Below are 497,549 nucleotides of genomic sequence, written 5' to 3'. Positions count from 1 at the left end.
GGTGCATGGTACTGAGCATCAAGTGAAACATCAGTGTGTTATCTGCATTGTTCTCAGAGTGAAGCCAAAACACAGCACTGCACCAGCTACTGGGGAAAAAATGAACTCTATTCCAGCTGAAACCATGACAGTTTTCCCCCCTTATTCCATACCATTCGTGACATGCCAGGTCTCACACTTTCCACCATCAGCTTTCCTGTCCTTTGAGATATATATATGTATGTATATGATATATATGCATACATGTATGCACACACACAGATATCATTCCCCTTGTCAGTGCACCATCACTACAAATGTTTGTTGAGTTCATTCAGTCCATGAGTTGGGGCTCCATCTGTCATGTGTCTCTCTGGGCAGGAAAGCTGGGTGGTGTGTGGTGCTGGCTTGTTGCATGTTGAAGCTTATTCTGAATCTGTCTTCATTGCACTTGTCCAATTTTATTGATGAGTGCGTGCTTCGTTAATGTGATGATCAAAAGGGTTCAGATCCTCCAAGCTGGAGCAGTGGAGATGGGTGCCACGAGGTGTCCGGTGCTGTACTGGGTGCATGGCCACCGTGGCAGCGATAGTATCCAGTGTATCCAGCATCACACAGTTCAATTCAGTGGCCGTTCTCACCTAAGAGTAAATCCCCTTGAGGCACACACCAGACTTGCCCATCCTCCCACATCACCCACCAAGTGCACCCATGTCCTTGAGCGAAAGCAGTCCCACGAGTGGGTTTGCCTTTGCCTGAGGCAGGACTAACCCAGACCGGCTTCCCAGCAGATTCTTTGGTAGTCTGTGGTACAGTGGGGCCTCCCAGCACGTGTCACCTCCTCTTCTGGTGACATTCCACAGTCTTTGCCCTCTGCCCAGTCCATGAGGACTCCTAGGGTTCCTGGGTGACTGGAGCGTATTGGTGATTATGAGTGACTTATTTGAGCTCGTTGTCTCCATGTCCCTCCTGCCAGTTTATTCCCAAATACCGGCTTTCCTGTGCAGGTCCCTTGACCTTAGCCTGCTTTATGGCAAAACCGGCTTTCAGCAGGGTTTGGATTATTTTCCTTCCGCTCTCAAAAACTTCTGCCTCTGGTTTCCTCCTTTTCTTAGCTGGGATGCTGTCCTGCTGGGAGGACTCTTGCTCGCTGGTGGTGCTGCCTGTCATGGGGCGCTTGGCCGGTCTGCTGCCTGCCCCTGCCAGTGTGGGCACCCCATGGCATGAGATGAGTCCCAGGGGGAGTGGCAAATGGCTTAGAACCACCCTGGGCTGGCTGAGCAATGCCTCCTGCTCCAGTCTGTCAGTGATGGGTGGCTGGTGCTGGGGGTTACCTGATGAAATGGCTTGAGGAAAGGGCACTGGCAATCGCTTTAGAACCACCCAGGGCTGGCTGTTCAGTGTGTCCTGCACCAGTCTGTGTGTGATGGGTGCATGGTGTGGGAGAGCAGCCGGGTCCAGGACACTCCGCAGTGGCACGTGGTTCAGAAGCACCCTGGGCTGCCAGCGGGGGCTCCACGCTGAATTTTCCATAGGAGCTGTCATGGGATCCTTCTGGGGACTCTCCGCAGATCCATGGAAGCTGTTGTCAGCATCCTCCGTCTCCATAGTGCTGCTGTCCTCTGCCCTGTACACCAAGAGGAGGGGGAGCGTGTTGAGGGAGGTGGTTGGGATGGGGACTTTGGGGACATCAGGAACTGTGTCCTGGGCAGCCCCCAGCCCCACCACCACCACCACTGGCTCTTTGGAGCAGCCGCCCTGTGCCACGTGCCTGCAGTTTTCAGGGAGCTCGTGGGGCACCTCAGCAGAACATCTGCGGTCATCAGTGGGCACGATGCTGTCCTCACTGTTGGGGAGCTGCGCCAGCGCTGCCTGGTCCAGAACGCAGTCTCCGTTCACCACACGCTCCAGGAATTCAAAGAACTCATTGAAGAATTCGGTGATGGTGAGGCTGTTGGGGAAATGGAGACATTAGGCAGAGTACTCAGTGCCCCTTCCCCCGCTCCCCCCCAATGGCTCTTTGTGCAGCCGTCCTGCACTGTGTTCCTGGAGTTTTGGGGGGCTCAAGGAACATCTCAGCAGAACAGCTGGGTCCATCAGGGGTCGCGGTGCTGTCCTCAATGTTGGGGAGCTGCGCCAGCGCTGCCTGGTCCAGAGCACAGTCTCCATTCGCCACACGCTCCAAATAGGCAAAGAACTCGATGAAGAAATTGGTGAGGCTGTTGGGGAAATAGAGACATCAGGCAGAGTCCTCATTGTCCCCTGCTCCCACCGCCACCACCCCCCACAACGTACTCAGAGCGTTCAGGGAACTGCTGGAGGAAGCCATCCGAGTCGGGCACATCAGGGATGGTGTCATCTTCATCTCCTGTGTCAAATGAGGCGAGCTGATGGCTGGAGTTGGCGTCTTCTGCCTGGTCAGGAAAGTCCTCAGCAAGGGCGGCTGGTCCTTGCTGGGACAACTGCATGGGCTAGGCGAGATCTGCTGGGGTGGTCATCGCTGCTGTAAAAGCACCCAAAGGCAAGGCAAGCGTGGGGCGATGCAGGGTTTGTTCAGCTTGGCTCAGGATCCTCAACCCCCTTCTTGAGTGCAGTGGGACAAAGAAGTGAAAGATGTTGGTTGTGCAGTGTAGAAAGGTGAACAGTGCTGCAGTTCTAAATGCACTGTTGCTTGCAGAAGCATAAATGCCGGTGGATTGGGTGCCACAGGTGCAGTTTTGCCCAGAGCAGCCCTCATCTTGGAGCTTGCCGAGAGTCTGTGGTGCAGCAGCTGAGCAGCACCAGTCCTGGATGGCAAAGGCACTTTGCAGTCACCATTGAGATGGTTTCAGTTCCTTGCTGTGGGACTTGGGATTGTGCCTGCTCAGTCAGGGGGATGGAATCATCTTTGCTTGGGAACAGAGCCGGTGGTGAGATGGCAGCCTTAAAAAGAGCTTAGGATGATGATCTTAAAGGGCTTTTGCAACCTGGCTGGTTTTATGATTCTGTGAGCAGAGTCTGTTTGAACATCTTGAGCTGTAACCGGCTGCCTTCTAACACATCAGCATTGGGAAATCCTTCCTTCTCATCACCTTCTCTTCCTATGCTTTTCCAAATTGATTTCATCTGCCATCTCCCATGGATTTTGCCACCGGCTTGTTTGATTTTGCAGGCACTTGGCTGCCATGGAGCTCTCTTCCAGGTTTGTCAGGGCAATTTCTGGCTCTGTTACGGTTTTGTCAGGATGGTCACAGTGGCCCCAGCACCTTCACTCCTTGCCCCAGCGGGTGCAAACTCGGGATGGAGTTCAGGAAGCTGCCATGCGGTCGGTGCAGGGCGTCCTCATCTCCCCCCTTGCTGCTTCCTGCCCGCTGTGCACTGCTCCCCACCGCTGTGCTGTGCCCGTGTGTCTGCCCCCAGCACAGCGTTTCCTAGCGCTTCCTCAGCCGGCGCAGCTCCATCTTCCTCCTTTTCTTAGCTGGGATGCTGTCCTGCTGGGAGGACTCTTGCTTGCTGGTGGTGCTGCCTGTCATGGGGTGCTTGGCTGGCCTGCTGCCCACCCCTGCCAGTGTGGGCAACCCCTGGCATGAGATGAATCCCAGAGGGAGTGGCAAAGGGCTTAGAACCACCCTGGGCTGGCTGTGCAATGCCTCCTGCTCCAGTTTGTCCATGCAGGGTGGTTGGTGCTGGGGGTTAGCCAAGGAAATGGCTTGAGGAAAGGGCACTGGCAATCACTTTAAAGGCACCTGTGGCTGGCTGTTTAGGGCCACCTGCATCAGTCTGTCCGTGATGAGTGGCTGGTGCTGGGGGGCTGCCGGGGAACAGGCCAGAGGACTTGGTGCTGGCAATCCCTTTAGAAGCACCCTGGGCTGGCTGTTCAGTGTGTCCTGCACCAGTCTGTGTGTGGTGGGTGCACGGTGTGGGAGGGCAGCCGGGGCAAGGACTCTCCGCAGTGGCACGTGGTTCAGAAGCACCCTGGGCTGCCAGCGGGGGCTCAGCAGTGGATTTTCCATAGGAGCTGCCAGGGGATCCTTCTGGGGACTCTCCGCAGCTCTGTCCCCTGCAGCCTCTGCAGTGTCCTCAGAGCTCTGCACAGAGCTCTCCAGGGAGCTCTCCTCTGCAGTGTGCGAGGGGCTCAGTGGAGGCCAGGGGGGGAGGTCTGCTAACCCCCTGACCTGTTCCTCCTCTATTTCCTGCAAGGGGTGGCTGGAACCCCGCAGGAGGAGTTGGCATCCCCCAGCATTGCTGACACTGAGCAGCCCTTGCTTCTCCTGATGTGCACCCAGTGCTGCAGCCAGTCAGGGACTTGGTTGGAGGAGTCGGTGCTGTCAAGGATGCCGGGGCTATCACTGAAGGTGTTGTCAGCATCCTCCATCTCCAGAGTGCTGCTGTCCTCTGCCCTGTACACCAAGAGGAGGGGGAGCTTGTTGAGGGAGGTGGTTGGGATGGGGACTTTGGGGATATCAGTAGCACGTGTCCTGGCCAGACCCCAGCCCCAACACCACCAATGGCTCTTTGGTGCAGCCGCCCTGTGCCACGTACCTGGAGTGTTTGGGGGCTCATGGAGCATCTCAGCAGAACAGCTGCGTTCATCAGTGGTCACGGTGCTGTCCTCATTGGTGGGGAGCTGCGCCAGCGCTGCCTGGTCCAGAACACAGTCTCCGTTCACCACATGCTCCAAAAAGGCAAAGAACTCGATGAAGAAATTGGTGAGGCTGTTGGGAAATAGAGACATCAGGCAGAGTCCTCAGTGTCCCCTGTTCCCACCGCCACCACCCTCCACAACGTACTCAGAGCGTTCAGGGAACTGCTGGATGAAGCCATCGGAGTCGGGCACATCAGGGATGGTGTCATCTTCATCTCCTGTGTCAAATGAGGCGAGCTGACGCCTGGAGTTGGTGTCTTCTGCCTGGTGAGGAAAGGCCTCCTGCTGCGAGGACTCTTGCTCGTTGGTGGTGCTGTCATGGGGTGCTTGGCTGGCCTGCTGCCCATCCCTGCAGTGTGGGCAACCCCTGGCATGAGATGAGTCCCAGGGGGAGTGGCAAATGGCTTAGAACCACCCTGGGCTGGCTGTGCAATGCTGGTTGGTGCTGGGTTACAGCCGAGTTGCTGGCCTGTGAACTTGGTGCTGGTATTTGCTTTAAAAGCACCCTGGGCTGGCTGTTCAGTGTGTCCTGCACCAGTCTGTGTGTAGTGGGTGCACGGTGTGGGTGGGCAGCTGAAGCCAGGACTCTCCTCAGTGGCACGTGGTTCAGAAGCACCCTGGGCTGCCAGCGGGGGCTCAGCAGTGGATTTTCCATAGGAGCTGCCAGGGGATCCTTCTGGGGACTCTCCGCAGCTCTGTCCCCTGCAGCCTCTGCAGTGTCCTCAGAGCTCTGCACAGAGCTCTCCAGGGAGCTCTCCTCTGCAGCGTGCGAGGGGCTCAGTGGTGGCCAGGGGGGAGGTCTGCTGACCCCCTGACCTGTTCCTCCTCTGTTTCCTGCAAGGGGTGGCTGGAACCCCACAGGAGGAGTTGGCATCCCCCAGCATTGCTGACACTGAGCAGCCCTTGCTTCTCCTGATGTGCACCCAGTGCTGCAGCCAGTCAGGGACTTGGTTGGAGGACTCGGTGCTGTGAAGGCTGCCGGGGCTATCACTGAAGGTGTTGTCAGCATCCTCCATCTCCAGAGTGCTGCTGTCCTCTGCCCTGTACACCAAGAGGAGGGGGAGCTTGTTAAGGGAGTTGGTTGGGATGGGGACTTTGGGGACATCAGTAGCATGTGTCCTGGCCAGCCCCCTGCCCCTCCACCACCAATGGCTCTTTGGAGCAGCCGCCCTGTGCCACGTACCTGGGGTGTTTTGGGAGCTCATGGAGCATCTCAGCAGAACAGCTGCGTTCATCAGTGGTCACGGTGCTGTCCTCACTGCTGGGGAGCTGCGCCAGCGCTGCCTGGTCCAGAACTCAGTCTCCATTTGCCACATGGTCCAGGAATCCGAAGGGCTCAGTGAAGAATTTGGTGATGGTGATGGTGTTGAGGAAATGGAGAGATCAGGCACGGTGTTCTCAGTGTCCCCTGGCCCTACCACCACTACGCCACCACCCTCCACAGAGTATTCTGTAAGAGTTCAGGGAGCTGTTGGAGTAAGCCATCCCAGTCAGGGACATCAGGGATGGTGCCATTTCTGTGCATGGTGTCCAGTGAGGTGAGCTGATGGCTGGAGTTGGTGTCTTCTGCCTGGTCAGGAAAGGCCTCAGTGTGGGCGGCTGGTCCCTGCTCCAACACCTGCATGGGATCTTCCAGGTCTGCTGGGGTGGTCAACGCTGCTGTAAGAGCACCCAAAGGCAAGGCAAGCGTGGGGTGATGCATGCTTTGCTCAACTTGGCTTAGCCTACTCAACCCCCATTATTGGGTGCAGTGGGAAAAGGAAGTGAATGATTTTGGTTGTGCAGTTTAGGAGGGGGAGCGGTGCTGCAGTCCTAATTGCACTGTTGCTTTTGAGGAAGCATAAATGTTGGTGACTTGGGTGGCACAGGTGCAGTTTTGCCCAGAGCAGCCCTCATCTTGGTGCTTGCCGAGAGTCTGTGCTGCAGCAGCTGAGCAGCACCAGTCCTGGATGGCAAAGGCACTTTGCAGTCACCATTGAAATGGTTTCAGTTCCTTGCTGTGGGACTTGGGATTGTGCCTGCTCAGTCAGGGGGATGGAATCATCTTTGCTTTGGAGCAGAGTAGGTGGTGAGATGGCAGCCTTAGAAAGACCTTAGGATGATGATCTTAAAGGTCTTTTCCAACACAGCTGATTGCAGAATTCTATGAGCAGGGAGCCTGTTTGAACAACCTGTGCTTGAACCGGTTGTCTTGGCTTTCTCGCACCTTCTAACACATCAGCATTGGGCAATCCTTCATCCTCATCCCCTTTTCTTCTCTTCCTATGCCTTTCCAATTGATTTCATCTGCCACCTCCAAGGGGATTTGCCACCTGCTTGTTTGAATTTTTCGTTTCAGTTGTTGGGTCTTGGCTGCCATGACGCTGTCTTCCAGGTTTGTTGTGGTCCTTCCCAGCTCTGTTACGGTTTTGTCACGATGGTCACAGTGGCCCCAGCACCTTCACTCCTTGCCCCAGCGGGCGCAAACTCGGGATGGAGTTCAGGAAGCTGCCATGAGGTCGGTGCAGGGCGTCCTCATCTCCCCCCTTGCTGCTTCCTGCCCGCTGTGCACTGCTCCCCACCGCTGTGCTGTGCCCGTGTGTCTGCCCCCAGCACAGCGTTTCCTAGCGCTTCCTCAGCCGGCGCAGCTCCATCTTCCTCCTTTTCTTAGCTGGGATGCTGTCCTGCTGGGAGGACTCTTGCTTGCTGGTGGTGCTGCCTGTCATGGGGTGCTTGGCTGGCCTGCTGCCCACCCCTGCCCGTGTGGGCAACCCCTGGCATGAGATGAACCCCAGGGGGAGTGGCAAAGGGCTTAGAACCACCCTGGGCTGGCTGTGCAATGCCTCCTGCACCAGTCTGTCAATGAGGTGTTGTTGGTGCTGGGGCTTAGCCGAAGAAATGGCTTGAGGAAAGGGCACTGGCAGTCTCTTTAGAACCACCCTGGGCTGGCTGTTCAGTGCCTGCTGCACCAGCCTGTGTGTGATGGGTGCATGGTGTGGGAGGGCAGCTGAGGCCAGGACTCTCCACAGTGGCATGCGGTTCAGGAGCACCCTTGGCTGCCAGCGGAAGGTGTTGTCAGCATCCTTCATCTCTGTGGTGCTGCTGTGCTCTGCCCTGTACACCAAGAGGAGGGGGAACTTGTTGAGAGAGGTGGTTGGGATGGGGACTTTGGGGACATCAGGAACTGTGCCCTGGCCAGCCCCCAGCCCCACCACCACCACCACTGGCTCTTTGGAGCAGCCGCCCTGTGCCACCTGCCTGCAGTTGTCAGGGAGCTCATGGAGCATCTCAGCAGAACAGCTGCGGTCATCAGTGGTCACCCTGCTGTCCTCACTGTTGGGGAGCTGCGCCAGCGCTGCCTGGTCCAGAACGCAGTCTCCATTCACCACACGCTCCAGGAATTCAAGGAACTCTTTGAAGAATTCGGTGATGGTGAGGCTGTTGGGGAAATGGAGGGATCAGGCACAGTGTCCTCAGTGTCCCCTGGCCCCTCCAGCACCGTGCCACCACCCTCCACAATGTACTCGGAGAGCTCAGGGAACTGCTGGAGGAAGCCTTCCCAGTCGGGCACATCAGGGCTGGTGCCGTGTCTGCCCATGGTGTCAAGCGATGGCTGGAGCCGATGGGTGAAGCTGGTGTCCGCTGCCTGCTCGGGAAAGGCGTCAGCGAGGGCGGCTGGTCCTTGCTGGGACACCTGCACGGGCTGTGCCATTGCTGCTGCGGCGGTCACTGGTGCTGCAAAGGCAAGCAAAGGGGAGGCAGGCGCGGGGCGATGCAAGCTTTGCTCAGCTTGGCTGCCTGCGCTCAGGCTCCTCAGCCCCCCGGGCCTCACCTCTGGGCTTCGTGGTTGCCAGCAGAGCAGGGGCAGTCTGGTGGGGCCTGGCGGAGCCGATGGTGCCCCCCGTGGCTGCCCGGTCCTCGGTGGCGGCCGCCTCCTGCCCACGGGCGCAGGGGAGCTGCGCCGCGGGTGGCAGCGGCAGCGCAGAGGGGAGCTGCAGCCGCTGCCCCGGGGCCCCCGGGGGCCCTGGCACCCCCTGGGGGTAACGCTCGAGTCGCGATCGGTCGCTGCGTGGCCAGAGCATCCGAGCTCAGACCAGACACTTCCATTGCCGTTGGCAGGCGGAGGGGAAACCTCTCTGTCGGGAGAAGCGGAGAGAGGCGCTGGGGTGAGAAAGTGGCAGGCAGAGCGGGCTGGGGGTTACCTGTGGGGCAGGAGCACCGGGAGCTGCGGCCGTACCTGCCCCGAGCGAGGGTCAGTGTCAGTTGGGCGTGGGCCAACGGCCCCTCTCCACCAGGCCCCACCCAGCGCTCCGCCAGTCCCGGCTGCTCCAGCGGCCTCGCGGACCCCGGCCGCTTCCCCTCGCCGTGGTTTCCTCCCCTGCTGCCGATTCCCTGCCCTAGATCTCGGTTTCCCGGCCCGCAGTGGTTTCCCGTCCCAGTGATGTTCCTTAGGGCCGTGTGTCCTTCCCAGCCCTGCTGTGGTGGCGGTGGGAAAGGCGCTTGTGGCGCTTTTGGGTTGTTGTTGTCCTTGCCCCTCTCTGCTGTGGGCCCCCTGCACGGCGTCTGTGCTGGCTCTTGTCCCCCTGTCACTGGCTGGTGGGACCCATAGGGCACGTTATGGAGCTTCCCTGCCCGCTAAGTATCAGGTCAACCAGTCTTGAAAGTGTTAACGTGTATATGTGTATGTGTGTGTATATCTCTGTCTATGTATCTGCACATACATATTTACATGTGCAACTACATATATATAGCTACCCATGCCTATCTACGAATATGTCTCTCCCTCTTTCTCCTTATGTAGTTATCCATAGAGCTGTCAGAACTATTTTCCAGGCAAGTTTTGAATTTTTTTTCTTCAGAGCAGGGCTGTAAGTAATTGTAGTGGTGGCAGGAGCTGTGTCAGCTGTCAGTGAAATCCTTTGATTTCATGACTTGGTATCCTGTGTCCCTCTGCGGTTCCTATCACTCTTTTCTGCTTCCTGTGGCAATGTCTCTGCAGCAAGCAGAGGATGGGAGATGGTTTCTGAAGTGTTCCAGTGACCTGCTTCAGCTCTTCTGCTTGCAGGTGCCTCTTCTTTGAGCAGAGACTGCTTTTGTCGTTTCCTGCTCCTTCCTGAATCCAGAGGAGCTGTTTCACAGTGGTTTGCTTGGACACTCATGGTCCTTCTATCTTCAATGAATTGATTTGCTTGGGACAGTATTTACAGACAAAAGAGAAGAGTGAACTTGCCTCACTAAGGCTGAGGCTTGGGTTTTAGAGCCACATCCCTGGTTTCTCTCCCAGTGGTTTTCGGCTTTCTAGAGGAACTTAGCTTAGCAGCAATCCTGTTTGCCACCAGCTGTTTATAATGGATAGTCCCCATAGCAGTGCTTTTCTTGTCTTGGAGCAGGATTTTTAGTGACATTTTGAGCACTTTCTGAGGCTGGGTATCTCCTTCTGAGATGTCACTTCATGGGGTTTCTGCCTACCTCTCTGAGCAGTTTTTGCTGAGATGTGACCTTTGAGAGCTCTGTGTTTATATTGTGCTGCTGGACACAGTACCTGTATGAATACCCTCTGCTGTTCCTTGCCTGCTTTTGGCTTGCCTGCTCCCTTCAGTGTTTCTGGGTAGCCCTGGTTCCTGACCTGCCAGCTCCTGACTGCTCAGAGGTTTTTGGGTGTCAGGGCCATCCTGTCTCCTCCCTGGCTCCCCATGCTGGCTGTCGTGGGCTAGGCTTGAGCAAAGACTGTTGTCAGTGAGCTCTCTGGTATGAGGAAAGCACAAGAGGAAAGAGGCTTCAATGGCAAAGCTGATTTGTGTAGGAGCTGTATGGCCAGAGGTGGGGCTTGACTGTGGGTTTGTCATCTACTGCCAGGGATGGGGCAGCCACAGCTTCTCTGGGCACCCTGGGCCAGCGCCTCAGCACCCTCACAGGGAAGAGCTTCTGCCTAAGAGCTCATCTCAGTCTCCCCTCTGGCAGGTTCAAGCCATTCCCCTTGGCCTGTCCCTACAGGCCCTTGTCCCAAGCCCCTCTCCAGCTTTCCTGCAGCCCCTTTAGGCTCTGGAGCTGCTCTAAGGTCTCCCCTTGAGGAGCCTTCTCTTGTCCAGGCTGACCCAGCCCAGCTCTCTCAGCCTGGCTCCAGAGCAGAGCTGCTCCAGCCTCGCAGCATCTTCATGGCCTCCTCTGCTTCACTCCAACAGTTCCACGTCCTTCTTGTGTTGCTGCCCCAGAATAGTAGTTCTTACAACTGTTCTTGCATAATTTGTAAGGGAAGATCAGGCAGACTGTGTGTGCTGACAGAGATTGCTAAAGGAAGTGTCACAATTACTCTTAGAATCCAGGCTGTCACATTTTCAGCCTTAACTGTCTGCTTGTGCTTCCTCTTCAAACCTCATCAGTTATATTTTCTGATAATCAGTTAGCTTGGGTCAGAGAAACGGAATCCAAATTCCAGTGTCTCTGCATTTCAGTTTACCTGGGTAGGTTTTAAGATTAGCATGTACTTGCTGAAGAAGGAGATTTTGTGGTTGATGGGGAGCAGAATTATATTAGCAGTGAAATGTGTCAAGATCCCATGTTATGGACTTCGATTATTAGAGAGATACTAAGAAATTTGGATTCAGCTCTTCCATTTCTTTAAGTCCTTGCTGTGAATCTGGATTTTTTTTTTATTTGGGGCCATTGTGATTTCAGCATATCAAAATGATGTTGTCTTGCCTCTCAGTTTTCCTGTTTCTTAGCCCACCCTCTTCCTTGCATTTGGCGTGATTTTCCCAGGCTCTCTTGAGTTTGTGTTTTCTTTTTCTTTGAAAGATTGCTTTCCTTCTGCATCCATGCTTTTCAGTGCTTTACAGAACGCCCATCTATCACAGAAACACAAGGGAAAAAACATTTTTGTAGGAGCAAGTTTCTGGTTTCTATTCATATAGTTTAGAGTATCTGGCTGTTCACTGCTCAGAATTGATCAAAATGCTTATCCGGCTCCTCACAGTGTTACCCTACTGGAATAGGGAAGTCAATAGGTTAGGAGTGAGGCAGGGCTTTTCAGACTCAATCTTCTGGGAGCTGCAAGAGGCCAGCAAAGAAATACATCTGCAGCAGCATCAGAACCAGCGTGTCGAGAGGGCTGTGTTTGATTAAAAATTATCATGCCTGGCTGCTGACACACAAATTCCTCCCAGTCTTGGTATTTTCTTTAGCTTTCTCCAAGGGTGAGTGTCTGTGCACACGTAAAGGAGAGCCTTTCAATAGAATTGAATCAAATAACTTTCATAATGTTTTGCCTTATTGCTAACATTTGTCACCTTGATGCATCTGCAAAGACATGAGTCGAGACACAATGTGCTATGAAATAACGGCTTGATGACTCAAAATGTCAGTTCAACATCAAGTGTCGTGGTTAATACAATGCAAGCTTCCAGGTTAACAAACTCATAAATTGCCTTAGTATATATTTCCTTCCTTAAATTCAGCTTATTCTTCTTTCCTAGAAGAGTAATAGTCTTTGTTCCATTAGTTCTAGTCAAGGTATTGCGGATGCTTGCAAGCCTCATGCGTTTGGCCTCCTAAAATGGTTTGGTTTTCTTTTTAACACATTACAACCTTTCTAAGTTTCTAGTGCCAAGGTGCAGGTACAGATTGGCTTGAAAGAGGAAAGGGCCATGTAGGCAGACAACAGCTGTGAATTGGGTCCCTTTGTGGTAGTAGTTCTTTATTGAATGTGCCATTGGGTATAGCAGTAGAGCCTTGCTGCTGCTGCATTGTCCCTGTGCTGCTGGTTACAGGGCCTGTTTTGTCACAGGTTATAGAATCATACATGAAAGCCCAGTATTTTTATCTATATTTTTGAAGTTATCTAATTAAAGTGCTGCTAGTTGGTCCTCAATCTATTTGTGTGTATATACATCTTAAATTTTACTACCCTTTCTTTCTGTTACCTGACAACGAGCATAGGATACTTGGTTTGAGCTCTTCAGGTGGGTGTTTTGTTTTCTGATTTCTAAGGGAATCACTGACTTTTCTAATGAAACTGATTTTCGCAGAATCCCAGCCTGGTTTGGGTTGAAGGGACCTTAAAGCTTATCGGGTTCCAACCCCTTGACACAGGCAGGGCCACCTTCCACTAGAGCTGCTTGCTCCAAGCCCCATCCAAGCTGGCCTTGAGCACTGCCTGGCTGGGGCAGCCACAACTTCTCTTCTACGGCAAAAGCCAGGTAAACCCACTCCTCCTTCTCTTTCTGCTTTCTTTTATAGGCTCCTTCATGATGGTGAACAGCTCTGGGCGAGCATCTGGGCAGAAAGCTCACCTGCTCTTGCCTACACTGAAGGAAAATGACACCCACTGCATTGACTTCCACTATTACCTGTCCAGCCGAGACCGTTCGAGTCCTGGCTCTCTGAACGTCTACGTGAAGGTGAATGGAGGACCACAGGGCAATCCCATATGGAATGTCTCGGGGGTTGTTACAGAAGGATGGGTGAAAGCCGAACTTGCCATCAGTACATTCTGGCCACATTTTTATCAGGTATGAGTTTGGAATGTTTTTCCTTAGAACATTTGGCTGGGTATGAGCTAAGCTATTGTTAGCAACGGATATTCTGAAAATCATTTACCCCTTGCCCTCCTTCCCGACTCTCAAGTCTGACAGCAACTTTGCTATCATTGTTTTAGTTTTAATTAGGTAAATTGTTCACAATGGCCTCACATACTAGGTGATACATACATGTGTTGCAGGGGGGTTGGAACTGAATGAGATTTAAGGTCCCTACTCAACCCAAATCAGTCTGTGATTTTATCAATAAGATACAGGAGTGAGAGTGGGATTAGGGTAGAATAAACTATTAAAAGTCCACAAATAGTCTGTAGATAGGAAACAGCAGGTAGAAATGCTTGCTTTCGTTTTCTTTATTTACTTCTACTAACTGTGTTGCAGGTCTGTAAAATCAGAGCTGAAGTAGAATGTTTTCTTGTTCTACCTCTGGGAAAAAGTTGGGGATAGCAGCAGCATACATAGAACCACACTGTGCAGGGTGAGACGGAAGGATAAAGGGATTTAAACGGGTGGAAAAAAAGGGCTGTTCTGAAATCATAGTGAAATGCTTGTACTCCATTCAGATTAACATGAACCTCATCATGAGCCAGAATTTGCTTCATAGTAGGTGCTCCACAGAGGTAACAGGAATGAGCTTTCACCCAGGTAATCAGTGCTTTAAAAACCTGGAAGAGACAGTCTGATCTCACTCCATGAGAGCTCCTGTCCTTAGCAATACCAATAGCAGATTGCCTGAGCCTGCCTTACTTGTTTTGCAAGTCCTTTTGCAGGTCAAGTTTGCTTTTCCTGAGCAAAAAAATCCTTTAAATCAGACAAGATTTTTTTCACTGGAGTGTAAAATGAACAGATTGGAGGCAGCAGCAAGTGCTCAGGAGGAGTTCCTCCCTAGAAATGCAAGGGTTTTCCGTTTTACTTTTTGTTGAATGGGGTAATGTTTCCTTCTGCATATATTTATATTCTCTCTCAAGTGTGGCTTTGAGATTGATCCCACTGTTATAGAATCATAGAATGGTTTGGGTTGGGAAGGACCTTAAGATCATCCAGTTCCAACCTCCCTGCCACAGGCAGGGACACCTTCCACTAGAGCAGCTTGCTCCAAGCCCCTGTGTCCAACCTGGCCTTGAACACTGCCAGGGACGGGGCACCCACAGCTTCTCTGGGCACCCTGTGCCAGTGCCTCAGCACCCTCCCAGGGAAGAGCTTCTGCCTAAGATCTATCCTGAACTTCCCCTGTTTCAGTTCAAACCCATCACCCCTTGTCCTGTCGCTACAGTCCCTCATGAAGTGTCCCTCCCCAGCATCCTTGTAGCCCCCTTCAGACACTGGAAGCTTCTATGAGGTCTCCATGCAGCCTTCTCTTCTCCAGGCTGAACAGCCTATCTTCATACAGGAAGTGCTCCGGCCCCTGATCATGCTTGTGGCCTCCTCTGGACTTGCTTCAACAGCTCTATGTCCTTCTTATGGTGGGAACACCAGAACTGTATGGTGGTCTAAGTGGAGTTATGGGAAATCTAATGGACTGACCTATCCTTGGTCCCTGATTTCATAAACCACTCCTGTTGATGGTCTGCTATCCTGTGAGTTTTTACATTTAACCAAGGTTTAAAAAAGAAAACTTTAAGTTTGCAAAGGTGAGGAGGAAAACACAGTGAAGGATTAAGTCAGGATTCCTGTTATTTGGCAGTTTGCAGTGACACTTAGGACTGAGGGAGTCTGGAGGTATGGGCTGACCCAAGCCTGGGTGTGCTGTTTGCTAGGCAGTGTCCTGTTTCACACTCCCAATCTAGGACGTGCCATCAGTGTTGTCAGCTTTAAATGAAAATTGCACGCCTGGAAAAATCTTTTGCATGCAAAGAGGCCTGAAAGCATGGTCTGTGTTATCAAAAGCGCCAGGGAACACAGGAAAAAAAAGAGCATTTTTCCTAAATCATGACATCTGTGTCAAGCAAAATGTGGGTTATTCTGTTAATGCACAGAAACCACCATCTTGAACTGCAGTATGCATCGAAAACCTAGTCAGGCAAAAACTGCCTGCCCTGGGTCTGAGGCTTACACAGCTGCTTTGGTCTTTGGAGATGGGACTAGTGGAATACTAGTAACTAGCTGCCAGAGTTCATGTTTTGGGGCTGGTAGTTCTGTGCAAGGGTTGTAGGAGTCATCTAGATCCAAAAGCACTCTGCTGAGCTATAAATGGTGGTGGTGGTGGTGGAGATTTATGATGTCTGCCCTGGAGTTACTCGTACGTGGATTCCCAGCCTACAGATGTTCTGAGTATAGTGAGAAAAAGCTGTAATAGTTCTTGGAGAAAGGTAATACATGTAATCTTGAGTTACTGCTTGCCGTAAGGATGAGCTTAGTCCCAGAATGCACCAAGGGCAGTGCAGGAGTCTGCCTGGAAGAGGTTTTTTGATGTATAGCAAGGAATGTTATTGATCCATGCCTGAAGAAAACTGTTGTACCACAACAGATGAGCCAGGCTAACACAGGCGCTGTTGGTATAGAGCAGCAGTGAAGTGTAGGATTATTTATTGGGAAGGAAACATGAAATGACTTTGTATTTCCAGGTCTCCCAAGCATTTAAGAGTGTTTTTTCAGAGTAAAGTTTTGAATTTTTTCATCTATATTAATTTTTGGGAAGTATCTTAAATGTAAAGCATTGTTAAAGGCCTGTCTCTCAACCATTACACTGCATTTCCAGCAGAAGGTAAAAAGATATGAGAGATACTCAGTGTGGAATTTGCAGAGCTGAGCCTCATCAGCCTTTATTCCTGCCCATTCCTCTTCAGGAAATTCCTCCTCAGTTCTCAATAAAACCGTGCTCTTCTTGCTTTGGTAGGGCTGAGATGCTGCAAGATACAGATGAAGACAACATGGAAATTTGAACTGGGAAATAACAGGAATATCCATGTGTAAAGCAGAATAGATAATAGTTTAGTCTGTAAGAACAATGATGTGTGACTTGAGAGGATCCTCCACCCTTCCCAGTGGATTCTGCACCAGTGTGCATGGGTTTTGTAGGAGCCGACTGTTACCAGTGCAAATTGTATTGTGCTGCGTTAAAGACTGAACATGTAATTAACGAAGGCAGTTCTCTGTATATTGGTGCTTCCAGTTGCCATGCACTAAATGCCAATGCTTTGGAACTTTTCTTTCCAAGCTCTTGGCTTGCAGCAAATTGGGATTTAGTTCATTGTGGCTTTACAGCTTCTTGGAAATACAAAACGAAAAGAGGATTTTGTAGCTGTAATGTTGCACTGGAATTGAAGGCTGAAGGGAGCTGCAGTTCCTTCCATGCCCTCCTCAGGAAGTGTGATTTTTGTCATGAATGACATTTCTAAAATTACTATAATTTCCATAATAAGGGTTTGCATTATACTTTTATACTGTCCCTCAGAAGCATATTAAGAGCCTTGATAACAAAACACTTGGGGGTTTTTGTTGTTATTATTTTGTCTTTCAGAGACTGGCTTCCTCCTGTTGTTCCTTGGACAATTGTTCATTCCTGGTTTTTGTCCACCCTCCTTTGGAGTAGAACTTTGTTTCTATGTATTTAAGCATTTCACCTTTTCTTAGTTTATAACTTTGCCTGTTAGTTTTTTGTGTTCTACCTGTTTTTATGGTGTCTTTTTTCCTAATGGATGCATTTCTGAACATCTCACATTTGGATGTGTTCTGAATTAGAGAAGCAGACCTTATGGAGTCATGGAAACATGAGTAGAAACTGCACTCTGGAAGCCCAAATGCAAAGCTAAATGATTGAGGGCAGTTCTGTACTTGCAAAGGACATGCTGCTCACTTTCATAACCAGGGTGTGCGGTGACCAGCTTTTGGGCAGCTGAATCTTTTCCTGGTTTATATCTGATGAAGGAGTTTAAGAAGAGGCTACACAGTGACAGACTGGGGATACCAGCTTTTAGGTAGAGTGAAAGTAAGTGTTGAAAACTGGCTTTAAGTAGTTAACTTCTTGTTCGAGTGATAAATTTTAGAGGTTACAAATTACTGAAGGATTTTCTTATGGGACACAAGTATCTGCACTGGAATCCTGCTCTGATAGAGGTAACAGTGCCAGCTAAACATGTTAATTCACTCTGTCCTTGCGAACATTTTTGTATACTCATGCATACATGAGCAGTTTAGAACAGTGTGAACATTACTCTGGGAAGAGGGAATAAAGCTGAGGACATGTTTCAAATGCAGAGGATGGCATTCGTTATGTCTCCATCCATTCATTCTTTTTCAGAGTAGTAAAGGATTCCTTTGGGAGGAGAATCACTAATTGAGAGGTAGCACCACCGGCACATTAAATAACCAGGCTGCAGTTTCTGTTTTCTCTTGCAGTTTAATATTTCTAAACTTCCCTTTTCCTCACAGGATAGCTCAAGTTGGAAGGGATCCATAGGGACCATTGAGTCCACTTCCCTGTTCCTGTGCAGGAGTACCTATGAGTAGTCCAGATCATGTGTGAACTCTCGCCAGCTCAGTGCCCTGACCACTGTGTTGGAGGTTACAAATTAGGGAAAGATTTTCTTCTATGAAACAGGTAGCCCAGGGAGCATGTCCAGAGGCAGACCAGCGTCTCGGTGAAGAACCTTTTTCTACTGAAAAGTTGCTCTTGAACTTCCCCTGATGCAGCTTCATTCCATTTCATAGAATCACAGAATCCCAGCCTGGTTTGTGTTGGAAGAGACCGTAAAGCTCATCCAGTTCCAACCCTGCCACAGGCAGGGACACCTTCCACTAGGGCAGCTTGCTCCAAGGCCCTGTGTCCAACCTGGCCTTGAACACTGCCAGGGATGGGGCAGCCACAGCTTCTCTGGGCTATCCTCTTTCAGTTTAAAACCATTGCCTCTTGTCCTGTCACTGGTCACCAGAGGGGGAGCTCAGCGCTTCCCTTCACTGCCCCCTCTGAATAAGGTGTAGGCTGTGATTATATGTCCTAATGTCCTTTAATTGTTGGTCAAACTGTGCATATTTAGTGCTGTTTTCTCCTGAACTTTTGGTTAGCTTATTTGGCAGTAGTTAATGATCATTTGTTTAGGTTTTACTAACTGCTGACTCTGGGATAGCTTGTGTATTTTTGGTGACAGGGTAATTCAGGGCAGTTTTCCAGGTAAAATCACAAAGCCATAGGGAAGAATGAGATTTTGGTTCATGTGTAATTTACTATCTGTCTATTCAGACACAAATTAGTGGAACATTTTCATTGCCCAGCTACATACACAATATAGAAATTGCTACTTAGTGTACCATTAATGTAGAGAAATACTACATGTGGGTTTTATGAATATTCATTCTCAGACTGTGTTAGTTCAAGCCATGAAAGGTAGAAACATCTTTGTTGTATCTGTGAGAATCCTATTTCATCCCAGTAACTGAAACTCAGGATCAGCAGTTGCTCATGATTTGCTTTCCAGTACTGAAGTGGTATGTGTGCCAAATGAAGATGTTCTCCGGGAGGATCCATTCAGCGGTTTTGACTCAATTGGAGTACATGTACAGCATTCTCCAGCATTCCTAGGCATACTAAGAACAAGGTGATTATCCACCTAATGTTCTTGGACTGGTGCTTAAAGTAAATGTAGGTGTGGATATACACAGTCTATTTTTTCTCTTCCAAATGCAAGAAGCACATAGTTGCATAGTTGTCTCTAATCCTAATGAATGTTGCTCTAACATTTTACTTTTCATATCGAACAGATTTCCAGTCTTTGGTATGCCTGTACAGACTGTATTGCCTGGTATCCCTTCGTTATTCCTGATGAAATGCCTTGAATGACTCAAACACTGGAATAAGAGCAGAACTTGGTGATTGGCCATGTGTAATTGTTCTTCTTAAGAAAATTTTTCTTGTTTTGTGTTTCAGGTGATATTTGAGTCTGTCTCTTTGAAAGGACACCCAGGGTACATAGCTGTGGATGAAGTCAGAGTTCTCGCCCATCCATGCAGTGAGCACTCTTTGTTTTTCTAACCATATTGGTGTGTTATTACCAAGCTTTACAGTCTAAAGGAGTGATTTACCCAGTTTGGTCAGCACTAAAATGTCATCTTGCATCCCTCTGAGGCACCTAAAGACAATCAGCTTTGTATAATTATCTAACTTAGCAAGTTGTGCAAGAGACAAATGTGCTCTCAGGCTATAGCTAGCGCCAGGCCATCTGTGGAAGTCTTTTTTTTCCTCTCTTGTTATGAGAACATAAAACTGATTGTTTTATTATTTCTGAATCATATTGCTCTAGAAAACAATTTGAAAAGCTTCTGATGATACCCTGTGTGGGTAACTTCAGGAACAAATAGTTTCAGTATCTCCTTGGTAAAGGGCATATCCTAAGGGTCTCTCAATAAAGGTTAAACCCAGTCAGCCCATAAAGATATTATAACTAAATCTCAGTCAGACAATACACTTGCACAGGAGTAGAAACTAAAGCAGGTTCATTATTATGTTCAAAAATATTAATGCCATGTTTCCCCTACTGCAGCCATAATAATACACTTAGATTTATGTTTTTTTTTTCTATTTAAAGAACCTTGAGCCTCAGTCTTGAGTCTGAACTTGTCTGGTTTCTTTGTGCATCTACAGTGTGGCTTGAGGACTTTGTGTGTTTGTTTTGTGGATGTTATATCCAGTTTCTTCTAAAGATTTGTTTTAACAGCCACTCTCACAGTGTGGTCACAGTTTTAGTCAGTCCATGACATCAGGCTGGGTCACAGTTTTAGTCAGTCCATGACATCTGCTCACACAAAAATTCATGGATCATGTCGATGGAGTTGAAATCAACCGATTTTCTTGCAGTGAGGATTTCAGAGAACAGCTGCCACTCAATGTGACAGATACGGTTCTGCTCAAGTTTAACAGGACATTCTGATAACTGCAGTATGGTTAATTGCTGCTTAACTGAATTATATTTGTATTTACCATGTGCTCATTGCTCAGGCCTTTGGGTGCACTTACTTCATTAAGAAATACTTAGAATCTGTATGAGCCAGATGTTGCTGATAATGGCAGCATCCAGACAGATCCCCTGAATGGTCTGTGTGTGTTCCACAGCCTGTTGGGTGATGACCTCTAGCAGCCTTCCAGTGTCTGAAGAGGGGCTATAGGGATGCTCGGGAGGGACTCTTCATTAGGGACTGTAGTAACAGGAAAAGGGGTAACAGGTTAAAACTTAAACAGGGGAAGTTTAGGTTGGATATACGGAAGAAGTTCTTTACTGTAAGGGTGTTGAGGCACTGGAATGGGTTGCCCAGGGAGGTTGTGAATGCTCCATCCATGGCAGTGTTCAAGGGCAGGTTGGACAGAGCCTTGGGTGGCATGGTTTAATGGGAGGTGTCCCTGCCCATGGCAGGGGGGTTGGAACTGGATGATCTTAAGGTCCTTTCCAACCCTAAATATTCTATGATTCTATAACCAATCCCTTCACTGAGAGGCAGGCCAGTGTGGGGCAGAGCCTGGACAAAGTTTGGGATTTAAAACCAGAGACAGGATGATCTGTTACACCCCTGCTTGATTTAACTGAAGCATTCAAACTGGTTTTAAATCCATTTCTCCAAGTATATGCACTCTTAAAAATTAAGTGCATTCTTAGTGACTCAAACCGGAAGTGATTCAAACAGTTAGCTACTCCATTTTGAATTGGTTTGCAACCTGCAGCGTACAGTACCCAGTACAAGCTGCAAGGTCTTTGTAAATGCTTTTCCTGTCTGATTGCCATCATTGCTTTTGTGCTGAGCAATGACAGCCACCAGTGTAAATATCACCAGAGTGTGTTCTGTTGACTTGTACAAGCTTTTCCCCTCATACTTGTTTTGCAATTGTTTGAACTCAAGCCATGGGGACCATGGTACTCCTGATGACCCTGGTGGTTACTGAAATTACTGGTGTTATTCATTTCTGCTTTACCTTGAGAGATGACAGCACAGCAGGCAGACCTAAGTAGCAGCAAAACCACAAGGAAGTGCCCCTAATGACACAGTAATGGAGACAAATAAGTATTTCACTGGTCTTGCCTTTTTTTTCTGTCCTGGGAAGAAATGCAGTGCAGTATTGATTCTCATGAGGCTAAATCACAGTGACTGTATGTGCAGTCACAGACCAGCCCTATGCTCTGGTCGAGGAGTCTGAGGTTCATGTGGCTGCATTCACCCACTCCAAACAGCTCCATATGTGGAGCTGGCTTGTATCTGCCCACACAAGACTGCAGGCAGAAAGTGCTAGTATTAGCCTGCAAATACCATGTAGTACTTTCTGTCACCCAGAGGTAGTGTTCCAGTAAGCTTTGGTGCCAATTGCTGATCCCCAGAGAGCACGATGGTACAGTCACTATCTTTCAGGAGGTGTCAGCAAGCTGAGCATGTGGTGAATGGGATAGAGAAACTAGATATAGACATCTGGCGTAGCGTATTGGTGTGTGTTCTCTGTTCATGTTTCTGTAGTACACAAATACTTCTGTGTCAAGCTTACACACAGACACAGATGCCCAAATCCTTCTGAAGCTGTTTGGAAATAGACAAATATGGGTTAGCATCCTCTGAAGTGATTGAATTGGTGTCTGGTCCTACTAGAAATGCAAAGATGAAGTTAAAAATCTCTGTCCTTTGGAGTCTCTTGAGGCTTCAGTGTGTCCTGCTCAATGGTTCCAGATGGTGCCCAGACTTTCTTCTGAAGCCCTGGAGGAACTAAGTTCATTTAAAAGTGTCAGATTCATTATTGAAAGCTTTTTTGTTTTCTTCTATGTTAATATACAGAGGTGAATGAGCCTGGTATTTAGTCAAAAAGACTCTCCTCTGCTCTGGTAGCTTTGTGAACAGATGTGCTTTTAATTTTAATATCAGTGGTTTAATATTGAATTAATACTGAATTTAGTATCAGAAAAACTCTGATATCCACGATGTTAAACTAATGCAGGGATTCAATACTGTCAGATGAAAATTTCATTTAATACCTGATTTGGTATTAATGACACATTATTATTCTAAAGGTCTAGGATGTATTTGATAGTCAATAAAATTAAAAGGAAAAAAGACCCTTGGGAAAACTGGCTTTGGGTCAGTTGTGCTTGACAAGCTCAGGAGCGTTTGAGGGCTTTTTTGACCTTTTTAGAAACATAACTTTCTGAAGAAAAGAAATTACTCAATTACTCTTTATAGCAAGCACTGAGAGATTGTGCTGATGCCCATGAACTTGTGATTTGATCTCAGTCTGCATTTTTAGCTGTGCTAGAGCTCTCTATGGTCCCTCAGGCCATCCTCTGTCGGGTCCATCATCCCCAGCACTCTGCAGTGAGCAGTTAAACATTGAAGGACAGCTTTATTTTACAAAATCTTTTTGTCCAGGGTAGGCCTTAGTGCTTTGCTGAGTGTTTGTATCTGTTGGTGTGACACAGCCCACCACTGCCTTGCTCTACCCTTGCAATACTTCTCTTTTGTTAGGAAAAGCACCTCATTTCCTCCGGCTGCAGAACGTGGAGGTGAACGTGGGACAGAATGCAACGTTCCAGTGCATTGCTGGGGGGAAGTGGTCGCAGCATGACAAGCTCTGGCTTCAGGTAATGTGCCTTTTTGGGGGTTTTTGGTTTGTTGGTTTGATTTTGGTTTGTTTCTTTTTCCAAGTAGAATAAGTCAATGGAGAAAGACTGCGTGGTGGGGCAAAATCTTCTCATCGGGGTCTTTTGAGAACTGCCTTGAACTGCTTCTAGGTGAGAGTTTAAGGTGACAAAGTACAGAATTGTGATAGAGAGGATGGGGAAAATGCCCAGTGACAGCAAAAGTTAGGATTCAAATGAATGCTGATGTACCTGTAAGGAGGTCATAAAGCAGAAGAGACAGAACAAGTGGAATAGTTCTTCACTTCTGCTTTATTATGCAATCTTCTTTCCTCTCACTCTCCAAAAACATCCTCAGCCCAGAGTCAGTGACAAAATGTCAAGAAGGAAACCTACTCTTAAGTTCTGAGATTGCTCCCTGGCTGGTGAAACCAGGCAAAAACATTTTGCAGCCACTGTTTTTCTTCCTCCCAGTTTGCCTCAGCTGCATTGTGCGCCGATTGTTCCTTTTAGTCCCTCACTAACAGGCCAAACCATTCCCTTTCTTGATATCTGTACTTTCACCCTGCTGGTTGGACTTCAAAGCCTGGGTCCTGCTATTCAGGTGGGTGTAGAAACAATTTTAAGAACTCATTTTCAGTTCTAGAGTTAGAAACGGGGCATACATCAGACTGAAATTGTGGAGTGCATGTTTCCTAGTGAAGGAAAAAATTACTTCTTCTGCCCTTTGCTGTCATCTGTGAATCCCAACATTGCACTATACACAGTGCTCTTGTAGAAGCTTTTAAAGTAACTGAGCTCTTTACTGCTTCTAAACTTAGAGAGTCATGGAACGGTTTGTGTTGGGACCTTAAATTTCATCCAGTCCCAACCCCTGCCAAGGGCAGGGACACCTTCCACTAGAGCAGCTGTGTCCAACCTGGCCTTGAACACTGCCAGGGATGGGGCAGCCACAGCTTCTCTGGGCACCCTGTGCCAGTGTCTCAGCACCCTCACAGGGAAGAGCTTCTGCCTAGAGCTCATCTCAGTCTCCCCTCTGGCAGGTTAAAGCCATTCCACCATGTCCTGTCACTTCTGTGCTGTTAAACACCTAACATCCCAAACAAGTCAAGAGGAGTCTCTTGCTGGATGTACTGTACATGTACATAAATGTGTGCCAACTTAAGTCATCACCAGATTTTATTCTCAGCTTGGCCTGATGTGACTGATGTCTGACAACCCGATCTTTGTGACGTCAGAGGCAGCCTGGAATGGCCTTCATCATGGTCTCTGTGGCATGTGTAGTCAAAGAAGTGAGAGCTTTTTCTCAAGCGTTTTTATTGTCTTCAGATGTTTTAATAAACGTGAAAAATAACAATTTCAGATGTAGCTGAAAGGCTGGGGGAGGAATCAGTTTACCTAATCACAGGAACGGAAATTCCTGTTGGGAAAAGGCTTGAGCTGGAGAGGAAAGCAGTTGGCATTATGTAAAAAGGTCTTGACAGGCACTTTAAGTGTACTCTTGTCGCAGCTGTTCTCCTAAAAGTTCCATTTTAATCTGAAGTTTATTAACCTGTGGTGTACTTTTAGCAGCCACTGACATATATTTTTGGCTTATTCTTGATCCTTTTTTGCATTCTTTCAGTGAAATCTTTCTGCATTATGTCTAGATATGTGTAAAAACATTTCTGACCTGAAGCAGTGCCTTTTACTGTGAGAAACAGGGTCTTGGGAGGAATTTGTTATTGTTGTTGCTGGAAACTTGTTTTCCATTCTCCAAAATTGAAACATTTAATGAAAATGGCATTGGAAACATCCCCAAAAACTCATTACTGGGAATTGGCAAAGCAGCATTGTGTGCTTCTTTGAAACTCCTAATAAACTAGGCCAGCTGAGCAAGTTTAGGTATTTTTCATGTGAAGAGTTTCTCTTTCTTTCTAGTTGTTCATCTGTCCTTTTTTCCAGTTGGGAAAATGTAGGCTGGCATTGGCAGAGAGGAGTATTGGGGAAGGTTGGACATAAAAGGATGTCTGCTCATCCAGCCAGTTTCTTTGAATTGGTCCAGAGTCAAAGTTTTACATCTGAAAATGCCAAGTTTATGAAATCTGGTCATTTGTAGCATTTTGCCAGGTGTACACAAGCCATTCAGTAGTTGTCTTTTCATATCCTAGCCAGGCTTCTAAATACACTGAGTACAATTGCACAGTCTGAGCTCGCTCTCTCTAGCCTTTCAGTAAATATAATGCATTAAATGCCCAAATATTACACAATCCCAGCCTGGTTTATGTTGGAGGGGACCTTAAATCTCATCCAGTTCCAACCCCTGCCATGGGCAGGGACACCTTCCCGTAGAGCAGCTTGCTCCAGTTCATGTCCAACCTGGCCTTGAACACTGCCAGGGATGGGGCAGCCACAGCTTCTCTGGGCACCCTGTGCCAGCGCCTCAGCACCCTCACAGGGAAGAAGGGTAATAAAGAATGAATAGCACATGGGTGCGTGATCTGGGTGTCTTCATGACTTGCATTATCTTTGTCTGCCTTTGCAGCAGTGGAATGGAAGGGACACAGCACTGATGGTCACTCGAGTGGTCAACCACAGGCGCTTTTCTGCCACGGTGAGCGTGGCTGACACCTCCCAGCGCAGCATCAGCAAGTACCGCTGCGTCATTCGCTCCGACGGCGGATCTGGAGTTTCCAATTATGCAGAATTAATAGTCAAAGGTAGGTTGCATTAAACCAGCCAGTTTATGCAAGATGAGTATTTTCTCCTAGATGGCAACTCTGTAGAAACCTGACAGCCTATTGGACCGTCTTCTTTCATTCATATTTAATTTAGGTGAGAAAAAAGGGTAAAAGTGACATGAATTTCAATCATTTTATCAAAAGGAATGTTTGAATTGGAGCTATGTCTGGATACAGCCCTCTTTGTAAGCTTTTGGAGTAGTGCATGGTAATTATGGATACTTTTACTGTAGTCAGCTAACAGTTTGGCTGTCAGTCAGCTTCATCTGCCTGCCTTCACAATACTTTATCAGGCATAAATCATCTTGTGATGGAGTATTGCACGTCAGAAGAGCCTGCTCAGGGCTGCTGAGAGTAAATGCTGGGATTGACTCTGCTGATGTCCTGAAGTACACAGTAGAACATCAGTAATTCTTCAAGGATACTAGGGGCTTACCTTTGTTATGTACTGTGATTCAAGAACTGATACTGTGCCTGACACATGCCAGATGTGTCTTAATCCTGCCTTTATGTGGCATGTGGTGAAGTCTGTTCACTGAGCTACTTTTCTCTTTTCTAACGAACCCTGAGCTGCATCATGGGGACATTCAATGACTCCTAGGTGGAGAGATCAGAAGGTGGCTCCAGAGACATAATGTGTTTAGGGTGGGGATGATATGAAGTTAGAGGAAGTGTGGGATTGCTCATAGTATAATTTCATTGATCTGTATGTTTGACTTCTGTGTGCAAATAGAGGGCTGCTGCAAAAATGAGATCATTTTTGTTCACTGTCCTGCTTCCTGCCAACTTACTCTCTCATGTGTTGGTCAGTATGTTGATGCTTTTACAATGCCTTGAATTTTGTTGAAGAGTGTTGTGTGGTGCAGTTATTCAGACCACACAGATCACACTTCTATTATATGCCAAGTGCTTTTAATTCCCACTTGGTAATCTTGCATCTTGTTCAAATCTGAATGAATTAATTCATGCTTAGAATGGGACTGAGTTGCCAGGAATAGCATATCTAGTGTTGTATCATAGCTAAAGAGAGGGAAGGCAGTCTTCCAGAGCAGCCAAATATCAGCATATGCAAAGTTGAGTAGGTGCCCAGCCCTTTCATGTTCATTGATATAAGAAGGGAAAAATCCCAGAAAGATAAGTTAGAACCATGAATGGTTGGATGCCCACCAGGAGAGACATTGCTGGATTACTTGGGCAGGCACCCAGTTACAAGAAACGTTAGGAGGGTGATTCAGTTATGGGAAGGTGCATCCTCCTTTCCTGGCTCTGTGTAGGAAGCAGGTAAGGTTGGGTGGCTCAGTGAAGGTTAGTTTGCTGCAGCACTGTGACATGCTGGGGTTGCACAGATGAGTGCTTCCAGAGCCTGACACTGATTTTAGTGGGGATAATAGCAAATCTGTAATGCAGGCACATAGGCTGAGCTGAAAACAAACTGGAATTGTTTAATTCTGAAGAGATGTTTATTGAATTACAATCATGTACTTGGGTATACATCAAATTAGGCTGTAATTGAAGTTTCGCTCAACTGAGAGTCCTGCCCCTAACCCGCTAAATCCAAGCTAATACTCAGCCTCTCATGTGCTTTTTCTCGTGATCAGCTGAACATCAAACCAAAGGGAGTTTCTTCAGCAGAGGTTAAGGTTTAAAAGTGTATCTGTGGATCTTTTTAATTTAAAGATCTGTTTGCTTCCCTGTGTGTACAATGTTTTATGGTAGTATTGAGAAAGGAAAGATTAATTTATGTTGCTCTGTATTGAATAAGATTTGGTAGACACAGAAAGAGAAGTTTTGCTTTGAAATGCACATACTGCTTCACCCTAAGTTGGAACAACAGAAACATATTTCAGCAAATGATCAGTTGAATTGAAAAATGATCAACGAAATGAAACATCCACTTGCCGCCCCCCCTTTCCCACCCCCAAGTCCTCCCCTTACATGTGTGTGTGAACGTCTTCACTAAGGACAGTATCTTACTGTCAAGTAATTATTGAAGGCCTTATACTAAAGATCATCACTATATTATTTTCAAATCATTACAGTCTATGTGGTGGCAGGAGATACATTGGTAGTGCTGTGAGAACGCTGTTCTATAGACAGCTATTTGCTGTGTATACTAATACCTTCCTGCTTCCTGGCTCTGTTGCAAGGTTTGTATGAATGACAATACATTCATTCTGCTCTTTGCACTAGAATCGTAATAGTCAAGCCAGAGAAACCTATCATTTCCATCTGTACACTTTGCCATCCTTTGGTGCTCCAGTGGAAGTAGGTCTTCTCTATTTGTTATCTCTCACCATTGCACATATAGCAATTTAAGCCAATTTTGTGCACCAACCCTGCGGGTCTGATTCTCACTGCACTGATCACATGTGAATGGGAAGCTGCTTCTCTGTAATTTTCTTTTAAGTAAAAGCTGCGTGGCACTTGCTCACATTGTGAACTAAATGTAGGGCTTGCTTGTGTAAAATTGTTTAAAATACTGTGGAAATTGGCTGGAGTCTTACTATTTAAGGTCTCTATTAGTGATGGTGTCTTTCTAGATGCCTGTCACATTAGGTAAGGCTGTGAATGACATTTTGAACTCTGTGTGTGTGTAGCAGGTTTGTTTGCAATTCTTTGTTTGTTGTTTTTTTTTTTGTCCTGATCCCTTTCAGATATTCTGGATGCCTAAATCAATGATAGAATCCCACAATGGTTTAGGCTGGGAGGAGCTTAAAGTTCATCCAATGCCCTGAGACTGGGGTGTTGATGTGAAGAGCAGACACTGCACTGCAGTTCTCCTCTTTTGCTGTCAAGGTGGCTGGAAGTCTGAGTCCATTCCCTGCCTTGGAAGCACTTAGGAGATAAGTTTAGCTGTGGTCTATGTGTCTTTTAGATTTTACTGTTTCAAACTACTTTTTCTAGCCTGCATTAATAAATTCAGATGGGAATTTTCCTACCTTCCAGCTACTTACCAGACTCATCTGGATCATGGAAGATGCAGTGTAGATTTGAGTTCATCTGCCTGAGTAATGCCCATTAATCAAAGTCCTCAAGGTTATCACCTTGTGAACAGGAGAAAGGCTCTTGCTCGTGCTGCCCTGTCTCAGAAGCTGTGACAACGAGGGTTCCCCTGGGGCTGCCTGCTGCCTCCTTCCCTGTTCTTCCAGCTTACACAGGTAGATTCAGTCTGCAGAGTTTACATGTCCATGAGAAGCTATGTGCAGGTTTGATAAAGCATGCAATGGTGCTGCTCTTCTGAACACCACCCCAACACAGAAGGTGGGGGGGGGAGTGTTTGTGTGCCTGTGAGCCATTTAGGAAGGTTGTGCTGCCTTTGGAATTACTGAACAAGGGAGAACGGCTTTGTGATTGTGGGGTGTCTGGAAAAGCCACTTACAGTCTGTTACTTCTGTGCAGTCTCAGTGGTGGAGGCAATGCAATGCTCCCTTCCTTGGTGCTCGCATCTGGCTGGGATTTACTCAGTCTTGTCATTGCTGTGTTTAATTGCTTGGTTCAGTGAGTTGCTTTACCTTAGTTTTAATCATTAGGTGAGGGTGTGAGAAAAGTGATAGCAAAGAGATTACAAGCACTCCTCCACTCTTACAAGAGCTTGAACTCCTCTTTCTCTTCTTTCAGTCCAACTTAGCATCTTTCTGTGAAGTGGACTAGGGGTATAGGAAGACAAAGCCCATGTTTCATAGACGTCAGTAGTTAGTATGAGCCATATATGTTCCTTCCAAAGGAAACATTTCCTTCTCCTTCCGTTTAACCTCTATAATAGAACTGGCAAATGAAACCATTTCCCTGAGAACCGATTAATGTCTACTGTAGAGATTGGATCCTGCTTTCAGAATAACACAAAGTATCATGCAGGGGTGCTCCAGCACAGGGCAGAAATTAGAATAAGCACATCTAGGAAGAATCCCAGCTACAGCTGGGATAAGGGGAAGTTCACAAATGTGTATTGACAATTCACTCTATATATTTGTTCCAACTTTTTAGATCTCTTCCTTCAGTAGCATTTCTGTTTCTGTGTAACACAAGCAGGGAGGATTGGCTTAAACTTCATCTTGGAAGTTCCAAGTAGCCACTTGGGAAATTATGATGACTCTCCTATCACACCACTGAGTTGTTTCAGGAATTTCTTGACAGATTGATGCTGTCCATCATTTGTGGGGCTTTGTTTTGGATTTCTTTGTCTGGTTTTTCTTCCTGAGACAAATGTTAGTCCAAGAGTTCTGGTTTTATCCTGACTGAAATTTCATTTGAGACTGGTAGAGAAATAGGCATGGGATGGATTTGCTTGGACTTGGTTTTAATGTGTAGATTTCTAAGAATGATGTTGCTGATGTTATATTGACTAAATACAAGATATAAATACAATAATAAACAGAGAAAGATTAAGGAACAATCTTTCTGAAGCAGAAGGGACTTGAGTAAACACCCTTCAGTTTTCCAAGGATGAAGAGTGTTATGGGAAGCTGTTTCTTCCTTCCTTGTTTGTGGAATTGTCCCCAGCCTCTATGATGCACAGTGGATACCAGTTGTTGCTGTGGCTTGGTGAGCAGGCAGCTCATGTCGGGAGTGGTTCTGAGTGGAAGTCATGGGGAAAGAGTCCTCACTGCTCCTAGAGAAAGCTCTAGTAGCTAATAGTAGTGAGAAAGTACCTGATGGTTCTTTCTTTTTCTCTCTCTCAACACTCTAAGAAATAGCTTCTCCTTATTACATGAAGCTGTAAGTAACTTGGTGAAAGATTTGTTTTTTAAATTTATCTTTGATTGCAGTTACTTGAACTGTGCAACTGCAGGATTCCCTGTGGGGAGAAAGGAGCTTCTTGTTGCTTTGGTTAGTAACTGTCTTTTGTACTTCATCTGTCATGGTTCTTCTTCTCCCCATTCAAAGGGAACAGAGGGAATCTCCAAAGAACAAACAGTGACAGAAGAAGCAGCACTGCAGGAGTAGGTCTTCTCTTTCCCTTAGACTCTCTCTGCTTCCCTTGACTTCTCAGTGACTTGATCTTGCAGGGCAGACCTCTATAGAAGAGCCTGGTTGTGTTATCTGCAGTTCTGAGGTGCCTTATCAGAGAATATAAAGGAGAAAAAAGGCATCCAAGTCTAAACAAGCTGACTTGTGAAAGCGTTCCCAGTCCTGTGAAGGTAAAAATGCTTCAATAATTTATGTTAGATTTTGGTCTTCAGGTAAAATATGAACCCCAATTTAGGAGAAATAGTATTATTTACTGGTGTGTATTCCAGTACAGCACCATCCCTATTGACTTCCTATTCTACAGAAAGCTCCCAACAAATACTGCGGCTGGTGGGAGCTGGGATGCTGCAAACCCGAATGGATCTGTTTCAGCCTACTTGGCAATACACTCATATTTAGAAGGTATGGACAAGATAATTTCACATATTTCATGCTGCTTTCCATCCTGCAGCAGTAACATGACTCTCTAGTGTATTGCTACTGGGTGTGGAGTGTTAACAGTCAGCTCCAGTTCTGGGTTTCAATGCTGGAGGCTTCCATTGAGCTGTAGTACCCATGTGTCAGGATGGAGTGTTGCAGCTATCACTTCTCATGTGTTTATTTTGAAAGGAAGGGGGGAGTAGCAGTTACTTGGCTACTATTACTCCTCTTCCCTGTTGCTTGGTAGCATGCTTGCCAAGTGTAAACAAAATATAGAGCTAATTCTTGATGCCATTTTTTCTCCAACATATGCTGCTGTGGCCAGTGGGGTGTGTTCCTGCTAGATGATCCCTATGGTTTATGTCCTGTAGTCGCAAGTCTTAGCCTTTCCAGTGTCTAGTTAAAATGAGCAAGAAGGTTTAAGGCAACTACACAGAAACTGATTCAGGACCGTTGATACTCAGAAAAGAGCATCAAATGGGAAGGTAAAGCCCCAATGCCTTTGTAAACTGGAAACTTTCTTGCAGTGGGTAGGTTGGTAACTCAGATGTGCCGTTGTAAAAGGTGTCTGGCAGCTTTCCCTTGTTTGTTGTTTCTTTTTAATGTACAAATTTTCATGCAAGTTGATTTCTGATGATGCTTATGTGACATTACACTGCACAATGACAATTCTTTGCTTATGCCTTAGCTAAAGATTTAGCAGAAAAAATGAGTCACATTCAGTGCTAACTCTTCTGTTCATCCTTCTTCTGCCTAATTATAGGTAAGTTATTAATGGGCTTCTTCTGGAAAACAGAAACTAAAGCTGTCCTTATCCACTCTGTGGTTAAAATCCTGTTACATGCTTTTAATTCAAGAGAAGTCCCTTAAAGTATCATCTGTCACCATACCTGGATGTTGGTGAGGAATGTGCTTTGATTTAGGTTTACTTGGGCACCTGTGAGATATATTTGTTGGATATGAGCTGTTACCTCCGCAGGAAGGGTACCCTTTTCATATCAAATTATTGCTTCTGTTGCAGTGGAAAAAAGCAACCTAAAAAAAGTGGGGCTTTACTTAAGTGAAATGCAGAGATGCGTCATAAAATCAGAGTGGTTTGGTTTGGAAGGGACCTTAAAGCTCATCCAGCTCCAATCCCTGCCACGGGCAGGGACACCTTCCACTAGAGCAGCTTGCTCCAAGCTCCTGTGTCCAACCTGGCCTTGAACACTGCCAGGGATGGGGCAGCCACAGCTTCTCTGGGCACCCTGTGCCAGTGCCTCAGCACCCTCACAGGGAAGAGCTTCTGCCTAAGAGCTCATCTCAGTCTCCCCTCTGGCAGGTTAAAGCCATTCCCCTTGGCCTGTCCCTACAGGCCCTTATCAGAAGTCCCTTCCAACCCAAATAATTCTGTGATTTTCTGGCACAGGCTGTTAAAAGCAATATATTGGTTCCTTACCTTACCTTGGTTTATTTTACTTAGTTTTTCTCCCTTTGTACCTCTTAAATCATCCTGGATTGTGTTGAGGTCTAACACTTTCTTCAAAGATCTCTCTTTATGTCTACACTCAGCTTCCTCACGGACTTCCAGGTCTGTGTGTTACATACACCCTTCTACTACCTCTTCTTTTATTATGCCACTTGCATACGCCGCAGCTGATCTACTATATGGGCCCTTGTTAAACTCTTCTGCTGGGTTTGGAGATTGGCATTTACAAGCTGAAGCTCTAATACTAAGGTAAAGAAGGTTGCAGATTTTGGAGGAAAGACTGAGGGAGCTTTGTAAGCACTGAATGGTTGAGTTCTGAGCTAAGGATGTTCATATTATGGCAGCTTCAGAATGTTTTGAGCTTCAAAGCTTGGAAATGACAAAAATCCTTTGTTAGGGTGGTGAATGGAGGCCGTTCTGCGCACTTGTGTTGGGTGTTCAGATGAATGGGGTTTTTAAAGTTTGCATAGCATTTACCTCTGAATGATGGATCTGAACTGCTTTGCTTTCAAAGCCAGTATAACTGAACTCCAGGGAGAAGCTGGGTTTTGGTTATGTTTGCGTTTGTCCTGTCTGAATGAAGAGATTAAAGAGTGTGTTTCTGTGTTAAGGAAAGAATGATCACTTTGAAGTTAGTTCCCCGCTCAACTGTGAGAGTATTTGACACAAGAAAACAGGCAAAATTGAGGTTTGAAGTGAGATTCTGTAGTCCTTCTCCATCTCTACCCATTCAAATAATGCTTCATTTTTTGAGCACATAATTTCCCAGCATCCATTCTAACTGTAAGATGATGAAATACAGTTCTTACAGAATCACCACCCTGTAATCTGTTGTGCTGTTTTTCAGCTTTGATCTGATGTGTTAATCGTCTGCCATGTGCTGGGACACTAGATCAGATCCCATTCTCACTGTTAGCCCTGTGCAGCTGTGACTTTTAAAGTGTGCTTCAGATGTAAGGAGCAGAAACCTGCTGAGCAGCAGTCAAACAGGGTGATGATTACAGCAAACTCTGCAACTATTTTAATAATTAGACTATCAATTTCAGAAGAAAGAAGACATAGTGTGACATTTACTGGCTCTGTACAGTCCACGCTGCCTGCTGAATGCGATGCTAGAACATCTTCCAGGTGAACCTCGTAAAACTCTGGCTTGGCTTTGTTTGTAGAATCCCAGCCTGGTTTGTGTTGGAAGGGACCTTAAAGCTCATCCAGCTCCAACCCCTGCCACGGGCACGGGCACCTTCCACTAGAGCAGCTTGCTCCAAGCCCCTGTGTCCAACCTGCCCTTGAACACTGCCAGGGATGGGGCAGCCACAGCTTCTCTGGGCACCCTGTGCCAGCGCCTCAGCACCCTCACAGGGAAGAGCTTCTGCCTAAGAGCTCATCTCAGTCTCCCCTCTGGCAGGTTCAAGCCATTCCCCTTGGCCTGTCCCTACAGGCCCTTGTCCCAAGCACCTCTCCAGCTTTCCTGCAGCCCCTTTAGGCACTGGAGCTGCTCTCAGGTCTCCCCTTCAGGAGCCTTCTCTTCTCCAGGCTGACCCAGCCCAGCTCTCTCAGCCTTATTCATAGATCTCTCCTAGTGTTGCTAATTTTTCTTGCTTTCCTTTTATTACTATGAGTGATTCCAGCTGCAGCACTGCACTCTGCTTTGCTGCACAAATACGTAAACACCCCTCTCTGAAGAAGTTATTCCAGTCCTCTTTCTTTTTTACCATCTTTTTCTCCAATGTATCTCTTGCCTTTCTCTCAGCAGGAAACTTTTCGTCAGTGCTTGTTTGTATGTGAGGCAGATGCAAATAGCTGCAAGACTTGGCGTCTCTCTCTTTGGATCCTATAAATCAGTCTTTGCATATGCTTTACAGTCCTATTTATTAGCCTGCAGCTAATACAGAATTACATGACAGACTACAACTTACAGTGTTTGTTCCCTCAGCAGGATACAGACACAAATTAAAATGGAGGAGGTTTGGATTGCTTCCTTCCTTATTTTCCTCCTTTCTTTCCTTCATGTTATGGCAAATCCGTCTTTTGTTGCTACTGCTGAGGTTTTGACTGACCCTCCGAACACTACTGATCATATGCTATTGGCTTTTGAGTAGCAGCATGGTGTTATTAAGTCTTCTGGCCCATGTTGCTCACTAAATAATGATTTGTCAGTATTTTCCATGATTTTGAGGCTGAAACTCAGACTGTCATCAGTTCTGTTCTTGCTCTTATATGGTTTTCTACCACCTCCCTCTACTTAACCTTACCTCTGTTACAGACCTTTGCTCTGCATGGTGAGTCCCACAACTCCTTTACTTCTGTTTGCCTTGTGCCAAGCATACAGCACCTTAAGGATGACCAGGAATTTTGGTACTTTTGTTTTCTAATAGAATCATAGTTTGGGTTGGAAGGGACCTCCAAAGCTCATCTAGTCCAAGCCCCCTGCAGTGAGCAGGGACATCTTCAAAGAGACCAGGTTACCCATTGGTTTGGCCACCCAGAGCTGTGTCTTAGCTTGTCGGAAGTTTTATGGTTATTGTTGTAGTCACAAACCCATACATTCTTGAGAACTGAAATCTTGTAGCAGAGGTATTTTGCATCAATTTCTATACATGTAACTCTGAGACATCCCAAGTGCAGTACTGTGTGAGTGATTCCTTTCAAGATTTAAAATGGGGATGTTCACTTGATGCCAATAGTAAATACTGTGATCTCTGAGAATACACCTCAAACTCTGCAAGCTTGAGTCTTGATGAAGTAAATGGCCTTGGACAAATGAGCATTCTGCTTATTTTCTGCTGCCTGCTAAGGGAGGACAGGGCTACGTTGGAGCTGTAGGGATGGGGTGGCACATGTTGAGGCAGACAGGGCTTAGCTCCACTATGTAGAATTGAATTGCACACTGACAGTAATTGGGAAAAATACATTTTTTGTCTTCAAGATAAAACCTTTTCACCATATTCATGGTCCTCTCCAAAGCTGTGCCAATTGGATATGATTTAGCGTTAGTTAACACAGCATTTAGTCAAGGCATCTGAGGAAACTCATTCTGTTACAGAATTATCCTCAAATTCACTGTAATTCCTTTTAATGTTGTTGTCTTGGAATCACAGCCCTGTTCTAGTCTTTGCAGTAAGATTATTGGTATTTCCTGAGCAAAAAGGGAATGTTAATACTCTTCATGAAAGCTGGGATAGTTTCAGTAGGAACTAGGATGTTCTGTCTTCCAAGATTTACTTTTAGAAGGGAGGATGTGAATTTTCTGCATGACTCAGCCCCAGGTACAGGAGTTCTATACTCATAAGGAACTTTTATTCTTTTACATATATCTCATCTCACTTAGAGCTGTAGTGACAGAAAGAAAAAATGTTTCATCTAATTTGACCTTTTGCAATATACAAGCCATAGACTTTCCAAGTCATTCCTGCATCAGGAGCAATAAAGGAGCAGAATTTTCAAGAGAGGTTGATCACGATTTAAAGTTTTTAAACTATAGAAGATCTCAACAATTTTAGGTGAGTTCTGATGATCTTCAGTGCTTAATGTCTAGCTTATTCCAGGCAAATGTTTACAGCTTTTACATCTAACAGATATTAAGTCTTTCTGCTAAGTATAATAAATCTTAAAGTATTGAATATTTTGTTGCTGTGTAGAAACTTGTGTTGACCATGGTCTTGGCTTTGATATTTGGTTAACTTAGATCGGTGTTGTCAGTATCTTTGCAGTGTCCCCTGTCCTGTTGAAGCTCTGCTGCCACCTCTGGGGAAGTATCTCATATCTCTCAGCCTGGCTCCAGAGCAGAGCTGCTCCAGCCATCGAAGCATCTCCGTGGCCTCCTCTGGCCTTGCTGCAGCAGCTCCACGTCCTTCTTGTGCTGTTGCCCCAGAGCTGGATCAGGACTGCAGGGGGGGTCTCCCCAGAGCACAGCAACAGGGGAGAATCCCCTCCCTGAGCTGCTGCTTATGCTCTGGGGATGTGGCAGGAGGTGACTTTTCCAGATTTTATTGGGATTTTAGCAATAGCTTTCCAGAATTCCTCGTGTTTCTCTCTGTCTTTGTGTGCTTTAACCCTGCTAGGAATAAAGCATGGATATATTTTGGGAGCACTGGCAAGCAGTCTGTCATCAGCAGGTAAGTGAACAGCAGTTTGGCCATAATGGAAAATGAAGTGCATATGCTTCTGGAATAAATGAGACTCAGGCCTTGTTTGGTGCTGGCTCTCCCCACTTTGCCTGTTTTGCAGGAGGATTGTGTGATAGTTTCAATCTTTCCCAATTTCCTGCAGGCTCTGGAATGCTTTTTGTGGAAATACCAAGGCCTATCAGGCATCATTACTGCTATCACAGTAAGCAGCACACCACACAGCGTACACCAACCTGTAACATTTATTACTGCCTCAAAATGCATTTTCTGAGAAAAGCAAAAGAATTGGTCTTTCAGTGTAATACTTTAGAGACTCTCATAAGGAACAGCCTAAATCAAGAAGTGTGTTTCAAGGCTGAGCTTTAAACTGAAAATAAGCAGAAATACTGCCCAGGAGAGGTGAAAGATGGAGGGGGAGTGTTGTGATCTGCAGGGGATTCTGAAACTATGGGTCATAAAAACCTGATGTAAAAAGGTCAGTATTGAATGGAGGAGAAAGATTCACCTGGTTTCCTTATGACTTCACAGTTTAGCAGACCCTTGCAGTGTGTCTGCCAATGGCATCTGGGACATTAGATTACAAGGGGGATGATAATACTATTGCACTTCATATGGGAGGTGGCACATTTATGGCACAAATCCTGAAGATGCTTCAGCCAACATGGGGGGGAATTTTTGGAAGGAAGTCACAGGGAAGAGCAATACCTTCCTGCTGAGCACAGACATAAAGGGGGTCTGTGTTCACTGAATGATCAGACTAATGGTGTGAAGGTTGTATGAGAACATTCCCCTCTCCAAACCCATACCAGGGGGTGACTGGAGCACAAACATGTAGGTAAACCTTAATGAAGGCCCACAGTAAAGTAAAAGGCTTCCATTGTTAACTATTTAGTGTAACACTGTGGGGTGTAAGATAGACAGAACCCAGCCTTGGAAAACTTTGGGTTTATATGAGCATTTCAGATGCTCCTTGCTCACTATAGCAGTTAATGGCTGGGTTTTTACATCTAAAATTTACTGGTGCTTAGCAAAGGTCTGTTTCTATCAATTAAGTTTTATTCTTGCTGCTCAAACCTCAGTAAATTGGCAGCTTAGCTTTCTCTGGTTTGAATTTTCACCTGAACATTTCAGATACATGGACCTACAGCCTCACTTTAAATGTGAGGCTTTTCTCTGTGGCTTACAGTGCTCCTTCCAGTTAGGGAAGAGAGAACCTCCCTGGGTGTAGGTAGAAGATGGCCAAATGGAGTGAAATAGTGGAGGAAAGAACCGAACAGATGTATTTACTTGAAAAAGCCAACGTGGTGCTCAGTAGCCAGGCTGGCATATGAATTGGCATATGCACAGTGTGGAGGGGCTGTGACCTCTGAAGGCGTGCTAAACACACCAGAATATTTTTCTATGGTGTACTCGTATGATTTGCTTAACTCTATAAAGTCTAAGCAGCCTCAGTAGCATATTTACTCAGGGACAGCTGAACTAGGAGCCTGAACTGTTTGGAGTGAGGCTTGTTTGGCAGAGGATTGTGTCTCTGCTTCAGAAGCTCTGCAGCAGTAATAAATGACAGGGATGGGTGTGTTTTCTCTGAGATGTCAGCAGGAAAAGATGAATGATGTAGAGGCAAGTGCATCAGCAATGGACTTGCTTTTCTTACCTCAGTGAGGCTGCCAGGAACTACAGGGAAATGTATTCTCTGACGCAAGGGATGGTCTGAAGATCATGTGAGGGTATGAAGCAATGATCTTCTGAAGCTTAATACTGTGCAGCTTTTCAGGCATTTTAGTTGAAAATTGTTTCAAGTGGGTTGTGTGCGCTAAATCAGCAACCTTCAGCATTTGCTTCATTTGCTTGGAGCAAGCTGCTCTAGTGGAAGGTGTCTGTGGCCATAGCAGGGATTTGGAACTGAATGAGCTTTAAGGTCCTTTCCAACACTAATCATTCTGTGGTTCTACGCTGTACCACCTGTTTGTATAAACAGAAAAGGGAGTTTGTCTATCGCAGATCAAACCATTGTACATGTTTGTGTCAGCTCTTCCGTTTTTGTACCCACCCATTCCTTCTTTCTCATCGGCTGCTCTCCAGGGCAGCATTTCCAGTGCCAGGCCGTGATGTTTTGCTGCAGGTGAGGTGATGATTTTCCTTACATCAATCACAATTTTGGCAGTAAGATCAACCAAATGACCCTCTGGTTTCTGCAGCATGTGTTTATCCTGTTTCCAGTTTGAACAAAGGAAAATACAGTAGGTAATATTGGAAGAAGTGAATGGAGAAAATAACTGGTAATTGGCCAGTAGACACTCAAGTTGCTAGGGTTATACCCAAACGGTAGAGCTTTAGTACAATTACAGTGTTGCAGTTCCTTGTATGTGATTTATGAAAGGAGAAGAGGAAAGCCAGTTAATTGCAAAACAAGGAATGCTGTATACACAACAGTTCCTCCATTAAGCCAGCATTGCTTGTGCATTGCTAAGCAGAATGTGGTGTTACATACCTACAAGTTACAGGCTCTAATGTGCTCTTTTTCTCACCGTTGAGCAAACTAATATTCCAGGCACTCATATCACAAGTGGAGAGTAAAAAGAAGTTCAGCTTGTTACAGGATGTGTGAGATACTGTTTGTAACCATGGGGAGCAATAAGTGAACTTTTATGATCAAACTATAATTCAGAAGTGCTTTGTGACAAAATGTATTTGAGTAACAAAAAAAAAATGGAACAAACTTCAAAACTATATATCTTGTCCCATTGACCACTGCAGACCCCATCGTGATTTGCTCATCTCAGAAGTTCCTTTTAGGTTAAAAGCCATCTGTACCTGCCAGATGTGGCCTGTATTATCCAGGCTGGCCAGAGGAGCTGTGTCCTTGGACAGGAACAGAACTCTTAGCTCTTCTCTTCTGCTCTTGTCTCCCCAGGCATTACTTGGTGGTTATTAAAAAAGACACAGCTAGATTTTTATGTAGTTTTGGGTTTAACTGTGTTTTTTGGATTCTTGGTATTCCATGCTTGGCCTGGGCAGTGGCTTTGATTACAGGTATTCCTCAAAAATTGCTTCACTCTCACAGCAGTACATGCACTGCATCTCAAGAACCTCCTGTCCAGTACTTTAAGGCTTCTTAAAGGGGAAAGTCATTCTACATGCACAATAAAGTCTATATTGACTAGACTTTTGTAAATAGATGGAGAGAGGAGACAAACTAAAGGCAGTAATTCTGGTGGCTGTTGGAATTATTGGAAGCTTTCGAGCAGAAGTTTGGTTGTTTAGAACATATGACATCAGCCTGCCAAAGCTGAGCCTAAACTTGAGCAGTCCAGGTTTTGCAGAGCTTTTCTCAGTTAGTGCTCTAAGCGACTGAGGCACTTGCTGTCTGAGGCCCTTTCATTAGACCACTAAGGTGAACACTCAAAATAGCTGTACTAGACATCACTTACTGTGCATATTGTTTCTTGGTATTCCTAAAGTGGCTGTAGCTTTATGCCCTGGTGAACTTAAAATATTCTTATGTAGTTAATAGAGTCATCCTGGAGTACAAGCACCAGTTCAGCTGTTGCCATGCACTGTCACACACATTAAAGCATTTACTGTACTGCAAATCCAAGCCTATATTTGTTAACATTAGTGAAAAACTGGACCCAGGGGACTTCACATGCTGTGTAACTCAATGACTGTGATTAGGGCCCTGAGCCAATGGCATAAAATGTGGCAAAGATAACTTACATGGTTTGAGCTATTATTTCAGGTATCTGTTAAATGAGTCGTCACATACCTTAGTAGGGTCTGCAGCCTGCTTTTCCTTATAGATTGTGTTCTGTTCCTGTTTGGAACCATCACTTTGAGAGAGTATAAAAATAATCTTCAGTAAAATCCTACTGGGTTCCATCATCAGGAAAATTAACAACTGCAAAGTTAATTAGAGTAATAAAATGGTAAAGGATGAGGCCTTGTTAATATTGCATGAAATGCATATCCAAGATGAAAACCAAACCAGAATTTGGTAGGTATGTGCATTTGTGTCCTAAAGGGTTGCCATTAAATCCATGCACGTTGCTCCAATCTGAGCTGGTAAGCCAGTGTAGGAGGTAGAGACATGGACTCTGAATACACTGCTTGGCTCCCCTCCACCCCATGATAGTAGGAAAATTCATTGTTTTCATTTGTGGTTCATTTGCACTGAGGGTTGTTTCAGGATGAGACCTTGATGGATGTCAGAAGACTTGATGGGAGCTTCCAGAATTCAGTTGGCAGTGGTCATCTTCCACCTCCCATGGGAGCGTTGTGCATCCCTAGCTCAGTGCAGGACTATCCGTGCACTTAAATCAACCCCTTCCTGCATTCTTTTGCACATCCATCAGAACCAGAGCTTCTCACGTTACTCCTTCTTCTTCTCCTGCATCACTCCTCTTGTGCCCAGGTCTTCCTGCTTCACTTTTGCGTTGGTCCTATTGCTATATCCAGGCCAGGAAACAGGTATCTAATGTGCACTCTGGGTGTAGGCTTGGAGCTGGGAGTCCTTGATGCCCTTAGGAAGGAATAACTCTGGATCTTCATGTAGTCACACAAGCAACTGTATGAAGGAAAACCAAGTTCCTCTCCTATCCCCAGCTACAACTCTTGCAAAAGCTGTTATATTTTTACCAAATTCAGTTCCACCACTGTTTCTGTGGAGTGAGATTGCTAATAGGAGACATTTTCTAGGTGAATATTGCTGCTTGTTGAAGTCACAATATTGCCAAGCCACAGGCTAATGCTACTGGCATGAAAGGAAGTTTGAGTTCTCCAGCCTTTCCAAATGAAAGGCAAGCAGGCCATTACACAGTGCCTTAAATCTGAAATTCCCATCAGTTCCAACCAATTAGTATTTTACTTATTCATTGGAAAGAGGGAGTTCAAATTTAATTAGTCTACAACAGCCTTTCCTGTTCTTTAAAGACACCCTTAGGGGGATGCTGCTTTCACCCAGGTTAAAGCTAGTTAATTTTGAATGCAGTCAGGTTGAATGTTGTAGCATGGTTTATTTTAGTGCAAGACACTTCAGTGGATGGAACCAACTTCTTGAAAACAGCTTTTTCTTTGTGGATTTTTGAAGGAAAAGAAAGTGCAGTAAATACCACTGCCATCTGCTTCATTTAGGAAGTTTGGGGCTGTGAATGGCCTTGCAGAAGCTGAAAAGCCTGCACAGATTTATCTTTTCTTTAGTAGTTAAAAATGAGTAATTTTAGAATTTGCGTTGAATTTTTCGTGGATTTGATTGCATTGAACCAGATGTTGTTTTTTTCTCGGAGAGCCTGCACCAAATCAATGTGTGCATGTGATGTATGCTCTGAGAAAATACATGGCTAGCAAATTCTGAGGGCCTGATGTAGAGATCTGAAGATGCAGTGTCTCACACTTTTCACAGCATTGAAGTAAGTACAGAAATAGCTGCAATCCTGGCACACTACCTGTGATGAATGAGCTTGTTTGTCCAAGCAGATTTCCTTTGTATAATGCACAGTTTTGCTTCTGTCCATTCCCTTACCTGGTGTAATCACTCTGAAAGCAAACCAGCTTTGATTCCAGAAAGTCTTTTCCTCCCTGAGGTAGTGTTCATCACTGTTGTGTGCCATGTGAATGGAGCAGAAGCCATGTATTGACGACAGCAAGTGAAACTTCTGCATGGGTTAGAAGCTGCTGATACAGTAATGATTGCTTTTATGTATCTAGAAACAGTGTGTTCCTCTAAAGGATTGCTGATTTCATTTTAAACAGGGAACAGAAATATCTGACTCACTCTCTGATATGTCTGCTGGCCTTCTACAGAGAATGCCTCTGCTTCAGTATTCAAGGCATCTAAAAGTGCTTATTCACTTGCCACTTTGCTTTTTAATAACTAAAGGGTTTCTGAATAAGTACCATCAAACAAATTAGTACAGAGCATAAACATCTATTGTATTATGCCTGATAAAGAAGTACCCTGTTATCCCACTCTGATTCAACCTCCCTTTCTTTTGTTGATAAATGTCTTCTGAGGAGTCTGTGCTAGCAGGCCTGCTTGACCTCTCTGATCTTCTGTACCAAACTGACATGTAGCACTGCTTTGGGAGACCATTTTAGTTCTTATTCCATGTGGTGGATTACATAAGCATCACTGAGCTTCTGAGACATTTCGGGAATTTCCTGTGAATGAACCTTAAGTATTCTGTGTATCTCTCAAGAGCTGCAGTTCCTGTTGGGTGCCGTTAGTTGCTACATTTGGATTTGCATTCTCCCTTTGGAGCCTACCAGTATCACTGTTTGGCACTGTGGACTGACCTTCTCTTTGTATTCATGGTGCATCTCCAGGCATCGTTCCTCTGAGCAGCATCCATTGGCTCTCTGGAAATCTTGGACAAATATTCTGCACTGTTCCCTCTACATTTCGTCTGCTTTGGCTTCTTATCTCAGGACTTATTTCTTATCAACTCTTGTCTCCTAAAGTCTCTTGCTGTATTTCCTGAGCTTCCTTCCACTTGTTAATGTGAAGAACTTGCTTGTGGGTGGTCTGGAGTAGTTTTACAGTAGATGCTGTTAAGCAGTTGGTGAACAACTAAAGCCAGCAGGTTGGGTTATAGTGGTGATGATTTGCTTTTCCTCTTGATCTGTTGCTGGGTGAGGCTGGCAGCATGTGTAAACCCTGCTGAAGCCAGTGGCGATAGCCTGAGCCCTGCTGGCTCCCTGATCCAGGTTGTGCCTTGATTCTGATTTCTCGTCTTCTGCCTGCTAAGATATAAGCCCCTAGAGCTTCCTATCCACTGGGCAGCATCACCCATGCTTTTGTCCCTGTGGTTGTACTTAATGTCATCAACCTGGGTGGCTGTGCATTGGCTGGTCATGCCATCTTTTTAATCCATACTTGTGATCTGATGAGTTTGGAAATAGATAGAGAAAGCCATCCCTTTTGATTAAAGCTATACACGTCTGTTAAATGTGTATGAAATAATGCTGTTTTGGGAACCATCTTGCTGTTACTGATTGTACCTCAGCACTATCGTGTGTTAATAAGCAAAGCACCTGGGTATGGAGTAGTTTTCCTTTTGTATCCTAGTGCCAGGGCTGCTGATGGAATTGTATGTGGTTATAGTGCTTTTATTCACAGGCTGTCACTATTACTCTCTAATCTATCTAGTTCAGAGGCAGATAAGGTATGGCATCTTTCAGGACTGTGTTATAGGGTGGAAATAGAAAAGTTTAGTAAAAAAGTAATGCCTAAACAGTGGCCTTATTCTTCAGGGAGAAAATAAAAACCTGCTGACAGTTCTTACCTTGGTGACATTCTTGCTTCTGTCAAAACATCAGACGCCCCATCATCTCCATTGGCATTTGCAAGACTTTGAAAGAGATGCATAGGAAAGCAGAGTGTTTTGATGAGTGCTTTTTTTCAGTTGGCATCCCTTTGCATAGCCACTGCCATGCTTGAAAAGGAACTTTTTTTCTATCTATCCCCTCTCTGGTTGATCAGAGAAGGGTTTGGGAGTGAGAGGAACTGAAGGGAAGGTAACATATAAGTTTCTCTCCTGTACCATAATTAACCTGTGGGAACTGCTGCTGCACAATATCATTGTGGTGATCACAAAGAGAGCTATGTGTAACCTGGACAAGCTGGCAGTGGGGAAAAGGGATGCTCTGCTGATCCCAGCCACTCCTGTGGCTTTGTGTGTATTTAGAAGATACTGGAATCCTCTTTGTAGAGGTGTGGAGTGGAGGAGGCAGCAATGTCCACTTGCAGATAAATGCAGTTTTTCAGCATTCAGGATCAGTCCCAGCCTCCTCTCTGCAAGTTCATGGAAAGACCAAGCTCTTAAGGTAGAGCTGACCTGCTTCTCTGGTCATGGGCGAGGTCTCTGTGTCACGGGGCTATGCAGGGATATGGGGAACAAACACTTAGTGATACCCTCACTGGTGAAGTAGGATCCAGTGCAAGACACACGACTGATTCACTGACAAATTTCACTGAAATACTGCTTTGTGAAAAGTGGGTTTCTCCTTTAACTGTTCCTTCCTTTCTTCCTGTATCTTAACTTGACCAGATGGAGTCGAATTCAAATATAGGCAGCTCTACCTTCATTCTAAAGGGGCTTTTAAGGGAAATTACAGATCATAGGAAATTATATTCATCCTCATCTCCGCTCTTCAGAACAGATTTAGATTGTCTCATTACAAGTACTATTTTCTTTACTTTGAGAAATTTCTTAGAAATTTTGTTTTCCATTTTATACTTCTTCTTACTGTCTGGCTTTGCTTTTTTTTTTTTTGTGTGTGTTTTTAAACAGGGAAATGTAATAGGACTGATGTTTTTAGAATGCACAAACTTGGGAAATGCATTTGGGAGGCTACTCTGAATGTAGGAAGTGGTCTCAAACATCAGCCTTTTGAACAGATTTTCATAGAATCACAATAATAGAATCATAGCATGGTTTGATTTGGAAGGGACCTTAAAGATCATAGTGAAGAGCTTCTGCCAAAGAGCTCATCTCAGTCTCCCCTCTGGCAGGTTAAAGCCATTCCCCTTGGCCTGTCCCTACAGGCCCTTGTCCAAAGGCCCTCTCCAGGTTTCCTGCAGCCCCTTTAGGCTCTGGAGCTGCTCTCAGGTCTCCCCTTCAGGAGCCTTCTCTTGTCCAGGCTGACCCAGCCCAGCTCTCTCAGCCTGGCTCCAGAGCAGAGCTGCTCCAGCCTCACAGCATCTCTGTGGCCTCCTCTGGCCTCGCTCCAACAGCTCCACGTCCCTCTTGTGCTGCTGCCCCAGAGCTGGATCAGTACTGCAGGGGGTTCTCCCCAGAGCACAGCAGAGGGGCAGGATCCCCTCCCTGAGCTGCTGCTCACGCTCTGGGGGTGCAGCCCAGCACACAGGGGGTTCTGGGCTCAAGCACTCACTGAAGCTGAGTCATGGGGAGCTTCTCCTCACCCAACACCCCAAGTCCTTCTCCTCAGGCTGCTCCATCCAATCTCCCCAAGTCTCTGTGTTTGGGATTGCTCCATGCCATGTGCAGGACCTCACACTTTTCCTTCTCACTATTGTCCAGGAGTAGTTTTCAGCAGCTGCCCCTTTCCTGCAAATTCTGCCAGTTTTGCAGCACATCTGAAGGCTGAAGGTCTTGGTCCTTCAGGTCTGTGAAAATACATAAAGTGTTACCATACAGGCGAGGTTGGACACAGGGGCTTGGAGCAACCTACTCTAGTGGAAGGTGTCCCTGCCCGTGGCAGGGGATTGGAACTGGATGAGTTTTAAGGTCCCTTGCAATCCAAACCACTCTGGGATTCTGTAACCACAGCTCCAACAGCAGAACTTGTCATACTGTTGGACACAGGAAAGGGGCTGTTGCTGCCATATCAATCAAATGCTGCTCCTGCTCCACACTGTTTGTCTGTTGGATTTCTATTTATCTCATGAAAGGAAATAAAACAAGCAGTGCTTTAGGTCATCACACTGTGTGGAAGGGATACTGAACTCTGGCAAACAACCAGAGAAGATAACTTGCTAAACAAACTGGCCTCAAAACTGCATATTACAGCCATACATCCTGCAGTGTTTCTGCTGGTCCCTAAGGCCACATTTAGAAAGAAAGGAAGCAGCAGTGGTCTTTGTCCTGAGCCTGGGTTGCTGTTCCTGGATGCACTCCAGGTTTGTACCAGGTCTTCCTTGTTTGGTGTTTGAAGTGTCTCGTAAGGTGAACACATTTGATGATACGCGATGGGTTTATAGCTGGGAATGTGATGAGAAATGCCTGAGCTTTGATCATGATATACTTGCCCCCAGCTATGAAGTGAAATAGGCAGAATCTTGAAGTCCCTCGGGAAAGAGGGGACAGAAGAGTTCCTACGTCCCCAAGAATGAATCCCTGTCCATTTTTGAGAACCTTGCAGGAACAAGAATGGGATCATATGTTTTATAGAGGTGGGATGAATCATTTACTAAGTCTGGAGCCACTTGACTATAAATTGGAAACACTGGCATTGATTAACTAGAAACTGTAAAGACCAGTCAAATAGGACTGGCAGAATACAGATCTTACCTGTGGTATCTTTTTAGGCTAAAGCACACCACAAGGTTTACCACTGACTGAGCTTTTGTGCACTACACTGTGACATCCAATCCTGGTGGTGGAAATAGAAGGAAATGTGTGTTGCATATTCAGTTTGCAATTCTTAACTGTTCCAGGAGTAGCTTGCCATTTGAACAATCATAAATGATCCATGATGAAATTTTCCACTGTGCTGCTTCCAACAAATGAAGCAGTGGTAGTGTATTACAGCAGGTAATCTTGGGGTAATAAGATGTAACAAGATGATTTTTTCCCCACTATGAACCACACTGCAATTCTTTAGCTTCTTTCTTTTGTGTCAGATTATATATGTGCCTTGCCTAGATGTGACTGTATTCAATTGTTGTGTTTCTACGTCCTTCATTTAGATTCTCAAGTGTTCTGTAGACAGGACTTGTTAAGTTTGCCTTAAAACTGGCTCTGTATAGGAGAGGTATTTAAGTGCTTGTCTGAGTCATTGCATTTATTTCCTGTATTGCACTAGTCTGTAGTTAATTCTATTAAATTAGTTATGGCAACATTCTGAGAGAGTTTTTTTTTAACAAGGAACACCAGAATCCCAGGTTACCAGTTGATTCCTCATTGTAGGTAGCTGCTAAGCATTTTTTGTTGTTTACAGGAGAAAATGGTACCTTTGGATGTATTCCACAGTACTTGTGAGATGACTATGCTATTATTATCCATGTGAGTTACTTTCTGTAGGAACACATTGTATGTAAACCCACCTGAGTTTAATGTCCAGGCATTTCTAACTGAACAATGAGGAATGAATAATTCTGATGAAGCTGACATCACATTGGGATATTTTTCTTTCTCAATTCCAATGAAAACAAGACAAGCTGTTGGTGCAGCTGATGCCCTACCTTAGCTCAGTTATAAGAGCTTCTTGTCCTGAGAAGGTGGTAGGTGTATAGATTTCATCACTAGGTCTTTGATGTCTGGTTATTTTGCCTCATTTAGACACCGTTGATTCACAGGCTTAGAATCTTCAGTCTGTGCTGTAATTTCTGAGAGCAAGAATTGGGTGCAATTCAGTGGTAAATTAACCTGGCCAAGTAATTAAGCAGATCAGATGAAATGCTTAAAATCTCAATCTCCATGTGCCTGAGCTCCTTTCATGTGGTTACCTCAGGTCTCTTGGGTTCCACTGATTGAAGAGTCAGATACTGCTGTTACTGTGTGAAGGAGGCATTGAACTTAATGAATCAAAGAAATGAAGGGGTTTGTAACATACAATTCAAGCAAAAGGCACTTAAAAGATACTTGAAAAGGCCTTGTGGGTCAAGTTAGCTAATTGTGGATATTAACTTGTGGGTTGTATTCTAGCCAAATAATGTAGCACGGCTTCCTATGTACCATGGGAAGACTGTGTGTGCTGCTTCCTTCATCATCTGCTTCGTTGCCTCCTGCCTTTGCACAACTAAAGCTTAGTGAAGGCCTTTGAGTACCTTGTGTGGGTAAGACAAACTGCACTACAGTCCAGTTTTATTTCTTCAGGGCTTTTTGTTTTCTTGTGTTGAATAATGCAAAGAGATAGTTTTGGTTTGGTGGTTTTTTTTGATCTTAATGTTTTCAGGAGACCTGCTCTTAGTTTTTCACAAGTTCCTTTTGGGAGGTGTTACACTGCTCTTTAGAAGTCTGGGCCTCTAAAAACCAAAAACCTTGTTTATGACTGAAGTGAAAGCAGCCTTAAACATACACGTGTAAAATGTAGCAGTACACAAAACCGTTATGGAAATTTTGGCTTTCTGATGAAGAAAATCTTCACTACACTGCAAGCACAAAGTCGATAGTCTGGTCTATGGAACCACCAGCAATGAGCTACAACTGACTGGAAGCCTCTGGCTTCTTAGGGTTCACTGTTCCCTCCTAGTCCTGAGCTGTTGCAGATGCTGATGTGGATGTTCCCTGACTTGAAGTCCCTCTGAGCTGAGGGTGCTCTGCATAACCCTGAAACCAGTTCCAGTAGTTGCATGTTCTCAATGATAGTAACTAATGAGCAGCTTATTTGCCAGTTAACACCGAGCTTCCACCAGGTGATCCTTGAAAATCAGCCAGTTCTCCTGGACCCCTCTTCAGGACCTGTGGGATTCTTCCTAGCAGAACCTTGAACAGGCCAAAGTCTGCTTTCCTCATGTCGAGGGCATGATCCTGCTTCTCAGGACCATGGAATACTGGAGGGTGTCCAGTTACTCCTACAAGCATCAGTGGATGCGCTGCGCTGGGTTTCCCAGCAGAAGATAGGCTGCTCCCTGTAGCAGTGGTGGGAGAACCCATTGTGTGCTGACTTCTCAGTTGGTTTAGTTCCCACTCTGTAACATGGGGCTTTGCCAGTCATTTCAGCTAGGGAGACGGAAGAGGCAGCAGAGTCTTCTTTCTCCTCTAGCCCATGCTTGCTCTAGTAATGTCACATAAAGAAGGACCTTAAACATTTGTGGTTAAATGGTTAAATTTAATAACTGTCTGTAAAAGCCACTTAGGTATTGAAATCCTTTCCCGTGGAACAGAGCTTATTTGTAGCCTCCTGTGTGTTCTTGTTTCCATGATGAAACATTGGGCACTGTTCCACCGTAAGCACACCTTATCTGGGAGGTGCTGTGAAAATGTTAATCCTGTGATTTCCAGGGGATAGCAAGATCATCTAAATAGAAAGCAATGGGCTGTAAGGACTAGAATCCAATACAGGCAGTTAGGAGCTGTAAGTTAAAATTGCAAGGGGTTGTGTAATGGATTGGCAGCTAACACAGTACTTGAAATTCATGTGGCATTTACATGCATGGTAAATTCCAAATGAGCTCCTAAGAACCCTATAAAAGAAGAAAATGTGTGTGTGTGAAGTGCTTGTTTCTTCCTGTAATGTATATCCTCTTGTTCTAGAGCATAATTTGCCTTTGTTTCAATGGGAGGTTTTTTTAATTTATATAACAAGGGGATTTCCATTCTTAGATGAAGTTCAGGCATTCCCAGTAATAACAGGAGCAGTGTTACCATTGCAGCTGAAGTTTGTACGTAGAATCATATAATAGTTAGGGTTGGAAGGGACCTCAAAGCTCCTCCAGCTCCAACCCCTGCCACGGGCAGGGACCCCTTCCACTAGAGCAGCTTGTTCCAAGCCCCTGTGTCCAACCTGGCCTTGAACACTGCCAGGGATGGGGCAGCCACAGCTTCTCTGGGCACCCTGTGCCAGCGCCTCAGCACCCTCACAGGGAGAAGCTTCTGCCTAAGATCTAACATGAATTTACACAGTTTAAGTTTGAGCCCATCACCCCTTGTCTTATTGCTGCAATGCCTGATGAAGAGTCCATCTCCAGCATCCTTGTAGGCCCCCTTCAGATATTGGAGGGCTGCTCTGAGGTCAGCATTCTGTGCAAGTTCACCTCATTCTTGCTGTCCGTGTTTCAGGATAGCTTGCTTTTAGCAGTGAGGACTGGTAGATCCCAGGAAAACACAGCAGCAGGTTTTATGAGGGAGGAGGTGAAGGGCTGCCATTCGCAGGGCAGGTCATGTTCGCGCTGACAGCTTGTGACAGATGGGTATGGGATGCCTCTAAATCACTGCATGGATTCCCTGTATTCCATATTTTACTCAACTTTCAATAGGAGTTACACAAATAAATCGAAAGGCAGCTGTCAAGCTCAGCAGCAGAGTAGAAGGCAGATTTGTAGTATAACTGATTAGCGAGCCAATGACTTCTGGAAAACTTTGGAATGCATTTTGCTAGATGAAAGCAGCAGATTTGCTTCCACTGTTTGTTTTTCTTGTCTTACATTTAATAATTGAGAACACTCGTAATCAAGCTGGTTTCAGAAGGTTTTGTTACAGCTCTGGGACTGGTTCCATGCCTGTTCCATTAGTCCCAGTGTACCCTTCTCTGGTTGTTTCGTTGCTTTAACTCTTCTGGAAATGAAACCCTCTAATGCTCTGCCTAGGGTGTGTAATATGTGTGCATGAATCAACCACTGCTGCTCAGAAGGTCCAGATGGGCTTAGCTCAGTTCTTTTGTTCTTAAAATCAGGGGGTTGTGTAATCTTAGACAAACCATCTACAGACAACTCTATTTAAATCCCTATTCTTTTGTTGCTGTGCCCCAGAGCAGGCAGCTTTGGATACCGTCAGTGTGTGCCTGTCAGTTGGAGTAGCTCCCCAGCAATTTCAGCTGTCTCTAGTCAATTCTTATCCGGGTGGCATTGCTTGTTTTGACTGTAAGCTGCTGGCTCTGCTTGTCCCTGGTTTTATTATGGAGCAGAGGCAGATCCTCGGAGGCCGGCTTCACTCCACTGTCCTGCAACACCTGTGTTTGTTGAGCAGCATCCTGTCTTGATTGCCCCTAGTTCCTGATATCCTAGGATCTACTCAAATACGCTGGGGTGAGGAGCACAGGTAGCCAGGCAGTGGTTTCTTTTCCCTTGCTCCTGCTTTTTGCTCCGGGTCACTGCCAAGCTCTTGACAGACATCACTTAATGGCATTCGGATGCTTGAAGTTTTCTGTGCCCAGCTTCACAGACCTGTCCTTGTTCAAACCATTCTAGAAAGCATAAAGTATTTCCACCTAGCACACAGTGCTTTTCCTCTCCCTCCGGACTGCTTATAGCCACCTGTTTAATAGACTAAATTCATCAAGTCACTTTTAATCATGTTCATTGGACTGTGGAGCTGTGCCAGGGTCCTGCTAAGCACCAAATTGGTTCAGAGCAGGCACAGAGCAGATTCTGTTAGAAAATAGTTCCCTCTGGTGCTGGTTCTTATCAGCTTGCCTGTGAAGGATAAGAAGCCATCAACATTTCAGATTACTGGCAACAAAAGAGCAGAAACTTGGCTTATTTGCATCACAGCAGTAACTCCATTTATTTTGGATCTGTACCAGCATAAACTAGAGAAGAATTAGGCCGAAAGCCAAATATCTTTGTGTTTCTTAAATAATTAAGCAAACCTACAAGGAGCTAAGCTGATGAATGGTTAACAAATGATAGGGAAATGATCAGATGCTATTCATTAGAGCCAGGCATTACACAATAATCTGTATTTGCCTGTCCTCAACTCAGGAGATTCTCTACTGCTTTTAAGAATACCTGGAAAAAGGAACTCTGGGTGAAGCCAGATAGACACAGTTTTAATAGCCATACCTAGCAGTAGACCTCCTGGTGCAAGTGTTTTGAGTAAGATTTGATCTATAGTATTTTTCTCTAGTTCTTCTGAAGGTTGTGGTTATGTCTAACCATATCTGGTGACTTTTATTTGGGCTCCAAGGAGGGAATGTAAATTTACAAGTTTGAGGAATAAATATTATTCTGCGGCACTGAAGGATATTCTGATGAGGTACTAACTGGACTCTATTTGGACAGTGTAGGTTTCTGCTTGTGAAGACAGAAAATAAATAGAAGAAAACTGGAAGAACTGAATACTTTACTATGCATGATCAGGTCAGGTCCTTTCAGACACTTGTGCAAGACTGTTCTGGATGTTTTGTGTTGCTGCTCTTGCTTCCAAGTCTCTGTGTTTCAGTGGAATACTGCAGCCCTGTTTCATGCTGAGATGTGCTAGCAATGGAATGTCTCACCAGGTCCTGGCAGGGATTACTGACACCATGAAAGGTGAATTTTGACCCCAGGCTTAATAAAGATGGAGCGATAAAATCACTAACACAGACGTTCTTGATGATGTATGTGACAGCTTACGCAGTGACTCGTCTGCTTAAAATTTGTTATCCACAGCAGCTGGAATTCCACATACACAAAGTAATGCAAAAGAAACCCTTATGTGTCCTAACTCCATGTTATGTGCTTAGCAAATGCTTAGAAAATTGCCTTTGATACTTTGCTTCAGTGTGAAAGATGCAGCTCTGGAGTTCAAAATGGAGGTTTCCAAACTGGTGGCATTTCCGTGATGAACTTGTTTATCCATCAGCACTTCAAATCACAGAATAATGGACTTGAGCGTAATGACTTCTCCATTGAGTTGAGTATGGTCCTGGTCCAAAGTGATAAACATCCCTTACAAAGGAGAAAAAGAACTTTGCAAGTCATGATTTGAAACTCTAATGTAGGAAGAAAACTTTTGAACCTCATAGTTGGTCATTTTGCGTTTCAGCTGCTGATTCTTCAGTTTTACAGGATGCCATGTTGTTCAGATGCTGCTAATTGTGGGCTTGCTGTTATGGTAATTGGCATCTCTCAGTTTTGTTGTTATGACTACAGAGTATTCTGTAGCAGGCTGATAATGCAGAGAGACTGCAGCCTGCCTTGCTGGCTGAGCCTCATCACTGTTCCTTTCTGTTCCGTCTGTCTGCGTGTGCTGAGTTACAAGCTGTTTGGTGTAGAGACTGTTTGTACACTGTTTGTACAGTGCTTATCACCACCATGCTAGAACATCACAGCATATAAATACTGCAGGTGTGTGCATATATGAACACATCTAATCCACTTCCCTCCATCAGTGGTGAGCTCAAATCCCACTCTGCAGTAGTGTGGTGCTTAATCAGATGTTTCCTTATGTTTAGGTAGTCCCATCATCTTGTTTCAAGCCAGAAATTGTGGATGAATTCCTGTTTCTTGATGATTCTTGGCCTGTTTGATAGCCATACTTAGGGAATACTGGTTTTAAAAATGGTTCGGTTGTATATCAAAGCTGGTATATGGGTGTGCATCACCCTGAACATATGACCAGTTGTTATGATCTAAATCCTATGTACTGTTCTTCATACTGTTAAAAAAAAAGAGTTTCTTCTGCATCTTAATAGATTTCCCACCCTCTTTTCCCTGTTTTTAGCCTTTGCTGAACTCAGGAACCTACTAAATGTATGCCTGGAGGGGACCAGACTATGTAAGAAACTCTCAGCTGATTAAATCAGTAAATCCAAATTGAATCTGAACCTCCTCAGGAAAACACAGGTTCAATTTGCATTGGTTGGGGAGTAATAATTTACTGTGAGCAGAAAACTCTAGATGGGAAAGTGTGCTTCAATGAAGAAACTACTAGTAATCTACTTAGTCATCGATGCAGATAATGATTGGATAGCTGCAGATTCTGGTTTAGGAAGGTGTGTAGCACAGTAAAGACTCTGATAGCTCCTCAATAAAACCTTTTAATCTACTATTCTGCCATTGGAACAGATATTTTTATAATAGAGTTTTTCTTTGAAGGAAGCTGATTTGAGGACATGGATATGCATAAATAGTATAATGGGAATCAAGCATAACTTATTCTCTAGGTGAACGGGTTTCTGTTGCATAACTTCAAATGCAGAAGGCTCCTGGCTGTGCAGGACCCTGGTTGACTTAACTGGGTTTCACATACAAGACCCATTAAAACCAGTTCAGTTCTACAGCCTAAACTCCACAGGCCCTTGTGTAGCTCTTCCAAAATCTAAATAGGCTCCCAGATTTGTCTAGTGGTAGGAGATCTTATTTTTGTTAACTGTCTCTGGGACAACACAACAGTAAGCAAGGATATGTATGGAACAAAAGAATTCCTTTACCAACTGCCAAAATTCCTGGGAATATTCGAAGACTTATGAAAAACCAGAAAAACTCTAACATCCAGGATCCTGGGTCTCTGGTGCCCTTCAAGTTTGGGGGAAATACCCTGTTTGCTTTTCCTTAGTTGGGCTATTGGATTTGTGAGAAATTGGCCTCATGGTTAGGCAGTTGTTCCTGGTGTTGGATGGTTTTTTCCCCTCTGCTGCCTCTGGGGAAATAACCGGCTCTCACTTCCCATCGCCATCATTTCTCTGCTACTGGCTGCTCACCTGGTTGTGGCTCTAAGAATACATGAGTGCAAGTGTCACTCATTGTTCACTGCTGTAGATTGCTGTCTTAGGCCTTCAATCTCTTGTCTTTAATGGCTACAAAATAGGTTCCTTTATGACTAGAGAGGTTTTGAAATGTCTCCTCTCTGCTGTTTCACAGGTGGCATTGTGATATTGGGTTAAGACTCTTGAAATAGAGTGGGCTGTATCAGACATGAAGATCATGATGTTAGTGTGACTTCCCAGCTGTCTGCAAGTACTGTGTGCTGTGGGAGTATACAGATAGTGTATGGATTCAATCTACATGCTCCCCATGTTCCAAACCAAGCTGTGCTTCAAGGCCATTTTATTTGTATGAATGTGATTGATGTAAGAAGGAAAAGGAGAGAAGACAGAAACGAAATTGACTGTAGTTTGCCTTGTCTCTAAATGAGCAGGTACATCTGGGTAGATAAGATGGAATAAGCAGAGAAAGTACGTTTTGAGAAAGGTTCCTCATATTGTTGGAGCATATTTAGGGTTAATGGGATTGACTGTCACATATTCTTTCAGCTACATTCAGAAGTAGGAAGTTTGTTCATTCTTTGAGGAAAAAACCAGTTGGAATACACCAGAATGAGTGGGAACATTCAGTTCTGATTGCGTGTCTCTGTAGCAGACCCGCTTCTTTTGTGCGTGTTTACACTGGCCAGAGACTGATGTATGACTTAGCGGTGGAATAGATTCCTTTATGTTCTGGAAATTGCCATGGAACTTCAAGTTGTTCTCCTGATGTTTGTCTTGCAGGCTATGATTCTTTTTGCCACCAGAAGCAAAGATTCTTGCCTCATCGACATGTCAATAAATGCTGAGGTTGCTCACATAGCTGTATAAGCAGAATGGCCTTCATGGCAGCACAACAGTTATTGGCAGCAACTTGGCTCATTTTCACACTTTGTTGTGTATTTGTTGTGGAAGGGTGATTCATCTGTGTTGAGTTTCTAGGATGAAAAGTGCTACTCCAGATGTAAACTACATCTGAAGGGCAATTTTTGGAGGTGTTATTATTGTGAATGTTCTGGAATCTGCCTAAGGAGTATTTAAACAGCATTTATATCCTGGTGTTCAAGTAGTTTCCTTCGGTTTCCTGGGGAGTACATCTGTAGTAACCCCGGAGAAAGAAGAGAGGAATCTCTTATATTTTCGTGAAGCATAGCTGTGATGACGGCAAAGCCTGCTCTTTCCCTGTGCTAACTGCGTGCCTCAGCCTGCCCAGGTCTGTCGTTTCAGTCAGTTGAGACAGGAGTGACTTCCAAAATGAGCACTCAGCAGAGGTCCTTTTAAAATCCGTCACCTTTGATTCATCCAGGGTTTGAGATCTGACCCATGTTCTTGTGCAGATGAGTATCAAGCAAGCGTGCACTCAGGTGGTCATCCACTCTTGGACTTCATTGCCTGGATACTTGTTCATGCTGCTTCCCATGATCCAGGTGCATGGCTTGAAATGTTCCTCGGGTGCTGCTTTACTGGTGTGTGTGTGTGTGTGTGTGTCTGTACCATGGTGGATTCCCAAGAGCTCTGTCACTGACTTTGCTATGTCCATGACAGCTCTTTAGAGGCTGTGTCAGACCTGACTTGCCTCCTCATGATCAAATGTGATCAGTGTTTCTCACAGACCTGCCATGAGGAAATAAATGCTTAAATGAAAACATTGTGCTGTATGGGCCAAAAAAGCCTAAATTTATGTGTCAAGCCTGGCATATGCTTCTGTGGAGGGGGTCATAAAGCCTGTAGCCTGGAACACCAGAATGCATTTAGTCTGTGGCCCTACAGCTCTCCATTAATCATGATTTCCTATTATAAACCAACATACTCATACTCTCTTTACCAGTATATTGTGAGGATTCACTGTGAAGATGCCTTGAAATGTGCTGTCTTCCCTCTTCAAGCTGACCCAGCTCTGGGGTACATATGTATTTGCAAGAAGAGAGATCAGTATCTGTGGTGCAACATCAGAATGGATGTTGTTGAGTCTACAGGTCTCTGCCATGGTGGTCTCGCATATTTAAACTCCAGCCTGGCTATTGCCTTGGCTCTCCTTACTGTTCGCACATCTCTAGGCAGTGCACAGGGTGGTAAAGGGCAGTGGGATGTTTAATTCCCCTCTTTGCCTTAAATGAAATGAAGACTCCTGCCTCAGCTTTTCCTGCAAACCTAGCAGGCTGCTATGGATTAAGCAGCGTAATCAATCCAGAGAAACCATTCTATGCTGCTTCATAGTGGTTAATACCTCCAGTCACTTGCCATTGCAGCAGCTTAAAGACTAACGATCCTTCAATCTGCAGAGATGTGCCGGAAAGCAAAAGGTGCTAAATAGCCACTGTAGATGAAGCTGTAAAATCCTTTTGCCTTCCTCCTTTCCCACCATCATAAGCTGGTAGCATAGCAACTGATGAAGCTGCTTGAACTTGAGTTGACCTGAAATTACATGTTTCACAGTTTATGTGTTTATTCCTGCTTTCTCCTTTTTTGGTGCATGTTGAGTTTACATTTCCAGTCCCAACAGGAGATCACCAGCTTGTTCATGCAGAAAGCTGAAACAGATTTAATAACACATGATGTATGAGCTTAAATAGTCCATGGAGCTAGATACACGAGGGAGAGATAAAGCTGCCCCTGGCTATGGGCTGCTGGAGAGGACATTCTTTTTGATAGGATGTGAATGCAGCTTTCTGTATCTTTGTGCAGTCTTCCTGGAGTCATAAGAAAGAAAGAAGAGCCTCACATAGACTGATGTTTCAAATTGTGGAATTGGCTGTTAAAGGAAGCAACGTAGGTTTTGAGTATGCATAGGCTGTAGAAACCTGGGATTATAGAAAGTCAGACATAGGTCCAGAAGTGACATGCAACTTGAATGACCACTAGTGCATGCGCAGTTGAAGCAGTTTCTGCTGAAGAAATCGGAATGTTTTCACCAGAGTTTCTGGAAAGTTCCAGTATTTCAATCTCCATTGTCAGAGAAGAGATGATGCTTGTTTGTTTGTTTGTTTGTTTTGGGCTTTATTTTTCTGATCCCTTTCAGATATTCCTAATGCCTAAATTAATTGCAGGGTCATAGAATGGTTTGTTTTGGAAGGGACCTTAAAGCTCCTCCAGTTCCACCCCCTGCCACGGGACACCTTCCACTAGAGGAGCTTGCTCCAAGCCCCTGTGTCCAACCTGGCCTTGAACACTGCCAGGGATGGGGCAGCCACAGCTTCTCTGGGCACCCTGTGCCAGCGCCTCAGCACCCTCCCAGGGAAGAGCTTCTGCCTAAGAGCTCATCTTGGTCTCCCCTCTGGCAGGTTCAAGCCATTCCCGTTGGCCTGTCCCTACAGGCCCTTGTCCCAAGCCCCTCTCCAGGTTTTCTGCAGCCCCTTTAGGCACTGGAGCTGCTCTCAGGTCTCCTCTTCAGGAGCCTTCTCTTGTCCAGGCTGACCCAGCCCAGCTCTCTCAGCCTGGCTCCAGAGTAAAGCTGCTCCAGCCCTCGCAGCATCTTTTAGTGCTTCTGTTCATAATGGAGCATTGTGTGCAGTTCTGTTGTCCTCAACACAAAAGGACATGGAACTGTTGGAACAAGTCCAGAGGAGGCCACGAGGATATCAGGGGACTGGAGCACCTCCTGTATGAAGACAGGCTGAGGAAGTTGGGGCTGTTCAGTCTGGAGAAGAGAAGGCTGCGTGGAGATCTCAGAGCAGCTTCCAGTGTCTTAAGGGGGCCTACAGGGATGCTGGGGATGGACTCTTCATTAGGGACTGTAGTGATAGCACAAGGGGTAATGGATTAAAACTTAAACAGGGGAAGTTTAGATTGGATATAAGGAAGAAATTCTTTCCTGTTAGGGTGGTGAGGCACTGGAATGGGTTGCCCAGCAGGTTGTGAATGCTCCATCCCTGGCAGAGTTCAAGACCAGGCTGGAAAAAGCCTTGGGTGATATGGTTTAGTGTGAGGTGTCCCTGCCCATGGCAGGGGGGGTGGAACTGGATGATCTTAAGGTCCTTTCCAACCCTATTCTATGATTCTATGTCAGTTTGAAGCTTTTTTGCAGTTGAAAAACTCAGAAAATTGCATGCACATTAAAAATGAGAGTTAATTGTCTGTGATTCCCAACCCTGGGGAGCTTGTCATTCTTAGGGATTACCTACGAGACAGCCTGTGTCCTGTGCAGGGGAGCCCTGTGAATAAAGGTTTCTTTCTAGCACTCAGTGCACAAGCCTCATGTACATGTTCTGCTGCAATCCTGGGGATTCTTACATATCAATACTGAGCCATCACTGAGCCATGGGAGTCTGTAGTCACCTTTATTTCCTCTTTTCCAGTACAAATAATGACTCAAAGAGAAGCATCCAGTTCTAATCCATGTGAGTTCTTGTAATAAGCTTTACAATTAGAGCACAGAGCCTTCCATCTAATTCAGTTAATTTACACTGGGAAATGAGATAGTGTTCACCTAATCCGATGCTATTTTCTTCTTTATTAGAGAATGAAAGCATCCTCTGAGGCTCTCGTGGATCCAGGCTAAGCTGAGACACAAATAGTGTGAAATGCTAATGAGACAGTGTGCTACTGGAATTTCCCCTTGGTAGCACTGCCCCTCTCCCTGAAACCTGTACCACCATTGGAAGAGTTGGCAGGAGGCTCTGCTCCAGTTCTTCCTGCTCTCAGGAGCTTGTGTTTGATAAGTGACACCAATGCAGATGAACTTTGATCAGCTCAGGTTTGTTCTGCTGTCTTGCATGGTGACTGCAGTGCTTTTAGGAAATAGTAAAGATGTTTTCTACTGCTTTATAGTAACTCTTGTCAGCATTACAGGGTTCTTTTCTTTAAACCTAGTTGCTTAATTTAAAACACATGTGTTCAAATCACTGAGGACCTTTTCCACTGCTTCTTAAGGGGAAAATACATAGAGAGCATGTGTTCTGCATTTTCATCACACTGCTGCAAGTTCTCCCTTAGTATGTAAGTGCTGCACCTACGCTATTTTAAAGGGAATAGTCTTTGAATTGTGGGTTTGGGGGATGTCAGAAGACGAGCATCCTGCCAAATATTTGGTCTCTTGCTCCACTGGCTTTCTTTGGTGACACTCTATGTTGTTGCCCCAGAGCTGGGTCAGACTGCAGGTCTCCCCAGGGTACAGCAGAGGGGCAGGATTCCCTCCCTCAAAGTCTTCTCTCATTTTCCTGGATTTTGGCTTTAAGTATTCCAAATTGCTAATGTCAGAGTTGGATGTGGGCATTTCTGGTTTGGAGCACACAAACTGTGCTGTTTGCTGGTGCAGTCTATCTGTGCGGGTGAATTAAGGAATCACTTTATTAATGCCGTTGTCATATTCTTCTGACACTGTTGACATGTGCCACTGTTGTCAGCCTGATCTGTCACTGTGAGACGCATCTGAATGTCTCTCTTTCAAACAAAAACCTGTTAGCATGGTGTCAGCACAGTGAAATAGCCTCATGCTAAATACTGTAAAAGTCCTTGTGCCATTTCTTTGTGCAGTAGATGGAACTGGGAGTTGGACAATCCCTGGAAAACAAAATTCAATGGCTCCATTTACTACAGTAGTAGGAAGTGTGTTAATGAGCACTGCCAGGATAAATACTGTCGTTAAGAGCTCAGATTGCTTATTGCTGTGGCGTAGAACTGAGAAGGGTACTCAGGTTTGCTGCTCAGTCAAGTGAATCTCCAGTAGCCAGCAGTAAGGTTTGCAAAGGTGACAGATTCTGCCTAAAGAATGGAGGGACAAAAAAATCAGAACAGAGGCATTCAACGTGATTCCATTTTTATTTAGAACAGCTCAGTTTGCCTTCTTAAATGCAAATTTAAGTACCTGTGATCTAGGTAGCTTTTAAATTGCAATAGTCTGTGGTTGGTCTGTAGAAAACCACACAAATATGTTTTGCTCTGTATTGGTTTTGCTTAAAAAAGTTCTCAGAACTTGAAATTTGGTTCCCTTGCTTTCCAGTTCCATCTTCTCCACTTGGCAAGCACAGTCCACAGCTGCTCCTGTAGCTTGCAGTTCCCATTAGTAGAGGAATAAGCAGTGTCATGTTTGAAAACACAGATCCTGCTTGTTGGGCAAATGTCTTCTGGTAGCAGCTCCCATCCCCACCTCTTCAACCCCCAGAGAATGTCGAAGACTGTTATGATCTGATTTTGGAGCCTATGCTGTACGTTGTGTGTATGAGAACACTGCAGGGCTGTCTGTACATGGTGCAGCCACCTTCTGTTGCTCTGCAAGCCTGGCCTGTGTGTGGGGAATCCACAGCGGATGGTTTGGAAGGGTTTCCAGGTCAGCTGGAAGTGCGGAAGGTGCAGACCGCATGGCCCAGCCAGATACAGGCCTGTTTTTCTCCTCTATTAAGCAGGCTTGGGTCAGGCTCCTCTGGCTCCTCTCTGGTTTTCTGATTCTCTTAGTCCAAAATTGAGAGGTTATTTCAGTGTTTGAGAGAGTTGTGTGAGGAATTCATGTGTTGGCGTGGTTGTTCAGTAACAAAACAACATAGAGGTTAGTACTTTAGAAGCAGAATTGCTGAACCTTGTGATATACTGGTGTTCTGTAGCATAAGGGGTTCCTGTTGCCTAAGGCCATTGAGAGGCCATCACTGCAAGTTAAAGTTCCTGGCCATCTTGGCTGTACATTTTGTCAGATGGTCTTGGTATGACCAAGAAAGGAATTTTCAGGAAGTTAAGTTTTATTCCTAGAAGATCCATAGTTTAAGGGGTTTCTCCAGCTGGTTTTATGTTTTCTATAATGCCTTTTTTTTATGGATTATTTCACAGGAGACAGCAATAACACTTGTTGGGGGACTTTTCTCCTATTTTTCAGTCTTCCAGTTGCATCTGAAGGATTCATGGAGCGCAATTTTCTTCCATCCTCTAACAATTGCTTAGAATTGTCTTGCTTAAAAGATCACATAAAGAAGTACTCCAGTAGTAGAGTAGAAACACTCGGGAGGAGTTTCCAAAGAGTAAAGTATGTGTGTTTTTCACAGTAGTTGCAAAGTATAGTATTTGTGGCATTGATTCTGTCAGAACTCAGACACATTAAGAGCATCTGCATGATGCTCTTCATCATAGGGTTGAGTTTTAGGTATTCGTGCAAGGAGCAGGGAGTTGGACTCAGTGATCCTTATTGGGTCCCTTCCAATTCAAGATTGTCCATGATTCTCTTTGGTCTTTTTTGGTCCTTGAGGTCAGTTTAGTCTTGTTTTCTCACAGTCTTTGCATTACCAAACTTTCTGTCATGTTAAAGCCCTAGCAGGGTTCTGCAGCTTCAAAGCTGTAATCCACAGCTGTATTTCTTCTTCTAATGGGAGGAGAAAGGCATATCCCAAATTCCCCTTATGTCTGCACAACTGGAACTGATTTGCACATCCCATAAAAGCTACTCATGTTCAGTAACTTCCTTTTTTGAGCTTGTTCAACATAGGTCTTTTTATTTCCTTGAAAGGGGGCAGCAGGGAACCACGTTTTTCTATGTCTTTCCATCTGGGATTCAGGCTAGATACTGTTCCAGTTCCAGAAATGCATTTCCAGATGTCCTCACTGCTGGGAAGCCTGTGGCTTTCTCCTCTGCACTTGGAGGAAAAGGAGGAAGGAGAAGAGCTGAAGGGAAACAAGAAGCCAAGACAATGCTTCCAATACAAAACACTGTCTCGATCAAATGGGGCTGGTTGGTCCCAGTTACATTTGCATGAGGCTTATCTGTCAACATGTCTTTTTAATCAAGTTCATGTAGGGATTTTAATTAAACAGCGAGATCACTATGTCAGGCTGGTCACCTGTAACTCGCAAGTGAGTTTAGTTAGCAATGGCAAGAAATGGTTCTTAGTTATGTGCCACTTTTGGTAAATAATGGGAGACCTGTGCCCTTCACTTGCAGGAACCTGGCACAGAGCGATATTAAACAAATTGCTTCTTGTCCAGTTGGTGCCAGTAGGGAAGAGCACACTGTTTTTAGTGAGATGGGATTGAGCCTTCAGTAGCTACTATAGGAGCTGTAAAATTTGGGAAGAATATGGTTTAAACTCCTCATTTTCCAATATTCTGTAGCACCTGGTTTTCAAATGGTACTTAAATAGGGGGAAATGAATGGGGTGGAACCACCATCAATTTTTTGGGGGACTGTCACTTTTTTGTGGGGAAGGTTTAGGTGTGATCTGCAATAGTGAAGACAGTAATGCTGTGTGAGTCTTAATTTAAATCATTTTGGCAATGGTAGTTTCTAGACATGCTAGATGAGATGTCCATGGCTGGTTTTAGCAGGACAAACTGCTCTATTAATTAAGTTCTGTCCCATAAATCTCTTCTAACTTGCATTCAAATCCCAAAGTAACCAGGATCATGCTGCTATTGAAGTCTGCAGTCCAGGAGAATGGAGTTTAATATTTCATTTGCCTTGCGTTCCGCTCGGATGTCACTTGTAAGATGTCTTTTTTGCACTGGGAATAAAAAGCACTAAGTCTATCTTTTAATTGCCTTGCACCAAGAAGCAAGTAATAAACTGTGATTTATAATAATTTGATTTTTTAATGAAAATGTATCCACATGCATTTCCTGAAAGCAAATTTCTTGGACAAATCACCTTCCTAAGTCAAAACATAATCAGCCTGACATATCAGAAAAGGGTTCTGGCAGGAGTTAGGGGAGCAGTGCCAAATCCAAGCAGAAACAGACATTCCACGCAAAGCTTACCTCGCAACAGTGGTTTTGGGTCACGTTGGATACCTGCTGCAGTGACAATTCAGATTGCTTTTTGTTCCAGGGGTAAAATGCACAACTGCTGCAGTCAGTCTCAAGGAGACAGCTTGGTTCATTGCCATTAGCCAACAGAAAGGAAATTAATGATGTTTCAGTCGATCATTTTGTGTAATAATGGTTTCCACACATGAATTTCTCTTCATTGAGCAGATATTTAACTTGCAATACTTCTCCAGAGGGGAGGACCCATCTTCCTCCCTTCATGTGGTGCTGATGCTCCTTTCTTCTCCCTTTCTGATTCTTCCAGTTCTGTGGGTTCTTTGAGGAATCACCTTTAAGCGGGGTTTAGAGTAATTGCCCCAGAACTCTAACATGAATGTTGTGTTGTAATGTTCATAGGTTCCCTTTTCTGAGACAAAGACGTCCTTTTGTCACCTTATTTTCATGACAGAAGAGAGTTTGTGTCCTTGGGGCTGAGGGCAAAACGCATTAGTGTGTGACACAGGGATGGCCAGGGGAGGTTAAGAGAATTGCTCATAATCTTGCAAAGTTCAGCTCAGGTTTGAAGGTTTTCAAAACCACAAGGCATAGGCTGTTCATGCAGCTTCCAATATGCAGGTGTTATTTACACACTGATGAGAGGGGGAAGAATAAAAACCAGGCAGGTAGCCAGAGCCCTGTAGACATTTTATTTTGCTTCATTTTGGAGCTTTAATCAAAGGGTGCTGCTGAGATGTCTTCTATTGGTTTGCTTTTCTTTTTGTCACAGAGGTGATATTCAGCAGCCAGGTTCCTGCCTCTTCATGATGCTTTTCAGACGTCTGGGCACTCTTCAAGCCTCGTAGACACTTTGCTTGAGTGCCTTTACTCCTGAAGTTAAGCAAACTCTCTAATCAAAAGTGACAGGAGGTGTTGATTCACTGCTGCCTCAGAGTTTGCCTTAGTTCTGAGCTACACAAGCTCAGTTCTAGCAGTATCCTGACAACTGATACTGTCAGCCGTGGGAATATCCCATGGTGAGGCCATGTCACAGGTTGCCCAGAGAAGCTGTGGCTGCCCCATCCCTGGCAGTGTTCAAGGCCAGGTTGGACACAGGGGCTTGGAGCAAGCTGCCCTAGTGGAAGGTGTCCCTGCCCGTGGCAGGGGTTGGAACTGGATGAGCTTTAAGGTCCCTTCCGACCCAAACCTGGGATTCTGTGTTCCCTAGTGTTTAACTTCAGTAGTATTTTCTCACACACGCAGCCAGTGCTTTGATTTAAAACCACATCCTATCTTTAAACTTTCTTTTCCTTGGTAAAATCACAGAATAAGCAAGTCATTTGAGTTTTCCACTCACAGCTAATTGTGTCACAGTAAGAATTGCACTCATTTATTTGGCTGAACCCTAACACCATGAGTAATGATTGTGATATTCTGCCATGTTAGGTCACAGGGTAGAGGAAGGGCTGTTGTACTTTTTAGATGCCAAGTGCACTCAGTTGTCTGTACTTAAAGTTTCTTTACCCCTCACCCTACAGTATTATATTGAGTGCTATTGCTCAGATGTTTAGAGGGGGAATAAGTGTAAACCTTCTGATCTCTTAAAAGTGTCTTATTTTAAACCATAGTTGCTTTGAGGTTACTGTATCCCTGCAAGTGGAAATTTGCTCCTTTAGCCACAATAGTCTCATGCTTCCATGATTTTTTGCTGTCCACAGAGCCCCCAACTCCCATTGCCCCCCCTGAGCTGCTGGCTGTCGGTGCCACGTACCTGTGGATTAAACCCAACGCCAACTCCATCATTGGAGATGGGCCCATCATACTGAAGGAGGTGGAGTACCGGACGACCACTGGGAATTGGGCTGAAACACACATTGTAGACTCTCCTAATTACAAGCTCTGGCATTTGGACCCTGATGTGGAGTATGAGATCCGGGTGCTGCTCACTCGCCCTGGAGAAGGAGGCACTGGCCCCCCTGGACCACCGCTCACAACAAGGACTAAGTGTGCAGGTAGGTTGCTACAGCTTCATAATACAGTAGAGATGATTTTGTTCACTTACTATCATAGTAACAAATGGTCTTCCACACATCCTTATAGATGTGCTTTGTCTGTGATCTGAATTAACATGATGAATTTTCCTATATCCTGGAATATTTTACTTCAAATGCCATAGGCCAGTGTTTAGGGAACTGTAGTTTTTATGCATGTCGGATATTTGCCAAATTCCCTGTTCTGGTGTATGGCTGCTTTCTGTTGGAATGGGCCAGAGAATGAGACTTTTCCAGCCAATTTTCCAGTAGGCAAATTGTTCTTCTGTCAGACTGGTCTGCTGGAAAATCTTTACCCTGTAAATGCATAAAAAAATATATGTTGTTCTTGGGTAATAGTTCAGCTTTGGTTCTTAACAAATAGTGCTGTCCATTCATGAGTGCAGTGTGGTGAAGTGGGAAGCATTTAGTTTCTTGTATTCCATTTGATGGAAGTAATTCCTCTCCTCACTCCTGACAAAGAAACCTGTTCAAATGCTGTGCAGCGTCTCCCCTTTCTCTTTTGTATTGTTAACAAATCGATTTTGCTCCAGGGACAGGAAGCCTCTCTCCTCTTTCTAAGCCATATTGGCCTTCCCAGGAAAAATCAAGGGATCATGTTCCTCATGTTTCGCATATAATGGCTAAATATATGGTTTCATGCATACATTATCAGCCATTAAAGAAATCAAGCTCTTTGATTTGCAAGGGGGTGAACAAGGCAGTTTTCTGTCCAGCACTTTTTCCTACCACACACAGCTGTCTTCTGAAGGTTTGCATTTCTGTAATGTTTGCAGAGTCCTCACTGTGCTGTGAACAAAGGACAGATTAACAGGCTGCTCTCTTCCTTCTAAAGCCTTCCTCCCCACAAGTTAGTGGTTTGCAGCGAGTGGATTGAACTAATGCAAAGCTTACACAAAAGCATTCTGGTCCCAGTTACTCTTTCTGACCAGTTAGCAAGGCTGAAGTGGGAGGAATGCCTCAAGAACAGCCAAATCCTTCCTGGTATGGGATTGAGCAGTGCAGTGTTAGCTTTCCTCACCCACTGTCCCAGCCTGTGCATGCCCAGCAGCATCCTCTTCCTCTACCAAGAGAGGAAGGCAGGCAGGTTGTGTGCATTGTGGGGCAGGGATGTACATCCTTACTGCCTTTCCTTTACTATACAGGTTATATACAGTGAACAGTTAATGCATCTTTAGAAGAATTGGTCAAAAACATAAATTTGAGCTTGAGGATGTGGTATGGAGTTGTTTGCTGTGTTCGGCATCTGCCCATTAGCAGAACACAGATGTTTGGAGGCTTTTCTGCAGCTGGGTGGACAGCATGTAGTGATGTGGGTGATGTCCTGGCCCGTTTGGGAAACAGGCACATGCTCTGGTGCTCATCTTTGACTGTTTCCTCCTGTGTGGTCACATTCTCTAACCCTCAGCAGAAATAACTGCAGGCCAGGCCTGGGACAGGGCATTTGCAGATGGAAGTGGGATGTGCTGAGCTGATATGGTTCATGTGCTGGGACTCTGCAGACACACTCTGCAGCAGCCAAACTGGTCTGCATTACCTTTGAAGAAAGCATGCTTTAGCTTACTGCAGGGGTAAAAATAAAACAACAGAAAGGCTGTTGGCATTGTGCTGAATGATGTCTTTTACTGGGTCCCCAATTGCTCAGCACAGGTATCAATGGACATCATGAAGGATGCTGTGGATAATCTGTTCCACTTGGCTGAGCTGAGCCACTCACTGTTTTCTGTCCTAATTTACTAACGAAAATCTACCTGGAGTAAAGGTCATTCTGTTAATGGTAGTTGTCATACAGAGCTTGTGGAGATTGATGGTGATGGCATTTAGGTTCTTTGGAGTGGAGAAATTGTAACGATCTTGATACTAAGAATGGATTTGAAGAAAGGGAGAGACTTACCCAATATCTGAAGATGTACGGCTTCCGCAAAATGCTAGCTGGTACAGTGGAGGGGGAAATGCAACTCATTATTCCAATTTCCTTATGTTGTGGAGCTCCCTCAAAATACCCTATTTTGAGGATAATTACACAGAACTTCCATGGTAAAGATACTAAATAATGCACTGAACCAAGAAGAGAGCGCTGCTTCCTTCATTTTTCTTAGAGCGCCTAATGACATCAGTGAAAAGGGCAGGGTTTTAAATAGGCGGGAGATGAGTGATGCTGCTTTTTGCAAGTGAATTTTTGCTTTTTTTCTTTGTCATTGTTTTTTCTTTGCAACAGGCAAGTACCAAACTGCTACACATCTGTCTGCAGTCAGTTAATGACTGAAGTTGTCCTGTTTTACTGGACTATTTAGTGTTAGCACTGTGTTTATTAGAGCCTCTGATAAGAGATAACAAAATCAGCTGCAGAAGTAATGGTAGAGAATATCACCTAAACTGGTGAAGAAGTAGTTACTTATTTAAATAGATATTTACATAAATACTTTCTTCCCTGTGAGGGTGCTGAGGCGCTGGCACAGGGTGCCCAGAGAAGCTGTGGCTGCCCCATCCCTGGCAGTGTTCAAGGGCAGGTTGGACACAGGGGCTTGGAGCAAGCTGCTCTAGTGGAAGGGGTCCCTGCCCGTGGCAGGGGTTGGAGCTGGATGAGCTTTAAGGTCCCTTCCAACACAAACCAGTCTGTGAGTCTATGGTTAAGTTGCAAGAAATCAGTGCAACTATAAACAGAAGGTGTCTGCAACCTTCCAACAGCGAGAAGTCAATGTCCCTTTTACTAAACAGTCTTATTGGTGTCTTTTCACATAGGCATTAGATGTTCATGTGCTAAGGAGTAGCTGCTGGCATAACCTCACCTTGCAGTGAGATCTTTTTTCATTGTTATTTTCATCTCTAAATCAGAAGAGGATTTGGGAAAGACCATGTTTTACTTCCACTTCAAATCAAGCACCAGAAGCTCACTTACAGAGTTGTAGTTGTCTGCTCTGAGTTTCTTGGCTCTCAACCTTGCCTCAGAGCAAAAGCATGACCAGAATGCAGAGCATGAGCTTACAAAGTCATTGTACTGTGATGTAACTCGTATCATGATCATTCATTATTTTCTGGTTGTTGATCAGAATGAATGGTAGTTGATTTCATGGACTTCAAAAAGTTTTCATTATATAAACCCCATAAAAACTAATTATGAAAAGTCTCGCTCTGATCACAAAGTTTTATTAAACTGGATAATATCTAAATTTCTGAAACCAGTATGTGCCTGGGCATGTGTTACCCACTGACGATGCTTTTGGTTTCTACAGGACAGCATTACAAGACTTCATTTCTCTATTTGATCTTTAGAGATGATACTGAAAATTAAGTCCCAGTTTGGCTCCATCCAGGAAAAGCCAATGGCCAGAAAACATGGCAAACCCTGCCTTTGGAAATGAGTGATCTTTTTTGGTTGTGGGTTGGTTGTTTGTGAGGGTGCTGAGGCACTGGCACAGGGTGCCCAGAGAAGCTGTGGCTGCCCCATCCCTGGCAGTGTTCAAGGGCAGGTTGGACGCAGGGGCTTGGAGCAAGCTGCTCTAGTGGAAGGTGTCCCTGCCCGTGGCAGGGGTTGGAGCTGGAGGAGCTTTAAGGTCCCTTCCAACACAAACCAGTCTGTGATGCTGTGAAGATGTGTTGGGTTTTGTGACCTTGAGGCTTGGAAGGAGGAAACTTTCCAGTCTGACAGGAGAATCGCTTGGTAAGGAATGGGAGGGGAGAAAAAGTCCTGAGAAATGCCATAATTTGCCCCCCAGTCAGTAATTCTTCATTGGACATGCTTATCACAATGGGAGGTTTGTTCTCATATGAAAAACTTCACGTGGTTCTCATGCAACTCATCTCTTCAGATAAGCTGCTAGAGACTGGGTAATTCAGCAGGAGGGTGTGATTTAGCTCCTGGAGAAAAGAGCAGTTGTCAAGATCAATACTCAATTTTTGTTGTTGGCCTGGGGAAATAGAAGTTACTCTTGAGCAGTGTGGCTGAATTCAATACTCCTCTTACAGTCAGTCGGGATAAAGCAGCTGATATAAATGCAAATAGTCTGTACATTCAGAGTTTGATACAGTATTGCAAGGGAGTGGGAAAACCTCTTCCTTATTATTAAAGGGTACTTTGTTGCCATGAAATTTTGAGAAGTTTAGAACTGGGAAGCAGCTTTTGCTGTTTTGTTTCTTCAGTTTAAGGCCACATGTCTTATAGAAATGTTTTGGTCTATTGATCTGTTACAGATGTTAGAAAAAGGAAGGAGCTGTGTACTGCTGTGAAATACTCAAACTGAACAACCAACAGCTTCATTGTGTGCTAACATAAGTTGTTACAACAGGTTCATAAATGCTTCTTTCTGATTTCATTTTAAGGTGATAACTCCCATTAAATAGCAAACATTTACATGGTAATATTGGAAACTAAGATTGAGGGGTGCTGCACTGCCTTCATTTTGTACTGGTTTTCAAGCTTACAAATTAAAACCAGACACCCTGAAAAAGGCTGATCTCTGAGTCAAAGCACTGCACAAATGGCGTGTGGAGGGTTTGAAAGAGTTCTGTACAACTGATGTGGAGGTATTATTGCAATCACTCATTTACAGCCTCATTTAACTTGGGAGTTAGTCTAAGCCTTGTCCTGAAACATGCATCGCTTCCCTGTTAATATTAGTTAAGCTTTTGGCTCCACTGTCTTTATAACTTTAAATGTAGACAGTGGTGGGAACGGATGCTGTTTTAGCAAGTTTGCTGCTGTTGGCTAATGCTTCTATAGAATATTAGCAGTGAAGGAAAACCTAACCTGGCTTTCTTGTTTCCTGTGTCGCTAAGTGCTGTGAGGGGCTTTCTTCTCTCAGCGATGGTAAAACAAGCATCTGCCGTGCAGCTTGTGCTTGTGTTGGGTTTTGCTCTCTTCTGAATTTCCTGAAACAAAGGCTCATATAGCACAATGAAATGCTGCTGCTGTTCTCTTGATAGCAGCTGTTCCCAAGAGCCGTACCCTGCAGGTGCGCTGTTGAGGATATGGCATCATTTTGCATCTGCCCTTTGGAATGTGGATCCTGTGAAGCCTGTAGGACCAGTACCCATTTCAGTGACTTTGTCTGCGTAGCCTGATGATTGAAACTCTGTTCTTATTCCACCTCAGTAGCCTTTGGCATGACAGCTACAGAGATAAGAGTAGAGTTAAAAATATTCTTTCCTTTTGATTCTTGATCCCCAGTTTGTGCTTGGGAACAGCCCAGTTGTGTTGCTGAAAGATAGGGGCTTCATCTGCCTCACATCCTCATAGCTAAATGCAAGATGATGGTTTTCCCTGCCAGGTTGATTAAATAGATAATAAACGTATCTTGACTTCTGTTTATTCTTTCCCCCTCCTCACTTTGTTTTTAGGGAGCAGAAGAACAGCATCCACCCTTTAAACACAGAGAGAAAAGACAGGTGGAAGAGAAGGTGAAGTGCTCCTGAATGGCTGACATCCTGTGGCTGTGAGCTCTGCCAGGTCTCAGCTTCTGTTCAGCCCACAGCATGTCCCTTCAGACCTGTTGAAACAGTACAGACAAGTGAACTACAGAGCTCTGTAGGAAGCCAAGTGTACTTCAGGTTTCTCTTCAAGTTGGGGTGCAGGTGGTTGCATGATAGGGGTGCTCCAGGCAAAAGATGTCTTTCTGAGCTATGTTTGTGATAGGAGGGATGATCTATATGGAACAGGAGGAATTTGGGAGGAGAAGGGAAGGTAATTGAATGGTGAAAGGGGAAGTGCTTGTGTACTTTGGGTGACTGGGTAAATACAGAACTCCAGAAAAGCCAGACAGATCCTTGGAGCTGACAAGATACTTGATGCATCCAAAGTTCACACGCTAAATTCCATGTGTTAGGAAGCAGCAGGGTGAAGAGAAGAGGCAGGGATATACTGCTGGAGCATATCAGTGTGCCAGAAATTTGATACTTGTTTCTAGCAGTGACCAATGCCTGAAAATTCCTGAGTCCAGCAAAGCTTGTCCCCCGATGCCTTTAACCATGGAGCATGTGGTGAGGAGTCTTCTTTATCCTGATCCGTGCAGAAGATGGGCTTTTTGTCCTGAGGTGTGTGGATTGATTGCTCTTATCTTAGTCTGCATAAATACAGTTATGAATACAAAGGCAGTCACAATAATGCTTTGGTCAGGATTTTTTTCTCCCAGAGGGATTTTGCTCATGATGGATTTAAATTCTAGGGATTTACTTTTTATCTGCAAAGGCAGTTTGTTATCCAGCAATGGTTTTTATTTTTATTTATTTATTAGGATGAAGTGTAGTTATTCATTTCCACATCACACTGGTTCTGCTTGGTGCTGTTACTGTTTAAATTAATATATTTCTATAATGTGGTTTGACTATAGCCTGGTTTTCTGATTGGACAGGCTGGGCAGTAAGGTGATAACTTTCATAATGGCATGAGGCTTCCATGCTAAGAGCAGTTCTTACTAATGATCATGGATTGATTTGGGGTTAAAGAGAGCTTAAAGTTCATCCAGCTCCAACCCCCTGCCACGGGCAGGGACACCTTCCACTAGAGCAGCTTGCTCCAAGCCCCTGTGTCCAACCTGGCCTTGAGCACTGCCAGGGATGGGGCAGCCACAGCTTCTCTGGGCACCCTGTGCCAGCGCCTCAGCACCCTCACAGGGAAGAGCTTCCTAATGTCTAATATAAATCCTAGATTAGATACCTAATCTATCCCAGCCAGGTTGGACGGGGCGTGGAGCAAGCTGCTCTAGTGGAAGGTGTCCCTGCCTATGGCAGGGGTTTGGAACTGGGTGAGCTTTAAGGTCCCTTCCAACCAAAGCCACTCAGTGAGTCCATGATCTAATCTTTGGGATGGGAGCCTGGACACAAATGATACTCAGAGAACCTAAATCAAGTTTACATCAGCTTCTGCCTTACCAAGGCAGCCCGGGGTAATCAGGGAACTGAGTTCTTATCTTTATGCACAACACAATTTTTCTTGTCTGTGATAATTAGATAATAAAATCAGATAATTGTGTGATTTCTCTTTTTCAGCTCACTTAAAGAACCCATAGGGGGAGGGAAGCACAGTAAGCAAATATTCGTTGTGTTAATAGCTTCTTTCCTCTTTGCTTATGCAGCTTCATTTCAGCACCCTCAGTTTAAGGGTGTCTCTAGTCTGGTCCTACAAATGGGACTTCTTGGGATGATGTCCTTAGCTTGTGCAGCGCTGACACTGCTTTACCCAAGTCAGCATTTTCCATCCATTCAGCCTCTCCTCCACAATTTGCCCAAATGGGCCAGACGTTTCTTCTTGATTGTCACTCAGTCCCCTGCTAAAAGCAATTCGTTTAAATTGCATGGTGTGTTAGTCTTCAGTTAAGTGGCATCTTTCATAAAATGTCATCCCTTATTACCATATTATTACTGCTTCTGTTAGTTTTGAGATGTGATGAGGCGACTGTCTCCAGATGTTGCTTTATAGGAGTGTGAAAAGCTCTGTTAGTGGGAGGGCATTGGATGGGATAGTGCTCTGTGTGTGTTCCTGCATTGAGCTTCCACTGAGGAGCCACCAGAGGCAGGTGTCTGCTTCCTTTCTCTGGGTAAGATGCACCAGAACTCATCCTGGGAGTGAAATGGCAGGCCCAGTCCTGCAAAACATTTATTAAGCTCTATGAATTTCCATGGTCATGATCCCTTCTTTGTCCTGGGACAGACGTTGCTCACTGCTTCCTGCTTATGTTCCTCTTTTTGCCTTTCCAAAGACCACAGAAACATAAATGCCTTTCATCCTTAAATGGGTTTTTAATGTACACAAGTCTGCATTAAAAAAGCACTCAAATAATAAGAGATGTTTAGTTTATACACTCAAAGTTTCCAATTTTAAACCTTTCAAAGACTGAACCATGTTATTTGGCTTTCTTGGAAGCTCTAACATATAAAAGCAAGGCAGGGGCAAAACGGAAGAGCACACTACACTTTTCACCTTATGTTAATGGCTTTTAACTTGAAATATTTGTGGGACATTTAGGAATATCTTTGTTCCTTATGTGTTGTTTTACATTTTGTTGTCAGTATTTTACCCTGTTATTTTCCACAAGTGGACTCTGAACTATTGAGATAAACATTACTTGTTGTTTAATGTGTGCCAACTTACCCAGAGGAGCAGAGGTGTTGCACAGCTTGGGATAGGGGGGTGGGATGTTGGTATCTTAAGTCATACTGTTGCAGAATGAACAGATGGAGTATGAGTGTGAGAGCACAACCCCTTTGGTAACGGTGTGTATGTGTCTGCAGGAGTTGCATTTTCATACTGCTTGAGCTTGGTAATGGAATTTTATTTGTTTAACCACCTGTTCTGTCCATGGGCATTTCTCATTTTAGACTCACAGAATGGTTTGGGTTGGAAGGGATCTTAAAATCATCCAGTTCCAGCCCCCTGCCACAGGCAGGGGCACCTTCCACTAGAGCAGGTTGCTCCAAGCCCCATCCATCCTGGCTTTATTTCAGTTACATTACAGTATCTGAACATGTCAAACCAGAGAGGGAATGGGATATATGTCATTCTATTTGGTTGATGCTGGGCTTCTCAGCTCACATGACAGAGGTGGAGAATTAAAGACCCCCTGATCTCCACAGGCCCGGGATTGGGGTCCTGGTATTGCCATGGCCATGGGGCTGGAGAGGGATTCATGGGCTCAGTCATCTTAATTATTTGCTATTCCAGTGCGTGCAGTGAGGGATAAAAAAGGGAAATGCTTTCAATTCCTTTTAGCTTGTGTTTGCTCTTTAGTTTCTAAGCTAAAAAGCTTTTTCTTTCTCCTTTTCTTCACTTGTTTTTTGAGCTATGTTTCCTGAGAATTTGAAGCAGTGAAATATTTTATGACTTTAGAAGCAGCATTTGAGTAGAGCATAACTGTGACCATATCAAAGTACTCAACCATTGCTGGAGAGGCACACAGGCCTGAGCATCAAAATCAGACTGACAGCTGCTGTGACAATGGATTTCACTCAAAATCCACAAATCCTTATTTTAGCTGCCAATAATCCTTCAAATTATTAAAGTAAAATCTTGTTGCAGAGATTGGGAGGGGTTTTAGAGCCACTGGGAGGGGGCTTAGAGCAAGACCACGACTCACAAGATAACAAAAGCCGAAAGCCTGAGCATCACAGTTTCCTCCCTGTGGCACTGTGAAAGGTTTTGTAGCATTTACCAGAGACCCAGAAAGGAGCAGGAGGGAAGTGGGTCTTGCAGATAGATCCAAACCTCCAGAAGCTGGAGTTGTCAGTTAAGGAAGTTTGACGAAAATCTCTGGTGAGCTTGAAAGATTAGATTGGGTATCAGGAAGTCTGGCGCTTTGAAGATAAAGCCTTCAAGTGATAAATTAATTTAATAATGGTTTTAATAAGAAGATAAACTTCGCATTAAGTTGTCTTTTTTTAAGAGAGATGGGGGGAGGCAGAGGAATGGGATGCCAGATTTAAGAGAAGGGATACTACACCAAAGGCAATTTTTGGTATGAACTACTGTATGTACATGTAAAACCCAGTCCTTCCCAGCTGGTTTTATTCTGCACAGATGGGTTATTTTTTAACCTACTGTTCTATCAGTCACTTTGCTGTAATGTTTATTACATTCATAACACATTCATCTGTGAAAAATCCACAGGGTTCTTTTTTCTGGTTAGAAAGAATCCCATTACTAAAGAAACTGTGCCTGAAAGCAAGTCTGCAACTGGGATGCTTTATTGTTTCCTACGTAATTAAAACTGTGGTGTGCCACTTGGGACAAAGCAGCTCCCTTTGCTGCTGGGAGAGACCCCAAAAGTCTTTGAGTTGTTGTCCAACACATACAGTGGATTAATTCCTGTTGTGAAGCATTGCTTGTTGCAACTTTAAATGTATAGAAATAACCTCGCAATGTGTTGCATCCGGTAATTTGCTTTGTGGTGGTGGGTTTTGGATGAGTAGTGTTAAGTTTCTTGTAGAACTGATGCCCGTCACATCAACACATGGTATTTTCTTCTTGGAAGTCACTCAACCATGCACTTGTACTAGTTTCAGTTACAAGGCTTCCCTTTGTGAAATCTCAGTGCTTTTGATTCTCACTTTGTCCTACTCTTCTAAAGACACCAGGAACCACCAAGTTGAAAGATGAGCGTTGCAATACCCAACATAAGACCTGCAGAGTGAAAATGAGTTTTGTATCTACTTCTGGTGCTCCCATTTATGTTCTGAAGCTCTTTTCAATAGTTGTTGCTTTCAGTTAGCATTGTGCGTGTGAGCTCCAGATAGGCACCTTCTGCCAGCCTTCTACTCTCTAGGAAAGGCAGTTTTTGGCTTTCCTCGATCCAGCTGGCACAGCACAGCAAATATTTACTTATTTTCACACAGAAGCAAATATCTCAGTGTAAAAGAGTTGGAATCGTGCTCTGTGCAAGCAGCGCTTCATACAATAGTGGTACATGATGCTGCAGCCGATCAGGAATTGCTCTGGAATCCTCCAGGGCTCCCACACTACTGGCATTGTAGGGGGATGGGGACTCACAGGTCAGTGTCAGTGCTCCCAGGGGGTCAGACTTGGTTCCTTCCTATGAGTGACAGTTTGTCTACCCTTACTTGTGTCGGTGTATGTCTCAGTTTAGAAGATGCTCTTGCTTGTACCAAGAAATCATCTCCAAACCTGATCATGATAGCCTATGCTAAAAGTAATCTATATTATCCGGTTAAAGTCCTCTGTAGGCTGTAGTATACCTGCACCTGTGTGCCGAAGGAATGAGGATCAGCAGCTAGGTACTCTTAACTTTTCTCTGTCATAGGAGTGCCCCTTGGCAGTAAAACGCTGAGATATTTTAAATCAAAGTGCTCTTTATCACAGAATCCCAGCCTGGTTTGTGTTGTGACCTTAAAGCTCCTCCAGTTCCAACCCCTGCCACGGGCAGGGACACCTTCCACTAGAGCAGCTTGCTCCAAGCCCCTGTGTCCAACCTGGCCTTGAACACTGCCAGGGATGGGGCAGCCACAGCTTCTCTGGGCACCCTGTGCCAGCGCCTCAGCACCCTCACAGGGAAATGCTTCTGCCTAAGAGCTCATCTCAGTCTCCCCTTCTGGGAGTTTAAAGAATGGGGAGTGAGGTTTGCTTTTTTCCCTCATTCATGGTACGAAAAAGGACCTTGCAAATAATCCAGTGTTTCTTTGTGATTGCTGCTGTATGTCCATGATTACCTCATTGCAGATCTTGCAGTGTTCATCTCTACAGAAGTGCTTATGGAATCACAGTTTAAATTAGGGAAATAGAAGGGATTATGAGGCACTATGCTATTCATCTTACAGAAATACTATAATCTTTTCTTGTATGAGTATTAGGAAGAATAATGTCAGAGTGATATGATGCTGTACAGCCCATCATGAAGGAGGCACCAGAGGTTTCCACACTTGCATCTGAGATCTCAAATTGTGGATCAGTTTTTTAAGCCAAAATAACGGCCTGCCTCTTCCCCTGATCCTGGTACGTCCCTGGTCCAGGGAAGGAAGCAGGTCCTGCAGCTGTGGGGCAGGTGCTCAGTGCACTCACACAGAACAGAACCCGCCTCGTGGTCCAACTGCCCTGGTACCTGGTGTTGATTCCCCCTGCCCTCTACACTGCCATCTGCAGTGTGTGATTTCTCAGTGCTCAGCTGGGGGAACTCAGGGGCTGTAGCTTTTGTGTTGGGAAGAGCCCATCATTCAGAATGCACATGAGGGGGTTTTATAAATGCAGTCATATCTGATTGCTGCTGTAAAGAGCATGAAGATTTAGACATCCATATATATTTTTGGCTCCCTGGTCTCTGCCTCCTTTTTAACCAGGTTTTGCAATGTGAGGCTGTTTCAGCTAACTCAGCTCTTTTCAAATGATGTTTTCTTCTGCTGCTTCTCAGTTCAGAAACCAGGGTCCAGGTTTCCTCCTACGTGACTAAAATCTATAGCCCTTGGTGCCTGTAAGAGCTGTTCCTCTCGGTGATGTATTTCTCTTGCTGCAGCACCTGTCCTCAGCTGACCATCCACTTGGCACAGCCAGGTTTATCCATTTGACTGCTTTGAATTGGATTGCTTAGACCTTTCCAGTTGTCAGCACATGGTAACAGTTCCTCTCTTAACCCAGACATACACATTTGTCTGCTGACCATGTATTTCCCATTGCAGGTAAATAACTCGAAACCCAGGTTGTCCTCTAGAGGTTAGGTGAAAAAAGCAGGATGTGCTTAAATTGCTGCCTGAGTTAGAGGCATAAACACCATGCAGGAATCTCCTGTAAGAAACTTGCTGCACTGTGCAGGGATTTGCACAGGAATCGCAGAATGCCATTGCCTCTGATCATGTACTTGAATGTGTTGACTGATAGGAATGTTTTTAAACTCAAACACCTTAAAGACTTTATGAAATAAATCCTACTTTAGCTCATCCCCAGGGTTAAGGACTGGGGTACCAGTGGCATATCACCTTCAGCATTTTCTTTAGATTTGTATTCCTTAAAGGAGTCAGGAAATAGCAAACTGTGGCCTCCAGCACTCCATCTGTTCCCTCCTGGGTGCATGGAGACAACATGAAATGCTCTGGGCACCCTTCACACCACTGCAGGTTGCCTTCTTTTATATTCAGAGCACAGCGATAATGATAACGTGGTCATATTCTGGGCAGCAAAGCTGAGGGTTTCCCAGATTGTGTTGGCAGGTCTATCCTTAAAAATCCTTTCTGCTTTGCTTTTGTGATATTTACGAGTGTTACAGCACCGTTGGTCTGTTTTTTCTTTATTTTTAAACCTTTCTTTTGCTTACCCTTTTGTGAGTACGTGACAGTCACAAATCACTCATTAATTCTCCATGTGAAACTGCAGGCACTGGCCCCCTGCTTCCAGGCTGCTCTCTGCACCCCTCATCTCTGCTGCATCACCTCACCTCGAGGTGAAAAACCCTCCTGCAGTGGCATACAGCTTTTCCTGGGGTGACCTGGCAGAGGAAAATGGGTGTTCACTCTAGTTGTGTGGTGGGTACATGTCTAGTTCTGTGAATAAGGAGATTAAGGTAGGGGCAGGTTGCTAAAACAACCTTTATTGGATCTGCGTCCTCGTGTCCAGCCCCAGGAGAGTCAACAGGTGGTGGGATGCAGAGCCAGAGAGTTGTGCTTGGCTGAGAACCTGCCTTGGAGTGCTGTTCTCCAGCCTCAAAAAGTTGCTGAAAAAGCAGATTCCCTCCATGCCCACACTGATTCTTTTTGCTGTGCTGGAGGCGAGATGGCAGAAGATCTGGTGCCTGTTCTGGAGACGCCCATGGAGCACCAGGGACATCTTTGCTGCTGCTGCAAATCCGTGGCACTGTGGCCTCTACTGGTGACAATCAGCTCAAACAAGTCCTTTGAGTGTTCTGCATTTCTTACAAAGGCACCCACCAAATTACATAGCTTGCTATAATTTTAGCTGTGCTGACACTAAAATACTATCCTGGAGTATCCAGGGAACCTCCTCACTCTGTGTAGTATGTTGTCTGCTTGGAGAACGTGGGAGCCCCAGGAACCCTGCCAGTCCGTGTGAGCTGCAGAGCTCCACATGTCCTCCCATTGCTCAGTCAACATATGGGTGTCAAGATGTACTGTACTAGAGACACTGGTAAGGGCAGCTTTGAAGGAAGCTTCAGAACAGCACAGCTTCTTGGCAGCCATTTCATTGTTTTGCACCATTTTGGGGGTGTATGGTGATGTTTTGGGGTTGGTTTGTTTAATACAAAGCTATTTGGGTATTAATCCACACCATTCAATGTAGAGGGGTTGTCTGGAATGCTGTTGAGCTCACTGTGGCTATAGCAGTGCTGGGTTGAGTACTGTTCACCTTTTACAATATCATATCTTCTGTTTCCTTTATTTCCTTTGTATTTTATTATCTCTCTTTCTTGCAGTGGAAAGGCTGTATTTGAATTGCAGAGCTGTGGTGATACTTTGTGCTTGTGGGAATAAGAGCTTGGCTTCTCCTGCCTCAAAGCACAGTCTCAGATCTCGGTTTCCTTTAAGTGCTGTGCCAGCTCTCAGCTCTCAAGTGCCTGTTTGCTTTGACTGGTGCCTTATGTGGGTAGTGAGTCCTGCTGCCTTCAGATTCCAGTGTTGTCCTGGGAGGATGAGGCATTATGGAATAGGTTCATTTCATCCTGCAGGTTGTGTTGTGTGTGTCAGACCTTTGGGTTATAATTAATCTTCTTAGGAACTTTCATGGTGAGGTATACAAGGCATTTTCAAAGAATAATTCAAGCCTTATAATGTTCCTTAGATACAACTTCATTACTGGGGGGCAAATTGCCTGAAGAACTAAACTTACAAAGCTGTGTGTTTGCAGGGAGCAGGAAATAACCTCTGAGTAAAACGCATGGTAACTAACTGCCTAAGCAATGTCGCTTGCTTAGAAGCAGCTTTGGGGAAGATCTCATTATTTGATACAATATAATGTGTTCTTTATAATAACATAAGTTGGGGACGTTTTGTTTCTGCTGTTTATTGTATAGAGAAGCTGATGCCTATTCAGTGTGTGTGTGTGTACAGACCTAGGTAAGTGCTCAGCAGAATCTGTCACCTTGTGTGTCTATGCTGGAGGAACCTGATCTTCATGCGGGGCTCCTGTGTCCTGATACTGATCAACACAGAAAGAGGCATAAAATGTGAAAACAATCACTGTTATGTCATTGCATTCAAATTTGACAACTCAAGGAATGTACTTTGTCTCTTTTCCATCCCCATGTGCATACATAAACAAGCAGGGATACAACTCCCTTTGTGAAAGGAGCAGAAGGTCCAAGCCCCAGATGCTGCAGTTCACTTCAGGGGCCTTTCTCCTCCCTGCTTCTTCCTTAGATAATCACTGCTAAATTTTTTTAGACATAGTATAAATATTTATTTAGACACTGTCTCTAAACCTGCAAAAGAAATCTGAAGATTGATGTTGTTTTCAGGGTGCCTCAAGTAGCAGATGAAAGAAGATGCTCCTAATTATTGCCCAGCTCTAAGCGCTGGTTTCAAGTGTGAAATGTCAGTAAAGTAATTACAATGGGGGAGAAGCAGTGAAACTTTCCCAGCACCAAAATGTTGAGGTTAACATAAAAGAGGGAAAATACAGAAGACTTGTTAAGATTTCTATGTTAATCAGTGCTGAGTAGCTATTTTCTTTATAATAACATCTGCAAGTATCTATCGATAGTGTGCAAGTGTTGATTGTATGTTACAGTGCTTCATTTTAATTAGACTCCATAGGAGATAGTTAAAGGGTTGATGGGGAAAGATACTGTAGTAGTAAATATTATGGCACATTTGGAAGCGAAGAGGGTAAGAACGTGTTGGCTTCAGTGTTTGCTGTAACTAGCACTGCACTCTGGGACACACTTTTCACTTCTTTTGACTGTAGATGCTCAGTGATACATTGCATTTCCAGTTGGTAAATCTTCCTTAGGGGACTAGTTTGTCATTGAAACACCCTGTTGAGGCAGCTGCAGCAAGCCTTGCCTGTGGTAATCAGTGATGGCTGAGTTGGACTGGTTTGTGTTGGAAGGGACCCTAAAGCTCATCCAGTTCCAACCCCTCTCACGGGCAGGGACCCCTTCCACTAGAGCAGCTTGCTCCAAGCCCCTGTGTCCAACCTGGCCTTGAACACTGCCAGGGATGGGGCAGCCACAGCTTCTCTGGGCACCCTGTGCCAGTGTTACACTGGCAGAGGAGAGATGGTGACTGGGGGCCCGTGCCTGAAGAGCGGATGGTACCAAGCTGAGTGCTGAGCCCACGACCAGTAGATGTGAATGGGGCTGGTGCTGCTCAGGGCTCAGCAGCCCACCTTGACTTGCTGTGACTCCAGAGGTTCCTTCCCAAGGACTCAGTGACATGAAGAACAGTTTGACAGGCAGGAGGGTACAGATGAGCATCCCTGTAATAGGAAAGATAAGAGCAGGCATCCAATAACTGTCCCAGTCCTTCAGTCCCAGGATCTGATCAGGTGTTTTATTGCCTTTTTGCTTTTATTTATTGATTGATTTTTTTCTGGTCTGTAGCCTGTTCAGCAAGTATTTAGCCCTTTGCATAGTGCTTTATTGAAATCAAAGTCCTTTTCCTTGCTCTTTAGATGTAACTCATGAGGGTCAGCAGGCTGTGGCCTTCATTCACACTAAATACTGAACAGACTAAAGCCTAATTAGAAAACCAAGCAGCTTCCTTCCTATCCCTGCATGCAGTAGGAAAAGCAGTTTCAGGGACATGAACTTGGTTTAGGTTCTAAAAAGAAAATAAATAAATCTATGGCACATGTGGGTTTCAGTCTGACTCCTGTCCCAACGGTAACTACCCCATTTAAAATGCAGCACAGCTTCTCATCTGGCTTCTTAGTTTCTGGTTCTGCCATCCCAAGATGAGACAAAATGAGGTTTCGTCTTGTGTAGTAGGTGGCAGTTTGAAGCATTAACTGCTGTGGAAGAAGATTTGAAAGGCAATTTGCCTTCTCAATTTTCTCTCAAGTCATTAAAATTCATCTTCAGTTCTTGAAACATCCCAATTCTTGTTCTGCCTAGGTATCAGGATTGGAGATCTTACGCTTGTTCAATGCACTGAATACCCCTTAAATTTATGGCAAACTGTTTGACACCATTTTACAAATTGTCTGTGATTCTACAGTTTTATCTTTAGAAGTTTAATTCTTCCCCCTGCCAAATTGATGATAATCTCACTATGAACTGAGTTTACAACTACTTAAACCTGATGCTACTTCTTTGCTTTCTACCTACTAGAGGTTTGCACTGCTAAGACAATTTCTTGGTACTTGTCTGTCTTCAGGTTGGACGTATTTTGGCTCCTCAGTCCTTTGGTTTAATACACTGTTCTCTGGCACCAATTCCTCTGTCATCAGTAGGTGGATGGTGTGAGGAGCAAGAGTGTGCTCTTTGCTGATCCATGCCCTAAAAGCTGCTATCTGGGAAGTGAGGAGGCTCAAAGTTTGTCTTAGAAGTGCAAACAAGTATAAAAATGACTTAAGAGGTGTGCCACCTGATTTGAATTTAAAATAGCTCCTTTTTAATTCACAAAAGCTGGTGGCAGGAGTTGTCAGGCTTTGGGTGTCAGCAGGGTGATGGAATTGTGTGGGAGTGTGGAGGCAATAATAATACATAGGACTCTCTGTGCCTCTTTTCTTTGGGAAGCTTGTGGAAGGGAATAGCCTCTTGTCATACTCGTGTCACATTTTATTTTGTTTTAAGACTGATGAGAGAGGAGCAATCTGCCTGTCCAGAGCAGCCTGTCTCCTCTTGCTGTCTTTTCTGTTCCTCTGATCCTCAGCTTCCACTGTTCCTTGGAGCACAGAAGAGGCCAAGCTCTAGTTAATCCAAGCAGAAGCATCTGGGGGGCTTTTCTTCTAGATTCAGGTGCTATCTGCTCGTTCTGCTGGCTTTTAACCAGTGATGTAGTCTCATCTCTTCTTAAGATTGGGTCTGTGCCACACTTGGTTTTACTTGTTATGTGTAACTCTGCAACCAGTTTAAGTGTGAGCCCTCTATGATGTGCTAATTCACCTGGGATAGGGGAGCTGTGGATGGGATTTGTGCCTAGACAAAGACCCTAGTAACTGATAATTTGGAAATGTAAGGTTAATCACAGCATTCTTTTCAAGATGCTGTGGTAATAAAGCACTAGGATGTGGAACACAGAGGTAGACAGTATTTATTTATATCCTAGCATGACACTTCCCTGTCCTGGAAGAGGCTGTTGGCAACTCTTACTGCCTGTCATGTACAGTAGAACAGTGAGGGTAGGAGGGGGTTCATCTTGTTCTCTGACGTTACTTTGTGCTTAAAGGAGAACACTAAAAAAGAAGGTTAAATGAAGGGTGAGATGCTCCTTTTCTCCTGTATTTTGTTCTTCAGTTGTGCCTGTAATTGTGTGCTGCTTGTTAAGTAGCCAAAGGCCTTTTGAAAACTCCTTTCATTGGAGAAAGATGTTAGACAGAGCTGCTTGTGAAATAATTACAGAAAATGAGTGTTGATGGATGTTTTGACTCTGCTGCAGGAGTAATTCTGTCTTCTCCAGTTGAAGTAATTACATTTGTTTCTAAATAGAGGGAAAGAAATGGTAATTGTCAAAAGAATGCATAGATCTGACTTCTGTGGTTATGCAGAGGCAGAGAGATGGGAAGCAAAGAACTAATTATTATATTGGTGTAGTCATTATTGTGTGTTATTCATTGAAGTATGGTGCTGCTGTTGAAAACAGTGAGTCATGAAAGATCTGTGGTATCCTTTCCTGATGGTTACGTACACACTCCATACAGTGGAGTATGAACACAGGATACTAGGTTAATAATGGATTCAGTACATATCTGCAGGAACTCAGTAGCCATTAACAACTATTTCCTTTTTTCCCTCAGATAAGGAACCTTTTCAGGCATTGTAAACTAGATTCCTCAAGTAGGAAAGGGACTACAGCTGATATATTTCTATGCCTGTGAAGCTGCTTCAGTTCAGACTGCTGCGGGGGTAATATCGTGCCAGCAGCTGGGATGATGCATTTGCTAGTTTTGGAGTGGGATGGAGCTGCTGTGTTTTATGGGGGTCACGAACAGTTGTGAGACAGCACTGCTACTGCTGCCTCTGGCAGCATGGCACCACCGGCAGGCCTGGGAGCCCTGTCAGACCATTCACATTGCACCTTCTAGCTTTTCAAAAGGATGAGAAACGTGTTTTGTCACCCTGAGATGAAGATCCCTGTGGTTTTCCTGCAGTATCAAATGAGAGCGCACAGCTTTCAGTGAGGACAAGGGTTAAGTGTATGTTAAGGATGAGAATTCAGAAGCAGGGTGAGGAAAGCCGAGGTTACAGCTATCTGTTGAGGCTTGCTGGCGATGGATGTGGTTTGTTTTTCTGTTGTGGATGTGGGCCTTGCAAAAGCACCTGTATTCCTGGTCTGCAAGTGAAAGAATCCCAGACTGGTTTGTGTTGGAAGGGACCTTAAAGCTCATCCAGCTCCAACCCCTGCCACGGGCAGGGACACCTTCCACTAGAGCAGCTTGCTCCAAGCCCCTGTGTCCAACCTGGCCTTGAACACTGCCAGGGATAGGGCAGCCACAGCTTCTCTGGGCACCCTGTGCCAGCGCCTCAGCACCCTCACAGGGAAGAACTTCTTTCTGGTATTCTTTTGAATTCTATTGCAAGGCAATTCTCTCAGTTTTTAAGGGAGAGCTGTCAACAGGGATGCCAGAATCATCCCTGCTTTTTGGAGAGCAGAAGGTCAGAGTCACATGAGCTTTGTTTCAGTGTAAAATTCTGATGAGTTAACCAAAGCACTGTGCGGACCTGCATATAAATTGCCCCTTAGTGAGTCAGGAAATAATACTTCATTTTCTTTCTTTATTTTTCCTTGCTTGTGCTGGAAAGCTTTGGAAGACACATGATGCTGTCAAGGCTGTCAAAACTTCACGCAGTCAATATCAGCTCTAAAAATATATATATGAAAAAAATACAGCTCTGGTGTGAATGGGAACAGGGAGAACCTGGCAAGCTCTCTTGACATCAAGGAATGAGGAGGGTGTTGAGAGATTTCCCCTTTCCAAGATCATGAGCAGCATATGTTCAACTTGGGTATTCTTGTTTCTTCAGGAATTAAAATAAAGGCCTGCTTTTTGCAGGAAACTTTCCAGGCTTGTGAAAGAAAACAGAATGTACTGAATCTTTGCACTAGCATTGTTTAATGTGGAGGAATGTCCCTCCTAACTGATTGCACATCCTAGTGATGACATTGAGCTGTGGACTGGCAGATGTGGGACTATTTGTGGGCTCTTCAGGAAGCCTTTGGATTACTGGAGCTTCTTGGAAATGCTGTTTTCATGCAGGAAATGAATCAGTCCAGCATCTGCTGGAAGGGCAGCATGGCAGCATGCAAGGAATCCAAAAGGGGTTGGGAGTGCAGCAAGAGTAATTTTAGGTTGCAGGTGCTGGGTGAGCCAAAAGTTGATTCTCAGTTGAATCTGTTAGCCTGGAGAGGGACTCTTCATCATGAACTGTAATGACAGGACAAGGGGTAATGGGTTCAAACTGAAACAGGGAAGATTTAGGTTGGATATAAAGAAGTTCTTCCCTGTGAGGGTGCTGAGGCACTGGCACAGGGTGCCCAGAAAAGCTGTGGCTGCCCCATCCCTGGCAGTGTTCAAGGGCAGGTTGGACACAGGGGCTTGGAGCAAGCTGCCCTAGTGGAAGGTGTCCCTGCCTGTGGCAGGGGTTGGAACTGGATGAGCTTTAAGGTCCCTTCCAACCCAAAACAGTCTGGGATTCTATGAAGTTTGGGACTCTGGAGGTTAGTGGCAGCTTTGGTTACAGTGACCATACGGTACGTAAGGTCCTAAGGGAAGTGAGGCAGGTGAATGGCTAAATAATGATTGTAATAAAGAGGGCAGATCCAGGTAATCTTGGAGCTGTGTAGTGAGAGGACCAGAAGAAATGGATCTGTTAAAATTTCCAAGTTTAATGTAACCTTGAAGCTACCTGTGCTTTGGTAGGGAGTTGGACCTGATCACTTGCAAATGTCTCCTCTTACCTGAATTATTTATGATCGATGTCATAGCCTTTAGAGACGTATATGACATGTTATTTTCTCCTCCGTTAACAGGACTCTTTTATTTACTGTTCCTCTCACTCAGAAAGCTCACTCCTCTGACCAGGAGTCCAGACTCCCACATCCTTGACTTTTAATGTTGCAGTCCCAGCTATTACTGTGTGTTGGAGGGGGGATGAAGGGTGAGGAGGCTGCAGACTACACCAGGAGCCTGAGGATTTGTAGTCAGGTTAAGGAGAACTGGGGAAGAAAACAGGACTTTATGGTCGTCCTGATAGGGCATCATGGTTCCTACTTCAGCCAGACCAAAGGCAGTTGTTCTCCCAAGGTGTTAGGAATGAGGAGGGCCACGCTGCATCAACTGCTGCAGAGCTGCTTGCAAATATTTCTCTCTGCCCTGTTCATGAGCTGCGTGTTCTTAACTGTGAGGGAATGGCATTTTGTGTGAACTCTGTTATGCAGCCTTTATAAATCACCAGAGCTACCAGATGGATCACAGGTTAGGGAAGAGGAGCTCTATGAGGAGTACAGTCATTTTACTCAATGGGAAGTTGCAGACACTGGACTTTGAAAGACTCCATTTAAGGTAAAAAAGGATCTTCAAAGCTGGCATTTTTCAAGTAAATAACTCTTTAGCTTTGATATGCCTGCTTCATGCTGCCTTGTCAGTATAGCGGAAAGATGTACCTTAAATCAAAGTGGACAACTGAGAATGAAAGCTAATAAAAGATTACAATAAGAAAAAAATCCCTGTCATAAAAGAAAAGAAAGAGACATTGGTTTCTATCCCTTGCAGCAAGCATTCACAGGAGGGAATAGCTAATGCAGAGTCTGGGCTAAGTGTAAACTTTTATCATGTACTTAAAGCTCTGCAGAGTGATGTGAAAAATAATCACAGGGGGAACAATATCCCAAACCACAGTTTTCCATCACCTTGCAGAATTTCATGTTACCACTCTGAAAGCAAAATCTCTAATGGGCTAATGTTAGTTTTGCTGAGCTGGCAGGGCCACGGTGCATTAGCACATGGAGCAGGATTCATTAGCCTCTTATTTTCTCGTGAATTCAACATGATTGCCATTTAGTAGAGCAGCAGGCCATGACCCTGAGCAGTCCTGTGGAGGCCAACACTACAGAGCAGGAGGCAGCAGGACCTTATTTGAATTGAGAGCATTTATCACTTGTAAGGAAGTTTGTTAGTGCTCCTGGACTTGACTGAGCGTTTCAAACCAGGAATCACTGCGGAAAATAGGGTAGGGCAGTCTGGAGTTCAGTTCTCTTTCTCCAAGAACTCCAAGTAGCTGCTGGTTTGGGTAGGTTGCTGTTCCTAGCTTCAGCACATTTCCACATGCGACTCAGCAGTACAGCACAAGGGTGCAAGTCCACTGATGTAACCCTGAGGCAGAATAAATATGATGTATGCAAAATGTATTATTTCAGATACAATGTTACTGTTTGATAGATTTGAATGGCACTCCAGTGTCAGTAGTGAGGTAGCACTGATGAGGGCAAGCCCTAAATAGCTGGCCTTGTCCCATCTGATCTACTCGTTTCATTTACTGTTAGTGCAAATCTCTATGTTGGATGCAGAACCTGCTCTAGTGGAAGGTGTCCCTGGCCATGGCAGGGGTTGGAACTGGATGAGCTTTAAGGTCCCTTCCAACACAAACCAGTCTGGGATTCTGTAATTTATGTGAACATAACCTTGGTCTGATCCAAGTTCTGTCCAAGTAAAGGGAGTTCTCTTTGAGTCAGGTTTACGTGGTTACATTGGGGTTTGACTTGCAAATCTTCAAGAACAGCACTTAACAAATCCTAGAGACATCACACTATAATTTCAAGGTACAAACTCTGTTGTAGGTGATGCTCATTATCATGGTCCAAAGCAGTAGATTGAAACTACCCAGTATGAGATGTTTTGGGAAATAAACTGTCCATGCTGTGCCTCCCCAATCCTGCATGGCTTGTTCCAGCTGGCAGGGGGAAAAAAAGCCCACTGGACACTAACAGGCTCTGCTTAAGAGGCACAGCCTGGCTGAGCTGTGGTGGTAGCACAAGGTAAAGCTGCTTTCATCGAGAGATATTTGCAGTCTCCTCTGATATCCTCTGAGAGCAAGTATTCACCTGGAGTGTACTCTGCTGTGAACTCCCATTGGGAATCACATGGGATAACTTGTCCCTGAATTGCTGTAAGTGCTTCCTAAGACTTGAACCTGGATTTGCCATGCCTAAAGGCTTATTTTGAGAGGGATAAAGTCAGTGGCAATTTAGATGTATAACGTGACCTCGTATCTTTAAAATCTGTTGTTCTTAGCCTGTAACGATCTTAAACCAAAGTGTGTGAAGTGCTGCAGGACGCTGTGTACAGTGGTGGAGGAGGAGACACACAGGTTGTGAACTTGAATTCTATTAAAAACAGGTAGTAGAGAAAAACAAAGAGAGTTGGAAGCAGCTATAACAGTCTTTTTTAATAGAGAACTGATACGTTTAAATGTCAAGGCCATAATAGCAATTCAGAATGCTTAGTTATTGTGCTGTGTCCAAATTTGCTCTCCATGCCACAAAGCCAAATAGAAATTTAATTGCCTACCCCTGAAATATGACCACTAAGAGACTAAGACACAGTAAGCAGTTTACTTCAGGAGCATCATAAAATGACCAATAGTTTTGGTTAAAATGAGGTGGAAACATCACTTAAGTCTCTATTTTAGTATGAAAATGGTAACATCTCAGTGTATCTCACATGACTATGATTTTGCCAGCCAGGATGGTTGGAGGCATACCTCCAAGTGGAGCATGTTGCGCTGGGGATGAGTTTTTGGGGTTAGCTGTGTTTACAGACACATGCAAATGCTCCACTGCCCTGGGCTTTCTGGTGTGTGCTTTGAGGAAGAATTTGTCAGCAGACAAAGCAGGACGTTCCAGGAGGCAGGGAGCACTTTTCTTCCCCGGCATGCTCAGTTCAGCCCCAGCAGTACTGTGGGGCAGGAGCAAATGGCTCCATCTGCTGCATTGGGTCTCAGAGGGAGAAGAGCTGCTGTGCCGCATCCACAGTGCTTCATGCACCCAGCACAAGGGGCAGTGGTAGGCCTGAGCACACTCTCCTTGGAAGCTTAAAGTGCAGTTTTGCTGTTACTGCATTGGCTTTGCTATAACCTGAATGATTTTCAGCACATCATGGCGGCAGCCAGAGTTCTTGTGTGTGTGTGTGTGTGTTATCTGTCAGACCAGAATCAATGAGGTTTGTTGTTTGCAGTCAGAACTTGTGTTGAATACATTTTTCTGCCTGTTGGTTCAGTACAATCTTGACCAAAATAAAGCTTTGTGTGTGTGCAGACTGCTGTGCAAAAATGCATGTTAGCATCTGCACAAATTGCCATGGCCTGATACTACATGTACGTTTGCAAAAGAAGCCCTAAGTGTTCAGTAGTTCGTGTAGATGGTGTGTTTTCCTTTGTGTAAAAAAAGATGGTCTGTTTTTCTTTGTGTAACAAAAAATGGTCTGTTTTTCTTTGTGCATTGGCTTTTCCATCTTGAAACGTGTCCTGCAGTGTCTATATCCTTATCCATATGTATGAGGTTCTGATAGATCTTAGTATTGCTTTGTAATCTTATGTTTATCAACTGCTTGGGGATTCTGGAATGGCATTTGCAAGATATTTGGGAATTAAAAACGCAGACTGAGCTGTTCACCGGTATGTGCTTTTTGTTACTGTTTACAACTTGAAGTATAAAGGCCTTAGTGCACCTTCCTCTGGATCATGTGCAGATGGAGCCCGGAGCTTCACCTTCATCCTTAAACTAATAGGAAGAGAATTCATGCCCTGACCAAGAGTATTTCTGATTATTCAGAGTTTGTGGCAGTGGCAGTGAATAGCTTTTACTGGTCAGCACCTTCTGTTGTTTAAAATGCGTGTGAACATCCAGTGTGTAGACTCTGTGGTGTGTTGGGCAGTGACTGATAAGTCTTGAAGGAACTGGATGTGTATTGTCTGAGCTGTTGCTTGTAACAGCACTGCGCTGCGTCCTTATTTCTTTCTGGGGGCCTCTTCATCATCATCATCGAATCAGAGAATGGTTTGGGTTGGAACTTCCAACCCCTGCCAACACCTCCAACACCTTCCACTAGAGCAGCTTGCTCCAAGCCCCTGTGTCCAACCTGCCCTTGAACACTGCCAGGGATGGGGCAGCCACAGCTTCTCTGGGCACCCTGTGCCAGCGCCTCAGCACCCTCACAGGGAAGAGCTTCTGCCTAAGAGCTCATCTCAGTCTCCCCTCTGGCAGGTTAAAGCCATTCCCCTTGGCCTGTCCCTACAGGCCCTTGTCCCAAGCCCCTCTCCAGCTTTCCTGCAGCCCCTTTAGGCACTGGAGCTGCTCTCAGGTCTCCCCTTCAGGAGCCTTCTCTTCTCCAGGCTGACCCAGCCCAGCTCTCTCAGCCTGGCTCCAGAGCAGAGCTGCTCCAGCCCTCGCAGCATCTCCATGGCCTCCTCTGGCCTCGCTCCAGCAGCTCCAGGTCCCTCTTGTGCTGCTGCCCCATAACTGGATCGGGGCTGCAGGGGGCTTCTCCCCAGAGCGCAGCAGAGGGGCAGGATCCCCTCCCTGAGCTGCTGCTCACCCTCCTCTTGGCTTAATATAAATGGTAAAGCTGAGTTTTCTCCAGTTGATCCATGGCTGCTGGCGGGGTTTGTCAGTCACTTGCAGAGAAGACAGGAAAGGAAAGGGAGGGAAGTTGTCAATACTCAAAATTTATCTTTTGCTGTCTGGTTAGCTTTAAGGGGATGTGGATTTGAGCTTTAGTTACATGTTTCTGGGTGTGAAACCTGGTCAAGTTCAGGTGAAGATGTATATGTATAGCTCTGTGGTGAGGTGACAGGTGGGTTTCTCAGAACAAGAATGTCCTTTTGTAGCTCTGGGTGTAAATACTGGCATTGAGCTTGTGAGCCTAGTTTTGTTAGGGGATGTGGCTGAAAGTGAGCTCTCGGAAGTGTCATGAACATGACCAGGGGATCGGCAAAACAATTCATTGTTCTGGCTCTCATGAGGAAGGAGAGCTCATGAAGGCTGAAGTAGCAGTTCTTAAAGGTTTTTTAAGCAGAGATGTAATAGTCCTGGAAGGGCTGTGCTGCTTCTGACAGCACTGTCTTGTTTTGTGTAGAACATTGTACTCGTCTGTGTTGTGTCCAGCCCAGGTTTAGATCACTGAAATGATGGGGCTGTCTCAGGGTGCGTATACAGCTCTGGGTCTTAGTTGCTGACATTATGCATAACCTCAGATCAGCTCTGCTGATTAGCTCATGAAACCTCAGCACCAAACTTTCATCTTTGCTGTGTTAGAGATTTAAATGGTACAGCAAGCCTGTGATTTTCTGTTCAGAAGTCAGAAATAAAGAGCACAAATTTAAAGAGCCCAGGTGGTTTCTTAGCAGTCTAGCATTCTCTTTATGATACTTTATTTTGCAACATGCTCCACTTCTCTCTCTTCTTCTCTAAATACCATTGAGCCTTCCCACCAAAGACACAGTGATGTGCTTGGTTTGCTCTGACTTGGGCTGCTGGGGTACGTGCAGAGGAAGCAGAACTGAAGCACCAAATTGAAGCTTTCTTCCCATCAGGTTGGCACAGGAGATCCAAGGGTGCAGCTCCCTGTATCCTGGTTAGTGAAGGGGTAGATGACGGGACTGGCTGCACTGGGAGCTGCTACCATTGCTGCTCTTGGCTGTTCTGCTTCTTCTCAGCCCCTTTGGTGGCAGCAGCAATTCAAAGAGTTGAATGTTGCATAGCTCTGTCTTAAAAGTGCTACTGTCGGAGGTAACAAGTACCTGGACCCGTTATCGCCAGGTTCCATTTGTTACATCCTTGTCTGTAGCACATCCTGGTATTCCTGAAGAGGGGGAGATGCCTGTTTGCGAGGCTGAATCATTTCCCTGAGCCACATTCAGTGCACAGGTTGGAATCGGGCCAACCTGAATGGTGAAAAGATTAATTTTACTTTATTGTCTTCCCTAGTTTTTAAGTTTAGCAGTTGAGAAAAGGATTAATTATCTTTCTCATTTGTAAGATTCAGTTTTAGACTTTACAATTGATGTGAGCGTGCTTTGAGATGGATAACGCTATTTTGAACTGAAACTTAATACTGCAAAGATCAACACTTGAGAGCTGGGGCGTGGTTCTCAGTTTGAATTTATGGATAACTGAATGGCTGAAGGAGAAAGCGAAACCTAGGTCTGCGTTAAAGGCTGATTTTTGAGGAATTGTTAGCTGTAGTAAGTAATATTGATTTAGTTTTGGAGAGTCGAGAGTTCAGAGAAAGCACTTTTCATCTTGTGCCTGGGTTTGCAGTTAATAGAATCAGAATATTGCAGAATTGTGTTAGAAGAGACCTTAAGGCTCATCCAGCTTCAACCCCTGCCACAGGCAGGGACACCTTCCACTGGAGCAGCTTGCTCCAAGCCCTGTCCAACCTGGCCTTGGACAAAGGAAACGTATGAGAGATGTTGTGTTTTTCCCCTCCTACTCTCAATACCCACATAAGTTAACTGAACTGTCCAACTCGGTGACATGGCAGCAGCATCTGCTAGGCGCAGGCGGTAGTGGTTGCAGCTTATTCTTTCTTTAATAGCCGTTGTTCAGTGATTATTATTCAAACAGCCATGGAATCATTGAATAGTTTGGGTTGGAAGGGACCTTCAAAGCTCACCGAGTCAAACCCTCCTGCATTGAGCAGGGACATCTTCATCTAGATCAGGTTGCCCAGAACCACATCCAGCCTGGGCTTAACCATGTTCCCAAGGGGTGGGGGGACTTCTTCCAGCTGAGGAATTTGACTTTGTTTAAAGTATGACAGATATGTACTGCTTGGAATACAAAATAGCCTGTGAGAAAATACGCTTAAAACTAAAAGCAAGCAAAGCCAGAAGTCCCAAAAAGTTAAGCTATAAAACACCCCAACCAAGCAAACCAAGGTTGCAGACACTGAAAAATTACCTTCCCACGTTTTACCCCACGTGAGATGAGTTCATGATCTCGGTGCTATCTTTGTTTAAAGACCCCTGAGCATGTGCATACTTGCTGGTGCAGCGGGAAGGTCAGTGGGGAGCAAGTTCTTGGGGCTGAAATCTCAGGTGCCTTCCAGTAGAGCTGCATCCAGAGAAAGCTGAAGCCCCCCAGCAGGGTGCATAGGGTGGAGGAGGGTTTTGCTTACCCTTGCTCAAGTGCTTGTGTTGCTGACTCCAGTTTCCACGAGAATCAGAACTGAATCCTCTCCTGTCACCTCTACAGAGGAGAGGAAAGAAAAATCGGAGACAGCAACAGTCCTTGGTTTGGTTTCTGTAGCTTTAGCATAGAACAAACATGACAGGAACAAGCTTGCTCTCCTTTTTAAAACCAAACAACAAACTTAGGTGCTTGGGTGTTCTGCGATGACTATTTCCTGTGCAATAAAACATACAACCTAAAGAGATAAGGCTTCTTGTAGAGCATAGAAGAAATAAAATAGGCAGACATGCACACAGGCATATATGTGAAGGCATGCATCCACGTGGGCTTTAACAGTTCATTTTATACACATGAAAGCCTATGACATGTAGTAAATGCGACCTGACGCTTCAAATAACTTTGTGATCTGGTGATGTTCTGTGATCCAAAACTTGCAAGCATTTCTATAAAGAGGTTTTGGAATAGACATGATCTTGGCAGAGGGAACCCTGAGTGTTTGGTTGGCTCAGAGGATATTGTGAACTAAGTGATAAGAGGAATTGCATGAAGGTGAAGTTTCAGTTCCTGGAAGAGCCTAGAATAATATAAAAGTGCAGATAATTTGAGATTTATCTCTTGTGAATTTGGATTCGTTTCTGTAGTTGTTGTGTTGATGATGTGCAATCTGCATCTCAGCTGTATGGAGGAGCTCATTCATGTACAAATCATTCAGGGGAACTTGAGCATCAGGAAAGAGGAGCATTGCACAGCCTGCAGCTCTGGTGGGGGGCAGATGGAGCTCTTGGCTCTCCTTCCCTCCCACTGCCATGCTTTGCCAGGCTGCATGTGATGAGGACCCTTTTCCCCCTGTTTTTTAGCCCCTGTGCACATTATTCCATGAATAACACTTTCCTGCAGTGTTAAAGATGCAAATCAAGAAATTTAATGTCAAAATTGGTATTTGAAATCTGCTTGGCCCAGGCATTGGAAGGGGACTTTCAGATCAAGGCGCTGGGTAGAAACCTCCAATGGTCCTGCATTGACTGGTTCATGCCCTGTTCTGAGCTGAGGCCCGTGACCAACCAACAATCATGAAATATGAGCTGAACCTTGATCAGAAGATATCCTGTTATTTCAGGCCAGGAGTTACAATGTGCACAGCAGTTGGTAAGAGCTGTGGAGGTGGCAGGAACCAGTCAGGGGAGGAGGAACAACAGCATCTTCAGAAACACACTTTGGTTTGAATTAGATTATTGTCCTGTAACCTCATGGCCAGGTGGTATCCTGCATGCAGCCAGTGACTTTAAGTTTCCATATGCATATAGGTTAAAGAATTAGGCCATATTTGCATATCAGATCATGGAGGAAGCAGGGAAGAATATAGAAATCCTTGTAACAGCAATATTACTTCTGTTTTGTCGTAACCAGACACAGAAGAGTAGTGAATCCCCTCTCTTAAAAAGAATCCCTTGAATGATCCTGGCTTATCCCATGGTTGTTCCTTGAAGTGGAGGATGGGAATTTAAATAGGAAATACATCTGATGCTAGATGATATGTAGATAGGTGAAAGAGGAAGAAAAGGGTGGCAGAAGGGATAAATTGAATGTGTCACTACAGGGAAATGTATAGCACTGCACCATTAATACAGTGCAGTGGTAATGGGAATCCATGGAAAAACAAGGCTAGGAGACAGCAGAGGTCTTTTTCACTAGTAAGCCTATGGACCTTCAGGCTACTCCCTATTAAAGGCATGCAATAAAACATTCTCAGGTGTTTCTAGAACACATTTTATGGCAGTGACCATGGTAATATAGTGAAAGTGTTGGCTGCATTTTATAGGGGCTTGTGGAAGAGCGAGAAATTACATTGGAGAAATGCTTGAAAACACTCTGAGTGTACCCTGAGGCCACTGCTGTAATGTTGGGCTGCTTGCTGCTCTCCTGTATTGTTAATCTTTCCCTTTTCTGTGTGCTTGGTGCTGTGCCAGGCCTGCGGTATAGAAAATCACAATGGCATTGACAACAGAGTGGTTTGAGGAGCAAGCCTGAGCTGGCCGGGAGGTGGGGGGTGGCTGCCCTGTGAGCACCATCCCACCCCTGGGACTGAAGGTCACTATTCAAATAACATTTAGCAATTCATTATCTAGGTTTCGAGGGGGCTGAAGTTGAGTATATTCTGATGAAGAAGTCTGAATTGCATGCCCTTATCCTTTTAAAACACTTAATTGATGTAACCATTTATTTAATGGCCCTTCTTTTTCTTGCCCATTCATCCCTGGAAGTCATTGCTGAGTTTTAAGGAAGGTTTCCCTTTTCCTCTTGGGTTGTATATTAAATTACATGACCAATTGTGGTTTATTTCCATATCTTGTTTTATATTTCTCCTAGCAGTTGCGTTTCAAGCTGTGCTTAAATGAAAGGGGCACATCAATCATTTTCAAAGGAATTGGTGTTGGATGGAAAAAGGATTTGATGCAAGCTTGTTGTTTGACAGTTCAGCCCTTCCTTGCTGGCCTTGTGGTCCCTCATCAAGTGCTGTAAATAGTCATTTAAGTAGTCATTTTAGTTTATTTATTTATTTTGCTAAAGGGTTTTCTGCTTCCTCAACAGAGGCTGAGTGCTCAGTGTGTTTCCTAAATGTTTAGAAATCCAGTGACATAAAAAGGTAAACTTTCTGAGTGTTGCAGCGTGTTCTGTTGCACTAACCACTTGTTTTGCTTTGCCCACAATAATACTGGTTTGAAACCGTTCTTCATCATAAAAGATGGTATCTAGCCCCCTGTAATCCTGCTATTCATGAAGTACAGCGTGTAGAATGAGTAGACTTATTTAGGTGTATCTGCCCCAGCCCTGGCAGTGCTCAAGGCCATATTGGACAGGGCTTGGAGCCAGCTGTTCTAGTGGAAGGGGTCCCTGCCTGTGCAGGGGTTGGAGCTGGATGAGCTTTAAGGTCTCTTCCAACCCAAACCATTCCATGATTCTATAGCTGGTGCAGTTTCTTAGAGGACCCAAAAAGGATACAATTCAACACATCACACATGAGAGTAACTGAACTGCTCCTGAGAGTGCGGTCAAATAGAGGACTTAAAAAGATGGGTGGGTTTTGTTGGCTCAGCAGTGTGTAATCTACATGTATTGATGGGAAATAGTGTCTCAAGTCATGTGGTGGAGAGATAATGTTCATTCTGAAATGAACAGCTAATTCCGCATCTCTTTGTAGAGGGTCAAGAAGCTGAAGCTTAACACTATCATAGTTTCCTATTTGTAAATAGGGACAGAATTGAGTGACCCTGGGTGCTTCAACACGAGGTGTCCTACCTCAGCTTTTAAGCTTGCTAAAGACACTGTGGTCCACATTCAGTAACATTTATGAACTCTATCTGAAGAATTTACTGTGGGTGAAAGCAACGAGGTCCTGCAGGCATTGCTTTAAAAACTAGTAGAAATTAATAAAGAATTATGTCTAGTCCTAAAGATTTTTAAGACCACCCTATAAAGTCTATAGCAGGAATAAAATTAAGTGTTAGGTTCCATACAAAGATATGAAAACACTACATATAGAATGTAATGGAGAATTAAATGTGTTGTAAGGTACTTTCTCATAAGGGATAACTAAATATCAGGCAAATGCCTGGACCTTTAATCAATACAAAATTCAATTTGGAAGCGAATAAAAGGGGTAACAACTTCTGTGCAAAGAAAACCATGATCTGTCACAGTCCTGGGGACGCTGCAGACCTGAAGTGCAGCAGAAATGTTTCAGCAGCAACAAATGACAGAGAAAAATGTCCTTTGAGTGGTATTTGCACCCCAGAAAAGAAGTGTTGGCTGAGTGAGTGCTCTGGTGTTCATGAAGGGAGGGAAGACATCAAGGGTACAGAATGTGAAATGAGGAAATGGGCTCCAGGCTTTGTGCTATCAAATAGAGGTGACTTTTTAAATAGCCCCAGTCATTTTCCCAGTGCTCCTCACTCAGCTGCAGAGCATTGACTGGTATCCATGTGCCTGCACCAGGGAGTAATTCAAATCACCAGAATGACACAGACTGCAGAGGTGTAAAATGCATCATCATTCTCTGTGGAGGACAGCGCTGGTTGACTGTTATCTGAGGGCTGCTAGTCACAAACTGTACTTTTAGGGGTTCCCAGTTACTTCTGTGAGGTTTTATTTTGTCTATTACTACATAAAATCCATAAACTGCATTATAAACAGCATCCACATTCATGGTCTCTACTATGCGGAAGGAATTGCATTTCCAGTGATGTTCGCTGAGGAGATGCAGTTCCCTCAAATGTTTGCCAACAGATGCTTTGGGGTTCTTCAGCTGCTTGGTGAAATGACCAAACTCCTCCTCCTGTTACTGTTTTTTGAAAGACTTAATCATTGCTGGGCATTTAGTACAAAAAGCATTTTTCAGATAGCTGACCTTTTCCAGTTCTGCTTACTGTAAGTGCAATTAATGTCCAAGTTCCTTGAGAGCTACAACAGAAGGAAATGTCAATGGCATGTAATAGCTGATGTGGTGCTTTAAGAGATAGGAAGAAATAAAGGGAAGAAAATGGACGATTTCATAGGAAAGTGGGTTACTTGAGGAGATGGCTCTTATCTGAACATGTCATCGGAGCAGGTCACACTGGTATTTTTGATGTTCTGTTTTGTTTGGATTTCATCATGACTGTGACAGATGAGATGTATTTTAGTCCCAGATCTCTCACATCACTTGATCCCATTTTAAAAACCAATTTTTAAAGGTGATGTATTGGGATATGACAAAGGGGTGCTAGCATAAGGGCTCTCACATGCCCTTGTGCCATTGACCATATCTTAATCACATCTCATATTTGCTTCACATCACATTAAAGTCACATAAATTATTTCTTCCTTCCCCCTGTTCTTCTCCCATATCAGAAATGAGATTGCTGTGGTACCTGCAGAATGCTTTTTCCCTTGTAAAATGAAAGCAGCAGCATTCAGTAGCCTGAATTTCAAATTAAGCTATAGTAGCATGGTTTCAGGTAGTTCTTATAAAATAACTTCTGACCAAAATACATGGTTTTAACATTTAGGACTATGCTGTGAAGTAGAAAATGGCAAAAGAAAATGAAATTATCTTACTGTTTGGGTTGTGGGTATAGCTGTAGTTATTTTAAAGGCTATGGCTAGGCAGCAGGGAAATAGCCAGTCTGCCCTTTGTGACTTACTGGGGAATACCTGAGCTTTTGGACTGACACAGAGCCTTCAAACACAAATGGCTTGCAGCAGAGCAAGGAGATATTCCTTATTGACTTGCACTGGTTTCTGGTTTTACCCTTATGCTGTACTGCTGCAGACAACATTATATATGGGCTCCAACAGAAATCTGACTGAGCTTCCTGATCCAGTAGCTAGTTCTAATAACGTTAGAATAGATGAGCTAAAACTTCTGTTATCACTCTCTATATATTTAAAATTAAACAAACAATAAAAAGCGGGCAGAGTATTTGTATTTTATTGCTGTAGCCTTTGGCAAGAGTGGTGTATGCTTCTGTAATTTTACTTTGATATTGCTGGGTCTCTTATGTGACAGCAGCATTGAAGTGAAAGAGTATGACTGCAGAGAATAACATGTCAACCCAGTGGTGTTCAGATATGGGAAGGTGGCTCCAGCTTTGAAACCAGGGGTTTGCTTTGTTTTCCTTGCTCCTTCCTGGAAGACTGGGAGAAATACGTTTAAAGGGTGCTGTTATTTACAGCAGGTAACTTGGTTATTCACCCAACCTTTATTGTCTTCCCCCTCTGCTCCTTCTCTACAAGTAAATTCCTAGAGGCTGGAGATGTTTCTAGATGCCTTTGAAGATGTGAAAAAAACAGCAAATGGCATAAACATCAAAGATCAACTCAAGGAAAATCAAAGGATTTCTTTGAGTATAACCCATTGCCCATAAATTGAAATGCTTCAACTGCTGTTGAAGAGAGGGGCCCTCTATAGTGGGCCCCTTACAATTGATTTTGATACCACCCAAATAGAGAAGGATGGGCAGTACGCACCACTGGGCCTGGTGCGTTATTCACGCCTGGATTCTCTGCAGTCATGCTCTTTGATTTCAGTGGTGTTGTCATGTAAGAGATCCTGGTTTTCTGTAGAATTCTGTATCTCAATTCCAAAGCAGTAGTTTCACCAACCCACACCAAACTTGCTTCCTTAAATCCCCTGTTTCTAAAAGTATGGGGGTAGAGCCAGCAGCCCTTCTCACTCAAACCTATGAGGAAACCTGTCATCCCAGAGCTGGTTATGGGTGTTGCCTGTGCCCATTGCCTCTGGTAGTAGATTGCCTTATTGAATTAATATTATTGGTCTTAGTACTACCTTGTTTTGTTATCAAATGTTATATGTCAATATACTTGTGTAAATAGTGTATGATAAATAAGTAGTTCAGTATTAAATACATAGTAGTAGTACTTACTAATTGGCTAATTCTTCTGGGCTCCTAGTTGCTGTTACGTTGTGGGAGATGTGTTCATGGCTTTGCTGCAGGGCAGGAGCAAAGAGGAGTATCTGACCATGAGCTGGATGTGCATGTTGGGCAGTACAAATTGCCAATAGCAATGTAGAGAATGAATTCCCTGGAATTAAACCTGAGTAGTGCAGGTGTTCGTTTCCCCAAGGAGGAGTTAAAGGCTGTTCTGACATAATTTTGTGTACTCAGAGGATCATAGAATCACACAGTAGTTCGGGTTGGAAAGGACCTTAAAGCGCATCCAGTTCCAACCCCGTGCCATGGAGAGAGACCTCCCACTGGACCAGATTCTGCATCCAATGCAGAGGTTTGCACTAACAGTAAAAGAAATTGGTAGGTCAGAGGGGGCAAGGCCAGATATTTAGGGCTTGCCTTCGTCCTTGCTACCTCACTGCTGACACTGAGGTCCTGTGCAAATCTCTCAAAGACAAACAGTAATATTTTATATGAAATACCATGGTTTCCATGCATCATATTGACTGTACCTTGAGGTTACTTCAGTGGGCTGCTGTGCCTATAAGATTTTCATTATTGGAAGACAACCATCTTGAAAACACTTTAAGAAGTTTTAAATATGTCTGGGTTTGACAGAAGGTCTCTTCTCCTTGTGTAGATCAGCAATTCCTCTCCTTGCAAGCACTGCTTATGTGCCACAGGGGCCTCTTACAGACCTAAGTGCCACTATGGAATGAGGTTCGGATGCTGTCAGCAGTTGCTGCAGCTGTGGCTGCTGCATAGTGTTGTATTTGTCAGTGGAGGTGCAGAAGGGGAGTCCATCAGGACTTCTTCCTGGAAAATAGAGATATTCAGCACTGGTACTGGCAGTGTAAGGGAACTTTTTCTTTTTGGGGTATAATGCTGGTTTGTAGTGACTGAGCAACAGAAACTGTTTCATATTGGAGAACAGCTGAATAGCCTTTAGTGTTTGCATGTTGAGGTCAGGAGAGAACAAAATGAGGCATTTCTGGTGAAGCCCTTGTTTTGGAACCATGATTTGGACATCAGTTTATATCTAGAGCTGTGGCTCTGCTGCTCACCAGCCAGGGATCCTTGATATGATGCACTGCAGAGTGCTGTGGGCATTGCACCTCCCAAGCAGGGTGCTCTGGGGCCTTGGGAAGTCCTGCTGAACCCCTGCCTTGTGCTTACGTGATTCTCATCCCAAAGCCAGATGCTTGAAAGGAAACCTCAGTTGCTTGAGCTTCAGATAGATTCTGTTGAAATTCTTGTTTCTCCGAAGAACTGTCAGATTGCTTTAGTCTGCCTGTTGCTCACATTTCTGTGCCTCCAGCACCGCGTAGGCAGTGTCAGGGAAGTCATGGATGTTAAGCTGATAAGAGAGTGAAAAGAAGAAAGGGAACGGCTTTGACCACTTGACAGTGAAATACCAGTTTAATAGCTGTACCCTGTGAAGTTGTACTGCTGGCTCTAGCATGGTGTCCCTGCCAGCTTGGCCTACAGAAGCAAAGCACAGCATGATCCACTGGTTCTATTTCTTCTATAAATGAGAAAATTCCTCTTATGTTTCTCCATGCAACCTTGCCCAGAAGCAGTTCAATCCATTTAACACTTCTTTGGCATCAGGAATTAGGCAGGTGTGGTAAATTGGAGTGATCTTTGTTTCCTTTCTGCTCTTTCATCACCTAGGATTGGCCCGTCACTGCATGTCCCTTTGTCACGCATTCATGTGAATGCTAAAACCTTGTTAGATGCTTGATCAAGTTACCCTTCTCCCTGCCTGAACTGAAAACCTTATTTCCTTTTCCCTGACTCACCTCAAAAGCTTTTCTCCTCTTCCCTGTGGATTTTACTGCTTTTAAAGGCTGCAAAGTAATGTTGTTGACTAGGAGGTCAGAAGTATGCAAGAGTGTTTCCAAGTGATGGGTTTGGGAGAAAGAGGAAAGATTGCGTGAGATTGGCTCCTTGTGCCAAGCCAGAGCCATTGGAAATGGTTTTCCAAATGAGCTGGTACATGGGGGAGAGTTGCTATATGTCCTTCTGCTGCCCAGGGCTGCACTCTCTCTGTTTAACATGTTTCCTGGTACCTTTCTGAGAAGGAGTGGAAAATGTTCTCCCATCAGCTGATGCTCATTTTAGCAGATTCATCTTCACATCAGAGCACAAAGAAGCTACCTGCTGGTTTGAAGGCGAACTATTGCACGGAGGTCAAAGCAGGACATCAAACTAAGGACTGCTGCCTACAAAGGGACAGCTCCAAATGACTGCAGTGACAGACAGTGCTGCCATCTAAGGAATTCTATAATCCTGCTACAGGGGAGGGCAGGAATTCCTTGTCATTACACTTCATGCAGGCTTCACAACTTGCTTTTGTTTCTATGAATATAACTCTTTGTGTGCAGCAAATTCCTTTTGTTAGATTTTTCATGGCCTGCTTTTTATCTGTATTTGCTTTGATACAGAGATTGTCTCACAAAATCTAGAGACAAAGGAATATGAGGCTGCTTGGGAAACACCTTTCGTTTCTGAAGGACAAGGGGCTCTATGCTGGTCTTCTTGTGTTGTGTTCTTCCCTAGAAGAGCTGCAAGTAGGTGACAAATCTGAGGAACATCTGTATTTGACATAGTGAAATACTTGGTGTTTATTAAAGACAAAAGGGCAATTTTGAAACTACTGGGACTGTTCAGACTGTATATGGAGAAGTGTCGTAATTCAAAGTAGGTTGTTATGTTGCTCAGGGTATGTTGTATGTCATTTTTCTTCAGTCCCGGTGGGATAAGAAGCTAATACAATTATCCAGGTGTACTGAACTTGGGGAAAATCACCTCTTCATTATACCCTGCTTTGCAGGGGGAAAGAATGTGTGTGGTGTTTTGTTCTGGTGTGAGAAAAAAGACATAGAATTGAGTGGTCTTAAGGGAGTCTTGAGCCATGGAGGGGAAAGAGCACTGAAATGAAATGTGTCTCTTTACCTTTCAGTGTCTGCAGTGAGGGATCCAGGGTGTTTAGTAAATTAACACCGTGTGTCAGGTGTTTAGTAAGTTAACACCGTATGTCAGGTGTTATGGGGGTTTCTCTGGAGCTTAGTCACAGTGAAGGGGAAGGAGCTTCTGACTCAGCTCTTCAGACAGGGATGTGATGAGTATCCACCAGAGAGAACAATAGTGGGAGGTGACAATGAGACCACAAGTGCCTGCACTGTGGTTGGAGCTGAAGCTGTGACAATACTTGCATTAGGAAATGATGATTTAATTATAAATGGTATGATAGATTGATGTGATTTTAAAAGGCGCTTGGTAGCGATTAGCTGAAGTTGTTGGTACAATATGAACATCATGAATAAAATCCTGGCTAGCTTCAGTGCTGAAGAAGTACTGGCTTTCTTTTAACAACATACATCCATAAATTCCTTATAACTGCTGTTCTCATCTGCTCTATAGGCATTGAGAGTCTCCAAGTCTGTGCAGGTCTCTGTCCAGCATTCCTGTGCCTGTATAGATGGGAAAAGTTGATGTCGGATTACAGAAATGTTCAAGTACAATTAAAACCTTCCAGACACCAAGTGTGTGCCTCATGGTGCGATAAGTTTGGAGACTACGTGTTCATTTCAGGAAAGAATAAAAATACATCTTTATTTCCTGTTGTTTGTGATACAGTCAGCAGTTCCTGCAGGGAGGAGGGCTTTATATAGCAGGACCCACTAGAAACTTTGGAGTTTTTGAATGTTCATGGGTTTTGTCTCTGACTCCAAGGAGGCTGTTCATTGCCAGGTTCCTCTCTTTATTCTCTCCTTTCTCACATGGCCTGCAACATGCTTTTACAAATGAAACATTATCTTCTACAAGAAAAGTGTCCATCTCTCTTAATGCTCACAACAGCACTAAATCTAATTCAGGTAAAACACACAGTTCATTCAAGTGCTGTTTCAAAGAATGCCCACTGGGTTGAAACCAACGGATCACACATCCTAGAGCAATACAAGGATTACATGGATGGTTGCTGAAAGATCAAACTCACTGTCCTATATGGCAAAATAAATCAGCTGAGCTGTTCAAAGAGTTCCTTTTTTATCGCCCATGCTGACTGCAGGGCTTTGAACAAAAATCTCTTTTAAGAAGTGTTTTCCAAGCTTATGTTTTCTTCTCTGTAGTGTGTAAACAAAAAGTGTCTATTGTGTGTTTTGGGAAGAGATGGTAGAATTAAGAAGGAAGTTGGTATTTGAAATGCAAAACCCATACGTAATTCAAGGGGTGCCATGGCTAAGGCACAAAGATATTGAGCTTATATCTCTATCTGTGGACAACATTTAGAAACAGCTCTGTAGGAGAGGCCAGGGCTGGTGGAGGGCACTGAGGTCCAGTGGGTTTTCTGCAGTGCCTTCATACAGTCATTGTCATCTTCATTTGCCATTAGTCTGCAGTATCAGATGCTCAGAAATACATGCAGTGCTTCTACTTTAGGCAGAGACAATACATTTGGTTTAGGGACTGTTTCTGACTTCTGGCGTAAGCTCATGTGAAATGCGTGAAGGGGGTTGGACCTGGATGAGCTTTAAGGTCCCCTGCAACCCAAACCAGTCTGGGATTCTATGATAATTTTTTGGGGTTTGAAAAAATGTGAAAGGAAGTACAAGAAGGAATTTAACAGGAACAAGATGAAGGGGAGAAAAAATTACAGGTGTTTTCACTATTGTTCTAATGCTTTCTAATTCTACATTCTTTTTTTAACTTCTACATTCTAATTCTAATATTCAAATTCTACAGCCATCTGAGAGCCTTAGAAACAGCACTGTCTCTTTAGGCTCTCTTCCTAAGTACAATGAAGCCCAAAACGATCCTCTAACAGCACCAATACACCTACTGCTGCAAGAACCCAAAAGCTTTCAGCTACACCTTAGCCACAGCCTGAAAACCAGATGAAATAAAATGGCCCACTTTAATGGCAACAAAACACTCCAGACAGCAAATTTATAGGTATTAATGAATTTCTCAGGTGGTTTAAGGCACTTAATCTTCGACTTCATTCCTTATTGTACCACCCAAGTGAGGTTATATTCACCCAGAAACGCATTGCCTGATGAGTCTTTATTGCTTAATTATCAAGGTGAGATGCTTGTATTTAATTGGGCATTTAATTACAAGCACACACGTCTAAGCATTGCTACCAAAAAAGTTCACTTGGCTACAGAATCTGATTTATCTTTTTTGATGTTGTTTCATTCTTGCATGATATTAAATGATACTTTGGAGCATAGCTTTTAATTTTGTCAAATGGATATTGAAGAAGAATTTACATATCAAGTTTGGCATTTGTATAATAATCCTGTGTCAAACTTCAGGACCCTCCTCAAGCATCTTTTTATGGAATCATAGAATGGTTTGTGTTGGAAGGGACCTTAAAGCTCATCCAGCTCCAACCCCTGCCATGGGCAGGGACACCTTCCACTAGAGCAGCTTGCTCCAAGCCCCTGTGTCCAACCTGGCCTTGAACACTGCCAGGGATGGGGCAGCCACAGCTTCTCTGGGCACCCTGGGCCAGCGCCTCAGCACCCTCACAGGGAAGAGCTTCTGCCTAAGAGCTCCTCTCAGTCTCCCCTCTGGCAGGTTAAAGCCATTCCCCCTTGTTCTGTCATTATATACTCTGGTAGAAAGTCCCTCTCCAATTTTGTATGTATTTCACCTAATAATGTGCTCCTTGTATGTAATAACAAGATGCAGGTGGGTGCTTTCTTGCCATTTTTATCTTTAACTCTGTAAGACTTCTCTCAAGATCTTCCAAGTGACTGGATAGCTGCTGTGACTTCACCAAGCTCTGTGCGCACGGTGGTGTGTTAACCTTAACTGGATTCTCTGGGTACCACTCTGAGAGAAACATGAGGCAATAAAGCATCCAGGAGTTGGTATTACACAGAGCAGAGTGCTGGGTGTTTAATAGCTTTGTGATTCTCTGTGTTCTCTTCATAAAACAACCGACTTCAGAGTCTTTTCTCTTGCATCCAGCTTCCCACCAGAGCTCTAATGGAGTTAGTCTGGATTTACAGGCATGTAGGAAATTGGAAAAAAACCAGCCCACTGTAGTATATTTTGACAAATCAAACCATTATACATGTTGTTTTTTTTCCCCTGTTGATTCCTTCAGGATTTATGTTCTTAATTTCCCTTTGCTCCCATGTGCGGCCCCAGAATGTCTCTCAGATTTGGTTTTCTGATTACCGCAATGTAATGGATTCCTAGTCTAGCACAAATACCCATGTACAGTTTGGTGTCAGTGGGGGCTTATGAGAGCTGTGGAGACGATAGTTCTGCCTGTCATCAAAGATGTGATGCCTGTCTGTATAGTTTGGGTCGGATGAGGTGGAATTGCTCTCCGGTTGACATTAATACATGGTGGTGACTGGAGTGTGCTCTTCTGATTGCTTCGATGAATAATGTGTACCATGTGCTGATTTTTGAGTGTGAAACAAACATCTCATCGGAAGAAAGTAGATTATTAGCCTCTTGCAATGACATAAGAATTAGACACTATAAAATGGGAATGAAGCAGGGTCTTATGCTCCTTGGTGATTAGTGAGGATGAAGTAAAATCAACAGGAAATGAGCTCAATTCATGTCCCAGGGCAGGATGTGTGCTTCGTTTTTGATGCTAAATATCAGTGAAAGAAATGAAGCCAGGATGTTACATACAACAGCACAAGAACTTTTGAGTTGGATCAAATTTATTTAGAATCCTACATTTCACTTCTTTTAATGCAAAACTGGCATATCTCAGCATAGACGTAATTGCTGTTTCTGAATTAGAACTGAGATTTGGGATGTACTAAATGTCTTTGGTTTCATTCTGGCCCAAGTTCTGCTTCATCTGAATAAACAGACTTTGGAAGGGGTTTTGTGTAAGTGATTGAAAGGCAGAGATTTGAATTTCCTTCCCATTTCCAAATAGAAATCTCTTCCAAGCTCTCCCTTTTCCACCTGCAGGGTTTGAAGCATCTTCCCCTTTCTCTGCTGGCTCTGCAAATGCTCTCCCTAGCGCTCAGCTCATCTCCCTCTGTGTTTGATTGCTAAATTTATTTTCTAATGTTTTATTTGTGACACTTTTCCATGCTTACTAATATTCCTAAAATAATGCCTACATTTGTGCACTGAAATTTGTCTCCAGTTATTTTTTTTTTCAGAGACCTTGTGATACTGAATTCAAAATAAGGGCACACAGGCTTGTGAATGCCTCTTTCCCAACTGGAATGGAATACCTGCTGGCTTCCTTTGTCTTTTCCAGATACATTCCTCACATCTCCTGTGTGCAGGAATTTCCTGAAACAGGGCAGAAAAGCTGCTTGATAAGAATTGAGTCTTCCATTGCTCACTTAGCCTCGCTTAAATTGTTCCCTGACTTCTCCTAAGTAAGATGATTTCATTTGTTGCATTCATTGTACTTTGCAGGCAGAGCACTTAGGGAATGCTGCAGATCCTGACAGAACTAAAGTGCTGGTAATCAGCAGGAGTGGAGGTTTTTCCAAGGTGATTTATTTGTCTCTTGTCTTTTGTGTGCCACTTCCATTTAGAATGGTTTTTTTCACGTTTACTCATAATATTCCAGATACAACTTCTGGAGGTACCTATCCTATGAGGTAGGAGGCTTAGCTGATGTTCTGGCTCAAGGCATGAAACTATATAATAATCAGTTGTTATCTTGGAGGTGCTGAAAAACTGGAAGGAATTGAAATACACTCCAAATGCTCAGTGAACTAGGAGGAGGTATTATGGGCTGCAGAGAGGGAATTAGACACACATCTTATGCCTCTATTGGGCAACATCAGGGCAGAAAGTGAAGAAAAAACTCAGTATGTAATTTAGGCCTTTGTAAACACTCGGAGGAAGAATGTAGGGTGATCCCAGGAATAGAGCTGTGAATAGCTGAATGGGAACCAAGAAAGAAAAAAAGCAAACTAATTCTATTAAACATCAGAGTAGGGAAATGTATTAGAATTAGTAGCCTGTTTGCCTGGGGCACTTCAGCTTAGCATGGAAATTGCAGTGCCAGATCATTTCCTGAACTATGCTTGACAAAGGCAGAGGAGATTATCTTAATGACCTCTGGTCCTGAGGCATTTCTGAGTGAAACTTCATGTACACATAATGCTTTGGAAAGACCAATACTCCCATTTTCTGTCATTTTTTCTGCTATTTATTATGTTCAAGACCCAACAGCAACACTCATTTGTGTGGGCAAGAAGGATATCACACCAAGACTTGTTCCTTTAGGAATAGTGGTTGTGCTGCTGAACCTCTTACCCGGACACATAATGGATGTGACATTGAGCAATGTGTGATGGCACATGCTCTCTCATTGTGTAGCTGCACCACACGCTTAAGCTTGTTCAGTTTAGAGCAGGTTTGGAGTTACAAATCTTTGGGTAGCCAGTGGCCGAATAAAATGGTAAGGAAAAGTTACAGTTAAAGGTAGATATGTTGGAGTATGTGGTTTGAGGACTTCTGAATGTGATGTGATTGATTTCATTGGTACCTTTTGCAAGCATTTCAATCTTTAGCCTTTTCCCTTCTGGTACTATCACACTTTGAATGTCAATCACAGGTCAATAGCTACTAATTTACAAGTGTCCTTTCAGTCTCCAGAACTCCTGAAACTTCTAATGAGCAAATTTGAGTGCTGTTAAGTTCAATCGCAACAGAGAAATAGCCCAGGCATGGTCCAGGGACCAGTAGAAGCAGTGGTGCTAGTGCTGGCAAACCCTTCCTCACACAGCTGCTTGCATGGACTCTTTGAGGCCCCTTTGATGAAAGAATTTTGAATGTGTTTCTTCCTAACCCTCAGATTTGTTGTTCTTGGGTCGTGTTTCTGATGTAATGATCTTGGTGCTGTCCAGAGAGTGCACATCTGGGCTGCAGGGTCTTCTATTACCTTGGGAGAAAAGTGACAACTTTAGCCGCATTTCTTCTTTGAGTTGCTCTGTGTATTCCAGCACATGTCTTTTATATTGTTTAGTCTGTACCATAGCGTCCTGGGTTCAGCAGTAGCAGTCATTTTTCTCCTCCTTGGTAGCTGGTGCAGTGCTGTGTTTTGACTTTCAGCTCGGGAACAGAGCTGATAACAATGATGTTTGGGTTTGGCCAAGGACTTTGTGAGCCTCATGCTCTGCCAGGGAGGAGGGGAAGCCGGGAGGAAGCAGAGACAGGACATCTGACCCAAACTGACCAAAGGGGTATTCTATACCACAGCACGTCATGGCCAGGAGGTAACTGGGAGTTACCCGGAAGGGCTGGGGGACTGCGGGGTTGGAGGAGGTATCGGGCAGAGCTTGGTCGGGCTGGGGGGCCGAGTTATCGGTTGGCTGGTGGGGAGGTGATGTATTCTCTTCCCTTGTTATTTCCTTTATCATTGTTATTATTGGTGGTAGCAGCAGTGATTTGTGTTATACCTTAGTTACTAAACTGTTCTTATCTCAACCCGTGGGAGTTGCATTCTTTTTGATTCTCCTCTCCGTCCCTCCAGGAGTAGGGGGAGGGAAAGAAGGGGGTGGGGGAGTGAGTGAACGAGCTGCGTGGCTGGGTTTAAACCACAACACATAGCTAGACTGAGATGAGCTCTTGGGCAGAAGCTCTTCCCTGTGAGGGTGCTGAGGTGCTGGCACAGGGTGCCCAGAGAAGCTGTGGCTGCCCCATCCCTGCCAGTGCTCAAGGGCAGGTTGGACACAGGGGCTTGGAGCAAGCTGCTCTAGTGGAAGGGGTCCCTGCCCGTGGCAGGGGGTGGAACTGGATGAGCTTTAAGGTCCTTTCCAACCCAAACCAGGCTGGGATTCTATGATGATGTGCATACAAGTTCCTATAACTTGAATGCAGAGTGACCTGTGAAAGCAGATGGAAATAAATGCATTGTTTCCATTAAACACAAAAGGGCTGTTCAAGACAAGTGCCATGCTGCAAGTTGCATACAAGTAAACCAGTATGTTCCTGTTCCAAGAGGCAGATCAGCGCTTTTCTGTCTGCCGTAGCAGGGCAATGACACAGCAACCAGCCACCCACCCTGAGTCCTCGTGCTCTGAGCCTGAGTATGTAATTGGAAAAGCCACAAGTACATTGAAGAGCCACCTGTTTCCTCTTAGGATTATAGAAGGATGTAAATACCTCACTTCAGGAAACCTGAGGAAAACACACAAGTATTTGCTGATTCATGAGCAGTTTCTCCTCGTGGTTGCCTACCCTGTGCTGCAAAAACACCGTCTCAAATATTTCTTAAGCAGCGTGGAAGCCTCAGAAACTTGCCAGTGGCTCTCCCTTGGGAGCATATCCTGTGCTCCATCACTCCCGCGGGCATCTCCTTCCTTAGATTTCCCTGCCCTGTTCTTTCTGATTGCATAGAAAATCTATGAAGACTGAAGACACCGTCAGAGCACATTCCATTCTGAAGAGCAGTCAGTGGGGCTGCTGGAGCTGAGGACAATCAACCTTCATTTCTTCTTGAGCAGGCTAAAACAAACTGCTTGCCCTCTGAACCAGGGCAGAGCGTGTTTTCATTGTCAGCTCTTGAACACTTGGAGAGCAGCTATTCTGAAAGGAGTTTGAAGACTTTTATGTACTAGGGCTGTGCTTAAAGGGCAAACTTGCATTTTTGACAAATGGGACCATTATACTTTTGGAATAACGCTTCTCAGAAGTGCCTTTTAGAAAGCTTCAAGTTCTCTTTTAACTGTTTGAGATTTCAAATAGGTCAATATAAACACACCAGCATCTATGATTATCAACTGACAAAAGCTTTGCCTGCTACGGACAAAATAACATCCTCATAGAGGGCTTCTGGTGCTTTTCATCACCATTACGTGCTCATCAAAGAGGACTCCTTTTATTCCCTCTTGATTATATTGCAGGTTTGGACTAGGGACAGAAAGTTCAGAGATAAAAGCAGATTATCACTACTGAATTAGAGTTTTTCCCCTGTGGACAGCTATAGACAAGTCTCCATGGACATTGGTTCTCCAGTGGCAAATACAATACATCAGGCAGGCGTCTTCACAGCTTCTTGTGGTGTAAGTTCTTTCAGTGGTGGCTCCTTGATAGAGGCTGCTTCATTCCTGCTGTGGCTGTGTAATGACTGGTCATGAGCTGACCTGAGAGCTGTTATTGTTAAAACTGGAGTTACTCCAATAGTAGTCAAGGCAGAGCCTTCACGTCTCGCATGGTTCAGCACCATTGAAAGGGGAGAAGATCCCCACAGGTACTCAGTGCATATTCCTGCTGCTTCTGATTCCACAGCAGGATGTTCCCAAACTGCCTGACCTTTACAAGAATTTTAGGTGAAACAGAAATCCCATCAAGTTGCAGTCTTGGTGTCAGGGTAAGTTGGCAGCTTCTGAGCATGAAGCACAAGAGCTGTCTCTAACACTGTGAGTACAGTATTTATGGTATCAGGGGGACAAGCCTTTTGTCCTGCTCAACCTGAGGAATAGTTTTTCCTATGGAATACAGGTACAAATTGAGATCTGAAGCCATTACAGTGGTCCCTTTTTGCATGTCATGCTCATTTAGGGCTACTGATGGATAGCAGACTGAAGATATTTTAGTATTTTTCAGTAGTCTAGTTAAAAGTTCTAGGGGAAAAAACTCAAGATTTTTACCTCGTTACCTATTCCAAGAATGAAATTTCTCTGCACAATCCTGCAGCTAATCTGGTGTGTTCTTTTTTCCTTCCTTTGAAGCATTAGGCACAAAATGAGAGAAAAAAAGGCAGTGGCGGACTTGTTATCAAATGTGTTAGATCTCACATGCCTCTGTTCAAAGCACAGGCACCAAGTTTCTTAGATCCTTTTGCAACAGACTGAGTGTATTGTAGGTGAAAATACACAGGTCTGCCTTTTTCAGAGTACAATTATAACTGGATCCCAATTGCAGCAGTTACTTCCCAGTAAAACTCTTACCGTATTAACGTGCTGAAGCACTTTTGATCTGTTTTCTGTCTGAATCCTGTAGGTCTTTATGCATATATAATGATTACTTGCATAGAAAATCCATGCTGTTCTTGAATCGAGCCTCAAGTGCTGAGCTGTGCATTTGAGCTGCTTCATGATCAAGTTAGTCATTATTGCTGTATTTAGTTTTGGAGCTGGCATCTCAGGAGCCTGGCACTTTCAAACTTAATTCAGGCCATGGAGATGCTGCGAGGGCTGGAGCAGCTCTGCTCTGGAGCCAGGCTGAGAGAGCTGGGCTGGGGCAGCCTGGACAAGAGAAGGCTCCTGAAGGGGAGACCTGAGAGCAGCTCCAGTGCCTAAAGGGGCTGCAGGAAACCTGGAGAGGGGCTTGGGACAAGGGCCTGTAGGGACAGGCCAAGGGGAATGGCTTGAACCTGCCAGAGGGGAGACTGAGATGAGCTCTTAGGCAGAAGCTCTTCCCTGTGAGGGTGCTGAGGCGCTGGCCCAGGGTGCCCAGAGAAGCTGTGGCTGCCCCATCCCTGGCAGTGTTCAAGGGCAGGTTGGACACAGGGGCTTGGAGCAAGCTGCTCTAGTGGAAGGTGTCCCTGCCCGTGGCAGGGGTTGGAGCTGGATGAGCTTTAAGGTACTCTGCAACCCAAATCAGTCTGGGATTCTGTGATATACTTGCTCCTTCTCCTTCCCAGCTCCTATGATGTTTATGGGTGCCCATGCACTGTGAGCAGGACGCCCTCCCTGTGTGCTGTTGTTTCAGACTGTAAAGTCAGATCCAAGCTCTACTTCTCAGCTTACCACCCTTCCTGATTAGCAGACCAGGATTAAGTGACGAGTCTGGCTTTTTATCACAATGAAGTGCGAGATTGCAAGTGCCAAAACTGTATTCTTATGTAAAGGCTGGTATTTCAGCTGATGAGCTAAGTAAGACTGATTTATGGTTATTCCTACCTGGGTATTAATTTCTGCTTATAATAAATGCACCAGACATGTGCTGTCCAGTGCAGCTGAATGCAGCTTTATTTCACTTTTCAAAGCCATCTCCTAGGAAGTTGGATTTGTCACATCTTGGGTAGGAGGATTATCTTCACAAGAATATTAACCCTGTATGTGAAAATTTCTAGTTCTTAATTTCTGGTCTTTCTTCCTACGTGACTTATTTTCTGGCTGATGGACTGTGCATTTACAGTATACTATGCATTTTTTATTTCTCTTTGATATTGTTATTGCCTACTGTTTGTGGGCAAGCACTCAAGTTAGTTTAAACTACATTTTGGAAACATACCCCAGAAGAGAACAGGATTCAGCAGGAGAAAGCAGTCCCCTATGTAATGAATTTCTCCAGTGGCATTTGCAAAGTACATGGAGTTTCAGTGGCTGCAATACAAGTATATGCAATCTATGCACTTTAGGTTGGTATGGGTAAGTAGGTGAGCACACCTTGGAGGTGGCAAGCGTCTTGCTTTGCATCCTCATTACTGGAGATTAAAATCTCCTTCCTCTAGGAAGGAATAAAAAGAAGGAAGCTTTCTTAACAAGCTGTCAGATGTGTGTATGCTTTGACAGTGTGGTACACGATGTGAGGAGCTTCCTCATTGCTTTGTAGTTTCTCCACATTATCACCCAAGACTGCTGCGGTATCAGCACTTCCTTTGCATGCCGCTTTGCTTTAGATAGAAATGGATTAAGCAGTAACAGTAACGGAAATGATTTATGCAAGGGCATGTAAAATAGAATTTCACACATAACAGGAATATTTCTTGTATCTCATCTGGCACAATGACCTCTCTGTTTGCAGGGTTGGAGGTTCATCTTTCAGCACTAGGAAGTTCCTAGGTGTATGAAGCTGAGGCCTGTAGCCCTTCTTGCTGGCAGCTCTCAGGGATTCAGCTGGATGGAAGCCCCTGCACAGGGGAATGGCTGTTGCTTTGTTCTCTGTTCTCCCATGAGCCCCATGGAGTCGTAGCTGGGTATGTTGCCTCTGCTGAGGCAGCCTGCATGGGGATGCATTACTCAAAGTGACTCTGAACTTCTTGTGGCGGTAATGCTTCTGACAGGAATTGAAGTTCCAAATTCAAACTGCTGGGAGTTGGAATAGAAATCTTCTTATCCTACTCCCTGTGTAATAACATTAACTTTTCTTTTGCTGTACTTCTGGAGCAGTTGCTATGGAAGTAAATCAAGAGATTAGCGCTGTATGGGGAATCTGTGACTTGGAAACTGTTCTCAGGTTCGTTTAGTCTCCATTAACCCTTATGTGTCTTCCTATTAAATACATACTGTTGGAATCATCTTTACCACACCCAGTCATTGATAGATTGAGAGATGGAAATACATTCCCACTTCATCTAAATACCCGTTTTCTTTAACTGATAATCACATCATACTTACTGTGTGAGAAAGTAGCGCCTTTATCCAGGTAGTTGATGCCTGCCACAGTTATTTAATAAAATTCAGCCTGAGCCTCTTTTGTGTATATAATCCAAAGGGTATCTTGTGAGCAAAATATATACATTTTGGTTCCCATTTAAAATGAGTGTCTTAGGTCCAACAGTTTCCTTGTTCATCTGTGTGGGGATGGGAGTCTCTGGGTTTTACTTTGGAGTTTTGCAGTAGCTTTAACCCAGCAGTGTCACAAATCACTGCAAACATTAAAAATGCAACATTCTAATGTGGAATGAGAAAGCAGGAAAAAATCATCTTGGTTCACACAAAAGGTCTAAGCTGTGTCTGATGGATCTGCTACGACTTGTAAATTACTTCAAGGTGTTTTCTCAGGGTTTTTAACGTTTTCAGCACGATGCATGTAACTGGAAATCACCTTTGACACTGTCACATCTCATTGCCTCATATTGCTACCCATTATTTTGTCAAGTCTTTTTTTTCATATAAAAGCACTTACTGAGATCTACTTTAAAACCTAAGTAGATTTATTTGGTTTTAACCTATGCTTAAATCAGAAGCTTATTTCTCCTGGCATTTGGAAATACAGGACTGTATGTTTTATACTTTATTGGTTACTACTGGCTCTTAATTTTGCACTAAGAATATGAAATCAAAGGCAGAGGGCCCTTTCCCCATCCGTCAGCCGTCTTCCCCCAGGACCAGACCACTAGATTATTTCATCTTACTTGCTTTTAGACAGGTTGCTGTACCATCAGTGGTTGACCTGAGTTAGTTGCCTGTCGGGCCAGCTAAGGGTGTGAGAATGTTGGGGAAAGAAAGGAAGCTGATGACTCTTGATCCTGATCAGTCTCATAAACTGTCTGTCTTTTACATAGAAGGTACCGCCACTACTCTCTGACTACAGGAAAAATTCATTCCTGTCCGGAGTTGCTGGAAGGTAAACCAAAGAGAAGACATGAACCCCAAAGCCATACTGGAGATGAAGGGCAGTATGATTCATGGTACATTCTGGAGATAGCTTGCTGAGTTCATCCACAATTGTATCTGAAAGCTATCAGGACTTGCAAACTACTCAGATGAATGTGAGTCATCTTGTGAACGTGTTGAATATGCTGTGGTGGGATAAAGGGATGTTGGCCAGGGTAGAAGGGATTGGTACACTCCAACATCCATCAGCGCCTAGGACAGAATCTGCCATGCCATTTCTGTGAGTCAGACTGGCAGACAAGGATGCTCCAGAGCAGAATTTCTAACTGAAGTAACTAGGGACTGCCTGTTTTGCATATAGATTGATGCATATATTTCAAAACTTAGCTGAGAGAGAGCACAACAGCAAAACTCCAAGTGCAGACCATGCCTGTGGACAGCCTGCACTTGGCATATGCTGGCATTGCCCCTTGTATCTGATGTAGAACCAGCTAGTGAGCGGGCGTTGATGGACCTGGTGCTGTGTGAGAATGCTTGGAAATATCCCAGGCCCCACTGGGATCACAAATTCAAATCCCAAACCTTGTTCTATTATAGAAAAATCCCACCCCAGGATGTTGTGCTGTTCATCATCCCGTGCAGCAGATCCCCACAGTGTGCTGCTGCTTATTTCACCAAAAAAGCCCATTTAGTTGCTTAAGTTACAGCATAAAGTTATTTTAAATCTTACTGTTTTCTGCTACTTTCTCTTCACATAATTTCTGAGTGAAATAATTCTGTTTGGCTGATTGATTCAGGAATTTGACTGTCACATTGGAAGCATGACATTTGCAAAGGCATACTAATAGACTGTAAATGCATTGCTGTAAGTTTTAAAGTGATATTTTTAATGTCGAGGTGCAGCACCAGTATCTCTTTGGGTAAAATCTATTACTCCTAGAAACAATATTTTAAAGTTTAGTAATATTCATTACTACATTCCTTATGTAATTGCATCACTAAAAGAAAACCAGTGTGCTTTACAGCCTGGCCTTGTCTGACACAGCTTTGCAGAGACCTGAATTTTACAACAGGATGGTGAAAAAGAGAAAAATAGTGCTGGAGCAGATGAAAAATGCGGTAAAATCTAGCTGCAGTGGTCTGGAACTTCAGTGCTGCCTCTCTGCCTGGTCTCGTAGTGCCTTTCTGGTCCAGTCTATAACTGACCATGATGCGGCTGTGAACTCAAATCACAGTCTTGCTCACATCGGTACAGCCCCCCCTTAAAGAGTGCAGATTGCAGCTTAATGGCCTTATTGGCCAACTGAATATTGGTTTTATAAACTGGATGGTTCCTCTTGGAGCTGAGGAAACAGGTATTCATCAGACATGCGTATTTGGAAGTGCAAGTATTTATTTAAATTCACCATATTAATGCAGATCTGCCTTTAACAATACTCACACTTAGGATCTTGGATGGTACATGGCTGCTGGTAAGGTCATCTCTGTGATGAGTTTCAAAATTGAAGGCTTTGATCACTGAAGGAGGTACTATTTGCCAGTCGAATGGCAGCCTTCCATTACCTGAAGCAGGGGGTCTGCAAGAAACCTGAAGAGGGGCTTTGGACAAGGGCTTGTAGGGACAGGCCAAGGGGAATGGCTGTAACCTGCCAGAGGGGAGACTGAGATGAGCTCTTAGGCAGAAGCTCTTCCCTGTGAGGGTGCTGAGGCGCTGGCACAGGGTGCCCAGAGAAGCTGTGGCTGCCCCATCTCTGGCAGTGCTCAAGGACAGGTTGGACACAGGGGCTTGGAGCAAGCTGCTCTAGTGGAAGGTGTCCGTGCCCGTGGCAGGGATTGGAGCTGGATGAGCTTTAAGGTCCCTTCCAACACAAACCAGTCTGGGATTCTATGGTTATAATGTCCCTGCCATGTAAACCACAGGCATGACGTTTCTAGTACCCTGTTCATGGTAAGATTATCCTACTTGAGTTTTAAGTTTGGAGTGTGTGTATTCTCATATTGGAGGAATTGAAGCGAGTTTTGTCTGATAACTGCACAACTAAGCCCACTTCAAAAAAAGAAAGGTGTGCCAGTCAGCTCCTTGTTACATATCCCTCTTGAGCAAGACAGCAGGACCCTGATTCCAGATGCTGCAGTGGCTGTATGTGTGCAGCAGAATGAAAAGGATGCAAGTGTGCGTCCTACAGTGAAACAGGGGGTGGCAATTAAAACCATCTTACTTTTTCTCTCAAGCAGAGCATGAAAACCTTTTAGTGCAGAATGAATGGAGACCAGCAAAGTGACGTTTTTATGGTCTCTTGACCACCATCATGCTTTAAGCTCTTCAGTGGTGCTAAGAGTTAGTAGTGGAAATGATACACTGTATTTGTATTTATACATACATATAGTGGAAATTATGTGTTTGTATTTATAAGATGTGGGAAATTACTAATCATATCACCAACTAGCAAGCAGCTCACCTGATAAAAGGAGCTGCAGTCGGATACTTCCCACAGGCCATCATTTGCTCAAGGACAAATTGTGTGCTCTATATGAAATACTCTGGCTGCAGCCAGAACAATTTGAGAGCATGTGGCTGAGAGCTGTGTGCCTGATGGAGTTACCCTCCACTGCTGCTCTCAGAGGGCTCTCTTGAAAATCGGATCTGTAATGGATATTATGCAGATGTGAAAGAAAAAATGAAACAAGCGACTTTTTGATCTGCTTTTGATGTTCCATTCAGCTGCTTTCATCTCACAGGATAAAAGTAATTGAACAATAATCCCAAAGAGAGTCAAATACACAAATCAATAAACTGCTCTCACAGGAGAATTTAGTTTGATGAGTGTGCTGGTACCTAACACTTCCCCAGGCTGTTAGCTTTCCATTAGGTGGTCTTGTAGTCTTTAATAGAGATAGCAGGATCTAGATTGGAGAACATAGGCAGTGAATAAGACAGATACAGAAAACAACAACAGCTTTTTACCTCCTTTGGTTGACATCCTAAATCTTCACTGGGTGCTGAGAGCCGGTTACTGACTTCTTATTTTTGTGTTCTTTTTGTGGAGTATAATGAAAGCAGAAAAGGTCTGGTGCTTCCACTAGATATAGTAGTAGAGTACGCAGTTGTTAGGCTGCCTCTGGTGAGCATTCTCTTATCTTCACATCACCCTCTGTGGTGGGCAGAGAAATCTTTGGTCCTTTGTATTCCTTTTCTCTGCTGTGTTTTCCAGTGAGCTTGGATCTTAGCTTGTATTTTTATCTATTATTATTATTTTGAACAATTTCATATGCAGTCTTTAAATAAGTATTTTGCTAATCCTCTTCACCTTTGTGTCAGGTGCTCATAGGCAAAAAGAGAAAGAAAATCCATGTTTCATGTTCTTAAAGTCCAAATATGAAAGCAAGTTGAACATTACTGTCTTATGTGCTGCTGTGGCAAGACTTGACCCACCACAATCTTTCTGTGTGTTTGAATTAGATGAAATGCGAAAGTTGTAGCCCATGTGTCCAGTAGGAAGTTCACAGATGGTAATAGTTAAGCCTTCAAAAGACTGCAGTCGCTCTCAGTTCCTCTTGACCTGTCCAGTGTTAAATTAGATATTAGAAACGAAAGGAACCTTAATCCTCTAGCAAAAATGGTTTCCCTACCATGTTCAGTCAGTCTGAAGGGGAAATGTGCTGGACTTGAACTTAGAGCTGATGCAATGTGTTGGCAGAAAGAAAATGGGGAAGTAAGTTTAGAGAGTTATCGGGAGCAGAAGGTGAGAAAGATAATTGTGTAGGGCAGCGGGGCGCAAAGAGCAGGAGAGGGAGCTGGGCTGTCTTTTTAGGATGAGTGTAGAACATATGAGCAAGGTCTGAGACTAAGACCCAGTGGCTGATAGGGGTCAGGAGCATAGGCTGAGGAGGAGCTGCCGGTCCCTGTTGGAGGGTGGATTGGGATGGGCTGGTGACTTGGATGGAATAAGAAGGCTTGGGAGCAGACGTAGTTGAGGACTTTGAGAATGCAGGAAGTGCTGGAGTGGAGAAAAGACTGGGACGAGGTAGGCAGATCAGTGGCAGTGGAGGGTATGGAGCAAGAAAGAGTAAAGGAATAGAAGAACGTCAGTAGATAATGTTCTCAATCATGACCAAATTTAAGTCTTGTGATTTTTTTGCTGCCCAGTGGCACAGCTGAAGAGATACATGGCTGCAGCCTACTGCTATCTGCTAGTCAGAGCATCAGTGAGTCACTGAATTGACAGGCTGCGTTGGGACTTACACCTGGTTTACTTTATGTGTGTGTACTTGGGGAAGGAAGTGCTTCTGTGGGGAAAACCACTCCTCCAGTAGAGTGGTCCATGGGCAAGAGGCCCGGGGCTGCTTGGGAACTGTGACGGTCTGAAAGTGTGGGTTTATCCTCAAAGGGAGGCTTGGGCTGCCCTAGGGCACCAGGATACTGCAGGGGGTGATGGGCTCTTCCCGAGTCCCTGATACCAGAGACACTGAAAAATCTCTGTAAGTCCTTGGGCACGGTGCCTAAGCACAAATAACACAAAATTGCCATTGTATATGCAACCTTAATTCTGACAGGACCCAGCACTTGGTTGCTTCACACTGTAGCTGTAGTGCTTGTGGATTTTAAGTTTCATAGATTTTCTGAAGATGAAGAGGGAGAAGAAAGTGATTGTCTCTGTAAATCCTGAGAGATTAGAGCTGAATGGATGCCAGTTGGAGATCCCTGATGTTTCTAATCTTCTGCTTCTTGACACAACTTATAACTGTCTAGGGAGCAGATGCTAACGCATCTCCAGTAGGATTAGTGTTATTTTAATAGCAAAGCAGGAACTATTTTTTCTCTGCCCTTCTTTCTTGCCCTCTGCTCTGAACAGAAGGGAATCATTAATAGCTGGAGGACAACCAGCCATCGAACTGGCTTTTTCAGCACTTGTTCTGCGTAGGAATATTAGAGGAAAATGAAATTAGGAACAGTATTTTCTTCATGTGAAGTCAGTGGTATATTAAATGAACAAACAGTGTGGCTCCCCATAATGCTGTCACAGCTCGCGGCCCGGTGGTGCCAGACTGTGGCAGGAGTTATTAGAATGTTTCAGTGACATATTAACAGATCTTTTCTTAGAAACTCTCAGCTTTCCTTAACTCACTTCCAGCAAATGGATTTCCAATAAGCATCTACCTCCTTTCTCCTCTTTCCACTTCCAAATAGACTCTTTCAGGGCACAGTGGTGCATTTGTGTGGAAATGGCTTTGCTGAGAAATTGAAAGGCAGGATCTGGATCAGTTCCCTGCATGAGCTTTGCAATATCCCTGAAAAGTGTTGTGATCTGTATTTGGTGCCCAGAGCATTGCTTAAGCTAGTGAGGGGAAAACTAATCTCTTGCACTTTCATTGGCAGCACTGTCTCATAGACAGATCCTAATGGGGTGGAAATGAGCTCAGCTGCCTAATTCTGTTAAAAACATAGGCTTTTTTTCACACATGAATACTCATCTACTTCCTTCTAGCCTTGTTGTTAAAGCCATGGCAGCAGAGAATCAAACCATAGTCGCAGCAAACAAAACACACTGCCTTTTTCCGTTTCAGTTCTTTTTTTTTTCTTTCTATGTGCAGTAAGCCAGAGCCTCAGCTCACCCAGAAAAAACCCATTCTCAAGTATAAGATCTTGATGTGAATAAATGAGCTGTTTCCCAACTTTTAGGCATGACTTAGGAACAGCTTTAAGGTTGCCCAGAGAAGCTGTGGCTGCCCCATCCGTGGCAGTGTTCAAGGCCAGGCTGGACACAGGGGCTTGGAGCAAGCTGCTCTAGTGGAAGGTGTCCCTGCCCGTGGCAAGGGTTGGAGCTGGATGAGCTTTAAGGTCTCTTCCAACCCAAACCAGGCTGGGATTCTGTGATTCCGCAAAAATCCCTTCCAGTGTCATCAAGTGCATGGAATCAGTGAGTGCCCAGCATACAGAGATTCCCCACATAAAGCTCCTCATCAGTGATGCAAAAGGGAGTTACTGCTGCTCCTGAACCTGAGAAAAATGATTTAGGTCAATGAGGATATTTCATTAGTGCCCTCAAAGCTGATGTGTCATGAACTGGTAGCTGCTTCTGCTAGAGCTGCAAGGGGATCTGGAGATATTTATTTATTACTTTTGCTTTTGAAAGTCAGGATTGTGAGGGAACACAGAGAATTCCTCTTGCAGATTACCCAATGGAAGCCACAGTTGCAAATGTGAGAAAGCCCATCTGCAAGAGCGGTGCTTTGCTTTGCTGCTCAGAACAGTTCAACAGACCCTGACTGGGTGGAGGAGCCTCTATTTTTCCCTCCTATTTTAATTTCCTTACTTATTTCTATGGCAATAATTTCTCTTTTGTCAGGAACTAGCTTCTCTGTTATTCTGATCTCTTTCACTTACTCCAGTTGAAGCTGGCAACTGTACACAGAGGAAGAGGCAATATAAATAACTGCACGTGCATGGTAGGAAAATAAATAGTTAAAATTTATACGTAATAAAATGAGTCTATAAAAACCCCACATTTTACTTGTGCTTCACACAACCCTCAAGTTTACCTGGTTCGAAATCTCACTTTCATTAGCATATTTAATTATGCTTTTGTATTTAATCAGCAAAATGCTCAATAATGTACATTTTGTTCCCAGCCATGGAGTGCCACGGCTCTGGGTATCCGTGATAGATGACTTTAATAAAACCAGTCATTACCCTTTATTGTGGGTTTAAATTATTATTTTTAAGTTGGTTAGGGAACAGCAGTTTTAGGTACACGGGAAGAGAACTTTCATTTCACCACTTCCTAACATCATGACAAAGAAATCCATTTAAGCAGATGCTAATATACCTTTTTAGACAGTTGTGCTTCATTAGTGAGCGGTTGTTGGCAAATAGAGGTTTGGGGCTCTGTTCCAGGTGTAGGGAGCATGAGCAGACCTGGGAAGTGATTTCTGTGTGACTTCAGGTACCTGCCAGCGTGTGGATTTTGAGTCTGTGAGAGCAACAGGCACGTTTGGGAGCTTACTGAAAGGTCACAGGATGTTTGATGAGATTTGTAACTTAGCAAATACTTTCCCTTTTATTATTTTTTTTATATCTTGGGTTTCTTCCAGTGCAGAATTCAAAGTAAAATTTGCAAGTAAACCAAAAACCACATCAATCAAAGAATGAAGCAGATGTGCTGTGAGCTGAAGTAAAATGATCATAACTGTGGCATGCTTTAGAAGAGACATGAGGGAGAAGCTCTTCCCTGTGAGGGTGCTGAGGCGCTGGCACAGGGTGCCCAGAGGAGCTGTGGCTGCCCCATCCCTGGCAGTGTTCAAGGCCAGGTTGGACACAGGGGCTTGGAGCAAGCTGCTCTAGTGGAAGGGGTCCCTGCCCGTGGCAGGGGTTGGAACTGGATGAGCTTTAAGTTCTCTTCCAACCCAGCCCAGCCTGGTACTGCATAATTCGGTTAACTGATCTCAGTCCCTGACTTACCTAAGCATATATTCCATTCTCTGACTTCTTTCATCCTTTATAACAGATTCATCTGTATGGCAGGCCTCCTTCTTCATTGCTCAGAGAATGCCATAAAATAACTTTGGTGACATGGTTCAGTGTGAGGTGTCCCTGCCCATGCAGGAGGGTTGGAATTAGATGATCTTAAGGTCCTTTCCAACCCAAACCATTCTGTGATTCTATGATTTGAGTTCATCAGCTTCAATGACACCTGTTTCTTTGGGTATGACTTGGGATTTAGTTGATTACAGGTATCTCAACAAACAGGCTGTTTGTTCTGCAGTGATTTTATTGTCAGTTTCCTTTTTCCCTTCTCTGTGTTGCAGTGTCTCTCAGAACATGCCTTTCCATCTAATTGCCTGCTTTCAGCCTTGTCTGCACTGACTTTGGAGAAGTGATGAGAACTGAACTCATTAAAAAAAAAAACTAAAAATGAGATCCAAATATTAGGGTGATGTTCTTTGTGCATAAAAGGATAAAGCCAAAACACTTCTACAGCACTGAAAGACCAGTGAATTCTGTTTAATCAGTGGTTTTATCTGTCATGTCTGAAAAGGCATTTCTAGTACGTTCAAGAGCACTGAAATGTGATGGGCAGCGGTGTGTGCATTATGCTGCTCAGCAAAGGAGCTCTGTGACAGACAGCCACGCAGCACTGCAGGGATGGACAGGGTTGTCTGTCATCCCGAAATGTCCATGTATAGGACATAGGATGTGGGACGTTTATGGAACAATTTCTCTGTCAGGATCCCCGACAGTGAACAGCACACACTCTAGAGGGGTGGTTTTATGGCACGCAAGAATTGTGGATTTAATGCAAACTCCTTGAACGCTTTTGCTTTGCTTATTTTGCTGTGGGTTTGGAGTAGGTGTTTCCCTTGGCTTGTTTCATCTGTGGAAATTTGAGGAGGAAGAGGAGGAATAGAGAATAAAAGGAGGATGGGGAAGGCTTCAGCTCTAATCTAAAGCGTGGAGGAGAGGCATTGTCAGGCAGATTGTTTAAAAAGTACAATGAATTGTAAAAATAATTGATACAAGGGCCTGTAGGGACAGGCCAAGGGGAATGGCTTGAACCTGCCAGAGGGGAGACTGAGATGAGCTCTTAGGCAGAAGCTCTTCCCTGTGAGGGTGCTGAGGCGCTGGCACAGGGTGCCCAGAGAAGCTGTGGCTGCCCCATCCCTGGCAGTGTTCAAGGCCAGGTTGGACACAGGAGCTTGGAGCAAGCTGCTCTAGTGGAAGGTGTCCCTGCCTGTGGCAGGGGTTGGAACTGGATAAGCTTTAAGGTCCCTTCCAACCCAAACCAGGCTGGGATTCTGTGAAACGACTGCTTGGTTTTCCAGCTGTAGAACAAGAGCAATGTATTTGGAAAACACAAGGTTTATCCTAATCACCATCATAAGGAGTTTAGCTGCTGTTGTTTGACAAGTGGCCATTGTCTTGATTTGTCACGAGAATGAAATATTCTGTGAAGTTCTCAACCTACTCTGATACCAATTTTATATTTTGTAAATTAAAATGGATTTCAGTATTTTCTGGGGTACAGAGAGAGGACTTACCATGCTGGTAGTTGGAAGAACACAAGTTTTGGTCTCATTATCAGCTACCAACACACCTAGTCTTGTCCTTGTCTTCTCCCAGTCTGCCTAGCAGAAAGGGATGGGGACCTTACCTGGGTGTTGGCCTGTTCTGGTGAGAGTGACTGGCTGATGAGCTTATGTAAGGGTGTGTTGAGGAGAAGGCAGGAATCACACCTGTTTTCCTACTCTTTCTCCATCAGAAGGCATCAGTTGAGGGCTCACACAAAGCTCTTGCCACACTCATTTTTCTTCTGTTTGTGCATTTGCAGTCTTTGTAACCTGCTGGGAAAACCAGGTCAATCAGTGGACAACTGCACAGCTAATAAAGTGCCTCCTGCTCTCCATAGGTCAGGAGACACGGACATGAGGACTCAGACTAGTAAGGACACCTTCTGTGCTGTCTTTAGTGACAGCAATGACTTTTCCCAATTACGCTCCTGCATCAGATAGTTAACCCGGGGGCAACAATTGTCTCTGTTTAACTTCACTGCTCAACTTGAGCTTCATGTTCAAACCCCAGGGTTTCTCCATTGCTGCCTTTCTTCTCTGTTCTTCTCTTGATGGAGGGCTATAAAGCAAACACAATTGTTACTATCTATCTAAGTCCCCCTTTGGTTTTCTGACTGCACAATGAGCAAGAAGGCTGCAGTGAACAAAAGGAGATCTGTTACAATAAGGAAAAAAGGAAAACCGGCCATAAAAGTCAACTTCTCTCTAAAATTGTGATGGCAGAAAATGCAGTCTCTGAAAACTGCACATCACTGTTGGGTCAGAAATCTGCTTCCCTGGGCTAAGAACAGAGAGTGCAGCTGGGAGATCCCTGGGAGAGCTTCATGGAATCCCAGCCTGGTTTGGATTGGAAGGGACCTCAAAGCTCATCCAGCTCCAAGCCCTGCCACGGGCAGGGACCCCTTCCACTAGAGCAGCTTGCTCCAAGCCCCTGTGTCCAACCTGGCCTTGAACACTGCCAGGGATGGGGCAGCCACAGCTTCTCTGGGCGCCCTGTGCCAGCGCCTCCGCATCCTCACAGGGAAGAGCTTCTGCCTAAGAGCTCATCTTGGTCTCCCCTCTGTCATCCTGCTGTCACTATGATCTGTACAGCATCATGGTCTCATTTTTTTTGACTGGACTGAAAAATCTCACAGTTTAGTGCTATTGAACAGAGTACTTGGGAGAATGCGACATGTTCTGTGATTGTGTAGTGGGGTCTGGACTATGTTTGTGATCTGTATTTTAGCTTCTTGCTTTGGAACTAAATTCATCTGCAGTCTGGGTACTCTATTGAAAGGTTGTGTTGCAAAACCCCAGAAAGGCCTCAGGATGCGTCTTTTACAATAAATTTTGAGTAGAATTAGAAACCGTTTGATACAAGACAGCCTCCAAGACTTACAGTTTTGGGTGTGAAAGGAAAGGGCAAATGTGAGATGAGCAAGCTAAAAACTGCAGGTGTTCTTCCATAGTCCAGGTTTTGGACATCTGACTTGGTGAGATGATGCCGAATCAGAGTTGTTCCTTACCCACTAGTAAAGTCAGCGCATCTGACATCAATAAACCAAACACCCTCGAATTACCCTTTCATTTTGTAACATGACTGACTTAAAGAAAATAACTGTAATTTAAAGAACAGTGTAGCATTAACCTGGAGGTTAATTGCCATCTTCAGCTACATCCTTGTCTTGGCATGAAATGTTTTTCCTGTCGCAACCACATTCTGTGTTGGGGTCTTGAGTGGATTACTTTGTGTAGAGTTTGGAAGGATGAGCATCTGCATCTGCTCTTGGTTTTCTTGCCTTTCGATATAGCTTGGAAGGAGGTTTGTGCTTACCTGTATAGGTTCAGAGGCTAAGACTTCACACAGTCATTCTTCTGTTCACCTTATTTATCAATCCAAGTCATCTATAGAAAGGTTCTTTCATTGAGTTTATAATACAAAGAATAATTATCACCTAATGCTAAGTATATGTGTGTATACTGATGCATCCAAACTTTCTAATTTCTAAATTATGATTATTTTGACAGACTACTAAAGAATCTCATTTAAGGTGTGTTTTCTATGTCAAGGAATTGACATGACTGATATGGAATCCTAAGCCAGTTGCTTGCTTCAGCCCACTGGTCCTTTCATATCCATCCTGTTTCAAAAGTGGCTGCATCTATATAAAGATTCTGAATTCTGTTCATTTTCAAGGTAGCTATTTTTCCAGTGCCACTCACTAGGGTTTTCTTGGAAGTAATACAGAATATGCTGGTTATTATAGTGTATTTTCTGCTTATGCATTAGTAGATTGAAGTCAGTGCTGTGGGTGCTTTAGTTTCAAGAATTACTGGAAGGCTTTTTTTCACTTCAGTTATCTTTCCAAGAAGCATAAGTAGCATTCTGGAGGCCTTATGACTTTTTTTGTTCCCATGAAACATTCTGTTCCTTTCATAGGTTGAAATTATGAGAGAATATTAGAAATAGGCGAAACACTGAATTGTGCTGGAAATCAGGAAAATTTCCATCAAATGATGTATTTTCTGATTCCCTTGCTTAGATCTATACTGAGCCAAAAAAACAAATGAGCCGTGCAAGTTGAGGAAATGTCAGATAAGCAAACGATGACATGGGTAATATTGCTACCATCTGACGGATTTCAGACACTGGTTTTACTCATCCTTCATTCTCTATATCCTCCTGTCTAGCAGCGCATGCATTTATGCTTTATATAAAGGACATTTGAGTTATGCTGTTAAAAATAAGTTAAGGAACAGCAGGTGAAAATGATTCCTCCACATGAATATTCAGCTGTACCTCAGTCAAATACTGTGGAAGGGATGATAAAGAGCTGGTGGGGCCAAGGCGTTGATAGGATCTGAAAGGAAAGTTTTATTGGCAGAAGGTGGAGATGACTCAGAACATACCCAAGGAACAGCGTGATCTACTCGGATGTGCCGTCGCCAGAGCATCCAAGGGTTTGGCAAATGGAGGTGGCAGTACACTGGGATGTTGGAAGTCTGACAGTCAGGCTCCTAATCCTGATTCTTACACTCCCGTGCTTTTGTCTCTGAGCAGAATGGGTTTAGGGTAGGCAGGAGAATGTAGGAGCTACATAGCTAAATTGAAAGCTGAGTCTCGAGTTCATCCCTTTTCTGGCAGCCATTTCCATGTGTCTGTATCACTAGGGCTGGACTCACCGAGGTAGTTGGGCACTTCCAAGTGGATCACCTACCTTTCTGGGGCTTAGGGGTTTTTTGTTTGGTTTGGGGGCTTTTTTGGTTGTTTTCTGCTCCCCATTGTTTTAGTTAAGAATGAAGCAAGTGTGACTTTCACACCACTTACCTGATGGACTCATGCTGCCACTGTTGGAATCAGTGCAGTTTCACAGGAATCAGGAGCATGACCACTGATTCAAGGCCCTGTGACAGGGGAGTTTTCAGGGAAAACTCAGGAGCCAGTATGTATTTGCGGCTCTGACGTTCATTTCCCTGTCACTTACACGTTGTAAAGACAGGAACATTCAGAGCTGTGAAATACTCGAATGCTCTGACAGGAAGCATATTATTGGATAGCTGACTTCTTTTAATGTCAAATTAATGAGTTTTTTTTCCTCTTTGCTTGCTCCACAGATCCTGTCCATGGACCACAGAACGTGGAGGTGGTTGATATCCGCTCCCGGCAGCTGACGTTGCAGTGGGAACCCTTTGGCTATGCGGTGACCCGCTGCCACAGCTACAATCTCACCGTCCAGTACCAGTATGTGTTTAACCAGCAAAAGTTCGAGGCAGAGGAGCTCATCCAAACCTCGTCCCACTACACCTTGCGAGGTCTCCGGCCCTTCATGACCATCAGGCTGCGGTTGGCCCTCTCAAACCCTGAGGGTAAAATGGAGAGTGAGGAGCTGGTTGTGCAGACGGAGGAGGATGGTGAGTTGTGTTGGGTTTGCTTGTTCTGGGAGGAAGACTTAATATTTCCAAGCTGTAAATAACAACATAACTCTTTGCCCCATGAAGCTTACAAATGGATTCTCTGGATAGTGTGTGTTACACAGTATTTGTAAGTGTAAATCCCATTCCACAGCTGTGGAATGAAACAGCGAGGATCCCCAGGGTGCTTGGGAATGACAAATGCCAGTTTGAGCAGTTACCAAACAGCAGTAGCTTTAATTCTGTAGAATCATAGAATAGTTTGGGTTGGAAGGGACCTTCAGAGTTCATCTAGTCCAACCCCCTGCAATGAACAGGGGCATCTTCAGGTTGCCCAGAACCACATTCAGCCTGGCCTTGAGGTTGTGTTTTGAACTACTCACAGAGCATCATCCTTTCCACGGCAGTGGGGTTGGAACCAGATGATCTTAAAGTCCTTTCCAACCCGAACCATTCTGTGATTCTATGATATGGGCAAATGTAATTCTGGTGTTTGTTGATTTTTCTTGTGCATGCACATCACTGTCCCATAAAAAGAATTATAGCATCTTCTTTTCCACACTGTAGCTTTTCTTAATACTGATCTGGATGTAGTATTTTATGTATGTCTCAGAAGCTAAATTCATCCAGTGCTAACTCTTCCATTCTGGATAGAAAAGAACTGTTTTCCGGAAGTACTGATGGAAAGCTTTAAAGTGTTATTATCCCATCTGAGCTATTTCGAGGACTCTCACAGATGACAAGCCTCCATTCTGTCTAATGTGTTAAAGAAGAAGTTCTTCCTGTGCCAGAGCTGGAAGGAATTGCTGTCCTAAGTTTCTCCTGTTGAAAGTGGCTCTTGCAGCCCATTATATCATCCGGGGGACATAAGAGGATGGCAGATCCTTCAGAAAAATGAACAGGGTTTTCATCAGCCAGGTTTGGGAGTGCATTTATTAGTTACCTTCCACAGCATTCAAGTTTTGCTTGAGTAGGTGGATTTTTTAGCTGGCCTTGTAGCCATAATGGAATATAAATTTTGCATTGTTACTTTGCTGAGGAAATCAATCTTTCATATTGATAAAGGTGTGCAGCCCAGTAGCATCTTTATGCCAAGGTGCAATATGGCTGTTTAGGGGGATAGAACTTTATTGTGTGGGAGGAGAAGGACACATTAATTCCCTGCTGCTGTTGTGCTGCACTTCAATAAGGACGAGCTGAAATTAGCTTCATATTTTCATGGATTATGATTTTATTTATCACTTAGTGGTTAGATGAGGGTGTTCCTATTTGACCCAGCGGTTAAGAATAGGCCTTTCATATGATTCAAACCTTGGCAATAATGGTGCCTTGAGCTTTGTGGGGTTTTTATTATATCTATTTAGCTATTTTGAGCTCTGAGTTCGGGTCTGGTGGCTTTTTGGTGTCCTCTGATGCGTGTGCAGCTGGAGCTGTGGGAGCTTCTCACACAGATTTTTGGTGGTTTTTTTTTTCCCCCTGTAGTTCCTGGACCTGTTCCCTTGGAATCCATCCAGGGAGGACCTTTTGAAGAGAAGATCTATGTTCAGTGGAAGCCTCCAAATGAGACAAATGGCATCATTACACTCTATGAGGTGAGGAGAACAGATTGTTGTCAAGGAATACATGCCACAGGGCCCTTTTCATTTGTGTTTAAGCCAATCCTGAGCTCTGAGATTTCAGCAGGTGCTAAAAGAAGCCTGATTAAAATAGAGAAGCTTCTTCAAGATAGTGTGCTGCTATCACTGAAAGTTTTCCAGTTCAAAAGAGAGAAGATCTGTTGCAAAATGAGAGCCAAACATTCCCCCTGTCTCGGGTGTTCAGTTCCTGCCCTAATTTCATCTGCAGTATCTCCATGGTCAGTTTTCTTTCCTTCTCCTTTTCTCTTGAGGTAAATGTCAGTTAGGTTTTATACCTAAATACTGCAGTTAATTCCTCTCTGCCTTTCCAAAAGTCACACTACTTCCTGGCGAGCTCAGCGGAATGTAGCCATTAAGTCTTATCTTGCAGTGTTCTCCCTGGATCTCTCAATGATAATCTGTCTAGCCCAACTACTCTCCCTGCCTCCAGACAAAACACACAGCAGACTACAGGATGATCACTGGCCATCCTGTGCTGAATGGGAAAACTAATGAATGTGATTAGAGTATATCAAAGGAGGTGCTTCTTGTTAAGGTAAGGAGCTGTTACTGTTGTCGTCTGCTGCTGGTGAGACCATGGTAATGTTGGGCACACCAAATGTGTGGAGAAGGAATATAAAAGGCTGCTTTAGAGGATCATGTGAAATGGGAGATGGTCCTAGAAGAGAAGGTACGGGCACTTTTATTAAATAGCAGAAAGTGGAGCACCAGTGCTGGCTGAGTGTGTTTCAGTTTATAGGTTCAGCATCTATCACTAAGATTAGAAAAAGATGCTTTTATGGTCATGTAGGAATCCTCAGTGTGGGTTTGTGCAGCGTTTTCTGGTACAGAGGGGAAGAAATGCTTTTTTGATTTCTTTTTTATGATGACTGAATGTAAAGACTTGCTTTGGAAAAGGCGTGGGTGCAAGAAACCACTCTGCCATCACCAGTGAGTTCTGCTCCTTTCCTCTTCCCTCCAGCTTCTCACTTTGGCCAACATGTCGTGTAACATGTCACTGCTAGATCTCCTCGCTGACACTGCCTTTTTCTGTCACATTGATGGTCGAATGGGAAAAATGAAGCAGGTTTCACACCAGTGAGCTCTTACACTACAGCGTGAGCAAGAGATACCGACTTTCTCTTGGGCATAAATGTAACTTGACTCTTAGGTCATCACTCCAGCTGGCTCACAAAGGGTAGATGGGATTTGATATGGCAAGACTTCATAAATAAGTTTCTCTCAGTAATTTCAGCCAGGCGATAACCCATGACTACATAAGGAGTCATTTTTTGTTGATACACTTTTGGCAGTCTGTGCAGGTTACATACTACCTGTCTGTACTAGAACAGAACTAACCCTTGCAATATTTTGAACATGTACTGCAGCCTGTCCCGTGTCTGTGTAAGGAATTATGTACTAAAGCTGTCTGTATTTTTAAGGAATTAAGCTGAAGAGAATCAGTTGCAAATTCATTATGTTTCTGGCAACGCAGGTGACCTATAATGAAACACGTTTAAAATAATCCAAGTCAAATGATGCAAAAATAACTCCTTTTAATTTTTAAAGAGGCAGTTTCCTACTAAAATATTGCCTTGGGCGCAGCTCATTGAAAGGACTTCAGCAATCTGAGTAGCTTTTCTGGGTGAGCAACTACATAGAGATACTTCAGTACCTCCTGGGTAGTGATGCCTCATGACAGTGCCTTTGCCCCTCCAGCCATATAACTGCTCAAGTCTCAGTGGAGACAAAGAGATTTTTCTTTCCTGATAATGATTCTGTGCATATTCAGCAGCTGAAGCCAAAGAGAAGTCAAGGTGAATTAGAACTCTTCCTCCTTTTCCTTCTCTCCCTCTGCTCCAAAGGGATGAAAATCCAAGTGTTAAAAACACCAGGAGAACCAGAGTGCCTGAAGGTTGTCAGGAATGAAATGTTTGCCTTTCCTGTCCCTTCTTACATGTGAAAATACATACAGAACATTCCCTGAAAGAGTGAGATCCTGAATCAAGGACTCATGTTCTGCCAGTGAGGGGGGACACCAGAAACCAGGAAGGAGCAGAGGCAGGACACATGACCCACACTTGCCAAAGGCATATTCCATAGCATAGCACATCATGCCCAGTATAGAAACTGGGGGGAGTTGCATGGAAGGGGTGGATCACTGCTTGGGTCAGGCTGGGTATCAGTCAGTGCGTGGTGAGCAGTTGTGTTGTGTGTCGCTTGTTTATTCTCAGTGCAGTTGTCAGGCTCTAGGTCTGTATCACAAGCAAATCTGTTCCAAGTAATGGAAGATCCTGGTTTTGAAATTGCTCAGTAAAGTTCAGGTCTTTGCACAGAAACATCTCATCCTGCAGTTGAAGTTCAATCTTCCTAAAAATACTGAGATATTTCCACTGTTGTCCAGGTAGCTGCATCTTCTGTGTCTCTTGCTTAATCCCCAGCCTATCACAGCTACTTAGACCAGCACCTTTGTCTCTGCTGGGGTTTTTTAAAGATTTCGTGCTGTGTGTCTAGGACCAAAGTAATTCCTCAGCAGTAATGACCTCCAAGAGCCTTGTGGAACCTCATGCAGGTAACCTCACCCCATTGATCCAGCCTGCCCAGATCGCTCTGCAGAGCTTCCTACCCCCCAGCAGATCAGCACTCCCACCCAACTTGGTGTCATCCACAAATGTGCTGAGAGTGCCCTTGATCCCCTCATCCAGATCATCAATGAAGATATTAAACAGAACCAGCCCCAGTATTGAGTCCTGGGGAACACCACTAGTGACCAGCCACCAACTGGAATCAGCTCCTTTCAGCATCTCTTTGGGCCTGCCTACAGAGCCAGGTTTTTATCCAGCGAAAAGTACTAGTGTCATAGAATCATAGGATGTTTAGGGTTGGAAAGGACCTTAAGATTATCTAGTTCCAATTCCCCTGCCCTGGGCAGGGACAGTAATGACTGAGTACTTCTGAAGAGCCTAAGCAAAATGGAAGGAACTTAACAAACCTTTTGGACTTACATAAATCTCTTCTATCCTTCACAATGATACTGTAAAAATAAAGGTGGCAATAGCCTTGCACTTAAAACTGCTTTAACCCCCTGTGCGTTCAGCTGGATACAGCCAGAGGTGGATTTTTAAACTAAGGAACTATCTAGAGCCCCAGATGAGTAGGTAATTGCTGTCTGTTTCTGGAAAGCAGAAAGCTCTTGTTCACAGGAACTCGGAAAGCTCCCAGAATTACAAGTCAGTTAATCAGTATGCTGAAGGGATTAGGGTACAAGCTGTGTGAAAGCAAGTGATGGTACAGCTCATTCTGGGGTGCTGGAGAAGCACAGCAGAGCAGTTGAGAGCACGAGTGTATGCTGAGTTATCTGCAGTTGATCTGTCCAATCAGGAAAGCCATGAGGGAGATGTGTAGCCTGCTCTTACAAGTAAGCCCTGCAGCGGAGAGGAAGCTTAAGAGCTCTAGTTACAGTAAAGTCCCCAGGTAGCTCCAGGGTGTGTAGGTACTTAGATGAGACAAACAGATCAGTCTGTGTTCAGAATCACGGCTGCACAGTGATAATGGATTTGCTGGTACGTTGGTTTGGGTGGAATGCTCTACAGAGCTGTTTTTGCAGGTGACATTCATGGAAGAGGTGTTACTACAGCTGTCTCTTGTAGCAAGCTGTGAGTGGCAGCATCTAATAATGTTGTAGTAAGTCCTGTTCCCCTTCAGTCCCCTGGCAGACTGAAAGCACCACAACTTGTATTCTTTTTATGCCAGTCCTGAAAAGCTGCTACGCTTTAGAATCCCTAGTAATGAAATGCTGCTTATTATGCTGATACCATGTGGGAGTTCAGCTTCAAAGCCTTTGTGTGCAGAGACATGTAACAAAGATTTCATTTTTGTTCTTTTTTTCCTCCTATGCGTGTAAAGTCAAACCACCGTCAAACAGCAGAAAGACCCACGCTGTCATTGGAGAGTAGGAGCAAGCAACCTAATTTAAGGTCTTGGACCAGGGAGGTTGGAATTGGATGAGCTTTAAGGTCCCTTCCAACCCAAATCAATCTGTGATTCTATGACCAGCTTTGGCACTTAAATTTTCCTGCTTTTAGTTGACATAAGGTGGTCTAAAGCATGTTTGTTCCATAATCCAAACTGAAGTGATTCAGATACATATTTTGTGCAAACTTGCATTGTAGTGATAGAACAAGGAGTGATGGGTTCAAACTGAAACAGGGGAAGTTCAGGTTAGGTATAAGGCAGAGGGTACTGAGGCACTGGCACAGGATGCCCAGATGAGTGGTAAATGCTCCATCCCTGGTAGTGTTCAAGGTCAGGTTGGACAGAGCCTTGGGTGACATGGTCTGGTATGAGGTGTCCCTGCCTGTGGCAGGGGGTTGGAACTGGATGAGCTTAAGGTCCTTTTCAAGCCAAACCAGTCTGTGATTCTGTGATTTTGAAAATGTAAGTTAAAATTGCATATTTATATCTGCATTTAACTGCCCAGGTGGGCAGCTGGAGGCTCGTAAGTGCACTCCATTGGTGATGTTGGCTTTCACCTTTGACAGTACGTTTTTTGTGTGTGACCTAATTCTTAGAATTGCCAGGTTTTAGAATATTTTGCCCTTAAAGGGAAAGAAGGGAAAAACTCACCCAGTATTCCTGTCATTTGTCACATTGTTATAAGCTATTCCAGTCCTAGAGGCATTTAAAAGGTGGCTACAATATCTTCAGCTCCTTGGCTGGAGAAACACTCTCAGGCTGTTGAAGTCCTTTTGGTAAGCCATGCCTGAAGGTGATGTTTAAGCAGCAAAGTGTCTTTTTAAGCAGTGTAAGGTGTAGTCTAGTAATCACGTTCTCTATGAAGTCCCATGTGGGTTGCACATCGGTCCTGGGGACAAATGATGATGCAGCTTCCAGCTAGCTAGTTTTCTCAGCCACTGTTCCTGAAATGTTGTTAAATCTCTATTTAGATGCCAGGAGTAATAATATAGTGGACTTCCATATACAAATTCAGGTCCTTAATGGGATGTTTGGAGCCTAGTTCCTCTAATCCCAGAGGATTTGAGTTTAAATTGCACTTCCTAGGTTACACATCCTCTTAGTTGCCATGTAAAATTGCAGTCTGCCCTTCAGCAGTTGCCAGTGCCATTTCTTCTCCATTGCTTCACTCTTTCCCAGCATGAGAGGTTGTATACATGGGGACTGTCTCTTAGAGGGTCAGGAGTAAGGTCAGTATTTGGGGGATGCACTGCCTGCATTTGCAGTAGGTTGGAAACAAATTTCTTCCCCCTTTAACCCCTGAAAGTACATACTTACTGTAACACAGAGCATGATCTTTTGGTGTGGTAGCTACTCACTGCATGCATACGTGTGCATTCCTATTTATAGCCCTTCCTTAAGCTATTCAGGAAACCTGACATTTTCAGGATAAAATCTTCCTTGCTAAAAGGTGTAGCCAGAAAAATAAAAGAAGGTTTCCTGAAAGGACTGAGAACTCAGCTTGGTGTTGGCAATTTTGGGGGTATTTAAAGGGTGGGTTTTGGTTAAGAAGAGTGAAAAATGGCTCCCCCAGGAAAGAAAGCAACAGCCATGGAATCTTGTAACTGATTCTTATAAAGCTCTACAGCTGAAATAGTGGAAAGATGACAATTCAGGGAAATTGCCTTCAGTGAGAAGTGGCTTTGAATGTTCCCATGAAAATCAGTCATGTTACAGCTTCTAAATTGCATTCTGTGGATGCACGATACTCCTGGGACGAAGCTTGTTCACTTCAGCTCACCAAGCTGCACTGAGGGAAGTCCATGCTACAGGCAGCTGCTGCTGCATTTAGCTGAACATTAAGAGAACATTAAAGAGATGATATTAAGTGCTCAAAACCCAGGAAATGGTCAGTTAAGATGGTATATTCAGTCATAGCTTTATCAGTCATCCGTACAGGCATTTGACAATGGTCTTCACACAATTGGGCATTATTCTCCCTTCATGTGCAGCACTAATGTTGTTTTCCTGTGACACTGGATTTATACAGTGTCTTGTGCTGCAGTATATTGTTTGTCCAGAGCCCATGAAAGTCAATTACATGAGGAATAAATGTTGTACTGCATCTGTACTGCGTTGAATTACTTTTTTTAAATAATCTAAAGATGCAACAAAACTGTGTGGCCGTGTTTAATCTGCTTAACTTTTGAACTGTCAGCTCTATGGTAGGCTGCATCATCCTCAATTACGTGTAAGCTGTGAGTATATAGCCAGCTAAAGGAGTTCTAAAAGAGTGAACTCTTTCAGAGTTAATGGCCTGTAGTGCAGAACTGTACTGGAAGAGGGCTGGGCTTTCCAAGAGAAGCCCATCTGAATGATTGCCGACTGGTATTTGCTGAGCACTGGGTGGACGTGTTGGTTAGTTGCTGGAAGTGTTCTGGGTCCCACTCAGTAAGGATTCAGCCCTGAATTTGCAAAGTGAATGGTGCTGATTGCACTGATTTATTATCTGTCCTTGGCAGTTGAGAAGGGCAGTAAATCTTAGAATCATGGAGCAGTTTGGGTTGGAAGGGGCCTTAAAGCTCATCCAGTTCCAATTCCCTGCCACAGGCAGGGACTCCTTCCACTAAAGTAGATTGCCCCAAGCCCCATCCAACCTGGCCTTGAAAGAACCTGCTGTATCTTTGTTGCTGTTGTTTCTTCCCATCTTGTCCCAGTTAAACACAGCCTTAAAAGCAAAAATCTTGAATTGATTTCCTAATTAGGGATATCTCGCTGCATAAACACCGTACAGAGCTTTGAACAAACTTCTTCAAATTATATAGGATTCTTAATTGTGTGTTACTCGCTTAGTTACTTGCAAGATCCACTTCACTTGGAAGCATTTGTTGATGATGCTCTCTTAAATCTTATTATTTCCAGTAACATCTTGATGAGAAAATGAGAGGGGGTTTTTGAGAAACTCAGATGTCAGGGTTTTTAACGGGATGACAACCTCCAGGTAAACAGCACACTTGTGATATAAATAGTATGAATCAACTGTTTGAGAAAAGTGCTTGATCAAGCTTTCCAGAAATAAAAGCCTAATACGGTCCCTTGAGCACAGCATTTCCTTTGATTACCTTTTTATTGTTCTTTTGAAGCCAACAGACTTGCAGCGATATAAATCCCATGCAAATGAGAAAGTGTTTGGCTACCACAAAACTGTTTCTTCCTTAAAAGGAACTGAATAATTTTAGTGTGAGTGTTGGGCTCTTTCTAAGCCAAACTGAGTGGTAAGAACTGAACAACTCCCCCTTTTCCCCCCACCCGAAAATAGAACCCCAGCAATTTCTTCTTTCTTATAATAAAGTTCAAATGTTAAAAATGATTTTGGACATACATGGACATCTTGTCTTTCTGCCTTCAATTCCTCTATTTTCTTTTCCAGGAAAAATATATTTTGGGCTTCTCTCTCTCTCTTCTTTCAGCCCTGCTGTTTCTCTGTATTGCTCATCCAGGAAAACAGTTGATTCTTAGTCCCATTTCTTCCATCTGATCTTCCAAGATCTAGTGCAGCTGGGCAGTTCTGGTAATACATTTCAAGCTCTTTAACAGTTTCATGTTTAGATGTTACAATACCTAGCTTACCAGAATGTGGTAGTTACCTAAATTGAAAGCAGACTACAGAGACAGGTCTGTGCTTCCTTCCTAGATGGGTTTTTTCTGTTTCATCTAAAGTATCACTTAATTTAGCAAATAGATGGGATTGAAACAGGCAGAAGTGGTGGCTTTATCCTGTTAATTGGTGCAGCTGAGGCCCTGTGTAAAGGAGAACAGGCCAGTCAAGGTGATGTTTTCATCACTTTCTAAAGGACAAGGTGCCGGTATTATGGTTCCTTTTTGGAAATTAATCTTACTGCTGTCCTTTCTGTGCGTGTCTTTAGGATCTTGCTGTGCAGTGGACAGAATGGGTTTGGGTTTATTTTCCTGAGCCCTATTCTTATTACCAACCTCTGTCATTTTGAGTCCCTTGCCTCCGTTTTTGCCTTCTCCTGTTGCTCTACCTGTTTGTTACTGGTTTGCCTGGTTTCTGCTTTCTTACTGCCCCAGTGGTATCAGTATCACTGGCAGCAAGGGCTGAACAGCTTTAGGAGTGTGATGGCTGCTGCAAGGTTGTAGCCCGGGGAGAACAGCTCACTTCATTTTGTTTCTAATTCAGTCACAGAATCCCACATTGGTTCGGTTTGGAAGAGACCTTAAAGCTCATCCAGTTCCAACCCCTTGCCATGGTCAGGGACACCTTCCACTAGAGCAGCTTGCTCCAAGCCCTGTCCAACCTGGCCTTGATTCAATTCAGTCCTCATTCAGTTAATTAATCATAATTGATCATAATTCAATTCAGTCAAATAATTCAATCGCTTTTGTCTGGAATGGTGAAAAGTAACTTGGGGTGAGGCAGAGCTTTGGCTTGGAAAAGAAGCACAGGTGGATAGTTTAAGTGGCTAAAAATATGTGGTCTTACAATTATCATCTAAAGTAATAGCTAAGACTGATGCTTTATCTCTAAATGTGGCAAATCCATTTTGTAGGGTTGTGGTCTTGTTTCTGTTGTAGATGTAGATATAAGCAGATGTAGATGTAGAGTGAGCAGAGAACTGTTGTTAGTCCTGCAGAGTGTTGGATTGGAGGTTTGTTCATTGCCCACAGCTCTTGTACACCCAGTGTAGCGTGGCCACCCAGCCCTGGGGCTTTCATCATCAGGAACTAACTGAGGCCCAAGTACAGAGCTGGAATAACTGCCTCAGTGCTGCAGTCCTATCAGAGCAATTCCTATAGTTGTCATTTTCTGCTATTAAACTGAACAATGAGGCTCACCAATAAAATAATATGAAATAACAGCTCATTAAAAACTCTCCTTAATATATAGCATGCTAATTAATGTCAGTGGGGTGCAAGCTTGAATGGCAGAATAGACTATAATGTTTAGAAAGTAGGTAAAATAAAAGAAGATATTTTATCATTAATGACCTTTTAGTAAACCTAATGAAATCCTTAATGGCCCGAATACATTACTGAGGCGCTCCCAATTGCTTTGTTACCTACTCCATTCCTACTCCCTTTTTCATAGATATGAAATCTGGTTTTATTTATAGAAAACAAGAAGTCATAAAGCCCCAGGGAAATAGGAACAGGAAAAAGGAGATTAGGTGAAACTTCTCAGCACTACTCTCCCTGTTCTTGGTCAAGAGAAAGGTTGGGTATGGGGTATAGAATCATATTATAACCTGTCTTGTATATGTGGCGTCTGTGTTTGTGTTCAAGTTTAATTAGCTCCGTGTTTATGTGACTCTTAGTAATAGGTTACAGAGCAAATGGGGCTCTTTTATTCTTGGGGTCTCCCTGGGTTAAATTCCATATTTGGACCAAGAGCTGTGCCATGGCTTTTTATACCGTTACCAACCATCCTGTGCTTGTGCTGGGACTAAATTAAAAGACTTTGTTCTTCAGGGCTATTAGTCTTTCACATGTTGCCAGCCTTAAATATAACTTGCAGAAATGCTGTTTAACTCTCCCTTAACGTTCTATCAAAAGAAGTAGTACAAGAATGGAAAAATGAAAGCCCTTTGCTTCCTCCCAGTTCCTGGGTGAAATGTAGTGGGCCAGGGAAGGATGTAAGTAGCAATAATTGCCTGGCTTAAACTGAGTTTTAAGAGGGAAAATGCACACATTCATCTGGTCATAAAGTACATTCTTTAGTTCTGAAGTCCAGCCCTGGAGAAGGATTGTTCACTAACCCTTTCCTGTTCATTAGAAGATAACTTGCTTCAAATAATTCCTTTTGTGTAACATTTGGTACAATCAACTTTAGTCTTGCACCCCAAATGTCTGAAACTTTCTGATAAGATTGAAACTAATGCCCATCCCGGCTGCAATCCCAAGTCACCTGCAGAAGTATTTGTTCCTAAGAAGCACAGGCAATTGGTGAGTCCTGGAGAAAAGAGCCTGTGGCTTGCTGTGTAATCAGGTTTCAGTCAACTTTATAGAGCATTGAAATTGATTGTCCCCCTGACGTACTGAACGCTTCAGAGCAGGTACTGTTCTGGAGAAGTTAATTCCTTATTTGGCTCCGAGCACACGCCAAGAGAGCTTTGTGCTTCCCCTCCCATCCTCAGGAACCAAGGAGAACGGGAGCACAAATCACCTTGAAATCCGCATTGGAGAGCGGATTTCAGGGAGCATCAGCCAGCCCTGTTCTGTTTTCCTGTTTTGTTTTGCTGTTGGCTGCATCCAAGGGAGCTTGGATGAATGACAAAACCAGCAGTGGTGATGAGCAGGTGATCAAGCGCTATAGGAATCATAAAAGCCTGACACAAGGGAGAGCTGAGTGAGGGTTCAGTTAATGTGGTGCTCTTCAATATTCTGGCTGGCTTCTCTCTTCTTCTGGAGTTGAAGGAAAGGGAATGCTGTGAAAATACAGTCTCGAGGCAGTGAAGAATAATCCTCTTCAGATACCTGCAAAGGCAGTCTGGCCCTGTCTCCATAGTCAATTCCTGTTTCAAACTCCCTCATCTCAGGAGTGTTTTGGTCTTTCAACGTAAGTGAAACTCCACCAGTGAAAATTCCAGGAGTTCCTTTTTAACCCAAGTCTCATCCTTGGAAGATTTAGTATCTCCAGTGTTTTGTATTTTGTGCTGAAATGTTGTCAGTTCAGGGTGACTCTTCAGCCTGAAAAGCTGCTTCTGCTAGAAGCGGTTCATTACTCTGTGAGCTTTTATGGGCTAACTTTTAAGTTCACAAGAAGGAATCAAAAAGAGCAAGGCTGCTGCTGTCACCCTTAAAAAGCTCCTACAAGGCCCTTGTCTCAGATAGAAACTCTGAGGAAGGACACAGACTAGAAAATACACAGTAGAAGTATTTATTTTTAATTGGCACAGGGTGCCCAGAGAAGCTGTGGCTGCCCCATCCCTGGCAGTGTTCAAGGCCAGGTTGGACACAGGGGCTTGGAGCAAGCTGCTCTAGTGGAAGGGGTCCCTGCCCATGGCAGGGGTTGGAGCTGGATGAGCTTTCAGGTCCCTTCCAACCCAAACCATTCTATTAAAACAAAAGATAAAACCCTGCTGAAACAGCAGCAGGTGCTGTTTCTATCCAGATTGATGTTGGTTTCAGAATGATCTTTCCTTAAGGCTCATTTTGGTCCCTTTTCCAGAGTCAGACATGGTTCCCCAGACTGTAGGGGCCTTTGCTCCTCCATAAGATCCTGCACAGAATGGTTCCAAGTGTGAGTGCTGGTTGACCCAGGCTGCAGCCCTCAGCTCTCCCTCTCCCTGGAATACTGGCAGCAGGGCAATGGAATGCTTTTTGCTCTTAGTGCTTGATAAGGTTCCATCCACTGAGGCAAAAGTTTTTTTTCTGAGCCGTTTAACTTTACCAGTCTCTGTGACAGTGTTGAACTTGTGTTTAATTTAGAGGAAAACGAACCAGCATGTATATGGTGTTTCTGTTTTCTTATTTAGGACACAGACAAATCAGAAATCATTCAGGTTATCCAGACAAAAGTTACATCCTCACCTACATATCATCCTTATTAAGGACAGACTCTGTGAACTCATCCCTGCTGCTGCTGAGCAAACACTGTTTGGTGGATGTAGCTCCATCTTTTTTCTGGGTATTATAATCTTTCTCATTATATTTTGTATAATCTGTCTTGTAATGCTCCACATTCCAGAAACACTCTTTTTTTTTTCCACATTTCTCTCTACATTAGACCAGATTTCCAGCTAAATAGAACCAGAGCTCCTGCTTACAGAGCAGTGCCAGCAAGAGGCACGTCTGTCACTCAGCTGACTGAAGTTCGAGCAGCCTTGGCTTGGGCAGGAGTAATGAGGCACAGCCCTGGGCTAGAAATTACCAACGAGGGGAATTCATTCTGCTTTGCCTGAGGCAAAGGTCTGCTGTGCTGTCAGCTGAGTTTCTCAGGCTCTCACTTTTCTCTGTCATGGTAATAAGTATCCAGAAAGCTGCTTATGAAAGAGTTCTGAGGAAATCTCTTGTTACCTGCTACTAGTTTAACTTGTGTAATCTCAACAGCAGCAGCAGAGGGACATCTATGTCTAGCTGCTTTACTGACAGATTTAAATAAAGACCGTGGGCTTTGTGGACCTTTTGGAGCCTTTCTGGACCACGAGAATTCCCCGCAGCTGTAGTGGTTGCTAATAGCTGTTGTGGGAAGAACAATAGCTTCAAGAGTGACAGTTCTGTCTGTTGCATGGAGAGCTTGGTGTTTTCCTTTGTTACTCTGAGCTCCTCAGTGGCACAGGGAGAAAATGATGTCAAACTGTTGGACATGATAGGGGAAGCGTGGTTTAGCAATGGCTCTTTTTCTCCCAAACAAATCGGAGATAAAGAGCAAGCCCTAGTGAAGCTTTTGTGCCTGGGAAGAATCAAGATGTGCAGCTCACTGCTGCTTCCTCATGGCATTACCTAATTGTTTTAGCAGCTCTCCTCCTGAAGGGCTCCACACACATCTCAGTGACCATATTATTTGCTGGGATTTAACACAGTGCTATCTAAACAGAGTATCTGTGAATGTAATCCTTACTGATGTGCTGAGGGCACACACTGCTGGGGAAGTCTTGCCTCTGATTAATCAATGAAGAATGAGCTAAACCCAACAGTGGTTCCTTTCGTTTGGTCGATGATTCGAAACGCGCTGAAGCTGAATGTGCTACTTGTTTGCAGTCCCACATAAGGTTTTCAGTGTTGTCTTAAATTAGACAAGCATAGAAAGAAAATACTTTGCCAAATGTTTCTGTGTGCAGCAGGGCCTTTCAGAATGGCGGCATCTGGGGTTTGGAGAAAACCAATAGTAATTTTTGTACCAATAGTAACATTTATGGTACAGACCAGGACAGCAACGTTTTTATACTTTTACTGAACAGTCTGTGTGTAGGTCTATGTGTAGGTGGTTAAAAGAATGTGGTTTGTGTTTGCTGGTCTGCGTTGAGGGGCTGTTTGCAGGTTGAGCCCAGGATAAGACTGTCTGAATTGCAGTCTGGTCAGGAGAGCCTCAGAGTTTCCCCAAGTCTATTACAAGTCATAGAATCATAGAATGGTTTGGGTTGGAAAGGACCTTAAGGTCATCCAGCTCCAACCCCCCTGCCATGGGCAGGGACACCTCACACTAAACCATGGCACCCAAGGCTCTGTCCAACCTGGCCTTGAACACTGCCAGGGATGGAGCATTCACAGCCTCGCTGGGCAACCCATTCCAGTGCCTCACCACCCTAACAGGAAAGAATTTCTTCCTTACATCCAATCTTAAGTCTTTTCTGACCTTCCATGCTTTGGCAGTGCAGATGGGAAAACCAACAGAAACCCTTAACCAGTGAAGAGTTACTGTTGGACTCTACTGATGTCACCAGGAGACCTGCTGGCTGCAGGGCTTTACAGCAAAATACTGTTGTCCCTGAATACTCAGGTGTTTGCATCATGGGCAATGCCTGTCTCTGACCTCTCTCCCCAGATAAGCAGAGTGGAAAATGCAACAGCCATTGACAGCTTTGAGTTCTATATTAGCTGTTGGAAGAGAAAGTTGCATTTCAGAAGCTGGAGATGCATTTTATTTTCATCTAGTTACCTTCAGAAGATGTGGGAGCTCCTGCTGCTAATCGCTCTGGGACTTGATGTGTAACCAACTATTAATTTATGGGAAGAACACTTCCCTCTGCATCCTTTTTTCACTACAGGGGATGAAGGATTTGGGCCGTGTACTCTCTGACATGGGTAGAACAGCTTTCAACAATGTGTCAATCTCTAAATTTACTGTTTATAACTATTTCTGCATATAAATTACTGATTTTAAACAGTGCCAGCAGCTAAATGCACTGCAGTTTGGTACAACACATCCAGCCTTGTCTGCCCCTCAGAGAGCTGTTACTGTGTGAAGAAGGTAACTGATGAGGTGATAGAGCTCTTGCCATTGCAAGCAGACATGTACCTGCATTTAAACATAGAGGATGTTGCCTTCTGTTCAACATCTTTGCCTTTTCATGCTAAGGTCCCTAGAGAGAAATATGCTTCAGTGGATTGGAATATTGCTAGGTATCATTGTGATGTTCTGTAAATGAAGCTTAACATCACTGCCAAGAACCTGTTACGTTAAGCAGTCAATGTCATGCATTCAAGGAGGGGACAGAAGACGACACCTAAGAGCTGGTGGGTTCCTGGCTTCATTTAAAAATTTGGAAACTCAGTTGAGGGCTAGATAGAGTTTTGTGGCTCAGGAATCTGAACCCTCTGCAGATGTCTGTGTGAAAATCTGATTGTTCTGACTTCTAGAGAGATTTCTGAAGTCCTGGCTATCACAGAATCGTAGACTTCTTCCTAAAATCTCATCTCAGTCTCCCCTCTGGCAGGTTAAAGCCATTCCCCTTGGCCTGTCCCTACAGGCCCTTGTCCAAAGCCCCTCTTCAGGTTTCTTATAGCCCCTTTAGGCACTGAGAGCTGTCCTAAGGTCTCCCTGCAGCCTGGTTCACGGGTTTTGCTTGGCTCTCAACCAAAACTGGCTTTTCTTCTCTTGTTTCCTGGTCTGTAGCTGTGGTCCCTGGCCAGTGCTGTTCCTTGGGAATGTTACTGTTCCTTTAGCCTCTCCTGGGTGTCACAGACCCTGCAAAGGCAGAGTCTGTTCAGGGTCTTGTATGTGAGTGTCTCAAACAGAAATGTTTCTAGCGTTGTGTTCTCAGTTCATTTATTTTGTCCATACAGTAGTAAAAATCGAAGTATCTGTGCTTGAGAGTGAAAAAAGGAGGAACAAAAAGCTCTGCCAATGTATTATATACATATAATATATACCTGCCAATATCTGAAGCTAAGCGGGTCCTCACTGCTGTAAGAGTGAAAGATGAGTTCAGCAAGCAGCAGGTCATGCAAACATCAGCATATAAAATAATGACTTTGTGTCAGTGTAGCTTGTTTCCTCGTACTTGCATTCCTTCCCTTCCCACTTAGAGCACTCACTGTACCATACCTCTAATGTGATAAACAGATCTGGAATGAAAATGCTTAGCTGCATCCTGATTATAGAAGCTCCTAATTATAGGAGGTATCCTGAGGTTATGACGACATGCTGATTGAATGCAAAGTGGTACCTTCTCAGAAGAGTTTCTAAAGAGTAATTCAGGCTTGTCTTGCTCTGTTAACGTTGTCGGCATTTTGGGGTCAGTCTGCTTCCGTGATGGATGTATTTTCATATTGTATTTTGGATCTGTACAATGCTGTCCCAGGCAGGCTATGATTAGTTCTGTCTCCCCATCCTCATTCTGATAGTCACCTGAATATTTGGACCTGCAAAACGAAAATTATGAGTAGTGGTTCTCTATGGATCTGCTAGTGACAGTGCACAGCCTGTATGTAGCAGATGGACGTCATCTTGGAAGATAGATGCAGGATGCAGTTGTGAGAAATGTCTGTGTAAATCACTGCTTCTGGAGGGACTAGGTCTGTCATGTTCATGGACATACTGACAGAGGGGGGAGAGTGAAATGAGCTCTTAGGCAGAAGTTCTTCCCTGTGAGGGTGCCCAGAGAAGCTGTGGCTGCCCCATTCCTGGCAGTGTTCAAGGCCAGGCTGGACATGGGGGCTTGGAGCAAGGTGTCCCTGCCCGTGGCAGGGGTTGGAGCTGGATGAGGATTAAGGTCCTTTCCAACACAAACCAGTTTGTCATTCATTCTGTGATTCTGTAACAGCTTCATGGAGTGAGAGGTAATAACTGAAGTTGTTTGCCTTATGTGTCCAGTGCTCTGGGGAAGCAGCTGTGCTTCTGAGAGCTCTTCATCGTGCACTGGTCACGCTGTGTTTGTGCAGCTCAGCTCAAAGAAGCAGGGTTTGTAAAAAGACTTGTGTGCCAGATTTGGCCTCCAGAGCCAGCTTTGGTGAGACTGGAGAAGAGTTGGACCCAGCTTGGCACTTAGAGCGAAAAGCAGATTCGTGAGGTTGGCTTGTGTGGCTTCCAGCTTCACTGCACTTTTCATTAAATTCAAGCCATTAAGAATGCACATCCTCAATACATTTCTAATTTTTAAAAATTGCTTAAAAATAGGATCATAATTAGATCAGCAGGAGGCAATTCTGAAAAAATTTATTGCACCGTGAAAGCCAATAGAAACATGATGCAATAATCCCAGAGCCTGGGTCTGAGTTAAGTTATGGTGGTTTTCCCTAGAAATGGCCCATAAAAATTGATACGATTTTTTTTGAGCATTAATTAGCCAAGTCTGTAAACTAAAACAGATTTGAGTTTTGTAGACTTTCAGTGGGGAAGAAAAGACAATATAACCGTTCATTCTAGTCCCTATTTATTTGTAATTATTTCCTTTGGTGCAAAATCACCTTTTCTTCTCCTCAGCCGATCCATGAATTTCCTCCCTACTAACAGAACCTTGGGATTTGCTTCCCCATAGTTTGGCCCTGTCATTCAGCGTTATTGAACTGGCAGTTTTGTTTGAGCACTTCAGTTACTCATTGCACTTTACGTTTGCTCTGGCTGTATTAATCACTGTTTTTTACAAACTGGGAATGTAAATGATGCCTTTGTCATCTGCACCGTGGGATAATTTCCCTTTGTAAGAGGCTCCTCAGCATTTCATGCAGTTTTCCTAGTTGCGTAATAAGTGTTTTATTCCCTTCACTGTAAGATTTACTTAGGATCCTGCTTTTTACTATTGTTTTCCACAGAAGAGCTCCCCCAAAATCCAGATTTTCCATGAAGCCAACATTCCTGTTTCTGTGCTTCTCTGGTGTTAAACTGTATGCATGCAAATGGCAAAATACAAACTTTGGAGTCTGTTCAGGCTGTGTCATGGCTCAGGGAGAGTAATTGCTTCAATCAAATGCTGGAGTGTTCAGAGCATGTACAGAGGAATGGAAACTTGAGTAAGTCCCTCGTGAGAATTTAGCTTACTGAGATCTATAACCTGCATGTGTGACGTGTGCTGCACAAACAGCCTGTTCCTGGAGATGGGATCTTTGGTAAATTTGCTTGTGGTCTGACAGCACTAGAATCCCAGACTGGTTTGTATGGGAAGGGACTTTAAAGCTCATCCAGTTCCAACCCCTGCCACAGGCAGGGACACCTTCCACTAGAGCAAGCATGTTCATTGGTTGAGGTGCACATGAATTCTTCAGCATCATAATTTGTCTAGGCTTATCACTGGAGTTTCAAATCTAGGTGTGAGAAACACCAGACCTGGAAGACTTGAGCTTCCCCATGAAGCAGTAGGCTTCCCTTGGCAAATGTCTTTGATACAGAAAACACCATTATCAGGATTGAGACCTAGACTCAAATGTCCTCTGTGGTAACCTCATGTCCCTGGAGTAGTTCAGATTTGCTCCCTGTTTCCTAGGACTAAGAGCTGTGCAACAAAGACACCTCAGATTTCCTGTAAGGACAAAGATGAGGGGTCCTGGGACTCACTAAAGCTGCAGGACAAGTAGGTTTTATTGCTTGGGAGGGACAGAGTGGATGAGAATGAGCACGCTGCTTGTCACACATTAAAGGAGGGGACGGGCTTCTGTTGAAGTGCCTAAGGATTGAGTTATCTCAGAACAAAGTGTTAGGACTTTTCCTCTTGCTGGATGATCATAACCTGAAGAGCTGAGTGCCGAGCAGTACTGCTGGCTGAGTCCCTCTGCTAGCAGTCTGTGTGTGTGTATGTGTAAAACATCAAAACACACTTAGACTGCTGTGGTTTTAGGCAATGTCTTTCATGCAAATCACGGCTTGTTTTGTTTTTTTTTTCCCAATAAATTGCCTTTAATTTGAATCAATAAAAAAATCTGCCTTTCCATTACTGTGCGATGACTCTCTCCAGCTCGCCGGTGAATTCAGAAACCTGTTTCGCTTCAAGCCTCCAAATTACTTTAATAAGAACCAAGGAGAAGCAGCATAAACTAAGTTTTCTGCATGACTTTTCAGGACCAGGTGCCTGCACTCGAATTTGCCACATTTTGATGCCACCCTCCTCATGCTTTAGACTTCGGAGTCTGAGCTGAGCCTCATTCAAATTTACATTCTCATTATTACTATTCAGAGTGTGAATGCTTGTTGGTAAAAGGCACTAATGTTGCAGTACGTCCAGGAGCAGCTGGTAAATCTATTTGGACTGTACTTTAAGCAAGCGCGAAGCGTCAATGTCGGGTATTTTTCCTTCTTATAAAATGCCCTGTTATTTTTTTCAGGGTAAGTTTAGGCTGCAACTGGAAGTATTTTATTTGCAGTGGTTTAGTTATGTCTAAGCATTATGTTTCTACACTTTCTGTTTGAAAACTATTGCTATCTTTCAACTGGTACAGTAGGTTTTGAGAACTCATATAAGGGGCCTGTAAAGTCTTGAAGCTGGGCTAGAAGAACCTGGCACAAAATACTGTATTCACAGCTTCGATATGTTCTGTAGCAAGCAATTATTTTTATGGTCTTTGGGGCTGAACCAGTATAGGCTTTGAGGTTGAAGCCATGAATCGCTTGAGACAGTCACAGAATATAGGCCTGCACTAACCAAGGGGGGTTTTGTTAAAGTTACAGCTAAAGCTTCACTGCAAAGAGCCATAGCTTTTCTAACAGTGTCGTTTAGGGTTTTGAAATGTCCCCATTTTTGATTTGTGGAGACCCCTGGAATGCTTCCTTCTCCCAAGATGTTTTTGTGCAGGAGCACAGCAAATCTAACTCTCCTGGCTGAGTGTTTTTCTTAGCATCTTTCAAATAGCCTGCAGAGTGTCAGACATCCAGGGGAAGAACAGAATGATGTTAGGATTTGGAAAGGATTTGGATGGATGGAGGGGAGGGTGGCAGTAGGAGCATCTGCAGCATGACTCACTGTGACTAAGTGTCCTTTATGTACCCGCCTGGGGTTGCCGAGAGTGTGGAGGTTCTTCCTGCCTTTTGCTCCCATTGCCCTGCTGCAGTCCTCTTCAGTGTAGGAGGCATGGCTTAGGGTTACTGTGTTTGGAGATCGTGTGGGAGGCAGTACTGAGAGAAATGCCTTAGAGAGAAAATACCTTCATCATCAGAGAAAATATCCAGTGGCTCCTGTTCTGCACTCCTCTGATTTTGCTTTGTAGGTGGCTCCTAATGAAGAACAGTTTGATAAGTGCCTGAGCCTTTCAAGTTGAGTTTTATCCTGTGACTTGCAGCGTGCAGAGCTGAAGTCTGCATCTGCTGCAGTGAGCCCTGTTCACCTCCTCCCCATGGCAGGTTAAACCCTTTGGCTTCCTCTGGTTGCTCACCATGGTGCTGTGGCTCTGCCTGTCCACCGCCCACTCCAGCTCCGTGTCCAGACGTTGGCACAGCAGTGGTGTTAGCAATGGGGCTTTTCTCGGTGTCACTGAGAAGCCAAGCTGCTTTCCTCTATTTCTGGCCCCTCAAAACACTCCAGGAGTTATGGGGAGGGAGAGAATTGCACCAAACAGGACAGGCTTGGTGCAAGCTCCCACTGGTTCTCATGGAGGCCAGGAAAGATCCTTGCCCAGGGGAAACAAAGAGTTGTGGTCCAGGCTTTATAGAGATGTTGCTTCTTATTTCTAAGGCAGAGTTGGAGCTAGACAGCTTGGTCCTTGATTTTACAGCACATTAGAGAAAGGGAAAGAAGCAGCAGAGCTACATTATAATAAAGGGAGAGTTGGAGCTACAGATTGCACTATTTTGAACTTTGTCTTTTGATACTCCTTTAACTGTGATGCCTTTTAATGGAACGTAAGGTCTGTCCAATGCATCTTTGGAGCATCACGAGGAATTTGGTGATAAAAAAGAGGGGTGGAGAGAAGATTGCTCTAAATATCCCTGCTGATGTGGAAAACGAAGAAGAGGGGATGAGCCAATCTAATGGACTATCCTGTGACCACAATTTATGGCTGACTGTATTCCTGCAGATGAGGTAGAAAGAAAATCCAACAGACCATTAAAAAAGGGAACAGAAACTTTTCTTTCACTGACATTCTGAACTCAAGAGCATGTACAGCAAGTGGATTATGCCAAGAGATTTACAGAACAGTTTAAAAGTGAAATGGAAGTGTTTTCATGAGGATGGGAAGTGGATTGCAGGACCATAAAACCAGAATTGAAGCTGAGAGGTATCTGGAAATCTTAACGCTTCACTTCTCATTCATGTGGTCCCCATAATGTGCATTCAGAAAACAAAATAGTACAGCTGTAAAAAAAACCCTTAGGACGTAAAATACACCATCATGCACATGATACAGTCATCATGCACATGATACAGTCATCTCTGTGCTGGTCAGTGTTGGAGTGAATGCCTTTGTTTTCTCAAATTGAACAAAAAACAAAGAAAAAACTTGTAACATGGGAAGATCTGTGTGTGAGCAAAATGAATCGGCCTCTGATCCCAGTGCTGTTTGAGACCTTTGCTGATGTAGTTCTCAGACTTGCCTGTTTGAACATGTCCCCCTCTTTTAAACAGTAGTTCTATTTGAAGGAAGCCGGATTTTGGTGTTTGTGAAAGTACACTGCTTTGGTGTTCACTCTGATCAGGTTCCTTACTGGATCCATGCACCTTGAACATGCTGTGCCAAGCTTCAAAATATATCTGGCTCCTGGGTCAGTAACTTGCAGTGGGCGATAACAGCGCTCAGGAGAGGCAGGGTGGTGACATCTGGCATGGGAAGAGAAGAATTTGGGCATCGTGTGATTGTGAGAGCCCAGCTCTCTCAGCCTGGCTCCAGAGCAGAGCTGCTCCAGTCCCTGTCAGCATCTCCATGGCCTCCTTTGGACTCGCTCCAACAGCTCCATGTCCCTCTTGTGCTGTTGCCCCCCAGAGCAGAGGAGAATCCCCTCCCTCGATGTTTTTGCCCAGAGAAAGCAGCTACAAATAGAACATCCCACAGAGGTGGGTTGGGGCTGGTGGGCACTTGCTTTTTAGACCTTACCCTCCAACATCCCTGTCTGGCCAGTCATTTCCAGTGTCTAGGCAACAGGGTGAGTGAGATGCTCCCAGGGATACTGCAGCACTATGAAGGGCTGGGCAGGACCATTGCTTCAGCTTTGGACTACTGAATGCATTTGCTGCACTTTAGGTTACTGTATGTCTTTTTCCCCTCTACAATAGGTGTTTAGTTGCTGAATGAGCTGTAGCTCTCTCAGCTAATGGGTAGCTCAGAGACACCATAGGTGGGGAAGTCACTTAAAGAAAGGGAAACATACTTTTGGTTGGAATTGTTAACTTGCTTTATACCCTGTGCATTTTACAGCCTCTGGCTTTTGTGGAAATAGACCTCTGGTGAATAAACCAGAACTGCAGCAAACCCGATTGGAGGCAACCTCGTCTGTATTAGTAACAAGACTTTATTCATGTAGTACACAATGTGTCTGCAAAAATTGTAATCGCAGGTATTTGCTCCAAAGCAGTTATGTCCTGAGGAACAAGGAACGATGTTTTTCCAAGGTGATGGAAGATTTCCAGCTCTGTTCTGACTTTGGGCTCTCCCTGGGACATAAAGAATCAGGTCCAGGATTTATTCAAGATGAAATGAGCAACAGTGACTTTATTCAGTGGAAGTGGTAAATAGTCTGTGCAAAGCCCTGGGGCTGGAAACACTGTGATGTCTCTTCAAAGGCACTGATGTATCAGGCACAGAATCCATTTATTCCGATGAACTGTTTTGATTAGGGTGGAAAGTAAAATCACAGTGTAAAGTCATGTGCGCCTAAGAGAGAGCAAGGGTGGGATGGAGGAGGATGTTGCGTGTGGATTAGGAATTCGTGGGTTTGGGGGAACTGAATGGCTTTTCTACATGAAAACATAGGACCAATCCCTGAGGGTAGAGGTGATACAAAATGTATGAAGTTGAGATGTAGAAAGCTTGTCAGAAAAGGTTTCTAGGGGCAGAAAGTTGTTCAACCCCCAGGCTCAACTCATGCATTGCTCTGAAACAGGGTTTGTGCTGTGGGGTGCACCTGGGGATGGGGTGTTCCTGTCTCCTCCACTGAGCCTGGGCATCCCACCTGTGCTGGACCTCTCGTGGGTGCCTCATATCCACATGTTACAAAGGTGCTGGAGGCACATCACACCCAGGCAAGGGTTGGTGCCTCCTCCATGGTGGCATTGCTTTTCATTCATGCAGTGCAGGGCTTCCTCATGCTCTCCTAATGCAGCTATCCCAAGCTGCTTGACCCATAGGTGTTCCCTGTTTGAGATGCTCCCTCTGCATCAGGGAGAAGATGCTGCATAGCAGGTGAGGTGCCTGCCCACTGTAACCTGTTGTAGTACCAGCTCCACCAGGGCCTGTCCTCCCTGTCTCCATCTCCCCGCATCCACTCCAGGAGATGGGCCTGGGTCCTCAGTGTTGTACCACGCTGTGACAAGACGTGGCTGCAGCTCTACTCTCTAAATCACTACTGAGCAGCACAGTCACATTCATAAGAACCTTTGCAAAGCTGCTCAGGAAAACATGGTCCATCTTGCTGTAAATACTAATATGCAGGGCACCATCTTAACCACTAAATCCCAAGCAAATATTTTGCATATACAGATTTATTTGCTCCACTGTTATCTACCTGCAGAGCCGACCATATTTCTGCTAGAATATTGCAGAAGCTGAAGCAGTCCAGGTGGATTTATTTGCTGTTACTTAGAAAATTAAAATAAGGATTTTTACCTGGCTTCAGGAGGAATTTCTTGCCCCATTATTTATGATGGGTGTGCATTAACTGGGGAGCTGGGTTATCTTCCCTTTGGTTCTGTAGGGCTGAATTAGACTTGCAACACTTCTCAGAGTCTTTGCAACTGGTCAGCCTGTATTTTAGGGAATTACGCTGGACAAGGTGGAGGTATTCATTTACATTGGGTTTGGGAAATGCACAGCCTATTTCCATCTTTCCCTTCTTCTGTATGGCTGCTTTTTAATATGTCTAGTGAGAGAAATCCAAAGCTGCGACAACCTGATGGCATAGCTTGGGACGCTGCAGAGTCTTCGCTTTAATGTGTAATGCCAAAAACTGGTTGTGTCCTCAAGTGTGTGTATTCTGCCTTTCTGGCATGCTATGGAAAGCTCCTCAGTGTATGAAGATGATAGCTGCAGGCCATCAACTTATTTGATGGTTAGCAAAGCATGACCTCTCTTACGCATCTTATTCATGGATATTTGGTGTTTGAGATGCCAGTGTTTCCAGTTCTGATCCAAGTCTGAAAATGGGAAGATCCAGGCAAAAAAAGGAAGGACCAAAAATTCAACATACAGAAGTGAAATTTGGTTCAGGAATGCGTGAAAGAGAAAAGACAGGCCAAACACTGCGCTGCTGGATTGTGTCAGAGCTGATTTCCAAGTGAGTTCTCACCCTTAGTGCTCTGTGCCTCCTTGACTGAAGATGAATCTTTAATTCCTTTGTAAATTTTCACAGGTTGATCTTAAGATAAGAACACTTGGGGCTTGATGTGCTTATCCTCTGCTTTGGAGATGAGCATAAAGAAATGCACTTTAAATTCCCTTGGCAGTAAGGGAAGCTAAATGTGTGCTTGAGTGGTTTGCTGGGCTCAGAACATTTGCTTAGGCGTGTCAGGTTGGTGTAATGTGTATTCTTACTGACAGTAATACCTTGCTGGTGTGTTGAAGTGTGGAGCCAGGCTTCTTATTTTGTTATGAGTATCAGAACCTCTGTAAGACTTCCCACGTAGCCATAGTTGTGGGTTTAAGCTTTCATCTGACCAGTCCGTGCTGCTTTTGCTTCTGTGTTAAGTCATCTCCTGTCTGCTGCAGGGTTGAGCATTCTGGAGAAGCTGTGGATATGTACCTGAGTTGAACTAGCTGATCTGGCACCTTTTCCCCCTCCACTTCCCATGTGATGGCCTGTTTCAGCAAGTTAATGAAAAAAGTGCGTGGTTTAGTTTGCTTTATGAAATAAATTGGAGCTTTTACCACTGATTGTTGTTTCTAACTGGTGCAGCAAGTTCCCCAGCATCCCTGGATGGTGCACAGGTTGCTCTCCATGCCAGTGCCTCCATTCCCACTGCAGGATGCAGTCAGAGCAGGTGAGGTGCATCCTGAAAACTGCCCTCCTGCTTTCCTTAGCCTGCATCCAGAAAGATTTGGGGTTTTTTGTAATGCCCATAGGTATTGGGTTGGTTTGGGCATCCCTGGCAGTCTTCAAGGCCAGGTTGGACATGGCTTGGAGCAACCTGCTCTAGTGGAAAGTGTTGCAACAGGGGTTTGGAACTGGATGAGCTTTAAGGTCCCTTCCAACACAAACCAGTCTAGGATGCTGTGATGATTCTATGACCATATTAGCAAAGGTCACCCCAAGCAATCAGGGGGAATACAATCTCTAATACTATACTTCTTAAAAAAAGCACAGCAAGCAACAGCCCGTTACAGGGTGTTATAGAGGGATTGTGCCTCTCTGCAGTTCACTCTAAGAAGGCAAGCAGCTCTGATAATATATGTGGCAAAGAAGGGGTTGCTTATGTTCTTTATGTCTTACCTTTCACATCAAGTGAGACTTGTGCTGGGCTGGGAAGACGGAGGTGAGCTAGGCAAAGTATTTGTGTGCTTTGATGTAAAAACACAGAGCTGAGTCCTTCCCCTCTGACACTCTCGGCTTTCAACTTGAAATCTAAAGGATATCCCGCATTCAGGGCTCTGGTTGTTTATGATTTGCACTCTGCTGGATACCAGCCCTGGAACTGCAAGTGGTAAGTGTTTCCAGACAGTCATGGTGTGAGCAGGAGTGGGGACTGAGCCAGTTTTCATGTAGCTGGCAACCTTAGCAGAGTCTCTATAGCAGGGGAATAAGCTACTTAAAATTATACAGAACAGCAATTATGTTTCACCTTTGGAAAGCAAATGAAAAGATCTTTAATTTTCTGCTGAAACTCCAGTTGTGCCAAGATTAAATATAGAATTAATACCAGGAGATACAGATTTCTGCAGAAAAAGCAGTATAACAAAAGTTCGGGCTCTGTATCCTGAATCTGTAACTGCCCTTTGCTGTCATTTTCAGCTGACAGTGATGCTACTTCATCATTTACTCCCTGTATTGCCTTAGCTTCTTAAAGCATTTGGTAGTTGTGCAGAACCACCATGAAGGGTGGTTATGAGAATGACCCCGAGCAAGAGGCTGTGGGAAGAAAAAAGCTGATTTTCCTTCTTGAGTACAATTTAGGCAGGGAGAAGGCGTTGGATGGCCAGGTTTAAATTCAGCAGTGCTAATTGTTGTTATTCGGCTTAATCCCTCATCTGAAGAGATGTCACTGAAGAGGAAGGGGCAGTTAAATCTTTATCACTTATCCTGGTGTGCAGTGGCCAGGGAGGAGCCCAGTTATGCTGATCTGTGTAAGGAATATGTGTGGAATTTTAAGAACACGTTCCTAATCTTCCTGTTTTCAGGTCCAGTAGAAGGCAGGACGGGAAAGCTGTGGTCAGGAATGGCTATTCCTTGCTATTCCTTGCACTGATATCTGAAGCTGCTGTTGCTATTGAGTATTTTAGGGGTGAGGCACACTTGGGTTCAAAAAGAGAGGTTTCAGAACTCGGTGTTGACTATGTGAGAGTGATGCAGATGTAAGGTGAACAGAGGAGAAGCCTTGCAAAATGCCTGGAAGGTCAGTGGTGCCTGACCTGGCAGCAGCCGAGATGCTCTGTGAAACACCTTCTTCACCTTGTGCACCCTCTGGACATGCTGAATTCAGTGAAACAACCTGCAGGTCATACCAGGAGCTAGAGGTGGTTTCCTTCCACCAGAAGTCATTTGCACAGGTTGGTCACACTGTACTTGGATCTTAACCCTGGCCTGGGGGACACTGCTTCCTGAGGCAGTGAGTTGGGAAGGGAAGGAACCGATCAGATAACTTTGAGTTCAATAATATTTAGGTCAGACTTTAATGCATCAGGGTTTTTTTTTTTGTGTTTATTTTGCTGAAACAGGGAAACGTAAAGTTTTCTGGAGGCTTTGTTAGAGCATGAAGTATGTAAAGCAAGGTTTGAAACTAAATAGCCTATTGTTTCCCAAGGTGTTGCCAAGTGTGAAGTCTTTCAGTTGTCTCCCTCCCTCCACCTGCAGTGGTGGAGCCTGTGAAACACATCCAGCAGTCTCCACGGACACCCAGCTCCCTCACCTGGCACTCCTATGAGCTGTGTGATGAGCTGTAGTGCTGGAAAATCACACTTTGCCTGTGACAAACTTCTTTCTCATCTGTCTGTGAAGTTTTGTGCTGACCCTGTTATGAATCTGAAGCAAGTGCCATAGGAAAGCACAGGAGAAAAGTTCCACAGCATGGCAGTCAAGGAGATGTTCTGCACACTCTGGTGGGGTGCAAATGTACCGGTGCTGGGCTCCAGACACGTGAGCGCTGAGCTTTTCTAAAGCTTCATTAAGTAGGGCATAAACACCACTAAGGCTGGTGCACCACTGAGTCTGCCCGGTTGTCTTCTCGTTAAGTAGAAGTGATTCTCATTCAAGAGAGGATTGTGTAACTGGGAAGTAGCAATGTCTCCAGTTAAGTGGTTTTCAGAATCATGGAATCCCAGCCTGGTTTGGGTTGGAAGGGACCTTAAAGCTCATCCAGCTCCAACCCCTGCCACAGGCAGGGACCCCTTCCACTGGAGCAGCTTGCTCCAAGCCCCTGTGTCCAACCTGCCCTTGAACACTGCCAGGGATGGGGCAGCCACAGCTTCTCTGGGCACCCTGTGCCAGCGCCTCAGCACCCTCACAGGGAAGAGCTTCTGCCTAAGAGCTCATCTCAGTCTCCCCTCTGGCAGGTTAAAGCCATTCCCCTTGGCCTGTCCCTACATCCCTTGTCCCAAGCCCCTCTCCAGCTTTCCTGCAGCCCCTTTAGGCACTGGAGCTGCTCTCAGGTCTCCCCTTCAGGAGCCTTCTCTTGTCCAGGCTGCCCCAGCCCAGCTCTCTCAGCCTGGCTCCAGAGCAGAGCTGCTCTAGCCCTCGCAGCATCTTCGTGGCCTCCTCTGGAGCCCCTTTAAAAGAAAGGCATTAAAGCTGTGGCTGCTCTGTGGTTTCCGTTCTCAGGGATGCCAGCAGCTCTGTTCTCTCAGCTCAGTGGTTTGCTGTCACCTCTCTGTCAGCCCAAGCAGGCGGTGGCTGGGCTGTTGGGCTGAGGTGGCAGTGTTGGGTGACGCGGTGGCAGTGTGTGGCCCCACAGGGCAGCCCTAGTGCGGGCTGTGCCTACAGCTCCGGCTGCTCTGGTCGGGAGCACACTGCCCTCCTCATCCGCTGCTGCTGAGCAGCACGGGAGGAGCTGACGCTTGTGACAGTGACAGGGAGCCTTATTCCCAGTGCCCCTTCTGCAAGCAGTGCACCAGCCATGCCCCAGCATGCAGCACGGTGCGATGAAAGCCGATGGTTAAAAACCCAAGTCGTGATTCCAGGTCTTGATGCACACGACGGGAGTGAGTTCAAAAAACAGCAGTAAGTCAAGAAAAAGCTTCATTTTCCTGTAGCTCAGCAAAGTGAGAGAAGACGTGAGTTGGGGTCTGACATTATGGACTCATAGAATGGCTTGGGTTGGAAGGGACCTGAAAGATCATCTACTTCCAAACTGCCCGCTGTTGCACAGTCACGCACACAGTGGCTGTGTGATGGTCCTGGCTCCTCTGTGGTCCATAGCAAGAGATGGGTTCAGTCTTGAGACATTGCTAACTGAAAGAGACCCAAAAATGTTGTGGCTACTTGTCAGCTCCAGAACATATGCAGGAGCTGGGGGTTGGATGTTGTGTGAGCGGTGTGGGGAGGTATCACAGTATCACAGTATGTTAGAGATTGGAAGGGACCTCGAAAGATCATCTAGTCCAATCCCCCTGCCGGAGCAGGAGCACCTAGATAATGTTACACAGGAATGTGTCCAGGCGGGTTTTGAATGTCTCCAGGGAAGGAGACTCCACAACCTCCCTGGGCAGCCTGTTCCAGTGTTCCGTCACCCTCACTGAGAAGAAGTTTCTTCTCAAGTTTAAGTGGAACCTCTTGTGTTCCGGTTTGTACCCATTACCCCTTGTCCTATCATTGTTTGCCACTGAGTAGAGCCTGGCTCCGTCCTCGTGACACTCCCCCTTTATATATTTATAGACACTGATAAGGTCACCCCTCAGTCTCCTCTTCTCCAAACTATAGAGACCCAGCTCCCTCAGTCTTTCCTCATAAGGGAGATGCTCCACTCCCTTAATCATCTTCGTTGCCCTGCGCTGGACTCTCTCCAGCAGCTCCCTGTCCTTCTTGAACTGAGGGGCCCAGAACTGGACACAATATTCCAGATGCAGTCTCACCAGGGCAGAGTAGAGGGGAAGGAGGACCTCTCTCGACCTACTAACCACCGCCCTTCTAATACACCCCAGGATGCCATTGGCCTTCTTAGCCACAAGGGCACAGTGTTGGCTCATGGTCATTCTGTCGTCCACTAGGACCCCCAGGTCCCTCTCCCCTACACTGCTCTCTAACAGGTCGTTCCCCAACCTATACTGGAACCTGGGGTTGTTCCTGCCCAGATGCAGGACTCTACAGTTTCCCTTGTTATATTTCATCAAGTTACTCCCTGCCCAACTCTCCAGCCTGTCCAGGTCTCGCTGGATGGCAGCACACCCTTCTGGCGTGTCAGCCACTCCTCCCAGCTTAGTGTCATCAGCAAACTTGCTGATAGTACACTCAATTCCCTCATCTAAATCATTGATGAATATATTAAATAATACTGGTCCCAGTACTGACCCTTGAGGCACTCCACTAGATACAGGCCTCCAACTAGACTCAGCCCCATAGACTACAACTCTCTGGCTTCTCTCCTTCAGCCAGTTCACAGTCCACCTCACTACCTGATCATCCAGTCCACACTTCCTCACTTAGCTGTGAGGATGCTGTGGGAGACTGTGTCAAATGCTTTGCTGAAGTCAAGGTAGACCACATCCACCGCTCTGCCATCATCCATCCACCGTGTTATTTCCTCATAAAAGGCTAAGAGATTGGTCAAACATGATTTCCCCCTGGTGAAGCCATGTTGACTGCCCCTCATAACCTTCTTATCCTTGATATGCCTTAAGATGGTACCAAGGATAAGGTGTTCCATCACTTTCCCAGGGATGGAGGTGAGGCTGACCGGTCTATAGTTACCCGGGTCCTCCTTCTTGCCCTTTTTGAAGACTGGAGTGACATTTGCTTTCCTCCAGTCCTCAGGCACCTCTCCCGTTTCCCAAGACTCGGTAAAGATGATGGAGAGTGGTCTAGCAATGACTTCCGCCAGAATGGGCTGTTTGATAAAGACAGGCAGAAAACATCAGTGGCGATGTAGGGGGATAATGTAATGGATTTGCAGGTTTCAGATGTCTTCCCCAAACTGTCACTACAATGGGAAATGTATCTAAGGTTGCATAATGTATGTACAACCTAGTGTTTGATTTAACAGCAGTAATTACCATTTGCATTGTAAGAGGTTGCAATTGCTAAAATCAGAGGGGAAACTTAAAGCCCTGATGTTTGATGGTGAATATGGTTGTACTGAGCAAAATTCTGCTTGCTGCGTTTGATTAATTCCCTATGACAAAAGATAGAAGATGAAGTGGTGTGTATACTGGGATCAGCTGTGGTGGGATGAAACATATGAGCATATTCTTTTGTTTTGACTGGCTAGCTCTCAATCCTGAGACATTAGAGCTTGCTGCCCTCAGTTTTAAGGTTGTGAACACATGAAATCCTGACAACTCGGTTATTCATCAGTGTGAAAGCTTACTCGAATGTATGAAATGCATGGGAAGGCTGAGTGGATACATCAGCCCTGATGTGAGCAGAATATTCTGTCTTGTTAATTTATTTATTTCACAGAATTAAAGGGAATCTGAACAGCCATCCCAGGTTCCCAAAGGGCTTTAGCAAAGGAGGGAAAAGAAGGACCATTACAATGAAGTGATATTTATCACAGTTCATTCTTTTATTAAGCTTAGGTCCCAATGATTGTGCTGTAATGCATTCTTCCAAAGGAATGTCTAAACCCAAAGGGTAATTTATCACATTGCCTGATGGTGCATTTCCCTGTTTAATCACCACATTTTTAACAATATGTACCCTTTTTTCTACAGGGATTCTGAGTTTTTTAACCTCCAGTTTCCAACTATACTCCTGATACTTTTATTAACCGCCATGGCAAGGGGGTATGGAACTGGATTACCTTTTAGGTCCCTTCCAACCTACACCATGCTACGATTCTAGGATTAAAAAAAAGCACAGGACAGAGTCCCTCTCCTGCCTCCACCATGCAGAGGGAGTAAAATTCCCAGGACTTGGCTTACTGTCTGTGTTTGTGGAGATTCAGCAGGCACCTGGGCACAGGATAACTGCTGAAGAGGAGGCTGAACTGCTGAATATTCATTGAACTTCTTGAGCAGCCTGCGAAGTCCTTGCGGAGTTTTGTGTTCTGGTCGATGGCTGATACTGAGGCTGAACAGATATTTTCAAGGTGCAGCTAATGAAGCATAATGTATTATGTACGTAGAATCATAAAATCATCACAAAACCTTAAAGCTCATCCTGTTCCACCCCCTGCCACGGGCAGGCATCCCTTCCACTAGAGCAGCTTGCTCCAAGCCCCTGTGTCCAACCTGGCCTTGAACACTGCCAGGGATGGGGCAGCCACAGCTTCTCTGGGCACCCTGTGCCAGCGCCTCCGCACCCTCACAGGGAAGAGCTTCTGCCTAAGAGCTCATCTCAGTCTCCCCTCTGGCAGGTTCAAGCCATTCCCCTTGGCCTGTCCCTACATCCCTTGTCCCAAGCCCCTCTCCAGCTTTCCTGCAGCCCCTTTAGGCACTGGAGCTGCTCTCAGGTCTCCCCTTCAGGAGCCTTCTCTTGTCCAGGCTGCCCCAGCCCAGCTCTCTCAGCCTGGCTCCAGAGCAGAGCTGCTCCAGCCCTCGCAGCATCCTTGTTGAAGATATAACCTGTTATTTTATATATAATGATATATTCCAGTACCACAGTCTCCCATTCCTTGCGTCCACATACAGTTGCCTAACACCCAAGGGGCATAGGAAAAAAAAAGTGGGTTAAGGATATTGGTTTATTTTTAATTTATTATGTGTTTTCTTCTGAAGTAAGATTTGCAGTGGAAAATAGCCTTGTGCTTCCTAGTTCAGTTAATAGCTCTCCTCCGGTCTTTCCCTTCATAATGAAAGCTTCATAAATCCTCACATTGCAATAGAAGTTTTCCAGTCGCAGATGATGACAGTTAGCAAAGTGTTCACGTTTCCCTAGCAAAGTGTGTTAAATTAGGCTCTGTGAAGGAGAGAAGAGCTATATTAATGTTCTTAATATTATGTCTTCATCTTTGTGGTTGTTAACATCATATTTACTCAGTGATTTCCAGGAGTTAACATTCTGAACTCTTAAAATGGATGAAAACCAGAGGGGAAGATGGAGCAAGAGGGGATGCTTTGGACTTTAGAGTGCACTGGTGAAAATTGGGTGTCTGCTTGACTAACAACAAGAAATAAACTCACTAACCATCCCATTCTTTACACTCATCTGTTCTTGTTTTATTCTCCATAGTCTAGCATAGCAGCTATATATCAGTGAACACTAGGAAATTAAATACAGAAAGGCTTTTTTTTTCTTTTTTTGTAGTTTCTACTAAATGTGTACTTCCACTGTTGACCTGCTTTACATGTTACAAACAATTTGGACTCATGTAGCCAAACTTTGCAGATTGACCAGGGACTTGGATCCTCTGTGCACCTCCTGAGTGCATCATTCCCATCCAGCTGGATGGATGATAGAACCAGGGTTTTGTCCCTCCTGTCCAATTGGGATGTGGCTGTTCTTCATCCTTCCCAGACCCCTTTGCAATCTGACTTTCTGATTACTTCAGATTTACTGCTGTTGTTGCTTCAGTTTGAGAATCATTTCATTAACTCAGTGAAGGAGGATCAAAGGAAGATTTAGGATTTATTAATGTATGTTTCTTAGGTTTGCTGTATTTTAGCCTGCTCTGGGTTTTGCTGTGATTAGAACCACAACAGTGTTGGCTACTCAGAATTTCCCTTGGGACCATCAAGTTTTGCCTGGAGCCAGGGTGTAAGCTCTCCGTTACCCGTGCAAACTCTGGACAGCTGTCGTGGTTTAAACCCAGCCACGCAGCTCGTTCAATCACTCCCCCCCTTCTTTCCCTCCCCCGCTCCCGGAGGGAGGGAAAGGAGAATCAAAAAGAATGCAACTCCCACGGGTTGAGATAAGAACAGTTTAGTAACTAAGGTATAACACAGATCACCGCTGCTACCACCAATAATAACAATGATAAAGGAAATAACAAGGGAAGAGAATACAACACCTCAGCACCAACCAACCAATAACTTGGCCCCCAAGCCCGACCAAGCTCTGACCGATACCTCCTCCAACCCCGCAGTCCCAGCCCTTCCGGGTAACTCCCAGTTACATCCTGGGCATGACGTGCTGTGGTATGGAATAGCTCTTTGGTCAGTTTGGGTCAGGTGTCCTGTCTCTGCTTCCTCTCAGCTTCCCCTCCTCCCTGGCAGAGCATGAGACTCACAAAGTCCTTGGCCAAACCAAAACATCCTTGTTATCAGCTCTGTTCCCGAGCTGAAAGTCAAAACACAGCACTGCACCAGCTACCGAGGAGGAGAAACATGACTGCTACTGCTGAACCCAGGACAACAGCCCTTTCAGTTTGCAGACAAAAAGCAACTTTGTTCTTATGTTGCTATGCAAGAGATAACCAGAAAGCTAGTTAGAAAACACAGAGCTTCAGTCTTGTGAGAAATTTCCTCATCTTTATATTTGCATTTGTTCTGCATCAGAATAAATCCAAATATTTTTGATATTTCAATCAGAGTGACATTCTTAAATATATTTTTTCAGTATTTTATTTGTTTTCTGTCTAGGTTTTTAAGTGTTTAAATTAATATTGTTGTTTCCTTTTCTCACAACACAGAAGTATTGCATGACTTGGCTTGTCTTTAAAATAGCTTATTTCAAAATAATTCAGGACAGCTGCTTTCAAGTGATTGAGTCATCCCATCTTCTGGATTAGAATCTCTTGTTTGTTTTGTAATGAGATGGTTCAACACTTGGAACAAGAAAATCAGATAAGTACTCAGCATGCCAACTAGAAGAGCAGGTGGTTTGTTCAGCGTCCTTCTTATTCCAGGAAAGAGATGTATTTCTTCTCCAGATGTGTTTCTGTGCCTGTACTCCAGAGTTAGAAATTTCCATAGTTTCTTGTTGAATTTTTTCAGTGTCCGATTCCCTGAGATTTCTCTTGCTTCAGAAATTCTAATTTAAATCAAGTAAGAAGGTGGCAACTTCTCAGTATCTTCTTTTCACCCGATTATAATTTGATATATGTTGCATTTATACGTGATAGCCAACATAAAAGTCGTACATAACAACACCTTTTCTTTCTGTAAGAGAAACTCTTCTGCCACAGAGGCAGAAACACAAATACATTTGGTGTGGTCCTTCCCAGGTATTGCAGTAAGGATGTGCTTCTAAGCGACATGATCTGGTTGAAGATGTCCCTGCTCACTGCAGAGGGTTGGACTGTATGAGCTTTGACAGTCCCTTCCAACCCAGACTGTTCTTTGACTCTATGAAATACCAGCAACTTCCGTAACTGGAGATGATCCTGGCTATGAGCAGTGCAGAGCTGGATGGGCAGCCTGTGGGCTCAGCAGTGTGCTGGATGTGTCCCGGGTCAGGAGGGAGCAGGCAGCCAGCACTGCACAGGACTTATTTGACAAGGAGAGATGTAGTTGTAGCTGGAATTGCCTTGAACACTGCCAGGGATGGGGCAGCCACAGCTTCTCTGGGCACCCTGGGCCAGGGCCTCAGCACCCTCACAGGGAAGAGCTTCTGCCTAAGAGCTCATCTCAGTCTCCCCTTTGGCAGGTTAAAGCCATTCCCCTTGGCCTGTCCCTACATCCCTTGTCCCAAGCCCCTCTCCAGCTTTCCTGCAGCCCCTTTAGGCACTGGAGCTGCTCTCAGGTCTCCCCTTCAGGAGCCTTCTCTTCTCCAGGTGGTATTTTGCACTATCATTCTCCTGTTCTCTGTGTCATTCAGGTCCTGTTGCTGTGTTCAAGGTAACATGTTTTGTGGACAAGGATCACTGTTTTCTGAATGTCTGCACATCCCCTGCTTTAGCAAGGTTCATATCATAGAGCCTGCTGCAGGAATAAGGTTCTCACAATATGATAGTGCCATGGATCTCTCTTTACTGCACTTTACATATTCTCAAAACTAGTTAGAGTCAATGCTGGGGTCTGAGTTGAGAGAGCAGTCATCCTGAAAACTGCCACACTGTAATCTCCAGTTGTGGATGTTCTCCCTCTTAAGTACAGTTTTCTCTTTTCCCACTCGTTGTGAGTTGGCCCGAGTTGTTTTAAGCTCCCTTCTACTCCCTTCTGTAGTCAACAGGAACAAGAAAAGCTGTTGAAGTGGTTTAGGTTTTTTAATCAGTGTCTTTCCTCCTCCCCTGAAAGCTTTTCTAGCTCTATTTGCCTTAAGGGAACAGGGTTTTTAATGAAGAAAAACAACTGTTTTTTGTAGTGATTTTAGAGCTGGTGAAGGTTGCTGAGTGCTTTTATTTATATGGAGATCAAGGACAAGTGCATCTTCCATTTATGTTTATAGTCTGCTTGAGAATAAATCCCCCTGATTTCACAAAGGCACTCTCTGGGAATCCTGTGCATGTGGTTCAAGCTGTGAGCAGTAGGAAGTTCCCTTTCATTTTCCCCAAGCCCCTGCTTTGCTGATTCACCTATGGGATGTATGGAATTGCTATTTCTCTACCGCTTGATTTGCAAACAGAGCACACATCAGTTCACTCCTGCCTCACAGCTTAAATACATTTTTCTTTCTGGACTTGGCTATGGCATTGACTGGGTCATGTCTCACGTTAAGGTCTTTGGTGCTCACTCCAACTCTGATGGTGGTTTTGCACAGATTCCCTTGCCTTGCAGTACCTTGATGCAATAAGAACTGTGGGAATATTGTCCCAGGCCATGTGCATTGCATGGTCCTCACCTTAACTAAGGAGAAGGAGCCAGGGTAAAGATTTCTCCTTCCTGCATGACTTCGCTTGGTTCGATGACCACTGTGCTGAGATCTCTTTCTCGGGCTTCTGGTGAATAATAAGAATTTAAAACCAGGCCCTAATTCCTGCTTTTGTAATTTCTTGCTGCTCTGTGGGTCTGGTGTGATTCATGGCCCTTCCCATTTGTGCTGCCTCATCTTGGGTGTAGCACAGTCTAAACCATTTTCTTTCCAAATCATGGGGTTCACCCTGACACCTCCTCTGGTGCCAGGAGCATCAGCCTTTGTCTCTATTTATCCAGTTATTATTAAAGTCTCCCTTTTTAAGCATTGTATATTTATTTTTGCTCAAAATGCACCAATTTCCATCTGCATAAAGCAACTTAAAATTTTTCAAAGGCTGTTTCAGCAAAGCTGGGAATAGCATTCTGTGGAGTCCTTCATAAAAAATTGAAGACTTGGTGTATTAACATACATTGATTTATTCATAGTGTTTCATTACAAATAAGCGAGGAACCCATAATATCAGGAGAGGTTAGGAGAGCACCGGAGCACGTTACATTATATTGACAGCTCAGTGGAAATTGAGCTGCCTTTGGATTGAATTTGAAACGCAGGCAAGGAACTGGCTGGTAAATAAGTCATGAGTTTTACTTGCAGGTGTCTGTATGTCACCAGGGGGGCCGTGGGGAAGCATAATGGAGCTCGAGCATATTCCAGAGGTGAGCTTTCAGCCTGGAGTGCTCTGAAGGTGTGTTAGCTCCAGCCGCGTGTGTTTGCATGAGCAGCTCTCCAGGCCTGTAACCTGCTGACTTGTTCTCTCAGGCAAAAACCGGGCACGATGCCATGGGTAAACCTGCAGGCTGAGGCTCAGCACGGGGAGGGAGATGCTATCCAAAGCTGACTTACAAATCAGAGAAGAGAAGGGCTTTGGTCTAAGGACTTGATGATATTTATTTCATTTAAATTCATTTAATTTCATAAATGAAAGGACTTCCCCAGACTTTGTTGTCATTCCCATTGTTTTCAGCAGCCTCAGGAGAAGCCCATTTATGAGAGGAAAGAAGAAAACTTGATGGATAATGTTTTCATGTGCGGGGGAAGGGTTTTACGGGAAGGTCTCATGGAAGTCCTTCCCCTTGTGCTGTGTGCTCTGGGTTGGCTGCAGAAGTTCTGAGCTTCGGAACCAAAAGCAGTTCTGTGCGTTTTTGTTGTAAATTGGCTCATGCTGAGGTTTTAGTGGAGAGAAGAAATGCGTTTTTCTCTAAGTAAAGCCTTGGAAAAATTGTTGTGTTTGTTTGGCAGCATCCAAATACAGAACCATGCACTGGAGATGCTGAAGTTGCATCTGTCCTTGTGTTTTTGGTGTCCAGTCTCCAGAGATAGCAAAATGGGGGAGCAAAGAAAGACCAGCTGCAGCAGGCTCCTTATCTCCTGACCTTGCTTGTTCTTCATTTGCAGATCACATACAAGGCCGTTGGGTCTCTGGATCCCAGTGCTGACCTGTCCAGCCAAAGAGGGAAAGTCTTCAAGCTAAGGAATGAAACACATCACCTCTTTGTAGGATTATACCCAGGGACTACATATTCATTCACCATCAAAGCCAGCACAGTCAAGGGCTTTGGGCCACCCATCACAACACGGATTGCAACCAAGATTTCAGGTACTGCTTTGGAGAGAAATAAAAAAGAACTTTCTAGGGCTTTGTTCTTTAGACCCCGAGCTGAATAGAAAGATTGTCAGCCTAGTGTCTCTACTAGTTTCATATTGCAAATCTTTAAACCAGGCACAGTCCAGCCTCTCTGTTTGTTTGGGTTACAAATGCAGTGGTTAATTTGAGGATATCTTCAATATCTGTGAGCATCTTTATGGAGCATTTTAAATTAGAACCTTCATTAGTTCTACAAATGAATGTTCCCTGTAATAATTGTTGGTATTATCTGCGTGGCTGAGGAAGCTCCTTCAGTAATGTGGCATTTCTTTTCAGAATGCACTGGAATGGATGTAATGAAGTATTTGAATTAATAGTGCAAGGAGCCTAAAAATAAAAGAGGAAAGCTGGTTTTATGTTTCCTTTCTGAGCAAGGGCAGAGAGGAGCCTTGAGGTAGGCAGGCGAGTATATGAGAGGGATTAAAATCAGGAGGCATTGCAAAGAAAAGGTGCATGTGTGTCTAGGAAAAAGAAAGGAAACTTAGGCTGACTGTTGAAAAAAAAGATAGATAAGGGTTAGAAATAATATTGGGCAGATATATGTAAACTTGAATTTTACCGTTTAATTGTTAGCATTAAGGTAGGCTCTCTAACAGAGTTTAAGACATTAATTTATTTTTAATACCTTGACTGTTATTTCAGTAAAGTCAAAAAAGAATGTTTGGGACATTAGGGACAATTGTAATGCTTGAAATTATGCCTGGGTATGGTAGAAAAGAGTGCACAAGAGTCTGTGTTTCCCATTGCCTTATCTCAAAACTGGTTAATAAAAAAGAGTTGTTAGCAGTAACTGACAGTGTAAACTGTAAGGCAGTAAAATATATCTGTTCCCTGCACTGGCCATCAGCAGGGTGTGAACACTGAACATCCCGTGCAAAAGCCCATGGTCAGTCCTATACAATAAACTTGCTCCCAGAGGTTAGTTGGGAGAAGAATGATTTTTGGATTGACTGGGGTGTCCTTGGAAGACTGCTCTAAAATGAAAAGACATATGTGCTGTAGCAATGTGTGAGTGTATGTGTTTATGTGGGTGGACATGTTTGTTTATGTCCTAATCGCAGTTAAATGGCAGAACTCGTGAGGATTTCTCCTTGGGCAGGACTGGGATCTTGTAAAACAGGCATTAAATTGATGAGCAGTGTTGGTAATGGAGAGAGAGCGCTGCCAACTGGAGTTTTAAAGAGGTACTACACAGCTGCTCCACGTTGAGCACGCAGGAAAACTACTTCATCTTACTTCAGTGTCTTGTGACTAATACAGATCGATAAATGAATTACAGACTCTGACTGGTTTGTGTTGGAAGGGACCTTAAAGCTCATCCAGTTCCACAGGCAGGGACACCTTCCACTAGAGCAGCTTGCTCCAAGCCCCTGTGTCCAACCTGCCCTTGAACACTGCCAGGGATGGGGCAGCCACAGCTTCTCTGGGCACCCTGTGCTAGCGCCTCAGCACCCTCACAGGGAAGAGCTTCTGCCTAAGAGCTCATCTCAGTTTCCCCTCTGGCAGGTTCAAGCCATTCCCCTTGGCCTGTCCCTACATCCCTTGTCCCAAGCCCCTCTCCAGGTTTCCTGCAGCCCCTTTAGGCCCTGGAGCTGCTCTGAGGTCTCCCCTTCAGGAGCCTTCTCTTCTCCAGGCTGAACTAGCCCAGCTCTCTCGTGCTCAGTGTTGCACAGTTACAGTAATACCTTTAGCTAGTCAAGGCTGCCAAGACCTATGCTTTTGCATTTACTTTTAATTATATGTGTCTGAAAGTAAGATTGTAAATGCTCTGCATTTACCGCAGGCAAACGTTTTACAGCAGGCAGGGTGTTTTACATAGAGGATAACTGAAGAGGTCAGAAGGAGCCACCCAAGCTAGCTGGCATAGCAGAGACAGTTGCGTGGCCCAGTGCGGTGCTTCTAGTTAGACTAGAAGAAGCTGCTTCAAAGGAGGGTGATGGAGCCTGCAAAGGCAGAGCCCAGCCTGTTTCTGATGCCCAAACTGGCTTTGCAACCTGTTTGTAGTATTGCGTCGGCCGTAGCGCCATCCCCTCTGGTCAGAGCAGGTGCTAAACAGTTCTTGTGGTGGCATCTCCAGCAGCTGAGGTGATCTCTGGTACAGAAGACCACTGGTAACACGCATCTTCTTTAAATGACGCACACTGCTTCCCCTTGGTGCCGAGCACCTTGTTCAGAAAAGTCCTCATTAAGGAGCTGGCATTCATGCTGAACTCATTGCCAGCTTATTGACCGGGAAGTCCGTGGCTGAGCTGATAATAGCAACCACCATTCTTGACAGTTTTCAGGCATTTAGATAAAAATCCTGATTATAAACAGGATTACAGTGGAAAGCTCTGTGAGAGGATTAAAGAAGGGCTCCCCGCGATGCAGCTTGCCCTTGTGAGTTACAGATGAACTAGCTGTGTGAATTCCTCTGTTTGCTCTGTACTTCAAAGCTGTTTCAACAAAACTTGCATCTTTGGAATAAATTTGGTGCTGCTCTGATCTCGTGATTTCTTCAGTTCTTCCACAGTCAAAATTGCCCCAAACAGATGTCTGCTGTGGAGGAAGCAAGAAGGAATGTAATAATGTTTCCGTTTCCAAAGGGAAGCTACTCTACTTTCATGAAATGATCCTAATAGAAGATAACAAAGCAGAAGTAGAAACTAGACTTTGGCTAAGTGTGAATATTCAGTGGGTTGCTCTGTTGCTTTGGGAAGCACCGAGCACGCTGTTGGAATTCTGCCTGGTGATTCAACATCACTAAAGCGCTGGGGTAAAATGTCATGGGTTGGAGTGCTAAAATAACCTGGCTAATTTGGGCTTCTCTCTTTTCATCTTTCGTGCTTCATAACACACCCTCCAGCTAATGAAGGAGATACAGTTTAAGTCTCTGTGTTAAAAATTCTTGAGTTGTGGGGGGCTAATCCAATGACCTGAACAGTGAATAAGGGCCAGGTTTCCTGGGTGCTGTTCTTAGCTCTGCCATTGACTCCCTCATCCTAAGTGGCCTTTAATAATGTCCAGGCAGTTTCTCTCTTCCCCTTTAAAATCAAAGGAATGATCCCATCTCAAAGGATTATTAAATGTTAAAAATTCCAGACAGGATTTTTGAAGCCATCTGGAAGATTCATGTGTGCGATTCCTGTTTAATTTTAATAGGAAGAATGTACAAATATTTAAGCAATTTTGACAATTTTGGGCATAATATTGGGAAGCATTTTGATGTTTCTTTTGAGAAATGTTAAACTGTCTCCAAGAACTGTTACTATCATGTTGCCATCACTACCCAAGGCAGTAGCTGAAGTATAACTAACGTGTTGCTCTTTGTTCTGCTTTAGCACCATCAATGCCAGAGTACGACACAGACTCACCCCTGAATGAGACTGACACGACCATCACCGTCATGCTGAAGCCCGCTCAGTCCCGGGGTGCTCCTGTCAGGTAGGTCTTTCCCCTTCTCCTTTCACAGTTCTCCCCTCTCCGTTCTCCCTAGGCTTTGCTCACTCCTCTCTCATTCGTGCTTGATAATGTAGCTGCTGGCTCAAAGGCCAACTCTGCTGTTGATTCTGCCTTTCACAGGCTCCTTTTATCAATGCCTCAACCTGCTTGCCTCCTGCTGTTAACCTCCAGGAAGGATGCTGATAGCCTTGCACGGGGTTACTACCCTTTCAGCATCACTTCAGATGCGTTTGCAGCACTGAAGTACATTGGTAGCGCAGCTCTGTGCTGTGCTGCTGGGAATTCAGCATCGCCATGAAAAGGTGGAGGAGGCTTCAGGCCTCCACCTCCTGCCCTCCCTCTTGGGGCCTTTTTGTAATTATCGTAGGAATGTGAGCATTATCTTTAATGCTTGTGGATGCTTTTGTCCAGATTCTGGATCTAACCGCACTCCTCGGGTTATAATCAAGATGTTGTTGCTGGGTTGGTTGTGGAATGAAGTACTCATCTGGTCCACAAAAGGTGAACTCTGGTGTAGCGAGGCTTTGCCAGTTGTAGGCAGCTTCCACTGGCAGAGAGGATTTAGGGCCAGGAAGCTGCACAGGCACCTGTGGAACAAAGTGGGGACCTTGCCAAAAACATTTCTGGCTGTCTCTGGGCTGGGTCCATGTTCTTACTGATGAGCTACAGCAGTGGGGCTCTCAACTGCAGATCACTGACTGTGGGAACATGACTCACAGAAGCGTCTTTCATTGCTCTCTTCCATCCAGGTGAGTTTGTACATGGTGGAAGGCACCAGCACAAATGAACCCTTTGAGCTGGCACTCAGTGGCAGAAGTGCCAGTTGGTCATTCATCCTGCCAGTCTCCTCAGCTGAGAGCAGGAATTTGAATCCCTTATAAAAGTGTCTGCTTTGCAGTGGAATCCAGCAGCCATCAGCTCCCTGGAGGCTCCTCAGGCTTTTACCTCCAGTTTTCACAGGAGGCTTTTGAATTTTTTCCTGTGGGTGGCATTTTAAAAGCCCAGAGACCCTTTCCAAGTGACTTGGGTTCCTAAACCCCACTGAGAGGTTCTTTGTGCTTTTGAAAGATGTCCCACAAAGTACTTGGGAGCAGATTGCTCAGACGTGAACTACCTGTTCTAATGAAACAATGAGTTGGTGGCCTGCTGTCACAGCTCTCCCCCAGACTGCATTGATAATTTCAAGCAAAATCTCTGCTCTCTCACACTTAGCACCATCCCTTTTTGACTGGTTCTGAATAATGTATTTTAAACTTTCCCTTGCAATCTCTGGTACTCCGTATAAGCGAATTTAGGAGCCTATTTTCTGAGTCCTTTAGAGATGATTTTGTGCTGGAAAAGAGCAGTAAAATCGCACAGCTCTGTTTTGTTTTATTTCTTTATATGGGGGAACATTCTTATATCTCGTTTTACCACCTGCTGTGTTAAAAGTGTTGCTATTTTGTCTTTTTATTGAAAAGTCTTGTGATTTTTCTCCAAGTCAATTTACCAGCCTTTAACTGCATTCAGCGAGTAATGTCTTTCGCAGAAAATGCATCTGTTATAAAATATTTGGTAGAGATCTTTAGAAGTGTTCACTGTGGTTTTTTTAATTGTGTCGTAGCCTGTTCTGCACACGTTTGCAGGGAGTGCGGTATTTACATGCCACATCGAAGTGATAACGTTATTTCCTATTATGAGCTCATTTAATTGACTTACAGACATGTGTATGAAAACCGGAATAGACAAGGGGGGGGGGGGGCAAAGAAGAGAGGGTCTTGGGGTGAATTGTAGCTTTTTATTAACTGTGACAGGCTCAGAATGTGTGAATACCTTTCCCTGTAAACACAGAGACTGTTCTAAGTCTGGCTTCAACAAATCCAGTTGGTTCAACCTTAGATTTTCTCGACCTTTTCCCTTTTCTCTCAGCCCGTTCTGCACACGCTCCAATTTGTGTGAATTCTCTCCAAATACCGCAGCCAAAAGCAGGTAGCATTCCCTCGGTGGCCTCGGTAGCACCTGACAGATTAGAATAGCGTACTGTGAAGTGCTTGTGACACTCGTACCACACAAGAATGAGGCGGTCTTTCCTCCTCAGTGTGTTTTTTGTATTCCAGCTGAGATCCACTATATCCTCTTTGTTGTTGTCTGGTTAGTTGTGCTGCCTTTTGCTTGTGTATGATTTATTTCTCCTTCACAAGTGTAGTATTTTGCATTCATTGCTATTAAATATGATAAAATTGATTTTCAGAATGCTTTAAAAATCCTGATACAAACTTCAGTGAGTCGGAGCCCCTCCTACAGGCTGCCCAGAGCAATGCTGGAGTCACCATCCCCAGAAGTGTTCACATGCTGTGTAGACGAGACCCTCAGTGACATGGGTTAGTTTTGGCCTTCACAGTGCTGGGGAACAGTTGGACTTGGTGATCTTAAAGGTCTTTTGCAACCTGTTTGATTCTATGATTCTTAGTCAGATGCCATCCGCTGCTCAGTTACCAAAGGCATTAATGCAGACACAGATTGAAGACAAAAGACTGGGAAGTGTCCGTGTGCAGCAGTGAGGTGGTGCCGAGGTCACTGGAGGGGATCCCATATGATGCAGCATCCTGTAGGATGCCCCTTCTCCTGGCCTCCCTTGTAGACATGACCATGCTTTCCTAGACCCCCTTCCTGAGAGGGGTCTGCAAAGCTACTTGGCATTAGTCTGAAATGGATTTTCCTCACACCTTCTTATAAAACCTTCAATATTGAGATATTTCGCTCTGCAGAAATAGGTCAACCCTTCATCTCATCAACCTGACAATTTCTGTTCTGCAGTGCTCCAGGTTTTTATTATAATCCTTCCAAACTGTGAAGATGAAAATAGTATCGCTGTACAGTAATTATTCTTCATATTTCATCTCATATGCAGGGGGTGGTGGCTTGGAGTACCTGTGGAGTGTGACTGTAGGCCAGTGTCCATGCAGAAGATAGTTCTGTGTCTTTGTCTTGTGGTGTTTCACTGTGCTGGGGTCTGAGCAGCATACAGATAGATTAGGGGCTGCAAGATCATTTTTAGAGTAATAGTGGAGAATATTTGAAACAAGATTCATTGTCTCCCCATTCATCTGAAATGCAGGCATACCAAATGCAAAGTCACTTTCGACATTAAGACGTTTCTGATGTTCCCCAGAGCTCATGATAAATAACTTAAATGAGGTTCTTCAGAAAACTAATGATCATGATCTCAGCATTGTTAATGATCTATAGATAACGGTGAAGATGCTTTCGTATAAACTAATAGGAATAATATACACTTAGATATTCTTTGAAATAGTTTGTCCTATTGCCAAAAGAATGATGCATCAGCAAGCATAAATATTCTCCCTGGTGGCACAGGCATTCCATTCTTGCCTTTATTTTTCCATGGTACAACCTGCAGAGCTTGACTTCACGTTGCCCTTTAAAAATAACTTTCAGGTGTTCTTGTATCAATCTAAAACCTGTGAATGGCGCTGTGATTGATTTGCTGAAGACTGACATTCATCTATAATAAATTCAGAAGAGGAAAGAAGAATGCAAGTGTTCTCAATCTTTACTCCTCAACCCTTTCCTCAAAAATCTCCAATGTGATCTTGAGGATAGTTCTGCCTTTTGCATCTGTTATTGTCAGGAGGGCTGAGTCGGTCCTTCATAGATTATTCACGTATCACATCTTTAGACCTCTATTTGAGAATTTATATCCCATTCACAGCTTGAAAATACCACTGTGAGGGATTTTATCTACATGATATGTCCACTGGGCTGGTTTTTGTGTGTTGGATATTTGAAAGTCCACTTGGTTTGTTAACATGTGGTTGGTTCTGTCAATCCACCTATACTACTATTATGGAGAAAATAAATTCCCAGAGCACGTATTAGTTTTGAGGATTTCAAAGTTTAAATTAATGCTCCACTTAGGGGTGATTTTTTTAAGTTTGTCTGGTTTTGAGCTGGAGGAGACTGTAGGAGGACGTAAGAGAAGAGTCTGCAATTATTTTGTGTGGGGTTCAGACAATGGAGAACTTGTTTGTTGGAAAAGGAAGGATTTCATCTCCCTTATCTTCCTGCAGCACTCTGAGGTGTAACAGTAAATAGTCTGTGCTGTTCTTTGTGTGTCTGCCCGCACACAGGTACAGCCTTTAGGCACCTGAGCCCTGTACTGTGCTAAAGAACAGTGTTATTAGCACAGAGATATTCAATCTTTGCACTTGCCTTTATGCATATTTGTTTGGGGATATATATTTATATATATATATGCTGTGTAGGTTGAATGTTTAAGTGATTCTGGAGAAATGCATTCAGGTAACAGTCATGTGCTGTGTATATGTGTGATGATCAGATACTTGTATTCACTTTGGTGAGGAAGGATGGGAATGTTTATTAATATACATCTTAAAAGGAATTAATAAATCTCAATAGGTGAATGGGACTTTAAATATTTTAGATACATTTAGATGTGCTGAGCAAAGGTGAAACAGGTATTTTCATATTGATAGCCAGCCAGGAGGAGATATTAATTTATATGGGCCAAGCGCCGTGTTACTCTTGAGTATTATCATCTGATTCTTAGGCTCCCGAGTATGAAATAAAGGAAATATTTGTGGTGTACATGATGCTAAAGAGATCAAGAGAAAACAGCTGTAGTATTGTTTAACAGAGACCTAAGAACAGTGGGGTTTTTCTGGTTTTATGTTCAAGCTGTTCTCCAAGCAAGCAATCCTGTATGGTGTATCTGTACACTTCTGCATTCCTACATGTTGTAACAAATGAGAATTTCCTGTGACAAAGGCGAGTGGTGTCACTTCCATTTTATGTTGGAATACTGAGACTTTGACTAGATAAAACTTGTCTTCCATGTCAGTCTGCAGCAAAGTAGAAACTGAAACTCTCTGGAGCCATAGGCTACAACTATGACTTCAGGTAATGCTTATTATCTCCAGAAAGAATTAGCTGCAGATAATTCTTTCTTTTTCTGTGATTTCAGCCATCATCTGTTCATCCTAAGCTTACCATACATCCTTACATTATTACCATACATCCCTCTCATTAGCATCCTAACTTTGGTTTTGTATTTAATGCACAGCAGTTCTCCCCATCCTCCTGAAGGAGTGGTTGGCAGCCTAGTGACCTTGGTTCTGTGGTGGAGGAGGAATGACAGAAGCAGCTATAAACTTGTAAGATCTGCTGGAGGACTTGGTTTTACAGAGGGTGGCTTTGGTGCGCTGCTCTCCATAGCTGTGCAGGGAGCAATGCCGTTCAGCTCGCTGCTGTGCAACTTCTTAATGGCATCACATGAGCTTGCCTCAGGCATTTATGTGGATAATTAATTCATTAATGCCAAGAAAAGGTGGCAATTTCTTGTTCTTAAAACTCCCACACAGTGTACCTTGTGTTTGGAAATAAAGACTGGAGTCAGGGAGCAGGGAAAGGACAAAAAAGGTTCTAATGTTGAAAGCAATGGGAAGCATAACAAATTATGCTGCCCTTGATAATCCTGCAGGTTCGCTTGCCTTGATGGGCATGTTATAAATACCTGGAAAATCAAATCCTGGTCGTTCTCAGTTGTAGGCATCACATGAGTTGGTTGATTGGATATAGGGAGAACAGTCATTGTATTAGATCTTTTAATTTTGTAGTATCTAATAAGGAATGAGATTATCAACCTAAGGTTCTGATATTATAAGCCTAATTATCTGTATTAATTAACATCTCATACAATAGACCTCGGGGATATTGTTCTGATCTTCAAGCTGGATTTCTCCTGCATGGCATTCTGCAGTTCATTTAGGCAAGAGTATGAAGGTAAATGAGTTTCTTTCCTCTTAAACATAGACCAGATCTGCTTTTTTCGAACTATGTGTGAATGTGAGAGAGTGAAAGTAAGAATGTGGGTGGAAGGCCTGGAATAAAGGCAGCTGCATGGATCAGCATGGAGTTTATGGGACCAAAAAGGAACAGAACAGAGTTGCATGGTAAGCATTTGCAGGCTTGACCTCCTCGATGTGTCCAAACCCAGGGCACTGCAAACCTGAGCTTAAAGTTCCACTTCAGTTGAGTCCTTGAGGAGTGGGTTTAGATCACACATGATGGCTTCAGCTGTACTTGAAGTTGTTCTGGATCTTAGAAGTGCTTTCCCTCCTGTATCAGGAGGCATAATGACAGATAACCATCATCAGGAAGGAATATTTAGTCTTTTATGTAGCATGCCATAATTAGTTGAATGGGTATTTTAAGGGTTTTCTTTAGTTCCCCCCCAAAAAGTCAGGTGTTGGCCCCAAGAAGTGAGGATGAGGGCCATTTGGGGTCAATAGTCTCATCTGGTACAGGAACTGCATTTTCTCACTGGACCAGCATATTGTTATCAGAGAATACTGCCCCTTAAAAGGCCATAAAACTGCCTTTGCCCATTTTTCTGGGTCCCCAACACCAGAGGGACATGGAGCTGTTGGAGTGAGTCCAGAGGAGACCATGGAGGTGCTGTAAGGGCTGGAGCAGCTCTGCTCTGGAGCCAGGCTGAGAGAGCTGGGCTGGGGCAGCCTGGACAAGAGAAGGCTCCTGAAGGGGAGACCTGAGAGCAGCTCCAGTGCCTGAAGGGGCTGCAGGAAAGTTTGAGAGGGGCTTGGGACAAGGGATGTAGGGACAGGGCAAGAGGAATGGCTTTAACCTGCCAGAGGGGAGACTGAGATGAGCTCTTAGGCAGAAGCTCTTCCCTGTGAGGGTGCTGAGGCGCTGGCCCAGGGTGCCCAGAGAAGCTGTGGCTGCCCCATCCCTGGCAGTGTTCAAGGGCAGGTTGGACACAGGGGCTTGGAGCAAGCTGCTCTAGTGGAAGGTGTCCGTGCCCGTGGCAGGGGTTAGAGCTGGATGAGCTCTAAGATCCCGTCCAACCCAAACCAGTCTGGGGTTTATCAACCATCAGATACAGCCATTGTCTGAGCCTGGATGACCTGTTGTGTCTTTCCACAGAGAGCTTTGGCAGGAGACAGAAATGGTAGATGAAAGCCATAAAATTTGCATATATTTTAATAATAATATTTTAACAATCAAATTACATATAGCTCCAATTCTTCTGTGTCAAGCAGCATTTTGTTAGCTCTACAGTAAAGCTTTTGCTAATGCTTTTTAGTTTTTGAAGGCCTGAGGTTACTGAGAGGGGGAGTAAATGGTTTTGCATAAATCTTTTATGCTGACCATGTAAACTGTCAGATTAAATTCCAGCAATCAAAAGGTTAATGAAGTCTGAACTTTAAGCTGAGAATTACAAATTGATGGCCATTTTCTCACATCAAGCTGTCAACCAGCACGATGAGGGAACAGCAGAAAATACCCATGGCTGCCAGTTTGAAGGTTCTTTTTCCCAAGACATTTCTTTGCTTTACAGCTCCCAGAGCCAGCATGCCCCTTACCTGTTACTGCAGAACAAAAGGATCAGAGCAAACCGTGTAAAAGATTTCAAAAATGAGAAACTGCATTTCTGGAGGCGTATGCCAAGCCTCCCTTTGCCTGTGAGAGCCCTTGGATCAGACCCTTCAGTGGGATGAGCTGAGCCTGACCACTGCTGCTTGGGTTTGGAGCAGCCCAGGAAGCAGCTTGGCTCTTTCTCGGACCACCAAGGATCATTTGCCTATTTGAAGCAGCTCCTTAAGGTACTTCAAATCAGATGCGATGAGTGTGGGCACAAGTCCCTGGCAAATGTCCACCCCTCAGAAGCAGTGCAGAGCTTTTCATCCAGCCAGCAGCCTCTACTAGGAGTGAGGATGAGGGGTGCAGAGGGGGAGCTCTTTGCTGTTGCACGTGGCAGGCGGTCTTTGCACTAGCACATGCCCCTCAATGCATATAATAACCCAAAAATGCAATAAAAGGGAAGATGAGTAAGCTCTGCGTTGTTGTTGCCGACTAAGGCATTTCAGGATTTAATTATACTACAGGTATATAAAATCTGGAAACATGTTAATGCTCCCGTGATTAAAATTATAGAGGGCTTAATTGAAAAAGCATAAACCGAATTGAAGAATTCCTAATTATAGTTTGCTTTGAGGTGTTAATTTCCTCCATAATGAATGCATAATTTCTTGGAACTAGAAAAGGGGGTTGCTGCAGCAGCGTGTGGGCTGCAGATGGAATGAAGGGATTATCATAAATGCAGCCAGACAATCTGGAAGAATAACCCTGTGCCGCCATGGGGCTCTCCTGTCTCTCTGTAATTTCAGTCCTCCTTGCACAGCACTTTCCCAAAGCAAGAAGCAGAGGTAGGAGATGGGCAGGGATTTGCTGACTGTGCAGGAGGAAGGGGAAATAAGGCTGGTTTAATTAACAGTAGTCATGGGGCAAAGGAGGAAGGTGAGGAGAGGAGAGCAGGCAGTGTTTCTGGTAGAGAGGAAGTGATGCTGACTTCCCTTGTCGCCTTTGATGAGTCCCCAAGTGATGACAGGAGCAGATGTTGATGCAGGGTGAGGGCTTTTTCTGCCAAGGATGCACGCTGTATCTAATGCTTTCTCTTGTATCTAAAATATGGTTAGCTTTGAAGGGAGTTGGTGAAGTACAGGATTATCGGATACAATCTCCAAATGTTGACATCTGCCCCATTCCCACTATGGTGGAGGTGTCCGCACATGGTGTATGGTTGGACTAAATCATAGAATCATAGAGTAGTTTGGGTTGGAAGGGACCTTCAAAGCTCATGAAGTCCAAACCCCTGCAATGAGCAAGGACTTCTTCAACTAGATCAGAGTGCCCAGAACCACATCCAGCCTGGCCTGCAATGGCTGCAGGGATGGGGCATCCGCCACCTCTCTGGGCAACCTGTGCCAGTCTTTTACCACCCTCATTGTACAAAATATCTTCATTCTGTCCAGCCTGAATCTCCCTTTTTTAGTTTAAACTCATCACCCCTCATCCTGTGGCAACAGGGCCTGCTGAAAAGTCTCTCCCCTTCTTTCTTACAGGCCCCTTTTAAGTACTGAAAGGCTGCAGTAAGGTCTCCCAGAGCCTTCTCCAGGTTGAACAACCCCAACTCTTTCAGCCTAAAAGATGTCTTCAGAAATATTTGCCTAGCTGCAAATTGCCATAAAGAATTCCTTGCCTTTGGTACTTCCATTCTCCCCTTCTTCATCCTCAGTTTGCCTTCATCCTCGAGCAGATGTAGTGAAGGTACCATCAAAGCCCTCTCTCTGGTGTCAGAGACATGATTACTTTGCACTTTCTGAAAAGCATTAACTGTCTGGAAAAGGTGGAATGGATCTGACTGATGCCTCTGCAGCTTCAGGTGCTGAAAGATCTCTTACCCAGTGGAGCTAATATTTTGTGTTGTACATCAATGATACAGCTGGGAGTAGACTCACACCTGACCACGTGGGCCTTGTCTAGTGATGAAGTTTCTCCTGAGGTTAGAAACAGAGCCGGTTCCCCCTTTTTATCTTGTGTTTTTCTTAACCTTTTAGTTTGGAAAAAAACACACACAAAGCCAACAGAAATATTTGTTCTGTTTCCTAGCGCTCTCTCTGATGTCTTAAAACATTGGATTATTCTGTAGGGGTTTTCCCTCCACAGACTAGTAGCCATGGTTGTGGAAACGGAAGAGGAAGCTTTGAAATCCAGACGAGATTATTTCTGCATGCAAACAGACCTAGTTTCATGGAAGTGGTTGGAAATGCCCAAATTAATTTTAAAGATGTATGCAGATATACCCATCCCCAAGCCACCATGTTTGTGAAGGCCGTGGCAGAAGGTATTGGATAGCGCTAGCAAGGGAGTGCCAGTCTCTCCTTGGCCTGCAGGTTACTCAAGAACCACTTTGGCTCTTCTTATACTTGAAACTTCCTTCTAGTCTTAAACCAGTGATCACTGAGGATGGGGACAAGACCTCAGCCAGCAGTGCCTGTTGAATGCTGAGGGACATGAACAACAAAGGGGGTGTTTTTTTGTAGATAAACAGATGGTAGGTGGCTCAGGAGGAGAAAACCAGCTCCAAAGCCACAAATATGAGCTCCTGTTGCAGCAAAAGCTGTATCTGTCTGTGCTCGTCATCTTTAATCTGCTAACTTTGAACTGGAGACATTGGGACTGGGCCTGTTCCATTGGGGAATGGCAGCTATTGTGTCTAATCTGTGTTGGAAGCCAGGTCAGGCTTATGGAGATGGTTGAGATAATGGAACACAGAGCTTTGAAATACCCTCTAGTTCTTTATTTTTTTCTCTCATTTTTTAAACTTTTTATTTCCCAAAATATTAAACTGAGAGGTTTACAGCATTTAAAGGAAGGATGCATATAGAATACAAGTAAACAGATGCAGCAACAGTGTTCCAGTGGTTTGGGGATGGAAAGGAGGTGATTTTGTGAGTGTGGATAGCATATTTTATAAGACCTAATGACACAGCTGGGAAAAACAGGCTTTGAAGCACACAGCCCCTTCTTTTTGGTCAGTGCATACTGACAGCCAATACATTTGCGTTTTTGACCGCTACTTACGTTTTGTGCAGGTTACCGTGTTCCTTTGGTAAGGGTTATAGGGGAATATTGGCATTATGAGATTTCTTACTGTATCTGTCCTTCCTTGGAAGGACGGTGTCATTAGTCATTCATAGAGAGCAGTGGTGGGTGGAATACTGTGAGGTTGGAACAAGACCAGAGGAGGCCATGGAGATGCTGCGAGGGTTGGAGCAGCTCTGCTCTGGAGCCAGGCTGAGAGAGCTGGGCTGGGTCAGCCTGGACAAGAGAAGGCTCCTGAAGGGGAGACCTGAGAGCAGCTCCAGTGCCTAAAGGGGCTGCAGGAAAGCTGGAGAGGGGCTTGGGACAAGGGATGTAGGGACAGGCCAAGGGGAATGGCTTTAACCTGCCAGAGGGGAGACTGAGATGAGCTCTTAGGCAGAAGCTCTTCCCTGTGAGGGTGCTGAGGCACTGGCACAGGGTGCCCAGAGAAGCTGTGGCTGCCCCATCCCTGGCAGTGTTCAAGGCCAGGCTGGACACAGGGGCTTGGAGCAAGCTGCTCTAGTGGAAGGTGTCCCTGCCCGTGGCAGGGGTTGGAGCTGGATGAGCTTTAAGGTCCCTTCCAACCCAAACCTGCCTGGGATTCTATGATGCACAACTGATAGTGTGTAATACCAGGCAAGTCACTCATTGCACTTTCTCCACGCCACTTTCTGTACGCGTACAACAGTGGAGTCATTATATATTGTGCCACAGAGGTCTGTCAGGATAAATGTCTACCCACCTGGGGTCCAAGGCCATGTGATTGCCTTTGACATTACATTTTCACTTCTTTTTACCAAAAAAGCCCCAACAAACCCACCCCCCCCAAAAAAAAAACAAAACAAACCAAACAAAACCCAAAGCTCCAAAAATCTTTTGCTACTTTCTAACAGATTTTTCATGTTTTACTCAGTTGTGGGAATTTTCTGGGATGCTGCAATTTGACTGCAAAGGAGTTTCAGACGAAGTATCCTGGCCAAAACTAGCACTTAATACAGAGATACTGGCAGGATGCTATTCTACACATACAGATAGTTTGTTTGGGTTTGCTTTTTTGTCTTTAAGCTTGACAGAGTGCACAAGTCCTGAAATGAATTGAGGCTCCCACCGCCTGTCCCTCAGGAGAACACGGGAACATCTCTCTTTTCTACAGAGGGAGCACACAGCCTTTAATCTTCCTGACTTTTTCTAGAGCCCCTTTCCATCACTATAGAAATTTAACAAAGCTTGAGATTTTAGTGAGAAAGAAATGCCTGTGTGAAAGCTCTGCCTCCAACAAGTATTATCCAAGTGTGAAATCGCTTCCCTTTGTTCCATGGATTTCAGGGTACCACATCCCTCGGTAGTAAAACCAGACAACTATACTGAATAGGAGAGCAGAAGAAAATGTGAAGAGACTCCCTTGCCAGCCTTCTTGATTAAATGGATTGCATTATGATTGGCTCCAGCTCAGCAGGTTTTTGTCACAGCAGTAATTACCATCTCTTCTTTCTATGCCATTTTTACAAATCTGGCTGAATTTTGATGTTTTGTTGGCATTCTTCAACTTCAGTGAAAGCAGAAGAGTTGTTTAATTTAAATGAGTGTTAAAAGAACATGCAAAAATAACTGCAAAATGAAGGATCTGGTGTGAATAACTTCGCAATATGAGAGACTATTTCCTCGAGTAGCATCACTATTATAAGCTTTATTTTTGTGAATGCTTTGCAGATGTGAACAAGCTGATTGATGACATTGCAGCCCAGTATCCATAATGGGCTACTTCTGAATCTTTGAAATAGCCAAGCATATTCTAGGAGGTGACATGGCAGAACAGTCTTTTTCTCCTATTTGCTTCATAAAAACATTTCTTGAAAGCTAACCTTAACTTCAGTATATTGTATTCCCATGCATAGAGCTGTTCCAAAGCCTAATGGGAATAGTCGCAATCTTTGATTGATTTTAATGGGGTTTGAATCAGTTCTTAAATAGATAGAAAATTGCACAACAGAGCACTGTGTCCTGCATGCACAACCTAGGTGGCTCTGCAACTTAGTTCATTAAGTTTTGTAGATGAGTTTCAGGACATCTGATTAAAGGTGCTATTGAAGGTACAAAATGGTGACAGTTTAGAACATGTGAAGCAGGTGACTCAATTCTCAGGAATATATTGCGACGTGTTTGAACCCAGAACACTGGATGAACTTGGAAACAGGCTGTGGAGTTACTTCTGAATGCCAGAATGTTTGATTACAGGATTGCAGGAGCAGCCTGGTGAGGAAATACTCACTATTATAGCCAAAGGAAAGCAGTGCAGTGTATGCTCAGAGCAGCGAGTCTCAGCATCAGGCTTTATGGCAGTTATCCATTTAGTTCTTGTCAATTTTAGGAGAATTTATGATATATAAATCTTTTTTAGAGTTTTGTGGGCTTTGGTTGCATTTCTTACAAAATCCCTTCTGTGCAGGTTCAGGAGAGGCTGGAGGCACTGTAAGAAGGATCTCATTTACTGTTTAATTTCACCATTTCTTAGGGTAAGCTCTATAGAGTGTTGGTAGATTTTTATAGGATATTTCTAGCTTCTATCCCTGTTATATTTCCTCAAATTTCCCATTATTTTATTTCTTACAGTCTCTGTGTCAGAATTCAGGCTTTTGAATAAAATATTATATAAATATTTATATAAATATAATAATTGTATAAATAGAGATATCTGAATAGATACCTTTAAGAAAAAGAAAATAAAGCTGTTGATGCCACTCTTCTCTCTCTGTTTGCATCAGTGAAACCATCTTGGCCATAGAACAAGCATGTGCATATTCAGTAGGTAATGTGGATTCTAAATGTAGGTATTGGACAGCACATTCAGCCGTTTCCCATATCAGTATCTTGGGAGATGGCTCCATCCTGTCAGAATAAACACCATGAACCTTCATGGATATATACTGATAGATTTACATTGGCTCCATCAAATTTAATGGGATCATAGGTTAAATGGAAAACCAGATGGTAAAAAGCCTGGATTCTGCAACTTCACTATTGACTTAAAAAGTGGGCTCTTAAAGCTGGGTGGTACCAGTGGGTGCCAGTGTTAAATAACAGCCAGGGAACTGGTCTCAGGGTGTGTTTCCAGTACCAGCATCTCCAGTGGGCAGGTCTGGTATTTGATCACTGAAGTTATATCTGATTTCTGCAGCTGGAAATCAGCACTGAATGTGTGGGGCTTCTGTGTGATGCTTGCAGAGGGTATGAACCATACTGTTGACAAGGCTCCATGGCCTTAAAAGCATGCTGCTTAAAAATGCTTACATCATAAATAAAAGAAGCTGAATTGGTTGTTGTTATTGTACTTTTGAACCTGCTCAGATGCACCTAATGCCTTTTATTCACCTCTGTGTAGCATTAACTCTTGTGGGTTGGTCAGATAGTATTTGGGTTTGAGTTTCATGGGTTCGAGCAGCCTTTTCAGAAGAACTGAATCTGTTCATCCCATAGAAGAGGTGCAACAGTGGAAATTCAATGTCCAGCTCCGTATTGGTTGCTACATCCCCATGCCTCCAGCCTGAGATGACACAGCTGCTGGAAGCTGCAAGTCTTTTCTGTCCTTACTTCATTTGCCCCTTTTTGTACTTTTTAATTTGAATTAAGATAACCATTCATAAGGGAATGGCTGTCTGCTGGTAGTCTCTTATTTACTGTAACCTGTGGAACATTACTCTGAAAGCAATGTGTTTGAGAAGTTCCTGTTCTCTGTGAGCAAAACCTGCTCACACTGATGTGCTAAAACCCACATCGCAACATCACGCTGTACTAATTGCCACTTACTTTTGTTCCCCAGGAGAAAATACTATTGGAAATAATACATGGCTGTTAATATATTTATGTGTTGCATATAAAAAATAAATGAAAATGCATTAAATATTTCTAAAATACATTTAAGAACGTTTAGTACCAAAATTGGCCCAGAGGGGGTACTGAGCTGCAGAAGCATTGTTTCTTTCAAGCTTTCATAAGTCAGGTGAAGGGATCACTGTAAGGTTACAAAGAAATGTTATTCCTTTTCCTACTCTACAGTTACATGGGGTGCAGTGAAGATTTCACTCTGTTGGCAAGTACCATGTCGAGATACCGACCTGAACCCACCAGATGTTGAATTGTTTATTGAAAGTTCTGACTCAGCTTTTCCTCTCAATGTTCAAACACATCCTCTATCCAAAACTTGAGTCTTGTCTAAATACGTGGCTGGATTTCTGGACAAGAGCTTCCTCAGTCCATCCAGTAACACGAAAAGAAATCAAAGAGCAGGGGAAGGAGAAGTCTAACAATGCTCAGGGATAGCTCAGTGGCAAAGAAATGGGCTGTGATTTGGAATGTTTATTATCCACACTTGTGCTTCGACACTAAATAGAGAGCTCATCATTTAAATATTACCTTGTAGGTGATGGTAAGAGCACATTTTCTTCCTCTGCAGACAACATTTGTGCTGTGGCGATCATTATGGCTGGTACTTTTATCAGTGATTTAGGATGGAGTTGTCAAAAACTTTTAAAAGCTTCTATTAATGAGGATTTATCTAAGACTTGTGAAATCCATCAAGGCACACTGTTTGGGCCTCCCTTTCTCATAGGAGTGTGCAGCTGCACACCATGGAAGTCAGCTCTCCTTCTTCTAGGAAGTCGGGCTGAGTGGTTCAGATTTGAGAATCTCTCAAGAGCTTCCTGGAGGGCAGAGCTTATGGATGCTTGGGAAGCAGTCCTGTCCTGTTGTTTGTGGGGACAGCAGTGGGAAGTGGCTGCGCAAGGTGGGATGGGGTAACTTAGCACTGGGAACACAAGATCCCTGCTTCTATTGCCCTGCAGCATGCATGTGTGTGGGTTTGTTTGCAGTGTTTGCAGATGTGGCTGAATATTAAAAATGTGGGTTTACTGTGTCATCTTTTAGTTTATTGGTACTGAAGCTGTTGTACAGTGTTGGGAGTTTTAATGCTCTGCTTCTATTGTCTCTTTTAATATCATTTCAATGTACGACACTGAAACTTTTGTGTATCCAGCTGGGCATTTGCAACTGATTTATTGATTCCTGCTATGAAAGCAGTGGTAGCTGGGAGTGGCTGGAAGCAGTAGCTTTGAAGCTTGAGACAGGGAGAGCCCCAGGAGATCCATGTTAGTAACTTTCTGGTAGCCAGAATAAGAGCTATTAAAACAGTTTGGATATTTCCTCCTTATTTCTGTTGCCCACATTTCTTTTTCCTTCCCTCTAGCACTTCCTTCTGGAAAGCCACTCCTCTTTCCCTTTGATTGTCGTAACACTGTGTCAGTCCTAACAAGTAGCAAACGATTACCCTGTTCAGAACCAAAGCACAGATGTAATGGCAGCTGGAGTGCTTCTGCAGGACAAAAGGGTAGGTCCTACTCAGTTTAGTTTGAGTTAGTGCCCCAACACAAATAGGGATCGTAATGTATCACGGAAAGTTATAATCTTCTGAGCAAAGTTGACTGTTCCTCTTTTGAGAATAGTTGCAGTGATGCAGATGGTTTGGCTGGAGTTCAGAGTGTGTAATTGGATGCTTGCTATTCGGAATTAGAAACATAGAATCATAGAATCACAGAATAGTTAGGGCTGGAAAGGACCTCAAGATCATCAAGTTCCAACTCCCTTGCCATGGGCAGGGACCCCTCACACTAAACCATGTCACTCAAGGCTCTGTCCAACCTGGCCTTGAACACCACCAGGGATGGAGCATTCACAGTCTCCCTGGGCATCCCAATCCAGTGCCTCATCACCTTTACCCTCACCTTCCTGATATCCAATCTAAACTTCCCCTGTTTAAGTTTTAACCCGTTACCCCTTGTCCTGTCACTACAGTCTCTAATGAAGAGTCCCCCCCCAGCATCCCTATAGCCCCCTTCAGATACTGGAAGGCTGCTATGAGGTCTCCACGCAGCTTCTCTTCTCCAGGCTGAACAGCCCCAACTTTCTCAGCCTGTCTCCATACAGGAGGTGCTCCAGACCCTAATCATCCTTGAGGCCTCCTCTGGACTTGTTCCAACAGTTCCATGTCCTTTTTATATTGAGGACACCAGAACTGCACACAGTGCTCCAGGTGAGGTCTCACCAGAGCAGAGTAGAGGGGCAGGATCACCTCCTGCGCCCTGCTGGTCACGCTCCTTTTGATGCAGCCCAGGATACGGTTGCTTTCTGGGCTGCAAGTGCACACTGAAGCCGGCTTATGTTCATTTTCTCATTGACCAACACCCCCAAGTCCTTCTCCTTGGGCTGCTCTGAATCTCTTCTCTGCCCAACCTGTAGCTGTGCCTGGGATTGCTCTGACCCAGGTGTAGGACCTTGCACATGACATGGTTAAACCTCATGAGGTTGGCATCAGCCCACCTCACAAGTGTGTCAAGGTCCCTCTGGATGGCATTCCTTCCCTCCAGGGTATCAACCGAACCACACAGCTCGGTGTCATCGGCAAACTTGCTGAGGGCACACTCAATCCCACTGTCCATGTCATCAACAAAGATGCTGAACAAGACCGGTCCCAACACCGATCCCTGAGGGACACCACTCGTTCCTGGTCTCCAGCTGGACATTGAGCCATTGACCACAACTCTTTGTGTGCGGCCATCCAGCCAGTTCTTTATCCACCGAGTGGTCCATCCATCAAATTGATGTCTCTCCAATTTAGAGACAAGGATGTCGTGTGGGACAGTGTCGAACGCTTTGCACAAGTCCAGGTAGATGCCATCAACTGCTCTCCCCCTGTCCATCAGTTCTGTAGCCCCATCATAGAAGGCCACCACATTGGTCAGGCAGGATTTCCCCTCAGTGAAGCCATGCTGGCTGTCACCAAGCACCTTGTTTTTCATGTGCCTTAGCATGCCTTCCAGGAGAATCTGCTCCAAGATTTTGCCAGGCCCAGAGGTGAGACTGACTGCTCTGTAATTCCCCCGGTCACCCATTTTCCCCTTCTTGAAAATGGGGGTTATATTTCCCTTTTTCCAGTCGTCGGGAACTTCACCTGACTGCCAGGATTTCTCAAATATGATGGCCAGTGGCTTAACAACTTCATTCTCCAGCTCCTTCAGGACCCGTGGATGGATCTCATCAGGACCCACGGACTTGTGCACATTCAGATTTTTAAGATGGTCTTGAACCAGTTCCTCTCCTACAGTGGGTGCAAGGTCTTCATTCTCCCAGTCCCTGCATCTGCCTTCCAAGACTTGGGTGGTGTGGTCAGAGCCTTTGCCAGTGAAGACCGAGGCAAAGAAGTCGTTCAGAACCTCAGCCTTCTCCAAATTCTGTGTAGCCAGTTCTCCCAAGAGCTTCCTGAGGGGGCCTACATTCTCCCTAGTCTGGTTTTTGTTTGCTATGTACCTATAGAATCCCTTCCTGTTATCCTTCACATCCCTAGCCAAGTTTAATTCTAACTGGGCCTTAGCTTTCCTAACCTGGTCCCTAGCTTCCTGGACAACATCCCTGTACCCTTCGCAGGCTGCCTGTCCTTGCTTCCACTTATTATAAGCCTCTTTTTTCATTTGAATTTTCATCAGGATCTCCTTATCCACCTAAGGAGGTCTCCTGGCCCTCCTGCTGTACTTCCTTCTGGTTGGGATGCAACACTCCTGAGCTTGCAGCAGGTGATCCTTGAACATCAACCAAGAGTCTTGGGCCCCCCTGCCCTCTAGGGCTGTATCCTATGGGAGCTTACTAAGCAGGTTCCTGAAGAGGCCAAAGTCTGCTCTCTTGAAGTCCAGGGCACTGAGCTTGCTGCATGCTCTCCTCACTGTCCTAAGGATCTCGAACTCGACCATCTCATGATCGCTGCATCCAAGGCTGCCCTGGAGCATCACATTTCCAACGAGCCCTTCCCCATTGGTGAGCACGAGGGCAAGCACGGCCCCTCTCCTTGTCAGCTCCTCTATTACTTGCAGAAGGAAGTTGTCTTCTACACAACCGAGGAACCTCCTGGATTGCTTGTGCCGGGCCATACTGTCCTTCCAACAGATGTCAGGGTGATTGAAATCCCCCATGAGGACAAGGGCCTGAGAGCATGAGGCTGTTCCTGTCTGTCTATGGAGGGCTTCATCCGCAGGTTCTCCTTGATCAGGCGGTGTGTAACAGATCCCCACAGTAATGTCTCCCATAGCTATATTCCCTTTAACCCTGACCCACACACTCTCTGTTAACTGCTCACCTGTCCCCAGACACAGTTCCATACTCTCCAGCCTATCCCTAACATAAAGGGCAACCCCCCCTCCCTGCCTGCCAGGCCTGTCCTTTCTACAGAGCCTGTAACCTTCCAACCCAACACTCCAGTCATAGGAGCCATCCCACCATGTTTCTGTGATGCCTGTTATATCATAGCCCCGTAGACGTGCCCGCATCTCTAATTCCTCTTGTTTGTTCCCCATGCTACGGGCGTTTGTACAGAGGCATCTGAGCCGAGTTCCAAATGAAGCCGGCTCATTGCCTGGAGCAGCTGGAATATCTCTGCATCGCTCTGAGCATTTATTATAGGTGCTGGCAACTGAGTGGGTGTGTTGGGGTGGAATGATGCCCTCCTGCCCCAACACATCTAGTTTAAAGCTTTAAAGAATATAATTCTCACAGGACTTTCATTCGGATGTAGGATCATTGCTTTTTGCTCCTGTGAAAAGGCAAAGAGTTATGGGAGCATCTGAATGCTGGTGGTAGCAGGTATGGAAGCACTTGATGTGCCTTGCAGCCCCTCACTGGTTAGTGCAGGGAAGCTGATCTCTGAAAATGCCCGTATTCTGACTCCTAGGTAAAAACTGGATAAGAGGAAGAGAGAGCACAGCCTGAAAAACAGAACTACAGCAGGGAAAGGGAAAACAGATGAGATGGCATCAGTCTGTGCACTAGCTAGGGGTGAATCCAGGCCTCAGGAGGGTCCTGGAAGATTAGAATACTGGGATTAAAGTATCAGAAAGTGAGACCTAAAGTAATTATTTTATGCAGGAACAATTTCTCAGAGCACTAATCATCCGTCCAGAGTAATCTCCGAAATAAGACATGCTCTTGGCCACTCAAACACTTGGAGATCTCCTCATTTCCATTGCCCACTTGCAGAGAGTGGCCTCTTGACCACTACCAAATAACAGAGAGAAGAGTGAGGCTGAAGGATGACGGTCACGAGGTCAGGCAGGTTAGGAACCCAGAGATGAACGTGCTTGTCAGGTGGTGTGGGTGGGGATAAAGGTGCCAAGAATGCAGTCAGTCACTCATCCTGAGTTCCGCTAGAGAGAACAGTGACAGCAGCTCCAGCTCAGATACTTGTTTCATGGGAAAGGAGACAGTGTTTGGGCAGGAGATTAATGGGGTTTTAACTTTGAACACAAATGGGACATCTATTATATTTCAGTTGAATGCACATAAACATATAGTTGTGCTTCCAGAAACACCTCAAGTTATACCAAAAGAATAAAGTGAAATTTCAGGTTGCTGAAGAGTGCGTTATCCCTGTGAAAGGAAGAAATGTGTCAATGGATAAGTAGGAAAGTGAAAATGAGAAAGAATACAGGCAAAAGAGTATCTGTTATCAGGGTCTATACATTTCAGAACTGTTGCTCAGGATAAAAAGAGTGCCCGTGCTGGTGGAGCATATATTAATGTTGTCACAGGAGAAACTGAGAATGTCATCAAATGATTGTCCCTAATGATTAGGGAAAGAGTGCAGTTATTTGGTGATCCACGTTCCTGGGAGCTTCCCCTTCTCCGAAGACAGACGGGTCCATAGGGTCATTGTTTGTAAGTGGGATAACCAAGAGAAGGAGTGGCAGCCTTTGAACACTGCTTGGGAGAGAGGGGGAGGAATCCCTTCACCTCTGTGTAGGCTGAAAGGAGATTAACTGATATTTAGCCATGTATATTTATGTCTATAGATAAAGGAAATATTTTCTGTAATCAGAAAGTAAGAGTGTTTGGGATTGGATAAAATAGAAGGTGTCCTTGCCTGTGACAGGGGATTGGACCTGGATGAGCTTTAATGTTCCTTCCAACACAAGCCAGTCTGGGAGTCTGATTTGAATGCCTTGCAACCTCTCTGAGCCTTAAATAGTGAGCTAGAACTAACAAGATTGCTGTTGCATATCATAGAGGCCAGAAGCTTAGAGGGAATTGAAAAGTCTTAACGTTTCATAGAGTTGGAAAGAATATGAAGAGTTTTTTCCTGAAACAAAAGTGAATTGGGAGAGCTGCTCAGCCCCCTTCTCATTATATAAGCTAACATTTTAGTGATGGAGCATAGGGGAAGACTTGCCATCAGGAATTAACGTTAGAGAGCTCTGCATTGCAGGATATATCCCAAAAAGACATGCGAGGGAGGGCCAAGAAAAGTTACATTCTTAAAAGATATGAGTATCTTTTTGATCTAAACTGGTCCTTGCACCTTGAAGCCATTTCAAAAAGGACCTGGACCCCATTGCCACTTTCTGATGCTCTGCTCTACCACAATCACTGGCCAAAGCAGTTTATGTTTCAACTTGGTGGCTGAAGAAGAAAGCATCTGCTTTCAGCACATGGAATATCCATTATAAGTTTGATGTTTTATTAGTCACTCCTTATTGAAATTATTCTGGTTTTCACCAAAGCATGTCTTGATTAATTCAACTAAGTCAACTGAACAAGTGATCAGCATCTTGCCCACGTAGTGGCCACTGCCACTGTTACTGGTGCGTAAGAGCTGTGTGTGCAGTGTTCTACCTGTGTATTTCTTACTTTCCTTTATTGTTTGTCTTCTATTGTTGGAAACACTCTTGATACTATAGGCTCTTGGGTCTCTAATCTTCCCTTCCTCTCTCCCCCCTAGTGTCTATCAACTGGTTGTCAAGGAGGAGAAGCTGCAGAAAGCACGGAGAGCTGCAGACATCATAGAGTGCTTCTCTGTCCCAGTGAGCTACAAGAATGCTTCCAGTCTGGACTCACCACACTACTTTGCAGCCGAGCTGAAACCCATCAACCTGCCTGTCACTCAGCCCTTCACAGTGGGTGACAACAAAACCTACAATGGCTACTGGAATGCTCCACTTTCTCCTCTGAAAAGCTACAGCATATACTTCCAGGCTCTGAGCAAGGCAAATGGAGTAAGTGAAATTTTGAAACTGGATCTGTACATATGAGCACCTCTGGTTATCCTTGTCTTTCTCCTTCCTTCTTTCTCCACTGGATGCTAGTTTAATTCCTTATTATCCTCTTTAATGTACATTAAACATGCCATTACTTGTCCTTCTCTCAAGTCTCTCTCTGATGTCTAAATCCAACAAGAAGCCTACTAGGGAGCCAGACTCTAAAAGCACATGTTGGCATGTGATTTATGAAACGCATTGCTTAGCATTTGGACTTGTTTTTCTTTGCATATGTATGAATGTCACAGGCAGGGGCTATTGTCTTTTTAAAAGACACAACTGCAATACCTTGATAGTCTCCATATCTCAGTTCTTGTGAATTTGGAGGAGATATGAGATGAGAACTACCCAAAAGCCATGAGGTTGGATTACCTTGTAGCTTGCTTTTGGTTACATCATAACGTAGCACTTACAATTGGGAGCGTCCACTTGAGGAATTCATACTGTATGTCTGTGTGCATGTCTGTCTTACTCCTTTTGAATACCCTGGACATAGACTTTGTGATACTAAGTTCAAAATGGAGACTGCACAGAAAAGAGTTTGCCCTATTCTCAGACTCAGATGACATCCATATAATGCCCCACCAGATCCCTTTATAGGAAGAGGGAAGGCCTCTTTTCATGCTTCTATTCAGCCTAGGACAGTCTGTGACTTTCTCTTTTACCTCTCCTGTTCCAGGCCAGCTCAGCTAACAGTCTGCAGACCAGATCCACACTAAGCATTCACCTTCCTCCCCTTTGACTCCCCTGATTGTTTTTCATTATCACATAACATGATACAATTTGACCCTCTGACCTCATGAAGAGTGTCAGAGCATTAACATGGCATCAGGAAGTTGGGTAGCCAAGTCTATTATTAACACATGTGCCAGTACTTCCATGAATCTTAACCTTAATGTACATAAATTCTCTGAGACATCACCTCTGAAAGAGCAGAATTAGAAAGACTCAATCAAAGGTGAATGGTGGAGGCTTTGGTCTCCACTTGGGATAGTGTCTTTTGCATCCAGAACGGTGCTGCACATCACAGAGGACTGTGCACTGCCTTAACAGGCTGACAATGCCAGTGAATGCTCACAACATATCTCGGTGGTTTACTACCTTCATTTATCACCATTCTCCTGCAGAGTTCCTGCTGTGTGCCCAATAAGCACAAATCTCTCTAATACTCTGCTGCTTTTCACCTTTGTTTCCTGTGTAGTTGATAGTTTCCTTCCAGCACTGCTCAATTAATTCAATTTTAGTTTTGGCTTTATAAAGGAAATTATGAACTATCTATGTGTGTCTGTGTCTACTTAGTTCCCCCTTGTGTGATAGTTAATTGCTAGTGAATAGATCCCCAGGGAAGAAGAAACTTTATTTGCTTAAGTACAACATGCCATAAATGGGTTATATGGATGGAAATGTTGGATCCCATGGCATTCTAGATTAAAGCAGCACTGATGTGTGGTTCCTGCTTTTGCTGGATCTCTGGAGCTGGCAGGTTGCATCACACTCTACATATAAGGTGCTAAGGATTCAGAAAAGGATGACTTGCTTGTGCTGCTCTGATAGGAACATTAGGTTGTAAAGGATGTTTTAAGCATAGGTTAATCAAAAGAGCCTGTAATGCAATGATACACAGTTTATATGATGTACAGTGTTATATATATGTGTTGTGTGCAGTTCTGGTGTCCTCAACATAAATAGGACATGGAACTGTTGGAACAAGTACAGAGGAGGCCACGAGGATGATCAGGGGCTGGAGCACCTCCTGTGTGAAGATAGGCTGAGAAAGTTGGGGCTGTTCAGCCTGGAGAAGAGAAGCTGCGTGGAGACCTCAGAGCAGCTTCCAGTGTCTGAAGGGGGCCTATAGGGATGCTGGGGAGGGACTCGTCATTAGGGACTGCAGTGACAGGACAAGGGGTAACGGATTAAAACTTAAACAGGGGAAGTTTGAAATTCTTTCCTGTTAGGGTGGTGAGGCACTGGAATGGGTTGCCCAGGGAGGCTGTGAATGCTCCATCCCTGGCAGTGTTCAAGGCCAGGCTGGACGAAGCCTTGGGTGAGATGGTTTAGTGTGAGGTGTCCCTGCCTCTGGCAGGGGGGTTGGAACTGGATGATCTTAAGGTCCTTTCCAGCCCTAACTATTCTATGATTCTATAGCAGCAGGAGAAATCTCTTGCCAGGCAAAGCAAATTCCTGTTTGAGCAAGCAAAAATAATTTATGTTGGTGCAATATATGCTTATACATCCTGGAAGTGCTAAGGGAAAAATTATACAGGAATTAGCCAAGAGTGGGATCTAGATCTTCAGAAGAGTAGATGTGACATTTCTAATTTTGTGTTAAAATCCCCACATTTCAAACATTAGCTGTAAATAGTTAAGTTTTGTTTCATTCATATATATTTGTATGTAAGGGTATAATTTGTGTTTAAGAGTTATGGGTTTTGATGTGTGTCTATAACCTGAGCAGCTTTGACTGCTTTTCCTAGAGCCAACTAATAGTTCTGACTGCAACATGGCGTTTCTGATAGTGCAATACCCAAAAACCCTGAGGCAGTAACAATTTAGCACAAATGCAATACAGCCTCGTGTTCCCTTGCACATGAAAAACTCAACACAACATTGCCACCCAGGTTTTAATTAGGATATTTTGTAGTTTCATTAATCACTGACAGGGGTGGAATCACAAAACTCCTGTCCACATCTGAAAGCTGCAGTGTGAACCCTCCATGCAGTGAACCAGAACAGCTTCCTTTGGAAATGTAGGGCTCTGGGGAGAGCTTAATTTGAAGAAACATTCGGTATGTGGTCAAAAAGCTTGATTAGGAGGAGGTTGGAAGTGTTATAGGAGTTCTGCATTGTTTCAGCTCTTCTGTACTTTGTGTTCATTTGGTGTTCTCGTCTGTTCTGCAGCCATTAGCTGTGGTTGTTACAGTGAAAGGAACATAATTAACAGCTGGATGCAAAACAAGTGTGGCAGATTGCTGCAAAATGAGATCACAAGCTTTTCTGCCTTCCCTGGTGCAGGGCTGGGCTTCTTGTTTGGAAGCCTGAATGAGATCGCTGTCGCTGGCTGACTTCTTTTCTGTGCGCAGTTGCCTGAAGTTTGGTGAGTGTGGTGCTGCTTCCAGACAGGGGTCTAAATGGAACATGTGTGAAACAGAAGAGTTTTGAGCTTTGTTATACAAAACGCTTCCAAATTGTGTGAATTTCCCTCCTAGGGGCTGTCGAAAGCCAGATGCTGAGCTGAAATGTGTCAGAGCCTGAAGTAAGAGGGGGAAAAAGAGAGAAAGAAAATACAAGCTCCGGGCTTTGTACCAGTGGGGGTGAGAAGCAGCATTAGTTACTTTATAATTGTTAGAAGGAGTTAGCAGTAGAAATGACACAGGATGAAGACTGGAAAACAGGTTTCATTTCCTCTGGCAGGATGTCCACACATGCTGTTGCAGGTAGTTAACTGATACTTGTGCTGTTGCCACCTGCTACAGATGGCTGCGTGACAGCGCAGGAAGCTTTCCTTCACTGATAAACATTCCCCAGCTCAGCCCCTTCAAAACATGAGCTCCTTCAGCCTTCATCCCCCTGCAAGAGGTGTAAGGCACAGGTACAGGGTGCCCAGAGAAGCTGTGGCTGCCCCATCCCTGGCAGTGTTCAAGGGCAGGTTGGACACAGGGGCTTGGAGCAAGCTGCTCTAGTGGAAGGTGTCCCTGCCCGTGGCAGGGGTTGGAGCTGGATGAGCTTTAAGGTCCCTTTCAACCCCAAGCATTCTGTGGTTCCATTAGGCAAGGCATGTGTGGCAACACCCTGTTGCTCCTTATCCTCTCTTATCTTTATACTGACTTAAAAATCAAAATCCAAATGTTGCAGGTTTTATTGTCCCCAGGTTCTTTATGTGGGTTGCCGCAAGTGACAGTCTATGGTTAGTGATCCAGCAACACGCTCTGAGGGGGAGATCTCTTTGGCTGCTCTGTGAAACCTGCCAGCATTTTTATGCAGCTTCCTGAAAACCCTTCCGGGAGTTTAACTCATCTCAGTGAGTTCACGTGAAATCTGCAATGGCACCATTGCAATCAATAACTCTTGGCCATTTTTCCTCTAAGTGGGAGATGAGGCAGGGCCTTATTAGCTCAGCTGGAGATGATGTGAGCCTGGTGGTCCGATGGGTGGGTGATGTTTTCAGGCCAGGATTGTGAAAAGTAGCACCACTGGAATCAATAAGAATATTATTTGTGAGGCAATAATAGGCTCTACAGAGATTCTTATTGATTTTTTTTTTCCTCTTTAATGACTTGTACTACATGCACAATCAGGCAGTTCATTATTAGCAGGGGACTTCTGGCTGGATGTCTAGATGCTGACAGGTCTGCTCACAGTACACAGCATTGTTCTTCTGGGACATTTTGGAGGTATGGATAGAGCTGTCAGTAGAGAGGTGACATTCATCCACGTAGAGATGGGCCATGGAAGAAACAGTGGGGTACTTCAGCATGAGCCGTGTTCTGACAAATGAAGTGTCACCCAGGCTGCCCCATGGCTGCTGTGAGCTATTAAACAGCTTTGGGGAGCTCAGTTCTGTAGGGTTTCAGGTGTGCAGTTTTGTCCACTTATGTTTACTCCTCCTTAATCTGACATTGGGGCAGAAATAAAGCAGCTGTGGAAGCGCTTCAGTCCATGTAAGCTTCTGTTTCCACATCTGGTTGGCCATACTGGGCAGAGTGTGTGAACCTGTGAAGGTGCCTTCCCAGCTGTTGGGTCCCTAACCCAAACTGTTCTGTGATTTTATGATTCTATGACCTGAATGATTTTTGGAGAGTAAATACAATCCTTCTCTATTCTACCTCATATCTGAGAGGTTGAGAGGTCTGGGTATTCAGTGATTAGCTATGTATCACTGAAATAACTGTTGTAAATAGTAAAAGCCCTACCACTTTGTTAAACCTCCCTTCCCCAAGTAACACAGATACTAAAAGATAACTGGAATGGCAATACTAGGTTTATGTTAGTCTTAGAGAGCTACATTAGAGAACTAACAGTTTCCTTAAGCTTGTGATACAAGTCACAAGGAAGTTCACTGACCCAGAGAAGCTGTGGCTGCCCCATCCCTGGCAGTGTTCAAGGCCAGGTTGGACACAGGGGCTTGGAGCAAGCTGCTCTAGTGGAAGGGGTCCCTGCCCGTGGCAGGGGTTGGAACTGGAGGAGCTTTGAGGTCCCTTCAGTATGAACCAGTCTGGGATTCTGTGATTCCTTGAGATGTTCCCCAGGGTTTCTATGCTGTGTGAAGCAGCCCCCAGCAAGCATGCTCTGTGTATAGCTCTGGGACATGGAGAACTGGAGCTGACCCTGAGGCCAAGAGGAGGTTGCTAATTACTTGTCTGTGCACCCGCAGACGTTCGTTCCAGCTGCCTGATGGAGCCATGCCTGTGGCAGCGCAGCCCCGCGCTGGGGACGGGTGCTCTCACTGGTGTTGAGACAAGGCAGGAGCTGGTTAACAATGCACAGTCGTAATAATAGTAAAGGGAAGCGAAAATGGTGGGTGCGAAAGCAGATGGATGAAAAAGCTGGGCTGCTTTATTGTTGTTCATAGGCTGTAAACAGCAAGCTGTCATTTGAAAAGAAAAGAATAAAAAAATCAGCTGACCTTTTAGGTTGTGAAGACTCAGCTGTCACATAAACATATGTCCTGCTGCCCTCAGAGCCCTTCTCTGCAGCAAATTGTTCCCATCCAAACACTGAAGAGACAGAGGCAGAACTTGTCTTGTTATCATCCAAGTGCTTCCGTGAAATGCACCTTTAGGAACCTAAGTAATTAGTAGACAGCATCAGCTCCCTTGCTTCAAGAAAGACACAAACTGCATGAAACAAACTATTTTAACTACTACAAAATGTTAACAAACTTCCTGAAGATTCAGAGGGATGCTAGAACAGGTTCAAGTCTTTGTGAAGGAGCTGTTGGGAGTGAGGGCTCACCAGGCTCCTCAGGGCAGTCTGGCTGCTCCTCAGAGGGTCTGCAGCTCATTCTAACTATAGGTCCAGTCTGTCTTCCAAGAACAGTCTGCCAGCACTCTGCAACACTGTCCTGCTGTGGTCTCTGTCCATGGTGTATGAACCTACAAATACAGCCAGGGTTTAGCCTTCAGTGAGCGTATACAGGGATCATGCTTTATTCATAGGGAAGTAAGTTCCGCAACACAAATATACATTAATATGTTCTACTTAACATGTAGGTGGGCTTAATATGTAGTAAGCTTTCTGGATATGAAGCATGATAGAAAATGAATACAGCAGTCTTCCAAAATGAATATAGTGGCCTTGCAGTGCCTAAAAGGGCCTCAAGAAACCTGGAGAGGGGCTTTGCACAAAGGCCTGTAGGGACAGGACAGGGGAATGGCTTTAAACTGCCAGAGGGGAGACTGAGATGAGCTCTTAGGCAGAAGCTCTTCCCTGGGAGGGTGCTGAGGCGCTGGCCCAGGGTGCCCAGAGAAGCTGTGGCTGCCCCATCCCTGGCAGTGTTCAAGGCCAGGTTGGACACAGGGGCTTGGAGCAAGCTGCTCTAGTGGAAGGTGTCCCTGCCCGTGGCAGGGGTTGGAGCTGGAGGGGCTTTAAGGTCCCTTCCAACACAAACCAGGCTGGGATTCTGTGATACAGTTGTCTGAAGGTTTGATCAAGAGCTGTAGGACGTGTTCATGCAGTGGTTTCCCATTCCCAATGCCTGCATTGTTCAATGACTGGATATAAATGGCTGCCTTAACCTGGCAGTGATACCGAGATGAATTAATAGTGCTGCTGAGATCTGAAATTATTTGTCTGACTTCAGCCATGAGATGAAGTATATGTAAGATCCTGGGTCATCATTAAGATTGTTGCAGCCATAAAAGGCATTTGAAAGAACATTTAGAAATAACACAGAAACTGAAATTTGGGGATTTTATTTTTAGTTTTCCAAAACTTTTGTTATTATCCCTTTCCTTCATTGCTTCTTGTATAATTGATTTAAGCCACCAGGATAGATAATGAAGAATTACCTGTGGTGTTTATTCCTGCTTTACAATTGGCTAAGGAGAAGCATTCTCACTGTGCAGGAAAGCCCCTGGTCTGAATCAGAAGTTGTATGTATTCTGTTTCTTGGTAGAGAAGTTCAAGCCCACGGTTTGCAGCATCAAAGAAAAATATAGTAAATTTAAAGAGATCGTATTTCTGTAATTTAGCAAAGAGATGAGCAGTGGGTTGATCAATGGGCTGATCAATAGAAATCAATGGAATAATCAGCCCTAATCAGGATTATGGACAAAGTTTAAGTCTTTCAGCTTCAGCATCCCTCATAGGTGGACGCCTGTGTCTGTGAACATTTCTTTTATGTTTTCCTTCTCAGAAGATGCAGTCTGAAGTTCTGAAGTCCAGATGTCTTGTTCCTCTAGTGATGGATTGCCCTTGCTTTTGGCAGTGCCTGATCATGGTCTTGGAATAACTGTTATTGTCTGTGCTAAATGCAGCAATTAGTAGATGCAGACAGAACACACATCCTGTCTTCCCAAATTGCCCTGTGGGAGGGTAATGTGCAGGAATATGTACATGCTCAGATGAGATCAGTTACAGCATCATTAACAACATTTCAGGTTTTGTTCTCTCACCTCTTCCTCTCTCAGCATTGACTGATTACTCCAGCTTTTTTGCTACACTTTGAAGCTAACAGAAAGCAAGGAAATTGACCTCATCAAAATGCTATCAAGCGTCCCCCTCCTTTTAGACTGCACAAATGTCATCTTGCTGGTCTTTATTTTAATTTTCATCACACATTTTCCAGGTCACCTTGTCATAGATTGTAAACTCCATCAGGATCTGTCTGTCTGATAATTCCCAGCATTGTGTGCTGAGGCTCTGCACTGAAAACAGAGCTGTGTTTTTCCTGCTTCATATATCATCGCTAGCAATAAAGATTTTGGTTCTCAGCATCAACTGGCAATTCCGACTGATTACACACATGCAGAGATGAATGGGGAGCTCTGTTGTACAGCTGTGGTGACTTTGCAGTGCTGATGGATGTACAGGTTGTGTAGGGGAGATGATTTTGAAGGGAGAGAAAGGTGTGTGCACCAAAGAGATGCCTCTGGTTTATTGGGATTACCAGTGCTTCAGTCTTACTCTGGGAGCTCAATGCCTGGGAAAAGATGGCCTTAATAGATGTGAATTGTCCTTGGTGATCCGGGGATTCTTTGAGAGAGTTTGAAGGCAAGATGAAAGGGACAGTTTGACCTTCTGCATAGCTCATTGTTTCTAGACTATACACAGGGCTGCTTATAGCCAGGTAGTGTGGCTGGCTGATGTCTTCAGGCATGCATAGAGAGGCATCAGAGGGAATTGCTCTTGTGTGTCCCAGTGTGGATCCTGCAGTTGTCCCCTTCTGACGTGCAGCATATGAAGAGAAAGGCACGCTGGGGCTGTGTGTTTCTGCTCTGGCTGAGGCCTGTCACAGATGGAACAGATTCTCTCTGTGAGCAAATACAGCTTTTCCCAGTGTTCATTTTTCTGCTCACAGACAGACTGAGGTGCTCAGCAGTGCATTTGTTAGGCTGTTGTTTCCAGAGCACAGGCAGCATCCATATTAATGTAGCATTGTTCCACACAGTAATTTATGCAGTACTCATTACACCTGAGACATGTACAAAAGCGTGTAAAGACATAAAAGTGCTACAGAAGCCTGCAGCAGATGACTGCCTGACACAGCTTTTAACCAAAGCAACACATTCAGATTTGGATAGCAATCATGGACTGGACAGAAGTGACCCATGCCAGCAACGGCTATAGAATGAGGAGCTGGGGATAGCAAAAAGCAGGTTTTTCAGTGGAGGTGGCCTCAGAAGGCTGCTGCCTTTGAGCTGTTAGTTAAGCCAAGCACAACCTTGCTGTTCTGATCCAGGCTTCTCTTTATGTGGATCTGTGGGCTCTGAGGTGGATGGAACAAACGTGTTGGGTTTTAGCCCAGCTCTGCACTGAACCACCGCAGTGGTGTGGGTTGTGATGGAGCAGCTTGCTTGGCAGAGCTGCCCTACAGCAGCTCTTCTGCTTCCCATACATAGCAGAGAGCTCCACTCCTCAAATGGCTGCTCCAGTGTCTGCCTGCTGTGTGTTTAAATAAATACCCAATTTGCAGAACTTGCATGGAAATCAGATGTACACTTGCATGTGCTTTCGACCCAAGGCTTCTCTGCCCGTTACAGATCAGGTCATTTAACCGGTGAGTTTTGTTGGTTAATCAGGGATCCATCACTCACGCATCAAGTATGGAAGAATGTGTTGTCATTCTTCTCAAGTTAGAGAAAGCAGCTGTGGACAAGTCCATTAGCATGGAGTGTTTCATGCAAATAGAACTGTTGGTGCTATTTTCAGGAATGAAGTGCAAGAAAAATGCGTGTTTTAGTTCCTTTTTAAGTATGTTTGCTGTAGATGGGCAAATGACACATCTTGATGTTTTCCTCTGTTGTTTTTGTATTTTTCAGGAAACAAAAATCAACTGTGTCCGGCTGGCAACCAAAGGTATGTGGGTCTCCTTTTCCCTGCAAAGCATAATGCCAGTATTGTAAAAGCTGCAGTGGTGACACAACTTGATTACAGTTACTACCCAAAGAACAAGCCTCTTGCCTTCCTTTTTATTTTTCCTTTTTATCTGGTTGTGTTTAAAAGGAGGATTACAAAGGCAGAACACAGTTTCTAGGACCCTTCTATGTGTAGACTGTTAATTTTTAAAGACAGGTTATTTATCACTGTGGTTCCTCTTTTCCCTTAATTCTGTTGTCAGTCCTGGGGACTGTTCTTGCTAGTGGCAGAACGTCACTGAAAAAGCAACATTAACTTCATATAAAAATTCATTCTCTCTGCAACTGTGTAAAGTAGATAAGTAAGAGATCTTGTGTCAGCCTAGCAGTGAACGCAGCGGGGCACGATTCTTATATCACACCATTCTCATGGTGTGATTCAAGTAACTAGTAGAGTTTATTCCTGACTTTTATTGCAATTAGTCCAGGACAGACCAAACTGATAAATCGGATAGACCAGACTGTGCAAGCCTGAGACATATTGTTAAGATGCAATGCTCCCATTCCAGGTTGCTTCACAAGGTAGAGCCCTCAGTGATGACAGTGTCTGGGTTCCTTCTTGGAATCTAGAGCTGATTTTAACAACACTTGTAAGGACTTAAATATCACTCCAGGGCCTGCTTTGACAGCAAAGGTGTCAGAAACCAATTTACCTGTAACACAGAGGAGTGGCTGTAAAAGGGCTCCTCAACACGTGTCGCAGAATCCCAGACTGGTTTGCGTTGGAAGGGACCTTAAAGCTCATCCAGTTCTGATCCCTGCCACGGGCAGGGACACCTTCCAATAAAGCAGCTTGCTCCAAGCCCCCGTGTCCAACCTGGCCTTGAACACTGCCAGGATCACTTTTGTCATAGTCTCAAAATGAGCCATAAGGAGATGATCTGGTAATGGCAATGGACCATGCTATCCATGGAGGTAGCTCTCCATTCCAAACTTACGGTGACCACCTTGTGCTCTTGCTGCTTTGCTGTAATATGAAATAACTGCATCACTGCCTGTGGAGTCTTTCTTTAGAGATTTAAAATGGCAGGGGCTCATGATTTATTTTCTTTTTCGAGGCACTATCCCATTTTCCCCATGCTTTTCACTCCTTTGTCTTTTGGCAGTAGCAGAAGTTAGGTACTTTTAGGTACTTTCTCGTGATCCCTTCTGCATCTGCACTTACAGAGCTTCTGGGAGGCCTCAGAAAAACCCCACCTAACAGTTCTTGGGTAGCATAAGAGGACTTTTTCAGTCTTCACCTGGAGGCATCCCCCAGTCCATTAGAGAAGGCCGTGCATGAAAGATGGTGGATGCATGTGCATCCCACCCCTGCAGTTAGTTCACTGCCGAGAGCTGGTGTGGCGCCAGGTGGGGCTGTAAGCAGTTGTGTCACCACTGAGAGCTTAAGGAGCATGAGCCGTTTCTCCCTTTCTCCTTTTCATCCGTGGCTCTGGTGCTCCCTCGATCCTCTCGTGGCCACCCTTTTTGAAAAGTCCTTGTAAAATCTTTATCTAACTCATTCTCTGGTTACAAACGTTCCGTGTGTCTCCGTCTCTCTTCCTTCCCCCTAAGTTCCAACTGGTAGAGATGTGACCATTTCAGATACCTTATTTTGGCTTTCTGGTGGTGGAAAGAGGAAGAGCAGGACTGGCTGGGACGAGTCTGCATGACAGGAGTCTTCCCAGGGTTTTCCCAGTGCATAAGTAGAGGTCTCTTCATGAGATCAGAGAAACTAGGTGAAATCTAGTAGTTTCTTCTGGTTTAGTCATTCCTTTTGGAGTTGGTGGAAGAAAGTTGTCATGCTAGCAGGAAGGATATTTGCTCTGTGACTAACCAAGAAAAACCTCCGTAGTTTGGAAAATGCCAGCCTTCATGACCTTTTGATTTGCACTGCCTGATCGGAGTCCTTCAGAAGTGTCACAGAAGTGTTTGACCTGCAGTTGACTTCTGCAAACTGATTTAATCTTCATTAACCTGCCAGGTCAGCAGGAGGAGTCACTGAGCCTCTCTCATGCTGTTGTTTCTGAACGTCATCTCTTTTTATAAAAGGATCTCTTACTAATATTAATTTGATAAAAGAGATGGGGAGAGCCTGAGGATGCTGAGAGCCACTGCTCTGGATGGGCTTATTGTTTAGGATTTTTCTTGATTGACGTGCATGGAAAAGGACAGGAAATTATGGTAGGTCTAGTGTTTATTCTCACTGTCTCAATAGATATCACTTTGGACTTACAGGCAGATATCTTATTTCTATATCTCTATGGAAGTTTATTTTTCCCTTCTTTTTTTATTCTTGTCCTCACTCACTGAATGGCAGTGTTGTGTTTCCCAGTGCCTGCCCATTGGGAAGGACACTGGAATGTGCCCAGCAGTGGCAAATTTTACGCAGCCTTAACTCCTTGAAGGGACAGTATTTCCTGCAGCTCACAGCAGGGGTAGCGTCACGAGCAGATCTGTGGTCTGACAGTATCTCCCATTGCTAGCACCCTGGAAGTGCTTCCCTGTGAGGGTGCTGAGGCGCTGGCACAGGGTGCCCAGAGAAGCTGTGGCTGCCCCATCCCTGGCAGTGTTCAAGGGCAGGTTGGACACAGGGGCTTGGAGCAAGCTGCTCTAGTGGAAGGGGTCCCTGCCCGTGGCAGGGGTTGGAACTGGAGGAGCTTTCAGGTCCCTTCCCAAACCAAACCAGTCTGGGATTCTATGACTCTATGAAGGATGTGCAGCCAAGCAATAGCTGAACAGTGTGGTTCTGTGCTTTGGAGCTTTCCTATAGTTTCTGATTTCTGTATGTCATGAGGCTGAATTCCCACCATACATTAACTCCATATGAATAGGATTCAGACACTCCACATCCCAACTCCTGAGGAGGGGTGTCATATCTGCCCTCTCTCTGATGGGTAGCAACAGACAGAGACACTCACAAAATCAACATTACATTGTGATCTGTTCAAAAGCTGTTAGCTGGGATGTTCTTGATGACCTATTGCTGTCTTCTACTCATTACATTGATTATCTTTAATGACATTGCCCTGTATTTGTCTTTATTTGCATCGCTGTCTTTCTGAGGATAGAATGAGCAAACCTCTAGTCTGAAGGAAATCATCAGAGCTGTTCACGAAGATCCCCTTGTGGAGTCAGGGAAAAAACGTAAAACTTTTTTGGAAGCAGGGCTGATCTCAGCACTGACAGCTTAAAAGCTTGGAGTTGGTACCAGGGAAAAAGCATATTTTGTTTTGATGCAAGAAAATAAATACATACTGCTAGTGCCAGACTAAATGTTCATTTGGGGATACAGGCCTAATTTTTCCATTCCTACACATCTGACACTTGCAGAAGCTCCATTAACATTAGCGAGATGAGTTTTGATTTACACCAGTGCCAGGAAGATTGGGATCAAGATGTGTTTAAACGAGGCAAGTGGTTCTCTTGGAGCACTGGATTAACAAGGGCACTAAACATGAATGTGGGAGTAATTAGGCAATGAAATGTGTTAGGCAGCGTGTTTCTGGGGGTTTAACACATCTTGGGTGTTGCTGCACGGCACCTGGGCAGAAGCAGCAGAGCTTTAATTCCTTGAGAGATGCATGAAGCTGCTTCGCTGCCACCGCTTCAGCAGGCTAGGAGGCAGTTCCCTTTGTAAGACCCAGGAAAATGGAAGTAGACGACTGATATTGGGAAGAAGCTCTTCCCTGTGAGGGTGCTGAGGCGCTGGCACAGGGTGCCCAGAGAAGCTGTGGCTGCCCCATCCCTGGCAGTGCTCAAGGCCAGGTTGGACACAGGGGCTTGGAGCAAGCTGCTCTAGTGGAAGGTGTCCCTGCCCATGGCAGGGGTCGGAACTGGATGAGCTTTCAGGTCCCTTCCAACCCAAACGAGTCTGTGATGATTCTAGTTCATTTAAGAGAATTTTGGAGCTGTTCCCTTTTAGCAAGAAATAGACTGTTCAGACCAACCCCTGTTCAGTTCAGGTCAGATTCTCACAGGAGCTGTTCTCACCCGTCACAGAGGTGCATCTTCTGCATGGTTTTGTGCTTGCTGCTCCTGTTGAGATGAACTGGATTCTTGTGGTTGCCAGAAAGGTCTCTCAAATCTTTGTGTATTGGTTTGTTAAATGTTGGAGTATCAGCATTTCAGAGCAGGAGGTCTTGGCACCAGTAGTGCATCCTCCAAAGGAGAGCTAGGAGATATAGCAGATACCCACTGGGTAAGCACAGCTGTTGAACTCATTTCCTTCTATCCAGTGTCTTGGCTGATCCCAGAGGGAAGGGCCAGTTGCAGGGACTCATCATCAGCCTTTGCTGTGGTGACAGTGCATCAGAAAGCTCTGTGTTTGTCCAGTCTCTGTAGTCCTTCCCTGTTTTGCCAGCATGTTTCTAATCCAGAAGCATTATTAACCTCTTGTGTCTGTGTATGTATTTTCTGATTCATTGATCTGAGATTTCTTACCACTTCCAGCCATAAACATCTCTCCTCACATGGACTACTCCTCTTCTCTGAATTACTGGAGAAATGTCATCTTTCACAGCATTAGTCACTTGGGTGCATATCATTAGCATAAACCACTCTTTAAAAACAAGTTTCTCATTAAAGCCTGATTTACCAGCTCTCTGCCATACCATTTTCATTCAGACGCTTTATTTATTAGTTTTGCCATTTGGTTTCCTTGATAGCATTTGTTTTAATCTGTCCCATTCTTTCTGAATTAACTGACTTGTTCTCCCTGTCTTAAAGTAACATATTTATATTGACATTTTATTAGAGCAAATTGCAACCTCTTACCAAGAGAGAGCGATTACCTCTTGTGTTCTTAAAGTGCATTAAATTAATTTTACACTGTAATTGAAACCAAGGCAGAGGGCTCATTAATGGTTCCTTATCTCTTGATGCTCATTTCTTCTTCCTTGAAAATGTGAGTTCTTGCAAATGAAAGAATGGAACTGTAATAATCACTATAAGGTACATTTTTATTTTTCCCTTTTTTTTTTTCCTCGTGCATGCTGCCTGGGAACCGTTTTGCTTGTTCTTAGCAGTAATGGGTAGGCAACAAGTGACCACGCGAAACCCGCCCAGCCTCTTGAGCACAGGTGATTATCAGCTCAGGACAAGGAAAACTGCTCCAACTTCCCAAGTCTGAGCAGCTTCGTGACTTCTTGTTTCATATTTGGTTTGCATGGGACAATATGACAGTTGTTCTAACTACAGCATACAGGGGGCACGCCTGTTGAATAGTCGATGTGAATACTTGCCTGTGCATCTGGAGGACCAGACACAGTTTAAGTCTCCACAGGGGCGCTTGAGCATGGCTGGAGAGCCCCATGGAAGCCCTGCTGGTCCTCTGCAGCCTGAATCTCTCTGAGCATGCGTGGAGATGATCTTGCATTTTTTTAATTCGAGTAGCTATGTCATTAGGTGGGGCTGATTATTACACTTGGACAGTCGAGTGCTGCTGTTAAAGAAATGATGGCAGGGAAATGAACTTGATTCTGTAAGCCCTCTGTATAGAAACTTCTGCTTGAATCTGAGATGTTGTAGGATTGAGCCTCAGTAGCATCATTCACAGATCACTCCTGGGGAGGTTCAGAACTTCCCAAGGGTTTCACAGTTTCAATCAGAATGAACTTGGAGGTCTGTGTGTCATAAACTTCCCTTGTCATGTGTAACACTGGGAATAGGACCATCATTTAATTCCAGAAAATTTGAATAGAGAGCGAATCCTGTCAGCTTGTGGAAGCAGTTTCTTCTACTTTAGCCTGATGGGCACAGAATGACTTCCTGGGATGTGACAGAGTTCCATGTGATTAATATGAAGGGGAGGAGAAGGAGGGTTGGTTTTCTGATGAGAGATGGATTAAGTTTGTGTAGGGACATTCCTTTTCTAGTGCTCTGTGATTATTCCTATCTAGCTGTGACTTCCTCACCCAACTATTATTTCAGCTACACATCAGAGCAGTTGTGATGATACAGGTGCAAAAGGTATCGGGATTACTAGGAAATTCAAATGTTTTTAAGACTGAGAAAAGTGCTCCTGCTTTTCTGTAGCACATAAGCACTGGAAGAAGGAACCTTCATGGGAGATGAGTGCATAACAATATTGAGACCTCAGTAATGAGCCTGTGTCTGAAAGGTGACCAGGGAAATCATGGTGGGGAGACTGAAAAAAACTAATGGAAAATGAGGAAAAAACCTCTTACTGTTCACACAGTTTTGCTGCATATGAAAACTGTTCATTTAATGGCTCTTTCTCCCTCAATTTAAGGGGGCTCTTTCGCTTTCTGAAATCTATTCTGGTTTTGTAGACAGATAATGTATTTTTAAAACAGATCTAATCCCACTTCATATCTGTTTGTATTGCATTTTGTCTTCTGATAGACTGGAATGTTACTCCTTTGACAGGTTTATTCAGTTTTGTGCTATTTATTTCAGAGGGTTTTATCACACTTTTCATGTTGAATGCATGGAACTGTTTTGTTTTGGTTTTTTTTCCCTGAACAAATCTCTGCCTTCTAAAAGTGACTTTCTAGCACAAGTTTGTGCATCACCGGAATTAGATGTTAATAAGGGACACACTGATGTTGCTCTTGCTGAAAAATATTCCCTGCTGGGAAGACAAATCGAACTTCCAGGTGTGTGGATGTCCACTTAACCCAGAGAGCATCTTTATTTGCACCAAACTTGCTGTCAGGACTTAAAGGAATTTAAAATGTCAGCTTTAGGGACAGGCTGCTGCTAATGAACCAGCTTCCCGTTAGTGAAGAACCTGGTGCAGAACTGGATGAGGCCACAAGTGAGTGAGTTTGATAACTTCAGCCCAGGTTCTAGAGTACATTCTCTACTGCAGAGCTCTGCTGCACTGCCAGACCCTCATCTTGGGCTCCCCTGTTTAAGTAAGCAGTGGGAGGGGAGAGGGTGGAAGCCTCAGAAAAGAAGGGTCTTTATTAAAAGCAGAATGAAATCCATTATTACTGTGTGATCCAAGCCCTCCTGGAATCAAAGCAAGATTCACCTGAGGTGCTGTGAAGGTCTTTGTCTCCTTTCAATACCCACCTGGTGTGAAAGGATGCTGTTGGCCATGTGTGGTGGCTGTGGCTGGTAGGTTATACAGTCACCTATGTGTGCAGATAACCTGGCAGCCAGGCAAAAGAGTGGAGGAAAAGGCAGTAGTTGGACATTAAAGCCGCAGTAGAAGGTTGAATTGGAAAGAATTTTTGCAGTGGATGATTAATCACTTGTGAGGTTCAGGGGATCTCTTTTCTTCCTCTCTTTCTGCTTGAAGATTTGCAGGGAGAACTTTCTAAATGTCCCCTGAAGCACAGGGGCTGAGGGATAGGGCAGAGGAGGAGGCAGTACAGGAGGGCTGTTGCATTTCAGAGGCCAGCAGCATTGCACGGCCTGACCTGCATACACTTGCACCAACTTACTTGCATTGTCAGTATTTCTTCTTCATTTCCCAGCATCTGGAGGTGCTTTCCAAGGTCTGTCAGCTCTTGGTCAGGTACTGAGGATCACTTAGAAAGTTATTCATAAGCAGATGATCATTGTCAGTGTCCTTAAATAACACTTCCAAAGGCATGATGAACCCAAGGCTATTACAAACACATTATCCCTCTGCTTCCTTAACTAGATGTTTCAGTGGGGCAGTGTTCAGGCTCAGGGTTAGTATCAGAGCATCTCAGTGTCTTCCAGACAGTGGACATTTAAAAAACTCTATGGTAGCATTAGGGTATGTGACAATGTTCTAAGAGAGGTAAGTGCGAAAGAGACTGTTTTGTAATATCACTGTAGAGGAAAATTAAAATCTGCATTCAAGACGTGCCTGGCACTGCTCCTTCAGCTTGGCAAAGTACAGAAGGTTTCCCAGTGTTTTATGCAGCACACGTAGGGTGTGTATGCACAGACTCCCCAGTGCATTGGCCATATGACTCCCTTTGACTGTAACGTGGTAAGTACCCTCTTTTGCATGCTGCTCAGTCAGCTCCAGGGTGAACTAGCAGACACAGCTTCTGTAGGCCACCCTGGTACTTCAAGTACCTTTGACCAGCCAGGCTCAACAGGTGCCCTGATTCCAGTGGTCATTTTATACACACCACTGGACTTTACTCACTGGGCTTGGAATATCTCCTGCTGGACTAGCTGTGGAGATTTCATAAGAGGAGAGCGATGCTACTGTAACAACAGGACAAGGGGTGATGGGTTTAAACAGAAACAGGGGAAGTTCAGGTTAGATAAAAGGGAGAAGCTCTTCCCTGTGAGGGTGCTGAGGCGCTGGCACAGGGTGCCCAGAGAAGCTGTGGCTGCCCCATCCCTGGCAGTGCTCAAGGCCAGGTTGGACACAGGGGCTTGGAGCAAGCTGCTCTAGTGGAAGGTGTCTCTGCCCGTGGCAGGGGTTGGAACTGGAGGAGCTTTAGGGTCCCTTCCAACCCAAACCATTCTATGATTCTGTAACCATGATGAGCAGAGATGTTTAGAGGGGACTGGCTGGTGCAAAGGTTAATTAGGTTTTGTTTGTTGGGTGCGATGAGTCTATTATACACCTATAGCATTGTCATGTACTGTGAAGTTTTTGCCTGATCACTCAAGATTGATCTCCCTGTGACTAAGAACATGCAAAAATGAAGTCACATCTGTAAATGTGAACTTGTGATAATGGGAATTTTTCCTGTTTTCCATTTTTATAATTGCAAGCTAGTTTCTAAGTCGCTCTGCAAACGTGGAGAGCTAGGATGGAAGCATCACTCTGAACCACTGCATCACTGGTAGGCATCACAACAGCTGCTCTTTATCTGAGCTCTTCTTTCAAGTAAATATAATAACCTTGCTCATTCTTGGAGGCCATGTATCTGCCTCCAGCACAAATCAAGAGCTGCTGTTCTGAAGAGAGTGGAAGAAAAACAGGAGAAAGTAAAAGCCTTTGTGGTGGATTTTCCTGGAATCTTCAGAATCAGTTATTCTCTTACTGCTGGTTTTTAATTCTCACTCAGTTTCGTAATGCTAATCTTGATTCCTTGCTGTGTGTTTACCCTCATCCTCCTACAGATTCAACCCATATGCCTGATAATCCCTCATACAAATGCTGGTCTGTCTTTCTCTCCAGGACTGCTTTGTTTTGCTGCGCTCTCTCCTTCAAATATGGTCGAAAGCTTTTGGCTCTCATCATTCTTTCCATTTCTTTTGAGCTTTTTTAAAGAAATGAGAATGTCTCGTTGAAGTCCTAAGTCTGTGCTGTGCAGTCTTCAGTAATAGGAGGTAGAAAATTGATGTAGTGATGTGATGTGTAGTGGTACTGTTGATGTTCTTCTTTTTTTTTAATGAATTACAACAAAGAAATAGCCCAGGTGGAATCTGTCAGATTTGGTGGGCTCTTTCACTTTGTTGGTTTATGATGGGCCTAAAAGAAACCTGGAGAGGGGCTTTGGACAAGGGCCTGTAGTGACAGAACAGGGGGAATGGCTTGAACCTGCCAGAGGGAAGATGGAGATGAGCTCTTAGGCAGAAGCTCTTCCCTGGGAGGGTGCTGAGGCGCTGGCACAGGGTGCCCAGAGAAGCTGTGGCTGCCCCATCCCTGGCAGTGTTCAAGGCCAGGTTGGACACAGGGGCTTGGAGCAAGCTGCTCTAGGGGAAGGGATCTCTGCCTGTGGCAGGGGTTGGGGCTGAATGAGCTTCAGCATCTGTTCCAACCCAAACCAGTCTGTGATGATTCTACGACACACAGAAGCATCAGCATCATGTTAGCTTTATTTTAGTCCCAGTTCTCTGGCTTATACAGGGGAAGGCTACAAACTAATTTTGTCTTTCACAACCCCTGCATGTGGCCAGTTCACACAGAGCTAACAGGTATTGTGGATCAAGAGCTAGAACGGTGCCCTTCCAACTTTATCTCAACATTGCCATCCTTACAGGTGCCTGACTGCCCTTGTGCTTTTACGTATTGGCGACTGTGTTTCAGATGCACATATAATCAGGTTCTCAGGGAAAACATTTCTACGTGCAGTGAAGCTTTAGTCATTTGTAGGCCACTCACATAGAAAGCACCATAAAAAAGAAAAAAAAAAGAAAAAGAAATCATGTTTACAAGTGATTTGAGAATAACTGTCTTTTGAAAATAAGCCTCTAGGTCTATTAGGAAATTTTACATTCAGCATACTGCCTAGCCATTATGTGCCACAAGGAAATTACTCTGATTGAGCAGCTCATTTTAGCTTGTAATGACTTTGAACCCATTATTTTTCATTAATTTTTCTGGGTTAAATAACACTTTGAAGTAATTTTTCTGATTGGTTTTTGTTTCTTTTCTTTTTTTCATAACTATCTAAAGAAGCTACATTGTTAGGTGTTAGAAATTGGAAACCAAACCTAGGCTTTGCCAAACTGACTTGTCTCCTTTCTGGGTCTTTCGTGTCATCTGGCCATGGCTGAAGCTCCCATTATTGTGTTGCTTCTCTCGTTTGTCCCTCCCTCATCTGCATTTACACTGCCTTTTGCTGCCAATAGAGCCTTTCTCTTTGCTTTCCCTTCTCCTGGCGGATGTTTCTCTCTCCTGTGCAGTGACGCAGCTACTGATGGTTGTGGTACCACTTCCATTGCAGGACTTTGTTCTTCATGCCAGTTGGAAATCTCACACAAAACCCATCTTTTCCACCTGCCCATGCCTCTTTTGAATTCTTCTTCATGCTAATTACATTTTTTTAATGCAATATTATAATTGGTCATTAAATAAAGAGCATTTCAAATTATTGTGAAATAGGTTTTTTAGAAGTATCTGTGTGTATTATCACTCCTGCTTAGCTACATGTACTCAATAATCATTCTTTCCTGGGTGATCTTCAGTGTGCTGCCTCCTCAGAGAAGGTCACATTATATCTGGTGCCTTATTGTTTCCAGACGATACTTCTGTGCATAAACTGCTGGGTGAAGGATTCCTGTGGTACCTTTCACTTAGCTGCCGGTGTCGTTCCCCACGGAACAACATCACGGTCTGACGGAATTGTCACAGGTTGTCAGTCTAGAAACATCAGTCCTCAGCTCTGCTGTCGAGTGCCTGTGATGCCAAAGGCATATCCTTAATCTTTCCAGATCAATAAAGTAAATAACATAATTTATTAGTTACCTTGCATGAGCATTAAGAGGACTTCAAGTACATATTAATATTGCTCTAGGAGTATGTAGCACTCTATGCATGCTCACTGGTAAGTGGATGATTTTTCACTTTCTTAGAATTTTGAGAGGGTTTTCTTCTTTAGTTATGACTGGCAAAAGCTTGGGTTTAGATTTAGGCTGTTGGAATAACTTGCAAACCATCTTCCAGCTCAAAGTAGCTGAACACCTCGTCTCTTCTCCCCTGGGGACAGAAATGCTTTCAGCTGAAGAAATGTTCTGAAAGATTTAACTCTGGAATATGAGCTGCCCCTCTATACTGAAATCGGTTTGAACCTTGGAATTCTTGTCCTTATGTTATCAGCCACTGAAGGGCCAGCTTTAACCATGGTCTGAAGCAAGGGCGAATTTAAAAGATTGAAAGCCATCAGGAGCTGGCTCCATGATTCCGTATGAAACCATGCTTCCAGTAGCTATACTTCACTGAGCCAGTCAGGGTAGCTGGATTAGACCTTAATCAAACCATCACCAGCACCATCAGTGCTTGATGATCCATCAGCCTGGCTTCTTGTGGGCTGATGAGGTGGATGACTCTAGGAAATAACCCACTTGCCCCTTCTCTCTTTGCACCTCTGCAGCATCTCCCATGAACGTGCTGTTTGTAACATGTCCTGTCTTGCTGCAAGATGCTGTGTCCCTGGGAATTTTGAAGGGGATTGAAGAAGCAAAGGAAATAGATTGTTAGGAAATCTTGAAATAGCTATGGATGTAACATGGGGTGCTGGGTAAATGCTGATGCCTGTGAGTCAGATTGATGCCACTGGTCAGGCTTCTGGGACAGCGCATTTCATACAGCTCATAAATGTTTATCTCTGAAAGCAGTTGCCTAGTAGAATCATAGAATCATAGAATAGTTAGGGTTGGAAAGGACCTTAAGATCATCCAGTTCCAACCCCCCTACCATGGTCAGGGACACCTTACGCTAAATCATATCACCCAAGGCCTTGTCCAAGCTGGTCTTGAACACTGCCAGGGATGGAGCATTCACGACCTCCCTGGGCAACCCATTCCAGTGCCTCACCACCCTAACAGGGAAGAATTTCCTCCTTATATCCAATTTAAACTTCCCCTGTTTAAGTTTTAACCCGTTACCCCTTGTCCTGTCACTACAGTCCCTAATGAAGAGTCCCTCCCCAGCATCCCTATAGGCCCCCTTCAGATACTGGAAGGCTGCTATGAGGTCTCCACGCAGCTTCTCTTCTCCAGGCTGAACAGCCCCAACTTCCTCAGCCTGTCTTCATACAGGAGGTGCTCCAGCCCCTGATCATCCTCGTGGCCTCCTCTGGACTTGTTCCAACAGTTCCATGTCCTTTTTATGTTGAGGACACCAGAACTGCACACAGTGCTCCAGGTGAGGTCTCACAAGAGCAGAGCTGAGGGGCAGGATCACCTCCTTCGACCTGCTGGTCACGCTCCTTTTGATGCAGCCCAGGATACGGTTGGTTTCTGGGCTGCAAGCGCACACTGAAGCTGGCTCATGTTCATTTTCTCATCGACCAGCACCCCCAAGTCCTTCTCCACAGGGCTGCTCTGAATCTCTTCTCTGCCCAACCTGTAGCTGTGCCTGGGATTGCTCTGACCCAGGTGTAGGACCTTGCACTTGGCTTGGTTAAACCTCATGAGGTTGGCATCAGCCCACCTCACAAGCGTGTCAAGGTCCCTCTGGATGGCATTCCTTCCCTCCAGGGTATCAATCGAACCACACAGCTTGGTGTCATCGGCAAACTTGCTAAGGGCGCACTCAGTCCCACTGTCCATGTCATCAACAAAGATGCTGAACAAGACAGGTCCCAACACCGATCTCTGAGGGACACCACTCGTTACTGGTCTCCAGCCGGACATTGAGCCATTGACCACAACTCTTTGCGTGCGGCCATCCAGCCAGTTCTTTATCCACCCAGTGGTCCATCCATCAAATTGATGTCTCTCCAATTTAGAGACAAGGATGTTGTGTGGGACAGTGTCGAACGCTTTAGACAAGTCCAGGTAGATGCCATCAGCTGCTCTAACCCTGTCCATCAGTTCTGTAGCCCCATCATAGAAGGCCACCAAATTGTTCAGGCAGGATTTCCCCTTCGTGAAGCCCTGCTGGCTGTCACCAAGCACCTTGTTTTTCATGTGCCTTAGCATGCCTTCCAGGAGAATCTGCTCCAAGATTTTGCCAGGCCCAGAGGTGAGACTGACTGGTCTCTAATTCCCCGGGTCATCCATTTTCCCCTTCTTGAAAATGAGGGTTATATTTCCCTTTTTCCAGTCGTCGGGAACTTCACCTGACTGCCAGGATTTCTCAAATATGATGGCCATTGGCTTAACAACTTCATTCTCCAGCTCCTTCAGGACCCGTGGATGGATCTCATCAGGACCCATGGACTTGTGCACATTCAGATTTTTAAGATGGTCTCGAACCAGTTCCTCTCCTACAGTGGGCCCAAGGTCTTCGTTCAAACAGTCCCTGCATCTGCCTTCCAAGACTTGGGTGGTGTGGTCAGAGCCTTTGCCAGTGAAGACAGAAGCAAAGAAGTCATTAAGAAGCTCAGCTTTCTCCAAATCCTGTGTAGCCAGTTCTCCCAAGAGCTTCCTGAGGGGGCCTACATTCTCCCTAGTCTGGTTTTTATTTGCTATGTACCTATAGAATCCCTTCCTGTTATCTTTAATACCTCTAGCTAAGTTCAATTCTAACTGGGCCTTAGCTTTCCTAACCTGGTCCCTAGCTTCCTGGACAACATCCCTGTACTCTTCCCAGGCCCCCTGTCCTTGCTTCCACTTATTATAAGCCTCTTTTTTCATTTGAATTTTCCTCAGGAGCTCCTTATCCATCCAAGGAGGTCTCCTGGCCCTCCTGCTGTACTTCCTTCTGGTTGGGATGCAACACTCCTGAGCTTGCAGCAGGTGATCCTTGAACATCAACAAAGAGTCTTGGGCCCCCCTGCCTTCTAGGGCTGTATCCCATGGGAGCTTACTAAGCAGGTTCCTGAAGAGGCCAAAGTCTGCTCTCTTGAAGTGCAGGGCAGTGAGCTTGCTGCGTGCTCTTCTCACTGTCCTAAGGATCTCGAACTCGACCATCTCGTGATCGCTGCTTCCAAGGCTGCCCTGGAGCATCACATTTCCAAACGAGCCCTTCCCCATTGGTGAGCACGAGGTCAAGCACGGCACCTCTCCTTGTCAGCTCCTCTATTACTTGCAGAAGGAAGTTGTCTTCTACACAACCGAGAAACCTCCTGGATTGCTTGTGCTGGGCCGTACCGTCCTTCCAACAGATGTCAGGGTGATTGAAATCCCCCATGAGGACAAGGGCCTGAGAGCGTGAGGCTGTTCCTGTCTGTCTATGGAGGGCTTCATCCGCAGGTTCCCTTGATCTGTAACAGATCCCCACAGTAATGTCGCCCATATCTGTTCTCCCTTTAACCCTGACCCACAAACTCTCTGTTAACTGCTCACCTGTCCCCAGACACAGTTCCATACTCTCCAGCCTATCCCTAACATAAAGGGCAACCCCCCCTCCCTGCCTGCCTGGCCTGTCTTTTCTAAAGAGCCTTTAACCTTCTATTCCAACACTCCAGTCATAGGAGCCATCCCACCATGTTTCTGTGATGCCTGTTATATCATAGCACCGTAGATGTGCCCACATCTCTAATTCCTAATGGTACAGTGGGTAATACACAGATAGGAAGTCAGGGGACCTGCAGTCTTCACTTCTCTGGCACTGTCTGCTATCATTTGCCTCCCTTATTAAGAAAGTAAGCTTAGGGCAGGAAATTGTAACTTCATGTTAGCACAGTGTAATGGGGTCCTGACCCTAGTGGGGGCTCTGGGTGCCACTGAAATGGACACGTTAATAACAGTGGTGACCTGCTCTATATCCTGTTATTCCAGTATCCAGCTTCAGTTATGAGGAACAATTTATTCCAGGAAATCTGGTGGAAGTATCCATTAGAAAATACGGTTATAGTTTATTTTTGTTCCCTTTTAATTTCAGCTGTTTAAATATAAACATTTTTCAGAAAGAACAGGGTGCCCCTCAAGTACAGTAGTGCAGAGCTTTCCAAGTGTATGTAAAGATATTTGTATGGAACGGCCATCTGAACAGTTTTATGGGCTTCTGTGCTCAGAGGATTTCAGACCTTCTACGTGTCCATAAGGGAGAGAAGCAAAACTGAATTATAAATAAGCAATAGAGTCAGGAGCAGCAGAAGTCATCTGCTGCAAGTACAGCAATAGCTCACAGACCTCCTCCTGCCAGAATAGAAGTGTCCTTGCTTACAGCTGGTGGTGGTGAAGGTGGGAGTACCATAGTAGATATAGCATCTACAAGGAAAATACACCAGAATTGCAGGAAAACAATGGACTTTTGCAGTAACACTTCACTGCAAAGCTTTAGGAATCCAGGAGTTTACTGACACTGTCATATTATCAATTCCTAAGTGCTATTAGCTGAGACAACTTACAAATGGTTGGATTAGTAGCCTAAAGGACTTGTTGGCCTTTGCCAAGACAGATAGAAGGAGTTACATAGAAGATTCAAGGGAATCAGTCACCCCAGTGTGTAGGTGTCAGGATGGATAATAAGCCATTATTCTCCTTCTAGGACTGCAGTAGTGTACAATAGGATGAGAACTATCAAGTAGAAGTACACTGAGCACACATTGCCTGTAGTAATGCAACAGCCTGGCAAAATCAACCCAGTCAAGCAGATTAGAGGATGGAGTTGACAGGACATTCTTATGGGTGCTTTTCATGTGGCTAACAATTCATGAGTGTATTTGGATGGTACAGAAACTGACTGTGCTGTTAGTGGCAGAAAACCATTCTCCAGCGTCTATTATTTAGGGTCACAGGAGGAACTGTATCTCAAGTGAAGGATAATTTGAGTACTTCAGAATTTCACTTTAACAGACTTTTAGCCTTTTTCAAGGGAAAAAATATACCTATATTGTTTACTTTGTTGCATGATAGCGTTGGCCTGTATGATGCTCACCTCTTGGACAGATTTGCTCCAAGACTGTAAGAGATGTTGTCAAATAAAGATGGTAATATGGAACTGATATTTTATTTTCACACTCCAGAGTCCCATTAATGCATTTCAGATATGTGAGCACAGAAGGTACCTTAACTGAATGGGAAAATCAGACACAGCAGAGCAGGGATAAAAAAAGCTGAAAATTACATGTGTTTCCAACAGCCATCATTTTTGCTTGGTAAATAGTGTGCTTTGCTGTGGCAAACCAGATTAACAGCTTAGCTGTAGGAAAAATGGAGTCACACTTTTATCACTGCATGTGGTAGGTTTTTGTTTTGCATCTATTGTGTCCTTGTTTTCTGTGTACTCTTCAAGATATGATGGCAAGAGAATACAACACTTCATTGCAGTTCAGCTCCTCATCCCTGGAAGTCCATCAGCTAAGGCCCTGTTTAGAACATACCAGAAAGCCCTATATTTGGTTATATGATTTTATCATGGTCACCAGTGGGCTCATTCTTGCAGACAGAGATCTTTTAAAGCTTATACAGTTTAACATGTGGCAAATGGGCAAAAGAATAACCCAGTGAGGCTTTCTATTATCTCACCAACATAAGGACCTGATTGAATATTATCTCCCCAAGCACTGACTTAATGAACAGAAGTGATTCAGCTTTTCCTGAAGGTCAGCAACACTGAGCTGTTAGAAGAGCAAAACATTACAGTCTTCTGATGACAGCACTTTGTTCTCACTTTTGATTCCCTTTTTCTACTGTGTTTAAGCTGTAGAGGAAGACTTGGCTGACTCCAACAGCAAAAGTGAAGCCCAAGATTGTGACCTGGTGTAACGGGAATTCATTTAACTTCAGCAAATGCAATGGTGATGTCTTTAGGAGTAGCTAAATATCTCAGGAATATGATAAAGATGGGCTTATTTAGTCTTTAGAAGAGGCTCAACTTGAATCTTGTGGGGCTTTCTAAATCAAACTCAGTAGTTCAAGCTATATCTGGAAAAACTCTGTTCAGCAAGTAGTGAAATCAGCAGAGCTCAGGTATATAATGAGCACTACAGAAGTAGTCTTAGCAACAGGGAAGAAGGCAGCATCCTGCAAGGTCCTCAGTTGTTGCAGGAGCAAAAGACCCTTTAAGTCAGACAAAGGAGAAAAGGAGGAAGTGCTGCGTAAGCTCTGTACCTAAATACGTTTTATTTTTAGGTGTGTAGGCCTTACTCTGAAACAAGACCCCAAAATTCCAACTAGGAATGATGTTTTCTTGCCTGGGCTGCAGACCTCCTGCCAGAAATACATGAACTGATGTGGAGGGTGCTCTGTGCATTGGCTTAATGCTGGTTGCGTGTAGAATTATAACCATGTATTTACAAAAGCCAGGCCTCTGGTATAGTGAGAAATACAAATGGGTTCTGATTTTAGAAGAAAATGAAAGGTTCTGTGAGTAGTACTATGGGATATGTTACTGCAAACTTCTACATCAGTATTTCGATGGGTAAGGATTGCACCTCCACTTAAGCTGTTTTGAGATGAAAATGATAACTGCTATTAATTCTCCTGCTTCTGGGTGTATGCTGAGTGCTTCAGACAAGTAAATTCCCCATTACAGTATAATGTAGAAAAATATTGGAGCCAGTTGCATTACACTGAGATTTTACACCCTATTACTGCTCTGAATTATTTGTCATCGGCTCTTATAAAGGCAGATTGGGTTAGCTGGACAATTGTCTATTGCAGTTTGATTGCAAATACGCTGTTAGGCTTTCAAATGAATATGTAAAATGGGTCATTGCACGACTTTTCTACAAATTCTCTTTTTATCTCCTCCTTCTTCTTCCTCCATCTTTTAAGGAGCTTCCACCCAGAATTCCAATGCAGTGGAACCAGAAAAACAAGTTGACAGCACGGTGAAAATGGCTGGAGTTATAGCTGGTCTGCTGATGTTTGTTATTATCCTCCTGGGAGCAATGCTTACCATCAAGAGAAGGTAAGTTTCTGCTTTGCTTCCATCTCAGACCTTCTGGCTACCGTGTTGTTACTAGAAAAGAAGAATAGATTTGGTAGAGGTAAAACATTCAGTTTGGGTTGCAGGGGGCAGCAGTTGATCACTGTTTACTACCACTAAGAAACAGTCCCAGGAGAGATGCCTGTTCTGTTGTATGAGCAACAAAAGAATGCCTGTTACTGCAAAGTGTTAATAATAATGAACTGATAATTAATGAGGAGGAATAGCCCGTGAAAAAGTATGGGGAAGTACAAAGTGACAGTGAGGCAATGGAAGTGGGCACATGAGCCTGTGCAGGTAGTGCTGCAGTGGTCCAGGAGAAGGCAAGAATTCTTCATTCACAGCCAAGGAAAATGATGTCTTAGGATAATGTGACCAAGAGTCTTTCTCCCAAGTGAGTCTTGATGAGATATTCTTTCACACAGCAATTGATTTGCTACCAGTTTTCAGCTGGAATATTGTATCTTGCTGAGGGTTAGAATCTTTCCAAGAGTTAGTTTTAGTTTACAGGGGAATGAAACTTAGAAAGATCATAAATGGTAATGAAATTTGTTCAGACAGTGCATTCTGTGTGATTTTCTTTGGACCATTTGAAGTAGACTATTGTAGTTGCTACTATTTGAAGAGCTCCACATTTACAGTGTAATACACTGATTCAGCAAAGCAATTAGGCAAGAGGTTTTCCTGAGAAAAGGGTGCATTTTCTGTATATTTCACCAGTCTCATTTCTGAAGTGAAGCCTACTTCTCAACAGTAATTTGATTCTAAGTGAAACAGGAGCTAGGTGGCCTGGTGGACCCTCCTCTAGGGTACAGGTAACATTATGTGTGAGAGCCTTGATGATTTGACTTGATCTGTTGCAGGGATTGAAGCTTTTCAAAGCACAGCTGTGTTTCTTTGAGATCTCTGACAGTCACCCATTTCCCAGAAATAAGAGTAGCAGTTAAATCTAGATAGGATCTCCTCTATCATAACCCAGAGCACATGCAAATGGATAGCTCCATGCTACAGATGCTGAAGTGCAGGACTGCTATTCAGAAGGACGTTAGGAAGCTGGAGAAACGGGGTGATGGCAACCTTGTAGAGTTTAGCAAAGGCAAAGTACTGCATCTGGGATGGAGTAACTCCATGCATCAGTACAGTCATAGAAGGACCTGGAGATCTTGGCAGACAAGTTGAACAACAGTCAGCAATGTGCTCCTTGCAGCGCATTGCTGACTGTATCCAGGGCAGTGTTCAGCTGTATTCAGGGCAGTGTTAGCAAGAGTGTAGCTAGTAAGTTGGGGTGAGTGATTATTACCTTCTGTTTGCCACCGGTGAGGTTGATGTAGGCATAGGATGTCCATAAGGGATCCTCAGTACATGAAAGGCACTGATGTATTAGAGCAAGTCCAGAGGAGAGTTAACAAAGTGGAGTGGAGTTGGAGAATCTCCATCCTTGGTGAAACTAAACACGTGGCCAAGGCCCTGAGGGACTTGCTGCAAGTGAAACTGGTTTGAGCAGGACATTGGACCGCATGTCCTTTGAGTAACCTTTCCAAATGATGTAATCTACAAAACAGATGGCATATGGACTGACTACAGTGAATTCCTGTTGAATTAACTGAAGGTGAGGGAGAGCTAGATTTTTAATCCAATTGTGTGTGTGTGTGTAAAGGCTCCCCATTTTGTGGGCAAATGCATGTGAGTTTTGTTCTCGTGTCTGGTGCACTTTGTTCAGTGTTAACCCAGGCTGGGTTAACAGATGTCTCTGATTCCAGTCCCCTGGGAGATTTTCAGTTCATAAGCAGAAAAAAATCAGATGCCTCTAATGAAAACCAGAGAAAGGGTTTCAGCAGACGTGGAGCTGGGTTTCTGGTTTGGTTAATGCCCAGCCCTCATCCAGTCCTCTTACCTTCCTAAAAGCTCTTCAAGAAAAGCTTTTGTTTTCAGATTGAAAAATGAAAAATTGAAGGAAAGCCATTAGAGCAATGCCACATCTGGTGTATTTCACAAGCTATTAAAAGCTGATAGCATTTCTGTCCCATCATGTATTATTATTATAAATCATGTATATTGCTGGGCAGAAAACAAACAGTGACTTTTCATGATGACCAGGACAGTTTTTCTGTGGTGTAACCTGCCACATGCTAAGTCAGAGAGGCAAGGATACTCTTATGAGGCAATGTACTTTAAAAAGTATTCATAAAGTCATAGAATCCTGGACTGGTATGAGTTGCAGAGGATCTTAAAGCTCATCTAGTCCTTGATCAGGGTAAGTGCTACTAAGCAACAGCTAAACCATCAGTGTATTACAGGCATCATTCTCAGACTAAAGCCAAAACACAGCACTGCACCAGGTACTGGGAAGAGAATTAATTCTATTCCAGGCAAAGCCAGGACAGCTTGATATAAAAATTCCCAAGCTAGAGTTGACTGAGTGCTATACACACGTTCTTCTTTGAAACCAGCCAGGTCCCAAAAGCTTCAATGTTGAGTCAGTTTGGGTGTGATGTCCCATGGACAGAATGTTATTATATCTAGCTTTGCCATAGGCTCTGTTAACCTGCGCATCTTCCTTCAAAATTAAATTAAGAAAGTGAGTGAGTTGGAAGTATTAGAAAAATAAATTCTCACCTTTTTCCTTCCAGAGCTGAAAACTTACCTTTTCCTCTGGGTCACTCCTTGCCAGAATGCAAAATCCCTGCAGCCTGTATTGCTCTTGGCCTGTTTGCTATCATTTGCAAGGTTACCCACTGAAATACAGACTATTATAAGAAATAATCTGGCTCATCGGCTTTAAAATCTTTTCGCATTTGGAAGCTATGAGTGCAGGAAGGTTGGGGAGCATTGCTGTCCTTGGCTGTGTGAGCATACCTAAACCAGCCCATCTCTCCAGTCCGGGTCTCCCTTGAACGGGCACCACCACTTGCATCCAGTTGAGTCTTAGAGCTGCATATGGACAAGTGGTCCCTGCAGATGAACTCCAGCCTGTCAGGCTCATTTCATTTGTAAACTAATGCAGATTGGGAGCAGCGTTTATAAAAATGAAAGGCCTCTGGACCACAGATTGGTTTGAATTTCAGAGGAGCACAGCTGAAAGCTCACACTTGCCTGAAAGAGCAGTTTCACAGCAAAGTTCTCTTTCTATTTTACAAACAGAAACATCAGGAGCTTAAGCTCTTGCAATCGATTTTTACATTAACCTTACTTTAAAAAGAGTTCCCTGCTCAGTTCACCAAAGCTAAGGCAGGCAACAATACAGAAAAACAATGTAATTAGACAAAGGTGAGGCCTTTTCTTGAAATGGAGCTGGAAAATATCACAGTGACATTTGTTCATGGGCCGGGACATCATAGATCATGGGTAATAGGCACAGTAGTGGATTTCCTGAATGAAACCTTTTGTTAACCAGGCAAAGAACAGAGGAGGGAAAGGGACTAGAAGAGACAGAGCACTAAGAGAAGGCAGGCACTGGTTTGAGATTAGTACTAGATCAGAAACTGCCTTTTGTTTCTGTGAGATGCACCAAGTAATATGAGCCTTTCATATGCAAGACATGAGCAAGTGTTGCCCAGTTGCTCATAGCTTCAATAGACGATATTGCAAAACCTCTAATGACTTGCGAATTTCTGGGGGCTGCCAGTTTTTTATAGGGTTTAGTCAGATCTGGGAAGATAAATTAAGCCAGGCAGAATGTTTATGCAGTGGACAATTTGGTTTGACTTTACTTTTGTTATTACAAGTTTTAGTCTCTTGAAGTGAGCTAAAGTTTCTGTATGTGTGTGTCTGTGTACAAATTGTGTATAGAGAAAGTTCTGTTGTAAGTATGACTGCCTTACAGTCTCTAAAATCAAAACCATTAACATTTGTTTTCTTGGGTTTGGGAGTGCACTAGCTGCGTGTTTGCAATTCTGCTGTCATCATACGTAGACGGACACTAATTGTAACTGCATCGTTTAGCCTGTTAATGTACAAGTGGTACAGTGAGTGCCCACATGGGTGTATTTGCCCACGTAACTCAGCACCACTTTCATTAATAGATACATACCTGGAAATAACTCATTTTATTGTATCAAAACATTGCTGTTTCTCTAAGTAGCTTGTTTGTCCTTACTGTTAAATATTTTTATGTAATAGAATCCCAGCCTGGTTTGGTTTGGAAGGGACCTTAAAGCCCATCCAGTTCCAACCCCTGCCATGGGCAGGGACACCTTCCACTAGAGCAGCTTGCTCCAAGCCCCTGTGTCCAACCTGGCCTTGAGCACTGCCAGGGATGGGGCAGCCACAGCCTCTCAGGGCAATTGGGAAGACAGGACCAGTTAGTAATAGAGAATATAGGGCCAGTTAGTAAAAGCAAGCTGAAATAAGAGAAAAAGACATTTGTAAACTTCTTTTCTGGAGAAAATACCCTTTGACTCTGCCCCCCCCCCCCCCAAAGGATTAGATTTTGGTCAGTTCTGATTTCGGTCAGGCAGTTTGAACACTCGTGTCATCCTGACTTGCATTTCCCTGGAGTGAGGAGTGTGACACTTTTCAGGCTGGTGGGTTGAGCAGACAAAGCCTCTACTGACCCCTTTAAGGATAAGACTGAATAAATAGGATCAGACAGCCTGTCATGGGTGCACTGTATATAAGTTCTTTAAACTGCTGTTGGTAGCAAAAAAGGGAGATGTGGGGCTATGTAGGGTCTAGGATTAGTTCCTTCTATGAAAATCCAGCTCCTTATTCTGCATTAGGATTTAGGTTGTTACCTTAAACTCATGAAATAAAACCCCAAAGCCTCTTGAGCAGAACATACCCAAGCTGTAGGATAGAGTTAACAACAGGGGCATTTGCACAGTCAGTGATCCGTGCCCCTTCTGTGTCCATATTTCAGGTGGATGACAGGCAGGTTTGCAATTTGTGTGACACATCTTAAGTTCAGGGCATGTTTTTAGTGATCCGTAACTCTCACAGTTTTAAGTTAGTTTAGAAATATTCCTTAGGAATTCCTTATTTTAGGTCTCATTTTGGGGGAGAATTTGGGCCAAAATATCCTGTTCAATTCCAAAATATAATCCTCCTTTTGTTTGTCTTCCTTTATTTTCTGTCCTGCAATAAATCTTCCTGAGCTTTCCTCTGCAGCCTTGAGAGATTACACAGCTTTTTAATGAGAACTAAGAGTCTGTGATCACATGTGTCTGCTGGCCAGGACATGAGGCAAGCAGAAAGTACAGCAAGATGTTCAGCAGAGTAATTATAGTTGATAGTTGTGAGTGAAACCTGGTATTGGCTATCGGAGGGGTTGGTTTAATGGGATCAGTTGGGGGATGTAGAGGCTTCAGCTATGTGGCCTCTTCCTTTTCCACATCCTGTTGATTTTCCCCTTCATTTAGAGGTTCAGTGGAATTTCCCAGTGAGTGAAGCTCAAGTGGCAAGCACTGCATCTTACCTGATGGATTGCTATGGCATGGGTGTCAGGAGATAATAGCATTATGTTAAACATGCATTCAGATGGACCTTGTAATTGGTGTCATTTAAATAACTTGGTACATAGCAGGAATCTGGTCAGAATTTCAGGCTTATAGTAGGGGTCATCACCAGGAAAAACATGTTATTTCAGAGTAATCCTCTTGAACGTCTCTTAAGTGACCATCCTTTACCCAGTGTATGCACAGCAAGGAGGGCAATTGTGCACAGAGTAATTGTACTCAATCTGGATTTCGTGTGTGCTTATGCAAGCTGTGTTCAGAGCATCCATAAAGTGAACACTTGAACCTTGCTTTTGTACTTTCTGGTATTTGTAGTGTCTTCGAGGATGGGGTTTTAAAGCTGTGAAATTGGTTGAAGCTTGTATTTCAATATTGTTTCCCATCTTGACCATTACTGCTGTTTTTTCAGCTCTGAATCTGATAACATGTGCTAGGTCTGTTGTGAACCAGCCTTTTCAGAGAAGCCCTTTTCCAGCTATAAGAGGGAAGACATCACCTCTTAGGTTCTGATTGCTAAGGCTCATTTTGTGGCGCTGCTCAAAACCGTATCAGAATGTTCTGAAGTGCATTGTTGAAAACCTGTGATAGAAAAGGCTTAATCACAGTGACGCAAAAGCTAATGCATATCCAGTGCTCATCTATAAATATGTAGAGAAGCTTGAATTGTTAATGAACTATTTGCATTTTAGAGTTGGATGAAGCTTGATTTATCATTACACATTTTGTTCATTGTCTAAGTATTCCAGAAATCTGGTGTTCTTGCATGTCACTTTCCTGTTTCTTGTTATTTATATTAATAGCTTGTACATATTTCTTCCCACTCCAAAAATCTCAAAGCACTTTAGAGGCGAAGGTAAGTCTCATGACCTGTGTTACTGACATGGCAAACTTAAAGAGGTGAGGGGATTTTACTTGTGGTGACACAGGTCAATAGCAGAAGTGGAAATGCACCCTGCCTCCACTTCAGTATCCGTTGCTCACCCACGTAAAAGCTGCTGACAAAAAGAGTAGGGTAATAGTAGCTCAGTGCAGGAGGCAACACAAATTCTTTGTAGATTGAAAGGAATAATCCCAGTGTTCATATAAATCTAATTCTGTGTTTTTTCTTCTTTTTCTCCTTTTGGATACTTTGTTCATCTGACTGGCTGACGATATTTAGAAGAAATGCATATTCCTACTCCTACTACTTGTAAGTACTTGGCTGGGGTAATTCTGTGCTTTGTTGTATTCTTCTTTTTTTTTTTTTTGCCACTCCATTTATCCTTGTCTATCCAGCAGCCTCTGTTTTATTTTCTGTTTCCCTCTCTTTATGTTTTCCTTGGTTTACCATTGCACCTGTAACTGTGCCTGCAAACACAGATATGTCAGTTATGGTTGATAGTTATTCAAATGCTAATGGACAAATACAGTGTCCCAACTGCAGCTTTTTGTCATTCTCCTCTGTATTTAGCCAGGCTGCAGGGAAATGCCCACCAGAAAGTCACTGTTAAGAATTTCTCAGCCATGGATATAAGCTCTTTTAAAATGTAAGGTTTCAGACACACAGGACTTGCCATTAGCTCAGCAAACATCCCTGCTCCTGGAGTTTCCAGATTACAAATTCCAGCTTAGACGTGGATGATGAAGTGGTTCAGCTATTCAGACCCAAATCACCTGTCCAGTCCTAATGACAATGCTGCATAATTAAGGCAGTTGTTAAGGTTTGTGAAAAAGCTTCACACATCAGTTCTTCCAGAGCCATCTGTTCTCTAAAGATTGAGGGGCTGGAAAGTAATCAGGGCCAAGCTGTTTGTGCCAGGATAATAGCTGTCTGAGGATAAGGAGGAGGAGAGGACTGGATCAGTGATCTGAGGAAAGAGCCCTGGAGAACTGTGTTGGATGCCTTTGCTGTCACCAAGAGAGTTGGGAGGCATGGAGAAAGCAACTTCCTGCTGAGAGAAGCAGGTCACCCCTCTCCATCTTGCAGAATCCACAGCTGTATCACTGACCTAAACCTTGCCCCCCCCAAAGCAGCAGCCTGCCAGACCTCCCAGGGCTCTGACATCAACAGAGCTGTCAAAGGGCCACATCTGCTGTGCTAGCCCTCCACCACCCCTGGCAACCTCCTCCTTTGCCTATTCCTACAGTTTGTCTTTGTCTTGATCTTGTGACTTTGTCCTGTGGACACAGCTGGAAGGTGTTTGCGGGTCAGTGAAATGAGTGCATTCAATAATGCACTAAATAATTTTAGTGGAAGTCGACTTCCACTTCCAACTCATCCATATGAGTTGATTTGCATACAAAGAGCAGGGCAATGGAGTTAAGTGTGAGGATCCCTTTGTGCCACCTGTTGGAGTGATTTTGCTTCTCAATGACCCATCAGAAAATAATTGAAAGAGGAACCTTCCCCACCTAAAGACACCGTAATGAGCATTGGCTTTCTCCAGTTGTAAATGCAGAGTAACTCTGTTTCCTCTAGACTTCTCACTGGTTCACCAAGAATGGAATTTGTCCTTGAGTAGTCACATTCCAAGAGAAGTTTAACCAAGTGTTAAAGTAGGAAACAGTCTTAACATAGGTGCTCCTAGCTGGTTGCATTTCTTGCTACAACCTTTTCTCTTCTGCACATTTCTCATGAACGTCAGGAAAGTGCCCTCTGCACTGATCTGCTGGTTTGGTTTCCTCACCAGTCAGCACCATTGCCTGAAAAAATGCAGACCTCAGTTTTCCATGGTAATTTTGTGTTCTTTCAGCAGCAGTGTGTGGTCAGGATGTTTCCTGCTTTATTTTACTTTGAGATGCGTGTATTTAAAAAGATGAATCAACTTCTGAGCCCTGTGTGACCCCTTTTGAACAGCTGCACAACAGCATTGCTTTAAACAGCTGAGAATTACTGTGCTTGAGAAGTAAGGGTATTATTAAGTCTCTTTGCTGTCTTGTAATGGCTTTGGTGGATCAATACACTAGAACTTTATTCTCAGGGAACTGGAGAATGACTCAGGAAAAGTGAAGAGACAGATCTCTGGAGGTCACCCCAGCCTGAGGTTGCAGTGAGCTTCAGCAGTAGCAGAAGCAAGTGGTTTAATAAGATTTAATAAGGCAGGCGTACACCATGCAGTATATCGTAGCAGAGACAAGCCAGAGGTATCATCAGGCAAGCTTGTCTTCATAGCAGCCCACTGAAGCACTCGATGGAGATTTGAGCTCAGGATGCAAAAATCATGTAACTGCATCTCCCTAGTACTGCACCCAACATTGTTTGCAGGGAGCTCATTCTTAGCTCTGTGCTTGTGGTGTCCCAAGTGCCTCATCAAGCATGAGCTCTGCTAGCTGGAGTATATTTGTGGTAGAGGTAACACGTAAGTAGTCATCACACAGTAAATACTTCCATCATCAGGCTATGCCTTGGGTGACATGGTTTAGTGTGAGGTGTCCCTGCCTATGGCAGTGGGGTTGGAACTAGATGATCTGAAGGTCCTCTTCAACCCTAACTATTCTATGATTCTATGATCCTATGTATGTCAGCATTTGGTTTCAGATTGACAATTTGCTTATTCCCTGATCTCGGAAAACCAAGCTCTGCTTGTGGTTTCTTTTTTCCCTTAACAATGGGGGGATGCTCCAGTAGTGAGAGAAGAAAGGAGTAGAATCCATAAAGGAGCACATGATAAAGTTTTATTGCGTATCATCTTTCAAGTTTCACATGAAATTGGACATTTCATTATGATTGCAGATGAAAATCTGAAATTGCAAAGGACTGTGTAATTCTTAGCCAAAGCTGATAGAAATTGCAGCAGCCTCCTATGAGCAAGAGGTTTGATTTAAGTTTATTTGAGAAGCTGTGAAAATAAGAGCAGCAGAATGTATATGTATTTCCAATAGAATTGATTTTGGTGTTATGACCTTGTATGAATGTTTTAGTCCTGAAGCCAAATTCGGTTGAATGAGTTGCCAGTAGGTTCTTGGATGGATCTGCTGGCAGACATTTAAATAAGATCACGTGGACTACATCACTGTAGTTTTAGTTTCAGTTTCTGGACTTCAAAGTTGTGCTTCTTGGAGTAATTTTTATCTGCTTTCAGGTAATTCTCAGCCCTATGTCATCTGGCATTTCATCTTGTTAGGGAGCAAAATCTCCAACCCAAACTCTTCTAAAGAGGTCTTAATGATAAGCCTGCGAAAGTCACAGAGCCTTACATCAGGAGTAACTGTTTTTTACAGAGAGAGGCCATAAGTGTTGTGGTAATCTCTAGACTGGAGTTCTGCCTTCAGCCTGTCCTGTGTTCTGCTACAATCCAGGACCACAAAGCCTGATTCTGTAAGATGGTTGAGGTGAGCTCAGCTTGGGTGAGACCAACCAAAAATACTGATTCATAAGAGCAGCTCTTTTAGCTATTTTGTGTGTACATAGTTATGGGTAAATAGTTATTATGGGGGTTCTGTATAGCAATACTTCATAAAAAACTTCCTACAACATATAGGAAAGGATATTATGGTTGAAAGAGAAGGTCATAAAGATCTTTAACATGCTTCAAGTGGAAATACAAACCCAGAAGGCCTCTATTCCTAACTAAGTCATTGTGCAGGATTGACACAGTTTTGTGTACTTCCATTTACCCATCATTAAAAGCTAGTTGCTTATGATATGAGATCTTTGAACAGAACTCAAGTTTGTGATGGGAAGAACTGGATGTGGAATCCTGAGTTCCTGTCCCGGTGCACTCAGCACATTGCTGTTGCCAGGGCGATGTATGAACCTTTTCAGAGGAGTTACTCTGTATTTACACCCATGCAGATGTCATCAAAGGTTTGTTGTACAAAGTTACTAGCTCTGTCACACTGCACTGCAGTTTAATAGGTGATGAGCTACGATGTGCGGTGTCAGACAGCAGCCCATCCACGGGTGGAAGCTGCAGTTTCTTTTCCTGGCTGGAGCCACAGACAGCAGTTCATCTGCTTTGAAGGAGGCTTTACAAACGCCTCTTCTGAGCAGTGTTTTCGACTGCAGCAGCCCATATCAAGGCTTTATTAAATCCTCACCAGGAAAAGGAATGGAAATGCTGTTGTGAATGGAAATGTTGGTTTAGTTTGTTTTGGTTTTTTTTCTCCTGGGCTGCATAATGTTTGTGGAATGAAATGGAATCAAGGCTGTTATCAGGCCAGAGACGTATTTCTGGAAATACATAGCTTCGCATATGTGCTACAAGCACTCAGGGTAGTGTTATTTGTAAGGAAAGGTCACTCCGTGGCCAGTATGTTGTTTCCCTCTTCCCTGAGTGGCCAGAGTACCAAGGCCATTGCAGTGTAGGAAGCCCCTATAACTCCCATCACAATTCCATACCGTTTTTAGTTGTGGTGGTGGTGTCAGCCAGGAGTTTCTTTCCACCGGAGAGGTTCTGTCAGAGGTATTAAGCTAAATTTACACTTGCCATTTCTGAAATAACAGAGTTTGTGCTGAATTTATTTCCACCCTTTGTGGGCCATTTGAAAAGAAATAAAGCATTGATTATTTATAGGCAAAACTGTATAACCACAGACATACATAAATACCTCCATATATTTCCATGGATGGGGGATTTGCCTGCACAGGTCAGCTTGCTAAATCAGAATGTTAAGAAGAAACTGGTTTCTTGTTAGATGCAGGAAAACCAGAACCATGAATCACCAGTTCTGCCAGTCTAGTGAAAGCAACTAAAAGAAAGTATAATTAAACTCCAGAAAGTGAGATTTATTTAGAACATCTGTGTGGTGATTGCAAGCCTACACTTTGCAGAGGACAGTGTTTGCTGGCTGTACCAGCATCTGCTTAGTCTGTATGGCTCTTATATGTGTCTTTCTTGTCTAAGGTTTATGTAGTTATAGGTAAATGATAAGTAAAGCTTCAGGAGTGCAGCCCTACATTTTTCAAGACCCTGTGTTTGTATACACAGAGTGTAAAATACTGACGGCATCTTATATCTACACTAGGTCCCTTCCTTGTGTCAGGTAATGTTTGCTTTGCAAGTAAAAAGTGATGCCGCTGGGCCTCACTCTTCACCTTTACTCTAGGGAATTCCTTCTTCTCCTGCAATGACTTGCACTGAGCTTGGCTTCACCATGGCAGCTGCTAAAACAGTGCAAGTAAAGTTGTCATTATATGTGCCTGTAAGTGGAGGATTTGCCCTTAGAGTGGCTATAAGAAGCAGTAAGCTGCCAATATGCTTAGGCTAGAGAGTATTTGAAGACAGGCTGATAGAGCTGGGCTGGGTCAGCCTGGAGAAGAGAAGGCTCCTTAAGGGGAGACCTTAGAGCAGCTCCAGTGCCTAAAGGGGCTCCAGGAAAGATGGAGAGGGGCTTGGGACAAGGGATGTAGGGACAGGCCAAGGGGAATGGCTTTAACCTGCCAGAGGGGAGACTGAGATGAGCTCTTAGGCAGAAGCTCTTCCCTGTGAGGGTGCTGAGGCGCTGGCCCAGGGTGCCCAGAGAAGCTGTGGCTGCCCCATCCCTGGCAGTGTTCAAGGGCAGGTTGGACACAGGGGCTTGAAGCAAGCTGCTCTAGTGGAAGGTGTCCCTGCCCTTCCTTACAGTCTGCACAAAGGGAGCCTGGGTTGAGCTGCAGTTTCAAGCAGGACCATCAAAGCATGGGCAGGAGATACCCACATGTCAGGCTCCCAGAAGGCTGCACTGCTTTAACTCTCCTTCCTCTCGCTCTCTGGTTAAAGAGCTCCAGTTGCCAATGTTGCTCAGCCTGCCTGCATGGTCGGCTGGAGATGGGCAGCCTCCAATGCACAGAGTTTAACATGAATTGCACATCCATGGCTTAGCCCTATTGCTTTTTCCTAGCCCCTGTAGGCAGGCAGAACAGCTTCCTCATGTGGAGTCTTTTCATATGTTTGAAGACCTATCAGCTCTGTTTGATTTTCTTTTCTCTGCATTAAAGATCCATATTTCCTTTGGCCTTTGCTTGTAGGTTATGGTTTCTAGATTTACCTTCCTTGTTCATGTCCCCTTGGCAAACGTCTTATTTGATGTGCAGTATTGCAGCAGAGGCCTTAGGGATTCTCAGCACGAGCAGGAGGATTACATGTGGTTTGCAGACCCTATTGCCGTGTATAATCCCTCCCTTATTTTTTACACCAGCATGAAACTGTTCTTTCAAATTAAGTTTGTGATCTACTACAGGTTTAGGGGGCAGAGAACTGCTATTTAACCAGTGCTGGGTGTTTGTGCGGCTGGTCGCTGCCTGCCTGAAATTTGTGCAGATTTCATCCTAACTAATATGTATACTCCTAGCAGGCTGCTGCACACAAATATCTAAAAGGAATTGCGTTCTGTAGCTTTCTTAAATTGCTTATAGAAAATGAGGGCAATATGCAATCCTTCTCTGTAGGAGGAAATTTCATGTTTAACTTAGGTGATCTATACCTAATGTCTCAATTACCTGTGCATGCAAATCCACATTATAGTGTATGTAATCCAGCCCTGTGAGACATCTAAAATTAAATCTGTCAACGTACATGTAGAGGAGCTCTTTAGGAGTGGCTGATACAGTTTTAACATTCATGCATGTAAAACTGATATAAAAAGAGTTTGAAGCTGCTTTAGGAAAGTAATCCCTAACATTTATCCAAAACTCTGCAAAATGGGGACCTCATCATATAGTAGAAGTTTCAAAAAGAGCTGAATCAAATCTCCATCTTTATTTTGTTTTTACCAAATTCACACTTAGTTGAGGTTCAGTGCCAGTAACTTTTATCTGTGCTTCAGCTGGGTCAGCGTCAACTGCCTGATGATACAGCTGGCTTCACAGTTTTATTCTACTTTGAGCATCTTTCTGTCTCATTCCTCCTGTGTGTGTATAGTGCATTCATTTACAAACCCCGTGGAACTGAAAAGGGCAATCCAGTAAACCCCATCCCTGGATTCCCATTTTCTTCTTGTCACATGTTCCTTACACTTAAATGTAAATCAGCCATTAATATCACCTTGTTGAGTTTGCCATTTCACCCTGTGTTGATTGTATCAGAATCTTCTTCCAAATATCTGCCTGGTCCTTCAGTTCTTCCCCTTTTCAGCTGTATAATGCATGAGATGGGAAGTGTCTCTGTGCCTGGTGTCAGAGTGTGCTGGGTGCATGCTGGTGGCAGCCTGCAGCCCACCCGTGGCTGACACCCATGCACTGATTGACACGCATGCACTGATTGCAGTTTCATCCGGGTCTGCAGTTGTGTCTGGGGGAGGCTGGTCAGTCAGGAGAGCAGGAGCTGTGGCACCAATGCAGCTGGTCAGTGAGTCACAAAGATCTCTTGAAGTGCCCTATTTTGGGAAACAGAATTTCTGGATAAATGCTTTTCCAATTTGAAGGCATTTTGACATGCTGTGAAATAAACCTCTACCTAACTGTGGGTTTAAGTCGCATCCCTAACATTCTAGAAAATGCTAGTCATTCGATTTTATAATCCCTTCTATGAATTACAATGATGGTAAGGCCCAAATAGGCTTAGTCCTGTGCTGCCACTCCATCCAGACACGTCACGGAGGCAGAAAAGGCACATTTAGAAACCAAGAGCCCCTTGATGTGTCTGGCAAGCTTAGCGCTGAAATCCTCAAAAGAGATCTGTCTGCCTCTTCCCTCTAAATTTAGATGAAGAGTTTTTAAATTCCTGCACTAGAGAGGGAGAAAGGTGGAACCTGATAACGTGCTGCGGAAAGAGCGCAGCAGCCTTTTCAGGCGCAGCAGGATTTCCTGTGCGGCTTCCCTCTGAGCGCGGGTGAGCGGGAGCTGGTCCCCCCTGCGCAGAGGCGGCCGGTTTGTGTGTGCGAGTTAGCGTGAGAACTTGAAACTCATGTCACCTTTTCTTTTTAGGCATTCAAGCCAATGTTTTAGGGGCCTCTCTGTCTTCTACAGGACCAGGTAGAACTGCTTTGCATAGGGCTTTTGTAAGCAGGCCTGTGGGGACTAATGGGCTTGGGTTTGGGGTTATTTTGTCCTGCCTAGCACATGCAGAAATGTTATTGTTCGTTCATTGAAAGAGAAAAAGAGTTTGCCAATTCCAGCTTTTTGTAGCTTATGGCGTTTCTGAGAAGATACCAGGCAATGGGACTTAGAGATAATTATTGCCACAAACAATTTAATCGGGATTTAATAAGGACTTCATCCTTTTTGACTCACCTTTTTTAACCAGCAGTCATGGCTGGCTGTAATGGCTCACCCCAGCAGTCCAGAGTGCTTGTTATTAAGGACTTGTGCATTTTGGATTAGTGTTTCCCACTGAGAGATTTTAATTCCTGTTGCCAAAGAAGTCACATAGGCATGTATGACTAGCAAATCTAAAGGATTAAAGTAAGCACACAGCAGGGTTAATACACTTCAAGACTATTGTTGTTAACCACAGCCCAAAAAAAAGAGGGGCTCCCATGTCTGTAGCTCGTCGTTAATAAATCTGGCTGTGCTAAAACATTGCCGAACATTGGAAGCAAAGCTTTTAACATCATTAAATGCCAGCTTTTTGCTTCATCACTCAAGGATGGTCCCCCTGTTTGTATCTTCATCTACAGAAGTGGATACACCATGGAGATGTAGTGAGATCTAAATATGCACTCTGTAATTATGTGCCCAGTTTGAGTAGCTACAGGTTTGAGTTGAAACCACTTAGCTGTAAAAGGCTGAACCTCAACTGGTTGAGCAGATGAAGCAGATGTATTTGTTCAAAAGTCTGCAGCAACCATTGAACGTTTCTCCATGGACCTGTGCTCACCTGCTCTGGATGCTCAGCTTTCTTTGAAACAGGGATTTCCCACAGGCACAAAGGTTTTAGTTCTCTTTGACCCTTCTGTGCAAATGAGTGTAACTGGCCTCAAGAAGGGCTGGAGTGCAACTGTGTGCTTGAACTTGCTTGGAAATGCCACTCTGACATGTATTTTGAGTAAAGCAAGCCTGGTTGAATATGTTGCAAGGAAAATCTTTATCAGAATCTCCTGCAGTTTAAACGACGGGTAGTACTTTCCATGAGCATGTAAATTTAGTGAAGAAAAACCTCTTTGCAAAATGATTTTGTTGTCAGGATTTTTTTTTTTCCTTGGAGTTAAAAAAAGGAAACTGAAGCTCCTTCTTACAGAAATCTCTTTTTTCTCACTTTTGTTTTATTTCCTTATCTACGGAAGTCGTGTAAGCAAAGTGCTTTGCTGGTACTGGGGATTTGTGTGGTTTCCTCAAGGTGTGATTGCAGAATGTCACACATTCATTTTTAAAGAGTTCTGCTTTCTTATATGAATGAAGCACGGGGCAGTCAAATGTCAGTGGAAGCTCAGCAGCTCACTCTTCCTGCTTCTCTCCATTTTCCTATTATTAGCTATGTTTGCATAAGAGGAGCCTCTGACACTCTTGGCTTTGGTTGTGTTTTCAGAGCATGCAGTGCTGCTGCTTTTGCCAGTGGTTTTGATGGCTCCTCAAAATAAGAAAAGACCAAATGTTCCCAGAACAGAGACATATTTGGCCATTTCTAAAATATCTTCACCCTTTTCTTTTGCCCCACATTTCACTGACTGTTGATCCTCAGTGCAGTGTGGGTCCGTGTCAGAATTCCATAGAGGCTGCTGTCCTGTAGGCAGAGCTCCTGCTCCAGCTTCCAGTTTACACAGGCTCAGGTCACACTTACCACCGCAGCACACAAAGGCGATCCCAGGTCCAGGCACCTCCATGGGATGGATGCAGATGTCCCATTTACCTCCCAGTGAGCGGTTCTGATCCCATGCCCTCTGCTCCTCCTGGAGCGGCTGACACCCATCCAGGACTTCACCTCTGCCACCCTCTTCAAGGGTGACTTTAGCACTCCTACTGCTGGGGTGATGCAGGTTTGTGCAAGATAAGCCCCTGGGAGGGACAGCTAAGATCAAAGACTGGTATCATTCTATTTACTGTGCACCACAAAACTTATATGAGAAAGTTGTGGGTTTTCCTCTTGTGCAGTTTGTCACAATGCCCTGCATGTCTGACCAAGTAGGATAATCATGATTTTCAAAGTACTTTGTCATTGCTTTGTTTTTAATGAGGGAAAACTGACCTTGATTTCTCCCCTCTTCAAAATACCCTAAAGGAAGCTAGCCAAGAAGCAGAAGGAGACTCAGACCAGCACGCAGAGGGAGATGGGTCCCATGGCTACTTCCGACAAGACCTGTACCAAACTCAGTGCTGTTCACAATGAAGAAGCTTTCTCTTCCAGCTGCCAAGATGTTAATGGATTCAGTAAGTTTAACTTGCTTGCAATGGATATGTCCCCCTTGGAGAGCTCTAGGTTCTTAAAAGAACCTATTCCTATGGGCACAATATTGAGGAGCTAGGAATGACAGTGACAGAGATCGTTGCAAATGCTGGGTAGAAATCAGTTGTCTGAAATGTCTCTGACACTGCCCCTGTTTTAACTGTCAGAGCATTCCTTCTAAGAATAATTTATATGGGCTGTTCTAATAACTCCATCAGGCAGACAAAAAGGCACATGTTTATGTGCTCTTCAGAAATATTTTTTCCTTTGTGAGTAGAAGAGTCGAATCAAATCACTGGGCTGACTTGTAGGATGAGAAAACATCTTTTGTATGAAATTGTTATGACAGAAAGCGTGGTCTCCTGGTTAGAGATCTGGAATGGAAAGAGCATTTCTTTTGTCTGAATGAACCTGTCCTCAGTTCATTCTTCACATGGGTTCAGTATAACTAAACTTAGTTAATATTTGTAAACCAAGTAGCTGGAAGAGTTTTGTGGGTAAAGCAATGTGAAGTCATACTTTAGCCTCACTAGATGCAGATTGAGTGCATGGTGGCTTGCATGGTGGCTGTGTAACTGCTGTCATATGAAATAAATTTCAACTTAGACACTGTGGGAATGTCACTTCTTCTTTTGACACTTGGCCTGCTACAGTCTGAACAGGGAACAGCTCTGAAACACAACTATGTGCTAAACCCCTTTTGTCTTTCTTAAACATCTTTAGTAAAGAGGCTTTTTTCCCCCTAATTACTAACATGGAAGTGGTACAAATGTGGTTTATCATTGAAACCTTTCTTTGTCATCTCAGAGTGAGTGGGACAGGCTGAGTGAATTCTTTTCCCTGTAGGTCATGGCAGATGCCATCTGCATGTGTTGCTGCTGTCCCTCTGTGTAACATCCCTGTGAGATGGATAGATAGGTGTCGGGGGCTGTCAGGGCTAGCAGTGAACACTTCTCTCTGATACTAAATTGACATGAATCAAGATCTAATTTTCTCAGGTGCTGAGTAGCTCTATCTCCTAAAGAGACAGTAAGAGTTGTCAGTGGTTCATCTCTTTGAAGGACAGGATAGCAGAGGACAGCATTGTAGCAACCTAGAAACAGCAAGGTACTTTGTCTAAGGTGTATGGGGGAAAGGAAGTTTTAAACACTTTCTGCAGTATCTGGATTTTTACAAGTTGAGGAGTTGTTTCCACCCAGAAAATAAGAGAGAAGAGATGAGCTGGAAATGTGACCTCTTTTTTTTTCCCCACCCCCTTGGTATTTTGGGAGCCTAATTAAACCAGCTGAATCATTTACTTGAAATGGCAGCGATGGAAAATATGTTGTATCTAATTCTGTAAAAAAGCATCCGTCCAGGTTTTCTTTTTTTAAATCAGTTAGCCCTTTGCTTGTCTGACATCACTGCAGGTTTTAGCACCACCTCTCTCTGTAGCACAGCCTGAGTCAAGTCACAAGCCCATGCTTTTTTTGTTTTCCTTATTATATCCATGAGGAACAATTACCATTAAGCCTTCCCGATTTCGCCAGATATTTCACTGGCAGGTCCAGGGTACCGAGGTGTTGGAGGCAAGTTCTGGTCTCTGCAGTACTGTGCATGTGCTCATGCAGGAATTTAATGGGTAAAAGACTTCGTCTTAAAAAAAAAAATGCCTTAATAGAGTTTAATACTTAAAGGCTTCTGTGGAGGCCTGTTCCGACTTTTGAATAGCAGAATAGGATTACTTCTTAACCTGCCTGCTAACTAAGGCAGTTTTACAGGGGTTATCTATCCTGGCTTTTAAATCAGCTGTTGAAGCAGTAAATTGTCCTTTTGCCTCCCAACAGTAAATAGCATTTGCAGATATCATGATGGGTAGTTACCCTCTCCATAGAATCACAGAATCATAGAATGGTTTGGGCTGGGAAGGACCTTAAGATCATCCAGCTCCAACCCTGCCACAGGCAGGGACCCCTTCCACTCGAGCAGCTTGCTCCAAGCCCCTGTGTCCAACCTGCCCTTGAGCACTGCCAGGGATGGGGCAGCCACAGCTTCTCTGGGCACCCTGTGCCAGCGCCTCAGCACCCTCACAGGGAAGAGCTTCTTCCTTATAGTTAACCTGAACTTTCCTGTTTCAGTTTAAACCCATCACCCCTTGCCCTACTGCTACATTTCTTGATGAAGAGTATCTTGCCCCTCAGTTATGGGAGCCCCAGTTGGTCGGAGCAGTGACAGGGAAATACCCCTCTCCTCTTTGAGGAAGGCCCAAGAAGAGAAGCTGAGTGCTTTAAATCCCAAGGTCACCTTGCCAGCTCACAACAGCAAATGGAACAAGAACAACTTTTTAAGTAGGATGCCTCACAATTCCTGAATGACTTGCAAGCAAGGTTATCTCCAGATGACAGTGTCTTTGCAGGGCATGTGTCCTTCCCTCCAGCTTTTCCTTCCTCTCCCAATAATTTTCAATACTTTTCCAACAGGAAAAAAATCAATGGGTTCCCTATGGAAGCCTTTTTCTTCCCATAGTGTCTCCAGCTTGGCCACTGGTCAGCTCCTGCTGCCACTATTGCTGTTCCTGGGTGACCCCTCTCTGCCCTTCTGCTGCACCCGCCCTGTTTGCTGCCTGTCTCTTACCCCATAGGGAGCTTCCAGCTGATGGTCAGTCTCAGTGCCTTAAGGGAAAACACGTATATTTTCAATATTAAACTGATGCAGATGACATCTGGAAGATGTGTAGGCTCTGTGCTGAACAGGGAGACCTCAGGTCTTGCTGAAAAGTGGGAGAGAACTGGGCATTTATCTTTGCTGGCCCAAAGCAAAGCTCCTCTTCCCTCCTTCCATTCTACACTGTTAGTCATTATTCAGGCCAAATTCTTACTGGTTCATACAGGAGTTTAAACTGAAGAGATTTTTGGACTCAGCCTCTGTCTCTGACACCATATGGCATCAGGAAAAGGTGTTTGCGGAGAGATAGACGGGTTTGTGGCAATTCCAGCTTGTCTGGTTTTACCCCAGGGATTGTGTGAAGGTGAAGCAGGCTCATCACAGTTGTTAATTTTTTTCAAATATCTTGCTTTTTTAAAAATAGAAGTCTGTCCTAAATCCATTGAAGTTAAATGATGGGACTTGCAGTGTTGGAGCATGCTCCTGTTACAGGCATGTTTGGAAAGCAGCATCGTGTTCCTCCAGGTACTGCACACTCATGGAGGCATTGCCTTCATGCAGGGTTATTATGAAACAAGATGACAAATTCAAGACAAGGTGAGCCTAAAATTATCCAGCAGTATCTGTGCACAGACCAGAAGAGCGTGAGGGGATGTTAGTGCACATAAATTGTGTGCAGTTTGGCATTCCATCTGTATGATGGGAGAAGCAGTAGTGTATTGTCTCAGCAGAGATGCACAAAGGAGCTGCTCTTCTGGCTTTACTCTGCTGAAATGCCATGGATCAGGCTTATCCAGGAGAATTCCAGGTCACCAGCATAGCCATCCTGACATGCTGGGAGGGTTCAGGCAGGATCTGTTTGATTCTGAGCATCCGGAGAGAGACTTTGGACAAGGGCCTGTAGGGACAGGCCAAGGGGAATGGCTTGAACCTGCCAGAGGGGAGACTGAGCTGAGCTCTTAGGCAGAAGCTCTTCCCTGGGAGGGTGCTGAGGCGCTGGCACAGGGTGCCCAGAGAAGCTGTAGCTGCCCCATCCCTGGCAGTGTTCAAGGCCAGGTTGGACACAGGGGCTTGGAGCAAGCTGCTCTAGTGGAAGGGGTCCCTGCCCGTGGTGCGGGGTTGGAACTGGATGAGCTTTAAGGTCCCTTCCAACACAAACCAGTCTGGGATTCTGTTATTTAATATCTTAAAATGCAGCCAGTTTTGCCAAAGGCTGATTTATCAGGGTGTGCTTAACTTCTGTGACATGCCCAGTTTGGGAGGCTGGCTTTCCAGACAACCTTCTGGAGTGACACTGATGCAGGTTAGCTAGGTGGGGTTAATGTGACAGGCAGAAGTACAGTTTGAAGGCAACATTTTGGAAGCTTAGGGAGCTGAGTTTTGCATTAGTGGAACTAGTGTACAGCGACCAAGTTAGCGTGCTTTTACTAGGAAGAACAAGGAGATGAGAAAGATGTAGTGAGTGGCACTCGGGGTATTAAGGATCATATTTAATAAGAAACATGTAAACTCACACATTTCCATATCCTGCATGTTTTTATGATGAATGAAATACAAGGGTATTTAGATTTACTCTGTGTCACAATAGTCGGTTACATCATGATCTAGTTCTTGTTCCTACCTCCTAGATAATTTTAGGTTACCTGCTAAATACAGACTTGTGGAATCATGACCATCATGCTTTCTTTAGTGAAAAGTTCTAAAATCAAATTTAAAATAAAGTCAGATTTCATCAAAGGCATAAAAGGAAAAAAACATTAAATCCCTTTTACTGGTTTTCACGCTGGTTTGGGATTTTTGTGGGATTTGCTAGTTCAGAAAAATCTTATCAAAAGCAAGGGAGAATCATTTCCAGAAGAGGAAGGAGCCCCCACCATTCTGCATGGCCAGAGGGGTCTGTGTGGCCTCACCTGCCACCGCAGGGAGCTCGGAGAGAGCTTTTAATGAAGCCTTAATCTCTACCCTTACATGGGGCCCTCTCTGGAAGTGTTTCCTGTCAGTGCACATACTGGTGCTTGTAAGAACCTGTGTTTAGGAAGCAGCACTGTGCACACATCTCTCATTACACAAGCCCCTAGCTGGTGAGATTTGGGGAATAAGCTCTGCAGAGTTGTGGGAAACATGGGTTTTTGGTGGGTTGGTTTTGTTTTTCTTTTCTGAATCTAGGCATCTCCTCCCTGTCTCACAAGTACAGTTCAATTCATAGAACTCTGTTAGTAAGTTTTAATCAGACTCACTGCAGTGAGGTGTGTAACTTCCACTGTCTCAGTAATGTATCATTAGCAGTTCCTGGCAAGGCAGGATGGCCCAGTGAGTTCTTTTATTCTCCCAGATACCTGAATCCTGCTCCAAGCCCTGTTGACTTTCTGTGACACTGGGCAAACAAATTACTTTCTTGACACCTTATTTTATAGGTCTGCAAAAGTGGCCAGGTTCCAAGTACAGTAAGAGAAGGATCTGATGTAGGCTGAAAAACACAAGGGGAAAAGTGGAAGAGGCCCCGGAGGAGAGATGCTTTATGGCTTGAAGGCAGCAGGGGCAGGACCAAGCTGTGAGAAATTTGGTTATTGTAACGTGTATTCAAAGGGTGTAAGTCTGAAAAATGGCAGGAGAATGCACAATGAGAGCGAGTTCATTTACTAGATGATTCTAAACTGCTTAGGAGGCAATTCTGCTGACTCCCAGCCTAGTGACTTCCTCGGTTCACCCTATAGAGTAGCATGAATTTTTTAAGTGGTATTTGCTCTAGAGATACAAAAATTGCTTCTGAAATTACTTTGATGTATACTGAGTTTTATCTACTTCTATTGGATTATGGGATAGTTTTCCCTGTTATCTATTGTCATCTTTCTGATATACTGAGATTTGTATTAGCTTGTTTCCTCACACTGCGAAGAGGAGATAAATAAATGCCTGTAGCTCTCTGAGAGTGAATGCAGAATTATAACAAAGGAATATGTGTTCAGAAATGATGGATTGCCATAAGAATGTATGTGTATGCTGTTGTAGATAGAAACCAGTCTCACAAATTTACTATCAAGAAAAGAATCTACTGGGAAGATGTTGAGCCCTGCCTCCTTTCCATAGAGATTTGATTAATATGGAAATACTTTGTGATTCTTGTCCAGGGAATGCTAATGCTTTAAATGGGAGACAGGAGAGATGCTTGTCCTGAAAGAACCCAGTTCGCATGGGAAAGGATCATAGGATTTGCTATGAACAGTCTTGGGTTGAAGAACAAGTCCCCTGTTACTTTGCATTGATCTAACAAAAGAATTGCTATCCTACCTGTGTATTTCTGTGGCACCAGTGTACATTGTGTTGAGTATTTTCCTGTTAATACTGCACTTGATTGTCTAGAGTTTGTATTTTGGGGGGTGTTTTAAAGGATACTTCTCCTAGAGACAAAAACATAAATTTGTTCCTTTGGTTAAAAAACAGGATTTCTAGAATACAGTTCCGTATGTGTACCCTGTGTAGGAGCACATTGATTTACAATAACTATAATTCTATATTTGGGGTCTGGAGTGCTTATATTAAAGAAAATCCATCATGGTGACAATGTAATAAATGTAATATGCATGTCAAGATGAAAAATATAATTCATTTTGATAAGCCTTATATATCCCATATTACTGTGTTCTTTGCGGAACATTCTCCCTGTTCTCTTTCTCTCTCTTAATATATGTCTAAAGTCTTTTCCTTATGTCTTTCCTACCTAGCATCACCCTCTCCTTGTTCATTTTCTGTCCAAAGCAAAACCCTTCAGAGCAAATCTTTGTTGAATTCCTACTATTCAGGTACTAGTGCCAGACTTTTCTTTCATTTCTAAATGTTCTTGGCTTTTGTACGTTCCAAATATGAGCTGTAGACCGACTCTTCTGCGTGTGAGATCCAGCTAACCTTGTTTTCATCTTTTGTGACTTCTCTTCCTGTCGATCGTCTGTTGATTTCCATTGATCTGTGTCGTGTGGGTGAACGGAATTCCATCTCCAAGTATCATCAGACACTGTTCCATCGACCACGCTGTTAGGTAAGAAGACAGGTATGGTGTCCTGCACTTCACTGGAGAGCAAACACACTAAGTGTCTCTTGGGAAGAACTTGGAGAGAGCTCCAAAATCATTATTAGTCCTGTGGTCATGTGTTAGTTGGAAAGCCTTTTGGCTCATGCTTTATTATTGCTATTAATTGATATTTTATCGTTAAAAACAAAAGGTTTAGGAGTTCTAACAGGTGTCTGTTGTTTCTTTTTATGAACGGGATTTGACATTCTGGCCAAGTCCCAGCAGGCTGCCTTGCCTTCAGCTTAGTTCTGTCTCATGTAAGTGTGCAGCTGGTGTAGAATCATGGAATGGTTTGGGTTGGAAGGGACCATATTAGATGCCCCATCCCTGGGAACATTCAAGATGAGGTTGAACAGGGCTTTGACCAACCTGGTGTGGTTGTAGATGTCCCTGTGCATTGCAGGAGGGGTTGGAACTAGATGAGCTTTAAAGTCCCTTCCAACCCAAACCATTCTGTGATTCTGTGAATCAGAAAGATGTTGTGTAGTTGATCAGAATCTAACCACTGGTGTTTACCAGACCTGTTGTTTTGACTTATCTACAGTAAATGTTCACTTCCAGGCACAGTAGTCTACTATGGCTGCCTTAAACGTTTTATTACTCTGATGCCCACTGGTAGACCAGAAAGGAATTACAACCCATTGCTTAAGTGTCTTGGCTTACACATGAACAGCACAGGCACAGAGGCTTGAAGGGACTGCCACCATACACACATTTATCCTGATGTCTATCACAGTGTTCATGTCAGTGAATGAGCCTTCTTTTAAGAAGGGAGGGAAGGAAAGGAGTCCCTTTTCCAGACGGTTTGTTCCCATTTCCGAGTGACTCAGTGTCATCAGTCGGAAAGTCTAAAGGTAGATTTATCTTTCAGCCATACTTGCGCAGCAGGGCACAGACCTGCAGCTTGCTGGGAGGTGTCAGACTGCTCTCAGTCTGGTACTGGCATCTGTGACAACCGGATCCTCCTCTGCGGGAGCTGTTTTCCCCCCTCTGTCCTGGTAGTGAGAATGACGGTGTGAACTGCACACTAAGTAATCTGAAGCTCAAGGAGCAACAGACAGATTCAGTCTGCACTTCTCATGGGAAAGCAAAAGCCGAAAAAGTCCCCAAAACTTTCAAAATCCCAGATTTCAGAGAGGAAAAAGAGGAAATAGGACATAAACTTGTATAGATGTATTCAAAACTCTTTCAGACTTCGCTTCTACTAACCACTCTGTCTGAGTAAGGATTAATATCCCTGTTTTACACGTGAGAAGTTAAGTACAAGGCACTGTTAAGACATGATTTACACAGACTGGTCACCCTGCCCAGTTCCATCTGAATTTAACAGCCACAGGTGCTATGAAACAGCCCTTGGCATTGGAGAAATTTCTATCTTGTGCCTTGAAGACAGATTTAAACCTTGGCGTTCTGGCTTCTTGGATAGATTCACCAGACATTGCTGTTGAGCAACATAAGTTTAGTTTTTGACGTTTATTAATATTCAATCCTGGGAAAGAAAAAGAGGTCCTAAAAGGGGCATCAGTCATCCAACCACTAGTATCCATCTTTGGGCACTATCTGCAGTTCATTGCTATTTGTTCCCATCTGTTATGCCTTCTGCTAATAAATGTTCTGTATCTGCAGTAATGGATGAGTCCCTAGGCTTGGCTGTTACATGATTTGTTGATAGGAAGATATAGGGGATTTTGGTTTTGCCTCTACCCTATTCCACGCTTGATTAATACTTTTTGATGTAATGCATGTTTTTAGCTCTGTAATTTTCTCCTCCAGCTGTAGACAGCTCTGGATTTAAATGTTTTGCACAAATATCTTCATTAGAGAAGTGAATATTTGATACTAGGAAATAAAGGAGGTAGATTTCCCTGTGTTTCAATTTCATTAAGGCACGTGTGGTAGCAGCGCTGTAAGACCTGAAGCAGAAGTTGCTTTTGGAGAAACTGTACATGGCCAGTAGCTCTTGAAGATGTTCGGCAGATGCCATCAAAGCGTTCAGCTCAGGGGAACCAGCATGTCCTCCCCTTGTACCCATTGACATCTCCCAGCAGGATGTAAGGACATTAACCCTTTGTCCTCATTACAACTGCTCAGGAGGTTCCTAATAACGGGAGTCGCTGCCCAGAGAGCATGAGGACTGTAGTGCCTTGTAGTTCCTTGCAGGTGTGCAGGGCAAGCTGAGAATGCTCACTGTCACAAAGCCTCACACAAAAACTGGCTTCTGCTCAGAAAAACAGTATAGTAGCTGCCTTGCATTTCACTCTTCCGTAGCTTGGATGGGTCCGTGACTAATCTGTCTGCTGCGGGTATACCCACAGCCTAATGTCCAAGGAACTAAAAAGATGTTAAGCTGATACTGCTGTTTTATCAATTGTCATCATTGGCAGCTTTTCTATTTGTGGGATGAGGGAGTTTTATGCAGTAGAATCTTGAAATTCAGTGGCTTGTTCTATTCAGTTGTATCTGTAGCTTTCCAGGCCATGTCAGCCTCTAAGGAGATGTGGGAGAGGCTTTCACAAAAGAATCCCAGAATGGTTTGGGTTGGAAGGAACCTTAAAGCTCATCCAGCTCCAGCCCTGGCTTTTAAATCAGCTGTTGAAGCAGTAAATTGTCCTTTTGCCTCCCAACAGTAAATAGCATTTGCAGATATCATGATGTGTAGTTACCCTCTCTAGAGAATCACAGAATCATAGAATGGTTTGGGCTGGGAAGGACCTTAAGATCATCCCGTTCCAACCCCTGCCATGGGCAGGGACCCCTTCCACTAGAGCAGCTTGCTCCAAGCCCCTGTGTCCAACCTGCCCTTGAACACTGCCAGGGATGGGGCAGCCACAGCTTCTCTGGGCACCCTGTGCCAGCGCCTCAGCACCCTCACAGGGAAGAGCTTCTGCCTAAGAGCTCATCTCAGTCTCCCCTCTGGCAGGTTAAAGCCATTCCCCTTGGCCTGTCCCTGCAGGCCCTTGTCCAAAGCCCCTCTCCAGGTTTCTTCTTCCAGTTTTCATGTTGGCCTGCAGCAGCATGAGCAACAGAGACAGGTGACCTCATAGGCTGGTTTTGATCTGAATTTCTCTGACATTTCTTTCTGCCTGCAGATGATCATGTGGCTTGGAAAACTCTTCCAGTCTTTATGGCTACTAGCTTTGTGTGCTGTATTGAAGTTGCCATCAATAGTCTTTTATCTGTAGCTAATGAATTACTGTCAGGTCTACCTACCTTACACACCCTCTACAGAGGTGGCAGAGATGTGTCTTGGTGAGGTCCACATATTTGAAGAGCTGCACTGTTACACATGTACCCTGTAGTCCCAAGCTTTAGCTCACCTCACCAAAGTATCTTCCTTACATGTTCAAGGAGATTTGCTTCTGTGCTAATGGATGAAACATATGCAATATGAGTAGAATAGACTTGTGTAAGGTGTTTGCCAAGAAGTTCTTAGAATTCTCTTTAGAATCTAAAGAAAAGCACTTTCTGAAGCTTCTTTTAATTATGCATATGTGGCTTCTTGATAGGCTTTGAAAAGAGGTCCATTCTCTGCTGTCTGGCAGACCTGGTGTCAGAAGGCTTTTTGTTAAGGAAAGTGCCTTTTTCTAGGTCAGTTGATATCATTAGATAAATGATGCTTTCACTTTGGTTTGCCATACCACTGTTTGTATTGTATATAGCATATTACAGCTGAATAGTCATCATATAATAAAGCCTTGATGCATGCAAAAAAGCAAATTAATTTTACCAGCTTGCACCATATTCTTAGTGAGAGGGGAACTGATATTAGCCGTGCTGGAGTCATCCTTGGGAGATGTCAAATAACTGACAACCCTTACTCTAGTATGGAGAGACTGGATATGTGTATAATTAAATCCATCACAAACACCACTCAAAGTATAATTTATTGGGTGCAAAGGATGTCTTACTGTGTTACACACTTGCAAGGCTAAGAGCATAAAAATATAAACAGGGATGATAGGCCTGTCATTACAGACACAGAAGGAATTTGTGATATTAAAGCAAAAGTTCTGAAAGAAACTTCTCTGCGTGTACAAGATGACACATCAATGCCATGTTGCTCTCAGTTGTTTGAGGCAGTTTTCTGGTCAGAAGGCATCATCATACTCTGTGTCCAGTATCTACCTCTCACACTAACAAAACTACCTTTACAAAACAAGGTGACATGTATAAAAGGATCTAAAGTTTTCATTCCCAGAGGTGCCCTGGAGGAGCAGGTCCTCTGTCAGCAGCCCTGCTGGGATGGTGCACAGGGGTCTGGTCACACAGAGCCACTGCCAGGCTGGAAATCTACTTTCTCAGCTGCTTTTCATCTTATATGTGACATCCATGGAGAAGTTCATCAATTTTTTGGTGGAGAGAGCTGCTTATTTTACTTGTCTGAGTAGCACCAAAATGCGAGGTGTTGTAGGCAAGCAATAGTCTCACCCTCACAGTTACTCATCATATGGGGAAAGATGCCACCTAGCTGGCCTCTGCTGCAGCTTTTCTCTTCACCCTGCACTCCGTTAGGTTTCTCTTGGTAGAGTAAAACCTCAGAAGTTACTTCAGCAAGCTCGTGATTATTTCTCCATCAGAGTCCCAAAAAGCCCATTTCATAAGCAGGGAGAGTTTATGAATATTAAAAGTGGAGAGTCAACCCTGTTAAATTTGATTATCTGCAGTCACACACTAAACAGATAAGCTGAGATGCCTGAAGAGTTTCCCAATCCTGGTAGTTATGTGAGGCAGTGAATCATTGATTTAACGTCTTGTAAAAAATTTCAGGGTATTTTGGGAACTCTTGGGCTGATAATGAAAGTGGCAGCTTCCAGGAATCGAAATATCTGTGTTAGCAAGGGACATCTTACTACGGGGAGTAAGACTGTTGCCCTAAAAAGGGTTAACAAACAAGCTGACAATATATTTTGCTATTGCAAGCTGCTAATATTAGAAATGATCCTCTTGCAAACAGCATGTTTCCAGCAACATGCAGAATACCTGTTATTAATACAGCTGCACAAAAAGATCTGTGGAAAATTAGAAATGGTTCTAGGAAAGAACGGGAGCCCTCAGCAGCCTGTCCTAATGAGACTTCAGAAGCTCTCAATTGATTTACATTACCAAAGAGAAACTGAAGAAGTGATTTGGTCAGTGCCTGCATGGGTCAGGATTTCAAATGCTCAGAGGGCTCTTAATCTAACAGAAGGTGTATTAAGATTCAATGCCTGCAAGTCAAAGGAAATTCAAATTGCAATTAAGAACTGTTTAGACAGCAAGGGTAATTAAGCATTGCCCCAATTTCTGAGGTCAGAATGGAATCGCTGTCTCTTGAAGTGTTTTAATTTGGATTATTTCTTGGTACTGTATTCCATCATTGGCATGAAGTGGAATATGGTGACATGTGTTCTATCAAAACAGGAGGACATATGACTAGAAATAAGATGTGCATATGAAAGATGATAAAAACCCCAGTGCACAATTCTCTGTGTTCAGTAGTTTCTGAGTATTAGAGTGAATTATTTCAAGCATCTTTCAAAAAAAAAAAAAAGTATCTTTTGCTTTGCTCTTCTCACTGAAAACTCCCAACAGGCACACGTGTTTCAGAGGCCAGTTTGTCCTACAAACTCAACCTCACTGGTCCAGAGAGGTGGTAGATGCACCATCCCTGGAGACATTCCAAGCCAGTCTGGATGTGGTTCTGAGCAACCTGGTCTAGTTGAAGATGTCCCTGCTCACTGCAGGGTGTTGGACTAGATGAGCTTTGGAGGTCCCTTCCAACCCAAACCATTCTGTGATTCTATGATTTGCCTGGGGCATGTTTGTGAGAAGAGGACAGAGAGGGGTGGTCTGTGGAAAATTGCCGTGGCTTGCCTTTAGTGCAACGATTAAAGCAGAAGGTCTGACTTCGATGAGGGATTTTTTGTTGTGTTTTCTGGTAATACGAGCAACAAAGGGAACAAGATGTGGTTTATAGCTGCAGTCTGCAGGAGAAGCACAGCCTCTTTGGAAGCCCTTCAAAGACTTTTGGTTCGTTGTCCTAGAGAGAGAGCAGTTTGCTGCTACCTCCCCTCCTGCCTGCATTTGGAATTGGTCACAGCACATCTTGGGAGAAGGTGTCATGCCTTGCTTAGGTTTGGACTCATGGTCTGATTGGACAGAGCAGGAACAATATGTTGCTTGCATCAGGCTTTATTAGCAGAACATATGACCATGGGGCTCACCTCATACATAGCAGTTGGTCTTCATAAAAGCCCCTCCACTCTTTCCTTGGCCCAGAGAAAAGGCTGGTGGAAATACCTGGCAGCCAACCTGAGCTGGTGCAGTTCTAGGGTTTGGGGTGTTTTTCAGGTAGCACAGAGGCCATTCAAGATGCATTTGTCACAGATGGCCAGAGGAGGTGATCTTCTCCCTAGTTCCAGGTCTGTGTGTCACAGGGTTGAGTAGATTGTGGGATGCTTCTTTTAAAGCAGAAGTGCTTGGCTGGGTGAGAAGCACATGAACAGTGTGATGCCACAGACCATGCTGCAAGAGCTGTTACTACAATCAGTGGAGTTTGTACCGTTTTTTATCTGAGCAAAGAGACCAGAAGCACAATTGTCACTGTAAACTCAAAGAAGAGAATCACTGAGCACCTTCTTCTAGCTCCAGATTGATAACATGGGCACCTACTTGAGGGCAGTTATCCCAGAAAAGAAGGGGCACTGCTTTCCTGCCTTTCACCTCTCCTTATGATACTTCTCCTTGACAAAAGAGCCAAGTATGCCAGAATGAAAGGATCTGATGAAGACAGAAATTAATAATTGCCTGCAAAGGAGCTGACTGATCTGAGCTACATTGTACAAGTCGCCTGTGCTCTGCATGTGCCCTCGCCGTATTAGCACTAGAGCCACACATTAGTTTTAAGACTCCCTCTCAAATAGGGATGTGGTAATGTTTCTTAATTGGGGCTGATAAAAATGTGGCATTACTTGCAGGTTCCTCAGAGAAGCCAATTGTGAAATTGGGTTTGTATTAAACCTAATGATGGAAAATTAAGTGTAGTACGTCTGTCGGAAATGGTCCGAGATAAAAATCCTCTCCTCTCCATTACAGGAGGTTAATAGGGAATAGGGGTGGAAAGATGCATTGGGAAAGCGAATCCAACGAGAGGAATTAATAAGCCTTGAAATTCCCTCTGTTCAGAGTGCTCACACTGTCATTAGTCGGAGCATTAGGGATGATTATACAAATGCTTCGGATGTTACTCTTCCTTAAATCCCAAATTTATTCACATTTTGTATGTGAGGGTTGCTGCGCTAGAGCCATAGCTCTGTAAATCTCCGAGTGTCCTGGGAATGTGACTGTGTTTATGAGAACCTGGGACTCAGAAATCCTTCAATTCGGAAGCCTAATCTTCAGAGCTGATGATCACTTTGTGTAATTTATTTCAGGAGAAGCGGGATGTGTTCAGCATCTCCAATAATTCAACCACCAGACTTATTTATCTCTCACTGGAGGTGACCTCCTTGTGCAGCAGTGTCCACTGCTGGCATTCTGTTCTAGTTCTTGTAGTCCTGCAACTTCACAACTTCAAAACAGAGCGTACAGTCTTGGTATCTTCCCCATAATACCATGTTAAACCAGCTCAAGCATCATTTGTCGTGTCCTGTCACTGCACAGGCCGCCCGATGCCCTCATCCCTCTGCCCTGGCCACCTCTGCAGCAAGGGACACGGCGCAGATCCTTACTGCTGCCGATCACACTCCATGGAGATTTCCCAAGGACAGCAGTGTTTACAGCAGCATTCCAGACATATTTCTGCCTCACCAAAATCACCCTGAAATTGAAATTTGATTTATTTATTCCTTATCCCTTCAGAAACACGACTGTAGGATTGCTGACAAGGGATGGGGGGTAGGCTCTTTGTCAGAAACAAGCCTTGTGTATACAATGTTAAGGATTTTTAAGAACAATCTGAGGGAGATGCATTTTCTGTTTGCTCGTAGGTTGGTTTTGGGTAAGACCAGACAATTGCTGCAGTCTGTTAAGGCCTGTATGTGTGAAAGGACCCAAGCACCTCACATACCTGTAGTCATAGGAAAAAACAATGGATTATTTGGCCAACTGTTTAAATTTGATCATCTCTGGTAAATAAGAAACTGAATTTTTCATTTAGTCTGAGTTTCTGTTGTTAAATATTGTGACAGTCAATTGTTTGGTTATTTAAGTTCTTCCCTGTTACTTCACCAGGAATATCTTTTGTATATATAGAGTTTTGCTGGGGATGTAAGAGATTACAGCTCCAGCTGCATAGTGATAGAGGGGTTTTTAATCCATTTCTTTAAAAAAGAAACTTTCTTCCGTGCTTACGTGCCTGAAATGTCAATTTCTGCATGCAAGATAACTATATTTTTATGCTGGCTTATTATTTCTGATAATATTACAGCTTCATAATTGAGATAATTTTAGGCCTGAACCAGCAGAGCAGTTTAATTCGCCTCTAACACCCTGTGTGACTTATTTGAAATGCTAATGATTTGTTTGCTATTAACGTGGCCCCTTTGAGTTACCTCATGCTGTAAACCCCAAATCCCACTCGAGTATCTTGCTCATCTGTATGTATCTCTCAGTCATGTTCTTTGCAGGTTTGTGAAGACAGGTATGTAATTCGATTGGAGTTGTTACGCACAGCTCACCCTTACAAAATGTGCTATTTCAGTCTCTGTGCAGTGTCCTTTATCAGCCTGACTGGCTATTTACTCTGTTCTATCTCATTGGGTTTACTCAAGTGTGGTTTAGTCTCTCCAGGAAGCTGTAGGCAAGTGTGTGTTTCCTGCTTACTTCTTTGCTTTCTTTTGCCTGCACCAGCCTATGGGCTGGTGGAGAAACAAACTAACAGAGCAAGAACAAGAATGGAAATACCAGATAGGTGAAAGCTTGTTTTGCCTCCCTGTCTTTAAAACAGACAGTAGCCATGGAGAGATGACCCAGCCAACCCTGACTATCCAGACCCACCCGTTCCGGAGCTGCGAGCCGGTGGAAATGTCCTACCCCCGGGGGCAGTTCCAGCCAGCCATCCGAGTGGCCGACCTGCTGCAGCACATCACCCAGATGAAGCGAGGACAGGGCTATGGATTTAAAGAGGAGTATGAGGTGAGAGGAACCTTTGCTCACATGAATGAGTAGAAGGATAGATGCTTGGGAGGGGAGGATAACTGTTTTTCAGAGCTTCTGTTCCTTAATTTCCTTACCCTCTTAATCCTTTCCTTTCTCCATGGTATTTCCATGAGGGTAGGGTTTTGCTGTGCTAGCACTCTTTGATGGCCCTCTAGTCCAAAGAAAAGGTGTTTACTAGCAGTGAGATTACACTGTGCTCATCTGTTAGCACGTGCCCTTTCTCTCATAAAGAGCAGACAGTAAATGCCTAATGGTGCTGAACTCAATGCAGGAAGCGGAGCCCCATAGTTCCTTACTTGTTAATGTGCTTTTGTTGCCAACAGTGCAAGTCAGGCAATAAGAAAAGGAAGAATTTTTGCTTGCGCTTTTGTACTCTGTAACAATTGGTCAGACTAAATCACAGTGTAATGACCTGGCTGCAGGATTGTAAAGGCAAAGGCAGGAACCGCATGAAGCTTAAATTCCAGTATGCTTAAGCCTATGGCTCCTGATGTGTTTGACTGATGTCCTCTTCTCTGTCTGGAGAGAAGCAAAGAGTAAGCTGTAGAAATGAAAGCATCCATGCTCCCCTCTCATCTTTCCACCAGGCTGGAATGACCAGGAGCAAAATCCAAATGACCAGAAGAAACTTGACACTGGGGAGGAGATGGAAAAGGAGTATATATTTAGAGCAGAGAGAACTAGAAGAAGAGGGAAACAACATCAAACATATGTGAAACTTTGCCCTGGCAAGCAGTAATTGTAATGAATGGAGTAAGCTTGTGGGAAAGCAATTAGAAATTAATATGCATAGTGGCATTAGAACTACTTAAAAATAACATAACATCTGTGAAAAATAAGCTACTTAATGAAAACAGCTCACTTTTCCACCCTGCAAGCCAGGGTCCATGGGGTTTGCATCGCTGATGCTGGGGTTTGTTGTAAATGAGAGGCAATCTTCTCCTGGCTGTCACCAGGGAGTATTTTTTTAATCGGATGGCATCAAAGACTGTCATAACAAACGTTTCTGGTAACTGTATGTTAACCAGGTTTAGTCACTCATGCCCTGCAATCAAGCACACTAATCAAACCATCAATATAAAGAGCCCTGTTTAATACTGAGAAAGGGTAATAATTCTCCTAGGAGACTTACTGAGCTCCCCCTTGGCCTCTATTTCCATGATAGTACCCAAAACTACATTCAGCTCAATTACAGATGCCCTAAAATCTAGTTCTTGATGCTCAAGAAGAAAACAGGTGCTGGCATATATGTAATTTTCTGGCACTGGCATTGGTAATTATCAAAATAGCACATTAGCATGAAAAATGTCAATGCAACTTTCAGCTCCACAAGTTCTGCCTTTCCCAGAAAGTGCTATCTCCATACGTATGTAATGACTGTGACATTATAGAGATTTGCATAATTCCTTTCTTTACAAGAAATAGCCTGGAGAATGCCACAAGCTCTCAAATCACATGTGCTGCTCTACCCTTCAATTAGAGGTAACTGCCTGTAGCAGCAGCAGCAGTGGTTTTCAGTGGTGTAATTTGGTTTTCAAAGCACAGGATGCAGGGAACACTTCAGCTCCAAAGAGCTTCCAGCCACCACCAGCAATCCTACAAATGTAAGGATTATCATAGAATCCCAGACTGGTTTGGGTTGGAAGGGATCTTAAAGCTCATCCAGCTCCAACCCCTGCCACGGGCAGGGACACCTTCCACTAGAGCAGCTTGCTCCAAGCCCCTGTGTCCAACCTGCCCTTGAACACTGCCAGGGATGGGGCAGCCACAGCTTCTCTGGGCACCCTGTGCCAGCGCCTCAGCACCTTCCCAGGGAAGAGCTTCTGCTTTATCTCCAACCTCAATCTCCCCTGTTTAAGTTTAAACCCATCACCCCTTGTCCTATCACTGCAGTCCCTGATGAAGAGTCCCTCCCCAGCATCCCTATAGGCCCCCTTTAGACACTGGAAGGCTGCTCTGAGATCTCCATGCAGCCTTCTCCAGGCTGAACAGCCCCAACTTTCTCAGCCTGTCCTCATACAGGAGGTGCTGCAGCCCCTGATCATCCTCATGGCCTCCTCTGGACTTGCTCTGACAGCTTCTTGTCCTTATGTTGGGGAGACCAGAACTGTAACACAGAACTCCAAGTGGGGTCTCATGAGAGCAGAGTAAAGGGATGTCAAGGAGTGTTACAACTCCCAGAGGGCAAGAGGTTGAAGTTGTTCGAAACGATGTCTCAGGCTGAAATCTGGAGGAACACAAAGCTTCTTTGGCTTTATGGAATGACTGAGAAAATCTTAGAAAAGAATCTGGTGTCTCTTTTAAAATGCCTTTTGATACACTAGTATTAGCGTCATCTTCAAATATGTTTTTTTCTTCTAAAGAGCTGATTTTCTACTTACTTTGCAAATTGATAGCATGAATTACAGCCTGTTTAGTGACATGTTAGCAAATAATCTTACTCTCATGAAAAATCACTTTGAATGGAGTGTATCAGTCACTTTGTGACAATCTCTTATCTCTGTATGTTCTTATCTCCACTAGATAATTGGAAATTGCATTTGGTACTTGTTTAGCACACCTTCACCTGCAGACCATTGGAGCATGGGTAGCATGTTCTACCAAGGGCATCTAGAAAAGTATTTCTCGCTGCTTGCACCTTGCATGGAACTGTGTGCTGAGATGAAGAGCAGGCTGTGATTGTGGAAGTGGTGTCACTGCTGGTGTGAAATGGATGATAACTCTGTGTGTGTATGTGAGGGTGGAAATCTGTCAGCACTTGCCATGTATGTGTTAGTTTGGGTCTGCCGGCTGACCTGGGGCTGAAGTGGGATTTGGGCCTTTTTGGCTGCTGCTGTTTAGTAATGGGATGTGTAGACCACAAGAGAATAATGTGTCACCAGCTCTGGATGTAGATAGCACTATTTGGGGTCAGGCATAGTCACAAACATTTACAGAGGACACATTTAAATGTCCCATATTCCTTCTTCGGAACTTATCAGCCCTGATTTGTTGTGAGCTGCGGGACTAGTCCCCTAGACTCACTGCGAGCACCAATTACTGGCTATGAAGATAATAAGCTTAAGTGTCCAAGCTCATTTTCCAGTATGATTTAGGATGTCACTGAAGTACCTTCTCCTGCCGCATTACTGAGGCCATTTAGTTATTTTGGATTTTGTGGCTTCTTCCTTGTGCATCTTCATTTTTGAGAGTCTTGTTGACTTGTTTAAGTCGCCTCTCAATTTTAACCCTTTCATTTCAGGCTTCACAGCTTTTGTCTGGTAAAAAGAATAGGTCCCATGGTTCAGGCGATGACACGACGTTACCGCGTGTTTGGCAGCAGGATGTTACTGTAGGTGCTGTTGTTGGAAAATGCCGATTTAAGGCTTTGCTGTGAACCAGAATAGGCACCTGAACTGGTGAGATACTGCTTTTCAGGTTATGTTTGATTTTAGCCAAAACAGTTTTTAACCCTGGGTCACAGCAGACTTGTGGGATTGGTTTTGCCACCACTGCTGAGAAGACAGTGATGCAGAGAGAGGAGCAGGACTCTGTAGCACGCTTTGAGATGAGCAGCACAGCTTTTAATTGATGTTGCCTTTGGCAGCAATATTGTAGCATTGGACTAGAGCACTGCAGATGAATGATTCAAGTTTTCCTATTTAAATTAAAAACAGCAAACTAACTAAATGCATCCATTGGAAATTTAAATTGGCTCGCAGGAAGCCTCAATTTAATGTGAACACTTTAGTTATATTTGGGCCGTGGTGCTTAGAAAGCTTGATTGAGATGGAGCTGACTTTTAGAGTTCTATTCTTGTCATTTCAGATCAAAATCGGATCAATTTAGCTTAAAAAAACATCTCTGTAACATAAATTTTACAACTGGGAAGATATTTCATTATACGTTTTATAAAACTTATCTAGAAAATGAAGCTAAAAATCAAGTCCAGATTTATGAACAATTTTGCCATTAAAACTCAAAGAAAGAGGGAGTGTTTCCTGTGAAAAACATATCAAATACCAACATCTGAGTGATTTACCCTGTTTACCATTACTGATAATGCAGAGAAACACAACCAATAACTCTTTTTGCTATTATACTGTGTCAACAAAACCTGAAGGAACAAAACATTAGGTGTGCTTCTCTTTTTCTGGATGCAACCAAATTATAAGTGATACTATTGCATTTGTAAATGCAGTTTCCATTCTTGGTGCAGGATTTTCAGTAATCCCATAGAAAGTTCTCTGTGCCGTACCACCCATGTACACACAGTTTACTCCAGTTTGTTCATCTGGTGTATATAAAGTTAGGGGGAAGAGGTACACTTCTGCAAGGGTAGCTTGTGTTCCTCACCAGTCAGAGCTGTGCTGTGGGTAGTTCTGTGCAAAGCAAAGATTTCTTTGGTATTGAATGAGATGAAAAATCCTGGACTCTTAAATCCCTGGAGGCTATCAGGCTAATATAAAAACATCAGTTTCAGTGGAGAATTTCATGTTCAAATCACATAGGGTTTGTTGAAAAGGTATTTATTGGAACTGATGTATTTTCTTTGGCCAAGATAACTTCTCCCAATGGTAGTCATGAGAAAGGATTTTCCCTTTTTTTTCTTTTTCTTTTCAGATGGCTGTGATTAGATGTCTAATGACTGTTGTCATTCTCTGGTCAATCTGCTGTAATAGTGGATATTAGTGGGAAAATAAGGCATCTTTTTGCTCAGTCTTTGAAGATGAAAATGGACCTTCGTTAGCTCTTTTCTTTTGCTTTGGGATTTTTTGTTGTGTCTGGGTTTGTTGCTTGGGTTGGGATTTTTTGCTCGGGAGATGAGTTGCTGTTTGGAAACAGCTGCCTGTAAAGGAAATAGATGTGTGATCAAAGCCCTACCAATTACAGAGTTATTACTCTTTATCCTGGGCTTTTGAACAGGAGCTCACTCTCCCTGTCTGTTGCCAGCAGTGCTGGTGGCAGTGCTGTAGTGCCTGACATTTTCTGTCCTGGAACCCTTCAGGGGGACATTCACAGTGATCTGCTCTGCCAGGGCTTTGCTTGTATTAAACTTAATTGTAATGTCAGTGTTGTAGATCCTAATAATTATGTCATTCTGCTATTGCATTCAGGTGCTGTGATAGACCTGTGTGGCTTGTGAAGATGAGTGTAAATTCATTTACTGGCACAGCTGTGTCACGCTACCCACCGCTAGCTAAGGAAGATACGATTCTACAATGATCGCAATATAAAAACCCCCATAATTTCCTAGGGACCATCAATACTACGATTTATAACATTGCTTTTGTTTTTAGTAATGTGGGACCATGTTAGGGAGTAGATCTTGGTGGATGTACATCTATAGGGGCAAGTCAGTGGGAGGTGTGCTCCTGACCTGTGTTTTTGGCACAGGTCAAGGCTAGGCTCTCTGTAGCCACCAGCAGTAGTTTGTAGATCATAGAATCATAGAATAGTTTGGGTTGGAGAGACCTTCAAAGCTCATCTATTCCAGCCCCCTGCAATGGGCAGGGACATCTTTAACTAGATTGTGGCTTTCCATTCAGTCATGATGAGCAATGCTCAGGGAGTTCTTGCTGTTGCTGTTCCAGCAGTAAGCACTGTTGTGCCTGCTGCTTGTATGTGTACTGACATTCCCGACCATCCTGAGAAAGGGAGAAGGCTCATCCTGCTTACAGGCATCCAGGCCATCTTCCAGGGAAGGCCAGACCATCCTCCAGCCAGATCCCATGAAACTGATATTTTAGAATCACAGAATCCCAGACTGGTTGGGGTTGGAAGGGACCTTAAAGCTCATCCAGTTCCAGCCCCTGCCACGGGCAGGGACCCCTTCCACTAGAGCAGCTTGCTCCAAGCCCCTGTGTCCAACCTGCCCTTGAACACTGCCAGGGATGGGGCAGCCACAGCTTCTCTGGGCACCCTGTGCTTTTTCTGGCTCTGCCTTGATAAATCTTCCTGGATGTGCCCCAAGGGCAAAGTGGCTCTTTTGAGTGTGTTCAGGATAGTTGAAGGGCCAAGCAGTAGGGCACCACCATGTGCTGCCAGTTTCCTTACCCCATCCTTTCTCAAAGAAAATAGCAGATTTTAGGAAAATGCCTGGTTATTTTCATACTTCATGAGCACATTTTACCTCCTTTTGCCTCTCTTCCTTACAAATGATCTAAACCCTGAGCTGCTTTAATTTTCCCCAGAGAAAATCAGCTAGTGGTTTGCATTGCATCACTCCATTATTAATACAGAACTACATGAAATCACTGTATCTGTTTTCAACTTAAATATGAAAGACTGAGTGTTGTGTTTGTATGTATGTGAAATCCCCACAAACCCTGTTCTGCAGGAAGAATGAAGTTAACCTGTGGCTGTGAAGCCAGAAACAAATTCCCCTGGTCCTTTTACATCAGAAGTAGGAAGATGCAAATGATTCTTCGCTGGCAGAAGCCAAGAGCTGCAAATGGTCTGCACCAAGCTCTGCTTCTTGCTTTAGTGGATGTGCCCTTTCCTCAGGAACACTTGTGTGCTTGGTTGATGACTGAATTAATGCGGTGCCTTTATTTTAGCCCTGCTCAGTCATCTTAAGGCATTGGCCAGCTATTTATAAACTCTTCATACTGTTTGTTTTACAGGCACTACCCGAGGGGCAGACAGCATCCTGGGATACAGCCAAGGAAGATGAAAACCGCAATAAGAACAGATACGGAAACATAATCTCCTGTAGGTGTAAATTCACATTAACCTGGCCTTTCTGTGAGGTGTTGTATGCATCCTGGGGAAAAGGGTGTGTTGGAGAACCTCACTAAAAGCTGGTTTGCAGTGCTGGTTGATAATTATGTTTGTTCCAAGCTATGTTTCTATGATTTTAGTTTATTTTAGGGGCTTTTCTCATTGTTTTACATAAAGTCAGGTATGACTTGATGGTTTTTACACATTTTCTATCTGCTTTGCTTTGTGCTTAATGTTTGCAATTTCAGGCCTAAATCCTTTTGCCAGATGTACATGGCGAGTGATGATGCCCATTTTCTGTCCATTTCTACTGCATAAACCAGAGCTTTCAGTGCCACAGATGGGAGCACTGGAGGAGATGCAGATATATCAGATTCTTATTTGGGGATCAGAGATGAGATTTTCTCCCTCCTTGTGGTCAGGAACTGGTGAAGCAATCACTGCTTGTCTCCAGAGATCTGGTTTGATGTGTGGGACAAGCTTAGCTTCTGCCTCAGAATCACAATTAGGCAGCTGAAAATGCACTAAAGCTTCTTAGTTTTACTCCTTTCAATAACCAGTTGCTGTTGATGTTATAGGAATATTGATGCATCACAGAACTGCAGGACAGTGAATGGCTCTATAAAACCATTCAGGTCAGCTTTGTTCTCCAAGTCAGGGCTAGATTCACCTCTGTCATTTTGATCAGATACTTCTCCAGGCAGCTCACCCCAGTGTTTCATTATTCCTTACAGTGACTGGGGAGAGGAGGTGGGAGAGGTAATTCTTTGTAAGGGCTGCTGAGCAGCATCAAGTTGGAGAAGCCAGGCCTGAGACCATCAGAGCAAGAAATAAGAATATGAATGAATGTGCCATAGATTTTCATGACCGGGTAAATCTGTAGAACGCTAGAAGAGCAGAATGAAGTCATGCTGAGTGATACATTTAGTGCTCTATTTTTTCTGAGGTTAAATATGTATTTGCTGTAAAACAAGCAGATTTACTAAAGAATAAAAACCCCTTGGCCATAAGAAGGATCCTCTCACACACAACTATCCCTCTCTTAAGACCTGAAAGAAGTGGTTTCATGTAACGGTTTTGGGGAATGGCATAGGACAGCTCAGTTCAGGGACCCCATGGTAAAGATAAAGAGATCTAGAAATGAGTATCAGAAATTTGTGAGCCCTGCTCTAATCCCACTTCTGCTTCCGGTTTCCTGTCTTGGTTGGGAGCAGGTCACCAGTTCCATCAGTCCTTTTTTTTCTCTATATGGAAAATGGAAGTGGTAGTACTGGAGTATTGCAGTTAGTGTGGAAATATGTCACTGAATCTCACTACAAGTTTCCTGTGTTCCTTATGGCAAAGCGAGATGCCTCCAGACAGAGGTTCAGTTTACCTGTCGATACAATTAGCTTAGATTAAATTAGTTTAAGACAGATGCATCATCCAGCTGTAACAAGTACACAATGGATTGAAGATGAAAGTGCCATAGTAAAAGGAAGGGAATGTGAAAGACTGGTTTTTTGTATGGTCTTGATGAAACAGTTGATCTAATATAAAAGTAGAGGTGGGAAGAGATAAGTCTGTGCAGTAGCCACCATCTCATCTGTATTGAAGGTCGCAAAGAAAATGTTCAACCCCAAGTGAAATGTGAGAAGAAATTAAGGAAGCAAAATCTAGGAAGATAAATGTGGTATTACTTAAAGAGAAGATGAAGATGTTCACAAAGATGAATTGTGCTCTAACAAAGAGTGATGGTAGCCTTTTGGCTATAAATACAGTAGAAATACAGATAGGAGGTTATACACTTGAGTAAGGGAATGGAAAATGTGATAAAAGCTAAGGAAGAAGTATAAAACATAGCCACATAAAACATCAGAAAAGAAGCTCAAGTTTGAGGCCTGTTGGGAAAGTTTTCAGGGTAAGGTAGAAAGGAATAGATCAAGAAATTAACATAGTGAGAGGCAGGATGCACAAGAGTTGAAGGTAAATTACAAAGTTGAGTGGGTTTTCTTCATTTCAAATATTTATCAGGACAAAGAATTTGAGGAGGAGAAAGCAGCTCTTCTGAAACACAGCAAGAAGAATTCAACAACGTGCAATAAAAAGTGATAAATTGGAGTGAAATCCTCGCTTCACTTTGCAGAGGCTGGGGAGAAGGGAGGCAGGATGTCTAAGGAAGGAGCATATTGTTCATCAGATGTTCTGTAGAACCACTGGGAAATGCTCAGTGGTGTCACTGGTTAAGCCTTGAGCCAGAGCCCACTGGTGGCAATGCTGGGCACCTTCCATGAGTAAAGGCAAGGATGGGATCCAGGATAGACAGCTGATAGCAGGTGAGTAGATCCCTGTAGGGAGATGATAAAAATGAACTGTGCTCAGAGGGTGCAAACTGTGCACAAGCCTTCACAGGGAGGTGGAACACAATGACCCCCCTAGCTGCTTTGCTGTACTAGAATTGTAATTGCTGGTAAAACCCAGAGTATGCAGTGATTGCTTCTACCAGCTTACTTGGTAAAAGGCTGCAGATGGCAAGTAATGTGATTTATTTAACCACAGTTACCTTTCCCCCACTCCTGGAACAAGCTACCCCATGTGTTTTGGGCAGTGTATTGAAAAGTCAGATTTGATCTAACTTTTGTAACTGCTTCAGAGACTTCTGTTAAAATGTGGGTTTGTAAGCTCTCGCAGTAAGTAGCGTTGCTCAGTGAATCACAGCAAATGAGATCTTGTCTTTATGGCCTTCTGGGTAATAGTACACTTCCAGCACTGTTTCACTCAGCTCACTGCTTTCCCAGGGCTGTATTAACATCGTGCCTCCCAGTGAAAACCTAGATCTCCCTGCCAGCCCCACCATCTGCTGTTCTTACATTTGCAAACCAAAACTGCACATGAGGCTAATCTCTTCATGGAGAGGAGATGCAAGAGAGTTCTTAGCTCTAAGTTCTCTCTCTCTGTAACTGCCTGAGAGGAGGATGGAGCCAGGAGGGGCTGGGCTCTGCTCCCAAGGAACAAGGGATGGGACAAGAGGAAACGGCCTCAAGCTGCACCAGGGCAGGTTTAGATGGAGCTGAGGAACAATTCCTGCCCCAGAGGGTGCTCAGGCATTGGAACAGGCTGCCCAGGGCAGGGCTGCAGTCACCGTCCCTGCAAGTGTTCACACACCATGGAGATGAGGCCTCAGTGCCATGGGTTAGTGGTGGCCTTGGCAGTGTTGGGGAATGGTTGGACTGGATGATCTCAAAGGTCTTTTCCGACCTCATTGATTCTATGATTCTCCCATGCTTTAAATCCCAGTTTTCAAGGTTCCCTTCAACCTGCAATGTTTTTTTTTGGAAAAAAAGAAGAAAACCTGAGGAGTGATTTGTGGTCTGTGTGACCACAGAAATCCCCTGTTGATGGTGGAAGGATGGACTGTGATTGCACAGATTTGCCATGCTGGAGGAAGCTGCTCTACTCGAACTTTTTATGGTATCGGCAGTATCCATGAGCTTTGCTTTGGGTGTAAAAGTTGTAAATACAAAGTTAATTGTGGAGTTGCAAGATTTTTCTGTAGGGGGCAAGGGTAGGTGGTAGATCCATTTACATGCTGAAGCAAAATGATTTAACTTGCTTCAGGGCCTAGATACTGAGGCCTTCAAAGCACACTGGCAAGTGGTTGTTACGGGAGGGATGTTGAGCTGAACACGTAGAAGAGAAAAAATCCAGAAGCTATGTGGGGCCTTTGGTTCTATTCTTCTATTCTATTTCTCCCTATCTTGTCCAGATTTAGAGCTGTTATAATGGGCAATGAGAGTGAAAACTTCCAGGTGAGAGCTGAGGACATGAAGACATAGGGTTGTGCTTTGGAGCAAAGCATGCTCCTTCTTAGGCACCACAGGTCTGAAGTCTTGTGATGGTCTGTTAAAAACTTGAGTTGATGATAAAAGATGGGAGAAGTTCGCTTCATTTCCTTCATGCTCTGGCTACCAGATGCTTCGGGCTGGAACACGGTGAATTAATAGGGAATTTTATGGTAGAAGAGACAAAGAACAGATTGAGATTAACGGATATTTCAGCTGAAACATAGGTGGAGTGCACTTCTTGGCCATGGAAAGGGATAATGCACAGCCAGTATCGGATTTAGAATAAAGTTCTTATCTTTCAAGCATTTTTATTCCATGGTTTCTTCTGTAGTGCCTAAACGCTTGCTTTTCTGTGCAGTGTCCATGAGAGGATGGGATAAATCACACCTTGCCGTTACCCAGTTCTGAGGGACAGTTCGGGGTCAGAGGGGATGGAGAGAGGAGGAGGATGGTGTGTCCTTAAGAGGGCAGATCGTCCTTCCATACCAGAACTGGGCTGAATCATTTCAGAAGATGTCTGTGTACTTCTCTATTGGCTTTGTGAAGAGCTGTGACAGCCGGTTTAGAGGAGCTGTGTGATGTTTAGATGGCGAAAGTTGTGCGAGATTAATCCAGCGCTGGTTTCAGAATGAGATGTGGAAAAATTGCAGTGATCTTTCAAATGATCACTAATGGGAATTTTGACAGAAGTTTGAAGCCATAGCATTTTTGTGCTAAAATGGGAGCACGATGCTTCTGGGTGAAATTCTTGTCACTTTTGAAATCCTTTTTAAGACCAATTTTCAGTCCAAGTACTCTGTACAGATTTAGAGTTCTGCTCAGTTACATAGGGACTAGAGTAAACAGAGGGAAATCAAAGCATTTATACACTTAATTTCCACTCTTTGCAGTCCTCAATGGTATAGACATGCAATTTTCTTCCTGTTTCTCCCTCCATTTCTCAACTTACTTATAATCCATTTGGAACACAGTGACGTGGTGTCTGACAAGTTTAGAGACGAGTTGAGCAATACTTTGATCCAAAGTATCCAAATAAGTTGTCTCCTTGGCTGGTACAGTCCAGTGAATAGACTGCAGAAGCAGAAATAGATTTTAACCACTGAGAGAAGATATAATGAAGACATTTGCTGTGCTTCAAAAACCCTTTTAAAGTCTTTAGATGAAAAAAAACTTAAGTAGAATATTGTTCTTGCTAATAGCATAAGTTGCATGGGATTTTTGCCCCTCTCTGTTAAAATAAGAAGACACATTCCAAAGTTTGGGAAGAAAAAAGAGATTTACAAGGTAAGTTATTTCATGAACTTTTATCCACACTGTGCTCCTAAACTTATGAAAAAGATTAAAGACACCATTAGGACATCATTAATATTTTGTGTGCTTACCGCATACACTGATCTTTTTTCTTTTCTGCTGCACTGTTCACACTTATAAAGAGAAATAAATGTCCTCCAAGAATTAATCTCATTTTTGTAAAATATGCAATAAAATATTTTGAATACTGTCCTAAAAAAAAAAAAAAAAAGTATTTTTTATTTGCTCCCAAAATATAATAGGACCTAAATCTGGATGTCTCCTCTTTGTAAAGTGTCATTCATTTCCAATCATCATTTTTCATCCTTTGCTGCTTTTCAGAGATAGAATAACCATATTGGCTTAAAGGAAAAAACCCAGGCAACAATATTTCCTACAGCTATAGAGCATCTTTTCTTTATCCATAATTGTCTTAAGTGCACAGACCTTTTCTGCAGTCTGTTCCTTGGGTCTTTCACATTTAGCTGCCTTGGAAGGTATTTATAGAATCCCAGCCTGATTTGGGCTGGAAGGGAACTTAAAGCTCATCCAGTTCCACCCCCTGCAATGGGCAGGGACACCTTCCACTAGAGCAGCTTGCTCCAAGCCCCTGTGTCCAACCTGCCCTTGAACACTGCCAGGGATGGGGCAGCCACAGCTTCTCTGGGCACCCTGGGCCAGCGCCTCAGCACCCTCACAGGGAAGAGCTTCTGCCTAAGAGCTCAGCTCAGTCTCCCCTCTGGCAGGTTAAAGCCATTCCCCTTGGCCTGTCCCTACATCCCTTGTCCCAAGCCCCTCTCCACGTTTCCTGCAGCCCCTTCAGGCACTGGAGCTGCTCTAAGGTCTCCCCTTCAGGAGCCTTCTCTTGTCCAGGCTGACCCAGCCCAGCTCTCTCAATCCATCCCTTCTGTTTTGAGTTTATGATGAGTGTCTCAAAGAACTGAAACTTAATTTCAGGGTTTGGTTCCATTAGAAGAAGAGGGGCAGGGTTTTTTTTGCTGACTATTCAGAGCCCTTAACTCCCCCCCCTGCATAGACAGTGTCTCTCTTAAAACATCATTTTCACTTTTTAGCTGTATTGTTGCAATAAGTGAAGACTTCTATAACATTTTTTTTATCATGGGATCTCAAGCAGAGTTAGTAAAGTTCCCCTCCAAAACATCAGCTCTTGGAGCTTTCCCTTTCCGTTTATTCCCTGTGATCCTTACCTAGCTGGGTTTGCTGCCTGGAATTACAAGTGTGAAATTCTCGACGGGAGGGTTTGTGTATTTCATCCGGATGTCCAGTTTAATCAGCTCTTTTTCTGTCTTTGGGAATTGGTCCAAGTATAAATTCTTTTGTTGTCTGTCTCACCGCATGATTTACTGCAACTCCCGGTGTCGTTGCCTTGAGTGCAGGTAATTGGGAACAACATCAGCACTGTGATTAACACACATACCTCCTTCCACTGCGCCTGCAAAGGTTGTATTTATTAATACCAATATAATAGAGCTTTTGATGGATTCACCTGCATAACCTTTTTAGAATGCAAATACGGGATTTGATAAATGCAGCAAATGTGGTTGTATTTTGGGGGGCTGAAAATCTCATCCAAAAAATGAGCACAGTATGAAAATAATTCCTTTTCATAACCAAATGAATATTTAATAAATATCCAAATCTTGGGTTTCAGGACTGCAGGCGCATCTCTCTTCACAATTATTATCTGATCCTGCATTTAATTAAGTCATGACTAAACCCCTTTTTGACTGAGTTGCTGCAGAATCACACCTCGGATTTTTATGTTTCATTGCTGTGATTCTTCTTAATGGCATATAAATCATGCTTAGGCCCATATTTTGCAAATTGCTTCTAAACATTCATGCTTTATTGACTGAGGGCTACAGTCACATAACTGGTAGAGAGGAATTAAATTTAATGGACTCAATATTATACTCCTTTTTATAAATCCCTTATAACTGAGCCCAGCATGGCCTGCGGTGACCTCTGTCACCCAGTACCTTTGCCAAGCAACTGACCCTCAGATAGAGTTCTGCAGTGTAATCACATGCCAGTGCTGGGATTGCCAGACCAAATCGGATCAGAGCCCAGCTCAAGGAGGATCTCCTGTGGCAGGGCCCAGCACCAGCTCTTCCAGGGACAGATCCGGATAGTCCCATGGCAGAAAATCGTGTCATGATCTGCCCGCTGGTGCAGTTCCTGTCTGTCTCTGAGCTGTAGTGCTGGGAGATGGAAAGATCAGTATCTGGTATTTCACTGCCTTATCTAAAGTAACTTTGAACATCCTCAAAACCATGTATGTTTTTAATTTTGTTGTGTTTTGACACTGCCTTGATGCTGTTTTGCTGCTGTGAGTTCTGGGGGTTGCATAAAAGAGACGTCTCTGATTTCTTTTAGTGTTTCTTTGGTTTCTGGGTTGTCCCATTTCTTATTTGTAGGATTGCATTTGCCATTTTACCCTCCTTAATCTTTTTATACCTCTGATGTGATCTGTTTATTTTTATCCTCATCTTGACAAGTTTCAGCTCTTGCCTCAGTTTCCATAGCTCAGATGAAGGCAGGGAGGCTTCAAGCATCAGTACGGCTTTTGTCATGGAGATAAATCCTGTAAGGATCTGTCCTGAGACCCCCAAGCCAAGCAGAAGCAGCATTTGTGGTCTCTGTAAAAGCTCAGTGAGCATTATGGCAGCAGTGACCTTGATGAACACAGAGTATGAATGGACACTAACCTCAGGATCTAAACATTACATCTTAAACACAAAAGGCTTGTAGGAACAGGAATGTGATATGGTTTCATTTGTTATTGCTGTAAGAGTTCCCTTCCCCACTTGCAGGAGCCAGCAGATCCAATGAAACGCTGAGAAACTCCTTTTTATCGTTACTGTCACTTCTTTTCCTTTCCTTCTTTCAGATGATCATTCAAGAGTGAGATTGCAGCTGCTGGATGGGGACCCTCACTCTGACTACATAAACGCCAATTACATAGACGTAAGGCTCCTGGACATCCCCACTATGACAAACATTGCTGATGACAAGTCTGCTTATGAATTTGGTGCATGTGACATAGGGACAGACTGTTGATCTGATATGAATGACAGCTGAACATTACACAAACATCATGTTGTGACAGGGAGAAGGTTCTCGGTCTTCTGTTTATTCTGTCTGACCAATCTGGACAGATGGAGATTTCCTATGTTTGACAGACCCACCAACATAAGTGGAATGTGGGCTAAACTGACGTATATGGAAAGCAGTATCAGCCCCATGCAATAGCACTGGTAGATATGAGACTTACTAACTTCTTAGAGTTGCAGTGCAGAAGGCATGTAAGTAGATTGACATATTTTTTAGTGTTATAGAATAACATTCAAAGAGCAGCCTCCCTCACACACACAGAATCATCAAATGAACGTGTGCTTCTTGCATGCGTGTTCTAAATCTTAGGAACATAGACTCATAGAACCACAGACTGCTTTGGTTGGAAGGGACCTTAAAGGTCACCCAGTTCCAACCCCCTGCCATGGGCTGGGACACCTCACACTAGAGCAGCTTGCTCCAAGCCCTGTCCAACCTGGCCTTGAACACTTCAGAAGAGTTTCTTTAAAGGATGAAAAATCTACCTGATAAGTTTACGTAGGACAGGCACTCAGCATGTCCACACTGAGGCAATGCATGCTTTTCTTCCTTTTGCAAACAATAAGGTGCAGCATTTTGCCTGTTAGTTTGCAGAGTTGCCCACAGGTGAGTCCCAGGGCTTGTGTTTCTTTGAGAAAGTAGTAAAAGCTGCCTCATTCCTGTTTTCTCTTTGGCATGATGAGATCTTGTTTCTCAGCCTGAGCAAGATACCATCACTTAAAATCTCACAGGGCAATCCAGTTGCCTATCTTCATTCATTCAATAACGGGTGTTAGTACCCTGTTTAGGCTGCAGCAGCTGTTGTTGCCTGGAAGGTATAAAATACACAATGTTGTCTGAACTGTGATCTCACAGACCATCACTTATTTTCTTTTCTTCCAGGGGTACCACCGGCCTCGCCATTACATTGCAACTCAAGGCAAGTTCATTCTTGTATGTCTAAATATTTGTAAAACCACTGCTGTTTTAAATGGTTCTGAGAGCTATTTCATAGACTCCCAGCCTGGTTTGGGTTGGAAGGGACCTTAAAGCTCCTCCAGTTCCAACCCCCTGCCATGGGCTGGGACACCTCACACTAGAGCAGCTTGCTCCAAGCCCTGTCTCACCTGGCCTTGAACACTGCCAGGGATGGGGCACCCCAACTTCTGTTTGGGGGAACTTATGAAAACTCAGTATAGGAGCACAAAAGGGGAGGATATAGAATGTTCCAAGATCTTTAAGGCACTCAAATGCAAAACCTCAGCTACAAGAATAAGAAATGCTTCAGACTTAGAAGTGGCAGTGTAATCTATAATGTGTCTGTTGTGCATGAAGTATGACATTAGAACTACAACAGACTTTATGGATCTTGGGTTTACCTTCTGGTGGTATGAAATTGCTTGAGGAGGGCAGTATGAATAACCCTGTGACTGATGAACATTTGGTTACTTGGGGGACTTTAGAAAAGGGCTAATCTCTGCTTATTTCCTTCCTCTTTCATAACTAATAAATACAGAGTGAAATGAAGGCATTTTAGTGCTGCACCAGGTACAAATTTCAATACAGTCTTAATACAGAGTCACTGTAAGGTGCATCCCATGCCCTGTCACTTATATGTGTTTACCTACTGGAGCCATCTCTGCTGGTTACAATACACCACTATCACCTCTATTTCCAGCATGCTATAACCTTAAATACCCCAAATACCTCTGCAGGGAAGTGTCTGATCACTTAAAGAGCTCCTGGCTGTTGAATTGCAGAGAAATGCTCTGAAAAGGAGAGTAGGAATCCAGGGGAGCAGCTGAGAAGGGTTGCTGACATTCAGTACGCTCTCTTAAGGTTTCCTTGTGTCTTTTCTCCTGCCCTAGGGCCTATGCAAGAGACAGTGAAGGATTTCTGGAGAATGATCTGGCAAGAAAACTCTGCAAGCGTGGTCATGGTCACCAACTTGGTGGAAGTGGGCAGGGTAAGGATTCCACTTTCCCAGCATACAAAGCCAGTTCAGTTCTGGGTACCACACTGCTGTTCAGGCAAGCTTGGCGAGTGAAATGCCTTTTGCTTACTGTGGGAAGGGAATGAATTAAGCCACTCTGGGTCTTTCTCTACAGTGCTAGATTTTGTAATACTTAGCTGCTTCCCTTCTAGACTAATAGGGATTGTGTTCCTGGTGTAAGTCTCGGCTTTAGCGGAGTTATCTACAAATTTATGCTGGCTGAGAAGCTGTCTCCTTCTTCACTACAGAAGGAAAATGTACTTCTGTAATAATTATTCTTTATCTGTATAATTTGAATACTTCTCTACCCAGGAAAATCCAGAGGGCACGGATGTGTGTCTGGTGTTCAAACTGTTTAAAAGAGCTCTTTAAATAACAGTTCAAAGCCTAGAGTTTCCAGTCACTTCAGAAGATTCGAGGTGGTATGAGGCTGTGCACGGCTGGATCCCGGGGCACACAGCAGCTTGGCCTCCTCAACCCCCACCACTTCACTCTTCTGCACTCAGATGAACCAGTGGCCCTGTGTCAGCACAAGGCAATTGCCAAAGCCCACGGTGGGAGCAGACATGAGTAACTCCAAAGGCATAGGCTAGACTGTACGGAGCAGGAAGAAGGCATGTCTGGGGTGGCTTTCCTCACCATGTTCTTCCCACTCCCGATGGATTTTGGTTTAGAGACATTCTCAGCCAGAAACTGGAGCTCTTATTTATTGCTTTTCCTGGTGTTTGTCACTTTCCATTGCTTTGGTACTAAGAAAAGTTTAAATGATCATTTACCCACAGCCATTAGTGATTCAGCTGCTTTGTATTTGATTTCCTTTAGATCTCATGGTTGAATGCCAGCTGGTTCAGTTCATTTATTGTTACTTATTCTAAGTTACCTTCTGCTGACACTTCACTTTGAAATAAATGCCACTGTGTAAAAAAAAACCCAACAAACCTGCATTAATCATATTTAATACTTATAAAACCCCTTCTGATTATGACTGAAACATAAAACCTGCTTTGCAGAAGCTAATTGCTTCAGCTTTTAGGTGCTGTTCCTCTCTTCATGCTAAAGCATTTAAAAACTTGATAGTCTTTGTTAGCTGTAAATATCCCTTCCAGTGTTTCACAGCCTTGGCTTTAATTTCTACTATTAGTTTAGCACACATCTTCTAGAAGTGGCTAAGCTTGGGCTATATTTATGTGATCAGGAGATGCCTTTCCTGAGCCTTAGCTGAGGCCTGCCACAGCTGGTAAAATGTCAAATTTGTGTCCACATCTGATAAGGAAAGATTAGAGTCAACCAAATTTAATGTATCAGCAAGTATCTCGCAATCCCTGTGAACTGAAATGCTTTGACTAAACAGAGGGAGTTGGGCATTACGGTAGCAATAGCAAGAGCACAGATTTTTCTCAAAGGGGGTGGTGGCAGTGGCTGCCAGGGAGTCTGTGAACCTCATACATGCTCAGGGCATGTATGGAAATTCAAGGAAGACTGTCTTAAAGAAGATGAGCTTAAATGCATCCTTTTGATTTGCACTGACAACAGAGGAAACCAGGATAACATCATCCCTGTGCTTTCTATATGTGATAAAGGAATCTTGACATAATTTATACAGTTAATTTTGACAAGGTCTGTACATCACAACTTGTGTTGGCTTCAGCTGAAAAATGTCCAGACTCAACTTGAGCTAGTTCCTCTCAATGTTTTCTTTCCCTCACCCAGGTGAAGTGTGTTCGGTACTGGCCAGATGACACAGAGGTCTATGGAGATATTAAAGTCACATTAATTGAAACAGAACCGTTGGCAGAGTATGTCATACGCACATTTACTGTGCAGAAGGTAAGGAAGCCTTCAGTCAGCTGGAATTCTGATACAACACTTAATTTGTGTTCAGAAATCGTCTGGGAAACAGATCCAGAATGTTCTTGGAGATGGGACCTGTTGCTATTTGGACAGGTTTCACTTCAGAAACCTGAATCTTAAAGAGAGTCCAATTTTGGACAAGTGATTTTAAGTGAACATCTTGATGTAGCCATTAAAGTAGAATCCACAGTGCACAAAGTTTAAATGGATCCAAAAGCCAGCAGTTGATGCTATGCCAGACATAGCGCGTGTTTCACAGTGGCAGATTACACATCAAAAAAGCTACCAGTTAAACTGGATGCCAAGTAGGGTCCCTTTTCAACAGAAATAAAACATAATAAAGGCAAGAGTGTACGAATTATCCCCAAATTGGCAGCATTTGGAAGATTTTTGTTACTTGTAATTAGAAATTGGAAGTGTAAGTGCCAGAGTATTCCAGGTCTGCCCAAGTTATTCTCCAAACACTCAGTAAATGCTTTTAAAGCTTTCAAAAATTCCTGCTAAATGAACTTCAGTTACACTGGGAATATTGATCCAGTTCTCTAATACATCGGCTCCATATGTCATTAAACCACTCTGTGCTGGTTTCAGCGGGGATAGAGCAAGTGGCTGCCTGGTACTTAGGTGGAAGCTGGGTTTAAACCACAACACATTATAAACCTGGTTCGAAATGTTATTGCCAAAAGTCGACAGGTTAGGGGACCGGCTGGTGGATTCTACCTGCATTTCCTGTGACCATAAAATGTCACAGCTGACAGGCACTTCTTTGTTACCCTTGCAGTGTCCATTTTCATGTGCCAATCACTTGGTCTCACCAGAAAAGCCAGCTCATGGGTCTGGGTACCAGTTTTTGCCCTTTTTGACACCAGTTGTAATCTCAAACTGAGACCTTTTGGCAGCAAATGGCAGAAAATCTACCATTGTCATGGGGCCTGCCTACCGTCAGGGTGTTCATTCCCCAGGCTTGTAGCTTCAACACCTCAGGAAGGATTTAAGAGTGACTGCTTGGTGGTTTATGGTAAAAACACCGCAGGAGTTTATGGTAAAAACACCACATGCAGCCATGGTTTACTGGTGCTAAAGTCAGTCTATGAAGTGAGCTGGGTTTGAACTCCAAGACTACAGGTTTGAACTGGGAGCTGGCATTCACCTTCACAGCTCTCAGTTGTGTGACCCACCTCATTTGTTACTGGAGTTCAGCTTGAAATCTCTTGGAGTAAAAAGCAGCACAGGACACGTTCCTGGGCATAAGGAGAGCTCAATGCTTGCTCAGGGAAAGGAGCAGTAATCAGAACATGCTGACTGCAGTCACAGAGGCTGTGTTGTCTCCTCAGAAAGGCTACCATGAGATCCGAGAGATTCGGCAGTTCCACTTCACCAGCTGGCCGGACCACGGCGTTCCTTGCTATGCCACCGGCCTCCTGGGCTTCGTTCGCCAAGTGAAGTTCCTCAATCCCCCAGAAGCAGGACCCGTTGTTGTGCACTGCAGGTATGTGAGCTCTTTGACTGAGCCTTTGCTCCATCAGCTTCTTTCCTTCTCATCTGGCAATAATCAGTGACATTTAGTTTGTGTAAGGGTGTAATCTGTGGGCCTCACCAGGAAACAAAGCGGAATCTGATTTACTTTTCTAAAGCGGCAGCTCTGGAGCCTTGCTGGCACGGATTGGAGATGATATAAGTAGGTTTAAGAGGGTCATTTGAATGTTAAAGACTCTCTGGTGACCTATACTCTCTTAGATACTCATAGCAGAGCTGGAAGAATGGTAAGTATTTGGGTCAGCCATTCCAGTTGTTATCTACAACAAGACCTCGCACGGCTGAAGGGTCAATGTCAACAAAAAGAAAGAGAATTTTAAAGCAACTTTGCTTTGCTGTACCCACATGCACTTTAGTTCAGCTTTGTACCAGCACCAATAGGCTTATCAGGAACATTAGTCTGTCTTCCTGGGTCTGGATGCCAGTGCTGTGCATCTTGGACTCCTCAAAGCCCAGGAGTTGAAATGGAAATATCAGATTGAAAACCTGTTCAGGGTCTTCCAGCTAGTTAATAAAAGAGGGATGCCTGAGGAAACCTCACTGCTTGGTTTTCAGCTGTGAGAATTCAGAGTATTGAATCACATGCTTGCTAACTCCACTGCTGCTGCTGTTACTGGTGAGGGCTCCATAGAATCATCACAGAATCCCAGCCTGGTTTGGGTTGGAAAGGACCTTAAAGCTCATCCAGTTCCACCCCCTTGCCATGGGCAGGGACCCCTTCCACTAGAGCAGCTTGCTCCAAGCCCCTGTGTCCAACCTGGCCTTGAGCACTGCCAGGGATGGGGCAGCCACAGCTTCTCTGGGCACCCTGTGCCTACGGCTCAACACCTTCACAGGGAAGTTTCTTCTTTACATCTAATCTTAATCCAAACTGATCTTAAAGCCCTAATTTGCAAGGCTCTATATATGTAGGAGTGTTCCTATCACGCAGAAGAAACAGTTTGCGGTGTGAGCAAGCATGCAGCTGGTGGTGGGAGAGCAGACACACACAGGCTGCTATCAGAGCTGGATGACTTCAAATGCAAGGCAAGAGACTGATACAAAACCAGAGTCTGGGTTTGTAGCATCAGTGCCAAAACTTCAACCCTAATCAGTCTACGCTTACCTCTGAGTGCCATGCTGTGTGATCATGAAGACAGAGACAGTGCATCCCACAACCACTTTAAAAAGGAAAATCAATTAAATCTCACCCTTTTTAAACAGTTTTGGATGGGGGGGGGGGGGGGTGTTTGTTCTGTTTGTTTGTTCTGTTGTGTTTTTTTTTTTATCAAGCAGTGAATCATTTCTATAATAAAACACAGCTAGGCCTGAGGAGGTAACAGAAGGGAATTCATTTAGAGCTCAGGGCCTGAATTTGCTGCCTCGGTGCCAGGACATGAGTCTGGCCCTGGAAGGAGTTTGAAATCAAGGAGGAATTTTTCATCCTTCCCGTTGTAATGAATAGAGGCCATTTCCTCACCGTTATTTATCTGCTTTTGAATTTAAATGACTTGCTTTAAGTGGTAATTACCAAATTCTCCCTATCGATGCCTGGCTGGATAATATCACTGTTCGATATTTATGAAGTGCCAGGATCCTCTAAATATAGAAATGTTATAACTATTTGTTAAAATTCTGAAGAGCTGAGAGATAAAGGGAGAGGAAATGCCACTTATTCATTAAAATTCTGCAAATGAAAAATATCTTTCCTCTATTCAGCAGTTGATTAATCTGGTCCATTAATTTATGGTCATTCATATCTCCTTGCTTTCGGCACTGCTGGAGTTTTCATGCAGCTGAAGTTGCCCTTTTTTTAGCTGAGTTTTCCCTCTTCCTTTGGAGTAATGTGAAGAGACGTTCCCCTCACTCTCTCCTTCACACCTAAAGAGCTTGGATGATTTCCCAGGAGGGAAGAAGGACACAGTGACAGCACAGCTTTGCAGGAGATGGTTCAATTCCCACAAGCAGTGGGAGGCTCTAAACTGAAGGTTTTGGGTAGCCTCGAGCTCCTCTTCTCCATCCTCTTACAATCCACAACATGAGATCACCCTCCTCAGGACCCAGACTCCTCTGGATTAAGAAGGGAAAAGAAATGTTTGAGGTGGAGGACTGAGCCCCTTTCATCTTGCCCACTGGAGTAAAGATGTGCATGGCTTTTTTAAAGAAGGAAATGTTTGGAACTGTGTTGATTTGCAAGTGCTCTCCCACATCCTGTGTGGTGAGGGATGTGCAGGTTAACCAACCATTATGTAATGGCATAATGATTATTTGTCATTATTTTCTTGGTGTTGAAGAACACAGGGATTTTTTTCCTACTACCCGAGTCCATTCAGGAAATAGTATTTCATCTCATTCTCATAAATCCTAAGCTAATTTAGCTACACATAAAAATCAACTTTAGAGGGAGAGGTAGCAGCTTCCAAGAGGAGATTGCTGTGTCCGTGCTGCAGTGTTCTCCACAGAGCCCAGCCTCTCCACGGTCCCTTGATCATGCAGCTCCTTGTGTTTGTCTCTTGTTTCAGTGCAGGGGCTGGGAGAACAGGGTGCTTCATTGCCATCGACATCATGCTCGACATGGCAGAGAATGAAGGCGTGGTGGATATATTTAACTGTGTGCGAGAGCTGCGATCCCAAAGAGTCAATTTGGTGCAGACAGAGGTAGGTGCCAGCAGGTCTTCTCTTACAGCATGCTGCTTTTCTGTCAGCTTCTCTGCTCAACAGGAGCCCAGCAATTCATTAAGTCAACACTCCCTTGCTCTGTGATGTGATTATACAGAGCTTTCGGTGGCTAAACGTATCCAGATGTGCCCTGAATCACATTCACTGGCAGCTCCTCAGGGCCTCCAAGACAGGAGGGCAAGCCTTGAAGTTTAGGTCTTAGCATTGCTGATTATTCTCCTAGTAGAAAAAAGCTAGCTCCTGCATCCTCATGCCTCATTCGTAGGCATGCCACAGACTCCAGTAGTGCCTGGCTTATATCAACTGCACACTAAACAAATGAAACATCCTTGACTCAAGCTTTGGGTGCTGATTAAGCAAAGTTGCTCCATCATGTAGCATCTAGCAGCTGCACAAACTCCTATGGAGCTGTCACCCTGCTGCACAGGTTTATGTATGTGCTTCAATGCCTTCCCCTCCTGAGGGACACCAGCAGAGAAGTGCTTTTAACTTCGCTGGACTTCCCATCGTTAGTTCCAGGGAAGAGCTTTACCCAGAATACCAGAAGTCCAGGGGTTTTGAGCAATAGAGCAGACCTGTTAGTACAGTTGTTTCTCTGGTATTATCAGAGGTCCAAAGCACAATTCATTCCTGACCACTACCTCATGGTTGTGAACAGAAAAGCTTTGCACCCTGATTTCCTCCTCAGCCCGCTCCCATTTTGTCCCAGTATTCCTGAGAGTGGTGACTTCTGATTTTACTTGCAAATCTGAAATGAGTACATGAGCCCTTGCAGTCAGTGATGGATGAAATACACTCACAAAGCTGTCACAAAGCACACTGTCATTTGTCTCTGCATGAAACAGAGCCAAATGTGCATATTGGGCATGATTTAAGGAAAAAAAACATGATGTTTCATTATCTGTATTGAAAATATGATTTTAATCTCTTATCCCCCCATGTGCAGGAGCAGTATGTGTTTGTCCATGATGCCATTTTGGAGGCATGTCTCTGTGGCAACACGGCCATTCCAGTTTGTGAGTTCAGATCCATATATTACAACATCAGCCGACTAGATCCACAGACCAATTCCAGCCAGATAAAAGATGAGTTTCAGGTAATTTGATATGTCTGTCGTTGCAGCTGGTGTTTAATCAATTTCTGTGTGTTATTTTATGATTTCCAGTAGAGCAGAGAAGGGGGACACTGAGTCCAGGTCTCATTTCAGCTGATTTTTGTTATTTTACTGCTGCATCAAGCAAAGATTTATTTCTGAGCATGGACTTCAAACATGGACTGGTATTGAGCATCCCTCTAGGATTTTCAGCCAACACTGACATAGAGAAAATGTGTAATATTGTGGGAAATTTGGGGCAAGGTGAGTCTGATAGGAAAAAGAGGCCTCAGCTATTTATGAAGAAGCCATGCTGCTTAGTCAGTAGTAAAAAGGTGAGTTTCCTTTAATTGTACAAAATGATTTGAGAAAACATTTGAGCTCACAAAGTGGATTGAGAGCAGCCTGAGGAGAAGGGCTTGGGGGTGCTGGGTGAGGAGAAGCTCCCCATGACCAGGCTTTAGTGTACGCTTCAGCCCAGAACCCTCCCCGTGTGCTGGGCTGCACCCCCAGAGCGTGAGCAGCAGCTCAGGGAGGGGATCCTGCCCCTCTGCTGTGCTCTGGGGAGACACCCCCTGCAGTCGTGATCCGACTGTGGAGCAGCAGCACAAGAGGGACGTGATGCCTCTTTTCCTCTCTCCCTCTGCAAAGGGACAAAGTGTGGTTTTTATCTGAAACCACAGAACCATCAGGGTTGGTATAGTGAGATAAGGAATGTGGATCCCAGCTGGTGACAGTTCAATTAAAGCAAGATCTGGTTTTATCAGGTGATACCACATCTATAAAAGTGTTTCTGGTTCTGGACGCTTGGCCTGATGGAAGCAAAGCCCAACCACATCTCATGTGTCATCCTATTAAGAAGAAAGGCACCGTTTGCTGGGCTTACTTTGTTATGATAGGAGATGAGATTTGTCACCTGTGTGTTTGTTTGTTTGAGATACCATGGGCTGGACGCTCCTGGGGGAAGGAAATACTCCACTGTACTTTGATAAGAGGTTCGGTCCTTGTCTAGTTGTAGAATCTGTTTGTACGGATTTTGGCTCAGGTCATTCTTCAGCCCAAATTGTCTGGATTTAATGCAAGAGATAGTATCTTTTACTACAGTCTTTATGAACCAGTTGATCTAACTATAGATCTGTTGGTGCAATTTGTATTATTTAGGTCCCACTGGCCCTTGGGTAAGGCTCGATGCATTTCTCATGCACTACATGTTGTCTGAACATGGCAAAGCTCATTCTGGAGAGGTTTTGTAAGCTGAATAAATACTAAAACAAGGGAGCGAGGAGAAGGGCATAAAATAGACACAAGTAAATCATTGAGTCATCTATTTATGTGCACTGGCAGAGATCTGAGATTTCGTGTTGCTTCCCCAGCCAGATTATCTGCTTTCAATCTCTAGACTAAACGACTTCAGTGCAGAATCTGCCTAATTTAGAGCAACTAGGTTGTTGCAGCTTTAAACTTTGACACATGCATTTATCTTGGGTTGTTTGACCCATTTGTAACCTCTCCTTGGCAGAACTCAAGCTCTAGGTAAGAATTTTTGAACCCTAAATATTTCGGGTTCCTCTGATGGCTGCAGAGGTGTTCACTCTTATGACTGCTTGGGCTTTGCTCAGGTTGAGGACACATAACAAGTGAAACTGGAATGACATCAGATAGCCACTGACATACGACAACTTAAGCAGCAGTGTTGAGATGCATCCACTTTTATTCCCTGTATTTGATCCCTGCTCACCAACCTGGACTGGTTGGTCACAAAAGAAAATTAGATACAAAGAAATACATTTTATCAAGTTATGGGAAAGACAGATAATGGTAAAAGACTGACAGCAAGACCCCAGAGATAAGTTATAACTATGCAAGTGAAGCATTCTGTGTGCCACTCCAAAAGGAAAGTAGCAATGTAAATAATACCAGAAACAAAGAGACTTTCCTGTTAAAAAAAACCAACATTTTCTCTGGGTTTTTATATGAGTTGTTACGATAAATCAGTAATTAACCTGAGGAATCACGGGAGGATCTGAACCCAGTCTGACCTGCTGGGTGAGCCTGGTCAGTACTCAGGGTACTTCTGCCCAGGATCCACATGAAGAGGGAGAAGGATGTGTGCTTCCACCCTAGGTATAGTAGAAGCACGAGGATGTTTCACACCATGACGGGGTCAAAGCTGAAGCTTGTACCGGTGACAGCTGTTCCCAACCTCTAGGAAAGAACAGAAATGTTACCTAACTGCTGTGGGGTTTTAGAGCTGGAAGTTGTTGGAAGGTGTATATAGTGCCCTCAGTTGTTGCTGGAGCTTATGGACTTTGGAAGAGCACCTCAGGACAATGTGCAGAATGCAGTGTATTATAACAGCAAGCTCCTCAGTGCTCATTCTTTTCATTCTCTGGGATCCCACAGATCTGCTAGTCCATAGTGCCTTTACAATACATGTGCTGTGCAGATGGCATTCCTCTTGGAAGTTAAGCCCAAGACACTCAGCCCGCTTCTGTCTTTCCTTCCCTTCTCCCCTCTCCTGCACAGACTCTCAATATCGTGACACCGCGTGTGCGGCCAGAGGACTGCAGCATCGGCCTCCTGCCCAGGAACCACGACAAGAACCGCTGCATGGATGTGCTGCCCTTGGACCGGTGCCTGCCTTTCCTCATCTCCGTGGATGGAGAATCCAGTAACTACATCAATGCTGCACTCATGGATGTAAGCAGCACTGCACTGTACCCACTGATCCTACTCTGCATTGAGTTTATTCATTCTCAGGATACTTTTCTGGGAGAAAGGGATCCAAAGCAAAACACTTTCTTACATGTGGTTTCTGGGTCCGACCTCTCCAAACTGGAGAGCCTGGAGGAGATTCTGGGGGATATCTTATTATGGCCTTTCAGTTCTTAAAAGGGGACTATGAGAAAGATGGGGAGAGACTTTTCGGTAGGGCCTGTTGAAACAGGGTGAGGGGTGATGGGTTTAAACTGAAAGAGGGAGATTCAGGCTGGATGTGAGGACGAGATTTTGTGCTATGAGAGTGGTAAAACACTGGCACAGGTTGCCCAGAGAGGTGGTGGATGCCCCATCCCTGCAGCCATTCCAGGCCAGGCTGGATGTGGTTCTGGGCACTCTGATCTAGTTGAAGATGTCCCTGCTTATTGCAGGGGGCTAGACTTGATGAGCTTGGAAAGTTCCCTCCAACACAAACAGGTCTGTGGTGCTGTGAGACTGGACAAAGGGGCATGGCTTTTCTCTCCTTCACAGAAAGGTGTTCCCTAGACTAGTTCTGCCTCACACTGGTGGATAATTACTGACAAGAAGTTTACGAGAAGTCTGAGGTGGTGTCTTCCCATACGTTGGTTGTTGTACAAGTTGGAAGAGAAATGTTTGCCAGATCAGCAATTTGAGAAGCATCATTTGTAGTATGGAGCACAAGATTTGTATATGCAGTTAGAATATGGGATTGCATGGATCAGATGTGCAGGATACTTTTAAGGCCTAAGGACATGAGTTAAGCTGATTTGGATCTGTCTGAAGGCATTTTCCCTTGCTTAGTTTACAGGCTGGAGTCCAATAGCACAGGCCATTTGTGTAGGGTGAATTATGTTAATAGTTTCTTCTGCTGCGGTACCTGACTGCCTTTGGACAAAGATGTCTTTAAAGCCAGTAATTGTTGGAGTATGTGTAAATAGAATGAAGGGTGAAACATCTGCAGTGAAGCATTTTGTCCCTAACAGTGTTGAGGTCAGTCTTGTTTAATTCTGTCTTTGGCAAACAGTAGTACTGCTGCATTGAAGAGGTCAAGTCAAATGGTGATGGAATTAATTTCTGATTGTTTCAGAAAGATTGTGATGTTTTCATGGCCAGTATGCCTAAGGAACCTTTTTGGTTTTCCTTCAGAGTGGGTTTCGTGCTTTGGCAAATCTGCAGAAGCACAATCTCTTCTTCTGTGATTTCTTAGGGACTGGGAATGTGTTTGCACATTTCAGCCCTGTTACCTCAAATCACTTTGCTAATACTTGTGTCATTCCCCACGAACTTCCTGTGAATTTCTATGAAGGAATTTTTCACTTGTCATTGAAATTCACCTTCTGAGCTGGTCTCTGGCTCTGGTTTTTCTTTGCCATAGATGGATCAGCAGCTTTAAAAAATATAATAATCAGAGGGGAACAACCAAAATCCCACATTTTCGTAGGCTGTTGAGGACAGACCTTGGAAATCCTTTGTCTTTCCCAGTAGCTTCATGACTGCATTCTTGTGCTGAGCCTGGACTCTTGTAAGAGATCATCGAGCCCATATTGCCTTGAGCTATCATTAGTTCTTTCACTGTGTGCAGACAGGCACATGCTGGGGAACACTTGACAACACAGTCCCAGTGATGATTTTATTTACAGATTTGTGGTAGACTCATAGAATCAGTGAGGTTGGAAAAGCCCTTTAAGATCATCAAGCCAACCATTCCCAGCACTGCCAAGGGCACCACTAACCCACAGCACTGAGGGCATCATCTACACAGTGTGTGAACACTTCCAGGGATGGTGACTCCAGCACTGCCCAGGGCAGCATCTTTATTTCTTCTTTGTAAACTTCTCTCCCACCCTTATCTGCCTTGCAGCTCACTCTGTATATATCATGAAAGCTGTGATGGAAGGAAGTGCTAGAGCAGGAAGGGGTGATGGTACACGTAGGATGGGTTAGAGCCTGGGTTTGGAAGCACGAATTGTCCCAGGAAGACAGTCTTGCAGGCTCCTCTGGACTGTGTTTACCAAAATTCGCCCTTAGACACAGAACACCATTTGTACCCTCTCTCAGGGGTGAAGCACTCAGCATGGGTCCTAGCCTCAAACTGGGCTGTTGACTGCACAGCATTAAAAACCAGCCTCTTCTGCCTCAGAAATATTGTGCCTTATGATTCAAGTCAGCTTCACAGGCGGACAGCACCAAGTACTGAGCAGTTTGTAGGCTCACTTAGGCTGCCATTGTTGGAAAGCAGTAACCTTCCATCTCCAAGCGCCTCACAAGCATCCTTTGACAGAGCCCCACAGAGGTTGGTAGCACAGTTCTTGCCCTCCGTAGTTAGGGAGGCTGAGGTCAGAGAGCTTTTCTCAGGTGAAAGAATAACACCAGACATTAAATGCCATTGCTGCAGACTCTGAATATTGCCCCACCAGCTCTTAAAGGATGGCTGGGATCCAGATGTGCCACCTCTGTAGCACTACATCGCCAGGGAGCCATAGCAGACAGGGGGGCTAATCCCTTCTGTAGCTACTAGTGTTCATCGCAGCAAAAAAGGATAACATTTGCTTCCAGCTGTTTTCTTCCCATTTATTAATATTTCTGATAGTAGTAGTAATAGTAGAATTAGTATTATTTGCTGAGTCTCAAAATATAAATAATTGATTTGGGTAATCTCTGCTCTTGTGACACTTCCTTAATGAAATGCCTTCATTGGGAGCAAAAGAATCCCATTATGAAAGGTTCATTCACTGCAGAGCGATAACAAGGAGAAGGATATGTGATTTGTATAATCTGGTTAAATGGCTCCGTTGCCTTGCCACAGCCTCCCGGGTGCAATAGTCATTGGGAAAAAAGGTTGATTGAATTTCTTTTTAACTAATCTCACTCTTTTGTTAGAGCCACAAGCAACCTGCTGCCTTTATTGTCACCCAACACCCTTTGCCCAACACCGTAGCAGACTTCTGGAGGCTGGTGTTTGATTATAACTGCTCCTCTGTGGTGATGCTGAACGAGATGGATGCAGCACAGGTAAGTGGCTTTTCATCATTCCTGTCATGTAACTTTCTTCTCAAATCCAGATGGTCTTAAGAGTGTTTCTGCTGCCATATTCTTGTGCCCCTTCCCCCCTTCCCAGCCCAATAAATAAATGAAGGGTAACTGGAAAGTAATAGGTAATATATTGGGCTATAATGAACAGTAAGTATGGACTTACATATGGATACTTGGCTCCTTCCAAGGCAGCTAATTCTTGCTGCAGTAGACAGGGATACCTGAATACATTGTGCTTGTGGGCCCGTATTTTCCTCCCAACACTGCTTTCATCCCTTTCATATTTGTATCTGTCTTTGGTTCAGGAAAGTTTTCCCTAGCCCTGCCCAGTGTGCTTCATGCTTGATGTTCACATGGAATTTCCAGAAGAATGAAACCAAAAGGGATGCTGACCTCATTTGAAAGATCTTCTCCCTGAGTTTTCCAATGCAGTTCAGTAACAGTGAGAGTGTGGTTTGCACAGGTTCCGGAGCAGCACGTTCTGCTCTGTATTTTTCTCTCTAGTGTCATGTGTAAGTTGTTTCTTGGCTACTGAACACACCATTATTGAGCTTGCCAGGGCAGGAGCTGTTGCAGCTCCTCCTGTAGCAGCATTTCCAGCCACCTTGCTCATGAGTGGCAGAACAGCTTTCAAAAAGGCATAATCATACAATTTGTGTGAAGAGTACATTTGGCATGGCTGATTCACTCATTACAGCACTTGTGCAACGAGAGGAACCCTCAAGTAACTGGTGCTTCATGGATTCATTTTGCATTTGTTTCTGTATTCAAAATCTTACCACGCTTGAAGGCAGCAAGTTTATTGGTCTCTTTTTTTTTTGATGGTAATGGAGAAACCAGTCACCCCATTCATTGAGGGCATCTCTTTCAGGGTGAAGGAGATGGGATTTCATTTCCAGGTACAGTGAGAGCTCTGCTCAGAAGTGTGCTCCCTTGCTGACCCATGGAGTCCCACCACTGAGCTGTAATGAAGGTCCTGTGCACTTGCTGCCTCCTGTCCTGTTCAGCCTGCCTGATCCTGTATCTTGGCATTGAATCCACAGGCAAATTTAATCTTTTCCTTTTCTTTCCTGACACTTAAAAGAAAAATACAGAGTATTTTTTTCTGGAAATGACACACTTTCTCACACTTTGTATACTTGGAAAGCAAACCTGTCAGCTCCAGCCAGTGCTATTCTTGAGACTCTCTTTCTGCACAAGATTTCACCTGCTTTGATTTTTCCCTAGCAAAGTTTTGCTACTATGAGGTAATCTGTAGGCACAGAAAAGAGGATTTGGCAATGCACAAAGTCACTTTGGTGGTTACTCAAGCATAGTGTCACCTAGCTTGAGTGTGCAACCCTTAAGATCAAGTCCAACCATAAACTTAATGCTGCCAAGTCCACCACTAGACCATATCCCTAAGGGCCATATCGACAGGTCATTTAAATACCTCCAGGGATGGTGACTCCAGCACTGCCCTGGGCAGCCTGTTCCAATGCCTGAGCACCCTCTGGAGAAGGAATTGTTCCTCAGCTCCACCTAAACCTGCCCTGGTGCAGCTTGAGGCCGTTTCCTCTTGTCCCATCCCTTGTTTCTTGGGAGCAGAGCCCAGCCCCTCCTGGCTCCATCTTCCTGTCAGGCAGGTGTAGGGAGCGATAAGGACCCCCCAAGCCTTCTCTTCTCCACACTGAACCCCCCAGTTCCCTCAGCTGTTCCCCATCACACTTGTGCTCCAGCTCCATTCCCTTCTCTGGCCCCGCTCCAGCACCTCAATATCTCTCTGGCAGTGAGGGGCTCATAGCTGAACACAGGATTCGAGGTGTGGCCTCACCAGTGAGTGCCCAGTGCAGGGGCACAACCACTGCCCTGGCCCTGCTGCTGCACTGGTGCTGGTACAGGCCAGGATGCTGGTGGTTCCTGGCTGCCTGGGCACAAGCTGCTCATGTTCAGCTCTGTCAGTGAGCACCCCCAGGTCCTTTCCCATGAGCAGTTTCCAGTCACTCTGCCGCAAGCCTGGAGCATTGCAGGGGGTTGTTGTGGCCCAGGTGCAGGACACAGCACTTTACTTTGTTGAACCGCACACCGTTGGCCACAGCCATGAATCCAGTCTGTCCAGATCCCTCTGCAGAGCCTCCTGCCCTTCTGCAGATCAGCAGCTCAGCTGTGAAAGTGATGTGCTTGCACTGTCATTGCGTGACCATGTTGTAATTATCTAGTTGTTCATCACTGTGCTGTACCCTAAGCACTACCAAACTGTTGGTGTACAGTTATTTGCAGGTACTGTATTTGTGTGCAGGGTGTGTTAGTCCTTTCTGTTAGTGGAACACAAATACAGAAATTGCTTATATAAAAGCTGTGCCTGAACTATAGAGAGGACAATAGTTAAAATAAACAGGTAAGAGAACCTTTAATACATTATGGAGAGAAAAGGTGCAACTAAAACCATGTGGAGGTCAGAAAAGATGACAGACAATTTTAAGCAGTGTATATCCATATGCATTTGGGTGATGGCCATTCACAGACCTGGTCTATGAAAAGCAGATTCTCAAGATGAAGGAAAGGTTTAATCTTATTCTTCTTTCCAATGCACCTTGAGGTTGTTCCTAAAGCATCAGCTCAGCTCAGATCTCCTTGGCTATTGGGCAGGTGCTTTGACAGGAGATGTGTGGGCTGCTTGGAAGTCTGAATGAAGAGTAAAACCTTCAAAGGAGGACTTGCTTAGGTGGTCTTGGCTGGCTTGCTTAATCTTGAAACACTCACAAAGGCAAAGATGCATAGGACTGCATGAATATCCCACCCAATTTCAATCCCATATGATCAAAGGAATAAAAGGGATACAGAATTACTGCAGCACCATGCACACTTGACACACCTGACACACTTGATGTTAATACTGGCAATGACTGAGCTTGAAATGCATGAGATCAAGTTCAAATGAGCATCTGGGGGTTTCAAAACTTCTAAAAAATTACACTTGAAAATAGGAAGAAAACCCAGAAAGAAATAAAATTCAGCAGAAACTGCTAATGAGACCTCCACAAAATATTTTCTCACCATGATCTACTTCAGATGGAGTTGAAATACCTGGATTGTAGTTTGTATGGGCAGGATTTTTTCTGTACTTTCAGTAATATCTGCATAAGAAAAGACTCCTGAGCTGCTTCACAGACTGCAGAGATTGCAGGGCTCACCTGCAATCAGAGTTGCTCTCATTGCTTTCAGAGGAAACTCACCCTCCCTCCCCTGCTCACTGATAGAGCCCAAAAGCTAAAAGGTTCATCTTACATTAAAAGAGCAGTTCCACTTTGCTTGAATTAAGATGAACTTTCTTGGTGCAGGCACTGCTTCCTCATTCACACCAAACCTCTGCTTCCCACCAAATTTAGCTACATACACTAATCTTTTATGTTCATTTTGAATCTATACCCCTACGGAAGCTTCATTTGTCAGCCACTTTTTCTGCACCTTCAGAGCCCAGAATTCAGTCAGCTACAAATTGTGTCCATACAGAGAAAGAGAAGGGGGGAAAAGTCAAGCTTTTAAAAGAGATTTCTTATTTTCTTCACATCCATGATATAAAAAAGCTTGTACTGAGGTAAAAGGAGGACTTCTCTGAGCAAATACATGTAATACAAGATGGGTTATGGAATTTGAGCTGGTTATAAATTCAGTGGGAAAGAAGACTGAACACGCATCTCCCTGTTAGTAGTTAAGGTGCTTTCTGTTTCTTCTGGCTTTTTTTCCAGCTCTGCATGCAGTACTGGCCAGAGAAGACTTCCTGTTGTTATGGCCCCATTCAAGTAGAGTTTGTTTCAGCAGACATTGATGAAGATATCATCAATCGGATATTCCGGATCTGCAACATGGCCAGGGTAAGAGCAGTGAGATACCAGCTTCCCTTCTCTCAAAAGTCTATTTTGGCACAAGGAATAGGCAGAACCAAGACTTGTGGTTTAGAGATGCTGAATCCCTCACCTAGGAACAAAATTCCACTGCAGAATTTAGTAGCTACTTCTTTTAATTAACATTTAATTGCATCAGTCTGTGTTGGTAAAAGATTCTTGGCTGAAAGTAGAGAGTGGATGATATGAGCTGAAAATCTGTATTTAAATGTAAAGCATTTTTGTGTCTGTATTTGAGATAAATTAATCACTCTGTAGCCAATATAAAACCATTGGTATCATAGGAAATAAAACTGGGATGGTGTCAGCAGCTCTCCCATCTGTCAGCTGCTGTGCAATGTCTCTGAAGACAGGTCCATTGTTTACTGGCTAGACTGGGATTCCCCATGGCCCAGTTTTCCTATAAACAAGCAACTGCCATTTCTGTAACTAATTCTGTCTCTGTATTCCTCAGCCCCAGGACAACTGAAACGATAGAAACAAAGTTTATCTGCGCACTGGACCCTGACAGCACAACTTCAGAGCTGCAGGGAAGACTTCCAGGAGAGGATTTTTCTCTCCTTAGTTGTTTCCCAGATTGATTATGTCTCCTTTCTAGTTTTTTCTAATCAGAAATGGAAACAGGCTCCCCAGATCACTTTTCCATGCTGTTTTACACATCAGTCTCTGACTGCATGATCAGAGCCTGAGCAGCAATTCAGTCATGGCATTGCAGAGTGAACCTTGTGGTCCAACTACACAATTGATGTATCAGATATTTACCTTCTGTATCCCACGCCAGCTGCCTCAGAACCAGTCTTGAAATCATACAGCTGATAAGACCAAGGCTCTGGGTCTCTCAGGACGGAGCTGGCTCCTGACTGCGTGGCTGGCAGGGTGGATGTTGGGAACTCACAATTCTCTGCACCCATCTTAGTTAGACACCAGTGGCCACTGCTAAAATCTTTGTGAGGATCCTTTCCTGCCATGGCCCCCAGAGATTTTTCTGAGGGCCGCCTTTGCCGTGTTCTTACGGCACAATGAATCTGCAGCACAGGCAACCAGGAAAGAGAGATTTGATCTATTTGATCTACTCGTACGGTTTTATGAGACTTTATTCTCTCCTGGGAGCAACAAAGGATCCTGTGCACCTGCTTTCTGCCTGGCTGTGTAATATCTGAGATCATCTTTGTTATTCAGATTACTGAAAAGTCCTTGTTTCCCCACTGTATCAGGTATCCAGAGTGCAGGATGTTAATCATAGAATCACAGACTGGTTTGGGGTGGAAGGGACCTTAAAACTCAACAGTTCTACCCCCTGCCATGGGCAGGGACACCTTCCACTAGAGCAGCTTGCTCCAAGCCCCATCCAACCTGGCCTTGAACACTGCCAGGGATGGGGATTAACACTGATGATAAGAGATCCAGAAGGGAAGATGTAACCAGTGCCCCCTGCTTTACCCTATCTCTGTGTTCTGCAACATCCCATCTCACATCTTGAAAACACTCTTTGTTTCAGCCGCAGGATGGGTACCGCATAGTTCAGCATCTGCAGTACATTGGCTGGCCAGCATACAGGGACACCCCTCCTTCCAAACGCTCCCTCCTCAAGGTGGTCAGAAGGTTGGAGAAGTGGCAAGAACAGTACGATGGGAGAGATGGACGGACTGTTGTCCACTGCCTGTAAGTAGGACTGGAGAATGTCTGTAAGCTCATGAAATGCTGTCTGAAGAGCACTGATGATGGATCTGGAAATCTGGTGGCTTGCCAGGCTTCAGCTGAGGAAAATAAAGTTAATTATGTTTGTAATGAACTTCAAGTTGAATATTGTGCTACTTCATAGCATCCTGGCCTCGAGATTTTATGACTCAGGAGTAGCTGAAAAAGCTCTGCTAACTTTCTGCTGTATAGGTAGGTCTCATAGGTGGAGCCCAGATGCAATCAATGCAGTGCTGCCACGTGTTCCAGTGTGACCACAGAGCAGTGAGGAGCAGCACTGCAGTCCCTGGGACTTCCCTGTCCACCACTGCCAGGAATGAGCTTAGCTCTTCCACCCATCTACTGCGCTGCAGGTCTCCACTTTCACAAACCCTTGAATGTTCTTCACCTATCCTTATATTACAGACCTTCCTTAGCATATATGGTGTGAGAGCTGCAGTGCAAGTAGTGCTCTCCTCCATTCCCTCAGTCTTCATAGAATCCCAGACTGGTTGCGCTTGGAAGGGATCTTAAAGCTCATCCAGTTCCCACCCCTGCCACGGGCAGGGACCCCTTCCACTAGAGCAGCTTGCTCCAAGCCCCTGTGTCCAACCTGCCCTTGAACACTGCCAGGGATGGGACAGTCACAGCTTCTCTGAGTAACCTGTACCTGTGTCTCACCACCCTCACAGGGACTCGCTCAAGCAGGTCCATGTCCTGTCTTCACCTCTTGCCTCTTTTCTTGTGCTCCCAGGAATGGTGGGGGACGCAGCGGCACTTTCTGTGCCATCTGCAGCGTGTGTGAAATGATTCAACAGCAGAATATCATTGATGTGTTCCACATAGTGAAAACGCTACGGAATAACAAATCCAACATGGTGGAGTCATTGGTAAGCTTTTTTAACCTGTGCCTTACCCATCCAGCATATGCAGGGAGGCTTCAGGATAGGTTAAAGAACCACAGAATCCCAGAGTGGTTTAGGCTGGAAGGGACCTTAAAGCTCATCCAGTTCCAACCCCCTGCCACCTTCCACTAGACTAGGTTGCTCCAAGCCCTGTCCAACATGGCTTAGATCAGTATGAATCAAAATGAATCTGAACATGGATCCATCAGAGTTAAAATCAGTCCTATTTTAGTATGTGCAATGAATCCTCTGGTCCTGCTGCTTCCCTGAACAATGTCTGCCATGCCCAACTGCTTCCAGGAGGTTAAACTCCAAGTCGCCATCACCGTGGCTTTGGGGAGTGTGGGGATTTCTCTTCCTGTGCCTGCATACAGCCTGACACTTAATGCTGTGACATGCCTTGAAGCCAGGAAGGGAGAACAGACCGAGCCCCAGGCCTTGATCCCTGCAACCAAAGAGATAAAACTGTCCTGATTTGAACCATCCCAACTGATCACACTGAATTCTTTCCTCAGAATCAATGTGTGCAATGAGTGCTTGAAGCAAACAATGAATAGTCCATACTTTGGCTGTTGCTATGAGTGTTTTGTCTCTATGACTGTTTTTCTCTTCCACTGGTGATACCATCCCTTAGTAGTGCTTGCTCAGGATCGCGTGGAAAGGCAATTACTGTTTGCCTGGTGCTGCCAAATGGTGTAGAAAAGAAGGCATTTTTGGCAGCTTGCAAAATGAGGCTCTGAAGAATTTGCCCGTATCCTAATGCTGGTGATTTCTATTCTCTCTTTCAGGAACAGTATAGATTTGTATACGAGGTTGCACTGGAATACTTGAGTTCCTTTTAGCGCAGTGGAGGCATGGGAGCCTCTGGAATGCCAGACCCCAATCTCTGGCCAATGCTTCTCCCTTCTCCCACACTGGAAGGCAGTGACAAGCGTGGGAAGGAAAACCTCTCCTTCCCGGAGCAAGAGACTGAGACTGCACAGACCTGTCTGGATGGAGGAGCCGATGCCTGTGTCTGCAGCTGCCTGCTTTCCCTCAAACATCTCCTGCTTCATGAATAACCTCCTGTAAAAATCAGCAACACGGGAAACAGGCTCAAGACTGGACTTCCAATCCCCTCTGACTTCTTCTCTCCTCTTTGGGATTGTATTTTTGCTCTCCTTGCTGCAGAGTGGGGAAGGAATGAAACCCTGAGGAAATTCTCTTTTCAATGTCTCCTTTTTAATTTATAATTTTGTTCTCAAATCCTAGCCTCTAAGTTTTTAATTCCATGCAGCAGTCATTTGGGACAAATGAGATAGCCATAGGGGACATCGGAAATGGTTCATTACCATTTGTCTGCCTTCCCTGTTTATTTGTTTTTCCAAATGAAAAGGCCAACACAAGAGAAAAAAAAACCCAACCAGCCAACATTGGAATTCTCTTCTCATGTGTAGCTCCTTTTAGCATGAAAACAGATGGTGGACATGAGAAGCTGTTCATGGATTCACTGCCTTGGCTTCTACCCAGATGTTTCCTCCCAGTTTCTGCTAGGCTCCCAAGGCTGTGCATGAACCAGTTCCAGCTCTGGTCTGCGTTCCTTTCAGTGCTGGTGAAGCAATACCAGGAATGAGTTTCCCACGCACTTGAACCTTAAGGTTAAATATTTGCATCAAACAAATTGCATTTGTCTTGCAATTGGTAACTTTGTTACCACGTTTTTCAAGTATTTGCTGGGGTGCAGTGTGTTTGACGAACAGGGTATACAGTAGGTATTATTGATCATATACTATGTATTGCTATTTCTTATTTATAACTTGTATTGCTGTACAATACAAACTCGGGACCCCTAGTCACGACAGGACCCTGCTGAACTAGGCACTGTGCAAACAGAGGACAAAGAAGGTTCCTGCTCAGGAGCTTCTGAAGATAAGTCTTAAAATTGGGCTTGCTCAAGATTTCCTCACTATTTCCAAACTGTTGTACAATCAGATGCAGTTGAGTGATTTATTCAGACCTCCTTAAAAACAGTAACCCATCCAAGGTGCAGGAAAGGTGATGTACATACAGAGAAACCTATTCTGGCATGTGCTAAGGAGGGGTTAAACCAGCAACTCCCCTTCTCAAACGAATCAGCTTTTGTTTTATTCTGCAGAAATGCCTGTGCAAATCTCCTCCTTTGAAACAAACACCAGATGTGTTCTGCCATGTTCTGGATCTCACTCTGACTTCTCAGCAGCTAAGAAATTGCTTTTCTGAGGGGGGATGTTGCAGTAGTTAATCACTGAGATCTGCAGGGTAATCTTGGAGAAAAAATAATTGAATGAACAAGGCCTTACAATATTCAGTATTTCAATTTAGCCATTTATATATCTTGAGGGTGCAGGGATATGAGGCTGCTCTGTGTGTAAATTAGATTCTGGGAGATGAAGGTTTCTTCAGATACAGACTTGCTCAAAGATAGACTGAAGAGTTGAAGGAAACTCCACTTTCTTACCTCTCTCAGGTAAATACCTGGAGACTGTGCTGGGAGCTCTGTCATGTCAGTGCCTGGTACAGAGCATGCCAGGAGTTCCAAACAGGTTACTAATTCTGTATGTAAATTCAAAAGGCACCTCTGCTTCGTGGTCATTATTGTATCAATAGTCATGCCTTTACCTTGACAACGAAGGATGAAAATCTGATAAAAACAACTCTCAACTCATACAACATACCAGTATCTAACCAAATAGTTATCATCAATACCAGGACCTGCAACAGGCGAAGGAAGGATGCTTGGAACAGCAATAATCCTCCTCCAGAGTGAAGAGGAGGGGCTTCTTAGGATGCTGAAGCACCTAGCTCATATTCTTTTCGAGGAGCTTTGGATTCTTAAGAATAATGAAGGTTTTAAATGAGGTAGAACCAGATTCTTCCTGATGTAGCCACTATGCCCTAAAGTATCAGTGAGAAACCCTTCACAGGTGCCTCTGCTCTGCTTCTGTTTGGTCCTTTCTGTTGTCTGCATGAAATCATTAATCATAGAATCACAGACTGGTTTGTGTTGGAAGGGACCTTCCAGCTCCAACCCCTTCCACGGGCAGGGACACCTTCCACTAGAGCAGCTTGCTCCAAGCCCCTGTGTCCAACCTGGCCTTGAACACTGCCAGGGATGGGGAAATCCCCTTTAGTTCCTATTGGGGCTGTAGATGGATGTCTGGCATCTCATGAAACAAACTACTGGTTGTAATTGTTTTTTTGGTTGTTTTTTCCTTTTGCCTCTAAGAAACACAAACAATTCTGTAGAAGAAAAGAAAATGGAAAGCAAAGCAAAACTATGAGTTAAAAATGAGAAGGAAGATGTGTTTGTGTTCTGCTTACACGTGACTGGCTGCAACAGTGTAGGTCAGGAGCTGGGAGCCATTAGCAAAGAGAGAATCTGGATCCCAGAAAGGGCTTTTCCAACAACTGCCCAGGTAGGAAGAAGCTACAAGTCAGTGAAGTTTTTGTGCCTTCACTAACTCCAGAAGGCCAGAGGGAGTCATTCCCTGTGGATACTATGGAAATGGTCATTAGTAGTTAGCATAGAAACTAGCATAGTGATAGGGCCTCCTCATGAGTTACTGAAAGCACTGAGGGGAACAGCCAGGATAAAAGGACTAGACAGGTAGAAGAAATGGCAATAGGATTGAGATGTGAAGTGTGGGAGGTAAATCAAGGCTTAACAGTAGCATGAAGGAAAGTGAATTAAAAAGCCAGAAGGAAGCTCATAGGAGAGATGTGTGTGTGGAGAGCAGGAGTTGCTGGATGAGCAGAGCAGCACAGAACTTGCAGTGGAGTTATTTAAGGTTTTGAGGTAGGTTTGAATGTGCTTGACTGAAGGGCCAAGTCCTGTCTCATCTGACCCACAGCAGCACACCATGTGCTTTTAGCCCTCTGCAAATGCCAAGTGATGGTAGCATACACTGCAGGGAGAGAGATTAAGCTAAATTTTACCTTTAATTTGCAAGGAACAAGTTTAATGCTGGTTACCACAGCCTGTTAGTCACAGCTTATGATGTGGTGGTAACTGTGCTGTGTGTCTCAACCTTCTTCTAATGCCCACCATACAATCCCTGGGAAAGATGCTCAGCACACTACGGATGGTGTTGCTGTTATATCATCATGCTTTTGGGGACTGACCAGCTCCACTCTGTGTTAGCTCAGGGACCTTTATGCTGTTTCTTACTGGAAGATGCATGTATGCTGAACGGAAATTAATGATGAAGGGAATTGTGTGGCAAGAGAAGAGAAGCTCATTTAAATAACCTTATTACCTTGAGCTTGTTTAAACCCTAGAGAAAAGTCTGTAGCAAAATAGGTGACATGTTGGAGCAAGATTATGGGTGATGGGTTTGTTTATGCTAGGAAAGGGAGAAAATATGAGATGAGCTGAAGGAGCTTTCTCACTGCTGAAAGGTTTAATAGTCAAGTTGAGCTTTCCCACCTGAGCATCCCCTGCTGTGGTAGAAAGCAATAATGTACAGTAGAAAAGGTGAATTCCTCCATGTCTGAAGTTTAGGCTGATAAGATGTAACATTGACAGTGTTTGAATGGACATAATGACAAGAAACTTAGTCCCATTCAGACATCCTGCAGGAGTGAGGGAGCACTATTTATTGATAGCATAGCATTGGTCTAGTGTTTAATCTGAATTACAAGGGACTAGAAATAGGTAAAGAAGGATGGTTCAGGGGTCACTGACTCAGGGTGTAACTAACATCTCAAATTGTTAAGGGATATAACCAAAGCAGTGAATTCCAGAGCTATCTAGGCTGGCTGCTGGAGAAGGAAGAGAGTTGTCTGCAGGGGAAAGATAGAGCAAACCCCCTAAAAGGTGCAGTAGGTCTTAACAGTCTGTTCTTTTTGTAGTTCTCTGTGTGTGTTTGGTGGTGGTTTGTAGGTGGGGTTTTTAATCACGATCTCTGCAGGAGCTGTGTCCTTGCTCTTCTTTTTGTTTTGCCTTCTTCAAATTACCTGTAAGGAAAAAAGACTTTCGACCTCCTGTAAATAAACTGGAGGGACTTGTTTATTAACTGAAAGAAAAGAGAAGATGCAGGGGAGCACAGTGTACGTCTGAAGGAACTGAATCAGGACCTCTGGTAGCAAGCAAGCAAATGGGAATTTGGTGGTTTTATTTATGGCTGCAGTTTGAAATAATTGGTATTCTGTGATCAGGGCAGTCAGCAGGAGGCCTTTCAGTCTGTGGTTTAAATTCTTCAGCAGGGTTGCACAGAATTATCATAGAAATCATGAAGTGAGATCTGCCTTTGCCAGTCTCTGGTGGTTACTGTAATTTAGTCACATTTTAGCCATTGATGTGATTTAAAGTTGTCCATTTTGGTCAGTAGTTTCCAACCTTTTATTCTGGATCTGAAAAAAACTCCCTGTAAAAAGAAAGCCCAGTGGCAATATAGACCCCACAGTAGTAGGTGTAAGCATGCAGATGGTAGACCTGCTTTTCCATTTACTTTTCACAGGCCCTTTAGAAGTAGTTTGTGGGATTTCCCTTGGGAATCTCAAGCCAGGGATTGCTGGTCACTGCTCTTGATGAGCTGTAGAGTCAGAGAAAGGAGGTGATTCAGAAAGCAGTTAAACCAGTTGCCATCAGGAAGAGAAGGAGAAGAAACCTCCTTTGGGAGAAATAAACATTGGAGAAGGCAGATTAACTGGAGTCCTGAAACAGGTGGAAACTTGCACTTTGTTCTGTCTCTCCTGCTTGCACAGCTACTCTTGTTTCTTACTATTCTGAGTTCATGCCGAGATCATAAACACCAGGTAATGCTGCATTCCATGCTGTGGAGCTTTACGGAGATGGAGCAGAGTGTTACAGAGGGAATAAATCCTGAGAGACAAAGATAAAATGAGGTTTGCTGGAGAGAGGAACCTGCAAATACGAGGTGTTTCTGCCACACTTGCAGAATTCTTATCAAGCCACCCGAGCACACACAGTCCTGGTTCAGCCCTGGATGTGCCAATGGAAATGTGCCACTTAGAAAACTTCGTTGTCCTGGAGTCAGTTTAAACAAACAACTCTGTTACACGGGTAGCACAGTTAACGTTGGTATCTCCAGCTGGTGCAAGGGGCATCTGCAGACCTTGGTGTAAGCCGCTGTATTTTCATTTGGGGTTCTTTCGTTTCTCTTCACTGTACACAGTTCAGTCAACCCTGGTTTGTTAGACAAGTAGAGCCCCATGTGGCAAAAGTTATTGAGCATAACCACTGCCTTTGGGTCAAAACCTCAGCATACCTGCTAGGACACTCTCAAAAGGTAGGCAAACTACTGCATCTTCCCTGCACAGACGTTTCCAAGATAGAAAGGGGGAGCCAGCTAATGAAAGTCAGGGGGACATAACTGAGTACTAAAGATTCTGTTAACCCCACTGTTCCCAGCTATTTAGATTTCAGGCTTCTATAGACATACATACATAATACACAATTTAAATGCAAGTGCTCTTTCTTTCCCTGCTCCCCAAAATACCTAGAGCTCTTCCTTCATCAAGGGCAAGCGAACAGCATAGCAAGCAAAGCCCACTTTCTGCAGTTCTGCCACGGACCACTAGGAAAATCTGTCATGTATTATCTGTTCATTGACTTGGAAAAGTTATCATAGAATCACAGCCTGGACCTTAAAGCTCATCCAGTTCCAACCCCTGCCACGGGCAGGGACACCTTCCACTAGAGCAGCTTGCTCCAAGCCCCTGTGTCCAACCTGGCCTTGAACACTGCCAGGGATGCGGCAGCCACAGCTTCTCTGGGCAACCTTCATCTTCCTCATATACATACTTGAAGAATGTACAATTTGCTGTAACTGTCTGGCAAAATCATCTATTTTCATACACAGGGACCAAATCCTGGTGATACTGAGTGTGATGGGAAGAAAAAACCCCAAACTTGCTGACTTCCAGTGATTATGTAGTCTATAATCTTTATTTGCTCTGTTAAAATATTTTAAAAGCCTCCCCTCAGCTGTCCTGCAGTTGGACTGACATAATGGTGAAATCCTGGCAGCTTTTCCAGTCTGTAGAAACATGAGAGACAAATCAGCCCTTCCACCCTCAGCCCAGTGCATGCAGCAGGTTTTTCACCACTATTCTGTTTTCAACCTGAGCCTTAAAAACCAAAATAATGCAGGAGACTGAACGCCGGATGCTGGTGTTCCCGTAGTGTTGGCTGGTGGGGGGAAAGAAAAGAAAAATGGCATGAGAAAAGAGCACACTAACATGTTTTCCTTGCAACTCAATTCAGCATGAGCTGTTTCTAAGCAGTACAAACATAGCCATTCCATGCTACGTCATCTGCAGAAAGGATTTGCTTGTTGCAAGGGGAAGGTATGCAGTAAAGGCACCCCTCGGGACCTGGTATTTCATATGTAGGTATCCAACAGCACTGTGGTTCCTTTAGTGGAGATGCTTTCAGAGAGTGATGGTGTTTCAGTGGAGGTGTTTGTCACTGGGAGATCTGATACCCTGAAGCACCACTATTTGGGAACGTGAGATACCTCAAACATGTTGGGATCTGTTTCCTTGTGTGTGTCATTTTAATGGGGACCTCCAGGAAATGTTATTTCTGTGAAATTATGGAAAGGAGTGCATTTGGGGGATGGAAGTGGGAGTGTGGCCAGCACTTCACAAGCTTTCATGAACTTAGATGCTCTAACCAGACTCCCCAGGATGGTCAGTTTTTTGCATTGCTAACAGTCTAACCAGACACCATGTGCTAGACTTTCATGTACCTGGAGCAGAACTGGCATTACCCCCTCATTGTCCCTGTAGCCCTTTCTTACATCTCCAGCCCTTAAACACTGTACTTCTATGCCAAAAGTTGGAGCTGTATCCTTAACACATCCTCTAACCCATGTGGACTAACTGCATTGACAAAATTCACTCCCATATTGATTTAACCTCCTCCACCTCCTCCCTCCCCACACCACTCCTGTTGACATTAAACTGTATGAGCATCGCTTATTGCCACACCTGGCACTACTTCACACAGCAATGCTGTGGCTGCATCTGGATCAGCAGTATCCTCTTCCAGCTCCCTCGATGCATTTTGGCAGCAGGGAGGAATGCTGCATGAGAGAGAGTCTCTGCTGTTGCAATGCCACCCCCATCTGCCCCCCTCCTTTGGCCTTTATGGATTACTGGTGAAACTCACTTGTACAGTTTGGATGTTTGATAGATAAAGCACGTATGGAAAAAAAAAGGAAAAAAATATAAATACAGAAATCTCAACACTGTGCATTCAGTGTCTTTCTAGCTTAAAAGAAGGAAGGTAAATAATGTCAAGTCAATGAATATCAGATATATTTTTTGACTGTACATTACAGTGAAGTGTAATCTTTTTTTTACAACTGCGAGTCCATCTTATTTATTCTTGTAAATGTTCCCAGACAATGTTTGTAATATGGGCTGTGTTGCAAATCCATAAAATAAATCTGTGATCTGAGAGTAATGTTTTACTAAGGACTCTTGTACTCGTGCCTTTTCTTTGCACTGAGGGACAGCGTGTCGCAAACAGCACTACTAGAAATGCTGGGGTGGTTGCATGGAAAAAAACAAGTGCAGTTTCTTTGTCACAGTGATGGGCTGTGCATCACTGATGTCATTCAGGAGGAGCTCGAGAGCAGCAATGGGCATTTCAGTCTGCCTGCAGATTTGGGGTCAGTCCTCTCAGAACTTCTGTGTATGAGAGCTAAGTAGTTATGAAAATTATAGTCTTAGCAGCATGGGTTAGAGTGAAGAATATTTTAGCAACGTTTTCTTTCTAACAGGTATTAATATATTGTTTCCTTGGTGTTCAGTGCTGAATAACAATTACTGATACTGAGCTTTTTGTGGTGGTTTCTGTCGACAGACACCCAGGGGGCTTTAGTGCAGCTGTTGCATGCCAAGCCCAAGCACAAGAGATGAGTGTCAGGAGGAGCGTTCTCACACGTTTCCCAGCAGGCTGTCATCTTATGGGCTTCTACACTTGTTTATTAACAGACCTTGCCACCCAGGTCAGCCAGTGCAAAGGAGTAGATCATAGGCAAGGCATTACACAAGGCTGCCGTGCTCTGAAGACCTCTTCATTCCCAGAATACAAGCAGGAGTATGTCAAGGGTCACAGCTTGGAGTGTCAGAAGAGCCCAGTCGTGCCATGCTCACACAACCCAACTGGTAAGATCGACTCTTTCTGGCATTTTTCATTAGCCTTACTAGAAAAGTTAACAAATCAGGCACCTTAACAAGGACAATGTCACTCTTTTTCTTGAAGCATAGTAAACATCCCTGGGATCACCTTGGAAGCATACTTTGCTATTACTTTACTGTTTCTTTTTGTATGTATTCACTATTTGCTTTTGAAAATACTGCAATTCTTCACTGCTATGAACAGAGCTCTGTTTCTGCACCAGGTCTGAGTGTTTGGCTCAGATGCCTGTGGTTTTTCATTGGCCTGATGAAGCAAATTCCCCATCTTAATTGCAGTGAACGTTCAGATATAGCAACTGTTTATTCAGAGCATTCATTATAATGGGGTTAGACTGTGTAAAACACCCTTCAGTAACAGTTATTGTTATGCTAGGAAGAAGTTGACACCAAAGAACACCTTACCACAGCTCCAGATTGAGAGGCAGTTTTACCTGCTCAGCCCTAGCTTTACCAGAGACAGCTGGATGTTCATGGTGATTAATTACAATTCATCTTGGCACTTGATCCAGATTTATCCAAAATATTTTGCTGACACTTGGTAATAACAGCAGTTTGCATGTGTGGAAGGTAAACAGCAGAGACAGCTCTGCCGTATTCCAGATGGTCTTACAAAGATCCATGTTGAAATGCCAGCACTGAGAAACAGACACGAATTCACCTTTCTGTCCTGCTTTCTACCCAGCACAAGGGTAGTGGTGGCTTAAAGTGCTGGGGAAAGACAGATGCAGAAGCCTGAAACCCAGTGGGGTTCAAAGTCTTCATACCCTGTTCCTGCTGCTGTGACTGGCACGTGCCAGGGTGTGAATGCAGCATAGATTTTACCCAGGTGAGTCACTGCCTCCAAGTATCAGCTGCTGCTTTCCCATCCATCCATCCATCCATCCATCCATCCATCCATCCATCCATCCATCCATCCGTCCGTCCATCCATCCCTCCATCCATCCCAACATCCCCACCATGACTGGTATCATCACACGGATACTACTGCAAGGTCTGTCAAGTGTGACCGATGCTCTTTGCTGAGCCGAAGCTCTGGGTTTCACAGATTAAACCTTTAACTATCATATCTCATACAGAACCGACTCTGCTGCTGCTGTTTAACAGCAGACTTCAAACCTGGGACTTAATCAGGCATGGCTGTCTACGTGATAGCTGTCCACGTAGAGAGGGAACATGAACAACTGTCTTGATGGTGAGAAAGAGGCCTCCCCAGAGGATGAGTCAGTCCTGAATAAAGCAGTCTGGGGCAGATGGGTTGGATTGTCCTCTGAATGTGTCCATCTTGCTCCACTGATTGAGTTCACCAGGTAACCAGTAACTCAGACAACTAATTCTGAGACAGCTGCAGTTAGACGAGGTTTGTTCCCCTAGTAGATACCTGTAAGCAAATGACCCGTGTCATAAATTAAATGGCATAAAGAGAGAAGGAACAGATTGAATGCTTCTTGCTTATGCTTGGAGATTCTTCTTCTGAGCCATGTAGCTAGGCCATTCCAGATCCTCTCTTTTGTCAAGGCTCACAGTTGAAAAAGATATTTTTCTTTTAAATGCTGTCCTATGTTAATCCTACTTCTGTACAATGAGGCATTACTTTAATTTACATGAACTAAACCAAATAAAAAGACGTGTACTTTTTCTCGTAATGATCTTGGGGTTTGTGACTTATTTCTATGACTATTTGTGCTTATTTTATGTTTCTCACTAAGAGTGTTTATAACAGGCTTGTAAAAGCTTACCCATAAAGTCGCTATATATCATGCATTAGTAGCTACAAAGCATTTATGCTGCAGGTCAATAGGGTTACTTAAAAGTCTGTAACATTTACTGATGTCTTTATGAATACCTATAATAGACTCTTTATGCCCAAAACAATGTAATGTTTAGTACTCCTTTATTAATACATCGTAGATGATATATAGCTAGGATAAACCATAACCTGATGGAATTTTATGTGATGTAATAGAACAGGTTTTTTTATTTCATGTAAAAATGTTCCCTCTAAAACGAGCAAAAGAAAGCCTGGCTTGCACAGAAAATCTGTGAAATATGCAGAACCTTATTCTGGAGATGAATAAACCCAGAAGCCTCAGCAGGCTCAAATACAGGATGGACATGAGCCTTGTTCCATGTAGGATCAAGAAGACGAAGAGCTTGTACTAAATATCCTCTTATTTGAAATTGCTAAAGGTGTTCCTGGATGTATCCTTTCACTTGTGTTTCATTACTAAGTATGCTGAGAAGGAAGGTGATGTTAAGAAGGAGAGGCTACCAGTTATCACCTGAGCCTGTTCTGTAGGAAACTCTTATCACAGCTCTCAGCTCCACCATGGACTTACCATGTTACTAGGAAAGTGAAGTGGTTGGTATGTACAATGCTAATTTTGCAATAGGCTCCTCTGTTACAGTGCCTGAGTGTGGGATATCACGTGGTGATACCCAGATGGTTCTTTCTTCCAAGAAACATGCTGAATTGTGCTTGAACTAACTGATTTTTTCCATCCACAGGATCCATGTAGGACCCACCAGCAGAGCATGGACCTCCATGCAGGACTGAGGTAATCCAGTTTTCTGCATTGCTCTTGCAAATGAACCTGTTTGATCAGCAAAGTAGGGAAGCAATTGTTTGTACAACTGTGTGTGCGTGTGTGTGCTTGTCTGTGTCTTCCTGACTGGAAGGCTTTGTTGATGGTGTTGGTACAGTCCAGGGTGCTGAAAATGGAAGAATGGGTTGTCTAGGAAAATGCTGCTGATGTGCAAAGAAACAAAACTATTGTTTATTCTGGTGCCATAGGAACTATCTTGCACAGGAAAATAACCTTTGACAAAAGGAGGTAATGAGCAACTCCAGTTCTCTGAGCTTGTGTGTATATGCGTTTGCTTATAATTACACCACATGGCTGAATGTGTGAATACACCAATTGTAAGTAGCCAGTTTCCAGAATGAAGACATTTTGTCCAGTGAGAGTGGTAAAACACTGGCACAGGTTGCCCAGAGAGGTGGTGGATGCCCCATCCCTGCAGCCATTCCAGGCCAGGCTGGATGTGGTTCTGGGCACTCTGATCTAGCTGAAGATGTCCCTGTGCTCACTGCAGGGCGCTGGACTGGATGAGCTTTGAAGGTCCCTTCCAACCCAAACTATTCTGTGATCATACCTGACCAGACCTCAGATGCTATCAGGGCATAAAAGAAGCCCCGTGGGCAACCATTTGGACTTGCTCCTCCTCAGAGCAGCGGGCTGCAGCTGGGGACTCTCCCCTTGGGTCAGGATGCCATCCAAGGCAACTCCTCGGGATTGAGAGCCTTCCCTTTTCAGGGGAGTGACTGCACTTTCTGCATCACTGGCCATAAGCTTGAAGGTTCAGCAGTGTAGAGACGAGCCCACGTGACATCCCAAATCTGTAGTTAATGGTGGTGGAGCTTTAATTGAGATTGAGCAGTAAATTCAGTTTAGCCTCGTTTCTTGGTTCTGTGGCCATTTGAAAGAATGATTCGTGGTGTGCGTTTTCAGCTGCAAACAGAAAAAGGCAAGAGGGGCTGGCAAGGCTGCGAGGAATCTGAGCAAACTCTCTCTGATCTGATGAATCCGACTGCCTTAAATATCATCTCTATTTTACCTCCATTACCTTTTAGTCACAGGATGTCACAGATTTTAGTGCCTTTCAATGAGACAAATCCCTCTTCCTTGACGCAATCCTTCCTTCAAGGGGCTTGGAGCAACCTGCTCTAGTGGAAGGTGTCCCTGCCCATGGCAGAGGATGGATCCAGAGGAGTTTTAAGGTCCCTTCCAACCCAAACCAGTCTGGCATTCTGTGCTTAACCTAAAATCTCTGCCTCAACTGACTTTCACCTTCACCTGCTGATAAAAACGTACAAGGAGATGGAGGGAACTGGGTTTGATTTTCTGCACAGAGATGTGTTAGGTTGGTGCAGACAACATCAACATGGGGTTCTGCAATCCCCAACCCCCTTCAGCGTCAGGGGTTTGATTTCTTTGGCTCCACAGCCAAGCAGGATTCTAACAGACCTAAAACCTTTGGAGACTTGGATTTCCACTCAAAGGAGAGCGTGGGAACATTTTACAATTGTGACTGCTTCAGGTCTGAAGCATGAAGTTACTGAGTCCCGTAAGGGTGTGATGTGCATCGCTCAGCAAAACACCTCCTAGCAAATGCACGCTCTCTGCCTCTTCTTCCCTGCCCGCTCTCAGACAGGGTAATTGCAAAGCTCTGAGTTGTGTTTGAAATGCTGCTGTTGAAATCTGAGTGTTGTGGTCTAGCCCTGCTTGTAGTAATGCTGCAGGGGGAATAAAGGAGTAGTAATGTATTTTCTGAATGCAGAAAAGTAAAATTTAACCTGAACTCAATTACAGCCATGTCAGATTAGGTATTAGAAAGAAGTTTTTCCCTGTAAGGATTGTGAGGCGCTGGCACGGAATGCCCAGAGAAAGCTGATTCTATGAATCTTAAGAAATTTATGAGTCAGAATTTTGTGTTACTTGAAAGGGTAAAGGAAAAAAAGACTGTGTATAAGTTCAAGTTCCTTTCTCTGTGCCTGTATTGTAAAAACATAATACTGGGATCTTCCCAGAAAGTGGCAAGAGCAGTGCAGGACCTGGAAATGCAGTGAAATTGTGGGATTGAGAAGAGAAGAGTGAAGGGACTCTAAGCAGTTTCTTATAACCATGGACTGTAACCACAGTGGCAGCCAGATTGTACAGAAGAGCTCCTCGCACCACTGAGGAGACAAAAATTGGATCCTTTGATGCCACATTGGTTGTGGGTATGAAAGGATGCCCAGCCAGCCATCGTGTTCAGTTCTGCTGCTGATAGTGGGCAAAGCTCTTCCTACACTAGCCCAGAAAGGGCTCTCTCCCTATGTGAGAGCCCACAATGATGCTGCAGAGGTAGAGGATCCCTTCAGGCAGCCATTTGTGGGGGATACTGAATAGGAGCATTTATATTTATTAATCTGTGGATATTTTAAAGCACAAATACTTGATCTGATTAGACAGGAAGAGACACGGAGGCTACCCTGGGGTGCCAAAGTATCTCAGTCCACCTGCATGCATGCTTGGTGGTGCCAGTGCCATTAGCAGTGATTGGACTGTGACAGTTATTAGTGTTGAGCAACTGCCGTTCATAGGGGTGAACCTCCTACCTCTGGTCTTGAGCTCAGGGGAAATCCTTGAACCAAGGAGAGAAGATGCTGATGGCTGCTTTTGTCCCACAGTTTAGACATCAGTGCAGAGAGAGATGTTAAAAAAGAACTTACGGGCGTTGTTAACAACAAAACTGCTGTCTCCAGGCAAAATTTTGCAGCTTCAGTTTTCCTCTCTTTCAGCTCAATATACTGATTAAACTATGACTAAAGCAGAAAATGGCACAGTTTTATTTTTAAAGAACATAAACAATAGTGTTTTATAAATGCAGCAGTTTAACTTTGTCCAGAAAGAAGGAGTATTTTTGGCTCCCTCCACAAGATGCAGTTGCCAAGAGGTGTTCAGCTACTGTCCCAGCTTCGTGATCCCCAGAGCACATATGCCTAAGAAATGTAATCCTTCTGCTATTGTCTGCCTGCATTCCTCTCTGAATACACTTGCAATTGCAGGCGTGAAAAACAATTAGAGATGGGAACAGTTGTTGGCTTTAAAACTTGCTGGATGACAGCTCAAAAGAAGTGATTCTGCCAGAGAATATGGGGTCCCACATCTGCACATGGAGGACTCTGCTGAGCCTTGTGTGGGACTGTTTCATTTTCTGCTGCCATAGTTTACCCTGCTTGGTTAGCACTGCTAAGATTCTGCCTTTGTTTTTCTTTTGTTTCCCATTGCTCTAACTCTGTCCTAAATACAAAAGGGCTCTTGGGAGGAGCAGCCCCTTGGGCTGTCGTGTTGAACAGCCTCCGTATCCACATGACAACAATGAGAACTCTAGCATCATCTGGGATCAGTAAGAAGGACTTTTCAGCACAATTCCTTGCTTTAAAGCAATGGAAGTATTCTGAAATGCCCGTTTCTAAAGTCCTGTCTCCCTTTTGAAATATGTTTGGTGATGTTGACGTGTGTGCATTTAAAAGGAAAAGTACTGGTAAAAATCAAACAGAGGTTTCTGCCTTTCCCTTTACTGAAAACCCAGGCTGTGTTCCTTCTATTAGTTTCCTGAAGGTCTATAGCTACCTATTACCTTGGACTGCAGTGGCTTCAGTGGAGTTTTATGAACCTTTCACCCTGTTGCTATAAAAACCTTCCATGTTTCTGCCAAACCTCCCTCAGAAAGATTACTTTAGCTTTGAAGATGCCAATAAAGGAAATTACTTTCAAAAGGAAAGAGCTAGGAAGACAACCCGAGACCCTTCATTTGGATTTCCTCCAATCTCAAACGTATTGGAACTGAAGAGCAATCCCAAATATATTGTAAACTGCACCGTGGTCCGAGCAGCGAGGTCTCTCTGGGCAGTACTTGGTTGTGTTTTGGTGCCTCCTGCCCCTTTGTCAGCTTTAGAGCAAAAGCTTCAGAGAGAAAAAAACCAAACCCCTCATGGCCCAGCCTCCGTTGGTCAGCCGCTCACAGCTGGTGAATAGCAGACCTGGATCCCTTCCCCTTCCATTTTACCCAAATCCCTTTGTACAATCTTCTTAAGAGCAGCACGTGCTGCAGGGCCACCTGGAGGATGCTGTGTCGTGGCATAAACATGAAAAGATGTGGCAGAGCAGGGCTGTCATCTTTGTCCACAGGGACAAACTGGAGCCTGATATAAACCGAGAAGGAACCAGCTTTGGAAGTTAGTCAGAGTTCTGTCATTAGCCCAGCCAAGGTGAGAAATGAGGTTGTGCAAGTGGATGCATGTTCACTTGAACTTCTTGCCCAGGTTTCCTAGATGGAGCCTGGAGAGCTGGAACTCGCAGAGGGAGCTGGGAACTGACACAGGAGGCAGCGTGGCCACTACATGTTGTGCATTGCTGCTTCTGCTGCTGCAATGAGTTCCAGGTTCTTTCAGCCTTTCAGCAAGCAAGTACTTCACATCAGGCGGGCAGGTGACAAGGTGTGAGTACATCTATAGGTCCTTTAATCAATGTAAGGGAATCTACTGTATGTTGTCACCATATTCCCTACCTGAAGCAGGTGCAGGGACACTCAGGTCACCCTTTGCTGCCCAGCTCCAGCTGGACCATTCTCTAAAGCTGGGTAAGCCATGCTTGGTCTGATGAACCATTCGAACACAGCCTCTGTGTTATCACCAGGGCAGGCGAGTGGCAACCAATGGTACCCGCATACAGGTACCTCATCCCAACCTTACCGAGTGAGAAATAGACTTAAAATGGCTTGTGTCTGCATGGAAAGAGACAGTAGAGGGGAGGCAGCTGAAGCAAGTCCTCCAACTGTGTGGGGAAGGGAGAAGCTTGGGCAGGAGCATAGGGAAAGGAGAATTTTTTGCTCTCAGCTTCATGTCAGCCACTTCCATGAGCTGCAGATTAGGACAAGCAGTAAGTAAAAAGTAATATTGCTTCTCACTAATGAAGATTCACATTTTAATCTTTTTTTAGTTTACCTTTTATTTTGAAGGACTTTGAATATGCTGGAATGGGTCACTTCAGATTTTTAAATGGTTTGTAGCTATTTGACCACAAGAAGCCTCTTTTCAGCAGTATTTTATGAAGACAGGGGGGTGGTTAATACCAGGAAATGGCTTGCTCTCCAGGCAGGCTGAACACACACTAAAATGAGGTTTGGATGCACACTAGCACATCCAGTGCCAAACCAGAGATGTAACTCAATTACTTAAGTGAATTATCATGTAGGAATAGGCAGTTTCTTCCTTTCTCTCCTTTTCTTCCCCCACCATCCTGAGGGCAGCTGCTGTGACTGTTTCCTTTTGCCCTTTCACTGTGCACTGCAGAGGAAAACCTGTCTCCATCTCCTTTGTGACCTCTCTTTAGAACTTCTGTAAGCTTTAATTAAATCTCTGTATAAAAGAATTGTTTTCTTGAGGAGCTGTCTCAGTACCTTCATGCTTCACTCTTCTTATAATCTTCAGAATATATCCTTGTTACTGATTTGTTATATCAAAGCAGATTTAATGGCTGGACATACAAAAATATCTATATCCCTGAATGTCTGCATCCCTGTGACTTCCCTGACCCATAGGTCAACTCAGAGGGGTTGTGTGGAGCTGCATGGCTCTGCCTTCAGGGAGCTCTTCCAGAGCTGATCCCTTTGCTGGTACATTCTTCACCTCCTCTATTTTTTGGGTCTGGTTGAACCTCTTCTGAGGTCAGAGAAATCAAATCACTGCTATTGAAGATTTCAGAATGCAACAGACAAAACAGGGACCCAGTTCTCTTTTGATAACACGTTCTTCAGTGATAACGGTGATACTTTGGTTTTCCATGTTGTTATGAGGATGCTTTTCTGTATGCATCAAAGCAGTAATAATTTGACTTGTCTTCCTTGAGTAATGATTTTGTCTTGTACTTCTTTCAATTACATTTATTTTCAAGGCATTCATTTTGTTCCTTTTAAAAATTTTTAAAGTTTTTTCTCCTCAGACTTATTTTGTAGGAATTCTGAACCAATTACCCATGCTTTGCAATTGTTTTAAATAGACACTACTTTTATGTGTAGTACCTAAAAACTGTAAAAACCTGAGGCTAAACCCTCCTAAGGATAACTTTCCCTGCACCCTCAGAAGGCTTTGTTAGTAGTTTCACTGAATGCATCAGCTACATTAATGGATTGTTTCTGTGGAATAGTTCCTGACTTTCCTACATAACAGCACTCATAAGAGACCCTCGGAGCTGTTGCCCTGCCTTGCCTGGGGTGGAGGGAGTGGGTGCCAGGATTGATGGGCTCAGAGGGTGCATGCATTGCTGTAGATCACACTGTCTGGTTTAATTTTAAGGACTTGGGGGTGTTGGTCGATGAGAAAATGAACATAAGCCGGCTTCAGTGTGTGCTTGCAGTCCAGAAAGCAAACATATCGTGGGCTGCATCAAAAGAAGCATGACCAGCAGGGCGAAGGAGGTGATCCTGCCCCTCTGCTCTGCTCTCGTGAGACCTCGCCTGGAGCATTGTGTGCAGTTCTGGTGTCCTCAACATAAAAAGGACATGGAACTGTTAGAACAAGTCCAGAGGAGGCCACGAGGATGATCAGGGGCTGGAGCACCTCCTGTATGAAGACAGGCTGAGAAAGTTGGGGCTGTTCAGCCTGGAGAAGAGAAGCTGCGTGGAGACCTCATAGCAGCCTTCCAGTATCTGAAGGGGGCCTATAGGGATGCTGGGGAGGGACTCTTCATTAGGGACTGCAGTGACAGGACAAGGGGTAATGGGTTAAAACTGAAACAGGGGAAGTTTAGATTGGATATAAGGAAGAATTTCTTTACTGTAAGGGTGGTGAGGCACTGGAATGGGTTGCCCAGGGAGGCTGTGAACGCTCCATCCCTGGCAGTGTTCAAGGGCAGGTTAGACAGAGCCTTGGGGGGCAGGGTTTAGTGGGAGGTGTCCCTGCCCACGGCAGGGGGGTTGGAACTTGATGATCTTAAGGTCCTTTCCAACCCTAACTATTCTATGATTCTAATTTTCCTAGATTTCTGGTGGAGATTTGAGCCAACAACTTAATTCACTAAGTCCCTGGAGAGTACAGATGCTCTGTACACTGCAAGTTGGCCTCGCAGAAGAGTTGCAGAGACAAGAAGGTAGGAGCATGGCAAATTCATGCTCTTGTCTGCATGGATTTGCCGTGCAGATGTGGAGCTTGCTCTTGACTCGACAGAGCAGCAAATGTGCATTCATAGCATGCAGCCGACTGTGCATTAAATCAGGCCTTACAATCATTGGAATAATTTATTTACCTAAGTTTGGTTTCCGGGACTGTGTAGCAGCATGAATGTAGCCAGATTAGATGATGGGCTGTGTGCTGTGGTCATAGTCCTCATCACAACTATTATGCTCTAGCACACAGGAGGGAAGTGACTGGTCTCTTCTCCCAAGGAACAAGTGACAGGACAAGAGGAAACAGCCTCAAGCTGTGCCAGGTGAGGTTTACTGGAGCTGAGGAACAATTCCTTCCCCAGAGGGTGCTCAGGCATCGGAACAGGCTGCCCAGGGCAGGGCTGCAGTCACCGTCCCTGCAAGTGTTCACACACCGTGGAGATGAGGCCCTCAGTGCCATGGGTTAGTGGTGGCCTTGGCAGAGCTGGGGTAAGGGTTGGACTGGATGATTTTAAAGGTCTTTTTCAACCGGGTATTCTGTGATTTAAGTTGGGATGGGTGCTCTGCTTACTCACACATAGCATCCTATTGATGGTCAGTGTTATTGGCTCTGATGTTCAGTGTCACCAGAACTCCAGACCCCACCTCTAGGATCTGGAGTTCAGTGACATAGAGACTGTATTGTTGCAGTGGACCTCCTGGACTTTGGGAAAGGCTCAGGCCATCTATGCCACTCTAACCATGAGCGGTAGGAGAAACAGAACTGTTGTGTGACGGTACAAGCGGCACTGGTAAATTCCCCAGATCTTTTTTTCCCTTGCTTTTTATTATTTTGTTCTTTCATCCTTTCATGTAATGGTTCTAAATGTTCCATTGTTAGTTCTATTCAAACATAATTTTGTGCAGAGCAACCAGATGACCACAATCCCAATATTTGAGATGTAATGTTTGCTGTGATAATAACTACATCATGTAACTGTGACAGTGATGGTCCTAGCTGTCATATTAGGAGAGATGCTGCAATGTGACAGGGGCTGGGGTTTTGTTCTAGTAAAAGAAAAGGCTATAAAACACTTGTGTCGTGAATTCACATCCATTTGAGTGATTTCCCAGAATTACCAGTGGGGAAATTAACCCATTCAGACCTAGAAAAAAGATATTTGAAGTCAGACACATACCTGATACCTCAGAGAATCCAAAATACCAGTTCCAAATTCTGAAGTTGTCGGTGTTTAACCTCAGTTGACAACTAAGCACCGCACAACTCACTTCCCATGGGATGGGGAGGAGAATCGGGAAAAGGGAAAACTCGTGGGTTGAGATAAGAACAATAATTGAATAATTGAACAATAATTAATAATTGAAATAAAATAAAATAAAAAAATAACAGGAAAAAGAAATGAATAAAACCCAAGAAAGACAAGTGATGCACAGCACAGTTGTTCACCACCCACTGACCAATGCCCAGCCAGTCCTCAATCAGAGGTCAGTGGCTCCTGTCTAACTCCCTTCAGTTTCTATACCGGGTATGACTTGCTGTGGTATGGCATATCCTTTGGCTAGTTGGGGTGAGGTGTCCTGCCTCATTCTCCTTGTGCCCCTCCTCACTGGCAGAGCACGAGAGACTGAACAGTCCTTGATCAGAGGCCTGATTATAAAATAAACTTCCAGAGGAAAATGGACAAAGCCAAAGGCTGTCTGATTTAGGAAACTGCTGTAGCTCCATCCTCTTCTGCAGCACTGTAGAAAAATGAAGTTTGTTTTCAGCCTTGCTGGAAATAAGCACACATGGACTTGCCTCACATAGGATTCTGCATACACCCAAAATGACAAAGAGCCAGAACCCCCCAGGGACTTCGAGTTTGCTAATCTACTTTACATTTCAGATATTCTGATACCATGGTGATGGGCAACAGTAGAAAGACCTAAAATAGAGCATAAGCATTTTCAACAGCTTTCTCTTACTAAGTGCACTTCATACGATCATGAGAAAGTCATCTGGATTTTTTTCCTCTTTCTCCCACTTCACATAAATTGTCTAGTACCTAAAAGGTCATTTTGAAGAACTTTGCTTTTCTAGAAATTACTGGATTTTGTAAAAACACAGGGTATAAGCGACAATCTCTTGTCTGTCTGTATTTAGCATCCTTCAGACTGCTAAGAGAGAGCCTTTAGCAATGCTCTCAGAAGGAATGGGCTGAGGGAAAGAGGGGAGGATACTGTATGACATTGTCTTTTGAATTTTCATGTATATTGAGCAAGACAGAAGTGAATAGCCCAGAATAATTAGTGTAATGATAATAAAGAAGGCTGTGAACATGTTCTGAAGAACATGTTTATTGTTCCTCTCTGCAGAGTGTTGTGAATGGCATCTCGTCTGGTGTGCGCAGCTTTTTCATAGAGTGGTATTTGAATAGTACATGGCAAGTTCTGTGGGATTTTGCTGATCTAATAACTTTATTCCCCTCTGTCTTCCAAAGCTAATCTGCTGCCTGACTGCAATAATTCTGAAGGTATTTAAGATTTGGATGTTACTTGATGGGGTTCAGTTTATTAATGTTCTTTCGACTTAAGTTCACTACATGATCTCAACAGTGACAAACTGGCGACCACAATTACTGCCAATAACTGAGAAGTGACACTGCACACATAGGGCTGGCTCTCAACCCGTCCCAGATAACCAAACCTCTATACAAAGCAGTGGGTTTTTAAAGGCTAAATTTAAAGTGAAAACATACCACTTTCTCATACAGAGGCATTCTGTGCATGTAGGAAGTGCCAGGCCTCTTGCAGGAGCAAGTCTTCTGCGTTTCAGTTCTTTTTACACCTTTCTCATACCTATTATCCATTTACCTTTCAGTTTTCCTCTTTCTGCTTTAGGTAAGTTTCCCCTCCTTTGGTGCTGCTGTGATGCTCAATGCCCCATTCTAATGCAATATTTAGGTGCCTCCTGGCTGTGGTTTAAAAGTTACTTTAACATTTTCTGCATTGAAGTAGATTTTTCTTACAGCCCAACAGTTGTCAGTTCTTAGCTCCTTAGGCTCCTGCAGTTAAAACTTCCAGAGCTGTATCAAAGCCCCAGATCTCAGTGGCTCGTTTCCCATTTTGAGCATTAGATATTTTTATCCAGTAGTATCTTATCTTTTGCATCATTCAGTGTTGTTGGTACCGGTTCTTTCTTATTTTTCAAGCACTAAATGGCACTAGGAGGCAGATGAGTATTTATATAGAATACTTGCTATATTGCTTCTTTGTGCATGTAAAGGAGTGGGATGAGATTCAGGCTGCGTGTGAGGCAAGCATCTGAAACTGTGCAGGGAGGAGAAGCTGAAAAGACTCTGAGAAAGCAGGAGGATCATTTCTTTTGCTTCTGTTTAACATCTAACAGTTTCTGTTAACATCATCAGGTTTCTGTTTAACATGTAAATCTCCTTGGTTTTCCATCTCCTCCTCAGGTCCAGGAAGGAAGAGAACAAGAGCTCTCAATGCCTACCAGGGATTATTCCATTTCAGATGTTACTGAAGCATGCAAAAATCGCTCCTAAGAAATCACAGGATCACTTGACCTTTCTGATGCTCGCAGCAACTACTTTGTCATCTACTCCTCATTATAATGCCATTTTCAGTGGTATGGAGCCTGTGGTATAATCTGCTGCTCCAACATTTGGGGCAGTGCCCTACATGCTTTCAGGCCGGCTGTTGTTGGCAGGCAAGGGAAAACCTCTGGGGAAATACTGGAGCTCAGACTTTAACAGGCTAACCTGTACCAGGATGGAGTCTTCTCATTCCTTTCCAGGGACCTGGCTGAAGGCTTTCAAGCGATGCAATTTGTGATTTTAGAAAGTGGGGGCTCTGTATGAGCTGTAGGTTGCATTTCTGTACAGTTCACATTTCTTTCTCACACGCACCCATTCACAGGGTCCCATAACTGTGACAATAAACAGCAAATTCTGGATTGGCTCATGCCAAACCAGGCAAGGCTAGGATATATCAATAACCCATTTTACAGAAAAGGAGTTGAGAAAGATTAAATGATTTCTCCTGATTAGCACGTAACTTGGTAAAGTTGGAAAAGGCAGCTGAGCTGATGATGCTGATGATGAGCTCATTGCTGCTCAAAAGTGTGATCCTTCCCCACAATTTCTCTCCTTGCAGCAACCCCCCAGCCCTGCTGAACCCTTGATGAGTCCATTGAGCTTTCTGAGCTGCAGAACACCGTTATTATTCCTTGGTTAGCTTTAGGTATCTGAGGGAGCGACAGGTTGAGGTGAGGGTTGAATGGGAATGAGCAGCTACCTGGACAGGGGGTGACTGGGAAGAACATAGCCTTTTTTTCCAGTGGTGGCCACACCGAGCATCAGGAGCTGAACTGTCTTCCCTCTTTCCCTGGCTTTCCCAAAGTTCAGAGAGAAAGCATTTATTCATGAAAGGTACCTGGCTTGGATGAGGAAATATGTCAGTACTGAGACCCAGCTCTTTCTCCATCTCGGCATCTTGTGATACGTGAAGTGTTGTGCAAAAGCTTCGTTAGCTGGTTACTTGACTTGTTCCTTGAATTACTGCATTGCCCACAGAGTAATTGCTCTTTCCACTGGTGGAGCAGACCCTCTGTGCTGTCATTGCTGCAGTCACCCTAACACATGTAGCTGGGTCAGAATAAGGTACGACCTGTAGTGTCAGCACATGGGTGTCTGTGGCCATAGAGCTCTTCCCCTGCTCCTTTTGCACTGCTCACGTGCACCCAGCCACAGCAGCACCAGGAAAACCAACACAGCACACATGCTGTCCCTCCAAATCCATCCCCTCCGTTCCCAGGGTGTGACAGCCCATCTTTCTGGCTGTATCTTTCATGAGATGGCATGTTTGTAATCGATGCTTTCTGCACTGGAAGCTCACCCATCATTCTTGGCAACATATGGCAACTAATTTCTTCTTAAGCAGTTAATTAGGCACCATTTGTATGCACGTCGCCCTTTGCGCGCTGGAGCAGCTGCGGCTCCAGTAGGAAGCTGTTTGTTCTGGACTTTCTCCTTCCTTTGTATGGAAAAATGAGGTGGTTCGTTCTCATTTCTTTGTGTATGTCCTTTCTAAAGAGCTGAAGTGATGAGGTGCTGCACTGGGCTGCAAGGCTGGGTGAGAGAGTCATCTGGTCTCTAAGGCATTGGGCGAGGGCTGGGATGAGCAGGGGGTCAGCTTCCTGACTCAGTATTACAGGAGTAATAGTTGATTTGGCAGGAATTGCCCTCCCTGTATCCCAAGGAGGAGCAGGAATGAGGTGCCTTGGCAGGACTGATCAGGCAAACTTTTTCAGAAGGCATCTGTATCTTAAATGCAATTTGCTAGCCAGCATTACCCATTTCTACATTTGAAAGCACTAACATACTGTATTTAAAGCTTAAAAGATGCTAGTGCTTGGTCTTAGCAAAAAAAAAAAAAGGGGGGGGGGGTAAAATCACACTGTGTATTTTGGTACCTGCATGTGATTTACTGGCCTTTGTGTGTGGGTTTACTGCCCACACTGCTGAGCATCATCCAGAGAACTATGTGAAGCCATTTTGTGGAGGGAGAAATAGGTATTGCTGCAGCCTGCAGGTGTCTGAAAACATTTCAACAACAACAAAAAGGAGAGTGAAAAATGAGCTATCCATTGCAGGAGACAGACTGTGTGACACAGAAATTACAATGCTCTTCACCTTTTATTATCCTTTAGTCTTTTGTATTACAATCATTTCTGCAGCCCCCAAATCAAAGCTCTTTTGTACTAGGCACTCTCCAGACCATCCCATGAACATGATCCTTATTTACTTTGCTCATACTTGATATCAAAGGCCATGGAAGTTCGGGACTGGAATTGTTCTTACTTTCCTGTTATGAATGGGAAGGTGCAGAAAGGGTAAGTGAAGTTCTAGGGGTAAAAACAGTCTGGATGCTTTAATGTCAGATCCAGTGCTGCAGTGAAAACATACTTTTCTTGCCATGCTGATTTGCTGTTTAGTATCTTGTCTCTGACCTCTGGGTGGCATTTAACAACTTCAGAGAGGAAAAAATATCTAATGGACAATTAATAAACTGTTTGTTGGGGAAATTTTCTCCTACTGAACGATAGAATCAGGAACAGAAAACCATGGGAAGACATTTCAGAGCTGTTCAGGGATTATCGCTCCTATTTAGTTTCCTGAAATTGGAAAGGAAACTGGTGCCTTTTTGGTTTGGAGCCCCAGAAAGTGCCTGTTGTTCCATTGCCACCAGCTTTGGTGAACTCCTTGTAAGCCTGTGACAAATCGCTGACCAGTCTGCAATTTTTCATACCTGTCTTGTCTCTATTTTGCTGTGCTTTGGTGTGATTACTGCATGTTCTATCTCACAGCATCTTGGAAATGATATATCAGCCTTATTGAACATGGTGTTCCCTCCTGCATTTGATGAGCTTAGTCCAAACCTTGGGTGCTTGTATGCAGCAGAGTTGAGCTCATGCATGAGGGCTGAGCTTTCCCTGCTCAGTGCAGGAGGCAGATTGCTGAAGTCAGGCTCTGAGCTAACAGGCTCTGATTTCCCCCAGTAAGCTGGAATTTCTTCCGTTCATAATAACAGCAGTTGTGCTGTGCTTCAAATAGCTTCAGACTTTCCTCTAGTGTTTACCATCTTCTATTAAGTTTAATGTCATTTTCCTTTAGAAGCCAGTATAAACACAGTAACACCAAATAATACACAGCAAAAGCACTGTTGTAACCTGAGTGCTTTGGTTAATTTGGCTGTGAATTACTCTTTCCTCCATCACCAGCCTCGTTAACCCAATCTCATTTGTGTTTCTTTCCCACTGTGATTGCTGTTTTGTTGAACCCAGCTGATACACAGCCTGGAGAAGAGAAGGCTCCTGAAGGGGAGACCTTAGAGCAGCTCCAGTGCCTAAAGGGGCTGCAGGAAAGCTGGAGAGGGGCTTGGGACAAGGGATGTAGGGACAGGCCAAGGGGAATGGCTTTAACCTGCCAGAGGGGAGACTGAGATGAGCTCTTAGGCAGAAGCTCTTCCCTGGGAGGGTGCTGAGGCGCTGGCACAGGGTGCCCAGAGAAGCTGTGGCTGCCCCATCCCTGGCAGTGTTCAAGGGCAGGTTGGACACAGGGGCTTGGAGCAAGCTGCTCTAGTGGAAGGGGTCCCTGCCCATGGCAGGGGTTGCAATGGGATGAGCTTTAAGATCCCTTCCAACCCAAACCAGCCTGTGAGTCTATGATAAATTCAATTTGTTCAATATAGCTTTAAATCTATCAGAGATTCCTGTGTGAATTCTTCCGGATCTTTCTGAGGATAGCCTGAGACCTAGGGTGCAGCACGAGCAACAGCAGCTGTGAGAGGGTTTTCATGACTATTACTCCATTGCTACTCATGAGCCCATACAGGTCAGGCTCCAGTTGAATTAGGCACATTACGGTTGTGACAGGAAGGCATTCCCCCTTCTGCAGTCTTTACAGGCTGAGTTCCCAAGAGATGGGACATCCACCAAGGCCAATTACTGTGAGGTTTCTAGAAGAGTTACAAATAAAATGAGAAAAGCAGCAAGCTACAAGCCAGCATTACAGGACACCTTTATGTACTAGGGACAGATAAATGGGATGGAAAGCTTTTCTTTACAGCCATCATTGCAGTGTCTCCTGGCTGCTATGGGAGCAGCTGACTTACTGCATCAGTTAGCAAATGGGACAGGTTTGTTGCCTTTCAGAGACACAGGCTACAGGCATAGCCCAAGGCTGCCCACTTTAATGGGCTCTGTGCTCTCCATCATGGTTATGTCATTCCAGAGCAAAGAGGTCCTGTGTGGGATGAATACATGATGCTAATGGCCAACAGTTCACTGCTTTGGCTGCCTTCCCCTTGGAATTCTGAAGAAGTGGGACTGTTGTAATCTCGGCTATGAGGATAAAGCTGCATGGAGACCTCATAGCAGCCTTCTAACATTTGAAGAGGGGCTACAAGGATGCTGGAGAGGGATTCTTCATCAGGAACTGTAGCAATAGGACAAGGGGTAATGGGTTTAAACTGAAACGGGAAGTTCAGGTTAGATAGAAGGAAGACGTTCTTTACTGTGTGGGTCATGAGGCAGTGGCACAGGGTGCCCAGAGGAGTGGCAAATGCTCCATCCCTGGCAGTGTTCAAAGCCAGGTTGGACAGAGCCTTGGGCGACGTGGTCTGGTGTGAGGTGTCCCTGACCGTTTAAAGGGGATTGCAATGATCTTAAGGTCCTTTCCGACCTGAACTATTCCATGATTCTATGGTAAAGCCTTAGGAAGTGAAAGGTGGCATGTATTCAAGAGCAGAAGGTCCTTGAGGCCACAGAGAACAGCAGAAAATCAAGAAACCCTAAGTCATGGTAGGAGACAATGTACAGAGGACAATGACTGATAAGTCTTGTTTGGTGCACTCCTGCAGGGCTGAAGATGTGTTAGGTGGTTTTGGAGTAACACAGCCCCGAAGTGAAGGAAACAGTCAGATAAAACTAACATAATGATGGTTATTTGTATGCTAAAGTGACATAAGGTTGAAGCTAAAAGGTCAGAAGCTCAAGAGAGAAGTGGGCTTTGTGTGTTGGCTGGGAGAAAAAGAAAAGTGAGAAAGAAAAAAGGGAAGAGGTGGCAGAAGCAAGGGAGTTGAGAGGTTGCTACAACTTGAAAAAAGGCATTAGAAGTGCTATTATGTTACATTGGGGGGAACATTTTGCTTTTTGAGAAGTTGTGAAGAAGTGTACTAATAAAGTAAGGTGAGCACTCAAGGTGAAGGGGGCCAGAAATGAACAATGAGACAGCTTTACTGTTCTGACAGATACATGGCTCTCCACCTGCCATGGCCCAGATGTGGCACAAAAACCTGAAGTGAGAGGCATAAGATAAATAGTGGTGCTGGAAGGGTTTAAATTACAGGGGATCAATTTCTCTGACAGAAATTAAGTTTCTTTAACCTCAGCTCTCCCATGAGTCAGCATTGCTGACTGGAAATGATTTACACAAAAAGTCCAGAGATATTAGAGACATCATTGTGAGAATGTAAATTTAAGGAAACCAGCAGTTAGCGAGGAAGGGTGGGATAAGATGCAACAGTTCTGCAGTTAAACAGGACAATATATTCATTACCCAGTGAGCAGGGCAGAACTCAGAGTGTGTTGTCCCCCAGAATCTGGTTCCAAACGTCCTGACTTCAGGAAGAGTCTCCACTCATTCTGCTTCTATTAAAGGTAAGATCTGTTTTAAGCCTGGCTTTCAAGGGCCTGGACTGCCCCAGGCCCATACAGATCTACCCTCCTTTGCAGAAGTGTGGCATCATGACACTGATCATTAACCCATGAACTTGGCATGAGCAGGCACTGACTTCAACTGTGCTACCACTTAAGTTACTCAGTTTTATCTCATTTGCACACACAATTAAATGCTAAGGTGAAATTATCAAGTGCTCATGACAATGAGGACATCGTTTAGGGCAAGGGAAAAGAATAAGTACAGGCTGGAAATCTGAGCTGGAGCTAAGGTGGTTTGAATGGGCAATGAAACACAAAACAAAGGTGGTTGTAGGGTAGGGCTTCTTTGGTCTCTGGATGTGGTGCCTGTACTGTTGTAAATCCATGTAGGTCAAGGTGTATGATACCCGCAGCTGTTTTTAGGAACCTTGCTAGATGTCTGTTTAAGATAACTTTTGCCATGCAGCTTGGTTTTGGTTGGGTGTTGTGGTTGTATTTTTCCTTGCTTGAGTTTTATTCTTCAGAAATGGAAAGGACCAACAGAGCTCCCCCAGGCCACTGACTGTCCCAGGACCAGTTCAGACTGAGTGTGGAATCAAATTGGTTCTCCTAATACTTGTATCCTCAGATCTTTTTCACTGACTATTGCAACAGTAAAAGCCTTGACTATTTGGGATAATCCTTACATATAACCAACTTTGTACCTCTTATAAATCCCACCATAACCTGCTTTGGAAAGGCTTTCAGTAGCTGTGCTGCTCTCCACTGCTCACAGTCCCAGGGGGGCAGAGGCTGCAGACAGCTGAATATGGCTGAGGTGGCAGCATCTCTTGTGATGCCTCAGAGCAGGAATCTTGCTCAGATGCAGATGGAGGATGTTTGAAGTATGAACTGTGCCACATGCATCTTCTTGAGGAAAGCCAAACAGTGCAGCTTTTGCTCTGTAACTCAAACAGATACTGCATCAAAGAGGCTCTGAAGCTGACTCTGCTGAAGCTGGTTAAAACTCTGGGCTTATGGGAGTGGGAAAAGAATGAGCATGAAATTTCAAGCATTGACCAGCTGTTTTAAACTGACAGAGGGCAGATTTAGGTTGGACATTAGGCAGAATTTCTTCCCTGTGAGGTGCTGGCACAGGGTGCCCAGAGAAGCTGTGGCTGCCCCATCCCTGGCAGTGTTCAAGGCCAGGTTGGACACAGGGGCTTGGAGCAAGCTGCTCGAGTGGAAGGGGTCCCTGCCTGTGGCAGGGGTTGGAACTGGATGAGCTTTAAGGTCCCTTCCAGCACAAACTGTCCTATGATTAGATGATTCTGTGGTAGCCAAGCTGTGGTAACCCTCGAGATCCACATTCCTTGCTTATTGTTATTGCAAAGTAGAACATAACAATTTTACTCAACATCCATTTATTTTAAAGACCGCATTTTCCTTTTTACAGTGTTTGAACTATATACATATTTTAATAGCCTTTAGAAACCAAAACCATCTTTCAGCCTCCATGGTCCCATATGACAGAAAGCTTCAGAGAAATTCATGCTTGCTATTCACATTACCCCCATGCTGCTGTGATCAGGAGTGGTGGGAGGTCAAGATAAGCGAACAGAACATGGGGAAACTCGTAGGAACTGCTGGGCTTGAACATCCCAGTTCACAAGGTCAGAAATCACGGCTGCTTCTCACAACTCATGCTTGCAGCCCTTGTAAAGCCCAGACACTTCAGGGCAAAGGGACTCCTGGAAGAGGGAAAAGGAAGGGGACAAGGACCAGAAAGGCTAAGATTGTCCTGCGAGTTGTGTATCGATTTGAGCTATAAAAATGAATGGGGACAATACCTATTTTTAAATGGTCAAATAAGACCAAATAATTTTATATATTTCTCTTCATTTTCCAGCATTAGCTGTGAGTACTTTTAATGAGTCTTTTTATGAAAACCTCTTTTGGTGAGGGGAAGTTATTAAGCCTCTTATGAAGGGATTTTATGGTTTTAATTATAAACAGGTAATGGAGTCTGTGTAAAAAATACCTTTTGACTTTGCAATAAAACCCATTTCCCCCAAGGTAAAACTCCATAAAGAAAGAATTACACAGCAAAGGAATGAAGCAGTCGGCTCTGAAATCACAAGGTGCCTGCACAGCACCAGCTCTTGAGGAGCCCCAGGGATCCATCGACCTGAGTCTGAGTGTCTGTCTGTCTGCTGCCGGCCAAGGTGACTGCAGGGGGCAATGCGAAGTTGCAGGGTTGCCCAGACTGTCTCACTGCACTGCATTAGAGCAGCCTCAGGACTCTTTGTTAATAGTCATGTACAGACCACCCAAAAACCACAGCTGGAGACAGATGCATAGTGGAGGGAGAGCTGGGCAGGGGCTTCTTACAAGGGCCTGTAGGGACAGGCCAAGGGGAATGGCTTTAACCTGCCAGAGGGGAGACTGAGATGAGTTCTTAGGCAGAAGCTCTTCCCTGTGAGGGTGCTGAGGCGCTGGCACAGGGTGCCCAGAGAAGCTGTGGCTGCCCCATCCCTGGCAGTGTTCAAGGCCAGGTTGGACACAGGGGCTTGGAGCAAGCTGCTCTAGTGGAAGGGGTCCCTGCCCGTGGCAGGGGCTGGAGCTGGATGAGCTTTAATGTTCCTTCCAACCAACCCAAATCATCCATGGTTCTATGATACTACCGTTCTGCTTTTTTCCTTTGAGCTGTGCAGTGAGCTGCCATGGTTGGAAATACTCACTTCTTTTTCCCTGGGTACTATTCCTAGACTTGTCCACCCTGGCTTTCTCACTTGTTGCCCACTCTGCAGCAGGAATCTCTCACATATCAAGCATGAAGAAAGTCCCTGTATTTGAAAAACTTTCTCTTCAGTGTTTTTGACCAGAAAGAAATATGACTTTTTTGCTAGCCCTGTTCTGAAAGGGTTGGTCAAGGTCTGAGCTGTCAGCAGCCAAGGTTAGTAGCCACAACTGCCTTTTTCTTGAAGGGAAAACAGTGTTTTTCCTCCTGATGTGAAATATACATTTCCCCGAGTGTTAGAGGAGGCACTTTCTTGGCTTGCAGACCCAGTGCTGGCATTCAGTGCTGAGCTCAGCCATGCTAGTCCTGCAGACTTTTTATAACTTTAAGTAACTTAATTTTCCTTTGCTTCATCATTTCTCCCCCTTTCCTTCCTTCCTTCTCCTCCTTCTTCCTGTCCACAAGGAGGTCCAGGCTTTGACAAATGAGTTGTCTTTTAGCGTAAGGTCAAGTGATCCAAAGAGAAGGAGTTACTGTGACTTAATGAGTCAATTACGCGAGTTGTCTGTCAGCAAGAATTGACTGTACGTGTGTGTGCTCTTAGCTGGCTCCTGCTGGGCAATACAGCATGTATTAAACCAGTATAAATAGTTTACTCCAGCTTAGAGTCTGCATTTGCAATTAGGAAATGAGGAAAGGCTCCTGAAAGCAAAGACTCCGAAATAAAAACAGTTATAGAAAATATTAAACCTCTTTTTTCAGAGTGCAACCCCAGTGTCCAGACCCTTGCAGCAGAGGTCAGTGAGATAGCGGCAGGACCCTGCCTTGCAGCGGCACCTCTCCTGGGGGACTTGGGTAAGTTGTGCACTTGGCCCAGCTCCACGTGAGTAGCAAACCCAGCAAATCCCAAATACAAGCAGGGGGGTGGCTGTAAGCTGGCTGAGGGGGTAGAGAGAGATGAGGCAGCCCCATGCCGATGAGCTGTTGGCCATGGCACCCAGGGTCACCATGTGAGTGGCACCGTTGCAAGACCTCAGTCTCTTTTCATGTGCCTGGGTATTATAACACTCTAGTCCAGAGCGGCCTCCTACACCACCTGCTAGAAGTGATTAGTTTCGATTGAGTTAATACCCAGTTGGTCAATATAAGTTCTGATTGCCTTCTTTGAGCTGAAAGACTGATGAAAGAAATAGGTGAGGAGTTAAAAGGTACAGCACCAGAGGCTGTAACACCCTGTCTTTTAACTCTCCCTGCGTATAATTTATAAGGATATATAGACTGTTATGGCTCATCTGTATCCCTCTAATCATTAGTGAGGTGCCTTTCATGCCCTAAAGTTAAAGTTGTAAAAGTAAAGTGTGTTTTCTACTGCAGGTCCATTTTAGCTCTTTATACAAATGTCCTAGTGCCCTTTATAATGTAATTGCTATAAATCTTGACAGTGTTATTTGTTTTGTTTTTCTATCTCAATGTAGTGTTGAGTGGAAACAGCCTCATTATCTCCCTATTTCTAAAGAGAATTCACTGTCTTTGAAAGGTGCTATATTAACAGCCCCAGAGATAGAAATTCCTGTACATACAGAAAGAGGCATAGCACAGGCAGATAAATTGAGCCTCCTGCTTCCTTGCTGTTGTGCTTTAAGTGATGGATGTGGTACTTCCCTTATCTGTCCTGGACTTGTGAGTTCAGTAGCACACAGGCTCATCCACACCTTGTCTTTTCCCTTGCTAAAGCAGTGCCAAATGGAAGATTTTGCTGAATCTAGGGAAACAAATACTTGCTTTTTACAAGCTAGGTTCCCTCTATTTTGACTTTGAGACAGCTTGTAAGATGTTGAGCCTTGTTCTTGTATTTGTAATAATCGTATCGATCACAGTAGTCTCTGACTGTCAACTGAGTCCCCACTGTAGCAGACCAATGAGTTTTTTGAGGTCTCACTCTGATGATGTTTTTGTGGCTGTCTCTGATGCTTCCTTGCTTTCCTGTATTTGCTTTTAGACTCTCCAGCAGTCTCCAATCCCACGAGTCAACATCCATAACCCTGCAGCACCATCAAGGAGATTATTCAGGTAACATTCTTCAGTGTCTGCAGGAACCAGCTATAGCATGCTTCAGACAGCTGAAGTTTCACTTCAACTGCCTTAAATCAGGGTGTTCAGTTTGGTTTCAAGGACGTTTAACTCAACTCATGTCAGGACTTTAAACAGCACTAGGAAATTACGGTTGGTTACCCAAGATTCGTAAGAACTAGCTCAAAATTCAGTTGCCACATTGGGGTATGTAACCTTTTGCAATACCTTTCATTTGTTTTTGAGATATCTCGTTACATATACTGTCAGCTCTGACTCATCTGCATAGCAAAGACAAGGAGGCTTTCCTGTCAACACCCCTGTGATGCCTCATGAGATTCTGAAGCAGGATGGTCCACTGAGAAACTCCATTTGAAGCAGGTGGATGTGCAGTTGCTTTTCATATCCCAAATTTCATCATAAAAAACTTTGTTTCCTGGTGTGAGGAGGAGCCTGTTACCAAAAAAGTGTGAGAGAGACAGAACAGGAAAACAGACAGTAATAAGTAAATGGTGTTTGAAGTGTGAGACCCTCTTTTTCTTCTGCTAAACTTACCTTTCTCCAAAACAGGAATGGCTCTGCCAGCCCAGCTGCATCTTCACAGCACCATAAGGATTGCTTTAAGTCAGTCCCCAAGCCTCTTCCACAGTTGCTTGTGTTTGACGGTTTAGATAGAGCCAATAGCTTATCTCCTTCCTGCACATACCCACATGCACACACACACAGCCTCTCTCATGACCCTCCATTTCTTCAAAGATCCTTCTTAAGTACGTCTCTGGTATCACTTAAAGTCCTTTGCAGGCAAGGAATACCATTCTTTTGGCTCCAGTGAGCTTTGGCTCTGGGCCTTATCCTTATTTCAGAACAGGCTTCTTTTCTTCTTAAGAAATTCCTCTGAAGATTCTCAGAAAAGGTGAAAATGATGTTTACACCTCAGGCCTCTGCTGGGAGGTACGAGACTATCATCTATCACCATCACTTTCATGTCATAGACATTTAAAGAGTTAAAAAGTGGCAAGGGATTTTTCTAAGCCCCTCTGTAATAAAGCCCAGTTCAACAAACAGGTCATGAATATGTTTAAATCTTGTTAATTCCCTGGGAATCACCCGTGTGCTTTGCTGAATCACAGCCAAAACACAGAAAGGGCTGTATTGATTTTCTCTTTCCATGCATTTACCAGGGGGTTTAAAGACTCAGCTGTAAGTGCATGAGGCCCTGTGTCACAGAGTCACGTAGCTGGAATCCCTTTTCAGAAGAGCTATCCCCTACATGTAGTATATTTAAAATCTGTGAACACACTGTATGCTTTTTCTCTCATTTTCAGTCACCTTTTCTGGCCTGCAAAAGCCCCGTGATCCTCTTTGCACAGCTACTTTGGTTCAAAGCAATGCAGAGGAATTACTGCTTGCCTTCAGAGGGCCGGGCTTCACCTCTTCCTGGGGATTCTCTGTAGCATCGCAGCATTCCAGCACCTCAGGAAACGCTTTGCACCAGGCAGTATTTCTGTCACCAGAATGTACCTATCTACTTTGATCTTGGCAATTAAGCACCACAAAGGTTTTATGTAGATATCATTGAAAAATATATCTTGATGGGGAAAAAAATGTTCCAAGTGGATGTTTTCATTCATCGTCCATCTGCCAATCTTCCTGCTGACAGCAACCCAGCTCATCGAGAGTCCTCTCTTTTATAGAGACCCTGCTCAGAAGAGCTGTTCTGAGGCAGATCTCTTCTTTCTTTGGAATTACGCTGTGTGTCTCTTTTTCTTTGTTATTGTGAAGGCAGCTAACCACATGCATAGAAATAAAGTAAATAGTTATCTATTCTACCTGCACTTATATGCAGGTAGATCTCCAGGTGAGATTTTTTTCATCAAACAGGAGGTTGAGGGCTTGGCTTTTTCCTTAATCTCACTCTTATCTTTTAAATTACCTGATAACCAAAGCAAAGCACATCTTTCATAAAAATGGATGTTTACAACTAATGGCATGGTTTTTAAAACACAGCAATTGCCAGAGACTGCTGAATGGTGCACCCACATATGGAAGTTTTTCACAGCTTTGGAGCTAATGAGTTGTAGACATTGGCAAATACTGACTTTTTAAATTAGAGCTACTATAGTTCAAAAGAGACAGATGGCTTTATTTATAAAAAGGGATTTGAGGACCACACACAGAAGACTCCACAGAAAGACAATGTGTTGTCGGAGACCGTATATCATAAAATGAGATACATAAAACAGTTCAGATTTCAATTCCCCTTTCCCTTGTCTCCAGCCAAATCTGATGCAGCTGCCTTTTTAAATCCAGTAATATTTGTGCCCCTATAAAGCCAAGCACAAAACAAGAAGGAACATTGAGAGGTCACCTTCAGATCTGGAAATAGGGCAGAGCTCCCCTTGGGCTTCATTCAAACCCCTTTTTGTTCATTTCTGTTATTGCCAGTGTACTTCTTTCTTATCTCTTCCATTCAGTACCCATCATCTCAAACTCTGGAGGCTTAAGTTGAGTAATCAATAACTTGACTTGTTTCCTGTTGCTCCTATGGACCAAGACGCGCACAATTCCTCTGTAGAAAGGCTGAAATGACAATTTCCCAGTGTTGTACTGTGCCATCACTTTAAAATACAAGTTTGATCATAGGTTTAGATGACCCAGAGTTACTGAGTTTCCAGTTGCTGGTTTTCAGCAGAACTCAAAGCAGTAATGGCTAACAATGTGTATTGTTGGGGGCAGAGGAGGAACAAAGACATTCTTGTTCAGGAGAAGCTGTACAGTGACACAGCACACTGGAGAGATCAGAAACTGGAACAAAATGGTGTAGACATTGACAAGTTTTTCATTCACCCACAAAGCATTGAGAGTTGCACCAGGCTGGACAGAATCGAAAGCAAAAGAGCCTCACTAGAGACACTGCTTCCATGTAGAGACACAGGGGATGTGATGATAGTACAGTGATGGGTAATGGGCAGTACTCTAAAACCTGTGCTTGTTTCCAAAGGAGGATCAAATCACAAACCAGAATGGTACATAGCTGTTTGTGCTCTAAAGGGACAAACTCCTCATAGGGGAAGATATTCCTTTGCTGTTGCTGTTATTTTCTTTCCCAGCTTTCAGAACGCCTCCAACAATCTCTTTTGTGTTAGCACAACATATGTCTCCTCTGCTCTGCTGTTATCTGAATAGAATACAGAATGGAAGCAATTTCCAGAGAGCACAGGAAATATTAAGACATGCGGAAGCGCATGGGACAGGGAAAAAAAATACCCCAGCAGTTACCTGGCTTTCCTGAATGTAGTGTGACAGCTCAAATAGTGATCAAGTCGGGACTGCTTCAAACAAGGAGGGAAATTCTAACCCTTTACTTACACAAGGTGAGTTGGTTATGTGTCTCACAGCCTTAATATGTCAGTGCTACTTCTACGTTTTCTTGGTGGGGTGCCTACATCTCCTGGAAAGCTGGGCATCCTGCATGGTTGTGTCCAAGCATCGTTGCCATTTGTGGCTATTTGAATGATAAAGATAATCTGTGTAAATTGTCTTTGGATGCTGGAGGGGGACTCTTCATCAGCAGCTGTAGTGATAGGACAAGGGGTGATGGGTTCAAACGTAAACAGGGAAAGTTCGGGTTAGATAGAAGGAAGAAGCTCTTCCCTGTGAGGGTGCTGAGATGCTGGCAGAGGGTGCCCAAAGAAGTGGTAAATGCTCCATCTCTGGCAGTGTTCCAGGCAGGTTGGACAGAACCTTGGACAACATGGTCTAGTATGAAGCATCCCTGCCCATGGCAGGGGGGTTGGAACTGAATGATCTTAAGGTCCTTTCCAACCCAACCTATTCCATGATTCTATAGTCTTTCGTTCTCTAGAGTATAGGAACAGCATTGAGGTAGTGGTATGAGTCTTGCAGAGGACACCAAGGTAGTGAGGAAACTTTGAAATCTTCATCTGTTGGGGCATTCAAATCTCAGCAAGTCCCCTCAGCAGTGCCTGAGGCCAGCAAAGATCTGGTTCCTATTTTAAAAGAGCTTACTCTTTTAGGCTTACTGGCTGCTCCAGTAACATTTGCATTTGTGGGTTTAAGCGGGAAGATCTTCTCTCTCAAACTCCTGCTCTCTATCTAGTTATCATGATAGAAGGGTTACAGCCACCTTAGGTCAGGCATACCCATAGTGTAAAGAGCACTAGGCCGAATGGTCATTATCCTGTAAAAAAACAGAATTAATCTGTACATCTCCCCATTGAAAACAAGACTCAGCACCACAGGGGCAGACAACAAACTTCAAGCTGCAGGGCGAGGGAAGGTGTGTGAAGCTTAACATCGTGTAATCTTTAAATAAAGCATAATTTTGTCAATAAATGTAAGCCTTTACTGGTTTAATGTTAGACCAATATGACTCCTGGCACTAAATGTAGCTAGGGATGAAGGCAGTTAATAAGAAATTGTAGGAGAATAGTGTAACACAGTTTAATTTCTAGCAAAACATAAGGAGGGAGAAAATCCATTTATTTGAGGATTATGAAATTGCAGTGGGTTTTGTTTTGGTTTTTATTTAACAAGATTCCAGCTGAAGAGGATAAAGCAAGATAAGTGGCTGACTCAGGCATTCTGAAATGCACACTGAAGCTTTCTGTTGTAGCCTGTCATTATTCTGTGGACTTGCAAAGCAAGAAAAAATGGCAGTATTAAGTGAAGATATCATTGAAACAAACTGTTCAGTTATCAGGGCTAAAAACCAGCTTGTTTTTATTGGCCCTTGCACATTTTCATTTCGTTCTTCATTTCTTGTTATACATGGCATAGCTCTCCAGAGGGAGAGAAAAGAGACATATGGGGAACCTACTGACCTCTGCCTAGTATTTAGACTTTGTACATGCATTACTGTGCTACATGGATTTATTACATACTAATAAATAATCTAATAATATCCTAGATTTATATAGCACCTTTCTATTCCCAGAGATTCCAAACCCCTTTGAAAACAGCTGGACTTCATTGTCTTCTCACCTTGCTTTTCTGCACTCTTGGCTTCAGGGGGATTACTCTTGGTTTACACTAAAAGTATACAAGAACTGGTTATCTTCCCTCTGGACCACAGCTAAGAGGAACCACAGCAATTACAAAAGATCACTTAGAAGCATGATAAGGCATTTAGGACACAGAATGAATGAGGGGGTTTGGCATCATAGAAAACCACAATACTCTAAGCCATGACTGGAATTTGGTTAGCAGCTAATGCTCAAAACAGTTTGTTCACTCTCTTAGTCTAAAGTGGCCAACCTTGAGTTAATATTTCATGGGAGATAGGGCACTTTTGATACAGAACTGGAATCTTGTAGTTGCTCACAGTCATCATCTCACATTCATGTGGTTTGGAATATGTAAAGGTCATTTGTAGTTAAAGATCTCTTATGAAACAGTCGTTGAAAATATTATTACATTTTTTTCACTCACCTACGAAATGTGCATGTCCTGAAACGTGTAGTAGAGAGCTCAATGTCCTATAGAGTACAGTACGTATTGCGGTGGTGAGAACACTGTCCTCAGCTTGCAAATGAACATTTATCAAAGCACTTTAAAAAGCAGATTTCCAATTTTGCAAAAGCTGATGCTTAAAACTCTCTGCCACACTAATCCACGCAGAATTATTCATTAGAAAAGAAATCAGAATATTCAGAGGTTTTAAAATGTTGTACTGGTTTGAGCTTTCCCTTACACCGAGTTTTGTCTCTGATCTTTTTTATGGTGCAGTGCAAATAGCATTCAACCAAAACCAAAATGTGAGGAGAAATCTAATTGATCCTTCAGATTCTTTAGATTTTCAGGCTTCCTAAAATGGAATATTTTTGGTTTGATTAGAAACACTTTTATTTTTCAGTTCCTAGAAATTCTCTAATTGTTTCTCTAATGTGGAAATACTATTGAAGTGCTTCTGTTTTGACATTCGACCATCAGAGCCAGGAGAAGTGAATTCCTTCCCTCTCTACCAACTCAGCTATTGCTGAGGCACAAAAAGAAGAGGGAAGGGTTCATAGCTAAGGGAGAAAACACTGCTGCTGTGGTTTAGAGCTGGGGCTTCTCCTTCTGAACCCTGGCTCCTTACATCCATGAAAAGAACAGATTGAGGATGAGCTGCGAGTTCCAAGGTCTGTGGCTGGTCTTCAGGCTAGATCTAGCATCACCTTAGTTCTGCTTCATGTTGGTTTGTTTTCCTGAAGCCGGAAATGTAGGCAGCATGACAAAGATGGCTGAAAATGGATAGAGCTGCTAAGGGCAAGTGAGGTTAACAGCGTTCCAGGGGGAAAGATTCTACATTTTCTCACTTGTTCAGGTTTTTTTTTGAGCAATATTTGTCCTTGAGAGTTGTATTCATTCATAAGCTTGGGAAAAGCATGCTTTTTTAATGTCAATAAATGTCACTGATGCTTTCAGGGCCATCAGGGCTAGATCTGTCCCCTCCTTTGCAAAGAGCTATTTTCAATTCCTTTATAAACAGAACCTTTTGAGCCTGGCTGTGATAACCACAGCTGGGGTCCCCTTGTGTGTCCACATGGAGAGAGCAGTGACTGCAGTTAAGACAGCACCAGTGGTTTTGGCAGTGCCAGTGCCTTGCCATGTATCAGAAGACAGCCTGAGGCTAGTGTCCCTGGTGTACAAATGGGCAGGATTCACTGGGGTGAGCAGGAGGTACCAGAACCCAAAATTCACATTGCAGATGCAAAACATAGAACAAGCTGAGAAAACCACAGCTGCCTGTGGTGACAAGGGGGTGTGTGTGGGGATAGATTGAGGAATCAGGAGCACCTGGCACATCTCCTTAAGCTGCAGTGAATGACATACCCTGTCCCATGAAGAGGTCATTATATCCATTCAAATTAATGTAAGGGGAGGCATTTCAGGTGTTTCCTGTGTTAGGTAGCCCTCCACAGCTGGACATCTGGAGTACTGCACTGAGCTCTGGGGGCAGCAACACAAGAGGGTCTTGGAGCTGTTGGAGTGAGTCCGGAGGAGGCCATGGAGATGCTGAGAGGGCTGGAGCAGCTCTGCCCTGGAGCCAGGCTGATGGTAACTCTGCCCAGCCCTGGCTTTTGCTCTAAGGCCTCAGGTCCTGAAGCAGTTTTGTCCAGGCAGCCATAAGTCCAGCAAAGAGACAGAAAAGATGTGGAAGTGAGGATTGCATCTTCTGTGAGGAAGCTGCTAATGATCTGCAAAGTTCACAGCACAACAAATGAGGGCCAGCGGGTGAGGGCAAAGCACACTGGCACCTTTAAAAATATACTTGTTTGTTCTAAAGGCTGAAGTGGTGCTTTAGAGAGAAATAAAACAAGGGTGAGGAAGCAGTAATAAACCAGGGCTGTTGTGCAACTGAACAGTTGCCTTCCTAAGGGAGCAGTTACAAGCCCTACTGATGTGTGAGGTACTCCTCATCACTCGGTGCTACCAGCTATTGTAATAAAAGTGGCCTTGTAATGGCTGGATGGGAGCTCCTGGCTGGGTTAATGACTGCACTCCTTCAGCCTTGCTGGGAAAGAATTTGCCTTGGACTTTGGAGGGTCTTGGTCTACGTCCGTGTCTTCCAACTTATTGATCTCCAAGGAGAAGACTCCACTCAGGGTATCAAGGGTCATTTCTCACTGCCAGCTAGTTAAATAGGACAGAGCAAGTGGTAAATATGAACAGAAGAAAGAGAGTTTAATGAGTGCTTCACTTGAAATGTGATGGTTCTTCACAAACGAAAGGGATGCTCATCTCAGCTGATTAGTTCTTGAGCCTCTGACATTGCACTATTTTGTGTCAGATGTGTTCACAGTGTTCAGAGGTAAGTTCTAAATGGCCTGGGAACCAAATGGGCTACAACAGCGTCCTTGCAAACAAATCCAACTTGAAGGTAGTATTAAATACAAACTGAGCTTGCTCACAGGAAGCATTTGCATGTGAATCTGCCAAAATTATTTCAAGGCACAATAGAGTCTGATCTCCTTTTGTGCTGAACATCAGTGCTAAATAACTGCTTAGACATCAATGTATTGAACTGCTGTTTTTCGTGAACATACCTGCGTGCAGTGGGTATCAAATCAAACTGACTTGCTCCAGGCAACTCAGCCTCCCACGTGTTTCACATAGTTGGGAAAAGTACATTTGTTGTATTCTTACCAGAGCTCTTATTTTCTTAGGTTTATCACAGGAATGACCTAGAATGGGAAAGAAGTTTGATGTCCAGAGCCTGGGTGCAAGAGGTCTTCAAACCTCAGGTAAGCCCCTGGTCTGGCATCTGCTTCCAGCCAGATCTCTGATGCTGAGAGACCACAAGCATGTCCAGGGAGGTGTGTGTCTCCTTCCCCATTGATTGCTGAAGGAGCCTGGGTTCCTTAAACAGCAAACTGTTTAAGTGGCTGGTGTTATGTGAGATGACTGTGCCCTGGGGAGCTCTTATGGCTCTCCTAGGCTTTCAGCCAGGGCCCTAGAATATAAATACACCATCCTGTAATGATATATTCACATGGCTTTTTGCTGACAATAGCAATCTACATTTTGTGTATAGGGAAAAAAAAATAAAAAATATATATTTCCTTATTATCCCTACAGCACTGGTTGAAATCCAAAGGCTTCTTTAGCAATGGTGGTATAAATGAACAGTGCCTCCAGATTTGAAAGGGCTAGCTAAGTCTATGTCTAGGTGCCAGGTTATGTTGTAGAAGGAGGTCCAGAAATGCTCCAGTAGCTCTAAGAACAAGGAGATGGTCTTTTTCTGCTTCTAGTTGGTGTTCTGCAATCACACCAACATACAGAGTTGTAGGGATGCTTCTACTTAATATCTTAGATGATCTTTATTGATGTGTCGTTTACACAGCTCATGAACTTTGTTATCCTTGGGACACCTCTGCAAAGGGAGACTGAGGCACAGCAAGCCTGGGTGACGTGCCTCAGGTTATATGAGGATTCTGGGAGAGCTGGAAATTAGTCTGAAGTCTCAATGTAGTTCCCTGACCACTAAGCCTCCCTCTTACAGCATTTTGGGACAAGATTGTACAGCACTGCATGACTCCTAATGAGCTAGTGAGACTTCGCAACACTTCTCCTTATCATGTTCACACATACGGAGGTGCTTTTGGCTGGAACTCAAAGCTGAGATTATCAGAAGTGACTCCAATTTCTGATACCTTGGAGTTTACAAAACAAGGCCAAGAAGTAGGAACCCTAAATCTTTCTCCTCCCCCAGAGGACAGAACATTCCCTTTTCCACAAGTTCCCATTCTCTGTCATTGTTGCAATCATTATCAAGAAAACAGCTGGGAAGTTCACTTCCCCCTCTCTTGCATCCAGGTTGAAAAGAGCATGGATGGAACATCTCATTTATGGAGCCTATAGAGAATGAAAACAAATTCTTTTGATCAAGTCTTTTTGTAGTATAGGAATGATAATGCTCCTACTGAGATAATATTATGAGCATAGTTAAAAGAACTCCCAGAAGAACAGAGTCAGCAGTTTGGGGAAAAAAATCAACTTTATGCAAACAATGATATGAAAGGGCAGGACAGAGACTTTGGAGTGTTTTAGTTTGTGTTCTCTCTCTAGTATTTCTGGTAGTAGAAAAAAGATGCTGTCAAACACTGCTTCTCCACTTAGACACCACACAAATACGCTTTAATAGTAGAGCATTCAACAGAAAATTGAGGGACTCTTCATTAGGGACTGTAGTGATAGGACAAGGGGTAATGGCTTAAAACTTAAGCAGGGGAAGTTTAGATTGGATATAAGGAGGAAATTCTTTCCTGTTAGGGTGGTGAGGCACTGGAATGGGTTGCCCAGGGAAGTTGTGAATGCTCCATCCCTGGCAGTGTTCAAGACCAGGTTGGACAGAGCCTTGGGTGATATGATTTAGTGTAAGGTGTCCCTGCCCATGGCAGGGGGATTGGAACTGGATGATCTTAAGGTCCTTTCTAACCCAAACTATTCTATGATTCTATGATTGGGTTCTGTCTCATTCAGCAGTGGTTAGGAGCATCATATATTGACACTGTTTTAAGGAGGTGTGACCATCTCTCTCTATGCATTTGCTCTGAGGAAGAAGATGTGTGCACTGTGGTTGCACCACCAGATTACAGCGCCTGGACATGGCTCATTATATGGAGCAGGACGATGACCTTCAGCCATTCTCTCTGCCTGCCACCAGCTTCAGCACTCACTAATTCATGTGTCCCAATGCTCACAAATAATACCAAAGGATGTTCTTGTGCATCTCCAATAGCACAAGGCCTCTGCCTGCTAATGTTGCCCACTGGCTTGGGCAAGTGTGTGCTCTTCTGAAGGCACACTGGGGCAATGGGGAAAACACCAGACCAAGGTCCTGGGGGCGATTTTTATTTACTAACCTGAAAGCAAAAGTGATTCTGGAGTAGGATTTATTAGGTAGGTTTATAAAGTTTCAAAAAAACAATCGCATTTTTAGTCCATCAGATGGAACAGGGATGAAAGCTGGTTTTTCCCCTTAGGGAAACTTAAATGACTTAAACTTTGTGACCAGCAAATCCCTTGCAGAAATGAACTTTGCTCAATCTGCATTCAGCTACATGAAACTGGTATAACATAATGGCTCTGCCAATTTATTCATACATCTGATATTTGCTAGTGTGCTTTGATTTATTGGCTTTCTCATATCACAGTAAAACTGTATTTTTCTATACTTTATTTCCTCTGCAATCCCTACCATGCACAGTTCCTGCTGGGCGTTCACAAATCAATCTTGGATATTTTCCCCTTGCGTCTTGCACAAGCAGAGAGCACCATCCATCTCATTTGGAAAATGGGTATGCTCCAGCTTTCTGGTTTTCCTTTTTCTCTTGTCTCCTTCCCGTTCCATAACACTTTCCAGTGGGCATATGTGTGTGTGTTCACCCCAGGCATCACTCACATCAGTGTGTCTCTAATCCATGGTGTGGCAGGGGGTGGTGTTAAACTTACAGGGCTCCATGTAGGGAATAACATTGATTGATTGTTCTGCCATGGGTTTTAGGGGGATGCCCCAAATCTGCTATTGTGTGTCCAAGGTTGAGATAGAGATGCATTTTCAGAGGATTCCAGCCTGACTGGGGTGATGAAGCTAGAATAAGTGTAATTGCCTATTTTTGCTTGTACAAAATCTGAGGAATGATAATGTCTAGAAAAATCAGCATTGCTTTTCTTTGTTGCTGCTGCTGTTCTTTCCAAAGACTTTGCTATTACACATGAATACAAATGCCTAAAACAGGCAATGGGCATTGTAAGCTCCATTCTGGATGTCCTAGGGATGGAAGAAGGCGATACAGGGGCAGTAATAAAAGCTCTAATTTTGTTAACCATGTTTGAAAGCTGGATCCACAAAGTGGTTTAATGGCAGGATTTGGATGATGGATATCTTTTCCTCAACCCTTTTAGGTGCACTAACTGAGAGAGGGATAATCAAATTTAAGTGACTGCTTAATTCACTGGAAACTGTGCAATCCACCACTGTGACAGCTCTTTTAAATGGCTTGGTCCATTATCCCAAACCATTTGGGACCCCTGGTGTATAGACTAGTGCAGAACCCAGGCAGCCAAAGCCAGCAAGACCATTTCCCAAAGCTGCTGGAATTTTATGATTGCTGTATTTTAAACTACTTACAAACATTGTGTTAATCTGCTCCCAAATACACCTATGTTTTAGGATCAAGATAAAGTGCATTTGAATGCAAATGTGGGTAATGCAATGCAAATTGCTTTAATGAAAACGAGACTGCCTCTTTAAAAGCATTGGCATTAGAAAAGAATGCAGACTAATATAACTTCCCAGAGTACAAGGCATCATGAGTTTGCTTTCAGAGGCAGACACTCACCAAAGAAGGCACATACAAAACATGAAATAGAGGAAAGTACAGTGAAAAGGGAATAGAAAAGGAAATAAAGCTGAGAATGAAAGGCAACAGAGGGAGAGAGCAAAGCAAGAGGGAAAGAGGATGCTATGAGAATGAGCAGAAGATTAAACTTTCATTTGGTCACAAAAGAAGAAAGAATTACATCGGTGCAGTCTAGATACAGCAATATATATACATTTAAAGAAAAACGAGGGTGAGGGGGAATGGTTTGGAGTTGACAGTGGTTTGGAATGAAAATCCGGAGATGCATTATGTTCCAGATCTGATCCCAAGTTGAGTACAATGGATACGATTTCCCTCCAGCGCTCACAGACAGAAAGCTCTGTCCCTGGGGAGCTGCATTGGGATCTTGACCCTCTTTTGCATCTTGCCAGGTCTGAACTGTAAACATGAAGAAAAAAATCAGCACTCCCTGCTCCCCCTGCCCAGAAATCCAGAATTAATGTACATGACACAAAGTGAAGCGGGGTCGTCGTAGGAAAACCGGGAGGGACCTGGTATTGTCACTGGTAAGCAGCAATATTCTTTTCTCAGTGTATCACTATGTGAAGGAGAAACAGAGGGAGAAAAGCAGCCCTGTTTGCCCTAAGGGCTTTGCTGGGGCTCTGCTCCTGTGTCATAAATCACTAGAGCTCGTGCATCATCCCACTGACTTCAGTGAAAAGGATGCCAAATTTTCTTTTACATTAAGATTTCAAATCTGGGGGTCAAACAAGCAGAGTATGTGTGAGGAACATGTATTTTGGAGAGAAAGAAGAGAGACACGCTCTCTTCTTTCTCTGCTCCAGATGTTTTCCTCCTCCTGCCATTTGGATTATGCCCTTCCAGAGCACCACGAGTTAATCTACAGTAAATGAACAAAAGCAAATGGCAGCTATTGCCAACACCTCTCTGCATAGCCCTGGAGAAAGAACCTGCTCACGTGTCTGCAGAGTATTAATGGTGACATCCTCTCCTACTGATACTCAGGTTATATCTCTTTGAGGGAAAGGGCCTGGCTCTGGGTGCTGGACAGGGAGGCAAAGACAATTGCAAGCTGGTGGTGTCATTGTGTGGGGTGACATTGTGCTCTACGGCTACATGGAGCTGTGCTGCAGCAACAACAAAAATCGAATTGCAGCAGGATTGACTCGGGAACATAGAGCACAGGACTGGAACTGCAATGGGGTGTCCTTTGGTCCCTCAGAAGTCTAAATGGGAAGCTGAAATATCTTTTCCCACTTGTATACTAGCATGGACAATAATGATCCAGTCACTATAATGTTGTGTATCACAGTATCACAGTATGCTAGAGATTGGAAGGGACCTCAAAAGATCATCTAGTCCAATCCCCCTGCCGGAGCAGGAACACCTAGATAACGTTACACAGGAATGTGTCCAGGCGGGTTTTGAATGTCTCCAGAGAAGGAGACTCCACAACCTCCCTGGGCAGCCTGTTCCAGTGTTCTCAGTCACCCTCACTGAGAAGAAGTTTCTTCTCAAGTTTAAGTGGAACCTCTTGTGTTCCAGTTTGTACCCATTACCCCTTGTCCTATCACTGTTTGCCACTGAGTAGAGCCTGGCTCCATCCTCGTGACACTCCCCCTTTATATATTTATAGACACTAATAAGGTCACCCCTCAGTCTCCTCCAAAATATGGAGACCCAGCTCCCTCAGTCTTTCCTCATAAGGGTGTAAGCAGTGTTAGAGATAACACTTTATTCTGACCTGATCAGGGGTCAGGGTGGGGACAGCAGGACAGGAGAGTTGGTTATCATAGCTAGCAGCTTGCAGAGCTATCCATAGCAAATAGCAGTAAGCAAAAGGATCAGATTTAGATTCTGACAGACCGAACACCACTATGTGCAGCTCAGAATGGAGGGGCATTTCACTGATGCTGGGGGTCACGGACTTAGTCCCTGCTATCATTCATCCTGGGCTCTCAAGAAGGTGAGGACATACTGCTTCAATGAGAAACTTAACATGAGCCAGCTTCAGTGTGTGCTCGAGGCCCAGAAAGCAACCGTATCCTGGGCTGCATCAAAAGGAGCGTGACCAGCAGGTCGAAGGAGGTGATCCTGCCCCTCTGCTCTGCTCTGGTGAGACCTCACCTGGAGCACTGCGTGCAGTTCTGGTGTCCTCAATATAAAAAGGACATGGAACTGTTGGAACAAGACCAGAGGAGGCCACGAGGATGATCAGGGGACTGGAGCACCTCCCGTATGAAGACAGGCTGAGAAAGCTGGGGCTGTTCAGCCTGGAGAAGAGAAGCTGCGGGGAGACCTCATAGCAGCCTTCCAGTATCTGAAGGGGGCCTATAGGGATGCTGGGGAGGGACTCGTCATTAGGGACTGTAGTGACAGGACAAGGGGTAACAGATTAAAACTTAAACAGGGGAAGTTTAGATTGGATATAAGGAAGAAGTTCTTTACTCTAAGGGTGGTGAGGCACTGGAATGGGTTGCCCAAGGAAGTTGTGAATGCTCCATCCCTGGCAGTGTTCAAGGGCAGATTGGACAGAGCCTTGGGTGCCCTGGTTTAGTGGGAGGTGTCCCTGCCCATGGCAGGGGAGTTGGAACTTGATCTTAAGGTCCTTTCCAACCCTAACTATTCCATGATTCTATGATTCTATGCTTTAACAACAGTGCAGCAGCAAGGCTCATGCAGACACATGCTCTGGCCTTGCATTCCACACTTGGTGTTTTCCTCTGCTCCCTGTGTCATGCCCCAGGAGCAGTGAGTGAGCACCCAGCACTTTTTGACTGTCAGTGCCAGGCAACAGATGCTCTGCCTGTTCAGGGAGTAACGGCATTTCCAACCCCTGTCATTCATTCTTTCTATGTCTCCTTTAAGGTAAGTATGTAGAAGTCGGTGACAGCAGCAAAAATAGAGCCGCCGAGGATTCACTGCCCCTTCCAGCACTGAGTTATCTATGAACTGGTCGATGAAGGGATTCCACACACAGCTCTTTCCAAAGACTTTGCCTTAAAATGCTGATTACTGGACAGCAAAATGACACATTTCTGGCCATTTCTTTTCTGGCCCTTCGCTGCCTAAAGGCCACAGCTGGAAAACTTGGAAGTCTGGATCATGGTGCTGTGGACAGAGAAGTGCAGCATGTTAGTGCAGCTGGGAACAAGAGCTCCAGCTTTCTGTCCTGTAGTAGGCAAAAGGATCGGATCATCCTGCTCGGTGCCTATGGTGTGGGAGCTGAAATCTGTTCTCTGGAGTCATTTACGTGAATCCACTCCTGCAGGGTCAGAAGTCCTGGAGTGAGATAATCCAGGCTGCTATCAGTTTTCTGCTCTATTGGTTTTCCTTGTAAACCTATTACCAAGGATTGAGAGGAATGATTTCCCATAAGAGCATTACATTAAGGCAGATTCCCCATCCACGTTGGCATTTCTGCATCCGACTCTACCTGGTTTCCAAATGTCCCAAACACATTAGAAGCAATGTGGGAGGTGCAGGAGGAGGGATGAAACTGTTGTATTTCTCTTTTCTGGTTGTTGCCAATTAAACAGGATTTATGTCTTATTCCTCTGTTCTGCAATTACTCCCTGGGATTTATTTCAGAGAGCTCAAGAAAACAATAAACCTCCAGAACTTTCTGGCAGGTGAGAAGAGTTATTGCTGCACCTCCTGGTTGTCTAGTAAAATCCAGCTCCATTACTCGCTTTACCTTAGTGGAGGAGAGCATCCATTGCAATTTGGTGCCTTTTCAGGAGGGTACATTAGAAAGTGGTCCTGGACATGTCAGCTATCGTGGTCCTCTAGGGCAAATGTAATCACAGATGACGGAGAGTGTTTAATTAACCTTTTTGCACGTCAGGCTTTGAGAGCTCCCCTGTGCTAATCCACAGAGTTGGATTCTGCAGCAGAGTTGCCATTAGTGATGAGTAAAGGTCGACCTGGTTTTTCTGGTGAAATGCTCACCAATGATGGTCAGATGCCTTGGGGGGGGGGGTATTGTGTGTTCATGTCAATAGCACAAAAGAGATACTTTATTTTCGGCTTACACTTTGATACCTGTTATTCACCAGCCTTTTAAGATCATTAGACAGCTAAGCAAGCTCAAATTCCTGTGTTGATGAGGATGTTCCAGTGCTCACCATGTGATGCCCAGCAACAGCCTTCTGTGCTGGCACCTTAGGTGTGGGAGCAGGGGCTGGATGTTTTCTCCTTTGGAGTTGCTCTCTCAGCTGTATGAGAGAGGGGAGGATCTGTTGTTGCTTGATTTTCTTTGGAAGCTGAGTGGTGGGGAAGTAATTTGTGTGCATCTGAAGGAATGCTTGAAAAAAAGAAAAAGAGAAATATTGCCATAATTTAGGTAACCCAGACTGTAAACAAGCTGCTAGATTTTCCTTCTAATAATTTACACCCATTCCTCTGCAGAGTGCAGCCTCTGTATTTCTCCTCATTTGAGACAAAGCCAATCATTCTGACTCTGAGGCTTTCTTGAACATAACTCTGCCACATTTGCCTTGAACTTTTGGTTTGATGAAACCCCATATCATGTCAAACTCTGCTGAAGCTGTCAAGGGTTTAGTACAAGATAACAAATTAGCTTCTTTTATTCAGATGTGGCTTTCCTTCATGCAGCTCAGCCTGAGGTTGAAGACAGATTTACTTCCAGCACAGTTGTTTGGGATTGCAGGTTAGCTTGAGGTCATGCAGGTCTGCTGCTGGAGAACTTGACACATGCTAGGAAAACATGCCCAGTGGGATTGTATAGCTTCTCCCTACAAATGCAGACAAATTGTTCTGCTTGCAGCCATCCCACGCATGAAAGGCTAGGTGATCATTAGTGAAAATGATGCGAAAGTCGCTTCAAGTAGGGCCATAACAGTAAGTCACACGGCTCCGTTGGGTGAGGCTGCACACTCCTCTGTAATGTATTAAGCATGTTTTCCCAGTGGGGCACTTAGACCTCAACACTTTGCACAGGACCGAGACTGGACACATTGACTCTTCCATCCCTTTAAAGGGCAGATGGCTGTGTTGGTTCCAAGGTGGGACTGGTGCATGAGCTTGTTATTGCTGATGCTGCTTTAGTCCCAAGAGAACAGAATTCAGGTTGTAAGGAGCATCCTTGGAAGAGGCACTAGAACAAATTGCCTTGCTCCTGCCTTTAGACCCAGTGTCTTTCTGCTCAGCAGAAGCACTTCTGCTGTCAAAGGCAGGCTGCAAAGTACTGCTGTGCAAATAAAACCTCCCTTGCTTGCCAACAGTCAGAAATTACGCTGCACCTCATTTATCAGGTTGCTCTGTCATAGCTTGGGTGTGAAAAGCGTGTTATAAACCCACATTTTTGTTTCTCAACAGTGCCTTTCTATAACAGTCAGGCCCTAAACGGTTGTCTAAGCGTTGTCTACCCAGGCAATACGTCATGAGTCCCTCAAGGCCTTCACTGGTTATTCCCCATGGTGAGCATCGCTATTTACCTTTGTCTTTCTTGGTTATTCTTCCTCTCTTTTGTGGCATCCTGTGTTTTGCTCTACTTACATCCCCAGTTGTGTTCTTCCAGGGTCTGGAAAGCCACAGTCATGTCCCAGAGAGCAGAGAAAAATGTCGATGTCTCTGGAGGAAAGAGCTTTACCTTTGTCGGTGCCTGGGGCTGGTTATAGCAGGGAGGGAGGATGAGGTTTTACATTCATTGCAAACTCAGGGGGATGGAGTCCCATAATTTCTGGCTGTGGTGTTTGTTTCTATCAGGTGAGTACTCAAAAATAAAGTTAGCAGAACAGAGTCCCTTTTTCTGCCTCCAGAAATCCAACCCTGAGCTGCAAAGATTACTTTTGCTGTTAAAAATGCTAAAAATCAGAGCAGTTGTTGCTGAAGTTTCCTGCTAATTATTCCAGAAGATGCTGCTCATAGCCATTTGTCTTTCTGAACATGGCTTCATTCAGAACTTCGTGTCACCAAAAGGACTGTTTGCTTATTAAAAATGAATGATTGGCTTGAAAAGTAGCTGGGAGCAGCCAGAGAGAGAACAAACATCTTCTTTATTCTTATTTCCAAGTGAAAATGAAAGGTCCAAATTAGAGCTCTGGCATGTGTTGGTTGAAGTCTCCATAAAGGGTGCTCACACCACAATTGAAATTGCACATACCACATCTGTGAGTTTTTTCTTTTGTTATCCCTGCAGTGCTGGTAATCTTAATGCTTGCTTCTGAAAGTGTTTTTGCTGAGGAGCTGCAGGCATGTCTACTTCTTTCCTACTGATGGCAACAAGGTCGTGAGTTCTGGGTTCACCTCCATCTTTTTTAAATGAATCTACAAGTAACCATCAGACTTCCTGGAAACAAAAAATCATGGGTATTTTCATCTAAACAAATATACGGGCAGTTTTCAAGTTCCCTTTTAAGCCACTGTCTCATAAATTCTCTCATAAGGTAACTCCTGAGCCAAATTCAATGGGGTCAAGAGCTCTGCACAATGAAGCTGTGCACAGTAAATGATAGCAGAATGACAGTGTCTCACAGTCTATATTGCAAACCAGCGGTGAAGCTGGCACTTGGAATTGAACTGTTTGCTGAATAGCAAATCTTCAATGGTTTGCAATGTAATTTCTCCCCTTTGAAAAAAAACCACTTTCTTTTGGAGAGAAATGAAGGAAAATATAGTTTCCTTCAAGTAATCAGCTGTAGAAAGTAGACTGCCAAGTCCACAACACTCTTATCTTGGTGCAAATTCAATCTGTAAGGAAAATCTGGGCAAAAATAGGTAAAGATTTAGAGAACTCTGCTGCTTTTGTTCCGCATTAATAGAGGAGTTGTGGGTTCAATCAGGTCCAGCGAGTGAGTGCCTGGGAATACTGGCAGCTAGAAGCCAGAAACACAGCACTCGTATTCCTGTCCTCAGGGTCTATCAGCTGTGAAAACTTCCTCCACTGCTTTGACATTTGCCTTTCTATACGAACAGAAACATTCAGATTTCTGTCTTCACTCCCTCTGTCATTGAAACCCACAGAGGGCAGGAAAGAATGGGAAGGAAAAACCTCCGTCTGATGCTGGGTAGCTCAGGAACTGCGGGTGAACGTCATCTGCTCTGACTGCTTTACGTGCTGTGGAAGGCAAATGGCTTTCAATGGACTTGCTTCTTAGTTGTGTTGTGTGGCCAGTCTGAAATTTAGCCTGTTAATGGTGTAGTTTTATAAACAAAGTTAGAATCAGAGACGGGTTTGGGATGAAGGGACCTTAAAGCTCATCCAGCTCCAACCCCTGCCACGGGCAGGGACACCTTCCACTAGAGCAGCTTGCTCCAAGCCCCTGTGTCCAACCTGGCCTTGAGCACTGCCAGGGATGGGGCAGCCACAGCTTCTCTGGGCACCCTGGGCCAGCGCCTCAGCACCCTCACAGGGAAGAGCTTCTGCCTAAGAGCTCATCTCAGTCTCCCCTCTGGCAGGTTCAAGCCATTCCCCTTGGCCTGTCCCTACATCCCTTGTCCCAAGCCCCTCTCCAGCTTTCCTGCAGCCCCTTTAGGCACTGGAGCTGCTCTAAGGTATCTCCTTAAGGAGCCTTCCCCCAGCTGAACCAGCCCAGCCTGGCTCCAGAGCAGAGCTGCTCCAGCCCTTGCAGCACCTCCGTGTCCCTCTTTCTGGCTGCAGGTTGCTTCAGCTGGTGTTGAATATTAAGTTTGGGTATAGGGAAGAGAGCAAAGGTGCTCCTATAGACAGGAATGTATGAAAGTGTGGAGGGTGGATGCGGAAAGAGGCAGACCTGGGGTGTGAGTGGGAAACTACAAGGCAGCCAAAGGAGCTTCAGCAGGACCAGAAGAGCCATACGTAGACAAGGTTACACCAGGCCCAGGCAGCAAGCAGCTAAGAATCCAGCTGTCAGCGCTGCATTGGACTTGGGTCCAGATGTTGGTCCCTGTGGTTCCAAACTGGTGGTAGCACTTCTCATAATGTAACAGCCTTAGGACTCCTTAGGGAAAATGGCACACAGGGTTTTTCCTCTGTGTCTTTGGATTCAGCCAGGATTATAGGCAAATGTCCCTTTCTTCCCTCTACACCCTATGATCTGCTGTGGTTATTTCAGAGAGAAACTGAAGTAGCAGAGAGAAACTGAAGTAAACCTTGCACTTGATTTCCTCTCTCATATGGCAAAGTCCTCTGCTTCATATGTTGGTTGGGTGGCTGATGAAGAACACCAGGAGGAAAAAAAGCAATTATATCCAGCACAGGCACTCACAGCTGGTATCACAGCTATGTATTCAAAGTGATGCTTACAGTACTGCTGGAAAGCCATAACATTTAGTTTCCAGTTATGTTAAGTTCTTCCCACTTAAAACCACAGTGTTCTTTCTCTCCAGGGCTAAACCCCCAGATCTGTGCTTTGACTACCCCTGTGACCTGAGTCTTTCTGTACATGCTGTGTAAACCCAGCAGGGAGCATGGTAGCTGCAGTATGTAAGGCAAGAGAACTATTTGAGTGGGTTTGTGTGAGACTCATCTGCTTTAAATATCCCTGCTCTGGGATAATTACCAGCTTCTTCTGAATCTTTCCTGATTCCCTGTTTCTGCCACCCACATTTAACATGGACAACAGGAGTTCTCAGTCTCGGCTGTGTCTGGCTCCCACTTCACATGTTGTCAGAGGACTACTCCAGGAGTGAAAAAGGTATGAAAACTCTGTAGTGTATTAAATTATTGTTAGCAGGTAACTCCAAATTACACTGTGCAGGCAGGCAAAATACATGGAAATTCAACACTGTACAGGTTGCCATAAAGAAAGGTTGGTGACATTCAACAAGGGAGTAAAACACTTAGAAAAGCATTGCAGTCTTGAAACCCATCACTTTTCTCCCTTCCAGATTTGGAGCATTTCTCAAAGCCTGTTGGTTGCTCCCACATCCTCTCACCCCTCTGCTCTCCCTTCCCTCTCTCCCATCTCAGCTCAGTGAGCTATGTTAACGCTGCCAGTTAAGGCACAGGGGCTATAAGCAAACACTAAGTAATTTTGTGAGAACGCTGCTGATGGTTTGCAGTTTCTTGTAGATCACTTTGGACACACCGTTGGTAGGGTTGCAGCATGTGAGGTCTCTGCTGAATCACAGAAGACCTGCACCTGCAGTGCCATTGCCATCAGTCAGTGCCTATAGCTGCAGATCTGATGGGGCTCTGTGCAGGATTGTGTATGTGATGGGATGCAACTTGATAAAGACAGCTAAGACCCTACCTTGTCAGAAAAGCAGAACTGGATAGCGGCCTTGTAGCTACAAGGTTAAATAAAGCAGGGCTTGGAAATATATATGTGAGAAATGGGAATGCTGAGACAGAGGTAAATCAGTGAAGGTAACGGCTGCAGTGAGGAATACCACTGCCTACTCCTTCCCTGAAGTCCTGAGAGTTTCCAGCTTGCCTTGAGCAAAGGCTTGTGTAGCAAGTGGCAGCACAGGCTCTTGGCTCTGAGAAACTTGCTTTTAAAATATCGACAGCAGTGGTGAGTCTGGAAAGTGTTTTCCCCTCCCAGAGAGGACCAAACTCCTGCTAAGCCACCCTGCTAAGAACATTTGCATTCTTTTTTTCCCTGCCCAGTCCTTCACTTTAACAGCATGTTTGCAGAGTTATTATTAGGATTACTCAGCACGAGGGAGCTTTTCAGCCAAAAACCCTTCAGTGTGTTTTGATGAAGCTCAGTGCAGCTGGTGTGTGACCCACTGTGCTGGGTTTGCCACTCATAGCACCAGCAGCTGTACCTGCTATGGGGAGTGCCAGGTGGGACTGGGAAAATGCTTACATACCTGTGAGTAACAAACCAGGCTGTGCTGAGGAACAGGATGCTCTGTAAGACCCTCCTGCAGCCCTGATCCAGCTCTGGGGCAACAGCACAAGAGGGACGTGGAGCTGTTGGAGTGAGGCCATGGAGATGCTGCGAGGGCTGGAGCAGCTCTGCTCTGGAGCCAGGCTGAGAGAGCTGGGCTGGGGCAGCCTGGAGAAGAGAAGGCTCCTGAAGGGGAGACCTGAGAGCAGCTCCAGTGCCTAAAGGGGCTGCAGGAAAGCTGGAGAGGGGCTTGGGACAAGGGATGTAGGGACAGGCCAAGGGGAATGGCTTTAACCTGCCAGAGGGGAGACTGAGATGAGCTCTTAGGCAGAAGCTCTTCCCTGTGAGGGTGCTGAGGCGCTGGCCCAGGGTGCCCAGAGAAGCTGTGGCTGCCCCATCCCTGGCAGTGTTCAAGGGCAGGTTGGACACAGGGGCTTGGAACAAGCTGCTCTAGTGGAAGGTGTCCCTGCCCGTGGCAGGGGTTGGAGCTGGATGAGCTCTAAGATCCCTTCCAACACAAACCTGCCTGGGATTCTATGAATCCAGTGACAAGTTTGTAGACAATTTATAGGTGGTGAAAGGTGGAACTAATTAATCTGTCCATAGTAAATGATTAATTTAATTTTCTCAGCTCTAGTCTGTGGTGAACAAGGTAAGCAAAATCTCCACGTATCAATGCCAGCTGCCAGGTCTGATGTTGTCAAGGCTGAGATATTGGTGTTCTGCTTCTGACGTTTGATGAGTACCAGTAAATCCCTCAGGCTATGGACAGCTTTGGTTTCTTCCACCCCACAAAAGACGCTGGGCAGCACCATGTGCCATAGGGCTCAGGGAAAGGTAGTTGTTAACCTCCAGGTTTTCTGCTTCAGCTTTGCCTGGAGCAGCAATGTGGCTATCTGGGCCTTGAAACATTAAATTAGTCCAGCCCTTCAGCCTGGGAAGGGGGATTTGTTCACACAGACAAGTGAATTATTAATACAATTTGCAAGAGGTAACCTCCCTGAATCACTCACACAGCTGCCTCTCTCCCTGTATACAGGGCTGCGACTGCAGCAAGGTTAATACAGAGCATCCATCATTTCCATTAATAGATGGCAGTGCTGTGTAGATCCTTTGTGTGGTCTGCCTTTAATTATTTTTTAAGGTGTCCTCTGTGTATTCCCTTGCAGTGGAGGCTGAGGTGGAGAATACAGGTCAGGTCTGCAGGCTGACTGATTAAACCTCCCCATCGCACCTTCTGTGCAGGGATCTTTCCAGTGTAAATAATGCCTTATAGCAGGAGAAATAGATAGGAAAAATGTGTTTGTGCAGCCTGTATTTCTGGCAGATTTTGAATAGACTTTTTTTTTTAGAGGGGAAGAACAGAGTTTTTCTTTCACTTCTGAAATACAGAGGGAGCACTAAGCTGCCTCTTGCACCTCCAAATCCTAGCTGCTCTAAGGGTGGAGAGAACTTGTTCCTACCCTGTTCTTGGTCAACACTGCTCTCAGTACTTCAATGTGCACTGAAAACTATATTAATAAATTGTGTGTTTAAAAGGATGTCTGTTACCGGATGATGAAATGACATGCAAAGGTCTCTGTTGTCTTTGTCTGTCCTCTGGGCATCCAGACTGACTTCACGAGATTTACACCTTGTGTGCAGGAAACACAGAAAGTAACTGGGGTTTACCAGATTATCACACTTCACCTCTCATATTGCACAATAATATTAACATACAGTAATCCACTGGGAGCAAATATTTGTTCCTTGTGCACTGCTCTGACCAAGAGGGAAATAGGTCACCTGAAGCCTGTGTGCATACAGATACATATGATATAAAAATATGAGTGTTAAAAGTAGCAGCCAAATGAATTCACGCTACATGCAGAGACCTTATGAATAGCATATAGAGAATGGTAGCAGGAACAGAATCCCTGGCCTAGACAGAAGGAGAAAAGATTTGGATCCTGGGGAAAGGAACTGGAGTTCAAAGTCAAGTTTCTGTAATAAGTCTGTTGTCATTGATGTACAGTCTCTTTGTGTTTGTCTTTACAATTGCCAATGAGGTAAGAGTGGATCCACCCTATTAGAAACAGTGATCATGCCAAGGATGAAAAACAGTAGATGGCTTCAGATTTATTCTTGACTGGTTTATTCTGGCACCCAGCAGACCCAGGAGTGTTTGTGCTTGTCATTGTGAGTGTACATGCCGACCTCTGTTTCTGCTGTAGAGCCATGGGCTGAGTCTCCATCTCTGCTCTGGAGTGTAAGGGCTCTTCGAGCATGGCCTGGAAAGCAGTGCATCCATGAATTCAAGCTGCAAGTCTGGGGAGTCCCTGCCTGATGTCTGTGGAGCCAGCATATCGCTTCTGTCCCCAAGCCCAGGGTGCTGAAGGCATCCCTGCGGATACAGGTGTGTAAATATCTCTGTCTTCACTCTTTCTTCTCTAATTCTGTCTCTGTCTCTCTAGTTATCTATAAGAAATAGTTCATGAGAGAAATACATGGCTGACGTTTGGTGAGAAGTGTTGATTGCTTTCATCACATGATGTACTAAGAATGTCATCCTTTACACCGAAGAGCACCAAGAGCTGCTTTAGCTCCCATGGCTGAACCTCTGATATCTCCTGGTGTGTTTTGGTTGCTGCACATTAGCGTGTCATGAGGTATGGAGAAAACTTTTTGCAGAGCCTGTGCCTAATCCACCATTCCGATCATCCCGACTCACCGGCTACTTGTGCACCACTAACTGGTATCCAGCCTCAAATGAGCACAGGCTGCTGAGGGGTCGTTCAAATTCCTTCTCAGTCCTTATCATTAAATAAACCGTACAAGAGGCAGACTCCGCACCTGGAAGAAACGGCATGTTAATGGAGATGCACTCAGCATAACTGCTGTAGTCCATCACCCCCGTCCAGCTGGTATTGACAAAGTGCAGCTAAATATTTAAATAAGCCATTTTTCTTCAGAAGCCGAAGGATTAGATGGAGCCAGATTTCTCAGTCTAGTCATCAAATGATACAAATCCAGGGATTAAACAGGATTTTCTAGAGTGAATGAGAGCTGCTTCTACATTATGCTTTATGAAAAGATATTCTTTGCTGCCAAGGCTGTTGCTTGGGGTGAGAAGGGGAGGAGAGACAATCCTCCTTCTTATTGAAAGCAAGCAAAATAGAATTATTTCCTCTTTATTTGACACTCCTGATATACTTTGAGGGTGTAGTTGAAGGAAAATGTGGCTTTCCCAAGTGCCATTAGACACCTACACTACTACTAAAAGCAATACATTTGAAATGAAGATGTAGGTGTTACAAGGCTCCCTGCATCTGTTTTGCTTTAGGGTCAGCTCCTTGAAGGCTTGCCAGGTAACTATCAATAAAGTAGAAGAGAAATGCTTGTTGAAGTCATTGGCATGCTGTACCTTCCCCACATTTGGTGATGGGTATATTGAATTTATTGGGTAAGAGAAGAGGTTCTTATTGAAGCACAACAGGTACTTGCAAGGGGAGACAAAAAGGGTTTATAAACATAAGAAAATATATTTACTGGGGGTTGTTGAGAATTTTTTGAACAAAATTTCTTTTAATTCGGAATGTCTCGGTTCATGAAAAGTGGATTAAATCATTCACAGAAAAAAAATGGGTTTGATTTATATTTATTTTTCTTTAAGTGTAAATTTCTAGGCTTTGGTTATCCCTTTTTTTCCAGCATAAAATAACTTGGGTTTACTCATTTGTCTTTAACCATAATAATACTATGTTTGAAAAACCAAAACAAAACAATGGAGTGGAGTGAACTGAACTGATTCCATTTAAATTGAGCTGAAATATTTGAAATGACCCAAACCAAGAAAGTTAAAACTCCCGTTTCCAAAACTGATCTGAGTTTGAAGCTGAACAGGGTGAGAATGCCAATACCTTTCATCATTTTTCATGGCATAAGAAAAAGCAATCAATGGTCCTTCTTTGTGGTCATCTCAGCACTGTTTGGCAACTAGCAGGAGTGATTTGTGAATTATGCTCTCAACCAATATGAAGTCCCCTTGAATACTGCTTTGTTTTCTGATGGCTGCATGCTGGTAGGGGGAGGAAGAAGAGATTTGTCTTTGCAGTGATGGCAGAACAGTTTGCATGTCTTCACATTGTTTAGGTAGTGCCCTAGATTTGTTGGTCTGACTGATTTGTAAGCTGAGCAAAAGTCCTGTCCATTCACCTTAGGCAAGGGATGAATCTCAATAAGAATTGCACGACCTGGCCGGAGCCATTCAGTTTATGCAGTATCTGGGAAGCCTTTTTCTCCCAGTGCGTTATTTCTCTTTGCTTATTCTCAATGATTCCTTATAGAATCTGAACCCAGATAACACCTGAATAGATTCAAGGCTCAAAATAGTACCTCTCTCACTGGTACATCTGTCCAAGGATTGCATGTGCTCATCTTGTCATATCAAATGCTACATACTTCTCCCCCTTGAATCAATCAGTGTCAGGAATGCAAACCTGCTACCCATCTCTAGGGAAAAGCAGCAGCATTTACAAGTCATAGAGGAAAAAAATTTAAATGATAGGATAAATGTTTTTCAGCTCAGGCTTGCAAGGGATTATGGAGTGAATATTTTCCTCTAGATGATGAGGAATAAAACTGTTCTACCTTTACATTATAGAGAGCAGGTTTTGATGGAAATTAAGTAGATTATTCCTTATGACTTTATTGAAATTCCACTAAGATGTCCAAAAATGCACAAGCCTGTTGTTTTGCAAAGGCATTCAGTGTGTTTCATCTTTTTGAATTGATAGTGATACATAAACATCAGCTTTATTGAGCATGTCTCCACTCTCTGGCTATCCAAACAGCGTTAATGAACTCTCAAAGTCCTGGTCCAGCATGCATTTGAGCTCATTTAAGAACTTGCTCTAGAACAGTTGCTAGACAAATGCAGACTAGAAATATGGGACACACCTTTTAGTGAGTAATTAAGCACTGAAATAAATTACCTGGCAGCAAGGTGGGTTCTCCATCATTTGAAGTCCTTAGCTGGAGGCTAAATGTCTTTGTGAAAGATATGTCATAGCTCTGGCAGAAGTTATAAACTTAAGGATGTGCTTTCTGTAGGACACGTAGCTGTATTTACAGCCTCATTGAGCAGGGTCTGTAGGAGAGTAATTCATGTTCTGTGCAGTAGTTACAGAAATCACTGGTGGGACGTAGCTCTCCTGCTATGGGAGCAGGACCCAACACTTGCCCACTTCTCAGGGGGTGCTTAGTACCTGCTCCCCACAGTGAAATCAGCTGCCAAAGGAGGAGCTGGCTCTGTTCACTGCCCTTCTCGCCGGAGCTGAGCACAATGCTAAGATCTGTTGAATGTCACCAAAATGGAAAATGCTTCAGAAATACTATAAGCACATTTTCCTTCCTTTCCTATTCTGTGAGCTCTTATTTTGCTGAAGGGAGTCTGGCAAAACCAAATGAGAGTTGGCCTGAATGAGTTGTGAGGCGGTAAAAATAACAAGCTGCTGTGGATTTCATCCTCAGGAAGTCAGTGGGATGTCACATAAAAATGTGCATCTGGAGAGGGATCAGAAACTCTTTTTCAGGTTGTACCTGTGCTTTCTGATGCCCTGTTTCCATCCACCTGGGTGAAAACACTGTGCTGTATCCACACATGCCAGCGAACTGATAGGAAGGGAACAGGTAAAATACAGCAGCCAGATTAGGAAAAAAGGGATGTGTGTGGTGCAGCCTTCAGCTGCTCAGCATCACATGGAGACTCCAGGAGCATCCTGAAACCAGGAGGCAGCTCTGTATGATCCCCAGTGCAGGTCAATGTCACATAAGCTGGTCTCAGCCTACCTGAAAGCTGGTGGATAATGAGATTGACCAGTAAGCATGTTGTCACAGTAATGAATCCTGGCATCCATCTTTCTGATATGATTAAATCAGTCTGGAGACAGATTCTTCAGTTCTGACACCAGGTCACTGCACAAGTATGCAGTTTGTTTGGGGGGGTTGGGTGTTCCTGGTTAAGCAAGGTGCTATGAGCAGGAATGAGCTCAATCAGGATTAATTTCTACCTTAGTAAATAGCAGGGACCATCAAGCCTCTTCATTTGCTCAGCTGTGGATGCTGGCGAAGTCTCTGCCTGGCAAAATGGTGCCTGGTTTCTTTCTCCAGAGAGGGCACAAAGAATTACCTTGGTTTGTTCCAGTTTGCTCAGTGGTCTTTGGCTCCATTCATTAATAATATCACACAAAGCCCACTGTGACTTGCTGAGCAGGATTCTGCCATAAGGTATGCAGAAAGCTGTTAAAGGGCCATATAATTATTGTCATTGATGAAAAGTCCCTTTCACAGCGGTTCTGATGCTTGCAGGTTGGCGAAGGCTTTGGAAACACTCTATCAGCCATTCACAGTTAACTTGGTTATTGATGGCACCCTATAAATGTTTAAAAGCACTGAAGGAGAAGTAATAAATGGTTAATTTGTTTTTTTGACTGCAGCTGCTGCAGGCTTGCACTGTTTGTATATAAGTCTTTATACCACTTAACACCAGTGGATTTATCTTCTCTTACCTCCCTCCCCCTTTAAAACTGGGCTAATGAGAGATCTCCTGGTTTTATGGCAGGATAAAGGAAACTGCCTGTACTTCAGCCCTCTTCCAGCCATCACCTCTTTGCTTCTCAGGGGCTTAAGGGATTATTCAGTATCCGCCTGTGGAAATGTGGACATGTCCCCAACCTTCCAGCATGTTGCTTTTACAAACAGTGCTTTAGCCCAGGATCTGCAGCACTGAACAGAATCTCTTTGCTTCGCCACCCATGGAAAGCCTGGCATGCAGGCAGCGCACACGTATATCCTCACCCCTCCTCTAGATACCTGGTAAATCCAGAATCACCTGGACTTTTCTGCTAATCTAATCTAGGGCTGCCTTTCACTCATCATTAAGATCTGCAAATACAATTTGCACTCAGGTGCAAGTCTCAGGAATTCAACGCATCTGCCTTAAACCACTACCTTCATTATCTTAGGTGCTGCTGCAGTGATTCGCAGGGCACAGGTTATAAATCTGGTTATGGGTTAGAAAAGAAGACAAAAGCAGCTGTGTGACCCACCAGAGATTGTAACTGTGGTGTTGTGGGAGCAGCAGGCAACACTGCTGCTTATCTTAAAAATAGCCGTCCTTACTCCATGTCCTTTTTCACTCGCAGCAATGGATTTGAGACTCTTCTAATCACTGTTTGCTTTCCTGTGTGCTGGCAGGGGCATCAGCCACTGTAAAAAATAGTCTGTTTGGTGGAATCTGTCTCCTCGTAAGGACAAGATCGTTCTTATTTTCTCTTCAGAAAAAAATCTCTGCAAAAGGAAATGTTTGCTAAAATTCCTCTCAGAGTTGCTGTATGCTTGGTTGTGTTTGTATTGGTTTACGGTGCACTTTCCCCTTCCTCCAGCCCTCAGGGCACTGAAGGCACCATGCATGAAAGGCTCCCCTTCTTAGAGTAAGAAAGGAGAGGTCAGAAATAGCCATAAGCTCCCCGCTTGCAGCTTTCACTGCACATCCACTCATAGCACCGAGCTCCTCTTCAGTCTTCATTCAGTCTCAGGAAAAGCGTGGCCCCTGTGCCCTTGGTGCAGGATGAGCAGTGGGGAAGGCTCGGTGTGAAGATACCTGCGGCAGCTCTGGGCTGCCTGTTCCTGTGGAGGTCTCAGCTGTTTGTGCAGTTAACTGCTGAAATGCCAGAATCCACGATGAAGAAACCTGCAATCAATTCTGATTTGCCTAAATTGTCCTGGCTGCAAACTGCGGTCAGTTCAGCATCCACATGTGCGATGCTTCCCCTCTGCTGCGCTCTGGGGAGACCCCCCTGCAGCCCTAGGGCAGCAGCACAAGAGGGACTTGGAGCTGCTGGAGCGAGTCCAGAGGAGGTCATGGAGATGCTGCGAGGGTTGGAGCAGCTCTGCTCTGGAGCCAGGCTGAGAGAGCTGGGCTGGGGCAGCCTGGACAAGAGAAGGCTCCTGAAGGGGAGACCTGAGAGCAGCTCCAGTGCCTGAAGGGGCTGCAGGAAAGCTGGAGAGGGGCTTGGGACAAGGGATGTAGGGACAGGCCAAGGGGAATGGCTTGAACCTGCCAGAGGGGAGACTGAGATGAGCTCTTAGGCAGAAGCTCTTCCCTGGGAGGGTGCTGAGGTGCTGGCACAGGGTGCCCAGAGAAGCTGTGGCTGCCCCATCCCTGGCAGTGTTCAAGGCCAGGTTGGACACAGGGGCTTGGAGCAAGCTGCTCTAGTGGAAGGTGTCCCTGCCCGTGGCAGGGGTTGGGGCTGGATGAGCTTTAAGGTCCCTTCCAACCCAAACCAGGCTGCAATTCTGTGATGCAGAGCAAAGAGACCCCTGATGGCAGCAGAAAGGTTCCTGCAAAGGTGGTGATGTCCACATTGCTCACATCAGTACTGATTGTCCCAGCACTTGTAGTTAAATACAGCCATGTTTCAGCTGATGCAGCTGGCAAGGAAAATTGCTGGTGGATTCACAGAATGGGAGGTTCTGTCTTGGACCACGGTGGCTCTGGCATGGACTTGGGGGTCATTGTGGGCAACAGCCACAAAGTGAGCTCTCACTCTGCAGCAGAAGGGCAACTCTGAAAAGAGTCAAGTGGAATTAGGAGAGCATCCTCACCTCTGTCTTCAGTACTGTAGTGATGGCTGCTGGCAGACTGCATCCACCTCTGGCCTTGCCTCTTCAGGAGTGACAGGAAGATCTTACACAGACCTCAAAGGAGCGCTATGAAAATGATTCAGGGGATGGAAAAGGAGTTACATGACCTGAAGCACAGAAAATTCTATTCATTATCTTATTAAAACATGGAGAGGAGATTTTATCATTCATTTTAAGAACTTGTGCATGGAGAGGAGTCAGGAGAGTCAAGGGCCTTTTGACCTTGCAAATAGAGCCTAACAAGAAGGCTGGGAAATGGGTGTGGAGAAATTCAGTCTTGAAATAAAGCAGCATTTCCTAGCAGCCTGACTGAGCGGAGTTGGCTGTGGACTTGCAAGTGTATAATGAGGTGAAAAAAATACCATCCAATTTCAGTGAGAGCTGAAAGATCCCTTCCTTGTCTGGTAGCCTTGCTGGGAGTCTGCACTGCTGGCATGCTTGCATTGAACCAGTCCTGCAGCACCATCCCCTTTCTGCTGCCTTAAAGGCTATGCTCACAGGTCCCTCCTCCAGGGCAAAGAGCAGTGCTCCTGCCAGAGCACAGGGGGACTGCAGCATCTGAGCTCTGCCTTCTTGCCTTTATTTGATGGGTTTTGAGTTGCAATTGAGGTGCAGTGCTGGGCATTCTATACAAGTTCGGACTTCTCCCTGTGTGGTAGCAGCAGCCAGGCAAAAGACATAGGAAACCATGGTCCTCTTTGGAGGCTTCTCCCCTCCGCCCCCCAGCTACTTAAGTGTAGGCATGAATGGAGGCACCAGGTATGAATTCAGAGTTTTCCCTCGCAGGGCTTGTTAAATAGCATTACCAGGGAGCAAATGATAGATGTGAGTGCTTATCTGTGAAAACCTCTGCCAAGTGGAAACATCATCTACTGACCTGTTGAACGGAAGCCAGGAGGAGAGAGAAGGCAGGCCTTTATATAGTTTCAGTCTTTGTTCTTTTCCCCTTTTTTCCACCATTTCACTTGCCCAACAGCTTTGATCTGAACTAAGCACCAATACATCCCATTGCATTACACCAGGGACACGTTTGACCTGTTTATTTTTAAGGGCTCAGGCTCTCTTTCCAATATCTGCTCCAATGTGTGCTATAAAAAAAGAAAGCTTCATTAAAGTGAAAGCTATTTGAAAAGGTGCCTGTGTGTAAAAGAACACATTGGGAGCTAATAGGGGCTTTCAGGGGACTTGAGTGTACCAGTGATAATTGAAACAAACAGACCTCAGTGGCCTATACTGATTCAGTGCAGCTATATCCCTCTTCCTTTTATATTATACATGCAGTAGTTTAGCACTCTGCAGCTCCCCACTGGCACTAAGAGACACTTACAGCTGTTCTCCTCTCCCTAATAACAGCACTCTGTGGAGTTAATGGTGGGCTCCAAAGGCCTGATGAAGTGCTGCGGGGTCTGACTATGCCAGCCACAGGATTTGTCATGTGCCTGGGGAATTTCACCCCTGTTCACTCAATTCAGCCCAAACTCCCAAGGTGAAATTCCATTTAGGTCAGTACAATTCTGCACTAACAATTAGAGTTACGTGGTGAGTGCTTGCTTGTATTTCTGCTGGGCTGGTGTCTGTTGTGTGTAACCAAATAATCGCTGCGTTCACTCCTGCTGTGGTGACCCCAATTGCAGAAGGAGGAAGCAAACTGAGATTTAAACAGGGAAAACTTTGGTTGAAACAGAAATAAGTAAGAACACAAGGAAAATCAAAGGCTTTTTGTGCTGATTTTCTCTGTTGCTGTGCTCGCAGAACAGGGAGAAGAGGAGTAAAATAGACCTTTCTGTCTGATATGAGTCTAAGATAACCTGTGGAGGGTGGTGGGTTTATCCTAATTTCATAGAAAAGCAGAAAAATGATATAGAATGTATTAGCTATATTAGATATATACAATATATCAGTATTGTATAGAAAGCAGAATTTGTGTTGGTCACAGTGATTGCTAAGCATAAGCATGCCCAAATGTCCAGATGAGTGAGAAAATATCTGTGGAAGTTGGATAGATGGTGACTTCCATAATAACTTTTATACTTATGTCTACCGAGCCTTGAATAGATGGTCAAACCCCAGGGTGCTCCAGATATGCAGTGCCCTTGGGCTGGCTCATGGAGGACTGTCTGGCCGTGCTGTCTGTGGAGGGAGGTGTACCCAGCAGTACCCAGCGATGTGCCACGGGTGGGTTACAATTCCAAGCTTTCCTTCACAACACAGAACTGCAAACTTCTTCTATTCACTTGCTTGCATTCTTTTGCTGTTCTGTTGTTACCTATTTTTCAGAACAACCAATCTCAGGTCTCAATACCAATCCGTGTTATCCATAGCTACATGAGTCCTTAATGAAGCCTTGGATAGTGTACGGTCTTCTAACCCCTAATTACCTATAAGTGCACCACATTTGGTTTAGAAGGTTTTTATTCTTAAAGGAAAAGCCTGAATGTGTTTGTTTATAGATGTTGCTTTCGTGCACTCTTGGCAGATTGCATTGGAGAAACTGCTTAATTAATCTGGGGCTAAAGGAAATCTCCCCATCTGTGCTCTGTTGGCCTGTGCTGGAGACAAATGTGCCTTGTACCAGACCTTGTCCTCCACTTGCTCCATCTGACGTCCGTGGGGAGATGAGGGTGTCAGGGCTGCAGCTCAGACAGCGGAGGGAAGAGGCAGGGAGGCACATGCAGATGGAGACCTCTTCCAGCTTGGCCCACGTGTCTCATGGGCACTGCACGGACTGGGAAGGTTCATGTCACACTGTGACGGGCCATAGCAGCTCGGATCTCCCTGATGTGTGTGCTAAGTGCTTCTGGAGAGAGGCTTTGGACAAGGGCCTATAGGGATGGGACAGGGGAATGGCTTGAACCTGCCAGAGGGGAGACTGAGATGAGCTCTTAGGCAGAAGCTCTTCCCTGTGAGGGTGCTGAGGCGCTGGCACAGGGTGCCCAGAGAAGCTGTGGCTGCCCCATCCCTGGCAGTGTTCAAGGGCAGGTTGGACACAGGGGCTTGGAGCAAGCTGCTCTAGTGGAAGGGGTCCCTGCCCATGGCAGGGGTTGGGGCTGGATGAGCTTTAAGGTCCCTTCCAACACAAACCAGGCTGGGATTGTGTGATTCTATGAATTAGGAGGGAAATGGCTTTGCAGACGTCCATGAGGAAAGACGCACATTGGGCTTTAGCCTTTTAAATGGCTTCATCAGCAGGATTCAGGAGCATTGGGGACTGGATATTGTATAGGGATAGTGGGTCTTTTAGTACTGTCTACATCTATGTGGGTCCAATGTGCCTGCTACAAACCTGAACCCATTGTTCAACTTTTAGCTCCTTTCAGATCTGATGCTCTATGCAGCTACTGTGAGCAAGGAAACTTGTCTCTGACCTTTCGAAAGCACGGCTTCTGTCAGTCACGTCTCTCACTAATTGCTGCTGCAGTTCATGGCCCTGCATGAAAGGAAGAGTGTTACCAAGCTGCCCTTGCAAAATAGGAATGATTTTAACTACAGTCAACATGCACTTACTGTGGAACAGTGAAAGAAGTTTCCAGCTGCCTTTTGAAACTGCATCTGTTGAATGCACAAGCATATCTCGGCTGTGCACAAGCTGGGAGACCTGTGGGGGGGGGGTTACTGAAGTTATGAACTGTGGGCTCTGGAGCTCCTATGTGCACATGTTGTACATGAACACGTTGTACATGCTTCAATGAGGATTGTGCTTTCATAGAACAGAGAGCTTTGTAGTTTCTGCAGATGCAGTTAGGGAAGTCTGCTAAAAATGCAATCTACTATTTAACTATTTAGTTTCCTCTTCTTTCTCTTTGCATTTGCTAATGGGTATCAATGTCAAATACTTGTGTGCTGAGATGCTGCAGCCAAGTAATGATCTTCTCTGCACGCTCAATAGAAGTCTAGCTTCACACCACAGATACTGTCTTTCAGAAATAATGATCCTTTTCTGAAGCAAGGTTCATCAGGAAAGGTGCAGGTACTAACCTAAAGCTGCTCCTAAAGCCCTGGCTTGTGGTTCATTCCTATTGAGCAAAGCTTTTAAGCATGTTTCTTTAGTGAAAGCCTAAGATCTGCATCAGTCTTTGCTGAAGAGGGATAGATTTAAAATCAGGCTTAAATGCCTTGTGCAAAGAGGCACTTACAAAGAAACATGCAGCTGGAGTTCCTCTTTGTTGCCCTGACATGGATCAGGCATAAATTCACTGAAACCAGTGCTGAAAATGTGGGAGATGAACCAGATCCCAGGCATATTAGAAAATAGCTGTGGATATTTCAATTGTCTTACAAAAATAAGCCACATATTTTGGAATAAAAACTATCAGCCATAACTCTGCTTTAAAAGTCAACCCCTCAGCTGCCAGCACCATGGCCTGTTAGCTGCTCCATTAGCCCATATCTCCTTTCGAAAAGACGTATTTGAATGTTCATGCAATCAAGCTATCATGTTGGCTGAGCATCCTTCAGAGCTCTCTGATATACAATAATATGGCTATCACTTTGTGCCTAATGTTTCATAAAAATGCCATATATAATCCTACCTTCTCTGCTCCCTATCTTCTTTAATGAAAGGGTGCAGGAGTTTCATTTCTAAATGGTTATTCTACCAATCATACAGAAGGAAAAACAAAGACCTAGGATGTTATTGTAAAATGCTCTGTAATTGTGATGGTGGGGAGGGAAGTGAGCATCCTATTCCCTGGAGTACTCAAAAGCAGGAACATAATGAATGTATCATCAGCTACAGGAATCATCACACCTAATCTCTGCTATTATATTTATGTTCAGCATTTCTGATGTCTACCATGTATAAACATAGGAGAGATGCTGGAATTTGGAGAGTTAGTAGACACATCAAGCCCCTGACTGTGGTGACATTCCCAACTATTAATTCATGCAACAAAATATATGGACAAGTAGAAATTGATACAAACAGCTTCGTAAGTAACACACATGTGATGCTTCTTCCTCCTGTTACCTTCCTGCCCAGTGATGTTGTCCTATGTATTCTGAGAGAATTTCTCATGAGGAATTGCCTCTTGCAATTCTCAGGAACCACCTGAACTCTGGATTCTAAAAAATAGGCTTGTGGGAGATTCATTCCCCCCATCATTTCTGATCCCTCCCTTTTTACAGGCTTGGAAACGCCACAGTGTCATTTCTGCTCTAACTTGTCCTGGTTGAATATTTTAGGTACCAGACTCTGCCCATCTCTAATAAGTGGGCAGACATCTAAAAGCTGCTCACCATTTACATGGGTTCATTGACATTTTGAAAATGTGTTTCTTTTTTATCATCTCCAAATGTCTTCCCCTCCACACATCACACTCAGGATGATTTATCAGCCTTCCTGGAGGCTTCTGCCTCGTGATACCTGATGGGGAATTTTCCAGGACTTTGCAAGGATGTAGAAATTTGCACTGAGATGCTACATATAGATGTGTGTATATATATATATGTAGGTAGAGATGTATATCTATGCACAGGTCTCTGTACACTTGTGTGTGTATATCCAGCCACACTTGGCTAACAGCAGGAAGAATTAACCTAGGCTTATGAAGAAAAGCAGTGTGAAAGCAGATGAGGCAAGAAAAGCACAAGCAGAAACCTTTTCTTAAGGTTTGCAAAGAGGAACTGATTTGAAACCAGATCTTGTTTATGTACTACAGGGCACATCCTTATTTTCACATCTCTGCCAACACTTGGGTATGACTTCTTAGATCCAAGTGTGACCAAAACACTCACAGCTTTTGTGCTGAATTTCTTGTCCCAGGCTATTACACAGCTAAATCAAGGCAACACAGTGTCCCAGCAGCAGTGTGTGGCCTCCCAACAAGGAGTGCAGATCTTTTGGACATACAGGAGTTCTGACTCTTCATCAGTGGAGCTTTGGTCTGAAATACTTGCTCTTTCACCCAACAAAGAGAAAATGCAGTTGACCCTTTGAGCTAAGGATGTTACTGTCGAAAATTTAGGTTCTTATCTATCAGTGTTAGAAATCTCAAACCCAGTGACTCCCATATGTCTATCCAGATTTCTTGCCTGTTTCCCAGATGGAAATGCAGATGCTGTGCTACATTTGCAGAGCCAGACCACTAAATCCAAACCCTACATATTTCAAGTCTGTACAAACCCAAATACCACTGTAAGTATTGGTGTGCATTGTCACAACATGCATTTAGAGAAGGACTTTTGACAAGGGTATGTAAGGACAGGCCAAGGGGAATGGCTTGAACCTGCCAGAGGGGAGACTGAGATGAGCTCTTAGGCAGAAGCTCTTCCCTGGGAGGGTGCTGAGGCGCTGGCACAGGGTGCCCAGAGAAGCTGTGGCTGCCCCATCCCTGGCAGTGTTCAAGGCCAGGTTGGACACAGGGGCTTGGAGCAAGCTGCTCCTGTGGAAGGGGTCCCTGCCCGTGGCAGGGGTTGGGGCTGGATGAGCTTTAAGGTCCCTTCCAGCACAAACAAGTCGGGGGTTCTATGTGCACCTGCCTGTTTATTCAGACTGGTTGAGAGCAAGAGCTCTGCCTGGGCTATTAGCTCTCTGAAAAGCAGGACAAGCATCTACAACAGCAGAAAGGATGTCAACAACATGTACAAAGTGTGATTTGTGAGCAGTGGGCAAAATGTGGCACAAGAGGCCAAGAGAGTGAATTTCTAGTACAGTATTTAGCTTTCTCTTCAAAAAAGGGGGCAGCTTGAACAATTTTCTTATGCTGTTGGTGTGACATGAACAGGCAGAGTATGATGGTGCAGCTTTTCTCTCTCCAGGCTTTGAATTACAGCAGTAATCCACCGCATCACCACTCATTGCTATGAACGCTACTTACTTTCTTTAACCTTAATAGGATTTTCAAAGACTTGAAGCTGTCTGGCAGTCTTCTCCTTGAATCCTTTCGGAGATAATCAGGCTGATGTGCTAATCACATTTGTGCTGTTTATAAAAATAGTGGGATGAGGTCTGCAAAGTGCTGAGCAGCACTGCTCACCTGCAGCTTGTTCACAAACAAAGCAGGAAGAAAAGAGGTGGTGGAGAGCAGAGCACATGGGGAGATGTCCAGATGCTTTGCATTCAAGCCAGGACATAAGCCTAACCTGGATTATCCAGCAGATAGAAGTTCCTTTGCTGTGGTAGCGGGTGAACAGGGGAGAACAGTTGTCTCAGCTAGATCACATCTGAGGATAAACACTGCACGCTGATCCTTCCTCAGCCCTGTGAGCAGTCTCTGATCTATGGGATTTATGCTACACATGATTAGGTGTGAAACGGGGAGGAAGTTTATTGCAGAACATTTGGCATGGGCTCAGGGAGTAAATTGATAAAGACGACATGTACATTGTCAAGTTAGGTGTTGTTAATTTATAGAAACCCTGAGAGCCATTACTCAGTTCCACCTGCACAGTTTTCCCTGCCATATCTTCCAGTATTTATGGGAATAAATAAAAAGGAAGAGCTGGTTGAAGATGAAGAAGCCACTGGCACAGACATGCACACACTTGTACAAAATAGTCAAGTTTCAAGGTCTGACTATCTTTCTTTAAAGAGATTTCTTACACCAAACTCTAACCAAGGTAGAGATGTGCAAAGTGATTTCATTCTCCAGCTTTTTTTTTATTCCGAGGTTCTCTTGGGTGTCACAAATCCCATAATTGGATGTAAAAGTGGAAGGAAAGAGGCAATACACTTAAAATTTCCTAGAACCATTACAGCACTGCACATCCTAAAATGACCACTCTTGATCTCAGAGGATACCTCCTCACAGGTGGGTTAAGTCTATTATTCTGACTCCCAGGTGCATTTTAAACTTTAGGAGAATAAAGAGGCTGCAGATCCCTTTCTGCTGTCCTAGTTTGGAGTGGCACAAAAGAAAAGGCTCTCACTCTCTGATGTGTTGCAGTGTCCTGCAGCATCCTTTGCTTGTGCTCTGGGTCACCCCAGCCTCTATGGTGCAGTATCTTGGGGTGTTGTCTGGTGAGCTGGAGATGAGGGCTCCGCACAGGGAAGGGAGGATGTCGGGACCAGTACAGCATGTCTCAGCTGCCCTGAGCCTCACTGCAGCAGGGGCTCAAGTCAAAGAAGCTTCAGACACATTAGTTGCCCTTGGTGAGAAGACACTGTCCATGTTAGCTTCGGATGTCGCTGGTAATAAGTACGATTATTCTCTGGCTTGCGTGTCTCTTCCCATTAATCATGGCATAGCGCAGCCTGACACCCTGAACATGTTCTCTTTCTGCTTTCCGTCGTGCAGCCTGCTGCATAAATGGCAATTCAAATGTTTCCTTGATAATTTTGTCACACCAAATCTGATCAAATTTATTCAATGTCATGCACATGCAAACACACACACTCAAAGACATTTGCCCTGAGGCATTCGAGCCAATCTCTGCTCTCTTAGTTGAGGAGACCCAGCAGGAAGTTGTCCAGAGTGCTTGTGCATTAAGTGACCTGTTTTAATCAGTTTTATGGGCTGGCTGAGCTTTGTGGCACAAAAGGAAGACATGGCCTTGAAAAATAGCTGTGTCTAGTCATGCACAGAGAATAGATTTGAAGCAGCCTTAGCCATAATGACTTTGCGACTCTGTGCCTTGATTTGATAAAACTTCCCTATAGGTTTATTTACTGAAGGCTTAATTAATCTGTTTGCCATGTTCTTTCAGATGGGGTGTGCACAGATAGTGTCAAGACAAGAGTAAGAACAGTCACTTCTTAGTGAAAGGGCATCAGCAGCCATCGCTCAAACTTGAGCTTCCCAATTCCAGCTCTAACACATGGATTCCCTGAGCAAACGTGGCAAGTCCTGGGCGGCATCAGTTCACAGACTGAGCGGTGCTGGAGCTGTTGATGTGATGCTTTCCTCTAATTCCTTCCCTTTTCAATGGAGAGATCTCTCAAAGGCGTTTTTGAGCACAGAGCTGTTCCAGACCTTGGGAGATGAAAGCCAGTGTGAGCCAGGTTCTGGGAAGGATCTATCAGAGTTTGAGCTCCACTGTCAGCTTCTCCTCCTGACATCAAAGCCATTCTATTCTCATTTGCTATGGCCTCCATATTTCAAAGGGTGACTAATTCCACATTCTCTAGTCTCTTGAGACCTGTAGTTTGCTTCTAGTCCTTTGATGGTTTGGTTTCACCTGTGCTGCTAGAGAAACAGGTAAAAGCCCTTTGTGCCTGGAGGCTGCTGGCAATGCCCACCTTCATTCAGCCACTGGCTCACACCTGGAAAGCTGTAAAGTAACATCAGAAGGAATCAAATATCATTCAGGTAAGCAAGAAAAACAGTTTGGCTTCCTAAGATATGGGGAACAAAATCCAACTCTTTTTGATGTGCAGAAACAAAAGGAGGACAAAAAGCATTTCCTGCTCAGAAGTGATGGGTTTTCTTCTTTTTTGACAGCAGATTTCAGTTTGACATTTCCCTGCAATGTGAGCCCAAGCTCCAGGACTCTTAAAGCCAAGCAGCTGGAGTTGACACGGGTTTAGCTGAGACCTCACCCTATGCTGCTTTATTCAATCTAGCATGGCAGCAGCAGAGCTGGAGATAAGCATTGCCCTCCACGCTAGAGCCAGTGCACGAGCAAACCAGAGCATTAACAGCTGCTCAGTGTATTGTATCTTTATTTCCAAAGCATTTTATGTAAAAAATTAAACATCAGCAGCTGTTTCTGGGTGAATATGGAGCAATTCGTCATTTGCCGTAATAGCCCTGAAGGACTAGTAAAACGTTTATCTGCTCCGCTCGGTGACATTGCCAGGCTGACACAGATCTGAGCAAGGCAGGGAAGGGAGCATTATAATCAGGAGCTTATTGATTGCCTTAAAAAATTAAATAAGCAGGGTTAATGCTGCAGAAATGTGTCCTTCTTGTTAGCCATTAGATGAGGCTGGCACAGTTTGGGACTCATGGTTATGTAGGAGCCTTGGGCTGCACCAAAGCAGGAGACAGCAGAAGGCTGCAGAGAACATCACTCTAGGAGCAAATCCCAGGATTCCAGGAGCTGTGGGGATGGGTGGACAGCAGGCTTTGGTGGTTGGGCAGGGATGGCATCCCACAGTGCCCCGAAGGAATGCGAGACTTTGGCTGTGGGGCCCTGGGGAAGTGGGGTGCACCTTCCCCTTTGCTCCTGCCTTTAGCCTTAGGTGTGGATGACTCTATGATCTGACCTGGGCAGGGACGGCAGTAAAGCTGCGTATTGACACCTCAGCCTGCCTCTACAGGAGCTACATGCAGGAAAACATTTGAAGTAAGTTCACAAGCCTTCGGGTTCCCTAAGGAGAGGAAGCTCATTTGTGGCTCTCAGAGCTGTTTCCTGACTGTGGGCTGACCCTGAGCAGCACTGTCTTGGTGGCATGCTGGGCCCGTTTTGAGTTTGCCTTGTGTCCATGGGGCTGAGGAACATTTTAGTCTCCAGCAGCTCCTGAGTCTGTTTAAACTCATATGGAACAAATCTTGCTTTCCTCTCATTGCTGACGTGTTGATAAATGCTCACGTGCCTGCTCTTGTCTGTCTTGCTCTGTCTTCTTTATGCCATCCATGGGAAATGATGTCCCTTCTTTCCTTTCCTTTCCTTCCTGCCTTGAGTTCAGAGAATGATGACTCTTTCAGCACGGAAAGTAGCTCCTGGCTCCTTGATAAAGACCTGGATTAAATAAATCCCTCACGCCATTGTTAGTGATGTGACCCCAAGGAGATCTCATTGAGACTTCACTCAGCTGCTCCCCAAATGATGTGCAGTTGTGTTCTTGGAGGGTCAAAGTGGCAGTTTAGTTCAAAGTTTTAGTTCTGTTATACCTGAATTCCTCCCCATCCACTATTTTAAGCACTGGCAAACTGGTAGTTGTGTCAGATCCTGGTAAACCTGTGTAGTAACAGACATTCAGACAATGTAAGCCATTATATGCCACTCAAGTCAAAACTAGGAGCTGGCAATGTGTTGCATAAACCTTCTTTTGGGAGGCTAATTGTGCATAATCCTTTCTGGAGCACAGGCCTCCCCGTTTCCCATTTTTCCTGCTGGTAAATGGTACCCATTTTACCCCTTGCCAGGGCTGAGCCGCTGTTCTTGCAGGCAGTGAGAGGACAAGGTCCAAGGATGATGCTCAGAGCCTCAGAGCCCAGCAGAGCTGGGGAGCGAGAGCTCCCTGTGGAGCTCTCAATGTGGAATATATATTTCTGCAGTCACTGGGGTCCTCTGAATGGTGTGAAGTCCCCTGGGCTGCCTCAGCAGGTCCTTCAAGTGGGCTTTGGTTTGATCTGGTCAGCTGGCACACACTAGTGGCAGAGCTTAGATGAGCACAGGCTGTGTGGGTCCAAGGTTTACAGCCAAGCAAGGGAATGAGAATGAAAAGCCCTGTCTGAAGCCTTCTGGACTCCTGCCTGGCAGTTGGTGGTTTGGGGAGCTTGGGGTCAGATCAGGTCAGACTCTGACAGCGGTGGCATGGGAATTAATGACAAAATGGGGTTGTAGCAACATCAAAAGATTGCTGCATCAAAGTGTAGTAATTGCCAGAACAGGCGAGATTTGACATATCTGATAACTCCTTTATGGGATTACCAGCTATCTGAAGGGAAAAAACGTCAGAATTAACAAAGTCACGTGAAGAAAGTTAGGAAAAGGGACAGAAAAGTTTGGATGGGGCTTGGAGCAGCTTGATCTAGGGGAAGGTGTCCCTGTCTGTGGCAGGGGGTGGAACTGGATGAGCTTTAAGTTCCCTCCCAACCCAAACTGGTCTGGGATTCTATGAAACAGCAGCATGGCATTTTGGATCTTGTTCTCAGAAGCAGAGCATCAGTGAGACAAAGGCAGCATTGAAACTGTAATCGAGACATTAGCAGTGCTTCCCAACTTGCAGAAGTTATGGGGTTTGTACGTGTCTGATGGAAGGATTGTCCACTTACTACCTGTTTTTCCATGAGATGATCCTGACATCAAAGCTGATGTCATCCCAACCCATCTGAGTGTTGATCTGAGGAGGTGGATGCTGTTTCATGGTTGGACGACGACCACACTTCCTGGGTGCAGTTGCAGCACAGGAGATGACACAGACTTCTCTAAGGAATAAATCCTCTGAAGGAAGCAGCAGACACTTGGTTCACCAAGGCAAAGTGTTCAATCCATTTATCAAAGAACATGCAGTTCTCATTTCAAGGCAGGTGAGGCCTTGATGATAACTTTCAAGTGCAGAAACTTAACCTACATCCAGAACATTTTTAATTAACTCTGCAGCTACCAAAGGCAAAAATCAGCAAATGACTTAGGAACTTGGTGTCAGTTCTTGGATGACACCAGGCTCTAGGGCTTTCTCCTGCTGGTGTTTTTCTTTCACTCCTCTTGACCGCTCCATCAAGCTGTTCCGTGCAGGGTATCAGACATGAAACTGTTGTCAGTCTCATTTTGCCCGGCACAAATCTATTTTGCTCTCAAGTTAAGGGGGAAAACACATGGTGAAAATGGCAATAAGTGTTACTTCATTATTGTTACAGCTGCTTCAGCTGCAACTGCAAGTGCTAAACTCTAACTGTTGTGACTGAGGGGGATGTCAGTGAGCACCTAATTGTCAAATTTACAGAAGCAAGGGGAGGGGAATAAAAGGAGGACAGGGAAGTATTAAATGGTCTCATCCTCCTGAGCCTTAATGGAAATGAATCGAGGCTGCCGGACAGCTCAGGAAGGCAATTACAGGGCAATAATCTGTGATTTTTAGTGAAGCGGTGATGTGGGGCATGCTGAACATGATGGATCTGGCTGCTATTGCCAGTTAATAATAACACACTTTGAGAAAAGGTGGTTCTACACATGTTTGTGCTTTAGTGACTGCTCGTGTCGTAGAGGAGTCAGATGAATTCATTTGATTTCCTGCTCTAGGAATTGCCTTGAATCCAGTGGCTGCAGTGCCTTGTATCAGTGCGAGTTTCCCCTCGAGGCAAAGGTCCTGGAAGGCAGTATTTGCTTTTGTGAAGATCTTGGCCTTCTTTCCAACAGTCTAGCTGCTGGAAAATTGTGGCTTAGGGAGCAGTTGCTCTCATTGAGAGTTGGTATGCCCCTGGTTGATAGGCATCCTTGGCTGAAGTCCCTCCTATAGGGGAAAAGTAGTTGTTAACAATAAAAAGTCTGAGTGCCTGGAAATATGCACTTACTAATAGAGCCCAACAGGGACAGAATTCCTTTCCTCTTAAACCTTATGTCCTCGTTTCTGCTGCAGGGCTCTGGAGACAGCGGAACAAGCTGTCACAAAAGAGGCTCCTAAAACTGTCCTGAACTATTTACTGAGGTTAGAAAAGTTAGTTTAGGTTTTCCTGTGCTTGGTCTCACTGGAAAGCAGAAACACCCAGCACCTGTAAGAAGGGCTGATTAAAGGAGGATGACGGGGGTGTGCAGGACCCACATCAAAGGACCAGCCTTACTGTTATGAGGCTGACCCAGGGGCTGGTTCTCCATGGCACCATCCTTTACCTCTGCCTGCCAATAGAACCAGCTATGAACTTGGCTATAAATGACCAGAGGAGGCCATGGAGACACTGAGAGGGCTGGAGCAGCTCTGCTCTGGAGCCAGGCTGAGAGAGCTGGGCTGGGGCAGCCTGGACAAGAGAAGGCTCCTGAAGGGGAGACCTCAGAGCAGCTCCAGTGCCTGAAGGGGCTGCAGGAAAGCTGGAGAGGGGCTTGGGACAAGGGATGTAGGGACAGGCCAAGGGGAATGGCTTGAACCTGCCAGAGGGGAGACTGAGATGAGCTCTTAGGCAGAAGCTCTTCCCTGTGAGGGTGCTGAGGCGCTGGCACAGGGTGCCCAGAGAAGCTGTGGCTGCCCCATCCCTGGCAGTGCTCAAGGGCAGGTTGGACACAGGGGCTTGGAGCAAGCTGCTCTAGTGGAAGGTGTCCCTGCCCGTGGCAGGGGTTGGAGCTGGAGGAACTTTAAGATCCCTTCCAACACAAACCAGGCTGGGATTCGATGACCATGGGGTGCAAGGGTGCACTGAGGAAAATGCTGTGAGTGCAATGAGTGTATGAGCAGCTCCTGCTGGCAAACCCCAACTCTCTCTACTTGTCTGCCTTCTTCCACTGAAGGTCCTAAATCCAGTCAGATGTATTTTTGAATACCTTATCAAGCCTTATGCTTTGTCAAACTACCCAGTGCAACCATGAGGCATCACTAATTTGTTCTGCGTTTGTGGGCTTTGCCAACCTGATTGAGACTCCAAAATCCTCAGGCTGCTTTCCAGGCCAAATACATTAGAATAAGCTCAGAGAAATGTAATAAGAACACATGTATCCGAAATGAATGGAATCAAATTCCAATCTCTTGAGGTGTGCCTTTTGCTAATTACTTGTTAATAAGTCAGTCTGATGCAGGCTGACCAAGAAACACTTTTCCCAAGGTTTGTGTTTCTATCTCATATGGATTACTGGTTTCCCTACAAAAGAGACTTCTTCACCTGTAAATACCTTGAAGTTGGGTGGTAAGGAAAGAAAGAATCAACACATGATGCCATGGGAGCATTTCCAGAAGATGCATTGCAGAAGAGTAGACAAAAATCATGCTTTTATTATTCAGAGGTTTATTTATGAGTAACATTTCATAAATTCTTCATTTCCTTCCAGATCTGGGGCCTGCTTTATTATATCCCAGAAATGGAATGTGAAAATATATCCTTTCCTGGTTTTCTGTAACGGTGCATGTGAAGTTAGTTTAGTGCTGGTGAAATCTCGCAACCAATCATGCCTAGATTCAGGCCCTCTATTTATCTCCCTGTTACACTGAAAGCTTTTGCTGTCTGCAGTGTCAGTAGGTCCTGATTCCAGCCTGATGGTGGATCAACAAGGAGAAGGTCTGTCAGCAGTTTATCCAGTCAATAGTCCTCATGCTCCCACCAAAGTTATCACACATTACTGGCAAGACCTTACAAAATATCCATGCACACTGGGAATAGCATCATTTGCTAGTTGGATCTTCACTGGTCTATAAACAGCTCAGATCTATATTTACAGAGTAATATATCGATTGGTTTAAGTAGGACTCCTCTAGACTTTGATTCCCTCAAGGATGATTAAGAGTGTTTATAAAGGGAGAAAAAAGTAGCATAAGCATGAGGAATGTAAGGCTGTTTACAGGGACTAAATATGAAAACCAAACTGAAAGTTTGAAGGATGAAATTCATGCACAAAATAGGCTTCAACTCACTGTGTTCCTTTGGTGGGGATGAAGGAAGTAGAGGTGTGGTTATGAGGCTGCCATTCCTTTTCTTTCTCGGCATTTCAGAGTGCAACTTTGCAACCTCTTTGTTTCAATATTGCAGCCTTTCAAAGTTGCCTTCATTGTAAAGATTTTTTGAAGTAAAATAACCAGTGAGTAAAATGGAGCCAGCTTTCTCAAGGAATACTAGATACTGGCTGGCAAAAAAAAAGACTTTGCATTTTTATTTCATCACCCACAACTGCATGGATAGTCCACACAGATTCTACATAACTCTCCTTGTTTTCTCCTGTGTTTACAGCAAACTGTGAGGTCTGCTGTCCACCCAGCTCTAACAAGAAATTGCATTTGAAAATGGCATTTATTTGGTTCTTTAATACCTATATTTTTCTTTTGTGTTGCAAGTGTTAAGGTTAAAAAATTCATCTCTCACATGGATATTCCTGTTTCTGTGGAGGTTAGATTCACATTCAAAAGAAATGGAAAAGGAGTGGATTTCTAAGACACTGATGGAGAAGGATGTCCCAAGAAGGCAGCACAAGCCCCAGAGTGGGAGAAGAGCCCCTGTCCATGTTGTTGTTGATACAGAAGAGCCTATTCAGAAATGAAACATCAAAAAGGGAGCTGAAAGCAGGTGAGGATGTGAAATGGAAAGGAAAAGCTGGCTGCACAGTGAGGTGTCCTGGGAATAAACCACCCCAGCTCTGTGTTCAGACAAGTAAAAATCAGACATCCCTGGAAGTATGACTCCCCCCTACAGCCACAAGGCACCAGAAGTGATGGGGAGGGAAACCTGCTGGAAGGTAATTCCCAGCCAAATGCAAGCAGCTCAGATAAAGCCTGACGAGGGATTGATGAGGGATGCTCAAGCAAGAAGGATGGGGGGGGAGCACTGTGAAAAAGATGACAATTGCATCAGCTCAGATTCCCATCTCAATTCCTTTAGATTTGCCTTTCCATTTCCAATCAGCCCCTTGATCCACAGGCTCTGTCATCAACACCTGCTTCCCTGGAGCATCTGAAAACCTGGAGCCTTTCCCAGAGCCAGGAATCCATTTTACATTGTTTGCAGTCTGCATTTCAGCGTCATTACTCAGTGGTACAAGAGTGCATGCGTATGTGTGGAGGGGGGAATAATTGTGCCATTAATGATTGCTATTTTGATTACAGGATGCAATTGTCACTGCGGTTGGAAGCCAATCAATGCGTTGTGAGTGGGAGCCCGCTGCTACTTTCCAATGGTCCTTGATTAAAAAGGAAGCTCTTGGCTATCTTCAAGCAGCAGGAGAGGAAACAGCATGGATGAAGGTGAACCAAGTGCCAGACTCTCACTCCCGATGGATCACAGCTCATTTTCACCTGTAGTTTAGGCATGTAATCTGCTTTTTTCTCGACTCCAAGGCCTTCTTCTCCCTTTGCTCCCGAACAGACAGTACCTAGAGCAGCCTCTGCTTTTTGGTGACAAAAGCCGAGTGCTGCAGTCTCTGTTCTGGTGTATTTTCCTGCAAATTAAATATGTGGTATGCCTTCACAGTCTATCTGCAGTTAATAGATATGACTGCTTGCCTTTCAACACAGCCTTTCTCAATGCAATTGCAGATAACTGTGTAACCAGAATCAGTTCCAGTAGCTGGAACTGGAATTGTGCTAACTCAAAACAAGCACAACATACAGGTATGCTATTTTAGTACTGCAATGGGGCATTTTAATTGCAGTCGTGGCTGAAGGTAGAAATATCCAGTGTTTCTCCCAGATTTTCTGTGGATTTTCAGATGGTGGGAATTTCCTGGCACTGGGTGATATCAAATCTGTTCCTAAGAGGAAATTAAAAAAGAATGGAGGTTGTTCTCCTTGGTTTGTTTTTTTTTTTTTTGCTAAAAAACGTAGGAGAAAAGTGAGTAAACCCATCTAAACTTTACTATTTTATCTGACGTAAGTCACTTCACCAGCAATTTGTCAGTGCTGTGGGGATGGGAAGGATTAGGGAGAAATTTGCACTAAAATGGTCACAACGTTTTGAACTGTGTCTCTAAGTCCTATAAATTTTGAAATAAGGCACCTAAAATGTCACCTCAGCTTTAGATGTACTGAATGGTCACAGTCCTTGGTCCAGCAAAGCAGCGCTTGTTGCTGAAGAGCACCTGAAATCAGTGTGGTTTACTAATTGAGCCTAGGTATTTCTGGTACTTTTGTGGGTTTATAGACCATAGCTTTGGTCTGTCTCAAGATACGGGAGATTCATAAGAGAAAAGGCGAGTCAGAGGTTCATCCCTGGGTTTCACTCTGCACAAACCATCAGCTGATGGATGCTGACAGGTTTCTGTGAACACTGTGATGTGAGGCTTGCAATCCACATGGACACTAGTTAGGCTTATGGGGATGCAGGGATGAAGCTTAAAACTTTACTTAGCACTTTCCCCTCTAAGTAGATAGATGGGATGCAATACAGTGTTGTGGTTTATTGCAGAAAATGCTATGATTTTTAATGTGCATTTGTAGATCAACATTGATATCTTGTGTGTAATAATTCCTGGCAGAGGTATGGCTCTTGCTCCAACCCACCATAAGAATGTCAATTCCGTGGTGGAAAACACATGGCCTCTGGTATCTGGAGTGTTCCTGCTTGGCTGGAGAGCTACTTGATTTTGTGGTTTGCCACGGCTAAATGGAAGTGGAAATACGTTTGGAATGTAAAGGTATATGTTCCTGCTCAAGTAGTGTTAGCCATTACTATGGAATTGAATCTGCTGTGTAAAAGGGGCTGTATCACCACATAGCCTTGAACCATGATGTGTTTATTACATCATATTAAACACTGGTAAAAAAATACAGGACAGAAACAAACCTAAACATTCAGGCAAACTTCAGGCATCAGTAGCCTGTGCTTTCAGAAAGCTTCACATAGCAGCAAAGGAGACAAAAACTCTATTCCACTCTTTTCCCCTTAGAAGCCCTGCTCATGCATCCATCTTTTCAGCTTGTTAAATATGGGCTAAAGCTAAAAGGTAAACATTCAGATGCAATTGTCATAGCACAAATGATACAGCCCCCCCAGCTTACAAGCTCTTTTGATATCAGAAATAATTACACTTCTCCAGTACCAGGTCTCAGGCTGTTTTCTATACCCTTTCATTACCCAAACAATGTGACAAGGCAACCCACACACTCCTAAATGATGGAAAAAGCCTCTTTTGGGATGGAGCTGTAAGCTAGCACACAGAAAGATGGTATCTTTGTTCATTAATAATGTACAAGTGACAACTATCAGGGGAGTGGTTTTCAGCAGATATCAGAAATAGACAGAAGCTTTGAAGAAAGGGTCTGAGTTTGATCAGTTCAGCAGTGCTGTGGGGTGGCGGGGAGGAGGGTGTCATATAGCTGTAGGCAGACTGAGTGCAAGGACTAACCCAGGCTCAGAGAGTGGCAAACAGTTCTTGCCTTTTGTATGTGAGCAGCTGATCTGGATCTGCAATTAATGGCTGGGAAAGACAGCATAGCATTGCTTCCCTGACAGTTATCTGCCATGTATAATCGTTTCTGGGAACAGAAGCCTAAATATAAAATGCTGTGGAAAAGAGCCCCTTTGACTTCAGTGGTCTTCGAACGGGGGCAAGAACAGGATGTTTTCTGGATGCCCTTCACAGCCAAGAACCTTCCAAAAACCTCCTAATCCTCTTACAGTATCAGGAGAGGAAGAGCTGGAACTGAGAGGGGGCAGCTTTGAGGCTTATGGTCGCACTGCATCACCTCTCGTTTTCATCTTGTTTTTTACCCTCCACGTCTCTCTGTTGATAACCACCCCTGGTTTCCCACACTAAGTTTGACTCTACCACAGTCTAGTCCTTTCAGCTAAGAACAACCAGTTAGCTTGCACTGATGGCTCTATATCAGATGAGTGAAACTTGTTTCTATTGACAGATAGTCTTTTATTAAACTAGACAATTTTCATATGGTGTTACATTACTGCAAATAGCTAATGCTATTCTGGTATAAAGCAAGGTATAATGAAGGTCTAATGGATTCAGTGTAAGGTATAAATAGCTATAAAATCCAGAATTAAGGTAGGCCTCCTGCCCTTATCCAGAATGAGCTGTGGTTCAACTCCCCTCCAGGCAGATTCAGGCGGTGGTTGTGCTATGAAAATGGAAGAATTGTTGTCGTGGTTTAAACCCAGTCCCCTCCAGGCAGATTCAACTCCCACGGCAGGTTAGGTCACTACTGCTAAGAAAATGGAAGAATTGTGCAGTGCTAGATCAAAGAGCCATGTAACTCCATGTCTTGTTCTGACAGTAGCCAACAGCAGGTTATCTAGGGTGGCATCTGCAAGGAAAAAGTTAATTTTAAACTGATGATTGTCCCAGTTTCTGGAGTTCAGTGTTTTCTGGGCTTGATAATATGCAAGATGTGTAATAACTGTGTGCAACAGCAACAACAACAACTTAACTCAATGGATCTTTCCAATCTGTTCATGGTTTCTGCCACTGAAATATCCTGTGAAAATGATCTCAAAATAATTCTTCATTTTGTGCTAAAGAGGTATATTTTTATCTGTTTCAGCCCTCTTCCCGACACTTTTCATTAGGTGCTTCCCTGTTTTCATATTATAATAAGCCAAATAATCACTTCTTGTTCACCTTCTCCACATGACTGATAATTTCATAGCTTTATCTCATCTTTTACCCTTCTTCATCAACTATTGTGGAATAATCACCTTCTATTTAAAGTAGTTCAAACTCCTATAATCTATCCAATCATAAATTCCCTCCCACTGAATTTCTTCTATCACATCATGGGAGCTTTTTACACTTCCTTGAAATAAACTTCAAGTTTGATTATTGCAAATAATTTTCTGTCCTCGGCAATTTGTTGTATCAGTGTTCATTGCCTCTTCGGGGTTATGTAGAACTGTCGAACGAAACAAGTTCTAGCAGACATTATTTGCTGGAAACGAGTAAAATCCATTCTTACCTTTTGTTTCTTATTTTAAAACCAATTGTTAACCCACAAAATGAGTAGCTCTTTTATCCCATGGTGGTCTCATTTCTTCAGGAATCCCAGTGAGGAAGTGTAATGAAAGTCTTTTGGAAATCCAGCTATGCTATGTTGATTGATCCTTTATAACTGCAAGCTCATAAACACCTCAAAGTACTCCAGATTTCTGATCAAAATTTGACTTAACAAAAGCAGTGTTGACTCATTCATTCTATTAATTCACATACTTACTCACTGTTTTCTGTATTATACTTCTACAAATTGTCCAGTACACACAATTATTTCCCTAATAAAAATAGGAATGGAAGAGGTTAGTCACCATCCTTTAAATTTAAAGATGAGTGATTTCTTCAGGAAAGCACATCTTGATTTAATATAGTTTTGTGTTTTGTACCTGCCATTCCTGACTTCCAAGGAGCAGGAAAGAGAAGGAGCAGCCAGGACCCACACACAGAAATAAAGACATTGATGCAGTTACTTATGATGGCATCATAAGTATCATGGAGGTAAAAGTAAGGGAAAAGGAATTTAAAAAGGGGAGATGATATTTTGCAGTCAACTGAATAGGACCTGCATAGCATGGGCTGAGGTCCTTTAGGAGATTTCCTGTGCAGTGCTCCAGCAGCGATGATGGTAGAAAATCAAAGTTCCTCTGATGTGAAAAATGCTCGTTTAACTTTTAGTTTTCCTTTAACATTTAACTTTTCTGTTACGGTAGATTCATTTCTTGGGTTTAGTTTGCCACCTGCAGACAAAGTGTAAATGACAGAGCTGTAGCACTTCACCATATGTGATGGATATTTATAGGTGACACATGTTGTGCAAGGAGAGCAGTTATAGAACTTGAACTTTATTTTTAACTTTTTACTCAGAAATCAAACCTAACCATAACTGCTTAGGGCTGTAGTTCCTTAACCGCCATTGAGTATACCTGTAATGCTCTAAGAGGGCTGGAGGAAGCTTGCCTTGGTTGGCAAATTTGATTTTATAGTTATCCATGGCTGTAGCACTAAGTAGTCCTAGGTAGAAGGTGTCCAAGCGTTTAGTCCTATTACAGGAGAGAAAGGACAGAAGCAACAACTCTGGCAGCCCATATAGACTTTAACCCCAAAGTGGTATCTGCTACAACATGGGTGTTGCAAGAGCAATAAATCACAAGCTCAGACTGGTCGTCTGAGGCAGATTCCTGTCCTGCTCTTATTAAAGTCAGTGACCATTCTGTGCCCTGGCTTTTTGTCATTGATGCAGAAAACGGACTTTCTCAGCCTTCAGAGACAATCTGGTATCCGCACTGCGGGGTGGACTTTAAGAGCTATGTTTTACTTGGCCTGGCTGATATCTGTCCTTACAAAGGAGGGCTGTGCAGTGTTGGCAGTGGGTTACAGCAGTTGGCAATGCTGTTACTGCACCTCTTGCAACAGATCCTTCCAGGAAAAAAAGGTAACGTTGGGTGTTCCGAGCTCCCAAGAATGATGCTGGTCACAGAAAACCAAGGAAAACTGACTGCTACATGGTTTAGAAATGTGGTGCAGGGGCCTGCAAATGCAAAAGCATAGTCGGGTGCCAGAACTCTTTGCTACTGGCAATTTTGCCATGTTCATGGCTGTTTTAGTGCCACATGATAGTATAAGGGTGCCAAAAGCCTATTTGCAAGTCCAGAAGTGGAAAAATCTTGAATTTTGATTATTCGTGACATCAGAGGATTCACATGGATGCAAACCATCATCTGGGTTTTTAGTTTCAAACGTGATGAGAGCAAACAAAAGAACAAATTCTACTTGTTTCCCACTAAAGCATTGCAAAATAGCAATTTCCATGTGCTGCAAGAGGATCCTGTAGCAAGGAGCTCCACAGACAGATTATGCATGACCTGAGTATTAAAGATCTGAGTGGGTTACCCAGACTGGAGAACCCAAAGTTATCTTTTCTCCTGAGGAACAGGTACTTAGATTAGGAAGACAAGGCAGGAAGTTCATAGCAATACCAAAGTCAACCAACCTGCAAAATCCAAATACCCCATCTGTAGAGAGATGTTTATTTTTCTAACTCGACTATTAATGTTCTATGACAATTAAACCCAAGGAAGTGGTTACACTTGGAGCACAACTGTGAAATTGTAACGTGACTAAAGGTACTGGGAGTTTGTCATTGAGCAGTTGCAGTATTTCTCCTTGTCCTATATGAACATGTTTTGACTGCATAAAGAGTGAGTTTGGACACCATTGTGATGGGAGAGCTTATAAAGCAGGCAGGGGATGAGGGGGAGAAAGAAAAAAGAAACATACTTGTTTATAGGTGGTGTCAGGAAAAGAAATAATCTGCAACAGCATCTGGGTCTCCAGGGCTATGAAGGTGGCACTTTCCACCTGCACAAAATTTACTGGGAACATAAAATCCAACAAGGAGGAATGTATCATTTGTGCTGATAGTCTGCTATCGAGATTCTGCTGGAGAGTATTACTTCCCATGAGTCTGTTCCTCCCAGTGCAGGATGGACTCTACTATTTCCATCCAGAAAGACTGGTTAATTGATCAGGGTCCTTTATCACGCTGTTGGCTTAACCTCTTATCTTCCCATTTGACCATAAGGAATTGGTCTCTTTCCCAGGGTGGAATGAATCAGGATCTACACAGATGTGAAGAGCAGATTTGTTCACAGACATTGTGGTAAGTGAACAACAACCACTCTCTAACACGTTGTACAAGGCAATTCATTCATCTGAGCAATGGGTGGAAGAATACAGAAGCCTGAGTCTTGGCCAGGACTACCAAATTCATTTCAGCTCCTGTATAGAAGTACCTGATTTTTAGCTATCTAAAAGTGTAATAGTTTATCATAAGGAAAGCTTCTGGATGTATTAAGACTTTCACAGCTCTTCTTTAGACTTCTTTTCTATTACACCAGTGGTCTCATTTTTCCTGGGTGGCAGGAAATGGTTGTAACACTGACCCACAATTGTCCTGTCCCAGCCTGAACACAAATGAGCTGTGCTGTACTGCCCTGGGCCTCCCAGCAAAGAGGTGACATCCAGCTGTGCTTTCAAATTCATTCTTCCTTCCTTGTGTTTGAAGGCAAAAGCAAAACAAGGGTTGGAAGAGAAAAGTAGAAGGCTACCAGAAAATGTTACATTAACACAGAAAAGAGAGAAAAATCTCAGTTCTGGGGAATACATATGTTGCTGAATTGATCTCATTTTGCACTAAGGGGCTCAGGCAGAGTTACTAGCAATAGGAAAACTCCCTTTCCCACATAGTCCCATTGCAATTGCAACACTGCTTGCTCTCTGCTATAAGTCATATCATTCACTACTTGGCAGTTCATTATGTCATTCCCAAATCTCTACACAGAGAACAATATTGATCATTTCAGAACACTTATGGGATGGATATATTCCTGACAAACCACATCTATTAAACAGATTTGGTCACTTTGCCTTGCACTGTGCCACATCCTTTCACCTGAGACTGCTTCTGAAAGCCTTGCACCCCTGTAGCTTTTAGACATCAATCACTGTCCCTACAGGCCCTTGTCCAAAGCCCCTCTCCAGGTTTCAAGCAGTTTTATTCTTTCAAGAAACATGTCCAAATGCCAGGATTAGGTTCTTGGGAAGCAACATGGCCCTAATGACTCTGGTATGGCTTGAGAGTGCAGCAGAAAGCAAGGAGTCTTTACTGCATCAGACTGTGCCATAGGAGTAACAACAGTAGGGCAGGCTTGCTGCAGAGATGACACAGAACCCGGTGGAGATGGCAGAAAGACACAATCAGAGGTGTTTAAGATACTTCTTAATGCTTACCAAATAGCAATTGTGTATTTTTGCTATGCAGAGGCTGCTATGGGTGGACCTAAGGATTGTTGAAGCTCTGGCATTATCTTGAAGACAAATATATCTCTATATACATACATTGAAGTAAAATCTTATTCCCTATCTAGTTATTTTTCACAGTGTATTGTAGAAAAAAAAATAAGAATGTGGTTGAGAAAATAAAGAAATAAGAACGTGGCTTGGAACAGTTTTTAATTAAAAAATTGGTGATTGCCGTTATCTGCCCCCATCCACCCCACTAGCGAAGGACTCAGACAGAAACTGACTGTCAGAGCAATTGATTTTATTTTTTCACCTCAGGACAACATTTTCTATTCATTTCTCTCTCCACTATTTGTGATTTGTATTGGAAATGTCTTTATCACACATTCCTAATACATGCTTGCCTGGAAATACCAATGGTTTTAACTGTATGCCTTGAGAAGGACAGGTTTGCGATGAAGGCAAGATTCAGGCATCCAAAGTGAATTTGGTTCTCAGTGGTGATGGAGGTTTCCCCTGGGGCTGTGGGGCAGCTGTGTAATGTGTGGGAGCAGCAGCATCTCCAGTGTGTGACAGAGCTGGGTCATAGCCCTGCAGCACTTTATTCCTGAATTTAGGAACTTGATGTGCCTTTAATCTCTCTGCACCTCCATTTAACCTCCACAAAATCAAAACAAGAATTCACTTCTCCTCTTCTTTTAGGTGTGTCCTCCATCTGTGGACAGCATTCTTGTACTGGAATAGATATGCGTGTGTGCGTGTGTGTTTAACAGATTAAGTTAAAAACAATCTTTATCGCTTCATTTAACTAAAGCATTTTTCCAGGCAAGTTCCTCTGCTCGAATGTTCCTTCTAATTATCATTTTCCCTTTACAATATGTTGTGTCATGCTGCTTAGGAGAAAATCTCATAGTGAGAGAGCGCTGGGGTTGCGGAGGAAATATGTCCTGGCTATTAGAAAGTTCAATGAAGCGCTGACTTTTATATCATCATGTAGGGATGGGTGAAACAGTCCAGAAAAAAACGTTGTCAGCTGAGCAGCAATTTGGGGCTTAAAAAATCTTGGTTTCACAATGTTTTTTTAAGGCTTCTCCATCAGTTGCAAGATTATTTTTCTCTCTAGAAGCGTTTTTGTCCAAACTGATTGGTCTCAGGGGCAGAGTTTGGATTAGAATGTGGAATTATAGCCCCAGCCAGGGTGCTTGCCAGGCTGATTGCTTTGTGCCCTGAGCACCAGTGGTTCTGCCCTGGCTGCGTGGGGGCCTGCTTTGCTCAGAAGGAATGATTTGGAGTAGCGTTCATTTGCTTTTATCCCAATTCCATGAGCTGTTTGCAGCTGTTAATTTAACAGTTTAGTGCTTCCATCTTCCATAGGCAGGAGCAACTGCTCCAGTGCCTTAGACATCGAAACTTCATTTCCAGTAACAGGACTTGGAGGACTGGGAGATGGCAGGAAAATGCTTTTGCTCCAGTGAACAGGGCCAGTGAGGTGGCCACATAAGTCAACTGAGACATATTTCCTAAAATGAGCCTCTGTAAGCTACAGCTCTGCAGGGATGAAACAAGGACAGGAAGAGAGCCATGAAATCAAGGCCATCCTGGGAGAGGTTTTCTAGGGCACAGTGTCTCTGCAGTGCCAAGGGAGCTCTATTAGCCCAAATAGCAAAAACATTAGGTACAAATAATCTCTGCTAATGCAGGTGGGAGCATGTCCCTAAATACGTGTGACTTCTGTGTGGGAGCACATCAAGCTGAACCTTGACAGACCCGTTTTCCAAGCAGTTGTTACACCAAAGTGCTGTAGAAGAAAGAGTGAAACTGCTGTATGGCATTTACCTATGGAAGAAAGTCTATTTCCTTTTTACATCTTCTGAAGGACTGATAAACTTTATGCTGACAAAGCCACGTTAAGTTTCCTACCCAAATCTGCTCATGAACTGGTATCACTGAAGTCAACAGGGAACTTTTCAGTGATTTCAAAGTGAGGTTTTTTTCTCCTTTTTTATACGGCTCTTCTGCAGCCCCTGTGTTAACTTGTCAGATCAGTTGTGAGCCTGCAGGAGAATTTGAAAGCTGAATCAGTATGCTTATTATTTTTATGTTTAATTGTATCTATTAACTCTATGTTTCGTAAGTTCTTCTATCTGATAAAGAGGAATTCATTGTCCAACATTGCTCTAAACCCTTTTCCAAAGTCCAAATCTTCCATTTCAAACACCTACGCTCACCATGAGATGTTCTTCCTTTCAGCATATCTGCTATGCTCTGATTTGAATTCCAGTGCCACTAGGGGAAGAATCCCTGTATCCAGGATTTCAGTGTTAGTTTTATTTTGCTTCAGTGCTAAGCTGTTCTATAGCACTTGAACATTATTTCACGCAGTGAATTGTGAGCATCAGGGACAGCCGTGAGAGTGTGATGTTGTTTAACCATGAAGTTATTTACAGAAATTCATTGCACAGCTCAGTCATGGGAATGTGCTGATGGGTCTCCATGGATGTCCAGGCCTTTGTAATTCCAAACCCAGCCTTCCAAGGGGAGTAACTTGGTCCTTTTCACTCTTAACATCCACATTAGGCAACAGTGAGCTTCAAAGCCCTGAATTTTCACTAATTCAACTAGTTCAGATCTTGCCCTGTTCTACACTGGAAATGCTGGCTCAGCGTATCTCTACATCAAAGCTCAACAAGCATCTCATGAGCCGCAGCTCCTGGCTTTATCTAATGTTTATGCATTTGTGTAGAGACTATGGTTTCCAGGTTGATCATTAAGAAATACCAATACCCTTTCAGAGTCAGTGGAATATATGGGTTTGTCTCCTTTGGAGATGCTGCCGGGATTATTTAGGATTTTGCTGTTAAGAACATTGGGTTTTCCTTTGATGTGCTTGTTAGCTCACCCTGTGCTTTCAATATCGATGTGTTATTTATTGGCAATTTCTTATGCCTCTATAATTCTTCTTTGAGCGGTCATTTGTTTTGCTGGCCAGTGTTTAAGTCCTGAGATCAGAGATTTTCCTCATGGCCCATAAAATAAGAAAAGTAATTTCATACTTTATTTCTGCCTGGTAGAACTCCATGTCTGGAAAAGTGGCTCACAATTCATTGGCAGGCACTGGGCAACTTACATAGCATGAAATCCAACTGCAAGACGTTTCTTATGAATGGGTGTGCACATTTTCAAAGAATCCTTGTGCTCGGTAGACTCCTCTAGGTTAGGTAAATAATCTTCTAAAATAGCCTGTAATATGGATATTTTAGGTGGCCTGGTTAGACAGATAGAGTCATTGTATGAGCTGTGATACCTGAATTTCCATATGACTTTATTTATTTAGATTATTTTGGAGTACAGGAGTATTTATAATACCATACTGGTGCTCAGATGCAGTGGAATTCAAGAATGAAGCTAAACAGCTTCTCCAATATTGTCTATCATCCATCTGCTTGACAGACCACGGATAACCTTTGAGATTCAAGGACCCATGTCTGTCTTTTAACACTGCTAAGTGGTAAGTAGCAAGTGGTTTTCCTGAAGTGGGGTACCTGGGGGTTGAAGGAACTCTCATCAGCTAAAAGCCTCTCCCAGCAGTAAGAGGAAGTGGGGGACCAGGAGACCTGTGGAGAGATGGATCATAAGAGAGACTGGGGGGAGTCTGAAGGGCACAGGAGATGGAGAGAAGCAGGCTTGTACGCATCAGTTTGTTATTTTTAATGTAACTTTTCTCTGAAAAGCTTTTATTTTAATGGATGATAAAATATATTAAAAGCCTGTGCAGGCTGTCACGGGCTGCTTAAAACTTCCTCCACATTGGCCATTCTATAGACAAGTGCCTGTCATATCAAGGAAGAGCTGAAAGCCTCAGGTCTGGGTAGGGAAGTGCAAAGAAAGACCTGCAGGGATCATGGCTGTGCCTGGACTGGGAGCTCAGGGGCTTTCTTGTGTGCCTGGCCTAATTCTGGGCATTGGGGTGATTATTAGTTATGCTCATGGGAAAAAGCTAAGTTCACAGAAATATTCCTGGAAAGGGAATGTCGAACCTGAAATCACAGCCTGTTTAATTGGAAACCTGTTTCTAAGGCTCATCCCAGCAGAGATGGCAGTGATTCCAGGTGGTCCTCCCTCACATCTTACTGAACCAGAGCAAGTCCTGAAGGTTCAGCTGGCTCACTGGCAACCGTGAGAATTGCTTGCTGAGGTTGTCCAGCAAAATCCAATAGTGACCAAATAGAAAATCACCATCTGCCTGCGGATAATTGGAGAACAGGAGGCCAAATTCACAGAGCAGATAATTCCTCTAGCTCTGTTAGGAATGTTGAATGAGACTTTGATCTAGTCCAAATAATCTTTTGCTTTCATGAATGCCGAAGTCACTCACAAGCACCGCAGCTGATTACAGACACCTAAAACCATGCTTTTCAGCAGCTAATCAATGTGTTTATACACCCATTCAGGTGACTTGTGAGACTCAATTCATGGACCATGGAAATATCTTGTTGCATGTGCGATTCAGTGCGGTTTGCTGTTGTGCTGTAGCTTTTCTAACTTTAATTCATGCAAAAAAGGTAAAAGACAGACGTGCCAATTAGGTGACTGTAAATTAAACAGCTCATTTCTTAATTTAAGTGTTCAAAGTTAGGTCCTTGACTTAAAAGCCTGAGAGTTGTGTTGGAAAAATAAAGCAAATATTGAACAAATCTACTGCAGAATGTAGCGGGGTTGAGACACAGTTCCTCTGTGACCCATCTCTTACAGAAGCAACCCAAAGTAGCAGCTAGCCTGGTGCTCTGAGAAGGAAAGCTTCCTCTGGTTCTAAAACTGGGTGCTTTATTTTATGTGCAAATTAATCTTGACCCAAAGCCCAGTAAAATCCCCAGGAGAAAACCTCCCAGTTTGAGAAGCTTTGGAATTCAAGCTCAGAACTAATTTCACTGAATTTAATAGATTTTGTGAGTACATCTGTGACTCAAGTTTCCCTCAAAGCCTGGATTTGGCAATACATGATGAGAGTCCTGGAAAGAGCCATCTGAGCCCTTTTAATGCATCTTTCCATATTACAACCTCAGATGTCTATTTTCAAAGCATTTTCTCTTAAATCTGGGTCCAGTGGAGTCTGGCCTATTTTTAGAGAAGAGCAGTGATTCTCATCTCCATCACAGGACTGTAGAAGCTCTGCTTTTCTGGGGGAAAATTCACACCTTTCACTCTGATAAAGCAAACCAAATACATATTTGCTAATAAAGGACTGTAAGCAGGAATCCCTTGTCTACCATCAACCCATCTTAAAGTTCTTTTGACTTGAAATATTTTCCCCTTGAAGGTGAAAAGGCAGAAGGTTATATTCTGGCATGAAGAGCAATGATGTGTGCCTTAGGAGCCATACATTTGGCCCTGTGACTGAAGGTAATAATTATTTTTATCGTTGCTGTCATACAATCCATGTTTGTGTGTCTGTTCTATAGTTGCCATTGCAGTCTAAAAATGTAGTGGTTTAATAGTGTCTTCAGCTATAGAGACCATGTTATATTACTTATGGATTATGCTCATAATATTTTGTCTAGTACAAAAATGAGATTACTGGTCAAAAGGAGCATTGGAGTGACAAAGGTTTTCATATTTAGAAGAGTGTTACAATTTGGGGCAGCATAAACTAGGAATTTGTGGAAAGAAAAATATTGGAATATATAAGACACTTTCTCAGATTGCCAGAAAATAAAAGAACACGTTTGAGTGATCTGGGAAATGAGGCTGCTTTCCTGAGCTTAGAACTAAATATCACTTAATTCCCCTCCTCTTTTTCCCCACTTATTCAAGTTTATCACAATAGAGGTGGGAAGAAACAGGAAGGTAAGTATCCACCCTGGCAGCCAGATGATCAGCCGTCATGGTTATTTCATTTGATTGTTAGTTCTAGCATTTAAGCAAAGAGAAAGACTTTTGCTTTGTCTATTGTTTCCTTTAACAGTAGTTTTGTTTTATTCACCTCCTTCTCTTGAATGATATTAAAAACCCCACAGTAAGTGGTTTCTAGGGTTGCATTTTACATTAAAAACATAGATTTTTGTCTAATTTTCTGTTGGCTTCCTTTCATTGCCATGAATTGGAAGGGGATAAGAGAAAAACCTTCCACGGTGACATTTAACCCGTGGGTTTGAACCCATGTGTGATGGCATTCATATCATTTAAATACATGTCACCAATGCACTGCTATAAAGGCAGGTTTCAAAAATGCTGTTGCTTTCTTTAAAGCTGCTGTAACATGCGTTTGGAGAGTGCTGTGATCCAGTGGAGCCATTGTAAATAAGGTGCAATTATTGTCTTTCAAATCCTTTTCTTTACTGGCATTCCTCAGGTGAGATGCGTTAGGGGGGTTATAAATAATGGTTATAATCTTTGTGTTTACTATGCAGATAGAATTAGCAGTGTTAAAGTCACCTCACACAGAGCACTCCTGACCCTATTTCTAGGTTTACTACTCAGCAGGGGGGTCACTGCATATCAAACTCCCATAATTCAGACTCCCCATCTGCTGTCAGCAAACATATTCAACCCTTCTCTAACCGTATGCAGGGGGCAGAGGTGGGATGACCATCCCTGGAAGCAAGTGAATTATCTTCAGCAATCAGCACGTGTCTAATACATGTGATCAACCTCTCTCATAGTTCTCAGAAGGATCTCCATCCTCCTCCAACAGTGAGTACATGAACATCACACCCGTACCCAGGAGTGCTCCTCTAATATCCTCTTTTATGCTAGGTTTGAATTAAATTCAAGCATGTAAGCACCACTGACACTTGGGACTCTGATAGTTTGTGCTCTATTTGATTTAGTGGCCAAGCAGAGGTTTGTTCCTGGGGAAGGGTATGCACATGTGTGTGTTAATGCTGGTATTCACTAGCAGCATAGCCAAAATCAAACTCTTGCAATGTAAAAGACTTCCAAATCCAGTGCTATTGATGCTTAATGGGCATGATAAATCCAGAGTTCCCCTGTGGCTTATTACATACTGAAATGCTGTATGGTTAGTAGATGTGCAGGCTCCATTAAATATTTTTTATCTATAGTGTTTATATTATTTTCTTTTATAAAATTTATTAAATATTATGTATCTTACAAGTTTCTATTAAATAAATATTAACTCAGTGATTAAACATCTCTTGGTACCTTGCACAAACTTACTGAGACACTTACAGTGTAAAATCTATTTCCCATGAAACAACTGATATATAAATATCTGATACAGTGGTGTCTGAAAACAAATAGTCTAACACCTTTTTTCTAGCTTCTTCCCTTTAAGGGAATAGGAGGTGGAATGGGAAATGGCAGTTGTGTATCCCAAGGAACATCACTGATGCCTGTGCAGCAGTATTGCTGCTCTCCATTCAGTGCTGCCAAACTCAGGTTGTGCTGCGTGGTGCCTTGACCCCATCTGATAAATACAAGCCTGGAAAAAAATCTTCAGAATGTTTTTTGAAGAGGCTGGATTAAGGGTTAACTTTAGTGTTTGTCTCATGTTGGCATCTTATTCCTTACTCTTCCTTCTCCCTCACCTCACCCTGACACACCGAGTTTTAGCGCTTGTGTGGATGGCTCTTAAATCACACCAGAGCTGTTCTAGAAAGGCAGCAACTTCTTCCTGGAATGTTTTCATCCTTTTGTTTTCATGGTAAAGTATCTGTCTATCTATGTACTTACATATTTAAACTGAAACTTGCCACTCATTAGCTGCATTAATCTCTCTTACCTTTGTTCAGAGTGTGAAAATGTTTATAAGAAGACATAAAAGCACCTCTTATCTTCATTAGATAAGAATTTGCCTTTTTTTGTATTTTTATATTTTTCACCTCTGTCTCTGCTCCCAGACCATCATTTCTATTTTTATTTTTCTTTACTGGTACCATTCTCAATGCATTCATAGGCTTTTTCTTCTTACACCTGGTTTGCTCAACCTTGTCTCCAACCTTTCCAAATCTCTGTTGTTATTCCTATGTCTTGTTTTCATATTTTACACTCCTTTTATTCTTGTATTCCCTCAGTCTCTTCACTCTTGGTGTTCTACCTTCAGCTGTGCTGCCCCTGATTGGACACGTTCCTCTCCTTTTCACCAGACAGACTCTGCTCTCCTCCATCCAACCCATCTTGGCACACATTCCCTCTAGCTGTCCTTTCCAATTCTTTCCCTTTAACCAGGTTTCCTCACTCCTTCCAACACTCAGCTCTTTTCTAGCATGCTGGTTTGGCTTGTCTGACTTTGCTGGAAGCTCTGCTGGGCATGGACTCAATCTTATTTCAAATTATTAATGGGGCTGGGAACCCCCTGTGGGAGCAGGAACATCAGGTTTCCAGGGCTGCATTGCAGAAATAACAGCATCACCATTTGAAGGCTGGGTCTTCTGCCCACTGAGACAACTCAGGACACGTTTCATCAGTCCTGACTTTCCCATATAACAGTAGAGAGCAGGAAAGATGTGAGTGCAGGGGGCCTGCTGGTGTCCTTTCACAAGAGGGCTATTTATCCTGGAGATGACTCCGCTATGGCATTGCCAAGCCAAGTGGAGCCAGCAAAAGCAATCTGGACAACGGCTGAAACAAAACCTGCCAGAACTGCCTGGGAAAGGAGTACTGAATCTTTCAGTATGTGAGTCTATGGACAGAGCAAGGATTTGGCGCAGCCAGGAGTCAAGTGGAGCAGCGTGTGGTGCAGCAGCAACAGATAACAGGGATGAGCCAGCAGGCAGACAGCCTCGATGTGTTATAGATAAATGCTGGTTAACTGGGAGGAGCACAAAATTAGATTGGAAGGGATAAAGGTGGCAGAGGAAGGGAAGAGGCTTTTCAAAACCACAGAGTTTGAGATGGCTGCTCTGCTTCCCGTCTGCTTGGTAAATGTGTGTCCTGAGTTCAGCAGGTCCACGTGGTCCACAGCTCCTGAGCAGGGAGAGTCACACCTGTGATGTCATAGAATCATAAGATCATAGAACAGTTTGTATTGTGTTGTGTGTCCAGTCTGAAATTTGGTCTGTTAATGTCATAGTTTTATAAACAAAGTTAGAATCAGAGGACTGGTTTGTGTTGGAAGGGACCTTAAAGCTCATCCAGCTCCAACCCCTGCCACGGGCAGGGACACCTTCCACTAGAGCAGCTTGCTCCAAGCCCCTGTGTCCAACCTGGCCTTGAACACTGCCAGGGATGGGGCAGCCACAGCTTCTCTGGGCACCCTGTCAGTTTAAAGCCATTCCCCTTGTCCTGTTACTGCATACCCTCATAAGAAGTTCCTTTCCAGATTTCTTATAGTATCAATACATTGTAATATCAATAAGGAGGGGCTGAGCCCCACTCATACTTGTATGGGACAAGCAACTGCCCTTTGTTGAGGCAACTAGAGGCACCAAGTGCCTTAGTCTGGTCATTCCCACTGGTCTTTTGTCTCCCTGGATCTGCACTGAGGGCTCAGAGCAAACAGAAGGAACTGGTGCAGGTTGGTGAGAGGTTAAGGAGATGCTAAAATTCTTTTCTTTCCCCCTGAAAAATGCATGCTGGTGGTATGCATCTGAATAGCATTGAGAATCTGGACCCAAGTGAATAAAACAGGGAAGAACAAGTTGGAAACAGTAGCAAAACTTTCAGGAGAAGGATTCATAGACTTGGGGGCAGAAGGGACTATTATCATCATCCAGTCTGACTTCCTGCATAATACAGTTCAGGAGACCTCGGCTAATAATTTCCACATTAAGCCCCTAACTTCTGTGTGAGTTATAGCATCACTTTTCAAGAGTCATCCAGTCTTGATTTAGTGAGGATAAGCTTTGGGTTCTTTTTATCTCTTCCAATGTCTGAGTCTTGAGGGTGCACTCACATCTGGTTTTGAGCTTTTCACTGCAAACATAAAGGCCAGATACTAATTTTAAAAACTTAAATTAAAGCTGAATTTTTCACAGTGCTTTTTTCATCCGTGACTTGGGGCTTGAAACAGCACAGCCCAAAAGTTTGCTTCTGATAGCATCCTAACTTTTGGCAAAACAGTTATCTCCTTCCTAGCAGTTTCAGAAGACAACCTCCTTTCTGAGGCTTTCCATCCGGTGACCTGAGGTGACCTGACAGGCAGCCCTTGCCCCATCAAATGGCATAACTTGGCTTTGGTGAAATGCAGCGCTCCAATTCCATCCGAGAGCTGACCAGCTCTTGCTCCAAAGCACCCGGAGCCTCTGATTTAAAAAGGCATAGAAACAGGGTTAATGGATGCTGATGTGGGAGTAACCAGGGCTGTCAAGGAGCGATTAAGCTGCTGTATAATCTTCCACCTGGAGCTGTCAGGCCGGTGTCTAATGTTTCATTCAAAGAAGGAGCTCTACATTCCTGATGAGTAAATGACAGAGAAGATTTCAATTAGAGCTGCTCTGTGCCTCAAATCCTGACATAACCTGACGGTTTACTTTCAGCTCTCCTGCTGCTCCCTGGGGGACGCCAACCATTAATAACACATTGTATGTTGTAGATGGGAGCACGGCTGCAGTTGATTAGCAGGTAGCCATCAGTAGGGAGGGAGGGCGCACATTTCTTGAGCTATAAATTGCCTTTATTACAGATATTTGGATGGGGCAGGAAAGGAGTTTCAAGCTGCTGATTTGAAGGAGCTGGTCCTGTTATTACATCTGTGCAAGGGGAGGCAGGGGAGGTTTGACCTGCGGTTAGATTTCCCTTCACTTTTCCACATAGTTCATGGAATCCCAGCCTGGTTTGTGTTGGAAGGGAGCTGAAAGCTCATCCAGTTCCAACCCCCTGCCACAGGCAGGGACACCAAAACCAAAACCAAATGGTTTGCCAACTCGACTTGCATTTAGTACCCTAGTGCCATGGGTGAGGGCGGGGAAGTAAGAGAAACTGTTAAGCTAAATGCAAAGCATTTTGCCTAATGACATTTCCTGGTTTGAATTTAGCATAAATTAAGAAGTGGTTGACTACTGTGAAAACAAAATGAAAGCTTTCATTGTGGGTCAGACAGGATGTTGCAGTTGATTTAAGGTATTTGCTCCTTTTTTCTCATTATAGTGGAAAAAATGTTTCAGGTCAACACAGAACAGCTCTTTTTGTTTTCCAGATGAACTGAAAAATCCATTATGCTTGCAGCTGTACCTGCAATAGCTCTGCTCCTGAGGTCTCCTATGGAGCTGTCAGCAAAACACAAGCTAGAAGACAGATTAAGCCGTTACATTTTTGTGTTTCTTGCTCTTGTAGAGGTGAAAGTGAGCCATACCTCACAAACATGAACCTTCCTCTGGATCCCAGTCACTTTTAGAAAACCTTCCTCTGACTTTTCTCTAGAAAGGGTTCAAGTAAAGCTCCTCATCCCACCTCATACCTGTATTTTGTAATGTAAGATGGTATTTGAGGGGACGTGGTCTCACCCCTGTTGTTGCACGACATGGGAAACACAATGAGCCCAGTTGAGTCCAGAGGACACTTCTGTTCTCAGTCTCTGTCTGCCTTCAGGTCACTCCTCTTGGCTCCGATGCACCTTCCTGCTCCCACCAGCCTGTGCATCACCAAGCCGTGCCCTGGCATCATTGACTGTCCATCCCCACCGATACCCACCATGGGACTGGACTTTCATGCTGGGACACATGGGATTTCTTTCATGCCTTATGGGACAGAGTTGTATTAGCAAGCCCTCATCAGGAAAAGACCATGCTTTCAGAGTGGCAGGGTGTGAAGAAACCGGCTTTTGGTACAGCTAATTAGGAAGGTTTGTATGTCTGTCATGAGCATTTGGATGCCCTTGCAGTCAGTGCATGGCATGGGGTAGGGTGGGCTGGTGGTTTCCACGAGATGTGTTTATTCAGTTGGAGAGTGGCTGCAGAGGTAAGAAGGTAAGTTAATGCAGTAACTCCATGCAATAATCCACTGTGACAGACATACTTCACAGCTATCCATCTCTCTGCATTTCAGCGGCTCCCCTATGCCTCCCTGATCTCCCTTGCAGTGTATTTGGAATATTTCGGGCTACAAAGAGGTCAGAGAGCTCTTTGCTTTTTGCAGCCAATTTGCACCCTGCAGAGACTTAGTTTGTCATGCTAATAGGTAGCAGCATGTTCTTGCCGATGCTGTGCAGCAGTGCTAGTATTGTACTCTGTACTGCACTGCCCTGCACCATCTCCTGGTTAACCCCTCTCCTGCTGGGGGCTGCTCTGCCTGCAGGATCACTACAACAGAGGCAGTGACTGATGGTCTTGTGAAAATCAGTTTCCCACTCTGTTAAACTTGAGCTGTTTTGCTTTTTAGAGAGCAGTCTGGTGTGTATCTACCATGTTCCCATGCACCTCAGTGCAAAGTGATGGGGAAGCGGGTGGAAAACACTGCCAGGTAGATGAAGTCAGTCAAAGGTTACAAGGCAGACATGGAAACACTCCTTTTTCCTGTGAAAGCCCACGCTGGCTGAGAACAGCCTGATTTACATACATCTCTCTCTTTTCAGCACCCTGTTGTTCATCCTCATCACCAGACCCTGCACGCAATAAATCTCTGTGAGGAAGAGTGAGCTCATGTTTGGGCTCTGCTTTCTTTTCTGGTTGCACTCAGCAAAGGGGCACACGTGAAGCGGCACCCCTGAGCTGGTTCTGAACCTAGGGAACAGTTGTCAGGAGGGAACATAATTTTCTGACTCGCTCTTTCCTCTGGGCTCCAGAGGCTCCGGCAGGGATTTACTGCCTTGTTCTCTCTGCTGTCCATTGGGCTTCACTTTAATGACTGTTTGGAGAGTCATTCAGCATTACTTTGCTGTGCAAAGGGCCACAATTCAGTTACAGATTTAAGACCAGAACCTCTCTGCTGCAAGGCTTGTCCTACCATAACTTTGACTCTGTGGATAGCACTTATGTATAAAACCCCATGAGGGTTAGTATTTTTGCTAACTTGTAATGATGCTGTGCATGTAGGACCAAAACCATTCTGTGAGGTTTTAAGTTCTGTCAGGCTGGACTCATTGGGGGAGAGTAAAATTTGGAGGTGGTGTGCTCTGGAGTTTGCCTTGCACCTCTTGGGCCTCACCATAGAATCTTAGAATAGGGTTGGAAAGGACCTTGAGATCATATAGTTCCAAACCCCCAGGGGAAGTTATGCAGCCAGGGACAGAGATTCCCTTTTACTGTACTCATCCAGAGCCCAGAAAGAGAGAAGTGGTCCAGCGTTTGGCTGATGTCTACATTTGCTGTTTGCAAATGTAGACATTTGCTATAGACATTTGAATGACAATAAATATGAAAGAATAATTCTAGTGAAATTTTCTGGGTTCTTATATTTTCAGAAAACTACTGGTAGAAGCAGAAGCGGAGCTGTGAGAACTTCTTTTTAACAGGCTCCTAGAGCCTAAAACCTCTCACGTTTTAGAAACCAGCAGTAGGAAATGTTTTGTAAGCTTTTTTTCCTCCCCCTCTTCTCATATCTCGTCAAGGTACTTTAATCTTGACCTTCATAAGGGCTTCCATGTTTTTAGTTTCTTCTCAAATGCCTCCTGTCCTGCTTTTCGTATCTACAGCTGCTTCTGCCCTATGGACCTATGAGCTCTCAGACAGAAGTGTGCTATTCTACCTATTATATGTGATTCAAGTCCAAAGGCAGACCCACTGATGGAGAACGCAGGGGGATTGGAACTAGATGATCCTAAGGTGCTTTCCAACTCTAACTATTCTGTGATTCTGTGATTTGCCATGAGCACACTGGGGTTTTTAGGTATCCCGCTGTGCCTTTTCTCAATGTGTGCTGCCTTCCTGGACTGAGTGCATTTCCAGCATCCCCATCATACTCTCCTATGACAGTCACAAAATGGCTCTGCTGTCTTCACCACAGTGCTGGTCTTAGAAACACTCTGCAATGAAATGTCTTCATCCCTTCTCTTGCAGGTGAGAGGTGATGGGTGAGATCCTACAGTGGGTGGGATGCTACAGGACAAGGACACATCCATGTAGCTCCTCTCAGGTTCATGTGGCAATTTTCAAACCTTGCTTTTGTCCTTCACATGAAGGAGGGGAAGGAACTGCCCTTTGAGGTTGGTCTGGCAACCAGTCAGTAAAGGCAGGACTGGCTATTGCTTCATCTACACATCCTATATGATGAGGTCTTGTATAAGTGTCCTGTTATATATTATCATATATTATCATAGAATCACACACTGGTTTGGGGTTGAAAGGACCTTAAGACCATCTGGTTCCAACAAGCATCCTTGTAGCCCCCTTCAGACACTGGAAGCTGTTCTGAGGTCTCCACTCAGCTTCTTTTCCCCAGGTGGAACAGCCCTGACTTTCTTAGCCTTTGTATGGGAGGGGTCCCCTCTGGACTTGTTCCAGCAGTTATTTTTTCTGCGCCAAAGATTCTGCTGGGTTTTTTTACTTAGCAGCTCCCTTGTGCCATGCACTGCATGTACCCACTGATGGGGATGTGCTCATAATTTTGGGGAGTAAGAGAGGCACTGAGGAGCCTTTCCCCTGTGTCTGTGAATGACAGCTGCATTGTACCTGAGGGAGCAGCATATTACACATAATGAGGGTTTGTCGCATCTTGTTATTTTGCCATGTCACTCTGTCCTGCTTTCCTTTTTGTGTGTGTCAGCAAAGGACAGGCAGGATTTATAGTCACTCCTCACAGCTTCCAGCACCTGCCTGTGCAGGGGTGGTTTTCTTCCTGTGTCCAGAGCATCTGTTTAACAGAAGCTGTTACATAGGCTCTAAGTGACTAATGACTACCAAACCAGGAACATCCCAGTGTCAAAAGCTTGTGTAATATATGGATCTTTAAGATCAGTTTTCTAGGTGACACATTTAGAGATGTCAATGCGACATGGCAAGGTGAATGTTGACCTGAACCACTGCAGACTTTAGCTTTATGTTCTGCTTCGTATTTCCAGCCTCAGTCAAGTAACTCCCTCTCTGCTTCTCTCTTTCCTCCTTGCAAAGAGCCATCATAGCATGTCTGTGGCTGGAGAGGCTCTTGACGAGATGTTCGTTAGAGCCTGAGGGACAAATGAACATGACAGTAATGGAGACAACAGAAGTAACTCAGCAAGAGATACGGGCTTGCAAGCGTGGCTAACTGTAATATAAGGTCACAGCTCCAAATAAATTATATTCCCCAGAGGAAGCACCTTGCTTCTAATTCTGCTAGTACAGGGGCTAAGAGGGATGGAAGGGCCGGAACCGGGACCAGCTTGAGAACTTTAGTGCTGCTTTAGGGTCTTGGCTTGGACAGAGCTGATTTTTAGTCTGTAGAGCAGAGTGAAGGGGATGCACTGATGGCTGCTAAATTCACAGGCCACATCAGTCTTAAAAAACCCCTGAGATAACAGAGGAAGGAGCTGGAGGTGCTACCAGGGGCCACTGGGCAGGGCTGGATGGATGCTTGGTCTCAACGTTAATGACTCTTCCTGCATCCCTGAGAAAGAGAAGTCCTGGAGCAGATATGACAAAAATCAAGGCCAGAGAGAGAAAACAAGAGGCCAAAGGGGAGGAGTCATCCTTCTGTCCCCACCCCTCATCTTCTCCAACAGCATGTCCTGTTGCAGAGGATGGGTATAGTCATCCATAAGCAATGAGAGCTGGGGGTGATCTCCTCTTGGGGAGTCACTGAAGGAAATATCTCTGGGTAGGTTCTTGGGTCATGTCCCATGAGTCGGTGTCTGGTGTCATTGCTCAAGACTGCTGAGAACTCCCTAAACTCATGCTTCTGGGATTTATTTAGGGGTCTATTTTCTTGTAGACTGGTGGCAAGAGGAAACTGCAGTACAGGTGACTCTGGAGTGGAATCAGGGTGCATAACAAACAGGGAGATGGGAGGCATTTTTCTCCTCAGTGTCGTCGCGAGTCTTTCTGGAGCTATCTATCACCAGTCTGTAGGTCCACAAGATGATGAGCTGGATAAAATGAGATTCTAATATTATGCTGGAAGAGGAACTGTCAACAGACCTGCTGATTTATTGCCCTTCCTGACTCAGGTGGATTTAGGTGTGGTGGGAGGATAAATTTTCCCCCAGTTTTTTTTGCTGCTTTTAAATAGCCCTTAACTCTCTATGGACCATGGCTTTCATTTGCCATCATCTTTGAATTACTTAGGCTGGGACTAAGCTGGAAGGTAATTTCAAGAGGCAAAAAGAGGTGGGAAGAAACCTAACTTTTTATTTAATTCTGACTGTGGCTGGCTTAAATTTTGCCCTTTATCAGGGCTTGTATCAAAGACAGGCTAATGGGGATGCTGCTATGGGCAATGGCAGATGACAGGCTTGCATAGATGGTCAAGGAATTGTGGACCATTCCTTGCAAGGAAACTAAGGTGACCAAACAAAATCAGCAGAGATGCAATCAGCATCACCTTCAGGGTAAGGACTTTGGTGTGTACAGCCATGTAACAAGCAGAGGAGTAGTACACTGCTCTTTGTGTCTAACTGTAGGGTGATCAGAGAGCTTTTTCAATCATTTTTAACTAAGGTTGCAAGTACCATAAACCCTTAAACTAAAAAGTGTTATGAATGGTTTGGATTCTTCCAAAAAATCCATGCTTCGTCTCTCTTCTTTACCTTGAAATAATGCTGAAGGACAGAGGCAAAATCACTGCTTCACTTGGACAAAACAAATGGCTCCACATCTACTGTGGGCCCTCTAATGAATTAAAAGCTGTCTCTGAACCACAATAGAGATGCTCTAGGCTGGTTTCCTCACCATCCATCCATCACCCTCCATCACCAGCATGCTTTCAGGCAGGGAGCTCCACAGAAACAACAGTTTTTACTTTCCTTCTCAAAGGAGCTTTTTCTCCATTAATGGACATAAAATTTGTTTCTGACATTGAGAGCTCTGCACAAACAGGAATCCAAGGCAAAGATGGAATAGGGGGAACTGGCCCACATGTGGCAAGATCTTCGCCCACAACGAGCATAAATGCAGCAAAATAAGTGATAAATAAATCAGGAATGGGAGAGGAGATGAGAGATTTCTACCTCATTCTCTTTCAGTGTTTGCTTCCCCCACTTTGGAGTAAATTCCCCCTCTCTGGATTGTCACCAAAAGTTCTGAAGTTGCATAGTTTTGCAGCCTGAGAAGCTGACTACAAGACAGCTTCCTGTTGGCTTCCTGTTCTGCTGTGCTGGTGGGTGAGGATGAATCCTGGCTTCAGGTGGTGGCTGTTGGTCAAAAATGTGCAGAGACACTAGAAAGGAACGTAGAGCATCATGTTCGTAGTGGTTACGGCACACATTAGAAAGTGCTGTCAGTGTCTGGTAGCTCTCAGCTTGCTCAGTGAAACTGTGGTTGAGGCTGCTTTGTGTACACGTATCCTGCTGATAACTGTCTTCTTCCCCTTCCCCAATTAGGAGAGAAAAGATAAAATTCACATTAATTAAAAGCTAATTGATGACAAGATGACAATACTAATATAACAGCCCATGATCCTAAGTAGCAACAGGCTCTTAAAGAGCACCAATCCAATTTAAAAAGACAGTATTTGTAATACATAAAAACTGTTTTCTCTAATTGTAAAAAATGATTAAAAGGGTCCAGTTGGGTTGTTCTCTGGGTATTGGAGGGTGTGATGAACCACTATGGCACCCAGTGTGTGAGGCGAAACCCTTCATGTTCTGCACTTAAAAGCAGGAGGGTTTCCAAACCACTTGCATCAGCTGGGGTGCTGGCAGGAGCAGCAGCAATACCTGCCCAAGCCTGTCCTGTGCACACCTTGGCAGAGCAGATGAAGCTGAATTCCTGCAAGGATGAGAGCTCTCCCAGTCCTGCCCTGGCACAGGGCAGAGCTTCGTGGGGACAGCTCCGTAGGATGAGATTTGCAGTCCCTGCTTCTGCTGCCAAGCAAGGAGGGATGTGACAGGAGCGGTGCTGCTGGGGAGATGCTCTCCACCACAAAATGGATGGTCCCTCATAAACCCTGTCGTGAACATGCCAGAAAACAGCAGGAGTCAGATGGGCCTTTGTAGGCCCTGGCAGGCAGTAAGTCCAGCCCCTTTTGGCTGCTGCTGGCAGTCCTGTTGCTTGTCCAAGCCTGGAGCTGGCCCTGCCTCTGTGCGGGGATGGAAATCACAGCGGTGCGCACAGTCTGTCTGACCAGCTTTGTTCAAGCTCCCTTGTAGACCCCCTGTCCCTCTCCATGGGAGAAAGCCTGGCACATTGTCTCCACGGGGGACGCCAAAACAGTTTGTGCTGCTCGTTGGCCTCCATAACCCCTTTCCTCTGCTAGACCAGGTAGGTGCTAGCCGGCATCACAGACTGGGACCTATGCACACCCTGATCTCAGACCAGAGAGGGGCTTATGCCAACCAGCAGACATTGTGCTTTTGTTCCCTTACTTGCTGTTCCCTAACCCCAGGAGACAGCAGCTCGGTTAGGACTGGAGTGGTTTCACCCTCAATATAATCTCTAAATTCCTCCCGGTCTCTCCTTGCTTGGCTGAGAGCACCGGGCTCATCGCTGTGGTCCTGCTGGCTCTTTGTGAGCTTCTTACTGGAGATGGATGTGACCAGCATCCAAACCTGTGCAATGGAGTGGCCCCTGATATCACTTCTTCATAACAAAGATCCATTTTGTAAAGGTAATGAGACAACTAAGTTAAAGGAGAATTAATTATACTTCTTCTTGATTTGTTTTTAATTGATTTTGAATTTATTCTGTGAATCTGTGTTCTCCCAGTGAAGTATCCGTGGCTGGTGGCCCTTTCAGCAGCTTGGCAAGTCACCCGGGGTATCAGGGGTGGTCGAGAGTAAATAAAGTCTAGGAGGGGAAGATGGGGAGTCAGTGGTAACAGTCAGTTTGGGTAACTTGTTAACCTGCTAATCACCATTCAAGGAAGCAGAGAGACCTAAGTGAAGATGCCAGGAAAGCCCTGTAAATAAAGTCAAAGCAGAGGAGAGATGAAATGTGCTGTGGGTAGCACAGATTTTGTTTCAGACAAGTCCATTTTGTAAGCAAGATTTTACATTGCCTGTGAGTCAAAAACAAGAACTTGCCTGGGCTCTTTGGTCTCTCTAAACACAGGACACTGCAGATGAGGAGGAGAATTGTCTTTCCTCGCTCAGCCGAGACAATGTGCCACTGAGAGCTACCAGGGAAAATCTGCTCTGACACAGGGCAAAAGGAAGGTTTGCAAGTTTTCCCCTTTCTTCACAGAGCCCTGTGGGAGGTGCCAGGAGCTGGGATGTGTTGAAGAGTGAGTTGGTTTGGTTGGTCCCACTCTTGTAGCTTACTGTGGCTTATGAGAATGATTACCGCTTTGGCATTTACTGCGTAAATGTCAAATAGTCACATTTTTTATTAATGTTCATCATACCCAAGTTTGAAAGTGGCTTCAGAACTACTGCCTGAGGGGTTTGGTGACTGTCCTGCAGATAGGAAAATAACTGCTGGACTGGGACTTTACCAGCTCCCATGGGACTCTGTCACACTGCTCTGATCTAATCCTCATGAAAGTCTGACCCTTCCTTTCAAATGAAGACTAATCCATCATGCCCTGATTGTGAAGAACATTAGCTGTTGACAAATGTGGTGTTTGTGGTGGTAATAACAGCCTGATTGATGGCCAGGGCTAGGGAGCCACAGCTCCGAGGTGAGCCAGCGAGCTGCTGCGCTGAGTGTTCCCAAAGGTGAGTTTAGCGTCTACGTGTGGAGGCTGGTGGGGAATGAAAGGATTTTTATGGAGCTTCCCTGCAGAGTTTAACATTTTGGACAGGTCTATGCTGATGTGTGGAATTCTCAGGGCTGCGACGGGAAAGAGGAGCAGCCTGCTGTGGCTGCATTTTGCTGCTGGGGTCCAAACTCTGTTGCAATTTGTCTCTTCAGCAAAGAAAAACAGTTTGCCAGTAGCTTTTTTAATTATATAAATCATGCAAGAAAAAGTACTCTTGAATAAAAGAAAAAGAAAAGAAGAAGGGCCACAGAGATGCTGTGAGGGCTGGAGCAGCTCTGCTCTGGAGCCAGGCTGAGAGAGCTGGGCTGGGGCAGCCTGGACAAGAGAAGGCTCCTGAAGGGGAGACCTGAGAGCAGCTCCAGTGCCTGAAGGGGCTGCAGGAAAGCTGGAGAGGGGCTTGGGACAAGGGATGTAGGGACAGGCCAAGGGGAATGGCTTTAACCTCCCAGAGGGGAGACTGAGATGAGCTCTTAGGCAGAAGCTCTTCCCTGTGAGGGTGCTGAGGCGCTGGCACAGGGTGCCCAGAGAAGCTGTGGCTGCCCCATCCCTGGCAGTGTTCAAGGGCAGGTTGGACACAGGGGCTTGGAGCAAGCTGCTCTAGTGGAAGGTGTCCCTGCCCGTGGCAGGGGTTGGAGCTGGATGAGCTTTAAGGTCCCTTCCAACACAAACCTGCCCGGGATTCTGGGATTCTGGGATTCTGATTCACTGACCTGTTCTGCTATGAACTATTTGTGGTCCAGAAAACCATGGAGATGGATAACTTTTTAGAAATGCTAGACAGATGTACTGTGTGCTCTGCTGAGTTTTTCATTTGGATTTTAATCACTTGTCTGTGTATTCTTCACACTCGCTGGATTATGCACTTTCATGTGTCATAATGAGAATAGCTACAATCATGATAGTTTGGTGTGGTTTTTTTTTTTGGGAGGGGGGAGTTGTTTTTTTTTTGACATCTTTTTTAACTCTTAACATACAATGATCTTAGAGGACAGAAGCAATCTGTTGAAATTAGAAGGAAATATCCCATTTTATGTTATGTTTTCCTATTTCTAGTGGTGGAAATGCAATTTGAGCCTGGGCTGCCATCTGAATTCTGCAGGGACTTGTAGTTGACAGAAATAAACCATGTGGTGAGGGTGCCACATGATCTGAACATAAACATGAATTAAACCCCACAAGTGTGATGGAACCAGAGCTGTTGAAAAACTAGAGCTAAAAATGTAAATTTGGACTCTAAACAAATGGATTAGAAGCAGATTTAATTGCCTCAATAAAGGGGCAGCAGGAAAACGATGAGGTTCAGAGAAGATTAAGTGTACCTCAGAAATCAGAATAGACTGTTAATGTGTGATAGATGAATGGCAGAAGCCTGACAGAAGGCTGTTATACTGATGCAATTACACAGACAAAGTGGGTAAGTGGTTAAAGAAGGCGAGTGGAAGTAGGGAGCTCTTGCTGGGGTACAACAGGGTCTTTGCATCATAGTTCAACCTCGGACTCAGTCTCACTTTTGAGCACGTCTGGTTGAACTGCTTGGAGTCCCACCATTCCCTTACTTGGATCCTGGATCTTGGGAGCTGTAACCTGTTCTTTGGAATGTGTGCTGCATTAATTTGGGCAGAGTCAATGTGGACTACATGTAGCCAATCCAGTGGGACAGGAGATCGCTCACCTGATTTTAGACATCTACATCCCCAGGGACCATTCAGGCTCCCTTTGTAGTCAATGGGGAAATAATCCCACCCAGTTTTAGGCTGCAATTAATCTCAACAGTTTTAGACCTAGGTTTACAATACCATGAGGAATCGCTAAGGAATGACTTCTTGGTCAGGATTAAACATCGGAAAGCCTTTGGTGAAGGTGTCAGAGTTAACATGAGAGGTTATGCCATCATCATTGAGAAGTCTGTTAGATTTGATTTCACTATGTATAAATTTAAAGTCAGAGCAGGATGCCAATGCCTGCTCACTGAATTCCCATTCCTCTTGTGCTGTAGATGATGTTTTGCTGATGGAGGAGCCCACATGTTGAAATCACTGGAGAAACTTCTGTTGCAAAAGAGGTTCCATGGCAATGTGGCTTCTCTGGCCCATCTGTGAGTGAAGGACACCTGTCACCAGTGCCTCTGGGGTGGCTGCAGGGGGGTGGCACTTAGTCAATGGGAAATGTCAGGGGCTCCCAGAGCTGATGGAGTGTCACCGTGCTGACAGACAGAGGCAGATCAATGAAAGGCTTTGAAACAAAATGTGGTTGCCAGATCCTTAGCAATTTTTCCAAAAAGATTGTGTCCAGAAGCAGGAGCAACAGAAAAGACTTTTGTATCTCATCGAAAGTTTCCATGTATTTCCTATTTCCAGCACCAGTTTTCCAGGAAAAAGGAAACCCCCACCCCCTCCAAACAACAAAAATGTGTCTGCTAAAAATGGGTATTTCTGAATATGCATGGTTGGCCTTAGACACAAACGTGATGTTCAGGGGAGGAGGCTCTCATACTTTACCAACACCCCAGCACAAATCAAAAGGCAAAGGTAGCTGGTGGGGGGCATCTGCCACAGGCTGACAGTGTGGCCAAATTACCTAAACCGTGAGTGTCTCAGGCTGTCTTGGTGGCAGAAAATACATGTACTTATTTCCCCACCATTCAGGGGAGCTGCAGGGCTTAATTGTTCAGTGTTGAGGAAGCACTTGTGTTATGGCAAGATGAAAAAGTCATATTATGCAAGTTTATTCTGATTTAATTAACTGTAAAACTGCTCCCTGCTACTTCCAACCAAATGAGACTGCTTTATAGTCTGCTGGTTTTCATTGTCCAACCACAAAACCGCTTTCTGTGCACAGATCAATGAGTTATCAGCTTGGATCAGAAGTGCAAATGTCCAGAGAGACAAAGTGTCTGCTCTATCAACAGGGCAGATGAGAGGAGATGTCACCAAGTGAACTAAAGGAGGAACAGGCAAATGACTTTAACTATAGGAACACCTCAGAGCTGAAGCCTTCTTACTCTGTGGGTGAGTTTGCTGTGCCCTTGCAAGCACCTTAAAGAGTCTGAACCTTCCAGCTCCCTTTGGGGTGGACTTCTGTGAGACATCTCCATGGCAGTATAGGCTGCATCACACTTCTTCATGTTGACTGCAGCTTGTTCAGCAACTGTTCATTTGAAAGGTTTTCCTACAGAATCATAGAATCATACAATAGTTAGGGTTGCAAAGGACCTTAGGCAAGTTCCAACCCCCCTGCCGTGGGCAGGGACACCTCACACTAAACCATATCAACCAAGGCTTCTTCCAACCTGGTCTTGAACACTGCCAGGGATGGAGCATTCACAACCTCCCTGGGCAACCCATTCCAGTGCCTCACCACCCTAACAGGAAAGAATTTCCTCCTTATATCCAATCTCAACTTCCCCTGTTTAAGTTTTAACCTGTTACCCCTTGTCCTGTCACTCAGGATTTTGGGAAAAGAAAACCCAACCCAACACAAACCAAAAATCAAACCCCAGACCCCACAACCAGACTCCCAACCCAAAATCTCTTATTTTAATCTCCATCTCTCACAATTCCTTTCTGAAACTGCAGGAGCAGGCATCAGGAGGCACCTGCTTACACTGGCTGTGTAACTCCCCTGCTGCCCATCCTTTTCTCTTCTATCTCCTCTTCAGTTTTGGTGATATCTTTTTACCTCTGCCAAGTCATTTTCTCTACCATTGATGCTGTCCGACTCCAGTGTGGGCTGCCAGCACTACACCACAGTTACTCTGCCTGTGGATATCCTGTATTCCTCATCTGCTTTTTAAAGCCTGTCGAAAGCTGCCATAGGTAAAAGAACTGCAGGGAGCCATAATTTGGGAACATTTCAGAGCTGCTTGCAGCTTTTTTTCCTGCTGCCATGCCTGACAACTTGAACTGGTGGAATTATTCATTGGAAATAAAGCTTTTGAGGAATACAGCTATTGATTGCTATGAATGATTTATGTATTATTTATATTGCTGTAGCCTCTAATGACTCCTTATAGATTGAAGCTCTACAGTGTTAAGCTTTGCACTAACATGGTATGTTTAGTGGAGGATAGTAGAATAGGTTCAGGACAGGGAGCCTAAGGTAGAAGAAACAATCACATTTGGTGTAGTAAGTGACTGTCACAGTGCAGCCTGCCCTGCTGTTAGCAAGTGTTTCATAGGCATCTTGCCATAGGTAAATTTTAACGAGAGCTTTGGAGGAGGACAACATGTTTTTGCATTCCTCCCAGGGGCAGCATGGTAATAGGACAGAAAAAAAGGGAAGAAAAGGCTTGTTGGAAAATGTAACCGACGGGCAATAAGAGCTGGCATTGTTATCAGAGCAGAAGGTGGGCTTGGTATGTTTTACCCTGTCTGCAAGCAGGTTGCCTTGGCTGCTGTTGAGCTGCTCATCTCTCACAGTTGCCTGTTAAATGCTGAAGCCTATTTGCACTCTCTCACATACATTCTAGCCCAGAGGCTGGCTTGCAAAATCAGGCTTATGTACTACCAGTTGGTTATTCAGCTGGTGGGAGAGGCCCCAGCGATTCTCCCTGAGCTGGATTGCACCTTTATCCAGTCCTGTCTCCTTAGGAATAACTCAGCCAGGGTTGAGTCCCATCTTTCATGATTGATGAAGTGAACTTTGGAAGGTGACAGGCAGGATCCTTACTCAGACTGTTCTCAGGCAGTGAAAAGAACTCAGCTCTGCTGAACTGCCCAGTGTCATCCTGGAAGATCAGCATATGCCCATAGGTATCACTGAACTAAAGGACACTGAGCCTCAGCCAGGGACTGAAGCGGACCCCGAAGTGGCAGAAGATGAATGACAGCACCAGCAAACTGACAAATTGGGTTTAAGTAATATTAAGGAATAGCTTCACTGGTGCCTCATTGACTCTGCCAAGGTGACCAGCATATTTCTTCCATAGGTGCTCTTTCAGTGACCCCATATTTTAAGTCATGTTTCCAGTTAATACAGACACAGTGTTAACAGTATTTTGAGTATGTAACAAAGCCTCCCACAACTCCAGAATGGGAAATACAGAAATTCACTGCAAGGAGGTTTTACATCAGATTTCACTGCTTCAGAATGGAGTTGATTTTACTTAAAGAAGAGGATTGAATGTTTCGAATGTTTTAATTTCACCTTTTGGGGTTTTGTAGCTGTTTTCCAAACCTGGAAACTTTGGTCATTTTAGGTGGGTTTGTAGTTACAAAGCATCCTATGCACCCTTATCCTACATAAAGCTTAAGCACAAGTTTAACATATGGAATTTAATAGATTTCAAGAAGGGAAAAAGTTTTCCAGTTTATAAAATAACAACTCTATTATATTATGAGCTTCCACTGGCTGAATACTTTCCCGAATTAGGACCTATGTTCTCAATCTCCCTACTAAGCAGTTTAATTCAAACAAAAAGTCTCTGCCTTTTTTTTTACCCCTTGGATTTATGATGTTACAGTTTAGCTATAAGCTTTATTGTGTGATTTTGCTAAATTGTAGCTATTATTGAAAGTAATATGCCATAACTGAAAAGGGGATAATGCATAAGAGCTGTATGTATTTAACAAATACACAAAGGCCATGAAGAAATACTTCTGACCCAGCCATGCCCCCGAGTTCTTCCTCAGAGTAAAGATAGACCCGAAACAATTCTGTAGCATCTCTTTTGCTGCCATCCAGCAGCAGGCAAAGAGGTTTTATTTGTTTTAAATAAACCAAACCCCAACACGGGTTAAAGCAGAGCAGAGGGTGAGCATGAAGAGGAGCTGTCTGGAGCTGCCTCTCCATCTGCAGGTCCTGTGGCAGCTCTGCTGGCTGCTTCTTTAGGGTGGGCAGAGCCTTCTGAAAGAAAACCTGTCAAAGCTGTGGACCAAAGTTGGGGGTTTTATCGGTTTGAACTGCTTTGGAAATCTAACTGTGCAAATGGGAAGGTTGGATGGAGCTGGGAGCAACCTGGTCTAGTGGAAGGTGTCCCTGCCCATGGCAGGGGCTTGGAACTGAATGAGCTTTAAGCTCCCTTCCAACCCAAACCAGGCTGGGATTCTACAATTCTATGAAATACAAGAAGCCATAGTCTAACTGTTGGAGACCAAGATGGGTTATTGTGGATCATTCTCTGGAGGAGAATTATCTCCCTTTAGTAAGTTAAGATCTTTGATAAAAGAATCAGATTTATGTAGAAAATGTCATTTTTCACTGAAAAAAAATGAAAATCACCTCAGAATCAAAGATCAGATGGAGGCACAGCATTGAATATCCATGCAGCATGGGCTAGTGCTGGTGGAGGACTACAGCTTCATGTCCATCAGCCCCAAAGTAATGGCCTCTCAAGCAAGAGCAAAAACCCCTTCCTAGTTCAGCATCACAAGAATTATGAGTTCATTAAGAGCTGGAAGCCTTAAGTCATGCATAAGGCCTGGTGTTGTAACACAAGAGTTAAACAACTTCTTTTATTACTATAGTTGGAGTTATAGGAATTATAGTAAAGGAACACCAAAAGGTAATTCCTGGCATGGCTGAACCCTTCCTGAATCCCTCTGGCCACAAAGGATCATATCTCTTCTCTGAAACAGACCTCTCCTATGTTTTCAAGCTCCTGTAAATTCAATGCTGTTATAGAGGTCTCTAATCCTCACACAGTCCACTGGCATTCTCTTTTTTCCCTTTTTTACACAACCTCATTCATGAGATGCTTATACTGAGAGCATGATCTTGGCTTCAGCTCAGCTGATAAGTAAGCACAGAAAGACTTGCAGATTAGAAAGACAAATATTTGAACCTGATTAAGCTAAAAGAAGGTTCAGTCGTATAATGTTCCAGGGCTGATTTGGATACATGAAGTTAAGAAACAGCAGAGAGAACGTGAATACAACAGTCTCTTGGTCTGAGTGATGTGAGGTCACATCTTGGTCCAAGATGCTCTCACAGAGTGGGAAAAAGGTTGATTTAAGCTTCTTCAGTTTGTTTAAACTATACAACTGTGCTAAGCCAAAGTAGGTGGAATAAACTGAAAGTATAACAGACAAGACCTGCCACTGATCAGTGTATTTTGTTGTTCCTTCTTGTTACCCTGAATATATTCTACACGTGCAGTGTGGCAGTTGGCCCTGAGACAAAAGAATAACGTTGTAGAAGAACTTAAGTTTAATACAAGATAGATGCACTTAAACTGAGCTTCCACTGAATGTCCAAAGCAGGTAACTGCATCTGCAGAGGCATTTGGTGAAAATAATGAGTGTGCAAATAGCAAATATGATTCAGTTCCCCAGTCTAGGAAATAGGTCAACATAATCCATCACTAGTCTCTGCTTTGTGCTGGTCCTGCAGTGAGTGGAAACTTCCTGACATACTGGCTTTGCTGTCTTTCAATGGATACTCCATATTCTGTAATAATAGTGGCAGCTACGGTCAGTGTTCCTACTGCTGCTCATTGCCCTTTGGGGGAGGCCAACAAATCTGAGCAACTTTCTCCTCTTTTTCTGAAACAGTCCCTTAACACATGCTGCAATCATCCCAAAATGCATCCAGTAAATCATCTCTGATTGCACAGTTAAAGAGCACTACTCTGTATTGGTCATTTAAAACGTCTTCAAGGGTTTCATTGTCGAAGACTTTCCAAGAGGAAAGAGGCAACAAGGAAGATCTATTAAATTCTGAGTCATTGTATGCTGGGTGTCACATTAGAACTGAAATCAGATCCAGCATTTCACAAAGGAAGGAAAACCGAAAAGACAAGCGAGATAAAGGACTGTTTATCCATAGGAGGACGTGATATGTGTAACAAGAGCCACCATACAAAAGGGTTAGCTGTTCAAAATGCCCCCTTAAAGAAGATACAATTAGAGCTTAATCAGCTCTTTCTTCAGTTCAGAGCTCCCACATTCAAGTTAATGAACATGTATGCCAAGTCAGCCCTATTTGTACCTTAAATCTTGACCATTTAAACAAGCTGGCTTTCTGCTAACATTGCTGATAATTGACATTGCACATCTCTGCAAGGGAGTATTGCTCCTCTTTGTAGGTTTGATTTTGCTCCGTGAAGGCTGTTGAGCATCAGATGTAATTTCTTCCTTCTAAAAGTCTCCTAACAATTAATTTACAAATAAGTTGATAAAAAGCTAATAGATGCTAAAGTAACCACAGGAGGGCTCCTGATCTGTTCCTCGACCCACAGGAAGAAATCAATAAATCAATGAAGAAAGTTGTAGCCTACAAAGTTCAAGGAATATACAATTGTTACTTGACACTAAATGTAGAACAAATTAGTTTATTCATGTGTACAACGAAGCACCCTGTGTTTGAAACTGCTGTATGTTATGGAGAGGCTGCAATGTGAAGTCAAGCTCTCAAAAGCCGTGTTTATGCTGGTCAATTAAGTATACTTGGTGTCACTGTCTAACGCCGAGGCTGGCAGGCTCATCTCCATACCATTTAGCTATTTTCTCCTTCAGTGTAGGCTGCTGCTGGCAGAGTGCTTGCTGAAACAGCTCTAACATTAAATCATAAATCCTTCATGGGAATTCTCTAGAAATGGGTTGTAGCCTGGGCCAAAATTGGGGATTGCTGTAAAGATTTTGGGCAGCAGGTATCTGCCGAGAGCGTGAGGAGAAGGTGAGGAGGCAGCAGTATAACACCATTCAGAACCGTGCTGGAAGCCTACCTGGGACCTGGAAGCAACACAGACTTCTCATTTGGGACTGCTAAGCACTGATAAACTCATTATGGTTTTAGGCTCAGGTGCACACTGCTGTGTTGTTAGGCACAAGCACTGTCCTGCCTCTGAAACTGGCCCTTTTCAAGTACTGTTTGCCAGCCTTGTGCATGCAAAATATCTTTCTGGAGTTGGGCTTTTCCATTTTCTACCCCCAGATCAGCGCTTCTCAGTGTTTGTGTTCCACGCATACTGCATGTTTCTCTTCTGCCATTACATCTTCGGGGGGAACAACTTGCTGAGGCCAACAGATACAAGTATGTATGTTCCTGAGGGTATGGCCTTTGGTTCTAACCCATTATGTTCCATTGGGCCTCATCCACTTTAAAGTGTGCTGGCCCTTGTGCAATTTTGCTTTGCACCTACAGGTAACTGAGTACTTTGCATATTCACATACAAGACATATACACACACGTATACGTACATACACACACAGATACTCCTCTATAGGATGTGGGCTATCAATCAGTTACACATCTAAATGTGCAAGCATCTCCCTAGGTATCTGCTCAAATGTAACTGGTCAGGTTGCTTCAGGTATGGTATTTCTGTCACTTAAACTTTGCTGTGGTCATATTAATGGTAGTGTGTAATGTGGGTCTTTCCATGGTTAATTCTCTGTTGCTGTCTGCTAGCCACTGGCTCAAGGTGGAGTGATGATTCAGAAATATAGGAACATAGAGGTTCCCCATGTCTGTCAGTTCAACACCTACAAATTGATGCCCATCATACTTCATCAAATGTGGTTTTATAGACCCCAGGAGCTGTTCATCCATCCTGCAGCCCAAGGTCCCAACAACACCTGCAGCACCCAAGGTCTCCTGTAAGCAGTGAAATCCAATCCCCAAAGCCTTGTTTTAGCAATGAGCAGAAAATCACGGCAGCCAGTGTTGGAAAAACAGGAATTCAGCTAAAGCCTGACAACACTTGGCGCTGCAAACATCACTTAACTTGACAAACAACCAGTAATAGCTAGAGTGAAAATAAAGGGTTAGGCAGGTAAAGAGATAAAGTATGAAGAACATGCTGAGCAAATAACAGCCTTTTGAGAATCAACATTAGCATAATTACTAAACATACGTAATTGCTGAAATAGCATTTGCTGGCAGCGTTTATGCTTCTAAATGCAATACTTTCTTCCCTACGTTATCTTCTGCTAGGACTACGGAGTGTGCTTGCATTCTGCTTTTCGCTGAGGGAGCTGCTATGGAAATTGGCAGCATCTGAAAGCCAAGGGCATAGAGAGGAACAAACATGTTTAACACCTTGGAGTCCAACCATCCTTTATAAACAAGGTTGTCATACTTGGATACATGTCTTCTTAAATGTTATACCATCAACTCAGCATTTGCCCCAGCACCCTACTCGATACTTGATAAGATTGGACATACTCAAATCAATTCCCATTGATTTCTCACTGCTGAAATAAGATAAGCATGTGACAGACACAATGAGAGTTCAGCTCAGCAGATCAAGCCATTCCAGCACTAGAAAACAACTTTGTTGATAAACTCCAAACAAAACCCCCACCAGACACAAATGTAGCAGCATGCAGTGCATAAGTAAAGGTCCTGCTACAATCAAAAGCATTAGCTGGCACTGCTTTAAAAGGCATTTGGCCACAGTTCTGATGGAAGAGCAGGTGGCAATTAAAATGAATAAAAAAGTAAGGAAAAACCCAACAGCAGATGAGGTTGCATCTGTGAAGGTTGTGGAGCTGATCTGCAATTATTTATGAGCACTAGATATGACCTGGGTACCGAGACCATGCTGTACTGGCTTACTGCATCTCGTACTGTATATTGCTTCACAGGTCTGACAAAAAGCTGTCAGTGGCAATAGCTGGCCTCTACCTAACTAAATTACCTATACAATAGCTGGCCTCTACCTAACTAAATTACCTATAAATACCATAGAAAGGGGAAAAACTGTACGTGCACAATTAGCTGTGAAGATTCCTCTGGATACAGAAGTACAAACAGCAGATGGCAAAAAGAGGACTATGCAAGGGTGGCTCAGAAAGGACAGATACCACAGAGACAGCCCCCATGGAGAAGGCTGAAGAAGTGCTGCCTTCTAAACCTTCAGCATGGGGGTAAGATACGAAACAGTCATATGCAGAAGGACCTCTCCAGGGCTGAAAACATCTTCGTGTTTTAAACCTTGCTGTATTCTTGCTGTGAATTCAGAAGTTGATATCTGTCTCTGGCGCACTGATCACGGCTCACTTGCCAATCCTCTCGGATGAGCTGAGAGAAGTTGGTGTCATCCTGACGTAAACCATGGATTATGGGATCCTGAAGCCTGCAGCAAAAGCATGAGGCCTCATTTACACAGACAGCCCCAGAGCAATCTGTATATTGCCTTGCTGGCTCCCTGGTGAGCCTCTGCAGGAGTCTCACCAGCAGCAGCCCAGGCACGTGCCTCATGGAGCATAAATTGCACTGCCCACATGGACAGCTCAAGCCTTGAAAATTCACACTTACCCATAATGTCCTCAGAGGAAACTCAAACACAATAAGCCATAAGCGTGAGGCCATTTGGTGATCTCTACATAAATAAGAGATAAAGAATGGCAGACCCTTCAAAAATAAACCAGAAAAGCCTTCTACTGCCTAGCCCTGTGGTGGCATTTAGACAGCTGTTTCTTTAGGCAAGAAGATCAGTATTTTGCTGTCATTCATTACGGATTTACCAGTTTTGTATTGATTTTGTTGTGGCCTCCTATGTACTTTAATCGCTGCAATAGAAAAACAAGTTGCTATAACATGACATTTCCTTTCTGAGAAGCTGGCAACAGAATTGCATGAACCACTGGTAGATTCACTGATTTCCCTTGTGAGTCAGTAATAAAATGATGACTGAAACAGCTTGTCCTTCTTTCTGTTCCAAAACAGCTTTTTGTTGTTGTTTTCAAGAACTCTCACTAGCTGTGAGCTGAAAACAGAAATCTTCCTAATTGCTGGATTATATGGGAGACTTTCCTATAGCATTTCTTGGTTACTAACTCTGAGGTTTTACTGACTTATTGTGAGGGGCAGCAGGTGGCTTTGCTGGAGCAAGCAGGTTGCTCAGGCTCTGGGTCAGATCCACCCAGAGCTGGCCCAGGGCAATGGGGACAATTGGCAAAGTGGCTTCTGGTGCTCTCATTGTGTTATATTGACAACTCTCAGGAGTCTGGGGTGAAAAAGAAGCGCTTCCTTCCTCTGGGCTGGAAGTTACCAAATTCATGGTTTCTCACCAGGGAGATCTGCAGCAGCTGGAAGCTCATACGGTGTGTGGGGGCAAAAAGATGCTGTGTGCTGGCAGACTGAGGAGCAGGTAAGACTGGTGAAGTTATCTCACCCCATCCCTCAGGAAGAGTCTTCTTTGGTGTTGTAGTTTCTAGAAGTTCTTCTAGGGCATTTTCATCTGTCCCAGCTGAGCAGGTTCCTCTTTCCCTGAGGAGCTGTCGTGCCAGCAGAAGGCATCTGCTCCCCCAGTACCTTCAGGCTGAAATGGAGGTGAGAGTAAGAGGCCTTATTTGCATTCCCTGTGGTTTCCACCCTCAGCTTTTGGTATTCCCCCCCAAAATAATGTTCTAATCTTCTGTGTGTAGCCATCTGCTGACACTCTCTGTTGGAACTTCCATAGCTGGTCTCTTCTTGTACATGTCCAATCCTCATGCCTTCTTTTGTGTATGTTTGAAGCTGTGACCCTGACAGAACTGAGTCCAAGGGAGGTGGTAGACAGGAGATAGTTCACCTCATTGGAAACTGGGTCTGAGCTAGAATTCATGGCAATACCCACTATTCTCCTTAGTCTGGTTTTGGTCTCACTGCATGGATTAATATGGCAAGAAAAGACTTCTTCCCTCTAGCAGCTTGGTATGTGCGTATTTAGCTACTATTATGGAAGAGAACAGATGAAGGCCTGTGAGGTGAGCTATTAAAATACTTCAGTGTGTCCATAAATAAATAAGTTCTGCAGCAACCCTGTGAGTAAGTCAATGTAACAGATATTTTGGGGATGGGTAAACTAGGATGGAGCTGGTGATGAATTGTCTCAGCAGCATGTTTTAAGTAAAGCCTGGGCAATCCCTGGCAGGATTGTAGATGTGGCAAGAGAGGAAGGAGGAGGGTTTGTTAGGGTTGGTCCATCTGATAAGAAATAACTGTATGCAATCAGGCGAAGTAAAATCGGGTCTGTCAGCTCTTGGGGTGTACTGGGATTTGTGCACGTATTTCGTGGGATTTTCCTGAAAGGTGGGATTGACAAAAGAGGCAAAACACGCTCAGTCCAGAAAGCAGAGGTGGGCTGAAGGGGAAAACAAACCCAAAAGGCAGCTTTATTTACCTTCTGCTGATCTTGCTTCAGATCAGAGCTGCTGGAAAACTCCGCAAGGAGTATTTACAAGCTGTTCTGCATGGCCATTTCGGCATAGCCCAGCTGGTTAATGCCAGCAAATCTGGGCTGGTAACACTTCCTGAAATAAAACCCATCTTGCCAGAAGAGGAAAGTCTAAGAACAGAAAAGTCTGTTGTATTTTTTTTTCCATCGTTGCTGATGTACTTCTCGGAGACGCGTAAACAAAGCCAACTTGTTGATGAGAAATATGTCAGTCAAAGAGCTGCTGAATGTTCTGGAGACAGTTATCACTGGATGTTTTGACTACATGTCTGAGAGCTCATGCTCTTGGGAAATTTCCCAATAGATCTGAAAATAAACACACAAGCTCTTGGCATCTCTCCTGCCTGGATGAGCCTCTGAGAGCTGGTAATTATTTACATTTAACCTGAGCACCTTCTAAAGCTTGTGGTGCAACTTTCGGAAAGCAGCGTTGGAGCGTTTCGCAGTGGTGTTTTTTGAGGACAAAGTCCCAAGAACATTTAAATTCTGCCAGTCTGCTTGCCTTCACATCGCGTCAGAATAAAAATACTCTCTGTTGTATTGATCTGTAGTCACTTCGTCACAGTTGATACATAAAGGTAGTAAAAATCAGATGAGTGAAGCTGCTCTGGAAAGCTCTCCACTGGGGGTAAGATCACCAGGCATTTGGTGAGGCGGTGAGAAGAAATTTGGTATTCAAAGCAACTTTCTTAAGTTTGCATTTAAGTCAAGTGTTCAATGATCCCCTGCTGCAAAAGTCCCCTTCTGCTACAGTTCTGAGCTCCTGAATGATCTTTCATAGGGTAGAACTCTACTAAATCCACATTTGGGCTTCAGGGAGGCAAGCTGAATTACTGGGAGGTTGGTCTCAAACAGCAAGAAGTCAAGACTCACAACTAGGCACCTACAAGAGCATCAAAGCGCCGTCACTGGTGGTCTCATTGCTTGCTTTTATGCACAACCCTCTGACAATGCGCATGGTTCACTGTGATCCAGTGTCTCCTCTACAAGCATGAGTGCTCTTGAGCAATGATCCAGAGCAGCAGCCTGGGATGACTACTTGAACTGTGACATGGGGCAGTAGAGGACAATACAGAACAATGTCTAAGAAAATAAGCCCTCCTTAATCTGACCAGGGTTTAGCTTCTTTTCCACCTTACTTTTCTTTGGATTTAATTCTTCTTGGGAGGACATAGGCAGCGTCCACTGTGCAGAGCTCTTGAGCAATGGCTTGGACTTGGAAGAGGAATCAATAAGCAGATATTTTTAATTGGAAAACTCAAATTTTCATCTCTGCTTTCTGATTTGTTTATCAGGAACATGCACAGGAGTGATTCCCTTGTTCTGGTGGCAAGAACAACGGAACATAAGTGGTTTTGTTCTCCATCTACATTACAGGTATGCTCAGTTTAATTTTACCTGTTAACAATCAGTCTCTCCTCCATAGCACCCATGTGACTGGCAGAAACACAGCCCATGGGATAGTAAACATATCTGTGAAATGCCATAGCATTAACCAGAATTTCACACATCAGCACAAGGAATAAATATAATGAAAAAATGATTTACCCTTGAGAATCAAGCAGCCTCCATTAGTGGGAGTAAATAACCAATTGGCTTTATTTCTGGAGCCTGTAGAGTTTTGTAATTCTCCATCTCTGTGTTAAGCTCTCAAGCTGCTCTAAAGCAGAGCTAAGGAGGGTCATCAACTACTTTAAAATCCAGTGTAGTATTCCCCTGGTGAAGATGTATTGCAATGAAAGAGGAGTGCAGAGAGTTGTACAGTCTCAGGTCACTGTTGCTACTGGCAATAGCCCTAGGTGCAGTCAACAAATGTATTAAGGCTTAATTCTTGAAATGTGCTAAATGAGTTTTTTTTCCTGATAATAAATACATAACAATGTGGTTGCCCCATCCCTGGCAGTGTTCAAGGCCAGGTTGGATGGGGCTTGAAGCAACTTGCTCTAGTGGAATGTATTCCTGCTTGTGGCAGGGGGTTGGAATTGGATGAGTTTAAGGTCCTTTCCAACCCAAACCTCCCGTATGAAGATAGGCTGAGAAAATTGGGGCTGTTCAGCCTGGGAAAGAGAATGCTGTGTGGAGACCTCATAGCAGCCTTCCAGTATCTGAGGGGGGCTGTAGGGATGCTGGGGATGGACTCTTCATTAGGGACTGCAGTGACAGGACAAGGGTTGAAACTTAAACAGGGGAAGTTTAGACTGGATATAAGGAAGAAGTTCTTTACTGTAAGAATGGTGAGGCACTGGAATGGGTTGCCCAGGGAAGCTGTGAATGCTCCATCCCTGGCAGTGTTCAAGGCTGGGTTGGACAGAGCCTTGGGTGGCAGGGTTTAGTGTGAGGTGTCCCTGCCCATGGCAGGGGGATTAGAACTAGATGATCTGAAGGTCCTTTCCAACCCTAAATATTCTATGATAACCCGTGAGAGAATATGAGAACTTGCCAATATGAATGAAATATACAACCTTAGTGATTCTTAGCATAGTCTTCACTTTGGTCATAAGCTCACGTGTTTATAGCAGGGAAGACCTGCCCTCCGGCCCATGGGAGCTTGCAGAAGCCCTGAATGCCTTTGATGCCCACAGCACCTGGCTTCCAGGGAGCAAGCACATGGGCAGCAGCAGACCCTATTCGTGTGCTTCAGGTCCAGTAACCCACAGTTGGAATAGCTTCTGTTCACTAGCCTGTTCTGTCCCTACCTGGCAGACTTACAAAGAGGCAGGCAGACCATCTCACAGGCTCAGCTAACAGTTTACACATTAATTGCACCATGTCTTCCTAGGTGACTTTGACAAAACTGGTTCTTGTGTGTGCACTTCTGTACCAGCTGTGAATAGCAGGAATACTCCAGCTGTCCCTATTATACCCATTGCACTGGGTTTGGATCTTATTCCTCCCTTTCATCTTGAATAATCAATATAGGTCTTAGAAGAGCTTTATTACCAGCTGTATTCTTGTTCTGGCAACGGAAGTGAGATGATCTAGAGCAAAAGAAGGACAGAAAGAGGATTGCTGCCTTCTCCTGCATGTTTTCAGATCTGCAGTCAGCTCAGCCTGTGACCCAAGGCAATGTGTGAGACCATTCTGTTGCTGCAAATAGTCCATGTTTGCCAATCTTTAGAGTTCCCACAAAGCTCATTGCTGAGAAAAGAGGTATGCTGGCTGGCTGCCTAGGTACTTGTACTGTTTCTGGGTTACTGTGCATTTGCAGTGGCATTATGGGAGCAGTTAATTACAATAATTTGTTTGTCTAAAACCTCTTCTATATGCCTGGATCTAAACATAGGAGTTTCATAAGTCATCAAAATTAAATAACTCAAACAAACAAACATGAATTATAATTGAGTTTTGAGTCTTCCAACACTCCCAGGTCACCCTGGGACTTGCCAGTCTTGTCAACGCTTTAACTTGTTCAGCAGCTTTTGTGAGCAATCAAGTGGCCGTTGGTGGGGAAGCACTTCTTTGTTTGCTGTTCAGAATGAGCTGCATGTGTGTGGCAGACTGAATGCATCAACTCCAGAGGCACAGAAAACAGGATCAGGCATCTGTAAATGCTGAAATCTTGAACATGTTCATATCAAGCCCAAGCCTTGGAATACATTAAATGTTTTCTATACCAACTAAAAGCACCACTATAGGGCAGATTGGAAATCAAGGACTCAGACATATTAGTCTCCCAGCCCTTACTGACCTCTAACAATCCCTTCTCTTAGTACTTTCTTTGGCAAATAATGGGAATTTCACAACACATAGAAAAAGAGCCAAATTCAGTCTGTACAGATTCAGTTTGACAGTATCCCTTTAAAAATCACTAAGAAAAAACATGGAATGGCACTGTTGTCATATGGCTTTTCAGATTGAAACTCTAGATGATCAAGAGTGGCTGCTCATTTTTCAGGACCAAAAGTCAGTGAGGGAAAAAGGCATGGGAGAAAGGCATTAGAAAAAGGCATCAGAGACAGATTACTTATACAGGGAAGAAAACTACACAATCAGACTGCAGCTCAATATAGGGAGTTCAGTTATTAAAAGCCTTAGAAGATGGTTTGACATGGACAAACAGTGATGCCTCTGACAGTTCAGTGCATCTGATGATATCAGGTGGAATAACCAGTGGAGCTGATACAAGTTACAGCCCAGAGCAGCAATCCCACTCATGCACCTATGAAGAAATTAGGCCTTGTCTCCACTGATGTTAAAGCTCCAGAGGATGCTATGGCAGAGAAGTTATTTCAAACCCTCCCTGTTGAGTCAATGCTCTGCAAGGCAGTTTCTTGCCCTCCTGCAGGTAACCCCATACTCATCTCGGGGGCTCGACTTGAAGGGAGAAGGGTGTAAATGCAAACACTGTATGCTGGGTCAAGAGCCGCCCTGCCTGCCTGCTTAGCTCACTGTGATGCAAGCCGTGATGTTTGGAAGTAATTACTGCAGTCAAGCCCTCTTAATACACTTTCCTTCTTATTTTTGTAGTCAAGTGGAAAGAGCTCTCCACCTCCGCTGGGTCACCATGCCCCTTACAGCCTGAATTATGCTGGATTGTCATAAAACCAACAAATGATGTATCTTCGCTGTAAAAACCAAGCACATGTTAAATTTCAGTGTCCTGCTCCAAGGTACCAGAAATGTTTTACCTGGACATATGTTTGTTCAGAAATACCCAGACAAGCAACAGACAGGCTGTCAGCTTACAGCCTGCTGTAGTTCCGTGTCACTGAAAAGAGCTACAAATGCATAAGCACCAGGCAATTATAATAATAATTGAGCTATTTCATGCACATCACTACCCACAAAAGTCAGCATCTGGGCTTCTGTAAATATGCTGATACATGCTTAATTATTAAAACCAGCAATGAGCTAGGAATGCATACATATTATATCACTATGTAGCCCCCATTAGTACATATAAGCTCATTTTCTTAGTTGCCATGTAAAACTATTGCCTACTGAAATACTGTGGGTGGTTTGAAACAAAATACATTCTTGAACTAGCAAATAACTTCTTAAGTAGCTTAGTTTAGCATTATATAGCTGCAATAAATGTGTATCTTGATTATATGTTTAATATTACATTACATTGTACAATTTTCCATTGAACTGAAATATGTTTTAGCAGTCTTCCGCAATTTAAGATGACAGCGATCAATTACAAAACTATTAAATGTCAATTAACATCTTTGCAATATGAATCCCAAATGAACCTGTTAAAACTACCTTTTTATATGTCACTCACACATATAAATACTGGTTAAATGTTTAATGAATGCATCAAAAAGTAATCACCTATTTACCATTGATGTAGTGGTAAGCTGATCCCATCACCATTACTTATGCCCGCTGGGAAACCAAAACTCAATTTGCAGATCTGATTGGCTCAGATGGGCTCTGAAATACATCATTCATTAACCAGGTACACTTCAATGTAGTGCTTAAAGATGGATTTGGGAATCCAACTTTTAGCACTTCAACAGGTGTGTTTTGTCCTGTTAAGCTATGAAGTCATTTTTGGTGTGATCTGGTTAACACTCGTCCTCCTTCTTTCTACAGAGTTTTTGTGCAGCATCTACAAAGCCTTGAGCTGGAAAAGGTTGGCATCATACTAAAAAAAAAAAACAAACATCATGCTTTTTAGTAATAATTTAGGCTAAAATATAGTCAGTACAATGAGGCTGACACCTCCACTCATAGGAAAATGCTGCCATTGTCCTGTCTGTAGCTGTCATTGCCCTGGGGATAAGAACTTTCCCCTTGCAGAATATTTAAAATAGGATTTTTTCTTTATTTATTACAAGTAATCAAGACCTTGCTTTGATATCTCTGCTGAAAAATGGCACCTTTAGGAACACAGCCGAGGAGATCACATTGCCTACTTCGCTTACAATCTCATTTGCCTTTGCTAACACCTTGCTGTCTGTATCAGGTCCATAGAGAGCATGGAAGTGCCCTGAAGCATGCTCTGGGAACAGCTAAACTCTCTGTTGGCTGTGCAAAGCCAAAGGGGATGAGCATCCTACAAGTCTGCCTTAAGGTGGGTGAAGTGTACTGGGGAATGGTGTTCATGTCAGGGGGGACCTGTCCCAAATAAAAGGTACCTCTCATGTCACTTAGGCCAGCACAATTAGGGGAAACATGTTTATGTCCAGTGGGTACTCTTCTCTCATCTCCCTTTCCTCTCTGATGAGTAACTGTGCAGGAGTGAGATCAAAAGGGCTGTTAAAAAGCCAAGCCAGACCAGCAAGAGTACCAGCCTGTACAAGAGCAAAGCAGGGAGTTACTAATTGGGGAATGCTTCTGCATCACCCTTCTCTCTGGTAAAGCATAGTCTTCCCAAGGCTAAGCTGAGGATCAAAGGGAGATACTAAACCCTGCAGATCATAGCCTGCAGAAAGAGCAGCAGAGATGGAGGCTGTCAGCCATGGCAGGCAGATGGAGGGCTGGAGAGGAGCAAAAGCTCCTCTTCCACAGGCAACATGGGACTCTATGGACAAGTCAGTCCATGGTAGACTCCTGAGGGAGCTGCCAACCTTCAGGAACAGAATAGGTACAGCTAGATCTCTTTGTCCCTTTCAGCCATCCTTCTGTTCTTGGTAAATGCAACATTCTTTGTATTGAAAGAACTGTCTCTCTAAACAGAAAATACAGTTCTCAAGTCCTGAAGAAAAAGTATCTGCAAGTGTGTGTGTGGCAGAAGGGAGGGAGCAACCTGGAAAGCATCAGTTGCAAAGATCCCACTACAGGGATACATGTGGTCACCAGGTCACAGTGATGTACCCTGTATCAGAAGCCTGGACCTGGCTGTGGTGCAGCACAATGATAGTTTGGAAGTAAAACTGCACAAAACCTCATAGGCTGTTCTGCTGGACAGCATGGTAGCCTGGTCATGGTTTCCTCAGTCTATCTATTATTCCGATAATATTCTATTCTAATAGAAGTCTGTCTATTATGCCAGGGCCAACTGGCTGTCTGCTGACTGGGACAGTGTTTAACTCAGCAAGGTCCCTGAGAGAAACTCATCAGAGGGAAAATGCTTCATCTGAAGTTTGCCAACTATCCTCTGGTGGTAGACATTGCTTCAGACTGATTCCTTCTCTTTCATGTGCTGGATCAGCAGCTGAAGATGCTAGGGGACTTGCTCACTGAATTCTCATTAAGACAAATGCATATTGGCCAGCAGACCTTGCTGTATGGCTCTGTAAACCTGACCTTCAGAATTTCCTCTGCTTTTCGTACCAGATGACTTCACACAAGGCTGTTAACAGTAACTGGGGAGGAAGGGGATCAAGAGTAGGCTCTGCTGCTGCCGTTGTCCCATCTGTAGCTGTCACAAAGCAGTATTTTGAAAAGCCCAGATGTACTCTTTCCTGTTAGCCTGAGGCAAAATGGAGCAATAGGCACAGAAGTGGCTTTGCTCTTGAAACTTGAAGATTCAAGGAATGACGTGTTTTTGTGGGAAGCACAATATCTAACGGAAGAAAGAGCATTAAGAGTGTTGTTAAGAAGTGAGCCTCTGCTGAGATGATGCTTGCTCTTCAATACCTCCTGTTTTGCTGGAGTCATTCTGGTGGATCTAACAATAGCAGATGCTTCAATATAATTTGGAAGGAAAAATAGTGGCTGTTTGGGTCATATCCTGAACCCAGAACAGCATCACAGAGGGGCTTTTTTGTTCAGTTGTTTTAGGAATGCAATTTGGTAATTCAGTTGCTTGCCTGATAAATGTCTGTCCTCTGATCCCAGCTACAGGAGATGGAATCAAATGTAACTGGGTTTGACAGACAGAATTCATCTGCTGCGTTTGAGGCACAGTGAAGCAGCCCTGGAGGAAAACATTACAGTAAATTATGCTTCTTATCTCCCTATGCTAACAGTGTCAGCTCGGCTTGGAGCGGTGGATGAGCAAATCTTTGAGAGGACAATACCCACCAAGCCCAACCACCAGTGCTGCCTGGGTCTGACTGCAGGGCTGGGGATGTGGGCATGGCTGAAGCTGCTGTCAAGTCCCAGCTATTTCACTTTCTTTTTCTGGTCCCCCTCCTATGCTTGGTTTATGAGTCTGGGGCAAGGGATTGCTTCCCAGCAGGATTAGCACATGGACCTTGCTCTGAGCTGCAGCCCCTGTTGGCTGCTTCATCCCTGTCTGCTTGCACTGTCCCCTCTGCTCTGCTAGTGGTCAGTACCATCTGCAGAAAAAGCTTTTGCTATGTTTTTTGCAGAATTATTCAGTGGTTTTGGAGCACTCTCAAACTGCAGATAGATCCAACAGAGCCCAGCTCTGCAGAACAGCCCAGTTGTTTGGGATTTTAATTTCCCAGTGTGAAATGTGTTTATTACTCTTTGGGTCAAGTCAGACCTTAGAGGTGGTTCAAAGCATCACCAAGCACATCCATTGATTAAAGTTATTTCAAACACACTCCAGTTTCCTGTGAACTGACTTGTATTTAATGGCAGTGGACAGGCTGGAAAGGCTGAGTCATCCTTCGAGCTTGTGACTAATGGTACCCTTCTGCCTTTCTGCTTTCTCAGTAGCTGTGTACTTTGGGGATGGGCCATGTTGAGGTGTGGGTGCTCAGCAGTGGGAACATTGCACATGATCTCAGCATTCTGCCTAGGGGTGACCCATATCAACACCTCTAGCACCAGGCTGCCTCTAGAAACAGAAGTCCTTATATTTGTGAGGCTTATGAAGGTGTCTAGATGCCCCTAAAATTCATCTTGCAAATAGCAGAGCACAGTGGGTGAAGGAAAATGACTGTTATCCTCTCTGGAAGAGGAAAACTACTCATAGGTACTTGCCTTCTAATCCCTAAATTCACATGGTGCCATAGGGACTTTTCTATCCATGTGGTGACTCTCACGTATCTTCAAAGTAATGGGAAAGGAGAAAGAAGTGATTTTTGGTATTTTTTCTGTGCTCACTGCTGGATTGTAATTATCTAACCTGAGCAGATGTCCTCCATTCCCTCATGTCAGAGCCTGCCGGGTCCTTCCCTGAAGCATCCATCACATTGTGGGTCAGCTCTTCCTTGATTTGTAGGAGATGGTTGCCCAGGCTGCCTCCCCTTTAATCATTCCCCTGACAGCAGCTGGAGAGATGACAAGCTGGGGGGAATCTAAGTAATCCATTTCTGAGTGTAAAAAAGCCCCCAAAGTAGGGGAAGAGTGGAAGAAAGCAGGTTCATCTACTGAGCAAACAGACTAGTTACGTCAGGGGACAGGAAGAACAGTGCTTGGAAATCGATAAGGATGAGGCTTTGAAAAGGTTGACTGACTGCACTGGATTAGCTATTGATTTTTGTCATTTTCACAGCAAGTGCCATGCTCTCCACCCACTGAGGCCATTAAGCTCTGAGGCCTTAAACTTCTAATCCCCTGCTAATAACAACAAGACAATGGCCGGCGAGCTAAGGATCTAACTGGATGTCCAATAGCTCCAGCACTGTATCGAGTGTGCCAGTGTCTAGGAAGCTGTTGAGGCAGCCCAGAGGCACTGTGTGGAAGCAAAATGCACAGAAGAATTCAGATCACACTCCAGAGGCCAACTGTAAATCAGTGTTGATTGGTAAGAAACTCCGACTGGTTTCCAGTTAGCACCAGCAGCATGGGATGCATCGGTTTTGCAGGGTCTCTCTCAGCACTGATATTGTTAAAATAACCGAAGAGACAAGAATTTGTTTGTTTTCAGGATAACTTTGGTACTGGTGCACAGCAGTGTGCGCCCTCTCCAGTGACTAAATGTGATGAATACATCTGAAGCTGTATTCAAGCACCATGTCATTGCCATGACTTTGTTCACTCGGCATATCCAGCTGTAAAGAAAGCCTGAGCTTATTTTAAGGTAGGACTGTAAAAAGGGATGTTGGAAGGATTCAAGACCTTACCATGCACTCTGAACAGAGACAGAACATAGGGAATTATTAATGGAAATGCTCTTCTGAGATGAATGGGAAGATGGCTGGAGAGTGGATAAAAGAAATGGATAAAAGAGACCTGACTATGAGTGAGTCCTTCCAAGCCTGGGGAATGAAGCCAGCTTCTTCCTGTATCACCATCTAAATAGAGTAGATCTGTGAGGTCATGTCAATGAGCTGATCAGCCTTGTCCCAGCTCAGCTTCCAGAAAGTCTGCAGGTACTAGTTGTGTGAACATCATCATGGATGTGACCTAACAAACTCATGCCAGTACAAGAGGGACCACCTCAATTTACCTCCTGTGCACTGTGCTGATTCAGAATCATAGAATAACTTGGGTTGGAAGGGACCTTCAAATCTCATCAAGTCCAAACCCCTGCAATGAGCACAGGGACATCTTCAACTAGATCAGGTTGCTCAGAACCACATCCAGCTTGGCCTGGAATGGCTGCAGGGATGGGGCATCCACCACCTCTATGAGCAACCTGTGCCGGTATTTTACCACCCTCATTGTACAGAATCTCTTCCTCACATCCAGCCTGAATCTCCCTCTTTTAGTTTAAGACCATCACCCCTTGTCCTATGGCAACAGGTCCTGCTAAATTCTTTCCCCATCTTTCCTATAGGCCCCTTTTAAGAACTAAAAGGGACTGATTTGTCGATTATCCATCTTTATGATTCAAAAAAACATAAAAAAAGGAAATGTTTATCACAGCTAAACATAGCAGACAGCAGCATCTCTCTCCTTTGCAGGCGGCGCATGAATACGGACCAGAAGCTGCTCAGGCACCTGCCACTTTACACAGGAAGATATTCTGATCCTTGTGCAGGGCTTTGCCAGAGGAAGTATTACCAAGAGTGTGTTTCACCCTGTCACATTTGCAAGCTCTCTCACCATCTCTGTCATGGTTCTCACCCCCCTTTGGGAGGAAGGTACCACATACCTTTGTCACCATAGCAGGGTCTTATGGGCCACTGGCCACTTGCATTTGCACGTGTAGCCCTGCACCCCCAAGGGAAGAGGAAGGTGCAGCACCATTTACTTCACAGGAGGCAGAACGCTCTTTTTTGTGGTTTTATCTCTTTCCAGACAGTTGGATCAGTTTAATGGACTGTCGTTCAGCCTGTGCATTATTCTTCTCCAAATTAAATTCTCTTAGAAGCCCAGCATAACACAGACCGTGTTGTCAGCTCATTACTTTTACATCCTTTCTTGTTCTGTTTATGTGAGCAGAGGTTTAATTAACTATAATCTACTGTGTAGGCAAGAGGGGGAAAAAACCCACTCTACTTGAAGGTATGTATTTTCACTCTATTTTTGACCATTTGTGGGGGGGGAGTTAACCTTTTTGTCTATGAGCAAGGCTGGCTGCCTTATGTTCCTATGCAGACTCTCAGGGAAGGCTGAGGCATCCACATTTGTCACCCTCGTCAGCCTCTTACTCTGTAGTGGACTGGATGCAACTCTAAAAGAAAAAGTGGAGCCTTTACTGCCTGCAGCCTGGTCTCTGCAAGCTCCTGATGCAGGCTGATGGTTTGTCATGCTGTCTGTGCACAGCCTGTGCTGAGCCCCAGCCACTGGCCATGGGCAATGGGATAAACCACTGGTGCTTCCGCAGAGGTACATGGGCTTGGTGGCAGGCAGCAGGAACAGGCTCTCATCCCTCTCTGCATCCAGAAGGCAGTTAAAGTGCCCAGATGCTGTGTATGTGTCCACCCATGACACCTTCTATGTCTACAAAGTCACTTGTTTATGATGGCAAAAGCACAGGAATTCCAGCTAATCAAATCTGGCTTCTGGAGGCATTACTTTGATTTCTCAAGCTCTGGGTTAAAATGTTGCAGAGGTTTTCCTGGTGACAAGCTTTGTTAAACAGACCCATTCTGGTGAACATTGATAAATGATCTATTGCATCCACCAATTATGCATGTATCTGGAGAACCCTGAGTGCCCAAACAATCCCACATGCTTGAACAGAAGGGAATACAGCAGAAGGTGCTAACTTTTGCACCAGCGTCAGGGTTATCTGTCAGATTAGAATGAGATTAGATAGGGGTTGACACTTGTTTCTTGAGCTAAATTTAGACCTCACCAGCCAGATTCAAATTCCCTCAGAAATTCACAGGTTCCATTCAGAAGATAACAGGAAGCAAAATTAGCATTACTTATTATTAGTCTCAAAGATTAAGTAATTAAGCTAAATTTAGAGAAATTATTCCTATACATCTTTCACCATTGTGTAGTGCTATTTCTGTTTCATATCCAAAGAAGGGCTGTGATTTTGAAAGTTTAACTGGCTTTTCAGAGCTGTTCCCCATCCCAGCTCTGCCCAAAGAGCTTTGTGTAGCCCTTTTGCATCCACACAGGCTTGACTGACAGAATGAAGTAACCAGCTATCAGGGTGGATGCTGTCCTGGGAATAGCTCCAAAGAACTCTTCCTGAAACACACTGGCTTGTGACTGAAGCAGTCTGATTTATATATAAAGCTATGGCATATGTTTGAGGATCTTTATTGTATTGGCTGAATCCCCATCAGGTTATGCTGCTAAGATCAGAGTAACTTTACAAATAATTTATCAGGATTGCCCGTGTCAAATCACCTGAGACATTACAAGTGTCTGCTAAAAATGATTTTAATACTCAGTCTCACAATTTTGTTGCCTTGTGCCCAAATAACAATAAACTAGTGGCTTCTGTGTCCATGGAAAATCATCTTGCTCACATGTCTATTGCACTTAGCAAAACTCCTGCATGATGAGCTCCCTTGGGAACCTAATTTCTTTCTACTCATCTCACCATAATTGCCAGAAAACTTCAGCTTATTAATACTGATGTATGTGCAGAAACAGCCAATACCTGAAGGGGACCTACGAGAAACATGGAGAGGGGCTTTGGACAAGGGCTTGTAGGGACAGGCCAAGGGGAATGGCTTTAACCTGCCAGAGGGGAGACTGAGATGAGCTCTTAGGCAGAAGCTCTTCCCTGTGAGGGTGCTGAGGCGCTGGCACAGGGTGCCCAGAGAAGCTGTGGCTGCCCCATCCCTGGCAGTGTTCAAGGGCAGGTTGGACACAGGGGCTTGGAGCAAGCTGCTCTAGTGGAAGGGGTCCCTGCCCGTGGCAGGGGTTGGAGCTGGATGAGCTTTAAGGTTCCTTCTGACACAAACCAGGCTGGGGTTCTATGAAGCAGAAGGCACCTACAGTGATGGGGCTGCAGTTACCAATTATTTGGACCACAATGTATTTTATTATGGTTTTCCAAACAGCAAAACCTGTTAGATGTGACCTGATACGATGTGATTCACCATCTACAGGTGACTGTCTTTCAGGTGGCTGGAGGGTCTGCCACTCACCAGCATCATGCTGGAGATAATTCCTCAGGAAGTTCAAGATATGTCTATTACTAGAATCATGGCCAAGGGAACATGTCTTCAAAAGACCTTTGGATAAGGTATGGTCTCTTGCAGTTGTTTTGCTTGAAAGCAAGCCAGACTCCAGCTACAGATGTGGTAAATTGCAGGTGTTGCTTTGTACTCTCATTTGCCCCAGTGGTTCACTGAGACTGTTCAACGCTGAACAGGCCACATGATTAACTCATCATGAGCTATTTCTAACCAAGTAGCCTTTCTTCCCACCCATAAACTGCTCACAAGGTGTCACTTTTGTCCTGGCTGCTCAGCTTTATGCACTCTTTCCTTGCACATTAGTATCATCTGGTGGGCTGTATGTGAGTCCTTAGCATTGAAACCTCAAAAGCTGGGGATCGGTGATATGTGGAGGATGGAGTTCCCTGTTCCCTGCCATGGGGAGGGTGACCCTTGCAGTGAACACTCCTACTGCACGTGTTCTCCCATGGGGACTGACACTTGCTTTCCGTTCAGGCTTTCCAGTTTGAAATGTTCACCCTCCAAACGTCTGCAGGACTGAATATATTGGTCCTCATACTCACAGAACAGCGCTGCACACACCAATGAACGGAGCTCTTTCATGTCAATATGCACCAGTGAGCTTGAAACCAATATTTTTTAACATGAGAGACTGCTCATGCAGCTCCTCTGGGCATTGGTTTTGCTCTAATTACAGCTACTTTTTTCCCCTTTTCTCCATTAATGAACAAAGACACTCAAGCCTCAGTTCACAAAGGCATTTAGGCAGCCGACTCCTGCTGATGTCCCCGGTGAATCTAAGCATGAGCCAATCCTCGGCTCTCCTCTTGCTCATGCGGTAATGCTGGGGACTTGCTGGGATTACTACTGATTTGCACCAAGCCTGGGTGAGTGAAGGATCAGAGTCTCTGTGAGGAGGGGGGAAGGATATTTCACTGATTGAAATCCCAACAGGGAGGTTGATGATACAAGTGCTGTTTCCCAGCTCTGCATCTGACATTGTGAATGACCTCAAATATATCACATCTCCTCCATCTTTCTGGCCATCTAGCTCATCTCTACCTCAGGTTTGTAAGGATCCATGTCTTTAAGTTCATGGATAGACTAGTCTGGGTTTACCCAAGGGGAATGGGTGTTTGTGTCCCTTTAGGGACTCTTGCTTCCTTAGTCTCTTTGAAAATGCCAGTTTTAGAGATTACTGCAAGGAAATAGCGATAGGACCCCGAGCAGGAAGGAAGAGTCTGTCACCCAACTTGGAATCCCCATCTTTGAAAAGAGTAAAGAGGACAGAACAAAAAAAATCACAGGAAAAGTGAACAGCCTGGTGCTTATACTGGAGGATCTCAAGTTTCCCCTCAAGAGTCCCGCTGCTTGTGTGCCCACATCTGTTCATCACCAGGGCTGTGGCCCCCCATTGCTGAGTGACAACACTGAATGTGAATACATCAGCATCTGTAGACAGAACCCATTGACTGTTCACTGCTCCATGTGTCTTCTTGTGTCTCAGCCAGCTCTTCAAGGGCAGTATAAATCCCCAGTAGAAGGTTGCACTTTAGCTGAAAACGCTGAGGAGTGAAGCTGATCCTGCTCCATGTGTCACTGCTGTCCACCCACTGAGGGGATGACTTCAGAGACATTCTGGGATATGGACCAGCTGATGTCTGTTGTTCCTTTCATGCCCTCAATTGTGGGTTGTATAACACCACATATACTTTGGGTTGTGTAATGCTTCATGCTCATTAAATCACAGAGGGAGGGGGGTTAAGTTTTTTGTTTCCCTCCTTTTATGATTTTGCCATGCAGTCATCAGAAATCCTGAGCCTGGCTTCGCCTTGCTGAGGAACATGACTTCAAAATAGAGAGGAAACATTGCTAAACCCCAGCTCTTGGGGTGCTACTCTCACTGAGTTCAGGAGTCCATCAAAAAGCCCTAAAGAAAGCAAACTTCTAACAGTCGCCTCTAACATTCATTCTCTATTTCATTTAGCTGCTTAAGTTTTACTTCTTGTCTTTGTAACATCATAACTTGCTTGTTCTCTATCTAACCTTCTCATCATTCAAAAAGTGAATTGTATGTAACAGACACAGAGAGAAAAAGGTAGCCTGAAAGTCACAGATGACAGAAGTGCAAGTTTGGGCACAGTTGAACCCAAATTCTTATGAAAACCTAACACAAATATGCCTCAGCCCATCTCAGTTAAGCAGGGGGTACTGATCATGGTGGGCTGGTCATGGTAAGCTGGTGCTCAGCTGCCTGCAGCAGTTGGCTCGGGTTAGCAGGAGCATGGGGCTGTCACAGACCTGCTGCTTGCAGTCTTGCAAGAACAAACCATAAATTTCAACCCAATGAGGTTTTTGAGCAGCTACACAAGACAAGGAATGAATTACTGAACCCATTCATGCTTAGTGAGTTATTAAGTGTAAGGCCAAAGACTGCAAGTGCTCTCTACACAGCAATGTCTGAGTTAATAAACCATCACTCAGCCACTGCAAAATCTGACTGCAGTGTTGAAGTGTTATTATGAAATGTTTTTTTTTCCTTAATATTCATATTTGTTCATTAAGGGAAGATGTTCAGAAGTTCTGTGCAGTACATCATCCCACGTCACATTCATACCTCCTGGTACCCCTCAGCCAGGTCTGCTGCCCTCGTTTCTGCTGTCTGGTTTCACGGCCAGGGATGGTGTTCCTCTGAAGAGAATATGCTGCAGTGCTGTGTAAGGATTTGTTGACTCCTTCACATGGAGCATCGTGAAGGCCATCCCCAAGAAGGGCAATAAAAGAGCAAAGAGGAGGTTGCAAGCAAGGCTGAAGGTAAGGAAATTACTCCGTGCCACTGTTTGGAAACAGGCTCTGTTGGACCTCATGTTTCCTCTGCCCTCCTCTCCCTCCCTCTTTCAAAGCCATGTTTATCACGATTCAAAGGCACCAATTCAAGAAACCCCACAGATCCATATATTTACACAGGTAACCATACAGCTCAGGATCCGAAAATACTCATGAAGACTTACAAGCAAATCTAATGCTCTCTCTGAAGTTATAGCAATAGAAGGCCTGAGCTCCAAAACTGCACCATCTTTCAGTATCTCCACTTGTAGGGTTGCAGTTTTCTCATGAATGGCTGCATGAACTCACCCACAGAAAATAGTTGCTTCTTAAAACTATCTGAACTGAGTAGCCAAACTAAATACGCCTCATCTGAATACCCTGAAAGCCCACTGAGAACACACTGAATATAACAGCTTAAATCTTGCTTTTTTAATAAGTGCTACTTTCTTGGCTTCCCTTACAAAGCTCATCTCTTCCCTGTGCAGTTTCCACCCTGCCTTCTCTACCTGCTTCCTTGATAAAGCTAAAGGTTTATAATCTGTTGCCAGGAGGCTGTATCAACTCAGCCTCGCAGAGACATTTCATCAGGAGCACTAAGCAAAGAGTAGAACATCTGTCCTCCGTGTAAGGACTGTTTATTACCCAGTGTTTCTTGTAGGTCTCCTATCACCTACATCGAGGCTCCACTTGCATAAATCTGTTTTTCAAAGCTAAAATAGATGGACTTTTTAGGCTTGGGGATGTATGTCATGTACGAGGAAGGCAAAGCATGAGGCCAGATAAAGAAAGGGAAACCTTAGGAAAGAAGTTGTTGCTGAGATCAGACCTTTCACCTCACAGTCACACTGCAGAGCTTCATGGTGCTTCAGCCACATCCGAGGGACAAAAATTCCAACTCCTTAGCACTTAAGATGGCCATACCCATGCCACAGCCTGGAATACAGCTTTGCACGACAAACATTTTTGGTTTTCAAATGGCAGAGAATATCATCATCTGCATGAGCAACACAGGTCACGCATCAGAAATAAATAGGAATGCCTTCAGATCTTTTCCAAGATTTGTTATTAGGGCATTTGTTTCATTTTGTTTTGCAAAGGTAATGGCCTTCCAGTGCTTCTGGTGAATTAGTACGTTTCTCTACATATTTCTGTCACATACTATTCCTAGACTAAGACACCATCTTTTTGCCTGGTGATGTGTACACAAGGTAGAAAGTCTCTTTCCAGCACATTAGAATAATACAGTATTATCTGATATTTAAAAACAACAATTTATGACTACATTTTGGACCTGCAACTGCAAGTTGATTGTAAGGCCCTGGTAAGGTTTTCAGTGACACAGAGAATTGCAGGATTAGGTTTTTTTCCAATGAATTTAATACAGTCCCCATTCACTGCTCTTAGAGGAGCTTTGAAATCTTCACGCTCATGTAAAAATCCAATGTTTGAAAGGTTAGAGTAAAATTCAATTATTCTTTTCCTCCAGCTTGACAGCAGCTATGGAGGCAGTAGTGTTATGGCAGATATTAACTATTTCAGAAAGGAGAAATGACACCTTACAGTGGAGGGGTCTCTCTAGAATGTACCTGTACATCAAGTAAAAAGCCCAGACTTACTAGAGGCACTCAAGGACCAAATCAGACTGGGTCCATGTGCTTCCACTGGTATCACAGGAACTCTATCATCTCATGAAGTCTAGGTCCCCAAAATGCTAACATTATGTTATTATTCCATATATTTAATTGATCATAATTAGCAAAAATAGGTGATGTTTTTCCTTGCAATCAGCTTCTGGAAACTGAAAATATTCTTGGCTTAGGATAATGTTTCCTAAACTGGTTAGGTGTTGTTTTCACTGGGGGTTAGTAGGTTAAATACCTTTGGGGTGTTTGGAGTCAAAATCTCAGATGCGAAGACACGTACAATGGAGCCATGAGCTTTGATAGGAATAGCACTGGAATACTGGTAGTGAATAAATAAAACCAGAGCAGACATCCTTCAGGCAGCGTATGGATCTTGGAATACCCTACGACACACGGTGCAGTTCTGTTTATAATGAAAGAAAATAATAAGGAACATAAGGTCATAAGGTAATTAAGGTGGGAATGGACCACAGGAGGTCTCTAGTCTAAGCTCCTGCCCAAAGCAAGGTCAGTTATGAGGCCAGGACAGGCAGTCCAGGACATGATCATGTTGGGTCTTGACAAATTCCAAGGACAGAGACTGCCCAACCTCTCTGGGCTTCAATGCTTGACTGCCCTCATGGGGGACTATGTTTTTCCTTACATCCAGTGTGAACTCCTGTTTCCATTTACACCCTTTCTGTCTCTCATCTCCCACATTTGCTGCTGTGAAGAGCATGGCCTGTTTTCTCAATGACCTCCTCATGGGTATGGGCGAGGCTGCTCTTAGATACCCTGAAGCCTTTGAAGCATTCTCCTCTCCCAGTTGAACAAACCCTGAGCCCCCCATATATGTAGATGGGACCTCACAAGTATATGCTGGGGGAAAAGGAGAATGAATCTCAATGTCCTCAGAACCTTATGAAAAACAGAGTGAAACCCTGTTACTAAGGTCTCACATTATAATTCCAGGCAATTAAAAAATGAAATTAGCACAAAATAACCACAGACAAAATATGGTAATTAATGTCAATTACCTTGGTTGCTATAGAGACATGACTGAAACAAGCAGAAGTTACTGCTAAGTTCAAGGTGAACCACAAATGTAAGTGGCTGGCATGGTGGTTTTTTCTGTAGCTGATTAGGACTTTCAAGTCTTCTGGCTCATAACCAGTTATCGATAGAACTTAATCCATTTAATAATCCCATAATCACTTTAATCCAGTTGGCTCAAAGTATTTTGCAACTGGTTGCTCTAACTGATTAGCAACAGTCTTTTAAGAAATAAATAAAAGCTATCTGTGCACTGCAAATGCAGCAGCTTTTAGCAAAGGACTGGTTTCTGCAAGGCAAAATTGAGTGTGGCAAAATCTCTGTAAATTATAAATGTAGAACCCCAGGGCACAAAGGGCTTTTAAGAGTCTTTGATTTTACTAACATGCACCAATATCTCTTTAGCTTTTGCAAAATATAACTGGGAAGATGCAAGGGAAACTTGTCAAAGGACAGTCCTTGTATCAGGTGCCTTTGGAGGCAAATATGCAGTGAGGGTATCAATTGGAGTGAACAGTGAACTCTGATGGCTTAAGGTTCTTTGGAGGTCAAGGACATGGAAGGCGTTGAATTTTTTCCTGATTTGCCCCTATTTTACTGGGACAATCTGAAATGGTTGACTGATAATTTCATGGCAAATGCTTTAAGAAGTGTTTTGTTGTGGCTTGGAACAACACTCAGCCGTTTGGAAGACGTGTTGTAAACTATAAATTCCTCTCTGTGTTCCCTCCCTCCCCCGGCACTATTTCTGGAAATTTCATTTTAAACACAATTTGTGGCTCAGATGAAAAAAAAAAACACAAAGAAGTTTTGAAATCACTTCATTTTTTGTATGGCTTTTCACTGTGCAATGGCAGTACCTAAAGAAGGGGCAACGCAGACGGGACATCTCGGGTTTATTGAGACATGATTTCTCAGTGGAAAACAGTTTAGATGAAAACATGCTGAACAGGTCTGTAATGACACACTTTGAAACCTACTAGCGAGAAAAGGTATTTTATACAAGATCAGTATTAATTATTATTAGAATGATTGTTTCATTGCTTAACTGCTGGACGTTTTTGTGGTGTGATTTATGAGCTGCAGGATTAGTTATAAATAGTGTCTATTGGTGATTCTTCTATGTCTGTACAACGCTCAGGAGCTCAGAAGTAGCACTCCTTAGACTTCTGATTAACCACCCTGTGGCAGTTTGTGAGGCTGAACTTGTTAAAAGTTTTAAAGGAAAGGACTTCAAATAGATTTTTTCCAGATTTGGGCTCTACCTCATCATTTGAACTTGCCTAAGACAACTGGCATGAAACGCAGTACAGAAAGATAGCCGGTTGGATTGGATTTGCTAGCTCAGATCTCCTCAGCTGTCACCTGTAGTACCTGGGAAGAGTAATCAGCTTGGAGCACATTTCCTGGCTTATCTATCTGAGGTGTTTTCACAGAGCACAGCAATCTTTAAGCTGTCCCATACCAAGGCTTTTGTCTGCCGACACTTCTCTCAGTTGACAGTCACAAGGAAATTAAATACTGCCTGAGTTCACAGTGCCCCACAGCAACAAACTCAGGGACTATCTCTGCTTTTTGGACTCAAGTCCATGAGTTACAAGGGCTCTCTCAGAGTGGAACAAATAGGAAATAATAAAGACAACGCAGATCGATGGCTGCCTTGTGTTTGCAGCTGTAGGGAGTTTTCAGATTTCATTAAGTTTCCAGCTGAAGTTTTGGCCAAGTCAAACTTAACACGTGAATGACTTGAGACAGGGTTTAATCACGGGATGGGGACTGGTAGCTGGAAATTGGAAATTGGATCCAAGCCCCGAGTGATCCCGGGCTCTCTCTTCAAGGGAGGCAGAATTCATCTCTCCTTTTCAAAGAAGGTCTTCATAAGCTGTAGGTTTTGACATGAGCTGGTCTAGAGGCAGGATAAAAGGATGTCCATAGGCCAAATAAATAGTATGGAAGAAATATTATTTCAGGTCAAATTGGAGTAGAATATGGTTTGAGGTTTTGGTGATCTGTTTTTGCAGGCTGGGGAGAGAAAATGTTAATGAACCTAACCAGTTTTTAGGTGGAAAATCAGAAAACAACCCCAGAATTGCAAATGCTTTGGATTAACTGAGAGCATTTCATCCAACCTAAAAATTGTAATGTGCTTTCTCATTGCCTCATTATTTCAGCTTCTTTTAAGCTTCAGAAAATCTGTGACAGTTTTCTTTTTAAAAGTCCAAGAAAAAATACGCATTTTTGAAATAAAACCTCAACATTTTTTAGTTTTTCCTACTTCTACGCAAAAATGTTTGTTAAATTGAAAAAAAGAAAACCAAACCATTTTTCTACATATTTCTATTTTGTTAAATTAAATCAATTATTAAAAAAAAAAGCCTTTGCATAAAGAGGGAGCTTGAGTCAAACTGAACTTTGTGCTGCTGGTTCTTCGCATCCATTGCCATTCACAACAAATCACCATAAAGGGGCTATAGGTTTATTTTTCTATGTAATACATGGTTGAATGGGAGTAACTGCCCTTCTCCACTGATGAAGCTCTCTTCCACATCTCACTTCCCAGAGATAAGGCTTATCTATAGTTTGTGTTAGTTACCACAAATCAAAAGCGATGGATTTTCCTCTATTTGTAATGAACATGTTCCTTTTCTCCTTTGGGGGAATTATTTAGTAGAATTAATGGGGCTGTAAGTCCACAGAGTAGTTTTGAGGTGGGTTACTTGCACCTTGGTTAGTATCACATATCCTTTTACAGATGCAATGAAGAGAGAAAAAACTCCCAGCCAATGCTCAGAGTACTTTAAGGCTCTTGTAGAGACTTGTTAAAGATGGTGTTTAATTTGATGTATTTGCAAAACAATGAAAAAGAAAGAGAAATAGTGTTATGTGCTACTTTACACAGGTGTGGCAAGTAAAGGGCTTGCTTTCATGGGGGTTTTTATGAACAGTGGAAGGAAAGGCTGGCCAGAGAAGGAAAGGATGAATACCTGGGTGTGGAGAATAGCTAAGAGGGAAATGAACTTAAGGAACCACCAAAGCATCATTTACAAAAGTCAAGGGAGGTGCAGGCAATTTGGGAACAGTCTATTCTGCATAAGCAACAAAGGTTTTGAAGAAAATACTTTTCCTCCTGTGAAGGAGAAAGAAGTTCCCATATGGGTTGCATCATGAGGACTGTGATTACTGCAGTGGTCACAGTTGAGATTGCAGAAGGGGATGGGCAACTGGTGGTTGTGTGACTCCAACACTCAAACACTGTGCAAGTCTCTTGGTTTTCAGCACTATCTGAGAACATGTGGTGAAGCCAAAGACTGTGTTTGTAGATTTATATCAGCACCCAGAAGCAGCAAGAACCTAATTTTCCTTCTATGTGCACTTCTCTGCCTGATTAAAACATATAGCAAGGAACATTTAGGTTTTTAATTTCTTCATCTAGAAGGTACCACCTCTGAATTAAGTTTGGAAAAACATCCAGCCATTGTTACACCCCATAAACAAGTCCTAATTCGGATGTGGGCAAAGCATAATCACTGTGTGTGTCTCTACTGCTAACAGAAGCTTTCTCTTAGTCTGGGTAGGCACTTGGCAATTCCAGCTAGGGGATATTTCTTGGGACTGCAGAAGTAGGCATGATATCCTGAGTTCTAGGACTTCCAGATACTTTGCTGCTTTAGGAAATATCAGTGAAAGGGAGGTGAAGGAGCATGAAAGAAGTCTTGGTTTTGAACTCCCAGTGAAGTCTGATCTCTGTCCAATTCAGTTTGAGTGAATGTTCTGGTCAATCTGATCTTTCCCAGTTTTCACTATCCCTGAGGACAACCTGGGACATAAAAGTGGGATACAAGTGCTTGGAGTCCTACAATCCTGCTGTCACCATCACTGCTGCTGTCACCTGTACTGGCCAGAAGACACAAGCTTACATTGCACTTGCATCGTGTGACTGATGCACAAATGCATTTCCGCTGCTTTAACAGGACTTCCTGATATGCCATTATCCATTTGGCTTATTTTGCCCTCTGCAGCTGATAGCAGTTTTATGCAAGATTAAAGCAAGTTTTCCTATCCAGGAAGATGAGAATGTTCTGCAGTTGGGTCATTTCTGTTTGATCCTCATTAATTCATCTCTCCAGAAACAGTGATGTCCTAGTGAAGAAAGACTGGAGCCATCTCACAGGCGTAGCTTTCCAGTGTGTTTGTATTCTGCTGGGTACCACTTTCTAATGCCTAGAAACAACTTTTACAAGAGGAAAGCACAAGGCAGCAACTCTTTGCCCATGCAATTACTGTGATTGTCTACACAAATCAAGTGGGTTTGTATGCAAATGGCCAGTAAGCATTGAGTGGAATCAGTGGCTTGAATTTCAATTTGCAATGAATAGTCGCATATGCAAACATGTAGAAATGTGTGTGTGTATTAATAGCTGACAAATCAACATCCCTTTCAAAGAGTTTTTTGGCTTATGTCAGTTAAAAAATCTTTGGTGTGCGTATGTAACCCCTTGCAAGTGAATAGGAGCTGTTCCGAAAGCAACAATTACTGTTAACTCCCAGTCACTATAATGCTTCCAGATATGTTAGGAAGCTTATTCCCAATAATTAGTAATTAGCAGCAACTATTTTATGGAGCAGAAAAGAGTTGATTACAGTTCTTTTATCAGTTGATATAATAATAGAAAAAAGCTTGTTTCAGAGAGAGGAGAAAAAGGGACGATTTCAGAAAGCTGGGTCTCACTTGCCAGCCATCCATCACCGAAAGAACAGCTTCGAGGATTAGGAATTATTGATTTTAAGGGGATTAACTCTCAGCTACAGATAGTTCAGTTTCAGGGCACCATTTGTAAGCCAAGCTGGAGCCATAAACCAGCTGGCACTGGGGGCCTGATCTAAAACTTATTTGAACAGCAATTTCAGGGACACCTCTGAGTTAGGAAGTCCCCAGCTTGAGAGGATCCTCAGCTCTTGGAGCATGTGGCAGCAGGGAGAAGCCATTTACAGACAATTTCTTCCAGATGGAAGAAAAGTGGTTTCTGAAATGAGGAACAGGTTTCTTCCATGAAAGTGAGCCGTGAGGATTGCACTTGGCACACATTAATTCCTGCTCTGCCTCTAGCGCCTTCTGAGCTGGATGAGAAAGTACCAACAGGTAAACATCATCTCTGCTGACTCCACTCTGCCTCCTAATGCTCTATGAGTTAATTAATTTTTCCTCACTTTGATTTGACATTCCTATCTGTGATATGTTTATCCTTCTGATGGGAACATCTCCTGTTCCTAGCTCCCTCTGAAAGGTTTAATAAACGGCAGGGACTTTGCGGGGTGGGTAATGAGCCTTTCATTTTGCACCTGTTTATTCATTATGATTCCATAGTATCTGGAAAACAACGCATTGAAAGGCTGTCTATGCATTTAGTCTCTGTTGTTTAAAAATGAAACCAAAACCAAACCCCTCTCACAGCCACAGGTCCATTATTGCCTTTGTGGGAGTTAGACCTAAGGTATCTCGAGGATTACATTTGTTACTTTGCAGCTAAAGCCTATGCCATCATAACGTGTCCTATTGCTCTGAAAACCTCTGTGGCCTACTCAGTCCTTGGACTTCCTATGGGGACTTCAGACAATTCTAACAAGCAGCACTAGCTCTAGATGTCTTCGTGCAGACCTGAAGTGGAACTCGTTTCCCATTTCCAATTGCTCCTTGCACATTTATGTTGCTAGAATCCTGTGCTACATGCAGAGGTTGAAGAAGGAGGGGTGTTTCCCACTCAAATCCTGTGGAACATCCTATAGTGTCAGTGCAGAAATGGATACACTTATTGACATTCATATCAGTATGACTTTGAGATGGAAGAGACAGAATGATTTAGCAATGGAAGTTGAGACAACAGAAGAAAGAAGAGGATGGCAAATGATAGAGGGGTAAGACAGTGAAAGATATGGGAGACAAAAGAGGGAAAGAGAATGGTAGAAAGGAATAAGCAGAGACCAGAGCCACCCCTTCAAAAGCATCTTGCTTTAGTGACCATCAAGACAGGACATTAGTCAGGATGAACCACTGCTAAGGACAGTTGGACAGTTGCTATGGACTGCACGCAGGCAGCAAAAACTATCCCACCACTATAATTTTAGATGTGGTGATGTTAGCAAAAGCTGGCAGGCAGCTGGCTACAGCAGAGGCAGTCAGCAAGAGAGCTGACTGGGAAGTTGTATTTTTTCCCACAGACAATTTTCACAAATAATACTGTTCCATTGCCTTGGAAGAAACCCTACTATGTCTTACATATGGGGAGGACTTAATGGACTCTGTTTTCTTTTATTAAACCATTCTGCCCTACAGCAATACTTCTGCTCCCGCTACCCAGGGTAAGCCTTCTGCTCCCAGCTCAGCTATGGCAGTGCTGGAAAGGGCTTGGAGCAGGGGCAACAAAAAGTGACAGGCTGAACAAAGGCTTTCCCCCACCCTCCTGCTACTGATAAAGTGATAATTGCATGTGCCCAAGTGTTACCCAATGCTGCTTGAGGGAGTCTCTCCCATGTATTACTGGTAACACAAGACCAGTCAGCTCCTCTTCCGGGGTGAGTTCTAACAGTGTGGGAGCTGAGTCGCCCCCGATGGTCCTGGGCAGGTTTTCACTCTGCTTGGATAACTGTGTCAGGCTTGGGTGAGGACATGTGATAACCGAGCATCTCTGTGCAGCTCTGCCTCGCACTGAGGCTCCTTGCTCCTGGGTATGAGCACCTGATCGAGCTGTGCGCCTCAGCCCTGGTTTTCACTATCCTTTCCCTGGCTTAGTTCAATCACAAGTACTTTGTAACTACCCGGATTTCTTCGTCCTCTCCTTCCTCTTTCCTTTCCTCCTTTCATGTTCATCTTTTTCTATTTTTCTTACTCACACTTCCTCTTACTCATCAGCTTCTCAGTTTCCTGAGTCCTACATCCTACTTGCAAGTGACATTTGCAGGAAGGACCCTGGAAGAACACCCTTTACCAGGACTTTTCTGCAGCTTCCCAATACTTCTGCAGGTCTCAGAAATAAAGGGCTTGCTGTTCTGCACATGGCAAAGAGGGCCCTGTTTGCTCCCAGCCCCCTTTATTCTTGCATTTCAAAGCACCTTCATTTTCCCAGCTTTACAAGGCTTTCCCTCACTGCTGTTCCCTGCCTAATTCTTTCAGCAATATTATGCTTTCAGCATTCTGATTGTGTGTCTGTAAGAGGATGTGCATGTATGTGTGTGTGTGTGAGCAGGTCTGACCCAAGAGGCTGATGTGCTTTATGCTTTGTGCCCATTGACATGCACACTCTCCTCCTGCGCAGCAGAGCTCTTGGGGTGCTCTCAGCTAATCAGCTGATATACACTTCTGATCTTAACCCTGTAATTTTACCTAGTGGGTGGCTCAGGCATGGCTGACAGCAACGGGAAGGAACACATTGTTGTGATTGTTAATTGTTCTAGGGAATGTCACGCTTTGCCTTCAGATGTGGGTCTGTGGGTACATTTTGTTCCTGATTTCTGTGGTGTGATTCTTATGGTCCATGATGATGTTGTTTTTCCCTCCCTGTACAGTATTTCCAAAGCAGAGTTCTTTTGTTGGCTATTTTTATCTGCTGGACATTGTATGTAGCCTTTTAGCTTTGGAACACTTATGATCCACTATTCGCTTGCAGATCAACCAAAGGCCTCTTGAGACTGTGAAAAATAATGTCTCAAAACCTGAGGTTTCTCTCTGGTATTTCAGAACCCAGCACCGATCAATGAGTGTGTGTTGCTGCTTTTCCAATATCAGGCCCCTGCAGTCACCGCAGCCTTAGGAACATCAGCAAAAGGCTACCTCAAATGCTGTTGGGTCATGGTGATCCATGGGGGTCATGGTGATCCATGGCCCTGGATGGTATTTGGTGCTGTCTTTACCACCTTTATAGCACCTTATCCTTGTGTCTCACTGCCCTCCTGCTGCAGCCTGAGACAGACTGCCTGATTTACCATTTGTTCATCTATAACAGGTTCCTTTTTAGTTTGAAATCCTGGTTGTTTACTGCAGCATTTCACAGTTTCCCTCATAATTGGGTTGCCTAGAAATTAGGCTGTGCATGCACAGCAGGAAGCCAAATGCATCTGCCCTGCTGTTAATACAAGAGTACACTCACATTGCAGATGAGATCCCCAATGCATGCTCTGATGAGAGATGAATCCATAAGATTTATCAAGTGGGGTCCATGGGGAGAGGGCTGAAGGTAAAATCACCTGGAAAAGGAGAGGGTCTGTGGGGCCTTTGGGCCAAGCAGACCTGCCAGGCAAATGCCAGTTGGCTTTAAGGCTGTATCTGCACATTGCAGCTTCCCCATGGTCCCCACCACAGAGCAGCCACGACCTAAGTGAATGAGCAGTTGTTTACTTGGGAGTTAATCTCAGTGCAAAATCCATGATGGCAACTAGCCATGGGATGTTGCCTTTTACACTCTGCCCTCAGCCCAGGCCCTCTAGACCTTTTACTGGGTAATAACCGGCCCCTAACCTCCAGTGATGCCTCTTCATCAGCTGCAGCACCCAGCACCAAACACGCACCCTGATTTCAGTTTGCTTTTGCAGCCTTTTGGCAGGATGTGCAATGGGCACAGGAGCAGGAGTTTTCTTGTTCCATGTTATTTCCAGACCTTCCTGCACCATCAGTAGCTGTTTCCTTTAGCACAGCATGGGAAAACTCCTTCAAACACTGTGTTTAGCTCTTTGATGTCTTTCTCCTTGCTGCCTTCTTGCTGCTTCTACCTGCTACTCATAGGTACCACACACGTGGTGAGCTCCTTCAGTTGATGTCCAAGCACTTGAGTTTTCTCCATCACTCCCAAGGGATACTGCTTGGGCTGCATGATTTGGCTTCTCATCAAGCATGCCATGCATCTATTTGGTGACAGCTCCTCCAGCCTTGGCAGCATTTTCTGTGCCAAAGTTCAGCTATTTTGGGAGCCTTTTGCTTCAGCTTCAGTGCTCAGCCCTCACAATACAGGACACAACCTTCCACTGCATCCGATACTTCCTCCTGTGAGTACCACAGTGCCGTGCAAGCTGCCTGAGGAGGCATAAGGAAAGCACAACTGTGTTCACCCAGTGTGGCACAAAATAATAAAGAGTGAAAATAGATGCAGTCTGAATATTATGCCTGAATTTTCTATTATTACTATATCACTGTGTCAAAATTGAAAGCAATGTAAGATTTCTCAAGAGGGGCCATCCATAATGCATTGCAGAGCTGTGTGTAGGTGTTTCATGAAACGTATTTTATTCAAACCAGTTTATACAACACTAACATTATTGAAAGAAATTGAAGGCCCAGTCTTCTCTCCTTAAGATATTCATTATTCATCTTACAGTCTTTTAACAAAAACTAAAGCCAAATACATATTCAGTTTTATTTTGTTTCCATTCAGACTCACCTGCTATTCATCTCTGGTGTCCAGTGGAAATGAAGTGTCCTGTTATTATTCCTGTATTAGGTTCTGACAGTTCAATCTCTCTGAGTGCTGTATTTGAGACAACCCTTGACAAATAGCCACACAGGTAATTGCTCTGATCCAAATTTCTTGCCAAACCTTTTAGATCCGATGTAGATCGGAGGCAGTAGGATGTCGACACATTCTGATTCAGCCTTGGCAGCTGCCTTGGCGAGGCTTTTTCTTCTGATAAATATTATTAGAATAGCTTTCAACATATGCAGTTTCATTCTCTCCTTCCAAATAAGACCTTGCAAAGGTATTGTGCCAGACATGCTCCACAACCTGGTTTCTGTCTTCATTTTGTATTCATAGAAATTATGAGGGCATCCAGTGGTTTTAAATTGCTATTTCTTTTCAGGTTACTTCTTGGAGAAGAGATCATCTCACCAGTTCATATAACTTACTAGCACCACGAACACTTAACAACTGCAGTTTGAGGTATAAGATGACTTAATATCCCACCAGTTCAAGGCTATGCTTTACAGTGTGCTTTTCCTGATGAGATTTAAGGAACAAGGTTCTCTCTTGGAAATCTGTTTCTTCACTAGTGATTTCTGTTAAGAGCAGCAGTTTGAGGTGCTTGGAAGGTCAGGAGTCTCCTGGGCAAAGCACTGTGTATTCAGACAGCAAAAGCTCTCTGCCTTTCACTACAGTACAGTATGAAGATGACAAAGAGATCCATCAGGAGAGAAAAGAAACTTCACAGTTTTGTAAACAGGAAACTGAGGCAAGGAGGGATTAATGGCCACAGTTCTTGAATGATATTTAGCAGTCAAAGCTGGCTAATTTCTTATTTTTTAATAAATATTTATTATTTATAAATAATAATTGTGTCGAAATTGTTTTCAGGATCTACGAGTTGGATGGGCCAGTTTTCAGAGGAAGCTATAGGAGGGCTGCAACGTGATGCAGCGACTCCTCAATTTTAATCACAGGCTCATTAGCCCTGCTGCAGACTGCCATAATTTTGCCTTGTCCCCCGCAGTGGGATTTTGTGTTCCAGAAGATTTTGCCTGTGATGAGTTACTATCGATTTTTCCAGGCTGCCATAAATCTTTCAAGCACTTTTTAATCCTCTGGATTATCAACACATGCCTGTACTTTTGTACCACTGAAATCCAAGCTGAAAATGCTCTGTCTCCTGACCCCTCTCCCTCACCTTTCCCTTTGCTGGATGTACTTACATCTATCAAACAGATGCAACAAACCCTCTGGCAGCAAGAGCTTAATAACAGGGACTGTGAACAGACAGAAAGACAAAAAGAGACACACTCCTGAACAGCCATAGGTCCTGCCAGCCCATCCATGGGCTTTGCAGGGGAGTGGTAATGCACTGTGAATTTCTTTAGTTCTAATGGTAAATGATAGGGAGCTGGGTAAGATGAAGAAAAAACACTTTTCCACTGGGAACAGTACTTAGATGTAGCACTTCTCACTCTTGGTCTCTGGGGAGAGCAGCTAATGCACACCACAGAGCATGGATGAGGAAGGCCTCTCCTTACTTTCAGAAAGGGAATTCCTTTGCATATGCATAGTTGCACGTAAGATTTGCTCAAGAGCCTAAAGCCAGGAACTAGATTGCCTTTCCTTCTCTATCCAGTCTAAATGTGAGTAGCTGAAATCTGTCTTGAATTGCAATGTAAATAATAAACTTACACATGAAGATCAGTGCTGGTGGAGAGAGCCTTAATGGAATGCAGACTGAGAGCCAAGTGTCTATTGCATTTGCACACCAAAACCGTGCCTGTATAACAGCAGTGGTTTTCCCTTTGTGTCTTCTTTCCCCAGGAATGATTCAGGGACTTCTCTACTCCTCTGTTCATTGGCCCTAGCACTGAGAAGCAGCAACGCCATTACGGTTCCCAGTTGCTGTCAAGTTCTGTTGTCACTTGAGTGGTGCTAGGCATTACCAAACATGGCAAGCTACATCTGTTATTATTGTAGGGGCAAATCCTATATTTTTTTGTATAAAAATAAATTATTTATGTGAATACAGTGTTTTCTATCAATCTTTTCAAGTACCAAAGAGCACTAGGATACACAAAATGGGGTGGAGGTTTTGTTTTTGTTTTCCTCCCAGAAAGGCTATGTGATTTCTGGGACTAGTAACACTTGGGAAAGTCTGTTCAGAGCTACAGTAAGGGCTCATTTGTACAAAGGCAAATGTATCTTCTAAATCTGTCTCTCTGAAAGGAAGTAAAGCTTTAAAAAATAATTAAGATTTCCTTACAAGTGCTTCATTCACAATAGAATTTCATAATGTAGTTATGTTGAGAGGAAATGAATGCCTCTCATTTGAAGCTATTACCACAAATGAATTAAATGAGCAGATACCTTTTAGAGACTGGCTTTAAAATCTGGATTCAGCTCAGAAATGGCATAGTTCCAAAATGCTCCATTAGTGCAATGGCACATATACAAGATGCGTAAGTACCCATGTTCTGGTGCCCAGGTCAGGATGAGACCACTACATGTTTAATGAGTATGTGCTGCAAACGCCATTACCAGTGGCTTTTGGCAGGATGAAGCCAGTGACTTTATGGCAAAATAAAACAAATGAAAAGATGTTATTGTTGAAATTCATCTGAAATAACAAACTTGGAGTGGTCCCAGTAGCTCCTGATCTGACCCTACTGAAATCAACAGAAGATCAGCACTAAGCAGATGTGCTGGCCTGGATGTGGACTACCAGCTCCACTGCTCCCTGGCTCTATCTCTTCACCAATAAGCTGTTCTAAAAAGCAGGTGGGTAAATAGTGTATTGAAGCAGGCCACTGCTGATTAACTTGGCTGGGTATGTTTATTGAATCACACAAGTGAGGAGTGCTGGTAGTCCAGTTGATATGAATGACTCCATATTTAACAAGAATATTTTGCTTTTCCTTTGAGGACCCCACAGCTCCATTGTCAGGGGGCCCTTCTTTTTCCTTCATCTCAAATATCAAGCCTGCCTGCTTCTCAGCCACCTTCCTATTCAGGGAAAGGTAAGGATTGCTCTCAACTGTAAACCAACCCTTTCACATAAGTAAAAGAGACAAATCCTTGGTTAGTCCAAAGGACCATTCAGGGACCTCCACAAGAGTCACTCAAACATCCTCTCAGGATGGTATTGAGTGTATGAGAGCACTGACGTACAAATTGGCACTCTTTAGCTCTATCAACAGTTCAGGCTGTAACTGAAGTAACTCTAAGCTTGTAAACTCATCTTTTGCGCCTTCTGTGCTCAAAAGGAGACCTCCAAGTCAGGGGGAGCTCCCAGCCTTCCTTGTCTCCCACATCATCTCTCCATTTCGCAAGTGAAGACTCGTTTTCCTTTTAGTCTGGGGACAGAAAGAGACTCAGAGCAAGGCTGTAGTTAGGGGTGAGCTCCTGCGAGCCTGGATTTCACTTGGCCACTGGCTTCACCTTGCCCTCTGCTCCTGCATGTGTGTCGAGACCAGGCTGACCAAGCTGTGGTTGACATGAGGAGAAAGAAGACGTGTGGCTGTGCTCAGAGCTGAGTGCGGGGGAGCGGAAAACAGGTTGTGGGATATAAGGGGAACAAGCTCAGGACCTCACAAATTACAACAGGGCTCTTGTCCTGTGTTCAAGCTTGTACCCTACACTGACTGCACGTAGGACTTGGCTTATTTTCAGACCTAAACCCGAGTTTCTAGTATGGGCTGTGCTCAAGCCTGCTCTCTTTTGCAGCTGTGTGAGCTCACTGCCTCCTCTCCTGAGTCACTGCAGAGCCAGTGTTGGAGTCATTCCCAGAGGGCTGTAACTTGGCTTCTGGAGAGAAGAGCTTCTGCAAAGGAACATCAACGCACCCTGAGACACTGGCCAACCTGCCCTCCTATCTGCCCAGCCCGACCCACAGGGCTGCAGGCTGTATTGTTGCCACAGAGAGCAGGGACTCTTCTCTTCAGCTGAATGAATAAATAAGGCACAGGAATGTGAGCCCTTAGTGATGGGAATGCTACTGTTTTCCAGCAGGATACTTCCTGCTCTCATCAGGAGGAGCTTGTGCTGGCACACCATTAGTGCAACAGCAAATCCAACAGCAAATCCGTATTCCCCATGCCTTCATTCCCATCTTCTCTCCAGCCCACCTCTACCTTGTGATGCCACAGCTGGGTGCCTTCTTTGCTGGAAGAAGTAAACTGAGGGTTTCCTATTTTCTCTCCTTGTGCCGCATGCTGGCGCCTGCTCCAAGCAGCGTGGCAATTCTGACAAGCAAGGCAGGCGAAGCTGGAACTCGCTTTGCTCAGAACATTTGAGTTTGTAACAGTAGCTAGGTTGTTTTGCAATAAATTCTTTCAGCTTAAAAATTAATACCAAGAATAAATACCTTCTTATGCACTTCCCCCATGTGTTCAGCCCATCAACATAGGGATTTATAACCTTCTTAACAATTAATATCCATTCTCCTTGCAGTAACTTCTCATTATAGTGGGCTTTTGTCTTCATACACCAACAGTTTTTAAACAGCATTTGCAGGGTGCACTATAATTTCCTGATAAAAGACACAAAGTTTGAATCTTGTCACTAATTCTGCAAGGTGATCACTGTATTTCAGTCACATGCTTGGATATTACCATTCAATGTACAAACAGGATGCTAATTCATTAGCTGTGCCTGCTCAACACACACAGAAAAGGCTTTCAAAGGCCAAATAAAGAGATGAAATCCAGGTTGACATGGAGACCAGTTTAGTAGCTCCTCACTAAGTACATCTGTAAATAAATGTGTCTCCTCTGTTTTCTCAATATTTGAAACAAGATGATACAGAGAAGGGCACACAGCCGTCATCCCATGAGGCTTGACTTCTGCATAGTCATAACACAAATACCTCACTGCTGCTATTCACTTGAAGCATCAGCTGTGTGGAAAGGCACGTAAGGGCCCACAATCAGTTGTTTAATCAGCTTTAAATAATAAAATAAAAAAACCCAGAGACACTTAGACAACCTACTTGTGCGTAACTGATACGCTTGATTTGTGAGAATTATGGGCACTAATCATATTATCATCTCCATTAGATTTTTCTCTTCCACAGATTTTATAACTCAAGTGATTCATCTAGTAGCTGAATACAGAGACACAGACAGATACTTCAGAATGGCTTTCTGGCACTGTTTATGTTTAATTTGTCACATAACAAGTTCATCTCACCTAATTTTCTGAGAGCTGAAGTTGTTATTACAAACACAGAGACAGGAAAAAATCAAGGCCATGGAGTAGACAAGGGAAGGCAGAACTAGGCACCGGAAAAGGACGGTAAGAAACAGTGGTGTGTGCAGCACCTGCTGATGGAAGGGTGCGGCATGAGAGGAAACAGGGAGCATCATGCTGAACGAGAAGGTTTAGGCGTTTCACAGGTGATACTTGCAGATTGAGGAGGATCTGGCATAGATGAAGTAATAATAGCAGCCAATGCCTCGCTCAGGAGTCCAGCTGGTCAGGAGAACACAAAGCTGCCTCAACTGTCAAGACTTGAGGGTCAAATTGGAAAGATCAGTTCCCCATAGTGACAACAGAATCGGTGCTCTGATTCAGGACCTTTACAGTTGATGCAGGTGACGATCCCTTGCAGCTCAGAGAGGGATGAAGATGGACAGCTGGAAACCGTCACAACACTTCCATTATCTCTTGTTTGAAAAATTCCTAGAGCGTTATTAATGTCTGATGCTACTTGCAATCAGTGGAACTCATTCATTTTTTAAGTTGTGCTTATTTGCAGTGAATGGATCTGTTTCTCAGCTGGGTAGCTGCATTCATTTTGCAGTAATGGTGTTTGTTTGACATCTGAGAAATTAACAATGCAAATGCCTCCGTGGCTTCAGAGCCCATTGAGAATAAAATATCTTCGCATGCTGAATTGATGGCACAACTGTAAAAAGGGCTCCATAATAGCCAAAACATTTTTCAAACCCATTAGAATGGCAGGCACTCTGGATGTGATGGGACTTGCTCTTGGGGCCCAGCTCTACCCATACCCCCCCTGCTCTTTCCCTCAAAAAAAAACCCTAGGAATCATTGTTCAACTCTGTGCTGTGGTTTTACTCCTTCTTCCACACCTACCTGCTCTTAGGGGCAGCCTGTGTTTCTGCTGGCTCTCCCTCTCTGCCTCCTCCATAGGACAGACTGCAGTGATGGATGCAAGCCCAGGCCTACTTGGGCAGCATTATTGGCTTCATCTCCCTCCTAAAGGTGATGATGTCAGAGAGCAGATATCCCCAGAGCACACCTGGGCACCCTAATACTGAGCACTTCAACTGAGAATCTTGCAGTGTTACCCTCAGATTCATGTGCTGCCACAAGAGGTGCCCCAACAGTAAATACTGTGGTCTTTACCCTCGTGTTTACGGATGAAATCTGGAACTATTTAACAAATACTAGAAGTGGAAAAGAGAAGAAGAATCACAAGTAAACTGCAGGCACAGTGCTTGGAAAAAAAACAACCAAAACCCTCATTATTTTTAAGCAAATATGTTTCTTTTTAGATAGGGAAGGCTGAATGTAGTCTGTTGGCACAGAGAAATAACAGTGCCTGACAGGAAGGCCCACAACGATTCATACTGTAGAGCTTTCTGATGACCTCCTATGTCTATAACCCATTTAATCCTGCTAATTTCAGTTTTTTCTTTGGTCCGTAACCATGAGGAAAGCCCTTTGTTTACAAGCCATTGATAAATTGTCATTTACAGAAGGCAATAACTTCCTTTAAAATTTGCATAATGTTTTTGCTGGTCATTTAGGGCTCTTGCATATTATATTAAACCTTAAATGGCAATGTTTTATTATGCATTAAGCCTCAAATAGCATTACAAATCTACCAGCCTCCCTGGAATATTTTCTATTTCCTGAGATTTAATTGTGTGGCAAGCCAAGGCAGCTCATCAGCTTCAATAAGTCTCATTACTAAATTGGGATGTTGAACTGGCTATTTCAGATCACTTACATTAAATAAAATGAACACATCATATTGCTAGCAGGCCTGCAAGGACTGAGGTCATGGAAAAGAGCTTCAGAGACAGACTGAGGAGCAACCCAGCTTAAATAGTGCTTTCAAGCATTACTTCAGATCTTCTCTCTGCCTTGCAAGCTCTGGTATTAGGAGCAACATGTGTATGTATATGTAAACGTATAGAACAAGGGCATAGTGTCCAGAGACATCAGACTTCCTCCTGGAGGCTCATTTAGGGTAGAGGTATAGGAGTGGCTGTAGGATGGTAGGGCAAGAGAAGGCAAAAAAGGACTTAGAGAAATTACTCCTCCTTTTCTGGGAACATGGGTCACTGGGGCCAGTAAATCAAGCAAGGCCACTGCTGACTGCCGATGTTGCCTGGGATCTACTTCAGCAGCCATTAAGTCAATTGAAAGTCTCTCATGGACATCAGCTGGCTTTGAGTTAGAGCCCAAGGTCAGGTTTAGCTCAAGTGTACCTGGCAGTATGATTTGTGCTCATAGAAGTAACTGGCCTCAATAACAAGTGCTCAACAGTCATGGACAACCTCACTGCTCAAATTAACTTGCTCAGCAGGACTGTCAAATAAAGCTGTTTTAAGAAAGCAGTGTACCATAGAAAGCAATTTGTTTCTTTAAGATTTAGTACCAAATGCCTAGGTTGATTTTGATTCTAGGGAAGGCAGCAACTGGTAAAGTGGGTAATTTGAAACTTAACATATTTCTCCTCCCTAAGATCGGAACACATTAAAATTAGGTGCAAAGTGCTTCTAATTTGTCAGTCATTCCTGATGTCATTTTGTTCCTCCAAGAAAATTGCCTGGGAGAGTGTTTCCTTTTTCCTCCATCTCCTTTCACCGTTCATGGGACTTGACTTTAGGCAGACAAACAACACCCCACCACCCACCTTCACGTCGTCTCCCATCACGCCAGCGGCTGCCTCCAGATGACATCTTTCTCTTGCCATCTGCACAGCAGCTCCATAGATAGGGCAAAGATAAAGGACAACTGAATGAGCCTTCCATCTGAAAGACAAACTCTGATTCATACCTACACTTAAATTAGCCTTAGCAGAGGAAGAAGTGGAAGTGTCCCAGCACCTCTGAGAAAAAATGGTTCTGCTATTTCCCATAAAGCCTGTTAAGTGCCAGAAATGGCATGAGGCAGCCTTTTCTTGTGATGTTTCCACCTCACGTCAATAGCAAACAAGTTCAGATAGGTTGCTGACTTAGAGCCACCAAAAGTAAATATAAAACCAAAGCAAATCACAGCAGTTCTGGAGTTTGTCAAAAATGCTTACATTTACATCAGTTCTACAGAGCAGTTTGGAAAGGTTCATAAAATCTGAGCCCAAGGTTGAGGGCTGCACTTCCTGTGAGCTATGCAGAGAGAGACAGATCATTGTCTGCTTGCCTCAAAATGAGTTCATGTCAAACAAAACCAGAAGGCTGGGTGATGCTCAGAGTCATGTCAAGATACTTGGGGAAAACCTGTGCTAAGCAACGCTGCTTCCCAGCTCTAACAAACAAATGTAAGCAGCTTTTAACTGATCCACCCTCTGGAACTGCAAGACACCAGCCTACCAGCGATGTGTAATTGGGAGAGAATGTATTTATCTATGGCTCAATCACAAATTCTGCTCAGAATGTAAATGCACCGGTGTTATTTACAATGTCAGACCTCTAAACCAAGCAGGAACTACTTGGATGCTTTAATAGCAGCTGTCTTCTCTCAAATGCAGGAGCTCTGGCTTTGCTTTAGTGGATTGATTTCTCTGAGAGTGGCCAGCTCAGAGTAAAAACACCCCAGTCCTCTACTATAGTAACAGGTATGCAGTGCTACAAAGGGATGGATGCAGGAAAATGGAGATGGAAGAGCAAGAAAAAATTCCTTCTGGGAATTTTATGCTTTTTATGTACATTAAGAGCCTGAGCTTTTCGTACACTGATGAGTACATATGAAATAGTGCAGGAATCCCCACAAAGAGAACAGAGCCACACTCCATCATTCCTCATGCATCCCCAGCATAAACCATTTCTGCAGCAGGAAGAACTTAGCTTGGTTTTCAGCCATTGCATTTACCCATCAGCTCTGGCAGAGAAAGGAAAAAGAGGTTTTGATCAAGTTTTGATTTTTAAAATGAGCAAATAGATGTGGAAGTCACAGATGGTGAATAAATACAGGGCACAGAATTGTCATTTGGCAACCACTTCTCCTGACCAATTTAAGAGGGATATGCTGTTATCTAGTTTGGTTTAGGGAAAATATATTCTAAGCAGCAGTTTGTCATTTAAGAGGCCTCATTGTTTCATAAAATATATTTGGGTTTGACACAAACACAATTAATTCAGCTTTCTAATATTGTGTTTGAACCAAACCCAAAATATGTGTTGTGAACATTTATTCTTTTATGTCATTTACTGATTCCAGGTTCTTTTCTGAAGGCTTAGATTCAAAAAGGGATTTGCCACAAAGAAAGAACATTTGGGGTGACTGCAGCTGGTGCAGCAAACTCCATTCTTATGCACTGTTTTGAGATGTGTCTCCAAATTATCTGACAAATGATATGTTCCAAATTAAGCCCCTCATTACCCATGCTTTTCTATCGCTAAGTGCTTCACAGCATTCTTCATCATTATACCACTGTATTCTGGGGACTTATTAGGCTTTGCTTGTTGGGTCTAGCAATTGAAGCAGAGGATTTGAATCAGGCGTAGCACAGCCAGCAGTTCTGTCAGCTGAGTCACTGAGCAACTGCATTTAAACACTCACGCTTGGTTTCCCGAGTGACGCCTTTGAGGAGATAACAGTCTTGTGAAACACCATTGAGATCTCTGACCTTCCTGATTCACAGGCCTCTCTTTTCCCAGCTACAGATCATCTTGGGTTTGTTAGGATAATTTGTGCTTTGGATGCTGAAAACAAAGGATTTGGCAAATGAGTTGAAATGCAAAAGTTTTTCCCGGTAAAGAACTAGCTTGTTGACCCCCATCTCATCCTGCCGAGTGCTGCTGTGGTATAAAGGAGCTGTTTGGCAGAACAGGTTGGGCAGCAGGTCCTGCTCTGCATCCTGGTGACTGCAGTCCCTGTTAGCAAGTGCCATGAAGCTCACCATCAGTTATCACTGCTTGCAGCTGTTGTGCAACCTAGGAGGCACTGGCCACCACAATTAAGCTCTGGTCCTTGACCTGCAAATCAACCCTGCCTTTCCTTCCCTTCCCTTCCAGAAATGTTCCTTAGTCGATGGCTCCTGTAAAATCCTATTTCACATCATACAGCACCCAAACCTTCCCATGGTTCTGAGTTAGGCCAGGTTCAGCATCAAACTTCCCTGAGTTCAATTGCCAATTACTGACACTACAGATGACAGAGGGGGAAAAAAATCAAATCTCCACTTAGACATCAGTCCTGTCCTCCACCTCTGTGTAACTTCAGGGAGAGAAAGGAATTGAGCACAAATATTTCAAGACTATGTTTGGGCTTCCCATGCAGGTTCAGGACCCTATGATATAAAGCTCTGCTGCAGATCCCCCTCTGTAACCAAAGTGAGCACAGATCTTTAAAACAAATGAACCAGCCCTATTCTGCTGTACACTCTTCCTCATCTGGTGGTAAATCAGGACTGTTCATATCACTGACTTGTAAAACACATCCCTCCATCCCAGACATAAATGCTAATTAGTGGGATTTCTGCTTCAAATTAGTGACGCCAAAGCACTTTGAGATCCACACATGAAAAGAGCCACAGGGGCCAAAGTGTTACTGTACTCTTTGGTCAGTGTTTAAAATAGATATCCTTGAACAGCTCTGTTTTCTCCTAACAGGTAGTTTGGTAAATGAGCCCTGGTGCCCAGCCTTCCTCAGAAACACAAGACAGCAGGAGCAGAGCTCTATGAAGCTCCTCCACAATTACAGTCCTGTGCTGGGGAGAGGCAGTGGGGTGTTAACAAGTCTCAAAATATACATATGAACCAGAGACATGAGGACTTTCATAAAAGCCTTCAATGAGAATCCTGGTCAAGTCTAAGATACATATCTAGTTTATTCTCTGTCTCCAGAGATGAAAGCAACTTCTGATGGTATCGTCTCTACTCACCACATTATCATATCAATGATAAAAAGAGCAATCAAACTTCTCAGCTTTGGAGCTCATAATGCAATTATTAATACTTGTCTGGTTTTTCCTCCCTTAGATGGGTATCTATATCGAGGAAAGGCAGGCAGCTGAGGAGCAGAGAACAATGCAAGAGAGCCAGCGCAACTAACTGCATCATACTCTGCATTAATGCATCTGTGATGAGGAAAGTTGGCTATGGCTACCGGTATGAAGCCAGGAGGTGGAGAAGAACAGAGCACTCCACCTCATCCATAGCCTTGAAACATGCAGCACCAAACACCCTCCAAGGTCACATCAACCCCACCAGATGAGACACGCTTCTATCTCTCCTCACCAGCAGGTTTTGTGAAGCTTACTGCATCCACAGAGCACCTCAGGAAGCCATGCTAGGGAACTGCTATGGCGTCAGTCGGTGTTCAGCATCTCTGTGCGATCTGGGGGATGCTACACATGGTGGAAGGGAGACAGTGAGATGTGTATGGTGCTGCTTTGATACTGCACACAGGGCCTCCTGCAATAAAGAAATAATAGTAGCAATGATTAGCGGCAGGTTTAGAACTAGGTAATCCCACTGGGTTATACACATATGGTCAGGATCTTCTCCACTTTGTGGATGGAGAAAGAGGATGAGTCACCTGCAAACGCACACCAGGATGGGTAAAAGTGAGAGTAAAGTACTTTTCAATAGTGTGATCAGATTTTCAAACAACAAATACTTTTTGTTTTAAAAACAACTCAATCTGTTTAGGCTCCAAGATTAAATGTTCCCTGCGTAAAATTCTTATTACACACCTTCAACTAAAAATGCTCCATCTGAATGTCACATGCTTGTCACTGCAGGTAAGAGGAGGTCAAAGCAACTAACTTGTCTCACCCACAACTGATGTTCACAAAGTGCATTAACTCATGGTCACTTTTTCAGGAACTGAAGGACTATTCTTCTTAATTTCAGCTATTTAACTACTGTAGCAGTGACCAGCCAAATCGGGAAGTCAAAAAGTCAGGATCTGTTCAATTTAAGGGCATAAATTAAGGGTGAGAGAAAAAAGATCTATCATCTTTAAAAAGACACCATCAGGTAACCAGAAATCCTGCCCTCATTCATTGTCCTTTACATGTGGTACTTTGATGAACTGTTATTTAATAAGATACGTAAGATGCTGCTTTTTCAAATCCTTAAGTCCCACTTCTCATCCAAGTGTAAACTGAAACATATTGCATGGGATTTCCCACTGGTAAAGAAGTGTCTCATTCACCATTGTTAATGTTGTTGAGAACTGATTAATGTGAGGTTAAAAAAAATATTTACTTAAATCAATTTGTAATAGTTAGAAATGACACTCTTCTAACTAGCAGAAAAAGAAAGGCAACTTGACTATCAATCATCTGTTTAGTACTTATGTATCCAAAGATTTCAAGGTTTTCCATTGAAAAAAACATATATATATATAATTTGAATTGATAGTATAACCACACTATAAATTGTCCATCTATCCAGGCTTGATATTTTTCTCTGTGTTTTCTTCTTCATATCCATGTTGGACATCTTAAATTCCTAGGCTGCACATGGCTCACACCATCCCATCCTGCCTATGTGAGCATCTCTGCTCCCATCCTATTGCAGAGTGGTCATGGCTCACACTCAGTCCTGCAATCCCCCTCCTGCACTTCCCAGCTCTTTGGAGCACTCCCTCTTTTAGTGCTCTTGGCAGAAGCCGAGAGGTACTTAATACCAACCCTCTTGGCACCTTCACTCTGGGCTGCCTATTTCAGGCTGCCAACACAAGTGCAGCAGCTCCAAACTGTCTGGCTGTGCCAAGAATTCAGTCCCTGTGTGCAGCTCACCAGCCAGAGGCAAACACATGAACTTTAGAGATTGCCTAGAGGGAATATTCCAGGAATTTAGATTTTAGCCCCAGCGGTAGGACCGTACATCATTAAAGCTGCTTCTCCTGCCAATGTAAAAAGCAAACATCAGTGATTTAAATCATGGTTCTCTGGTGCCTCATTTAAATCACTTGGATTGAAATCAGTCCGCCTTGTCACCGTGGAAGAAGTAGAAAGGGAAGTTGTGGATTCATGAGTCCCAGGTCAACGCTCTGCACTGGATGTGGACCAGGTGACAATAAATCCTGCGAGGCACAGTATATAATAAGCAGTTTTATGAGGTGTGGCACTGACGCAATCTGGTTCCTACAGTTGTGTGTGTTATGTTTGGAGTTTCTCCTGTCTGTGAAGTGCGACTGTTGGCCAAAGCTTTTCCTGCAGTCACGATATGCAACACTGTGTTCTTCTGGTGTCTTGTAAACTCAGTAATCAGTCTTCCTTTCTGTGAGCACTTTCTCACAGTGTGAAACGCAGCTGCTCTTTCTGCAAGTCTTTCTCTCTCTTATTTTTTATATATTTTAAAGAAACGTGCACAAGACACAGCAGGGGCATTTGCTTTTGCTGTCCCCTTGTGTATGGGGCCACACTCAGAGGCACACAGCATGGAGGAGAAGCCTTGAAAGCATGCGTCTGATGGCATCGTCCCAGGAGCAGCTCAACCTGGACTCACATGCCCGTACACATCTTGGGAATGCTCTGTGCAGCCTGGCAGATGCAGGCACACAGACACCTAAATTCAACTGGTTTGAATTTTTATGGCTGTACAATACCAAACAGCAGCAGAACCTGCCATGTAACAAGGATTTGTTGGCTCCACATTTTCCTACTTCTTTGATTTTTTGAAAGCAGCAGATTTTGTTGCCCGTGTTACCTGTAGAAAGAGACAACATTTAGCATGAGAACAGGTATCAGAACCCAGCCCCAGATGAGTACTTTGTATGCAGGCAGCTGCCCATGTTTTGACAAACTTGTTTGACACTTCCAGCCCTGGAGAGGCATTGGAGAGGTGACAGCTGATTTTGGTCTCCATGGCACTGCATTCTGATCGCTGACACTCACAAGTGCTGTTAAGAAATCTGCCTGGCTTATGTACAAATAAATAATAAAGGGAAGAAAATAGAAAGATAGAAGTGATGTCACATCACTGCTCTCGCCAGGACAGGTTTATGGGAGCAACACAGGGAAGAGGACAAAGGCATAAGTCACCCTGGCTTGCTTGGCTGCTGAGTTTATAGAATCACAGACTGGTTCGGGTTGGAAGGGACATTAAAGCTCATGGTTCTAACCCCCTGCTGTGGGCAAAGACACCTTCCACTAGAGTAGGTTGCTCCAAGCCCCATCCAACCTGGCCTTCCTGTTTTGTGATGTTGCTGTGGCTGCCTTTTCATTGACTAGGGCTAGAACAACATTTTGGTGTCTCCCACAGTATATAAAAAGTGCCATAGCTGATATAATCTGAACATCCTAAAGAGGAGAAAACCTCCACTAAATGAGTATCCTCAGTCAACAAAAAAAATTTACTTAATATGCCTACAGAAGGCTTGGGAGAAACGATCGGAGATTGCACAGGCAGCTTTGACAGAACCTTGGGCTAGTGGAATTCCTAGACTGGAATTCAGCTTCCTAGATCTAGTGTGAGGTGTCCCTGCCCATAGCAGGGCGGTTGGAACTGGATGATCTTAACATCCTTTCCAACCCAAACCATTCTATGATTCTATGATGAGAAGGTGCTTTGTCTGCACATGTACTTCAGTGGTTCAAGTCCTTACGAACTTACTCCAGCCTTCACTTTCTAACATAATAACAGCTTATTAATGAGGGGTTTACTTCCTATTAGGGGATATAGTTAGATGTATTTTCTCTATTTAGAAAGCATTCAAACCATGCTTGCTTGCTTTGTTCCACTTAGTGCTTTTTTCTCTTAAATCTTTTCAAGTGGTCAAAGGCAAAAAAATTATTCCTACTTGCCTGATAGCAAGGGCAGTGATATTATACTTCTTTCCAAAGACCCTTTTACAGGTTTTCCACTGCCTTTCTAATACTTCAAAACTGAGAAAGAAACCTGGCAGCTGGCAAATGTGAAAGATCTGGTAAGTCCCAGCATGAGGAAGGGCTCGAGGAAATAACTGGTCCCCTTCTAAGTGTGATGGGGTCTGCACTGAAGCTTCTTCTGTTCTGCTGAAGTGTCAGAAAAGCCCACCAGCCCTCCCAGTGCCCTGTCCTGAGCATCAGGGACTGCCCCGTCTCCCCAGGGTACTGAGTCCTTTAGATACAGAAGGGTAAGTCTTGTTCAACTTGTACAACTTCCAGACCCTAAATAAGTGACCATCAGCAAAGTCAGTGCACTTATCTCATATCCCAAAGATGTGGGTAAGGGCCTGAGTGCGCACATGCCTTCTCCCACTTTCCTGGTAACACAGTCCCTTTTGCCTGCATAGCCAGCAGCATCGTAAGGAATCAGTAAAGAAATCAGAGATTAAAGAACATTATAGTGAAAAATGGTGGGTAGTGAGCAGGCTGCACATGCACAAGAGCAAGAGGAAACATGATAAATTTATGCTAAGACCTCTGAAGACAGGGATAAGAGGGTAGAAAGAGAAGTCTGTAGAAGGATATAAATATAATTGGGATATGGCTGGAGCCACGAGATCTGTTAAATTGAATTTCTGTTTGGTGTAACATCCCTTGTATATGTTAATCACTATGTGCTCTAGCAGCCTGGTTTAGTGCTATTATCAAAAAGGGATCCTCAGCTGCCTTTGTCAAAGGGAGATTACAAATTATTCCAGATAAGTAATGGAACTAAAGACCTTTAAAACTAATTGACCATTGCGCAATCCTGTTAATATCCTTCCTTGTCTAACAAAAGCTGAGAAGGCAATTAAGGGCAAATACCAAAAACCCTGTACCTGGTCTCTTGCATGAAATGATGACTTATACACCCCCTGGCTTTTCATATATAGAGGAAATAGATGGAACATGATCATTCAGCATGGCCAAGAAAACTTTAGCCACATATTAAGGCTTGAGTTGGGAATGGTTTATAAACCACCCTCTCCTAGGCTTGCTACAGAAAACAGGAATTTCCATAGGATCTTTATATTAAATAAGGAGCCCTAGTATTTACTGAGCTTTGACAAGCCTGAGATGTAGTATCCTTTGAGACAGTTGCTTACTAGCAGCTCTGAAAGCATTTACCTGCCCAGCAGGGTCTTGACGAGGCATGAAACAGGTTAGCAGGACCTGGTCATGCCAACCTGCCATGTCCTGGTGACAGCTGCTCAGGCTCCATTAGAAAAGGCAAAACCAGATGCTGGGAAGTGCTCTGAGGCCTCCTGGACCTCCCAGTCATCTTTAATCAAGCAGGTGCCAGCTGCTGCTTGATGTTACTATTAATAATCACCATCATAACCAGCTGACATTGTCTGCATGTTATCGCCTCTGCGTACAGCCTTTCCCCAGTCCTAAATGTCTTCCAGGTTGCTTGAGAACAAAAGAAAACAGGAAATCAAATGAAGGTGGGTTCCGACGAAATCAGCCCACTGTTGCTACCAAAAGGCAGCAGGCAGCGGCGGGCAAAAGCTGCTCCAGGAGGAGCATGGGCAAGTGATAGTGGAGAATCCCTCTGGAAGTGGGTGAGAAAACAGCTCTTCTCAGGACACTAAGGGAATTTGCTCAGTTTTACTGTGCATGAATTCATGACATGATTTTCTGAGGCAGTTCCTTGATCTTGACAAACTTCATCCCTTAGCGTGTTTCCTGCTTTGTTCCTTTGTCTGACTACCTTAATCTCTCCTCAATGACCTGCACCAGCTGTTAGATCTTTGCTTTATTTAATCCTATGTTTCATGTTCACTTGTACAGTTAAAAGTGGGATAGAGTCAGTCTAACAATTAGGACTTCAGGAGAAGATACCCCTTTGACCTCATTGTTGAGCTCCATCCTCCAGCCACAGGCACCTCCCTGAGCCACATTCCCAAGCATGAGTTTTCATGTTTGTCACACAAAGCTGAATGCCAGCTTTGGACTGCATCCTCGTGGACCACATGGGTGCAGCAGCAGTTCACAGGTCTAAATGTTGATAGAGACGCAAGAGGAGGTGTGCAGCTTTGGGATTCACATCCTGCATCAAAGGCTGTTCTCTCCATTGTGGGGGGCATGCAAGGGAAGAAAGCTGATGGCTTGAGGACAGAGCCAGCTCTGGCCATGGAGGGTCCTGATGGAGACTGTGAGTCTCTAGCTGGCAGAAATCAGTTGCAAGTATAGGGATTTCTTGTTTTATAAATGAGATTTAGAGATTAAGAGATTAAGAGAGATTAAGCTAATATATCTGCTAGGTCTTAAAAGTTGCCTAAACCTACATGCTTTTGTATTTTATACCCCCAAATGACAGCAGTCCCCTCCTGAGTCTGAAGCTTTTGCACTTCATCTTAAGTGCTGTTTCCCTTACTGATAGCCCAGCTAAAGCCTCACCTGTGGGAAGGCATCTCTGCAATGTTATGGCAAGGTCTCCATGAGGTTGTTATCCTTAAAAAGTCTTGAAGGTCTGTTTCTTCCTAAAACATGTGACAGAATTGATCCTGGGAGCCCAGACAACTAAGGAACTGGTAGAGGGAAACATCAAAATTAGCCAAGATTGAGGAAAGTGCTTGCTCTTGAGCAGGGGTGCTGTGAAGTCTTAGGGACAAGCTCCAGTGGGAATTGCATCCAGCTGAAATTGGCCTGCACCCAGAGGACCTGTGGTCCCTGCAGCACCCAAGAGCATTGAGGCATTGGCCATAACCTCACACAGACTTTATGCCACTTTGTTTTCAAGGTTGGTGGTTTGTGTCCACCAAGTCAGTAAACCCACCAAGATTTGGTGACTGCTGGGTAAAACATTGATCCCTACATAGCCCCTGCCCCATGCTAACATGGTTTTCATGTCTGCAATAAAAAGCCACCCATTTTGGTGCTGTATCGACGTCTCAGCAGCAGCTCTTTGCTGCTCAAGTAGCTAGTCAGCCCTGGCCCCTCTTCACATCATTGTAAGGGCAAACAAACACCAATATTACATATTGTTGCTGCTCAAAACCCTGGTGGGCATTTATGTCTAAAGATACACTTTGCCTTTAATGAATTGTTGCTTTTTACCGGGCTGCATTTTCCACGTGAGGCAGAATCTTCAACCTCCCTAGTAAAAGGGATCTTAGGAAATCTCATTTCAATTTCAAGGACCTCTTAGGGATAGTTGCTAATGGTTATGCTAATTGGCATAGGGTCTGAGTGACAGTTATGTCCTGGAATGATTCACAAATCACATTTTCTTGGAGCCTATTAGCAGACTCATTAACTGCACAACACTACATTGCTTTCAGAAACTCAGATCTAAGCGGAAAATTAAAATTATTTACTAAATGACCTAATAAAATTGAATAAAATGTGCTGAGAAAGTGAAAATGGAGGTATAGCAGGAGCCCAGAATTTAGCTAAGAACAATCTCCAATAACATTGGTGTTCACCCCTCCTCTGGGAATAGCTGTAGCCCAGGTGAGACTCAGAAGCCTGTTTAGATATGAAATCAAATGAGTTCAGACCAACAGCAGCAATGCCAGTTTGTCACACCCAGAGCTGGCATTAAGATGTACTGCAGACTTAGCCAGGACTTTAGCCAGCAATGCATCTTGTGGTCCCTCCTCCGTGTCTCCCTTTCTCATTCCCTCCATGATTCCCTGTGCAATCAAAACCCCAAACAGCCACACTTTCCTGTTTCTCTGCTGAAATCCATTTGCAGAGGTATTTATTATAATAAAAAGTCTTCCTTGGAGTCAAGAGGATTATGGAAAGGAATGAGAGTCTGGGTATTTAATTTTACTTACAGGTGAGAGATAAGACACAGAAATTTCAGCCCTGGTTAAGATACATTATCCAATCTTCCTCTGTGCAAACAAGATGTTTCCCAAACTCCACAATATTCACCTGCAAAACAATTTAATGAACACATGTGTAACATTTTACAAGACTATCAGGTTTTCATGCTGTGAAAAACACACATTTAAGTGTAGGTGATATATACATGTATTTCTACATACTTTAGTGGATTGCCAAGACACTTAGTGCCAAGTCTTTGAAGAACATGATTTATGATTGTGTGTGAGCAAAGAATCATGGAATGGTTTGGGTTGGAAGGGACCTTAAAGCACACAACATTGATGCTCCAAATCTCAGGTTGCTAGCAGGCAAACCCTCACACATCTGATAACTACAGACTGAAGATCAGGATCTGCATTATCACCTGACGATGTGCCACACAGCATTGCCCTAAACTTACGTCCTCCAGATCTGACTTGTGAGTGCCAGGTGTGAGATTTCTAGCACCAGTTCCACCTCCTCAATGTACTTTATTTGGCTCAGGTTTGGCTCTCTGAGGAGCAACCAATGGCGTTTTAAGGCACTTTAAAGTTCTTTCTGAGGAATTCAATGCAAAAATCACAAGAAGCCTGGGTTGGCTCAGATACACTCCCAAGACACAGGAGGATCAGAAATGTCTATTAAACTTTCAGGGAACCTGGTCTCCTATTCACAATTCAAAAAATGTGATGTAGAATCATAGAATAGTTAGGGTTGGAAAGGACCTTAAGATCACCCAGTTCCAACCCCCCTGCCATCGCAGGGGATTTCTTTTGGTTCTGGATTTTACTGGGAGCTCTTTAAATATCTCTACCTTAGAAACGCTTGAGCTGTAGCAGAAATAACTGATGAGTGAACAGTTCTCTTGGCACACTGAAGCACTTGACAAATTCTCCACAGTTCTCTGTTTCTCATAGGCATTGTTGTACTTGCAGGTCCTGTCGAGGTGAATGAAACACATTCTGGTTTGTGACATTTTTTGGTTGGATTTTTTTTCCTTGAGTTTAAGACACAGAACAGCAGGGCTTAAATAGAATCTGGGGAAATCTTTTTCACTAAAGAAATCTCAAACCAAAAGAAGCTATTTAAATATAAACGTGCTTGTCAACTGCAGAAAACTTTGGGTTACAAAAGAAGCAATCTGCTAAGAGTGATCTCCAGTGAAATGCTTGGCTTTCTGCTTCACTTCAAAAGAGCCAACTTTGGAAATAAAAGGTTTAAAAAGCAGAAATCAGAATTAAATATTTTGATGCCATAGAAACAATCATTTTGCATGAAAAAATAACTTTGGCTCCAGCTCTTTGGACCAGAGATGCCTGAACTTGTCATGCTCTCAGTAAATCTGTGTCTTCAAAAACATTGGGGTTTTGGAGTGTCCTGTATTTCTAGCATTCAGATATAACCTTTCACTCTTAGCCACAGTGGGCTTTGACAGACAGCAGACCTGCTCTGCTTGAGTCACTGCAACTCATGGACACAAGCCCAGCCTGGAGAAACTCTTGGAGAAAAGGAGAGTCCTCAGTGATGGAGAAGTCAGTCCTGCCAATGCCACAGCCACATGTCCTGGGATGCTGGGTTAACACATCCTGGCAGGTAGCAGTCTGGACAAGAGAAGGCTCCTGAAGGGGAGACCTGAGAGCAGCTCCAGTGCCTGAAGGGGCTGCAGGAAACCTGGAGAGGGGCTTGGGACAAGGGATGTAGGGACAGGCCAAGGGGAATGGCTTTAACCTGCCAGAGGGGAGACTGAGATGAGCTCTTAGGGAAATATTAGGTTTCAGCTCCTTTGCCTCCCTCTACTTCGCTTCTCTGAGGCACATGCCAGGAAGCACTGAATCAGTGGTTCTGAATGCATGGAGCAAAGATGCCACCATGCCATGAGCAGGCCTTACTTTCCAACCACTTGTCCAGGACTGCTCTTTCTCCAAGTCCCTTCCCAGACCATTAGATTCAGTGTGGTGAAAGGTTAACCAGGGCCTGTGGTGAGTCATGGACTGGCATGGTGTCCTGGGCTCAGCAGTAGCAGTCATTTTTCTCCTTGGTAGCTGGTGCAGTGCAGTGTTTTGACTTTTGGCTTGGGAACAGAGCTGATAACAATGATGTTTGGGTTTGGCCAAGGACTTTGTGAGCCTCATGCTCTGCCAGGGAGGAGGGGAAGCCGGGAGGAAGCAGAGACAGGACACCTGACCCAAACTGACCAAAGAGGTATTCCATACCACAGCACATCATGGCCAGGAGGTAACTGGGAGTTACCCGGAAGGGCTGGGACTGCGGGGTTGGAGGAGGTATCGGTCAGAGCTTGGTCGGGCTGGGGGGGGTGCAAGTTATCGGTGGGCTGGTGCTGAGGTGTTGTATTCTCTTCCCTTGTTATTTCCTTTATCATTGTTATTATTGGTGGTAGCAGCAGTGATCTGTGTTATACCTTAGTTACTAAACTGTTCTTATCTCAACCCGTGGGAGTTGCATTCTTTTCGATTCTCCTCTCCGTCCCTCTGGGAGTGGGGGAGGAAAAGAAGGGGGGGGAGTGAGTGAACGAGCTGTGTGGCTGGGTTTAAACCACAACACATGGGCAGATGTCTGCTTCTGCCAGAAGTCTACTAATGTCTATTTCTAATGTCCCAACTACCTTTCCTATCACAAAATCATACCCAGGTCCTGTGAGGGAAATTTCTGGTACATATAACTGCATTCAAGTCCAAAACCTGTGTTTTCATCTCAGCAGGTCTTTTGAAAGCTTTTCCCTCAAACTACAGTGGAAATTCAGTTTTAATCCACATATTGCTCATTTTCATATGGTCTAAATTTCAAGTGCTTACAAGCAAGAGAGTGATCGCACCTGGGGGAGCTGAGAGGTCAAATCATTAAAGGCTGTAGTGCAAATAGGGGAAAAGGGGCTCCAGGGAGATTTGCATCTTAGTAAAACCCTCTACTTTTGGCAAAATTTGTCATATTTTCCCCTGATAAATAGGGAAACCTGTTGTAAAGAACCTGGGAGTCTGCTGTCACTGCCACATAAGACATTATACTCTTAGAAGGATAGAGATATATATATATAGTGTATATATGTAATATGTATGCCAAAATACAGCATGGTATTTCACTACGGGAAGGCAGTATAATCTGCACCACAAAACAAATCTGTTCTGGGCTGCAAAGAGCCCCTACACAGATTTAGCTGTGTTGTGATAAACAGAAATAGCATCTCTAGTTACCTCTTGGTAACTGGAGCATGGTAAGTGAGCATGGCAGGAAGCACCTTGCAACATGGTGTGTGAGGACAGCGGGCAGCAGGACCACATCAGGAATGAATTAAGAGCATAGATGGACATTGCCTCGGGATCCAAACATGCCCCAAACCAGGCTGGGCTGAGCATGGAAATTCTGGCCAAAGGTTGGCCTGACCTGCTACCAAAAAATATCAAAGGCAAAATGTTTGGCTGCAAGTCTGAACCTTACCATGCCCTTACCGCTACCTACACAGGGAAATAGAAACTCATGTTCTAGGAGCAAAGGACAGCCAGGAGGACAAATTACAATAGGAAGAAGACTCAAATTCTTTAAGAGTTCAAACTTGTGATATAGGAGATCCAAGAAGCCCAGTAGTGCTGCCCAATACCGGCATCTTTAGACTTGCTTAAGCTTCAGGGTCTGCCTGGAAGTCTGTGGAGTCAATGCAACTCCACGACAGAAACTTCCCTGCAGTGCTTTTCATCCCAAGCCCTCTCACATTAGTGACCCAGCTGTGTCTCCAGATGAATTTGCATTCAAATCAGCCTGCTCATTTAGGAAACCACATGCAAAGTTGGGAGCCCAGCGGTACATCCTGCACTTGAAAAAGCCATTCTGGCTTGACTTCTATTTCCCTAGCTTGAAAATGGGGACAAAAAAACCTAAACCAAACTTCTCCCAAACTGAAGTGAGTGGAAGGGGCTGCGCTCTGGGGCTCTGTGGTGGCAGAAGAGGTGGTCACCTTGCAAGCACCCTTCACTCTTTGATTTTACATGATCTCAGTTTGGCACAACTTGACTGGTGCTACTAGTTTGCTTGAGGAGATCCCAATTTCCCAGCATTTTCACTCAAATGTGTCAGCTGCAGCCATTCTTTCAAGGCATTCACCCTATCCACAGGCAGCATTATTCTGATTCTTCTGAAGGAGGAAAATACCTAAAGCATTCACCCTTTTAAAGGCATACCCAAGTTTTTGCAGCCCAACCTGTTGGCTGTTGGAGGTTTTCTTTGCAAATACATCTTTCCACTCTCTTTCTGTGCCTGTAGTAATAAAAACAAGCCAATAATTTAGCTTCCATGACTGCTGTACCAAAGCTTGTTTTTTATCCCAGTCTCTTATCTTCTCCATTCAGAGCCAATGTATCTTATTACTTTGCAGCAAACATGGTCAGAGATGAAAGATTCTGTCGCATATTTTCCCTCATATTAAACCACAAGGCTTTATCCCTTCTTTTTCATTTTTCAATCTTGGATTTTATTGTTTCTGACTATCTCTGCCACATGTGGTTTTGGCTTTCCTGTGGATGTGAATATGTGCATTTCTCTGTTTATCCTCTTTATCACAATCAAACAAGAGTGGGAGCACTTTAAAACAACTGACCACTGAATGTTGTTTCATCAGTTATTCCTTGCAATAACCTCACCAGAGCACACTCGGGGTTATGCAGATACAAGAATAAAACATTTTGGAAGACTTGCAATATTCCTACACATTCTCTTTACCTGTTTCATACCTGAGTGTGACACAGCAGGAAAAACATCACCGAGAAGCAGTAGCACCAGGCCAGCTCCTGACCACACCAGGACAGGGAAATGGACCCAGAGGACAAGAGCTCAGGCAGATCTCCCCAGGATGCTTTGGGATGCTGTGGAACTGCCTAAAGTGAATCATTTTCCCCTCCCTCTATCAGCAAAACACAACCCAAGGATTAAAATTCTTGATTTCTCAGTAACACAGGTAATTATTTTCCCCTCTATCTTCTCCCTTCAGATCTCAGATTTCTTTGTGTGTGTGCAGGAAAGGGCTGGGTTTGCTCCAGAGTCAGGGAGCATCATTTCTATCCTGCTGAGGGAGAAATGGAGGTCGGAAAAATAATCAGAGCTTTGAAAACTATTTAAGTAATAATAGTTCATCTTTTTAATTTGTACTTTGAGGGAGGAAGGGAAGAGAAGCCAGAAAGATCAGCATGCCTGAAAGATTAGTATCTGATTTGAGTTTAAAGGAGTAATCACATCACCTTATTCAGTCTCCTAGTGCCAGAAGCCGTATTTCTCCGGATAATCGAAGAACTAAGGCAGTTATTCTAGAGCGAAACTCAAACTGTGCTTAAACCACAAAACTTCCAAGCACTGCCCATCGTTATTCCATTTTTCACTCCTTTTCCACTGGGGTTCACCTCCCATTCTTTCTGCTTTCCAGACGGGAGCTGGGGCACATTTCTGCCAGACTCTGTTTAGGACAGCCAGCAGAGAAGGACAAGAGAGGGTCACACAGTGCACCCATCCTGCTGCGAGGGCCCTTCCAGCTCACTGGAGATAAGTGGTGGCTTGAATAAGTGTCAGAAGACCACTAGCTTGGTCTACAGAGAGCCTAAGCAGCGCAAATCCCTTTATGGCCCACAATTTCTTGGGGTCTGACATCTCTAATGGATGCAGTGACAGGGGTTGTACTAATCCAGTGTAGCACTGGTATTCCCAACAATAACCGCACCTTGTCCTTCCACAGGAAGTGCAAAAGCAGGTTCAATTGTTTGGCAGTCTTATACAAGCACAGAAAGCCAAGGTATGGGTGAATCCCTGCAGGGCTGAGTTAGCAACCACAAGAGCCCTCCCCATTTACACAATGAGTTTTCCAGGCAGTGCACAGTGGGTCAGCCCACTGCAGTGTGACTTTCATCAGGTACCAACTGTACAGAAGAAAAACTGTTGTTTTCCCATGGGTGCAGTGCTCTCTAAGCCACAGTGAGTCCCAGAACCCCAGAATGGTTTGGATTGGAAGGGACCTTAAAGCTCATCCAGTTCCAACCCCTGCCACGGGCAGGGACACCTTCCACTAGAGCAGCTTGCTCCAAGCCCCTGTGTCCAACCTGGCCTTGAACACTGCCAGGGATGGGGCAGCCACAGCTTCTCTGGGCACCCTGTGCCAGTCCACCTTTACGTCGTTATTTTACAGTTGCCCAACCACTGTTTAGCTGAAGCAGAGGTTTGGAATGGTAGAAAAGGACACCCAACAGGGGACATCACTGGGTGTGATTCCTATTCACACCTCCATACCTTTAATTAGTGTCAGTGGAGTCATCAATGGTGCATTAATTACATTAATTACATAAGAATGACAGCTACAATAACTTTGAGAATAAGTACAGTTTTACTGGAGTGCCAAGAAGGACATACCTTCAACAAAATATCAATACTGAGTGTATTAAGAAATAACTTGTGATTTAAAGATTTTAATATTAAAATAGAGTATATTACAGTAGCAATAGAAAAGATGAAAAAAAAAAAGGAAAAAACCACTGTAGAATTGCTGCTGGTAATTAGTTACCAGAAGTTTCCTACAAAATGGAGCTATAAATACTTCCATGGTGGGCATTAAGCCTTCCCAAATCTCATCTGATAGGCACCATCTGTTCTTCCTGCCTTTGCTGTAAGAGAGTGTGCGTGACTTGAAAGCACAAAGGCACATGGAGCAACCTTGTCTAGTGGAAGGAGTCCCTGCCTGTGGCAAGGGTTGGGACTGGATGAGCTTTAAGGTCCCTTCCAACCCAAACCAGTCTGGAATTCTGTGATTTAGCCCACAGCAGAAGGTGAGTCTTCAAAAGGTGAGTTAGACCATGAATGGGCTCAGTCACTATCTCATTTGATCACAGGGAACTCGGGCGCTCTTCTAATGTTGTTCAGTGGCTACAACTGAGTGGAAAGATCCTGGGTGGCTGCACCCCTGTGTCAGTGGAATCACACAATGATGTAGATGAGGATGTGTCTTCTCAGAGGTTGCCTCTACCAGGCAGCGTGTAGGTGTGATAGTAGCACAGGTAGATATGCCTGCAGTAGCTCTGATCTGGCACAGGAAATGGATGAACATTCTGTAGCACGTCTTTCCCAGCCAAGCTAACTGCAGAGATTTGGAAATCGCCACTGGCAGGACAGGCAAGTCTGAAGCGTTGCCCCTTCCCTGGTTCCTGGTTGGAAGAGGACCAGTTTCAATTACACCCCCTTAACGTCCGCATGCAAAAAGAAACAACTTCCAAACAGTACAGGGATGAAAAACTCATGCTACAGACAGCATTCTGCCTCTGAATGTGATCAGTGTTGGTGTTTATTTATTTATTTACTTCCCATTGAGGCATTTTCCTGGCCATTAGCAACCCTGTGCCTCCTGTGCAGAAGTGCAATACCTCTAACACAGTAGAGCAGACAAGCAGCAAGGGCAGCGGAGCTCCCCGATGGTTAAATCTATAGGAAACCTCTGGTGTTTAATGAAAACCCTATGGAGACCTTCATATTAACCATGGTTTAATGCTCCATAATGGCAGGGAATAATTTATCTATGAGCAACAGCAACTCCTAGTTCTCTGTGCATTAAGAGTTATTTATGAGGTAATTTTAACAGTTTCACACTGGCTGGTCATTATGCTGCTGAAGGCCAACTGTTAGCAGTGGTAGCCTGGGAGCAGAGAAATGCTTACCCTGTCACTGGCAAAGTAGCAAACAGTGACATGGAAGCACTTGCATGTTGATGTGTGCACAACTGGAAATAGGCGGCAGAAGAAAGAGCTCTACAAGAAGCCTTCTTGGACAACAGAGCCTACTTCTCACCTCACTCCCACCAGCTCTGCCCCAAGGTTCCCTTCTCTGGTGGTAATTTCATCTTCCTCTTGTGTCTGTGTCCAACAGCTGTGCTGGAGAAGAGGTTAGAGAGCAAGGGGGACATAGGGAACAGCCCAGAGACAATGATGAGCTGGAAAGCCATCACAGATGATAGGAGATTTGTTGTGGTCCAGCTGCACTGAGATGCTGTTGAGGCAGGCAGCTGTCCCAGGACAGTAGAGAATGGTCACAAGTGGTCAAACAGAATGGGGTAATACCTGGACTTTCTGGAGCACGCAGAACATTGTACAACCACCTAGTTACCACTTCGGGTCCAGGTGTGTGCTGCAGACAGGCTGTGGGATCAGAAACCACGGCAAAGGTTGAGAGCACAGCCACAAAGTCATAACAAAGGCTCTTGTTGCAGTGTGACAGCAGACACAGGATGCTGGCAGAGGAGGATGGCACTTAGAGATGGATGCGCAGTGGCACCAGGGCAGATAAGCTGGGCTAAGGAGGATGTACAAGCTTTAGACTTCAGCTGGCCAGAAGTGTCAGTTAAAAGATGAGGTTTAGGAATGGGACATAAGGTGAGTAACCATGGAAGTAGAAGATAACTACAGAATGGAAAGAGCAAAACCACAAATAATGATGCCACAGACTAGAACCTTTGTGAGGCTGTGATGTCAGTATCCTGAAGCAGATGAGGACCCTGCTGCCAGGCAGTCCTTACAACCAGTAAAGCTCTGGCCTTGGCAGATCAGCAAACGCTGCCACAAGCAACTGAATAATGAATACTATTGAAGGGAAGCATGTCAGAACCCCAGACGATACTGAAAAGGCTCGGGCTGTGGTTGGAAGCAAGAAGTTGACCTTTAGGCACACAGGTTGAGTGCTGGTAGTAGTTGTGGCAGCAGCTGAAGGAGGTTTCTTACCTCACATTTGTTGTTTGGTTGGTGTTTTGTTTTTCTTTAAAACTTTTCTCACAAACCCCCTGGTTTTGTGAACCAAGGTTTTTGGAGCCCTGGCACAAGAACAACTGGGTAAGATGGAAGCAGACTGCTCCTACACTCAAAAGCTGCAGGATCTTCCTCCTGCAGTGTCCCTAAGGCTTGGATTCTGGCTCAACTCTTGTGGCTGGCAGCCACAATACACTGCCCACCAGAACTAGGCAGTTGTGTGATGACAAAAGTATTGGTTTTTTAGGTAGCTTCAAGCCACAACTTGTCCAGAGTTCATTCTGTTGGCAATGTCCAAGCCAGAAATGAACCCATCCTTTTTGTTCTCCTTTGTTCCAGAGATTAGCAGGTTCTGTTAAACTTTGTGCCAGATGTGATGCTGCACAGATTTGTAGAGCAGATGTGCTCACTATGAAGGCCCTGCAGCTAAACCACTTTTTCAGGCTGGAAGTTCACATCAGGAGAATTTACTTAAGGAAAAGATAACTCCTTGTCTGTACATATGGGTTTGCTGAAGCCAGTTAAAACACATTTGCTTATCAAAAGGAGCATCATCTGGCTTTCTGGATTCAGCCCAACAGGAAAACTAAAAATAAGCCATGACACAAACCCATTCTGAATCTTAAAGACCATATTCCAGTGTATGGGCTCTCTTCTGTCTTCAAACAACAGAGGACACCCTTATCATTCATCACATCATCATTTCTCCATAACCCGATTCATAGAAAGTGCTCAGTCACTTTTGCTGAAACCTTCAAAAGGATTCAGGCTGACACAGGTACCCAGCACAGAAAATATCAGCTTAAGCCGTTTGTTTAAAAGAGGATAAAAAGATCTTATAATGGGAAGCGCTGGGCCAGCACAACTGTGAATTGTGGCTTCGGTACATATTCAAGCTCAACAATATCGAGGCCCAGGGAAGAACTCCTTAAGATGCAAATATTTCTATAGGCTATAAAATATATTGCAGATATCAGGAAAAAAAAGTAATGTTTTGGACACCAATCTCCTGACTGCAGGGAGAAACTCAGGAATTTCAGCATTTTCTGAGCAGATCAATATCTTCTTAACTGAATCCATAAAAGTCACACTCCCAAAGAGACCCCCGCCTGCTATCCCACTCTATCACCTTTTTCTCTCTGGCATCACCTATCTGACATGGATACCAGCTGAAAAGCCATGGCAGGGGGTTGGAAGAAGATGATCTTTAAGGCTCCTTCCAACCCAAACCAGTCTATGGCATGATTCTATGATATAGCCCTGGAAATGCCAACTGTCGATTCCCACAGGATTTTTCTGATATGATTTTCCACCCTTTCAATAAGAGACGAACCTGAATAAGATTTTCCAGGGTTGGACTTGATCATTTTCCATCATTTCCTCACAAAACAGTATTGTATTTTCTACTAACAGCCAGTAACCATGCAGTTCACCATGGTCTTAACACTGTGCCTTGGAACGTTAACCAGACCTCCCAAGGTGTATATGAAGCAGCAGCATTGGCTCACAAACGTGTACTTAGCTACATTACCTGGATCAAAGCTGTAATTTTCTATTTACAAAACCAGAGCTCATTTCCATCCAGTGCAAGTTTCTAGAAGCCCACAGGACTGTGCTGCTGTGAAGCTGCCTTCAGAGGGACTAGATTATTTTATCTAGTACTCAGAGAGAGTAAATGCCTGAGTCACCTGCCTTTTTCACTGCTTCAGAGGGGAAGACTTAGCAAAAGCAGCAAGGCAATAAGAAAGTTCATTTGTGAAAAGCCCTCAATATGCAAACCCTCGTCTTACCTTCCTTTTTCTTTTCCTGAACATCAAATGAAACAGATGAGCCTTGGAGAGTCACTTCCATCTCTCTCCATATGTTTGGTTGAGAATGAACACTTCTCTCCTTGAATTCTTTTGGACTTTCTACTCAAACTCAAGACACCACCAGACACTGAGGAAATGCACCCAGCAGCAACATAACGGCGTCAAGGTGGGATAAGAAGAGTGGCATTTGTGCAAGCCTCTGCCTAGCAGCATACACCTGGAACAGATTTTGACTGGGAAGAAAAGTGATTTCCTGAGATTTTCAAATCAAGCTCATTCAGAAACAATGCTGGAACAACTGCATGCTGCTAGGAAGAGTTAACCTCTGAATAGGTTCAGCAAACTCTATTTTCTTTTCTATAGAAACAATAGCTGCTCAATCCTTTTACATGTTTCTAAGCTGCTGTAGCTGGAATTTCAATATATACAACTTCAGTTATTCACACTGCTGAAATTACTTATTTACACTTGTAAATTGGGGACTTTTATGAAGCTGTCTGCTACTGAAATCAATGCAGGTGCTTTGGTTCATTTAACAGTTCTCCTATCCACCTTATGGTTTTAAAATGCACCCCAAAATCAAGCCTGCATTTCCATTTTAGACAAGTTACAAATATATAATATTTGTACATTTTAACCTTATTTTAACCTCTAATAATGTGAGAGGTAAGATATATTCACACAAGAAAGTGAAGACGCTCATAGAACACTTGGAAGGGAATGTACTGTGCTGGTTTTGATGAGTCTGTTCTGGACCAGGGCTACAAAGCCCTGGTTGCCATTTCAGCTCTGCTGCACTTCTGCCCAAGCTCTCTAGAGGGAAGCTAACTCAGAGTAAAAGTAGGGAAAACTCGTGTGACACATCCCTCCTCCCAAGCTCCTTTCAGCTCAGGGTCTTCACGAATTGCAGAGAGATTCTGTATACTTTGAAACCCTCAGATTCATTTCCATGAAGTCATGGAAATAGGGGAAAATAGTAAGCAATCAATCCCAATCCACCCTCCCTCCTAGAGTGTTATGGATCTCCATGTCCTCCTCAGCTGTTTATTTTCCAGGATGTCATAAAGGGAGTAACAGAGAGTTAAAACTGATCAGAGATATTTACAAACAAGCTATTGCGTTATTTAAATCTAGCGCACCTACAGCAACCCCCCCATAGGGTAACATTTGTATAAACTGTTGCTAAAAAGGAACTTTTATGCAAAGTATGGGAGGAGAAAAATCAGTGTATTTCCAGCAAATCAGGTGAAAACGGTAACTATAATGTAATTATTGCAAGGAAGGGGTTTCATCTGTACATGGCACAAAACTGTGCAGCAACAATGCTATTTAAATCTGCAATTTGTCCTCGCTGCCGATATAAAATATCACTGTGACACAAGAACAAATGAGAAATGATCCCCTGGGGGAGAGTAAGTTTAGGCTGGAAACTAGCAGGATCTGAGCAGTGAAGAGAATGAAGTATTTCAACATCCTTCAGCTTGGAGCAGGAAGACTAAAAAAGCCGAGGTGGTTTTGTCTTGTCTGTCATTACCTTCATCTGATTCAAGGCAGAAAAGATTTGCAGCAGGAAAATTTGAACTTTTGGCCTCATATGAGCTGCTTGTGAATCCAAACCAATGCCTGGACTCATAAACTCAGGTGAGGGACATCTGCAACCAGCCCTTCATGGGCACGCATCTGCAGACTCAAACCATGGCCTGACCTGCAGCAGCTGCGGTATGATCTAAGGGTATGTTCCTAATAGGAATGCTCATTCCCAGAGGAAGCTTGTGTAAGGCTAAGTCAGGGCTTTCATCCAAGGTATGTACACTTGAGAAAGACTAAAGTGACATTACCTGGACCAGATAAACCGAGCTTTCATTTCCAAGGCTGCCAGTGTTAGCTTTTGCTAGTGTGACACTTGAAGGGGAAAGAAAGAGATTTTGCTTTTTGACCTTCACAGTAGGATGCAGAAGGCAGTGTCCAACAGAGTAGTGTGCAATACCTTTAAAGCTGGATCTGTGGTGTTGTTGCTTGCAGTTTCCTTTTTTGGTTTGGCTTTTTATTTGTTTGGCTGGTTGGGGTTGTTGTTTTGTTTTGTTTTTTTGTTGGTTTGTTCATTTGGTTTGGCTTTTTGAGACGTGAAAGCCATCTCCAGCTGATGTATGTAGGGCCCAACAAATCACTGCAAAGAAGAGAGCAATTCTGTTGTGTGTTTATTTGACCTTGCCCCTCTAATTGCACTGGAAAAAAAGGCCATTGAAAAACGGTTTTGTCTGAGCCCATGCAGGCTGAGTCGAGTCAGCAGGATGCAGGATGCTTCATGCCAAAGCAGAGCTATGTGTGTTAAGTAACAATTAAAATAGTCAATATTTGCTGTGGCAAACATGGGGCACAGGGCTCAGTGGTGCAGGAGGGAGAGTGCAATGTGTGAACTTTTCACTGCTGCTTTTGATTTAAACAGTTTAGCAATTAACACTATTGTTAATCACTGCTCTCGCAGAACTGAGTGAAGGGCACTTTGCTGGCAGAAGAAAAAGAGATTCCCTACTTGACAAAACATCACAGCAAAAGGCAGGAAGAAATCTAAATGGGAAAGATGGAAGTGAAGAACATGTTGGCACGGGCAGGCAAACCTGCATCTCGTGCTTCAGAAACACAATGTATTAATCAGAGGCTGTTCTGAGTGAATGATGTGTAGGAAGACTCATCCTCTTGCCAAAGAGGGGAAAAAGGATTCATGAGCTACAAAAAACTGTTTTAATTTAACACCTTTATCAAGCATAGGCTTTTAAAGAGGGATCAATTGAAAACATTGACTGTGAGCGCAGCAGACCACAGCGAGTAAACAATCCCACTAATTGTGCTTGGCTATACTGTGCCCCTGCCTTCAGGATTTTGGATGCAATTCTTCACTGATGGAACAGCGGTTCGGGCTGGTATATAATGCACGCTCTGATTATAAAAGCAGAGAGGATCTTTATTGTTGCTACGCAACATTCCAACATTGCAATTATTTGACAACTTTATACCCCCAGTGCCCTCAGTTTGTTTTGCTGTCCCCTTAGCCAGAGTACCAGCTTTTGCAGCTTCACTTTCAGTCAGAATCATGTTGCAGTCATTTCCCTATGGCTGCCTCCATGGTAGAAAAATCTATAAACAACAAAAAAAAACCCAAAACACTAACATCAAAACCAAACCCGAGCCCCCCCAAACCCCCTCATCAGCACTTCGTTCTCGGGACAAGGCTCATACCACAGAGCTGCTTTGCCACCTGGAAAGATGTTTTGCCTGGCATTTTGTTTTGACCAGTGACAGTTTTATTACAGGAAGAAAAATGAATTTGCAGCCCTTGTCATTTCAGTTGTTGGGTAGTGAAAAGCATAAAACTTGCATCAGAGCTGACTCAGATGTAGACCAAACCATACCTACTTCTCTCTCCTGCCCATCTCACTCCTCCTGTAACTTATCCCCTTATTTACCCTCTCTGCCAGTGTTTGTTTCACATTAAAATGTCACCCAGAAAGACTTTGAACCATCTTCAGCTGGGCTTCACTGCACAGGGCACTACTGACAAAGTTCTCCTCTTTAGATCTGACTTCTAAGAGTGAGACAAAGTTTGCAGTACAGAATACTGGAAACCTTTCTATCTCTTTTCCACAAACACAGAGGAGAAATTAAGCTGCTGGATATCTGCACAGATTTATTGAATAACCACTTAGGATGCTAATATATATATGGTTTCAGGTAGCTGGAGGAAAGTAGAGGGTATTAATCCAATAGACACATGAATACCAAATGTTCTGCACTGTGCAAAGCTGAAGGTGCTGTAATAGCATCTTCCCTTGAGTACCAGAGTTGATGGTTTGCACACAGCATCTTCCCTTGAGTACCAGAGTTGATGGTTTGCACATCCAGGTGTAACCTCTGCAGGAACATACCAAACCCTGAGCAGCAGCACTGTATTTCACGTTGCATCTGAAAGCATCCCACGACCTATAGCAGAAGTGAGCTGTGACCCTGTCACCATGGCACAGCCATTTCCAGGCAGCAGAGGCAGACCTAGAAGTTCCCAATCACCCGCAAAGACAAAGAACTCAAGCTGTAGAACTTGAACTTGCTCACAGGTTTTTACAGAGGCTAAAAGAAATCAGGTATCTTGGTTTCTGTAAGTTATTCTTTCCACTGCCAACACACCCTGAAACTCCCTTGTAAAACAGTCTAAGTAGTATCACCTTTGGTACAACTAAGCAGACACATGGACAATGATATTTAACTTTCCTACCTCCACAAACCTTTTAGCTCCTACTACTATTGTGGCACTACAGTGCCACAATAGCTATCAGCCTGTGAGGCTTCTCAGCAGTGGAGAAAATAAACCTAAGCCTTAAAGAAGGGGTTCCCATGACTCCCACCTTTCTATGCGCAGTGCAATTAATGCCAGGTTCAATGAAAACCACTTGGGAGGGGAATCAATCCTACCCACAATACTGACATTTGTATGTTAAAAGAAGAGCATTGCAAACCAGTTCCAGTAGTCACCTGTAACACCGAAATGACAGATCAGGGTTTACCAGCTCTGTGATTCATACCTCTCTAGACTGATCAATAATAGGGACTCTTGACATTTTTTACCTTTCTTGTGCAAGAACTCCCATTATCTGAGCCAGAATTGAAAATGCAAAGTGAAGCAGATGTTTGTCAGAGCTCTCTGCACCTTAAAGAATAAGGTAGTATTTTACATTGAAGATGATGTCTGTGCAATATGATTGCTCCTAAAAAAGGAACTTGTTAAAAGGTGACCAGCTTTAACTGGAATCAAGACACAGCAGTGTCACCCTGAGCTGAGCCCAGTGCCAGAATGTGCTAACAGCCCAGTACATTACAGCTGAAATGCCACTTTCTCAGATGAAGCTTGGAAAGCTACAGCTCATCCCTGCTTTTCACCATGGCTTTGTGGAGATCCTCAGGCAGGGGGACCTCTCACCCTGTGTATGGGAAGGGGACGGAGTCCTAGGGGTCAAGGTGTTTGTTTACCTGGCATTTGAACTTACATGGGTCTGTGTATCTGCTCCTGTAACGTCCGCACAGACATGCCATGGTGACATGGGATCCTGCCACCAGGCTGCTCGCTCCAAGCAAACCCACTTGGGTTGTACTCTTCATGTCTGTCCAGTCCTGGAAGAATCTGAAATTCCCTCTTTCTGTCCTGCAGAACTGAGCCATGAGGTGGTGGAGGCAAGGTTTAAAAGCTGACCCAGAAGTGAGTCATCCCACCAGCAGAAGGATATATTTGTACCCTCTTCTCCAACTTACACCTGGTGTGAAAGTCCCTAACAGGGTCTTTGGAAGCAGAACTCCCTTCTCAGACAGGCATTTCATGCTACCACTGCTGATCAGGTCGTATAACAGGTTACCTTTAGGGTCACCTGTGGTGTATGGTGATGTTAAGGTATATATGGCTTTTGGGCATCTATTGGTGAATAAAGACTCCAACTGATGCTGGAGGTCATGTGAAACTGGGAATGAATATCTCTAACATGAGTTTTGGGGTGGATGAGCACCTGCTGCAGGCTTATTGCCACTTGGGCTTGGTGGTTGATTCCAAAAGGCATTACTTGGCTCACTGGGACTAGTTACATTTTTGTCAATTAGATCTTCATTAGGGAGCGTAGTGATAGGACAAGGGGTGATGGTTTAAACTCAAACAGGAGAAGTTCAGGTTAGAGATAAGGCAGAAGCTCTTCCCTGTGAAGGTGCTGAGGCGCTGGCACAGGGTGCCCAGAGAAGTAGTGAATGCTCCATCCATGGCAGTGTTCAAGGCCAGGTTGGACAGAGCCTTGGGGAACATGGTCTGGTGTGAGGTGTCCCTGCCCGTGGCAGGGGGTTGAGCTGGGTGATCTTAAGGTCCTTTCCAACCCAGGCCATTCTACGATCAAACAACCAAGTGACTAAAATGCATCCATGAAGTACAGAGCCTGGGTCAGCAGCTGCAGCCTTTGTGGAGACACAGAAATACCACAAAAGTGGTTTTTTTTTCCAAAGGTTTTTCATAAGTAACCAAAGAGCACATGAAATTCTAAACCTGAAACAGCCAAATGCCCGAGAGACATTTTCGTGTTTACCTTATGTGAATTAAAATACACAGTAAGACTTTATGAAATAAGCTGCATTTCTCCTCCAGACATTCCCAATGTGCAATAGGGCTCATTTGAATTGGAAAAAAGCAAAGCCTTGGAATCGCTCTAGACATAATCTTGGCGATTTTCCAGTAAATTCAATTTATTTTGGACTTTGTGTGTGGGCCTGACTGAGCTTTGGAAGATTCGAGAGAAGTTTTTGGCACCTCTGTGTTAGGTTTTTCTCTCTGTAGCAGAAGTGGGAGCCTGAAACAGCAGCGTTTACCGCATGAGATTCACTTCAGTGTTACATCTGGATGCATTAATCGTGATCATACTCTGGCTCCAGCCCTAAATGTCTTTGTATGTAGATCAGAGGGAAAGACAGGATGACAGCTCCTTGTATCCATCGTACCAAATGAAGTTTATGTGCAAAAAAAAAGAGAGGAAAAAATGGCAAAATATCTTATCCTCTTCTAATTTCCTTAAGTTTCTCATTTGAACTATTCAAGGTCTTGGATCACATGGTGAAAGAAGGGAGACTGCCTTCCCATGTCCACAAAAGCCTTGCACTGGAGACAGTTGCATTTTGTACTTCATTTCTCCCAAAGCAGTATGTTTTCCCAGCTTTGTGGCAGTCCCATCTCCCTGTCATATGGCAGATATGGCTTTCTCTTTTACCTACTTAAAAATACAGAGATAAGAAAAGCATGTCTGTGTCTTGGACATTGCAGGAGCTCAATGCCAGAAGGAGCCTCAGGAGATCGTCTGGTTTCTTTCCTCACTCCCGGGCAGGATCAGTCCTCCCTGCATCATCCCTGACAGATGTCAGCCACACACATCTGCAGCTGGAGCACATGGAATGGCACTGAAAGGCAGTGAAGTACACCAGGATCCGCAGCAGTGACTGTTCATTTGAAATTGTAATTATTGTTGCTTGGGATTGTTTCGTTGGAGATGGTCTCTTCTAGAAGCAATGCCATGAGCTGAAGACCAGGCTATCACTGGCCTGGCCCAAGTGGGAAGTGGGGGAAGCTTGGGACTGCTCTTGCATTCTTGTTTGCACAGAAAAGAAAAAAAATGGACCGGAGCAGTACTAAATGGCCACTTTCACCTTTTCTGCTTTATCTACATATAGAATCATAGAATAGTTTGGGTTGGAAGGGATCTTAAAGCTCATCCAGTTCCAACTCCCTGCCATAGGCAGGGACACCTTCCACTAGAGCAGGTTCTCCAGGTTTCCTGCAGCCCCTTTAGGCACTGGAGCTGCCCTAAGGTCTCCCCTTCAGGAGCCTTCTCTTCTCCAGGCTGAACCAGCCCAGCTCTCTCACATCCTGGCTCCAGAGGTGCTCCAGCTCAAGCTGTATGTTCCTTTCTGCTCCTGGCATAGCTATGCATTGCTTTGCTTGCCTTGAAAAAACTTGCCTTTTGCATCCAGAGTATATATAACAATATATAGCAATAACCAGAAGCAGGTTCTTCTTCCCCTTTGACTAGACAAAAAAATTTTATCTCTAGAGTCTGAAGTAGCTCGACAAGCAGATTCATCACCGCAAAGTGGAAGACAAGCTGATCAACTTGCTAGATGTAGTTTACAATTATTCTTGATCCCTTAAGTCTTACTTTGATAACAGGTTTGGGTGGGATGCCCTCCTTGCCAAGGTTAGCCCCAAAAACTGCTTCCTCGAGGGCCAAAGATACCTTTGAACTCTCCACTGATGCCTTTGCACAAATGTAATTCCTTTTCCAGCAGGGAGGCTGCTAGAGAGCTGGCTCTGACTGCTGGGTGTCTGAAGATCTGATATTGCCATGGTTAAGAACTAATATGATTATGCAAAGTAAGGCTCTGTGCATGTCTGGGAGTGAGTATGTGGATGAAGTGAACACAGCAGCTTCCCTGGAAATGTGACTTCTTTTTCTAAGATAGATAGTGAAAAAATTCTGCTGTCAAATGAATACTCCCAGAGTGCTAATGGCAATGGGGATTTGAGCAGAGATTAGGGGTCAAGCAGATTGCACAAGCTGGATCCTTTGTTGGTGTAAATCCACGCCTACAGAGGATCTGACTGCGAGTCTACTCTAGGCTAGGCTCATCCATCCTGCTCTCATTCTTTTCACATGCCCATAGGCACGGAGGCAAATGTGTGTGCAGTCAGGATCCATCCCATTATTGTGTTGCCTGCAGACATGGCTTGAAGAATAAAATCACAGAATCCTGGTATAGTTTGGGCTGGAAGCTCAAAGTTCAAAACTCATCTAGTCCAATTCCCTGCAATAAACAGGGACACCTTCAACTAGATCAGGCTGCTCAGAACTACTGCCAGCCTGGCTGGATCATTCATGGAGACATCCAGGGATGTCTCAGAGCAGCCAGGAGTCAAGGCAGGAGAAGGATCCTTCCCAGGCCACAGTCCCATGAACAAAGTGCAGTTGGGGCAGGTCTTTAAAAGTAGGTTTTGTTTCCTTCCCAGCTTGCTTTCTCTTCCAGCCACTCTCCCCTCTCCTCTGACAAATACACCTTGGTGGGACTAAGACAACACTGACAGCTCAGGAAGCGTGTGGAGTTTGGAAGTCAATGCTGCTTTAAGAAGAGCGGGTGAGAGGCAGAGCAAGGTGTGAGGAAGAGGGGAGTCCAAGGAGACCACAGATAAACCAGACTTTTCTCAGCAGCAGCGCTTTGAAAAAAGGGACTTTCCAGTATCTCCTCTTTGCTTTAACACAAGTATTTCATGCTGGTGTTTGTGACAGTCCATGAGAATGAAAGGGAAGAGGAACGCATCAGCAGCTGAGATGAGGAGCAGCGGCAGCCTAAGAGGTGTAAAATGAGTGAGAGATGCCAGTAGGAGGAGAGGAGATGGGCTGTGATGTGCCAGGACGCTCTGTTATTTCATGGAGTGCCTGCTGCACCGTGTAACCACCCGCTGCTCCTGGCAATTGCACACAGGCGGGTGGCAAAGCAGGAGAAGGAGAAGGCAGCAAGCGGAGAAGTGGGGCAGCTCTGAAGTTCCATGTTGGTTCCACTCAGTGGCACACATATGGGAGGACATGGGTGTCATTGCACGCCCGTAGATCTGTTTCACTGTCTGAAGTGAGATGTTTTGTAGAATCAGAGACAGGGAGAGGTGGAAACACGTCAGGGGTGTCTGGAGCTGCAGAAACACCCATCCTGCCAGCAGCAAACATTGAGAGGGAGCAGGAATTGTGCACAGTGCCCTTCAGCATGGAGCAGTGCCTGCCAGGAGACCAGACCTCTGCACAGAGGGAGATGGTGGCACACAAGCCCTCTTCAGAAAGCATGTCTGGTTTTTCATCTGTGGATCTGGTTTTCCATCTGAGGATCTGGTTTTCCATCTGAGTTCACACCGGTGAGAGGTTCCCTCAGGACCGCCCCATCACAGCCCCAGTGACAGAGAAGGAGGACTGAATTAGGTGCTGTAACACCTTCCCGAAGGCTTCTACTACCCAACGTCTTATGTGCTGTGGCTAAGAAGATGCTGGGACAAACCCTAGGTCCTCTCCTCCAAATAGGAGTTAGAAGGTAGTGCTGACTACCTGATGGCTGATGCAGAAGCATATCATTTTAAGAAAGCTTTCCAGGGTCAATAAAGAAGAGACATTCAATGAAGAGACTGGGGATGAAGTCCTGGCCCCTCAAGGGTTAAGAGCATCTTTACAGAGTGCTCAGGAGGGCCAGGATTTCATGCTGTATTTCCAGGATGTGAAATACTGTCTCCTTATTTCCGTGATGCAAACACCATCAGAGCAGCCAGAAAATGGATTTCAGCAGATACTGACCATAAGCAAAAGTGAAATAAATACTTCTTTTCCTTTAGGCATGCAGCCAATCCATAAGCACCCAGCATCTGAGACTCCACTCCGCTCACAGATGTCAATGCTCATCTTGTGCCCATTTGTAGCCCAGCTGCTTGCTCCTTGTTCTGCATTTCCTCTGCTCTCTGACTGGCCACGGGACTCCCCAGTCACGTTAAGCTTGCCTGGTGCTCCAGGGCAGTCACACAGATGGGGCTCTACCTCCAGCCCCTTCACTGGATATGAATTAAATAAACTCTAAATCCTCATCTGTTCAGGAATTTCAATTTTCTTTTCTGGGGGCAGCTCTGGGAAGAAACCAGGAACTGCCCAGACACCTGCAGCAAGGGCTCAATCCTCAGAGAGGCAGGAGTTCATCTCCATCATGCAAGAAAGCCCTTTTGCACTAGTCTGGGATCCTGAATTATCCACGCCTCCTCCCTACACAGTGTGTGCTCTACCTGCCAGCCCCTTTCTGCTATTTAGCACAGTATTTCACTGTACAGACTTATCCCAAGAGCTTTCAAAAGCATAAGTAACTCTCTGGAGATCGTTTTGTCCCCTCTTACAAAGCCAGAATCCTCACCCACTTCAAGGTGCTGCTTTAACACACAGGGTGATTTACTGACACTGACAGAATAAGTTGGTATCTGAGGCAAAATAGCCCAGACATCTCAGTGCCAGACTCCGGAATGTATTTGATGAGGTATGCATTAATGTAAAATTAAAGGATATCCATCACTGTGTAGCAGCATTTACTGATGGTGCTGCATAAGCTAGTAAATAATACAGAACACTAAAAAGTACATGATTTTGATGGCCAAATGCTCTTCTAGTGACAATAGATTCTGCCAGTAGGGAATCTGGCTCTCTAATTCCATATAAACACAATTAAGGGAGATATATAAGGAACTGGCAACTCAGCTTCTGTAACTGGACTGTTCTCATTTAGATGAAGGTTGAGACTCAGACAATTTATTTGTTAGGGATTCTTTGTCTTGTGGTGCTTTCAGGATGAAAGGGAATTCAAAGGGAAGAAGACAGGAAATAACAGGAAATACCAGCAGGTAAAAATAAAGATTAAGATCCTGGGGAGATTATGTATGTTTTATTCTCCCTTGCCACCAAGGCACCAAGCTCCAACATACTCACCCTAGTACATATCATGGAATCCCAGACTCACAGTCTGGTTTGTGTTGGAAGGGACCTTAAAGCTCCTCCAGTTCCAACCCCTTCCACGGGCAGGGACCCCTTCCACTAGAACAGCTTGCTCCAAGCCCCTGTGTCCAACCTGCCCTTGAACACTGCCAGGGATGGGGCAGCCACAGCTTCTCTGGGCCACTCGTGCCAGTGCCTCAACCCAGTCTCACCATGCTCTTTCCACAGGTCTAGTCATTGCCTCTTCAATAACAGAAACTGGAAACTCCTCCTATCACCCTGCCTGAGCACCAGCGAGGGGCCCTAAATGCTGGGGAAAGCTTTTTGATCTCTAAGTGCCTTTGGGTTGGACAGGTTCACAGCATCTGAAGCTCCCTGCCACACCAGCGATCCTCCTTCCCCAACATGTGAGCACCTTCAGTGCACATGAAGCAAGAATACAGCATTTTCAGCAACAAAGACCTGCGAATCTCCATTTTTCATGCACTGCATTTTCCCGTATGCATGAGGGGACATATCTGGTGATGTTTCCAGCCAAAGGAAAATCCCCAACTGAGGTTTCAAATCCCAGCTCTAAAGCAAGGAGCTGTCTCTTGGAAACTCAAAATTCCTTTCACCCAAACTGTTTCCTAACCAAGTCAGCTGCACCTCCTGCAGAAGATTTCAGACCAAATACTTAGAATCTTGGAGTAAGATGTGTAAAGGGCTCAGTGACAGGCAACACCCTGGCATGAAGAGGGGCTGAAAGTTGGATGGAGACAGAAAAATATAAGTAAAACTGAAGATCCATTTTATCAGTGTTTTAAAGGGGCAGAAAAGATTCACCTAAAAGGAAGGATGTGACTGAGGCCAGCATGGGAAACACATTAATTCAACACCTAGTTATTACATTTAAAAGAAAACCAAACAAAATACAGCTTAAGTAACCTTCAGCTGAGCCAGCTCCCTGGCTGACTGTGTTTGACTTGCCAATAAACACCAAAATCTATCGGTAAAGCTTATTCACACACTTCTATTTCGGGTATCAATTTCAGCTCAAAGATCAACTCCTGACACTTCAGTAGGTGAACTGACAAACAAGCTGTTTGCACTGACTGAAAAGTAACAGGAAGAGAAAACTGATGCTTTTATCCCTCTGTGTAGATGGAAGAAGCCATGGGAGATATGGCAAGACTGGGATGCAGGAGGGAGTTACAGCATCCTTCAGCACTGGCTGCATGGGAATGCACAGCTGGCAGCTGATGTGAGCATTGCTGTGAGATCTCACCTGCTGCAGAGGGGAGCAGAAAGGTCAAAACATTTCCCAGCTAGCAGCTGGGAATGCAGATGATGTAAGATAATGATTCTTTCATTGGAAACATCAGGTCCTGAGGACAGACTTGGTTCTCCTTTTTCATGGTGCAAAATGATAAAGACTCTGTGAGTAAAAGAAGTTACCCAGTTTTTACCTAACTGCTCCCCACTTCAATACTGATGTACTAGATTTGGAATGAAGGCTGAGTCTGCAGATGTATCTGTGCAAATAGGCCCCAAGAGGCAGGTTCTCAAAGGCATTTAAATGATTAATTCCCTTTAAATCAATAGGGCTCAGGCAGCAAAATATTTTTAGAACTCCAGGCATTGACCTGTAACATTTAGTGAAATCAGAGCAAATCAAAGCAAGCCAAGCCAGCAGCGGCAGAGGCCTGGGAAGATGGAGTAGGAACCACACTGTACTTACACTACTATCGCAGCTATCGGGTCCACATGGGCTTGGTGGTACCTGGAAGCAAGTGGTTAAGCAGATGCAGCCCAAGTGTTTTGTTAGGAGCCTGCAGTCAGCTCACGTCCCTGCAGCCCAGCGAACACTGGCAGCGATACAGCAATTACCACAATACTTACACATCCCTGCGTGCCACCTTGGGATTGAGAGACAGAGACGCAGCTCTGAGTAAATGACAAAGTATCATTATCCCCAGGGTGGAGATGGAGAAGCTAAAAGATTGTTAGGGGCCCAAGACTGCATCGCGGCAAACAGCAGCGGCAGGAACAGAAACTGGTTTTGCTGCTCCCCAGCACAGCCGCTGTTTGCACAGGCTCAGAAACCAAACACTGTTTCCGAATCGCCTGATGTTTGGGGATTGCCTGCCAACCAGTGTCTATGAATATCTTTTTATTTCAGTGAATAAAGTCTCCTGTCTTATTTTAGTGAAGAGTTCCAGTGGTGATTATTGTATATTTATGGAAAAGTAGGGAATATGGAGAATGCAGCAAGGTTACCGTATTCCAAATTCCAGTTTCTTACAAATACGGAAACTATAATCATACTGGGTCTGGTTCAGAATACATAAAAATGATCAGCTCTCAGTTAACAATTTGAAAATTAACTTCTTTAGCTTTAGTCTACATCATTACACCCGGTTTCACATCTCTCTTTCTCTATGAGTGATAACTGCAGTCTTCCCAAAGAAGAATGATGGATTTCCTTGGTGCTTGGATACAAATCTGAGAAAAACTTCCCGGAAATGGAAGAAAAATGTCTGTGTCAGCAGATAGAGCTGAGAGAAACTGCCATGAAATCTGGAAAATCCAGGATTCACACTCACATCTTAAAGGAGTTTCCCAAGGACTGTCAGCAGTTGGCATTGTCCCTTGACAAACATCAAATACGCAGTCCAGTTTGCTGACATGACCATATAGAATCATAGAATCATAGAATCATTAGGGTTGGAAAGGACCTTAAGATCATCCAGTTCCAACCCCCCTATCGTGGTCAGGGTCACCTTACGCTAAATCATATCACCCAAGGCCTTGTCCAACCTGGTCTTGAACACTGCCAGGGATGGAGCATTCACAACCTCCCTGGGCAACCCATTCCAGTGCCTCACCACCCTCACAGGAAAGAATTTCCTCCTTATATCCAATCTAAACTTCCCCTGTTTAAGTTTTAACCCGTTACCCCTTGTCCTGTCACTGCAGTCCCTAATGACGAGTCCCTCCCCAGCATCCCTATAGGCCCCCTTCAGATACTGGAAGGCTGCTATGAGGTCTCCACGCAGCTTCTCTTCTCCAGGCTGAACAGCCCCAACTTTCTCAGCCTGTCTTCATACGGGAGCTGCTCCAGCCCCTGATCATCCTTGTGGCCTCCTCTGGACTTGTTCCAACAGTTCCATGTCCTTTTTGTGTTGAGGACACCAGAACTGCACACAATGCTCCAGGTGAGGTCTCACAAGAGCAGAGTAATTATCTTGTATCCCAGCATTATTTGTACCACTCTTCTGGAGCTGACCTTAGTAAATTGCACATCGCACGTTTAAGCCTATATTTTACTGATCATAAATGCAATCAAAGCCAAGCTACATCCCCATACACGCAGTGGTCCAGCCTGCTGGCATGCTCATCTTAAAATGCGAATGAAGCTTAATACTGTCCATATTTTTCATGCACAATTATACAACTGGCTTGTCAAAAAAAACCTGGTTTAGCAGTTGTGCCTGCAAAGCAGCTGATGGTTGTGAGATCTGTGGGGATAAGATAAAGCTAAAAGGCAGCTTGAAATCAGGGCAAAAAGCAGCACAAAATGCAACAGACAAGCACATCCGCTGAAATCCAAAGATCTAACTCTGCCTAGAAGTGCCAAACGGGCTTAAATTGGAGGATCACATCGTAATCCCATATAAATGAACGTGTGTCATCTCGCTGTAAACTGCCAGATTATCATTAGTTCATCTTTTGTATTTCCAGGAGAAACTCATTACTTAGCGAGTGAGACATCGGGAAATTATTTACACTCGGGCTGCTGAGAGCAGTGGGCTAATTCCATCTCCTAATTAGCATCACTTACATAAGTAGAGGTAGAGTGCTATAAATAATCGCAGTAACGTGTGCCATGCTGGCACCAGTTCTTTGGCTCCCTGTGCAGCAGTGGCAGCTGCCCCCTCTGGTGGCCTTTTCTTGAGGTTTTACTCAAACCACAAGAAATTCTCCTTAAAATTATTCTTTCCCTAAGGTGCAGAGATGGAGTGACCTGCAGAGCAGGTATCCCTGACCTCCTTTCTGCAGTGGGCATCTTTACTCAGCCACCAGTTGACGCTTTGAACCTGCTCTGACACCACTAGGAGAAAACTACTTTTACATGGACCTTTAGGGGAAGCAGTGCTCATAGAGGTAAAAAAGCCACCTAGAAGATGTTGTGCAGGTTCCAGGCAGGAGCCAAGCGACAAGGTGTAATGGATTTTGTGCCACTGGTGGCTCCAGTCTCCTTAACCACTGAACCAGGCTGGAGTCACAGAACCACAGAACCCCAGCCTGGTTTGTGTTGGAAGGGACCTTAAAGCTCATCCAGCTCCAACCCCTGCCACGGGCAGGGACACCTTCCACTAGAGCAGCTTGCTCCAAGCCCCTGTGTCCAACCTGCCCTTGAACACTGCCAGGGATGGGGCAGCCACAGCTTCTCTGGGCACACTGGGCCAGGGCCTCAGCACCCTCACAGGGAAGAGCTTCTGCCTAAGAGCTCATCTCGGTCTCCCCTCTGGCAGGTTCAAGCCATTCCCCTTGGCCTGTCCCTACATCCCTTGTCCCAAGCCCCTCTCCAGGTTTCCTGCAGCCCCTTTAGGCACTGGAGCTGCTCTCAGGTCTCCCCTTCAGAAGCCTTGTCTTCTCCAGGCTGACCCAGCCCAGCTCTCTCAGCCTGTGAGTGTTGCACATCCCCTTTGTACTGGACTGTTTGCAGTTCTCAGCAGCAACAGCAGTTGCATTTCACATTCAATAGAGATTAGACAACAACCCACCACCAACAAAAACCTGCCTCCCTTCCAGCTGGATCAACTAATAAATGCCTGACTGGTGCTATGTGAAATAAGGAGATGGGAGAATCTTACTCAGGGAAGTGTTTCAGATTTTAGACCTTCCATGGAGATAAGCAGGTCTCAGACAGGCTCTCTTCAATCCCAGGTGGACCTTCCTTTGGTGTGTAAAGCCAGGCACGTTCCCAGAATGCTGGGTCCCTCTTGAAGGCCATGATGCCTGGAAATGAAGAAGGCAAAGCCCCCATCCTTCCTTGGATTTAGGCTGATAAATTGACACCTGTTTGGGAAAAAGAAATGCAAAGGATTAGTGTACACTGGAAATGCAATCATTTAGTTTAAGCCAGCATTTATTTCAAGGGTGGTTTCTTAATGACTTTAGGGACATCTGGGATGTTGGAGAGGGAAGATGAATGGTGTTTTAACACCAAGGCATATACTAAAAACCAGAAGTCCAGAGTGCCTTTTTCCTTAAGGCACTGAAATAACCGAGGAATGTTACTTTGGCATATGACAGAAATGTCCCATCCCAAACCACTTTAAATATTAGTGACTTATAGTGTCTTATTTTCCTTGTTTCATACGGTTTTCAGCTGGCACACTTAGCAACAGACAGGATTTCCTAAGAGCATGGAACTGGCCAACAGATTCAGCCAAACAGTCTCATATGTTAGAGTCCTTATTACAATGTTCCCAGCACCAACTGCCTTTAACTGTTTAATAAGATGGAATTGCAATTTGAATGATGCATATAATCAACATTCTCATTTGTTTTCAGGTAATCTCCAGCAGAAATGAACGGAAGTGGTTCTTAGGCAGACGGTCCATGTTCCAGTATTTATTGGATGCAATCTGAAATATAGGATTTGCTTTAACGGATCATCAGGTCTTAATATAGAGGGAAAATGAAGATATAAGAAGAGCTGTCGAATGAGAAGGAAAGGCCATGTTAAAAGACAACAAAAGGGAAGGAAAATAAAAGATGTATTTCTGTGACTGCAACTAGAAACAATTACTGCATATGGTGGGATGTTTCAAAACCCTTTGGTCACTTGCTATATACAGACCATTTTCCTGCTGTGGCAAGAATGGTCCCTATGGTCCATGATCCAATTTGCCAGGCAGCTTTTCAATGACCCATGCAAGGCAGCGAAATAGTCCCTACATGGTTATTACATCATTCCAATCTCCAAGATGATATCACATAACTTTCATTACAGGGAAAAGCCTCCATCCAAAATGACTTGCTTGAAAAAAAGCAGTGAAAAGGAATAGTTTATTGGATTTTTTTTTGCTATTTTAAAACATGTAACATCGATTTTTTTCCAGCTCAGTTCTTTTTTTCTCCTTGCTATCATTCTCCAAAGAAAACTGGTTTCTTCTCCAAGTTCTGAAATCCTGATGTTTTTTGTTGTTTGCTCAGTCTCTCATGTCATCTCAACTTTTAATTATAGAACCACAGAATGGTCTGGGTTTGAAGAGACCTTGAAGCTCATCCAGTTCCAACCCCTGCCATAATAAGGAACACCTTCCACTAGAGCAGCTTGCTCCAAGCCCCTGTGTCCAACCTGGCCTTGAACACTGCCAGGGATGGGGCAGCCACAGCTTCAAATACGTTCTTTAGGAAATAATCAAGTATATTCTTTAGGAAAAACATGCCAACAAAGTACATGCCACTCCCTCCCCTAAATATAGCATTTATCTAGCTCCCATGCCTGCTAAACCGGTGGGTTGCCCATTACAAACTATTTCCCCCCCAAAAAACCTACTGAAGTCATCAGAGAACACACTTCAAGCCCCTCGTTCCCCTCTGCAAAGCCTGAACGCTTGGCCCATCAGCCTTGATCACCTAAGGGTTGATGTGTGTTGTGTTGTATTAGCAGCTCTGCTGGCACTAGGGCTCTCGGGGAGCCCGAGCCCCAGCTGAGGGGCAGTGAGTTTGCAGGCTTGCTCATACCAGGTCAGTCTGCGATGCACCAGCAGCACTCCTGGGACCAATCTCTCCCAAATGCCATTCCTAAAACTTTCCAGATCCCGTGGCATATGTGTTGTGCTACAAGAAATTTTAGGATACGGTTTACTTGGCCACGTATTTGCCCTTGCACTCACTGGTGCTGCTAATCCTGTCTCCCTCTCCTGTGCTGGCATCTGGCTCTAACCACAGTCCCCCTCCCAGATGCTCTTCTGTTCCTTGTTGGAAAGGTGCCCAGAGTCCCCATATTCCTCCTGATGATCTTCCTCCCTTTGGGGCATTTTCCTGATTTAGTACAGGTTAATAAGACCACATTTCCCTACAGCTTGCACTTCTTCACTCTTCCCCAGCCCATACGTCCCACAGTCTTGCATAGCCCTCGGCCCTGTTATACCTGTTGTGGGAATGACATTGTTAGAGGTGGCAATAACAGAGCAGAAGCTGCATCTGTACCCTGAAAATTACGTGTGCAGCACGTAAAAGCACCACCTGGGTCAGGACTGGACCCCACATCCCTCTGAGTCCCAGCACAGGCTGTGGGTCACCCCAGAAGGCATCAACAGGGAAAGTAAAGGTTTTACTGAGAGCCTCCAGGAAAAGCATCTGGCCAGCAGGAAGCAGCTCTGCATGCAAAGCGTTGTACTTACACTCCCTCTTGATAAGTCACGGTCATTTGGATGACTTTGATTTGATCTGTCTCACAGCATTCCCTCTGGGTCAGTGGATATCAGGATTTGCTTTGTTGAGCACCAGGGAAGAAAGCCTGGACAGTGAAAGTTACTTTTAGGCAGGTGTATAAAACCAGAAATACACTGATGTAGACACATTCCCATTCAGTTGTTTTCCTTGTAAACTTTAAAGACATCATAACGCTTTTATATGTCAAATTCAAACGCAAAATTTTGCTGTTATTTTTGTTCCCTCTTACTTGATTTTGTATTTCCAGAATGTTACAAATCAGAGGTTTACACCAGGATGTCAGACATAAAAGCATTGCCTCATTACACACACAAATGTTCGGGATTAAAATTATAGGCTAGTGGCATATATGAGGCAGATTATAATTAGTATCTAGATTGCTGGGTGATGAATTGCAACAGAGGGTTACATACCATCAGCCTTGCACCACGTTGCAGGTCAGAAGTTAATGATCCAAGCAATGCTATTTAGCACAAGTGCTGCAGGACTGGATGGATGATGCCTGTGTGCATGTCTCATAGCTAATGAGTGGCATATTGCTCCTTGTGCTTTCCCCAGCACTGAAGGCAGGACGTGTGATGGGTGCTAGACAGACCACTTCAGATCATGGAGACTAAGAAGGTTTATCTCTGGCTTTCGCATGTCAGGAGGGATTAAGTAGAGAGAAAGCAGGCAGGAAGCTGGGAAAGAATGAGTAGATAGCTATTGAGTGCCGGAAAATTTTCAGCTGAAGAGGTTTCTTCAGGAAAATACCCACCTTTGGAAATGGAAAGTTCCTACAGGGAAATGCAAGACTTCGGGGAAGTTTTTGCACCCACATGGGCTGGAATAGTCTGTCCCGTGACTGATTGTCTCTGCAAAGCTGAGCAGGTTCTCAGAGGCTCCAGTCCGGGCTCATTTAAAAAGACAAAAATGAGCAGCCTGCACAACTTGATGACAATGAGGAAATTCAGCACCAGGAAAACCTTCCAGCACAGGGACTACCGTGGACTCATCCCTGTGTGAGCCCTCTGCATTTAAACACTGACTAGTGCTGCTGTAAGCCTGGCAACATTCTTGTTCTTAAGCATATTTCCCTGCTGACTGAGCATTTAAGAAACTGCAGATTCTGTTTAAATGCATGGATATGTGTTTGCGTGCCTGCTGCTCCCAACACTGACTCTATCATTAGAAGCACAGCATACATATATACATTTATATATATATAGTCATGTGTGTGCTCAGGAGACATACACACATAGGAGTGAACATTTCACTTGAAAAACAGCCTGCATCTCATCTGTCACTAATTCTGCCCTCCAGAGAGACACAAGTGCTGACAGTGAGACAATTACAAAGGTGATTGAGCTCTGAAATGTATTGTTGCTCCCTTCAATAGTGCTGATTGGCAGTGGTGATTAAATGACTCAGGCAAGGGGAAGTGGCATTCAGAGGCTGACCAGGCAGATCATGGATGCAATCAGCATAAGCACCTGATAATATGTGCTAGTTTTCTTCCTGATGTAGTTCAGAGGGAGGATGGCTGCTACGGTCACCTGCTGCTGTGGAGCCAGGTGAGATCCTGCCTGTGTGGTCAGCATGGGAGCAGGACTTCAGCTATTTTTCCATTCTTTTCCTTACCCCATCTGGTGGTTTCAAGGGAAAATCCAGGTGCTCAGTCTGTATGGCCTGAACATCAGACCTTGCGAGTCCAAACAGGACTTTGAGGCAATTCCCTCCCCTGCGATGCTCTGGAGGTACGGGGCCTTCGGGTTCCTGCTTCTTTTATCCACCTCACTCCCCTTGGGTTTTCTTCTTAGTCACTCTCTGGCTCTTAACAGTGTTGGAAGTGCTCCATTGTCAGGAGAAAAGAGGGGTATTGACAAAATTACAAGATGCCCACCATGGGATCATATGCTCATATCACATATAGACTTGATTTAAAGCGCTCCTCTGGGTTATTCCTGGTGACATCTGAACCCCCTCTACTAGCCTGGAAGAAGTCCTGACTTAAGGAAACTACTTTTCAGATCTTGCATGAGAACTCCCATCTCCAGTGGCGAATGTTTCCTGAGCTATAGAAAACACCAAAACTGTAAGAGTGAAACCAGAAAGAGTATTTACGCACAGTATGATACTCCGAGGAGCAGCCATCAAAATAGACTTCTAATTTAGAGATGCCTGTCAAATGCCCAGCAGAATTAATGCATCATGCATCAAATTTCCCTTTTGCAGGTTTTCATTTTTAACTTCCCCCATAGGGCAGAAACAGATGCATTATTTTAACAATTGCTGACTGTAATTATATCATCAGAGCATCAGCTCTTCCCTCAGTTATGACAAGGCCACGAGAGCAAACTGTCCAGCACAGAAGTGACCTGGGCCCTAGAGGAGGGTGCTGCTTGCACTGTCCTGCATCACAGTCATGTGTTAATGCTCCTCATCCCAGTGTATGGTCAAGCACCATCATCTGGGTGGACTGGAGAGGAATATCTTCCTCTCCTGAGTCATGGGTACAGATTTCTGCCATGGCAGAGAGGTCTTCCCTGGAACCTGCAGGCTAAAACCCTGCTTTACGCCTTTTTATGACTTTAAGGCAATTTGTCTGCAACAGAGAAGGGAGGACAGCCAACATGGGTGAGGTTAAGGAAGGATCTGGAATTTCTGCCATGCAGCCGGATGGAAATTACATCCTATGCAGGGCAGCACAAGCATGGTGCTACTCATATACCTGCCTTGCTTGGCACCCTCTTCCTACACACTTCCCAGCACAAGTGCTGTGAGGAGGCAGTGGACAAAGGACAGGCCGAGGAGCAGGAGCCTCACAGCTCCTGCTGCTCACTCACACACCTCCTAGGACTCATTACCAGTGAGCTCCTCTTTACTTCTTTTGCTAATGTTCACAAACTGCAGCAGTAACATCTTTCAGTATTGAACTGTACTTAATGATTTCACCATAATGAAATTAATAATTAACTGGAAAGACATTTGGACCCTTTGTCGAACAAAGCTCACTAATTTTATGATGCATTAGGACTGTCTGGTCTGGTCTCTGGAGCAGCTATCCCACAGCTGGGAGCAAGCCAGGGGCTGCAGGAAATGTGTCTTTTTCTTGTCAAGAGCATTTCTGACAGGCCTCCACCATGCAGTAGCAGCTCTGCTCACAGGCACCATTAGCTCCTGGTTTCTGAATCATATCAAAGACAGGAGAACAAAAGACAAAGGTCAGCACGTATGGGGAGGAGGCAATGGCCAGCTCCCCACCAACTATCTGCTGTTTGTGAGAAGTCCAGACAAAGGGGTTTTAAAAGGAATGTAGAGGGCACCAGTGGTTTGACATCTGCTTCAGAGGAGGACACCTGAAGTCCTACAGTAGACCAATGCAATGTAAGTCACCATTCATGGCAGGAATGTGGTGTAAGGGAATGACCATCTCACACAGCAGTGCTCTATGCTCTCAATCATGATCCCCAAGCTCATGTCATTGCCATGAGGACAGCAAATAACCATGGCACAATGGCGTCCTTCAGCTGACACACAGGACTAGCAGATTCTGTTGAACTTGGATGCTTTGCATGAGTTACAGAGGCTTGAAGTTGGAAACCTTGCATGGAAACATACTGAGTCTTTAAGATCTTGGACTCAAATCAACTGATTAGTGGCATATTTTGGCAACCCCACCACAACCTGAAGGTGCAGGTCCTCTCCCACAGCATCATAGTGAGTCTGCCACCGAGCCAGCACTGTTCTTTAGTATTGAGGCATCTTAAACTCACACTTTAGCTTTCCTTTGAAGCCAACTGAATTAATCAATTCATCCTTGGCAGTGAAATGAAGCTTGCTTTCTGCTAGGTGGGTCAAAACCACACAATCTATTTTGGCTGTTCTGTTCCCATGAATTCTATTACCATACGTTGCAAAGGGGAAGATTACAGAGAAGGCAGAGCCAGCGGCATTCCTTGCTTTATGAGGAGGAAAAAAAACACACACACAATTTATTTTTCATTGCTTTATGATGAATATGAATTCAATTACATGCAAAAGAGAACTGCAGTAGTCAGTCAGAATTACACTCAGCTAGTAGCAAATATAATGGCTTTTAACAAGGAGAGCTTATCATCAAGGTTCAGACAAGCCTGCGTCTGTGTTGCTCCTGATGATGCTGCACAAGAAGACAATGACTATCACAGCTGAGAATTAATCTCTCATCTTCATGGCTGGAGATGGGAGGAGGAAGCAAGGTGTTAGTGGAGCCCTCTGGTCATTGCAAGTCCTCCAACCACAGGTGTCAGAGCAGCCGTCATGGGCACCAGGGAGCAGAAGGACCATCTGTCAAAACACGAACGCATGCAACAAAAGCAGCACAGAAACGTGTCTGTCTCCCTTCTTGTTTCTGTCACATTTCCCACCAAACAAAATGCATCTCTCCATGTTAGTGGATAATGTTTCCAACAGCCTGGTGAAGCTTTGCCTGCAAAGCTCACAGGCTTAGTGGCCATGTGTGCAGAAAACAGCTCACCTTCTGCCTTGATCCAGTCTGGGAAGCGTCTGTACAAATGGCATCACAGCACACAAGAACCCCAGTACACAAATGCATGTGCATCTATATATCCATGTATCTGTGCCTTTTTGCTTACAAGGCTCTAGTCACTCCAAAACAACCACCTGTGTAGGAGGTATGAGTTCCTCAAGGAGACCTTTTCAGTCCTTCTAATTGAACAGAAATCCATGATCTGTGACAGGTGCATGGTGCCTCATAGCACAGCTCTATGGGAGCAACAAGCAGCCTTCCTCAGGCATGGCAGTGAGAGTCACTGCAGCCCTAGGAGAGCCCCCACCGACCCTTGTGCTCTGCAATGCTCAGCCATCCCCAACCCCTGGACCCTCTGTCCTGCTCCCGAGAAGCAGCAGTGTGCTGGCAGCGGCCGTGTTTCCCCAGCTGCCACAGCATTAGCAAGAGAAATCCTGAAGCAAATAGGAGGAGGAACACATGAGGCACATGCTGTGCCTTCTTAATCTCCAGCATGGTGCAGCTCTCCTTAGATGTCACTGCTGTTTGTGCAACACTGATACACCAGGTTTGCTTTCTTCAAGGTAACTCTCCAGATGTTTCTTGGGGTGCTGAGCAACTCAGAATTGGAAATTAATGTAATGTTAATGTCAGGCAACCACATTCAGCCCTCCTCTGGCAGAAGGCATGGGAAGATTATATATCTTCAGTTACCACTTAATAGAGCAATCCTTAGCAGCAAGTCCATCTAACTTGACGTTGCTCAAAGCCCTATAACCCTCAGCAGTGCACACACACACACAAGTGTGCTGCTGTCTGTCAAAGCTGCCTGTGCGCCAGGCACACTAGTCAAGCAAAGGGGAGAAGCTGGAAGCAAATGAGAGGGCACAGGCAGCAGCAAGCCAGGCAACGCTGGACAGAGATGTCATGTGTTTTGAAATGCAGCTATTAAAGCCCAGCCCTGGGGCAGCAGATGTGCCAAGCTGTGCTTCCCAAAGAAAGCTGGTGGAGACAAACATCCCAGGAGAAGCTGGTCTGCCATCCTCTCCGCACACAGGCAGTGCACTCAATGCTTTCCATTTCTCAAAAGGACAATGTTATTTTGGAGCAGCTGTCTGGAAATGGATGCTTCCATCTTGCCAAGTAACAAACATTTCAAATTCCCTCACTACTTTTCATCTAAGCAGTTCATGGCTATTTATGGTTTAACTTTCACCTTTTTCAGCATGGAAGCTGAGTGTTGCTGCTCTTTAGACAAGAGAAATAAGACACGGGGTATCGCATTCTTGGCCAAACTTATGAATCAAAACAGAGCACAGCTCATACAAACCCCTGACATCTGTGCTCCTTCATCCCCATGTGTTTGCTCCTTCTCATCAGCTGAGATGCTGATGGCAGCATCATGGCTCTGGAACACAGCAACTGCTCTGCAAAGTATTTATTCAGTGCTGGAGACACCGTCAAGCTTCTGTCCAAACTGCTGTCATTAACTGACTTCTGGTGGCAAGCAGAGTGGCTCTGTGTTTAATGCCCTGCTCAGAGCACAGTGCTGACACCCCAGCAGTGCTGCTGCTCCACTTGGGCACAGGAAGGTGCAGCAGCAGCATTTTATGACCAAATCCCACTTCCCTGTGAACCCCTGTGCTGCCTCATCTCAGCATACCCATCACCTCTCTGTGGTCACACAGCAAGAGATGCTTCCAGTCATTAACACAAGGGAAGGTGTTCAATCCTGCTTCCATCCAGGCAGGCTGCCAAGCTGATGACCCAGCCCTGGTTCTCCCCTTTCCCAAGCCCACGCTGCAGCAGCATAAGCAGAGCTCAGCTCTGCCCTGAACACAGCGACGGCACCAGCAGCCGGCTCTAGGTCTGGAAATCAGGCAGCACCATTAGACAAAACCTACAGGCTTGAGCTCCACCATCTGCTCACCAGGCTTGACTGAAAGTGGAGGAATTACATTAAATTACCTGATTATGCGAAGACTGACAGATGATAGCAAATATTACAGCCACAGCTTGGTCAGTACTGAAGGAGTGGGAGTTTTGTCCTGGTAATAACAAGCATTGTGTGTTTCTTCTCTTTAGAGCTGTTTTGCTTGGGGTTTCTTGGGTTTTTTATCTGAGGATGGAGAAGAAAACATACAAATTGCACATAATAAGTGGGACACAGAGAAAAAGAGCTGGCTGTATTCAGATGTTACAATACAACCAAAGGTGCTTCTCCATTTTCCCTCCTCCTAGAATAAGCTGTATACATGTAACGAATAACACAAGAGATCTCCTCTATAGAATTAATAGCACACAGTCCTTCTTGACTTGCCTTTAATCACATTTGGTACCCAGTGGGCCTGGGAGGGAAAGTCAGCATTCCTCATCTACTCAGGCGAACTCAGTGGCTGTCAGCTATCCCAATCTGTCATGACTTTAATACCACAGCTTAGGGAATAAAACCAGAATCTGTGGGCAGCCCTACGAGCTTTGCTCCTCACTAGGGGCAAAGTTGGGATTAAAGTGAATCCACATTTCACATTTCACTTGAACACAACCACTGTTCACAAATGATATGTGCAGAAATAGCCTTTGCTTAATTAGATTCATGCACAGTGATGCCTGAGTTTTATATTTACGCAAATTCATGGAGATCCACAGGATTTCACTCACTTAAAGGAGGTAGCTTAGAGGCAGATCTTACTCTATCAGTCTATAAGATGAAGAGACTGTTTATTCTGAGTCTTTTAGACATCTATTATTAGGGTGCAGTTAGAATGGTGCTGGGTGTCTGTGCAAGCCTCCAGCTACAAAAGTTATCTGTGAAGCTTTGCAAATTAGATGAAGCGGAAAAAGGAATTCAGGTATGGCTGAATCTTAAAATGATTCCTGATTTGCAAAGCAGGGCTTGTAAGCGGTCTCTCCTGGTGTGGCCAGGGCTGGTGCAGACCAGAAAACAGCAAGGCGTAGCACAGTGGGAGATGTGCGTAAAGAAAAAGCAAATCAAATATGAGTCATGGGCAAGTGTCGTTAGAGAACATTGCAAACTGGAGTCTCATCCATCAGAAAACCCCACGACCTCAATGAGTTTTGTTTAGAAACATTTCTACATACATAAATCAAGAGGTTTTGCTTTGCCTTGTTGAACGGGTGCTGCAGCCAAGCAGCTTGCTTACCTCTGCTGCCTGGCCTTCAGCCAGCATCATCTCCCAGCTCTCCTGCAGAGCACAGCCTCGGAGGGACGGCTCCCTGTCCCTCTGCCCTGCCTGGGGAGGCAGATGATCCACCATGCTCCCTGGGCAGCAGGAGGGCTTCACATAACACTGCAAGGCTCCTGCAGGGCACTGAACCAGCTCTGGTAAACACAAAGAAACGTTGAATTAACTGAAAATGGCATGTTTTGATTTGGCTTAATGCTCCGAGATAGTTTGATCTGGATCCACTAGACTGGAATGACATGTTTTGTTTAAATATTCTTGATGAAAGAGAAAAGGATATGCATTGATTTTATACAAAATGATTATTTTTTTTTCCCATGGAAAAATTGATCTTTTTACGGAAACATCATTATCCATATCCACAAACACTTAAGCACCTCTAATTACCACATTGGTGTTTGCTAACAGATTTCTTGTGATCTATAGGGCTTAATTCTCAATTACAGTATAGTCATTTTACATCCTCTTGCTCCATGCTACCTGAAGCCATAAAATGGGTGTAAAAATAGTTATGGAGAGACTCTGAGAGCTCCCAGCCAGAACACATTTCTGCCTGCATACAAGGTAGACACAAGAACGGCCCTAGGCAAAGCGCATTGCACAGCCTGACCCCAGTCCCCCAAACCATGTTTGCATGAGGCTGCTGGGTCTTACAGCATTGCAAGGTGATGAGAGAGGCCAGGCTGCAGAGGTGAGCAGGACTGGGCCCAGATGGGATAATGTAACCTGCAAACAAACTCCATCCGATTACCCAGCAAGGGTTGCTTGAGTCCCCGGGATCCCTCCCTTTCTCTTCTTTCCCTTCCAGGTATCAACAAGAGGTTCAGAAAAAAGTGCCAAAGTTGGAGGCAGGAGAAGGGGGATCTTCATACATCTGGATACATAGAAATAAACCTTCCTAGTCCCATGACGACTCATACATTTGTCAACTGGTCTTTATGGGAAAGCAGCAAAGAAGATTTTTGATGCCACTGAGGAACCGACTTTGAAACAGGTTCTGAATTGTAAACCTCCTGAGAGGAGGAATTATCACACCCAAGAATTACTGTGTGTGATGGATTTCTAGTCTGCTGGTAATTTATTTTACATTCTTCATAAGCATATTCCCAGCAGCACATATTCTAGAGCAATAAATAGCTCCAAGGACTCTCCACTTTTACTCTCCCCACAGCTTCGGACTTGCTTCATTTCATAGCCCAAGGCTGCTTTGTCATTTAGGTGAGTTTTAGACTGTGCCTGTTTAAGGTGACAAGACATCAAAAAGCTCCTGTTGCCTCCCTCCCAGTGCACGGTATCTTACCAGCAACATGTTCCAGTGCTCTCTATATTGGAAGCTATCCCCTGGTTTTTAATAAGCATTTTCATTTGGTCTGCATCTGCAGTATTCCGGTGTTTCCATATCCAGAGTATGTTTTCCTTCTGAGCAGGCTGTTACTTTCTGTTTCGGCACAGGGATGTTTCCCCAGAGCGCTCATTGTGAATGAGCAAGACAAGAGCTGGATGTTTAAAATAGACAAGCAGAAACATTATCAAATGAACAAAATGAGCCAGAATGAATGGATATTCATGGGATGCTGGAAGGCAGCAACAGGGACCGTGAAGATGGTCAAATTGGTTATAGCGTGCTGCCCCACCTGCCTCCTGTTCCACAACCTCCCTGCAGCTCCCCTGAGCAAGGCAGAGGGTCTGCATGTTGGGGCTGCTCAAAGTTACCCACAACTGTGATTTACCAGCACCACAGGAAGGCAAATAATATTAAAATCAATTAAAATAAACTCAAAACATAACAACAAAACAGAATAAGACACCTTTAACATTGCTTTTTAGCTGGTGGGTTTTGTCTATATGGATTAGTGAACTACCCAAAGGTGTGAGGACATATATGTATTTTCTCTGCATAGAAGGGGAAACTGAGGCACGGACTGATTAAACAACATGTTTAAAGTCATAGCAGTAGCAAATAAGTTTGATGCTCAGATACATGGCACGGAAGCTGCTGAGTTTAGCTGCTCCTGGAAGGAAATCTTTGCCTAACATCACTGGTCCATACTAAAACAACTTGTTCATTGAATAAACTTTCTTACCTTTCACAGCCTGGGCAGAAAATCTCACGTCCAAAACTCCTGATGAAAGTTGAGAACTGAAAATTCATGGTCAATTTATTGCTAAATATATTCCAGATACGGAAAATGGTGAACACTGGAAGATGGTCTTTAATTCCTGGCTTTTAAAGCAATTCAGAGAAGCACTGTGGGGTAAATAGGAGTCTTCCTGACTTCCATGTGGATTCACCAATATTTTCATGTATTACTGTCCTACCTTCGTCTTGTTTTGGGGCTTTCTTCAAACCCACCTGACAGTTCATCTAACAGGGATGAAACAAATCTGTATTTAGGTATCTTATTTACATATATAATACAAACACTGTATTTGGGTATCTTATTTACGTATATAATACAAACACTGTATTTGGGTATCTTATTTACCAAATATCTTTGAGCCATGACTTTCAAACACCTTTCTCTGTCAAAAAGCCAAAGGACTTAATTTTCCTCCACACTGATTCATCTGCAAAGTATTCAGCCACAAGGGAAAGCAAGGAGCATTCACAAACAGGGTGGAAATCAGCCCCAGTTCAGTAGTGATCTAAGATTTGTTCTCAAAAGATGATGGACTGCTACAGGAATTTAGGTTGAAAAAGGCCCTCCCGGGTCATCCTTACCCCCTTACCAGTGCCTGTAATCAGGAGCACAATGTCTAATCCTCTTCCTGAGTTTACCAGTGGCTACTTCAGCTCTGAGGTAAGGTTTCAACATCACTTTGGGAAACCTGCTCCTTTTTCCTGGGGACTGTGTCCTCAATGTCACCTCTCTGAATTGCACTCAATCTGCCCCACAGTCCAAGGCAGAGACTTTTGCAAGGTGTAAAGAGCCACCCATTTGGCAGAAAGGGCCCAGGACCTCGGCTATAGCCAACTCCCCTGGGCTTTTGAGGACTTGCAGCTGGATTTCATACAATCACAGAATCACAGAATCCCAAGGGTTGGAAGGGACCTCAAAAGATCATCTAGTCCAACCCTGCTGCAGGAGCAGGGTAACCTAGAGTACATCACACAGGAACTTGTCCAGGCGGACCTTGAATATCTCCAACGTAGGAGACTCCACAACCCCCCTGGGCAACCTGTTCCAGTGCTCTGTCACTCTCACAGTAATGAAATTTTTCCTGATGTTCACATGGAACCTCCTATGCTCCAGTTTACACCCATTGCCCCTTGTCCTATCACTGGACATCACTGAAAAAAACCTAGCTCCATCATCCTGACACTCACCCTTTACATATTTATAAACATTGATGAGGTCGCCCCTCAGTCTCCTCTTCTCCAAGCTAAAGAGACCCAGCTCCCCTTGTGCTGGAAGGGACCTTAAAGCTCATCCAGCTCCAACCCCTGCCACGGGCAGGGACCCCTTCCACTAGAGCAGCTTGCTCCAAGCCCCTGTGTCCAACCTGCCCTGGAACACTGCCAGGGATGGGGCAGCCACAGCTTCTCTGGGCACCCTGTGCCAGCGCCTCAGCACCCTCACAGGGAAGAGCTTCTGCCTAAGAGCTCATCTCGGTCTCCCCTCTGGCAGGTTCAAGCCATTCCCCTTGGCCTGTCCCTACATCCCTTGTCCCAGGCCCCTCTCCAGCTTTCCTGCAGCCCCTTTAGGCACTGGAGCTGCTCTCAGGTCTCCCCTTCAGGAGCCTTCTCTTCTCCAGGCTGACCCAGCCCAGCTCTCTCAGCCTGGCTCCAGAGCAGAGCTGCTCCAGCCCTTGCACCATCTCTGTGGCCTCCTCTGGACTCACTTGAGCATTGCCATTATACTGGGGGGCCTTAGACCTTCTGCCTGTCCTTGAACAAGCTGCACTTAGAGCTGCATCTGCTGTAAAGTGAAGAATTACCCCTGAGGCATAGCCAGAGGCCTTACTTGCAGATGGCCCCAGCTCTTCACTCGGTGGAGGATGTGGATGCTCCTGGGTGGATCAGGCTGTGAACACAAGATAGATGGGCTACTGGGGTTGTGCTTGTCCCCCACGTTCCTGCTTTGTAAAGATTCACATAATGATTGAACCTGGGGAGATAAAGTGGCCCAAAGATCTTAAAAGGATCTTGTCACCTTCCACTGCAGCAGATGAGATTTGCAATGCAGCCGGTCCATAATGGCAACAAGGATATGCAGATCTGAGCTGTGGGATGCCGCAGGCTGCTGTTCCCAGGACAGCTGAGCCAAGTTAACTGTTAACATAGCTCCTGTACTTCAATTTATGCTGCAAAATGAATGCTGTTCTCATGGGCTGCAATGAGGTTGTAACATGCTTAAATACCTCATTAATGAGGGCTCTGTAAGTACCACAGAGACAAACAAGATTTGAGAGGGGCACAAGCTTTTGTGCTTTCCCCTTTTTCACTGGGGAGCATTTCAACTCACCGTCCAATTTGCAATTGCTAATAGTAAATTTGCACATGGAGATGGGTTTGCTAGAACAGTTTTTGCCTCTGTCTTAATTGTTTTTAAACTTTGCATCTTGGGAAGAATTAGCCATCATGCTGGTCTTATAGGCTCTGATTTGTTTTAGATTTTATTCCCATAATATCCCATATGTTTCTATTGTCTTCAGGGGAGCAGAGCCAAGTCATCCTCTGACTAAGACCAGCTAACTGACAGAGCACATCAATCTACTGGGCAAAGCATTTGCAGGCTGTTGTAGAGGTTAAGACAAACTTCCCCAGTGGGGAAGATTATACCAGGAATAAATGTAAATCTTGGGAACATGATTATTTGTATTCTTTTGAACTATACACGTATGAACTGTTCATTTTCTCAGGGCTTTTTTATTCTGAAGTGAGGAGGAGTGAGGAGCTGAGGATAGGAGGATGTCTGACTAAGACTACTAAGGCCAGGTCTTTGTACGGAGACATTCCTTCGAGCCTTGACAGTTGCCATGGTTTAAACCCAGCCAGAAACTGAGCCCCACACAGCCACTTGCTCACTCCTCCCTGGTGGGATGCAGGAGAGAACTGGAAGGGTAAAGGTAAGAAACTCCTAGGTTGACCTAAAGACAGATTAATGGGGAAAGTAAAAGCCACAGACACGCAAGCAAATCAAAACAAGGAACTCACAGAACCCAAGACTGGTCTGTGTTGGAAGGAACCTTAATGCTCATCCAGTTCCAATCCCCTGCCACAGGCAGGGGCACCTTCCCCTAGACCAGGTTGCTCCAAGCCCCTTGAAGGAAGAATTGCATCAAGGAAAAGGGGTTTTGCTCATTTAAAGGCACTAAAACCTGTGATATCCTGTGACTAAATGGACATAAAATAGAGATGATATTTAAGGCAATCAGATTGACTGTGTGTCCCTAAATGTGAGACAAAGGGGTGGACCTTGTAAAGATCTGCTCTATAATGGCTGCAAAAAACTTCTGAGGTAGTTAAGCTGTTGTGCCTAAAACTAACACTGGCTTTGGTTTTAAAGTGCTCCTTTAAATCCTCCTACTCAGGGAAATAGAATAGAAATATCCCAGCACATCTGCGCAACTTGGCCACTGCTTTTTGAGGGAGGTATTTCAAGGTGTTGGTCCCTAAACCGCTTTCCCCTAGCATTTGACAGTTTGGGTGTTTTAGGATTCAGGCAATGTCCACCAGAGCAGAGAAAGGCCAAGAACTGGAGGCATTTGTGTGTGGTGGAAGCAGAGCCTGGATCAGAGCCTCACTCACTGCAGCACTGTTACAGCCATCCCTTTACTCTGGCTTCCACAAAAGCCTCTGAACTAATTTCCTTCAAGGGAGACTGGTTCCCTATCCATTACTGTATTGTAGGCTTATAATCCCAAGCAAGCTCCTAAAAATAGAGCCACTACCTAGCATCTGTGCCCTTCTAATGTCAGTAAAAGCAGCGCACAAAGTGCTTTAAATCAGACTCTCATTGCTGGAATAAGATGGATCACCCCTCTCTGGTCTAAAGCCACAGATGGCAGATGTTCATTTTTATTCCCTTTGGCCATCAGCAGTGGCAGATTCAGAGCTGCTACAAAGCACCAAGGCTCTGCACCAGCTCTCACCTCTGGGAAATCCTGGCTGTCTGCTCTTCTTCATTCTCTTGAAGGAATCTTTAATCTTCCCAATGTCCCCTTCAGGGTCTCTGTTCCAAAGCCACAGCTAGAAGAATGTTTTCACAGACCTCAAATTCAAGGTAACCTAAAGGCATGGAGTGAAAAAGTGAATGTGAAGGTTTGGGCTTCCTTTTGTGGTTGTTTTAAAACTAACACCAACTCTACTGTTAAGTCAAAGTAAATCTATTCCCAGCTTCCCCACCCATGAACAGACCTAATCTGCTTATTCCTTTGAATGACAAAGCCAAGTAGTCCTGTGCTCCCTCTTCTCCTCAGCATTTTCTTCCCCTCAACAAACTTCCTCACTGCAACAGAAGCACCGCCAATGGACACACCGAACCTATGGGTTTGGAGTAGGTCATACAGTATGTATGGTAGCTGGCACTTCCCATCCACTTTACCT

The 497,549-nt window shown here is 44.3% G+C and overlaps 1 protein-coding gene and 2 long non-coding RNA genes across 11 annotated transcripts; 2 read left to right on the top strand and 1 right to left on the bottom strand.

Annotated features, from left to right (window-relative positions):
• The first annotated feature begins 12,821 nt into the window (after positions 1-12,821).
• On the top strand, positions 12,822-290,152 carry PTPRT (protein tyrosine phosphatase receptor type T). Of its 8 annotated transcripts, none has more exons than XM_057428924.1 (33): positions 12,822-13,089; positions 18,980-19,061; positions 22,543-22,658; positions 25,180-25,354; positions 64,576-64,869; positions 127,007-127,303; positions 128,786-128,895; positions 165,344-165,545; positions 168,914-169,016; positions 190,309-190,582; positions 200,104-200,140; positions 205,206-205,259; positions 218,143-218,278; positions 224,909-224,938; positions 232,574-232,621; positions 234,804-234,952; positions 241,334-241,411; positions 241,609-241,644; positions 250,604-250,791; positions 257,421-257,508; positions 265,543-265,619; positions 266,649-266,685; positions 267,614-267,711; positions 269,449-269,565; positions 270,924-271,078; positions 273,627-273,762; positions 274,730-274,879; positions 277,403-277,576; positions 280,496-280,627; positions 284,377-284,502; positions 286,031-286,194; positions 286,964-287,099; positions 287,903-290,152. In XM_057428924.1, the coding sequence occupies exons 1-33, from the start codon at positions 12,826-12,828 to the stop codon at positions 287,954-287,956; spliced, it is 4,317 nt and encodes a 1,438-aa protein (XP_057284907.1). In that variant the 5' UTR covers positions 12,822-12,825; the 3' UTR covers positions 287,957-290,152. The 8 variants fall into 8 exon arrangements, with proteins under 8 accessions (XP_057284907.1, XP_057284906.1, XP_057284909.1 ...); XM_057428923.1 differs by having other exon boundaries at positions 205,203-205,259; XM_057428926.1 differs by lacking the exon at positions 205,206-205,259.
• A 21,387-nt stretch (positions 290,153-311,539) lies between these two features.
• On the top strand, positions 311,540-320,194 carry LOC130609704 (uncharacterized). Of its 2 annotated transcripts, none has more exons than XR_008974853.1 (3): positions 311,540-311,907; positions 317,290-317,438; positions 319,953-320,194. It is a non-coding gene; the product is annotated as an uncharacterized LOC130609704 (long non-coding RNA). The 2 variants fall into 2 exon arrangements; XR_008974854.1 differs by lacking the exon at positions 319,953-320,194 and adding an exon at positions 318,716-318,737.
• A 167,083-nt stretch (positions 320,195-487,277) lies between these two features.
• LOC130609705 (uncharacterized) lies at positions 487,278-489,892 on the bottom strand. Its single transcript, XR_008974855.1, has 2 exons — positions 489,762-489,892; positions 487,278-487,612 (listed from the first exon to the last, which is right to left on the bottom strand). It is a non-coding gene; the product is annotated as an uncharacterized LOC130609705 (long non-coding RNA).
• Between the last annotated feature and the right edge of the window lie 7,657 nt (positions 489,893-497,549).

Source organism: Pezoporus wallicus, unplaced genomic scaffold, assembly GCF_028554395.1.
Source record: "Pezoporus wallicus isolate ANWC-B61680 ecotype Strahan unplaced genomic scaffold, APGP_CSIRO_Pwel_v1 contig_8088, whole genome shotgun sequence".
Taxonomy (NCBI): Eukaryota; Metazoa; Chordata; class Aves; order Psittaciformes; family Psittacidae; genus Pezoporus; species Pezoporus wallicus.
The sequence above is the reverse complement of the archived record's forward strand: the minus strand, read 5'-3'. Positions and strand labels throughout refer to the sequence as shown.

Coding starts and splice junctions, on each gene's coding strand:
- PTPRT (XM_057428923.1), top strand. CDS start 12,826: ATGATGGTGAACAGCTCTGGGCGAGCATCTGGGCAGAAAGCTCACCTG. Junction 64,870..127,006: donor AACAAGGACTAAGTGTGCAG/GTAGGTTGCTAC, acceptor CTTGCTCCACAG/ATCCTGTCCATGGACCACAG. Junction 273,763..274,729: donor TCAATTTGGTGCAGACAGAG/GTAGGTGCCAGC, acceptor CCCCATGTGCAG/GAGCAGTATGTGTTTGTCCA.